The following is a 459547-nucleotide window of genomic DNA, read 5'->3' as shown; positions in this document are numbered from 1 at the left end:
CCCTTTAGACCGATTCTGGGGGGTTTGGCTAGACTAGTCGATGAGTCAACTGTTGATCTAATTTCATTACGTGAACGTAGAAGAAAAACGGGGTAAAAAATCACTAATGTGTGATCAATTTTCAAGGACAATTCTGTAATTTCTCCTACGATTTTAAATAGATTAAAACGCGTAATATCCAAAATCTAAGCTCAGATTCAGATTCCTCGTGAAAAACTGATGCGATTTCATGCATCACATTTTAGAATAGCGTGAAGGAAAGAGGTTTAATGACGTAAAAAAACACTGACGTGTGATCAATTTTCAAGGACAATTCTGTAATTTCTCACGATTTTAAATAGATTAAAACGCGTAATATCGAAAATCTAAGCTCAGATTCGGATTCCTCGTGAGAAATTGAAGAGATTTTATGCATCATATGTTAGAATAGCGTGAAGGAAAGAGGTTTAATGACGTAAAAAAACACTAAAGTGTGATCAATTTTCAAGGACAATTCTGTAAATTCACTTACGATTTTAAATAGATTTAAACACGTAATATCCAAAATCTAAGCTCAGATTCGGATTCCTCGTGAAAAATTGATGAGATTTCATGTATCATATGTTAAAATAGCGTGAAGGAAAAAGGTTTAACGACGCGTATAGATTCCGTCATACTGCCCCTTTGAAGTTGAACTACGCCGCCGGGCCGCGCCGGTCGCCCGAGATGCAACCGAACGGGGAGGCGCCGGCGCTAAGTAAAACGTTTGGTTTCGTCCCGAGGAATTCCTCGAGATAAATTCTTCTTCTTCCTCCTCCGCTGACCCACTGAGAACTACCCATGTTGCCACGTTGGATTCATATGCTCGAATCAGTATGTCTACGTTACGCCTCTTTCCTTCACGCTATGCTCGGTTATGATACATGAAATTGTATCAATTTTTAACGAGGAATCCGAATCTGAGCTTCGATTTTGGGGATCACGCGTTTTAAATCAAAATCTGTTAAAATTCAAAAAATTCAAAATTCGAAAATCCGAAATGGCTTAAAATGCTATCTCGGCTCCTGTTCGATGGATTTTTCTGAAATTCGGTGTCTGGTGGTATTTTTCGACGGGAAACTCGAATTTTTAGTCCATTTTTTAAAATTCTCAAATTCAAGATGGCGGACGTGGGCTAAAATGCTATCTCGGTTTCTGTTTGTTCGAGTTTTGTGAAACGCGGTATCTCACGGTATTTTTCAACGGAAAACTCGAATTTATAGTCAATTTTTTAAAATTCTCAACTCCCAAATGTTGGATGTGACCTAAAATGAGCCCCGATTCTGGCCTCCGTTTCTGTTCGTTAGAGCTTTGTGAACCGCGGAATCAGGGGGACTTTTCGACGGGAAACTCGAATTTTTAGTCGGTTTTTGAAAATTCTCAAATCCAAGATGGCGGACGTGGCCTAAAATGCTATGTCGGCTCCTGTTCGATGGATTTTTCTGAAACTCGGTGTCTGAGGGGATTTTTCGACCGGAAACTCGAATTTTTACTGTGTTTAAAAATTCATTGTTCTTGGTGCGGTGTCCTCAATTGTAATCTGTCCGGAATGCGTGAGGATTCACGCCGCATTTGAAGGCGTTTTCAAAACAGTCAAGTTCCGATACCCGGATAATCGTTTTGCATACTTCATATTCTTTTGTTATATTTCGTACCACTTGTTTATTTTTAATCCTCGTATAAAAACCACCCATTTGCTAAATACAATTCTAGCTGGAGCGCACTTCAGCTATGCATTCACGACTGCAAAATTGTCAAAGAAAATCGACAAGGCCAGCGTGTATGAAGGCTATTTCAATTGAGGACTCCGCCCAAGAACAGCCTATAACTGGAAACCGCGTTTTGAGGAAAACGTATTTAAAGTTTTATTTTTGATGTATTGCGCAGACTTTTCCATGCAGGTACCCTGTTTTGGTGTTTTTGGGTGACCTAACCCTTCTATTGAAGGATGCCGGGTAGATTTTACGATACATCTTGGGCTTATACTCTAATATATTTAATTTAAAAAAAAAAACGGTTCATAGGCCATTATTACGCCCAACAGTAATTTTGGTGGCAATATGAAGTAAAAATAATTTTAATCACGCATGATTAACGCAAAATGAAAGAATATCGATAGTGAGTAAAAGAAAGGGGTAACTAGCACCTCAGGTCCCTAAGTTTATAGGCCCGTTTATAGGTCGTTCTTGCACCCATCGATCCAGAGGCCTGACTTAACTCGGAAAAAAAAAGGTTTTTCGACCTCGAGCCGTTACCTATCTAGGTATATTCTATCGCTACCACAGCATAGTCCAGGGTAAGTAGAATCCGAAAAGCAGATGGGCGTAATAACGACCTATACGCCTATAGGCTGTTGTTCTCCCAGTGATCAACTGGGGATAACTTTCCTATCACTCTGCGGGTTTGATCAATGTAAAAAATCTCGAAAAATCTTCAAATGTATCGAATTGTAGTGAGGTTTTGCCGTGTTCTTATGGAGATTTTCATGGCTATCGAGCGATTTTTTGTATGTGTGAGTGCGCTCCCATAAAATCACTCAAAACCCGCTTTTGTATTAGTGTGTATTTTACACGGATTTTTCGAGACTATCGATAGTCGCTGTTCAATATATCGATACGTCCATTCCTACCAACCCTTTCCTACAAAATACCCTGTTCTTTCTGAGTTTCCTTAACTTTGTCTTCTTTAACTCCGTTTCTAAGTAAACTGTATTAATTATCTGAAGTTCTTTATATCGTAAAGCTTCAATTTCCAATTTGAATTTCCTAACTTTTTCACCATTTTCCTTATAAAACAAAATCTATTTACGTACTTTTTCCTCCTTGTGTTTAGCGCTTGTTCTTGGTGCGGTGTCCTCAATTTATGAACGAAATTATTGGTGCCATGCCGCTCCGAGCCGTCAGTTTGAACTTGGCGCTACCGTGGCTTGAGTGAGGTGATTGGTGCGGTTTCATGTTGTCAAGTCAACGATGTTTACAATCCTCTAACCTCAAAGAATTGACGGACGGAAGATGACGGAAGTTAGTGATAAGAGGTAACAGAGGGATTTTGTGATTTCATCATGCAAGCCAGTGTAAAACCGTGAACTTGAATTAATTTTTTAATCGAATGGTTTCTCTCTATATGTTCTAATTTCCCTCGACGGATAATCTTGGCGAAACGAAGAGTTTCCGCCCGCCTTCTGGACGTAAACACTCGAATCCGTAGACCCTTTGTTCGCGATACTCTATAAATATTTTGTGTTTTATTTCGATTCTCCTCGATCTGTGATTGGTTCTGGTCTAATAACACTCATAGTATGAAGTGATAAGTATAAATTTTGCATCAGCTCCGGAGATTTTGGCTCATGTACCCAAACGATTACCGGAGATCTCCTCTCGTTATCTTTATCACTAGGACTCACTCTTATTGATTTTTTACTTCAATGAAGTAAAATTTTCGAACCATTTACCTGTTCCTAGATATCAATCGCATCCTAGCTTTTTGTTGCATTTACAACGTGGAGCCCTCAGAGAATGCAAAGGATTTGTCCTGAGGAAAACGATGGAGCCGAGCTTAGCGAGAAAACCAACATTCCCAACCTGCCATCAAAATTCAGTCAAGTAGAATGCAACCTAACTGTCCTAAACAATATGTTGATAAGTGACTATCGAGAGTTCGTCTGTGGATGGGGCGCATCTGTGATAAACATTTCTATAACGTTCCCGATCAACAAAATCATCTTCCGACAGGTATCTTATCAATGATGTTGGCTCTTGTCAGGAAAAATCGCCAAAAACTGTTTGGTTCTTGCTTTGAATCAATCATTGTCCTCCCAAAAAGTTATTAGTGTTCCACACTCCTTCATTTGTGTGAAGTTTAATCCGCTGTGATTTGAGTGACATACGAGAAAGGCTTGCATGTGAGCTCAGTCACAAGTAATGTGATGTTTTTGTGCCACTTGTTAAAATGCATAGATTTTGAAGTTTTTTACTGGTTTATATTCCTAAACGATTAATTATATCTTTTGCTCTACTGCATGGGAATGACAAATATCTTAATTTTTCATTAGAAAAATACTTAAATTACTTAGAATCAATCCTTTAAAGTATTCAATCACAAAAATGGCTCATTTCACATGCCACAATTTTTCTGCTCACCTACTTTAATTACGCAAGTGAAAGTAAAATTATAAGACTAGAAGAGTGTTTTACCTAGGGAGGTAATTTTTATTCATAATTGTGCAAAAAGAAGTGACATTTTTTTAAATTTCTTGCGCATCGTATGTTGAGACAAATGTCAATCTCCAATTAGTTCTGAATTCGCATCACTCAACAGGTTAATATATGTAGTCAGGTGGCACCACTGGTGACTGGTGACGTAAACAATACATTGACGTTTGTCTCAACATACGATGCGTGAGCTCTAATTCAGTTATGATCAGGATATCCAATGTACCAAAGACAGTGCATAAGTTTTTAATCGCAAGAGTCTCTGTGGAAATCATTTGACGGAGGCTTTACACGGCTAAAAAAATTTTGAGACAAAATGGGCCCCGTTGAACAGAAAGGAACCAAGCCACATCAGCTATTGCCAAATTTAACCAGGTAATTTAATTTTTTACAAGAGAACGTTTCTGTAGATTCCTTTGAAAATTTTAAGGAATTTGCTTTGTGCCATGTACTTAAGAAATTCACCGAATTAGCACATAAGTAAATCTGCACTGCCGTTTTTGAGTAGGTAAAACATTAAATTGCCTGAATAAATTTGGCAATAGCTGATGCGGCTTGGTTCCTTTCTGCTTAGCGGGGTCTAAAAATTGAAAGCCTAATGAAGGCTCCACAGAGAGTCACAGCTTATCTCTAGAAAAAAAGAAATTTAATCGATGTATAGTTTTCCCTCTTTCCTTTTCAAGTATAGTCTGTTTATCTTGTTGGAAGTTTAAATTCAACTTTTTTCCTTTCCAGATGCTGCACGGGTCTCGAGTAACAAGTGCAATTAGAGATTTATCTTCAGAAGGGTTCATCTACCTCTACAGAGGCATTCTTCCTCCTCTTTGTCAAAAGTCAATAAGCTCTGCGCTCATGTTTGGACTGTACGAAAATGTGCGCATTCCTATGTTGGACAATGGCTTCCATTATCTGATAGCAAATGCTGTCGCTGCAGGTTAGTTACTGTCTTAAAATTACTTTATTTCACCCCAAGGACTGTAACTCAAATTCTTCAATCTTCCTGCTGAAATTTTTAAAGCCAGACACTTGATCTCGGTTGTTCCCGGTCAATTTTGGAGTTAGTGTTTTTTTAATTTTTTTTTTGCTTTTCCAATGGTGATCTCTAAAATAACAGAGTAATGAATTTTTTTAATCCCAAAATTATCAATACCATTTACTTGCAAATGCATTCAATAAAATGCAACCAAAATCTACATGGTGAGTTAACTTACATCACATACAACTGATACTGCTCACGAAAGCATTTGGAAAAGCAGAACAAATTTAGAATGAAAGTGCTATCTTATTAATGAAAGAAATATTACATTTTCATCAAGGTTCTGCTCAGTTGACTTAGTTTAAATTTCAAAGAATTTTAACTTCAGAATTCTATGAATATCAAGTAAGTATTATGCTAATTTCTGATGGGTATTTCGGTGGAGTAAAATCTCAGTAGGCGAAAAATTTAGGTCGATAAGGGAGGAGAAGGAGGGAACAACAAAGTCGGAAAAAATAAATTTTATTCTTACTGCCTAAAGACTTCTCTTCAGTTTTCTTTTTGACGCAGAGAGGATTAGTAACAGGCCTACTAGTTTTATATTATTCAACACATAATTTAATTTTTTTATAAGTTGAGTTGTTGCAATAACTTGTGCCAACTTGATCATGCAAGGAGGAATTTGAAAGGAGGACGTCAGGAGGCCACACTGCATTGGTGATGGGTCCAATTGGACCTGAAACAGATTGTTCTTCTGATTGGTTGTGATCAGTGTTGCTCCAAACAGCACAATTCTAGAAGGAAGACTTTACTCTAAATGAGTTCTTCCGTGTACATATATAATGGGTTTTTATTTTTGCAGAGGTAAGCATCATGGCTATGGTGTTAAAATTGTTGTGTCCAAGCAAGAAAGATGATTTCTGAAGAATATTCATCAGATAGTTTTACATGCTTACTACAAACTACAAATTGAAAATTTGCAGGTGTCTGAAATTTGAAGAATTTCATGTTGAAATGGAAACTACGGAGTGAACTGAACACGAGGATACCATTGGTTCATTAATTGAGCAATTATTGAAGGAGATGTGACAAAAATATCTAACTTGCTAAAATACTTGCGATTCAATGGGAAATGCCGCCAGATAACGCCACAAGGCGGTGCATTTTCTCATTTTTAAATCAATTTGTAGACTATTTTCCATTTCAGAAAAAAAATTATAAAAAACACTGCGAAATCAGCTCTTTAAGCACTCTCAGATGAAGCACTAAAAATTTTGCATGCAAATTCTCCATTACAACAACTACAACCACAACTACTTACAAACTAACAACTAATTTGCAGTTCTTTCGGATTTATAATTGTTGGACTTAATAATTTCCCATTTTTTTCAGGTGTGGCAGGCAACGCTGAAGCTGTGCTGGCTCCGTTTGAGAGGATTCAAGCCCTACTCCAGAACACCACTTACAACAAAAATTTCAAGAACATGAGTCATGCCTTTCATGTTGTGTACTCAGAACATGGGATCAGAGAACTCTATCGGGGTTTAGTTCCAATCCTCTTCCGCAATGGTCCTACCAATTTTATTTTCTTCACAGCCCGTGACTATGCATCAGCGCATTTACCTGATTTCAAGGATTCAAAGTTTTTATCAATTTTAAAGAATTTTTTCATTGGTGCAATGATAGGGGCAATTAACAGCACATTAGTTTACCCTCTCAACACTATTAAAGTCCATATGCAGTCTAAGTTGGGTGGACCTTTTCAAACTATATCTGGGGCAGGAGTGGAGTTGTACGAACAGCGAGGTCGGCAACTGCGTTACTTTTTTAGGGGTGTGCACATGAACTACACAAGAGCTTTCATAAGTTGGGGCGTCATAAATGTTGCATATGAGAAGTTAAAGTTTGTGTTATTCAAGATTCAATGACCTGAATGAAGGTAAACTGTTATTTGTTGATTTTTTGTCTTTTTTTGCTGATGTGTAGAAAATTATTCTTTGAAACTGATGAACACTCCTTGTACAAGACCAACGGACTGAATAATTCTGTTTAGTTCTTGTGGCTCCAAAATGCAAATAATATCACTCTCCATCGATGAAAATGAATAGATTTAGTTCTAAGAGATCCTTCCTTCATACTTTTCATCTCTAAACCGGTGAAATTCAATCTAAGTTAATCATCATTCCAAGAATTATTTCAGTTTTTACATGAGTGTTTCTCTTTTTCAAGAATCATGTACCATGGTGGAAAATCTGCGGAACTTCCAATTCAAGCATCAAGTCCTCTGAATGAGGTATCAGGAATCATGCAGCTAAAAAGTCTGTTTATCTTAATACTTAATGTTTTAAAGGCTGATATTTAATGTTATCTCGTGTCATGAACGAAATTTTTATAAATGGGCTCAAATTAAGGCTTATGCGTGCTTTGAGGGGTATTTTCCCACTACTATATAAATGCCAGCATGAATCTAAGTAAATAATGACTCAGTTGATGACGTTTCAAGCTCTCTATTTTAAAATTGGGATTTTCAAAACCTCACACTGGACAAGGAAAATCCTGAGATACCTAATCTTATCTGTTTGATCTCTAGTAAAATCAATTTCTTGTATAAAATCTCATGGATCTCTTAATTATCATGATTTTTTGCACAATTTGTGGAATGTAGTGAGTATTTTATTCACCTTTTGTGACTGACAATTCGAAGGAAGTTGGGTGCATGGTAAGAAGTTATGGGAGCAGGTCAGGATTAACAAATCCATTATTAAAAATAGCAGAGCTTGAGGCCATCAAAGCACTGTTAAAAGGTTTAAATTTCTTAAGAAAACTTACTTGCACATTGTTTATTTCCTTTTATACTGGTTTCAGTCTCATCGCAAGACCAAAACACGTCCGACCGGTATAAAAGGAAATAAACAACATGCAAGTGAGTTTTCTTAAAAAATTTAAATTTTTAAGTTCTTGTGCAAACCCAAACATCAATGTTACTGTTAATAGGTCCAAAGATTTTTCAAGAGCTCTCGGATTAAAATCAAATAGACCAGTTTACTTGCATTAAAATATAGAAACCTATCACTTTTAAAACTGAAATAAATTACATTTAAAAATCCCACTTACGATAAAAAGACTCATCACAAAAACCACAAACTCAAGAAAAACTCAACACTACATCCTTCAGCAAGAAGTAAGTTAGTATGTATTTACTTACTCAGGATTAACTTGTAAGGAAAGCAGTCAAACCTAAGAAAGTCATTTTTCAAAGCTGCTACTTTTTAAACCATGTGCCAAGAGAGAGGTCTTTAGAGTCATTGTAACCTTGCTGATTAATCTCTTAATATTAACTGTTCTACTATTTGGTTAGAGTGGTGCAGGATTTGCTACCAGATTAATTAGTGCTTTAGTGAACGCATACATCTTTAGTCTCTTATTGCTGTTTAGAATTATAAAAGCCTGTAATGCCTTCATTTCATATTAGTTCAGCCTTTGGTTGAGGAATTCAGATATAACCCTGAAGATAACTTTTCCTGACTTTGGAAGGGAAAGAAGATGAGCGATTAAGTCAGGTATTTTTCGTCTAGATTTTGCCTCCGTTTCATGAGATAATTTTAAAATTTGATACAAAAATTTTGTATACTCATATCTATTTACACTCATTGACAGTTGGATTATCAAGTACTTTTATAATGATTCAGGACAAATTATCAGGTCTTCATGAAACGGAGGTCTCACTATCAAAGAAAGAAGTATGAAAATCTGCTTCAAGATATTGTTTAGGCGTAGAAAACATCAATGAACATCAAAGAATTTCGTAAGTGAGTCTAAGCTGTCATGCACAGATAGAAATTCTCCAAACTTTGTTAGCTATGGCCTCCCCAAACTCTTCAATATTTATCACCGAAAGGTTTAGGCATAAACACTTAAACACACAATGCTATCAAGCCTAGATAGCATCATAATCTCCAAATTTTGCTGTAGTAACAAAATTTCAAAAACTAAAGTGAAGGAATGGAATCCTTCAGGATTGAGTGTTAAAGTCTTCGGGGGGCTATGGCTCATAAGATTAGGTGAATACGATAAGAGTACGAATAAGAATAGGGAAGGTTACCAAAAACCAATCGGCATTCAAACTAAGAAGACACTTGAAAATTAAATGTAAAAAGTTTAAGAGATCCTGTGATGTTTGATGGCAGTTTGGCATTTCTAAACAGAAACTTATTTTACCTTTTTTGTTGATTTTTTCAATATTTTATAATTTGTTTCACCTCTGCAAATATAGAAGTTGTTCATGAAACTCATGGAATTTAGTTGTTTGTGAGGAAATATTTTGTACAGCTGATGTTCATTATAAGTGCTTGTAAAATAATGTCATACATTTCCCAGGTTTCTGTGAAACATTTCAATAATATCCATAACTAGGTACCAGTTCTTGATCCCTTCTACAGAAAAACTGTTATTACCTTCAGGCACATCTCAACTGTTAGCAGCAGGAACCATTTTTTGGCAGAGATTAAATACTGCTCCTAATACAATTGATAAATTACTAAAATCACAGTCACAAATATCCTGTAGGTACAAAGTATGATTCAATATAGTTGCCAGATTCTCTCCATCCAATAACAGAGTTCCATAATTGGCCATTGGACCAGGTACAAATTAAAGCACTACACAGTATATTGTCACCTCAAAATTTCACAAGAACTATAAGTAGCCAGGAAATAAAAAACAGGTATTCTCAAAATCTACTCCTTAATAAGACATGCATGACAAGGCACAATAAACTTCGGTTAAATGGCAAAAATACAAATTGTGGCTTTTGCCTAATCTAGTTCTATTTGATCTGTGTTCAACCTCGTTTTAAGATTTTGTTCAGGAGTTCATTCTCGAACTTCCCGCCGTGTGAATTGTTTTTTATGTATGATTTTGAAGAAAAATATGTGCTGTTTTGTTCTAGTTCATATCTTGTCCATTGGCCAAATGCGCCTGGAAAAAAAGATAATGCAGGTCATAAACTCTTGATTTTCCTGTTTTTCAGAATTATTATGAAGTGAGCTTTTTACAGTGTTTATATGGGATTCATATGCCTCCATTGGTTCACCCTTTTTGTTCTTTTATTGTCAAATAAGCAAAAGAAAAATTCAGCAGACTTCTGATAGTATCAATCAAAAAATTATTTCATTTCATTACCCTATCATAAAAAAGTTAGACAATTTTATTTTTCTCTTTTTAAATTTAAAACATTTTAGTTAATTTTGAATTCCTTTACTTTTGAATTTGAAATTGAATTAAAACTGAAATCTTAATCTAGTCGGAGGAATGACATTAAAGTTTACTACAAATAGATAAACTGTACTAAAATCCGCCAATATCCTCAGATACTTAATCTGTATCAAATTTGCTGTTTATGTTTCAATATTTATCTTTTATTTTATTGAAATTTCTGTAAAATTGTACATTGTTTCTCCTGTTGTTTTTATGTTAATGTGGTACGTAGCCATTTTTGAATTTCAAGATCGTTTTGAATTTTTACAATTATTACGTGGAAATGGAATCAATTGCTAATAAACAAGAAGATTATCAATTGACCAATGCTTTCAATTTTTTCCTAACAATCTTTTAAGTTCGGTATTTCAACTTGATTTGAGAAAGAAATTTTTTTGCTCAATTTCTCTTTCTCAAAAACTGTACTCGGGTAATAATTTTAAAAATTTACACAATTTGTCTTAAATAATTTGGCAAAGAATAATCTGCAAAATTTTTTATAAATATCACACATTTTCAACTCCTAAAATAGAAAAAAAGGGGGGAACTAAGTGGAATTCTTGGAATTTCTTACTGAAGTCAGGTTGCTGCACCTGAACCTTCATACTTTTTTTTAAAACAGTTGTTGTACAAGCCGCACTCACAGTCTCGGCTTCAAAACAAGGTCAAGATTTCGAAAATGCATTGAGGGAGTCATGAGAAAACTCAAATTAATAGATTATCTATTTGGCGCATAGCCATCTCCTTGTGCAGTATCAAATATGTCGCACCAAAGTTTTTTCGTTGTGATTCAAAAGTAAAGAGTGCTAAGAGCTACAAAAGTTGGATTTCTTTTGAAACTTTCATTTTCAGCTTTAATTTAATGTAGTTAAATTAATTTTCACATTTCTCTTCAAGGACGATCTTTTCAGCAATTGTCTAAAATATGTGGAAATCGTAAACTGGAACAAACTTGTCTACTTTCCTGCTCCTGAAATGAAATGACTTCTGCCACTGATTGAATTTTTTCCTAACTGGTGGCATTCAATTTTCGCCTACACTCCCTCAATCTTTCGCCACTCCCAAAAATCGTTTGTGGTTGCGCTTTTCCCCATTGGTAATAAAACTTTTGAGTCGATAAGATGAGATAATAGTGATTCATTCGTATTTGCACAGGAAAGGCTGGCGCAAATACGCCAAGCTTTACACTGCAACTAATTCATTTGGCAGCTGAGAAAAAAAGAAAATTTAATTGATAATATTTCTGAAATTTCAGGAAAGATTCAGGCATAAATGATCATATAAAAATCAAAATTCCTAATTGTCTTTGCTAGTTAATGACCACTGCAGGACAGTTGCCAAACCTGTAGGATTTTTACAGCTTTTGCGCTCGATTTGCCAGGCACATTCGGACCGCATTCAGCAGAAAGGAACCAAGCCACATCAGGCATTGCCAACATTCAACTGGTCAATTTAATTTTTTACAAGAGAACGTCAGTGCAGATTCTTTTGAAAATGTTGAAGAATAGGTATGCTTCGCACTGCGCAAAAAATTCACTGAAAGCACAAAAGTAATTTTCATTTAAAAAATCTTTCCCAATTAAATTTGGCAATAGCTGATGTGGCTTGGTTCCTTTCTGCTTAATAACGCGGTCCACTTAAGTCACCAAGCCAGAGACCCAGCATGTGTATTCTAACTTACTTCCGGCGGAGGTGTTTCGCCATTTCCGGCCGCTAACGAATAAAGCCCGGTTAGCAGCTTCTGTGTAACTTTCGCACCTTCGAAGCTCAAATAGCTCCATTCAGTTCCAGTCATAAATGAGATCTGTCTCCGAGGTTCCGGAACAGAACCGACCAATGATAAGGCCACACAAAACGGTAGCGTTGTTCGGGTTCCCATCATTGTGAACCTCTCCGCTAACTACTCTGACGCAACATCGATGGCCAAAGTGCGGAACCACGTATATCCGGCCGCAGCCCACATTTTAGGACGGCAACTTTGTAATATATTTAAACGGCTAAGGTATTATGCGGAAAATTGACAATGTCGCGATAAAAATCAGTAGGTAATAGTTTACTTCATCGGCACAATCAACAACGCTGGAATTAAGTTAAGGTGTGATGGAAGCAAGCGAATCCCGTAGTGTCGAATGCGACCATCATTTAAACCCCTGAATGCAACTTTTCGAACTCTACGGATGTCCGTGTTGCATACGCACGGAGTTGAAGGCGTTTTGACTGTCCAGGCACCCACCGCTTCCCCCGCGGCCGCGGCGCCAACGGCGAGCTGAACCGCGGGGATCCTAAATGACAGGGCGCTTTCAATTCTTCGTTTATGCTACGAGGATATCTCCTAGGCACGAATAGTTGGTACAGGCGCGGAATATGAGTATCCTTCGTGCTTCAGTTTTGATATCGCGATGTGCTGAGCATGATTTGTAGAGAAACTTTTCATACCTATAATAGAGATGTTGCATGTGTGAGGAATTTGCGATTTGACTGTTGATTCTTATGCAAAAGTTCGCGAGAAACACGATGGTGCCACTGGTTTTCTCTGAAATCAACTCAACTGAAAAAAAAAAACTCTCAAGTTGAGGCCAAAATGGAGGGGATATCCCACGCTATCCTGGGAGTCCACATCTACATCAAGACAAACTCTCCATGCAAAGATAGGGAGCAAATACATTGACAGGACTGCCACTTTATTTGGGGACTCCAAAACTGAAAACACGGCAACCCTGCTAATGTATTTGCTCCCTTTCTTTGCATGGAGAGTTTGTCTTGATGTAGAGGTGGATTCTCAGGGTAGGGTGGGATATCCTCTCTATTTTGGGCTCAACTTGAGAGCTTTTTTTGGGCTTGGGAGTTGATTTCAGAGAAGACCAGTGGCACCATCGTGTTTCTCTCACGAACTTTTACATAAGAATCAACAGTCAAGTTGCAAATTCCTCACACATGCAACATCTCCATTACTTCATGAAGCTCTAAATTCAATGAATGCAGATTTTATGATCCTCATTGACATATACTTCCAGCTTTTCAAATTATTTTACTCCATATTTTTTTCTTTTTAACCAAGTATCGTAAGTTCTCTTCTTTTTTCGTCCGAATTTCGAATACACTTTGCGGCATCTCAGGTTTTTGCGCAGCATTAATGATAATGACGAAGCAGAAGATATTAATTATCCTCAAAATTAAGAAGAACAGCACAACCAATACGGTCATGCAGACATAATATACCAAATACGCGTGCCTATAAATAACACAGGTTGCAGCAAATCGTGATTAAATGGCAACCAATGCCACGGCGATGGAGTGTAGTGTATGTTGCATACTTACTAATTGAAGGGGCTCCGCCAATTGAAATTCATTACGATGAAATTGAAACGAATCGCAATTTTCCTTGGCATCGCAATTCGCCCATATCTTTCCAATACACGGAACTCATTTTAATGATTGTTCAAAATTGACATTTATTGATTAAATAAGGGGCTTGGAGGATAGGGCGCATAATTTGTGCAGTTTTTGAAAAAAAAAAAAAACAAGTTGTTAATGATTACAATTGGAACTGGTCTTAAAAAGTGTTCTGTGAAAAATTCACTACTAAAATCCAATTTCTGAGAATCAAACAGCCATTCAGAACTTCCTTTCTGCCACAAAGCGCCATGTAATTTTGAGACTTCATATACACGTATTTTTTCAAATAGCAAATCTGCACTCATACGCATGCCTGGTAAAAATTGGCAGTAGAATCTGTGTTCCAAAATACCATAGACCTACGGCCGGCTGTAAGATTTCCAATAGCTTCTATAGCCGGCTACACAATTTCTTATAGCCTTTTATAGCCGACGGCGACTAAGCAACAGCCAGCAGGCGATAAAGTGTATGCTAAACGTGCCAGGGCTTAGTGAGTTTTTGTACTACTGCTCTCTTTTTGGGCCGTAGTATCTTGATTTATTTTGCGAAGAAAGCTCCGTACTTTTGATGGATGCCTGCCATTACTAATATATTAGAGCGCCTTCAGTTTCGTACTGAGCAATACCTCTGGTGTGAAATAGTTGCTTCAAGCGCCGTGGTACGCTGCGGCGCCGCGCGGCAGGCGGGCAGCCAGCGCGAAAAGCGCATTGGCGCCTGCAAACCTAACAGGGATACTTCACGCATTGCGCAACGCGTGAAGTATCCCTGTTAGGTTTGTAGGCGTCAGTGCGTCGCCGCTCCGCTTTGTGTTAGGCTCTAATATTTAATCTTGCGGAGTCAGCGTTATTCAACTCATGATTTTGACATGTTTGCACATCCTGTATGGATTATTCTCATTTTAATTGATGAAAACAAATATGTAGTAAAGGAAAATATAATGTGTGTTTTGTAAATATTGAGGTGGTTCCGTATCAAACTTAATAATTTCCAAAGCACACGAATGTCTACACAATTTCTTATAGCCTTTTATAATCGATGTCGAAAAAGCAACAGCCAGGCGATAAAGTGTAAAGCCCGGCTGCATAATTTTTTATCGATGCTTTACTTTTGCTCAGCGACCATTCCCTTGCATGGGTAACGCAAACTCTAGACTCCAGACATAATATCAAAATATTTTTAGCGAAATCTGTCACCACTGATCAGGTTCGGAAACGTCACTCTAGGCAGTGAGGCAGAAGGGATTACGAAAGGGTATATATCATTTTTAGCGAGAACTAGGAGGACTCCCGTGCCGTCGCGTTTAATAGTTACTATCATAGTCCACAGTTGGACTGCGCTGAGGTGTAATATATTGTCTAATTATCTGTTGCCTACTTAATTGATGAATGTGCGCGAATGTGTGCGATGAGTATTTCGGCTATCCGCCCCCGCCTTTCAATGAAACGTTGCCGCGTTTCCAAATAATAAACTTCTTTAAAATAATCAAAAAGAGGGAAAATTGATCGTGTGTATTTGAAATCAGCGAGATCAAAAGGCACCTTTTAGATCCGCACCTCTATGTTGGCCACTGAAATATTGAAAAGGTTCATCTCTTTCGCCAAAAAATGTCACTGACCAAGCTAATGGACTGAAATCAGTGGCGATTTTACAATTTGGCGACGCTGTTTTTCTCCATTTAAATCTATTAAAAAAATATCGATTTTAGGTGAGACAAGCTGCCTCACTAAGAATCGATTATTTTACATACATTCAAATGGAGGAAAAACGAGGTTGCCAATTTTCAAGAATTGCTACTGACTGAAAAGAGGTAAATCTGGAGCAATGTGAACACCTGAATTAGTTAATCAATGGGAGTTTTGGGTCTCCTTACGTCAAAAAGTGGATTTAAATTTAGGAAATGAAATTATTACATTATTCATTATGAGTGTGTTCGTTTGTGTGACAGGTATGTTATAGTTGAAAATCTAGAAAATGTTCTGACGCTCGTCAAAAGTAAAAATTCGTTTATCAGTACGAATAAAACTATATTAAATTATAATCGAACAATAGTAGAAGATTAGGAGAACGTGATTTTCCCGTGCATATGTTCTTATTATTTTCGAAAGCCTTAACATATTTTATAAGACCTCTAGATAAGTATACATAACTGGAGGGCCACGTCCTCTGGCTCTGGCCGCTAGACGGGTTCCTTGAGAGTTAATCTAAATAAAGGGGGTTCATCTAGGGATTATTACCTGTTGATAGTTGTAAAACTCATGGAAATCGGCTCAGTAGAACGGTAGAATGAACTGTGTCAAAAACGGAAAATTCAGAGAGGTCAGAGCGCATAGTAATAATAGCCAGCCATAGTCTTTTCAGTAAATTAAACTAAAAATCACCTAAATGTGACATTTTCTTTCCAATGGAATAAAAATAACGCACGACACGTTGAAACGACGCTATGAATTTACGTCATGGATCTCCTCAACGGTATTCATCAATGTTAAGAATATTTACGACCAAATACAAAAGGATCGATTCAGCAAGTTTTTTTCACCCCTTCAATGTCAAAAGTGCTCTCTCTGTGGAGCGGCGCGGCGCACAGTGGATCGAGTCAATGGGGGACGTTGGACAAAATTTGGAAACTTTAAAAGCTTATAACTCCGTTTAATCAAAACTTTGATATTTTAAAAGTGGTTCTAATAGTCTTCTCGTGAGTTTTTCTGCTAAGAGTACCTGTTCTTCTAGAATTAAAGTTCAAAATTTGCAGTTTTAGTAAAAAAAAATTCATGTCCGCCCTTTCCGATTTACTCGATCCATTGTGCGGCGCGGCGTTATTATGAGCATCGACCTCTTCGGATTATTGCTTGCGCCTTCGGACCGTTGTATAAGGTATTTCATCAATTTGGTCACGAGCGATGAGGATTAACTGATGCGAGAGGAACAATGGTCATTTCAAAATGTGCAAAGTCACGTTCAAGACATGAAAATATTGCACGTAGGAGGAATTTCGTAGAAATGTAACCCCATAAGGACGAAGGGTTTCGAAGATCACCTCCCAAAAATTTACAAATTTTTCTCAGTAGGTATGTACAAAATAGGCTTTTTGAACATTTTTTAATGAAAAACTTTCTCAAGGATGGACAAAAATGAAGCAACATCTACGGAGCAAAGGTCCCTTTACAAAGTTTGTTACTCTTATACCTTGAATGCCATGATCAAAAAAAAACAAAACTGAGCATGGAGTCAGATTCCTCGGATTAGATTAGCAGGAAAATAAAACTTAAGTGAGATTGAAGTTCAATCTCTCAGAGGCGATGCTATACATGCTACATGCGATAAAGTTTCATTCACCATTACCGACATGTATAGCATGAAGTGGATAGTAAGTATCTGGGCGGCAAATTTTGCAATTTTTTAAATGTAGGTATAGAAAAAAAATTGGAACCAGAAAAAAAATTACAAACAAGAAAAGGCGACGAAATATCTCATTTCCAGAGAGTATAGTAAGTTCTAATTTCGTCGTCTTTCGGTGATACAAGAGCCAGAACCTTTAATTAGTCGAGTCTGGAATCGCGCGGCGCAGAGAGCAATGATGGCGAGGACTTGAGACGAAAGGGAGAAGCCCTCGGCGCAGCGATCGGCATTTAACACACGTTAGCGCCTACAAAAGTCCATGAATACTTCCAGCATTGCGTCAAACACAATGCGGTGAGCAGCGGTCGACGTGAAACTCATGGCGCCTACAAGACTGCATGAATACTTCACGCATTGCGTCAATCACAGCGCGGTCAGCAGCGGTCGACGTGAAACGCATAGCGCCTACAAGACTGCATGAATACTTCACGCATTGCATCAAACACAGTGCGGTCAGCGCGGCGGCAGAAGTTAAAATGATTAAACCACATTAATGTTTGTTCTTTCATAATTTTTTTGTTCATTTCTTTCCACACAGAAATAGGTTCACGGAACTTAACTTTCGCGCAAAGTTCCGGGAAATTTTGCTAGTAGTGTCAACAGAACTTTCGCAAAAAAATGTTTCAAACCCGTCTTGTGCACCTCTCCCCCTCCGGCACTTCAATTGATGGCTTTTATTGATGTTTCAAAACGAATGAAAAGGGAGCGGCAAAATGCAGGCGGCCCATGGGCGGCATGTAGGTAAATCCGACCCTGCGCCTACACTCATGCAACTGTTAGTGCTTGAGGGATGCCCGTGACGCCTGACGCATGCACAAAAATTGAAGGCGCTCTGGGTTTCCCTGCCTCTCTCTTAATACGCGGCGTAGCAAGGCGCTCATCATTTTAAAAAGAGGAGTGAGAAAGAGACAATTATCAAAGGGTGGAGATGCCATGCAGATGTTGATTTTTAATGCCATTTTTGAGAAATTCTGAATTTTCTGCCAGTCGTTGAAGTGTAGGAGAGAAAAGTTTCAGGACGAAGTAATTTTTGATGAAAACAGAAAATCAGGTTTTCATCATCTTGATTTTAGAGCAAACAGCAACAAAAAATCTGTTTTACCTGGCAAACCAAATAAATTAGATCAAATTAGATCTTGAACTCAGAAAAAATTGGAGAACACAACGACACAACGATTTCATCATGAAAACGTATTCAAGAGAAAGCGCTGCAGCATTTGAAGTTCGACTTCATCTGGCTAATCAAAATGGGCAACATTGCACAGGGAAAAGCGGCTTTTCACTGCTGCCCGAAGAAAAGGACGAACTCAACGGCGTGGACCGTTTAATTGAGGCACTCTGAATAAAACTGTCTCCTCAGTTTACTTTTACTTACTGTTATAGAATAAAGGCGGAAAAAGTCGGCGTAGTGAACTCTTGGCGCGTTCGGCTATGACCCTGCGTTGCGAACCCGCTACCAGAGCGTTACACTCCAATTGCCGCGATTTAGTGTTACAAGGTTAACCTGTTCCTTTTGGAGCCACCTTCCTCTCCCCTCTCGCTCTTTTGACTGATTTCTCACCCCTCCTCCAGCAAAAGTGTATCGTTACGAGGAATCAAGATCATTATGATTATTGCCAGGTTTTGTTGGAGCACATGCTAACATGAAGCTTGGCTGAATGAGCAGGTGCTTTAGACAAACGAATCTAAATTTCAAACTCTTCATTCCCACTGTGTGGAATGTATAGGGGTACAGAAGGTGCTCAAGCGTGAGTTAATCCATGAGCTTGTGAGAAAATTTTGCAATGAAAGTTTTTTTTTTCCCGGTGGAAATACTTAGAGGAAAAGACACAGAGGTGCGGTCTGATTAGTTACTTTTTTTACTCAAAGTGTACTTTTGAACGTGTTTACGGAGTGAAAACATTTTGAGGCTGATATTGCGATTGATTTTTGCTCCAAAAAACTTTTTGCACCTTTGTGGAAGTATTTCTTCCCTAAGATTCTCAATTTTTTTTTTGAAAAACACATTTTATTCCTGTCTTTGAATATTCATACACCAATCTTTTGACGGGTTCCAGCTTGCGGAATTCGGATGAAATTTTTCTGTGAGAGAAACAAATTAGTAAAGAAAATTGGAAACAAGAAACCAAGAAATTAAAGTACTTCTGAAGGAGGATTCAGTGTTTGTGTTGACGCAGACATGACAGCGATCAAAGCGAGAGCTTTTACTCACCTGATCATATTAAGCAACTAAATTCACTTATATTTAGATACTCGTTTGAAATTTTCGTTCCAAAATTTACGCTTTTGTGGAAAAAATGTTCACGGAAGAAAATTCTCACAAATTATTCTGTTAAAGTAAGTAGCTAAACCCTTGTGCCACCTGACTCACCGGTTTGCTGCCCCAGGAACTGATTTCTGGACATGGAGGTAAAAATTATATGATAATTATTTGTAAGAATCTAATCTTTTTAAAAGAAAAAAGTCCCAGCATTGAAATTAAAATTTTTAGTAAAGCAATTGCCGTCAAATTGATATTTTTGGAGGCAAAAATTAGACTTTTTAAGGCAAATCACACGAAAAAGTACTAAAATACTAGTTTAAAAAAATCAGAATGAATCAGCGAAAATTAAATCCTATTTTGGAATTTTTTGGAATGTTTATACATCTTTCACAGAAGCTGCAGAAAACATCTGCAGATTGGTGACTAAACAGAAAGGAAAATGAGTCCACTTACTGTACTTTGAGTAGATTGGACAAGAAGTGCTATCGTGGAACAATCTCGTGGGCAAAACGAAGAAAAAAGGTCATCAGAATTCTCTGGAAAAATTATTCGTAATAATTCATTATTTGCTCATGTATTAACTCCTAATTTGAGCTTTTCTTCGAAGTTAAAGTCACCCAAGTGAATGCAGAAATTCTAGAGAGAGCAGGCAATGGTGGAATGGTGGTTGGGCGCACTCTCTAACTGATATCCTCCAGACCTACGGCAGCGCTGGGTGCTGGGCTCATAATAGCGATACAGGCCTGCTCGTCATGCGGTGATCGGCAAAATGTGGGATGACAGACTTCGCTCCAACTTCGCATATTAGGAGAGCAAGAATATGATGGTACATTAAGAAATGGGACTCAAAGTTGCCCTGTGATCATTGCAGAACATATGTACACCAGTATTATTTTACACCCGCACACGCTCATAAAGACATGCCCGCATATGAGGCCTTATATGTACCAATGGCGGATGTGAAAAATTACATTTTCGAAACAGGCTTAAAAACTGTTTTGCTCACACAAAAATTTAATATGTTTGGCTCTGGCATAATATACAGATCTCGAAGATCACATCCCAAGTATTTTCTCAAAATTTTCTCAATGCCAAAACAGTTTTTTGAATGTGTTTCGAAAAGGTCATTTTTCGCATCCGCCATTGTTACATATAAGTCCTTATATACGAAGTAATATTAATAAAATATTCACAGTAGAATTATTTATTCAAAATAATACCAATAAAATGTAACACACATCACTGGCAAATCGTAAAAATGATGAAAATTAGAGGAACCCACCAAGCAAAGTAAACAGCCATGAATTCGGGCAAGCAAAAAAAAAGCAATATCTGATGCAATAGTTTAGCTGGCGGAAATCAAAGAAATCTAACTAACTTTTTACTCTCGTCTGAAAATTTTGATTATTATCACTGGCCTCGCGAACAAAATATGGCATTCTCGACAAAACGCATACCTATAATTTTGGCACCATCTCAGAAATATAGGCGAATTAACAGATTTTCTGGCATAAATGAGTCGTATTTGATGCTTATGTACCAGTCAATATAGATTTCTAGACGATCAATTTTCCTGACCCTCTTAGTTACTACGTGCATAGGTAATGGTATGCGATCATTTACATGGGCTCCGATGGGTAGTCGAAAAATTTGCATTGAGTCTGAATTGAGTTTAAATGGTCTCAAACACACCAAATTTTATTATTAAAAATTCTCTGAGAAACTATTGTTTGCTCCAAAATAAGACAAAAGTATGGTTAAATATTTTGAATTGTCCCTAATTTAATACGACGCACACCGTTCTGTACCTTTTGGAACAAAACCCCCTCAAGATTATGAGTGGAGCGCGTAACTGGATTTAGCTCAATCCTAGATACAATGTACGCACCTTATTTTTTCCTTGATCTGACAACTAGCTATTGGGTGCATATGAATGGAGGTAAAGATGCTCTATTCATTCGCGTTCTATGTGTCTATTACCAGAAGATGCAGGACCCGTAGACCGCTCCCTCTCGATCACACTCCTTCCTGGGGGGACTTGGCGGTTGTGGAGAGGGCAATTTGGCGGTTGGCTGACCCACGCTCCGACCGGTGCCTCTTCGGAGCTTCATTTTGTGCTTGATTATCAGTGCAACATGAAGTGGTCAAAAGCTTTCCTGGTGAGTCAAAGTGTTTTTTTTCTCTCTCTTTTTTTTCAGCCTCTAAGTTCGCCTTCAGAAGGGGCCAATTTTGGTTGTTCCAAAAGTCATTACAATTCGCGTGTCTCCCATTTTAAATCTTGCAATGAAGTGGCATTTTAAATTTTTCTTTCAATATAATATTTCCATTTAATGTTTTTTCCCCCAAACGAAGTGAATGGAGGGTCTTATTATAAAAGTTCAATAGTGCAAGTCGCGAATATTCCAAATCATGCCGTTTCTGTACCTATTACCAATATAGATATCTCCAAGACCAAAATATTATTCATAATTGCGTGATTTTATACGGAATAACGTGCTCCATGTGTTTTCACCTGTGGGTTTGTAACCGTTTTTTTTGTAAAGTGGAAGTCATCATTTTGCAGACATTGACTGTACAGAAACATACGGATCCCATTTAGAATTCAAATTATTGTCGCGTGTGCCTACGCACGATTGCATGAGATAATTTTGAACCGTCAAAAATGACAATTTTTTTATTGTAAAAAATCTGGGAACTGAATAGTTTAACGGTAAAATAATGAGCAAAACATGTAGGTGGAAAAGATAAAATCTGGAGGAGACTTGTAGAGCAATTTCAAGTTTTAGTGAGATCAAACGTCACTTTGCAAACGTGTAATTATTACATAAAATTGTAAGATACCACATTCTGCATGTGAAAGCGGGGATGGATCGTCGAATTGATCCGTTGATGGCAATGAGAAGTCTGACGAAGCCAGTTAAACTTGGGGGATGTCATGCGAGTGAACCGAAAAGAAGGTGAGCTTGTAAAACGTGATGATGAAAGCTTTGTTATGAACGTGATCATACAGGGTGTTCGAAAAGTCCCCTCCCCCCCTCTAACTTTTGACCTAATTGAGGTAGAGATTTGAAACTTGGAGGGTGCTCCTAGATCAAAGGGAGCTACTTTTTGATCCCCTCAAAATTTTGGGGGGGCCTCCCTTTGGGGGGGTTACGGACCCTAACTTTTAATTTTCAAATGGGAAGACCCCCTTTGTGATACCTCGTTCGAAAGAGCATAAAAAAAGAAAATTTTTCGCGCAAACCCGAAGCCATTATCTCAAACCGTTTCAAAATGGCGGCCGGTCAAAGTTCCAAATGGCCGAAAATTGGCACCTGTGCTATTTGCACATGGATTTGCTTGAAACTCGGTATCTGGGGGTATTTTGGCACGAGAAAAACGAATTTGACGTTAGATTTTCAAAAAAACCCTAATTTTTCAAAATGGCCGCCGGTTTAGGCTCAAAGTGGCCGAAAATTTGACGGACTCGATTTGTTTGCCAATGGATTCACCTGAAATTCGGTATCTGGGGGTATTTTGACCCGAGAATAACGAATTCGACGTTAGATTTTTAAACAAACCCTAATTTTTCAAAATGGCCGCCGATTAAAGTTCAAAATGGTCAACAATTGGCAACCTCGACTTTTTGCCGATAGATTCGCCTGAAACTCGGTGAAATAACGTCGAATTCGTTTGTCTCCTATCCAGATACCCTCAAACACCGAGTTTCAGGCGAATCTATCGGCAAAAAGTCGAGGTTGCCAATTGTTGACCATTTTGAACTTTAATCGGCGGCCATTTTGAAAAATTAGGGTTTGTTTAAAAATCTAACGTCGAATTCGTTATTCTCGGGTCAAAATACCCCCAGATACCGAATTTCAGGTGAATCCATTGTCAATCAAATCGAGTTCGTCAAATTTTCGGCCACTTTGAGCCTAAACCGGCGGCCATTTTGAAAAATTAGGGTTTTTTTGAAAATCTAACGTCAAATTCGTTTTTCTCGTGCCAAAATACCCCCAGATACCGAGTTTCAAGCAAATCCATGTGCAAATAGCACAGGTGCCAATTTTCGGCCATTTGGAACTTTGACCGGCCGCCATTTTGAAACGGTTTGAGATAATGGCTTCGGGTTTGCGCGAAAAATTTTCTTTTTTTATGTTCTTTCGAACGAGGTATCACAAAGGGGGTCTTCCCATTTGAAAATTAAAAGTTAGGGTCCGTAACCCCCCCAAAGGGAGGCCCCCCAAAATTTTGAGGGGGTCAAAAAGTACCTCCCTTTTGATCTAGGAGCACCCTCCAAGTTTCAAATCTCTACCTCAATTAGGTCAAAAGTTAGAGGGGGGGGAGGGGACTTTTCGAACACCCTGTATGTGATGGAGCCAGGTAAAAGAACCATTGCGGTCGAAAATCAAATTGTTTGGCACATGCAGCAAGAAAACTGGCCGGCTATATTTATATATATTTTTAATTTTCGATGCTACGCGACCAATGGATTCTAATCTCTGAAGAATGGTGGGTCAAAATTTTAAGTCATAAGAATAATTAAGAACGCTGCAACAGTATAATGATGGTTCCTGAGCTAATATTTTATGTTGAAAAAATGCTATTATAAGTTAATACTTAATGAGTGGGGCGAAAGTTGCATCAAAAACGGCTGACGTAAGATCATCAATGAGTGAGCGTACTTCATTTCCGCGGTATGGTCTCTGATAAGTATAAACCGCCCTTCAGCAGGAGCGAGGATAATGATATACAATAACTGAAATTTATTGCATGAAAATGCATCGACCCACTGCCATTATGACGTACATTGAAAACTATGTGTTTACGGTCTATTCTGTTCGTTTCATCCAGAGACAGTTCCTCACCGAGGATTTCTCTGAAGTTTCACTCTCGAAAGACTCCCACACCCATTACAGTAATTACAGCTGTGCAATTTTTAAAGTTCCAGCACCGCCCACGTGAAAAAGTTAAGTTAATAAACTCTGGAGGGAGGTTCCCGCGGTTTAAACTTGTGGCGTCTACCTAAAATCCAACCAAATTAAGCGCCATAAAAAAGCCGGGAAAGCCACAACACAAAAAAAGGAGGAGGGTTCGCCAAATTCACAATCGAGGCTGCTCTGAAGCTATATTTATTCCACGCTCGGCTTGTAACGTCAGTGTAACCCTTTTGAGTTAAAATTGAAAACGAGGAAATAGCGTTGGCCGAAATCTCACGCTTCCCTCCCCGATCCCAACCCTCGGTATCTTACTCTGTAATTTGCATCGAGGTGTTAAACACTAGGGGTGAACACTGAAAATTACAGAAAAGGTTCAAACATCAGGCGGAGAAAGGTGGGCATACATGCTCCTATATACAGGGTGACCCAGGGTTAAACGTTCAGTTTGCAGGAGCGAATTACCCCCCAAACTCGATCTATAAATTGAGGTTTCGATTTTTTTTTTTTTGATCATTTATGAATTCAAGGCATAATATTATAGGGAGTACAAATTTTCATGAGATTTGGTTTGAACAGTTGCCAAAATTTAGGGAAAACCAATTATTTCCCAAAATTGAAGGGGGGGGGGGGCGTAGCTCCGACTGGGGACACTTTTGGAAAAACCTTTATACAACAAAAAAAGCACATTTCGACCCATACACTGGAAAAAAAACACATTGAATCTTGAGTCCAGACTCTTAAAAACATCGACAAGAACAAATACTCTTGATTCAACTGGATTTTTGCTTAAATCAAGAACCAAGCCTCTTAATTTGAGCGGAATTTCTTTTGATTTAAGCTTAAATCTGATTGAATCAAGAGTATTTTTTCTTGTCAATGTTTTCAGGAGTCTGGACTCTAGATCCAATGTGTTTTTTCTTCCAGTGTAGAACAAGTTCCTGCAGTCTGGTCGCTTAACCCTGGCTTACCCTGTATATTATGCTCCTGTGTATGATCTTAAGTGTATGTCCTATCGTCGCTCCTTTGATGAATGGGGGCATCTCAAACCCCGCGTGAGTCCTGTTCTCCGTATCACTCCACGCTTTTCGGGGTTCAAGTGGAAAGAGAGGTACGCCCTTACGTCAGAGGAGCGACTGTATGTCCTTACACCATGTTCCTTTCGATAAATTCCTCGGTTGATGAGGTTCCCATGGACTCTTACAAATTTCATGACTTTTCATTCAAGTTCAGACTTTGAATCTAACGGAGTTCTTTTTTAATATAACGCAGAAAAAAACTTGAGGAGAGCTGAAGCTCTACACGGAGAAAAAAACTTCGTGCGTGGGACCCGAAGTTTAGGTCATATGGATCTCTGAAGTTTTCGAATTGAGCATCTGAACACTTTAGGTACAGCTGCTGAGGTTTGGATCATACATTTGAAACTTCAGTTCTTACGTCTGAAGTACTTCGGTTTCCACATCCGAGAAACTTCGGTTCTCACATCCGAAAAACTTCGGTTCTCACACCTGAGGTACTTCAGATGTAAGAACTGAAGTTTCAGATGATCCGAACCTCGACAGCTAGACCTAAAGTGTTCAGATGCATGCTCAATCCGAAAACTTCAGAGATCCATATGACCTAAACTTCGGGTCCCACGCACAAGGATTTTTTCTCCGTGTGTGCTCGAGAAATATAAAGTTCATGACGATGTCAAAGCGGTCACTATATTTACGGAGGTACGCCTCCATCTTCAAAACATGGTGGATGAAGTCTTTCATTTTGTATACACCATAAGTTTCTAGACACACCGCAAATTGACTTCATTTTGCAAAGTTTAGGCGCCAAAATTTTAAGATCATCCAGAAAAGCACTTATCTGTATAGGGGAACTAATGACACATATGTTGTTTCTAAAATGAGCCAGAAATAGTTGTGCCTACTTTATGGCAAAATGCGGTCCAAATGCTCTCATTCCGTATCGATGATGCACGAAGAGCAACCTCCGCAAATTGGACCACATTTTGCAATAAGGAACCACTTTTTCTGGCTTATTTTAGAAACAACATATGTGACATCGGCTTCCCTAAACAGAAAGGTGCTTTTATGGAGGAGCCAGAGATAGTGGCTTCTTATTGCAAAATGTAATCCAATCATACTTCACATTGATTGGTGAGACTAGATTATGCTGCGCGCTAACCTGAATAAAGACTATCGCCACTGTGTTGTTTAGAGAGTAATATCTCTATTGAAAATGTGTATTTTGGGTGGATCGTATAAGTTTTGGACAACGTTTGGAATGCAACCATTAAAGAATGTCTCTATAACATACCCATTATAGTTGGCTCAACACAACCAGCATCTGGTATAGATCCAGCGAAAAATGATCCGCTAATTTTTCCAAAATACCACGTCCTCGCTCCAGCTTCTTGGTGAGGCACGTCATAAATCGGCGCATTAGTGAGTAATTAGAGGCGCCAGGCTCGTTGCGCTAACGTGTATACAGCAGCACCGTATGGATATACTCACCGTTTAACGGGCGTTTAAGGATCAGTTTCATTTCATTTTTATTCACTTAACCTATCCGACTCCCGGGTAATTATGTTTTGTTATGCCGAAACACCTCGTTTTATGGGAGTTCGGCTAATTAACAGGCAGGGAGGAATAAACATCGAAATTTTAGCCGACGAGAAGAATAAGAAAATCCAGCTTGATCCGATGTGAACATTGAAGACGGCTGTTGCGAAACGACGCCAAGTGAGAGTTGTTTGGTGAATAAACAGAATCAGATCGAGGAGCTTTATCATGCTGCCAAATCGCAGTTTTTTCACGCTCTTTCTCTTGAACTTTTGACGATGATTCTATACGATATTCGCAATTTATTAAACATGAAATCCAACATCAACTAGGGATAGTGGAGGAAACCTTAGTGACGCACTTACTGATTTGAAGTAATGCCCTCGTAAATTGAAATTTAAAAGTTTCTCTTGAAGGAACGATTATGTAAAAGAAATTTCTATCTTATTCAAAGAAAAATAAATTATTTTTTTGAGGGCAGTATATCAGAGGTGGCTCCTTCAAAAAAAGCAGAGTCTATTATTTTATTCCTTTTGCTTCAAGGCGATCTTTTGTATTATACGATTATTTTTCTTTTGTACAGCTTGCAGTGTTAAAGTGAGCAAACAAAGATACACATTGCAGTGACTTAGGGTCTCAATTTTTTAATACTTTTCGTAGCCGGATTTTAGACCCCATTCTCTTAGAATATGTCAACTAAAACAGGCGATAGGACGAATAATTTAAAAAAATGCTTTTACTGTCCCTCTTTTATCATAAGATTGGACTGAGGAGTTAAGTTATCCTGTTCGTATTTCTATGGAATGTCGCCTGTTTTAGTTGACATATTCTAAGAGGTTGGGATCTGACACCCGGCCACGAAACAAATTAAAAAATTGAGACCCCAAAATACTGCAATATACTTTTGTTTGAAAATTTTAACACTGCAAGCAATACATTAAAAATGAGTTCTAATACGGCGGAGCCCCTTGAAGAAGGAAGCATAAAATAATTAGACACATCTTTATTTGAAAGAGCGACCTCCAATGTACTATCCCGAAACGAGCAATTGCTTTTTCTTTGAATAAAGTTCAAATTTCTTTCATATAATTATTTCTTTAATAGATCTTTTAAATGCATCTTTTTAATTATTCGACCCTCGTGCATGGCTTTGAACGAAGCTCAGCTTTGAACTTGCAAAGATCGTCACGTAGCACGGCCGACCGGTGGCGGTGAGAAAATATAACACCTAAAATCGAACTAATTGCCTACCCATCCAGGCGTGAATGCACTCTTCGGCACGTTGCGTTGTGCGTACGTGCATTTTAGCCGCGCTGTTCGGGGGGCATTGTCGGATCGAACTAATAAATTACCGAATCCAACAATAAAATAGGGGGAACCTCTCCCGTTTTTGGAGCTACTAGACGACCATCGCGTGTGAGCGGTCCTGGTCAAGGTCATCTGGCCGAACACTCGGGTCCTTACAAATTTTTTATACCTCGCAGCGCGCGCTTAGGCCCGCTGCATCGATGCATCCAACGTTGCCAGGTTACGCAGGAGTTCCTCTGGTTTTATTTGATGGAATTCCGAGTTTCGGTTTGGATGGCAACATCGCATGTCGGGTCAATTGACGGAGGGAAGGCAACGGGCGATTCCCTCCAAAAACGGGTTCATCGATCTAAACGGAAATTTACCGCGACCGATGCATTTCGGCGATCAGGATTCCGTGGGGGCGTTACCCTTTTCGTAGAGTTTTATTAATAGATACTGTTGCTTTTATAATGTCTTCACATCCTAAAGTGCACCAAATGCAGTGGGTATACGGGAAAACAAGTCTGTTCGAATGGGTCCAGATGATTTTCACCTAGTTTCTTAATATACTTCCCTTTTTCAAAAATTCTGGATAAGTAGTTTTTCCTAAAATGTTAGACTTTTAACATGAATTTCATACGGAAGAAGGGTAGATATAATGGATATTTTTATTACTGATGTTTCTTCATTTGTTTTTGAAAATGGACGTTTAAATATTCAAAAATCCGCCGCTGTGTGTTAAATGAAATATCCTGCGGCACCCGTAAAAATTTGAGCAACACCTTGATCACGCAAAAAAAAAAGGAAAAAAATTAATCAAATATCTATGTGAGAATATGACTTGAAAATTTTAATTCCGAAATAAACGGACAAAATCATTTGCCCGGATTGACTTTTTACTTAAATATCTTGCTGTAGTATAAAATCATAGTAAATCATATTGTTGTAATCATAGTGTGGGTTGGACCGCGAAGTGGTCAGGGGGCGTACCTCCACGTATTAGAATGACTGCTCGGCTGTATATTTGAATATAGATCAAATTTGTAGGTTTGTGACAATAATGACAGATTGTGACAAATACTGGCAAGCAAAGTTGAGAAAATCTGATTTTTCATAATGATTATAACACGAGGTTAGCTGACGCAGGCGCAAACCTTACGGCATAGAGGAATCCACTCATAGCGGCTAGGCTCTTTGTTCGATTCCTGGATTCCCACACTCGAAGTGACCTTCTCGAAAATTTTGACGTCTTCAATGAGGCGATAATTTATTCAGTTTGCACAGAGAACCCAAAGTATGAGTTATGACGTATGAAACGCGCGCAAGTCTACTAAACGGTTTGTTCAACAAATCGATGACGCTTCTCGTACAAAAGCCCTCTCTTAATGATGTTGATCTTTGTCTCATCTGATGAAAAATGTATCATCGTTTACTGGAATTTGCACGCTGTTAAAACCCTGCACTTCATCGAATCGCGGAAATCGTCTGGGTGCTTACTCTTACTCTTACTATACCCATTTTATTTTTTGCACTTTTCATGTTTGCGTTTTGACCGTCTACATGAGCGGGGACATAATCCGAAAACAAATTGAACCTAATTTACCAGTTAGGAACTACACTATTTTTTGCTTATCCATGGAGGAATAAACTATCTGCATAGGGAAATTGATGTCACATACATTATTTCTAAGATAGAGCCTGAAATAGTAGTTTCTTATTCCAAAAGCGCAATCGAGCAGGTGAAAATGAATTTTTTTCAGAAATTGAATTTTTAAGGTCGATTTTCCAGGCCAAGTTCACTTTCAAAACAAGTTTTGTGCGAAATTCCCAGTACGTCATTTCTTTTAAAAATGTCGCTTAACTGCATCCTTTATCTACCAGTGACTGCTACGACTCGAACTTCCTAAAATTTTCAAAGAATATAGTTGGATGGTTGACCTGTGTAGGAAAATAATGTATGAATGTAAATTATGGAATGTGGCGGCTCTATTGCGTGTCTTTTTCTGTCGATAAAAACAAAAAGTATAAATCAAAGTATAAATCTGTGCTTATTATGGGCAATCCTGACCGCAGTCGGAACACTTTGCTGAATCCCTCAATGGCACTGATTTGCTAAGTTGCTAAATACTTGCATAAATTCAATACAATCTCGATCAATTTTTCTTCCCCCTCTCAGGATCAATGGCGAGGCGTGTATGATCGATTATCGATATTTCCCCATTTGAAACTATGTTTATAGGTTTAAACGGCAGATGAATCGATATATTTCAAAGAACGCCACGGCTCTGCTCAGAATTGCTCATTACACGCACTCGTAGATAAATTTTCGTCCAGGCATCGGGATATTTAAGTCATTGCACTTTGCTCAAAAATCGAAGTACCCCTCGCTAAGTGGACTCATTCATGCTATAAGCAATGGTGCGTAAGTTAACTAAATTAAAAGAAACTGTATGCATGTGATTTGCCTGCTACATGGTTCCTTTTGGCTCAATTCGTGCGCACATAACAAACTTAGCATTAAAACTCTCGAGTGCCCTGAGAAAAAAAATCCTAAATTTTAAAAGTTTAAGTCCCTAATTAAATGACCTTCAATTAAAGAATTTATTAATTTTTATGAATAAAAAACTTTACAGAGTGGAATAGTTGTATGTGTATCCTTCTTTTTTATTTATTTACCTTGGTTCAGAGGAAGTTAGAATTTTACAGTGCACTAACAAGTCACAGAAACCAGTGCGACAGTGTCACCGTTTTCAGTGCCTCACGCGTCTCAATGCTCGAGCAAAGGTGCAAGTACAGTGTGTTGCAATAAACAATTTTGAGAGGGTGGCAGAAGAAACGGTCAAGATGACACTTAATTTGGCGTGTATTTATGATCAATACCAGCAGCTTGCCGGCTCTCCAGCCAGATAATTGTCAAAACTGGTTTGATACACATTTTAATGAGAATTAAGTTCGGCTATAGCGGGCAACCTGGCATCTGGCCGGTGCGACAGTGCAGCAAGAATGAAAGACAACCAGTTCCGCGGCACTTAATGGATCAGATGCAGCCTTCGGCGTCTGAGGTGTGACGTCATTTGAGCCGTTGACCCGGTGCCATTTAGCGCACGCATGGAGTCACTGTCGCGTCTGCGGTGGCGGTTGAATTTTTGGGGTATCGTTCTTCGATGAGGCTATCGTATTGCCAGCCCACGCACGGGGAATAAAAATTCTGCTCGAAACTGCACAGCAGGAGAAACACGGTTCATACGCCGGTGTTATGTCACTTTTTCGAGGAGGAAGAGGGCTTCCACGAAACTTTTACGTGTTTGTGATCACGGTATGAGAGGAATAGATATGAGCTCTGATCGGTGTTGGTTTCGCTGGACTGTTGAAGTTGGCACCATTATTTGGGTGTTGGATGACTTCCGAATTCGTGCTTGCCAACTTTTAAAAAATATTTTCTGTTGAAAGTGATATTTTATGAAGTGATTCACATGCGTGATGAAAATAGCACGAAAAAATTTCTCTATGAGAGGACGGTCATGACCTCATCCCCCCCTCCCCTCCCCCCATCATGGAGGGAGGACTCCTTGGGATCTGAGATATAATTTGAAGAGCTATTGTGCCGTTTCAGGGTGTTAAACGTAAAGAAATAATCATTCATCCATCCTTTCTTTCTCATTTCCTTTAACGTAACATTAATACTACATTTCGTTTAACGTATAATGGGCCTGTTGCATGCAAGAGATACAGCCGCGCGAATAGACTTTTTAAAGGTTAAATGACACGAAAATTACGATGGTCACATTAAAAAAGTCTGAAATACACTCCTTACTGCGCAATTTGCGTTGTTAGGAACGCGCTTTTTCAAATTTCCCGCGTCTGGGGGCAGTTTTCTAATCACCGGAAACGAGCAAACGGCGGGCTCGGTGGTTTCCGGAAGATGCCGAGTCGGTGTTGTTGTTTTTTTCCTTCAGTTTGTTTACAAACCCAACGTGATCTCTTATAGTGGTCCATATACGCTTTATGCGCTAACCAAATCGATCAACTTTTAAATATCCAACGCAATCTTCCTACATTTCATTTCATAATATCACGAGCTCCGATTTTTAGGTTATGTTGTCAGTTTTAGTTGACCGGAAATAGCCTGCGAGTTGCCGTTAATTGTTTCCGTTAGAAAACTGCCCCCAGACGCGGGAAATTTGAAAAAGCGCGTTCCTAACAACGCAAATTGCGCAGTAAGGAGTGTATTTCAGACTTTTTTAATGTGACCATCGTAATTTTCGTGACATTTAACCTCTGAAAAGTCTATTCGCACGGCTGTATCTCTTGCATGCAACAGGCCCATTATGACGTTTGCCTGAACCCATTTTTATGTCGGTGCATGCCTCTGAAGTCCTCTTATTGGTAAAGAAGTTAAATAAAAATTAGAACCAGGATTTTTTTAAAACTTTATTCACAGGGGATTAAGCGCGCAACGTAACAGCTGAAACGTAACGTAACGAAGGTAACGAGACAAAGCGAGAAATTTGGAACGGAATGGATCGAACGGGTCCAGACTCGCTGGAGTTCCGCTATTTTGTGTGGAATTGTAACCACGTTTTTACTCAAAAGCAATTAGTTGGAGCGGCCTGTTGGGCCTCTATTTTCTATTTCAGAAACTAGGGTAGAAATTTATATTTTGCATGATAAATCCTCATTTTCCTCCATGGAAAAAAGGAAACAGTGCAATTTATTTCTTGGCAAAATTCATTTTAGGGGAAACTCTACGAATTTTTCTTTAAAAAAAAAAAAAAAAAAAAAAAAAAAAAAAAAAAAACTGATCGTGATTTGTAATCATTATTGTAGGCTTTCTGACTCCTTAAATTTCCTCTTCATACAAATTATTCCTGGAGATTGACCGGGTCATTTTTGAATATTTTTTCCGTTATAGGAGGGTAATAATCTATGAATGAGCAATGAAGCAACCGCTCCTGCTCTGAGATAGAAAATGTAATGGAAAACAAGGATTTGAATCTTAGGTGAAATTCCAGTAAATTGCAATTTAAGAAACTTTTAAAATTACAGGGATGGTCTCAGCTCATGTCCACATTTTAGCATTTTGACCTGAGGCTCATTGGCGTGAGGTAGCCCTCTCAGAATGAGTGCTCATCAGGGCTGAGCTGCATTTTGGCAAGAGGGTCTCCTCCTAGTCTTCATGCGATAAATAATCCAGAAAATATTGAGTTGAATATTTACGGTTTAATTCATTATTTGCACAGTTTGACGACAACGGAGTCTCGATAAATTGCGGTCAGCTTATGATAATGCGGCAAATTGCAATGTAACTTAGCACTGTCGATAGTTGCAGGCCGGTTTTTTGCGTTGAGAAACTTGAGAAGGAAAAAAAAATGCGTGCCTTGTTCAATATAAATATATATTTTTTGCGCGCAAAGCTATTAACAGTTAACTTTGAAAGGCTGTAGGATTTTTTGGATCGTTTACAAAAAACAATGAAGGAACCCTCCACCGCTTTGCCGATTTTACTCGCTGTAAAGCTTGCGTCATTTTTGGCTGATGACCGCCCTCTGAAACAGATTTAAAATATCATCATAACATTAAGCTCTCTGACTCCTCATATGTTATTTTTTGTCTAAGTACATCTACTGAGTCCATTTCCATGATTTTACAGCCTTAGGCAGTAGGTAATAATCTTAAGATCTGTTAATGAACTTTTTCGAATTATGACGTAGGTTGTTTAATTACCACGAAATAGGATTCCAAGGGTGCGGGAGCTAATTCAGGGTTGTGCCCTTTAATTAGCGGTAGGAATGCTCCCTTAGAATATTACACAATTTGAACTTAAGAAAGTCCCGAAAAAGTCATTTTTCTCCTACCTCCGACCATTTTAAAGTGCAAATTTCACGTGCCTAAAAATTTCGGTGCAGCTGACTGCTGACTCATGGCTGTCTACCTACTTATTTATCCGTGAAAATTAGTTAAACTTGCCCTCTAGAAACGTATTCCATTCACAATGACGTATTATTGATTCATTTCTGGTGAGACCTTCAAATCAGTGTGGCTGTGAAGTGAATTAAGGCTTAAACTCAGTTAAAATCTTGCTCCCATTAATAAGCACGCTTTATTTGCTTCCGTTTTTTTGTTTCTTATCAATGGAGAATTTGCAGGTGTCTGAGACTTGATGAATTTCGTGTGTAAGTGGAAACTACTAAATGAACTGAACACGAGGATACCATTGGTTCACAAATTAAACAATTATTGTGGGGGAGATATGACAAAAGGATCTAATCTGCTAAAATACCTACATGTGTTTCAATGGGAAATGCCACCAAATAACGCCACTATAGGCTGTGCATTTTCTCACTTTTAAATCAATTTCTAGACTATTTCCCATTACGAAAAAAAAAATTACAAAAAATACTGCAAAATCAGCTCCTTAAGCACTCTCAGATGAAGTAATAAAAAATGTGCGTGCAAATCCTCCATTGCATCTTCTACTGAAATTTGACTCAGTTTTGCTGAGGCATGATGATATATTTACAAGAAAGGACACACACAAAATAGACAAATAAATGATAAAAACAAACGAAATTTGCCCGCTGTAGGTAAGTGGTAGGTGTACCCATGTGATCGTTTATCTTTTGACATTGATTCACAGTGAAATTGTAGGTCACGTAATGATACATTTTCATATTATGCAGAAAAAATTATAGTGAATAAAAGCATTTCAGAGAACACCACAAATGGACAAATTTTGGTTCTTATACCTATAATTGTATGTACTCAATGTCAGACTTGTAAATAGTGCGACCGGCGCGGCGCGCGGTTGCGGCGTTTTCTGTATTACATAACCAGGCCGGCGCAGCGAAGTGTCTAGCACCTCGCAGATATGTAAGAATGCACTTTTTGTGAGAATTTTTTGTGCAAAGCGCTCCTGCCACCTGCTTGGTAATCATCTGTTATTCAATGTTGTCTAATTTAGTTCACACTCACAGAAAATGTCTAGGTGAAGTTTTTTGTTCGTTAATTTTTTTATTTTTTGTTAGAAGTGGGAGAGAAGGGGTTTACTAAAACATGTCCATTTCAATGGAATGCGTGGTCCTAGCTAAATTTTTAATCGAATCATATTCACGCGACTTGAACAATAGTAAACGATGGCATTAACATTTTTATTTTGGCAAGTTTTATTCAAGAAAAAAAAAATGCATTCTTGTCCTTTGCAATGCTTACTCAAGAAATCTTTAAAAGTAAAATACATTGAGTGAGATGTTTTAAATTTGCGTCTCCTGACTTCAGAAGCTGATCTGAGATTTGGGACTTTGGCCATTATGTGTCCGTTAATTTTTCATCTTATTTCAGGAGCAAACCTGCACGAAAATATTTGATTTTTCATGCAGTATCATAGAACTTTATATTGCATTTATTGAAGGGGGTAATTTTTTACTGAAAGAAACTTCTAGGTATATTGGGAGGGGGAGGCGTGCACCTAATCATATGAAAGTATAAAGACATGGAATTTATTCAGCCCTATACGTGAGTACGTGTGTTCAATTACGAGTACTTATTAGAGCATTATAATTAACTGAGGCAGACACAACCATGCAGGCTTTGATCACAGCCGGTTTATTTAGTAGCGAGTGGCTGATACTCACCCACGATCATAAAATAAACACGTTTCCAAACAGGGTGTTCAATATTTGTTGTCAAATTTCCTCAAAACTGTCCAATTTTTCATATTTAAAAACCGCATGATTAATGAAGTCGTTCAATATCAAAGTTAAATTCGGCAACAATGAAAGAAAGGAGCTATTTCGCTCAAGTCGCCGTTAAGGTCCGCAGGTTATTCGCGGCCTTCTTAGAAGATAGTAACCCAATTTTTATTCCACGCTGACGACCGAATTTTGGACGAACGGAAACAAACAAAAAATAAAATCGACTGATCCTTTGCTTTTCCCGTCCATTCACCGATCATGACATTGTCTCGTTTCCTTGAAAGAATCTCAGAAAAAAGACTATTTTAGTTGCTTTCATTGATTTCATGACGCAACAAAAACTGAGGACAAAATTTTAGGTGTTTGAAGGACAAACATTATGACTTTTGGTTGATTGACAGTAAGAATTTTAACTGCAACTATGCTTATATAAAATTTGAAAAGAAATCGATGAGATTCTGGACATCTCAAGCTACAAGTATCTTCATGAATTACTCTATAATAAAACATCATATGAGCGAAGGCTTAAGGCGCGAAGTACTTCGGGGGGTTGGACTGCAAAGTGATCAGGGGGCTTGCCCCCTAATTATTTAATATAACTTTAAAATCTTATTCTCAGAGACACAATTTAAGCAGAGAGGACGGATTCGTTTCAAAAGAAATTGCATAATCTGATCTTTTGGAATTTCAACTCCAATGAAAAATGCTGTTGTAAATATTTTTCAAAACTAGCGCAATGCATAGCACCCGTCGGGCTATGAAAATATCATGGTTCAAGGATCTGAAAACGAAAAGATGTGAGTGTTGAACCATAATTTTGTGAATGGTTCGATCAGTTCTGCACAACTCAAAATACTATCGCACATTTTGAAGTAAATAATATGTCACAGGCAGTTAGCAATCGCCGACAATTTGCAAGCGGTTTATCTTACATGTTATTTTGATAAATCTAAATGATGTGCATCGGTTTAATGAAGGACCGATGGTTAATGGTTTTGCAAAGTGCGGTCCCGGCATGGAGCGCCTTCATTTTTTGTGATACTCTACGCTGTGTCACGGAGTTAGTTTAGTTGCATGTCCGATCCATACTTAACTAGGGTCACGGATTGCACCGCACGCACACTTTCCTAAGTGTGTCTGTTACTATCGCGTCCGTGTGAAAAATGGTCTATTTATTTCACATACGAGGCAAAAGAATCATGCACACCAATGTGGTCCCCCTATTTCTGAATTTTGTGCACGTTCACTAGTGGCTTGCAAGCTTCCGGCGATTGCTAATTCTTCCGTGCTTAGAAAAACGACGAATAAGCACTCGAATGTTGCCAAATTTCTCATTTGAAAATATTTATTATGGAAAAAGTTATAAATATTTTTCCTTGAAACTTTCAAAATTTTTAGATCAAAGTACGAACGAAATCCTCCAAAAAATTTAAAGAGAAATATTCACAAATTTTACTGAAAATTTGTGTTTTGTCGAGGGGAATTTGGCAACATCTGATGACTCTTACAGGGTTCTTACTCAGCACGGCCTGCGACCTCTTCAATATTTTCGGTGTGGATTATGCAACTTTCTCGTTACTCTTTCCACGTTTGAGTGAACTGACTGGCGTCAACGTTACCCCTTCATTGCACTGCCTCGTTTGATTTATACTTGAAAAAAGGAGAAGAAGATTACATTCACATTTTTGGTGGCTTAATTAGATTTAATGCAACTCTTTATTTTAAGGTTCTTGTGTATTATTCAGAATTGCACTATGCGAGGAATGAAAGGATTGAATAATCGGGTAATTATTTTGTGCAATAAACCAGAGCGAATAGCACTTTTTTTCATCTGCGCATCCAAAAAAAAGTTCATACTCTCGGAGGAGAACATCACTCATAATTTTTATCCTATTTAAAATGAAATAATGAGCTCTAGTATTTTTGGAAGTATCAAACCGTTGAAAAATTAAGAAGCAGGAAATATTTGGCTGAGCATCTTGTATGCACTTAAATTATAAAACTTCGGTCCCCTCATTCATTTTTCGTTTGTCGTTTCTTTTTAAATCGTTTTCTCTTTTCCTTAAAGTCCCTGACTCAGGATGGTTTTTTCTCAAAGCTTTTTCAATTGAATACTTACATATATAGGCGGATCTAGATACTTCGAACAGGAGGGGGGCAGATTTTTAGGGGGTTCCCCCAGAAAATTTTGAAGATTTTAAAGTAGGCGTTCTTCTCTCCTCGTTCCACCGTTTCTTCCTTCTTTCTTTGTTCCTTTTTCCTTCCTACTTTTCCCGAGCGAACGGATCCATCTATAAATGCATATCAAAGTCGCTAGACTGTGCAATTGGATGTAGATATTTTACATAAGCACTATCTGACAACTATGATACATATGAGTTGGAGTTAGGTGTCACAGAGCATCCGAATATGCCAATGTAAATCCATTTTGATTTTTGTTTAATTATTCTTCAAATAATAGTAAGCCGCGCACATTTTCAGATCAGAGCCAAGTTCTGTGTTACGAAGGTGTATTGTACATCCGTCCTCATTTTCATGCTGGTTAAACGTAATCAGCTGCTCTGTTACGCTTCTAAATATTCTTACCTTCAGAAAACAGTAACCCTCTCAGTTAAAAAATCCACTGGTATCCAATGAAATGAGATTTTTTGGTTACCCGCTCCCATTTTCAAGAATTTTCTAATAATATGTCTTACTGTTCGCAGGTCCTGTGTCTGATCGCGGCTCTCACAGCCCTCAGCGATGGCTTCTTCATCAAGAAGAAGCTGAAGAAGTTGCTGCTGGCAAAAGCCCTGATCAAAGGCCCAATCCTCGCAATAGGAGCAGCGTCAGCCGGCAAAGCACTCAAGGCAAAGGCCGCCCTTCCCGCAGGCGTCGCCCTAGGCGCCGGCGCCACCGCCCTCCTTGGCCAGTCTTCCGGCTCTTCTTCGGCAACTCCCAAACCCGTGCCATCTTACTACCCGAGCATCGCGCCCGCCGTAGTGGCGCCTCCCGGCGGCTACGCCTACCCCAGCTACCCTAGTGCCAGCGCTGCTCCTGCTCACAGCGGTAGCTATACTTACTCGAGCACTGCCGCTCCCGCTCACGAGGATGGATACAGCTACCCTGTGCCTGGCGCCCAAGATCCTGCACCACCCGCGTCCAACTACGGCGCCCAGTCTTGGGGCGCCTCCGCGCCTGCCGCCCATTCTGTTCAATACTACGAGCAGCCACAAGCTGTTGGGTACTCGTCTGTCTCGGGAAGCCCGCACAATAGTAATAACTATGGACCCATCGGCGGGTCGCTAGGAAGTAACAATTACCAACAACCAGCGTGGTAGAGTCTCACAGTTAGCAGAACGGTACGGTCGGTAAGGCTTTCCTTCAGAGCGAGCTCTTTCAGTCACCGAATAGTAAAAATTCGTTTAAATTACACTGGAAAAATGGTAAAAGAACACGATTTAAAATTGCAAAACTTGTCTTTAATTTGAAGAAATTTTTTGGCTTTAAAACAATTTTTTTGGCTTTAAAACAATTTTTTGGCACTAAGAAAAAATTTTCAAAACCAAACGATTTTCTTCAAATCAAGGACGATTTTTTCAGTGTCGGTTTTTTGGTGAAACATGCTGAGTATCCATGCTTCCACGTGTCCCTGGAAAAATCTTTGCGGGGTTTGTGACGTTAGACCTAAAACGACGACTGAAAATGACCTCAAGTAAAAAGTCCTCGTAAGAAAAATTTTCAACTTAATTTTTTTCTCCTATTCTACCATACGATTAGAACTTCAGGAGTGGACAGACTATGAAAAAATTGTATACTTAAATCCATTTTCAGTTTAAGTTCAAACGTACCGTTCTGCATCTGTAGTATAATTTTGCACGCAAATAGGAAGACTCCGATATTAAGTGGCTCAGGGGCGATGAAAGTCCTCCTAATATCCTCCCCAAGACTGACCAGGGTTGACTAGAATGGAGTATAGCTCTCTTACCAATACACACTCTTGTTCATTAGCTGCTGAAAAGCTTGTGGGCAGAATTGCTGTCTATCCTCGGAGCATGTTGATTTTACACCAGAAATATACAGCTCATCACTTAAAACAGCAATACTGCTCATGAAGCTATCTTCACTCTTTGGGTCAAATATAATCAATGTCGTCGGAGCACTCTTAACATTTCTGGATACGCAGAAACGTTAGAATTGCCTTCCAAAATAAGAATTTACCAGAGGTAGGCAAGAGGATTGCCATTTTTATTAGATTCTGTTTGTACATACATTCGTAAAATAACTCCTTTTCGCATTTAAAAAATCAATACTCGAAGCAAGAGCTTTAAACCCGGAGGGACATAATTTCCAAAAAAAATTACAGTACCTAACTTCAGGGAACAGAAATCTACCAGACTGTGCCATACAAATGGAATATTAAATCACGATTAACTCACTACGTAATCAGGAAGTAAGTGTTTCAACAGTCTTCAGCAAAAAACACGGTTGTAGTTATTTTCTGATTTAAGTCGCAAAATTGATTTCTCAGATTGGTGAAATATTTTGCAAATTGTGGCACAGGACCAGGTGGTCGATTCCATTTATTGCATTTGTTGCCGGCAAACCCCGATTTTCAGGAAAATCTAGGTTTGCTGGTGGCGTATTTATAATCAGGCTCAGGTTAAACGTAGTATATACTAAGACTTTTTTTTGTATAATTTTTTGACAGGAAGTATAACGCAGCCTTCCTATATTAGGAGGGTAGTTACGAGTATATTGCTAAGTAATATCTATTGAAATTTCACTGCACTTTTGGTGTTCGTTGAAGGGAGAAAGGGTATGGAATGCTGACTTTAAATGTTCAAGTCGGAATAGGAGTGATGAATTTATGAGACCATACCAAAAGTAATTATATTTCAGGGAAAAAAGTTTGATGGCTCTTTTCCTAAAAATGATAGGCCGATTAGAAAGAATTCCATATCTTTTTGAATAGAATTTGCATCTAATAACGGTGTTAAATCGCGCTTCCGTACATTAAGTGAAGGAGACCATGCCTTTTCTTCGTCTACGATTCCACCATGCAGTCTTGAGAGAGCTTAGACTCAGTTTTAACCATTCAACTTCAGTGAACGACCAAGAATTAAATGTAAAAGATTATGAATTAAGTTTCTCATATTTTAAAAAGGCTTCCTTTTATGCGGCATTTAATAATTACCTAATTGAGGAGGTTTACCTATATATTCTATCTAGTTTTCTAATTTTAAGTATTTTGCCAAATAATTACCTTAGTAAAGCGTTCGGCTCTATCCATGCGTTAAAAATCCTATCGTATTCCTCTTACCGAAATAAACTCTACTCCCTCGAGTAGCGAAGAAGCCTTCACACACGAGGCAGACCCTATCCTATTTTGGGCAATATAATGAAAGTCCATTATGTTACCACATTGGAATTTATATTTTTGGAAACATACTCGTTATTCACCTAATTCTCTCACACTACTTTCCGATTCCTCATTTCTCAAAACACACATAATTTTGACAATTTTTACTCCTACTGTTTTAGTTTTATTTCCTTAATTTATTTTTATTCCTTTCCAAAATCAGTGACCAAATTTTTAGACTGTGTAAACTATTGAGAGTCAAATGTAAATAATTTAAAAATTGTAAGTCAATAGATCAAATAAATTGAAATTAAAATACGAATTTGGCGTGCCATATTGATTTCAATATCATTTATCCTTAACACAAGTCTTGCAATACTCTCAAATCCCAGTTATAGGCGCAGAAGCTTTCAGGTAACAGCTTGATGTGACCATAATTGCAGGATAATAATACATGGTTTGAATGGACGCGCGAGTTTTTAATCTCAGAAATATTAAAAATTTAACAGGGATGTTAGGTACCCAGTTGAGATATTTTTTTCTAAAAAAAAAAAAGAAAAAAAAAAGAAAAAAAAAGCAGATATGTATGACTTTGCCGAGGCCAATTCTTTAGAACAACATTGCAAAAGCATTTCAATAATCTTTATTTTTCGCCAGCTGAAATTATCGTCAACTTCCGGCCAAACTATCGCAAGCGCCACTTCGCCAACTTTTCAGAAGATACAAGAAACTGATTTGCGATTGTATAAGACGGAGTTTCGGCTTAAAACTTGGAAAACTACTCCAGCACAGCACACCTTCCTGCCTTGAATTTTAATGAAATTTCTTTAGAAAAACATTTGTTTCTTTGGAAATTGGCGCTTGTGATACCGTGTCCTCGGGGCATTCTGAGAACCCATTGCGCTTGTGATTCGGAAGCTCATCAACGGAGTTTTTTCCATGTTTATTCGTTTTTATAATCTTAAAAAAATTATTATTTTCGTACGTAAATGCATCTTATCAACTCAAAATCATCCATAACTCAATTTCGATAAAAATAGCGCTCACAATCTCCGGCCAGAAACTAGGAAAGTGACGAATTTCCAATTCAGGTCATTCCAAGTGTTGTTGACGCTGAAATTTAAAAAAAAAAAAAAAACTATCCCAAAGATAAGCGATTACCTAACTTAGCGATCGTGATATTTTGCTCTTATATATGGCGCTTGTGATACAAAAGTTCATCAACTTCAACAAAGTATTTTCCATAGGTATTTATTCTTTCATTCTAAAAAAAAAATCTTATGTTCGAAATAACAAGATGCATGTACATGCGGAAATAGTTTAGCTTTAAGTCATTCGGAGGATTGCTGTAACAAAACTTGCAAACAACCAGCAGGGCCGGATTTACCTACTTGCCGGGCCGACTGTATTTTGCCGATCAATAAAAACCACCAACTTACCAAGTGAACGTGCCGGAGGGCGGGGAGCGGTGCATAAGACGCGTTTACTCGTGTTGGACACATTTTTTGCGAAAGCCCTGTCAACACTACCAGCAAAAGTTCACGGAACTTTGCGCGAAAGTTTAGTTCCGTAAACCTATCTCTGTGTGAACAAGGCCTTTCATTCATTAGAAATGAACGAAAAAATTATGAAAGAAAAACATAAATGTGGTTTAATAATTTTAACTTCTGCCGCAGCGCTGCGCTGAACGCACTGTGTTTGGTGCAATGCGTGAAGTGTTCCTACAGTCTTGTAGGCGCTATGCGTTTCACGCCAATCGCTGCGCTGCTGAACGCACTGTGTTTGACGCAATGCGTGAAGTATTCATGCAGTCTCGTAGGCGCTAGTATGTGTTACATGCCGACCTCCGCGCCGAGGGCTTCTCCTTTTCATCTTAAGTTCTCGTCATTATTGCTCTCTGTGCCGCGCCGCTCCAGGCCAAATTGCAAGTTTGGTTTCTCTCTTAACTCGACTAATTTTAAGGTGCTCTCTTTTATCACCGAAAGACGACAAAATTAGAAATTACTTTACTCTCGGGAAATGAGCGATTTTTTCGCGTTTTTTCGTTCGTAATTTTTTTTCTGAATCCGATTTTTTTTTTATACCTACATTTAAAGAAATTGCAAACTTTGCCGCCTCCTAAATTTGGATGTGGCCACCCCTTAAATCCGGCCCTGACAATCAGAAAGGTGGGCGGTTGCCGAACTCGGCGCTTGTAGTACTTCTCTCCCAAACGGCGCTTGTGATACGAAAGTATACATTACCTTTAATCGATATTTATTCATATTTCTACAATTTTGTTCTATAAAAAAATTATTATTTTCGTATGTAAATGCATCTCGTGCTTATTTCGAAACTATTTATTACTTTATTTCGGTAAAAATGACGCTTGTGATACTTTGGCCGGAAAGTGACGTTATATTGATCAAGGAATTAGTGACAATAATTAGTTGTATCAATTCTTTCCTTAAGAAAAATATTGATTTAGTGTACATGATACTTACGCACTTGCATCATAATAAATGTACATTCTTAAGTTTTGATGGTAAAAAACCCCCATCTACTTGCTGTGGATTCATTTTTGTACTGGCCATGATATTAAAAAACGGATAAGTTGCTAGCTTATTTAGATGAGAGAGGTAAATTCAATTGTTTTTCTTCCTCCACTGCATGTAATAAATTTACAGTCAATATTTTGAATACAGTCAAAAAATTACTTCACCTTCTGGAACCATCGCATTTATCACGGAATCATGGTTCAGAGGTATTCGGCGGGAAACAGCGCCGGCGCACGGTGGATCGAGTCAATGGGAGAGGTCGAATAAAATTTGGAAACTTTAAACGCTTATAATTCGTTTATACAAAACTTTGAGGCTTTAAAAGTGGCTCCATCGATTTTCTCGTAAAATTTCCTTCTTTGAGCACCTCTTGAAATTTAAAATGTGATGAAATAAACATCATAATTTGCTGTTTTAGTAAAAAATTTCGTGTCTGACCTCTCTAATTGGCTCGACCCACTGTGCGGCGTGGCGTTAAGCAATGAATCATCATCGAGCGAGTGAATGCAGGATGACCCGGACACAATTTCACGCCCTCAGAATCCATGCGTGCATCCAGTATAACCTCGAAGTGCACATTTTGAGAGGGAATCTAATTAAATATTTGAGGGTCATGAGATAGCTGCAGCCTTTCTTTTTATGGAACGAAGTCAATCGCTAGTTTACGTATTATTGTTTGAATAACTAATAAAAAAATTGAGATTATCAGTATTGTTGTAGAACGTAGTAATTATTTCGTGGGTCTACGATAACTCTACGAATTCATCGTAGAATACCCACGGCCTCTGCTCATTTTCTACCTCGCGATACCTTGTTCTTCCACCTACTCTGAAATCATGTTCTACCTTAGCATCCAGTGTGTGGATACTTATGAGTGTTAGAGCCGTCATGACATACTCATGGGGGATTGTTGATGGCCCTTAAACCCCATTCAAAATTCTAATGTGATGGAGTCAGGCAAAGTGTCCTTAGCAGGAAAAACATGAGAATGAGATAACTGAGCCACAGCCTTCTGACGCTAAATGTATAAAAAAATGACCAAATATATAAACCATTTTAAAGCAATTAAAATTGAGTTTTGCCGCTTCTGCAGGTTTCAGGACATTCCGTCGACGATTTTTTGTCCGTACGCCCGTTTGGTCCGGTAGTTTACGTCCACGCGTTAAATAAGAAACGGTGACTTGGTCCAAGTGCTATATTCTAGCCCATTTTTCAAAATCCTGCCATCCCTGTCTTGAAAAACGCTGACTCCACCAGTTTAAATATTAGAGCCAAACGCTAGAGCGGAGCGGCGCGGCGCGGCGTGGTGCTAGGTCGCGCACCGGCGCCTACAAACCTAACAGGGATACTTCACGCATTGCGCAATGCGTGAAGTATCCTGTTAGGTTTGTAGGCGCCAATGCGCTGGTCGCCCTCGCCCGCCGCGCCGCGGCGCTTCAAGCAACTATTTCGCAACAGAGGTGGTGCACAGTATCATACGAAATTGAAGGCTCTCCAACATATGAAGAATGACAGGCATTCTTTAAGAGTACGGAGCTTTCCTCGAAAAATAAATCAAGATACTATGGCACAAAAAGAGAGCGGTAGTCCAAAAACTCACTAAGTTCTAGCATCCGTATTGAAATTTAGCATAACTTGTGAATTTCATCAGAGAAAAATAGGACTCGATTTAGGCAGAAACACTTTTGAGTATGCCGTCAAGAAGATTTTATTTTGAATCGAGAATAAAATAGCTGCATGAAAGCGGGGTTCTGCTTGATTAAGTGACTTTTCGTTTTATATCAGCATCTTTTCTTCTTGAAACAAACTTTATTCTCTTTATCGATTCAAAAGGAAATCATCTCGGCGGTAAAAAGTGTATTTCTGCTTGAATCTAGTCACTTTTTCCTCTAAGAAAGTTCAAAAATCACGCTAAATGTTATTGAATACAGATACTAGGACCAAGTAAGTTTTTCGACTACCGCTCTCTTTTTCTCGTCGCCACTCCATTTAATTTGCAATCGGTTTTCGTGCTTTTGAAATGTGCCATCAGTCATGATAATTCAACCAAAATTCTCAATTATATATTTTTCTCCGTCGGACCGAACAAACAAAAAGAAACAAGCAAACCCTCATTCTCCCAAATCATAATACATTTCCATCCATGAACATTGTGCCCCACCCAACCAATTGTCATTTGTATTTACATGTGGACCAATTAACTTTGGGTCTCAATTGGTAGGGGGACCAAAACTCCCCTGCCGCAAAAACGCGTGGACGTAAACTACTGGAAATACAGGCGCGCGGACAAAAAATCGTTGACGAAATGTCTTAAAACCCTTCTGCACAGTCCCAACAAGAAACACATGGTTTATGCTTCCCCATATCACGTGTCTCTCATCCTGTCGAGTTTGCCTTCAATAACTGCGATGGCAATACGCACGGCCTACGAGCACGAATAGTTGCATGTAGTGGTTTTGCCACTTCTGTATGCTTCTCGCAAGGAACATTCAAAAAATATCATGCTTCCTTTACACTCACTCGGCCCTTGTGTGTTACAGGGTGATATCAAACTGCGGTTTTTTATTATGTCAGTTTATGAATAGTTGGCTGTGGGTTCTTTGCCTTAAATAAAGGCCATATAATGAACAGGAGGAAGAAAACTTATGGCTCATTCATCATATATTAAAAATACAATTCTCGAGGTCAACTATCATATTGAGAGAGATTACTCCTCATTTTCCAGACGATGGAACGTAACTCTTTCCAAAGTTGAGACTTCACTTAAACAATTAATTTTTTTAAAATTACTTGGCCGCGCGATTTCTGTCAAAAATTTTGCTGAAGTTGAAATGTGATCAGTAGAAAAATCAATGGAATTTTCAGTTAGAAAAGCGCTAAAACATTCTCATAAAATTGAAATCTACGAGTAGAAATCGACCATATTGAAAGGTACTTACGTTCTTTCGTCCATAAAATAACGCTTTTCATGCTGGATTTACGAAATATGAGAGCAATTATATTTACTTTATTTTTATTTATTATTTTAAAGCTCAAAATTTTGACGCCAGTGGAAATTGTTGACCCTTTTGGCCTTGTTTTGGCCAAGATATTGTAAACCCAACACTATTTGGACCGAGTTTATCAGAAAGGAACCAGCCCACATCAAGTTGAAACTAAGAAAAAGAGGTTTGAAGTTTTATTCCTCCATAAGACTCAATGTAGAAAGTAAACTTAAACCCCTGTCTTCACAGACTAATATTTTTTTTCGACATTGAATTTTTGGCAGAAGAAAATATACAACTAGAGGAATTTAAAAACATTCTTAACTTATTTTTTTTGAAAAGGTGGGTTGGTTCCTTCCTGATGAACTCGGTCCATTTCATTACCTTTTTACGAAATATATTGGTTATGACTTTGATGATGCCTTCAAGCAGACCTCTCCTCCGAATATTATCCTTGTTCATAATGGACGGTTCAGAGGCCATCGCTCCCCGAATAATGCGGATGGTCCTTCACACAGGTCCTTCGGATCTCCGGTTTCGGTTACGTGAGCAAATGCGAACGAACTATAACCGAGCCCCTGACAGGCTGTTTGATAGCCCGGGATGGGCCGAAAGAGCAAATATGCAGTTTATTTAGCGAGCAGGTGCCAGGCGCGCGCTTCCAAAACGCAGTTGTCACGTAATGGCGCAGATGAAAGTTATTTTCTCCTCAAACTTAAAATTTGTAGACAAAGATATTCTTTCTTTTTTTGACATTTTGTGGCAACGGCACTAGGCGAGATGGGGAGCCTATCTGACTCGAAATGCTAGATGAGTCTTCCGTGCACTCAATTTTGCAAAAAATTCGTTTAGTTCGATGGTGAGGTGTAAAATACGTTTTTAAATTGAGATTCATTTTAGGCAAAGAGGCAGAAAATGTCTTCTAATATCGTCACCTTCTAGCCGAAGTATCACAGGCGCCATGCGACGTTTAAAAATTTCCGCCGCCTTTTTCTTTTACAGAGAAATTGTCGGTTGAATCTCTTTGAAAATTCCACTGAATTTTATCGGTAACACTAAGAAAATTCTGTGATATTTTGAATACTTTCCTCCGTTGAAAAATTTCTCTGTAAAAAAATAAAATGCCGGCGGAAATTTTTAAACGACATGGCGCTTGTGATATTTAGGCCGGAAATTGACGAACTATTGATTAATTGCAACCTCTGTTCTTCATTGACTTACAATTTCTGATTAGCTGTCATTTGAGTATATTATTTCCGAGTTTGAACGTGTTTGTTACTGAGGCCGAACCTTAACAGAAAGGACCCACACGGAAAAAAAATATTTGCCACTTTTTAAGTGGATTCCTATCCTACCTATTTTTCAAGTCATAATCACAATGCTACTTTTCGGTAACAAATAATTTGCTGTACTGTTACCAGGTCCAAAAGCACCTACCGGAAAACTAACATTGTAATCACAACTAGAAAAGTAGTTAAGACCTGGATTCCACTATGAGCATTGAGCATTGTAAGAACAACGATTCTTTTTTTCTCTTTGGTGGCCGGATCAAGTCCAGGCCCTCCATTGATCAATACTACGACTTTCGTTGATTGTATTGGTTTTTGTTCTCTTTAACCAAACATCGCAGATATCGACGGCGAAACTTTCAAACCACGTATCTCGGTTTGCGACGTTGCGGATTTCCTGTAATACTTTAGTTTTTGAATGCAAAACTTCTTAAAGTCACTTCTCAAAAACTTCCGTGATGTTTTGTATCCGTGCGCAGGAAATTCTGTGAAAACTTCAACAATTGAAGTTGATTTTCTCGTACCTTTGGAAAAATGAAATATATGTGGAGATTTTTAAACGCAAAAGAAATACGTGGTTTGGGAGTTTTACCGTAAGTATGTAAATTTAGATTTAAGGCAAAATTATTCTTCTGCAATCTAGAAATCATCTTAAAAGCAGTAAAACTTTTCGGAGATTCGCAAATACGGCTTCTAAAGCAATCATTGATCGAAGAGACTCAAAGCAGGAAAAGTATATATTTAAATGTATGTATAATTTATTATAAAGGTAAGTATAATAGTTTACACGTAACAATAAATACAGAAAATAAAATATCAACATAATTATAACAATAATCCGAATTGGTTTAAAAAATTCTTTACTTATTCATATACCTAGATTAAGTAATACACAAACAAATGTTTGGTATTACAGCGAGTTTCATCTGCAAACACATATAAAAGCATTGTCATAATTCAAAACCGTGTTACTCAAACTGACCGGGCAATATTTTTCTCCCCTCGTTTCTTCAAGTTGTAGGTATATAGGGACTCTGTTACCAGAGTACCTAGATCCACTTTTTTATAATTCTGCTGGACTTCAACACCCGTCAATTTAAAATATTTTTAATGTATATTGTACACTACCTTTCCTTAAAAATTAAGGGTGTCAAGTTCAGATTGCTCAGTCAGGAGAACACGATTTTGAATTTATTGATTTTAATGTAGCTTGTGCCAACTTAGCATCGTTTTTAATTTTAGAGGAAAATTGCTTCCTCATAATTTGATTTGTTGTACTGACTCGCCAAGTTGTATTCTTATAAAGACTTCACCCATTATGTGTGTATTTTTTTCCTTTTTCAGAAATGCCACAGACAGTAGTGATACTTGCAATTTGACAACACCGTTATTCCTCCGTTAAAACAATGTATTTAAAACAATTTATTCGCGATGAGGCAGAGTGCCGAACCTAGAATTGATATTTTTAATGGATTTAAAGGGAGACAAAGCCGTGTTGCCAACTTGTAAGCATCGCAGTTACTATTTAGCATTGCCACCGTGACCAAGCAAAACTCTTTACAGTTATTCTAGCTCTCAGAGGAGCCAGTTTAGGAATTAGATGACAGATTTATTATTTAATTGATTTGCTGAAAACAAGGGACAGGTTTTTGAACTACATGACTGATGGTTTCAGAATCATTGCAGTTCAGATATGAAAATAAAAGAGCTAATGCTCGACATGGAATTTACACAATCATTATTTTTACTCCAAATTCTAATCAACTCGGAGGAAAAGCAAGTAAGAGAATTCGGAAACTTAGCTTTTCGGCGCTGCTAATTTTCATTTAAACACATAGTTGAGGATAAAATTTTCCTAAATTACATTGAATAATTTAACAATTTGGTTATAGAATAAGACTAGAAGACAAAGAAGATAAAAGGTAGAAAGTATAAAAAAATCAGTGCACCGCTGAAAAAATTAGAATTAACTAGACTGAGAACCTCTTTTTTCTCAAATGAAGAAAGTGAGTATAAGGGTAAAATATATAGTTTCACATTTTACCCATGAAGATTTTTCAGATGTAGAAAAATTTGTTATTTCAAACGACTCGGGGAAAAATCATTATTACGTTTGTATGGAAATTGAGGTAGAGTTGGTTTTCCTTTTCCTTTTCAAAATTTTAATCCTAATTCAACGGAAAACACTGAAGGAAGAAACGAGAAAAGCGTCACTAAACTGAAGCATGATACCTACTTTTTTAAATTTTGACCTAGAGACTTTTCGAAGCAACTGAGAGACAAACACAAAACGACAACACGATTTACGCTTTGCAATAATTGGGTAGGGAGTTAGCGCAAAATGATCTCTAAATTCGGTTCACGAATGGATCTGCACTATGACTCAATGAATCTACTCATCTTTCTTTATTACGGTCTCACAGCTGAGGAAAATAAAAGACGGAGGTAAGATTTCTTAAAATTACAAAAACAACCCTATGGTATATATTAGCTATATATACACAATAGTCAATGCCACTTTGTGCCGATACCATCTCTGGTCTTAAAGCTCAAATAGCAGAACTTACAATTCCTCGGTATGAGAATTATTTAAAAAAATAAAAGTAAATCCTGCTTCTGAACATTAAGGTACAACATATCTTATACTCGCCTCAGTATGAGCCGTCTCGAAAGTCACCAATATCACAAGCAATGGTAAAGTTGGTATCAGCAATCAGCATAGAGAGAAGCAAGAAAAGAAAACACTTAAACAAATAAGCGTTCATTCTGTTCAACGCGCATGACTCTTGCAGTAAGGTCTGCCTCCTTTCGCGTAGAAACTCTCACCTTCCAGATTCTTTTTGCACATCTGAAAACAAACCAAAGTAGATTTCATCAACCAGTTTCATAACAATTCATGAATTTTAAACTATTACTTCGAACATCTTTGTCCCAAATATATTTACAAAAGGATAATGATACATATGATACTTGAAGCCACTAAGCTATGCGGCTTAATTTTAAAAAAATCATAATAAACATTCCATTTTGTATGAGCTTTTATCAAAATTCATTGGTGCCGCACCATTAAATAAAACATTATATGTCGTTACCGTATCTCTAACCAGAAAATGTTTCTTAAAATGTGTCCAAAATTGAACACTTACCAATTTCAAATTAACACATTTTTCACGCCACAGTTCAAACTTTAGAAAACTCTCTAAAAGTAGATTAATGATGTGATTTTCATAGGCACCAACAGAAAAAATTCCTTCATACCTTAAAATATCACATCATCATGATGTTTTTTTTTTTTTTTAAATAGATGAACGTGACCACATTACTGTAAGCAACTAATACTGCTCTGAAGCCGCTCACATTGCCTATTTTAGTATTGAAGGCGAACTGGTTAGTATGAGTTTGAATTGGTGCATTTGATACAATCTTCAATGCGAATGAACGTAGCTATGTCACTGCAAGCAACTATTACTGCTCCTGAGCCGCTCACATTGCCTACATTAGTATTGAAGGCTCACTGGTAAGAATGAGCATTGAGATTGCCAGCAGAGATTAGCCGAATTACTAAAAAAAATCAACTCACCGTACAGTTGAAGCACGGGCTGTGATAGTTGTTATTTAAAGCCTCTACCCAGCGGTCACCAGCTTCAATAGGGAATCCGCAAGCAAAGCACTTAGTCGTAAACAGCTCGTTCCAGTCTGAAAGAGAAAAGATATAACCTCACAAATGTTGAATTTTACACTGGTGGTCGAAAAAACGCATCAGGTCGGATTTGAAGGAGCCGCGCAGAATTTTACTTTATCCTCTTTAAAGCATTTTGCAATTTGCAAAATAATTGCGTGACATTTCTGTAAGCTTCGAAATTTTAATTTTCAACATTTTATTGAGGGACCGGTGGTGAGGCGTGAGTGATGGACTATCGATAACTCCCCATTTGAAGCTGTGGTATAAAGAATAGATTATCAAGGTGTTCGTTTCAAACACCTTGATAATCCTTATCGAGGTTATCGATCCTTTTCCATAGGTTTCAATGAAAGAACAATCGATGCATCGCAAAGCACGCCACGCCATTGTGAGGGACCCCGGGACCCCGCCCCACCCCTCTCCTGCTAGTACCCCGTCGGATCTGGGGTCCATCCCTTTTCGTAAGGTCTCATTTTCAACTCCCAAGCCCCACTTGATGAGGTCTCACTCCATGCCTCTCGTAAAAAATGTCAAACTCCGCCGATGCATTATAAGAGAGGAGCCCCCTCTATGAAATGCCAGTTCTTTTTTGTTTTCATTAAAAAAGTTTTGTTAAACATTTTCTTATTCCTTTTTTTCGTAATCTCATTTCCATCCATGAATATTGCTATATTTTGCTAAGTGTTTCAGTGACGTGGCGTGAATTGCGATATATCCATTGATTTGCCATTTAAACCTATGCATGGTAAAGAATCGATTATTAAGGTGTTCGCTGCGAACACCCTGTTTATCGATCCTTTTCCATAGGTTTAAATTGCATAACAATCGATACATCGCAAAGCACGCCACGCCACCGAAGTGTTTAGTGAACAGCAATGCGCGACGCTCGAGGAAAAGCACTTTCCTGACACCGTCAAAAAGCGATCTAATTGATCCTTTAATTTCTTGCTCTTCTGAACGAATAAAGTGTATGTATATCTTACACTCACCATTTTCGCAATAGGGAAGTCCCTCTTCCAAGAAGAAGGGATTGTTACCAAATAGCTTGCTACAAAATGCACATTTGAAGCATTCAGGGTGGAAGTGTTTCCCGATGGCGTTCAGGCAATCCTAGACGACAAAATAAAATTTGATTATGAAACGCATTACACAACGGAAACCTTAAACTACTCAAACCACATGTAGAAATAATGGAATGCGTATTTTAATCACATTTCGAGTTTTCGATCTGTTCAAAAAATTTGAATTGTAATTTAAATTACCGTCCTTTAGCGGGAGCCGATGTTCTAAAATGCTCCCGAGGGAAATGTGGGTCATGAGCAGGGGTTTGAGACCTCTGTGCAATTTTGCGCAAAAATGCACTGATTTAACATGAGAATAGTACTCACTACCTCGTGCATATTGTTCTCAATCATTAAAATTATCATTGAATAAGTTTGAACCTTTTAATTTGTACAGCTCAACCTGTTTTTCATCATTAAATCCATGTTAATTTTATTCTATGTGGCGGTATTAAATCAATAAAAGACTTCTGGCTACACAATGAAATATAACAGACATAAGAGTTTTGAAGGCAGTTCTCAGACCGATATGCAACTTTTAATCATTTCTAAACTACGCTGAGCGCACCTACTTTTTAATTTTAAATCGTAATAGCGCTGCATCGTAGGCAATGCGAGCACTAGAGCGCGAACGCAAACATTATTTTTATGCAACATGCTCATCTACTAAGCACGAATAATTGCACTAGAGCGGTATCACCAACGAAACACCGCGCAATGCGCCTGCGCACATCTACCAACATGTTAACTGAAAGCTTACTGGCCGCTCTCGGGTTGTATATGTAGGAGAAAAGCAAGATTCATCTTCATCACTTAGAGTAGAGGGTACTTTGTTGGCAATTTTATCGAAAACTCCGACAGTGAAGAAAAATCACATGAATTTTTAGATGTCACACAAACATATTTTAGCCCCCCCCCCTTCGAAAAATTTGAGCTGATTTAATTATTGTTTTGGGTAAAATGTATGGAATTGAAGAAAATCTCGTCATTCCTCAACTTACCCCTTTGATTTTGTTTGAACATTTATGGCACGTTGGAGCGAGATATTTCTCAAAACAGTATTCGCAGTAGAGACCAGAGGATTCTTCGACAAAACCAATATCTTGAAGAGGTCGTCGACAGTCCTTGTTCACGCAAATGAAATGATCAGGGCACCAGATTTTTCCAAGGGCTGTAATGAATGGGCCCCTGCAAATCCAAAAAAAAAGAAAATCCCAGAAACGCCATTAAATAGATATTTCTATAAAATTATTTGAAATAATTAATCATTGGTGTCCTATATTGTGCAATTGTATGTACAATACGTTGCTATTAGTAAGGCTAAGCAGAGAGAAAAGGGAATCTTTGCTCTTACAATGCTCACAGTGGATTATAGATCCAACTAAATTTTCTAGCCGTGTTCACGAAATATCTTTTGAGGTAAAAATAATTTCGGCCCTGATGACAATGCAGCGTTGTTACTTATTGGGATCGGAACTGACCTATTTGTTACCAAAAAATTATTATTGTAACTACTTAAAAAGTATGTTTGATTTGGAATCTATTACGAGGATGGTCAGAGGAAGGATTCTTTTTTTCTCGGAGAGGAATGCTCGTTACATTTAGAACCAAATTTTGCGCATAGCTTTATGGTGTTTGGACGTAAACTAGACTAATTTTCAGATCGATTACTTGTGCAGCACATTTAAAAACTTCTCGTAACCTGAACTAGGCCTAATTATTTCCCTATAATTTCAGGTGCTCGTCTTTCCTCCAGTAAGGCGCTGAAGTAATTAAGTTAAATTTATTTTTTACTCAACAGAGATTTCAGCAAAAACAAAATGAAAGTATGGAGTCGAGTATAAGGAAAGAATAGAGGAAGAGAAATTCGAGACATAAATGTACTATTTAATGCGTAACTCGTACATTCAAGTAATTCCAAATAAATCTAGTGAATTTTATGAGTGTACCCAATGATGTTTTTACTTTCTCGTTTCGATCTGTGTATGTTATAGTTTCTTTGTTTTCGCACCAAGGAAATGCTGTAGGTATACAGAAAATTTAACAAAAGAGCAGAAAGTTTTAGTTACTTCTAGTCACCCGGTAAAAATTGGCGATAGGAGCTGCGTTTCAAAATACCATAGGAGTTATTATATCCGACTGAAGAAGGCGATAGAAAATCATATAGCTGGCTGTAGAAAGTGGAAAAAATCATGCGACGGGGCTACACGAAGCGATAAAAAATTAAACAGCCGGGCTACAGTTCCTATCGCCGGGCTTTACACTTTATCGCCTGGCTGTTGCTTTTTCACCATCGCCTAAAAAGGCTAAAGGATATTGTGTAGAAATTCGTGTGCTTTGTAAATCCCTTAGTTTGTACGGAATCACCTTAATATTTACAAAGCGCACATTATATTTTCCTCTACTGCATATTTTTTTTTCATCAATTAAAATGAGAATAATCCATACAGGATGTGCAAACATTTCAAAATCATGAGTTGAAAAACGCTGACTCCACGAGATTAAATATTAGAGCATAAAACAAAGCGGAGCGGCGGCGCACTGGCGCCTACAAACCTAACAGGGATACTTCACGCATTGCGCAATGCGTGAAGTATCCCTGTTGGGTTTGTAGGCGCCAATGCGCGTTCCGCGCTAGCGTCCTGCCCGCCGCTCCGCGCCGCAGCGTACCACGGCGCTTGAAGCAACTATTTCACACCAGAGGTATTACACAGTATCATACGAAATTGAAGGCACTCCAACATATTAGGAATGGCAGGCATCTTTCAAAAGTACGGAGCTTTCCTCGCAAAATAAATCAAGATACTACGGCCCAAAAAGAGAGCGGTAGTCCAAAAACTCACTGAGTCCTAGCATCCGTAATTAGTAACGTTTAGCATATACTTTATCGCCAGGCTGTTGCTTAATCGCCATCGGCTATAAAAGGCTATAAGAAATTGTGTTGCCGGCTATAGAAGCTATTGGATATCTTACAGCCGGCTGTAGGTGTAGGTCTATGGTATTTTGGAACACAGATTCTACTGCCAATTTTTACCAGGGCAATAGTTCATAATTAAATAATGTGGTCAGTTAGAATAAAAGAAAACTTACTTGTTAATATTACAAACACAGCACTCTCGGCGTGGACAGCGGTTAGTCATGTTCTCTGTGTTTTTATTCTCGACGTTAGTTGGGCTGCGCAAACTGCGGTCAACCTCGTCTGCAATGACGAGTCTAACTAAAAACGTCACACAAGCATGCGATTATTTGAAAACAAACAAAACATCACTACTTAAAACTTGATGGGTAGTTAAAATCTGACTGCCTGTTGAATTATGGGGCTCCTAATTTTTTCTGGACTAAAGTACCTATACTGAAGGGGGTATCCATGAATTATGTAACTCTGTAGCGGGTCGATGCGTCTTCATAATTGGACGTATATCTGCCAAACGGAACTATGTGCATTATGACGTGAGCCCTGTTATACATATATTTTTATGGGTCTCAGGGTTCAAGTCTTCATGCACATAGTTCCGTTTCGCAGAAATACGTCCAATTTTGCGACGGAGCGTTACAAAGAATGAAAGGGTTTGAACAAATGTTGAGGGACAGAAATTGGAGCTCTATAAACATTCGGATTTAAAAACTCTTTCCCTCTCTATGGATTTAAGCTATCTGATAGGCTATTTCACCCAGGTTAGTGGCGTGGAACATTAATTTCCGATAAACAGTGGATTGTTTTCAGTGCCACTGCTTAATCACCCCACCCACCCCGTGTTAAACATTTTTTGGCCGAAAGTTAAGATTAAAAGCACACAAGTTACTAGATGCAGAGCACAAGCGGGATAATGTTTTGACCCTTTGTAAATGAGCAAAATTACAGGTTTCGATTCAAATCGAAAATTAGGATCTTAAATTGGACTGCATTTTGCAATCTGGAACTATAGATTCTGGCTCATCTGGAAAAACACTTATGTGCATAGGGGAACCAATGGCACATACGTTGTTTCTAAAGCGGGCCAGAATTTATAGTTCCAAATTGCAAAATGCTGTCCAATTAGTATTCTCTTCGCGATTACGATGAAAAAGCAGGTCATATAAACCAGAATGTGTTATTCAATGTCACACATGCAGATAATTTATCTAATAATTTTAATTTTTTGTTATTATAAATACTTACATCTAAACCAAAACTTACAACTAAAGTTACCAAAGCAGGGTGAAACGTGCTAGCATGCGTGTATACCACCAAAGCTTAACCGTACCTTATGTGTTCGTGACATTGGCCGCAAAGAGGCACCCGAGCACCAGGAGTAAGATTTTGGGGGTTGAGTACACCTCTTCCTCTGCGAGGAGCCGTTAGCCCAGCAGCAGTTCCGCCCTTAGTAGCACCTGCACCTGAATTAGGGGTTGACGCTCCGGTATTAGGAATACTTGCAGGTTGAGAGGAGGAAATGGTATTCGAGGAATGGTTACTAGCAGCAATTTTAGCAGATAGCGTTTTAGAGAGAGAGCTGGCAACGGACCCACTAGTTTTTCGGGGCAAGGAAAATGCGGAGTTGGGGGACTGAGAAACTGTCGTGGGAGTGGAGGGTGGGGTTGCTGTGACGAGGGGGCAAGGAGTTAAAGAAGCAGCCTCAGTGAGAGGAATTGACTTCACCTCCGTCTTCGATATGGACTGTTTCGTCAATGAGCAAGACGTTTTCGTTTCTTGTTTGGACGTTGTTTCCGATGTCGATTTTTGTTTAGTCTCCGCGAGTTTTGCGCTCACCGGCGGTTTGAAAATTTGTGATCCAGAGGGAGTTTTACAGAACGTGGATTGATTAGCGTCAGTTGGGATGTCGGCGACTGCCAGAGGTGACAGTCTGTGAGCTGTGGAAAGCGATAATTTTGTGGAAGTGACGGGTGATGGTTTTGACTGAGACGATTCTGTCGTGGTCACTTGTGAGGACTTACTCGAAGAGGTTTGACAGATAGAGGAAGAGGATCCTGTCGCTGAGTCCGAGACTGAGCTAGCCTTAGACTGCGAGCATGTTCTAGAGCACACAGCAGTGCCAGCATCTGCTTTTGTTGATCTTGAGCAAACGTCTGCAACCTTGCATTCGACAGACGAGCCAATAACAGATGAAGATATACTTGAAGAATGTTCCTCGATACGAACTTTCTTTGTGCATGTCGCGGATGAGCTTAAAGAGCATACCTGTTTGCACTGAGTCTGAGTAGTAGATTTTCCTTCGACAGTAGTTTGCTTGGTTTTTTCAGCAGATGCCGATGAAGATGAGACACTAATCGCCTTTTCTGTGGACTCTGCCCCGGAGATGAAGTAAGGGCAAGTTTTCGACAAGGTTTCTTTTGGCTCCTCAAACAACTGTGCGCGTGTAGAACGCTCGCAAGTTTTAGTTGTTTGGCAGGCGGAGCGTTCGCAAGTAGCAGGCTCGCAAACTACAGTGACAGTCGGTGGGATGCCAACAGGTGATGCACAAGAAGGTTGCTCAGATTTATTCACTTTTTTACAGCAAACCTTTTCAGCTCTATTGCATACATTAGAGCATGTGCTCTGCACTGTTTTATCAGAGCTAGCCTCTTTTTGGCAAGGTCTTGTACAAGATCCTCCGGTTGGTCCGGTTATGGGCGAATCTGCAATCGTCACCTTTTTGCAACAGACTTGGGCTGACTTTTTACATTCGCTAACGCTCGTACTCTGAGAGGATGTGACTTTTGTGCTTGCGGCACTTTCAGTGTGAGACGTTTTAACGCAAGATTTTAATGGTTTAGTTTCACCTTTGGGGGTCGGGGTATTGCGACAAACCTCTTTTACCGAGGTGGAATCTTTTCCTTGGGTGGATTTCCCCTCAGTTGCTTTGGGAGTTACAGCAGGAGGTTGTGGTGAACGTGACCTAGTTGGCGTGTAAGAGCCATCCCCAAGAGTTTGCTGATAAGGAGGAATAGTAGATGGTTTATGGAGTCCGCTGTTTGTGAAAGAGAGCCGCGATGGACTAGCATGTCGTGGGAGTTTAACGCACTGCTTGCCTTTCATCTCTGGGTTTTGTGAGACGTACTTTTCCACATCATAGCTGTCATCATCTGACGTCACTGTGACCTCCAGGAGGCTTCTCGGTGACCAGACGTCTTTCTTCAGGGTGGATATGTACGATTCTTTCTTCTCCTCTTTCTGTTCTTCTTTGGTTTTCGCGGAAACCGAATGGAATGTAGGATTGCTAGGTAGGACAGGAGAGTATGGTCTCTCTGATGCTACCGTCAGGGCAGCGAGCATCGAAACCGGACGAACTCCTGGAATGACCGGGAGCTCGGTTTCGAAATCTGGCAAGGCATCCGCGGGTGGAGGAGTCGGAGGCTTTGTAACTGACGGCAGAGGAGAATAGGACCTCGCCGGAGCAGTTGTCAAAGCAAAACACAAAGGCGATCCACTCGGTGGGGTTTGTGGGCGGAAAATTTTTGGCTCAGGTTTATCGCGCATAGAATCCGGGTAGTACGGGGCAGAATCGGGAGGAAGAGTTACCGAACTCGAACCGTCAGGATTTACCAATTGGTCTCCGAGTGGGAAATCTGCAGGAGGCTCTTCTTTGGATGCTGAAAGGAACGTAGTGTCAAATTTGGCCGCGTGAGCCTCTTTCTCCAACTGGGCTGATTTTTCTGTAGAAACATCCCTGTTATATGTGCTCACTTGAGCAATGTATTTCCTCTCACAAATGGGCTCCACAGCTAGAGGTTTTTCTGAAGGCTTTTGCCCAGAGCTAGATACCTCGGTCATTGATTTTTTACCGGCTACTCCCTCAACGGAAAACTGTTTACTTTCTCTATCGGCTGATTTTCCATCAATTTCATGAGATCGAGGCACCGGCGTTGAGCTTCGCGACCGAACGTATTCTTTCACGACTGGAGTTGGATCAAAATCGGGTGGAAAACTGATTACTGGTGGAGGAGGGGTAGGTTTTTGTAAAAACGTAGGGACTACGGCAGTCTGAATTTTTGGAGGAACATAGTTACTGGGCTCTTGCGTTTCGTAATTTGTAAAACAAAGATTTGTTGGGAATTGACGACTAAGGGCAGGATCAACTGGTGGGACTGGTGACCATCTCCCTGTCTCTTTGATAGTTTTTAACATGATTTGTGTCTCAAGTGTGCAAGACAAAGTCTTTGCTGCGTTTACCCCGGAATACGAAATTTCGTGAGAGCTGCCAGACCACATACATGGTGACTGAGATCTCGCTTGCGGTATTGGTTTCAACTGCTTAACACCGCTTGGTATACCGTAGGTTTCTTCGAAAGATTTTTGTTGTGTTGATTCAGAATGACTACTCTGCACTGTCGTTTGCTCTTTCCTCACGTTTTGTGATGATGCAACCGACATGGTTGATTTGCTTGCCACGTTGGGTATCGCTGGTTGAGTGGAAGCAACAGTTCGAGGGGTTGGTGAGACGTAACCAGGGACAGACGGTAGAGGGGCTGGAGACAGACAATTTGTCCCTGGTTTTACTTTACTCGCGGACGGAAGCGATGAGAAAAGAGGATTTGGATTTATCGCCTCACGTAAGTCTGGAGACACATAACCAGGGACTGATGGGAGTGGAGCTGGTGATAGGCAATTCGTCCCGGGTTGCACTTTACTTGCGGAAGGAAGGGACGCGAAGAGAGGGTTGAGGTTTTCAGGGTTTGAGGTCGATGGTTTGTTAGTCGGTAGAATGTAACCAGGGGTAGATGGTAATGGAGAGGGGCAGAGTCCGTTACCAGAAGAACAAGTTTGCCAGGAGCTACTGTCTATTTTGCTTTCTCCAACTGAGATGCATGCAGATTAGTTCAAGAATAAGAAGTTAGTAAGTTAGGGAGAAAAACAGCAAAGAAAAAGAAGAGATTATAAAGCGGAGCTACTAAAGCGTGTCAAACAAGTGAGTTGCTACGGGTACGGTGGTTGTCTACTATTAGCAAAGCCGATCGCAATTAGGGCAAAAGAAACTAAAGAATACCTCAAAGCGGAAAAGAATCTGCGCGTATACTTGCAGTTTAAAACTTAAACTTAATGTATAGTTGTTTTATAGTAACAATAGCATTCGATTGAAATCTTAACAGATTCAATTTTCAGTCATTTCAATCGGATTATAAATAAAAATTGAGCAAATACATTTAAAAAATACAAACGACTTAAATGGTTTAAAATGGTCGTTTAATGTATAATGTTCACCCTTTATCATACAGTATTTTATTTTTTCATGGAGAAAGATATAAAAATGCAAAATATAAGCCTAGTTTCAAGCAATGGATTCTTAAAAGTGTATACTGAACTCTTTCATAGAGTGACCATTAAATGATTGCAGTGCGGGTCGGAAATAAAACAATTTCTCGGGAAATTTTTCAGGTGTAGGGTATATTTATTAGGGTAAAATTTATGTTCATTCGTCCAAACTGCATGAAAAGATTTCCATTTTCCGAGGTGTTTCGAACTAAGCATCTTCATTGTCGTCGCCTCGAATTGCACCACTTTTTCGTTAATTTTACCTTGTAATTTTTCATGATCGGAATATTTGCGTAGCAATTAAAATACTTTAATGGAGGCTTTCCTCCAAAATCAAGCTCAATTGCAGCAATTATTGAGATTCCGAAATGGATCAGAATATTTAAGAATTCAAATTGCTGAAAATTGCAAGCTCTCGGAAAATGTTGATTTTCTTAATAGCTTTTGCTCATACTAAAAATGTTACCTAGTGTATCTAACGAAACAACACGGCAAAATGGATACAAACTTACGTACTTCTAGGTCAAGAAATTGCCTACTCGCGTGAAAATTGAAGGCGTTTATTTAAAAGTGGTGACAGTATACTCTTGTTTTGAAACATCGATTTACGAACAGAATGATTTGATTGAAAGAGACAATGTCACCGTGCTTGATGAATTCAAGGGTTGTTAAAGAGTAGTAGAAGGGCAGAAATTGGTAGGAAAAAAACAAATGTGCGTCTTTAAAGATGAAAACCTCCCAGGTTTGGTTCAACATCAGGAAATTTTTAAGTAGTAAGGTCCTCATGCGTCAAGCAACTAGCATATGTCGGTACGTTCACTTTACTGCCCTGCGTTAAAATCTCCAAAAGTGATTTCCGCATTTTGTTGTCGTAACAATCCGTCGTATGGTTCAGCATGATCAAATTTTTCAGGTGCGGAAACTTAGGAGAGTCTTCTGAGAGCCAGCAATTTAAATTCTTGAAAATCCCATCAATTTCAAACCTCAAAAAATGATCTAATTGAGCTAAATTTAGGGGAGAAGCTGCCTTTAATGTTGAGTCACGCAAGTATTCGATTCATGAAAAAGTACAGGTAAAATTAACGGAACAATGATGAGATTAGAGGAGACAGAAGCAAAAACGCTCAATTCGGACCCTCAGGAGTATACACATTTTTAATGCAAATTGTATGAATGCCCATCATTTTCATCCTAATAAAATAAAACCTCCAGCCGCAAAGAATTTCAAGGGAATTTCATTTTGGCCCACCCTAGTGGTAGCGGCCCGCCCGTATTTTCTGAAGAGGTCCGAATCTTTAATTCGTAAACTTCATCATAATCATCCGCTGCTGTCATGGTCCTTACAAAATAAATATTGACAGCCCAGCTCAAAACTGCGACAATCAAAGATTTGTGCTCAACTTTCGGTATTCTGTCAAGATCTTTCCGATGATTGTTCACATTTTACTTATCCTTTCCACTTTAAAGGACCCGTTGCCCTTCAATTTCTTCAAATGAAGTTCCTCTCTAAATTTTCAAAGATGAGAGTGCACCGGCGCTATTGCCTGCTTGAGAGGGTCACACCTGCCTGACTACCTAACATAAAAGTAAATAAAAAAGTGAAAAAAAAAATTCTTCTCTCTTTGTTTTCGAAAATTATGTCCATATATTTAAAGTTCTGAATAATTGAAATCATGAGGCAATGCTCATTATCGAACCAAAAAACAATGACTCATTCTTGTCGAAACTTTTACTTACATCCAAGAACATCAAGTCAAGGATGATTCATATGTGAATCCCTGCAAAAAAATTAATGCAACTTGAATTGCATCCCGAGTAAAAAATGTCCTCAAGGGCTTCTTGAGAATTTAAAATGTACCTATATACAAATATGTTTTAAATAATAGAATCAAGTACAAAAATTTACAAAGTGCTTTCATCAGTAAAGGAGACTCCCCGGCTTGAACTTTGTCGTGGCTGTGATTGGTGCAAACGTGGCGTGATGCAAATTACTCAAATGCTTTTGGACAGCCTCTTTTGTTATGTGGGTCTCTAGCTGTGATACTAAATTGTCATAATCTTTAATCAGCGGTGCACTACTAATGGATTTTGGTTGGTATCCTAGCACCGGGACTTTGTTTTCATTATTCGATGCGTTTAGGAAGGATATTTTTGAAGGGCTCACAGTCTTTTTCGCTACTTTATTAAAATCTGGGATATTTGCCGATTGACGCGACTGACTTTGATCAGAATTCGAAGTATTCCGATTGTATGGAGGCGGGTTAATTTCAGGAGCTCGAATTTTACTACGGGGAGTCTTTGGACGGTAGGGGGTGTCTCCAAGGTTTTCTTGGTATGGTGGGATGCACACTGGCTTATGAAGCTCAGTTGCCAAGTGCGGCAACTGCGGACCTCCGAGCTGTTGCTCTGGGAAGAGCAAAGATTCCTTCCCTTTGCTTTCCAGCCTCAATTCTGAAAGATCTTTGACACACGGTACAAGTCGCTTCCCTTTCAAAGGACTAACAAAGGCAGACTTATGTTCCTCTTCCTCTTCTTTCTCAAAAGACGGAGGTTTGACGATGTAGTCAATGTCCAAACTGGGCAACGGCCCTGATGGAGGAGACGGAGGCTCAACGACGGACGGTAAAGGTGAGTAGCATCTCTCCGGGGCCGTCATCAATGCGTGCATCAGAGGTGAATTACAGTCTCCTCTAGAAGAATCTGGATCCTCATCTTTATTTGAGTCGGAGGAGGGGAAATAAGGTTTGGTTGGGGGTGGGAGAGGTACGGGCTTTGGTATGGTTACGGGTTCTGTCATCGAGGGTTTCAAAGTGTGGTAAGGAATAGGCGGGGCGATCATCATTGCTCTGGCCATCAAACCAGTTTCAAATTTGGGCTTTGGCAATTCCTTGACCGATTTCGTATCGTAGAATTGTTCCGGCTCTGCATCTTTCGAGAATCCATAGTGCGAGGTGAGTTTTCGTGGGGCTTTCTCGGGGGGTTCCGGCACGATGGGGACCAGAGACGTCTGTAAGGGGGTGTACGGTCTTTCGGGAGCGGTTGTTAGGGCATCTGCGAGCGCGGTTGCTTGGGCATCTGTGAGCATGGTCGTCTTACAGTGTCTTTCAAGAGCTTCTACTAACTCTTGGACAGTATTCCCCGGTTCCTCCATCATTTCCGAAATGCTATCATCAGCGTCTAATATCGGAATGGGTGTTGGAGCCCTGTGCGCACATTTTTTCAACATCCCTTCACCGAGATTGTTATTCGCCTGATTCTGAATGGCCTGCAAGTCCTCAGAACTGGGGCTGAAAGGCACCGGAGAGGGGCATCGGGCTTCGTCCTCGATCACTTCTATTGCTTTCTCTGCGTCTAGCTTTACGGGCAACCCATCGGTTGAATTGGGGATGGCTAGCGCCCTTAAAACTTCCTGGGAGCAAACCGAAAGCTGCCTAGTCAAGGGGTATCCCTCCGTGGGGGTGATATTTTGGGACTCCTTCCGCTCGGCGGCTTCGTTTACCTCCTCTGAAAAAGTAACTATTTTACTCGCCGCGGGGTGGAAAAATTTGAATTGAGGGGGATGCTCGATCAAACTGATGTGACTGTTTAATTGTTCTTTGAATGTCGGTTTCACCGGCTTAAATGCTGACGGAGTATCTGTCTCCGAACTTGGATCGGTTGAAAGGTCGTCGCCTTTCGAGTCAGCTTTCGTGACCTTAACAGTAGGGGGTGGGTAGTAGCCCGGTGTCGCGGTTGGGTACTTTTCCTCGGTTTCCACCGGAGGCCAGATAATTTTGCCACTCTCTTTTTTGTCTAAGGTTTTACATGCAATTAGACGTAGATTCAAATTAGTTCCAGATGGGATTTACGGGTGAGGGCACAGATGGTCAAAACAGGTCCAAATAAGAAAAATTCCGTTAGTGATCGAATTATACAGTCCTACTAAAATATGTGTATAACTTTAAGGTCTTTCAAAGAATCGATATTTTTTTAAAACTGTCACCACTTTATGCAAATATGTTTCTTAGCGAACCTTTATGCTCAAACGATTTGATTTTTTTTTACAATCAGTGCCTCGTTGTTATGTTGTAACGATATTTTTCCTCTTTGAAACGATTTTTTATCAATAAACTAGGATGTACTTAAGAGATGAAATGCAATTAGAAATATCATTACCTTTAAGTTTCTCTTTGATTATTAAAGAGGCGAGTCAGCTGTAAAACTTAATTTTTTATATTTTTTTCTCATGTGAAATTTCATATTCTCTGTGCCGATGCTCTAGAAAGCATCCACATTTTCAGTTCATATTTCAGTGGTTTATGATTTATTTACATCCAAACACGTTATTCGATCGTTTTTTAAAGGAGGTAGGAGGTGCCTCCAGCTTTTTCCCCAAGAACATTTTTCTTGATTATTTGCTGCAACTTTTCGCTTAAAACATAATTTAAATTGATACAACGGCAATGTAATTTTTCCGTAGAAAAAATACATCCTTTACAAATGGCGAGTGAAATATAAAAATGCATCCATACATTTTTTTACGTCTAAAAATATAACAGACTATGATTACGAATGGGATAAAAACAGCAATTCATGCTCTCATACACACGGCTCGCAATACCAACTGAAATATTAACATTTCGGATTCACAAAACATTCATAATAATCTAAAAACATGTAACAAAAATTACGTAAATTCACAAGTATGCAAATTCAAAGGGTAACAACGTGTTCTGACTATATTTACTACAATTTATTATATTTTTACAACAGATATAATACAAAATTTTAGTCGGATCCAATAAATAAATAAATAAATAAATTAAGTTAACATGCTAAAATGTATTTAAAAATATATTTAACAAAGACAAACACCTCACATTCTTTGTTTGGTTTTATGAAATTCTGAATATATAAAAGTAATTACTTGATCACATGAACTCAGTTCATGATAATAACTTTTGCCTATCTATCATAGACATTGACATTACATTCTACACTTCCTTTCCTTATTTATTGGTGGAGGCATATCATTTCAACTTTATTCCTTTGGACTGTTATCTTTCCTCAAATTCATTCCGTCGCTCACCTCCCCAAAATTGTTAACAAGGAGTTATGTGCTGTACGCAACAAAATTTAAAGTTACTTATGAAAATGCTGCAGCATGAGGATGATAATGATGAATATCGTTCCACAATGACGGAGATAGGAGACTTTAAATGTTGTATTCTTAGAGGGTATCTCAACAGGATTAAAAAACTTAAAAATTCTGCTTTTAGGTGTTCCAGTTTTTTCCAGTAAAAATGACACAAATTCCTCACAAAACAAATGGAGGTCATACCTTTAAGGACAAATAAAAATCCTGCTCCGTCATTTCAGCTGTTACTGTGTGTAATATTTCCAAACTACCGTTAGTTTAACAATTTGGTACTGCACGCAAGGAACTTGCGACAAGGAACATCACCTACCACACGGCGTTGTAAAAAGATTAAAACGCACTTTATTTTTTTAAGACGGAATTTTGCTGACATAATTTTCAACCCTGGTAAAAATTGGCGATAAGAGCTGCGTTTCAAAATACCATGGGAATTCTTATAGCCGGCTAATAAAGAAGGCTACAGAAAATCATACGGCCGGGCAATACGAAGCGATAAAAAATTATGCAGCCGGGCTATAGTTCCTATAGCCGGGCTGTACACTTTATCGCCTGGCTGTTGCTTTTTCGCCATCGATTATAATAAGCTATAAGAAATTGTGTAGAAATTCGTGTGCTTTGGAAATCATTAAATTTGATACGGAACCACCTTAATATTTACAAAACATACATTATATTTTCCTTCAATACATATTTTTTTTCATCAATTAAAATGAGAATAATCCATACAGGATGTGCAAAAATTTCAAAATCATGAGTTGAATAACGCTGACTCCGCCAGATTAAATATTAGAGCCTAACACATAGCGTAGCGGCAACGCACTGGCGCCTACAAACCTAACAGGGATACTTCACGCATTGCGCAACGCGTGAAGTATCCCTGTTAGGTTCGTAGGCGCCAGCGTGTTTCGCGCTGGCTGCCCGCCTGCCACGGCGCTTGAAGCAACTATTTCAGACCAGAGGTATTGCACAGTATCATACGATACTGAAGGCGCTCTAATATATTAGGAATGGCAGGCATCCATCAAAGGTACGGAGCTTTCCTCTCAAAATAAATCAAGATACCTACTACGGCCCAAAAAGAGAGCAGTAGTCCAAAAACTCAATGAGTCCTAGCAACCGTAATTAGTAACGTTTAGCATACACTTTATCGCCTGGCTGTTGCTTAATCGCCATCGGCTATGAAAGGCTATAAGAAATTGTGTAGCCGGCTTTAGAAACTATTGGAAATCTTACAGCCGGCTGTAGGTCTAAGGTATTTTGGAATACAGATTCTACTGCCAATTTTTACCAGGGAATGTATTTCGGAGTTTTTTGAGACCTCAGTGTATCGCAAACTCAATGTTACTTAAAACTTAAGAAAAGAAAAAAAAAGTATACGCAAAATTAATAAAGATTTTCTAAACTATATCCTGTCATAATTATATCAAACCATGTGAAATGAGGAAGGATTCCCACAGAGTAGAAAACTGATGCAAAAAATTCATTCATGTAAGTGGAAGAGTGCATGCTTTTTAAATTCCACCTGGTATGACGATTGGTAAAACGCACTATACTATAGCTGGCTTAAGATAAGGAGTGACTATTCGAAATAATCGCAATTTATTCGTACTGGAATGAAATATTCCATTTATATAAGGAAGGTGGGGGGCATCGGTAATTGCATAAAAATTCCCTTGCTTTCTTCCTCGTCATTCATGCACATTAATCTATTGATTGAGGAGTAAGCAACTAGATTTCATTGAATATCCCTTAAAATAGAAGCAAGAAATCCATTGTGAAAAGCTGACTAGAATATTTCACTCAAAATGAAAGAGAAAAAAATAGATTAGATAATAAAGAAAAGCAGATTAAGTTAAGAATTTTGAGCACTGCTTGCGTTATAAAATAAAAAAAAAATTTCGTAAGTAGGCAATGAAGACTTTTAGTCGCGTATTTAATGGACAATGGAAAAAGGACGTGGTTTAGGATTAAATGTTCTCATATCTGAAAAATAAGATGAAAATCACAGGATGACGATTAAATTCTAGACCATGAAATCCACCGCTTACGAGTAAAAGTTACCTTCAAATTAAGGTTTTACCTACAACCTACACAAAGAATACACACTCAGGAATGTGAAAATGTCGTTCAGTTTTAACAACACCCATTATTCATCATACAATATTTGATAAATACTTGAGAGTTTACTCCTACCTCTTACATTTAACAATTCACTTAAAGGATTCCCCTTCAAACTCAGAGAGAAATTTTACGTTTTCCTCCAGAAGTCAGACTTTCTCTGGGAATGTATTGCGAAAGAGCTCTAAATTCACTAAGAAATGCCTAGTTTTGAACCACGCATCTTCAAGAGTTACGAGAGACTATTTTCTAATAAACTTGAAAAAATTGTAAATGCTGAACATAAACAATTTTTACTTTGAGTCATAGAAACTGAATTACTAGAGAAGCAAAAATATCTGTCAAAAACTAATCAAAAATGAAAACGTCCAGGGATAAAAAAAAAAAAAAAAAAAAAAAAAATAAAGATTTCTACAGACTACAGTCTAATGAATCCTCCTTTTCATCTAATTGCCCCTATAATCGATGCTTTAAATCTAATTACTACCCCCATTATTGGCAATTTTAAGCAAAAGTATGATTGATAATTTATGAAAAAAAGTACTTAGCACGTGAATGACAATAATAGTTTCATTAAGATCAATTTCCTCACTACTTGAAAAAATATTTTCGTGTGCTTGAGACTCTAAGCAGTGCTCAAAAAGGATAACTGAAAAAAGCATGAAAGACAGAGTTGTCGTAAGTCGAAGATTGGAAATTGTCATATGAAAATGTTGACATATAGCTCCAACAGAACAAAGCTTAGCATAAGCCCCAAGTTTTGCACGTTTAGCTACAAAAAATATGTAAAATGATTTCAAATGTACCTTTGGAGAAGTTGAACGGTTTCGAAACGCTGTTAGGACCTGTTCAAAAGTTTAAACCGTTGAAATTAGATATTGTTAAGTTTTAATGAACACTATAAAGACGAAGTTTTTCGAAATTTATGTTCAGCTATTTCTCAGAATTATTAAGATTGAGTCAGCTGGACAGTTAAAAGTATTTTTATAATTGAAATGATGCGCATCCTCCAAAATTTATAGAGTCATCAGGTATTCTTGAGAGTTAAATTGGGTTACACAGAGGTTGAGGGTATGTACACTTACATGCAATAAAATGTTTGAAAAGTTTAGATGGGTGTTTCTAAAATACCTACGAATATTATTAGGTATTCGTTGTTATTTGTAGAACTTTTTTAAGTTGGTATATGGGACCAATAACGTGATATTACTCACACTGATCATGATTATCATGCAAAAACAGACAGGAATGGATGATGAGGTCACAAATAAAATTGCGTAATTTATCATGAAAACAAAACTTCCTCAGGGGATGTACATGCGATACCACATGTAATAGAATAGGATCAATTTCCTCGAAAATGCCTTTGTCGTCAGGAATTTTTCGTGAGGACCTCCCTTTGGCATTTTCCTCATATCTCAAAAACGTCCTTTTTCTGTCTACTGGAATTTTTTGTCCGGCTGGCGTTTCGAATTAAAACTTTTGATCGGAAACTAGGACGTTATTTCGGATTTTAACTAAATTAAATGTCATCTTTGTTCTTTGTTCGTTTTTCTCCTCGGTATTTCACTTGCAGCTACACAGCTCCTTTAGAGGTGCACCAGAACTTCTTTGAGTCGAAAGATACCGGAGAAGCGATTCTAAAAAAATAGATTCTGTAGATTTCAATTTATCTGATGGTCAACACCCGACAAATTAAACGATGATCGAATTAATTAACATAGATTAGGAAACAAACCTCAATCAGGCTCTAAATCAAACTTATATAAAAAGTAATGCAAATAATGAGAGACTATTATTTTAGGATACGAACCAGTTTGTGGCTGAGAAAAGTTTCGAGAAATAGGCGGAGTCAATGGAGCTGCTGTGCCATTGTACGATTTTGGTGACAGGACATTTGCATTTGGAGTCTAGAAAGCAATTCCAAGGGAAAAAAAGTCAGAAAACAGTGTCCAAGAAAATAATAATCAGAATTGAAGGCCGAATTTCACTTGAAGAAATGAGTGACTTACGTGTCATAAAATTGAGATGTGAGACTAAAATACTGTAATATAAGAAAAATGATATACGCGGTTTAGGATGCAGAAATAAAACATCCTCTTTAGTACCTGCTTACAAGGAGACAAATGAAACAAAACATAGTCGGAGTAGGTATTACTCTTGCATTACAGTAAGTTATTTTGCCTACCAAACAATTTGAAGGAAATCGTCCGACACTCTCCGTCGTGATTCACTCGTTGCCATGAATTAACGCATGAAGAAAAATGTTGCAACACTTAGTCATTTACTTGCTTTTTGAAGTGCAGAATACCCCATTGTGCGGAAATAAACTTCCATATTTCTAAATTTAACAAATGCTTCTAATTCAATTTGGCTGTAGGTACGTATAATGACCGAAAAATTTCATAGAAACCTGGAAATCAAGCTCCTCTATGTCGCATTCAACATGATATGGGATGCATGGTAGCCTCCCGAAAATAAAATTTCCTCCCATGAAACATTTCCTCTAAACAAAATTCAACATGATGCAGCAGAATTTACATTATTAAAATGGGATGTATATTAAACTTACATCAATATTTGGTACATTAAAATCATCCAAACATGCTGATAAAGTAATGAAACAATGGCGGCTCGAATTTTTCATGATCGAAGTCCCAGTTTCTGAGCTTTTTTTAAAAAAAAATGAAAATCGTGAATCGTTAAAGTAGAGAGTCAACTCGGAAGGTTGAGTTTCTACAGTAAGGAGTGAGGTTTTCATGCTTTCATGTAGAGGACAAGGGATCTCTCTGCCTCTGCACTCCCTACCATGGGCACGTGAAATATTTCATGAAAAGTAGCATGAAAAGTATGTTACCTGAGGTGGTGTGGGCGTGGGTCTTGGTGAAACATGCATGGGAACGGTCCTTACCTGGAATAAGACAGGCATGCATCACATGAAACATGTACGGAACTCGGAGACCATGATATCAAATCATCATGACACTAATAACATGATAATAACATTTACACAAGGAAAGGGAGTGGTCAGAACTCAATTATGCTTTGTTATCTATTATTCAAAATTTAATGCTAATATTAACTTTACGGAATTTGGGTTGCATGAAAATTTATGAAAACACTTATAATCGTATTTTTTATAATGAAAGTTCGAACTATTCCTCGAGATTCCCTTGTAGAGCAAGCTAACTGCAGTAACTGCTGAATACCACACTTAAAGAACATCGGAGGGTAACATTCTAGGTATGATTTTCGGTGAGGCTTTCAACTAATAATCGATCAAAAGTTAACGCAAAAAATTCTTCTTTCATAAAGTCATGTCCCTGAAGTTGGCTGTATCAAAATGTTTAATCGGGGAAAGCTGCAATTTTCAGACCAAGGAAAAGAATCGAAATCCTCTCAGGAATCATTTTCAGTGTACAGATTATCTTCATTAAGTAAACATGCTTACATGCTTATTTTTAATTTGTTTTTATCGGCATGGCTATTTTTGACCCTATACTCAATAAAACACTGCCAAACTCGTGAGCGTATGGTTATCCAAATTTAATAAAAATTGTTTTATTTCGAATTGGGTGTGCAATTTTTTTCTTCTTCTTAATGGGCACGACATGAGAACACATCATTCACAAGGTACACAGAAACATGTAAAGATCACAATTAATTCATTCTCATTTCCGCATAAAAATTTGAAACAAAATGATTGCTTACTTGAAAAGGTGAGGAAACGGGATTTGACTTGGGTGACATAGCAGAGCTAACAGCATTTGATACAACGTTTGATGGAATGCGCCCTCCGCTAGAAATCGGAAGAACAGTAATTTAATTAATGACATTTAATTGTTGAAAAGTAAATATATTGATTCCTCGTAATAAAGTAACTATTTTAATAGGTTGAAAAAGGCACACAAATCGATGAAATACAATTCAACTACAACTAGTTTAGAGAGGAATCCTTTTTATTATCTCATTCACCACACTGGAAAAAAAATCACATTGGATCTAGAGTCCAGACTCTTAAAAACATCGACAAGAAAAAATATTCTTGATTCAATCGAATTTTTGCTTAAATCAAGAACCAAGCCTCTTAATTTGAGCGGATTTCGTTTTGATTTAAGCTTAAATCTGATTGAATCCAGAGTATTTTTTCTTGTCAATGTTTTCAAGAGTATGGACTCTAGATCCAATGTGTTTTTTTTTTCCAGTGCACGTTTTCACCAAGACTTTTGGATCACAAAATAGCTTGTATTGACTAATTAATACGGTCGTTTATGAAACTGGTATATCAGATGATTCAGTGTGGAAATAAGTTTGTACATCAGTTAGAGTAGTAGGATAGGAGGACAGCTTTATTGCAACAGGTAAATATTAGTGAAATATGAATCCAATTTTGAACCATGGGCAACCTCTTGCAAGAACCTCTTGCAGTGCCTGGGTTAGGTAATAATTGAAAAAAATGTTTAAATAATAATACATTTTGACTATAAAATTATACTTTTTTATCTGAAATCGCCGATTTCGTGTTTGTAGTATGAAGGACCGTGTTCATATATATTTGAAACAATCGATTGCAGAAATTAGGTTTGCAGGTTCTTTTTTAAATACACTCATGTAATTCACATAACATTCAGTTTGATTGACATTGAAACGTCATGACACATACCCACGCAAAAAATCAGAGAGAACTCGGGACAATTGGACAAACGAGGATATTTTACAAAAAAGCGAAGAGCCTGCTTGAATGCGGTGTTACATATTTTCGCTTTCTTTTTAAAGGAATGAAGGAACAGAAACGTTGGCGTACGTGAATACGTTTAAAATGCCAAGAAAAATGAATAAGATCAAGAAGAAACACACACAATATTGACGGAACTTAGATTCTGACATTGTTTCTGGGGGCGGGGTATCTTTTACGTATCGTCGATCACAAATCAAAATTTTTGTAAATTGTTTTCTATACGGATTCAACGTTATCCGAAAAATAAGCTGAGGGATCGAAAAAAATATTTGTATTTGAGGGCGTTTTTATCAAGCAAAGGAACAGAAGGAGAGAGAGTAGTTTCGGCGTGCCATGAAAATGCAGGAGGGGAAAATGGCATGGATCAAACTTACGGTGAAACTGTTATTGGCTCCAGGTTTGGAGCAGGAGGGTTTTGACGAGCAATCATTTTTGCATGGATATCACAATACAGCTTGTTGTTTATGGTGTAATAACCGACGTTTTTCAGAGAGGTTCCACACGTTGCACATTTAAAACACTCTACATGCAGGTTTTTGTCTTTTATGCGAACGAAAACTCCCCTAAAAAGAGAGAGAAGCAGAAAAATCATTAGAGAGAATTCAATTAATGTCGGAAAATGTAGTATACAATTCTTTTCTTTTCCGTTGAGGACATTTTTTGAGCTTTGTCTGATAACTTCGTTAAAGTTAAATTTTTTTCAGCCCATCGTAATATCATTACTGAAAGCTTTGTTTGAATATAATACTGTTTGTTTCCTTTTTTGAGGACTCCTACTTGAACTTTGCGCAATATGTTTCATTTCTGCCAAAACTTTCAAAAATAAAAATTAATGAATATTTGTCACATTCGTCCCATTTGTCCCATTTTGGTCGGTGGCGAAGCAAGTATGATCGATAATCGATATTTCTCCATTTGAAGCAATGGTAAAGAATCGATTATCGAGGTGTCCGTTTCAAACACCCTGTTTATCGATCCTTTTCCATTTTAAATGGCAGATCAATCGATACATCGCATAACACGCTACGCCATCGATATAGGTATACAGCGATTTCAAACAGAGAATGCCAGTTCATGCTTTTATTAAAGCAAGGAACGAAGTTATGTGTCCTGGAACCTTAAAATACGGTATATACTAATTTTTTATTTCTATATAATTCGAATGATTACTTTAAACTTTTATATGGTAGACTCTTTTTTTTAACTGCAATCGTTTTAAAAGAAGGTTTCATGCAGAATACCGAGAAAGCTGTATACTGTACAATGAATAATATTTGAATTACGGATAATGAATGAAAAATTAAGATTATTCTTTGGAATGGTCTATGCGTTATGAATTGTAGTATGTAACATACATTAGTGTGCACTGAGAAATTTAATGTACTATTTTTCAGTCGCATCAGTAATATGAGTCCTTCAAAAGGGTTTCAGCATACGACATGATCACTGTGAGGACCAACGACTTAAGTTATGGATGTGCAAATTTTAATCAAAGTTCTCATTTTTAGCGTGAAGTTCTGTGTGAAACGTAAAATGAAGATTTACATAGAATAACGTAAAATGAAGTCCAAATTAAGATTTCACCATTTGGAAACAGGTGCCTTTTAAATTAGATCGCATTTATCAAAAAGAAACTGGCGCGATTACAGTGTTGTAAATATGTTGCTTTTTCATAGGTAAGTGCCTAATAAATCTCCAAAAATAGCACATAGTTTTTTTTCCCACCAAAACATTGTTAATTTTAAAGGAAAATTGATGTACATTTTGATACTTTACATATATTAAGTATTTTTAAAAGAAAATTAGAAGTTTGCACGATTTCGAAAACACTGTAATTGCACTGGTTCCTTTTTGCAAAATGCGATCCAACGGGCCGATTATTGAAATTGATAGACAAAGCGACAGACAAAGAAGACATAGGGAGTATGGAGCGATCCTATTGGTTGAAATGAGTGGTTCCTATAGACTAAGGGAGAAAATGATGGACTAACTATCGGGTCCCTCGTGGATTGCCGTTATTTACTCTATTACCTTCCTCCTTTGTCCTTTGTAACCACCCGCTTCCACTAATAGGATCCCTCCATATTTCTTTTATCTTTTTTGCCTATGGCTTAGTCTAGAGTCCCTTTATACTGAGAGTCAAGACAACACCCCCTCATGGAGTCATAAACGGGAATAAAGATTACAGAAATTGAACGTATTTCGTAATCTTTGATCGGCCCATTCTCTGATCCCTTTCTCCGTGCCTTCTCTCATTCCGTTTGTTCCTTGCCGAACCTGTAATTCCCTGGTCCATTCCAGATTATAATCTTTGCAGTCAGTGATGTAATCATTATTACCGTTTGTGACACTGTGAAGGCCTAAAATACGGGAACCGATCAGAAATGGATACACATTGTCTTGTCTCTCAGTATAAAGGGACTCTAGCTTTGTCTACTAATTTGAATAATCAGCCCGCAGTTTGGGTTAGCCTGCGTTAAAGCATGCAAGCGGCAAACGGTAAGAAACTGTACAAATCGAGTGAAAATGTAAGCTTTGCTTTGAAAACGAGTGAAAAGCGGTAAAAGGACTCACACGACAATTTTGCCACACTCGGAGCAGTTAGGCGGGTCTGCGACGGTGGCGGTGGCTGCGGGCAGCTCTGTCGTCTCTTTGGCGACGACGAAGGGGTTCGTGGGGCTCCCGTAGGCGATCTGCTGGGCCATCGGCGTGAGGGGTCGCGGCGACGTGGCCCGCCCGCCCACCGCGTGGCTCGACGTCGCGAAATACGCCGCGCTCGAGGGCGGAACTACCCCGGCAGCAAAGCAAAAGCCACAACGTGTTAATAATCAATTTTATTAGAGCTGACGTCACACCATCAAATCGAGGCACACCGAAAGAAAAAGGATGCTGGATAGTATTCTGGATAAAATTCTATAAAATATTCTGGATGTAAAAAAGTGTGCGACAACTCACAAAATGCTTAATTAACCGCCCCAGTAGTTAATTTTACATCTTGATACTGCTAAAGTAACTTTCGTAGCGGTTAATCCAGCATTTTGAGAGTTGTCGCACTTTTTTTACATCCAGAATGTTAAATCAGCATCTCTTTTTTTTCGGTGCATCAAATCCTCAAGTTCAGGTGCTATGATTGGCTTATTCGATGCCTTGGACCAATCATAGCACTCAATGTTAGTATACTGATGGCACGATATACTGGTGTGACGTAAGTTTAAGAAAAATAAGTGAGATGAAAACATTGGCGGATCCAGCAAATTGGCAACATTGTCTCTTCTCCATTTAAACACATGGAAATGTATCGATTCTTGGAGGGGCCAGGTGCTCCGATGGTAATCGATTATTTAGCATAGGTTTACATGGAGAGAATCCGGTGTTGCTAAATTGCTGGATCCGCCTCTGGATGAAAAAGCAATCTTCTAATTTGCAATCTTGTATCGAGTATGAAAAATCTTATTTTGAAAGTGTGCATCAATAAGTTTTGGGGACTCCCTGTAAAGAATGGTTTGAGCAATTAGGGGTTGTATTCATAGTCGCCCCTCAAACAGGTCTTATGACTTCAACGGACTGCACTTTAGAAGATTGCAAAAATAAACAGAAATATGATGAGAAATGAAATGTCAATGCAAGATATATTCTACCATACTCTTAGAGTTAAAGATTCAAATTTTCAATATCTACGGCCTATTTAAATCAGGCAGAAGGCACGATGTATTTTTTTCGTCGAAGTCGTGAGTAACAACATTGCAACACATTGCCACTCGCGCATGATGATGTTAAGAAAAGTAAAGAACAAAACTTCGTTCTAATGGTGAGGTTTCAGGACATTTTGTCAACGATTTTTTGTCCGCGCACCTTTTTTGTCCAGTAGTTTACGCCCACACGTAAAATAAGCAACGGTGACTTGGTCCAAGCGTTATATTTTAGTCGGTTTGTACAATTATATTGACAATATGGAAATGAGAAATTGAGAGGGAAGGAGGTGTTGTTATGGTTGCTCATTTTCTAAATGAAACGTTATTACTTTCTCCTTTTGAATCATCTTTTTAAATTGTCATGGGTGAATATTTGGTTTTATTTCTATCCTTAAAATATTTGATGTAATACAATTTTTATATATGTATAGGTACTTTTTTTATTTTTTTTTAATTTTTTCTTCATAAAATTATTACTTCATTTTGAAAACATTTATATTTTTAAAACGTGACAAATATTTGTAAAACCTTCTCCAAGCGACATTAATCTCAATAAGCCGCAGTTGTGCCGACAGAAATTACAAAAATGAATAAAAGAGAGGAAAAAACCGAGAAGCACGCAATATTTAGTTTTAACCCATTTGTACATCGATCTTTTAGAGTCAAATACGTCAAATTTTGAGCGTTTGGTTGCGAGTACACCTCGCTGCAGCACAATAAAAGCGCACAAAATGTAAAAAAAAAATTAAAGTGCTTTGGCAATCATTAAATTTGACAAGGAACCACCAATATTTAAAAAACACACATTATATTATTATTCTACTTTGATAAATTGATATATATTTTTCCCCCAGCAATTTAAATGAGAATAATCAATGCAGAGTGTGCAAACATTTCAAAATTATGAGTTAAAAAACGCTGACCATGCGAGTAAAGCCTAACAGAGCGGATTTACCACGGGTCCAGTATAATTTATCAACATGAATTGCAATTATAACAAAAATACGTCAAATTTGCTCATTTTCCCGGGAAAAAGTCGCTTTTTCGGAAAAGTGAGAGGTGATAAGAAAAAACAAAGGTCATTTTCGGACTCAGTAGATCAAAATACATCGAAATAGTACTATTTAGTACCTGGAACAAATTTTACCCACATGTTGCACAGGTCAACGGTCGCAAAAACACCAAAAATGTCCATTTTTTCTGGGTAAAATCGGCTTTTCCGGAGAATTTAAGGGCGATGGACCAAGACGGAGGTCATATTCGGATTTACCGCCTAAAAATACATGAAAATTATCTGATCACGACCGAGAGACACTTTTGTTATTATTTTTATACATGTCAAAATAGGGTGGAAAAAATCTTCAGTCTTAAAAGCGCCAGAAATCACATTTGAAGTTAAGTTTCTCGGTCAGGATGTTACTATTTTGTTAAACTAAGATGTAAAATGAAATCAGCGACCCAAAAAACATAAGAATCAACACCTTTTATAACGGTACAGTGCATTTTCGAATAAAGTTCCGTTAAATCCAGTCTGTGGACCATAGTGCGGCGTGCTGCCAGCGCGAGCGGCTCACTGGCGCCTACAAACCTAAGAGGATACTTCACGCTTTGCACAATGCTTGAAGTATCCACTTAGGTTTGTAGGCGCCAATGCGCGTTTCGCGCTGGCCGCCCACCCGCCGTGCGGCGGCGCCTGAAGCAACTATTTCACAACAGAGGTGTTGCACACTATTATACGAAATTAAACGTATTAAGCATGACAGGCATCTTTTAAAAGTACAGATCTTTCCTCGCAAAATAACTCAAGATACTTAATGTACACTGGAAAGATCTAAGAGCCTTTAGCTAAGGCAAGTATAGAGGTTTATCCGGTTCAGGTATAACGAGGTGGGAAAAACTTGAAAGATAATTAAGTCCTGTTACACCAAAGAGGTATAGAGAGTTTTAGTGAATTTTGTCTCACAGAATTGACGCTCCCTCATTTTTACCAAAACTCTCAACTATATATTATTCTCCGTTGGACCAAACAGACAAAACAAGAAAACAAGCAAACCCTCATTCTTCCAAGACATTTTACATTTTCATCCAAAAACGTCGTGAGCAATTGTCGTTTGTATTTTCATGTGGGCCAATTAACTTTGGGTCTCAACTGGCACGTGGACCAAAACTCCCGTGCCGAAAAAACGCGTGGACGTAAATTACTGGAAAAAATTGGTGCGCGGACAAAAAATCGTTGACGAAATGTCCTATAACCAATGGTGAATGAGTCTGGTGTGAGATCAATAACGAAATTGCGAATTATGTTTACATGATAGCGGAAAAAATGGCCAATTTGCTAAAACTATAGTTATTTGTGTTAGGTGGAAGCAGTTATATGGTGAGTGTGTGCATGTGTGAATGTATGCAATGTAATTTTTTAATTATTTAAAATTTCCCGAGTGTTTCCTTAGTGTTATAACATTACTTAAGAGTCCGATATAAAACGGAGGGAATACATAACACATTTTGGAAAAAACTCGTACTTGCATGTGTTGGAGTGTCATACAGCAGAATTGCTTTTGATAAAAAAGAAAAAAAATCCTTTTATTGTAAATTTATATTCATTGATTGAAAAGTCCAGAGTTTATTTAGTTTCACAGACCGTTTCTTGATTGTGAATTAGAGTCACAACCCACAGCTTGGTAAGTTGCAGAGCATAAAACTCCTTCAAAGCGATCGGTAGGCAAGAACAGTTACGCGATAGGAGCGAGAAGCTCATTCACAAGTTCCACGATGTTGCCGAAGAAAAGAATGGTTGATTGAAGCGTCAAATATAGATGCACCTTAAAGTATGTGCGACGAGTACCGGGTTCCTTCAAAGTCAGAAATGTAAATAATTTAAGACTGTGTTTATCTTTAATAGGGGAGTAAATTTCACTATTGTTCATAAAATGAAGGAAGTTACTGTCCTCCTCCATCGGGTCATACAAAAATTATTTCAACTCCCTCACATATTATATTTAGTAAGTTAAATTTTTTACTAATAAAACCGATTGTGTTAAAAAAGCAATTTTGCAGTGAGAGTGTGAAAATTGTGTGAGTGTGAACAACTACGAAATCAAAACGTTAAAGCATTTGCTTGCTATATTTCGGACTAACTAAGCTGACTACCTAGGTCGCGATCACCACTGATGTAAAAGCGTGTTTTTCAAGAGTGCCTACACAATCATATGAGCAAGAAAATAAAACTGTTTTAGTGTAAAAACCACTTCCTATACACACTTTTTTAATTGATCTAGAAGAGTAATGCCCCAAAATAATAAAGAACCGCTCATTATGATAAACCGAAAGCCGCGATCATTTTCAGAAAAATGGAAATTTTTTCGTTTAATGATCTTTTTGATTTACTCGCGTAACTACTGCAACCTTTGGCTTAAAAGTACGGCAACTGTGACGATAACGATAACAATGAAATTTCCTGCTTGATTATTTCATTTTAAGGTGATTCGCCACGGCTTCTGGCGTAGTCGAACTGGCGTGCAATATATAGCATCGATAATGTAAATAATCTGAGATGCTTGACGTAAACGATACGATATATCGCATGCCAGTTCAACCTCGTCAGAATTCTTTACGAATCACTTGAATTTATGTTTATTTTTGTTGACCTCAAGGTTGCTTATGAAATTTTGAAGAAAGATCCTTTAAAGGTATAGTTATTATAATTGTCTCAGGTCTCACAACGATGTCTCATCCCTGAAAAATAGACCTGTTTCTTTTTTTTATGATGATGCCGTCACTTTGAGTAAACAAAACTAGAGATGTTAGTTTTGTTTACTTATCCATGGCTGTAGAGATCGGTGGGTAAGGAAATCTAAGAGCATTTTTTACCTCAAAAGCCCATTGAAAATCAGCACTCAGATACCTGGATACCTTCAACAATTCTACTCAACATCCCTACTTTGCGTTAATGTAAGCTTGAGCACACAATTCCCTAATTTTTGAGCCACTTGGCACTTACACAATCAATCTTTCACAATCGGCGCAAATATTTTGCCCTGGAAGCAACGGTTGGCTACCACCATGGGTCTGAGATGAAGGTTTGTTCTCAGGAGCAGACACATGTCTAAGGCCCTTCACTGGTGGTGGGATTACCACTCCGTTTTGTTCAATTGGTTGTTCTAAAAAACGGAGCATTACGGAACAATAAAAGGAAAGAAGAAATAAAATGATAAAAATTCCGAAAAATGTTTTGTGTTGAAAATGAATGCTCAACTATGGGAATGGGAACTGATGAGTAAAAATCATGTGAATGAGTGCTAAAATTTCCCTTTACGGAGTCCTAGGGTGGTTTGTTTAAGTGGGCATTGTAAATTTTAATGATCCTTTTTTGTGTTTTGTGTAAATACTGTCATGGAACGAAGAAATTATTAAATATTAACTAGATTTCTTCGCAGAAATTTTTCTTTTTTAAATTTCGCTTAATCTAATCCAGCCATCAACTAATTATCTGGTCAGAATCTGGCCAAGAAAGATATCAATTTTTGTTTTGACAATAGAATTAAAGTTTCAAATTAGAGTCATAATATATAAAGTTTATATTATAGAAATCAAAGTACAGCAAATATGGTAAAGATATTCCTTACCGGGTTCAGGTGATTTAGGTTCGGCATCTACCTCGTGGACCATTTTGAATACTTCACTTTTTTGTGCGTCGTAATTTTTTTCGTTTTTCTTGAAATTTACGCTACAACAAAATGCGAAACCATAGATTAAACAAGGTACAAAATGAATGGCATATTTCAGGGCGAGGGAACAAATGCCACTGATCTAATGATCCATATATGAAGTGGGACTGGGAAATGGGGATTCGCTACTTTCAACCCATCACCAGATGCACCATATCACTCCTGCAGTTATCAGACTTTGCAATTGGTCGTACAGATAGCGGTCCATACATGCATGATTTGTTGCTGCCACTGATTGATGAAGGGGCAACATTATTGGCTTCGAATGGGCAAGGCTCGAAAATGTAAAACTAATTAAACATATTACTCTACAATGCTCAGCTTGAGATAACTAATTTTATGTGAAGACAGGTATGCCACGGGTGAAGTTAAGTAAATTATTAGATGTCACAAGTGGCCTCAGCGAAAAAATTAGCCAAGTTGCCCACATACTTCAAATTTGAAAATGACTTTTGTTTCCCTCTGAATCTATGCTATGATGTATTGTCTTGGACAATACGGCAATTTGTGATGGTTAAAAATTATGGTTAATTTAGCATAATTTTTATTTGATTGGGTTTTTTAAGAGCCTTCTCTTGCTTCCCATAAGAGACCTCAACGTCCGCTAAATGGAAGATCGATTCATATTTTGCATGGAAAGAAAAGCAAAGAAATTATAATTCACTTACCCTATGACACCACCGGCTAGAACCTCTGCTTGAGCTGAGAGTGTTTCGGCAATCGTTTCTTCGCTGTACATACCGACCGGTGTGTTGTACTGTTTGTTCACAATTGCTTTTACTTGGCCATTGCTGGTGCCATTCAACTGAAATATAGAATAGGGTTAAATTAAAGTGATAGCTCTAAATAATTGAATTCAAAAGTATTCTATCTTCATCTTCATTTCGAAAATTTTCGGAAAGAAAGCCCCCAGAACCCTCTTCCGCCCCTTCCCGTTCGAAGTGTCAGGATCCGCTGATGACTAATGGTCAAAATATAATGTTAAATGTATCTTAAAATACGTTGCTAAGCTAAGTATTTGTCACAGCTCCTATGATAATATTCGTGTCTGACGTTAAGTCGTGCTGAAAATGCCAAACGCAACAATTGTTTAATTCTTGCACAGTCTTAATTGATAGTTAGCGTAATGATTCGCTAAAAACTTAATGGCATTAGTTTATTCTGCGTCATATAGTTCTATTGCTAAGTCGCACATGTGCGTTAATATTGACAGGTAAAACTATTTAAAATCAACAATTAAAAATTAAAAACTAAGCTCTGCGATCAGTCGATCACTTTAGAAAAAAATCATAGTTAATTTTCATGAAAATGGAATATAGTTTTTCTAAGTCTACTGCTATAATTAGTGTAACATTAGGAAGAAAATGGTGGAAATTAAAGTGAAAGCTGGCAAGACATGTGGATAACGTATTATTTAACGGATGTTTTATAGGAAGAGAGGGGAAATGACGAACATGGAGAGCATAGTGTTAAGTGGAAGTTAATTATTCATCCTTGTATTAGGCCTGGATATGAAATTTTGTTACATCATCAAAACCAATGGAAAAGAGGTCTCAACCTCTCAAAAATCTCCGTTATAGCTGAGTGACTGCTTGAGAAATTTGATGAAAAGGATGTGATTTAACGCAAAATTAAAGAGGAAACTTTAATGGCATTGGCGGGAACTTTAAAAAATCGGGATGGGAAAATCACCTGCTCTAATTTCCAAAATGGACCTTTTCGATTGGCAATTTTTCAGATAGGTTCAGACTTCATAGACCATTTTACCACGCTTCTATTGATTGTCCGTTTCCTTTAAAAACCTTTACCAAGCTCATCTAGCCTAGCTAAGACACCGATTGCAGATGAGTAAAAAGCAGAAAGCTTGAAGCGGAAAGCTTTATACTATTTAGAGTGATTTTTGAAACCTGTGAGTGAGGTAATCCATTAAAGGGTTTCGGGGCGACATTGTGTCCAGATCCTATGGGTTTGCTGGGATATTTGTTGGCTGCGAGAGAGGTTTTGGTCACAAAGGGCGGGGGTCCACTTACATGTGAGAGAGGTGAGGGTGTTGCACCGACATTCTGGACGAGGGGTTTCCACGTGCTGCCGCCACCTCTGAAATCCAAACGAGCGGGAAAATTAATCAATAATGGTTTGTAACGCATTTTGCTTGTCAATGTTAAATGAAATAAATAAATGAGAAAAGTCTTGCCTTTACACGCTTCTTAACTACGATTCTTAATACGCTTCTTAACTTCTTAACGCCGATTGTTAATTAACTTTTCCTTGCTAACTTTCAGTAAATACAACTCATGGCCACCATTTCCTCATATAAAGGTTTTGAGGATGAAAGCCCAACATTTAATGGCTTCAAAAAGTAGGTCTCGTACAGATCATACACCGGTATGATTTAGAGTACCTATATTGAGATAGTATGGCCACTGGAGTTACCATCTCTGATTGGCTCAGCCATCTTAGGCTGAATGGAGCCCTTAGGACCCAAAAATGGCGGACGCCATAAAGTTAATGTAATGCAAAATGATTCAAAATGTAGTTGTCTTTGCTTATCGTAACGAGAACTTTACCCAAATGCACCATTGCGACTTTTTTACATATTTTTAAGGCTAATCGTGTGCAATTTTTGAGAAAAATAATCTGAGATGTGGTAAGGTTGGCAGCAAGTGCGGTTGGTGATAACCGTCAAAAGTTGGCAATGACCCCCCTCCCATCCTCAAAAACCAAAACAAAGCACCGCCATTTTTGGGTCCTAAGCCTCTCCATTGGACCCAGTGGCCATACTCTCTTAATATAGGTACTCTAGTATGATTCAGTTCACCAAGGCGCCTTCAGTAATCCACACCATCAAAACATTACGACCAAGTTATCCTAAGTTTTCGCGACATTCATGACGTGAACTACTTATTGCAGTGTTTTTAGTGCATGAGAGGAGATGATCTCGCGGTTCCCCTCATTGGATTAGAACAATACCGCTTGTCTCTTGGCTTTGCTTGCTCCCTGCCAAACGTGAAGAAAGCTCGACCCAAGTTCAGCCAACGCTTTTATGATGCGTGACATATGTTGTCCACAATGTAGCGGCTCGCCGAGCTATTTACATCTTACATTTGAACTTGTATAACTAGGCAGCTTGTACTTCTGCGGCCAGGTTTTCTGATTATCATCCAGTGTCTCTCGAGAATAGGACGTTAGCATTATTATTGTTGAGATTACAGAATAATTTTAGTTTTCTATCCCCTCACTGATTATTATAATTTCCTCTCTTTTAACTAGGTAAGTGTGAACCTATACCAGAAATGTGTTTAAGAATGAACGAACAAGGAATGCACGGACAATGATTTTTATCCGGCATATTTGTAGTAAAACTTGTGAAAATTTGATTTTAAAGTAGGGTTGATGGCTCAATAGTTAAACAGTTCGAAAAGGGAGAGGAAGAAGTGTGAAGATCACGGATGGTCGCCAAATATGAAAATCGTTTAGGTAAAGGTATTAGGGACTGGTATAGGGTAAGCATTATCACAGAAAAGTATTTCTTTTTGGATCAAGAGGAACGTTCGATGAATATGTTTTACTCTAAAATTTTCTTTCGGGCAGCTGAAATAATATTTGTGGAAACTGCAATTTCTTTAGACGACAAAAATTACCACATTATCCCTGGAAAATGTATTCAACTGCGATATATGTATTCAATTTGGATAATGTTGTGAACATTCTACTGATCCAAACTGAGGTTTTTTTCAAAGTTCTTTTATACCGCTTCATACGTCAAGAATCCAGCAGATGAAAAAAATAAAAAAACAAAAATTCTGGATTTGCAATTAAAGTTAAAAAATATTTATTATGATACACATACTTAATGACACTCTAAATATTGCACCGGTGACTTGAATGCAGTCGCTCATAATTATTCATACTTGCATACAGATATTTTACGACACGGAACTCATAATAGTAAGTTCACCTGGAAATGTCACAATTTTTTCAAACAATTTGTGATAATTTTAGGTGTCTTTTCGTAAGATTCATCTCTTGACTGAGATGTCTTATCTAGCTGATGAATACGACAGGGACAATTAATTTTCAGCACGAGCGCCATATCTTATGATTCATAATAACTGCTACGTACGATGATGTAATTAAAGCTTACCTTTGAACTTGTAATTCCAAACAGTTGCCTCCCTGGACGATGGCGTCTTGTGCTTCTTTGTGTTTCAAGTTGAAAACGTCGTAGCCATTTACTGTAACTAAACCATCACCGACCGCTAGACCTGCGCGTTCTGCTATACTACCTCCGTTTACCTGCACAAAATCAAATTTCATTTTGTTAGTCGATGGAAAAATGTAAAAGCTTGTCTCTATAAAATTTATAAAACACTTTTGTACATCTATCTGTGAATCATTTATCTTATGCGTAAACCATTGCCGAGTAATTATCATGAACGGGTATTCATAAAGTTTCTCGGATAAAATTTCAGCTCAAAAAAGTTTTCAGAGTAAGACTTGAAAAATGCAATCGAATGTCTGCTTTGTGGGATTAATGCTTCAATTTTACTATGCGCCGGCGCCCATATACCCTGAATTGCCCGAGAATGCATCCGTCTTTCAGAACGAATTCAACAGGCGTTATGGAGCTTGAGAGCAAAATCCACTTGAGACTTGAAAGAGAGGCTGAGAAGAGCTCTCCTAGGTCGATTAATTGATTGTTTTTCATCGAGGTTTCAGTCTGGACAAGTTGCAGACATCCATCGACCAGATGCCGCCGCGGCTTTGTGTAACAAGGATCCGAAAACAGGCTGAAGTGGTGCTATGATGAATAGGGTCACTGAAGCGCCTTCAGTTAATGCGAACACAACATGCAATACACTCTCGTTAAGTTGCTGTTCTGAGCATCATGAAGCTGAATACAAAAATTTACGTCGCAGCAATTTTTTGCGGCACATGTCCTCAGAGCTCAACCGTCATTTCAATTTAGGTCATTATAACTTTGATAACCTGTATTTACAGGAGCTGCAGATAGAACAACGACGGTGACTAAAAATTAAACTCCTGGATGTTAAGGTTTTGATCTGTGACGTTATTAAACTTTCTGTGCTCTTCGACCAAAAGTATCAGATTCTTTCCTCAAGTTTGGTAGAGGCTTTTCAAGAGAGGAGACACCGAGACTGGGATGGACACTTTCAGTTATAGGTCAAAACGGATAGCAAACATTCAACAGGAATACATTTTTCCTCGAGAAATTCGTGTAATCGACTTATTGAATTAGATCCAAAAATAACCCCTTCTTAAAGTTTCAATTAGAATTAATTGATATCGAATATTCGATGTCCATGTAAACTAAGACTAATGGCATCTATAGCCACCCACGAGCGAGAAAACGCTAAACACTGGCCGCCAAGGAATAAATCATTGGGAAAGCTGTAAAACACGCTGTCAAAACTAATTTTTAAAACACTCGAGTCAACTGATTTATTGACACAAGTTTGAGCTTCTGTTCGGTCTTTTATTTCTATGGGTTGAGAATGGATTGAATGCAGGAGAAACCTCCTTACACTTGCAACACTGATCAACATTTGGATTGCATTTTGCAAAAAGGAACCAAGAGCACTGCAACGTTGCTCAGATTGTGTAACTTCATCCTTTGCAATAAAAGTACTGAAATCGTGCAAAAAATATGAAATTGACATGGCAATTTTTGCCTTAAATTTACACTTTACAGGGTGTAAAAGAAACTGTTTGCAGATGATCAGATTTTCCTTCAAAAACAAAAACATTTGCATAATCTTAGCAACATTGTAATGCAATCCATTTCATACTTCATATTAATGTTGTCAGAGACGATATCACATTTATTTAGTGGTTTAATTATGATTATCGTGAGCGCACTTTTCGCAGAATCTCAGTTGATTTCTTAAATTCTGACTAGTGACAGGTGGAATCAGCCATCATCCTTCTTTTAGTCTCTGTCCATTTAGTAATCAAAATAATTAGTTGAATTAGTGCATTGTGGTTTTCTGGCCGATGCAATTGTATGCATCCATGACGCGGTGAGTAACGAGCGCTATATAAGGTGCCAAGAATGCTGACGTAAGATGCCTATGCACGAGGTGATGACGCGTGAATCAGACTTTCCCGTGAAGCCGATTTTTGGCTGTTCTCAAACGGAGATATTTTCTGTGCATGTGCCGAATCATTCAAAAATTCTGCAAACTGCACATAACCCCTGCCACTGGCGCCAATTGTACGTATTTCTGCCAAACGAGACTATGTGCATTGCGACATAAGTCCTGAGACCCATAAATGCATACCTGGGCTCACGTCATAATGCACATAGCTCCGTTCGGCAGAAATACGTCCAATTCAAAGGAAATTTTACTTACGTTTTAAGAGTACTGTGAATCCATTTGTGCACAAAATACAGCTAGCACGGTGAATAATAAAATTGCAATAGCATTAAAAGGAACATTTTAAAGGATTATAACGATGGGTTGAATAACAGCGGTAGTAGTTTTCAGTTTTTTAAATTTTTTTTTCATTTTTATTTCTTTTTTGAGGCCACGGTATTGAGCTACCTTTAGTTTTTTAAACGTTCAATCGATTTTTCGCGATTGAAAGGCTGCATAATACCGATAAAGAATTAGATCCGCAGGCTATTTTGACAAAAAGAAATGCACGGTAAGTACGGTCGGCTGATGGTACTTACTCAACGTAAGGATAACTCCTCAACAGTTAAATAAATCAACAGACCATTTAAAATTATATTAGAAAACTAGATTCTTAGTAGATTGTATCATATCATCAAATAATGTACGTAATAAGTGGAATTTAAATTTTTCCTTTGAATTTCTATTTGAGTTGCAGGAGAACTTATACACTAGTCACTGGACTGCAATGGAAGATTATCTATTGGAGTATGCTCATAGAAATGCATTTATATCTTTGGTAAAAATGGCTGCAGGGGATTATTTGTAGGGATTATTGGAGAGGAGGGCGGCAGAGTTGATGTCTTAAATTAGCTCCTCGAGCTAAGATCAATGATGAATGGTGGAGCTCTCAGACTTAGTCTGCGTAATGCATGTGATTGGCAAACCTATGTAAGACGCTCTTTCTTTCATCCTCTCCGCAAATCTCACTCGATTAGTGAGTTAAGGCCAGAGCCGGAAAGCTTCCTTTTCTTTTAAGTGCGCACTGATGACAGCCTAGTTTCGGAAAGATGTAAAGAATTTATCTCTGTTTACACACAGCGAATTATACGCCGTAAAAATAATTTGCACAGATGAGTGAAAATTGCACTAAAAATAGTGGGTCTTAGGAAGCCGAGAACAAGACAAAAACCAGAATTCCTGATCAGTGAAAACTACGCCGTGCTTAGAAATCTATTGAGGTTTGATCGTCTAGCATAAGAGCATAGGAAAAAATTTTCAGTAGGTATATTATATAAACAATATCGATGGTAATACAATATTGAAATAGCAACGATTGATTTTTCCAGGTAAATCATAGGCGGACCGGAAACATTTAACAGGGGGGTGCAAGGGGGTCCGTAGGGTTTTTTCCAGGGAACTTTCGGAATGGTAAAGCATCTAATATGCAGTTTGAGTCAATTTTTTCATGAATATAAGTACAACATATCAGCTTATTTCCTACTTCTCTCCTCCATTTCCCCTTTTTTTTCTTTCTTTCCTTTTTCTTACTCCTTTTTGTCGGGTGAAGGGGGAGGGGAGAGAGTGCGCCCCCTGCACCCCTATGAGGTACACTGAAAAAAAATTCTCGGCGTTTTTACGCCGAGAGCCATTGGTACTTTTACCATCTCACTTTTTTACCAATTATTGGTAATTTTACCAAAACGGACTAATACGCTCACCTAAAAACCGGTATTTTTACTGTTTTTTTTCAGGTAAGAATGTCACTTTTATTGGCAATCAATTCCCGGTAACTTTGCCATTTTATCTCGGTAGTTCTACCACAGTCGATAAAAAATATTGGCGTTTTTACCAAGGTCCAGTAAAATTACCGAGAAAGTTCAGTAATTTTACCGAGATTTTTCGGTAAAATTACCAATTCCATAAATGGTAATTTTACCAAGAAAAAACTGGGATCAAATAGAACCCTGAATTCTTGGTAATTTTACCCTTTTTTTAGTAAATACACCGAGATTTTTTTTTCAGTGTAAAATAAAAAAAAGCTGATTCCACTATCGATTGATCAATAAAATCGTGTTTACTTTCACTGCAGCTTCACTTTCAGTCTATGTAACCCCTTACTAGAGTAGTTTGCTCGTAAAACCAAGCAAAGGCTTCAGCGTGCAAGGGCTTAGGGGCAGCATAATTGAAAAGCGCGCAAAGCGAAGTTGCGAAGTAAATGGGTCAGCTCCGTCGAGCAGGCTCTACGGAGGGATAGTACGTGGCCAAGTAAACAATATAACCTTGATCTGCATCGGATATTTATAACCGACCGTTTGGCACTCCCCGGAGAGGAGGCGGGGTGCGCGGAGGGAAAATTCAAAATTTGATGGCGCTGGCTCCCGGCCCAGGGGCCTGATTCTTCAATTTTTTCCTCCATTAAATTCGACACGTCCGCCGGCGTCCGGTAAGGACCACCGATGATTCCGGTTTGCCCACGGTGCGACGGCGCACAGTGGATCGACTCAATAGGAGAGGTCGGACGAAATTTGGAAACTTTAAACGCTTATAACTCCGTTTACACGAAATTTTGAGGCTCTAAAAGTGGTTTCACTGGTTTCCTCGTTCCAGGCACACCCCTTGTAATTTGAAATGTGACGAAATTAACATACAAATTTGCATTTTTTGTCAAAAATGTAATGTCCGACCTCTGTAATTGACTCGATCCACTGTGTGGCGTCGGAAATTCCTCTTCAGATCATTCGATTGCAGACGATGGCAAATCTCACGGTATAAAATAAAATCACGAGAGTCACGCATAACACATTACGCCTGTGCATAGAGTATATTGAGTCGAATGTAAATGGGAGAGCTGGTGTCATTTTCTGGTCGACGAATTCCGAGCCAGGTGTGCGCCGAGCATTTCGGTCACTTTTTCGGTACACATTCGATCCAAAATGGCGGTGTAGAATACATAGTGATTCATATCCTCCTCGTTTACATCGGATGGCCGGGTCCCCATGTATCGCAAACAATCGATTATGTATCGAAAAAGTGACCCGGCGTGACACAGGGGAGTCTCGGAATTCGAGATCTGGAAAAGGCTCAAAAGTAGCGCCAGCTCTCCAAATCGCATTACGACTCTATGTACTCTGTGCACTTGGGGCACGATCACGAAGCGCTTCAGGGGGAGGAGGGGTTTGGGACCGTGGAGTGGTCAGTAGGTGTATCCCTTAGTCTATTTTGACATGCGACAAGAATAATTCGTTCAATTATTATGACGGATGAGCGACTCGTTTTTTGAGGAAGGATCAAATTTAACAAACTCCCTCTGACAACTTTAAGACCCAAAATTTATCCGTTGCCAAAAGATGATTGTATTTTTGCTGCCTGTAACTGTGACTGTATGAAAGTACTTCACGAGCTTCCAGAATGCAAAAGATCTGCCATCTTGATTCCTGAAGTAATGAAGATGACGGATCGCTGTCGCATTTTACAAGTACGTGAACTTATTTGGTGTGGACTTGAGCATCACTGACCTGTACCGAAAATGGCACCTGATGCGTATCACATTGTTTGGTCGGGAATCAATTTCATCGATACTGTTTTACAGTATTCAGGTTAATCGCTTGAAAGAAATTGAGTGCATTCATAAAATTCCTCATTTTGCGATAGGTTACAAAACTAGATAGAATGATCGAATAGAGCTCTCTAAGCCTATTTTTTGTCAGTATGATCATGAAAATTGCGTAGCACAACTTGGTATATCTCATCATACATAACTGTTCCCCGTACATATTTTCATTGGTTGTCATTGTTCATTATGGAGATATGTTAAGCCAAATTCCATACAAAAAACACATTATATTTTCCAGTAGTACATATTTCTTTTTCATCAGTTTAAAAGGGAATAATAATCAATGTAGAGAGGGCAAACATTTCAAAATCATGAGTTGAAAAACGCTGACTCCGCGAGTTTAAATATTAGAGCCTAACACAGAGCGGAGCGGCGTGTTAGCAGCGTAGAACGTGCACTGGCGCCTACAAACCTTACGGGATACTTCACGCATTGCGCAACGCGTGAAGTATCCCATTAGGTTTGTAGGCGCCTATGCGCGTGTCACGCGTGGTTGCCTGCCGCGCCGCAACGCTTCAAGCAACTATTTCGCGTCAGAGGCGTTGCACAGTATCCTACAAGATTGAAGGCGCACGAAATAACTAGTTAAAGAGGACTTTCAATTTTGACCGCATCTGTTACTGAAAAATGTTTAATTTGGCATTGGAGCGTTTCCTAGGCTCCCGCTTTGGTTTTCATCTTATCATATCCGTATAGTGTACACATGAACATATGTTTTTATCTGCTCTTAGAGTCTGTTCTCTTTCATGACTTGATTCATGAATGAAATGTTTTTAAGAATGAAGTTAGTAGTATTATGAAGTTAGTAGTATAGTGGACATAAATAGCGGTGGCAACATTTATTTAATGGACGAAAGGTAGGTGGACATAAAGTCCTGGAAGCGGCTGAGCCCGTTTTATTTAAATGTTTGGAATGTGATCCAGGAAGCATCATCTGGGGGTTAGGCCGAGAGCGGACAAGAGGATGTTCTCTCTGGTAAAAACTAACCACTTCATGTTGCAGAAGTCACGGGTCATGCTTTCGTCATCAGCGTGGCGCATGACGGCGCGCTACGCTGTGGTGGTGAGTAATCCGTGCGTAAACGTCACTCATTCATAAAACAGTAGGAACCCACCGTGCGTGAACTGATCAAGAATAACGACCCACCTGCCTCTGGGTCAACTCAACGACCAGAACTCCGACTTTATGAAGGGCTCAGTTGATGGTCAATGGACCGTCTATGAGTCAGCGCTACGGATCCGTGAATTTTACGCAACGACAAATATTCCCGGAGACTGAGGTGACGCGCTCCAGTCCGGTCATAACTATTCACCAAGAGCTGGCATCTTAAATTTAACAGAATCGAGATGACTAGACGGTGACGCGACGACATGACAGTCTAAACGGGTAGAGCATCTCGATGGCAAGAGTGCAAAACCACGTATCTTCATTACGGTGTATCGAAATTTTCGCCCCTCTTACATTTTTTTCAAAGAAAAACAAGGACACTTTATAGCTTAAAAATATTTTTAAAAAAAGTAAGTAAAGTATGAAGGAAAGTAGTAAGTAAGTAGGTAGTAGTAAGTAGTAAGTGTAAAGTATATTTAGTTTAAAAATATTTTCTGAACAGAGGAGAAACATCAAGGAAGTTTTCAAGAAACTACCTTGACTATTTTTAAATAAAAAAATCCGAAATATGACAGGATGTCTGCAACGTTGCAAATGGAGATACGGGGTTTCACACTTTGGCCATCGTGTTAAATTTTGTAACGGAGAAAAAAATTTCAGTTTTTATTGAACACTAAAGTTTTCACTGTAGGTACTTAAGTTAGTTAAGGGAACCGAATGTAATTTCCGGTAACAAAAGTTTCTGTCAGCCATACTGAGAATCGTATTTTTTACGAAAAATTTGGATTATTTCAACTAAAGTTTGGCTCGTAGGACTGACAATCGCGGTTACCTGGACAGAAAACTATAGTCTTTCATATGAACTGAAGTTCAGTCCGTGTATGACAGGTTTTTGTCTCCGTAAAGCAAAAGTCGTCACATTTCTTGCATAAAGGCGAATAGCGTGTAGAAAGTGTGTATCGCTATTTGTTTGTTAACAATCGCACATCGATAACTCAACTCGCTAACTTGCTGACGGAAAGGTTTTCTGATGAGCATATAAGTGAGGGGTAAATCGGAGGTAAACTGAGTTCTCACGATAAGGCGCAAGTTATTTTTTTCACCGCACCTTCATTTTTCGGGGTATACCATGCGAAATATCCCGCATACTATAGTAATCTATTGACGCTTTAAGTTAGCATCTCGATGAAATGCCATGAATGTCGCATCCATATTAAATCAAACGAGGTTTCAAAATATTTACACCAATTTATACTAATTAAACACAGAAATTATGGAGGAATGTAATAGTGGAGTTGCTAATGTACAAAAAAGATGATTTGTCTGCAGTATTGTGAAAAAATTGTGTTCGATACATCAATCTCTTCGTTTTGATACGTAGAATCAGATTTTCGATGGTGTCAAGTCCAAAAATCAATCCGGCGCCCCCCATTCAAGATGGCGCCCAAAAGGGGCGCCGGGGGGTTGAAAAATTATAAATTTTCCTACAGAGTCGACTGAGGTGTCGATTTATATGTAATTTTAGACGTAGAATTCGAATTTCACATTCAAAAAATCCTCCGACCAAAGGGGGGGCCCCAATTCCAAGATGGCGGCCAAAATGGACCCCTTGGCGGGAAAATGGCCGTAGATGGCTGTGTGTACTGTATGACATATCCTCAAATAGGTTTTCTGGGTCGGGAATAACGAATATGAGGTCAGAAATTGTGCTAGACCCTTCGGGGAGGCTCAGGGTGCCCCCCAAAATGGCCGCCGGGGGTCAACAAATTTTGAAATTCCTCAATACCCCGAGTGGGATGTCTATTTATAGGTAATTTTGGTCGTAGAACTCAAATTTCACATTGAAACGGTCATCTAGTCTAAGGGAGGGCCCCAAAATCCAATATGGCGGCCAAAATTGACTTCATGGTGGGAAAATGACCATCGGTACCTTCATACGCCGTATGAAATAGATGCCAATAGGTTTTATACGTAGGGAATTTCAAATATAAGATAAGAAATTGTTCTTTGTTCATCGGGGAGATGCAGGGGGTGAGGAGGGGGCCCCAAGGCCTTCTCCTCTCCCCCTCGAAGCTTACAATCCTCCATCCAGAGGCTTTAAAATTCTGAGTAAGTAATTAAAATGAATGTTAAAACAGACATGGACAAGGTACACTTAGCCGCTGAGATAAGTTTTAGAAGAAAATAGGGTAAATCGCTAAGGAGCAATCGCGAGTTGGCAGCCCCCTTCCCCCTCTAGACTTGAAAATTTCAATGGTTTTGCCTTTTCATCATTTTTATCGGTCATGAATTCATTTTCACGTGCCCAACTGCCCATTCACACTCTTTTCTTTGCAAGTGGATTCCTAAGCTTACATCTCAAGTGGGAATGTGTCTTGGTTAAGGGAAGAAAAGTTCCTCGATCTCATCCCAATTTAAAACGTACCCCGTCTTTTGAAAGTTTCCACTTTTCTTGAATTACACGCTCCTTCAGGTGCCGATATCACCGGATCTTTCATAAATAAAGGTTAACCGACAAGGTGGAAAACCTTAATGAATAATGTAAGCAATGACGTGTTGGAAGCTCTCGCGAAGTTGGGCTCCGGATTTTCTCTGGCTGAAGAGATTAGACAACACCTAGAAGAGTTGGTACGTCAACGATGTGCTCCAAAAACAGCTCTTAGAGATTTAGAAGAAGCAATGTAGTGGATTTTCTCGAAGAAACAATACCAGGATGAAAACCACCCATTGACTAGACGGACCCTGTGTTTCTCAGAGCTCACCTCCAGGCGTCCATATTTTGCATCAAGTTAGGCAGCCCCTGGCATTGTAATCCAGATTTGGATTGTGTCAGGAAAAATACTGGAGAAAAAGTCAGTTAAGTCGTATGCACTGGGCTACACTCAAAACATTTTTTCTTGAGATATTATTTTGACTTGAAGCGTCGTTTCTTGTCAACAACACTTGGTTTTTTGCGTTAAATTCTTGCGGATTGTACTTAAAATCTGTTTTGTGGAGTTAAACAAACGTTGTTTCACTATGTTTTTTTTTTTTTAACTAGAACTTAACGCTAGCAAAACAACGTTTGTTCAACTGAAAAAAACCAGATTTTGTCCATAAGGAACTCATTGTCGGTCAATATGATATCCTAAGAAAAATTGTTTAGTGCATGTGTTCCAGAGCTATGGAGCAATGGAGCTATGTCTGTGCAAATGTGCACAAAAAAGTTGCGCGCCACCTTACACTTGTCGGACGCACGGTTTCAAGTATACCGAGATGTGCAAAGGCGACTTCGCCTTCAGGTACCTTTACTACGAACAACTCTGGATTACCTTTAGGTACTCCAGAGTTCTGCGAAAAATTCGACCTTGAAGAAGAATACAAAGATGAAGGAGAAAGTACAACAATGTGCACTGACACATAGTGACTCTTCACACGACAGAGAGGCGTTTTTTTCTGTCTTATAAGTCAATTAAATTTTCATTCTGGTCAGTGAAATGTAACTTAATTTATTTTAATGTGTTTAAAGGGAGTTATATTTATTCAAATTTATATTTATATATTTTGGTTGTTCTTACAAAAAAATTTTCCATTCAATTTTAAATGTTTAGGATTTATTTTTGGGCGTACATCTTCGTCTTAATTTTATTTTACTTATGGAAAGTTGCCGATGCGGCAAAACATTTTCAGTAACATCCACTTTCCGAAAAACTCGGCCACTGGAGCCTAGATTTTTTATTCCTGCGGCCAAAATTCGGTAACACTGTCAAAAGCTACGCATAGCTATGCCGGGCTTTGGGAAATTTTAACGAATTTTAGCAGCTGGGACCACTAATTTTGGCCGCAGTTGCCAAGCTTTTTGGGATTTAGATACTGCCGAACACTTCTTGTATTGTGTATTCGAAATTTTTTGCCTGATTAAGTGCGATGGTTTTTCATTTACTCACTTTTGGCTGTAGAGGAAATATCTTGGGTTAATTGAACCCCCTTAATTAAAGTACTTTAGAAACTTTACTGTTTGTTGATTCAATGCTTTGAAGTATGAATAATGCTTGGCCAGCGTTTTTCAATCTATGAATTTAGGTTTGAATGATCTGTCGTGCTATGCCTGTTTTATTCATACTTTTGTGAAGTTACCTACTCCTAGAATAATCCGTGAATTTATAAAATATTTTGCATCAATATCTCAATTCATTTTTAGTTTGAAAAAGAAGTTGTTTGTGCCCCTAAAAAGGAAGTTTTTTGTGCCCCTTTGCTCATTCACATGGTATTCTGAATCATAATCTGAAAACTATAAAACATTTTTCGGAAGCACCCGCATCCCGGAAAACTCGCGACCTGGAACTGTTATTTTTGGTTCACGCTTCCTCAATACGACAAAAGTGCTGAAAGTTAGGCAATAAGTTTGTAATGAACTTTCGGTAGTTTTGCCGACTTGCAGCACCCAGAAACAAAACTCTTGACTCCTAATTCCGACTTTTTCAGGATGAAGATATTGCAGGAAACTGGCTTACCGTGAACTTTGCGTTTAATTTCCTATATAATTTCCTACAAAATTTCCTCATAGTTCAGCATTATACAATATACAATCCAAAAAACATTATCTCAGATTTACGCGAAGAAAATTCCTTTTCAATACAAGAGCATGCTAGAAGGGTAAGGGCTCCTTTAAGTATGAAAAATTAATTGGTCTCTTTCATTCCTTGTAATTTTTGTTCCTTCTGTATTGATAATAAATTGGTTATTCATTTCCTAAACATTTCAAAAGAAATCGGCCTGTTCTTATAATCAAAAAGACCCTATTTTCTAGAAATGAGGAACATTTAAAAAGTTTTTTCATGTTTTCATTAGGCCATTGAAGGTTTATAGTAAAGAACGGAGTGTGGATGGGCAGTTGGGCACGTGAAAATGAATTCATGACCGATAAAAATGATTAAAAGGCAAAACCATTGAAATTTTCAAGTCTAGAGGGGGAAGGGGGCTGCCAACTCGCGATTGCTCCTTAGCGATTTACCCTATTTTCTTCTAAAACTTATCTCAGCGGCTAAGTGTACCTTGTCCATGTCTGTTTTGACATTCATTTTAATTACTTACTCAGAATTTTAAAGCCTCTGGATGGAGGATTGTAAGCTTCGAGGGGGAGAGGAGAAGGCCTTGGGGCCTTCTCCTCACCCCCTGCATCTCCCCGATGAACAAAGAACAATTTCTTATCTTATATTTGAAATTCCCTACGTATAAAACCTATTGGCATCTATTTCATACGGCGTATGAAGGTACCGATGGTCATTTTCCCACCATGAAGTCAATTTTGGCCGCCATATTGGATTTTGGGGCCCTCCCTTAGACTAGATGACCGTTTCAATGTGAAATTTGAGTTCTACGACCAAAATTACCTATAAATAGACATCCCACTCGGGGTATTGAGGAATTTCAAAATTTGTTGACCCCCGGCGGCCATTTTGGGGGGCACCCTGAGCCTCCCCGAAGGGTCTAGCACAATTTCTGACCTCATATTCGTTATTCCCGACCCAGAAAACCTATCTGAGGATATGTCATACAGTATACACAGCCATCTACGGCCATTTTCCCGCCAAGGGGTCCATTTTGGCCGCCATCTTGGAATTGGGGCCCCCCCTTTGGTCGGAGGATTTTTTGAATGTGAAATTCGGATTCTACGACTAAAATTACATATAAATCGACACCTCAGTCGACTCTGTAGGAAAATTTATAATTTTTCAACCCCCCGGCGCCCCTTTTGGGCGCCATCTTGAATGGGGGGCGCCGGATTGATTTTTGAACTTGACACCATCGAAAATCTGATTCTACGTATCAAGACGAAGAGATTGATGTATCGAACACAATTTTTTCACAATACTGCAGACAAATGTACACTAGCAACTGTACTATAAGGATTTTGGCCACCCACGAGCCGCAATGCGAACATATTTTCGAACATATGCGGCACGCCCACAACGCGAGAAAATATTACTCAGATTTGCGTGTGTGAAGTAACATTTTTCCGCTTAATTTCAAGTCATTACTCATCTTATGCCCGATTAAAATTGAAAGACCGAGGACCTTGATCCCATAATTGCACGCGCGGGTACAGCATCGTTTGGAAGCTAAGTCACCGAGCTTAGGATATTAAGAAATGGACGTATATCTACCAAACGGAACTATGTGCATCATGACGTGAGCCCTGTCATGCATATATTCTTATGGATCTCAGGGCTCATTTCCTAATGCACATAATTCCGTTTGGCAGAAATACGTCCAAATAAAGTAGGGGTGAGAAATTCATCGTTTCATGACAGTGATGATCTAAATGTATACAGTGTATTTTTGTTATTAAAGTAATCAATTTTTTCAAGATCACACTGGTTGTTCAGTCTAAGTCATTTTGTTAGAGATTCCAACAGTTATGTGATTTTGACATGAAGCACTGACTGAGAAGTAACTAACAGTGAAGGTTTGAACAAATAGAATTCACTAAAATCAAATTCTACAAAATGCATTGCAAAACTCTAATAAAATTTATTTTTAAAGAAAATTTACGGGCATGCATATTTCCGTATGCAGATGAAAAAAGACAGTTTCCAGTAAATATGCAGCATTTCTCTCTAAATGAATAAGTAAATCGAACGTATTTATGCTAAAAAGAACTATGTGCTTAGGTTTTACGCGTGTAACATGGTTCCTTAAAAGGAACCATGTTACACGCGTAAATGCTAAAGCGTCATGCTAAAGCATGAATAAGTTCAATTAAAAGAAAAGTTGCCGCGATTAGCCAATTGCAAGGCGTTTAATAATTTCTAGTTTCGAATATTTTCATTTGAGGCAAAAATTAGGCATTTTTTCGGAATTTGACAAAACTGTAATGTTCAAGGAGAAAGTGTTTTGCATTTTCTGATAAGAGCTTGCTCACCTATAGCCATGACGTCAAGTAACGCGGAAAACAATGTGCGCAGAAAGAGGCGACTATATCACCGAAGCTGACAATAAGTGAAGTTAAATATTTGATTGTTCACGGCCGTTTTCTTTCTGGGACTCTCGTTACCCGCCATATTGAGTGGGCTCGTCTGAGAATCGGCATGAGGAGGCTCGTCCTAACTATATGTACCTACGAATAAATAAGTATCCGGTCAATTTTAGGATGAATTTCTGGCATACTAATATTTATGTAAGTGAGACCAATGCCGCTAAAATGAACGTATATCGTACCTTATTTCATTAATGAAGTACTCACAAATATACAGGCTAAGAGCAATAATTTGACTGTTTTCACTACTCATACGAAATTTTCCATCAAATGGTACGGTCAACGTACGTTCACATAAAGTTTTCCCTCAGCACGGTAGTGCAAGAAATCAGCTGTCTTCGAGTAACGCGCGAAAAATCCGTAACGACACGATCTCCACCCACGCTCGTTGCTGCGGCGCGGTAGCGGAGTGAGTCGCGTGCTGGGTCGGAGCCGGGAGTCCCGGGTTCAAACTCCGCTCCCGGAAATAATCCCGCTCAAGGTTTGCCCGTGATTCTCAGGTTTTTGGCGGCTGGTGACGGCTCGGGGGCGGAGCGAGGAGCCCCGAACTTTGACCCCAACAGACTTAGATTTTACGCTCGTCCGAATTTACCTCTATATTTGCGTGCAGCTTCGAGCTCAGGTGCACCTCGAGCTTCGCGTTCACGCGGCTATTTGCACGCACAATTAGTCAGCCTCGCTATGTTGTCGTTGTTTCGGGAACCTTTAGCGAAAGCGGATGGACTTGGGACTGGGGAGTAAAGGCTAGAAGTCTCATTCCTCTAAATGGCTAGTCGAAGATTTTCATGCTAGACATTCATTGCGGACTTCAAATTTTAGGAGGATGGAATATGCGATGGGCCCGTTTAAGTTCGACTTGCTGAAATATTTCAGAGGAGCACTGGAAAAATAAGCACATTGGATCTAGAGTCCAGACTCTAAAAAACATCAACAAGAAAAAATACTCCTGATTCAAGAACCAAGCCTCTTAATTTGAGCGGATTTCCTTTTGATTTAAGCTTAAATCTGATTGAATCTAGAGTCCTTTTTCTTGTCAATGTTTTCAAAAGTCTGGACTCTACATCCAATGTGTTTTTTTTATTCCAGTGAGGTGTAAAACAATACCAATATGCCGACCGTTCCTCACGGCCTTGCGTTCTTGACTCAAGGAAAGCTTTCTGATTCGGCTTATCGAAATGTCCACTTACTTTTCAAAATAATGAGGACAAAAAAAGGGGAAAAAAGAAGTAAGAATTTTGAAAATTTCCTCACGGTCCAAGATTTTTTTCGCAATTGCCGTGATACGCGGATTGCGAGATCAGACCATCATTGCGCCCTTGTCATGCAGGCATGTCAGGCAAAAGTCCAGATGAGTCAGTCATGTGTGGGGTTGGTGTGGGGAAATTGTCTTTTGATGACCCTTTGGATAGATTAGTAGAAAATACTAAGATCTGAAACGCCTTATTTTGACCCAGTATTAACTGAAACGTTCTCCTTTGAAAAACGAAGTACACGATGCCTTCTAATAAGGCACACGTAGGGAGATTTTCTCTCAGGATTTTTAAAAAGGTGCGTCACATAAATCTATCGATTCAATCTAGTTTGAAACGCTAAATGATTCGAAAAGATGAAAAATAAAATGAAATTGCCCAAATGCTGTGATTTCGGTCGATCCTAATTTGACCTAATTACTGATGGAAGATTTTCTGGCCAGGTGTCGACCGAGGTTCTTGATCTAGCTCCAGCTGGTGAGGCCAAGTAATGGCCCGATCAGCGATGTTCCAAAAAATGTGATTTTCTGCCCCGGTGAGCTATCATCAACGAGGTGAGAAAGTGGCAACGCATCGTTTAGCTCAAGCCATGGACCATAGCCTTAAGCACACCGATGTCAAGTAGAAGAGTTTAATAAGTTCGTATATGCTCATCAAAGCGAATAAAAATAACGGGACAAAGGGAGGCTAATAGTTTTTCATTCAGAGAAACGTAAACAAACGAAACATAATTTAGCCACAAAAGTCACACAGTTGAAGAGATACAAAACATCCTTTTCTTTACACTCATCTTCGCTCCGCTTGAAATCAATGATGCATTTTTTAAAATTTCAAGGCTGCTCAAAAGTAAACGAAAATTAGAGTCATACGTATACGCCCATGAAAAACAACACTTTCTTATCAAATTGCTGAATTCACAGTTTGAATAATAAAAGTTTAGGCAAACTGTGCCATGATTTTAAAAAGCAATGCATGCATCCTTCTCGTAATTTGATTCACTCTATTTTATGTCAAAAAAATAGAAATCACGGTAAGACGTGCGGGTCACTGCAGTGATATCCATAATTACTTTGTCATTAAATTTAAAATTGAAGATTTCCTTCAACGACATTAAAAATCTTTGTGGAGTAGCTTCGCGAAGGTTTATGACTTTACATTGATTATTTTGGCGCCAAAAGTAACGAAATTAATTTTCTTGGAAAAGATGACATTTCCGCTCAAGCTCAAAGGAATTTATTATTGACTTCAAACTAGTAGGTTCTCTTTAATGGCATTAAAACTCTTTATGGCGTATAGCTTTGCGGAGCATTAGGATGACTACCTTGATTATTTTGGCGCCAAAAATCATGAAATTCACCCCTACTCTACAAACGATGAAATTTTCAGGAAATAAAAATTTCTGCCCATATTTTTTTCCCGGTAAAAGCCCGATGTTTGGCAACGGGTGAACTGTCTATAAGCTGTCTCGTCCCTCTTTGATGTTTGTTTTGGCCGATTATTTTAGCTCAATTATGACGGAAATATATTTTTTTAACACGTCTTTTTGGCCCTAAAAATAGCCAACTCCTGCCCGGTGATCTCGGAGGTGTCTTGGGACGCTTCATTACTCTTGCTCCCGCTCCCCCAGATCCCAAAACGCGAAGGTGGCCCCAAAATAGATGCCACTCGTGGCCGACCTGGGAAGTTAAGATCAACCCGTCCAGGTAATGCGGAAGAAGAACGTGGTTGCTTATTGACTCTCAATTGATCTTAAGCGGTTTTTGCGGAGCTGATTTTTTTATGACGGTCAGGATTTGGAGCTTTCATTAGAACGCTATATTTGATGGTTTTCAATATATTATTTAGAACACGTTTTTGCTTGAAAAAAAAAAAACAACACACACACACACAGCTAGTGCAAGTGCAAAAAATTGTTAAATAACATTAAAAATTAAACAGCTAAGTGAAGGTTCAGGAATAACTCAATTCGTCGTTCCTCCCACGAAAGAACGTAATTAAATTTCAGCGTTGCCAAATTTCCCTTCGAAAATCGTACTTTTAAAAGGAGAATTTTGGGCATTTCTAACTAAAAATTTTACTGATTTTTCGTTTGATTTCATGCGAAAATCAGGCAAATATTGGACGAAAATTGCACGAGTACAATCTTATAAAAAATTGAATTTCTTGGGTCAGTTTTGCAACCTCGGAATGAAGTTACGTTCCTTCGTCCGTTAAGAGCATCAATTTTTACATTTGAAATTTCAAAGGACGATTTATTCATTTTTATACTAAAAAACGTTTTCATCCATAGTTGAAACTTATCTAAAAACTGTTGTCCTGTACGTATACCTACTTGTTTTCAGATTAAGGTAAGAAACGCTCACCTTTGTAGGTAATTTCCAGTCGACTTAATTAACAAAACACATATAGCAAGAAAAATGCTTCAACTTTTAATGAGACAGTATTATGCATCACCCGAGAATAGCATGATCAGATGAGTACCATACTCTATTGTGTTTTTGCGAGTCACGAGCAGTTCGTGTAATTCTGCACTTAATGAAAAACTCGCGATGTAATGGAGCAATGTAGGTTTTTGGCAAAGATTTCAGGTAAAATTGCGGCGGTTTACACATCGACGGGACGAAAGAGTGAACAGCTGACGAAATCCTAATTACGCCCTCAGCTCCGAGAAACGGCAGCGGATGGTTAAATATTTAACGGATTAAACACCTTCGATCAAAAATTTGGCACGGCCCCGGTTCGAGGTTGTCATTTTGCGAGACAAACTCGGATTTTTTCGTGTGTCACATGTGCACTGCCGTGCTAAGGAAAAACGCCGTATGAACATTCGAGAGTTGCCAAATTTCCTTCGATAAAATGTTTATTTTCGAGGAAAGTTAGGAATACTTTTCCTTTATATTTTCAGGGACTTTCGGTGAAATTGCGAACAAAATTATCTGAAAAATTGGGAGGGAAATATTCATAAGTTTACCAGGAAAATCGCGTTTTATCAAAGGAAATTTGGCAACGCCTGAAGGTTCATACAGCGTTTTTCCTTAGCACGGCAGTGTAGGTCGAGGGAATCATCGCTCAAATTTGTATCATTTGCGGGGAGTAGGTTGCCTCTTGTCCGCGCGGTGGGCCGGGCATTGGGCAGGAATTTGAGTACTTTGAATTTTACACGCCTGGCCACGGTGAGGTTAGGCTATTTTTGGTGGTGCTTAGGTGAGTCATAGCCTTCAATTTAGCGCCACCGTGCCTTCTCTCGTGAATTCGATCTCTATGACTACGCGTTATTACGTTACCGCGGCTCTTCCGGTCGTGTACCTATATCTATCCTACCGTGCTGAGGAAGAGCGTAATATGAGCCGTCAGACATTGCCTTCTTTTCTTCAATGAAAAACGAATTCATCAGGAAAATCGTATTTTTCCTCGTAGTTTTCAGAAAATTTTCATCGCAAATGAATCTGAAATATCTGATCATTCCGAGGAAAAATCTGCATAAAATTCCTCAGGAATACATTTTTTATCCGGGGAAATTTGGCAACTCTCGAGTGTATTTTCTTACGACGTTCATCTTTAGCCCGGCAGTATTGAGGTAGACGGATCAGGGTGGACGTCTTGAAACCGGGATTTCTTTCATGCACTGAAAAAAAAACTCCGGCCGTGGGAGCCGCAATTACGGGCTATATAGACATACCGTCCGTTCCGGGCTCGAAGGCCGAAAATTCCAGCTGCTGGCGGTGTAGCTTCGATTGCTCCGGGTTCAGAGGCCGAAGCTACGGCTCCAGCAGCCGGAATTTTCGGCCTTTGAGCCCGGAACGGACGGTATGTCTATATAGCCCGTAATTGCAGCTCCCACGGCCGGAGTTTTTTCAGTGTGTAACATATAATTTTCTTGTGCAAAAAATAGCGAATGAACTTATAAACTTAAAAAATGCTTTCTTTAATCGAAATCGGCAAAACAAATTTTTAGCGATGTCCGCACCCTGATGTACATCGAATGCAGTTGGAGCCGAGATTCTCGGGTTCACGCTCAATGTCGAAATTCACTGAAAATGCCGATATAACTGGGCGTAGCGTTTTGAAATTGAGGCCTTTCTATAGAATTTCGGCAATTGTTGGGACCAAGGGGGAAAAAAATTGGGACCAAGATAGTCGGCTCTATCCACCAAGCATTTTAGGGCCTGAGCATTGCCGCGGTAATACATATGGTGAGTATAATTTTTTGGGGGCCGACCCTAAATTACAAGACGCTTTAGGAGGGAAGAGGGGGTCCAGAAAAGCGTTACTCCGTTTCTTTTTTACGTGTTAAAGCAAAGAAACCTATGCCATAAAAAAGTTATATGGGGGGGGGGGGAGGAAGGGATAAAAAATGCCGAAAAAGTGCGTTACCTAATTTAGGGACGGTCCCTTACCAAATCAAAAATGAGCTCAATAAAAAGTTCGAGAGCCCGTTATTTCAATAATCGTAGACTTCAACCGTAACTTCCTCACGTTAAATATTCATTTCAGGCTGTTTACAAATGGGAGCTCCGGAATAGATAAACTTTTGTCCGAACTGGCTTTGCACCATTGTTCACGAACACAGCAAAACACGTGATACTCAAATCGTCATCCACATGGAGCTTTCCTCCGACTTTATACATCTGAGCTTCCCTCCGGAAAGTTCCTCCTAGCCAGTTTTTGTCGTCACAAGAGCACGCGTGATGCTCTTATCGTCATCAATAGAGAGCTTTTCTTTGAATTCAAGTCTCAGACTCAGCTTCCCCAACGTAGAGCTGAAAACGGTGGAACTTGAATCCTGCCTCTGTAGCTACCCCATCGCTCACGTTCAGGACAGGTGCAGGACAGGTGCAACGCGAAGCGACGCAGTCGTCTCGACTCTGCGTGGCCAGGCGTGATGATGACGCTCCAAGCTCTGCAACTCTGCAGCCGAACAGATAGAATGCGAAGCGCTGTTCCGAATTTGTTTTACTTCATTTTTTACGATAAACTGAAGAAATTCAATGTCTCAATAAAAAGAGAAAACCTCAGGAACGCTATATTCTTCAGGGTGTCCAGCTTGGTCTTTGGAAGTACACCAAAACAAAGTAAAGTTGATTTAGGTAACATTCTGGATGTAAAAAAAGTGTGCGAGAACGTGTGAAAGGCTGTTACTTTTACATCTCGGCATTGCTGAGGTAACTGCTGTAGCGGGTAATTCAGCATTTTACACGTTATCGCACACTTTTTTTTACATCCAGAGTGTTACCTAAATCAACTTCACTTTGTTTTTCGGTGTACACATGAAAATTATAATCCTTTAACATGCAGTGGCAAGAACATCGACCTTTGTCAAATGACAACATTGGCGCATAACGTGGTATAATATGCGTTTGCCCATTCGACCCAGCGGACCGATTTTTGAAATTAATAGACATAGCTATAGACAAAGGAGACAAAAGGGATATGGAGGGATCCGAATGGTGGAAGCAGGTAGTTGTAACGGGCACAGGAGGTAGGTAATAAACTAACTAGCGGCAACCCACGAGAGACCGCCATAGTTATAGTCCATCATTTTCTCCCTTAGTCTATAGGGACCACCCGTTTCAACCGATATCATTGCTCCATATTCCCTAATCTTTGTCTATAACTTTGTCTATCGATTTCAATAATCAGCCCGCAATTATGAGTTTCTTCATGTGGGTTACTTTAATTTTTAACATAAAGAGTCTCGACTTTTGGCTTCTGCGTTTCAAGCCTTCGAGAATGACTGAATTTCAAAATATATCGTTAAAAAGCATCTCGAAGAATATAGTTTCAAGGCCATTCTGTCAAACATTCCTCTCGAGAAATTGATAAAATAGAGTGAATCAGGCACAAACTCATTATTTTTAGAGACAATTCTGATGAGGCAAAAATTCGCAGAAATTGGAAAAAAAATTTACGTGTCGAAGCGAACTGCGTGCAATACGTCAGTTTACTGCGAATATCCTCGATCGACTTATCACTTTTATTACTCACTCGATGATTTTTTTTTCAAAATACTGTTGCCAGTTTTCTCTAAGACCAAGAGGGTGGTCAAAAACCAACTACAACGGCAAATGTTTTAAGTACTCCTAAAAGCTTTTTGACTTCGCCTGGGATCGTAGTCCAAAAGAAAGGGGCATAATGATTTAGAACACCCTTTTCGTGGCGCGATAATTTCTCATTGAACAAAAATTGCAACTTTTGTTAAGTTTTGAACCTTTTTGACCAATGGATCACAATCCCTCTTCGTTATTTCTTCAAACAACCTTTAATCATGGACTTAGCTCCTTCGAAAAAATTGCTGTCTGCGCCCTATTAAATTTTCATTCTCCACATTCGACTTTACTGACATTTTTACAAATGACGAATGATGAGTCAGTTTCTATCTAAACGAGAGGAAAAGCACTAAAATTTGGCCCAAAATGCACTTTGTTTTTGGAACTGTTTGGCTTTTTTTCCCCCGCGAAATAGTGTGGACCTAGGAGTTTTATCATCCTGTTTATATCTAACTCTATACATCTGAAAAAATCATCTCATGTCAATTTGGGAACGAACTTTGAAACTTCTGGTCTAATGCTACACAGAGTATTCAATACATTGTACTAAGAATGTAGTACACACATGAACAGAGAAAACAAGACGAGCAAATGGCCAAGTAAAATGTGTGCGAATAAACATTTGAGTATACACGGCTCTCCACACCATTGTAGGCATTTAAATGATGTGGAGGAGGGGGGGGGGTAGAGATGGGAGAAAGGGGGGATGGTCTGGACACTCCGGAAGGAAGCACTCCACAAACCTTGACACACTCTCGCTCTTTAGGTTGTGAAAGAGAAACTTCGACCCTTACAGCGTTGCCAGGATATCCATACAATGGAGAGAAACAAAATATGATTTTTTTTCTCATCGCTACGGATTCCTCGAATTAGACATTGAAATTTAATCAATCATGAAAAAAAATTTGCAATACTTGCAAAAATATAGGTCGAATTTCTGTTGCCTTTGATTAATCCAGTAAAATCTGAGAATGTCAAAATTAGTTTCTAATTCATTTACTAATAAATGAATTTTCATGAACTAAAAAAGTACATTTTTTTCTAAAGAATACTTGCACCAATATTACTCAATTAAAAATTGTAACTTAATAATATTTGCGAATAAGTGTGGTTTTACATGAGATTATTGAAAGTTTAAAGCAGCCGGATAAGACATCGAAATGCGATATATTGCATGATTAGGATGGAGCTATGTCTTGTTTTTTCGTTCAGACATAGTTTCAAAAATCAGGGCCGCCTCTTTTTAATTTTTTTAGTTTTCTCACATTTTTCCTATGAGTATGAATACGTCCATGTCATAAGACTCAATATTTTTTTATTTTTTTTTTTAATTGTTTTGTTAAATTTTATTTCAAGCGGTGTTTTCGCTTTTTTTAAAGTCAAAAGTGTTGTTAAATTTCCTAACATCAGATACCCGTTTCATTTCCAGTTTTACATCGCGGGTGAATATTGACGCGGTATTCGAATGGAACGAGCTTCGGCATCGCTGGCCGAGGACTGGGACAGTTCCGTTGTCGGGCTCATCTTTATCACGGAGTAATTAAACGCAATTACCTGCTCTTTTCCCACTGCATACGGCATAACTCAGCACCGTTTACGCTACTTCGGCGTTTTTACTAGCGACGCGACGCGATCTGCCGTACACCGGCGCGCGCGCGGCGCAAGCTCGTAACTATCCGCACGAACGGCACAGTGGCGTGGCGTGCTTTGCGATGTATCGATTTCCTTGCCATTTAAACCGATGGATTAGGATCGATAAACAGGGTGTTCGCAGCGATCACCTTAATAATCGATTCTTTACTGTAGCTTTGAATGGCAGGTCATTCGATATATCGCAAAGCACGCCACGCCACTGCAACGGCACCGAAATAATTACGGTTCAAAAAGCCTTCTAAAAGTTGACCCTTTTCTTCGACAGAACACGAGGGATCGATTGAAATATGATTAAAATGAAACTCCGTAAAGAGGAAGGCCTCTATTGTAATTTGCAGCTTCATTTCAAAGCTGGTTTTGACTTAACCAGCAGTTCGAGGTTTACATATTCATCGAATGTACAGGGATATTTCAATGCTAAATTATTTAAAAGTTGCAAAACTGTATAAGCAAAATCAAATTCGAGCTCCGGCCAAGACTTTCACCGAGGTTTGTTAAATCATCGTGGGATTTCGTTTCAGCCACATGATGAAAAAAAATCTCCAAATTCCATCAAAAAAGGTGAAAAAATACTCTCTTCGAGTTGCATTTTTCTATCTAAATTTTATGCTATAAAGTATGTGTGATATGTAATGAAATCTCAGAAAAAGCCATTTTAATTGTATTATAATAAGTAGTTAAATGAAACTACGCAGTTTGATAAACCAAGCGAAAAAATTCGGCCGGCAGGACCAGGCTCCATGGAAATTAATTCAACACCTCGCAACGAGCAAATAAACAACTGCAAATAAAATCAATTAAAACAGATTCCTGGTATTTGACGTATATGTTTTTCATCGACGAAATAAATTAATGTAATTTGAAGAAAAAATTGACCTTTTCTCAGGGGCAAGTTAGAAAACTTTCAAATAGAGAGTTGTCTCTCCGATAAATTACCGCGCACTCAAAATTAAATTTTCTTTTTTTATGCCAGCATTTTTGCAAAACCGGTTCCAACGCTGAGCTTTTGCTTATTCCCTGCACCTTTGAAAAATGCCGCAGCCCAAAAAATATTAAGAATGTGAATTTGTGTTGGCGTACATGGAATCAAATCCGCAGAGGCGTGTGCCTCCTTTTAACTGGCTACTGATTTGTGGCTTTTTCTAAGAGTATATCTCTTTCTAGCTGGCAATTCACGCAATGTGAGCGAGCGAGACAAAAGTTACCTTCAGGGCGACAGCATTTTCTAATGACTAATAACACACATTTTCACCTAATGACCTATAAGTGCCGCGTTGGCCAGTTTGTTGAGCAAGTTTGTCGAACTTGTACTTGTTAGTTAAAACAACATTCTCAATGCAACATAGTGTCTCCCCTCAGCACTGAGCGCTGATTCTCAAAAGTAATTTTTACTCAAGTGGAGAGCTGTTCTGCCTTTCTAACAAAAAACGTTGTATGAACATTCAAATGGTGCCAAATTTCCCCTGATATAATGTTTATTTTTGAGGAAAGTTTTGAATATATTCTCTTAAAACTTTTAGATAGTTTAGATCTGGTCGTAAATAAAATTCTCTGAAAATTCATGTTGGAAATTTGGTGACGTCTGAAGGCTCATACGGCATTCTTCCTTAGCACGGCAGTATTCGTGCAGGGTATGAATGTGATAATGCGTTTCTGTTGTGAATAATTTCGGCGAATTCCTTCATAATTGCCAATGGTAGGTTTTTGCGGCAACACCGTCACTAATTAGAGTTTTAACACGCGCAAAACACCTGTGTTTGAGGCTTTTTCTCTTGTTAATGACGCTCAGCCATAAGTCTCTACCTGCTCTAGTTTTGGCTTATGCAGCATCTCTATTCGAGGTTGCCGGAGTTTTGAAGCTCGGAGAGACATTTTCAGCGGACCGCCGGAGAGCACCTCAAAATTTTTCGAAAATAAAGGAAGAAAAAGGATCGATCGTCCAATTATGTCTAATGCTAAATAAAAATTACAGGTGATATTTTATACTGAGTTTTAAAAAATTGTTTTTTTTTTTTTAACTACGCTGGTAATGGGAGATAAAACCGTGAAATGTATATAGCTGGCTAAGGAACAATGCCGCCTATCAGCAAACTGACGATTTTGCAGAACGAAGAAAAAATGCTGCATTTTTGTGATTTTGAGGATAGATTTGCAAATTTTTTGCACATTAAAGCGTCATTTTAGCGTTCCCAAGTGGTATCGGAAAAAAAACTAAACATATGTCAGCTTGCATATTTCATACTATAGAATGTGGCAAAGTCACCAACTCATTTTCGCAAAAATTGTTAGTCAAAAAGTATTGTTCCTTAGCCCTAAACGCTATTTTGAAGTTAGATATTTTATACCAGTGTCTCTTACAAATTACTTGGCACTGAGGGGGCCAAAGCAGAATTGGTCGTATTTGTGCTAAAAGGAACCATGTTACACGCAAACCCTAGGCACATAGTTCTTTTTAGCATAAATACGTCCAATTTGAATTTTAATTCAAGAAATTTTGAATAACAGTGAAACGAAATCAAAAGCCATAACCTTTTGTTTAATAAAACAATTACATCTAACAAAACTCTATTGTATTCACAAGCATTTTTCAACTTGAATATTAGTTTTGTTAAATTTTTTCTTCAGTTCCTTCCTTGCTTCTCAGTGTCAAAAGTTGAGGGAGAGTATTGCTGATAATCTCACTAAATATACCCAACTTGTTAATATTTTTAACGGATGACTAATTGCAAATATTCACGACTTATCTGCGATAGGCAACATTGAATACTGTGGTGCACTACTCTCGCAGCATTTCTTGGCTTCTAAGTCAGTCAAGTTCATTAGTACATGTAAGTAACAAACGCTCGTTCTTGACACTTTAGAGAAACCCACACTCTGCTCTCTCGTAAATGCTCTTACAATACCCGTCTTGCATGCAAATTTTCCAGAATCAGTGTGATACCATAAATAACACATGATTTTTATTGGATAGCACTGACAGCATTATCGAACCATAACACACATTTTTTGGATCACCTAACATTACATTTTATAATCGTCAGTCAGTAATGTACTTTTGCTAGCTCTTATTTATGCTGCAAAAAACCTGCCAATGGTAAAATGAGCATGGGCCCCGAGAGCTTGGATGAAATAAGCAGGCAAGCAAATCATGGGTAAGCATAGAGTTCAATATCTTGGACGCACCCTGATGGCACACATTGTAAAATCGAAAATGTGAAACTGGTATTTGTTACGGTTTAAAACTACTATATATGTAAAAAGGTTGTAAAGAAGTCGTAAATAATCAGAGTTCAAGAATTGTACGTATTTTGTGATCGCAAAGAGGTAAAGAGAGGTAGTTCGCAATTTTCACGTATTTCTCGTGTAAGAAATATTACATAAGCATTTCATTTTTGGTTTATTTTACTCCTTTTTTTTACGATTTTTGTTTGGTAAATGTCACGTTATGTGTTACCAAGACAGTGCTTTTAAACTGTTAAAAATCGAGGAGTGAAATTCGGTGACGGAGTCTATACAACGCCCAAGAGCCCCGAATACCTAATATGAATGAGAAGTGAAATTAGCACCATGACAGCGTGTGGGCCACTCCGCAAAAAGAGTAAATTCCGCCCCGTCACAGTGTAAGGCAATTCGTTAATGGAACAGATTCCACTCCGCATTCATATTGTCACCTTCCGGTCGAAGTATCACAAGCGCCATGCGACGTTTCAAAATTTCCACCGCTATTTTATTTTTTCACAGAGAAATTGTTCAACGAAGCTGTCCGGAAACTTCACTGGATTTTTCTCTTGACGTCGCGTCGATAAAATGCAGTGAAATTTTCAAACAGATTCAACGAACGATTTCTCCGTAAAAAAAATCGACGGAAATTTTGAAACTTCGCATGGCGCTTGTGATACTTTGGACGGAAGGTGACGATATCATTCGAGGTTTTTGGGCGTTATAGACTCCGGCACAGAATTTCACTCCAAAATTTTAACAGTGTACCTATATTCGGACGAATTTATGCTAAAAGGAATTAAGTCTACAGAGTTTGCGTGCAACATAGTTTCTTTTGGCATAAATAGTCCATTTGTTTCAAAACAATGTACTTATTCCGAACCAATCCCTGCTTCGATCAAAATGAAAGTTATTGCGATTGAAGCCAGATGGAAACTTCGTGTCAGGAGCTCCTCCGAGCGGTAATTTCACGGGGAGATCTTCCGTTTGACAGGCTGATAGTCCAGCGTCGCGTCGGTCGTGCCCCGAAAAGCTGCGTGTAAATCAAACGGGGACGCGTTTCAGACTTCAGGCCGGGCGTCTTTGAAAAACGGCACGGAAATAAAATCAGCTCCGGGAATAAAAGTGATGTCATGACATGATGTTTATAGCTCCGCAGCGCACACCCCGCGAGGAGCGGTCAGCTTATCGAGACGTATCTCCCAGGCCTCGCGTCCCACAATGGGACGAGTCGATGGGGGAGGTCGGATAAAATGTGGAAACTTGAAAAGCTCATATTTTTGTTCATTACGAAACTTTGAGGTTTTGAAAGTGGTTCCATTGGTTTCCTCGTGAAATTTACTTCCAGATGCACCCCTAAAAATTTAAAATGTGATGAGTTGAACATCGAAATTTGCAATTTTAGTTAAAAATATCATGTGCGACTTCTTGACTGACTCGATCCACTGTGCGACCCGAGCCTCATTCGCGCGATTGACCCAAAAAATGACTCAAGAATGAATGAGATCTGGCAGATGGGTCAGTTGTGTGTTTCACAAAGTTCTATCCCGATGATTAAAATTGTTAGCTGAAGTTCAGCTGGGAAAACAGCGTGACCTGTCCTACAGGCCAAATTCACAGTTTTCACTTAAACAACTCCTTTCTTACGCTGCTGTGCTAAGGAAGAACGCCATTTGAGCCCTCAGACGTTGCCAAATTTCCTCTATTGAAGTACGAATTTTCGGGGAATTTTGTAAATATTTTTCCTGTCATTAGTCAGAGAATTTTACTTGTAATCAGATCTAAATTAAGTACCCGATTTCAAAAGAAATTCATTCATGACTCTCCTTAAAAACGAAAATTTTACTGAAGGAAATCTGGCAACTCTCAAATGTTTCTGCGACGTTTTTCCTCAGCAAGTCAGTACGGGGGCGTAATGAAGTTTTACATCTTGATTGAGGGAGATTTAAACACGCATTTAACGCCGCATCGTAGAAAGTACAATTTTTGCGATATTCGATTACAGCTCAAAAATTTGACCATTGACATGGATATTTACGAGGAACTCCTGTGATTTGCCACAGCAAAAACTCTTGCAAAGTTCTCATTGATGTTATAAACTTTTCAAGTCAGGTAAAGAAATCGAGATTTTGACAGAAAAGGCACCTCATATCCCTAGAACTGGATTAAGTAGTGGTAAAGCATATAGACAGCAGAGGGAAGTTGCACTCCTCCTTAAAACGTCGTCATTTCCAAATTCTGACAGCAAGAAATAGAAAGAAACATGTTCAACAAGCACGTTGAAACATTCTTCTCACCAAGGCTAGACATTTTTCTCGGTATTCCATGTTTCTTGGTCTCAAAGATATCATGCGAGAAATCATTAAGTTCTCCGTTTCATATTCATCAATTTTTCTGTGAGCACACTTGATTTCAAGAAATGCCGCAAACGGTATGCGCATATTGCCTCTGAGGAAAACAAGACATCTGCGGAAAGTTCAAATCGTTGCTCCTCTGACATAATAGCATAACTCTATTTTCACGTGAGCCCTGGTGTTAATATAACTTCATGCATCCCAGGGCTCATGAGGAAACAGCGATACGCCCTTACATCCGAGTAGTGACGGAATAACGTCCACGGCACGAAGCACGAATGAAGCTGCATTCTCAGATGCACCCGCAGAATCACGGACCCCAACCTTCCTAGTAATCGAGTTCGTCTCTCTCAATTGGACGTATTTATGCTAAAAGAAACTAAGTCACACGATAACCTATGCACATAGTTCCTTTTAGCATGAATACGTCCAATTTTGCCGCTTAAAGTCGATGCAGTTCGCGCGCTTTCCTCCTTTTTCGCGAGCTAAAATTCTTGACGACTGACGCGTCGGCCGAGAGACAATAGACAATGCGAAATCTAAAAATATGCCATTTACGCCACGTTCCAGACGCATTGTCGATCACCGCCGTTGTCGCCATGTCCGCGCAAAATACACGCAATTTGCACCGTGAACGCTCGATCGGATCGTGATTTTAAGTCCTGTTTGGCAGGTTTCTTATCCACAGTTCAATTAGATCTCATCGCGTCGCACAGTGGCATCGCCTTTCGGCAACCGGGATAATCCATCCCTGCAGGTGTTTTGCTTTCATGTCTTCGACTGCTTCAACGGCGGGAACAAATCTAAAGGCTCTAGAACGCCTGTCACAATTATGAGTTTGAGAAAACTGCCGTTTTTAAAAGGAAATTTTGCGACGTCCGCACGGCGTTTACCCTTAGCACGGCAGAACAAGGAGCTAATTTTCTGGCTCATCCATAAAATCACCCATCTGCGTATGAAAATCTGTGCTGTTTCTAAAATGGGTAAGGAAGCGTGGCATTCCCTCATTTAAAAATTCAGTTCAATGATCTCTTGGATTTAGAAAAAGCTTGAATTTTAATTTTTCAAAAAAAAAAAAAAAAAAAATTGGCAGCTTTTAACAATTGCCTCAATTTGTGCGCCGCAAGGGGGGGGGGTCTGGTCAATAGGAGGGGTCAGTAATGGAGGTGCCGCTTCCGATTTTTCGCTTCTGTCTAGTATTCGTCCATGAACTCTATCTGAACACACGATTCTAACGAATTTTTCCCAGTAGAATCCGCATTTTCAACAATGTTTTTGTCGGAAATCGTACGACAAAAAAAAAGAAAGGATGCTGACTTAACATTCTAGACGTAAAAAAGAGTGCGAAAACTCACAAAACGCTGAGTTAACCGCATCATTAGTTAGCTTTACATCTTGTCATTGCTGTAGTAACTGCTGTGGCGGTTAACTCAGCGTTCTGTGAGTTGTCGCACGATTTTTTACAGCCAGAATGTTAAATCAGCATCCTTTTTTTTCGGTGTACATACTAAAAAGCCCGATTTCATGCATTTTATCGAAAAACTAGGGCCACCAAATTGCCGCTATGGCAATCTTGGCAAACGATCAGTGTCAGCTCCAAATGCCACCTATGTCCACTTTCCTGAGAGACCAGATTGCATCATCCACTGTGCGTGTGCGTCTCGTATATGCGGGTAAGCAGAATCGTCGCATCAGCGATCGTGAATCCATCATCGGATCGGCGATGCAATCAGGAGTGCATCGCGGTGGCGACGCGACTGGTGGTGCGCGGGCCTTTTCGCAGAATCCCCGGATGAAAGTGAGTTTGCAGAACTCCCTCCCCCTCCCCCCGCCTCCTTCCGCAACGCCATCCGACGCCTCTTCCATGACAACCGCACATCCGAGATGATTCTATGTCTTGCTTCCATAATAATTACAAAATCGTCGTTTTTGCCAACAGTTGCGATTTTGGATTCAGATCTATGAGTTGTAGGACGCCTATTTTGACGATGAATTGAAAGTATTTATGCTAAAAGGAATTATGTCTTAAACAAACCCTATGCGCATAGTTCTTTTTAGCATGCACTGGAAAAAAAAGACACATTAGATCTAGAGTCCAGACTCTTAAAAACATCATCAAGAAAAAGTACTCTTGATTCAATCAGAATCTAGCGTAAACCAAGAACCAAGCCTCTTCATTTAAGCGGATTTCGATTTGATTCAAGCAAAAATCCGATCGAATCAAGAGTATTTTTTCTTGTCAATGTTTTCAAGAGTCTGGACTCTAGATCCAATGCGTTTTTTTTCCAGTGTGGATACGTTCAGAGTAAAATGCGATGCAAATCTTCACCTCTCGCAAAGCACCTGCCGGTTGATTTTTGAAATTGAAAGGGAAAGCCATAGACAAAGAGGACAAAAGTAAAATGGAGCTATCCTGATGGTTGAAACGGGTGGTTGTTTTGGAGTAAGGGAAAAATGATTGAGTAACTGTGTGGCCCCTCATGGATTGCCGTTTGCCTGTTACTTAGCTCTTTTGTCCATTGCAACCACCCGATCCCACCAGTAGGATCCCTCCATCATCTCGCCACCTTCCGGCCAAAGTATCATAAGCGCCATGCGACGTTTTCCGCCGCCATTTTATTTTTTAGAGAGAAATTGTTGGTTGAATCTGTTTGAAAATTTCACCAAATTTCATCGGCAGCACTAAGAAAATTCAGTGAAAATCCAAAAGTTTAGGCATTTGCTTCCTGGATTTCTTTTTGATTTCAAATCGGAAGCAAGATTCAGCAATTTCATCAGAATTTTCCTGCGTGAAATGTATCAAATATTTACACACCTAACCTAGGCTTAGGTCCGACTCGCCGCAAGGGGTGCTGAAACAGAGACATCCTCCTGAGCTTTTCATAACGGGCAGGCTGTAAAAATTTGACAGCTTTGGGAAAAACAAGAAGCGCGGAAGATGAAAGACTTCGCTATTTCAGCACCCGGTAAATTATGTAAACAAGCGCTGCTCGTCAAAACAAAGCCCGCTATGTTTGGGTGCCCGACGTGACGGTGAATTTGGAACCGGCGATTTTGGATCTGATATCAACGTCTGCTCGCGCCCATCCGTTGCCGAAATGCCTCTTCTTGCTCAACAATTTGTCTTTGTTGAGTCTTCTAATCTAATTCAATTTTCCTCCGTAATTTCATTTTTTACCGCGCAGATAGCCTCGTGTGCAGCAACCGATTTACTCTCACTAATGGGGATGGACACGAGAGTGATTTTGCAAAGCGGTGCTACAAAGCCGACTTGCAAGAAATTGATTTTTAAAAAAATTATCAGACATTCGTAATAAGAAGACATAAATGAGTAGATTACAAATTCTAAAATGCCTCAGCAGAGAACTCGCTTACGTATACAAAAATAGTCATCTACCCTCTTAAGGTATTGAAGAAGTAGGAACTGCATTTTTCAAGAAATAAACAATAAACTTGCTTTAGTGTCAGAAGGAAGCGAGCAATTGAATTGATGTTATGTGAAAAATAATTAAAGTTTCTAGAGTTCGGGAGCAGGGGAGTTACCTATATGGGGATACCTGGTCTGCTTTGAGGCAATTGTAGTTAGGCATTGTTGGTCTGGCTCGAAAAGTCATTGAGTGTTTTCGGGGCCCTTCCCGAGGATAGCCCCGGCCCCCCTAACTAGACTAAAGTTCTCCTCCATGTTTTGAAGGCCCCTACAGGAGTCCTGCCGCGACCCCCGAAGCCATCAGGCAGAATTTCTAGGGGTGCTGAAGCACCCTAGCACCTTTGGCCAGACCACCCCAGCAGCATCATTAGGGAATCGTGTTTTGCAATAAAGCAATCACAAGCTGGCCCCTGCTGGATCACATCGTATCTTCTAATTGTTTTTTTTTTTTCGTTCACTAACGCACCGTTTCCCAATACGCTGTTCCTTGGAAGCGCGCAGACCTCTTCTTTCTTGCTAATATCATCCTTTTTGCACGATGCCATTCAAATGAGTTTGATTAGTGTGCAACAGTGTACTTAGTAGTAATTCGAAGTATCCAGGGCAATTTGGCATTCGAGAGTTGGAGCCGAAATCCCTCGTTTCAATTTTCCCGCGAATTCCATCGCGTCGCGTGACCGCCAAACTTGGCCGGAATGTTCGGGCGCGAGGCGGCCAACCCGAATAGAAAAAGAAGAAAATAAATTCTATACTTCGCACGATCCAGGTTTCTAAGCGGAATCCCTACGTCACTCGTCCGCACGGTCTGGGATAGGGATCCCCGCATATTAGTCACGAGTTGCGATTAGAGTTCACTTGATTCGTCAATGAGTCAGTTGTGCTAGTCGCAGAATCGTGCTCTTATAATGCTCAGCTTACAGAGAAGCAAAAACTAATAAGATCCTTTCAACCGCCAAGTTTTCACATCCATTATTAACGGAGATACACTGGAAAAAAAACACATTGGATCTAGAGTCCAGACTCTTAAAAACATCGACAAGAAAAAATACTCTTGATTCAATCAGCTTTAAGCTTAAATCAAGAACCAAGCCTCTTAATTTGAGCGGATTTCCTTTTGATTTAAGCTTAAATCTGATTGAATCAAGAATCCTTTTTCTTGTCAATGTTTTCAAGAGTCTGGACTCTAGATCCAATGTGGTTTTTTTACCAGTGTATCATTATTTGAAAAAACACGATGTTTGACGTCATAAATCGTGCATTTGCGCACCATGGTTTCTTCTATATTATCTTATCAATCATAGATACACACACGCGTACTCTGCCGTGCTAAGGAAGAACGCCGTATGAACCTTCAGACGTTCCCAAATTTACTTCGATAAACTAGGGATTTTCTAGGGAACTTACGTATATTTTCCTTCCAATGTTTCAGTCATTTTTATTCGCTATTGTATCTAAACTTTCTGAAAATTTCAAGAAAAAATATTAATAGCTATCCTAAAAAATGAGCAATTAATTGCGAGAGACTTGGTAACATTCGAATGTTCATACGGCGTTTCTCCTTAGCACGGCAGTACTGATTGCTCGATGCAAAACACGGATGAAGCCAAGGTGCATGAAACCACGGTACGCAGTGACGCGGTGGATGCATGATGTCATGAGCTGTTTTTCGATGCACGATGTCTCCGTTAATATCTGACGTAGAAATTTGGTGTTTGAAACGGTCTCGTTTACTATGGCTACCACCAAGAGTGGATGCTGGTTTTAGCGCAACTAACTCATTTAAATAAATTAGGATCGCTACAGCACAATTTGCAACACCCAGTCACCGTAAAATCATCCTGAAATATACGTTTTTTTCACCTAGCGGCAGAAAAACACAGAGAATTATGCGATTTTGTGAGGATACACCGACAGGGTTGCAAACTTTCCGATAAAATTCACCCCGACGGTGTATTCTGAAGGAATGGTGAATTTCCCTGCCTAAATGTAAAATTTAATCTTCGGTTGGGAAATGTTGATCAATTTTGTCAAATTTATGACATGTAGTCCGGAATTCTAAAAAGCAAGTATATTCTTCTGAGAGGTTGAACTGATTGAGTTAACTTTGCAACCTTGGAGTGGAGTTACGCTATCCTTCGTTCGGGGAAGGGCGAATTAAATTTGCATCATATTGTTACAGAAAATTCGTCGATTCAACTTTCGTTCTTCATGATTTTATCAAATTATATTTACTCTAAATCGTATTGATCAAAACATATAAGCATGCAACTTAATGAAAGGAAGCAAAAGGAAAAAGACCTCGGTATGACTTGAAAAAAAATTAATTAAATGGTGGAATATTTTTGTTTTGGACGCCTTCACTTGACAGTTCTCGAGCGTTTTCTCGGTCGGCCAGTGCGGCTTTTCCCGTTTGAAATAGAACTTATTTTTAGGGCGCGACGCTGCGCGCGTGCGCCGATGGCCACCCGTGTATGCGCGTGCCACGATGCCAAATCGTACGATATTCGGAAAGGATGCAGCCTCATCGCCTCTCACTAAGTAATCAATTTATCTTCTGGTTCTTACTGCTGTGCTGAGGAAAAGAGCAACATCAGAAAAATGATCGAATGTGCGATTGCTGTAGTTGTAGTCTGAGGTATTTCTAAGGACAAAATATATCGACGCTGAAACTACCAGACCACGTTGTGTATAAAAATCTCCGCTCCCATTTTATTTCTTTTCAAGAGCTATAGATAACAAATCAAAATCATTTCTTGAAGTTTTCACAGAGTTTTCTCCGTGCAGAGAGGAAAAATCACGGAAATTATCAAGAATAATTGACGTTGAGTGGTTCCCCATTTCCACTGGAAGAAAAGTTACGGGCTATATAGACATACCGCCCGTTCCGGGCTCAGATGGGCTGTCTATACTCTCGCTATACAGGTACTTCAGTTAAAATGACTCGAGCGTCAAACCGCAATCCGTTTTATTAAAATTAATGATCCCTCGAAAAAAAAAATTATAATAATCTGCACTTTTCACTGATTTGAACATAGTAAAAAAATTATTGATTTGAAATTTGACAAATTTAATTATTTATGGGGTAACCATGTGCATAGAGTTTGTGAGCAACATAGGTCCTTATAGCATAAATATGTCCAAATGTATAGATCCTTTGACGAAAAGCAGAGCGGGCTTCACTATTACGGCTCTGAGAAACGAGGTACATTTCTTCGATGTCATTATAATTAGCCCTCGATCCATAAAAACCAGAATACAGGGATCCGCTCATAAAAGCGATGCAGATTAATAGATATCAGTCGTATACGAGATGCATATGTCATTCGAACCGTGACGCTGCGTCAAAACCACGAAACGGTTAGGAGGGCCCGATTCGCTCTACATCACGTTTACGACATCCAGGTTGTTTTAAAGTGACAGGACAAAGCCCCCCTAATCATCATCGCATCGGTTGATTGTCTTGGGCCCTGTCTTGGCGACAAACCAAATAATAACGCCCGAAGATCTTCGATTTTAGTCATTTCTTCAGCTCTGCCGCCGCATTGTACGCAGAAACCACGTATCTCTTTTCCGATTTTTTAAATTTTTGCTCCTATTTTATTATTTCAAAGGAAAACAAGCCCACTTCATAGCTCGAAATTCGCACAGGATATTCTGCTAACAGAGAAGAAACACTGTGGAAGTTCAAAGTGACTAGTTTTCCAGAGAAAAAATAAAATATGACAGGAAGTTTGCAACGTCGTAAGCGGAGATAAGTGGTTCTGCACTTGGGCCATCGATTGGCTTTGGTGTAGTTGGAGGCCTCTGCAGCTCCATCCTTCCGAGGCCATCACTGAACGTTGCGCTAAGGAATCGTACCGCGTGATACAACTATTTCAACTTATGAGTAGGCCAAATCGCATAACCATCAAATGGAAGGAGCACTCTCCGCTATTTTCATTTTAACTACTTGGAATTCTGTGACGATTTTTCATTGATGCATACACTTTTCTAAAAACGACCGCAGAGCTCTCTAATCAAGATGAGAACTACAGTTAACGCGCCCAAGTCCCATTAATTGTTAAATCAGCAGTTTTCCACACACACAAAAAAAAAAAAGAAAAAAAAATGCGGTTCCTCTTTGCACTTACACATAGTTTTACCAGTGAATACTTTTTTTAGGATGGGATGGGGGAGGGGGGGGCACAATTTCTCTGCCAAAATCCAGAGGAGTATTCTGCCGTGCTATGGACAAACGTTGTATATGAACATTCGAGAGTTGTCAAATTTCCTTCAATAAAATGTTTATTTTTGAGGAAAATCATGAATATTTTTCCTTGAAATTTTTTTTTTTGAATTGGTGGACAAACATTCAAAAATTTTCCTGAAAATTAGTGATCTGCCAGGGGAAATTTTGCGACGTCTGAAGGCTCATACGGCGTTTTTCCTTAGCACGGTAGTATTGCCTTCCAGTTTTCCACTGCTTTGGACCTCCCATGGGGATCTATGCCCCCGCCTGAGATATACCTCAAAGAAGTTGCTTATTCGAGCATCAAACGACTCGAGGTTTATTCACCCGAAAACAATCCTTCATCGTTGTCAATAACTCCCCGATTTCCCATTAATTGCCTCCGTTTCCTTCTCCTCGTTTCGCGGGCCAGACTCCCACATCTGCTCGTGTTTACACGCCACTGCAGACAGATCGGCCGAAAATTTCAGCTCGCGGTTATTTTTAAGCCAGCGGCGGCCGGAGGTCCGATCCGAAAAAATTTTACGACGGAACAATGAGGAAATGGGCAGCTGTGGTAACAGTAACCAGGGGAGGGGAGGCGGAATATTGACAGTTTGAGTAAAGTTACCTTGGCGGTAAAGGTTTGAAGGTAAGAACTGTCTGTGCCCTGTTCTTTGCACGGAGGCTTAATTTTTGGACGGTTGCCAGCCTGGGAAAAATTGCCCATCCAATCAAGCAGTCACCGAGGCGCTCGATATCTGTTTTTGAAATCTTTGCCCTGTTTTTGAGGAGTCGCAAAATAAACATTTTCTTAAAAACCGTCTAGATGTTCTTATAAAATGTCGGTAGGTTATACTGTCTTTTCAAATCGCTAAAAATATAGTTTGATAGAACTAAGAACCCAACTACACTGGTCTAATTTTAAAGATCCAGATTTGAATGATATAACTGAAAAATCCACTAATACCGATTTGATTAGGCTTCCGAGTGTGAAATGCTTAAAGATAATGCTCGAGTTTGATTTTAAGAATGAACTTTTTGGTTAGAGTGGTCAAAAATTAAGAGAAATCCATCATATGATTTGAATCTCTTGAAAATGACCCAGTTCCGATTTCTTTCTCAGGATATGAGGTTCATGACTTTTAAAAACTTTGAAAAAGCTATGAACCTCATTACTTAAACGTATTTGGATCAGTTACCTAGAACCACTTTATTCCTTGTTTCCCTTGTTTTTCTATTCAAACAATTTCCTTGGTTTTTCAATTCTAGGCTGCGTAAAATTTCCGAAACTACGTATGCTGCTGCAACCGTGTTATAACTTATAAGTTCAAAATTCTAAACGGGAATGATGTCAGAACGTGCAGAGGAATACCCCGCACTGCTCGAGCTCAAAATAGAAGTTACGACTTCGACGCCGTAGCGGAATTAATGACAACCGCATCGCCGTGACATACAACTCGATCACTTTCCTAAAATTACCGGAAAAATATTGTCGCATAAAGTCAAGAGGGTACGAAGATTTCGGCGGAGTGCCACTGTTGGGTTTTATGATTATTTTCCCCTTGTTTAACGACCGGAACTCTATTTGCAAAATTAAGACTACCGGCTATGCCTAATGCTGCGAAAGCGAGTCATTGAAAATTTAACGTCAAATTTTCCCGTAAAAATTAAATTTGTGGATTATCGATTCAATAAAATAGCAATTAAGAACTAAGACAGGTGATCTATCATCGATCACTTAATGAAAGCAACAAGGTAGACAAAGCAGACACGTGACAAGGTTTGAATCAAAGCATAATTCCATATTTTCATACTATCACCACAAAATATGTACCTCTACATATATTTCCCATATTTCATATTTCCTCCAAAGAATTCTACGTAGAAGATGGTTCGCACAGCAAGAAGTTCGGAGATCAATAACGAAAGAAGAGAAGGATTTGAAATTGACGTAAGTTAAACGGCTAAAATGCAAATGACGCAATACGTATGATTTGCGTTCCATGCGATCAGTTTAAAGTATACACTTTGATAACTCCATGAAGATTTCATTCCTAATTTTTCGATGCTTGAATAGCTTCTTTAGTAACATTTTAAGGAGAACTCATGTGATGCGATGCGTTAAATCATACCTACTTCCTCTTGTGACCCACTGTTTCACCATGACTGTATGTCATGATCTTAGTTTATTTCAAGTTGTATGAAAAACTGGTGTAATAATTTAATTTATTGAACTAGGGGGCTATGCCCCTTACCGCCTCGCGGTTCAACCCTCGAAGCATCTCGCGTCTCAGACGTTATGCGTTACGCGTTATGACTCTTATGATTTTATAGTATATAGTAAGATTCGTTCAGTCAGCAACAGCAACGGTAGCATTTTAAAGAGTGACATTTGTTCTTTCCCACTTTTTGAAATGTATTACCCATGTGCATCAGTTCATTTTTAGAATACAATTTATTTTATGAATCTAGCTGACTATTTTTACAGTCCGATCAGCAGACATTTGAACCGGCGTGTAGATGAATCACGGTGTGTGCGTGAGATTTGAACGTTGGCCAACCGTGAAAATCCTTTGGAATTGAATCATCACTGAAGGGTAATCACATCCAATGAAACTGGGAACCACGCCTCCCTCTCCCTTCGGATGTTGGCCCCTCAGCCATTGATAACAAATTCATCTTTCACCAGCGAGGAGTACCTATTTTTTGCGATGATTCACTTTTAACATTCTGACCGCTGACCCCTCTCGGTCCCCCGTCTTGAACCCCCCCCCCCTCGATCCCTTCCCAAACATTCAACCTTCAATACCTCCTCATTATTTTGGGAATCTTCCTTGGACGAAACCCGGATAAACCCTCTTCCTCACTTCGAACGGACCCTGAAGTATCGCCAAAAAAAGTCATTATTGAAGGCCTTCTTGCTTATCGCAGTTATCACTTAGAATACTCAGTGCTAAGGAAGAATGCCGCATGAACATTCAGGCGTTGCAAAGTTTCACTCCTCGAATATGAATTTTTTAAAAAATGTATACTTTTCTTCTCTTTATTTTTCACATAATTTTGGTCACAAATTAATTAAAAGTACCTGTCTGAGAATTCATTTTATATTATTTTGAATATTATTATTTTTTTCATTTTTTTTTCATCAAAATTAAATATTGTATCGAGAAAAATATTGCAGCAACTGAGTGCTCATCATATGACGTTCTCCTTCGCAGGGCAGCACACTCTTAGTAAAGACTCAACAGCACTGAGAAAGAGCTCTAAGATGATCTAATATCATTAAAGTTCCAATATATTGGGGTTTTTGGCCTAGAGAAGAAAAATTTAACGATATCCGAATCAGTCATTCCAAGCATTTATTGTGCATTAAACTTATCATTGTCTTGTAAGTTACTTCAATTCGTATACAGTGTTATTAAAATCTACTTTTTCAACGAACGTCTAAATTTGTAGAACGTTAAGGGAGGGGGGGGGGGGGGTTAACAGGTTCCATGAATTTGGTGTAGGGGATGATTAGCCCAAGAATGACGTAAACAAACATAGACTTTTCATTGGTTGCATTTATAATTTTCTTTAGATCCCTTTGTTATCTTCTTCACTTTGCTCCTTTTTCTACGTATGGGAGTGTTGATCAGATCTGGGAAGAGTCTCCGATAGGGGTGGCTCTACCGTAAAAGAGTATAGTGTGTCGGTTTTTTAGGGTCAGAAAGTTCCCACTTATTCCTCCTAGATTTTGTGTTTCCTGTGAGCAGTAACGTACTTATTCCTGAAAGTTCAATAGGAGGAAAAATTGCATTCCTTTCTTAAATTGAAACCACGATAAAAACTGTATTGCTTCAAGGAGGCATTTCTTCTATGATGTTTTTCCTAGACGATTTAAACACTCGCCCCCCCCCCCCCCTCCCTGTGTTAAAAAATGTTTTGTAACGTATAGGTTGTAAAACTATTGGTCATCTTCTATGACAGAGGGAAATCAACTGAGAAGCACTTTTTGTGAAAAAATAAAAAAAAAATAAAAATACGGGGCAGATTTCGGGTGCTTACCTTTTGAATGAGGAGGGGGGTGCCGAAATCCTTACCCCCCTGGAGGCGGAATCCCCAAGGGGTGTTATCGTGGCGAACCAACTTCACGGTCACCAACTGCGCCATGGCGTGGGATGGCGTCAAGGTCACTGCACTGGGGGATGAACCGCGGGATTCGAACTGGGACTCGGCCGGGCGACGGGGGCTGGCACACGGGGAAACGCGAAATTCCGTGCGAACTTTGACGGGGCGTGCGGCGTGCGGCGTGCGATTGGGGTCGTTTTCGAGCGGATATGCAGACGGCGACAGCGACGGCGGCGAGCGAATGGAATGGGCCGGCCAGCCCCGCAGCGCCTCGGCCGGCCTGGGCTATTTTTGAATGGACGCGAGCTGCCTGCGCGTCAGACGCATTTCCGCTCCCCGCGCATATCCGCTTACCGACGCCGTGATCCGCTGCAACGCGCCGCGTACTATTCGCAATCCGCAATACCAGGTGTCCGGATATCTCACCATTTCTAAATGTTCCCAAATCATCATTTTCTCTTCTCTTACTCCTACCTTTTTCTCTTCTTCTTCTTCTTCTTCCCCTTCCTTTCTTCTCTTCTTCTTCTTCCCCTTCCTTTTCTTCTTCCTCTTCTTCTTCCTCTTCCTCCTCCTCTTCCTTTCCTTCTTCTTCCTCTTCTTCTTCCTCTTCTTCTTCCTCTTCTTCCTCTTCTTCCTTTCCTCTTCTTCCTTCTTCTTCCTCTTCTTCTTCCTCTTCTTCTTCCTCTTCCTCCTCCTCTTCCTTTCCTTCTTCTTCTTCTTCTTCTTCTTCTTCTTCCTCTTCCTTCTCCTCTTCCTTCCTTCTTCTTCTTCTTCTTCTTCTTCTTCTTCTTCCTCTTCCTCCTCCTCTTCCTTTTCTTCTTCTTCTTCTTCATCTTCATCTTCTTCTGCTTCGACTTCTACCTCTTCTTCTTCTTCTCCTATCACTAGTATTTTTGCTACCTTTTCTTGGTCGTCTATTTATTCCTCCCTTTTTGTTTCTTATTCTCCTTCACTTCATTCTTCCCCTTATTCTTTGTCTTTTCCTTGTCATCTACCTCCTTCTTTCTTCCTCCTATCTACACGTTCCTTCTAATTTTTTCTTTTTTGGTTACATGTACTATGACCTAACTACCGAGGTGTTAGTGGCCATAGTTGCTAATTCACCGCTTTCAAATAAATGAATATTACTCCTTCCTTTTCTTCGTCTTTCCCTCCGTGTCCTTCAGTCCCCTTTCTCTTCCCCTTATTCTTCTTTTTATTCGTCTGCTTACTCTGCAATTTTACATTTCATCCTCCTCCTTCTTCTTTCTCATCTTCTTACTTTCCTTTTTATGATTCTTCTTTATCTTTTTCTCTTTCTCACTTTTGACACTCAGATGACGTTAAATTAACGTCTTCCCAAAACCTTTTTCTGGGCGTGTCCAAAGTAAAAGTCCTATTTAACGACAATATCTCTTCGGCAGAAATGAAGAAAAAAGAAGAATGTAAGAGAAACGGGAAGAACAAAAAGGAACGAAAAAATAATAAATAAGTAGAGTAGTGGTATCACCGTGAAATCGCACTCTTGCTGGGAACGGACTCAAAAATAGCTTTTTACCGAACGGAAAAATATTACAATAACGCCATGCCAGTTCGCCTTCAATTTCAGTCAAGGCAACGCAAGTTCCCACGTAGTTGTATAGTGGTAACGTCGTAAAATGGGACGTCCACTCTGTACCCATTTAAAAAAGGTTTGGGAAGAGGTTACTTTCATATCATTTTAGATCGCCTGCAATTTTTGGTGTAGGCAACACAAGCTCCCGCGTGGTCGAATAGTGGTATCACGTCCCTTGTAATAATCAGAAGGTTTCTATCGGAGCATTTGTTGGAGACACGACAAATTTTGCCAGAATCGTGTTATCTTTGATATGCTTATCGGTCACCAGAAAAAGAAGAAAAAGAAAATGGTAGACAAGGAAAAGGAAGAAGAAAGGACAATTTGCAAGAAGAAGTAAAGAGAGAGAAGATGATCAATAAAGGAAGATGACGAAAATAATACGAAGCAGGAAAAAAGAGGAAGAATGAGAACGAATAAAAAGGAGACATAGAGAAGAAGAATGAGATTAAAAGAGGAATAAAGGAGAAAAGAAAAAGAAAAACGATAGAGGAAGACGGAAAGAAAAAAAAGAGGAAGAGAGGGGGAAAAATGAGGATGAAGAATAAGAAGTAGAACAGTGGAGGTAATAGACGAACAAACGAGAGAGAAGAAGAAAATAATAATAAGAAGAAAATAATAAGAAGAAAATAATAATAAGAAGAAAATAATAAGAAGAAGAAAATAATAAGAAGAAAATAATAATAAGAAGAAAAAAGAGCAAGAAGGAGGAGAAAAGACGAAGAAGAGGAAGGAAAGAGCATAATGAAAGAGAAATATGAATAAGAGAAAAAGGAAGAATAAATGGGTAAGTAGTAATAGTAGACTTTTTTTATATTATAGAGGTACCGTAGAAATTTCTGAAGACGCAGTAAAAGCTCGCGAAGTCGAACTACGGCTAAGACGAAATGCTGATCAAGTCGAATTTTATTTCGGTTCCTAGACACGTCCATAAGTTAAGTGTAGAATCGATTAAGACAAATTGCCGCTCAAGTCGAATTTTTTATCGGTCCCTACACAATTCGACTTGGCAGGCTTTTATTGTAATTTCAATATTTAACCTATGAAGAATCTAATCCATCCTTGAAGAATTTCAGTAAATTACGCCTTTAATGAGTTTATCAGGTATCAGAAATATAATTTATGGCGAAATATGGATACTTGTGTTTTCAGTCACGGGCTTTTCACTGGTTTTGCAAATAAGAGTCTTCAATGTAACCAAGGCAGTGTCGCTTCATTGGTTTTTCCCTCCCGATTTTTACTTAAAATAAGGTGGCTTCCGGCCCAGAATCTTAGAGTATTATGTAAGTTCCAACCCCGATTTTTAGCCTGATTTGTGAAAATGCCGTTTCAACATGTTTACATGTGATCGAGCGCACAATATTCTTGGACTTAAAACCTCGGTCCGGTGCATTATACAGTATTGTATAGCCAACTCCTTCATCTACAAACTACTCCATATGGCCGCAAGCAGGAACAATTGCATTCTTAAAAATTGAAGGCGCGTATGGAGTTAAAGCGAATATTTGCACCATTTGGTCATTAATTTCGTCATTCAAATTCGTTTCCAGTGGAAGCACGCACACGCTAAGAAAAGACTACTTAGGTAAGAGATCAAAACTTAAGGTTACAATAATATGTTAATTTGCCGCTATGAAAGGAATCGCAAAAATAAGAGGAGATGAATGCAAATCATTTAATTCATGCAGCTGTTAAAAATTAAGTGCTTTGGAACTGTAAACGACGATTTCGTCCCGATGAGGAGTTTTCAAACACCAAGAAAAAAATCAATTTTTAAGGGAGATTTAGGAAGGAGAAGTAAACTTACACGGATGCATTGACTTTTAAGTACGTTTTAATAGAGTTTTTTATCACATGTGCAAAACAATAAAAGTTAAAATCATTAAAAAAGATAACAATAAATTGGCAATATTTTAGAATTACGAACAGTTAGCTTGATTATTGCTAATTTTCAACATTTCTTTTCTTCTTTCTTTCAAAGAAAACGGATTCACACCCCTTTTAGAGGTTCCTCATTGCTAAGTGTCGTCTGTAGAATCTGCGTCGATTTTCGTTAATTTCACCTGCCCACCAGTGGCGTGGCGTGCTTTGCGATTTATCGATTGATCGGTCATTTAAACCCATGAAAAAGTATCGATTAACAGGGTGTTCGCAGCGAACACCTCAATAATCGATTATTTACCACAGCTTCAAATGGGGAAATATCAATATATCGCAAAGCACGCCACGGTCGCCACGTCACTGCTGTCCACAGCAAATACGAGTATTTTAACTGCTTTTAGCCAGAGTGACTTCCATGTGTGTTAACACAAGGAAAGTAAAAATTTAAAATTTCATCTACCTATAAAAGCTATGTTTAAAACAATCCGGAGCAAAAACAAACGTATAAATAATATAAAAATGACTTAAAAAAGAAAAACACTCAAGGATCTTTCCTTCTCCATATAAGTGTGCCATACACATCAGTAACAGATACCTGGAAATCAACTGAGCTCGAAGAAAGAAGTATAATTTTTTTTCTAAACAAAAGAACCAACTAAAAGGTGAAATAATGCCATCTAAAAAGAGATGGAGAGTAACAAGCTTCCAGGAAATCATTACCTTGATAAATTTCTCGTACACACATACAAAAAAAGATAGTATGAAATTAAATAATGCATAAGGATAAAAAAAATTCTCAGAATTGATAGTGATGACGGATGGTAACTTTAATGAGAGGGTAAGTCTATCTAAACTTTAGCATATATGATTACTTTATTTTGTGAACACAAAATTATCGACGTTCTTTCTAACTAGTTAAATTTTCCTTCAGCATGGGGACACAATTCAGGCAATGCGCGATTTGAAGTTATTATTTATAGAAAAAAGTATTGACCATATAATTTGAATTGAGATCCTTTGAGTCAGGACTGGTGTGATCTTAAGTACTTGTGGCGTTCAAAGGGAGTAAGGAGTAGTATATTGCTCGTAAAAAATGAACTTATGGTCTACCAAAAATAGAGTTTTTAAACTTTAAGCATTATTTGCTAAAATTGCAGATAAAAATAATAATAATTTTTCTTATAACCAAGGAAAAGTATTTAGAAAATAAACAAATAATAAATAAGTATAAGAACAGAAATAGGGAATGTTAAAGAAGGGCCCTAGTATCAAAACTTATCTTCTACAAAAACATGATTAAGACTATTTCGAGGTTAGATGGTCCACGCCAAATAAATTTGCGCACTTTCAGACTACGTCAGAAGATCCCTTATCTTGGTTCTTCCAATTACTTTCAACACTAAAGTAACGGCAGACGATCTTCTGTAGCTCAGTCGCAGTCTGAGAAAACGTAAACTTATTTGGCTTGGACTCTTCTAATTAATCTGCTCTGATTTTAGTCAAATAATAATATGACACCATTTCAGATTCCAATGAAATTGTTCACTACGCATATGAATTAGACGTAAGCCTCTTTTCTCTAGTTTAAATGCTCTAGGGACATTGTGTAAAAATCAATCAATAATAAATATATCAAAGTTTAAGCACAGAGTTCTGGACTATAAATATAAAAAATCACAGATAAAAAGCTGTGGCAAAGCGCCTTTAGAAGATGCAAACTGCTAGGAGTAGAACCTAAGTACTTCTTGCTCTAACATATCGACGGTCATTTCGTTGATTTCTACAAATTTCTTGTTCTGGCGGCTGAAGTAATAGATATCTCCTGTGTAGATGTCGAACCAAAGAGCGTGAATGTGCAAATCATGACTTTCGAGTCGCTTCTTTAGAAACCCATAACTTGCAATATTTTGGAGCTGCTGCAAGCAGTTGATCTGTTGAAAGAAGATAGAAAAATTGTGCCTTGTTGAATCAAAAGTCATAAGACGAGCTCACATATCGAAAATCAATTTTAATATTTTAATTAAAATTACTCAGCTTCATTTGTATCAATAGTTTGATGCAATTATAGGACAAAATGTTTGTTGTCGCTAAAATGGAAATGGACAGAAGCTTTTGGTGGTACACGGACTTTATGTCCACTTTTTTTACGTCCACAGACTTTTCGTCCACAATTTTTACGTCCACAGTTCTAAAGCCCACACTATTGTTAAGTCCATTGCTTAAACGTCCACTAAGTTAAGTCCACAAATGTAAAGTCCACTAAAATCAAATTCAAGCGTCATATTTTAGTCCGTGTGTAAAATTATATTGACAGTATCAAAATGAGAAAATTAAGAGAGAATGAGGTGTTGTTATCGTAACTCATATTTTAAATGAAATGTTAATTTCTTCTTTTGATTCATCTTTTCAAATTGTCTTTGGTAAATACTTGGTTTCATTTCTATCCTTGAAATTTCTGATATAAAATATGCCTTAAATGTACATTCTTTTTTTAATGAAATTGATTACTTCATTTTAAAAACATTTCCATTTTTAAAATGTGGTAAATATTTGTAAAATCTTTTCCAAGCAATGTCATCGATATGAATCTCAATGAGCCGTAGTTGTGATGAAAGAAACTATACAAAAATTAATAAAAGATGAAAAAAACTAAGAGCACGCAATTTTTTGTTTTTAACTGATTTGTACATCGACCTCCTTGAGCCAAATACGTCCAATTTTGAGCGTTTGGTTGCGCTTACACCACGCTGCATTACAGTAAAAGACCAAAACATAAAAGAATAAATTTGAATGCTTTGGAAATCATCAAATTTGACACGGAACCACTAATATATTTACAAAAAACACATTATATTTTCTAGTAGTACATATTTCTTTTTCATCAGTTTAAAAGGGAATAATCAATGCAGAGAGTGCAAACATTTCAAAATCATGAGTTGAAAAACGCTGACTCCGCGAGTTTAAATATTAGAGCCTAACACAGAGCGGAGCGGCGTGTTAGCACTCAGCACAGAACGCCCACTGGCGCCTACGAACCTAACGGGATACTTCACGCGTTGCGTAACGCGTGAAGTATCCCGTTAGGTTTGTAGGCGCCTATGCGCGTGTCACGCTGGTTGCCTGCCGCGCCGCAACGCTTTAAGCAACTATTTCGCGTCAGAGGCGTTGCACAGTATCCTACAAGATTGAAGGCGCACGAAATAACTAGTTAAAGAGGACTTTCAATTTTGACTGCATCTGTTACTGAAATATGTTTAATTTGGCATTGGAGCGTTTCCTAGGCTCCCGCTTTGGTTTTCATCTAATCATATCCGTACAGTGTACACATGAACATATTATGTTTTTATCTGCTCTTAAAGTCTGTTCAACCCTCTTACATGCGATGAACCCAATATTACCACCAAAATTCTGAAACTCTTCACCTCTCTTAATTTAAAAATCTAAATTTTCGTTTTTACTCCCATTTTCAAAATTATCTGTAAAGACGTTAACAGCCTGAGACGCTGAATGTCTTAAAATTATACTAACTAACTAACTCTTTCATGACTTGATTCCTGAATGAAATGTTTTTAAGAATGAAGGTAATAGTAGTATGCATTTATTTTTGAGGTGGTTCCTATCATTTAAATGAGAAGAAAAAAATGTGGACATAACATGTCCACAATTTGGACAATTTTGGACATATTCATGGTTGGACATTAAATCATGTGGACTTAATAAAGACTGGACATAACGCTTAGTGGACATAATTAGCGGTGGACATTTATTTAATGGACGAAAGGTAGGTGGACATAAAGTCCTGGAAGCCTTTTGGTCTGCTTGGCAAGTTATGTCTCCATCAAGGAAGGCAAAATATTGAAAATTTATAATATTGCTTTGGCTGCTTGCTCAAGTTTTGAGATGACTCATGAGGAGAATCGGAACTTATGCTTGCAAAATAGTAATTAGCGAAAATTGAATGAGAGTTGATTCGGAGAGCTTACAGTTTCTAGACTTTATAATCTCACTTGAGAAAGAAGAAAAAAACTTTCGGTATTTTTTCGTAGTAAAAATTCATATTTGGTGTTACTTACCTGCGATAACTTATCTTCGACACTAAATTTATTTTCAGGATCTATGTAGGCGACAAACTTTCTGAGAGGAGTTTCTGATTGAAATATCAGGGGGGTATGGAAACCTAGAATCGAGACAAAAATTTTCATCAGAGATCATAGTTTAGATCATTGATCATAAATTTAATGAAACTTCTCATTACCACTACTTACTGAAAGTAAACAAAAACATATGAATAAAATAAGAATCCCAAACTTGAAGAAACTCGAACTTTCCTTTTGTGTTTCTGTAGGTACCGTATTTCGTTAATTGTCATATTTTTTTTGTCGCTGCGCACACTATCGCCGCCGAATGGGGAGGGCAATAAACCCTCTGAAACGACGTACAGATAAAGAAATAAGTTAGGAAAGTTAGAGTTTTTTTTTAAAAAAATTCAGTGATTCCTGGGGGTATAGATACACCCCCTAAAAATAAGAATATTAAGACCTTTCCGAGATGTCCAAACAGCAACTCTCTACATTCTATATTAACCGAGATATCGCGCTTCGAAAAATTCGGTTTGTGACGTCAGCCATCGCAGAAGTGACACCCTCGGTTTCTTTCACTCTGCATTCATCAGTCAGGGAAACACACATTTGCACTGGTCACTTAACGTGAAACTTGGATGTAAGCAAGGTGGAAGAAACCAAGGGTGTCACTACTGTGGTGGATGACGTCTGAACCTATTTTTTTCAATTCGGTTAATATTGAAGTTAGGGAGTTGCTGTTTGGATATCTCAGATAGGTATTGCCAAATCTACAAAAATCAAGCATCAAAACACGATCCTGTGATCAGAGCAACTGACCCATTATTACTAAAATGAGGGTAGCAAAATATTTTCTGTCTTATTTGGCGTCACCTTTATATCGAGAAATACTTCAAATGACTCTCATGCAACGTGAATTTTGGTTCAATGTAAGAATATAAAAGTCATTTGCTTACCGGCAACTTGTAACTGTTGGTACTTTTCTAAGGATGACATGGCATGAGTACAAAGCCAGGCTCGCAAAGGTGAGATTCGTCGATTTTCTTTGCTTGCAAAATCTACGTCTTGTAATGCATGTAACAGGTTCATGGCCTGGAATTGAGGGAAAACTAATTGGTATACTTGAATAAATTATTCAGGGGATGTGAAATCCGGCAGAGATAAAAATCTTCAATTCTTAAAAGGGGTAAACTCTTCGAAGGTGACCTATAAAAGGATGCAAATATTTGACCTCCGGAGCCACGCTAGGCTGTATCTTTTCTCGTTGAAGGCGTTTTTTATGCATCGGCACTCGTTATCTAGCAAATGATGCAACCGCATGACTCGCTGATTTAAACTCCTACTCTGCAGGGTAAAAAAGTTTTAGGGGCTATCCCCTAAAATTGCGGTACTACCCCAATTTGTTGGACGATACGGATATTCCCAAATAATTTTGGCAGTACTCCAACTCAAATTAGAGTAGTACCGTAAGCCGCATCATTTGGGTTAGTGGCCTAATTTATAGGGTTCTACCACAATAAATTGAACATGTTCATATCATACAACAAATGGGACCTAACCCCTGCCTCTTTTTTCCGTGTGTTGATTGAGAGCTTAAAGGATGCAACTACTCGGCGTACAAGATCACGCTAGGAAGTATCTTTTCTTGTTGAAGGCGTTCTATATGCATCGACGCTTGTTATCTAGCGAACGAAGCAACCGCATTACTCACTAATCTAATCGCTAATCAAGACAATGAGCAAATCGGTTCTACGTGAAATTCTAAAGAGGAAACATACATCAGAGTACTAAAGGTCGTGCTTTGTCTCGTGGTCCATTGAAAATATGCAAAAGTATAATAAAAATCCCGTAACCTTTCAACAAGAATATTCTTGTTGAAAAATTCCACTGGGAATTCTAAGTTTCCTACAGTTGTAAAACCAATTATGAGAATCTTGATAGCTTGTTTCCCTCCATGAATCTTTATCTTGGATCATTTCAAAAGAAGTAAAGGTAAGAGCTGACCTTGCAATCCGAATGGCCGCAGACGATAATATGTCGGATATCATTGACGACACAGCCAAGCTCCAAAGCGGCTGGTTCATTTGTAGTGAGTTCATCGAGAAAATGTTGAGAGTGAGGAATGAGATTACCAGCATTACGGACTGAAAAAAAAACAGTTGGTTAATTCGTATTCTCTGAATTCGACATGAAAAACAGGGTTAGAGAATAATATAATTTTTGGGCATCTTACTCTGAAGGGCTAGAGAGGTTTCGCGCAAGTGCACGACGTATTATGCAAAGAGAGGATCAAATTTACAGTCACTTCGGTAAAATATGCATAATTATGGGAAATTTCAATCTCTAAATACGAGTGGTTATCTTCTTTGTGTAACTTAAACATTGTCATCATTTTATATACGCCTATTTCCACTTTAATGATCTTGAAAGGCGAACTTTTTGAACTCGACTGACTTATTTTTGAAACCGATTATTTTCAGCGCGGTCATTGGACGGGGTCCTCCCTCATAAAACTTGTCAGTCATCATTTTAGGGGCTCATTCTTATCACAGTGATTTTTTACTCGGATTCTATCACGATAAAAATATATTATCTGATATTTATTTTGATAAAATGTGCCCCCTAGAAAAAAAAATCAATAAATAAAAAAATTAAGACTTGCCATTGCTGATACGTGGTGTCTGAATTTTGCCGTGCTAAGGAAGAACGCCGCATAAAAATTCGAGAGTTGCCAAATTTCCTTTGATAAAATGTTTATTTCTGAGGAAAATTATGAATATTTTTTTTGAAATTTTCAGGGACTTTAGATCAAAATACAAGCAATATTCTCTGAAAAATTGGAAGAAAAATATTGACAAGTTTATCAGGGAATTGGTATTTTATCGAAGAAAATTTGGCAACGCCCGAAGTTTCATACGGCATTTTCCCTCAGCACGGCAGAATTGTGTCATATTTATAATAACATGGGAACCTCACTTTTCAAAGCCAGGACCTCCCTTTTAATCCCAAAGTAGGATCGAGGGGAGAGGCCGCAGAACGAGGAAATTTGGATTCCGTTGGGTCAATTCCTTGTTCAAGCTTCAAATCTTTGATTCCGCCCGACCTAAAATAACTGACTTAAAAACTCGGCGCGATTGCTTTGAAATCATACAGTGTCCATAAGTAAGTTCCTTTTCGACATTGACTCGAAAATTCACAGAGAAGGTATAGACAATATCCCTTACTCACCGACAAACATGTCTCCTACATTGGTCTCAGTAAATCTTGTAGGTATCATCCGACTGTCCATACATGTGAAAAATACCGCTTTGGGCTGGGGAAAAAACGGAGATAAAAAGGCATGAATAAGCATTATACAATTATGATATTTTGTCTCTTTTTGCTTCGCAGATGAGTGTGCCAAAAAAATGTATCCTGCCGTCAACGTGTGTTGCATGCAGCAACTCTGCTAGAAAATGCATTGCGGGGAAAAATAAGTAGTCGTTTTTTAAGTTTTGCAGTTCTAATGTATGACTCGGGCATTTTAAGCGGTTGAAGCAATAAAATTATGCCCAAGTAATAACGAACATTGAAACATTTCGTGTAAAAAGCGGATAAGTTGAACATGCGACTGATCGCATCAAAATTTGGGTTGAAAGTTAATTTAAATCTGTCTTGTATCTCTCTCAGCTGCAAATTCCATTCAAAAGCAATAAAGGAAAGGTGCCTCCTTCATCTACTAATATTTGTTTGACCTTACTGATTGGTTACCCTCCCGAACTAGTACCATGGAAATTCGTCAGCTTTTGCCCTTGATTTGCCAATATAACTCATTAACCCAGCTCACACGCCAAACAGTGTCACCTTGAATTATCACTACCAGTTTCATGTAAGAGATCGTATTCGATGGTAGTTCGATTCGATGTATCGTTTGGTTCAAAACAATAGAACACAATCTCAACAAAAATTTTAGGATTTAAATTTGAAAAGCTGAAAATGAGAAAATTCCTGACAATTTCACTTTTTATTGCCGTTTAGTACTCATAGTAATCAAATATCTAATAAAAAAAATCCCGTTCCCTCAGATTGCTCAATTGACTTTTGAGGCTATGTTTACATGTCGAACTAATCGACATCGAAACAATCTCACCTGTTTGATGCATCGAATATGATCCAGTAAAATAGACCTAAAATGAACCTGAAATAAGGAAGTATTCTGATGTTTCATCAGTCACATATGAAAACTTTCAAACAACATTTGAACTCAATGGAAAGCACAGAATAAAGGAGCTATGAGCGATGATCGAACACTGAGTTGTAAAACCCGCATGAGGAAAAAGCCCGCAAATTTGAATTTCCCGCCATCGCGACGGTGGCGCTCCAGCGCAGAGTCGCGCCACTACCAGCCTAGGCGTGCGGCATTGAGATCAGCTGTTGATTACACTTATGACGCAAGTCACACAAACACGGGTCACGGGTCGTCGTCAACACGCACAACGTCTAAAACCCACTAGAACGTCACGTCAGCTCGTCCGACCAATCACAAGACGGCTTGACGTTATGCCTGACACCGAGCACTCCTCTTATAAACACTTTTGACACTTTGAAAGGAAACCGCGCCCAAACGAGGGTCGGAAGGGACGTACCTCAGGGTGATCCTTGACTCGCTTGAACTGCTCGACCATGGTGAGCCTGTCAGTCCGCCGGTACTTCATGATGCCCCGAAAAATGCGATCCATGACGCCGCGACGCGCGAAACGATCCGAGCGGCATGCCACTTGCTCGGCGACTTTCGGTCAACTTGACGGAGTCGACGTTGCGGCGGCCGAGGCGGCGGGTTCAACAGTCGCGTGTTGCGTCACGGAGCAGTCCCCACGGAGCCCGTCCGACGCGGGAACGAGCGGTTCTCGCTGGAGCTGGTATTTTCAGAAGTTGTCCGGGTCTAGCGCGCGCCCTGGTGGCGAGCTCCGATTCGTCGCTTCGGCTCGCACGCAATCGAGCACTTGTGCGAGGCGCCTGACCCCCCCCCCCCCCCTCCTCCCTCTTCAGTGGGGTGCATCGTGTTTTCAAATTGCATCGGCGTTGTAATGAAGGGGCGCGGAGTTCCTTGAACTATAGGCACTGGAAAAAAAAAAAAAAACACATTGGATCTAGAGTACATACATACATTCGAGTCGCTTTACAGCGCACCCGGGCGCTCTGCGACACCTAATCGCCATCCTTGCCTATCGATCCAGAGGTCATCTGGTAAATGACTCTAGATAATGGATCTGGATCTGGATCTGGTAGTGGATCTAGAGTCCAGACTCTTAAAAACATCGACAAGAAAAAGTACTCTTGATTCAATCAGAATCTAGCTTAAATCAAGAACAAAACCTCTTAATTTAAGCGGATTTCGTTTTGATTCAAGCAAAAATCCGATTGAATCACGAGTATTTTTTCTTGTTAATTTTTTCAAGAGTCTGGACTCTAGATCCAATGTGTTTTTGTTCCAGTGTGTATTTGAACGGATTTGCGGCATCGAACGTTACCGCGTGTTTTTTTTAGTTATTATTTTTTCTTGGATGAAGAAAAGTCTGACCTGCAATTTTGTGAAACTATTTTTTATAACTTACGGAAAATTGACTGGGGGGAGGGGGTACACTGCCGTGCTAAGGAAAAACGCCGTGTGAGCCATCAGGCGTTGCCAAATTACCTTTGATAAAACACGTATTTCCTGGTAAACCTTTGAATTTTTTCCTTCCAATTTTTCAGACAATTTTGTTCGCAATTTTGCCTAAAGTTCCTGAAACTTTCAAGGAAAAATATTCATAGTTTTCCTAAAAAATAAACGTTTTATCGAAGGAAATTTGGCAACTCTCGAATGTTCATACGGCGTTTTTCCTTAGCACGGCAGTACAGGTGACATGTTGTTTGGTTTGCTGTCAGGAAAATGAAACACGAGACAAAATTTGACCACATTTTGCAATTATGAACTACAATGTCTAGCTAATTATAGATACAACATGATGTGATATTGGTTCTCTATGTAGGTTGGTGGTAAGTGACATCATGTATAGGCCGGAAATTGTGGTTTAATCGCAGAATGCAGTCTGATTAAGCGACTTGGAATGAAGTTCGACAGATCTTGGCTAAATTCGTTTAAACAATGAATAAATGCGAGGTAGATCCTTATTTCCCTAGTAAAAATTGGCAGTAGAATCTGTGTTCCAAAATACCATCGACCTAAAGCCGGCTGTAAGATTTCAAATAGCTTCTATAGCCGGCTACACAATTTCTTATAGCTTTTTATAACCGATGGCGACTAAGCAACTCACAGGCAGGCGATAAAGTGTATGCTAAAAGTCACTAATTACGGATGCTAGGACGTAGTGAGTTTTTGGACCACTGCTTTCTGTTTGGGCCGTAGTATCTTGATTTATTTTGCGAGGAAAGCTCCGTGCTGTTGATGGATGCCTGCCATTCCTAATATATTAGAGCGCCTTCAGTTTCGTATGATACTGTGCAATACATCTGGTGTGAAATAGTTGCTTCAAGCGCCGCGCCGTGGCACGCTGCGGCGCGGCAGGCGGGCATGCCAGCGCGAAACACAACGCGCATTGGCGCCTACAAACCTAACAGGGATACTTCACGCGTTGCGCAATGCGTGCAGTATCCCTGTTAGGTTTGTAGGCGCCAATTCGTCGCCGCTCCGCTTTGTGTCAAGCTCTAATATTTAATCTGGTGGAGTCAGCGTTATTCAACTCATGATTTTGAAATGTTTGCACACCCTGTATGGATTATTCTCGTTTTAATTGATAAAAAAAAAAAAAAAAAAAAAAAAAAAAAAAAACATGTATTAAAGGAAAATATAACGTGTGTTTTGTAAATATTAAGGTGGTTCCCTATCATACTTGATCATTTCCAAAGCACACGAATTTCTACACAATTTCTTATAGCCTTTTATAATCGATGGCGAAAAAGCAACAGCCAGGCGATAAAGTGTAAAGCCCGGCTATTAGGAACTATAGCCCGGCTGCATAATTTTTTATCGCTCCGTATAGCCCGGCCGTATGATTTTCTCCGCATTCTACAGCCAGCTATATGATTTTCTTTAGCCTTCTTTAGCTGGATATAAGAATTCCCATGGTATTTTGAAACGCAGCTCTTATCGCCAATTTTTACCAGGGTTTGAATGAATCGAGAGAAACTCCTGCGCACCCAAAAATAAAACGCGCATTTTAGTTGATGAAAATATAAAAGAACGAAAACTCCGAAATCGTAAACAATTTCATTACAGGATTCTTGCGTTCTTAGTGAATCGAATGAGCGTAAAAAGTGTTCATTTAGAAGTATGCTTTTCCATCACTTATAGGCCTGACCCCGTTTTACTTTCCGAAATAGTAGGACTCCTAACGAAGTGCCATTATGCACGCCAACGATCAATAAGTATAACTATTGACGTGAATCTGTCGTTAACAACAACCCTGTACAACTACACTACATCTCTAGCCTACCTATTCCAGGATTGATTATGACTTCACGATACGCTAGGCGCCCAATACCACTATTTCGACACGTGGGAGCCAGGGTTGCACACTTCCCTAAATGAAGGCAAACGTGAGCGGTAACCATTAAAAATGGATTGCATTTTGTCTCAACGAACATTCGCAATCTCAGCGGAGATATTCTTTCCCCGTCTTGCCAAACCATTTTTCCATAGCCCCCCCGTTAGCTTCACTCTGGATATGGTTCCATCACATCGTAAAATTGAACCCCAAAAAGAGTAGGGTCCCTTCATACCGAGAGTTAAGACAACACCCCCTCATGGAGTCACAAACGGGAATAAAGATTACACAAATTGAAAGTTTTTCGTAATCTTTGATCGCCCCATTCTCAAATTCCTTTCTCCGTTCCTTCTCTCATTCCGTTTGTTCCATGCCGAACCCCCGTAATTACCCGGTCCATTCCGGATTATAATCTTTGCAATTGGTTTGAAAATGTAATCTTTATTCCCGTTTGTGACACTGTGGAGGCCTAAAATATGGGAACCAATCAGAGATGGATTCACATTGTCTTAACTCTTGTCAGTATAAAGGGACTCTAAAAAAGAACACCGAAACTCAAATGAACTATTCCACGAAAAGACGATTCTCATTGAACGGACCTGTGTCGAAATATCTCATTACTGCCGCTTCAGCGCAGGAAAAAAACACGAGATAATCAAACTAGTGATAAGGAGTCCGCAGCAATCTGGATAATAAGCATGCAGCGCTGTATGTCGGTATTGGTATTTAAATTAGAACCAAAAGCGACAGAGTATGATAATGAGTCATTTCGTGTGCAAGATCATGGAGAACGTGTTGGGTGACGTATTGCCTTGCTTTGCTTGTGGAAAATGTGCCTACACAATTGATCGGAGCTGGGTAAAAGTTTTAAACTCAGTCACTAAAATTGGAGATGCACATTGCACCTATAGCCAAAATTGATTTATTATTCTACGACGAATCTTTAAAAAAAATTTTTTTAAAAAAAAATCAATAAAATATTCAAACTACCCCATTCTCTTGCACTGACGATGTATGAACGCAATGAGAGTCGCATTTTGATATCACAAACGCAAGGTTCCCATATTTTGTGGCATGTCCAATTTTTGATCTCTGGGGCGTTGAAAAAGGTATTTTTAACATCGAGATCGAATTTAGCAACTGTTGGTGAACATGCCGTTTTATTGATTCCGCGTTCTCGCACCGTTCATTCACTATTTTAGAATAATTGGAAAGATGAAGGGGAGAGTAAAGTGGAGGAGAATAAATTTCTGGAGGAAGTTCCAGAAAACTTGCCTCTAGGCAGGATTTTAAAATGCAAGCAAGCGTCTACGTCTTAAGCCTGGATGTTTTAAGAAGCACTCTTGAGCTTTCGTGGCTGAGTCAGGCACTTACATACTTACAACCTTTTCGTAGTTTGGCAATGGAGATATGAGGTTTTGTACTTTGGCCATCGTTAGGGGTCCGGGAAGCTTCGGTGTTTCGCGAGGTCGGAAAAAGCGAAGCGCAGCGAAAATTTCGCGGTAACAATCGCGGAAATTCAAATTTTTGCGCTCTTTCAGAATCGATGTCGTATGCCGATGATTGATGGATAATTCGTCCCCGTGAACCGGTTCTTTGCGCATGCGCTTGCGGCCTGCGTTATTTAGCGCCTTTTCTCCTAACTCTGAACTATCATCCTGAAATCAAACTGTATGAACATATTTGTGACAAATGTTAATCTTATTTGTTCTTATCAGACTTTTTTACTTTGTGTTCTTAAATAAAAATAATGCAATTTTTTGAAAAGTTTAAATCGATGGTTTTCAAATTATATTCACCACAATTTAGTAGGTATGTTAGGTTGAAATTAAAACAGAAGAAGAAAAACAAGTAAAAGAAAAAACATTAAAAGGAAAATAAAAAGTTAAAACAGTTTTTTTTTTTTTTTTTATCATTCCGTGATAATTAAAGCAAAACCGGGGACAAATAAAAACAAATCTTAGATCTGCTGGCATCTCACTTAAAATTTATTCTTAAAATTTAGGGGAAAAGGGGGGAAAATTTAATGAATGCATTCTTCACGTATTTAAGGTGTTCAATGAAATTTACCACCGCCGAACGCTGAGTCGCGACTCGCTCGAGTGACCGCTTCGAAATTCCGCGGGTTGCATCCAGCGTATTTGAAGGGGTTTTTTGTCCGCTTCGCCTCGCAGTTGTCTCGCTTTGAAAAACGCCGCTTCGCAGACCCCTAGCCATCGTTATGTCGTTTCTAAAATGAGCCAAAAATTGTGGATCCTCTGTAAAAAATGGACGTGTATATGATGTTTAAAAAACCAGAGAAGAATAAGAAAGGAGGAGTGTGCTCATTATTTGGGGGCCGTAAGAATGAATGGGAATTATATAGCCCCAATGACGTCAGCGTCGACGATGGGGATGAGGGTGTCTTTAACTCATGAGCCCTGTCCACAACGCTTTTGTTACACGTCTATGGCTCATGAGTTAACATATTTTGGCGCTTAGTTCCTTTCGATTTAAGGTCAAATTCCACTTTTTCATTTTCCCAAAAGGAATCACGTCCACTTATACATTGTTTCTTATGCAGCTTGCACGAGCACACCCCATCTTTCCAACACGTCTCCAGCTCTTTTTAGTATAATTACGTCCAAGTAAAGTCTAAAATATCTCATTCCTCAAAAATCGAAATCTCGACGGATGCCTCAGAGTTGCATTTTATTCGCCATCCAGGAACCGATGCGGCGCTGACGCTCATCTCTTGTGGCATAAAACCCTAACGCAAGGCATAGAGAAAAAAAGGAGGTGTTTGCATCTTGAGGTTTGTTTACCTCGTGACGTAGGTCGATACAGCATGGCCAGCAAAATCCGGAATTCGAAGTATGAAAGGTGGATCATAAGGTCCGATTTTTTTACTTAAATCTACTTACGATACAATTTCAAATACTTAATATAGAACGACTTTTTTCGATAAACTACACAGTTTCCACGAAAATCGATGATAAAAGTCGTCCGTGCCGACCTACGTCACCAAAAAAATCCAAGATGCCACAAATGCAAACACCTCCTTTCTTTTTCTCTATGAACGCAAGGTTGTTTACTAAACCTTCATCACACTTTTACTTCATATAGCCTCGATTGAGAAAGTCTCATTTTAAATAGCATACTTAAATCGTTAGGCCTTGTCTCCACGGGACGTTTTCATGGGGTTTTTCCCAAGTTCGAATAGCAGGAATGAAACCTCTGAGATTTTTCCCAGTTACCGTCTCCACGGGACGAGGCTCATACGGTCCTGCGACTAGTTTGCGCGGGAAGATAACTTGGTTAAAGTCGAGTATTTAACCTGGATTAAAATAATAATTGCCCTCAATTGACAATTAGACACATTATTTTGACTAAACAAACATGAACAATCAACAAAACATCGCACAATTCGTTTACACTTCTTCTTCTTCTCTCAGTGGGTCCTAAGGGTAAAAGGACCACACTTGGTACTGGGAAAAATATTGATTAACTCAATATTTTTCCTAACTTCGTAAGTGGGATTTTCCCTGGGAATAATCCCGTGAAACGGCCCGTGGACAAGGCCTTAAAGGTAGCTTGATGAACTATATCACTCGACCCCCAGTGGGTAATCAACTCACTGCCTCAATTGGCAGCCATGTCTAAGAAACCAAAGTCTTTGGATGGAGGATGGGACGGGTGGAGGTTGAGCGAGTAGGAAAGAATGTTAAATGGAAAAGGGGGTTGTTGATAAAAGCAAGAGTGGGAAGGTGTTTGCTTTTATCTTAACTAAGTAGGAAAGACGGGTACGCCGGGAGAGGGGTGGTTCGAGTGGGCTCGGGGATGGGAAAGAATCGGGAGGGGGCTAACTAGAAGCAGCACATTAAGCGCTATTGCAGACCCGCTCACAAATCACTTCTTCAAACGTTTCCTATTCTGTTCCGCAGAGCGCTCAAGTTGCAAAGGCTCTGTGACTTTCAACAGCCAAATGGACTTTATTCAGTGAACTGCGACAAAATCTCACTTGCAAAACGAACTGTGCGCTGGTTTGGTTCCGGGGTAGGTGCATGCATGGCTTTTTTTTGCAGAGCAGAACTGAGAGTCGCACTAACTTAAAATTGAGTAAACTTGCAAACTGTGAAACTCTGTTTCTTGGAGAATGAGGAATGTGGTTGATTTGAAACGCTGTATTAAAGGCACTGCAATTCGGGAAATATCGATGGCCACAGTGCCAAACCGCGTATCTCCATCGGGATGTTTCAACAATTTCGGCTCTAATTTCATTCTTTCGAAGAAAAACAAGCCAGTTTCATAGACTGAAATTCATCCAGAATATTCTGCTAACAGAGAAGAAATATCAATGCTTTTTCAAGACATTACGTTGACAATAGTTTTCCTGATGAGAAAAGATAAAGTTTCACCAGGAAGTCGTCAAAATCGCAAACGGAGACACGTGGTTTCGCACTTTGGCCATCCATATACTGCCGTGCTAAGGAAGAACGCCGTATAAACATTCGAGAATTGCCAAAATTTTCCGGATAAAACATGTCTTAGTGACGAAATTAATGCATGTTTTGCCTTGAAGTGTTCAGGTATTTTAGATTAGTTTGCGAACAAAATAGTCTGAAAAATCGGAAGAAAAATATTTATAATTTCCCCAAGAAATTTGGATTTTATCAGAGGAAATTTGGCAACGCCTGAGGGTTCATACGGCCTTTTTCCTTAGTACGGCAGTATAATATCGATCCTTTAGAAAATTTAGAGTTTTAATAAGAGAAGTGTTGCCGACGCTTTGACCAATGATGCAGGTGAATACAACTACGTATATGTGCAGAAATTTGATTTACCTTTCACATGGACGGGTGAACATTTATGAGTTCGACTACTAATTCGACGACATACTACCCCATTTTTTATTATTTTATTATTTTTCGTTCTAAAAAGCAGCTCGTCGTAACGAAAGGTGGTTTGGACTCCTTCCATTTCTTTACTTGATCGGCATTTTCCCGCGAGACCTGAGTTGGTGCAACACAAGTATTGGTGTTCAGGCTAAGTCGTTAAGGAAGCCGGAACGCCTTCACTTTTCTCTGTATGCAACACGGATATCCCTTAAGCACGAAAAGTTGCACCCAGGCGTTTTTATCAATGTCGCACACGCACAGCATCGGACAATGCGTGAAGTATCCCCTTAGGTTTGTAGGCGCCAGTGCGCGTTCCGCGCTGGCAGCATGTCGCTACCTATGACTCACGCACGTACCTAAAACTGAAAACTTTTGTAGGCATATTTTATCCTTTTACGTTACATTTGCTCACTGATTTTCATCCAGTCATTCATTTTTTAGAATTAATGACGAGGCAAGCAATCAGTGAAGTGAAAATCAACTTTTTCTGCGCAAATAGCAGTGATCGCGACAGTTTCCGATTTGGTCGACGTTAATTTATTGCAATATTATCGGATAAAAAATTACGATAGACTGAGATAAATTTTCGATTTGATTGAACGCGATTTTATAGAGATGAAATAGCGACAAGATTGAGGATAATCGTCCAGATGTTGATGGCCCTAGCAATTTTATTGCAAAAAAAAACTGTAAACAAATCGCAACTTAATTTAAAAATATCAAGATTATTCCGTTTGAAAATGCTACTTGTGCCAAATCCAGTGGGGGATGGAACAACCTCTTTTCGATTTAATTGAACGCGATTTTATAGAGACGAAGTAGCGACAAGATTGAGTATAATCGCTCAGATGTCAATGGCTCTAGCGCTTTTATCGCCAAAAAAATCGTTAAAAAATCGCAACTTAATTTCAAAGTATCGCGAGTAGGTAATCCGTTTGAAAAATACTACTTGGGTGTGGTCCCATGAGTCTGCCCTAAGCAATGTATGATATTCATTGAGGATGAGCATTCCTGAAATATGCATATTTCCATAACAAGAATAGTTGAAATTATACTTTAAGTAGACATCCCTGAATATTTCCGGTTTATTTTTAACTCTTACCAAAATTAAACCGCTCGGTCGTCGCTCGAATTTATTCTCGGGATGTGAAACAGCACTGTCGCGGTGTCACCTCCACCCTTGTAAAAAGTTGCACGTAATTTTGAGGAGCACTAAGGAAATTAATTATCTTCCAATGTTTGTGAAGAGTTTAGTACTTGTTGCGTGCTCTCGCCCTCGTCTCCACCCACCCTAGGCGTCGCCTGCACAACCGCACGTCTGTGACGACACGACTGTGGAAGAGGTGTCTTAGCACCCGCACCCCCGCCCCTACCATGAAAAAAAAAAGAAAATTATCATGCATATAGTGTGCCTATCTTGTGCCGTTGACAAAAACGTCTCAAAATCATAGGAACGTAGCTCGATACGCGCGAGGGTCATCCAGAAAGTAAGAATCCCTACAATTTTTCTCAAAACTATCAAGGCTAGAAAGAATCCAATTATGCTATTGAATTAGGCACACTCTAAGCTTTGATTTGAGCCCATGATTCCTTAAATTGAACCAATGAGGCGGCTAGGAGATCAATTCTCCCGCCGAGCGACCTGCTTGATCTCACCGACGGATCTGAGCACGCGAAGTTTAATTGTTTTCATTGAAGTATCCTGATGGCCGCGGTTCATGTTTGCAACCGATCGAGAAGCGAATTTTCGCGATCGAATATCATTCATCGAACGAATTGATCAGTGCTGAGTGATGCCGATGATCGGTGAAAGCAGGAGCCAATCAGAGTTCAGATTTTTTTTTTTTTTTTTTTTTTTTTTTTTTTTATGAAATTATGAAGAAAATACGAAGATACGAAACACTAAAACACAGCAAATTGCAAAAATAGCAGACTTGAATTGACAAAACACAAAAATAGAAAGAAATGACGAAACAAAAATTTTTATGGAACATGAAGTTTCTGGCATAGCTTGCATCAATTCAAAAATCGAATTCAAGGCCTGAGGTGAATTTGAAATTTCAAATTGATGGATTTCAATGGTCTCCGCGGGTGAGACCAACGAATAAGTTGAACATCATCATTTAAAAAAATGCATAATCGTCGAATTATATCATTCAACGGTGAATGGTATTCGATCGCGAAAATACGCTTAAGAGCTCATCACTCCTTATCAATGATTTTGCACCTATTGGCCGTTCCGTTCATGATGGGTGCACTCAGTTGTCACTCATTGTCAGTATAGTGAGATTATTTCTCTGCTCGAGTTTACGGTGTGATTCGAAGACCATGCTTCTCTCAAAGCAAGCAGATTGCGAAATTCGTTCGGTTATCCGATTTTTAAACGCCAAAAATGTTCGTCTTTGTGATATTCATCGTTGTATTTTGCAAGTGTACGGTGAGGGTGTCATGAACATTCAAAATGCGCGTAAGTGGTGCAGACTTTTCACCGAGGGAAGAACGGAAGTTCACGACGCACCGCGATTTGGCAGGTCGTCTGTGGTTGATGACTTGACCGATCGAATCGACACGTTTATTCGGCAAGATCGCAGGGTGACTATTTATGAAATCCATGAACACTTTCCTCAAATCTCAAAAAGTTTGATACATGTAGCGTAAGCGCACAATTGAATTTCCCGAAAATTTGGGCAAGATGGGGTGGGTTTGGGGTCTCGTATTATGTTCCAAAGGCGGTAAGATTAAAAGTCACGCGTTGATCTCCTGAACGCCTCATTAGTGCAATTTAAGAAAACTTGGGCTTAAATTGAAGCTCAGAGTATGCCTGATTCAAGGGTGTCATTGAATTCTTTTAAGCCTAAATAGTTTTTGAGAAAACTTAGGGATTCTTACTTTCTGGACGACCCTCGTGCCTACTTTTTTTCTTAATTGCTTAAATTCATCAACGTATTTTCCTTTAACATTTCCATGAATTAGCCTCTTTGTTTAGGATGATTTATCCTAAGTTCCGGTCGCGGTCGAAATAGCGAGCAATGTGTAGTATTGCATTAAATGGGTTGTAAAACTTGGCAAATTTTAACTTGAAAGCCAGAAAACTCCAATGGCCTTGGCGCGCGGATTTCCAATATTATGTGCGAAGTAGATAATTACTAAATTTGAAAATCCGAAACCTGAGATTTCACGAAATTTCATTTCATAAAGTTTTATGAAATTTTGCAGCTCTGGGTGTCCCGCCTTCAAACTTTCTAATTCACAAAATTTTTGGGCAGAAGGCTGCTCGGTTTGTTGTTAAAAAATGGAATACGATAGAAAATTAGGCAACGGATAATATTGTTGAGCACGATTCCGTTTAAAACCGTTCAATGCATTCCCATATATTTTTCACGTTTCCTCATTGCAAGTTATAGTTGTAATATTTTAATTCTACGGGGGCGGTTTTGTTTGCGCGTAGCGTTGGCGTCCAATTCAGCCTACCACACTTTAATATTTTCAGTGTGGCTCCGACTGACCGTATGATGTTTCAGGGTATATAAACCGCGTGGGAGGAGGTTAGATATGGAGGGGGAGAGGGGGGAGAGAAGTCTTCCGAACAACGCAATGAGTCGGCATAGCATATGGCCACATGGTTGTCCGTTTTCTTTAAAAATTAAAAAAAGAAAAAAAAGGAGTGACAGCTAGAGTACCTGTATAGGGAGAGTAGCGACAGATCGGTTCATGGAGGGCTTAGGGCCCAAAAGTGCAGCCACCCTTCTGAGCAACTTCTAACACACAAAATTTCACTGCCAGCCTACAGATTTCAATTCTAACCAAGATGGCTAAAAATGTACATAAAAGAGCGTTCTTTCGCAAAAATAAGTAAATTTATGCAAAAAGTAAACCAAATACATGCTTTCTAAACGACGGTTCGTAACAATTGTATTTGTAAATCGCTCTGGACATTCGAAATTCATAGGTTGGCTGCCCTTTTGGGCCCTAACTTTATTCGCGGAGGCATCGGTGAAGGCCTGATGGACTTTCGGAGTTTCAGATCTGTCGCTACTCTCCCTATACAGGTACTCTAGTGACAGCAATCTTGGCTAAGTTAATTTGCACATGCTCAAGAAGAGAGGGGTCATGTATGATCCCTAAAAACTATAAATCGAGTTATAGGTACCATTGGAGAAACATCTTGATTACGGTACATCCTACTTACATGCTAAAATGGTTGCCACGGCATTGAAGTTTGTGTATATTGCCGTTCTACAAATTGAAGAAGCTCCTTTCATTAGAATTTATTGTAATATTTTAAATGGGCCTGTTGCAAACTTTTGCTAGAGCAAAACTAAGAGTTGTTTCTTATAGATAATGCCTCAAAAATCACGATGAGCGCATCGGCAAACTCTGAAATGCACTCATAACTTCACAATCTGCGTAAGAAATTTGCGGTTTTTTGAGCTTCCCGCTTCAAAAACGATACTACGGCACAGGTGAACATTTTGTAAGAGGAGTCGTTCCATCGTCGGCAATAATCATCATGGCCGACGCCAATCCGCCAAAACACGTTTGATGGGACGAGATAACACCTGAACTGGATTAGACCAGATAACAATCGGTGTGTTAACGTTCATATTTTCCACGCCCGAATTGATTGACCTTGAACTCTCCTTGAATTACGCGCGGAACTGCATGCAAGCGTCGGCCATGATGAATATCGCCGACGATGGAGCGACTCCTCTAACAAAATGTTCACCTATGCCGTAGTATCGTTTTTGAAGCGGGAAGCTTAAAAAAACGCAAATTTCTTACGCAGATTGTGAAGTTATGAGTGCATTTCAGACTTTGCCGATGCGCTCATCGTGACTTTTGAGGCATTATCTACAAGAAACAACTCTTATTTTTGCTCTAGCAAAAGTTTGCAACAGGCCCATTGAGTTACAATTTATTCTGTGTTCTGCAAGTTGCATATCATTTGTCGGTTCGTTTAAACGTTTGAATAGTACTGATGGACTGATTGATGTAATTTTATTTGTGATTTCATGGTGGAAAATTGCAATGCATACTCTCCCTATAAAGGTACTCGAGTTTAAATGGAGCAGCGACCGAACGGAGGGATGTAGGATGTGGCAGCGGGGTCCAAATATTGTGGACGTGACACCTGCTGATAATGTCGTTGAGGGCGACTCGGTTCCTGTTGGCTCTTGTGCTCGGTCCGTTTCAATGAATTTGCCTGAAGCTCGCCCACGGTCCACAACTAAACTGCCAGCTGATAACCCTTTCGGCCCATTCACTCGGTAGCCCTCCTACTTCCGAGTGCAACGCGGCCGCTTTGGGCTTTTCAAAGCACTCAACCCTAGTCCTTGTTATTAGATACAAATTTTTATAGAGCAGCCCGAGACAATAATAACAGTAGAAAAACAAGGAGGAAAAACGGGAAACAAGGCTAAAATACACAATTAAAAGAAACCGAGACGTTTCGACTCAAAACTGAGTCATTTTCGGTCGGAAATTACAATAAAATTTTGTTTAAAAAAAAAAAAAAAAACGATGAAAAACCTCCATCCTACATGGTGGTGGCCGGGATCTGAGAAAATTGAAAAAATGGTGGAGGCCTTGTTACTCCTCATCTAAACCATCCCCTCCCTACTCCCATCTCAAATACTCGAATGAAATATCCAACTTCTATCGGCCATCCTGGCAAACTTTCAATAAAGAGACAAGAAATCAAAAGGACCTTGAACTTTTACATATCGACGGTGTAAAACGGCAATCACATAACTCCGTTTGCGACTTCCTGTCATACTTTATTTGAACGTATTCATACTAAAAGGCACTATGTTGCACGTAAACCCTACACATAGTTCCTTTTAGCATAAATACGTCCATTTTTCAAACGGAAAACTAGTCAACGGCAATTCTTGAAAATTGCCCTCTCTGTGCGAAGAAGATTCTGCGAAAACTTCAAGAAATGGTGTCAATTTGTTCTCCTTTGAAAACATAACATAGAGGCGGAGATTTTCAGACACCGCAAACTAGATATTTGATTGCGGACTTACGCCGAACGGTGGATCAGGTCAATTAGAGCGGTCGGACATGAAATCGTTGACTAAAACTGCAAATTTTGATGTTTATTTCGTTACATTTTAAATTTCAAAGGGTGCTTCTGAAAGAAAATTTCACGGAAAACCCAATAGAACCACTTGTAGAACCTCAAATCTGTGTATAAACGAAGTAATAAGCGTTTAAAATTTCCAAATTTTGTCCAACCTCTCCTCACTTGACCCGATCCACCGTGCGCCGTAGATACATTCTCTATACAGTCTTGCTCGATGGTTTTGGGAAAAGTACAGAGATAAGTGGACGGCAAAAAAATAACAATGTATAGGATTCATGCACTTGCACTTTTTATTTTATTAAAATTGAACGAGTTCTGAGGGCGATGTTTCCCCAGCGATAACCCGCGACCTGGAGTCGCGGGTTATCGCCGAGGATGGGGGCAGAGCCCTTGAATCACTTCAAATTTAATTTTAAAAAAAGTGGAGGTGTGTCCGATAGGTACATTATTAGTTTTTACATAATCAACTTGTGCTGATTTTTCTAGGTAGACTGCGCCTATTAGAAACGCACCAAGTTGCATCACAGTTTTAACCAAGAAAGAGAGATTTGAAATTTTTTATCCCCATAAGACTCAGTGTCAAGGACGCAATGTTTAAAGGCTGTTTTGACGTTCAAAATATTTTCTCTAGACTCGGAATTTTTGACGGGGAAAAAATTACGACTAGTTGAATTTAAAACTACACCGAACTCATTTTTTCCCAAAATACGACTTGGTGCGTCTTGGCTAAACGCGATCCAAAGCTAATACAGCGGCGTATATAGTTTTTGGAGGATCCGATTGTAAGATATAATTAAGGACATATAAGAAACGAACGAACGTCAACTCAGCAGAATATTAATCTTTCCCTTGAGGGATTGTCGCGCAGGCGCTACGTGCAACTATTTTAACTCAACGGCAGAGTTTCTGCCTACTTGAAAAATTGAAGGCGCTTCGCCGAGATGTGAGTTTAATGAATGCATTGTTGGTGGTAAATCACTCCGTGTACTTAGTGGTCTCTGAAATGCCTAATTTTTAAGTTATTAAATTCGCTTGCTAAGACGGTTTGTAAAATGTCTGAAGTTTCAATTAATGAATCGACATTGTACTTGTACATGTATTTGTTACAGTGAAAAAGGTGTATCTCCCATTGCAACGTTGTACGTTTCCGCTCAAAATTAAGATCGGAAACTACAATAACAAAAGTCGCACGTTGACTGAATGTGTGAGAAAGAGATAGCCTTATAATATCTCTCTTACTTTAGTCAAAAAACGACGTCCGCGTTAATGCATTATCTGATTTGAATTTTCAGTGAATTTTCATGAATTTGATGTCACCCTACCTAGTTTTGAAGTCGCTATACATGGTATGAATCAGTTTCGTGCATTAACTTTTACGTAACGGTAATGTAAAATTTGCAGGTGTCTGAAATGTGATGAGTTTTGTTGATAAATTAATGGTAACTACTGTGTAAACTGAGCACGAAAAAATCTTCGGTTTCCAATTGAACAATTTTTGAAGAACTAAGTAATGACAAATGCCACCATATGATTTCACAATAGGGTAGACTTTCTCACTTTTAAATTAATTTTCCTCCAATATCCAAAATCGGAAAACAAGTGTAAAAAATACTGCGGATTCAGCACATCGAACACTCTAATAAGAATTTAAACAGTAAAATTTTCTCATGTTAGGACACGCCCTTGAGGAGCGCAACATAGTGGCGGATCTAGTACCTGCGGGCTGATTGTTGAAACTGATGGACAAAGCAATAGACGAAGAGGACCAAAAGGATATGAAGGGATTCTATTTGTGGAAGCGGGTGGTTGCAATGAATAAAGGAGGTAGGTAATAAATTGACTAACGGCAACCCACGAGAGACCCTTAAATTAGTCCATCATTTTCTCCCTTTGTCTATAAGAGCCGCACTCGTTTCATCACCAATAGTATCGCTCCATATTCTTTATGTATTCTTTGTCTATAACTTTGTTTATCAATTTCAACAATTAGCTTGCCAGGATCGCTTAGAATCAGCTTTAGATTCTGGTGAGAGCAACAGTATAATCACTACCAGGGTGAAACAATCCTTAATTTTCGCATTGATCTTGACAGCGTGGCGATTAAAATACGCGAATCGGGAAATCACGGAGTGGAGCTTTGAGACGCCCGACAAATCGTCCTTTCCCACACCCTCCTCGTCGAACAGAGATACCCTTTTAGGTTCCCATTTCTTCGCCTGCCTCCTCTCTTTTTTAAAGTCACGAATGATCAATTGTTCCACGAGCGGTTGCGTCAGCCGGGAGGAGGTGATGCGGAGGCTGGAGAAGGGTGGGGGCGGAGGGGGTCCGAAAAAAGGGGAGGACACCGATGCAACAGTTTGCTGAAATAAACCCCGGGAGCAGTTGCCTATCTCACCCGGAAACTTGCGATTTTCCGCGTCTTGTTTCCACTCCTCGACTGTCGAGCTAAAGAAAAACGCCGTATGAACATTCGAGAGTTGCCAAATTCCCTTCGATAAAGCGTTTATTTTTTAGGAAAGCTATTGATATTGGAGAGGGATCTTGCTCTTTTACAGACAGCCACACCAAAAATTGTGAGGGATTCTAAGGGTCGCTCCCTTTGACCTAGGAGACTCACAAAATCAATTCTACCTCAATTTTTTCAAAAGTTACATCGGTGGTGCCTGATGGTCTTAGTGGTGTGGGACTTACCAATCACCCTCTATGCCGACGATGGAACTACCAGACCACGTATCTCGTTTGGGGTGTTTAAAAATCTCCACAGTTATTTTATATTTTTACACAAGAACATGTCCACATCATTTCTTTAATTTTTTTCAGATTTTGCTTCGGACGAAGAGGAAAAATCATCAAAGTTTTTAAAAATTGATGTTGGTTGCCCATTTAAAATATAAAGTATGACGGGAAGTCTGCAGCGTCTCAAATAGAGATATGTGGTTTGGGAGTTTCACCGTTGATATGTGACTATCCGCAGAAAAAGGAACGTATCTGAATTTCCACGTGAGCCCTGTTCTCCGTACAACTCTATGCTTTCCGTGACTCATGTGGCATTAGAGATACGCCCTGGATACATGGGAGCGACGATATGTGCGGGTATAGAACTCCATTTTACACACCAGAATTGTCTGAAATAGGGGATGTTACTTAACAAGAGATAAAATCTGGTAGTAGTATCACAATACAGCTACCTACAGTGTGAATATCATTCTTAGGGGTTTCGATTTAATAGAGAGATCCAAAGGGGGGGTTGCCCCCCCCCCCCCGAAAAAAGGAGGAAGAAAAAGGGGGAAAAGAAGAACGGAGGAGAGAGGAAGGAAGGTCGCTTGTATTTGGTAATTATTCATGACAAAATTGACTTAAACTGTATTGTAGATGCTTCGGAAAATGTCAAAAAATGTCTGTATAAACCCCGCGAACTCCCGGCCGCCTGCCCCCTTTTTTGAAATGTCTGGATCCACCTATGCTTGATTTTCGTGAGATGTTTCTTTGTTTGTTTTTTTCTTCTCCGTTGCGCGAAGCGAGGAGGTTGATCTCTCCTGGATACGATCCAATTAGTACCGCTGACATGCGTGCGTAAACCTCTGAATGAAAAGCGGAGACTTTGCAGAGTGGCGGCAACAGCATCCACCACTTGTTGCGAGGAGGGTTCCTCGGGGGCTGGAAAAAGGGGTCAAAACGGGGGGCGCGGGGTAGACGCAAAACGCGGGGGAGGCGGCAGGGGGGATTCATAAGTTAGCCTGTATCAATCGTCCCGGCACCAATCAGAGCTCACCGCTTCGTGACGTGATTCAAGTCGGGCCAATCACAGCCCTGGCTGAAATTTGAGCGCTAGCTAGTCTCATCCACCCTTCAGTCGCCCCAAATCACCCGCGCCGCGAGAATTTTATAGACGAGCGTGCGAAGTTTTCGGCACATGATTCGGCTCCTAACTTGGCGTCATCAGATAATCAGGCGATAAATAATTGACTGACTAATTAATTATAGTTCCAAGTGCGTGATATGAGTGGCTCGGGGAAAAGTCTACTGGGGGTTTGGCTCTATCGCCAAGGAGAGGAGTGGACTTTGAAGGAAAATATAGTAAGTTTACGAATCAATTTGATCCGACTGAAGAGTGTCTCCTCAATGAATCTCTCCCTCCCTCTTACCCGAGAAAGGGTTAGAAGATGTAGAGAAATTCTAATTCTATCATTTATTCATTCTTCTTAAGACGTGATAACTTTCTCCCACGAGCTGATCATATAAGTTTTTGATAGCTCAATCTATCCCTTCATATTTTCGTTAGGGGATATTAATATAACTTAGGGATTTAAGAATCTGCTGCGAAGCAATGGAAAAGCTTAAAAACACAAGGACCTAACGTCCACAGGTTTCACAAGCATCGTCATTTTACGACATTGAAACCAAACATTCGGAATGAAATATAAACAAAATTATAATGATCGTAGGAAATAGGCTATAATTTAGTATGAATGAAGTAGCCCAGATTTTAAGTAATTTTAAGTTGAGTTCAGATCTACTTTTTGATTTTGTGTACCTACCTATCAATGAAGACCCCTGGTAAAAATTGGCGATAGGAGTTGCGTTTCAAAATACCATAGGAGTTCTTACAGCCGACTGAAGAAGGCGATAGAAAATCACATAGCTGGCTGTAGAAAGTGGACAAAATCATACGGCCGGGCTACACGAAGCGATAAAAAATTAAACAGCCGGACTATAGTTTCTGTCGCCGGGCTTTACACTTTATCGCCTGGCTGTTGCTTTTTCGCCATCGGCTATAAAAGGCTACAGGAAATTGTGTATAAATTCGTGTGCTTTGTAGATCCTTAAGTTTGCACGGAATCACGATAATATTTACAAAACGCACATTATATTTTCCTTTAGTATATATTTGTTTTCATCAATTAAAATGAGAATAATCCATATAGAGTATGTAAACATTTCAAAGTCATGAGTTGAACAACGCTGACTCCACGAGATTAAATGTTAGAGCCTAACACAAAGCGGAGCGGCGGCGCACTGGCGCCGACAAACCTAACAGGGATACTTCACGCATTGCGCAATGCGTGAAGTATCCCTGTTAGGTTTGAAGGCGCCAATGCGCGTTTCGCACCGACTGCCCGCCCGCCGCGCCGCGCTGCAGCGTACCACGGCGCTTGAAGCAACTATTTCACGCCAGAAGTATTGCACGGTATCGTACGAAATTGAAGGCGCTCCATCATATTAAAAATGACAGGCATCCTTCAAAAGTACGGAGCTTTCCTCGCAAAGTAAATCAAGATACTACGGCCAAAAAAGAGAGCGGTAGTCCAAAAACTAACTGAGTCCTAGCATCCGTAATTAGTAACGTTTAGCATATACTTTATTGCCAGACTGTTGCTTAGTCGCCATCGGCTATAAAAGGCTATAGGAAATTGTGTTGCCGGCTATAGAAGCTACTGGAAATCTTACAGTCGGCTGTAGGTCTATGGTATTTTGGAACACAGATTCTACTGCCAATTTTTACTAGGGACTGCATTTGGCGGGAAAGAAACAAACAGTTTTTTATTTGTGTGTGCCTAATTGAAGTCAGTAAATTAGCTGTCTCGATCTTAAAGAGCAGCTTGCACAATTTTACAATTAACACAACTTCGACTGACATTTTTCCTGTTATCTACGTATCTAATTTTTCTCACTACCATATTTTAGTTCGTTCATTTCTGAAGAATACTTAATTGAAATTAATTTTTGACGAAAACCATCAACTACCGAGTGCTTTGATACATGTACTTAGGTGTAAGGCTTCTTTTTTCTTGATTATTGCAGAATTCACTTTTGGAAGGGTGCTAAATTGATATTAGGTTTTGTTTCACAATTTGGAGAGTCAAAAAGATTTAAAAAACATTTAGCCCCCATCAATGCTCATTGACTCTGGAGCACCTCTTCTGCCAGCTGAATACGAGTCATAAACAGACGATCCTCATTTTTCCAAAAAGTTAGTTTCTTTTGTCGAATGCAATGCAATAAAAATAAATTTCAAACCATCGCTATGCTTTAATTTCATGATTTTCCATAAAATCTAAATAATTCTTTTGTGATCCTCATGAAATCGACAAAATGACCCTCAGAATTAGACGGATATATGACTGATATGAGTGAATGAATGCTACGCACTTCGGGAAAATGTATCTAAGTCGCCTAAAATTGAAGTTCCATCAATTTACGAATAGAAGTGGAAATCCTGATCTGACCACCGCGTCGCTGGGGTAGTATTCTGTACCCCATGGAGTAACGAATAAAAGAATACCAAAATTTGCAGCCCAGAAAAGTTTGGAGGGTGACTTCAATTTCAAGTCAAAACACGGTCATATTTTCTAAAAGCCAGATTGCATCCAAGAATACATAGATTTTTGGTCGTGCACTTAATTTCTGCCTATTTGTTTCGGTCAAAATTAAAAAAGAAGAGTGAAGAAAAAGGAAGAGTATATCGTATTCTCACGCCACCTAATGATCAAACGTATATGGCTATTTGTACACGTGGCCGTCCACAAAAAAGAGGACCTTACTTTTAAAAAAAGAAAAGAAAACACATCATTGGGTTGTTAATAACGTAGCAAGAGCAATAGACTAAATGGTAAAAAATAATCCAAAAGTGTCTGCAGCAAACCGGACTTACAGTGCTTTGAAATGTGCAGTTTCTGAGAAAACTATTCAAAGTTGTAATTTGTCATGTTTAGGTTTCGATAAAGTCGGATTTTAATGCCACTTAATGATCTCCGATCTATCATAACAATGAACTGTGCCGGGTTTTTTTTTTTTTTTTTTTTTTTTTTTTTTTTTTTTTTTTTTTTTAGATTACCAAAGACAGAGTTTTTCATTGATAAATCTTAAAATTCGATTTTCCCACTTAACTTACCGAAAATTGCTCAAATGATAAATTTTGTCCCCGAGGATTTGACTCTAATTTAATCACTTAAGTTTTGCTATCTTGCTAATTTTTGTTGCGCAAGTACCAGAGTACCTGCGCTGCCACCTGCTCATTCGCAGCCTCGTTCTTAGGTACTCTCTACTTTAAACTGCCTTGACAAACATACAAAATCAGCACGATAAAAAGTATAGGAGGAAATTACACGCAAGAAACTACATCACAAGTTTCGTTAAAAAAAAGAAAAGAAAAGCTTTCGTAAAATGGCCTGGAAATAAAAATAATTTTTTCTTGCTCTCTTTTGAAACTGCAGAAACTTCCAATACCCCCGGAGAAACGACAAAAACTGGCACACCTAGCTCTCCCGCCAGACGTCAAAAGTAATTCAGTGATTTTCTCGCTCAAAAATCAAGTTGGTGGATTAGCAAGAGCCTTGCAAGTTTTTCAGGTAAGCAAACTTGTCAGAACAACTACATATTCAAATAAAATTACAACACTCAATTTTTCAAATCCTGCAGATCTTTCGTTGACAACAGGACGAACGCATCTTTGATACCTACGTTCCTTCGCAAGCGATTACCGTATAGTGAAATAGAAATGTTTCTCGTAGTCAATTTGCAATATTTTTTTTAATTTTACATACAGTTCTCCTCTGATAACTAGATAACACTCTGACGAATGGAAATACAAGGAGGAAAAAAAATAAGATTTTTCCATTCTCCCAATCATTCTGAAGGGACAAGCTTGGACCAGTTTAATTGACATTTTTTTAGGGGCAGGCGCAAATAATATCAGCACTGCCGTGCTAAGGAAGGAGATCGTATGAGCATTTAAATGCTGCCAAATTTCCTTTGATAAAATATCAGTCAGGTACTAGAGAAAGCTGTGCATATTTTTCCTTCGAATTTTTCAGAGAATTTAATTTGGTATCAAATCTTACTCATCTAAAAATTTTAAGAGGGATATTGCATAACTCTCTTTAACATTAAATATTTTATCGGAGGAAATTCGGCAACCTCTGAAAATTCTTACGGTGTTATTGCCTTAGCAAGGCAGAGTGTAAAGATAGCTAAAGATCTCTGTTCCTCCTTTTAAAAGGTGTCTAGTTTTTTTCATTTTGGGAAATCCTGACGAAATCCTGATTTTTCCTGATTTTTGACTGCTAAATCCTGATTCATAATTTTTCCAAATCCTGATTTTGAATGTAACTTCACAATAATAGCTCAATAAAAAAATCCGATCGGAAGGCCGACTTATCTCAAATCCTGATTTTACGGCCAATTTTTCCTCAAATCCTGATGAAATCGGAATTAAATCCTGATTAACCTCAAATCCTGATAGAATCGGGAAAATCCTGATGCTAGACACCCTGTCATCATTTAGTATTTCATCACATGGTCATCACCGGTCCAGCTTTCCTCTTACAGTGCAACTAGACACTGGTGAGAAAAGCAGCCGGAGATAGCAAACGATCCAGTGAGTTGAGAAATTGAGAGGGGAAGCCAACGGAAAAGATGAATACTCACGAGGGATTATTCCGCAAACATCCCCCGCGATCCCCTCGAAACCCTTTGATTTTCGAACGGAAGCTATTATCTCTGGCTCTCAGTTCCGCGTTGATTTGATGGATTGTTCCACTATTTGCGAATCTTTTACGACTCCTGTTCGCTTTCTTGATCTATCACGAGATTTTTTATGCAGAATCTTGTAGGTATTTCTCCTATGTAAGGGATCATACATTCCGTAACGCTCTGAGGGGGAGAGAAGGCATGATCTTGCCTTATGCTGCGTTACAAAAAGGGTAGGGGGATGGGAGGGGGGTCACTTTTATGGGATGTGACCTCTTCCATCAGACGACTTGATTTGATCGTGCGATACTAGTTTGAACAGGATCTTCTACCCAAGTAACACAAAATGCAATAAATTGCAATTAATTACTTACAAGGTAACATTATTGCTACTGCATTAGAGTGTTGTGTGAGTTGCGTATTCGCTGATGGGAGGATCACTTTTTATTGACATTTATTGCGATAAAACTGAAATGATTATAATTACCTACAAAGTTTTTGATCATTTTTTTGATCGTTTAAAATCGGCATTTATCGAGCAAATTATTTATTAATGTTGCTATTTCGTGTCAGGGGCAGACTAGCTCCAAATTTTCTAGGAAGCGGACCTCGAGAAAAAGAAATTTGGAGACTCTTCCTGATAAAAGGGGAGGGAGGTTCTAATGAGGCCCTTAGAGGCTCTTGAGAACAGCCTAATGGGACCTCAAAAATCTGTCAAAAGGGTCTGTTTAGGAGGCGATTCATCTGGCTCCCCGGGCCGGTCCGCCCTGATTTCATGATTAAAAAAAATCGAAATTGTGTTGCAATAAATCGCAATTTTATTTCGACATTGCCATTGCACTCTGCTTCTTAGGTAAGCTTCTTCTGAGTGGGATCTATCCCTGAGGCCAGCTCTGAAAATGATTTTTGATTCGTATTGAAAAAAAAAAGGACCGGATTATCCAGGGTTAAACGGCCAAACGGCAGGAGCCGAAACACCCTCAAACCCTATCTTTAAATTGATATTTCGATTTTTCATAGATCATTTATGAATTACTCAGGACATAAAAGTACAAGGGAGTACAAATTTCCATGAGAGTTCGTTCACAACCGTTGCCTTACTCAAAATACGACTAACTCTCCGAAATTGGGGGGGGGGGGGCTTGTTCCGACTGGGGGCACTTTTGGAAAAAAACTAAATACGACACAAAAGTCTTATTTTGACCTATAGAATACGCTCCTGCAGTCTGGCCGTTTAACCCTGGATCACCCTGTATAAACATGCCGTCCATTCTGGGCTCGGTGGTCGAAAGTACCGGGCTGGAGCCGTCCCTCGGAAACTGAATCAGCCTGACGTCAGGCTGACTCACTATTACTAGGGGTAGCTTCGATTGCCCGGGTGCTACGCCCGGAACTTCCGGCCTCTGAGCCCAGAACGCGGACGGTACGTCTAGACAGCCCGTAAATACGGCTCCCCCGGCCGGAGTTTCTTTTATGAGTATGGTTACTTTTGTTCAGGACCTAGGCATCAACGTTCTGCACATCGAGTCCCGGCCGTCGAGCAGGAAGGAGTCCGAGTACGAGATCCTCGTGGACGTGGAGTGCGACAACCGGCGGATGGAGCAGCTCATGAGCCTCCTCCGCCGGGAGGTGGCCGCCATCAATCTGGCCAACTTCGAGGACGGCGCCGAGCTCCCTCCGCCCACCCCCCTCTCGGCCACCGCCAGCTTCGGTAAGAGCCACCCTTGACCGTTGATTAATAGCCCCCCGAGCCCCGACGCAAATCTACCCATGGCATACTAACCACGTCATAATAGCAGTTGCATCATGACCCACGCGGTCGAAAACAATCCGCCTCGTACTGCATAGTAAGAATGGAGAATTTCGACGGTGCAAGTCGGCAATCACATAACTCGTTTGCGGTGTCTAAAAATCTCCGCCTCTGTGTCATTTTTTTAAAGGAGAATAAATTGGCACCATTCCTTGAAGTTTTTGCAGAATTTTCTTCCCACCGAGAAGAAAAATCACGGCAGTTTTAAAGAGTTGCCGTTGAGTAGTTTCCCGTTGAAAAAATAAAGTATGACAAGAAGTCTGCGACGTCGCAAACCGAGTTATGTGATTGCCGACTTACACCGTCGATTTGCAGCTGTCTGAAATTTGATGAATGAAGAATTTGCATGCAAATTTTTTATTGCTTCATCTGAAAGTGCTTGAAAAGCTGATTTCACAGTATTTTTTATAACTTTTTGCTGATACGGGCCCGGAAATAGCGTACAAATATCTTTGAAAGTGAGAAAATGCACCGTATAGTGACGTCATCTGGCGGTATTTCCCATATTTAAACACATGTATTTTAGCAGATTCGGTTATTTTGTCATATCTTCTCCAATAATTGTTCAATTCATGAACCAAGGGTATCCTTGTGTTCAGTCCAATCAGTAGTTTCCACTTGAACAGGAAATTCATCAAATTTCAGACACCTGCAAATTCTCTATTCCCTATTTAAATGGACGCTACTACGAGAGCTGAACACGAGGATACTCTTGGTTCATAAATTGAGCAATTATTAGCGGAGATATGACGAAATAACCTAATCTGCTGAACTACATGTGTATAAATGGGAAATGCCGCCAGATGACGTCACCAGGCGGTGCATTTTCTCACTTCCAAATCTATTTTTTTACTATTTCCCATTGCAGAAAAAATCATAAACAATACTGCAAAATAAGCTCTTTAGGCACTTTCAGACGAAGCAGTACAAGATTTGCGTTCAAATTGTCCATTAAAGCAATCGACATTTGGAATTCATTTTGCAATTAGGAACTGCAATTTCTGGCTCAGGTTAGAATCCACGTATGTACCATTAATTTCCCTATGCAGATACGCTGAAAAAAAACACTCCGCCCGTGGAAGCTGCGTACTCGCGGCTGCTCCGGGTGCTACGCCCGGAACTTTCGGCTTCGAAGCCCGGAATGTGGACATACCGTCTGTAAAACCCGTAACTTTTTTTCCAGATTTAACGGATGAGCCGAATTGTAGTTCTTAATAGCAAAATTTTAGTGTATGTTGTATGAATATCGATGGCTAAAGTGCGAAATCGTGTAACTCCATTGCGGTGTTTCAAAATCTCCGCTATTTTATTTTTGCAAAGAGAAACAAGTCAACTATATAGCTTGAAATCTCTACGGAATATTCTGCTTATAGAGAGGAAAAATCAAGGAAGTTATTAAGACATTTAGCTGACTACGATTGTTTTCGAAAGAAAAAATAAAGTATGACAGGAAGTTTGCAACGTCGCAAACTGAGATACGTGGTATCACACTTTGGACATCAATATGGGAAGTAGAACATAAAATAACTGGAACCCGCGATTTTATGTTTCACGTCGACGCGACTGCTGCTGACCGCAATGCACAATGCGTGAAGTATTCATGGAGTCTTGTAGGCGCTATGCGTTTCATGCCAACCGCTGCTAACCGCACTGTGTTTGGCGCAATGCGTGAAGTATTCATGGAGGTTTGTAGGCGCTAATATGTGTTCCATGCTAACCGACGTGCCTAGGGCTTCTCATTTTCATCTCAAGTCCTCGTCATCATTCCTCTCTGCGCCGCGCCGCTCCGGGCCAAATTGCGTGTTTGGATTCTTTCTTAACTTGACTAATAAAAGGTGATGTCTCTTGTATCACCGTAAGACAAACAAATTAGAAATTAATATACTTTAATTCTCAGGAAATAAGAGATTTTCTTCGCCTTTTCACGTTGGTAATTTTTTTTCTGAATCCGATTCTTTTTTTTGATACCTACATTTGAAAAAATTGCAAAATTTGCCGCCTCCTAAATTTGACGCCATGGGCCGCGGCCCATTTGCCCAACCCCTAAACCCGGCCGTGATTGAATAATATGAACTAAACTATGTTTTAATTCTAGATTTTGAGGAAATGCCATGGTTTCCAAGGAAAATCGCAGACTTAGATAAGGCTCAAAAAGTTTTAATGTATGGTGCAGAATTAGACGCGGATCATCCGGTAAGAGAATTTCAAAGCTCATTAAGAATTGTTTATAGGTAAGTCGTGAACCTGTTGAATTTAACATCATATCAACTGTCACTAAATATATCCCTAAGCTGTAACTCATTTCTCTCTGTTTTTCCCAGCAACAACAAATCTCCCCGCTGATTTTATGACAACTAAAAATATCCATAACAGACGCATAAAATTTGATTTTTGTCGTCTGGGTGATTCGTTCATAAAGCAGTTAGACTAGATTTGACGTGACTCAGTCTGACCCACTTTTACAAAGGACTTCTCCTTTTTACTCCAGATAATTTCTTATTGTGGTCGCAAAGTGGATAACAGTTCGTCATTCCATACTCATATATGATGTGTGTCCGTAAACCTGAGTATTTACTATATTAAATATGAGCTCATTCGCTGAAAGATAAATATGATTTAAAGAATATGTTTGAACATTTATCACTGTATTTTTCTGTTCGGCAGGGTTTCAAAGATCCAGTTTACCGAAAGAGGCGCGAGCAGTTTGCAAAAATCGCTTTCTCCTACAAATAGTAAGTAAAAACATATCAAATCTCAACCTGCCACGAAAGTATTAAGATCTATTGGAGAGAAATAGGCAAAGATACAGAGTGATGTGGGAGAGAAAGACTTCCTTAAAAGAGATAGAATACAATCTTTCTGAGCGAGGTGTACTAAGAACATCCAGACAAATCCGAGTGTGTTCTTTCGAAAGTGAAGCGCCTTCAGTCCCGTTCGTAGACTTCCCGATTTCCCAAGAGTCGAAATAATTGTATCGTGAAAAATGGCGCGGCGTTCGTAAGTTCATGCACGTATCGGGTATTTTCAATGCTCCATGCCTGATACAAAATTGTATCCAACGTCACTTAAACGCGCTTCTCAGTTATTAATAATATTCAGACATTTCATGAGAAATGTGGTAATCACAAAAGCAAACAAGAATTTTACAAAATTGAATTTCATTCTATTAGATAACATGCTGCCCATGCAGCGACATAGTTTCAGTTGCATTTCATGATACTATATTAAGAAACGGATTTTAAAGTAAGGATTTTAAGGTTCAAAGTAAATTCAAAAGTTTCACAAAAGTATTCACTAAAAATACACATGTCTACCAGGGTCGGATTTACCGACTTACCGCCCATGGGCCGCCTGTATTTTGCCACCCGCTTCTCATTAGTTTTAGAACATCAATAAAAACCATCGAGAGAACGTCTCGGAGGGGGAGGGGTGCATAAGACGCGTTTAATCGTGTTGGACACATTTTTTGCGAAAGCCCTGTTAACACTATTAGCAAAAGTTCACGGAACTTTGGGCGAAAATTAAGTTCCGTGAACCTATCTCTGCGTGGACAAGGCCTTCCATTTATAAGAAATGAACGAAACAATTATGAAGGAACAAACAAGAATGATGGTTTAATCATTGTCAATTCCGCCGCCGCGTCGCGCCGACCGCACTGTTTTTGACGCAGTGCGTGAAGTATTCTTTCAGTCTTCGGTCAGCAGCGCCGACCGCTGCTGAACGCACTGTGTTTGACGGAATGCGTGAAGTATTCATGGAGTCTTGTAGGCGCTATGCGTCTCACGCCGACCGCTGCTGACCGCGCTGTGTTTGACGCAATGCGTGAAGTATGCATACAGTCTTGTAGGCGCTATATGTTTATAGGCCTTTTCTCGTTTGTAATTTTTTGTGAATCCGATTTTTTTATACCTACATTTAAAAAAAATTGCAAAATTTGCCGCCATGGGCCCATGTGGCCATACCCTAAATCCGGCCCTGATGTCTACAAATCATTTGCGCAATTACTTGAAAAATACCGCGGGAAAAATTAAATTTGTTGCGCTGTCTAGGCTGAAATTCTCTTACTAAGGATCTGTGATATTCTGTTACTTAGTGCTTGCATCTAATCCGGTATATTTACTTTCATTTTTAGTGGTCAGCCTATTCCTAAGGTCCAGTACACGGCGGAGGAAATTAAAACATGGTAAGTGGAAGGACACCCTCAACCAAAACTAATTCTTAGTTTTAGAATTCAGGTAAAAAGACTTCAAGAAAAACTGGAAAACCCCTTTGAATTTATTAAATTTACTCGCATTAAAACATTTCCCACGTTGAAACTGAACCAAGCTGACTTATTCAATTTTGAGTAAATGATTAATTATGTAATTTCTCAAAATGCTGATTGCAATTACTTGGCTAAGTAACAAGGGTCTTGCCGATAGAGCAATGAAGAAATTTGATTTCTCTTTTTGCTACAACATGCAAAGCTTCGTGGCGATTATATATCAGACGCGATGAAATCATAATTCGATTATTGAGATTGCGTTGTCCGTTTCTTGCTTTTAGAGCATGAATAGTGCTCTCGAAGTTAATTTTCTGATCAAAACTAAACGAATTTTCAGAGATCATGATTAATGGCTTGAGTTTGTCTCTATTCATTTGAAACAGTTGCATGCAGGCTGGCAGGGGTAAAGGCCTGTGTTAGTGGGATCTGGTGGTGAGGGAGGGGGCATCCGACATTTACAGAAAAGAGGTTGTCATACCTACCATGAAATTCTTAATTATATTTTTGAGTGCACTTCGTTTAACATCGCATTGATATTGAAGGCTCTCTGACCTCTTACATTTTGCTTTTTGTGTTTTTTTGGCCGTTGGCGAAAAGCAGTGTGATCGAAAGCATTCTCGTAATGCTGCAACTCCTCCAGCTTCATTGAATACGGAACTGAAGGGCGAATAAGGCAGCCGGTGGACATGCCGCAAGCAATTAGCAATCGCCGGCAATTTGCAAGCGGTTTACATGTTGTTTCAATATATCGCAATAATGCGCATCGGCATAATGCAATTTTTAAGGGTTATGATCTTCAAAAGTATGAGCTCGGCTTGAAGCGCCTTCATTTTTCGTGATACTCTACGCTTTGTCACGATGTTAGTTCAGTTGCCTGTCCGATCTCAACCCGACTACTGTCACGGAGTTCACTGCACGCTCTCTTGAGTGCGCGTGTTTCTGCCATGTTTCTAAGGATGGAAAAGTGTCAATTCACATCATAGGCAACATAATCAGCTCTCTAATATTGTTCTTTTATTTTTAAATTATATGATTTTCTATATTTATTCATGGCTTGCAAATTGCCGGCGACTGCTAATTGCCTCCGACAGATATACATTGCTTGCTTCACGCATGTGCCGACGTAGTTTATGAAACCAAGCTGTAAAACACCGTGTTATACTTACACCACTGCAATAGAAGCCATTAATCGCCACTTTTATCTGTTGGCTATACCTTTTTTATGATTGAACTTACAGAAACTTGATGTTTGGATTGAAAGAATAATTTTTTGCAATTCTTTGATTGACTCCTTCTCAAGTGAACAAACTCCGCGAAAAAAGTAGCGTCACGGATTTCCTTTTAAAATGCTCAGATTTATTCCTGTTTTTTTTCTCTCTATCGACATTTTTTTCCAAGAACGCTTTGAAGCGCGAAATTTCTTGAAATTGGGAGAGTGCGAGGTTTAGGTTGATAGGAAAAATGTCAAGGTCTCGGAACAAAATTTCCCGATTTATTAGGGTTGGGAAAAATTCCTTGACTATTCAGGAACCGGACACCCTCAAAAGTTCACACGAGTGAAAATTTTGGTGGAAACCCCATATCGATTCCAGGCTAAGTCTCGTCCATTCTACGCTCAGTTCGTCATCTACGTATGCTTGGAAGCGCATGCAAACTCGCCAAAATCTACCCACTTGGCAACGCCGGAAAAGCTACAGCCAAACTTTGCTCAGCCTAATTGAACTAACTTGTTGCACAATGTCATCCCTGATTCGCGCCATCGCCCCATTCAAAACTGTGTTCCTGTTCACCGAACTTAGAATTTATATCGGCGTGGGTTTTCGCGCTTTCGACCAGAGAGCGCATTGTTGCAATGTTGTATACTTGAAAGTACCGATAAAAAGCCACAAAACCGAACGGCAGACGATATCATAAACATATTAAACAAAAGTTTTGCATAAGTAAAAAAAAAACGACCGAAGTATCTAACCGAATATGTTTGAATTAATGGGTGAAAAAAATTCACAGAAAATTTCAAGCACAAACGTTAAGATGATTCGTCAAGCTCGAGTGACGTGGTCGAACTGGCATGCGATATATCGCATTGATTAGGTCAAAAACCTCGACAGATTTTGAATTTTTAGCAAAAAAAAGGACGATAGCCCCTGCACATGAGTCTATAGGATCATTCTAAACCCGAAAATTGGCATAATTCAGACAAATGAAAGCAGAATGGTGTTTGGGAAAAAACCTCGCATTCGATTCAGCTATCGATTTCTGTATCGAATGCGAGGTTTTTTCAAACACTATTCTGCTTTCATGTCTCTGAATTTTTTTCCGAGACACCATTTTGGAAAGTAAGATCCAGATCCCTCCTAGAAAAGTGGAGGCTATGCCACCTTCCAAAAATTGCTCCAACTGCGCCTGAGCAAATAAGAAATACTGTTCGATTTCGATGTTGTGGCTGGATTAAGACCAACTCCTTCACCCTGCACCGTTCGATTTTAGAGGAATTTGGTCGTTACTTCTGTTTTTGGTTGCGCGGAAGATTCAGAGTCGATTTCATCAGTGGCGTGGCGTGCTTTGCGATATATCGATTGATGTGCCATTTAAACCTATAGAAAAGGATCGATAAACAGGGTGTTCGCAGCGAACACCTTAATAATCGATTCTTTACCATAGGTTTGAATGGCATAACAATCGATACATCGCAGTTAACGCCACGCCTCTGGATGTCATGTTCTGCAACACGCTATATGCAATTCCAGAAAATATCTTTCGAGCAGCAGATCAGACACGCTATCTCGTGCCTCTGAAAAAGGCATTGGCGCTAGCCTCCAGCTACCTAAACCCGATTTCGTCTGTAATCCTGTGAGAGGATTCCTCGTTTGCACAACGTCCTGTAACACGCATCGCGCAGAGAAAACAATCGTGCGGAAGGATCGAGCGTTTCATTGACTTGCTTATTCGGTGCAGATTCGGGGATCAAGCGAGAGGGTGGGCGGTGGGGGGTAGGGCGTGAGGCGCCGCGCTGTGCCGTGACATGGTGAGCTGAGGTGGGTTGCGGGTTGCGTCTGCAGTTAATGGCAGGCGGCATGATCCCAGGCGACTAGGGGCCGGAGAGAGCGTGAGGCGTGGACGATTGGGCCAATCTTTAAGATTGCTCTCTTTTAGCTCGCGCGTCTCCGCGATTTGGATTTTCCGACGAGTTTTCCGCGGCGCTGTTGTATTGTCGCACAATTATTGGGACATTTGACAGGGTGCCTACAAATATTTCTGCCTTGGTGAGGAAGAGCGCCTTATGAACTTTCGAGAGTTGCCAAATTTCCCTGGATAAAACAAGTGTTTTTAACGACATTCATGCACATTTTTTCTTTGAAATTTTCAGATATTTTAGTTTAAATGGGCTACAAAATTGTTCTAAAAATTTTGGGTAAAAATTTCACAATTTTCCCAGTAAATTCAGTTTATATCGAATGAAATTTGGCAACGCCTGAAGGTTCATACGGCGTTTTTCCTTGGCACGGCAAATTCATTTCGGATTTTCCTGATATTTTAGGTAAAAGGAGGAGGAGGTGTATTGATAAGGGCCGTTTTTATGCCCTCGTTGTATTTCCTCAACTCTACGGCTTTTTGCTCCAAAGTACAACATGATTTGAGGGGCTTGGAAGACAAGGCGCATAAGTCCAGTTTTTCAGCATCAAAAAGCCAGTTTGAACTTTCTTTCTGCTACAAAGATCCATGTAATTTCGAAACTTCAATGGCATATTTCCTCAAAATAACAAATACTGCACCGATGCGCCTTGTCCACCAAGCCCATCATTTGGTCATTTTTGGGTCTAATACCGGCATAAACATCGGCCTGACGAGCGATTATTGAAAAATCCGGTTTTGTCGGTTTGCGGTCGAACGCAGAAAAATTCGAATGTTTCGCCAAAATCGACCTTCAAGCCTAGGCCTAAATCAGTATTAGACCTACAGAGAGATAGAAAACGACCAACTCATGGCGCGCTCCGTTGAAAATAGATCTTCGATGCGAAAAAATCGCCATGTTCAGGAAATTTGGGATGGGCTCAAAAACGGCCTTTATCGATACTCCTCTTTTCCTGATGATTTATACGAATAAATTGACAGGAGTTTGAAATCTAGACTATAAACATATTTAATGAATTGAATCAAATGTTTCGCTTTTGCATGTTCTAACAGCCATATAGTTGAAAAATGCTTGACGCATTCGGAATTTTTTGATCTATGACAGCGCTTTTCCTAATTTTTCTTGATGGCATCAAATTTCCTAATATTTTCCGGTTTTTACTGACGCTACGTTTAGGTACTGACAAGGTGGAGAAATAGTTCTGGGTCCACAACATTTCGCGGGGAAGAAAAAGAAAAATTAGAAAGAGTTTGATATTTCCAGTATCTTGCGCCTTACAAGCAACTTCGCCACGACGCGACCGTCATGATACGTTCTGAGAGAAAATTCGCTGTTAAAAATTACCTACTTAATTTACTAAACTTTCAATTCTTAGTGTTTTGTTCTCTCTCATTTAGGTACTGCGACGTTGTTAAACTTTAACGAAGTCTGAAATTCTATGAATTTTTTACACAATAATCCCGAATAAGAATTTTGCACAGGAAACGATTAGCTCAATGAATTTTTATCTTTTTATTTGAGGTATTCTATTAGGTATCTTTCTTTTTGAATTGGTTTTTTAGGAAGATGATTCCATCTTTTGTCTGTAAATTGAAAATAAAATCCACTTGAATTAAAAAAAATCAGACAGATCCTGGCGATTTTTGTATGATCGATAAGTTTCCCCATTATTTTCAGGGAAAAAAAGAACCGCGTGTGATGTTGCATAGTGATTTTTTCCTGTTTTCAGGGCACTGTATTTCGCGAGTTGCACAAACTGTACGTGAAGCATGCGTGTAGAGAATACCTAGAAAATTGGCCTGATCTGGTAAAATATTGCGGCTACCGGGAGGACAACATTCCACAGCTCCAAGACGTCAATATGTTTCTTAAAAGTAAGACAGTTTACTAAAATTATATTAGAAAGACTTTGGTATTATCAGTAGCTTACGCCTTACAAGTAATCACGCTACGATGCGACAGTCTGATGCGCTCCGAGAGGAAATTCACTGTTTAAAATGACTTAATTTACAAAATCGTTGGTTTCTTTTTTTATAAACAGGCAAAGTTATCAAATTAAGTAAATAAGCCTACGCATGGTCACGGCCTTTAATGTAATGAAGATGTTGCATGTGTGACGAATTTTGCGATTTGACTGTTGATTCTTATGTAAAAGTTCGCGAGAAACACGATGGTGCCACTGGTTTTCTCTGTAATTAACTCCGCCGTAACGCACTAACTTACTGTTTTCGATCTTGGGATGGTAGATACAACTATTCGTGCTCCAAAGATGGCTGTGTTGCAGATTCAATCATTTGAAGGCGCTTTAGTTTTCCTCACACATCGCGGCGCGGTAGAGGCGCTCTGTGCACGCTTGGAAGACTACATACTAGGTACAGTTTTTGCTGCCATGATCCTATTGAACAAGCACACTTAATGCGGTTTTGATATTTCTCTTTACTTTTCTATTCATAATGGCGATGTTGCATGTGTGAGGAATTTGCGATTTCCGATTTGACTATTGATTCTTATGTTAAAGTTTGCGAGAAACACGATGGTGCCACTGATTTTCTCTGAAATTAACTCCCAAGCTCAAAAAAAGCTCTCCAGTTGAGGCCAAAATGGAGGGGATATCCCACGCTATCCTAAGAGTCCACCTCTACATTAAGACGAACTCTCCATGCAAAGATAGGGAGCAAATACATAAGCAGGGTTGCTGTGTTTTCAGTTTTGGAGTCCCCGAATAAAGTGACAGCCCTGTCAATGTATTTGCTCCCTATCTTTGCATGGAGAGTTTATCTCGATGTAGAGGTGGACTCTCAAGATAGTGTGGGATATCGGGATATCCCCTCCATTTTGGCTTCAACTTGAGAGCTTTTTTTGAGCTGGGGAGTTAATTTCAGGGAAAACCGGCGGCACCATCGTGTTCCTCGCAAACTTTTACATAAGAATCAATAGTCAAATCGGAAATCGCAAATTCCTCACACATGCAACATCGCCATTATGAATAGAAAAATAAAGAGAAATATAAAAACCGCATTAAGTGTGCTCGTTCAATAGAGTCATGGCAGCAAAAACTGTACCTAGTATGTAGTCTTCCAACAGTTCCAAGCGTGCACAGAGCGCCTCTACCGCGCCGCGATGTGTGAGGAAAACTAAAGCGCCTTCAAATGATTGAATCTGCAACACAGCCATCTTTGGAGCACGAATAATTGTATCCACCGTAGCAAGATCGAAAACAGTAAGTTAGTGCGTTACGGCGCGGCGTGGCGTGAACGACTGTTCGCATGTATTCTTGTGCACTATGCGGATCCTTTTCCTTGCCTTTACTCTCTATCATGATATCTATACGTCACTTAAGAAAATTACGAAGGTATCTCCGCATTTCGAAGTCCCCTGTGTATGGTTCAATACGGCCTCTCTTAAATCAGAGAGGTATCTGCATGTTCCCACTTCGTACGCTGGAGTGCAGTTTCGACACAAAAATACCAAAATTGTAGATCCTCGGAGATCAATTTTCAACATTTTTAAGAGATAATTTTGTTTTCACACCTTCACGTTTCAGGTAAAACTGGATTTCAGTTGCGGCCCGTGGCGGGATATTTGTCGCCGAGGGATTTCCTGTCTGGCCTGGCATTTAGAGTCTTTCACTGTACTCAATACATTCGTCACTCTCTGGATCCTTTTTATTCACCTGAGCCGTAAGTTTTTACGATACCTAACACAATCCGGCATAGCCTAAGGAATAAGGCACTCCCACGAGGACGTGTGAAGAGATGATGTCTCTAGTATACTGAGAATTTTCCCCCAGTAGTTTAAAGACTCCCAATTTACGAAAGAATCATGATGGCGTGTCTAGGGGCCGTCGATGCACTACTCAAGCTACTTCTTTCAATTTTTGGAACTATACATATATCTCCTCATGGACACTCCAAGGCGACTCTTACCCACTTCCCCCTCCTCTAAAACTTACTCAAATCCAGTACCAATACTTCTCCCTTCGATGTGGGAGGGAGGGTGTAAAAACATGAGCCACTTTTTTAACCCCTGTAATGTAGACTTTTCGGAAGGCTGGTGTGCAACAGGGCTCTATCCCTCTCCTTCTTTGTAATGCACCCCTAGGGCAGCTAAAGACCCCCCCTCCTACCCCGTGAATGCCTTTCGTTCAAGTACAGCTTTCTGTGATTATAATTCAGGTTTTTCTCAGAGGTGGCTGCTGACTACCAGGGCCGGATTCACCTACTTGCCGCCCATGGGCCGCCTGTATTTTGCCGCCCCCTTTTCGTTCGTTTTGAAAAATCAATATTAAAAACAATCAATGAACGTGCCGGAGGGGGGGGGGGGGGTTGAGTGCAAATGACGCGTTTACTCGTGTTGGGCACATTTTTTGTGAAAGCCGTGTCAATACTAGTAAAATTTCACGGAGCTTTGTACAAAAGCTAAGTTCCGTAAACTTATCTCTCTATGGACAAGGCCTTCCATTTATAAGAAATGAATCGAAACAATTATGAAAGAACAAACATAAATGTGGTTTAATAACTTTAACTTCCGCCGCCGCCCCGCGCTGACCGAACTGTGTTTGGCACAGTGCGTGAAGTAGGTTTTGCTGCAGTCTTGTGAGCGCTAAGTATGCGTTTCACTTTCACGTCGACCGCTGCGGGCCGCATTGTGTTTGACGCAATGCGTGAAGTATTCATGCACTCTTGTAGGCGCTATGCGTTTCACGCTGATCGCGCTGTGTTTAACGCAATGCATGAAGTATCTATGCAGTTATGTAGGCGCTAATACGTGTTACGTGCCGACCGCCGCGCCGAGGGCTTCTCCTTTTCATCTCAAGTCATCGCCATCATTGCTCTCTGCACCGCGCTGCTCCAGGCCACATTGTGTTTGGTTTCTCTCTTAACTCGACTAATTAAAGATGCTGTCTCTTGCATCACCGAAAGACGACAAAATTAGAAATTACCATACTCTCAGGAGATGAGAGATTTTGTCGCCTTTTTTCGTTTTCCAAATCCGATTTTTTTTATACCGATTGTTTTTAAAAAACTGCAAAATTTGCCGCCACATGGGCCACGGCCCATAATTCGGCCCTGCTGGCTATCCAACTACGAGTCAATGCTCTAGGCTAGAACACACATTTAAATGAAAACAATATATCCACCAATATTTGTGTTGAAGAAAGGATTGAGTCTTTAAACTTGTACTCTGCTCCCCAAGTTCCGCTCACGTACATCCCCTGGTAAAAATTGGCAGTAGAATATGTGTTCCAAAATACCATAGACCTACAGCCGGCTGTAAGATTTCCAATAGCTTCTATAGCCGGCTACATAATTTCTTATAGCCTTTTATAGCCGATGGCGATTAAGCAACAGCCAGGCGATAAAGTGTATGCTAAACGTTACTAATTACGGATGCTAGGACTTGGTGAGTTTTTGGAATACTGCTCTCTTTTTGGGCCGTAGTATCTTGATTTATTTTGCGAGGAAAGCTCCGTACTTTTGATGGATGCCTGCCATTACTAATATATTAGAGCGCCTTCATTTTCGTATGATACTGTGCAATACCTCTGATGTGAAATAGTTGCTTCAAGCGCCGTGGCACGCTGCGGTGCAGCAGGCGGGCAGGCAGCGCGAAACGCGCATTGGCGCCTACAAACCTAACAGGGATACTTCACGCGTTGCGCAATGCATGAAGTATCCCTGTTAGGTTTGTAGGCGCCAGTGCGTCGCCGCTCCGCTTTGTGTTAGGCTCTAATATTTCATCTGACGGAGTCAGCGTTATTCAACTCATGATTTTGAAATGTTTGCACATCCTGTATGGATTATTCTCATTTTAATTGATGAAAAAAAATATGTATTAAAGGAAAATATAATGTGTGTTTTGTAAATATTAAGGTGGTTCCGTATCAAACTTAATGATTTCCAAAGCACACGAATTTTTACACAATTTCTTATAACCTTTTATAATCGATGGCGAAAAAGCAACAGCCAGGCGATAAAGTGTAAAGCCCGGCGATAGGAACTATAGCCCGGCTGCATAATTTTTTATCGCTTCGTATAGCCCGGCCGTATGATTTTCTCCGCATTCTACAGCCAGCTATATGATTTTCTGTAGCCTTCTTTAGCCGGCTATAAGAATTCCAATGGTATTTTGAAACGCAGCTCCTATCGCCAATTTTTACCAGGGTCACGACGATGCGTACCTAAGTAAGAATATATACCTGACGAAAAGTTATTTTATTTGTTCATATTTTGTGACAAACAGGATTCACTTAGAGCGTGAAAAATTGTCCAAAGCTGCATTTCTGATGCTCTTTCGGGCTACTTACATTTTGCAACAAGGAACTTTTATTATCTTTTCATACATAAAAACACCTATCTGCAGGGAGAAGCTGATAGCACAAATGTTGTCTCCCAAATTAAGTAGACATTAAGGAAAGCTGCTTGACGCAAATTGTATCCACTTGCCTGGCTTCCACCTGAATCAGTCTCCCCAGTAGCATGGGTTTTAATAAGTTTGAACGTCGATCGTTTGAATGTAGCAACTTGTAGTTTGAAGTGCAAATTGCTCATTCTTCTATTTGAAGGCGCGGAAATTATTGCGGCATGTGACATGAAGCCGCAACTTTATTCTATGTTGCTGCTGCCTATATTACTATTTAAAGGAGCGCTCTGAGGTCGCTACAAGTTGTAACCGTGAGGTGTAGATTTTCAGGCAACATGATTCAAACTTAGGAAGTTCTTAAAAGTGCAAATTTTTGAAATCGTGCCCCAAAGTTCAAGCTTTCCATTTATCAATTATTTCTATTTTCCTTATTTATTTATTTTTTTTTAATTCATGCAAAATCAATGATTTGAGAATGTTTGATAGGTACCTAATTTAAAAACAATCAATTTTCTTTTCTTGATAAACAGTTTTTTTTTCATAACTTACAATAATCTTTTGATTTACAGGGATTGCTGTCATGAGTTGCTAGGACACATGCCTCTGCTAGCGAACCCCTCATTTGCTCAGTTTTCACAGGAGCTTGGTCTGACATCACTTGGAGCCTGCGAAGAAGATATTCAAAAACTTGCGACGGTAAAACTCTATTTTCGACTCCTTAATCCATAGAAATTGTTCCGAATTTTATATTGGCAGGTTTTTATCATAATTTATTTTCATGAAAGAAGCAGGGAAGGAGCTGAAGGCCACCAAAATTAATTAGAGATCGGAACTGTTAAAATTAATTTTTCCCAAAATATTGAAGTATGAGAAAAAATGTTCCAACTTTAGAATGTCACAATGACACCTACCTACATGCATTGATGTAAACCATGATTGTGAAGTTTTCTGACAATAATAGCACCATAAAACAGGTAGCTCTATTTGCAACATTACAAACTTTCTGTTGGTACTTTAAAAAATTATATACCTATGATTGGTAGGTCCACAGGATATGAAAAAAAAATAGATTTTGATTTTATTGTTGCTGAGATGTAGGTTAAAGTTTGGTTCCATTTCAATTTAATAAGTTAACAGTAAATAAATATTTGAGGGAAAAAAATTGTACAAGAACAAAATTATTTTGCTCTTTTTAAATTATACAAAAAATGACTTTTACCAGATCTCCACTCGAATTATAAATGAAAACTTCTTGCTTGAGGTTTCATGAAAATAGCCAGAAAATTTTATGATAATAGTGTATGAATTTCGTGAAAACCTAAAATATAAATTGCCACTAAATCTTTTGGAAACCAAATCAGATATGACCCCTCCACTGCAAAGTTTTGGTTCTGAGTTCCATTTCATTAGTTCACATCCCTGAAGAGCAATGCAAAATTATGTGTACTTTTCTTTGTCTCTACAAAAATATTCTCTGGATACAACAAAAAAAAAACGTTCATAATTTACCAGTCCCTCAAAAATAATTTTCACAGAAATTTGCCACACCTTCATTTGTTTCAGTATAAATATAGACTGTTCTCAGGAAGAACTTGATGTGAAAAATTGAGTTAGATTTTGGTAATGATTGAATTTTGCAGCTGTATTTCTTCACGGTAGAGTTTGGAATGTGCAAGCAAGAGGGAGAACTGCGCGTTTATGGTGCCGGACTTTTGTCGAGTGTGGCTGAGCTGAAACATGCCATAGAGGCCACTGATAAGATCAGACGGTTTGACCCTGACATCACAGTCCATGAAGAGTGCATTATAACATCATACCAAAATGCCTACTACTACACGGATACGTTTGAGGAGGCCAAGGAAAAGATGAGGTGAGGAATAAATAGAAGCATAAGTTTCAATGTATAAATACAGACACCCTTCTCGAATTCTTCTTGTAATATAAAAGTAAAATTTGCATAAAAAAGGAAACAAGCCTCCCCCATTGAGTGTGGAAAAAGGTCTCTGTTCCTTTTTTGTCGTCACTCTGAATACTTAGGTGCGCACCAACATTTTAGGAGTTAGATGAATTCTGATTAGGTCTATTGCTCTGAAGTCAGCTCTGAGGTCATTTTCATAATTCAACTCATTTACTGAAGAAAAATAATGGCTGACCAGTCTTGGGATCAATATTTTGAAGTCTTAGTATGAGTGCTGCATACTGAGATACCGAAGACTCGTCCATTCGGACTAATTTTTCCTGCAGAGGAAAAAATTATTTTTGAAAAATCAACAAATATTTAAAAACTTAAAATGGAGTTGTGTCTTACAGTCCTAAATACGAGTGTTATTCTCATTTCAACCACCACATGGAATAATTACATCTTTGGAGAGCGTACAATAATATTTCATTGCAAAAACAGGATGTCTTTGTCCATTTCAGACTCAAAATAACTGTACTTTGCAAAGTTTTGATTATTTTTAAAAATCGAGGAAAACTGAAACAATTTAATCCATCTGAAGAAAGGAATGAAGAAATTCACCTTTAACGGCTGCGATCCAGGATTTCAAAACTTAGATAGGGTTTTCAAAGAAATTTAATGCATTTCTACTTACATAAGAAATAAAAATTTAATTGAGCATAAATCTCTACAGGAAATGATTTATAGTTTAAAATAGGATCACAGAAAAGTTAATACGTACTAAGTGTTCTTTATCCTTACACAAATGATAGCCATTATAATTTTCCAAATAATTCAATTGTGGCAACATACTCTTGTTCAAAGATCATACGGTACAGAGATAATTGAAATATAAAAATCTCACAACATTGGCTGCAGTAAATTTGCTGCTTCAGCAATGAAGTCCTTAATTTTTTTTTTTATGAACCTCTCCACCGATCAATATGTACAATCATAATTACATAATTACATCTGGCTCACAATTCAACTATTGACTATGTTCCACTTTCTTGAATACTACAAACATAATTGTACTTTTTGTAACTGTCTAAGTCGATTAGCCATTTTTAGGAACAATAGAATATTGACTTGGATCCTGTCAAAACACAAATGGAAGTCCTTTTTCCCATGCTTTCAGGGCATTTGCTGGGAGCATCCAGCGACCGTTTGGTGTACGTTACAACCCTTACACGCAAAGCATTGAAGTGCTGAGCAACACGCAGAAGATTGCAGCACTTGTATCAGAGTTACGTGGTGATTTGTGCATTGTAAGTAACGCACTGCGCAAGATCCATGCTGAAGAGGAGACTGTTGAGAACTTGACCAGCATGCTTCAACATGGTATTCAATTGTCCCCGAACATCTCGCCTCAACTTTCTCCAGAACGAGAGGCTGAGAAGAAACTGGGTATCCAAGAGACAGAGAAGAAAAACTAACTTTAAAATGCAGCTTAAGAGCCAGTTGGAGATAGGACGAAAATAAAATCCACAGTAAGAAATGCAATTCATTGAACCAAAACCTATAAGTTGAGAGGACTCTACAACGATTTTAAAAAAGAACAACAAACATGACCTTTAGAGAGATTTGTCAAATTTTACTGATAAAGAACCAATAAATAATGGGAATTAAATGAGCAATTCTGAAGTGCGTGATACCATTCACATCCCTTTTCAGATCTCAGAAATGTCCAATGATGGATTTTTGTTTGGCCTTGCACGTTTCAGTTTGTAAAACACAACTACGACTGATTCTATCAAAATCAAAATTGTAAAACCAATAACACCATACGTGTCCCTTTCAATCCTGCTGACAAGGTCAAATTGCTACTTTTTTGTTGCTTTGCATCCTCAAAGATATATCAGAGAATAATCCATGTGGACAGCCAAACTTCGAACCAATTCAGCTAAAAGAAGTAACTAAAGTAAGTGGGGGAGGGGGGAGGAGAAAATTTTAATGCAGATAAAAGTCTGCGTCGACTAGATATTAGGATTAGCAGAGAACTATATGATAGTTGAAGCTTGGAACGTTAACGTTGTTTTATGCAAAAAGTATATTGTTAAATAAAGTATTTATTTGAAGAACAGTTTTGTTATGAGTGTTGTTTATCTCCGGTACCTTTCTCGGAATGGACCACTAGATAAGGTACGAATTTCAGCATTCTGATACATGTTTCTTAACCAAAATTTTACGTAAAACACGATGCACACAACGAAAATTACCGAAATTAACTCCTTACGAAGATATTTAATGATTCTTAATGCGTGAATTCAAACCACCCGCTCATGAAAACTCAATGGTCTACGTGATTCACATCGCGCGCTAAACGTTATCATGACGGTCTCTGCGATATAAAAATCTGGCAACCTCAATCTTGACGCTTTGGCTCAGTTATAGCAAATTGCTAATAGTTTGAACAACACATGATGGGAAATGAACATTGCTCGATTGAGAAGCTTGCTGAAACCGTTGTAGTGGGCGATTTGACTCACGTAGAGTTTTGAGTTTCTTGTCAGCGGGCAGTTCAAATTCCTCGTAACCAATGTGAAATAAAAACGTTAATATCTTCGTTAGGAGTTGGTTTCCGTAATTTTTGTTGTGTGAATCGTTTTCTACGTGAAATTCTGGTTAAGAAACATGTATCAGATCGCTTAAATTCGTACCTTGTCTAGTGGTCCATTATAGGTAAAGATACTTGCTGGGCAGAAAGCCAAGCAAGATACTATGTAGTTCGGTAGGAACTTAAGAAAATTGGTAGGTGGTGCTCTCTTAGTCAAACGGTTATTAGCCTAGGGTCAGGCAGAAAGTAAATGAATAGAAAGCCTTGAGAGTGTTAAAGGTCCACTGTACGAAATTCAACTTTCCATAAAAGAAAATTACGACATTTCAACACAAAGCAAAATTTAACAAGACTTGAAAGAACTCACCACAGCCTAAGATATCAACAATCATGCGAAATTTAAGTTTGCTTCATCAAACCGCTCAAAAATTACTGCATGTCCTTCTTTCTCATATTCCTCTTTTGTAACAGCATAGTTGTAAAATTTTGGATCTTTGCTGAATAAAACACCTCCATGCCATGCATACGTCACTGGGCTGAAACAGAAAACAGGATGAGCATGAATATGCAAACTATGATACATTTTGTACCGGAATCCCTTCAAGTAAATTGTTCATAAAAACTTTTAAAATTATGGAAAATGGAGATCAATTGCTTTGTTTCCTGCAAAAATTATAGATGTTCCTAAATCCTTAAATTGAAAAAACTGCAAAAAATGGATAGGTAGGCCTTTTAATCGATAGAGTAAGTGGACCTGAATGGCTAATCATTATGATAATGAATTGGAGGAATGGGTCTCTATTACATAAACCGGGCATGAGTTGTTTTCACCCAATTTGGACATGGTCAGTTCTGAAGAATTCCATACACAGATTTTGAAGGACGATGTTTATTTAAAATTGACAAAAATGTATCTATTAAATGACAGTATCATGAGAGAGCTTTGACAATAAAAGGAACTCAAAAGAAACCTTAATGTTGAAATGGAAATCAGCTTTTTTCACATGATTATTAGAGCTGGGGCACGGTCTCTTCTCCACCAAAAGGGGCACAAACCCCAAAACATATATTTTCTCCCGTATTCATGGATGCATCTAATTTCGGAGTCTTTAGCTCTAAAAATCTTGAGATTGGTAAATATGGACTTTCGCAATTTCAAGAACCGATTTGGCTACTAGTCAACAATTAGCTACCAGTCCTTTATCTTCCAGATCAATTTTTTTTTCTTCTTTTCCATATAAAAGTTTTAAACTAAGTGAGTCTTCTTCTACTAAAAAGAAAAAGCTCGGAGTAGTAGGTGTTTGTGATGACATCATGATGGCTACTTATTACCTTGTATTAGTTGTGATCCGATTAATGAAAACTCCTTTTATTAATTAGAGCTGCTTCAATTTTTGGCAGAGGAGAGTATCAATGGACAGGTAAAAGCAAATTACATTTTTCATGGGTTAAAAAAATCAGACAAATTCTACTTCAAATAGCAAAGCATTACTAACTAAAGGAAAATAACTCCAACTTACTTGTCTGGTACTGTCACTCGTACTTTGCAGTTATATGGTGCCATGCTCCTAACATCATTATAGACTCTTGTTTTGAAACCTGGGAATGCAGCGCAGCCTCCTGTTATTAGAATGTTGTTGAATAGATGGGGCTGAGTTTCTTCTGGACAAGATTTGATAACTCTGACAATTGCTTCTGGAATACCCATTTGATTGATTCCCAAATCCGACGGGTGGAACAAGACTTCAGGCACAGAAAATCGCTCAATGTTCAATCGAATGGTTTGCTGGGGGGTAAAAAATTCAATAGATAACTCAATTTGTCACTGAGTTGGTGCATAATAAAGAGAAAACAAGAACTTTCATGAATTCAGCAGCCAAAAATATAGGAAGAAACATTTATTGTAGGTCCAACAGACGCAGCTCCTGCTGTTTCTGATAACAAAATTTTTCCAGTCAAATGGCACATTCCACCTATATACCATCATTTATGTGTTTGGCGTCTAAAATGACCTTAAGCTTTCTCCAGTCACCTACCAGTTTTTTGAAGAATCCAAAAAAATTACCATTATGTTTTAATTTCCAAAAAAAAAAAAAACATAACTTCTTGGAACATTGGATTTTTTTGGAAAATTAATATATGGGTGATAGAAAAAACTATAACCATTTTCTGCTTTGGCAACAAGAAGAGAGTGGATATAGTTTGATTAGACACCTGGGAAGAAAAGAAAACTTTACTTATTTTACTACATACTAGCATGCATAAATTCTCCTCACCTGAGTCCATTTTTCGATTTTCCTGAAAAAAGGGTGAAGGAAAAAAACTCAAGGTCATTTCCAGAATCAATTTACATACAGATCACCTGTCAAATGCATAGAGAAAATAATAAATTGCGGACCTGTGCAATGCGAGATGACAGGAAAACTGTTTGAGTTTCTCAAATGGTGGGGATTTTTTCAATTGTCCATGAAAGATAGGAAAATTTAGCATTAATGAGGAGATAGTTAGAAAATACTGAATAAATTCCTGAGACTAATATGTGATACTACAACAACTCACTTGATTACACTCTTCTTTGGAATCTAATGGTCGAATGTAGCCTCGTCTGATAGTCGTATAATCTGGTAAGGCATAATCTCTAACAATTGTATTTTCTGGGTACTTTTTTCTGGCGATTTCCACATCACGACTGAAGTCTTCAGATACAAAGCAGCAATCTTCCTTCACCTGGTTCATCACATATGTTTCATCCATAACATGGAGCTGTCTGTCAGATACAAGCAAGAGAAAACCAAATTTTGCGATCATTTAAATACGAGATACTGATAGAATTTTTAAGGTAATCCTGCTCCAAATAAGTAAAAATTCTTTCCAGAAAAAATCAAACTGACTCATGCGACAACATCCAATGTCCAGTACATTGTTTTAGAATTCCTACAGAATTGTAACTTACTAACTCAAGTTGATCTAAGATGTCAGAGATTTAGAATAATTTATTTAAAGTCTTGCAAATTTAATTGGAATTAAAATTTTAATAAGGACACCAACTTTGTTGATTAGCATTGTAAGGAAAAATAAATTATTACAATTCTGAAAAAATGTAATAGACATCGGATGTATTTGTAAAACTGACTCAATTTGAAAACGGGCACACCTGCACACTTTTTGCGATTAAAAAACTGCATGCAAATAAATTGACCTTTTCCGATTTTTAGAATGATTGATGTATACGATTGTCAAGATTTGATACACATATTTCCAAGTTATTACAGAAGTTTTTATCAAAACCAAAAATTATTTGTATCACTGTAATAAGTGGTCTGATCAGCATGTGCTTTTTTTCAAAATGGACATTCATAAGAACCGCTTTGGTGTGAACTTCAGAAAAATCTTACCTTCATTCATTCTCTTAGGCCCAATGGAAACACTACGTTATAATTATTCAAACTTTGACACAATGAGCGCAGCCCTTGAAAACTATTTTTAGAATAACTCAATTAGAATGACTGATTTTAATATTAGTAGGTTTAAAAGGATCGCAAAAGTACAACTGTGTCCAAGAGGAACAAAATTCTGACTAAAAATTTTTGATTTAATTTTGATCCACAAGGGGAGGAAAGAAAAATCGCCACCTAGATTTTAATGGCCAGAAGAGTCTTTTTACAAAACTAGCGGATCCAAATGATACCGTTTTTGTGGATGGACCCTGAAAGTTCTAAACAAAAATTGAAAAAATAAAAAATTCAAGGAAGGGTCGATTCCTAAGCAATAGTATCATGTGCTCTTGTCTTATGTACAGGAATATAGAGCACTACGCATCAGCCCAGAGGTCTAGCGATGAATTTCCAGAGTTACCCTTAATTCTGTTGTTTGCATATTGAAGTTCATAGCTTACCTGTAAGAGATGATTTCCTTTATATGGTTGGTCAAGATTTTTCCTCCAACATCAATACGGCGGATTTTGTTTCTTATTTTTTTCCCTTGAATATATGGGACGATGTGAGTAAAACTGTAGCCAGTTTCCACCAGCAACACACACAATGTACCAGGATTGTCATGATTGTAGTGATACACACTTAAATCACCAGCTGAAAAAAAAAAATGTGCAGTAAGTTGATTGATTTTCTTGGAAAAAGACAATTTAAATAGAGGCACACTTCTATAATTATTATGGATAGTATTTTCATGGTAGGTATGACAAAATTATGATTAGACTTGACTTGCATTAAAATTTTATTATCCAAATATACATGTATCATGGCCTCAATCCAACCTCAGTGACAAAAAAATGGCAACGCAGTGTTACTAAGAAGTAAGAACAGATTACAGTTTGACAAACGAGTTAGACACAAAGTTGGTAATTTTGCCAAGATGCAATGAAATTCAGTATAAAACTGAAAATCTCATTACACGAGAAGGAAAATTATTCTCGAATGAGCTTCCTCCTTCTGTAATGATATTTTAAATTTTATACTGAATTATAAAACACATTGAGCACCCTCAACGTTTTGGGATTTTCTTGCTGAGCACAGTCACTGAGCTTTCTAAAAGATGCTTAAGGGTATCTCTAAAAATGAGTACTAACCGTTGACACGGAGAAATGACTGACACTCATACTCTTCGAAGAATATTTCACTCATGGCTTCCTTGATAGGATTAAAGTTGAAATACGGTTCTGTGATGATGACTGGGCTTTCACTGAAATTGGATGGACAACAGTCATTGCTTAGAATGTAATCCCACACTGTCTTCTGCACGTCCCAGTTGACCAGATATCCCTGAAAGGAAAACAAGGCCCTCGAGTAAACTGTTTATTTGTCATGAGGTTTTGTTTCCATCCCATATGTTTACTGGTAATGTTTTTGAATGTGAGAATTATGACAAAAAATATTCCAAAAATTTTTTTTCCCAAGACATATTAAAAAGGATTTACATTTATTCCATTAATGAAGAATTCGCAGGTGTCTGAAATTTGATGAATTTCGTGTTTAAATGGAAACTACTGAGTGAACTGAACACGAGGATACCCTTGGTTCACGCATTGAACAATTATTAGAGAAGATATGACAAAATTATCTAATCTGCTAAAATACGTGTGTTTAAATGGGAAATGCCACCAGATGACATCACTAGGCGGTGCATTTTCTCACCTTTAAATCTATTTTTATACTAGGTATTTTCCATATCAGAAAAAAATTATAAAAAATACTGTGAAATCAGCTTTTTAGGTAATTCAGATGAAGCATTAAAAAATTTGCATGCAAATTCTCTATTGAATAAAATTAATCTCTCAATTAATCGGCACAATCAGATCCAAAAAGTTTCAAGTTATTCAATTACTTCATGTGATCCTGTTTACAGTGGTCTGCTGGAAAATAGTTACGGTGAATAATTCTTAATTAGTGTTAAAAAATTCTTTATGCACTTTGTTTTTATAATATGAGGTATGTAATTATGCTATGATGATGATGACTAGCAAGTCGAGAAGTCTTTCAGAATAAAACAGTATATTAACAACATTTCGGTTTATTCAATCTATTACTCACTAAGTAATTATTCAAAATCAAAATTGTTACAAGGGTCTATCCCTCGATACAAATATGCCTGGATTGGCTCAGTGCGGATGGATGATATTTTATTAATCTTTTCATCAAAAGAAATTCGTGTCCAGAGCCCATGACCTAGGGTCAGACCCTCTAACTACTAGGGCGACCAGGCCAGAAACCAGGGCTTATTTTGCAAACTTTAGATCCTTTGCACAAACCGAATTCTCTTGGTGATTTAAATCTGACTGATCATCATTTTTCCAATTTTTTCTTATGAAATCAGATATGAATAAGTACAACTAGAGTTTAGCCATGAAATTTAAAGATATTTTGAATTCATACTTACTTTCGTAAATGGTAATATGTAGAATAAACCTGAAGCATCCCTGCAATCTTCAATTTGATTACCGATAAATGGCCTCTGTCTTTCACTTTTTGCTTTCATTATGCAGTTGGGAATGATTCTGCAAGAAAAAAAAAAAATTAATTGATTGTAGTAGGAGATTCTGAACACTTCAAATGAGTTTTTTCCATTTATATTGACCTTCAGTCGTCCTATGTGTAACAGTGCTGAGTCTCATTAGAGTCACTGCCAGATACATTCAGATACATACCGGTTGGCCTCCTGTGGTGTAGTGGTTGTAGCGCTGGCCCTATGACCAAGAAGTCCCGGGTTCGATTCCCCGCCAGGTGATCTGAGTTTGATGGTCTCAGGCAATGGTCACCCGGGGCTAGGGTAATAAGCGTGGGATTAGCCGATAGGCTATTTGAAATTGGTAAAAAAAAAAAAAAAAAAAAAAAAAAAAAAAAAATTTGTGCACTTTAAAGTGCAACAGAAGATTTGCTAGCTTTTCTGATCGACATTGAGACTGTATGCACGAATCAAAATAATAGATCTTTTGGCTTGCTATAAAAGTGCATGAATTTATCACAGAGTACATAGAGTCGTAATGTAAGTGGGAGAGCTTGCGCCACTTCCCAAGTAGCAGAGATTGAGATAAATAGTGGTTTAATCGGTTGGTTATCGCGATCATATTGGTAGCAATATATCGAGATATTATCAGATTAAAAAACACGATATATGGTGATTAAAACGTTAGACATCGCAATTTTTGGTTGGATCATAATTGTGTTTGATTTTCGTTGATAAAATCGAGATTAAATCGCTATTAATCACCATTATTTTTGTTTCGAAAATATTCACGATAAATTGTCGAGCAATAAAAGCACAATTTTATTGCGATAAGATAGAGGATAATCGTTCAGATGTTGATGATCCTGGCGATTTATCGCCGATAAAATAGCAATATAGAGCAATTTTTCCGTTGAGAAATGCTACTTGGGTTTTAAGCATTTTCCGGGTTCCGAATTCCGAGGCTCCTGTGTGACGCTGGGTCACATTTTCATTACATGATTGATTGTTTTCGATACACAGGTACCTGGTCATCCGATGTAAACAAAAAAGATAGGAATTACCACATATTCCACATCGCCATTTTGGATCAAACGAGTATCGAAAAAGTGACCAAAGCTCGACGCACACTGGGCTCAGAACTCGTCGCCAGCTCTCCCATTCACATTACGGCTCTATGTACTCTATGGAATTTATTTTGCATAAACTCTACTTATAGTAAGCTGAAGAGGAAGCTTTTCTTAGATACACGTTGCGAATGTCTGAAGGCATTCCTCAAAGAATTTAAGACCTTTCATCTGGCAAAAAGAGACACCAGACACCAGTATTTATGAGTAAGACAAGAATAGAAGCTCAGGAGAAGAATAGGTGATTTCTACTTCCAAGTGGGAATATTTGAATTAAAAAGAAATTATCTCCAACGCTATGTTGAGACACGACAGAAAAAGAAGATACATTTACTAAGGGATAGTTGTCACTATTTAGCAACAATTACTTCGAGATCCAACCTCGATACACACATGAGAGCGAATATAAGTAATTGCGGCTGGAAAACCAGGGAAAAATCCATTTTAAAGATGCATTTCAAAACTAACTTTGGTTCTTCGTGGCAGGAAAGACCAACTTTAGCTGAGTACGCTCCATTGTCCAAAATGTATGCATTGTCAATCATCTTCAAAGAGTGAGGATTTCTCCGTGGTTCTAGAAAGGATTCACTGACACTATAAAAACGACAAATTAGTACTTATAAAATTGGAAAAGTTCTGATGTTAAAGAATCAACGATACCGGCTTCGGCTTGCAGTAACAACTCAAATATGTAAACATAACCTCAAATAAGTTGGGAACGCTCGCCGCCAATAGTAATACGGTGCGCATGCGCCATGTAATTCTTGAATGGATTAAACGGACCAATGAGAGACAATAATTCGTCATTGTACTCATCGTAGTATACTATGCGTAGTATTTTGCAGTGCATGTTGCCAGATCGAATGAGTAAAAACTGGTAAAAATCGCTACACTCTTCCAGACCGTGAAACATGGTGGCTTCTACACTCTCTGAAAGGTGTACCGAAGATTTCGATAGGAATTTTGAAATTTCTCGTTTTTGCCCTTGATGACTGATGTTCTCTTCCGCGCAGTTTCATCTGGATCAAAAAACCTGACAAGCAAATAGTCAATACCATTGGAAAATTGGATCCGTTATTTGCGATAAAAATCATCACTTTTTCCAGTTAGGTACTTCATAATATTAAGACCTGACCCTGACACACTCAAAATTAAATTCGCTTATAGAAAAATTAGACAATCAAGTGATACCTAACTCACTCTACACTTTCCTGAAAATGTTAAATGGCCTTTTCTGATGTAAAACTTAGTTCACAAGTGGTTTTTCCTGCTCCTTTGAATTTTGGACATATTACCTAAGTAACCATATCAACCAATTCGTTGGTTCCTTTTGTCCTCTCCTATCCTTATCTTGAACGACATAAAACTAGACTCTCACTGTCTCAAAAATAAAGTATCGTTAGTTTTCCTTCAAGTAATATAAGGCCAAGAAAATGAAGGAAATTGAGGCCATTTTTGGGTGTTTTAGGCTAAGACTTATCATTGTGGAGCAATGTTAATCTAGGAACATGTTGAATACAAACCTGCTACAGTAGTCATGTTCGATTTTTGAATACGAAATAGCTATTTAATTGCAGCCTATTGCTATGAGATTGCTATTTTTGACAACTAGTATTTTGGACTATATATTCATCAACCAATTTTTGAATTTTGAATAGCTACCTACTTAATTCCCATTTATCACTATCCAATGTCTCTTTTTAAAAACTCCACTACATGGGTCTCCTTGTAAATTTTAATAAATACCTATCTTTAAATAAATAATGAAATCTCACGAAAAATTTCAAGAAAAACTGTCCTTTAGTTATCCTTTAAAAAGTATAACATGAGCAGAGGCTTACATTCAGAGATGCAAATTTTTCAACTTCAGACCTCTTTGCTTAGTTCCTACATCTAGGCACTATCCATTTCGGGCACACTTTGAATGCCTTTCATAGCTTGTATTATTTTTGATTACATTTTTCCCTGGTCTCCTTTTTTTTCAATCTTGTTAATAAAACTGGGTATTATAGATGAAATAAAAAGTGAATTTTTTAACTTTTTTCCAGACAGAAACAATGCACTTTTGCTGCCTATGTCAGATGTGCAGAGCCTTCAGGTAGTTCTGAAGAAGTTGATGCAAGGCAGCAAAGGCATCAGTCTTTTCTTCTCAGCTGGCATGCAGCAAGGAGAAAGGGCCTCTCCTAAAACATCGATATTTTTACTGCAAGCTGCATTTTGAAGTGGTAAAAATTCACATTCCAGCCCTGCTTTTTTCGAACTGGGTGCATTAAAAATTTCATAATGACAGCTCATCCAGCTGAGAAGGTTATATGGAATACAACATTATACAATTAAAAAAAAAAAAACAAAATTCAGCCAACGTCAAATTCCTCTATTTTCTGTGCATGATCCCTTCATCACAGAATTGAATGAGGTAATTAAATTTAAAGATTATAATCAAATATTACTCAGCACCAAAGGAGTCTTGCACAACTCACTTGCCGCTTTACTCTCGGTCTAACTTTGAAAATTGTAATTATCAAAATTTGGGGGAGGGGGGGGGGTGAGGTATATTAAAACCCCAGCACTTCTGAAAATGAAAATTTACTAGACCCATTTTTTTTCAAAATACATACAATGACAACAACAATAAATAAAAATAGAAGTGATTCATTCTTGAACGCACATTTAACTTAAAGGTACTGTAATGTATTTACATCATTATTTACAAAAAAGTAATGTATTTTTTTTGTGATATTTGCGAAACATATGATACAAATTCATGTGAGATGATACATTAGCTTAATTTTACATGCATCTACAATGTTCTTTGAAGCAAGATGAGATCTTTCTACATGATAACCAGAGAATGCAATAACTAGTTAAATAATCTTCCTGTCCGCGTAGAAAACAATTTTAAATCAGATCCTTCAAGTGGCCAGGAGGAGAGGAACACATTTCTTTATTTTTGTTATAACCTGATGGCCATTCTTAACTGGTTCTAAACTTTAAGAATCAATTATGAACCTTAAGACTTGTGGAAAAACCCTCCAGTTGCATCAAGCATCACACGTTGCCCACAACGAGTGAATTCATTTGGATATTTCTTAAGAGAGCAAGGTCACGTGCTGTTGTCTTCCTTCCCATAGGCGTGTTTAGATCATATAGCTGAAGGATCAAATTAGTCGTGAACAGTTCTGGAAGTGCACACATCAGCTTTGGTATCTAAAAAAAAAAAAATAAAAAAAGGTTACAAAAAGGTAATGAATAAACATTAATAATGTGTGAATAGTACTCAATGAATCAATGAATCATGAACATTTCTACAGTAAATTTTGCTACAAAGGGTGGATTAAAATATTTTCCTAAAAATGATAGGAGAAATTTTTCGTCGATATTCGGTCTGAATTCCCTGTGTAGATTCTGAACAAAACTACTGATGTGACGTTTCAAGTTTTTCTTAGTAAGCTGCTGCAAAAATAGGGTAAAAAGGGCAGACACATTGGTTAAAAATGACAGTGAATGTAAGTACTCAGTGATTTGGATTTTGATAGATCCCAAACAACAACTACAAGGCTCATCCTAGTGGTAAGTTCAGTGATTTTACATGTTCCAAACTATTGCAGACAGAAACATTTGGTAAAAGGCATCTGAGAGCCTTGAACTCAGCTTTCTACAAAAATGCAGAACACGGAATTTGGTTCATATGAACTTCAAAAAAGTGAATTTTACTGAACCTATTACCTATCTCCTGTTCACGAGGGTACAAAAAGATCATAGTAATTGGTCAGCATATAAGCTGCTGTATATACTGCTTATTGCAAGTGAGTGACTTAAAAATTGTCGAACTTAATGTAAAATATGATGCAGCACATTGTACATCTAAACAAATTCGAATTGATAACGTTCATTTTAATCATCAGTTGCATCTCAACTGCAATTAAATCAAAAGCTGTCATTGAACCCTTGATTGCTGGCTGAATTGTTCCTTATCTCTCACATTAGCTCGCCAGTTTACAAAAAAGTCTGTCCACAATGCGCTTTGAATGTAGTTGAAACATTGAATGCTCTAGTTAACTTTTATGCTTGAATGATAAATGACAGCACAATGGGCCTGTTGCAAACTTTTGCTAGAGCAGAATGAAGAGTTGTTTCCCATAGATAATGCCTCAAAAATCACGATGAGCGCATCCGCAAAGTCTGAAATGCACTCATAAATTCACAATCTGCGTAAGAAATTTGCGTTATTTTGAGCTTCCCGCTTCAAAAACGATACTACTGCACAGGTGAACATTTTGTTAGAGGAGTCGCTCCATCGTCGGCAATATTCATCATGGCCGACGCTTGCGCAGTTCCTCGCGTGATTCGAGGAGAACTCAAGGTCAATTAAGGCGGGCGAGGAAAATATGAACATAAACACGCCGATTGTTATCTGGTCTAATCCTGTTCAGGTGTTATCTCGTCCCATCACACGTGTGTGTTTTGGCGGATTGGTGTTGGTCATGATGAGTATTGCTAACGATGGAACGACTTCTCTAACAAAATGTTCACCTGTACCGTAGTATCGTTTTCGAAGCGGGAAGCTCAAAAAATCGCAAATTTCTTACGCAGATTGTGAAGTTATGAGTGCATTTCAGACTTTGCCGATGCGCTCATCGTGATTTTTGAGGCATTATCTGTAGGAAACAACTCTTAGTTTTGCTCTAGCAAAAGTTTGCAACAGGCCCATTCACACGCTGAAATACAATTTTGCCGCAAAACTATATGATTTGCAGTCCAGATCTACTGATTGGCAAAGAAAATGGAAATATGGCAATATTTTAGCAAATAAATCAAAATTGACTCACCAAATTATTTGGCATGTGCTCCAAAACAATCTTGGACCTCTGTTTCCCACAAAGGACGAGTGATTTAATAAAAGCAAAGACAAAATGTGTTCGCTGAGAGACACAACTCTGGGCTGAGATGAATGACAGGCTTTTGAATAAGATCTGCAGTGCCTCTAAAAGCGGTTCTTTTATTGGCGTATGCGTGTCACTGGACGATGAAGATTTTGACCCGTTTAGAAAACCAAGAGAGCTATCACTGCCTTGTGAGGATTCCATTCCATTGCCCAGCCGAAGAATCTTATTCGTAGGACACAGCTCTTCCTCTATGTCCTATAAAAAATTGGAAAGAATGTGAGTTATGTACTTGCATATTTTATTCTACGAAGAGACGAAATGGGATATTCATCTTTGAATTTATAGCTAAATTTGGCCGGATACTTCAGTTCTGCAGAACCATCTTTGAGAATCAGTATCATTTTGCTTCACTTCGAAATAAATTCGACATAAAATCAATGATTAACAACTTGGTAAAATTAGAAATGTTGTGCCCCTAAAACAGTGGGTTAGTTCTTTGTTTTGTGGAGAAAGAGAGTGATCATGTGAGATAAAAGTAAATTGGCTAAACGTTAGGAGGGAAGCTTTGAAAAATAATGCTGAAAAATGTGAGGGTCATGAAAAGATTGCAGTACTTAAATTCCTCTTTAGTTTCCTCGTAGTCTTAATGTATCTGTAACTAAGTCCAAAATCTCTGAATGGACATCAAGAAATGTATTCTTTGAAAATATTTCACTTTACAGGAAATTGGGGTCTTTGTATGATGTAAATTTTGCCTCCTCCTCATCTCCTGTAACTTGTAATACATCAGCAACAAAACTCTCTATTCCTTTGAAATGTTGCACAATTTTAAAGGCAAATTTCGGCTTAAATCTTGTAGATTTTAGTCCAATAGATTGACTTTATATCAAACTAGCAGTGAAACTACCAGACTAAGTATCTTGTTTGTGGTATTTAAAAATCTTAGTTCCTACTTGTTTTGTTTGAAGAACAAATCAGTATGATTCCTTAGAGCTTTCACAGAATTTTCTTTACACAGAGATGGAAGTTTTTAAGAATTGCCATTGGGCAATTGAATTTGAAAAATCAAATATGGCAGGAAGTTTGCAATGTCGCAAACCGAAATACGTTGTTTGGAAGTTTCACCGTCGATATTCAAACAGTATACTTACATCTGCTGCCTCCATTTCTTTCCGTGTTCTTTTCCTAGACGAGCTTGCTTTGTTGCTTTGGGCCTGGATGGCAGCATAGATACAGTAAGTACAGAGCTTGGCAACAGCTGAGGATTGAGGCTCAATAAACTCTTTACATCTAGAAAGCATTTGAAATATTTCAACTTAGTGATGAGGCAGATGTTGTTTTCATTCATTTTACTTTTTTGTGATTATTATGATAACTAAGTCAAAAGAATTGTACAAAAATTATTATTACACAAAACGATTTCCCCTAGAAAATTGTCAGCCCTACAAGTCATATTTTAATTTTTTAAGAGCCCCACAGATGGACCTTGCTAAGCAGAAAGGAACCAAGCCACATCAGCTATTGCCAAATTTAATCGGGCACTATAATTTAAACATGAAAACGGTTGTGCGGATTTTTGTGGAAACTTCAGTTAATTTTCTTCATAGTACAAAGCAAATTCCTCATAATTTTCTAAGGAATCCGCACAAACGTTCTCTTGTAAAAAAATTAAAGCGCCCATATAAATATGGCAGTAGCTGATGTGGATTGGTTCTTTTCTGCTAAACCCGGTCCAAATAATGTAAGACATTGGGGTTTCCTGAGGTCAAAAGCTTTCTTTCTATTGATTAAAATAATATCACTTGATTAAAATTGAGGGAAAATACATAAGAGTTACAGAGACTAAATTCGAGTTTCATTTCTAACAGTATGCCTTTGAACCGTAATTTTAACAAGCCTGAGATAAGATCCAGATACTTACTGCTTAACGCTGTGCAATAGATTTGTGACATATCGCAAAAGATTGATGGTACATTGCTCAATATCTAAGTGAAAGATTGCAAAAATCATGTCAACCCCAACATTCAGGTTGTCTGAATATTTAAGTGTCATCAGTTCCTGTAACATTCAATAAGAATAAATTATAGACAAAATAAAATACAAAATGAAAAGATATGAAAACAAACTCACTTAAAACACTGCAATCTAGGCAACTTCTCATTTGCTTAGTAATAAGCTGATAACTCATTCTCTTAAAAGAAGCATTACGATGGGTAAGGAACAATATCACTTATCTTGCAACTGACGATTTAACAGGACGAAGAAAATACCTCACCATTTTTATAATTTTGAGGTTACATTGACAATGATTTATATACATTACAACATCATGCTAAATTAGAAAAAATTGAAAACATCAGCTTGTGTATTTTATACTGTAGAATACAGGAAAGTTGCTAGCTCAGTTTTGTCAAAATTTTTAATTAGACGGTATTGATTCTTGGCTGTTTGAATGAATCTGTCTGGATTTTGATACATCCAAAACCATTAGGTGCTTGAAACTATTTCTTTGCGTTCTAAATAATTGCTTTAATTATCATTTTTTGAAAGGATAAATGGAGTATTCATTTTAAGAGATCCTATATGTAAATAAATTAAATCGAAAGGAGCCATGCATAACGTGAACCTGTGCACACACTTCCTTTTAACATTGATCCGTCCAAAAGAAAATCTAAAACATTGATGATTGCAATTCTTAGAAATTTCAGACATCTAGTGGATGTAAAGAAATAATTTTTAATGTATATGCTTACCACAATTAAATATCGAACAAGCCATTCTGAGCCACAGATGTAATATAAGCTGTTTAGGACACGTGTATCTTCAATACTGAGCCATCCATTCTCCATCATGTTGTCCCACACAATGTCCAACAGATCTTTCATTGGTCTTTTCCAAACCAATCTGAAAAATTTCAGAAGAGATCAAGAGCTACTCATAAATAAATTCCAGCCACTAATTATAAAATTTGGAAAGTCTAAAATTCAAAAGATTTAGATTGGTTAATTGTGTCTAGAGTCACCATTTATTTTTTTGGGACACATATTGTGCTTCTAAAAAGTAGCCGCATATTGATGGTAGAAGTGCGAAACCATGTATACTCGTTTGCGACGTAGCAGACTCCCTGTCATAGTTTATTTTCTCTTCTGAAAACTAGACAACATAATTTCTTGATATTTTTTCTCTGTGAGCAGAATATTCTGTATAATTTTTAAACAATAAAGTTGGCTTGTTTCTCTTCGGAAAAATGAGTGAGCTGAGAAACCGACTACCAGAACTACTTTTCATGATGGTAGAGGAGATAGAATCTCTGATTTAGCAAACTTGTTCTACGAATAAATCACTGCAAATCTCTGCTTTTAAATCAATTTTGTTCCAAGTCACCATTGTCTAACGGAACTGCTTTGGGAATTCTTCACTCAAAGAATCATGGGAGGAAAAAATAATAAAGATTGGTTGACAGTTCGAAGCATTGCTTTGCAGTAAGATATTACTAGGAAATAGACTGCAAAAATTGTGATAACATTTTATCTGAGAAAATCAATCATATCAAGTAATACAATTTATTTAGGACTTACAAAACTTTTTGTAGACCATTATGTACTTTAAAGGCTATGGGACTTTTCATTGGTTCTCATTCATAGGCCTGTCAAGAAAATTATTAGATTTTGACTATGGTGACCTTTTGATGGCAATAACTTACCCGTATTGAAGAATGATAGGTTTCGATTTAGTACAGGGTGGAGGATGTAACTCATACAACATTTTCTTGATAATTTGAGCCATAAGTTGTGATCTGAAAAATTATCGGAAAAAAATCCAGCATTGGTCATTAAGTTCCTCAGTTTTAATTTGTATGAATGTGAACATCAAACGATTTATAAATGTTTACTAAACAAGGTTTCCAACATTCTCTTCTACCTTGAATGAGCTGAGGGAAAACTCAGAAGTAATACAAGTTCACTAGATACAAATTTAGATTACATTTCAGTTTAATTCAAATTTAATAATTACCTCAGTGTTTAAGAAACTATTTTCTTCAGGCTACTCATCTCATCTCTTTATTTTTATTCAGATGAGACCTGATTGAAGAAGTAACTACGGTCTCATTTGACTGAGGAGAAAATGTGCGACAAGAAGACCTTAAGACATTAATTTCTAAACACATTTTGGTTTGTGTCTGATAGTTAAATGATGATGCATACTTGGATTATTTAGACCTCAATGCAATTGAAAAAACACTAGGATTTCCTAGGAATTAAAAAAAAAAAGTTAATTTGTATCAATCCAAAATTAGATTAATTCTGAACACAATTAAAAAAATTAGTTTTGAAAAAAACGAAAATATGAAATAACACACCTTTCATTAAAACTATCTTGCTGGTATGCTTCTTCGTTTACAAACGGACTTAAAAATTGTTTTACCATGTTCATTGGCTTTAATAATTCATCTTGATGTAAAATCTGGAAGAATAGAAATAAAACATTTTCACATAATTTGTCAGACGAGAACAAGTAGAGAGAACAGTAGAAACGAGTGCAGTAGAAAGATGCTGAAAATCTCAGGTAAAAATAATTATAGGGACTTACATGCATGTAGGAGCAAAGCCAAACAGTCGCACAAACAGGAAGACAGAGCATCTGAGATCTCATTGCATCCAGGAAACGTTTGACGTCTGAGCTTGACAAAGCGTTGTACTGCCAGGCAATGAGTACTTCTTTGATGGCACCAGAAACATTGATACAATGTTCATGCCATCGCACTTGACTTTAAAAACAAATTTAGAAGAAAAATTCATTAGGCAAGTCGTTTTTTCTATTATAAAAAAAAAGGGGCTTTAGCTGTAGGTGTGTACATAATGGAATGGTTCAGTACAACCGCATTTTTTGATTCATCGTCTGAAAGTACATGGTAGAAACTTTTATCCTGGGAATTTTTTTCAGGATTTTTTAAACCCTAGTTGACAGAGAACTTCTATTTAAAAAATGATGAAAATGGGGCCCGATTGAATGATAATTTTGGTGGGCACTAATGACGTAGCCAGGTGGTGGAAACGGCATTTGTTGATTGGATGAGCTCATATTCAAGCATTGCCTTGCTACGTCAACTTGACTGTCGAATTTTGATTGATCCGATTCGATTAGCTTGTTTTTCCCTAATAAATTATTTTTTAACTTTTTAATGAACTTTTTGATTTTTTCACAAAACTTTACGTAAGATTAACTGATCTAGAACCTTGTAAAAGTTTCTTTCAACCATCCTGTTATCTGGTGTTTAAAATCAAAAGACACTAATGCAAGAAAATAATTACAAATGAGTAAGAAATAATGTACATTACACACTTTTTATTTTAAAACTTTGGATCAAAAGAAAATGAAAAAAAAATGCTCTGGAGATTAGATTCATCAGGCAAACAAGAATTGTAAAGGCTTGGAAATTTGCATAAGATCAGTCTTCTGCCTAATTTAAAGGTTGACTTCATCACCGATTTATCGCTCTCGGTTTTTAAAATTTCAGCAGGGCACTCAAGGTCTAAAGAGAAAACCGAATGCTGAGAAATGGCTAATTATAATCATGAGTCAAACTTTTCACTGCCTTGGATAAAGGACTTTCAAGAAATTGAAGTAAAATATTGCTGAATTTGATAAGTGCTAGAATTTACCCCATTTTCCAGTCAGGTTTTGGAGAGTTCAATAAAGCTAGGAGGGCAGTCACTTTCTCTGCATCACAAAGATTCAAAATATTGTCCGGTGGTTTGGGAAATTGTTCAATTAGACAATCTCGAACCCACTGTTCAAAGAAGGAATCTGAGCTCTTGTCCGGTAGAACACCCTATAAAAATACGGGTGAAAAAGACAACTTTAAACAATTTGGAAATACATATGATTACAGTAAGACCTCAAATTATCGGATTGCAATTTAACGGATTCCATGATTTAACGGATCGATCCTCCGGTCCCTTCAGCGGGACCCACTAGCACGATTTAACGGATTTGGCCTCCGGTCCTGTGAAATCCGATAAATCGAAGTCTTACAGTATTAGATGATAGTTTTGGCGCATTAGTTCTTTTTTATTGTTCAACCAACGGAGTCAGTTCACAGGTAAAATGATTCGAGTTAAAGTATTTTCTTACACTTACCATCTTCCGAAATTTGAATTTGAAATTAATCATCACAAAAAATTTTGGAAAAATGATGAATGAATCTGAATCCTGAAAATCTGGAATCTGATACATCACAAGAAGTTTGCAACATTGCATGCAAACTATGATATAGGTTTTCAGTATACTGATTCCAGTAGATATATACTGACAGCATACAAAATTGACATACATTCAAGTCTCAATTGTGTGCATCACATTGAAAAAAATTCAGAGCATATGGACATAAAAATGAAAACATTGAACTTTTTGAAGTATTTAAAGCAGCTAAATTAGTTTTTAGAAGGTGGAGAAATGGTGCTGGGTCCACACCATTTCGCAGGGAAACGAAGCCAAGAATTACCAAAATTTTTTAGTAATTCTTGGCTTTGTTTCCCCGCGAAATGGTGTAGACCCAGCACCATTTCTCCATTTTGTTACGTACAGTTCGGGCCACTTCTTAGTGTTTTTTTTTCATTAGTTCTAAGATTTATATTGTTGGAAAGGAGGAAAATTATGTAGTACAATGGTCAGCATTTAAAAATTTTGAGGGTTAGAATTCCGGTATCTGTTTACTCTCATTGTGTAGACCATAAATTGGACTGCATTTTGCAATTTGGAACTATAAATTCTGGCCCGGTTTAAAAACAACATACGTGCCATTGGTTTCCCTATGCACATAAGTGTTTTTTCAGATGAGCCAGAATCTATAGTTCCAGATTGCAAAATGCAGTCCAATTATGCTGAATCTGCTGTGTATCTAATGCAATACAATAACTTCAGTTGACTGAAACGTTTAGCATCATATACATACATGCGTACCAAAGTAAATGCTATTGGACCTATGCTGAAGTAGCTCTAATGAAAATTGCAGAGTTAAAGGTGCATTACCTGGGTGCCAAATCGCTGGACAATTGAGACAAGCATTAAAAATGTAATATCGAACAACATGGCTTTCTTCTCAGCTGTTTGCGTATCAGCCGAAACAACATGTTTGGTGCACTCGTTGAATTTTATTAACTTGGACACAAACGTTTGAAGTTTTCCTTTAACAATCGCCACAGCAACCATCAACTCAAAACTTTTCAAGACATGGCAAAGTACACCAGGTATACTTTCCTGTGATTAAAAGAGAAAAAGTAACACAAACATATTAGAATTAGAATCTATCACTGTACATTTTCACCGACAAAAAATAAGTATAGAACATTTCTTCCTTTAATAATCTAACTACATGAAAAGAAACCCTTAAAGAACGTTGATTTAGATCATAAAATTGTACAGGATCATAAGGCCTTACAGGTACATGAATTTTGATTTGGATTCTAAAAACATGCTGGTCAGGATTTCACAGAATTTAAAAAATGATATTCCCTGAAATTTGAGAATATGCAGTCAGGTTAAAAAGACATTTTTAGTGTATTTTCCGAAGAAAATACACTATTTTTTTTTTTTTAAATTGAAGCATCATTCATACAAGTACATATATAATTTGTCCATACTTAAAAAGACATTAAAAACGCCAATTCCAAATTCGAACATGCAAAGTTTGTTGTTCAAAACGTTAGACACATACAGAAATGCAAATAAAGGTGATCTGACAATTTTTGCTTGAGACTTGTATAATTTTTCCTAACATTTTTCGGTTATTCCTGAAGACGACAATCCTGATAAATGCAACCAACAGACTTAAAGTAGGCCTGATCAAATTAAAACTCTAGCCTGGCAATGAAAATCGGTATTTTTTTAGACAGACCCCTAATTGAGCTAAAACTTATGTAAAAGCAAGACATCCTTGAAAGAAGTCGTTGCCAAATGCTATAAGACTTTCAGTGGGGTAGTAAATTTGGCAAAGAAAATGGAATGTGGTGGCAAAAATCAAGTTTTGCGAGGCAACAATTATGCCACATTATGCTTGAAAATTTTGCATGCCAGATTTTTTTTTCTTTGCAAGTTTCATACAGTTGTATGACTGTTGAATATAATGCAATACATCATCAGTGGCGTGACGTGTTGCGATATATCGATTGATCTGCCATTTAATCCTTCGGAAAAAGATCGATAAACAGGGTGTTTGCAGCGAACACCTTAATAATCAATTATTTACCACAGCTTCAAATGGGGAAATACCGATACTCAATCATTCACGCCACGCCACTGTTCATCATGCCACATCCGCTAGTTCTCAAAATGTCACAGGAATGAAGAGTTGAACTTCTGAAACTATTTTTCAGGAAATACAGACCAGTATTTTGGAGTATTCAGCATCCAGAGCCATTAACATGCCATCTAACGTTTGTTCAGCTTTGATAATTACTTTGGAGATGGGCATTGTTGTTGGAGTATTTTCAGCTTGACTTGCTTCCGTCCTATGTAAATTTGAAACTGCTACCTCTCTGCGAACAACAAACAAAAAGCTGATTCTACAATTTATGAAACAAATGTGTCCTTCACAGAAATTTTAAGAACGCTTTTTCATGAGAACATTAATTACTAAGCATTCTTTGGACAGGATTTCCTAGGATCATTACATTTTCATTGTTAGAATTAAAACGACAGTTTTGATTCAGATAATGTCAATTAAGTTTCTATGAGTCGATTGATTGTGATTGTGAATCTTGAAGAATAACATATAATGATAACTAAGGAAGAATACTGCCCATCTGCAAACTGACAGTTTTGCAGGATGAAGGAAATATATTGATATTTTTGTCATTTTGAGGCTCGGTTTGCAACTTTTTTTATACATTAGTTTCATTACAGCGCTCTCATGCAGAATTTAAGAAAACTGAAAACAGCAGCTTGCATATTTTACATCATAGAATACGGCGCAGTTGCTAGCTCATGTTTGTCAAAATTGTCAGATAGGCGATATTGAACCTTAACCATCAATAATTGGCTGTAATTTGTATTAGGGTGTAACACAGGTAAGACAATTAAAATATAAAAAGAATAGTGGCTTCTTGAATAATTCTTGGATTTTGAATTCAATTATAAGGATAGTCCTGAATCCAGGATTTTGGACGATAGAATGTACTCATGATCAGCCAAATAACGAAACAAAGTACCTTGATGCTGCTATGGCTTTGATTTGGGGCTCGGTTATTAAATTGATTTTTCCTAGTTCTTGCAGGAAACACTCAATGCAGGCACAATCACATCTTGTGTCCATTATGTCAAGTAAAGGATAATATTGCAGCAGTAGCTCGAAACTTTCTACAATTGATGTATCACTACTACCTGAAAATTGAACAAAATTGACACAAAATTTTTAGAATATAGTCCTATTAATTTAGAAAAAAAGCCCTCCTCAGCAAAGCTTGAGAGAGTCTGGGTATCTCTAGGTCGGAAAGGCTGCCATAATCTCCACCTGAACTTCTAATAACACTCAAAGCTCAATAAAGACTAGGATGTTTTATTGAGCTTGCTGGCAATGCTGTAGTTATTCCATAATGGTTCTCCAACACCAGGATCTGGTAACATTAAGTGCTAATTGTGTCATGGAAAAATTCAGGGGTGCAAAAAATTCTTGACTACGCAACCTGTAGATTGTAATCAGACACAAATGAAAATAGGAAAGATCCAAAAACAGTTTTGAAAGATGGGACGGCCGTGAACTTGAGCGTATAAATTGTGTACTTTCTGCAAAACCATTACTTACAAAAACGTAGCAGTTTTTACAAAAAAAGCAAAAAAAAAAAAAAAGGTCATCACATCGTGATTTTTCAGTGAAACAGTTTTTAAAAAGGAGGGCATACTTGAAAAAAGGAAAAGGATGAGTTTCTTCTAGATAGCATGAATAGTTTTAAGAAAAACCAAAACGAGAGAGATTTGAAAAATTTTAAGTACTTGTGTTTTAATTTGAACTTACCGTTTTTACTCTTGGAACTGTGTAAACTTTGCAGGATGCAAGGAACTTTCAAAAAATTGAAAGCTCCCCAAAATGATTCTTCATTAGTACCCAAAGCATCATTGAGGCACATCATAGAAGCCCTGATTAATTCACAATATAATCTTTTATCTGAGTAAGACTGAAAAATAAAAGAAAAAATATCCTGTTATACAAATGAAGAACTTGGGAGGTAAGAGAAAGATTTGTCTGATCTAAAAAAACGCATAAAAAATTAAAAAATGAAATTTTTTTCCTCAAAATACAATTCTTAACTTTTTTTGGGATATAAACATGATAGAAATATTACGGAAATAAAAGAGATTGGATTAAATGACCTTAGTGCATTGATTTTTGTGTTGAAATAGTTTTGACATTAGCAAAAAGTCTATTTAATCCACAACAACAACGGAATTCTACGAAGGAATTCAGCAATATACCTCTCTGTCTACTCTGCTGTAAAATGATTAGTGAGCATACTGAAGGCAAGGCTTTCCTGAAATCTTCCCCTCAATGATTGAACCCTATTCAAAAGTAGTGTTTGAAACCAAATGTTTGCGTCTCTTTTTTTCTGCAGACAAAACAATGCTCTTTAAATTTATCTTCTTCGAGATTATGTTCGACATCAAGATACAGTACCCTTAGCACAATGATCTTGCGTATTTTCTGTACGTCCAAATCCAAAAAGTTTTTGGAAGCTGTATAATGCTTCCTTATTAAAGAACATGTGATCATTACGTCTTGAATTCAAGCTGTGCTATGAAGTGGACTTCAACTGACATGAAACAAAGAAAGTTGATTTTTTTTATATTTAATTAGGGACGAAGATTTGAAACTCTAACAATAAAAATGTACAGCTAGCTTCAAAATACCTTTAAACATTGGACTAGGAGCAACTGGTTGACAAAAAATTGTGTATCCGTGTTCACACTCCGGAGAGCATCAATTGCCAGAAGGGGTTGAATACAGTGAGTTAGTGGTTCACTAATGTCGACCGCTTTTCCCTGATTCGATGAGAACCCACCTGGTCCAACTTCCAAATTGCAAATTGTCTTGATCGAGGTCAATACTGACTTTCCATGTTCAGTGGTGGGAGTTTGGAGAACCTGAAATAAAGGATAGAAAAAAATGTATCTAAAGAGCTTTCAAAAAATGCAAAAAAATTCAGTGTTATCTACTAAAACAGTAACTTTAGGCAAATATTATTGATTTCACTTAGTTCTGAATCTCCAATTATTTAAAGGTAATCTTGCGAATAATCGCAAGCCTGTGAGCGATATCCTTTGGGCACACACCATATTTGGACCTTGAAAGTACACAGCATGCATGTTATACCCTGCATAATTAATTACTGAACCAGAAGGAAACTGTAACCAAACTGAAAATTTTTACTATATCAAGCCCTACCATGTAAAATGGTCTGGGTTTTCAGTAGAAGACACAAACTGCCTACTTATTTTCGCTCTCTGATAAGCGACCCTGATTATTTTATTTACATTCCAGTTACATTGGGTTCTGTTCGGAATTATTAGTGGTAGGTAGATTAATTTTTGGTTTTTGCTTCAAATTTCAAAAATAGAAGTGAAAAGTCGAGGTCAAAAATCAGCGATGGGCGTTTTCTGTATTCCTTTGCCCTTTCCTTTAATCATAACTAGAGAAATAACAATACTGAACGTCCAGTGCTCATGATCTGGATACTATTTTTTTGTAACCAGACGAGGCTTAGTCAAAAATTAGAATTACAAAAACAGATCTCTGAGAAAAATACAATCTTCAAAGAACGAATCATTTGCACCATTAGAGTAAATTTTCATGTTCAAGATTTTTTGAATAAAAAGAATGGAATTGATGACTAAATGGCGTGTCTGAATTCTGATGATTTTTTTTTTTTTGCGGGTGGGCTGATGAAAATATGACCCCTTCATGTTTGCTCAGCAGTGAGCTCTGTGTCTTCAATACGACCTTATTCTTTTTTGAAGAAAAGAAAACATCGGTTTAAAATGAAATATTCAGTACCTCTTCCAGTTCTTTACACTTTCCGATGATCTCTTTGAAAACATCCTTGTCCTCATGTTTGCCAAGGTACAGCATCGCGACGGTAAAATCACATTTGAGCATCTCCTCCAGGATGCTGACAGTTTTGCTGAGTATCTCTGCTTGCAACTCGGAAGAATTGTTCAGGTACTGTTGGTAGCATTGAAGCAACCAGTGCGTTAATGAGAGGACCGCTGATGCTAACACTCCTTCCTCTGGTTTGCCACGACAGGTAATACCAGGCTAAACAAAAATGGAATATTCAGCTAACACAGTCAAATTAAGAGAGAGAGTTTAAATCGATCCACTGATTTAAACTGTCACTAGATAAGCACTTGGGCGTAATTGTAGAAATGCAATTTTTAATAGCTTTTATAAAAAACATATGATTTTTCAAAAGAAGCCTTGAAATATTTTGAAAGAGCAACCCTTGAGTTAGGTTAGCAAACCTGTTTTCTGTGATCAATCATGCAAAAAACTGACCTTTGTAAATGATTAGTAGCTGTATTCATTGGTTCGGTAATCCAAATGATTTGCACGATATGAAATACATAATTAATGGGTCCAGTGCATGGACATGTTAAGTGACATTTTTGTGATTTCAAAGAAAACGAATTTAAATTGGATTGAAGGTGAAAGATTGTGTGATTTTCATCATGTTTTACATTTTTTGTCAGATGCTCAAGGTAGAGGGGGAAAAAGTTAATTCAAGAAAAATTCAAGGGTGCAGAAAATGTTGATCATGGCTGTTGCAAGGCAATTTTATAAGAATAACCCTTTCTTTTCTCTTCGGCATATAGTACAATAGCAGGTGAAAAAGCACATTTCATTGTAAACTCAGGAATTTCCCATAAAATTGACCACTTGGCAGTGAGGAAAATTAAAAATATCATTGTGAGGTAATGTCATTCGTCGGCACCCCTGGAAAAATTTCCTGAAAGAGAGATACTCCACTTTGCAAATCAAAAGTTATGATCAATTAGGAGGGCAACTGTGAAGGTGTTTTGGATCTAATACACATATCTCTCATTTTAAATGACTCATTTGCCAAACTGCTTGGGTTCAATAAAATTCATCTCTTTCTTCTTTTTGCATGCAACTTTACTACTTCAAGGTGTGAAAAAAAGGCAACAATTGATTATATATGCAACCTACTTTGACTAAAATTTGGTCTCAAAATTTTATGGTCAAAATAAATTTCAACCCAACTCAAAATATGTCTATTAATCCTTAGAGGATCCTTACCTGAATTGTTTCGAGAAGTTCTAAAAGACTAATGACGCAATGGTGCTTGTTAAAACTTGTGAACTTGCTGATCCTTTGCAGCACAGCTGCATGTGACACCAACTGAAAAGAAGAAAATAACTTGTTGACCCTAAAGTTTGACAGCTGAAGTCGAAAAATAAGTACCTCTGTTACAGCTTAACAGGTCTCGGTCATTTTTATTTTCCTTGTAGAAGATAAGCCAACAGTTCATTTTGAAATTTTCCATAAATTTTCCTCATTTACTAACATATATTTACAAACAATTTTGATGAAATATTTCATTTTAAAAAAATAAAACATAACCTGAGATTTTTAAACATTTCAGTGGAGGTGCATATTTTTCGAAAGTCGACTTAGGCCACAACTTTGACGAAAAACATTTTTAGAACGGCAATGGTTCATCATTTGTATTCTGAAATGTTTACATGGTGTACCAAAACTTTTTTATAGCAGTATTTTACAGTAGCCAGTGATGAAAAAACATTAAAAATAAAAAAGAAGGGGTAAAAAACATGGTGCAACTTTCATATCCATCATTATCTCAACCATCGATAGGCCACGGCCACAGTGGGTATACATGATTGATGCTCTAGCTTGACAAGAAACAATTGTTAAGAAAAGAAGGAGGGTGGTTTATGATAAGATGCTTTAACAACAATAAAAAACGAGGAATGTACGTAGGTTACAAAATACAACCATTAGGACTTAATACCATCTCAATGGCTAGACTAATGACAAAGACTTAAAACAAATTGCTGAGGCACTCAAAACTTGGTTCAGAATATTCAGCCTTAAAAATATTTTAAGCCTCGAGTTAGGTAGTGAAAACTTTATAAATGCTTGCTCAAAAATAATTATACCTGACAGCATAGACAATGCTTGAGGTAAGACAAAACCAGTTGGTTTGGTCCAAATCCAACTAGGGCTTGCTGAAGAATGCAGTCTGCAAGGTTATAGACATCTCCACTTACTCCTCGTGGTAAAATCTGTTAACAAGAAATATATTCATAAAAAATTGAGAAATAGTACCTAAAGGACAATATGCGCTGTGAAGAAATCAGTGAAGTAAAAGATTTGCATATTGCAATCTACAGAATAATGAGGGCAAAAAAAGAGAGAAGAAAAAAGGCTGGCAGAGAGGGTGCTGCCTTGTATATCTATTTTTGATGGTTGAAACTTAATTCTCTTTTTTTAAAAGTTTTGGGATTTAACCTTAAGGTTGAATAATCACCTACAAGTTTGCAATTGAAGGGTTTTACGGATGAAAGAGTAAGAAACTTATTTTCACAAGATGGGGTTCTTGCTCAATTTATTCATTCATTTTTGGAAACTAGGTAAGAATAAGAATACCGGATTTGTCCTGATTTTTATTTAATTAAATTATAGCTGAGAAAAAGACTTTTAAAGTTATTAAAAATCCAACTGAGTTCAGGGACGCAAAAGGTGCCATTCGGTTGAGCGTTCCAAGTGATCCAGGATTTTTTCCTCACTTCTGTCCCATATTTTTAAAAGCGTTTACTTTTTTTCATTTTTGTTTTTTTTTCTCTATATTTTTTAGAATCTGCTCGAGACATCCCCTAAATAATTAAAATGATTAAAAAATTGTCAGCATTACCTAGTTTCGAAAATTTCTTTTGTTGTTGTTTTGGACAAAAATTTCCTAGCGGATCACATGATTTGCAGATTTTGCACCCTTGACTGATTGTGAGTTTTGAACTTGCTGGTACTTGTATTATTGTTTGAGTGAAGACCGTGATTACAGTATTAAGTCTTTGCATTACCGGACTGTAGTGCTCAAATCACTCCATTCTGCAGGTGACAAGAAAGAGCAATCTAATACTTGAGGATTTGACTAAACCCTCTCTAAACTTAAACTTAACATTTTAAACTTAAAAAATCAAGAAATATCACTTAAGCATAACAAATGGCAGCAACAATACCAATTGGTTGAAAAAATAGAATTATACACACCGTTTTTATGTGAATGCCCCATTGTAAGTCTGTCCACCTTTCTCGCCATGCTTTCAGCACTAGGGCTTTGAGACTGCTGGTTTTGCTTGTCACTTTACTGATTTCCATCGTGGCTTTGGTGCTAGATCATCTGTATAAGAAATGAAAATGGATAAGTGATTGGAGGGGCAGGTGTCACACAACGAAATAAGTTAAAATAGAATATAGAAGGAAAAAAAACTTAAGTATACGAACTTAAATCCGTAATGACAACCTACACCTACTTGAAAGGCTCAAATTCAAGTGAAACAACTTAAGAAATAAGTAGAACTGATGGTCTACAAAGCCACAGCCCTGGATAAAGAATGTTTTAGTGAAATTGGAGACTATGTTACAGTCACTGGTCCCCTAGTCTGAAATGCTGTCGGGGAGATGCCGCTGATACTGTGGGAATAACGGTTGCAGGAATAAACGGACAAATATAGCATTTGTGCACCAGTGGTGAGATAATTACTTTGAAGCCTAGTTCAAGGTTTTACAGATACATGACCAAGAGGGTTTTAGTGATTGAATGAGTCTGCTGAAACTTTTGATTGTCGTGTGAAAAATATCTGCCTTGCAACGATGCCTACAAATGTGTTTTCGTACTTTGAGACTACCAGCTGTATTTCACAGGCAAGATTTGAATTATTTCTGCCACTTGCAGTTGAAGAAAAGCTCTACTTAAAAATAGATCCTCACAAATATCTTACCATCGGACAAATATCAGAGTCAAGAGATGCACCATCATAAATTGCGAACCGACCCCGTGTCCTGTCCTGTCCCACGTCCACTTTAGTACCGCAGATGTTGAACGATCTGCTGATGGAAAACGGAAGAGTCGAAGAGTCTGTAGTGGGGAAATACTTCAAAAAATGAAAAACAACCCGAGAAAAATATCCGGAAAAATTGTGACAGATAAGAACCCCAGAGAAGCCGAAGCCGAAAATGAAATGCGACAAGCGAGACGTCAACAATGGTGAATGGTGAGACAGCGGAGATGCGGAGACGTTCATCGATGGTCCAATTGTTTACTTCTTGTTATCAATTTCGTTTTGTCCCTTATCTCCACGTGCTTTTTAAATTTCTTTTGCTCCTTCTTCTTTTAGAAAATTTATTCAAGAAAGTATATTTAAAATTTAAGTGTTTAACCCTGATAATACAGTAAAGTATCCCACTGAAGCTGAAGCTTGTGAGGAGGAGTTACAAGCCTTCAGGGAAAACGACATAAGGTAACTGCCCTTATTACTCTCGAAGTAATTAATTCTCTTTTTAAAAATGCAGAGTCATACTTAAATCCATTCCTACACATCCAGTCTTCATTTTTACGACCAATTTGTAGGGATTGGCGATAATCGAATTCGAATTGCTATTACTTTGAGAAATCAAATCTTGCGATTTCGAATACTGCAGAAGTGTATATTCGAATATTTTCGATTATTGCTTCGATTTTTCATATTTTTGAACGGTGGAACCGTACTGTTATTAATAGGAATAAATGACACTTTTGACTAAGACGGTCAGTCATTCCTGTGTGGAGTTTTGGACGAGTTTTGATTAATAACAAGATTGACGATACGGATGGACGGTCATCAAATTCGAATGCAATTAAGTATCTGAACATTCGAAACTTCTTGATTGCGATTTTTTGAGAAATCGAATCTTTTGATTTTGATTACTTCGGAAGCGAATATTCGAATGTGATGCGATTAGCTGAGTGCCGATAATTTGAATACCGGATATTCGATCATCTAAATCTTCGTCCATCCCTACCAATTTGTTCCTACCCATTTGAGCCTGATCAGTGCGTATCTCAGAGTTTTCCTGAACTAATGTCGACCATTCTTAAAGAGGTAGTCTCTCGTAAATTTTGAAGGTGATTCAACGGATACCATTTTTTGTGTCAGAGTTACGTGCGATATATCGCATCAATTTGTTCCATTATTTCAGCTACTTGTCATTTTTTTCAAATTTTGAGATCGCACCTCTGCTCTCACAAGACTTTAGCATTAATGTACTAAATTTGACAAAGAAATTCAACAAAACAAACGCAGGGTTTTTCAGAGGAAAAATATTGCATTTGAGTGCAGTTTCGGTAACAGTATAGAATGCGGTATTTTTCCTTTAATAAAACCCTGCCTTTATTACATTAAATTTCTTTGTCAAATTTGGTACATGAATTCTCTAGTCTCATGACAACAGAAGTGCCATCTCAAAATTTGAAAAAAAACAGCAAGTAGCTGAAATTATGGAATGAATCGATGCGATATATCATACGTCGCTCTGATACCAAAAATGGCGTCTGTAGAATCACCTTAAGAATCATTATCAAAGCTTTATTTATCATTTTGTTCTAGGCACTAATTTCTTCAGTTTCTCTTCATTTCAGGATCAGATTGGAGAGTGCTGAAAGAGGGCTGAGTCCTGAAATATTCAGCGTTATGTATGATTTGGATAGAACAGAATCCTCCATTCCAGCAAAATGTCCAGATTGATACTGAGTCTACTTATCCCCTGCACCATGAAAAAAGTGGAAGATTCAAGAGTTCATGTGCCTACTGAGGTGAGGATGAGTAAAGAACTAGTAAATTGATAGTGAAAGTACCAAACCATGTATCTTGGACTGCAATACTGCAAAGCACCTGCCACATTACTTTTCAGAAGAAGATCTAGTCGCGTAGATACATAGATAGTTATTTGCACAGAATTGTATCTCACACATACTTAATTGTCACTACAAAACGGTGTCAGTAGGTAAAACCTTCGTGCTAACCTAGAAGTAAGAGGAAGGGAATTACATAATTAGGGTAGGTGGGGGTAAGAGTACGCACGGGGCAAAAGTACGCACCGCACTTTTTTCGCGCGTTTTGTTTGAATTTGTGATGACACCGGGTGTTGGTTGTTGGCAACGTTGAGTTTCACTTGTTGACGAAGTTTTGTGCAGATCGGACGTGTTTCCACGGAATTATGAGGAAAGTTCACTTTTCATGAAAAAAAGATCGATTTTTTTTTAAATTGAATTGTCTGTTGTGAGTAGAATAGTTGATGGAAAAAATCGGACAAGCACCATATCAAAGTGTTATAGTGTTAGCTTTAATAATCCGTGGTTGTTTTCACACCTCGGGCCTTGGGCTCGAAGTTTTAGGTAATGTTGTCCAATGTTTACAAATGGGGCAAGAGTACGCAGCCAGAATGGGGCAAAAGTACGCGCCCAAAAGTGGGGCGTAGTGGGGGAGGGGGGTATAGGAACTTCAAAATAGAAGATGTAGGCAACTTAGTAAGTATCTTAATAAATTTTTATGTTCCTTTGTTTAGTTTGGGCAATTAAACTTTTTTATTTTCCTGTTTAAAAAAAATTTACTTCGAAAATTTTTTGGGAACTTTTGGAGACTGAATTATTTTTTTTTTTCACAGTAAAAGTGGTTAGGCACTATTAGAACCCTTTGCGACCAGTTTCAGTCGTTTTCCGTTATTTATCAGCGATCCGGGAGATGTTTTTTTAAAAAAAATTTCACCTGCGTACTTTTACCCCATGAAATGGGGCAAAAGTACGCATTTTTAAATTTTTTTAAAAAAATTCGTCACGGCCATGGATTTTATTTCTAAATTCGGACAACGCAGGGAATTTGTGCGCGAGGGCTTGTAGTAGATGCCTGGCCACTTTTCCCGCCTTAAAAGTCGATTCGGTCACGGAAATACGGAAAAAAAACGAAAAAATGCGTACTTTTACCCCCACCTACCCTATAACAATAGAATTCTTTTGAGAAGGCTTGTTTGCTCGTTTTGCACAGAATTTTGTTTGACTTCTTTCCCTTCTATCAAAAATTTTCTGTGAAAGTCTTGCACAAAAGAGTAGGGTAGTATTATTTTAATGAATAAATTATGAGCTAAAAGGACCCTGCAAACCTGTCATGGGAATGTATGCCCACACCAATTTCTAATATTTTTATCGCATTAAACTAATCCACTGATTGTGATAAAAACTCTTCATTAGGTATAATTTTCTACACGCAATCAGTTTTGCACAGTTTACGATTGCTGTTTTGCTAATTTCTGCATTTAATGAAGTCAGCCCAGTGTCAATGAATCAAAGAGACCCCTCTATCTCTTAGCACTCGAGAACAAGCCGTCTATAATTCACAGAAAGTCCCAGCATGTGTCTGTTTAAGGAAAAAAGTGCAAGAGAGAAAGTTTATATGGTCAGTGAAATGAAATAACATGAGGATAAGATTGCCGCTTGGTAGTAAAGGCTTCTGATTACAATATACTCTCATGGGCTGGGTTTTTCTTTAGTTCACAGCCGGCCCATACTTGAATGCTGAGACTGAGAGGATGAGGGATATCTTTGACTCATTTTTGCTGCTCTGGCTTCATTTAACTCAGTAATTACTGGAACTTCAAATGTGCATTGTTGACACACACCAAAAAAAAAAGAGAAAAAAAAAGTGCGTTGTGTATGGACAGTGGCTTGTAGAAACTTTGCCTTTGATCAGGACCAATAGATGAGTGCAATGCATTACAAAAACTGGCAATAGGTTTGGCCACACATTCGTATGATGTACTTTCAGAGACTTTTTCATGTGACGCAATCAAAATCTGTAATTTGGAAGTTATCTACACCATCAAGCTCTCATATTGACTTATCATGCCCCTTATGACCTCAAAAATCCTCCACGCAATAATTTGAAGTGGCCAATTTCATAGTGTGGACAAATTTTTTTGGAAAACTTTTTCCCCCTCAAATTTTGTTTCTTTTTCCAATTAAAGATACTGTAGTACTTACCAACTCGCTTATGATACTTTTTTTATGTCAAACACTAACAAAATTGACATTTGAGGTATGGGCACACAATCTGTAGGGCAAAATCTTTTGGATAAGGCTCTTACTTGCGTGAAAAAATCATGTTTGTCATGTCCAGTCCCAAGTAAAAATAACTAAGTAATACAACTGTGGCTTTTTCTCAGCAAAGGTGAAAAATGATTTGGCATGCAAGAAAAACAGGTTTATTAAAAAAAATTCAATTTTTTTAAAGTAGACTTTACAGGATTAGTATTATTTTAACATTCATCAAAATGTTTCTTTCAGGTGTCAATGTTACTACATTGAGGTTCTCAACTGTTGAGGTGATTCAACGATTGGCAAGAACTTCACTCGATACGGCCTGTCAGCAGATTTCTGGTTTGTATAAACTCAACTACTTTCAAATCTTGGATCACCTTCTGCTTGGCGTGCTATTCCTCCAAGTCTTGATCCGTCAACGGATCTGTTAACTTGTGCATAATGCCGAGTGGTCTGCTATATTCTTTATGCCGTGCTGTAAACCGAGGTGATCTTGGAACAGTGAAAAACTTGTTCAGCGTATTTGGGTTCAACTGGCAAGAGCTGGCAGGAGGATACTTATTGGTCTGTACCGCTGCTGAGCAAGGATTCACTGATATTGTAAAGTTCCTAATAGAGAATGGTGCAGAAGTAAAGGATTTTATCAAAGCTTTTGAAAATACACCCTTACATTTTGCTGTTCTAAATAACAAATTGGAACTGATCAAAATTTTACTAGATAAAGGAGTTTCCATTGATGAAAAAAATCAACACTGTCAAACCCCTTTGCTCATAGCAATAGAGAAAGGATTTGTGGAAATTGCAAAATTCCTAGTAAAGAATGGTGCACAGGTAAATGCTGCAAATAATGGTAATTCAGATACACCTCTACATTTTGCTGTTCAACACAATAGTTCAGAACTGGTTGAAATGCTTGTCAAATGTGCCGTCGTTGATGCAATGAATGAGAAGCATCAAACTCCTTTGCTTTTAGCAGCGGAGAAAGGATATGTGGAAATTGCAAAACTCCTTTTAATGAATGGTGCACAGGTCAATGGTACTAACGTCAGTGATCGAGATACGCCCTTACATTTGGCAGTCCAAAATAACTGTATTGAACTGGTTGAAATTTTGCTGGAGCAAGGTGCACTTATTGACGCAAGGAACGGAGAGCGTCAAACTTCCTTGCATATAGCAACGGAGAAAGGAAATGAAAATTGCATGCTCTTATTGCTGAGAAAAGGTGCATATGTTGATCCCATAGCTCGATTTGGCGAGACGCCTCTGCGGATTGCTGTCAAAAAACAGTCCTTAAGTTCAGTAGAATGTATCCTAAAATTTTGCCCGAATCTGAACAAAAATATCTACAAAACAATCCTGAAGACAGCTATGTGCGGTGAAAGTAGAGAAATTGTCAGTCGACTAATCCAATACGGTTTTTCTCTGTCTCAAGCTGACGTACATGATTGTGGTCTCCTCCATGCTACTGTTGAGAAAGGCCAGCTCCAACTTGTCAAGTTCCTGTTGAATCACTGTGCTGATCCCAACTGCCTTTATAAGGGTAATACTCCTTTGCATTCTGCTGTCCGAAATGGGAACATAGAGATCGTGCAATTGCTTCTAAAAGCAAATTGCCGAGTGAATGCTGTTGACACATTTGGAAAAACACCACTCTACTATTCCATTGATTATTCCAAAAAAGACAAAGGCTTAGAGATGCTAAAATTGCTCCTTACTAGTGGTGCCAAAATTAATTCCAAGAAGTTACTGCACGATGCCGTCAAATATGAGTGCTTTGAGATTTGTGAAGTACTCACTAATAATGGTGCTAATCCCAACTACCCTAGAGATGGACACTTGCCATTACATTCTGCAATCAAAAGTGGACGTACCGATATTGTCAAGTTACTTCTTGATGCCAAGAGCAATGTGGATGCTGTTGATGAATCAGGAAAAACACCCATTGACTACTCTGTGGAACACGCCAAAAATGAAAATGGCACTGAGATTTTCAAACTTCTCTTAGCCAATGGTGCTACAGTCGATAAAAGTTTGTTACACAATGTCGTAAAAAATGAGTGCTTTGAGATCTGTGAAGTTCTCATTAATAACGGATGCGATGTTAATGCATTAGATGAGCATTACAGAACTCCGCTTCTTTACACAGCTTACCCACACTCCTCTTACTTTACTAACAAGGAACTTAATCCTGATGAAACTTATCGTATACAAATTGCAGAACTTCTGTTAAATAGTGGAGCTGATGTAAATGCCAAGTGCAAACGGGATGAAACTGCACTTCATTTTGCCACTCAGTTTGGGTTTGAAAGGCTTGTATGGTTCCTTCTCCAGAATGGAGCAGACGTGAACTCATTTGATAAATTAGGTAATACAGCCTTAACTTTCGCTGTGGACAGAGGTTATACGAACATTTTGAAAGCTCTGATTATTCATGGGGCAGATGTGAATGCAGTTAATCCTTACATGGATCTTACACCATTGCATGAAGCTGCTATCAGCTGGCGTGGTATTGCTGAGACAGTTGAAATTCTTCTAGAACACGGAGCAGATATTCACAAAGTTACAGATAATGATGAGACAGCTCTGCACCTAGCATCTGAGAGGGCACATGCTGCTGTTTTAGATGTTCTTTTAAAAAATGGTGCAGATGTGAATGCCTTGAATGGAGATGGTCTAACCGCATTGCACGTTGTTGGAAGAGAGGAACATGATGTTCCCTATGATGCTGTCAGGGTACTCCTGAAGCATGGAGCAGATGTCAATTGTCGCTCACCGTCAGGGGAAACACCACTGCATATGTCAGTGCAGCGCTGGGCAAAAAGGCACAAAAAAGTTTTGAGACTTCTGTTGGAGAGCGGTGCTGATGTAAACGCAGCTTGTGATAAAGGCATGACACCATTGCACATTGCCGCAGGAGGTAAAGGCTTGGAGGACCGAGTAAAATTAGTAAAACTTCTTTTAAAATATAAAGCAGATGTCAACAAAAAGAATGTTGCCGGTGAAACTGCACTGCATCGGGCCTCTTGGAAAGGACATCATCATGTTGAAGAAGTCCTTCTCTCAAAGGGAGCAGATATAAACCTACTAAACAATTTAGGACAGACTGCACTTGATCTTACTCATGATGAAAACATATTTTTATCTTCAAGTTTTGATTCTATCGATGGTTGTCCAGAGCTAAGTAGAGAAAGTCTGCAGTATCATGCAATTATGTTAAAAACTGCCGGATTTTTTGTGTGCCAAAATAATCTGAAATGGATTGAAGACAGTGATAATGATTTTTTAGTCAATATTAAATATTTTTGTGAGAAAGAAGTTGCCATGATGAAAAGCCATAAACTATGCTGCCATCTATCTTTATTTGATTTTTTAGTTGGTAATACAAATCCACGATGTTTTAATGATCAGAATTTACATGAGGCATTAGACTCAGTTGACTTTCACATGTATAATATTTATCGAGATCTTCTCGTGCGTAATATAAGAGACAATAAGCTGCGCTGGAAATTACTCACTGCAGGGTTTGATTGGTTTATCATCCTGATCAAAACTGGGAACATTCTTAACAAAAACAAAATCGCATTACTACCGCCAGAATTAGTGGAAAAAGTGCTTGAGTATTTGAATAATGAAAGCTTGAATAGTTTGATTCTTTGTGGTAAACAGGTAGAAAAACAATTCAGAAAATCAACAATGTCAATCACCTATTGAATGTACACTCATCAATTTTTTGCCCACATTTGAACAACACAATTTTATTTAGTAATCTACTCAGTTACCTGACTTTTTGTACCTACCTACGTTTGTTTTTTGTTTCTGTACCTATATTGCAATAATTTCTAGGAATACGAAGTCTTGTTGAAGAATATGAAGTGATATTTTTGATGGTCTAGGGAAGGTTGATCTCACTGAATACTTATTTTTAGTACTTTTATGCCACAGGGCTTTCATTAATAATTTAATATTGTATTTGGTTGCTGCCAACCGTCGGCTTACTGCTTTTATTGTAGGTACTAATTAAACCTAAAATTAATACTGATATATACTTTAAGTCTATGCTAAAATTTGATATTGCTAAAGAAACGCTTCTATAAGAGGTTACAATCTAACAGTTTCTGTTTAATAAATATTTTTCTTACGCTATTTTTTATTTTCATTTTCATCTGACTGAATGCAAATTTAAATATTATAATATTCAGAGTTTTAGACAAATACTGACACTGAAAGTGGAGCAACATATATCTAAGTTGCAACGTCCTACAGTCTATATATTGTTGTTCCATTTTTTAAGCAAAATTAGTGGCAGATACTATGGGCGAAATTTTTGCACAATGCTCTGTTCAGAAATGAAGAAAAGTTAGTAAACATTCTATGAAACTAAAGCGAAGGTTGTAAAGTAAGCAAGTTAAAATATTCAATATCTCCTAAACCAAGGAGGATAGCGAAAATCTGAAAGATTTTCAGGCGAGACTTTTCAATATTATAATGTAACACACCCCCCCCCCCTTCCTCTCGAGTCTCTTTGGATCTAACCGATTTATGCGGAAATTCCCAGTACCACTCTAAAAGTTCTTAATGTTTACAATAAAATAATGTGAATAAAAAAAAAGAGTTCTCAAACTTAAAGGCGAGGACTCCAACTAATCTATTTTGATAGGTTTAAGAATTTAGGGGCTTGGAGGACAAGAGACATAAGTGCAGTTTTTGCTTTTTTGAAAAATATGTGTTTCAACTTTCCAAATTACATAAACCCTCACTTACGGTGGGGAGGAAGTGCAAACTCATCTGTTGATGCTTAAAAGTTGGATTTTTGTAGGTAGTGAATTTTTCTCACAATATATTTTAAGCCTACTTTTAGTTGAAATTACCAATATCTCAACTCTCTCAAAAACTGCTCTTATGCGCCTTGTCCTTCAAGCTTCACAATTAAAAGTATCCACATAGGTTACATATTTTTGAATGATGCTTTTATTTTCATCTTCACCATAGGGCAACTTTGAATTTATCAAAGGACTTGGTTGAATGATGTATTACCATTTGATATATACTTCCAATCGATCAGAATGAAAATCGGGGCAAATGTCGAGTTCTATGCTGTAAAATGGTATGAAATTTATGGAAGTTAAGAAAACAGCATTAAAAAAACTAATAAAACAAGGAATGAAGAAAAAACAGAATAATGAAACATGTCACCACAGGTGCATCGCCTGTCCTGCTTTTGGGCTATCCCAAAAAAGTACACTCCTCTAATTGCATGCCACGTTCACTATTCCGATAGTGAAGGTCTCATGCAATTAGCCGACTTGCTTTAATAAGCACCTTCTGTGCCTATTAGAACGTACTATTTAATTATCTCATTTAATATTCCAAAATTTCTCACTATCCCCATCTCAACCTAACCCCTAAATTGTGGAATTAAATCACTCTCGTTTTCAATCTCCATCAATTTAGTGGCATGCTTTAATGCAAATCTTCTATTTGCATTAGAACGTCCTTTTCTTTCCCCCTTTCGGTCAATCATTCATTTTAGTCACTTTTTCACCTCTCAGCTCTTTTCTCTCTTTTCTGGTTTGCTTCTTTTTCCTCAAAACAAGCTGGTCCCTCGGTTTTAATTTATGCCCCCCTCTTTTCTGTTTCGCTCCTTTCTCATATCCAATTTTTTCTCCTCCTCTTCTTTTTTTTCTAAGTTTTTACGTGGAGAAAAAGGTGGGATACCTATTCTAAAACATATATATTAATTTAACATAAAGAAAACATATACTGGTTTTTTTTTTTTTCTTCCTTAATATCGAAGTTTTCCCAGATTTTCACCCAATTTAATCGATGTAATGTATAATCATCTAAGTCAAGTTCGACTACAAAATCGATGAAATTAACCACGAACGACGTTGACCACGCGCGTTCAACTGAATTTATGGATGCAGATTTCTTTTTAGTAAAAATCAGAGCAATCAAAAATTTAGTCTTGCCTCAAGATTTATAATTCTGAAACAACTCAACATAGGAACTTATTAATAAACAGCTCAACTCATTTGAACGCCACTGAATAGCGCAGCTCAAGGATCGCTCAGGTGACAGAATCGCGAATTTCGCGATTGCATGGTTTATTCGGCCCTAAAATCAATTTTTTGATCCAAAATTTCGCTCTCTACCATCTACCCCTATTGGTTCCTGTTTTTACCTTGATAGAAAGCTACATTCAGGAATTCTTTAATTGGACTACATTTTGCAACTAGGAGCTATAAATTCTAGCCCGGTTTAAAAACAGCGTATGTGCCAGTGGTTTCCCTATTCACACAAGTGTTTTTTCAGGAGAGTCAGAATTTTTAGTTCCAAATTGCAAAATGCAGTCCAATTATGCATTAGTCAATCTAAGTATATTGGATGCACTATGGCTGAAACCAAAAAATGCCTCTTTAGGTATACCTAGCAACGTTTAAAAATCTTTTGTTATTCATTTTTGCAAAAAAAGTAAGAAAAAAGTGTATTTAACCGCCTCCTGACATTACCCGAGTATTTTTTAATTTCTTTAAAGGAGTGAAGAAAATTCACCGATAATTGAAAAAAAAAAAAATGGTCCGTTTTCTCTCAAAAAAATACCTAAATCTTGAGTGGAGATTTGCTCCGTCGCATCGGAGATATTTTTCCAATTTAGCCGTCGATTTTCTCGCAATGCCACCTCAGTTGGAAAGTGCTACCTACCTTCTTAATTTAGTAAAAAGAATAAAAAAACGGGTTTCTAATGCTTGCCTCTCATGTTTCACAATATGGCTCCTTTACTCGCAAGTACTTTTATCAACAAGAGATGGCTAAGAACAATTTTTTGCTTGCTTGGGAGGGGGGGGGGGGGTTACGAGGAAAATCCCGTCCAAATCCCTTAGTAAGTGATAAAGATACCTAAGGGCTGCGGGACACAATTTTTCTATTTTTCCTCGATGCTTATATAAGATTTTCCACCCATGGAAAGTGACCGATGACCTCGTTTATTACAGTGGCGTGGCATGCTTTGCGATATATCAATTGATCGGCCATTTAAACCTATGGAAAAGTATCGATAAACAGGGTGTTCGCAGCGAGCACCTTAATAATCGATTATTTACCACAGCTTCAAATGGGGAAATATCGATAGATCGTAAAGCGCATGCCACGCCACTGGTTTATTATTATATTGCCGGTCTGTTTACCTATAATTTAATATGTTACTCAGCCTTATGACATAAGATCAAAATATTTCATTTGTTAGTTCGTATCTATTTCTGAAGAGGCACTTATAAACGTTGGCGGAGGCGGGACAGTGTTGCCAAATGATTCGATATGTATTTATAGTCAATATTGTGCACATTTATGTACCTATTAGGAAGTCTGTGACCACGCAAACCGAGTTATGTGATTGCCGTCTTACACCGTCGATTTGTTTGTTTCTGCTATAATTTCACTGGGCGACAATTCCCGATTCGAAATAAATACACTATTTCTTGGAAAATGTTTAGCGCACATCATAATTTCTCGACGAGCTGTGCAATTTTAAAGGTTCAAGTTTGTCAACGCTGTCGAACGAAAGGGACATTTTTCCCAGGGTGGCAATTTGAAGAAAAAAAGTGTCATACTTACCTACGCTTGGATAGGTAGGTACAACGTAATACAATTCGAATAGAATATAAGGATATCTATGCAAAAATCCTCGTTTTGAATACCTACCTAATCCTTCTCTCTGCGTTCAATACTTACTCTACTATCATGATCCGACGTATTGATTGGGAAAGAAACCACTTAAAATGATTTGTCGTGAACGTGCACCTACGTTGTTTCTCATCGCGAGAGCAAAGGACGCGGACGCGCCTTCAAATTTTTGCTTATGCAACACAGGCGATCGTCGAGTTTGAATAGTTGCATCTAAACGCCGCGCCGCGACGAACTTAAAGTGAGGGTGCCCGCAACGAAGTTGCGGCAGGCAACATTTGGCATTATACGGCCTCCGGTCTCCGGTCCCCAATTGTGGGATTATAGCTAATATTCCTTCTTCTAAAGGGAAAATTGATCACAATTTCTTTTTAAAATTCTCCCCGAAGAGTTTTAAAGACTCAAGAGTGAAACTGATTCTAGGTGACGAATTCAAGCGAAATCGTCAGGGCCGGATTTACCTACATTGCCGCCCATGGGCCGCGCTAGTATTTCGCCGCCCCTTCTCATTATCGTTTTGAAACATCAATGAAAACCAACAAATGAACGTGCCAGCGGGGGAGGGGTGCATAAGACGCGTTTACTGGTGTTGAACACATTTTTTGGGAAAGCCCTGTCAACACTACTAGCAAAAGTTCACGGAACTTTGCGCGAAAGTTAAGTTTCGTAAACCTATCTCTGTGTGGACAAGGCCTTCCACTCATAAGAAATGAACGAAAAAATTATAAAAGAACAAACATAAATAGGGATTAATGATTTTAACTTCCACCGCCGCGTCTCGCAGACCGCACTGTGTTTGACGCAATGCGTGAAGTATTCACGCGGTCTTGTAGGCGCTACGCGTCTCCCGCTAGATCGCACTGTGTTTGCCGCAATGCGTGAGGTATTCATGCATTCTTGTAGGCGCTATCCGTTTCACGCCGTCCGCAATGACCGCACCGTGTTTGATGCAATGCGTGAAGTATTCGTGCAGTCTTGTAGGCGCTAATATGTGTTACATGCCGATCGCCGCGCCGAGGGCTTCCCCTTTTTATCTCAAGTCCTCGTCATCATTTCTCTCTAGGTAAGTCGCGCCGTTCCCGGCCAAATCGCGTGTTCGGTTTCTCTCTTAACTCGACTAATTAAAGGTGCTGCCTCTTGTATCACTGAAAGACGACAAAAGTAGAAATTACTATTCTCTCAGAAAATTAGAGATTTTGTCGCCTTTTCTCGTTTGTAATTTTTTTTCTAAATCCGAATTTTTTTTTATACCTACATTTAAAAAAATTGCAAAATTTGCCGCCCCCTATAAATTTGCCGCTATGGGCCGCGGCCCATGTGGCCACCCCCTTAATCTGGCCCTGGAAACCGTAATAAGATACGTACTTAGTTTTCTTTCGTAAAATAAAATCTGAGAGTAGATTTGCAACTTTGAAAGTAATCATATTTTATGACATAAGCGAAAGATAAGTAATACTAAATTCCTGGTTGAATCGATGAGTAGGTAAAAGTTTATCAAGTTTGAAAATTTCCGTCACGGTCCGTTTAATTTCATTTAAGAAATCAGGAAGTAGGTATTCCCAAAAATTCTGTGATCCTTTTTTTTGGAGGGGGAGGAGGGGGAGGGGAGAAAAAATACCATGGTAGAGTACTCGAGTAAAATCTACAAAAAAAAAAAAAAAAAAAAAAAACAAGAATTAGAAAACTCGTAAAAATAAAAGTAAAATAGGTAGACTCGAATGAGAACTATCGTTATTTAAAAGAAAAAGTCTTAAAAAAGCCAGGTCACCCCAGCAATTTTTTTTGTATACCTAGTTTTTTACGAAATAGATGCGTGAGATTCTTGACCTTCGAATAGTTACACCTTTTTACGTGAGAATTTGAAATTTCCTTAGAGCTGTCTACTTGTTTCAATTTTTTTAAGATTCAAGAAATTTGGCAACGCAGCAACATCTAGCGAGGTCGGTAAAAGTGTAGGGAAATTCCTACACGGGACCTAACACGAGGGGAGCAGGTGCTTTTGGGAGGAAAATTCCTACGGGCTGTGAGTAGGCGGCAGGTAGTCAGATCGTGGCGATATCTGCCCGGTCAAAGTTTGCTACATTTACCTATGCGAAATTTTTTTTCAGCAACTGCGTCGTTTATTTTTTATTTATGGTTAGCCTGCCACTCTACTTAAATTTTATGATGACCCCACGTGTAGTCTTTCGCGGTTCGTCTTGCGAACAGGAGCATCTTGTTCTGTCGAGGTGCGTGCCGGAAAGTGCCGTCGGAGGGTAGCGGGTGAAAGGTGAGTTGTAGCGTAGCCTCTGTATTTTGAGCTAAGTTTCGCCTTCAAAAATGATTCTGGCAAATTTTCGTACTTGAGCATTTGTCGCTTTTTGACAACGGGGAAGTTTTGAAGGGGCCATCGTTAGTTTCCTTTCCTAGCTGTCGTACATTTCTCCCCCATCTCGGATAGTTATGTTGCAGTGATGACATAAAAGGGAGAGGAGTGTGATGTTTTGCCCGTTACATTATGCAGAGACCAGAGAGGAACCCCGGTTGCAATGACTTATGAAAAGCACTTTGCGATAACTGGGAAACTCTTAAAAAACTGTTGAAAATATTTTTCTGTGAACATATTCTGGTTATTTTATTAGTAAAATTTACGGTAAAGTTTTTACAAAAAATTACATACCACTTTTTTCAGCATGTATTCCTCAAAAATTCTAGGTACCTTACAGTGCGTGCTTTTAAGAATTATTTTTTTAGTACTTTTTATGAGTTTCATATAATATTGATTTTCTTGAATCTTACTTCCGTAAATTTTGCCTAAAAATACTTACCCATATATAGAGTTTTCTATAAAACAGATTTTGTTGGTTTCTTTAAGAGGTGACCTTTTAAATTTTAGGATTTTTTTTCCTCTCTCTCAACAGTTACTGCTACCAGGAAACTGTTGATCAAAAAGTAATAATTGGGGACCATCAATAAACAGACTAATAAGTCAGAATCAGATTACCATTATCAGACTTAGTCTAATTTCCTCTCATGATTCATTCTTTAAATAGAAAACTAAGCAAAACTCTGACTTGCCCTTGTGAATTTGTCCCCGACGACGCCAGTTATATGGTCTAGAGAGTTTCGAGGCGGCATTTCTATTAGTTAAGTGCCTACATTAAAATATAAATCACAACAGGAAATTAGGCAACGCTCAATGCCATTAAGCTGATTTTTGTCAAATCTGTTCCTTGTGGCGTCATGCTGAAATTCGGAATTTTAGACCCAATTATCTGGTAATTCTGGGTCCCCAGTTGAATTACATCACATGCTATGTTAGAGTAAGATTGGTATGATAAAATTTGTAGGTCCTGAGTTTTTGAAGATGTTTAACGGCATACCATCAGCTTGCCGAGTCTCGGCAAAACACATTTACGTGTCAATGCGTGAATTCCGACTGCCGGCTAAAGACGAAGAATACAGGAAATATTACAGTTTGCTGGGAGTCAAAGATGGGAGTGATCAGGAGGTCGTTCGCCATGCTTTTGTTACCCTTGCCAAGCAGTATCACCCGGATAGTGATTCACCAAAGAGGAGCACAGAGAAGTTTCGAGAGATAGAGCATGCCTACCGTATGCTACGAAACAAGATCAAAGAAATGCGCGATGAAGGCGACCAAAATCTTGGTACCTACCGTCAAGAAAAGAGGAGAAGGGTAAATAATGATGAGGTCCAAGAATTTGATATTAAGGTGAGTTGTATTTCTTAAATTCTGAAATGTAAAATGAGCATCACCTACCTATGATTGCCTTGGTTTCTGATGAAAGATATTTCGTCAGTCAATCATTCTTCTTTTTTGACTTTTGATAAAAAAAATTGAACAGCTTAGAAAATTTTCATACAGTGCAGAGAAAATCTTAGGGATTGAATAATTCTTGTGAAGAAGGAAAAGAAGAAAAGACCTGAAGAATTCACCGGGCAGACTTGAACAAAAGATCGGATGGTAGTACATTTTAAAATAAAGCCTTTTCTAAGGTGAAAATTGGGAGATTGCTATCACGACAGTTTTTTATCATTTTCAGCACACAGCTCCACAGCATCGGCAATACCTTACATTGAATGGAGACGGGCGCGGCAACCCTTTGGAAAGACAGAGACAACATCAAAAGATTAAAGCTGCAAATGCTATGGAAAAAGTCTTTGATCACAAAATTGCGAGAATTCAGAAGCTGTTGGATGAAGCTACAAAATCGTTTGATGATGAAAATTCACTTGTCGTGCAAGACCAAAAGAAAGCTAAGGACGGATTAACAAGGTACTCCTTACGACTATTTGCATCTCTTTGGGTCAAAATTATTCATTTAAAAATTGAAATTATACAAAAATAATTAATTAACTTTGAAATTTTGTCTTTTCATCAATAAAAAATTCTGCATGCTGCGTAATATTGAAGTAAGGAAATTCTAAGTATTTGTTAGGCACAAAAGACACCTATTGATTATTCCTCTTTGGCAAGAAGTCAATATTTAATATCCCTAGTTTGTATGCGATCGCCTTAAAATTATGACTTGGTAAAAATTGAGTGCATATATTCAGCAATACACCTGAGGCAAAGTTGACTACCTATAGTTTAGAATATTTTAGGCTAATATCTACCACCTCCTCGATTAGATGGTAAGTTCTCTCAGGTATTGTGAAAGAAGTTTTACACGATGAAAATAGTGTTGAATGAGGTTAAATGACTTCAAATGGCAAATAGCCCTTACAACCTGATTAATTGTTTTCAGATACGGTATGGAAAGGTTGGTTGAAGACCTAATCCAAGAATCCATGGCACGGGGTGACTTTGATAATTTAGAAGGATCAGGGAAACCGTTGAAACAATTAAATGAATACAATCCATACATAGATTTTTCAACTCACAAAATGAACCAGGTAAGATTTTAAGTTTTCTAAGGAAAACATTTGAATTTGTAATTATTCAGATCTAGCTTGTCCGAAAATTCACATTAAACAGAAGAAAAGAAATGGTTACAGAATGAGCAGAGCATTAGATGAACGCCGCCAAGAGCATACAATGTTCCCAAGAGTGTGACAGATGAGTCATAGAAAATTTAGACAGTCCTGATTTGTTTGTATTAAAAGGTACTTGGCAAATTTAATTTTGGACACTTAAGTAAGTTTAGCATGGAATGATCGAAAAAGGTCGAGTTTTACTTTTCATTTTAAAAAATGATTTTTCGGTCAAAACTCAAACAACTTTAAAATTACTTTTTACAGATAATGATTGATAACGGTTTCATGCCAACATGGATCACACTGCAGAAAGAGATAAGAGACGATTCTGATCATATTCGGTCAATGCTAACAAGAATGCGAGCTAATTATGGGGCATATCCTCTGCCGAAAGGAGAGGAGCGTTCATGGCGAGACAGCGTTATGAAACTTGAGGATCAAGTGGAAAAGCTCAACAAGAAGATAGGTGGGTAGAGTTTTGCAGAGACTACTTTTCCCTTTTTCAAGTGTTCGGACAAGTACCGAAGATATTTTAAGATTGCGTTACGCATCTTGAAGGATGGAGATTTATGGAGGTTTGATGTGATCTTTCATTCCTGTTATCAGTAGAGAAATTGCTCTTCAAAACTTTCCTAGTCACAAGTAAAAGTATTTGGACTTGAAGGCATTAACTTTATACCAACTAGAAACCTTTTTAGGTTGCGAGAAATTCTTTTATGGTTAATGCAGCATCCAGTGACAAGTGGTTCCACAGAGGGATCTTACTGTGTTGAGAAACATCATATCCAATGGTCCAAATGTGACACTGTATCTCCAGAATGTCAATTCCCCAGTATGCAAAAAAACCGTTCTCCCTTTTAACCAAGTGAGAGCAGGGCCCAAAACCGGCTACCATATGTGCTAAAAGCATATGTACTTTAAGAATGTCATTCACCCCCTTGAGCATTTAAAGATACACTGAATCATTGTGGAAAAACTAACTCAGTTCGAGGAGCATGTTGTACCTCGTTTTGGCACTATTTCCATCTTGAGATTTGTTACCTGCACTGCTTCTAAGAAAATCTGTGAAAAAAGTTGTGCCTACTTGTCTCATCGACCTCTTTCCAAGTTGTTCGCAATATAAACATCTCCTTCTTTTCTTAGTCACTGAACGTTAGAAATCTGTGCTGATAAATCTCATGATCAAGCAGATGAGATCTCACAATTTTGTCATAGGAACAACATTCATTGCAGCAGCTGATAAAAACTAATGTTATTATCTCTTGAATAGAGATGGTTGGTAATTTTTATTTTTAGTAAGAATTTATGTACGTTCTCAATTTTAAAAACTGAAGATTTCACCGTACATATCAAACTACTCTCTAAAATTTGGCCCACTAATAACTTGGTGATCATCATCTTTGTGAAAGATAACTGAATTAAGTTAAACAATGGAATTTTCTTTAAATTTTATTATTTTCCGTTCCAGGAAAATTCAATTTGACGGTGCCAATTTTGGATAAGCAAATGCTGCTATTCGATTTGATGAAAGAGAGCGAAAAAATACTGATTAATGGAAAAGCAGCAACGGATTCTAGCCGCTCATGTTCAGCAGAAAAATTGGACTCTCGAGACAAAGATGCTACGGGAATGTTTACAGGCCTGATAAACACTGTTTTGCAGAGAGTTTGCAGGCAAGGATGAGTGCTATCCTCCCTCGCACACCTCCAACACTCAACACCCTCAGATGATGAGTTCTGTTCTTGGAGAAACACATTAATTCTTTATATTAAAGACGATTCAAAATTTTTTCCATTCCTTTATAACTGAAAACACAGCTTGGGCTTATAGTCCAAATTTTGGATTTCAAATTGATTTCAATGGTGCTAATGATTTTTGTTAATTTTTGAAGACAAATAAATTGTATTCTCATGAGCTTCTGTTGTACAGTGAGATCTCTGGATCATGATACCTATGAAATTGAGAAGTAATGTTCAAGTGCATTTAAATTTTAAAGGATAATAGACCGTGCAAGAAGATATTAGTTAAAATGTTGATTGTTTCTAACCGGTTTAAGCCAGTGGCATTTCAAATGTGTCCACACATCCTTTTACGACGTTTTATTTTCTACTGTGGTAATTCTAAGTATATTCTAATATTTCATTATTTCATCGAAGATAAAACAATTTCAAGGCAAGTGAAGAACTAAGAGTTAGGGAGAAAAGTAAACCAATATAACTATTCACATCTTGGCTTGAAGAATGTAGACGAAGGACAACAAACGCTGTATTAATAGCATACTATGAAAATGGACTAATTTTAGTGCTCCACCGATCTTGACACCTACATACACCAAAATTGACCGGAGCATTTGCTTTTGAATTATCCTCGTTTTCATGGTGAGCCAGCACTTATTGAGTGCATTCTGTATAGATTAAAACAGGTTGCAGCCCTCATAGAATTTAATTTATTGGATGCCAAGATGATCTGTGGTTCATTCAGAATATTCAAGTAACAGATCAAGAATCGTTCATTTGAAAGATGAAAAAGAGCGACCAGAAAAACTTAATGGAGAGAAATTATGAAATAAATTTGTACTATAATTTATCAAATCAATCAGCGCATGTTTAATCAACAAAAATAGTCTATGATACAGGGCAGAAAATATCCATTTATCTTAAAATGGTTCTTTTAAACTTCCACAATGTCACAAATACATCATAGTCAATACAGACCTTCCAGTGTAAAAGATATATATTAAGACAAGAAACCGCCGAGCTTAAATGGTGGCAAATAAACAAAATTGACCTCAGAGGAACTTAAACAAAATAAACGATCAGCATTTAGAGGATTCAATCAAAATAATTGTGAGGTTAGATAGCACAAAAAATGCTTAAAAGAATAGTCAGAAAATTATAGAACTCCATAGATATTTGGGATCTGATGATATCGGAGAATGACAAAAGATTAACCTGAGATGAATTATAGGTAAAACGATCTCGTTAGATAAAATCAAATGGAACGAGATCAGGGAGGGGGGCTGACCATGCCAATTCCAGTGTAACACAGCAAGAAGACTTCAGATAGGGGCAGAAAATGAATGCACCGGGTTAGCCTTAAATTATGTGTTAAAATAATATTCCAATGTAAAAATATGAAGGTGAGACTGGAAACTTTGTAAAATGAAAGTTAAAATAATAAAAATGGCCATGATAGGAATAAAAAAAATAGAACTGGCAACCCTCCTCCCAATTTGAGACATGATCAGGGGAAGAGAAAATGCATTTCAAAAGAGATAGAGCTCCCTTAAAGTTTAATCACTTTCAAAGTTAAATCACAATATAACCACTTTCTATGGTTAAAGACCCGTCAGTATTCGGGGCCTAAAAAAATCAAGTTTTTCGAAAAGATATAGTCGAACTTGGAGGAAGCTAACCAACGCTGGTGCATGACAGCGGCACGAATACAGCATCTCTCGGTCAGCACCACAAAACGTAACAAAATTCACAGCGGACAAGCTCTGAATTCCACCTGGTGGCTGAAGCTTGAGACAAAGTGTTAACAGAGAGGGGACCGGGGAGAGTATATACAAAGATATTTACAAAATTTACAGTCAGTGCGAACGGGCTCTAGTCATCAAAGCGTATTGAGTGCACACCAGTGGAGATTTGACCTCCTCGGTAGCTTCCTCTTTTCTTTTTTGTCTTTTCGTGCTTGAACGACTTTCCTCGGGTCATCTTCAGGTCAAAAGCAGCTTTTTCACCCCAGCTGCCGCGAGATCCTCGCTGCAAATAAAAAACAATAAAATTAGTTCCACAGGCCTTTCGTAATCACAGACAGAACCGTCAAATTATTTTGACATATCACTGAAGTTAAAAAACAAATCAGGGTTACCACAGAATTTAGAAGATGAAATTCCCAGACAAATGAAGATGTGCCAGATGGTTAAGAAAATTTGAAATAGTATACGGGCAAACTTTGTTGCTTAAAACGTCAAATCCACCTGGAAAGCAAATAAAAATGACTGAACCATTTTTCCCAAACACTATCCTTGACTTTATAAAATTCCCTGTCTGTGGCAACCTTGTTTTAAGCGTTCATATAAATCAGATGAGTACTTGGCATCAACGTTCTCAGACCGTGGTTGCGAAATAAATAAAATCATCATGTTAATGAACCATTTCTAGGTCATTGAAAGTGAAAAATGAGAAGACTTATTTGAATACTTAACATGGTCATAGAAATTCCATCAGATTAATAAATGACATCAAGGTTTCAGACCGTGGTTGCGAATAATAAGTAATCATCATTTGAAATATCTATGGCTATCGACTTATTTATGAAACATTTACACATTCCATCATTCAGCTTGAAGTGATCAGGTTATTGAGGAGTTGCTTAAATATTTTTTGGGGCCAATCCTTATCAGCAATGTGCTCTATTATGAGAGCAAATAGAATGCATGAGAAGAATAGAAATGTTAGCATGAAGACAGAAAAGGAGGTATATACAATGCTTAAGCCAAGGTTTTTTTGCACTTGAACATAACAGGTCGAAAACATTTTGCAATTGGGAACTACAATTGAAACATGTCTGGCTCTCTTGGTAAAACACTTATTTGCATGGGGAAACTAATGGTACATACACTGTACCTAAACTGCACTAAAAATTGAGGTTCCTAATTGCAAAATGCAGTCCAGTTACTCCTCACTAAGTTGAAAACCTTGCTTACTTATAAAAATGGCCTGGTCTCGCTTTTTCGTCGATTTATTCAATGCTATGGAAATGAATGAAAATTGAAGGAATACAATTCCCCAGTAATCATGGTAAATCAAGTAAATGGATCGCTAGAAGATTATAGAGGCATTTTTGAAAATGTATAAAGAATATTTGATAAAATTTTTTTTACAGGGAAGCGGTTAAGGTGTATTAGGATGACAACGAAGAAAGAATGTTGAGTGAGAAGTTTTCAGAGGTAAAAGGAACATCAAAAGTTTCAGTTCTTGGTGGTAGTGAAAATATCATCATTAGATTTTCTCATCTACTTCATTCTTTCGACAAAGTGGAATCTGTAATGAACGAACCCTGGTATCAGAGCCATGACTCATGAATGACCATTCTTAAAAAATTGAGGGTTATTCATATTAACTTGTTACATATGTAGTAAAAATGGGAAACTTGTTGGGATACTACGCAGAGGCTAGATTTGATACGGTAGTCGTGTCCTTCAGAGGAATAGTTTAATCACACAAAGTAATCAGAGATCTTGGTGGTTAAAAAAAATAGATATCATCATATGGACAACAAGTTTTCTAGATGCTATGCAGAGTAAATGGTGAGAGGTTTTACTTTCAATTGTATTTAACTCTGAATCAGTTTCTTAGGACCAATATTTATTGAATGTTTAATATGGGATTTTTTTATTTTTTAATTTCATCAGAACGAAGAGTCTCGTCAAGATTGTCAGAGATCTTGGTGGTTGAAAAATATCATCATTTGAACACAAAAATGAGATTTGAGCACTATTCAGATTATTCCCAAGTATATAGATTATAATGAAATGGAGTAGTTAAAGCTTCATAAACAGGATTCTTTGGGAACAGTGAAAACATCTGGAAAATACAACAGCCTGGTGGAGAGGTCAGCTTTTTCGCATCAAAACCCTTGAATTTCTAGACAGATTTTTGAAATTTTTTGTCTCCTGCATGCACTTGGCTACATGATGCAAGGGAAATTCCAAGAATAAGCTTATGAATGGTAATGATTAAATTAGTTGGAACTCGTAGGTACTTGTCAAACTTTTTATCCCTTTCTCGCAGGGGCAATCATGCATCCAGTCAGTAAATCGAGCCTCTTCAGTAATTAGAAAAGAAAAAAGAGGGGGGAAAAGGAGAGCAGGTAATTAATATTACAATCAAGTTGGATTCATCATGTTACAAGAAGGTATTGAAATGCTTCTTAAGAATATTACGCTGACAATTTAGATTGGATGTTACATGGATGATAAATTTCCTTCAAAAGGGAGTCAACATAGAAAAACTCACCACTTAATCGTCAAATGTAATTTTCTTGTTCTGTGGAGTGCTGTCTGATCCACCGAATGAGTTCCTATTGAATCCTCCTCTACCCCCTCTGTCACCACCTCCTCCTCGCCTATCACCAAAGCCTCCTCTTCCTCCCCTGCCTCTGTCACCACCCCCTCGGCCACCTCGACCGCGGAACCCGCCTCGGTCGCCTCCACTTCCACCCCAGCTTTTCCTGAAGCCACCGTCCTCATTGTCTCCTCCACGGAAGCCGCCTCGACCACCTCTGAATCCACCTCTGTCACCTCCACCCCCTCTGTTGCCCCAACTCTTTTTGAAGCCACCGTCCTCTCCATCTTCTCCTTTATTGCCCCAGCTTTTTCGGAACCCTCCTTCTTCTCCACCTTCGCCCTTGTTGCCCCAGCTTTTCCGGAATCCGCCTTCTTCTCCACCCCAACTCTTTCTGCCCCCGTCTTCACCATCAAACTTCTTGAAACCTCCTCCTCTGCCGCCCCGCTGGCCACCACGGCCTCCGCGGAAACCGCCTCTGCCGTTTTCTTTCCAGTCATCCTATTTTTGGAAAAGAAGTAAGATTAGTATGGTCCTGACCGAACACTTCACAAGACAACTGCTTAAACTTAAAGGGGACAGACTGACTGACTGATACATTCCGAGAGTGCTCAGTGGGCGCCAACATAGTCAAAACAGGCAGTTGCTTTGCTCCATGACTCGGTCAGGCCAGCAAGTTGTGACTCTGTGGGCGCCTTACCTTGGCCTCAAATGAGTTGTCGGCAAATTTGGGATCAACAGCGATCTCTTCTTCTCGCACCCTTCGGAATGGTTCAGAGTACCGTCTTTGATTACTTTCTGGTTGCCCATTACTATTGTTATTGTTCTAGATGAGAAAAATTAAAAGAGATAAGTTAAAGAGAAACTGATCTGATCGAATTCAAAAATTGCAAAATTGGGGTCTAAACAGTATTTGTTAACTTATTTTCTGTTGAGATCTTTTTCAGTGCCAAGTTCTTGTTCCTTCATGAAGAATGACCCCTAAAAAATCCTGGATGGCTCTCAAAAAGGGCTAGGATAGAACACGGCTTTTGAGTGATCAAGTTAGCATTCCAATGATAACTTGTTCATTATTTACATCATACCTAAATTTTACTCTTTTCCCTCCAAACTGAGGGGTCAAGAGTTTCTTGATTCTATCGATTTCAATGGATCGGAGAAGATTATCACTACAAGGCTGACATTTGAGTAAAATTCCATGATAAATCATACGGCCGCCACAGCATCCATCAATCAATTTTCTGATGTCACAGCTTAATGAAATAATAAAAGAGTTACTAGAGCTGTTTGCTTACGACAGCTGATTTATAATTACTTCTTTATTGACGTGGATTACTTGTTAAATAATCTTGAAATGATTGATTTTCTATTAACAAAAATTCTTTCTCATTTCATTTCATGTTTAACTTACACACTGCTAATGAACATTGCAAAATTGTTACTATCAGGCCAGAAAAAAACGACAGAATTGGAGGGCTTCAAACCCTCAGTCACCACAATGGGCCTAGTGCAAACTTTTACGAGAGCAAAAATAGGAGTTGTTTCCTATGGATAATGCCTCAAAAATCACGATGAGCGCATCCGCAAAGTCTGAAATGCACTCATAACGTCACAATCTGCGTGAGAAATTTGCGTTTTTTTGAGCTTCCTGCTTCAAAAATGATACTACGGCCCAGGTGAACATTTTTTTAGAGGAGTCGCTCCTTTGTCGGCAATAATCACCATGGCCGACACTTACACGCCGATTGTTATCTGGTCTAATCCTGTTCAGGTGTTATCTCGTCCCATCACACGTGTTTTGGTGGATTGGCATCGGTCACGATGAGTATTGCTGACGATGGAACGACTCCTCTAACAAAATGTTCACCTGTGCTGTAGTATCGTTTTTGAAGCGGGGAGCTCAAAAACCCGCAAATTTCTTACGTAGTTTGTGAAGTTATGAGTGCATTTCAGACTTTGCCGATTCGCTCATCGTGATTTTTGAGGCATTATCTGTAAGAAACAATTCTTAGTTTTGCCCTAGTAAAAGTTTGCAACAGGCCCATTTTAGTGGTTCTTAGTGGCCACATGCATGATTGGTTCTCTGCAATTAATTTCTTGGAGGGTCTGTGAGCCATACATTGATCGACAGCAAAGCAACAGTTCAAAATGAGAAGTCTCCTGACACAAGAGCTCTGACAGCTCACAGGTTTAATTTTCAAAGTTTCGCTACCTTAAATAGGCAATAAAAAACAGAGAAGGAAGGGGGAAAAATTTTTAAAATAGAAAATAATCTGGATCTTACATTGGATTTGACGAAATTGTTGTACTTGTTATCATTTCCGCCACCTCCGAATTTCTGTTTCTGAAACAATCAATGTTTTCAATTAGGTAACAGGCAAGAATGAATAAAATCTCATTAGGAAATTAAATTAGAGGATCCTACATCAAGGCTGAAGCTCCTAACCAGATGGGTAAGGCAAGACTGTAAGCGCACAGGATGAGTTGCAAAAAGTTTCTGTGCATGACCACTTACAGCACTGTGGCATTCTTCCCTCATGGCAAAATTTAGAATTGACCTTTCTTGACACTTTAAGAGTTCTCTAATACTCGGGGCCCCTTGGCTGATTTTGTTTCACATCCCATGGTGTTCCTTCTGTTAGCTGTTATCTGCATATGGCAAAATGTGACATTTAATGATTCTGTTAACTAGGTGACTGGTTTCTGCTCGATGGGTGCATACCTGCCAACAAGTTTGTAAGAATACTTTGTCGGAGAGCTATCGCTTTGACAGGTGCAGATGTCGTCTTCTCCAACAAATTTCTGTTCAATTATAGAAGTTGAACGGGTTCGTGTAAGATATAATGGGTGGCAAATTTGGTTACTTACACCATTGAGCGCAGGTTCCTTCTTGCTTTTTTTCGTTGGAGGGGCAGCTTCTTCTTCATCTTCATCAGAATCCTCATCGGAGTCTGAATCTTTCTTGACAGCTGCTTTCTTTGCTGGTGTTGGAGCTGAAACAAGAAAATTGTTGTCAATATAGGTCATGGAAATCTTAAAAGTTCTCTACACATGCTAAAATTTCTGGCTGAAATTCATTGCTTGCCATCAGCAGGCTTCTCTTCAACTACTATCGGTATTCCCAGAATAAGTAATTCATACGGCTGTTGCGATATTTCAAGCTGGTCTGCCAAGATTTGATAAACTCAAAAGCAAAGTATAACCTCAGAAACAGCCTCTGGTGAGGAGTTTGAAATCATAGCAATTCATATGGTCACGTGGTAAAAATGATTCATCATAGGTCATGTGTAAATGAAGTAGATCAAATGATTCAGAGTTTTTTCCATAAAAATATTCTACTATCACTTGAGTCATTTCTTCATTAGGAGTAGGGATCAGTTGCAACAATAATGAAGGAGCGGAGAAGGAATAAAAAACAGTCAAATACACTTAACTTCCTCTAAGTCAAACTTTTTTAAGATCCCATCGGATTTTCCATTGGAACAAAATGCCCTCTAAGTGGGATTTCTCTCCAAGCGGAACTAACAATCTGGTTCTTAAACAATTTGACTGAGAGGCAGTTAGCTGTAGTAGTTATGGAACCATGGAAAATCAGTAAAAATTATTTCAACATTTTCCGACACAAGAGACAGTATGCACTGTGAATAATCTCAGAAACAGCCTCTGGTAAGAGAGCTAGTCATAAGCAGATGCTTCATTTGGTCACGTGGAAAAGAAAATCATCATAGATTATAATTCAGTGAGAGTTGGTGATCATTCGCTTAAAATGTGTTCTGTGATAATATAAAGGAAGTAAGTAATATGAGAAGTCAATTTATTTATATTATTAGCAAAAATTGTGTCAGTAGGGACAAATTCATGTCATGAAGGACCAAAAAGGAACTTCTCATACGTTAAATTTATCATCATCACAATTTTTAACTTTGAGATTCTTTTATTTTGTTTTTCAAAGCGGAGGGTAAATATTTAAAGAGTGACGACAAGGGGTGCTTCATCAGCAGTCATGGATTCATTTCATGATAATACTTCATTACACGAGTACGAAATTGAACTCATCATCCACCTCCTTTCGTCACTGATACTTGTCGATATGAACACATCGGATTAGGCAATGAGAATTTTTGCATTAATAATGATTCAAACAATGCCATCATACCTTGTTCTAAGTGCAAGGAGTTAAAGATAGTACTTAAAAATTTAGCTTGGTTCAGTGCAATGATTAAAGCTAACTTAGAGCCTAGAAATATTGTTGGAATGATAACTTAAAGAAATCTATATAATATGCCTCAGCCTCAGCAATGACGGATTAATTTCAGTAAAGAAATATTTTCAATGGATTGGCTAAAAACTCATCAAAGGAAGTGGCACTTTGGGGGAAAAAAAATTGGAGTCTGTTGGTGAAAAATGATTTCATCGTTAAGATGCAAGGGCACTACCTCAGAAATGACAAACTGATTTCACAGAATAAATCTCAATGGATTGGCTAAAAGTTCATCATAGGTAGATTGAAAAATGAAAATATTCAGTAAAATGTAACATTCCCGTACTTGAGGATCGGATGAAACAGAAACAACAGAATTCAACAACTCAGAAACATTGGGGAGGGGGGGGGGGGAACCTCATTTAAGTATGATACGACATTAGGCAGTTACCTCAGAAATGACAAGTTGATTTCAGAGAAAATTTCTCAATGGATTGGCTAGAAGTTCATCAGAGGTATATTAGGGTACTCACAGTTTCAAATTGTAATAAATTTGCGGATAACAAAAGTAACTTACATTGCTGTGTTCCGAAGAAAACGAACACAATTCAGCAGAGTTCTCATAGTTGTGTGATCTCAGAAAAAAATTTGTTCGTATCATGAAATAATAAAAATTTCAATGGTATGGCACAAATCATTCATCATTGATAAGCATTATTACTTCTTAGTAATTTAATCTGGTACACAGGAGGAGCGGGGCATTCATGAAACTGAGCCTATTGTTAGTAAAAATTAAGTAGCTTGACTCGGAAAAGAGACAAATAGCGCTATCAGATGATTGAATTAAAATCACTAATTAAATTTCAGTGGATTGACAGAAAAAGGATCATCATATAGCTTATTGCCGGACGAGGAGCTACTTTCCTTAGAAATGTGAGGAAAACTAGCCATGTTTCAAGTTCTCATTTATGGGAGTTTTTAATAAATAATATTTCCTCTTTCCCCTTTTCTGCTTTATCACAAAGAACTAACGCAAGGGGCAAAACAGAAAAATCGAATGTGATAATGAAAGTTTACCAATTTTAACAGGAGTTTCGTCATCATTGTCAGATTCCTCACTGGAGTCATCATCAGCATCAGCTTTTCTCTTTACACCTTTTTGTGCTTGTGGTTGAGCTGCAGGTTTTTTGGATGGCTTAGCTGGTTCTTCTTCTTCGTCGCTATCATCTGGATGCGGATAGGTAATATATTACGATTAGGAAAGCATTATTATTTCATATAATTAGAAGTTGTCAAATATAGATTACTACTCCACTTTCTAAAATTGAATTTTTGAACAACAGTTTGTAGCAAAATTGACACACGATCCTTAAGATAATTTTACCTTAAATAAGAGTCTCATAAGTTAGCAGAAACTTGAAAGATCTGTAAAAATGATACAGCATTTCTCAGTCATGAAAAAAAAGGTTTCACACGCTTGACCCTGTCAGGGAAAGCATCAAATCTCAAAGACTAAGCCATCATTGAAACACTGTGTTGCTTTTGTGTATAGCGCTTACATTTTAAATGCAAACAGCAAACAGAAATGCTCGTATCCTGAGGAAAATTTAAATTAAAACATCAAAGACACAGTTAGAACAATTGAGCGTGTATGGCTACAAAATTTCAAAATCTTCAGAAAAATAATTTTGCTGAAGTCTTAAAAATTATAATGCCTCTCGTGATTTGCCTGCATTGAAAGAAGCATGAGGATAAATAAGGATGTTTCTCAGTGAAAAATTAGCAAGTTTCACACATTCCACATATGAAAGTGAAACATCAAATCTCAAAGACTAAGCCATCATTGAAACAAAAATTATTCCCAAAAAAACAATGCAAAAATAGGTTGGTTAAGAACGTGAAGAGCATAAAAAGGAAATGAGAAGTTGTGTTGTGTTTTATGGAAGAACTACTGAATGACAACCACGCAAATGCAATTTGTGGGATGTCAATTTGCTGCCAAACACTTCCTATATAATTTTATTTTCCTCTTCGATTTATCCAGAACTTCCCTAGTATATGAAAAAAACCCTCACCCATTTTACCTCACAGATTGAGAGAATGAATTGAAAAGTTCTGAGAGATTAAATAAGAATTGCAAGTTGCCTATTGAACATGATTTTGAAAGCTGTAATCTTCCTGCTGACAAACGAGTAACTTACCACTTGAGTCATCACTACTCTCTTTTTTAGCTACTGGTGCTTTAGCCACACCTGCTTGCTTCTTTCCTCCAACGGCCGGTGGTGCTTTCACAGCAGGCTCTTCCTCAGAACTTGAATCCTCTTCTGAGGAGCTTTCAGCTTTCTGCGCAGGATATGGTGTTCCAATTGACTTTTTGGGAGCAGCTTGTTTGGGCGTCTGGACAGCTGGTTTCTTTGCGGGGGCTTCTTCTTCAGAGCTGGAGTCTTCATCAGATGAGCTCTCAGCTTTTTTTGCTGGGAACGGAGTTCCTATTGATTTTTTGGGAGCAGCTTGTTTCGGAGTCTGGACAGCTGGTTTCTTGGCAGGGGCCTCTTCTTCATCAGAGCTTGAGTCCTCTGAACTGGAATCTTGTTTGGCAGAGGCTTTAACCTGATTGAAAGAGGAAACAATTACAGGTAAATGAACTGAATGTTGAAGGATGAATAGAAAAAAGACAAATCCATAAGTATATTGTATGTCAGGAAGTTTCAACGTCCCTGATAAACCATGGTTTTTGCAGCTCATCACTGGTCATACTTCATTTACCTATTTTAGTCAGTAAATTAAATTACAGAGCAAAAGCTCTAAGAGAAATCTTGTATTTTGTCCCTCTTGTATCTATCACACATCTTGCATATTGGGCAGTGTTCAAAATGATGCAGAATCAACTTTTAATGTTTCTGTGCAAAGGAATTTGTCAGAACTCTTTCAGGTGATAGAGAGCTTTGAATGTCATAGGAAGTTAAAATGTTTATTTAAAAATGCTTATTGTCAAGACTATAACCAGGGCCTCGCAAGAACATTAAGAATGCAGGAAGCCAAAACTATTAGTTAAAGTTAGTAGCGATTCCAGTGCTACATTTTCTCTGCATGCCTAAAATGCCTACTCCAGAGGCACATCGACAGCATCATATCAAGTGCTGGAATCTTGCACATAAGAGCAGAAAGGGAATTGACATACTTGTACAATATTTTCAGAAATAGACAGGGAAATTCTCAGACACTGTATTTTGATTGCCAGGCCTCGAAATCACCTCTTCTACAACATATTTTAAAATAACCACCTTTCATTGAGATTTTTCATGGAGTATACTTCACTAAAGGAAGTTTGCACGGAACAACAAATCAGATAGTTATTCACTGAGATTAACTCATTGACTTAAACTGACAGCTCCCAGCCGTCCGCGCTGCGCTGGGCCAGATCTGAAGAAACGGCTCAGAGCCGTCTGTCAACTGTTTACGTTATTTCGGCGATTCTCCGGTAGATTACGTTCTCATCAATGTTTATATGAGTAGTGTGGCCACCCTACAACTTACTGTGTACGGTAGTTTCTTGTTTTGTTGCGGTATTTTTAAAGTACTGTGCCTTTGCACTTGAAAAAACCTTGAAATTTTCTGATTTTCGCTGATTTTGCGATTTTTTCGACTTTGACAGCTGTAAACCACATTAAAAAAAAAAGTCACTTTGTTCAAAGTTTTCACCATTTTTCTCAAACGTTGTCTTGTGAATGCTTATTGTGTCAATTTTCACCCTTAGAGAAAGAATTTCCGGATTATTTTGAAGTGTTCAATGTTACTGATTTCCGCCAAATTAAATCGTAATTCCTGGTCCGGCAGGGTCAAATTAAATCATAAGTCAATGGGTTAAAAAGTTTGCTTCAAAGCCTACTATGCCAAAAATTGAACGGTGGGTCTTGGAAATTTTACCAGATAAATGTTTGCGATCTTGGAGGGCCTGACGATAAGATATGACAAACATCGAACAGCATGGGAAGTGGCTTACCTGCACTACAGGTTTCTTTCCTGCGGGTGCTGCTTTCTGAGGAGCAGCTTTGGTTGGAGCCTCATCTTCAGAACTGTCATCAGAGCTGGACTCCTGCTTGGCAGCTTGTTTCTTAGCCGCAGCTGCTGCTTTTGGAGCCGCAACAGCAGCTTTTTTAGGTGCAGGCGTCTCTTCCTCCTCACTTGAATCGTCGGAAGAACTTTCTTGTTTTCCTGGCTTGGCGACAGGCGTGGCTTTCTTAGCAGCTACAGGTGCTGGTTTGGCTGCTGGTTCGTCATCTGAGCTGGAGTCATCAGATGAGCTATCTGCTGCTTTGGGGGCGACTTTTGGAGCAACTGCAGGTTTCTTGGCTGCAGGCTGAGCTTTGACCGGTTGTTTCGGGGCTGGTTCTTCGTCAGAACTGTCTTCTGAACTGCTCTCTTCAGCAGCTGCAGCTGGTTTCTTGGCTGGAACGGCTGCCTTGGCTGGCTGTTTAGCGGCAGGTGCCTCATCAGAGGAATCATCAGATGAGTCATCAGATTCCTGTTTCTTGGGACCCTTGCCATTGGTCATGGGTGGTTTTTTAGCAGCTTGGGCTTTTGCAGCAGCTGCTTTTGCAGCTGGTGGGGCATCATCTTCACTGCTATCTTCACTTGAACTGTAAGAAAGGAAGAGCAAAGTTGATTACTAAATTGCAAGTCAAACAAGTTGATTTTTAGGTTTGTATCTTCCTCATTGTTGGAGACATTTCTGAGAGGAGTTTCCAGAGAGAAGCAAAACAATTAGGATAAACACACTTGTAAGCATACGTAATATAAGTACAGTAGTCGTGCTTTTTTTCAAATTTTACTGGCCAATGAGAGGAACATTGAAACGTACTAAAATCAATCACTTCAGATGTTAACAATCAGAGACCAAATAAATAAAAATCATGTCGCTTTAAAAGAAAAACATTTATGACCCTTCCTCTTAAATTTGCTCCTAAATATTAAGTTAAAAAAGGATCGGTCAAAGATCATTATTCATAATACTTCAATCAATGAAAAATTAGCTGATATAGGAGACAGCAGTTCATCAGTCATAAAAGAAAATGGCTTCATGAGATAATCAGTCGGCAATTCCTATCAAATTCGGGGATCATCATTTGAACTGGATTTTACAGGATACTAGGTGAAAGTTCTCCAATGTCAAGAGACCTTGCATACTAAATGCAATGGTGAACATAGTATTGCTCCTCTGACGTAAGAATGAAAATTCATTTTCCCCATTCTTGAGAGCAAGCTATGAAAATACTGTGGCTCATGCCAAAGTGAAAATAAGCTCTCGCCTCAGGGGAGCAACGAAAATGGCATAAGATGTTCATCAAAATCAGACTTTCAACTGAGTTAAGTACCTGGACTGTTGCTTCTTGCCGACGACAGGTTTCTTTGCATTACCATTCATGAGAGGTTTGGTTGGTTTGGCAACAGTTTCTTCTTCCGATTCATCACTGGAATCAGATGATGTCTTCTTGACTTCTTCTGATAATTTGAACTTCCTTGGAGATGTCCTATGGGAAAATGAAATAGGTAGATATCATAGTTTAGAAATTTGATGGAACTTCGTCACACAACACACTCAGTTGAAACATTGCTTCTGAGCAGGAATGAAAACCTTGCACTGTAGGTCTTTGACGGCACTAGATGATTTGACCTGCCTAACTGAACTGTTATCGACTAAAATTGCAAGATTTGGGCATTTCAAGGTTGTTGTTCTTGTTGGTTTTTTTTTTTTTTATTTTTCATATCATCACAGAGGAAAAACCAACATTTTTAAAAATATTTTGCAAAATAATTTTTGAATGCATTAATTCAAATAGGTACAAGACAATTTTGAGAAAAAACAGCATTGAGTAGTTTGTACTTGTAAAATAAAACATGAGCAGAAGCTGATCAATGTATTTTGCAGACATTTCAGAACACTCTTTGGCTAAAACGCTGGCATATTTCTTAGACTGTCCATGAAATTAATGAGGGGAGCACTAGAAGTTGGACAGTTGGAAACTTCAAGTGTCTATCTGAACTTAAGATTTGATAGCATGCGATCTCATTGAAAACATCATTTTTAGGGTTCACTGGGGAGTGGAAAAAATTCTGACGTTTTCTTGACCTGGTTGGCAGGTTACAAGTAACAGACAGATGTTCAGAGTTCATCAGACGCAGAAAATGGCTTCATGAATTGTTCAGTCGGCAATTCCTATCAAATTCTGGGCTCATCAGGTGAACATGAATTGAAATGTCAGAAAGAAAAATCGATGGGTAGTTTAAAATATCTTCTAGATTTCTTCTAATACACAGGAAAAAAAAGAAAGAAAAAAAAGACTTGTAATTTCTTAAAACTTACCATCTATCAAACTTAATTTCTATTTAAGGTAAAAACTATTCATGTATAAGGGAACCAACACATAAGCAGCGTTTTTACGATTTATGACAGGAAAATCAGTTCATCAGCTCAAAATAAAAGAATGGCTTCATGAATTTATCAGTCGGCAATTCCTATCAAATTCGGGGATCATCATTAGAACTGAATACTTTTAGTCGAATGCCTGTTGAAGTCGGGATAATCTTTCCACAATAAATTAGCAAGATTACTAGATGCGTTGAGTAACATTATGATCCTTCATATATTGATATAAAACTTGATCTGAGTTGCAGATTTTAATTGATTCAAGGAGGTGCTCCTGGATGGTTGAAGAGAAGGGGATGCTTTGAGTGTCAATGTGCAGATCAACTTGCACCTCAGCCCGCCCTAGTCATATCCTCATAAAGATATTTCAGAGGCAAATGTACACAAAAACTAAATCATCATCAGTGCAAGACTGCAAATGTGAAAGCAGTAGTAGAAAACTTTCATGCTCCATTGACAGAGACCTCTCAGCAAAAGTTGGACGAATTAATATCCTGTTGATAGTTTGATTAACATTAGTTCTCATTGGATTGAGAACATAGAGGTTGAAGTAGATGATATGAAAAGGTTTACTAATGAAACCAAATTTCAGGGAACAGTTGTGCAGCTCTCATCAAATAAGGGAGGGAGCGTTAATCCTAGCACCTAACAGTCTACATAAAGTATCAAGAGATAAAACTTACAAATCGAAATGCTTCACAACTTCTTGAATGGATGGGGATCCTTTCGGTAATGGTGGCTGTAACAAAAAGAAAAAAATTTTTCCCTCAGTGATTTACAACGTTACTGAAAACTTCTTACATGTAGTTAGGATGTAGCTGCAATGTAACAATTTTGGACATGCGAACAAGTTTGGTCCAGAACAAGTTTACTTCACAATATTTAACCTTAATGCTCACTTCTCCCCTGACAAGCATTTCAAATTCTAATAAGGGTAAATTTCAACAAAGGCTACAGTGATTCATTATCAGAAATTTTGGAGGAATGAACTATGTCAGACAGAATCAAGCTAAGATTTCCCGGAACTTCGTAAGCTAGACCACTTATATAAAGTGCATTCCTCCGCAGCTATTTTATTTCGTTTAGAGCGAAAATCACTACTTCACGTAGCTTAACATGAAAAATATATACAAATCCTGTACATGTGTAACAACCTCTTAATATACGTGCTTGACACGTGTAACTGTACTTTCTCCAAACGGTAGCACCCAGTGTTTGAGACACGCCGGCCAAACAGCAATATGCCAGAAAGAAATTGCCTTCTGCCGCTAAGAAATGAAACTAGCGGTCAAGCTAAAAAAACGTAGTTTAACTCCGTTTGTGGGATTTTTCAGCATATTCCTGCCTCCTTAGCATTTCAAAAGGGCAATTTTTCATGTTGATCCCTCAGAATTCTGAGATGGCCCCTAAGTATAAAAGTTGCAGGCCAGATGGCTGCTAAGACTTCAAGTCGAGTTTCCAACACTGGTAGCACCCAATTGCTATTCTAGAACCAGGCCTAACATAATATTTATTCCTTCATGCCCACCCGCCTGCTCTGCTGACTCATCCAGCTCGCTCACTGGCAGCCTACTAAGTAACAGAATATAATGAATTGGCTAATTTCTTTCACATTTGTAAAACCTTTCTTCACTTCCTCAAAGTTAATCTCAGCTTGCAATATTGATGAAAATAAAGTAAAATATAATGAGAGGATTTCAGTGAGTCGTCATACGGCAACACTAGGAAATCTTGCGCCAAGAGCACTGAGGTTGCAAGTATCATGATACGAAAGAACTTAGAAAAGTCCTCTTTGTGATCATATTTATTTTTCAGTCAGACCTCACAATGGTAAAGGCGGGTGAAGAAAAGTGGTTGCATTTCGAGTTGAGACGCCATTTAAAAAGCTGTAGTGCAGAGGGGGTGCATGCTCTGCAACAAAATCGGTGTGGGCCAGATGCTGAGTGATGTCAAAAGGGTGAAAGATGCGACCACCGTACTTTAATCATCTGGCACAATAGTAAATACAGTGCGCAAGGACCACAGTCAAATCTATCGCAATTGGATGCCATTACAGGCCACTAAGCGTTGGTGGGCATGGCTTCACCATGTGGGCGCAGTGCGCAGGCCACATTCACTTAGGTGCATTAAAGGTCGAAAGAAGCAAGAGGTTGAACAAGGCTATAAATACAACCGTGTCCCTAGTTCTAGAAAGCAGAAGGATGAAGCGGTGAAAGCTATTTCAAAGGAATCGCAAATGTATTCAGAAGGCATGGTCACCATGCTGGTTCAGGTAAGCCAATAATGTGAAATTTACGAAGTTAATTAACTGACAAAAGAGCATCGACGGAATAGTTGGCGGGTGGTTAAAGAGTTGTGCACAGAGAGAAGCGAAAATAAGAAAACGCAATACTTGAAAAATTCACGGTCACAGGAACCACGTGTGAGGTGGGCACACGGTTTAGGCAATGAACGTGATATTACAGGCAATGTGGTTAAATAATAAAAATGATCACTTACAGCTTTGGTTTTCTTCTGAAACACTTGTGCTAATGAAAAGTCTGTTTTCATTAAATAATCGTAAACTAACGAGGCTATAGTTTTGTTCGCCGCCATGATTTAATTTAAATTAAACTGATTCACAAGGTAACACGAGGCGAACTTCAGAGACACATGGATGAGAAAGGAAAGATGGCGGTCGTGGTTCTCAGTGCGCCATGGTGGAAGATTGAAAGGTGGTAAACATGGTGGCCTTGTGTCCAAAGTGACGTCACAATCATAAGAACCCCTCTCTTTCTCTCTTGCAGTGTTTTATAGCATCTTAATTCATTGTCGTAGATAAAATGGCTACCAAATGAAATTATCAGCCGTATGGTGTTTATTGGCTAAAAAGTTGGAAAAACCACAAACACAATGGGAATTTTAGGGAATTTTCAGTCGCGCAGCGCTGCCAAATATTTACAAATATCCAATTCTGTTTTCTTTATATCAGGGCCAATAATGTGAAAACTAATAATTAGTCAGATGAAATGTTTCCTGTTAATTTTCACGTATCTCATACCAATGTGTATAACATTTTGATTTCACGCTGCACCAGCGAAAATCGGGTGTCTTGGCAACACCGAATGGCAGATCCCTAACCCAAGTGTATTGTTTATGTTGTGGTTGTGGACCTCATAAAATATTTCATATTGTCATTTTTTGATTTTTTTGTATGTAATTCTTATTGTTACAGCGATACTGTACACAATAGATTAAACCAAAGCTACCATAAGTTCAGCATTTATTCGAGATCTGTGTTTTGCTCAAAATCCTCAGGCGCCCTGTGATACTTTGTTTCGACATTATTGCCGAACATGACATTTAGTAAGTATCACCCTTCCTACACAAATTAATCGGTGTGAATCTGATCTATCCTTAACTTTAGGTAGTTCAGTCATGATTTTACAGCTAATTTGAAGCACATGGTACTCTCAATTCTGATCCTTTGGTACTTGGAGATTCTCTGAGAAAAGCAGTGCTACTTACTTACTTCTCTGTCACTATAAGAGAGTCGCAATTCTCCATTACAAACTTGTAATTTCTCCTCTTAAAGTGGGGTTTTTCTTTGTTTTCACACAACTCTACAATCCGTAATTTCTTGAATATCTACTCAGATTGAGTTCGAACATTATTGAAGGCAAAGCTTACATTTGATTGTAATTAACCTTTTCAGAACACCTTGGATTCACGTGTTTCATTTTCTTTCAAGACTGCCAGAATACTAAAATGAACCTGATATCAAGCTGAGACAAACCAGATCACAATATTTCCAAGCTGTAAGTCTTTTTCCTCTCTTATTATCTTACATTAAATTCCAGTCGGATTTTCTTGTTGATTTAGTGGCGAAAACAGGTTTTATTACACATTTGAAAATTGAAAATCGTTGAGATCAATATCTTTTGCGCCTACCTGTGCCACCCCCAGGCAGCATAGTTAGGCTTGTATGATACAAGATTAACAGCCGGAGGTTGGAGAATAGAAACCTGAATTAGTTCTGGTGGATTCAGAGGAAGGAACCAAAAACAGCTTACATTTAACCATTTTTGGTCTGCTGGCAGTATTGTCATTTCACCTAAACCTTGGGTTGGAGGGAGGGGGAAAGTTACCTGACATGACCCTTAACATGATACATAAGTAAAGAAATGAATTAATGAATAGCTTGATGAGAGCATCTTAACGTCAACTCAATTAAAGTTAATTTACTTAATAATCGTTAATTTTAACATGAGTTAAATTAAATAAGTTACAATAAAAATAGGTAGGAATTAAAACACCTAATAAGATTGTTAAAAAATCAGGTTTCCAGCAATTAAATAAATTTTCTCGTTTTTTATCCAGGCCTTCTGAGCGCAGGAGGGTGCAATTGCTCCCTCCCCCCATCATCCCCAAACGCCGCTCTTTTCTGCCAGCCCGATATTTTCCAAGCTAAGACGTAGCCATATTTCATTTTATTTTTAAATTCAAAGGTATCATCCATGTGATGAACACTATCCTCACCCACCATACTCCATCCGGAGTAAACTAGAAAATGTGTCTTTTGATTTTTCATGTGCCTTAAAGTTCTCCCCAGAGTTTTTCAATGTTTTAAAATTAATTTTTTTTTTCCTCAGGCGAACAATACTGAGTGAGTTCAAGTATGGCTCTGGTGTGTGATGAACAGAAGTTCGAGTCTTGGACAGTGAAGACTCAGAAGAGTCATATTTTAGGATCTATCTGTGTTAACGCCAAATCTGGTGGTTGTGAAGGAAAACCACCTGCCAGCAAATGTGACTATTGCAGTTTCACATCAAGCGTTGAGCTCCCTCACTTGCCAGAAATGGTCTTTCCAAACAACATTTTGACAGTATGCCATGAAAGCGGATGTGGGTTTACTTTCCAAGCACTGGAGGCTCTGAAAACGGTTATTGTTGGTAGTATGCCGCTCAAAGTAGCTTGCTCAGATGTGTGGAAATCATCTCGCCAGGATAGTGGCTATATGGATAGGTTAATTCATTCGTTTGACTGGACATTCACAACATTGTACCGAGGGTCTCTCCTCGGCAATTTCGTTGTAGATGATAAAACAGAATGTAGAATCAATTTAGAAAAATTAAAAGAAAAGGAACAGATTTTACACTATGAAGACATGATGCTTTTTGAGGATGAACTGCATGATAATGGAATTTCTGTTCTTTCTGTAAAGATTCGTGTAATGCCAAGTGGGTTTTTTATTCTTCTTCGATTTTTTTTGCGAGTTGATGGTGTTCTAGTGCGAATCAATGATACCAGAATTCATCATGAGTTTTGTAACAATTACGCCATTCGCGAAACAACTTTGAAGGAAAGTCAGATCTCTGAGCTCAATGTTCCTTTAGGTCACCTCGGGGACCCAAATTTAATTCTACCCCACCTGAATTTGAAAACAACAGTATGTGAAAAATTATCTTTTCCATCATCGTAGCATTTGCCTGCCACCTGCTCTTGTATCATTGTTATTTTAGTTTTTATCTTCTCATTTTTCATTAAATTTTTCACCTTTTGGTACTTACGCTCTCTCTTTTTTTTTACCTTCTCTAATCACCTGTTAGGTTCAAATTGTTTGACCTCATCAAACTTGTCATGCATAGTATAGTTCTTAAAGAAAGTATTTTCATTTTACTGAGTGCTGGAAAATTAGTGTACAGACCTACCATCCGGTTCGATTCAAATGAGCTCAAACGTTTTTGCAAGCAGAAAAAAATATTCAAATGCTAAAAACGCTAATTCCTCACTTATGGTATTGGTGCAAGTCAGCAACCACGTGTCTCGGTTTGCGATGTAGCTGACTTCCTGTTATACTTTATGTTTTCAATGAAAAACTACTCAACAGTATTGCTTAAAAAATGTTGTGATTTATCTTCCCTGTCCGTAAAAATTTTGCGAAAACTTCAAGTAATGATGTCGATTTTTTCTCCTTTAAAAAAATAAAGGAGTGGAAATTTTCAAACCTCGCAAATAAGATACGTGGTTGCGGACTTAAGCCTTTGATGTGTTGATCTGAAAATGCTCAGTGTAGCCATCCTGCTACATGTATATTCAACCTCATGAAAAAATTTTGATCATAGAAGTCAAACAGTGCAAATGACATATGAGTGAGTATAGGCATTTGAGTCAATCAGTCAATTGTTAAATTATTTTCCCATTACTGTTAAGATAAGAACTGTGGTGTCCTTAGAATGTCGTGTTCCTAGCATATTTGCTGTTTTCAAGACAGATTTTCCTCAATCTTTGCTCTTCTAGAATCCCATTGTCACTCTGATATTAATCTTGCCATTTTTTATTCAGGGTATAAGCCTACTTTCAAAACTTCATTTAATTTGCACATGAAACTCATTTTTACAAATCTATAGTCTTAAATGTGAAAATTTAGTTTTTGGTTCCGGAAGAGAAGGTACAAAAATATATCAGGTTTTTCCCCCTACTTACTCTCCATACTGTTTTGAAAAATAACATTTTAAACAAAAGAGAACAAAAGTTAAGTTAAAGTTTTATTTAGATTATTATGCTGGAGATAAGTCTGGGATGCATGTCTGAAATAGAAAACGCCTTCACCGTCTTTTACACAGATTAGTTTCGGGGTTCCTGGGCAGAGGCAACTAAACTAACTGCCTTACAATGCGCTTAGTATCACGCAAATATGAAGGCGCTCCACGACAAATGATCTTTTTGTAATCATCTACTCCAATAGAGCTATTCCGAACTTCAGAGTTAGGGCTGCCCAAACAATATACAGAGGCTCCTGAACAAAGTAAAGTAATGGTCCGTCGGGAGAGATCTCAAGCAAGAAGGGGGGGGGGGGGGGGGGTAACTCCCCTGGTAAGTATTCAAAATTAAAAATAATGAACGTGCAGTTTTTAGCTTGGATTTCAAGTCTATTAAATAGCTTTCAGCATAATTCGAAAATGCACACATTTTTTTTTATGTGCCGTAGTCACCAAAGTTACGTGAAAGAGATGGACTAGGGGCTCGTTAGACTCCAAGGAGAGCCCCAAACTCGGATACAACGAAAAAAATTGTTCTTATTCATGAGGTCACGAGGCGGTTTAACAAATTTTTCGGTACCTCGAAAACTCTAGTGTCAATCCGGCCCCGCACGGTAAGCCTGTGTGACAGAGTGACGGACGGATACTAGATGAATTGCAATATAATGTCTAGATGCAACTATTCGGGCTTCATGGATGTCCGTGTTGCATACGCGCATGAAAGTGAAGGCGTTTTTACATCAGACACTTACCGTCACACTCAGCGGCGCTCAGCGGAGCGAGTTAATGATTGGAGTCGAACAACACGTCGAAACATTTAAAGCTCATACCTATCGAAAGGTACGGAAGGTAGAGGTTTCAGGAAAGATTTTCATTGATATTTGCAGTTTTACAGTAAAAAAGATTATGACCAACCTCTTCGAAAGGCTCGCGCTTACAGAAATTGTTGAGATTTCGATCCGAGAAAGTCAAAAGCGCGATATAAATAATGGAGTTGATGTAACTCGTCGGAAAAGATAGAAAAATGTATGCTGCCTTGCCAGCTTCCGCGACTGAGAATTTTGCGCTTAGAATTATGAGTTTTGTTCACTTAAAGGGTGTTTTCGCGCTTATGAAAGTTCTTGAAATTTCGATTCGAGAAAGTTAAGAACGCGCTATAAATAATGAAATCGCAATACAGGTCGGACAAGATGGTGATATTCATGCCCCATTACGCCTATTTTCTCCGGATGACCATCTTGAGAGTAGAATTTTGAGTTTTTTATAAACTGTATGATATTTTTACACCCATGAACATTTTTAAAAATTTCTATCTGAGAAAGTTAAAAACGCGCTTTAAATAATGGAGCTTAACATGCCTGGTATAGGACGGAAAATGTGCGCTCTCATGGCAGCTTCCCCAGCTAAGAATACGGAGCTCGGAATTTTGAGTTTTGTTCCCCAGGGATACTTTCGTACCCGTGGAAATTTATAAAATTTCGATGCGAAGAAGTGAAAAACTCTCTATAAATAATGAAGTCAATGCAACATGTGCGAAAAGAACGAAAATTAGACATTTCTTTGAAATGAACGCGTGGTCGAAAAAAGTTGGGGGTCTTTTTTTGGGAACAATATTTCGTTTTATTTATTAACCATGCGTTTAAGTCTCCAGAGATCTGACTTATATCACGCACATAAGTACTGAAGCCTGTCCGCACCAACATTTTCTTAAATTATGTTTCTCCATAACTGCAGAGGGTGATTCTGAAAGGCAGTAAATCGATGAGACAAGTCCAAGCACAGATTGCAATAAATTGCGATTACCTGCATCGTAAAATTATTGCTATCGTATCAGTGTGTTGTGTATGTTGCCTATCCATTAATTGAAGGAACCGTCTCATTGAAAAGTGCAATAAAATTGTGATGAGTCACAGTTTTACCCAGAATTTTAAATTGCCTGTTCTGATACATAGAGCTCCTCTTATTGATCGTTTAGAATCGGCATTTATTGACCAAATGATGCCGAAGTATTTCAGTTTCAATGCATTTTTGCATGGAAATTTTATTTTAATACACGGAAAAAACAAATGAACGCTGAGTCCTAACACCTCAGGCAAAATAGCGCCAACTGCAGGCAGTAGAGCTGAACCCCACAACTTTAGGGTCCAGCCCTACAGGCTGTAGTTGGCGCTATTTTACTTTAAGTGTTAGGACTTTGTGCTAAGTTTTTTCCCGTGTACTTTAATTGCACTAACTATGTTGGATATTTGGACGTATTTCTGCCAAACGGAACTATGTGCATTATGACGTGAGCCCTGTTATGCATATATATTCTTATGGGTCTCAGGGCTCATGTCTTGATGCACATAGTTCCGTTTTGCAGTAATATACGTCCATTTTTTCTGTCTAAAGGCGGATCTATCAAAGCTTCTCAAGTACAGCTGTTGAAAAATGAATGTTAAGAATTGTCTCGAGGAAGATAAGTTTTCTCATCATTTTTGAGGAGATGATGGTGAAATACGGTTTAATTCCTTGGTTATCATATTCTCCGTGCGAATGTATGAGGGGTTTGGAGGACAAGGCGCATAAGTGCAGTTTTTAAAAAAATTGAGAAAATGACTCCAACTAAAACTAGTTTGAAAGTATATGCTGTGAAAAATTCACGGCTAAAATCCAACTTTAAAGCATTATAAAGTGAGCTTAAACTTCCTTTTTGCCATTAGACTGTGAACTAATTGACTATTGTGGACTTTTAAGTGCCAAAGACCAATAATCAGGGTTCCCAGCACACTAAACTTCTAACTTAAGTCAATTATAGCATAACTTAAGCATTACTTAATTACATTTTTGCCGCTAACTGTTATGACATCACTTTTAACGACTTAAACATGGTTATATAAATTCAAATGAAATTCTCTGAAACCCTCATGAGAAGGACATTCTTTTCTGGCCAATGAGAATTACAAATAATGCCCCCCTTAAAAATTAAGGGAACTTTTTGGCGCCTGACTCTATCCCAGATCAGCCTTGCGGCTTAATTTTTTTTCATTTTTTAAAAATGTATCATGCTTAATCTCACTAAAAGTGGCCAAACAGTGTCCTGGTATACAATACTACTTTATAAGTAGTAATACAGAAAGTTCTAAGCATTTATCTACAAGGAAACAATTTTTTTTTACCGTTATTCAATTCTCAGATTTGAGGGTTTTTTTGCCGCTAACTGTTACGACATCATTAATTCCAAAACTTTAAACACGCATCTTTTGAAACAGCAAAAACTGCACTTATGCGCTTTGTCCACCAAGCCCCTCCTATCGTGATCAATTTTTCCCAACTTTTAAATCACCAATCTTGTGTGAATTTTTATCGGGAAAATGTTGTTTTTCCGACCCAACTTGTCAACGATGTATCATTCGACGACTACTGCGTCGTCCATCAAAGGCAACAGATTGTGCATCACCACGCGAAGTTAGAAAATCCGGTACAGGAAAAAAAAGAATAACAATCTTTACGACCCGGTTAATGACCGTTAAACGAATTCTCCTCACATTCTCTTCTCTATATACTCACAATCACAATCGAATGATGCATCTGAAGACAATCTGTGAACGATGACGTCACGAAACCGAATAAGTGAGAAAGAGCAGGAAAACGAGGAATATTAAATATAGGTTTTATAGACGTGCACTTCAAATCCTATATTATTTCTTCAGTATGGATGATGAGAAGAGTGAGATTTACGAAAGCTTGGTCAAAGTTTGCTGAAGAGCTGTAATTTTGGGCTTGAAAAATGTATTTACTAATGCTGCACCTTTTTTACGGTGATTTTTTCCCACTTATAAAGCCTTCCCCCTCCTACTCATTTTTTGGAATTCATGTACTTAAACATAGGAGATGGTGACAAAGCTCTGGACTTAAGACGGATACTTATTCTAAACGATGTATGAATTTCTTAAATTTCAACGTGTAAATAAGAGATAAACAAACTTTGAAGAGATTTTGATTTTTCTGTAAGTATACCTATCACCCCTCTCCGTAGTTCGTGTGTTTTATAGACATTCAATATCCCCTTCCCGAGGCACAAAATGATCGGTACTACATTTGGGTGTTCTGTATGTTGCCTACTCGCTGATTGAAGGCGCTCCTCTGATTCTAAATCCTGGCGATAAAATCGAGATGAGTTGCAATACTTCTTTGCACGAAATGATAGGTACTGCATTTGGGTGTTTTGTATGTTGCGTACTCGCTGATTGAAGGAGTCCCTCTTAGTCTAATTCCTGGTCATGAAATCGAGATGAGTTGCAAAACTTCTTTGCTCTCCGAATTTCTCATCTCTTGTCTAATTGTTTAAAAGCGCCATTCATTGAAAAATGTTGTAAACAAGTTACAATTTTATCGTAGAAAAGTTTGCAAAGTAGGAATTTTATTTCCAAAATTCCCATTATATTCCTTTATTTCATGGCAAAATGCCGCATAGGCGAAAAGCCTAAAATTTGTGAATCAATAAGGAAAGAACTACACAGACATGGTAATGTTCTTCCTTCGTATTTCTGAGCTTAGGAAAAACGCAGTATGAATAATCGGATGGTGCCAAAGTTCCTCTTATACAACATTTATTTTCAAGGAAATATATGAATATTTTTCTTCGAAATTCATACAGATAGCGTAGATTAAATTACGAACAAAATTGTCTAAAAAATTGAAAGAAAATTAGTAGCAACTTCATCAACAAATTCGTACTTCATCAAAGGAAATTTGGCAACGCCCAAATAAGTATACGTCGTTTTTCCTTAACTTAGTCGTAACGTTCCCTATGGAAGTCGTAGAGTGCTTTAAGGCGCTGTTCACGTGAGAATCGAGCTCGCTCGTGTGTAACAGTACTCAAAAATAAACCGCGTGCCTCAATCTTGAATCCAAAATCGATGCAACACGTAAATTTCTATGAAAATGTCTCAGGCAATAACCTTCGAGAGCCCTTTTCAGGAAGCCTGGCAACCTGTTTCCCGCATATTATAAAATTCCCCAGTGGCTCTTCCGACGATTGTTGCTCCATTTTTCTATGATTCCCGACCGGCAATTTCCGCAGAATTCCCGCCTCCCGGACGAGAACGGCTACTCCCGGCCAATCCAAAATTGCTTGAGCTCCGCCGGGCCGGGATCGCCGCGTCGTTTCGCGTTCTGGTAATAGCGGCCTCGGCATTTTTACCGAACCTAACCTCAATCTGGTGATTGGTCGTCGGTCGATGCGAATTGCTCCTGTGCTTCGTGTCGACTCCTAGTCACACATTTCAAATGACTTTTTGATTCCGACCGGGTTTTCCAGAAAAACATACTCGGGCACGTCCGGGAGGTATTTCAAGAGGGGAAAAAATATCGGCTCAGTGTTGCCAGGTCGAACAGCCTGTTGAAAATGACGAGTGAGTCAGCAGGCAAAAAATTCAGCTGATGGCAGTTGGATCTCAACTCATATGTACTATACTGATGTCGGTTGCATTATTATTACTAATAATCAGTTGAGTCTCGACTGATGTTAGTAAAATGCCTAAAAATATCAGGAGATTCAGCTATCCGATACATATCGGTAGGCTTTTTACATACCAAACGTGCCAAAGCTGGATTCTGAGGCCAGACAAACTTGATACCTAAGCCTTTCTCCACTAGTGAAATTTTTACACACCAACGATTTTTTTTTTTTTTTTTTTTTTTTTTTTTTTTTAACCAATTTCAAATAGCCTATCGACTCCCGCGCTTAATACCCCAGCCCCAGGTGACCATTGCCTGAGACCATCAAACTCAGATCATCTGGCCGGGAATTGAACCCGGGACCTTTTGGTCTTTGGGCCAGCGCTAAAATCACTACACCACAGGAGGCCGCCTAATGCAATTAATATGATATACTATAATTACTATTATTTGCAAATACTATTGCAATTTTCCGCGTGTCACTTTCGCCATAGCCTCCATTTATCCTTTTGTGTTTTCTCTAAAATCTAAAATTCCGGATCAGAAAACTGGCAAAGAGGCATCGATAAATCGCCGAGCCATTTTTTTCCGAGGATCGGGATGGCTCGTCGTATCTTAACGTGATGGCGCGTCGCGTCGGTCGTGTCGCATCAAGCCATCATGTCCTCGAAAAATGAGTTGAGTTGTCAAACCCTGATCACAGCAAATCTGTTAGAAAGGTGTTTTTTTGGGTTAGCGAGGGAATTTCGGCAAGTGGCACAGCGGGTCAAAAGTTGACTCTTAATAGCTTTTTCTCTCTCCCTTGTTTCAGGTGCTAATGTGGTTTTTCTCTCAGAGCACAGAGCCGATCAATATTATGAACAAACGTAGTGCGAGTTTGACCGGGCAAATTGTATCACTTGCCGGGAAGCACACGCTTCACGCCATCTGTTGTTTCTCCGTTCGGTTTCAAAATCGGTGTACTCGCAGCTAATAATTAGACCTAGATATCGGGGCGCTCCTCAACTTGTTTGCATTTAACCTGCTTGTTTACCTAATTAAATTTGGATTGCATTTTGCAAAAAGGAACCAAGAGCATTCCAATATCGCTAAGATAGTGCAACTTTGTTTGCCTTACCCACAGATTATTTAAATACATTTTATCTTTACTCCCAATAAACCACATATAAAGACGAAAATTACCTTTGTAAATTTAATGTTTTGCACGATTTCAGTAGGTAACTTTATTAAATGAATATAAGATACACAATCTTAGCAACACTGGAATACTCTTGGTTCCTTTTTGCAACATGCAGTCCATTTATTCATGCATTTATTTTTTCTTCCATTATTTTTTATTTTCTCATTTGATCATTTAAAGGGGTAAAACCAAAGTTCATAATCTGTATACGTCATAGACGCAAAAATACGAAAGCGAACTGATAATAGCATTGATTATCAGTTTATTTTGGCGCTTTTTCAACTCTTTGGACCGGTTTACTGCTAGGGCTATAAATTTTGGATCCGGTTTTGTTCGTTCAAAGGGTTCCTACTCGTACTTCTTTTCCCCTTTTTCAACGAAAGCATACATGTACACTTGAATGAAACATTAAAATGATATTCGTCATCATATCTCGGAAAAAAACCGGCAGACCTTTGAGTTTTTACATTGGTTTACCCACTTAAAATAGGCAGTGAGAAACTCGCAACGTCGCCAAACAAGGTATTCCCCACCATTGGTGATGAGAAACGTGTCTGCTCACGCGTCAGAAGTCGAAGCGATACTGTTGCAGGCGTTCTGAGCAACTATTCCACCACAGAAGTGTTGCACAGTATCAGACGAAAATGAAGGCGCGCTAACGCACGCAAATTGACTGGTATTGCTCACTACCGTGTAGAGTCCTACTGATCCCATGAACTGCGGCTTGCCGATCGATATTTGTGAAACTTGGTTCCAGGTGGTTTTTTTTGACGGGATCATCGAGTTCAACTCAAATCGAAATTAAAAAATCTAGAATGGCGGAAGTCGCCCAAAATGCTATTTCGGCGCTTTCAAAATTATCCAATTTTGCAATCGAGATATGAAGAAAAACTCACAATCAGTGGCGGATCTAGAGTGAGTTGGAGGGATGGGGGACCATTTGTTGATGTCGCGAGGGGGGTCTGGGAGCAAGGGGGGTGGGTCTTTCTAAATTTTCTAAAAAACAGCCCCTCCCGGTTTGAATTTTAAGCAGTTTTAGCATACAATTTGCACATTATTTGAGAGTTGAAAATTAACGAATGATACCTCTTTTAGAAAAATTTTATGTTGTTACATGACCTATTTATTTCTGCGATATTGAATAACCTTTGGTTAAGTAAAAGTTAAGTAGTTTTGAAGTTCTGTCTTGACACCTAATTAGTAAATTTTTAGGAGCGTTTTTTTTTCTCTCCCTCTTTTTCCCTCTTTCCTCTTGTTTTCCTTCTTTTTCTCTTCTGTTTCCCTTTTCTTTGGCCCGACCCTCCCCCCCAAGGATCTATGCCACTGTACACAATACCCTAAGTGAAGGGTGAACAAGATTCTTTCTCAACAAGCATCTACTCAATGTAGCCACAAAGTGTCATCCGCGCAACGTGAATCAACGAAAAATTCCTATCGGTTATAATGAAACATAGTCTGTCGAGATGAAATCTCGATTTTTTATCGTAGCATTCGGGGTGATATTTTGCCTAACTCTTAAAATGAGGGTGTTAAAACATATGTAATCTCAGTTTTTCCAAACTTTTATCGTTAAGTCTAGCCTCCCCTAAGACGGCATGACCTTTGAGCATACCCTTGTGTAAAGTTAATGGCTTCTCAGTCACCATTCATCAATGAAACATTAATTCCGAATCGTTGAATTCTGTCTATTTCTTTAATCAGTCTACTATTTGTTACCACTTCGCACTATGAAGGCGAAAGAGGAAACCAGATGTCAGCTCTTTACTCCGAATTTCTCTTGCAAATATAGCTTTTGCTGCTCTACCTCTTGCAGAAGTTGAGTTCCTCTGCCATTGGTCATTAGTGAAAAGTAGAGCCTCCACTTACTTTTCCGAGTAGATAGGCTGCGCCTCGTGGAATGTTCTCTTGCCTACCTCTCAAAATGAAGGAGCAGCAGCTGTTGCCTCTACTCTACACTCCCAAAATTAACTTACTAATGCAGTTTTCTCCCTTTAAAATAGTATTCAAGTTCTACCACTGGCGGATTGGGAATGCAAGACCAGATACCCAACGCGTAACGGCAACGTGTAAGCCGTGTTTGGGTGTGATACTCACGTAGTGCTTGAAGCACCATTACGAATAAGACAAACGCAAACAAACACAACAATATAGAAATAAAGCGAGAGAGAGGATGCGCGTTTACGACGGCGCAGAGAAACAACTATTCGTACTTGATGGACGTCCGTGCTGCATTTGAAAAATTGAAGGCGCGATGACGCGAAGCGTGAGCTCTCAATGCTCTGCTATATGCTGCCAATGAGGTGTCGCTCAGATTCGGGAGAAAAGTTAAAAAAGTGGCCCGAATACGTCTTTCCTGTCTCCGGCTGTGTTGATACCTACACGTTCTTTCTGATTTCTTCAGGTTTTTGTCTGCTTCTTTTTTAGGATGGATTTGCAGACCCACGTCTTAAGCTCGTGTAAACTGTAGCACTGGTTTGGTTCTTTTGGAAATAATGGTGCTGCGTTTAGTGGCGTTATTTATGTTTTCTTTAATTTCAGAAGTCTGTCGGTTACTTCAATACGTTTAATTTTGCAATTTTTACTCTGTACGATTAATAAACTTTGAACCTGGAAATAGCGTAAACTTATGCTGCTTTGCCAAAATTTTCTGAACCTCTCTCAACGTAGGGGATGCCCTACCAGGAAATATCACATTCCGCCGCTTTAACCAGCCAAGGGTCTACGCCCTTAGATGCGAAACAGCCCGACCCTGGTTAGGCGTCCCCCAAATCTGTGTACAGCGCCATAACTCAAAATCTATTCGTTCAATTTTTTTTCAGTGCAGTAGTGGAAGGGTAGTGTCTCTCTGCCGTGCTAAGGAAGAACGCCGTATAAACATTTGAGAGCTGCATAATTCCCTCCAATAAATGTTTCTTTTTGAGGAAAGTTATGAACATTTTTCCTTTAAATTTTCAGAATCTTGGGGTGAAATTGCGAACAAAGTTATCCGAGAAAATGGAAGGAAAATATTCATAAGTTTACCAGGAAATTCGTGTTTTATCAAAAGAAATTTGGACGTATTTATGCTAAAAGGAACTATGTGGAAGTGGAAAGATGGGGTGTGCTCGTGGAAGCTGGATAAGAAACAGTGTAGAAGTGGATATAGTTCCTTTTGAGAAAATGGAAAAGCGCAGGATTTTCACTTAAATCAAAAGAAACTGAGCGCCAACTCGTGAGCCATGGGCATGTGACAAAAGCGTTGTGGACAGGGCTCATGCGTTAAAGACGAGCGAGCAAGAAAACGGAGACGGCTTCGTTGCCGCTGACGTCACTGGAACTTTTAAATTTCCATTCATTCTTATGGCCCTTAACTAACGAGCACACCCCATCTTTCCGCTTCCGCATAGTTCTGTTTAGCATGAATACGTCCATTTGGCGACTGAAAGGCTTCATATGCTGATTTTCCTCAGTGGGAGCTTTGATGGATGCTATGTTACAACCCCTGTTGGAGGGTAAGAGTTGGTTGGATGGACGAGTGATGAATGGAGAGTAAAGAGTGAATCAAAACAAGACGAGAGTGGTACCGGTACCGTTGCGGGGACGCGGGCGCGGGTACCACGAGGACGAGGCCGAGCCGGACTGGTCCGGGGCTGAGGGGCTGAGCCCGGGTCGATGACTCGCCGGAGACTCGAGCCGCTCACTGCCACTCGAACCTCGGGACCGGACCGGCCGCGCCGCGACATAACCTCCACGCGCCGCGAGTGCTCGCGCCAACGCCGAAATGCACCCCCGCCAAGTTTGACAAGTGACACGCACCGTCCCCCTTCCCCCAAGTGATTGTGTAGCCAGTGGAGTTAAAGTGCTAACCATGGTTTTTGTACCGCTCCCCAGCCTGTCTGTTATCAAGGTAAGAAACGCTATTTTCAGAAAACGCGTATCTCCACAGGGGGAAAAATTAGGTAGCTTTTACCATATTCTGGTTCATCAATGGCACGACCAGAGAGTATGGTAACCTACATCAAAATTACCATGATTGTAACAAGATTCTTCCTTATTGTGACAATAATTTTGGTGAAAGTTACCAAACTGTCTGGTTGTGTCGTTTTTTAACCCGAGTATGGTAAATGTTACCCTGCTTTTTTTCCGTGCACACTGAAAAAAAGTATGGTAACATTTAGTATGAGTCTACTTGATTTTTTTTACACAGTGGTGCTATTTGGTGAAAATAACCAGAATTATGGTAGTATTAACCAGAGCTCTGGAGAAGTTTCACCAACGATAGAGATCGACGGTGAAACTAGAGAAGAAGGAAGAATAATGTCGTAGGATTCGCGGTTGATCGGATTTCTAGTTATCAAAACTTCAAAAAAGGTCTCTTTTACGGAGGATATCACCACGCAAAAATTAAATCATCCTCGCCGAAAAGTATAACGTGGCGAGCACATGAACTAATGAAGATTACAAATGAAACTGAATAAATATATTAGGAGCGCGATGCGTCTCAGCTTTCAACAAACGGTCTTAAAGTTGTCCATCTGAGTGTGGAATACCAGCTCCACTCTAATTTATTATCATTTACCGAGGTCTCTCGCAGAGAATGATCGCACACCTGAGCTGATATTTGTCTTTGTCTACCCGGATGATGCCCATCCTTTAGGGCCAGAAACGCTCCTGTTGCGAGAATTCTGGGATTACCCTAAGTTGAAATTAGTGTCGTGCAATACTTTTCGACGAGACTTTTGCAACGGGGATTTTGACACGGATTTGAGGAAGTTATATATGACACAAGAATGTGAAGAGAATGATAGTAGCTCTGAAAAGTAGATTTAGTACCTACTGCAGCAGTCCCGTTGCTTTTGACAGCTTATCATCTTTAACTGTAATACTGCCGTGCTAAGGGAAAATGCCGTAAGAGCCTTCAGGCGTTGCCAAATTTCCTCTGGCAAATCACTAATTTCAGAAAATTTTTTGAATATTTTTCTGCCAATTTCTCAGATACTTTTGTTTATAATTTGATCTAAAGTGTCTGAAAATTTCAATAAAAAACATTCATAAGTTTCTTCTAAAATGAACATTTTATACGAGGAAATTTGGCAACACTCGAATGTTCATACGGCGTTCTTCCTTAGCACGGCAGAACAGGTCATTATCGGCTCAGCATACGGATTGAAAACTTTCACAGAGGCCTTATGAAGAACTTCCTCTTTTTTATAGTCCAACATGCGATTATCTCTCGCTTAAGTAAATGCGATGAATTTGTTAAAGATTGAATATACTTACCGCATTTGCATTAATTTCAGGTAATTAGTAGTACTTACGACACAAAAAGTACAAAGAACGCGTGCTCGTACGTGAGTTTTCAAACCCTTAGACTGAATTTGGAATACGAGAGGTAGAATCCCACATTCTACATTTCGCTAAAATTCAGGAAGAACACATGATTAGGAGTAGTAGCTGCGACCATAGGTACTTTTGAAAAGAAAAAAAAACTCCAGAGAAAAAGTCTCATTTTGACCTATAGAACACGCTCCCTGGGACACCCTGTATTTCAATTCGTTCTTCAAGATATCGAAGCTCTCGGTTCGTTATCTCAGCAAAGATCTTTGACCCGAGAGGGTAATTGGATTTTGCGGTTAAAAATGCGTAAATCATCGGACGAGTATGGCTCGGCGTAATCTAGTGTAGCTTGGCCTTAACCAGGTACATCGCTTGCCTGCCTGGTCTCGTGAAATATCGGGTTGTGCCCAGAAATGAAGACGGTGAGCACCAACAAAACCAGCATCTGGGTTTTACTGATCTAAAAGTAATCCTAAACAACTTGGGGCACCGTGGTCTTATGGTGAACCGGCTGTTAGTTGTTACCACTTAGCACGAGCCCCCTCCTACCCTGTGACCTGTAACGGTTAACGCGACTATCTCAGTTTCCGTAAGAACGTAACTCAAACGGGTTGATTTCTAAGGATGTGACCCGTCCATCGCGCAAGAGCTGATTTTGCCTATTAAGCGAGATGAAGGCGAACTGTGCTTTTTGACGCTGAGGCGGGCAAAATGCCTTTATTTGATCGATGAGGAAAAAACAGACTCCCGGAAGCCATTAGGCTTCCGGGAGTCTGTTTTTCAACCCATGTTTGAATTTGAAATTGAACCCTAATGGGTTAAATTGCACTGCAACTTTGCAAAGCCTCGCCTGAACGTTTATTTATTTATTCTAGAACGATGGCAATTCTTCCTCACTATTTTCCAATGGAAATTTTTCATGTTTTGACGGGAACTTTACTTTTTTATCATAAAACAGGCTCTCTTTGACGAGTGAAGGAATAAGTTGTCAAGTGTAATTCTTTGCCATGTCGCGGAACGGTGTTGTCTTTCTGGCTTTGACCACTTCCATCTGATTTTGCTCTTAATCTGAGGGTGTTTTCTCTTCATTAAGAGTCATCGTGCTCTCTTGCTGAAAAAATAACATGCTCTTCCAGCATGGAGGATGGCAAACATGTGTGTGATAGCCCGTAGATACTGCCTCGACTACCACCGCAGTTAAGTTTGCATCCCCTGAATGTAAATCTAACTGCGAGCTTGCAACCAGGGACCCCCATTATTAAGATCCAGGATGGCATCCCAGCTTTTTTAAAATTTTATTTTATATTTTTGTGAAGTACCCTTACAGATCGTATTCGTTGCGGTTCGATGTATCGTTTGGTTAAAACAATAGAATATAACCTCAAACAAAAACTTTAGGATTTATGTAAGAAAAGCTAATACTGAGGAAATTTCATTTTATATGCCATTCTATACTCATAAGAATCAAAAATATATCACAAGAAACCCGTCCCCTCAGATTACTCAATTGACTTTTGAGGCTGTATTTACATGCTGGACCAATCGATATCGATAAAATCTCACCTGTTTGATGTATCGAATACGATCCATTGCCAAAACATAGCTCAAAGTGCTATAAATTAATGTTTACCGCGCTACCAACGGAGAGACATCACGTGAAGCCGTGAGAAAATCCGAGAGCTGCGGGCGCTGCAAGAGGCTCGACCGGGAAGCCTGGACGTGTCCGAATAACTGTAATTATTCTCACAGTCACACGTGAGGCGTGTGAGCCTGGCGGCAACCGACATTGACATTCAAGAATTCGTGTTTTTTGACGTAACGCCCGACCAGAGACTGGAGCGGCTCGCAGGTGAACACGGAGAACATCCAAACCGGTGCCCCGTAACCTGAAGACGCGGACACAGCCACTGAAACATAAAACGATGAGCACATCCGACATTGGTGAACGGTGGATCCTGTCGCAAAACACGCCCAGACCATTGAAATTGTTCGGTGATAAATTCAGATAGAGGTTTGTCCTGTCCAGGTGTAGGGGTCTAGGTTTAACGGGATTCTCTTCGATTACGTAATTGCTCAATTCCACACGAAAAAGGCTAGAGAGACAAAATATCTCGGAGAGCCCAAAAAACACAGTTGACTAAAATCTTGATCAGCAAGCTGAACATGAGGCTCTGACCTATCCCAGCAGTCGTTAGTTTGACTTTTTCTTATTTTATAAGACTTGTATAGTTACATTCGTATGAACTGAATTCTGTTGACGCCATGATCTAATTGATTTGATTCCTGAAAATTGCGTGAAGCGCTGCCAATTTCAAGAAGCCCTTCAACGCACCACTGAAACCCTCTTGCAACTCCCATTCGAATGGCGTTAACATATGAATGGCACTCATGCATTGTACTCATTAAAATGTTGTTGCATTTGCGCCAAACCTAGCAAATAAGTTGTTTTAGGTTTTCACAGTAATCTGTGGATACTTTTGAGCTTTTCCATCAAAATGTTCAAAATGACCGGTGAAGTCTCTAATTTTTCTAAATTAACTCACTCTTTGACTAAATCCTTGTCACAAAATCTGCTCGAAATATGATCGCGGAAGCGACCCAAGCATACGACGCTGCTCTTATTTGTCCCAGGAAAATCTCCTCTTATCCTGCCATGCTAAGGAAAAACGCCGTATGAACATTCGAGAGTTGCCAAATTTCGCTCGAGTAAATTTTTATTTTTGAAGAAAGCTATGAACATTTTACCTCGAAATTTTCAGAAACTTAATGTGAAATTGCGAACAAAGTTATCTGAAATATTGAAAGAAAAATGTTTACATATTTTCCCGAACATTCGCGATTTACTAAAAGAAATTCGGCAACGCCCAAAGGTTCATACGGCGTTTTTCCTAAGCGCGGTAGTGTATCCATCGCTCTTTCCTACGATTTCCCAGGCAATGAAGGCAACATGGCAAGGAGACGATATATTGGGCGCGGACGATTTTAGGTCATTAATACGGAGGCACGCACGCACACGCGCACACGGCAACCGGCGTGTTGTCTTGCGTAGTCGCTAGTAGGGTCTTCAGCTTTGGCTTTCCGAATTGGGCCTCTTCCTGTTCCTCTCCACTCGACAGGCCACGCGGCATGTTGCCAGATCTCAGACATTCAGGCACCGATTCTGTGATTCATGATTGTGGCTGGTTTCCTCTTATGAAAAGCTCAAAACGCCCTAAAACGCCTCAAGTGTTGTCAAGATTGACCAGGGTGTTCTTCAACGCGATTGGACGTAAAGGCCGTTGGACCGTGCCGAGGAAACACATCTTATGGACACTCAAAGGTTGCCGCATTTTTTCTGCGAAAAAATGTTTAATTTTTAAGAAAATTATGCAGAGTTTTCCGTCTAATGAAAATTGGAAGTTGCCCTGAAGGTCGAATTTTATCAAAGGACTTCTGGCAACGTCCGCGAAAACTCGGACGACGCACAGTGGATAGAGTCAATTAGAGAGGTCGGACATACAATTTTTGACTAAAACTGCAAATTTTGATGTTTATTTCTCCACATTTTAAATTATAAGGGGTGCGCTAGGAAGACAATTTCACGAGGAAACCAATGGAGCCACTTTTAGAGCCTCAAAATTTTGTAAAAACGGAGTTTTAAGCTCTCAAAGTTTCCAAAATTTGTCCGACCTCTCCTATTAACTCGATCCACTGTGCGACGTTCCTCCTAAGCGAGGCAGAATACCGACGCTTCACGTTCTTTTTACGAGGGAGCTTCCGCGAAATTTTGATTTTATTTTTATGTCAGGAATTTTAATTCTTGAGCCACCAGATTCCCGTTAAACAGTTGCACCGTCTCATCAACATGTGATGATACTTGGAACGTTTTTAATTATCCCTCTGTCCGTTATCTGCCGTCCTAAAAAAACGCGTAATTTCATTTCGGAATTCACCTTTTACTATGACAAAGTACTCGATAGTTCAAAGAGTCTTGATCCCCTCAGTGTCTCGTTATTCAGGGTATGTGCCTAAGAGTGTAAATCAACCATTCTAAAAATCGACACCTTCTGGTTCTGTTGTAAAAAAAAAAGGCAAAAGGTAGGAAAAAATCTAGGTAGAGGAACGATTAGACAATCCGAAATGTATAGTTACTGCGTTTCATTTTTAAACATTATTCATAGAAGCCACTAAAGGATCGAGCTGGCAAAAGCCACGGCACTGGAAATGTGCCCGAGGCAGGTTGCCACGATTGGGTCGGGTGTGCCCTAACGTTCAACCGGCACTTGGATTCCATCGATTCTTATCACATAGATTTAAAATTCCTTTGGTCCAACTCATATCATATTTTGGCATGGGAAAAATAGGGTGTAGTATCATGATGTTAAAGTTGAGGGGGCGATAAACCTCGACTGAGTCTAGGCCGGTACACAAATCCACACCTGCGAAAAACGTTGAAGAATTATCGATAATCCTATTTCATTCCTCTTCACCACTTTATTTTTCTACTCTGCGTAAGTTAAAGTCTCTAAGAAAGTTTAACTTACTACGTCTGTCTGTTGCTGCGATTACCCAAGTGTTTTTCATTCTTTCGAATTATTGAGCTCAAAAGTCCCTGAAGAGCGAACTCGAAGGGAAAAACCCGTCCTATTTTTCTACTCATGTGTTGAAGTCTCCAAAAAAGTTTATCTTTCCACGTCTGTCTGTTGCTGCGATTACCCGAGGCAGGTTGCTACGATTGGGTTGGGTGTGCCCTAACGTTCAACCGGCACTTGGATTCCATCGATTCTTATCACACATATTTAAAATTCCTTTGGTCAAAGTCATATCATATTTTGGCATTGGAAAAATAGGGTGTAATATCACGATGTTAAAGTTTAGAGGGCGATAAACCTCTGAGTCTAGGCCGGTATTCAAAGCCACACCTGCGAAAAACGTTGAAGCATTATCGATAAACCTATGTCATTCCTCTTCACCACTTTCTTTTTCTACTCTGCGTGCGTTTAAGTCTCTAAAAAAGTTTAACTTACCACGTCTGTCTGTTGCTGCGATTACCCAAGTGTTTTTCATTCTTTCGAATTATTGAGCTCAAAAGTCCCTGAAGAGCGAACTCGAAGGGAAAAACCCGTCCTATTTTTCTACTCATGTGTTGAAGTCTCCAAAAAAGTTTATCTTGCCACGTCTGTCTGTTGCTGCGATTACCCAAGTGTTTTTCATTCTTTCGAATTATTGAGCTCAAAAGTCCCTGAAGAGCGAACTCGAAGGGAAAAACCCGTCCTATTTTTCTACTCATGTGTTGAAGTCTCCAAAAAAGTTTATCTTGCCACGTCTGTCTGTTGCTGCGATTGCCCAAGTGTTTTCCACTCTTTCGAATTATTGAGCTCAAAAGTCCCTGAAGAGCGAAGTTGAAGTGGGAAAACCCGTCCTATTTTTCTACCCATGTGTTAAAGTCTCCAAAGTATTTGTCTTGCCATACCTGTCTAGTGTCTATTGCTGTAATCTTCCCAGTATTTTTCGCGCATTCAAATGATTGAACTTCAAAGCCAGGGTAAAATTGACCAAAAATAGCTATCTCTATCTATCTCCAGCTATCTATTGGCTCGTTATCGATGGTCTGCAGAACCGATGGACCGGCACGCTACCGCATTAATTCCGACGCGCGAGTCTCTCGCTGTAAGCCGAAGCCGGAGATTATCATTACGGAAAAACGCCGTATGATCCTCAGGCGTTGCCGAATTGCCTTTGATAAATTACGAATTTTCAAAATAGTACGTGATTTTTCCCCTCCGACGTCTCAGAAAGTTTTATCCGCAATTCAATCTAAATGGGTCACTAAATTCGTTTTTTGTTTAGTGTCCCATTATCTTAAGATTTCAAGGAACAATATTTTGGAAAACAAAGTCGCTTGGATCTAGAGTCCAGACTCTTAATAACATCGACAAGAAAAAATACTCTTCATTCAATCGGATTTTTCCTCGAATCGAAGAGCCAAGCCTCTTGATTTCCTTTTGATTCAAGCAAAACTCTGATTGAATTAAGATTATTTTTTCTTGTCAATGTTTTTAAGAGTCTGGACTCTAGATCCCAGCTTCTTTTTTTTTCCCAATGCTCCAGGACGATTTTGCAACTTTCGAATGCCCTTACGGCGTTTTTCCTTACGCCGGCATAATGCGACCCGGAGAGAAGGTGACAGCGGGTAACAAGAGCTAGAGCACTCGATAATTCGCTGGAGATCACGGGCGTGCGCCGGCCGCGGCGTGCATAATCCGGTCACGAGCTCATGGCGTATATCTTTCACGGGTATTTTATCGCTCCCGTTTTACGTTCGCCCGATTGGGGGCTTTTCAGGAAGAACGCCGTAAGAACCTTCAGACGTTGCCGAATTTCCTCCGATAAAGCGTGAATTTTCAAGGAAACCAGAGAATATCTCTCTTCCGATCCTTGCAAGAATTTTATGCGCAGTTTAAGCCGAAGTTTTTGAAATTTTAATGAAAAATATTCATAGCATTCCTCAAAAATAAATGTTTTATTGAGAGAAATTTGGCAACATTTGAAGGATTATACGGCGTTTTTCCTTAATAGCGAGGTAGTCCAGCTCATCGCTTGACCACTTCAAGGAGCTTAGCCTAACGGACGGTCGCGGATTTGCCGCTAATCCAGGAACCTACTCTTCCGTAAAGAAAATCCTATGTTCTCCCATTTTTCATCAGGTAAATGCCGTTTTTCCTTAGCCTGACGAACGCACTTATGATGAGAGGTAGTATGTACAAACGAATTAAATCGAAAGGAACTATGTACGTAGGCAGTTTTTTTTTTTTATTTCATTTATTAGAATATAGTTCTTTTTAGCAAGTATGCGCCCGATTTACATTCTACCCACCTGGACGAATAAAAGTTCATTCAACGCATATTATTGTCTTAATAGTGCTATTTACACATAACTCAGGAGATAATCTTTTCTCATGCTGCAAATGTATTGGAAGGACTTTATTTCACAAATAATGAGCAAATTACACACATTACACTCTTTGAGGGGATTATTGTCATAAACATGCAGTGCTAATTCGAATAAAGGGTTATGTTACTCGTAATACTATCAAATCTCTCCACCCTCCTCATCCCCCTTCCGGGCTAACTTTTAATGCGTGGCTCTTAGTTTGACCTTTGTTAGTGACTGCATACATAGTTGACCGAACGGCTGGTTTGAAACAGTAAAGTTCCTTGTAGTTTTCCGACTATGTCCATCTTCGTTTTTTGTATTCAAACCTGTAAATAATTTATACTCAGTAGTTCCCTGATAAAAAATGAAACATAAGAGCAATTTAGTCAATGTGAATTGCAGTCCAGCCGATCCTGGTTGAATTCTTTTATTTGTAGATCAAAATAAGTCTTAAAAATTGCGACCAAAACATATCTGCGTCTGGTAAGAACGTGAGCGTACAAAATGTGACCACTGAAGTCGAGATCACAATTGAAGACGGCTGACGAGTGGAGGTGTATAGATCGAATGTTTGTTTGACCCATTCTGAATGTTGCCAAATATTTAATTAAATTTTGAATCCGTGATGGTGTGTGGAAGCAAAGCGTCAAATCTATATGGACTATTCACGATTTCAGTCTTTGTCATGCGTTTTGATAACATTTGTCCAAACCAAGGAGCATGAAGATTTGACGTATCTTTTCGATCTCGTTCACTGTCTGGAAAGGCATTCTAGATTCTCAAAGATATTCATTTTTTTCTGAGCGCAGGTCGCAGTTGTAGATTAGAGTCCTTTTGTACTGAGAGTGAAGACAATTTGAATCCAATCCTGATTGGTTCCCGTATTTTAGACATCCACAGTGTCACAAACGGGAATAAAGATTACATTTTCACCAATTGCAAAGATTATAATCTGGAACGGACCAGGGAATGACGAGTTCGGCAAGGAACCAACGGAATGACAGAAGGAACGGAGAAAGGAATTTGAGAATGGGCCGATCAAAGATTACGAATCGCTTTCAACTTGTATAAATCTTTATTGCCGGCCAGGTTGGCCTAGTGGTCAGCGCGTCTGACTCTATGTCAATAGGTCCCGGGTTCGAATCCCGGTGATGGCGTCTATTTTCACGGAATTGACGAGTAGATCTGCTGAAACAGATTCTCCTCGGCCCTAATCCCTGAAAATTGGAAAAGCCTGGAGCATGGAGATCCCACGATGTCTACGGACACTAAACATTGTCTAAAGTTGGCTGAAGGTGCTAGACACGAAGCCATTAAACCAGCAGAAAAAAAAACCCTTATTCCCGTTTGTAACTCCATGAGGGGGGGGGGGGGGGCGTCTTGACTCTCAGTATTAGGGGCCTCCAGTTGCAGATTATGAATGTAGGCAAAAGATTTGGGCAGTTAGCAACGCGGCAACACGAACCGGAGACGGAACAAGTGCCTCTTGATGGGTCCTAGTCCGCCCACACACACTTGCGCAACTGAGACTTGAATTGGGTCACCGAAATACCCTGACCTTGACTCTTGAGCCCAACCGAGTTTTGATTGATCGACAGTGACTTTGCTGCTTCAATTTCTCACTTTTATTTTTTTGTCTCTGCGTGGGGCACGCCCGGACCGCAGCGCTTGAAAGCGCGTGGGTTTTAATTTCGACTCACAGCTGGATCTGGATTTTCTCTCTTAATCGAGTCTCGGACGAGATGCGAATTAATGGACCTTGCAAACGTTTTCTAATAAAATTTTTTAGCAGAGTACCCGTTGAAGGTGTCGTAAAAGCTCCAAATCAGCCCATTAACGAGTAAAAGGCAAGAGAAGTGGTGAACGAATAGCAGTAAATGAGTAGCGTTTATGGTATGCACTATACGCTGCATTCGAAGATTTTCATCGGAATTGGCCTAAAACTACATCTTAGGTTGCCTAATTTTCGCTCACGTTACATATTTTATGCTTGTAACAAAGAATTAAACTACAACTTAACGCCTTAAAGTTTCTGGGAATTTATACTCACAAATTTGACACTTTCAAAAATTCGCTGCGATTACCCAAGTGTTTTTCATCCTTTCGAATCATTGAGCTCAAAAGCCCCTGAAGAGTGAACTCGAAGGGGAAAACCTCATACTATTTTTCTACTCGTGTGTTAAAGTCTCTAAAAAAGTTAAACTAACCACGTCTGGCTGTTGCTGCGATTGCCCAAGTGTTTTCCATCCTTTCGAATTATTGAGCTCAAAAGCCCCTGAAGAGTGAACTCGGAGGGGAAAAACCCGTCCTAATTTTCTACTCGTGTGTTGAAGTCTCTAAAAAAGTTTAACTTACCATGTCTGTCTGCTGCTGCGATTTCCCAAGTGTTTTCCATCCTTTCGAATTATTGAGCTCAAAAGTCCCTGAAGAGCGAACTCGAAGGGAAAAACCCCATCCTATTTTTCTACTCGTGTGTTGAAGTCTCCAAACAAGTTTATCTTACCACGTTAGAATTACCACTCAGGTTGCCTAATTTTCTCTCATGTTACGTATTTTATGCTTATAACAAAGAATTAAACTACACCTTAACGCCTTAAAGTTTCTGGGAATTTATGCTCACAAATTTGACGCTTTCGAAAATTTGACACTTAAGTACTTCTCTCTTCGCTATGACGGCGGTGCTTTTGCTACTTTTCGTAGGGTGGCCGTCAACATTATGACAAACGGGAGTTGAAGGTCATCGTTTGTTAGACCTATGACGTAAAGTTGCCCTGATGTGCCCCTGGAGGCTAGGTCGCCGGGTCGTTGGATCTGTGACGTGCAGGAACGTGGCCGGCGTAGTGCAAAGACGACCAGCGTCCGACGACGACGAATGCCGATGGCCGATGGTCGGTGGATCCGTGGATCAGGATCGTCACCGATAACCGGTTCTGCATTCCTACCGATCCTATCTCATTCTTTGCCTGCTCCTGCTTCTGCTTCTACTCCATGCCTTCCTCCCTCCACGTAACCGACGCGGTGGTAGTCAGGATTTTGTCATATTGCATCCACCCGTCAAGTTAAAAGGCCTCGATACATGATCGAATTCCCGAACCAATAGCCCTGGATAGACGATCAAATTCCCGAACCAATTCCGATCAAAGTAGCATGAAAGTGTCGGGAGTCATCAGTCTTAAACTCATTATTTGCTTAATTTTAAAATGAAAACTTGGCAGAAATGTTTCCTGAGGCAGGAAATGATGAATGGTGGCACTCCATTCTGATCTTACTTTGAACAAAATAGTGCGGCCCGTCAAAATTTGATGATAGATGGTGACCATCAGTCATCAGCATGTCTACTTTGGTCGGAATTGGTTCGGACTTTGATCGTCTATCCAGGGCTAAAAGGCCTCGATACACGATCAAATTTCCGAACCAATTACCATCAAAGTGTCGGGAGTCATCAGTCTGAAAATCGTTACTTCGCCTAATTTTCAAATGAAAACCTTGCAGAAATGTTTCGTGTGTCAAGAAATGATGAATAGTGACTCTGCATTCTGATCAAAATTTGACGACTCGTCCAATTTTGATCAAAGAAAACTGTTGCATGGTGACCATCAGTCATCAACTGGTCTACTTTGATCGGAATCGGTTCGGAATTTGATCGTTCATCGAGACCTAAACGTTAAAGAGCCTATCGACAGTGAAATTCCCGAACCGCGTATCGTCACCTTCTGGCCAAAGTATCACCAGCGCCATGCGACGTTTCAAAGTTTCCGCCGTTTTAAATCCGGTCTCATCCGTGTTTTAAATCTAGCAACCAATGCAACTGTATGAGTAGCGTTACTTAATGAACCCAAGGTGGAAGAAAGTATAATGTATACTATCACGGTGAATGATATCGTACACCGTGTCTTTTGTTGGGCGATATCTCCGTCAGTATTGGACGAGGAAACTATAGGCATTTGGACGGATGTTATTATTTTTACATTTCGATAGGTGTTGCGCCATCGAAATTCGTTGCACTCATCAAATATTCTGAATAAAATTTGGTGGAAAACCAAGGGAATCAAACGCGTAAAATTTCAAGAAAAGTCGGTATTTTTTAGCAGAAATCTGGCTACACGTTGGTGCTCAGATGGCGTTTTTTCTCAGCGCAGCAAAGTAGGCGCTTCCTAACCAATATGTTATGCTTAAAAAATCACTGAGGAGCTGAATTCAGGCCGTACACAGTCAATCAAAACCCTAAGCGTATAAACGCGGGAAAATCAGAGCCACTCGCGGGAAATCCGAAAATCATCGTGAATAGACGTTTTACGGATCGTGGATACGGGCTCGTCACAAAAATAACTCACATTCACTTCCTCATGATGTGAGTCACATTCCCAGCCCCATTGAAGGCGCGCATGCACCGATGGTAATGATTCGGCACATTTCAGAAGTCTTCGCGATTGGTCAGGGCAGTGCGTCCGGCGCTCGTCCGCATAAAAAAAAAAAAAAAAAAAAAAAAAAAAAAAAAAAAAAAAAAAAAAAAAAAATGAATAGATAAACAAAATTCAAGATGGATGCGAGGCTCGAAAAAACGCACTCCTTCGACGAATAAGATCGAGGTCCGATCACAATTGAAAGTGCCGAGTTTTGAAGACGAGGATTGATGTCAGTTGAGGAGGTGTTCTTAGTCTGTTATTTATTTATTTTTTCGCACGATTTTGCACGAGGATTTTGTACAATAGCTGAACAAAAGACGACCGTGCGTGTCCTAGTTACGGACTTCTTCCTACCAGGAGGCCAACACATCACAACTGCACATAATGAAGGCAGTTTTGTTGGCTGAATGCAAAACAGATCGAGCTTATTAAAGTGAAAATTCTGGGTCTGAGTAACCATTGAATTTTTTTCAATTTCATATCCGAGTGTCTGTCGAATTTGAGTTCACAGCCAAGAAATCGTTTTCAGAGGAGTCAGAAAGTTTGCTGTTTTTTCCTGAGTTTGTTTTTTCCCTTCAAGCGCAAATTTTACATTGGTGGTATCTATTGCTTTTCTCCGATTGGTGTACTTCAGTCATTAATAAGCTTTTTTTCAGTAATAGGATTTTGATGGGGTGCATTAATAATTTGGGTTACCTACCCGGAAAAAAAGCCTGTTTCATGGCGTTTCAGTGCAATATTCAAATGCCGAGTTCGTCTTCCGGAAAGCATCTCGATCAGTTTGTTAATATCGTTGTGCAAAAGGAGCATCCATAAATAGTTGACCAGAGTAGACGTCACGAAAACACTAAACGGAGGAAACACCCTTGCGTGCCCTGTCGCGAAAGTCGTGGGCAGATATCAGATTTCGCCTGCACAATCGAGCGTATGCAACCCGGCCCACCGCGGAGCTAAAATAGTTGCATGTTGCGCCCAAACCTAACTGTGAATATTCCTCCATCGTTTTACGCTCATTGCATTACCTATTCAAATGCCCAGTTTTATCTTTTTTGTTTGTTTACTTCGCCCTTATTTTGTTTCTAATGTTTTTTTTTTTTTTTTTTTTTTTTTTTTTTTTTTTTTCTGTATTAATTGAGGAACCTGTAGGAAGTTATGCGGGATATTTCTCGGATGATTCAAATTTCAAAGGGGGTAATGGAAAGTGACGAAATGAATTTTGAACGGAAACTAGTTATTATAAAAGATATTCCTCGATGAATATTTCATGTCTATACATTTAAAGTAGGTAATTTTTACTGAGCACAGTTAAAAAGGCTCGATTGAGAATTTTCCAAGTGTTCGCATAGATTATGAGTGGGAAATCTGCTCATATTAATATCTGGTCCGTTGTTTCCAGACCTTGTTAACACTCGTTGAAGTGACGGGAAAAAGTAACTGTTCTCGGCTCAAAGCCGGTCATGTGAACGCACGCTAGACGCTAGACTTGCTGTTCTGAGAATAGGCAGTCGACTCCATAGTTGTCACAAAGTCGCCAGGAACATCCCTCCTACTCATTAAAATCGTGTAGAGTAGGCAAGTGTTTTCGTGAAACCTAGCATCTCCGCTCGGCTTATTAAGCTCGTTGTTGGCTTTGATTCCTCTATGCGTCCTTTCGCCGGAAGTTCGGAGCTTTGATGTTTTTTCGACTTCTTTGACTCGAATAAAGAGCTTGGAAAAGAACTATCGTATCCAACATTCTGAACGCTTCTGGCACATATTACTCAGTTTCAAAGAAAAGCCTCTCAGCCAAAAACGCAACATTTTTCGGTCCTGTAGGGGTGCAGTATGTGCATTCTTTAAACTTGGAAATAGGTACTCTTTAAGACAATAATTGATGTTCATTCCTATCGTCTCACAATCAGTGTAAAATGAAGAGAAGAAAGTAGGTAAAGACATATTTTTTAAAACGATTTTTCTGCAATGAACACAATTTTTATTATTTCCGAGTGGTTTTCGAGGACGCTTTCCTGAGTGAAACATAGCAATTATAGAAACAGGGACGAGGTTTTACCCCTAAAATTAAGCTGCCAAAAATAACTGTAATTTGCGGTTTTTTAACTTTTTGAACATTAATACCCGGCACTTTGTTGCATCGAAAAAACTTATTTGGGTGTACCCTCTGAAAAACATGTCTTCATTTATTCGACGTCCTGTTAGATGCATGTTGTGCATGTTATCGTGATAAATCTGCCACCAATGTTTCCCGGTCACCGTCATGTCTGACCCATCTATGTAAATGTGACCCGGGAAGTCACACGAGAGGAAAAAGTGAGGTTAGGGTCGTGTTTCAGATCAGGGCTCCAATGTTCGATTCTCGTTGTGAGACGAGGGGATTTTCAAGCGGACAGCTTTATCTCTTGTCATATTAACCTACTTTTCGGTTGCGTGTTCCGAGCGACAGGATCATTGCTGCAGGAATCGTGAGACCAGCTATCGCGATTCAACCACTTCCGACCGAAGGATACGTCCACTCTAAGATCAAGACCCATTAGAACTCGTCTACTTAAAAAAGGGGTTACAAGATGACTGAATGTAAGTTAAGTCATTTGATTTTCGAGAGTAATACTTTCATCTGAAAAAAGAAATGTCTAGAAACTGCCGCAGAGCCAGTTGCGCGAGGCAATGTTATAGGACAGTGGAGAATTTGCACGCAAATTATTTATTGCTTCATCTAAAAGTGCCTAAAGAGATGATTTTGCAGTATGTTTTAAATTTTTTTTCGGCTATGGAAAATAGTATAAAATTAGATTTAAAATTGAGAAAATATGCGCCGCTTAATGACATTATCTGGCAGCATTTCCCATTTAAATACATGTACGAGTATTTTAGCAAATTAGATCATTTTGTCATATTTCCTCCAATAATTGTTCAATTGATGAACCAAGGGTATCCTCATATTCAGCTCACTTGGTAGCGTCCATTCAAACACAGAATTCATCAAATTTCAGACGCCTGTAAATTCTTCATTGAAGCATAGCATGGAATCAAAAGGGCATGAGGGCACTTTTTGACGATCACCTGAGATGCAGATAGCAGACACACCATTGAATTTATGTTTTTAAGGTGCATCTATAGAAATATAAAGTAGCAAAAATTACATTTTGAGGCTTTAGAGGGATGGGGCGAAAACTCTCTAATATTTTGAAAAATTTCAAATCCTTCTCTGTAATTTAATAGTATAAGCGTAACGCATAACGCCTGAGGTGTGGGGCGCACCAGATGGTTCAACCGCGAAGTGGTCAGAATGGAGCCCCTTCGTAATACGCTAAAATTGAAAAAAGAGAATTCATCCAAAGGTTTGATGGATACTTCCATTCTTCTTTCTTATGAACTGCGTATATTCAAAAAACGTCAGAAAGAGGTTTGAACAATTCGACTGTAGAAAATGATTTTGTGACATTTGGGACTGTCTCGTTGAAAAATGTGCAGTAGGTAAGAACGTCGCGAAAGACTCCATTTCAAAAAAATTAATGAGATTGAATGCACCAAGTTTTGCAGTTTTACTTCGTCTATAAAAAAGACAGAAAGTGAAGGTGCCTGATCACGCGTGGGCGATGCGGTGTAACTTTTGTCTTGCCAATTTTAGCAGGACCTGGTGGGTCGTTGACAGAAGTGGAAAGTGTCTATCGATTTGCATTTTATTGGCGACGCGAGGATCTGACGTTCATGAGACGGCCAACCAGAGACATTGTTGCCGTATGAGATCAAATTATCTCTCATTATACTTACAAACAGCGTTTTCATAATCTTCTAAATACAAGAAGAGGAGTAGTGTGAAAAGCGTAGTTACTTTTGTCTTCCTCACATTTCTAAATCAATTTTTTTAGACGATTTAGCAAATGAGGGAACAGCATATTGTGACGAAATTTCACAATTTCAAATTGAGATTGATGCACATAGAAAGCAAATTTCGGTAAGAGATATTGAATCTCTATGGATTTTGAACACCGAACTTTTCAGGATTTGGTAACGGAAGTTTTCGATTGAAACAACCGTTCTTTGGTGATTTGAATCAAAGTTCGGCTTCTGTGCCCGAATTGATGAACCAAAGAACTTAGGTGCACAATATGAACCGAACTTTTTCTTTCCCTGTTCACACAACTCAGACTCCGAGTTCCTTGACTCAGCGCTCAGCAACTCGCGTCTAGTTGAATGCTCCACCGGTCCAGGGTCCGTAGGTGGAAAATCTCCGGTCAAGCCTAATCAGCCGCTGATTTTGCTATAACATGACGTGCAACCAGCTACCGTGTTGCCGATTACTGAGTGAACGTTGCTGATTGTCTGGAGTCGAATAAAACACATACGCCTAAGAGCCATACTTACACATCTTTTTGGATTTAAGGATTTCTAAATGTGCTCAATCTGTGCAGATCATTCCCCGATAACATTCAGCTCCAATGTCATGTCGACTCGGTAATGGCCTCCATTTGTGTTGTTTAAAATTATTAAAAAGCAAATTGGCGTTCGGTATGAATTTAAATGGATGTAGTATAGTAGCTTACCGCATCTCCTATATTCTGAATTGAAACCGATTTGGACATCGAATTTGACACCGGTTTGAAACGCCCAAACAACAAAAAAATGACCTATTGGCCAAAGTATACTTCAATGCACCACGTTATATTCTCTCTCTATAAAATTTCAAGTCGTGAAGCTTCTAAGTGACGGGCAGTTCAGAAATCGTCTTTTAAATGATTTAGCAACAAGTACACTTAATATTGATTGTATGGAACACACATCGCACAGTTAATACATTTGCAGTTCTTTTCATTTATTGCGGTGTTAATAATGAATATTATTATATTTTTTACGTGTTGAGTTCCAAACTTTCCGCTGTAGGAATTATTTTCAACGTAAAATTCTGAGTTGAAAGGATGTAAGTAGGATTGGTTCAATGTATACTTTCCCTAGTGCCACGTCCATTCAAAATTTAGTGTAATTCAATATATTTGAAATGCTGATGGTGCATGTAATCAAATCGTCTATTGAAGGCGCTATATACAGTTTACTTTTTGTGGTTAAATAAACAATTCACTGCCAATGTAGAATTTTACGTGCAATCTAAGATTTGGCAAACGCAACTCTCCTTCGAGCTGAGGATGAAGTTAATAAGGCAGAGTAAACGCAAGATGTTAGATTCCACTTTAGTACCGCAGAGAATCATGTTTTTCTATTTTCTCTCTGGTATTTTCTGGGCAGGATCTGCTTTTAATATCCCCTCCCCAGTTATCTTTCATCCATGAAAAATATCCTACCGCAAAGTTATAAGCCGCTGTTAACTATGATTCGAGATTCTAATCGTTTGTCTTAAACCAAAGGAGGTTCAAACTCTGAATGCCTCGTGAATAGCAAACTGTACAGATTCTGCTGATTTTTATCGCTTAAGTAGTTTCATTGTTTCTAAATTATTTCTTAATCGATTGAAAACGCCTCAATTTTCTTAATCCTCTTGACAGTAATGGGGGATTAATGGGAAAATAAATTGCAAAGCATATCCGTTCGTTTTATCATTACTATCAGTGGTATAGGCTCTCTAATCCCCAGATCAGCCCGTTTTATTTACGAGTAAATTACGAAAGGCCGGCAGGAGTCTATAAGGGCGAGAGGCGCCATCTAGGGGTTGGGCCTCGTTCCGGCCAGGGTGCGTGCCTCCTATTATGAGACTAAAATTTTATTTCTTTTAAAAGGAAGAAAAAAAAATTGCAAATAAATTTTGATGCAAAACCTTTCGAAAATGAAGTAATTCAAAGTCAGCGTTGTCATGCATTTGTTCATTTGCCTCTGTAAAATTCACCCTTCTTTTTTATCCTTTCATAGTCTATACACCGCTTATTTCCAGACAAATTTGAAACATGAAAATTTCACTCGGTTATTTATATCAACCGTCAGCAAATAGGAAGTAACGTGGGGGAAAATATTCATATTAAATTTTTCCTCATGTTCCACATGTTCTGATGAAAATAGCTCATATTCACACCAAATGGAGAGAAAATAAGTCAACCATTTTCTATAGAAGTTGTCGATGAGTCTTATACCAGTGCAGTGTTGACATTTAAGTCGGTAATTTGACGTATATTTTTTGCGAAGCGACAAACAGGAAGACTACACTTTTGAGTGAGACAGAGCTTATAGGATCCCGAATATTAACTTTGTTTACTTTTGTGCTCCAGCGTTGAAGTCGCCAGGAGTTCATCCGGTATGCAAGCACTAAAAATCAGGTTCATTACTCTTACACTCGGAATGTTTCGTCTTTTAACGAATATTATGAACCTAGGGTATCCTGTGAGATGATTTTTTACTCCCATTTGATTTACTAACCGGGGGGCTATATGCCCCCTGACCGCTTTGCGGTTCGCGCATCAGGTGTTCTTCTTATGATTTTATATTATAGAGTAAGAAATGACAGAAGTATCACTCGTGTATTTTGAGGGGTATTACGAGGAGAAAAAGAGGAGAGGAGAGAAGGAGAAGAGCTGAGAAAATTCAGGGCGGGCCGAAATATGACCCTTACCAATACCCCTCGTTTGCTGCAAAAAGGGCATGGGTCACACATATCATGTTAAAAGCCGAATTTCCCATCGATTTTCTTGGAAAAAAATCTATCATTACACCGCCTTTGCGCGACAGGACGTCGTAATACGTTATGCTCAGAGCGTCTGGTTCGGGACTCACTTTCATCGGGGCCAAGTAACGCCGAACGCCGGGTGCCAATGTCGGCTGCCAGGCTTGAGCCACGCTCGTCGCTCTTCCTGCCGCATGCCGCATCGGCGTCGGGCGTCGTCGCACAGTGGATCGAGTCAACAGGAGAAACCGGACAAAATTTGGAAACTTCTAACGCTCATAACACCGTTTATACAAAACTTTGAGGTTCTAAAAGTGGTTTCATTGGTTTCCTCGCGCAATTCTCCACTGTACAAGCACCCCTTGAAATTTGAAATGTGACAGAAGAAACATCAAAATTTGGAGTTTTAGTCAAAAATTTCATGTGCGACCTTTCTGATTGAATCAATCCACTGTGCGCCGTCGCCGCACCACGGATCGGGGCTCAACCTCGTCAGCCGCGACTCACCTGCCAGAGCTGCCCGCGGTCGTCAAATCTTCGGATAAGACCCCGGGAGCCGCAACTTTGCCGGGGAATCCAGGAATTCGTCACCGCCTCGGCAACCGCGCCCTTGGCTATTAAGTAATGCCAATTCCCATTTTCTCGGTCACCGACACCTCAATGTTGCCATCGCGGTCCTCCAGGCGCTTTTCCGCCGATAATGGGGGAGTAATGAGACGTGGCAAAATTAAAGAAAATCTGGAGATCAATGGGACTTAACTTTGCAATTAGGAACTGTATTTTTGGCTCATGCGTATAAACACTTATGTGCATACGAGACTCATCAAAATTCAAAATTACCTCCCTCATACCATCCATTCTTTAAGCTCAGACGATCCAATAGTAGTCACCGACATTTTAAAACTCTTTAAATAATTAAATTCAAACATTTAAGGTTTCCTGGTCCCTGACGTGGGAAACCAAGGTCAAAAACAGTCCTTGAGTAGCCAGCGCCTTGAATTTCCACCGATGCGATCCAGGTTCGTTTTTGGTCGCTGGCGCCTGATTTTTGACGAGGTCGTAGATTTTCAACACTAAGTTTTGGTCAATTTGACTCAAGGAAAACTAACACAAAATATTAACCAACAGCTTGTGTTACTCGTACTTCATATTTTACTTCCCATATTAACAAAAATTTTAGTTACTCTTTCTTGTTGTGTGTACATGCTCTCATATGAAAATGACGAACATATCAGCCTACCTATACTGCCGTGCTAAGGAAGAACGCCGTATGAACATTCGAGAGTTGCCAAATTTCCCTTGATAAAACATGTATTTTTGACAACATTCGTGCATATTTTTCCCTGAAATTTTCAGACATTTTAGATTAAATTGCGTACAAAATTGTCTAAGACTTTTGGAAAATAATCTTCGCAATTTTCCCAGTAAATTCAGTTTTCATCGGAGGAAACTTGACAGTCTGAGGGCTCATACGGCGTTCTTCCTTAGCAAGGTAGTATAGGTAGGCTGGTAGGTTCGTCGTAAAGGATGGGGGACCTTGATTGATTCTGTTTTGAAACGTGACAACGAGGTACCTTCAGTTTAGTGTTTGCAAATTCGAAGGCCATCAATTTGATCTCGGGCGCAGACATATTAATCATTCGGCTAGATTCGATGCCGGTGCCGAGGTGCCTTCGGAGACCCCAGTCCGGCCGTAATTACGGGCCTCACAAACTTGTGACACGTCTGAGCCTTTGAGGCGTGAGATCATGCCCCAAGCCCCGAGTCCCGCGTTCGAGGCATCCGATTAAAAGCGTTCTCGTGTTCTTAGTCACACTTTTGCCACCTCACAGCTCACCCGTCTCAGAATTTGCTCCCATGTTGAACTTGTTTCGGCTATACTTTCAGAATAATTACAATTGGTGGGGTCCTGCGAAGTGTGCTTGCTTGATGAGGGAATTTCAAATTTTCAAGCACAAAAAAAGAATGGTTCAGTGTCGAAAATATTAATTTTCAGTTTTCAAATGAGATAACGTTTTAAGATATTAATTTTTTTTTTTTTTAAAGTTTTCGTGTGAAAAAATTAAGCATATATGGAAGGAAATAGGCAACATTAAATGCAGATAGACTGATCCTGGTTGATCATTGCAAAAATACCTTATTCGTTTAAAAAGTAAACATAAAAAATAAAATAAAAAATACCCAAGCCTGGTTAGTGCAGTTTTCATTCCAGCTTGAAAACGTATGCAGATTTGTATAAGTATAGTAAAAACGTATTCTGTCAATTTGACACACATGAAATCAAATATTTTCAAACTAAATGTACCAGAACTTGATTTCGCTCAATTAAACTTGCTATTTTCTCGAAGAACCGTGAAATCGTCGGAATCCTATCTTTAGCTGCTGTGTGAGTTTTGACATTTTCAATAGACTGTAAATCTATGATGACGTGATAAGCTCATTGTGAAAATATGTCCTTTTATGACAGCCATGAACAATGAGAGTAACATGATCAACTTATTCTTTCATTCATTTATATTTTCCGAAAAACCATAATCAAATTATTACGATTACCATACGATAATCGATTACAAAATCGATAAGATATTCAATGTTTAGAAATCCAGTTGCTGGGTAGGATCGCAAGTGAAATTGTGAAGGTGGACTCCTACTCTCTTCCGATTCCCTACTTTATTTTTAATTCTGGAACCTCTCTTTATCAGGAAAATTAGGCGATGTTTCTCACTGCACATTTCGTTCTAATCCTATGTTCCCTTCGTTTAGTCATCTCACAAAATAAATCAATACATTGTTTTCACCTGGATCGTGTAGAGAGATGCAACGCGTTTAACATTAGACCCATATCAGGTGCTCTCAGCCACAAAACACTTCATTCATTACTCCACGCATCAATTTTTTCTTTCCTCTTCCTTTTTTTTATGATCGAAAAATAACAGACCGGGTTGAGCGCACGCTAGGAAGAAATGGGGCGGAGGGGAGGGGGGGGGGGGCTAATGGAGCGCACGCGGCTAGCTTTGCTTTGTTGCCAATTTTGGAAAAATACATAAACTTCCCGACATTTTTACCAGGAAGCTTGCAAGTTGAGTTTCGTATGCTTAAAATGTCATTTTATAAAAGGCCGATTAGCGAGCAAATTTTTGGGAGGCTCTTCATAGATCTGAAATTTCAAACTCGGTGGTAAAAATAGCATCAGCCTTTTTTCATCCCCAAAAAAATTTTCTCGACTTTTGCAGCTGAAACTCAGAGAGTGAAAACTTCTGTTAAGAGATGCTAGAACTTCATCGTCCAATCAGTTTGCTACGGCACAGGAAGTGTTATTTTTCCAAAGTTTTCTGAGTTATTTCGTCGCCTTCCGGGCATAAGGGCGTAACTACACTCGATGATGAGCCCTGTTCTCCATATGACTCGATACTTTCCCAGGGCCATCTCAAATTGTGGTTACGCCCTTCTACCAGCCAAGCGACGATTTCAGCCATAAGGCCACCTTCAAAAAGACCTATTCAGGGGCATGTTAAAAGCTAGTTCTGGACTCCACAGGATGAGGTGTTCCACTTGCTTGAAGAATGCTCAAAAAAGTTTCCCTGTGATGAAGTCCATTTTAATTTTCATTCCTCTTAAACACTGGATCGGTCTTGATGTTATGTCGAATGATGGATGTTCGTGTGCAAAGTTGAGTCTCCTCCTTTTTTTGCTTTTGAAATAATAATAATAATAATAATAATAATAATAATAATAATAATAATAATAATAATAATAATAATAATAATAAAGGAAGGAAGGCATCGTACATGCGGAGCATGATGAGTGTGCAACTGATACTGCTGACGAGAACGTTATCAAAGCTGATACGCTAGAGGTTGCATTTATTGCTGAAATGATCAAATGGCAAGGAGTCAGTCCAAATCTTAGACAGTCACTGCCAAAACTTCCTTACACTCCTAAGTTGTTCGCGTGTATTGAGAGGATGAACCGAATTATACCAGCACACATTCGTGAAGAATCAACGTTAGAGGAAGTTCATTGCATCATCTATTGTGCAGCTCAGGCGATAACACAAGCCGTCAAAGGCCCCACAAATCATGGGCGTAGGGGAATCAAACTGAATGCACCAAGATGGCAACTTAGGATTGAAAGGAAAGTGGCCAACCTAAGGCAGGAGATTGGGAGAGTCACCCAGTGTGTCAAGGGGAATACCTCAAAGAGGTTAAGGGCGAAGATGGCCCATGTGAATGAGGAAAACCTTTTAACCCATCTTGATACACTGAAGCAGAAGTTAAAAGTTCAAGCTGCCCGACTCAGAAGATATAAAAAATCATACCAGCGCCATTTAGATAATGCTCTGTTTCAGCGTAATGAGAGAGCCTTCTATCGAAGGATGGGAAACGCCGCGGATGTGAGAAACGCTCCCGAAGAAATCCCATCGAAAGATGACGTAACGCGATTTTGGCGATCCATCTGGTCAGAGGCCAAGGAGCATAATAGCACAGCTCCTTGGATTGAGCAGGAAACAGTGCGTCATGCCCACATTACACATGAAGGTGAGGTTGAAATCACTAAGGAAGATGTGCGGAGAGCAACTTTGCATATTCATAACTGGAAGGCTCCCGGACCAGACAAAGTTCACAATTTCTGGCTGAAAAAGTTAACATGTGTGCATACGCAGCTTTCAAGAAGCATTCAAGATATTATTACTCATCCTGACAAAATGCCGATATTTCTGACTGAAGGAGTGACGTTTGCGAAACATAAAGGAGGCGATTCGAAGGACCCATCTGAGTATAGACCGATTACATGTCTCTCCACGCTCTATAAAGTCATCACATCCATTGTAACCCGATTAATTGGGAGACATGTAGCTAAGTGGAAAATTTTGTGTGAAGAGCAGAAAGGGTGTCGCAAGGGAAGCTTCGGGTGCAAAGAGCTGTTAATAATTGATTCGGTTGTGCTCAAGCAGGCTGTAAAGGAACGTCGTAACTTACATGTGGGTTACATCGACTACAAAAAAGCTTTTGATTCAATGCCGCACAGCTGGCTAATTCACGTTTTAAATATCTACCGAGTCCATCCTGTCATTGTTCATTTCCTGAAGAGCATTTTGGCATCTTGGCGCACCAGAATCATAATACAAGGATCGGCGAGTGAATTGGAAACTGAGGTCATCCACATCCTGCGAGGTATTTTTCAAGGTGACAGTCTTAGTGCATTGTGGTTCTGTTTAGGCCTCAATCCCCTCTCAAATTGCATTCGAGAGATGAAGGTAGGGTTCCCTCTGCGTCGGAACAGACAAGTACTCCACGTCATCAACCACCTAGCCTACTTGGATGATATTAAGATCTATGCATCCCAAAGAGACCAGTTGCATCAACTTTTCAAGGTGATTGAAGAGGTCAGTGATGATATTGGCATGATGCTTGGAGTACCTAAATGCGCGACGCTCCATATAGAAAACGGCGTTATAGTGCGGGAGGATGGTTTTGTGACCAATTCTGGTGACGTCATCAATAGCTTGACAATGGAGGATGCTTATAAATACCTTGGAATGTGGCAGAGCTCTTCCATCCAGAAGGTGAGAGTCAAAGAGCACCTGGTTAACACCTTCGTTGATCGGCTGAGTGCGATACTTAAGACCTCTCTAAACTCAAAACATACGACCAAGGCAATCAACACCTTCGCCATTCCTGCGTTAGCGTACTCATTTGGCGTTGTCCCATGGTCTGACACGGAGCTTGAGGGGCTTAATAGGAAAGTCAGAACCTTGATGACCAAGTGGAATAAGCATCACCCAAGAGCCGCGAAGGAGAGAATACACATCCCCCGCAAACAGGGGGGAAGAGGTATCCTTGATGTGAAGGAGGTCTGCCACAGCCAAGTCCGTAACCTGCGAAATTACTTCCTCAGTAGAAACGACAGCACTTTGCACGCTGCAGTAAATGCCATAGATAAATCCTACACGCCTTTGCGCCTCGCTTGTCACGATCTGAATGAAGAACAACCCTCAGACCCAGTTGCTGGCCAGTTGGAGGCATGGGCCTCCAAGCCGCTGCATGGACGCTTTTATCATTCAGTTGCGCAGGATCATGTTAGTGAAGGAAAGTCTTTCTTGTGGTTATCGAAAGGGCAGCTGTATCCAGAAACGGAAGGATTTGTTCTCGCAATACAAGACCAAGTGATCAGTACCAGGAATTACAAGAGATATATACTGAAGGAGAAGATCGAGAGCGATAAGTGTAGGAAGTGTAATGCTGCATCCGAGACAATAGATCACATTACATCTGGTTGCGCATTGCTTGCAGGGAAGGAATATACCGAGCGGCATAACAACATGGCTAAAATTATACATCTAGCGCTGGCCAACGATCGAGAACTATGTGATACTGCTGAACCCTACTACAAATATTGCCCAGCCACGGTCCTGGAGAATCAGCGCTTCCGGCTCTATTGGGATAACCCGATCCTAACCGATAAAACCATCATGGCAAACAGACCGGACATAGTGCTTGTTGATAAGCGAGATCGCACCGCTTACATCATTGATATTAGCATCCCTAATAATCATAACTTGGAGCTGAAGTATCAGGAAAAGATGGTAAAATATCTGCCCTTAGCTGCAGAAATGAAGCGATTATGGAACCTGAATATTGTTTGTATCAAGCCCCTGATAATGTCAGTAACGGGGATAGTTCCAAAAAGTTTAGTTCAACATCTTCGAGACCTCGGAATAAACAGTTACCTGCTTCATTCAATGCAGAAGTCCGTCGTTATAAGCACGTCAAGTATTGTCAGGTCGTTTCTTAATATCGAATAATTTTTTTTGATTTCGCTTAAAATTTAATTTTTTTAAATTTTTTTTTTTTTTTTTAAATTTTACTTTAAAATAACGTTTACCCTTTTTTTCAAGCAAGATAGTATGTGTTACTGACTTTGGCCTGTGGCCCGTCAGTAATACTTGTGCCGGAAGTGTTCCCTCTTCTGAGTTACAAAAAAAAAAAAATAATAATAATAATGTATAGTGCACGAGTTGCAATGTGAATATGAGCGCAAAGTTGCCTTTACACTCTTGGAATATGTTATTTAGTTTACAATATTTTCAATTCACAGAAAATACCATGCAGGAAGATTATAGCCAGGCATCTTCATTGCCGCATTGCAGCAAATAAATTCATTATAAATTAGCTATTTTCCATCAGATGCAAGAGAAGACCCCACTTCGGGGCACAGTGAGAAAAAGCAGACGACATTTAGTGTTAATATGGGAAGTAGAGCACAAAGTAGCCTGAAAGTGCGGCTAATATTTTTCGGTAAGTTTTTCTTTGGGCTACATTGACCAATTCATCGGGTTCATTTGACCAAAGCTTTGGGTTAAACATTTGCAATCTCGTTAAAAATCAGGAACTAACCGCGAGGATCGAACCTGAATCGCATTAGTGAACGTCCAAAGCGCCAACAACTTGCAAGCCGCAACCCCCAAGTGATTATGATAGAAACAATGTTACATTAGTTCCCCCAAAAGTCTTGGAGTAACTTACGGTTTTGGTCGCAATTTGACCGAAAATTTGGTCGATCAACTGAGTCCTTCTGGTTGATCCTACCAAAACAAGTCACTCAAAGTAGTCCAAAGTAAATATAAACACGGACATTTTTAACTCTGTGAAAAGTAATATTTAAAAAAAAAAATACATCCTATTTTTCTAGCCTGGCGTTAAAGTTTCCAGTGCAAGTTGTTTACCATGTGTATTGTAATGTCCCTACTGTTTTTTATTCTTTTCAGTTATTGTGCTTAAAAGTAACTCGAAGTAACCATAAACACGGTAATTTTTAACCGTATGAAGAGTAAGCTTTAAAAAATAATCCTATATATTAAAATGCAAAGTTCCGAATCTTGGGGCATTAACTTTGAGAGAACCACCGGACCGATTTGCGTGATCTTTTTTTTAAATGAAAGCCCCTGAGCTGTAGATTTGCAGGCTGTGATCGTTTTTTCGATTTTCTCAAATTTTCTCCCATAATTTTCTAAAATTGTCTTCGATGCATTAAAACGGAGGTCCGAATCTTTGGACGTTAACTTTGAGAGAACCACCGGACCGATTTGCATGGGGTTTTTTTTAAATGAAAGCCTGTGATCTGTAGATTTACAGGCTGTGGTCGTTTTTTCGATTTTCTCAAATTGTCTTACTTTTATCGACGAGTGAAGTTTAGCTGGGCTCAAATTTTCTCCCATTTATTCAGACTAAAGTCCGCATTTTGGGGCATTAACTTTGAGAGAACCACCGGACCGATTTGCATGGGGTTTTTTTTAAATGAAAGCTTCTGATCTGTAGATTTGCAGGCTGTAATTGTTTTTTCGATTTTCTCAAATTTTCTTACTTTTATCGACGAGTAAAGTTCAGCTGTTTCGAGCGGTCATCTGGCCGCTACCTGCTTGCCCGTCCCTAGATACCCCCACTAGGGTCTCAGCCACCCCTCCCACCACGTTCTTTCGGCTATCTCCGTTTTCTTTCGTATAGCTTTCCTCCCGCCAACCTCAAAGAAGGTTTGGGTCGCATTGTCGTTCGTCACTCACCACCCACATTCCGTCGCAATCTCTCAGCTACTCCGCTTCACCACTTCTTGATAGGCATCCTGGCGGTTTGACTGACCCTGACTTATTAACTGCAGCGGTGCGCACACGTATTGCTAACAACATGTATTGTTATGGACATTTCATTCTTATTTGTTCTTTTCTCTTTCCAACTTTGTTTCAAATTTGCTTCGTTTCTTCCTCTCTCTTTATTTTGTTGGTCGGTCGACTACGTTGATCGGCTTTTTGCTATTGAAAGCACATTAAGACTTCATGGATTTTCAATATCATCATTTGATCTTCCGGAATTGCTTCCAATTAACCTGAATCTTCAAGGGTCAGAGCCTGACTCTCCTCCCCCTAAAACTATGATTCCATGATTTCTGCCGCTAACCCAGAGCAACATCAAATTATTTCTGAAATAATTAGTCTCATCCAAAATCCATCTTACACGTGTAATGCGATTTTCATTGATGGTCCAGGAGGATCGGGAAAAACTTTCGTTTAAGAATGTCTTACTGCGTATTGTACAAAAGGAAAACTTAGACGTCATCTCCGTTGCTTGGACAGGTATCGCCGCATCGTTGCTACCTAACGGTCGGCCGGTTCATAGCAAATTCAAAATTCCTTCGGTTCTGAATGAGAATTCTGTGTCGAGTCTCACGGTTAGCTCAAGAGAGGCTGAGACTATTCGGAAAACAACGATCATTTTTTGGGGCGAAGCTCCCATGGTTATCACGCATGCTGTGGCATGCATCCACCGACTTCTTATTTAGAGAATGGGTAATGATATCCCTTTTCGAGGAAAAATTGTCGTCTAGGGTGGTGATTTTAGACAGGTTTTACCCGTTGTTCCGCATGCTTCTCGCCAAACATTGGTGCAAAATGCAATCAAATTCTCACCACTTTGACCTCTTTTCAAAATCAGAAAACTTACTCAAAATATGAGAACTTTGCAAGACGAAGCGGAGTTTGCAAAATTTTAACTCGAAATAGGTGATGGTGTTTACCTTTCTGCTAAAAAAGGCCATGCCGGAATTCATGGATTTACCGACAAGCAGTATTACTGAAACTGATATTATTACTGAAATTTATGGAAAAGATAGCTTCCTCATGTTCGAACGTAGATTTCACAAACTGCGCAATTCTGGCCCCTAAAAATAAGCATTGCAATGAAATTAACGACAAGGTTGTTGAAGTTCTTTCAGGTGTCTCTAAAACGTACTTCAGTGTTAACAGGCTCATTGTAGAGGAAGAGGGAGAGGCTCTCAATTTTCCCCTCGAATTCTTGGACAGTCTTAATCTTAGTGGCTTACCACCGCATAAACTCACACTTTTGGAGGGGGTTTTTGTCATGCTTTTAAGAAACCTCAACGTTTCTAAAGGTTTATCGAATGGTACCCGATTGATCGTCTGGAAACGTTATGAAAATTGTCTTGATTTGCAGGTCATTTCCGGCGAGAAGGCCGGTGAAAGAATTTCACTGCCAAGAATTGATTTGTCACCTGCAGACTCCTCTCTCCCTTTCTCTTTTAAGAGGCGACAATTTCCAATTCGCATTGCGTTCTGCATGACCATCATCAAAGCTAAGGGTCAAACACTGAAGCGAGTCGGCATTTATTTACCCCAAACAGTTTTTGGCCATGGTAAACTATATGTTGCACTCTCACGTCCAAATTCTTCCCAAAGGCAACCGTACAAAAAACATCGTGCACAAAGAGGTGCTTCGATCTTTTATAAATCCCAAAAGCCTCATAGTCATTAGAAAATTATCAAAAAATAAAAATAAAAAAAAATTTAAACAGTAACACAAAAAAAAGAAAAATTAATAATGCGAGCTTTTTATAACATTTTTCGGTAGAATGGCAGTCTCCACCCTGTAACGCAGAGAGGCAGTTAAATTCCTTGATCTTCTGCCGCAGAATCATCATCATTATTAAATAGATTCAACTAATCGCTCCGATTCCAAATAAGCTACTGCACCACCATTGCTAGCTGTGGAGGGCGCCCGTAGGGCGCCCGGAGCAGCTAGTTATATCTTATTTTTCTACTTTGGCGTTAAAGTCTCCAAAGAGATTTGTCTTGCCGTGTATGTCAATTGTTGTAATCTATTCCCATACAGTTTTTCATCCTTTCGAAACGTGAGCCCAAAAGAAACACAGATTGACCCAAAGTAAATCATGATGCACTGAAAAAAAAAAGATTGGTAGAATTTGCCATTCCTTCACGCTGTATTTCACACTGCGTGAAGGGATGGTAAATTCTACCATCAAGTCGATTTTGCCAGAGGAATGGTAGCCTGTGCCAATGCATATAGTAACGTTTACCTTTCTTCTGGCAGAATTGACTCTGATTTAACGCTGTGGAAAATACGGCGTGAAGGAATAGTAAATTCTACCAATACTTTTTGCAGTGTGAACTTGAAAATTTGAGACTGTGATGGCGGAGGCAATAGCGCAGCGACCGGGTTAATCCTCTGAATTTCTTTAATCTTCCGGGGAACTTCTCACCTTCACATACGTGGAAAAAATTACTTTACACCTTCCAACCCCGTCACCATGGTCGTATTCCTAGGTGAGTCCGAGTCGGCAGAGCGGTTACGTTTCCTCTTTCCGCCAAATTTGGCAACGGGGGCGTTCGGGTATGCACGGGCCGAGTGAGCCCGCGCCGCGCCAGGCCCGGGCCCAACAACCGGGTGATGCTGTTGGCTGTTGCGAGTGTGAGAGAGCGTTGACCCACTAACCTATGGCGTCTCACACAAAGTTTATGCGTCATCCATTAATCCACGGCCACACAATCCTGACCTCATCCCTACCACGACCACCTGCACCATTGACCCATTTCCGTCCGTCTCCTGCCGCGCCACCCGCCGCCCGCAGCACCCCGCGCCTCCCCGCCCGCCATTCGTCCAGACAGGGTTGCATAATTATCAGGGGCTCCTCGGCTGCTTCACCTCCATCTTTGCGGGGGGGGGGGGGGGGGGGGTAGCGTTTAAAGCTCACTGATTTAACAATTTAACTAGCTGCTCCGGGCGCCCTACGGGCGCCCTCCACAGCTAGCAATGGTGGTGCAGTAGCTTATTTGGAATCGGAGCGATTAGTTGAATCTATTTAATAATGATGATGATTCTGCGGCAGAAGATCAAGGAATTTAACTGCCTCTCTGCGTTACAGGGTGGAGACTGCCATTCTACCGAAAAATGTTATAAAAAGCTCGCATTATTAATTTTTCTTTTTTTTGTGTTACTGTTTAAATTTTTTTTTATTTTTATTTTTTGATAATTTTCTAATGACTATGAGGCTTTTGGGATTTATAAAAGATCGAAGCACCTCTTTGTGCACGATGTTTTTTGTACGGTTGCCTTTGGGAAGAATTTGGACGTGAGAGTGCAACATATAGTTTACCATGGCCAAAAACTGTTTGGGGTAAATAAATGCCGACTCGCTTCAGTGTTTGACCCTTAGCTTTGATGATGGTCATGCAGAACGCAATGCGAATTGGAAATTGTCGCCTCTTAAAAGAGAAAGGGAGAGAGGAGTCTGCAGGTGACAAATCAATTCTTGGCAGTGAAATTCTTTCACCGGCCTTCTCGCCGGAAATGACCTGCAAATCAAGACAATTTTCATAACGTTTCCAGACGATCAATCGGGTACCATTCGATAAACCTTTAGAAACGTTGAGGTTTCTTAAAAGCATGACAAAAACCCCCTCCAAAAGTGTGAGTTTATGCGGTGGTAAGCCACTAAGATTAAGACTGTCCAAGAATTCGAGGGGAAAATTGAGAGCCTCTCCCTCTTCCTCTACAATGAGCCTGTTAACACTGAAGTACGTTTTAGAGACACCTGAAAGAACTTCAACAACCTTGTCGTTAATTTCATTGCAATGCTTATTTTTAGGGGCCAGAATTGCGCAGTTTGTGAAATCTACGTTCGAACATGAGGAAGCTATCTTTTCCATAAATTTCAGTAATAATATCAGTTTCAGTAATACTGCTTGTCGGTAAATCCATGAATTCCGGCATGGCCTTTTTTAGCAGAAAGGTAAACACCATCACCTATTTCGAGTTAAAATTTTGCAAACTCCGCTTCGTCTTGCAAAGTTCTCATATTTTGAGTAAGTTTTCTGATTTTGAAAAGAGGTCAAAGTGGTGAGAATTTGATTGCATTTTGCACCAATGTTTGGCGAGAAGCATGCGGAACAACGGGTAAAACCTGTCTAAAATCACCACCCTAGACGACAATTTTTCCTCGAAAAGGGATATCATTACCCATTCTCTAAATAAGAAGTCGGTGGATGCATGCCACAGCATGCGTGATAACCATGGGAGCTTCGCCCCAAAAAATGATCGTTGTTTTCCGAATAGTCTCAGCCTCTCTTGAGCTAACCGTGAGACTCGACACAGAATTCTCATTCAGAACCGAAGGAATTTTGAATTTGCTATGAACCGGCCGACCGTTAGGTAGCAACGATGCGGCGATACCTGTCCAAGCAACGGAGATGACGTCTAAGTTTTCCTTTTGTACAATACGCAGTAAGACATTCTTAAACGAAAGTTTTTCCCGATCCTCCTGGACCATCAATGAAAATCGCATTACACGTGTAAGATGGATTTTGGATGAGACTAATTATTTCAGAAATAATTTGATGTTGCTCTGGGTTAGCGGCAGAAATCATGGAATCATAGTTTTAGGGGGAGGAGAGTCAGGCTCTGACCCTTGAAGATTCAGGTTAATTGGAAGCAATTCCGGAAGATCAAATGATGATATTGAAAATCCATGAAGTCTTAATGTGCTTTCAATAGCAAAAAGCCGATCAACGTAGTCGACCGACCAACAAAATAAAGAGAGAGGAAGAAACGAAGCAAATTTGAAACAAAGTTGGAAAGAGAAAAGAACAAATAAGAATGAAATGTCCATAACAATACATGTTGTTAGCAATACGTGTGCGCACCGCTGCAGTTAATAAGTCAGGGTCAGTCAAACCGCCAGGATGCCTATCAAGAAGTGGTGAAGCGGAGTAGCTGAGAGATTGCGACGGAATGTGGGTGGTGAGTGACGAACGACAATGCGACCCAAACCTTCTTTGAGGTTGGCGGGAGGAAAGCTATACGAAAGAAAACGGAGATAGCCGAAAGAACGTGGTGGGAGGGGTGGCTGAGACCCTAGTGGGGGTATCTAGGGACGGGCAAGCAGGTAGCGGCCAGATGACCGCTCGAAACAGCTGAACTTTACTCGTCGATAAAAGTAAGAAAATTTGAGAAAATCGAAAAAACAATTACAGCCTGCAAATCTACAGATCAGAAGCTTTCATTTAAAAAAAACCCCATGCAAATCGGTCCGGTGGTTCTCTCAAAGTTAATGCCCCAAAATGCGGACTTTAGTCTGAATAAATGGGAGAAAATTTGAGCCCAGCTAAACTTCACTCGTCGATAAAAGTAAGACAATTTGAGAAAATCGAAAAAACGACCACAGCCTGTAAATCTACAGATCACAGGCTTTCATTTAAAAAAAACCCCATGCAAATCGGTCCGGTGGTTCTCTCAAAGTTAACGTCCAAAGATTCGGACCTCCGTTTTAATGCATCGAAGACAATTTTAGAAAATTATGGGAGAAAATTTGAGAAAATCGAAAAAACGATCACAGCCTGCAAATCTACAGCTCAGGGGCTTTCATTTAAAAAAAAGATCACGCAAATCGGTCCGGTGGTTCTCTCAAAGTTAATGCCCCAAGATTCGGAACTTTGCATTTTAATATATAGGATTGTTAAAAAGCATGTTTAGGCTTTGGACAAAAATCATCATTTGGTTAACAAATCTGCCGTGTTAAGAAAGAACGCCGTATAAGCCTTCGTCCGTTGTCAAATCCCTTTTAATAAAAAACGAATTTGTGGAGGAAATTTTGGATGATTTTTGTCAAATTTTTAGAAAATTTTGCTCGCAATTTGATCTTACATATTTGGAAATTTCAAGGTAAAATATGCATAACTCTCTCCAAAAAGTCATGTTCCATCTGGCGAAATTTGGCAACTCTCGAATGTTCATACGGCGTTCAACACAGCAAAGTGAAAAAATAATCATTCCTCGAGTTTTTCTTCCATAACTGTAGGGCCGGACTTGCCGTCACATAAGTTAACTACATAGGCTATACCTCGCGGAAAAAAGTGGATTGTTGATTTCACAGTTAAATTGTTAAAATATATGTTCAACATGTTTCAAAATGTACATTTTACAAAAGTAGAAAGTTAATTTAACTATAAGGGTGGTTAAATCAGCATTTTTTTTTTTGAAATATCTACATTGAAACATGTCCGACACTTTTTTTGACCACAAAATTGTTAAATCAGTGATTTCATTTTTTGCCAAAATTTTTAGGAGTTTTGAACGTATACATGGAAAACCCCTCCGTCGGGGAATCTACTTTTCTAGAATCAACCAGAATCTACTTTTGGGGGCGCCAAACAAAGCTCAGCCCAGGGGTCCCAAAAACATAAATCTGGCCCTGTCCATAACTTTGAGCTTTGTGTAAACGCGGAAGATGCCTCGATTCACGCGAGGACAAAGCCGTGCATGCCACGCATGAAGGTCCTTATTTTGAGGTTAGGTCATGCTGGTCTCATGGACGGCCGGTGTTTCGGTGTCTCGGCGGGAAAGCGGAAGTGGGCGGACGCAGGAAGGCGGAACAGGGGTTAGCGACTGCTACGGGACTTGAAGCGGAATCCCCCGTCCCCCGGCCTGTGTCTCGCTGTAATTAGTCGTCTTCGTCTCGCTAATCTAAGAATTCAGATTTTCCCACGATTCTCGCGCAGCCGACGCGACGACGCGACCAAGACGTCTCTGAATGAGTGAGGTTCCTCGCCGATCGAGGATCCCCTCGGCTTTTACTTATCTCGGGAAATCCAACTGATCTCCATTCAGTTCCGAAGTATGGGCACACATCAAGAAACAGTTGGATTGCATTTTGCAAAAAGGAACCACTAGCATTGCAATGTTGCGAAGATTGTGCAACTTCTTTTGTCTTGGAGGAAAAACCCGATTATCCATATTGTAAATTTAAGACAAAAATTACCATCTAAATTTCATAGTTTTTCGCGATTTCCGAAATTTTATTGCAAAATATGAAGTTGCACAATCTTAGCATCATTGCAATGCTAGTGGTTCCTTTTTGCAAAATGCAATCCAATGGGCCTGTTGCAAACTTTTGCTAGAGCAAAAATAAGAGTTGTTTCTTGTAGATAATGCCTCAAAAATCACGATGAGCGCATCGGCAAAGTCTGAAATGCACTCATAACTTCACAATCTGCGTAAGAAATTTGCGTTTTTTTAAGCTTCCCGCTTCAAAAACGATACTACGGCACAGGTGAATATTTTGTTAGAGGAGTCGCTCCATCGTCGGCGATATTCATCATGGCCGACGCTTGCACGCAGTTCCGCGCGTAATTCAAGGAGAGTTCAAGGTCAATCAATTCGGGCGTGGAAAATATGAACGTTAACACACCGATTGTTATCTGCTCTAATCCAGTTCAGGTGTTATCTCGTCCCATCAAACGTGTTTTGGCGGATTGGCGTCGGCTATGATGATTATTGCCGACGATGGAACGACTCCTCTTACAAAATGTTCACCTGTGCCGTAGTATCGTTTTTGAAGCGGGAAGCTCAAAAAACCGCAAATTTCTTACGCAGATTGTGAAGTTATGAGTGCATTTCAGAGTTTGCCGATGCGCTCATCGTGATTTTTGAGGCATTATCTATAAGAAACAACTCTTAGTTTTGCTCTAGCAAAAGTTTGCAACAGGCCCATTGAATCAGTGAAAACGGAAACGCACCAACTCAGAAAAGTGACAATAATCAAGACACACACAAAACTGCATAGATGAGGGAATTATAAGAAGCAAACTTTTGGTGCCAAAATACAAGCACTCAAGGACATTTTAAAGGTTCAAGTTGGAACAGGTGCGCTATAACTTCAATGGCCTTTATTAAAATTGATTTTTGAGTTACGGAGGTGGTGTGTTTTCGATCTCACAGATTCAATTGGAATACAATTGAAAACGTGGTAGATCCATCATTTGCCGAAAATTTAAAGTGAAATAACTATATTACAGCAAAATTAGTTCGTGCACTGGTAACAGGACACTTTCCTTTTCTTCAACCAGAATATGTTTTGGAGCTGCGATGAAAAATTTTCCTGTCGGCAGAACTGAGGGCTTGGAGGACAAGACGCAAAAGTGCAGAGTTTTTAATATTTTAGAAATACGTGCGTTTAAAGTTTCAAAATTACATGCAGCCCTATGGCGGGAAGAAATTTTAATCTCTCTTTTTGGATACTAGAAAATTGGATTTTAGCGGCGAATTTTTCACATTATTATGTTTTGAGACTTCGTTTTTATTGAAACCCTTAATATCCCAATTCTTTTTTAAAACAAAACTGAACATATTCGTCCAAGCCCTGATACTGAGCTTTCATCTAAATAGCACAGGAATAGTCTGTTCCGCCAACACGAGCCTATAACACACCGTTGATTATTCTGCCGTGCTAAGGAAGAACATCGTATAAACATTCGAGAGCTGCCAAATTCCCTCCGATAAAATGTTTATTTTTAAGGAAAGGTATGAATATTTTTTCTTGAACTTTTCAGAGACTTGAGGTGAAATTGCGAAAAAAATTATCCGAAAAAATGGAAGGAAAATATTCATAAGTTTACCAGGAAATTCGTGTTTTATCAAAGGAAATTAGGCGACGCCTGAAGTTTCCTACAGCGTTTTTTCTTAGCACGGCAGATTTATTCTCTAACAAAAAAAATCATTACAACTGGATGGTTTTTTTTATTATATCTGATGAAAGAAGAGAGAGCCCTGTTGCTCCTCCTCCGAAGCTTCGCGGAAAACGTTCTCAACTATTTCCAATACCCTCCTTCTGAAACTACCTCCAAGCCTCGCAGGTATTCTGTTTTACGATTGACGCCGTAGATACGGCTATTATCTCGGCTCGATAATGGCGCATGCGACCCACTACTCGAGTCACGGCGAAGACGCGGATTGCGATCGAGTTATTAATTTCTGATCGGTTCATCGATTTTCCGTCCTCACGTCATCAGGCAGGCACGAATCTGGACCATCCTCCGGAGAAAGGAGACCAAATCACGAACTTGGGGGATCTTGTTAGTGCCCATGACGGACTCAAAGACAATCGGTCACATAAATAGTTTATTGACATATTTACTTTTGAATGAGAAAAAAACACTAAGAAGTGACCCAAATATACTATACGTAACAAGGTGGAGAAATGGTGCTGGGTCCACACCATTTCACGGTGAAATCAAAGCCAAGTTGTTCCAAAAATTATAATTAGAGTCAAAACTAATATTTTTTACATTAGATAGAAGAAAAATTTAGTTTTGACCATAATTATAATTTTTGGAACTTCTTGGCTTTGATTTCCCCACGAAATGGTTTGGACCCAACACCATTTCTCCACCTTTACTTTTAGATAAAAATAATTATCTTTCAATAGGAATGGGAGAAAATTGGAGGTATTGCGAACATATGTACACATTCTTTGTGAAATATTTCAAATTCCTCAAATAATAAAATAAAACGAAAACAGTAACGTACATGTCGCCAATTTTTGGGATCTCAATGAATTCAAACATGAGAATAAATTGACTGAAAATGCAGTTTGATTATTTCACAATGAAAAAATAGGGAATGAAATTGAGTTTATTAATTCAGTATTTGAGAATTTTATGCAGAAAAATAGTCATGCAGAAAGAAATGAAATAGGCAACGTTTCTGAGGTTGTCTAACAGTCTATAGATGAGGCTCTGGAACAGTGAATAATGGCAACTGTCCACCGATTAGCCAAAAAGTAAGTCGTGCCCATTTCTCTTCTGGTAGCGACCCAAAATTAAAACCCTCCTTGTAAAATAATAATTATATTTGATTTGATACGTGATAAATGATCGATACATTTTCCTCCGTTGAACTGGAACACTGGGCGTCACAACAGTAATTCCACCGAACCGATTGGAGCCTTAGAATTGCTAGCAGAATTATTACCGCTCGTTTTACCGCGCGGAGCTAATACCTTCATACCGTCTTGTTGAGGAAGAACGTCATATGAACATTCAGACGTTGCCAAATTCATTTCGATAAGGTATGTGCATTTTTCAGAGCTCGTGTAGATATTTTGCTCTCAAATATCACAGAAAATTTGTTTCGGAATTGATGTAACGTATCTGAAAGTTTCTGATGAGAATAATAATGAATTCCTTAAAAAGTAAATATCTCATCTGAAGTAGCGTCCCTTTATAGAGAGTTGAGACGGCTTATGGGTCTTACAAACGGGTGTAAAGATTTTACAAATCGGACGTTTTTTGACATCTTTGATCAACCCATTCCCGAATCCCTTTCTCCGTTCCCTTAAAGTCCCTTTATGCTGAGAGTTAAGACAATGTGAATCCATTTCTGATTGGTTCCCGTATTTTAGGCCTCCACAGTGTCACAAACGGGAATAAAGGAACAAACGGAAAGAGAGGAGGAACGCAGAAAGGAATTTGAGAATGAGCCAATCAAAGATTACGAAAAACTTTCAATTTGTGTAATCTTTATCCCCGTTTGTGACTCCATGAGGGGGGAGGGGTCGTCTTAACTCTCAGTACGTTCCCTCTCTCGTCTCTCATCGATTTGATCCTTGTCGTACCCCCATTCCCCGGTCGATTCCAGTTTATAATCTTTGCAATTGGTGCAAATGTAATCTTCATTTTCGCTTGTGACACTGTGGAGGCCTAAAATACGGGAACCAATCAGAAATGGACCCACTTTGTCATAATTGTCAGTATAAAGGGACTCTAATCTGGGGAAACTTGGCAACGTCCGACTTTTCATATGACGTTTTTCTTGAGCGCCGCAGCATAACTCTTTCATGAGTTATTTTGATAGCGCCTCGATTCTGTCCGCGAACTACGCCTGCGCAGAGCAGTTATCTCCTCTGTCCATTTGTCTTGAGCTACCTGCACTCGATGCGTTTGATGACCGGTGATTGTAGTTGATGATTGGTGATGGTATTGTCGGTATTTGTCGAAGTTTTATCGCGAGTGAGCCGGAGGCAACAAAGTACCGAGCGCCTTCCGTTAGCTCCCATTGCTCTTGCCAGATCGGTTCCGAAGCTCAGAATATAGGCTTTTGAACTTTGCAGTGGATTCGGTAGGTCTTCGCCACGTCACAAATTGCAACAGAATCGGAGACAATAAGGACTAGGGGTTCAAACGGGAACTCCCAAGAGTTCTAGGGAATTCCCGGCTAAAATCTACCTTTCTGTGGGAAACTGTGATATGGAGAAACACACACATGTATGCATGCCGACCGTGAAACTACCAGACCACATAGGTATCTCGTTTGCGGTTTTCAAAAAGCTTCCGCACCTATTTTATTTTTTTAAAAGAGAACAATTAATCAACTTCATTCCTTGAAGTTTTCAGAGTCTTATTCCCTTTCAAAAGAAAAAACACAGAAGTTCTCAAGAATTGACGTCGAAAAGTTTTCAATTCGAAAAATAAAGTGTGACAGAAAATCTTCAACGTCGCAAACCAAGATACGTAGTCTCAAAGTCCTGGGCTTTTCGAAAGCTTTCCGAAGACGTCGATGTGTATTCCGATGAAACTGCCGACAGCGATGACCCATCCACCCTTTCAGGCCAATCTCAGAGCTTCCCGGATTCAACAAACCCCGACCTGCGGGATGGGCTCAGGACGTTGCATCCACCTGCGATGCATCCACCCAGCCGCTAGGTTAGGTTAGGTTAGATTAGGTTAGATTAGGAGGTTACATAGGGGTGGATGCATCACAGGTGGATCTAATGTCATGCTCTTCTGCGGGCTTCAGTTTGGGTCTCAACGTTTACCTTGACGGGCATCGAGCGTCAGTGCGGTGAGCCCTGAAAACGAGGATCGGGTTCACGAGAAAATTCGGATTGGATTAACTCGCTCTACCCGATCCGACGCAAAAATTCGCTTTTAATATTACAACTCAAATTTTGTTCGTACTAATATGACGCAATTGGGGATTGGATTTCTGATAATGTGGGTGCTAGCGGGTGTGTAACACCAAGATGAACAATTTTTGACTTTTGGCCGCGACATGACAACATCTTGGCATTCTTGTCGGGATACTCAGTTAATGCAGTTTTATGTGTTGTTTACTGTTATCTGAAATGAGGAAGAGAACGAGGCCGACCCCAAAATGATCCGACCCCATCATTATCGCCCCGCCCTCTCCTTACCGCGTCCCCCACACGACCCCTCATTTTCGATGATTGGGTTCTTCAATCAGCCCATCATTCATCCAAGGCATAATGCTCTATCAGTCTCGGGTGGAAAGTGTGAGCTGGCATTTTTGCCAAATTTGAAGAACGGACCAGTTAATATGGACCACTTATGCTTTAATACTGAATTAATACAAAATAACGGGCCAATGGTCTGAAATAGATTACGAGGAGGTTTAGGATCATATCTTGAATACCAAACTGTATTTTATTCCATCGGAATCTGATTACCTGTATGCTAAAAAAAGGTCCAAAATGTCAAATTACTGGAATTTCGGTGGTTTGAGACTCGCCGTCAAAGTTATAAAAAATTAATTTCGAAAAAAGCCATTCTAAATTCTCGTTTAAATTCTCATCAGATTACAACAAAACTTAAACCTATCCTCTGGAAAAATCTGAATCTCTTTGAACTTGTTTGTTAGGACACGATAGGGAGTTACAGGACGCTCTTCTCCAGCTCTTACATCCTCCTGTATCTGTATCTGTACCTGTATCTGTGTCTGTATCCTGCCGTGCCATGGACCAAGAGAATAAATAAGGACTCCCAACTCCCTATGCTAACCTGTGTTAAAAACCGTTAACGCGCGCTCGCAGCGAACCTGGCAGAGGGTGCGGTGAACTAACGCCACAGCGGTCCACGATCGTACCTCTATTGTATGTTATTCCATGCAATGTTCTTTGTTTATCTATGATTTATTTATTTGTGTAGATACTTTAATACATTTTACTTTCGCAAACTAATGAAATTGCATAGATACATACCTTCTGCAGAGGTCAATGCGAAAGACTTTGATTTGAAGTATCTTATCAAAACACGAGCAAAGATGATTCAGTCAACTTCTGACGCAGAATCAAAGAGACTTGCTAATAATCAAATTAAAGGTAATGCTTGAAGTCAAGTATCTTTGATTTTGTGACACTCAGTTGATTTTTATCAGTACAACACTATTTCTCACTAAAAAGATTTCACTTAACAGAGAGGCGCCTTCGGCTAAAAGTACAATCCTGATTCCTGCTGCACACTACATACACACTTCCTTTGGCTTTCTCAACAGCAGTTGCTGCTGAGTAAAACGGTTAGAAATAACACTTCACACTAATACCAGTTTATGTACCCGAAGACTGACGAAGATCGAAATGAAAATGGGAAACTTTTCACACTAAACTCTTCAAAACTGCAGGGCGACCACGAGGTTACGAGGATCTAGAAACTTCTATGAGCACTACTGAGTGATAAGCCTGAATAGGTGGTGCATGGAAATATAAACAGGAAGACCCAATCATCGGTTTAGTTCACTACACCCTCTGCCAGGGAGCGCTGATGTCAGCGCTAACCAGAGTTGGGGGTCCTTATTTATTCTCTTGGTCCATGGCCGTGCTAAGGAAGAACGCCGCATGAGCCTTCAGACGTTGCCACATTACCTTCGATAAAAACCTTTCCCGGGAAAATGTTGAATATTTTATCTCAAAATTTTCAGACGATTTTGTTCCGCGATTCAATCGAAAATATCTGAAAATTTTATAGGAAAATATGCATGAATTTCGTCAGAAATACATGTTTTATCAAAGGAAATTTGACAACTCTCGAGTGTTCATGCGGTGTTCTTCCTTAGCACGGCAGTATCGGCAATCACACTCGATAAAGCCGGGGAAGCGTGTCCGGGCAAATTGAAAAAGCAGAAGAAAAGAGAGGCGGGATGGGATTGATTCGGCGACGGCCTAGACATTGACATTGTGCACGGCCCGACGTCCGACGTCGAAGCCGAGGCGTATTGTGAGCGCCAATTCGAATCGCAATCGACGCGTCGCGACGCCGCAGACCGCGGACCCGCGTTTGCGTCGCGCTCCGATGACGCGTCGCGCCGCGATGCTGTGACAACCCGCGAAACGCTGCCTCCACCGCCGCGCCTTCGAAGACAGATGCACGGAGCGCACGGTAGATCCTTTCTTTGATTTTCTGGATTAAACATGGACTGTATTAGATACTGCTTCAGTGTATCTGTTACGGCCAAAGCCGGTAGCCGGCCAAAGTCGTCATTCCGGCCAATGACGACTTTGGCCAAAACGGCCGAATCGACCGGCCAATCATACAGGGGTATTCAAAAGTCGCGCACCACTGGCTATGAGGGGGTGGCGATTTGTAATTTTTGACTCGCCCCCCGCCCTCCGCCCTCCAAGGGGATCAGAAACTGGAAAGTACCTTAAAAAGTTTCCCCCTCAATATGAGGAAAAACGTCATAAACCGCAAGTCGATATCATAATTAGAACTTAAAGTTATGGACAGTGGTGCGTGACTTTTGAATAACCCTGTATCATTGACCAAAACGCGTGGTCATTCGTAACAATGGCTGACCGGCCATAGTCTACGTTGGTCGCATAACCGGCATTGGCCGTAACATGTCGATTTGCTCAATTGAACATGACCTCTACCAAAATATTAGGATTTAAATTAGTGAAGCTGAAAAATTGGAAATTCCCAATAATTTTACTTTTCATTGCCATACTATACTCATAAGGATCAAAAATCAAAAAGGAAAAAAAAACAAGAAAGAAAAAAAAGGAAAGAAAAAATGGTCTCCACGGATTACTCGATTGGCTTTAGAGGCTAAGATTACATAATAAACCGATCGATATCGATTCAATTTCAGCGATACAACGCTTGTTTGATGTATCGAATACGATCTATTACAGTGACTTGAATGCTGGAATCACACGCTGAATGTGGCTGTGGAAGCCATCGGCCCGATCCGATGCTTGAATTTCGCGAGTGTCGCGCAAAATTCAAGCAAAAAATTAAAACTGTGTTTCTTCCAGAGTTCTAGAGCTCACTGAGCGACGATAGCAACGGTCAAGCCAAACCCATCAGCGCACGCGTTGAATACGACACGTATCGGAGCCAGGGCAACGTTGGTCTCCAGGGTGTCAAAATTTCCACCAAAACCTCGATAAATATGAACTACACCACATGAAATTGAAAATTTCTGTTCGAGCTGACAACCGGTCAACTTGCGGCGAAAATCATCGACTGTCACATGAGGTGTCAAATTAACTTCACAATTGTTAGTCACAGCTATCAGATGTGCCGCCGATCGCCATCGCAGCTTTCTGAGTCGGCGCCTGGCTTTAATAAAGCATACCTCCATGATTTTTGGATGTGCTTGACATAATGCGTGCAGTTTTCTCCTCTGACACTAATCTGGATCCGGTTGGAAATCGCGGTTTTGTTTCCTCACAGCTTTTGTGATAAAGCGCGACAGAAGGACCTCAGTCTTTTAGAACCTCAAATTTAATTAAGGTTTTAATTCTTAAGAAAATCTCTAAAAATCCAAGCATTTGAGGGCATTTAAATCCATGCATGGTTTTTTCCATCGCACATTTTTTCCTTTTAAAATAAAAAGGCTCATGAGGACTACGAAAACATGTAGCGAATCCGTGAGACACTGTCCTTTCCGAATCGAACAACCTTCAAAACTGGTTTACCCATTTTCAAATTTTTCAAGAAATACGTTGTAGCCCTCTTGCCCTTGATTGGAAAAAAATATACCTTTCTGTTGCATTATGTTTCAAACTGGAAATGAAGCATTAAGCAAAAATGTCCCAATTAATGTATGTAAAACATTAATCCGCGAGTAATGTTGTCACTGCAGTGTCCATTACATATTCAACATTTCTCACTGTATCCATAATTGCATTCGTCGCATGCACTCGACAATTTGCAAGCAACATGCGTGGTTACTCGTTAAGTTGCATAACTTCGCGTGAAATAGTAACGGTTTCATTAAAGTGAAAAACTTCTACAGCACTACCTCGGATGGAGCGCCTTCAAATCCGGTGATACCCTCCGCTTTGTCAGGCAGTTAGTTTAGTTGCCTATCCGAATCAAACCTAACTAGGGTCACGTATTCCTCCGTACCCACTCGTGAGTGTGCTAGCTAAAGTCATGCATCCGCAAGAATGAAAATATCTTCTGTTTGAATTCTAACCATAATAATCAGTACTTTTTACCTCATTAACTTTCGAATTTTTACATTTTACTATTTAACACAAATGGATTGAAAATCATCCAGCGATTTCTAATTTCCTGTGACGCACACAACTGTAAACTCAAAAGTACCGAGCAATAAATACAAACCTGCAACTTCCCTTAAGTTTACATGCATTGAAATCGCACATAGTGTCCTAACCCAACGTTTTCTAATTTAGGAGTAATTCCTGAGATTTCCCTGAAATGGAACGTTTCATATCGATCGTGAAACTCCCAAACCACGTATCTCCGTTCGCGAAGTTTCAGACTTCCTGTCATACTTTCTTCTTTATATGGAGAACTACTCAACGTCAATTCTTTAAACCCCCTTGACGTTTCTTCTCCGTACGAAGGAAATTCTGTGAAAACTTCATGGAATCAAGCTGATTTTTTCGTCTTCAAATAAATGAAGAGGGAGCGGAGATTTTGAAACATGGCAAACGAAATCCGTGGCTTGGTTGTTTCGCCGTCTTTATGTAAAAATGTTTAATATTTATAGAACAATTTAGCATGAAAAATTCACCGGGCTTAGACTTTTATTTGGTCAATTACTTGGCGTTTTTCCGCAGCACGAGCCACAAATCACGGAGTTGTAACATAGTTTAGTTTATGAGTCAGCACTGTGGCACGCCAAAGTTTCTTGTGTGCTTAGCTTTGATGCGGAGAGAGATAGCCCGCTGAGTTGCGTATGAGCTGCGCCCGAAAGAAAACAATTTCGAACAATTTGCAGACTTGACCTGAATATGAAATCAGGCTCCATGCCAGTGTATCAGTTCACCTGCTAGGCGGTGGCGGAGAACCACGGAGTTGTAATCGCGATTGCCACGCCGTGCAAAAGTCATCATTCCGTTGTACGTAAATATCGGGAGAAATTCAGACTTTTCTCGAAATTTGGCAAATGCGGTTGTAACTGTACGCCTTCCGGAGCCGCAAGCCGCTTTGCATACGATTCACACATGAAGAGCAAAAGCGACAGTGCGTTTTTTCTTTCTTTCCCTCGTGGAGATGGAACATGAAAGTTTTACCATTTATATTGGTAATTTTTTTCTCTCCTCATCTGCCGTGAAATTGATTCCAACCTCTAACACTGAAGCTGTTTCGAAAAAAAAAACTATTTCTCGAAAGTAAATGGGTTGTCAATTGAAAATGACTTTAATGCAATTTAACATAGGAAGAAGTGTGGTGATTTTCATTCGTGAAGAATAAGAATAACATTACAAGAGCCTCTATATTTCTTGTCTAATGTTGATTTTTCTCGTCTAGTGTTGAAGTATCTTCCTACCGAGGAGCATGATGAATGATATTTATTGCTGTAAAGTCTTCATCACGAACAAGTCAAATTACTATACCTGATGCAAAACCGTTTGTGTTTTTAATATACTTCTTCCTTTTTCTAGACTGCGTTAAAGTCCCCGAAGGATTTCACCTATTGATGTTTTAAAGCTCCTCGATACCTGTGACCGATAGAGATCCTATCTTGAAGAGTCTATTAGAGAATTCAAGAAGTTTTAACACATATAATTGGTGCAATACCTCGGAGACTTTAACGCCAGGGTAGGAAAAAAGAGGAATCACATTAAGGGGCCTTCCATAAATTACGTCACCCATTATTTTTTTTAAATTTTTCGACTCCTTCCCTCCCTCACCGTATCCAACCGTCATTCACTGCTAGATCCCCCCCCCCTCAAAATTAAGTCATCCATGGCCTACCCCCTTTTTGAGGGAAAACGCAGAAAATCGATAAAAATCAGTACATATAGTCTGCAGCGTTAAGAGCATGATCAATTTCTTTTACTGAGTATAAGTACATGTTGTGTCCTTTTAAAAAGTAAAAGAATTAAGGTCACTATATTACTAGCTGAAAAATTAAACAACGCAAACTTTATTGCTTTGAGAAAAATTGGAATTGTTTAAATTGAAAAAAAAAAATGTTTCCCCGATATTTCAGGCAAGCATTTCGGCCTCTTTGCCTTCGAAGCTTCTATCCTTGCTTGCCCTCCCCCTCACTCACCGTCCACTCTAGCCCTCCCTCCCTACTCGGGGACGTAATTTGTAGACGGTCTCAAAAAAACAGATGAGGTTATGTGAGTTTCATCATTTTATTTGTGCCATTTGTACCTTCTAGTTGCAGCATTTGGCCCATCAATTACCTTGATATGATGTGTTTATGAATAAGCCACTTTTGCGGCGCGCTATGACGCTCTGCGACGCCTTGATATGTGATTTTTAAAATCCTGGCTCAGATAACTTTTTTACGCTTCTTAGAGAGAACTTTTGCCTAATTTTCTCCGGAAACAAAGCAAAGACCTCGTGGAGGAAGAAGGCCCTCTTTTCTGAGCAACGCCGTGGAATCAAGTGTGACGGACTGACTGCGGGTGACGACATAACGGGGACCTTTCTTATTTCGAATGCCCAAAAATTCGTGAGAAGTGAATAACTGGACGCCGCCGAACGTAACCTCTATCTGACGGCGACCCTAGAATTTTCAGCGTAGAAAACAAAAGAAATAGAATAAGGAACTCCACGGCGTACAGACTCATCTTAGACAATTAGATATCGGGTTTTTTTCTCTCTTTTTTATTATTTCTTCGCCCAAGGGTATCAACAATTAGAGAGAATTAGACAGCTCTTTGAGCTGATCAAATCTCTGATGGATTAAAGTGATGGTTTCGAGTAACAAGGAGCATGGTTTTTTTTTATCCACGCCAACTTGGTCAGGATATATCCGTCAATTATCTTTTTGGGCTTACTGAGTCTATTCGTCGAAACGAGCCAGGCTTTCTATCACGTGGATAGAATGCCATTTTTCTTCTGTTTTACTATCTTTTCTGCCTGATATTCTTTTTTCTCCTCTTATACGACTTTTAATTGCTTACGTTTTCGCGACAAGACACATACTCCTAAATGCAAAAATGCGTATCTCAGTTGCAATGGTTGAAAAGCTCCGATTATGTTTCATTTTATAAAAAGAAAACACATCAAAATTTCTCTTCGCAATTTTGAGTGAGTTTCTGAAAATATGTGAATAGATCGACAGAAAATTTCGGTGGAAACTGCTGATTGCCTATCCTTTAAAAATTACAACTCAAGCAGAGACTTACAACGTCACAAACTAGATTCCAATTTTTCGACATCAGTCATCAGTCTGTTCTAATAAACTTTACCATGACCTCCATAATCAAGCAACATTCCGCCTTGAAATTGTAAGAGTGTATTCCTCTATTCCTTAGGAGGGAGTAGATTCGGTCGACATGAATCGACTGACCGACCGATCCTTAAGACCGATGTAGATGAGCCGATCGAACAAATTCGATCATTTCACGGTTTTTTCGATCGATTCATGGATGTAATGAGCAATTCACGGTTCTTGTCGATGGATTCAAGGGTGTGTCGATAGATTCACGAGTCTGTGATCGATTCACGGAGTTGTCGATGGATTCACGGTTGTCGATCGAATGACGTCGATCGATCCACGTTTTTGTTTTTCGATCGATTTACGTCAATCGAATCCATACCCTCCTAATCCTTTTGGTCTTCACGAAAAGATCAAGGACGTTCCAATGGATTTGGACATTGTCGCACAGTAGTCATTGTTTTCTAGCAAGAAAGTCGATGACGTGAAATGCGCCTGGGCTGACAATAGTTTAATCGGTACACTGACGTACTGAGAAAAAGCGCCGTTTAAACATTCCATATTTCCTAATATTAATCATGTATTTTCGAGGAAAGTTATGAATATTTTTTCTTTAAATTTCAGGTATTTTAGATCAAATTGCGAACAATTTCGTCTAAAATATTTGAAGCAAAACACTCAACATTAGGAGGGGGGCGGGGAGGGTGATCTAGCAATGAATGACGGTTGATACGGTGAGGGAGGGAGGGTTCGAAAAATTAAAAAAAAATAATGGGTAACGTAATGTATGGAGGGCCCCTTAATGTGATTCCTCCTTTTTCCTACCCTGGCGTTAAAGTCTCCGAGGTATTACACCAATTATATGTGTTAAAACTTCTTGAATTCCATATAGACTCTTCAGGATAGGATTCTATCGGTCACAGGTATTCGAGGAGCTTTAAAACATCCATAGGTGAAATTCTTCGGGGACTTTAACGCAGTCTGGAAGAAAGGAAGAAGTATATTAAAAACACAAACGGTTTTGCATCAGGTATAATAATTTTCCAGTGAATTTGGCTTTTATCGAGGGAAATCTGGCTACACCTGAAGGCTCATACGGCGATTTGCCTTAGCACGGCAGTACAGCCATGTCTACCGAGGATTGCGCAAAACCAACAAAGCACAAAAAAACGGCTCACAGCTCTGTTGCAAGCGGCGCGGCGACGAATGTCATCGGTGGATGGATGGATGGATGTCGTCGAACCGCGGTGTCATTTCCTCATTTCTCACTTTTCAATTCACTGTCACTGTTAAGTTGTCGGGCTGCCGGGGGCCTTGCTCTTACGGGAGGTCGTTCCTAGTACTGACCCCCTCTGCCTTCCCTCGCCCCCCTACCTCTCCACATGGCCACCGCCAATGCCGGGATCTTGAACTCCGTGAAGAGTCGCTTCGTTGCGTTTCAATTGGACAGCGCTGAGCGAAAGAAGCGCACTGGCGATCCAGCATGAGCCCCGGTTACGGAGTCCTTGTATTCGATCGAGGGCTCATCCGGAACGCGAGGAGGCTTTTCTCCTTAATGATATCCAATTTCACAGGTGGCGACGAATTTTTCTCACCGTTGTTGATCTGGGCTTCGGTGAATGCTACCTTCAGATTGACAGATTGTAGGATCAAAACTGATCCGTGTTGAGGATCAGTAGAGCTGAGGACTGTGCACTGTCTAAATTCTGAACTCAACAGTGCATTGGAGGTTTTGAGGGTATGCGGGCTTAAAAAAGGAACAAAAGGGGAAAGTATGAATTTAAAAAAAAAATATTATTCCTGGCTCTTGTAAGTTTTCAAAAGTTTCAAGTGAGCTTTTTGCAGTTAATTCAGATTCGACATGTATGGTGACAGATAGAGAGCCCTTGCATTTCACAACTACAAACCCAGCACCTTCCATCAACCCCTTCGCTTTACTTGCAAATTATTTTTTTCTTTATATAAAAAAGTGCTGTTGGAATTTGACCCAGTCAGTGTATCACACCCAAAAAATTTCGTAAAACATTATCTTCTCCGGTAAAATTTAAGCATTTGGGTGAGAGTAAGATTTTTTAAGTTATTCTGAATAGAATTTGTATTCGCTTAGGATCACTTGCACCCACGGAAATACACTCTATCTTGCCAGGACAACGAAGGATTAAATTGTAATTGGCCCAGTGATCTCAGGATTCATAAGGCTGCTTGCTTAGACAAAATACACTCATAAGATGCATTCAATTTCATCTTTGGTCGCTGCAATGCTTCTTAGTCTTATTTAAGGGTCTTCATGGAGGCCCAGTGGTCATACTCTCATGATCGTCCCTGATCGAGGCGGTGCTGCTACAGCCTGAAGTACTTACCTTTATAGAGAAAGTATGGCCACTGAAGCTCATGGATGCCCTTAGCCTTATAGGACTAAAAGAGTGAAAGGGTTGGTGCGAACCTTGAAGTTTATCATCTGCTCCACATTTTTTTCGGTCCTAAAAGCTCCATGAAGCCTGAGATGGCTGAGCCAATCACGAGTGGATCGTTTAGTGGCCGTACTCTGTCTATTCTACAACAGCCCTGTGGGCGTGGCAATAAGAGTAACTTTATAGGAAGAGTTATAGACACTGGGTTACATGGAACTCTGAGGATCCAAAAAAATGTCGGCGACTCTAGGTGGGTGCGGGTGAGAAGGGGTTGTTTCCAGCCTTAGACGTTTATCACATCTCCACCTGTTACAAACCTTGCCATAGTACAGGTTAAGTTACCAACCTCGCAAGTTCAAGTTACCAACCTCGCAAGTTCAAGTTACCAACCTCGCAAGTTCATGTTATCGCCCTCGGAAGTTCAAGTTAACAACCTCCGTAACAGGTGTTGGATGGACTAGGGATGGACGTCAAAGGTTGGCAAGAACCCCTTCTCACCCGTTCCCACCTTCTCCCACCTGGAGTCGCCGCCATTTTTTTTGGATCCCAAGAGCTCTTGTATTCCGGTGTCCATACTCTCTATTTAAAGGTACTCTACTATTGGCGTGGCAACCGGGAGGAATCGAAGTGTTTCAGAATCCAAGTCCGGGCCGGATCGAGTCTAGTGGTGAGTGTGAGTGGTGGTCGTGGCGGCGGCGCGGCGCGCGGAGAAGGAAAGAACGAGGAAGGAGGCGCGGGTCGAAACCGTTAGATCATAATTCCGACTCAGACTCGTGGACGAGAACAGAAACGAGAGAACAGTGCGCATAGACCCAGGAACAGAGACCGGGGAACGACTCGAGTATCAACGTATTGCTTCTTGACATTGGCATTGTGAGTACCAGCTGATACCGCGCCGGCCGGCACCGGCACTCGTTTCGATTCCCATTACCGTGTCTGCACGGCTCGCCGCTCGCCGCGCCACCGTCGCTTCCCTTTCGCCGCGCACCTTCGGCGATGTTGTCTGCTCAACATACCCTTAAAGAAAGAGAAGGTGGTGGCACTTTCCAACGTTTTACATCCTGACGTTGGTGGGTACAATCGTCTGCTGAACATACCCCTAAAGAGAGAAAGAAGGTGGTGGCATTTTCCAACGTTTTACATCCTGACGTTGGTGGGTGCAATTGTCTGCCAAACGTACCCTCAAAGAAAGAAAGAAGGTGGTGACACTTTCTACAACATGTTTTACAGTGACGTAGGTGCGGGTACTATAGTCTGCCTAACGTACCCCTGAAGAAAGGAAGAAGGAAGTGGCACTTTCTCACGTTTTGCACCCTGACGTAGATGGATACAATGGACTAATAGACAAGGCACGAATTTCAGCATTTTGATACACGTTTCATAACCAAAATTTCACGTAGAATACGATGCGCACAACGAAAATTACCGAAATCAACTCCTTACGAAGATATTTAATGATTCTTGATGCGTAAATTCAAACCACCCGCTCATGAAAACTCAATGCTCTACGTGACTCACATCGCGCGCTAAACGTTATCATGACAGCCTCTGCGAAAAAAAATCTGGCAACCTCAATCTTGACGCTTTGGCTCAGCTATAGCAAGTTGTTTATAGTTTGAACAACACATGGTGGGAAATGAACATTGCTCGATTGAGAAGCTTGCTGAAACCGTTGTAGTGCGCGATTTGACTCACGTAGAGCTTTGAGTTTCTTGTGAGCGGGCAGTTCAAATTCCTCGTAACCAATGTGATATAAAAATGTTAATATCTTTGTTAGGAGTTGATTTCGGTAAGTTTCGTTGCGCGAAACGTGTTTTACGTGAAATTCTGGTCAAGAAACATGTATCAGAATGCTTAAATTCGTACCTTGTCTAGTGGTCCATTCCCTTCTGAACTTACCCCTAAAGAAAGAAAAAAAGACGGTGGTGGCACTTTATATAACTTGCTACACCGTGACAAAGGTGGGTACAATAATTGTCTGCTCAACATACCCCTAAAGAAGAAAACAAGGTGTTGGGGCTTTCCAACTTGTTACACCCTCACGTAGGTGGGTATAGTATGGCGTTGAAGAGACAATTGGTCAAACAGTTGGTATGATATGGTATGGTATGGGCATGCGCAGAGATTGGCCGATGCCAGGTTGCTGAAAGAGGATTTGGAGTGGTATGGGTTCAGGTAGGCGTTCAGTTCAGCTGGTGGACAGATGGCATCCATGAAGAGACGGATAGAAGCCAGCTTCCGGAAAATCTCTACCTTGATAGATGTCGGTGGCGGTTAGGCGTCCCAGAGCGCCCTAAGGCACTGTCAAAGTGACTAATGACAACATTTTTTCTGCTAAATCCTATATTAATAATATGGAAAACGGACCGTAACATCCGTTGTTTTGGCGCAATTCGATACCAAATTTTATTATATTAACACTTTTTGAAGCCTGCTTTTTCTCTTTAAACCACGCCATTTTCGATGTTTTATATGAACGAAAGTTTTGTCCCCCGGATCCATCCCAACGCCATGTATGATATTCGTTGACCAACGACAGCAACGTATGTCCCCGTTTGAAAAATAAGACGGTTTCTAGTATCTTGGATCAGTCATGAATGTATTTTGCACATGCACATCTGTCTCACGAACTCGTTAATGAGATCAAGTCAGAACGAGCCATTCTGTGCACGAACATGGCAGGAAACATATTTCGCCCTGATTTCTAAAAGGAGGTAGCTCCTTGAAATTCAGACATTGACACTTGGGTTCGGACGAATCTCATTATTTTTGATTCATCTCTAAATTTCAAGTGTCAATACACGATTCTTGGACATGCAGAAGGGTTCCTTTGCCACGACATTTTCTGATGACAATTTTTTCCACATCAGCTAAGCGAATGCGGAAATAGGACGGATACAGAAAACGCATGAAGATTGATATTAGAGATCCAACATGTTTTGTGGTTGAAGCAACGACCTAGAAACTATGAATAGGGGGATCCTATGCTATGCCAATGGTGAATTTTGTAACACCCTAGAAGTGAACCGTAGCTCCGAAAATCCATCAGGCCTTTACCGATGCCTCCGCGAATAAAGTTCGGGCCCAGAAATGCAGTCAACCTATGAATTTCAATTATCCAGAGCGATTTACTAGTACAATTGTTACAAACCATCGTTTATAAAGCACGTATTTGAGTTAGTTTTTGCATAAAACTTATGTTTGCGCAAGAACGCTCATTTATCTACATTCTCAGCCATCTTGGCTAGAATTGGAATCTGCAGGCTGGCAGTAAAATTTTGGGCGTTAGAAGTTGGTTCGAAGGGTGGCTGCACTTTTGGGCCCTATGCCCTCCATGAAGCGATCTGTCCGTACTCTGGCTATATAGGTACTCTACTTTACCTTGCGCAATGTAACGCCTGCGTAAGTTTTAACTTTGCCTTGCTCTTTTTTACACAGCCACGAAATGCCCTGGTAAAAATTGGCAGTAGAATGTGTGTTCCGAAATACTATAGACCTAAAGCCGGCTGTAAGATTTCCAATAGTTTCTGTAGCCGGCTGTACAATTTCTTATAGCTTTTTATAGCCGATGGTGATTAAGCAACAGCCAGACGATAAAGTTTATGCTAAACGATCGTTACTAAATACGGATACTAGGACTTAGTTAGTTTTTGGACTACCGCTCTCTTTTTGTGCCGCAGTATCTTGATTTATTTTGCGAGGAAAGCTCCGTACTTTTGAAGGATGCCTGTCATTCTTAATATGTTGGAGAGCCTTCAATTTCTTATGATACTGTGCAATACCTCTGGTGTGAAACAGTTGCTTCAGGCGCCGTGGCACGCTGCGGCGCGGCGGGCAGGCAGAGAGCGCGAAACGCGCATTGGCGCCTACAAACCTAACAGGGATACTTCACGCATTGCGCGATGCGTGAAGTATCCCTGTTAGGTTTGTAGGCGCCAGTGCGCCGCCGCTCCGCTTTGTGTTAGACTCTAAATTTATTTAATCTCGCGGAGTCAGCGTTTTTCAACTCATGATTTTGAAATGTTTGCACACTCTGTATAGACTATTCTCATTTTAATTGATGGAAAAAAAAAAAAAAAAAAAAAAAATTAAAGGAAAATATAATGTGTGTTTTGTAAATATAAAGGTAGTTTCGTATCAAACTTAATGATTTCCAAAGCACACGAATTTCTACACAATTTCTTATGGCCTTTTATAGCCAATGGCGATAAAGTGTAAAGCCCGGCGACAGGAACTACAGCCCGACTGTATACTTTCAATAGCTTCGTATTGTCCGGCTATATGATTTGCTCCGCTTTCTACGGCCAGCTATATGATTTTCAATAGCCTTCTTTAGTCGGCTATAAGAACTCCTATGGTATTTTGAAACGCAGCTCCTATCGCCAATTTTTACCAGGGTGGTTTGATCTGCAGTTGTCAAAACTCTTGAAGGAGCTGCTTGGAATAATTTTTAAAGAATTTTGGCAACGAGCGGAAGCTATCACCTCCCACTTAGCTCACTCCTCGCCGTGCGCACTCCCAATCGTGTTATCTTTATCCCGAGACCCGTAATCCCGTGACCCATTTCGCCGGGTATCGTTGGCCGAGGAATTTTAACGACCAATGTCTGTGTCATGCAGAGGACCACTGCTGTCCGCCTGCGCCTTCCCTTTCACTGCGTCGAGCACCTATCCTCGTTCCTCTGACGTAAGGGCATATCTCAATTCCTACGTGAGCCCCGAGCTCCGTATGACCCTTTGCTTCCCGGGGCTCAAGTGGAAATAGAGATCTGCCCTTACGTCAGAAGAGAGACGTTATTATCGGTGCCCATCTTTGAAGCGACACGACTTCCTTTATTTTCACCGAGGTTTTTGTCAGAAAAATTGCGGGTCTTGAGAAACTCGTGTATGAAATCGCAAATTGTTTATCTTTGGTATTTCCCTTTGTTCAGAGTTGTTAACTCGAGACATGTCTGTAAGATGGAATTGTTTACTATCCTACACATGCACAGAAAAATGTGCTTGGATACTGGTTTGTTAAGTCCGCGGTGCAACCGTGCATTTTCATTATGATGCAATTACCTGACTAGGAAACTATTAGATACTTATTTTTATCAACTAAACCTCCTATTCCTTTAGAACTTGCTGTCGTAAGTTATTCCAATCGTCTTTGCCAGGCCCTCATTCAACTCTGTCCTCTGTCAGTCAGTTTTTCTCCTCAGTTGTTTGTTTTGCCACGTGGCATTGTGACCTAATATCCACAATTTCATTTTAGGTGGCGGTAGCCACTCCGACCCAATCCTTAAAAACTCTCTCTAAAAATCAACATAAACACTTCACCATTGTACCACTTTATTTTTATTTATTTTTTTTTTTTTAGGAATTGAATGTATGTACGTAAAGCCGCTTTTATAGCGCTCTCTGGCGCTCTGCGTCTCCCAGCCACCAATGTCTCCTATCCTCCCAAAGCCATTCAGGGAGTTGGAAAACCCTCATTTCTACTAAAACCCCCTGTCGCCACCCTTTCACTGGGCGTACCCTTCGTCTCCTCCCAGGAGGAACGCAATCAAGCAACTTCTTTGAATGTGGAATTGATTGTGTATATGCCAATGATAGGACGAAATAACCGACTTATGCACATGACAAAAGGATAGCCCCTGCTGTCATAGATAGTCTACTGGTCAAATCGGGAAGAACAAGGGACATTTACCTCCTTTCCGAAAACCTGTTTCCGTGCTTCCAAATTACATCACTGGACCCACTGTCATGTTCCTCCAGCCGAGCTTACCTAACCCGGGGGGAATGTTTTTGAGAGCGGTTCGTTGATTGTGTCCATTCGAGCGTCATTTGCCGTTGCGGTCGCGGCAGCAGATGCGGCATGCGATATGCTGAATGCGGAATGCGCGCAAACCGCAGGAATGCATTTCCCGCACGCGAGGAATCGCGGCAACAGCTGTGTCATGCTCGAGGAACAGGAATCTCAATTCTCCCGTGCTAAGGAAAAAACGACTTATGAACCTTCAGGCGTTGCCAAATTCCCTTCGATAAAACACAAATTCCTGGTAAACTTGGGAATATTTTCCATCCAATTTTTCAGACGATTATGTTCTCCAATTCACCTGAGGTTCCTGAAAATTTCAGGGGAAAATTTTCTTAAATTTCCTTAGAAATAAGCATTTTAGTGAAGGAAATTTGGCAACTCCCAAATGTTCATACGGCGTTTTTCCTTAGCACGGCAGGATTCCCGTGCCATCGAGGGTGACTCACTGGATTTTACTTGCTACTGCTCGGTGCCGAGCACTGCTTTGTCGACGACAGGAAGGAAGAATCTCACTTTGACATTCTCGTTGGAGTCGACATAGATGCTCGAGTCCGCCCAAGGAGCTTTCCATAAAGCTGGAATCAGTTCTCCCATTTCCCAGAAATAGTTCCAAATTCCGGAACTTTTGAGATTTTCCTGTATTTTTTCGGAATTTTTGAAATTCCCAAAATATTTCGAATCTTTTTGATTGTCCGGAACTTTTTTGGAACTTTTGAAAACATCCCAAAGGAATCTGGAAACATTTGACGGCCTTGAAGTGGGAGAAATTGGAACAGAAAAGTACCGAATCTTGGAACTTTTGACGGACATGGAATGGGAGCTCTGTTAGGAAGGAATTCCATAGTTATAAATGGACCATTTACTCCGGGTTGTGTTCGTTTTATAAAAAAAAGAGTATTGAATAAGAATGCGGGCTGGAGCGAATGACTCCAGATGGTAGTGAAATACACTTCACTCGGGGGAACTTAAAATGCAAGAGAAGCGTTGTTGGAAGGGAATGGGCGTTCTTGACTGTGAGTCAGTTTTAAATGTGTAAATGGACCACATTAACCAAAAAGGAGCCACGCCACATCAGCTACTGCCAAATTAAAGTGGGCAATTGAATCTTTTTCAAGAGAACGTTTTTGCGGATTTCTATGAAAATTTTAAGGGATTTGTTTCGCACTGGACAGAAAATTCACTGAAATTTGCAAAGAAGTCCGCACAACCGTTTTCATGTAAAAAAAATAAATTGTCCAATCAAATTTGGCAATAGCTGATGTGGCTCAGTTCTTTCCTGCTTGACGTGGTCCATATGTTTTACAAATTTGAAAGATTTTGAATTTTCATTATAGGTAAATTAGAGTGCAATTTGAGCGTGAATTCTCTAGTTGACACCCGCCGATAGCATCAACATTAAAAATACGTCAACTACTTAAAAGTTTATTAATAATTGTAAGTTTATTTTTCTTTTCTTGATTGTTTCAGATACTGAAAATTCTAAGTGCGGTATCAATAGCAGTTAGAGCAACGCTATTGGAAGGTAGTTCGAGTAGAGGCCAAAAATGCGTTGGAAATGGAGAGAAATTAAAATATCTCTGGGGCGACGCTCTCACCGACACTTCAAATTGTATAGGACCAAATAATGCTCCATATCCATAGTAAGCACGATCATTTCTTTATAATGTATGAAAGAAATTCACACAACGATAACAAAAAAAACACAAAAAAACTAAGTTTACGTTGAAAAGTTTTTCTAAAATCCCCCATAAAAAGACCTGAAAATACATCTCTCTGTTGGTAACAATATTAAATAAAGAGCTCAAATGTTTTTCAACGTGTATTCAACGTTTTCAATTCGCCTTCAGCTGCGTCTGCAGCAATTGTTGTTGTGAATATGTTGTGCGTGCCGATCTCAGCTCATTACCTTTGAAGGCGTTTGATGTGCGAAAGTAGAGCACCTTGTCGGAGAACAACAGAAGTGAGGATGATGAGTCGCTCAATCCCGACTTACAAAGTTCGTTCTCCAACAGACTGTGCGACTTGAGCTAATAAAACGCCTTCAGAGAGTCAATGATGCAATGAACCGAAATCAGCACGCACAACATAACAACAATTCGTAACAATTGCTGCAGACGCGGCAGAAGGCGAATAGTCTGAATGTGTCGAGAGAATGTATTTGTTCGACATGAATCGAACGAAAAACAAAAACGTGAACCGTTCAACATCGATTCAATGTACAAATAAATAAAAAAGCGGATCAAAATCAGAAAACTTGCATTTACAATGAAAATTTCAAATTGGGATCAACCAAAATTTTGCTTTTTTACGAGTTCGAGTCCACACGATAAACTCATCCCCTTCAAATTGTTTTTGGGTACATTTTTCTCGCATTTTATTTTATTTTATTTTATTTTATTTTGCTTCAAGACCATTGTGAAGGGTTAGTAAGAAAAAAATTGGAAAAAAAACGTTGAATTTTCTAAGAAAAAAAAAAAAAATAAATATATACGTATAAAAATTGAAAATGCGTTCATCACACATACAATATGTACGTGTGACGTAGAATATGTATTGTAAAATCCAAAAAGTTAATGCACCTAACTCCTCCTTTATTTGGAAATTTTTGGTAATCGTGGTTTGCATGTATTATTATGGTCTGATATTGAAAATAAGTTATGTGAAGGAATAGATGATGTTTAACTATGAGTGGATATTGGGGTGGTGAAAAATAAGAACGGAAACAAACCCGCAGCGCTCATTATCTCTATCTGCTTCGAAAATTAGAACGCGACGAAAATCATACTTTTTGCAGTGTTAAAATAATTCCTCCTTCAGCAATTTAATTTTGTCTTATTTTTCATTGCAGTTCAATAATTTCAAAAACTTTTAGAAGAAATCAAATGTCAAGAATGGGGCGATCATTCAATGCTGTAGATCCATTGCTGACGAGTAGGAGTTTATTAAAAAATTATGAATTGAATAACCAATTACAAGAGGACGTCACGATAAGTCGTTCAAGTAAGTATTAGTGGGATCTCTCTCCGTTTCGAAAATGTTTCTATTCCACCCTCAAATAACCTAACACAAGAGCTTCATAGCAACTGTGTGCCGGAGCTTTCAGCAGGCATTACGACGGAGTATAATTTGCCTTCAATCTAGCGAGACGCAAAACGCATTATAGCCGTGTTGAAACAGAATACGCCTGAAATACGCGCCTGAATACTCTGATGACGAATTTTCAGAAGAGAAATATGTCGATGGCTGAAGTGCTAGACCACTATTTCCGTTTGCGACGTTGCAGACGGCGAATTCAGCGTTGCTGGATTTACTCCCATAAATATATGTAATATAAAGTTGAGAAATTAAATTATAATTTTTCAAAGTAAAATCAAAGGAAATCAATAATTAAATTCACACATAAAAGCAAAAATAATTCCAACTTATTGGAACTAATTCAGTGTCGTACTTCATTTTTTCTTTGGAAAACTAGTCAACGTAATTTCTTTGAAACTTCCTTGGCTGTTCCTTTCTGTTGACAGAATATTCTATATAAATTTCAAGCTAAGAAGTCTGTTTATTTGTCTGCGAAAAAACAAAATAGGCGTGGGAATTTTAAAACATTACAATGGAGGTACGCGGTGTCGCATTATGGCCATCAATATGACAAATGTTATATTCTACTCTATTTTACTCTGCGAAATGAATGTGAACAGTAAATTGCGTGCACCCTATTCAATTTTAAACGGCTATCATGTATTTTAAAAATTCTTCTTTTCTCCATGGTTTAATTTGTGAAAATAAGTTTTTGAAATCCTACTTACCTTTGATCAACACTAGAGGTCTTCGAGTTTCTCTTTCAATTTGGCTCTCTCATCCTTACAACTTCAGTACCAGTGTTCGAAACTCACTCTTGAGTTTTAGGAGCCATGTGGCGCATCAAGCCCGATTTTTAGACGCCATTTAAGATTTTTTAGGGGCCAAATTGACTGTTTGCCTATTACGGCGCATCTAGTGAAAAGTTAGACGCAAGATGTTTTCGTAACAGAAGTAGTAAGTATAGCTGTAACTTATGGAAGGCAAAAGCACTAAGAATGAAACCGTGAAGAATAGAAAAAGCAAGCTCTCCTTTGTAGTGCTGAAAATTCTGAGTTTTTTCGATTCAAATATATTTGTTTTTCTTTCTTAATGTGACTTCCTGTGAAAATCCAGATTCTTAGAGGGCAATGTTTAGGGGCCACGTTGGCGCAGAGTCTTCATTTTTTAGGCGCCATGGTCGATTTTTTAGGCGCATTTGGCGCGTTGGCGCCTTTGAGTTTCAAACACTGTTCAGTACATATATGAGAGAAATTTTTCAATGAAACTCCCTGAAGGTCAAGAGACTTGCAATTGAATCAAGTATTTTAACGCAAACATTTAAATCCTTTGAAATTCTTCTCCATTGAATGATTAGTCTACGTGGCTCATGCATGAAAAATGATCCGAAGTGGAATGATAAGTTTCAAAATTTTCACCTCCGACATGTCTCTGTAGTTTTAAGCCTTTCCCTTAACCCATAGCTCTCTGTGCGCCATTAACAAATCCGTCGAGACTCAGTACTATAAAAGTTATACATTTTTTCCATGATTACAGGAAGAGATTATAGTCACAGAGACACATGCACGGGTACGCCGTCCCGGCTATGCAAAACGCGGTACAACACGACGGCACCCATGTACGGAGTGTCGTTGACGTCAGGGCAGCCAGTGACCATCGTCCAGAAGTTTCCCGATCTCCTCCAACAAGTAGTCTATGAAGTTTGCGAGTAAGTATAATAGGTCACAAAGAGTACATTTCAAGATGCATTTCTATGGGTCAAGTTCCAGTAACGGCATTCATCATCTGAGGGCTCCAAGGACCACTTGGACCATATTTTACAATTTGGAACTATAAATTCTAGCCCTGTTTAAAAACAGCGTATGTGCCATTAGTTTCCCTATGCACATACGTGTTTTTCCAAAAGAGCCAGAATTTGTAGTTCCCAGTTGCAAAATGCAGTCCACTTAAAAGTCTCAGAGAGCAGCGTAAATGACTCATTTTAAGAAAGCAATATCAGCCATTTTAGTTAAAAAACGAAAAATATACAAAAGAACCGATAAGGCTGTAATTTGTTTAGGATCAATTTTTATTTTTCCCTCAATTAAATATGAATTAAAAGTGTAGAAGAAACGGGCACTGTGATATCAAGTGTGGATACTAAGTTTTCTTCGCTGAGTTACAGCGTATTATCGGTGACATAATAACGTTACCGTGGGTATACGGCACGCAAATGTGACATAAATTAAGAGTGCTTTAACTCCTACGTTTCAGCCTAAAAATGTCTTTTTTTCGAGCGAAGCCTAATAAGTAAAAAATGAAAAATTGTAATCTTGATATCATGCGTACGGAAATAGTTAGTTAGTTAGTATATTTTAAGACATTCAGCGTCACAGGCTATTAACGTATTTACAGATAACTTTGAAAATGGGAGTATATACGAAAATTTAGATTTTTAAATTAAGAGAGGTGAAGAGTTTCAGAATTTTGGTAGTACTTTTGGGTTCATCGCATGTAAGTGAGCGAGTTTTAGAGATTTAATCAGCCTATTAAGAAAAGTATGAAAATGATCATGGCTGACGAGTCAGTTTCCTCATTCTTCGTTTTCTGTTTATTTCTGGACCGGACATAAAACTCCTTCAAGTCACTGCCTATGCAATTTAACTCACAGCCGTGTGTGTTTAGTTGGGCTCAATCCTGATTCCGTACCATCTTTGCCCAAAACTTGAGTCTTACAGATTTAAAAGAGCTTGCTGGCGATACTGCATTTCCCCCATTTCCTGTAATGAAATGTTTATAAAATATTCTAAAAATTTAACTCTGAATAAGATTCATAAAGGTCATTTTCAGTTGCATTACCATTGGAGAATTTGAAAGGCTACGATTCAAATAATTAATATACATTCAAGTTTAGTTATATTTTGCTTTCTAGCGTATTTTTTCTTTCTTTCTTTCTTTCTTTTTTCTTTTTATTAACTAAATAAAATTATTTTACTACTACTACTACTGAACGAAGATAAAATTAAAAGTTGATAGTAATGTGTGCCGTAGACTTTGTAAATTCTAAAAAATTCTTTTTCAAACGGAGGTACGCAGAACTAGAACCGATAAGGGGCTGTGAAAGGAATTTTCATAGACACACTAAATGATTTTGATGCGCAAATAAAGATGCTTTTTAAAGTCATAGATAATTTTAAGACTGATTCAATGATTCCTAATGCTTCAACGGACCTTCTTCACAAACTTGTACTGTATCTTATAAAATCTGAAGTGTTTAAACTTTTTAGCAGTTAAAATTGGTGAGAAAGCAATTAATAATTAAAATTTAGACAAATTTCAGTTAGATCTATTTTTTTGTTAAAATTTGGACTAATTCAGATTTTTTTGTCCGTTAAATCCGAAGCTTCGAAAATTTCTAGGATTTAACCGCCGGCCGCCGGCCTAGGCATGGACAAAATGCCTCCTTATAATGAAGACATTCGAGGTTTACATTTTTCAATACTTTAAAATTATGTAAAATTTCAATTTTTCGTTTTCTTACGCAATTCCATAAATTGACCTCAGCTTATAAATATTTATAGAATAAAACCTTATTTGTTAATTTGTATTAAATATCTCCTTTTAATTGTTTTTGCAGATCTCCGGAGTGTGACGTGGTCAGAGGAGAGTGCACACAAACTTACGTGCCGTACTTATTCCTCGTGATCCCATTGGGTCCAGTCACGCTGACCGGTCAGGATTACGTTTTAGTGGAGTCCGGCTGCGTCTGCAAGCCAAAATACGCGTCGAAAAGCTTCCACGAGCAAAGTACAATCTCGGCCATACCTAATCTATAGGTCAGTATTACTGATACACATCAAATGGTCGTATTTATGTTGAGAGGAACAATCGAAAACACAGGAAAATGCGGAAACATGGCTAAAATACAAATCGACGGTGAAACTACCAAACCACGTATCTCGTTTGCGGTGTTTAAAAATCTACGCTCACATTTTATTTCTTTGAAGTAGACCAAATCAATATCATTCCTTAAAATTTTCACAGAATTTTCTCCGCACGAAGAGGAAAAATCACAGAAATTTTCAAGACTGGATGTTAAGTAGTTTTTCATTTAAAAAATAAAGTATGACAGGAAGTCTGCGACGTCGCAAACCGAGATACGTGGTTTGGTAGTTTCACCGTCGAAATGTATTTTAGCCTTGTTTCCGTATTTTCCTGAGTTTTCGATTGTCGTTTCCGTTTCGGACTGCTTTTACATTCTTTTTGTTTCCACTGTTGGGAGGAACTAAGTATGCAACACAGTTTCTCTTAGTATAATTACGTCGCAAAACCGTACTGCCGTACTAAGAAAGAACGCCGTATGAGCCTTCAGAAGTTGCCAAGTTTCCTCCGATAAAAACCGAAATTACTGAGAAAATTTTGAATATTATTTTCCGAAAATTTCAGATAATTTTGTACGCAATTTAAGCTAAAACATCTGACAATTTCAAGGAAAAATATGCATGAATGATGTCAAAAATAAATGTTTTATCCAGGAAAATTTGGCAACTCTCGGATGTTCATACGGCGCTCTTCCTTAGCACGGCAGCGTAAAGTTGTAATATAATTTTGTGATCTCTGAAGCAACACAGCGCGTTAAAATGGACGTATTCATCCTAAATGGAACCATGCATAAATGAGCGAAATCAAAAGAAACCATAAAGCGCCTAAGTTCCACTAATGCAAATAATTATTTCTCATTTAATTACCTTGTACATAGTTCCTTTTAGCACAAATAGCCCAAGATCTGTATAGAGACGCATTCGGTGAGACGTTCATACATAGCGACGGCGAAACTACCAAACCACGTATCTCGGTTTGCGACGTTGCAGACTATCTACCACAGTGCATTTTTTAAATGGAAAATTACTCAACTTCAGTTCTTGAAAAATTCCGTGATTTTTCTTCCTTGTTCGAATAAAAATCTATGAAAACTTCAAGGAATGATATTGATTTGTTCTCCTTCAGAAAAATAAAATAAAAGTGGAGACTTGTAAAACGCCCTAAACGAAATGCGTGAATTGGTAGTTTTATTGTCGATATTGTCGATTTTATTTGGAGAGCTCTGATTAGATTAATTCAAAGGAGTCCTTCCACTGGAGACTTCAACGCTGCGTAGAAAAATAGGTAGCGTATTTGAATAATTTACAAAACTGAACAGCTGAACTAGCGTTTTGAAATTTAAAGTAATATCACACATTGTATCATATTTAAGTGTTTAGTGCCACTTGGAATAGACAATTAGGCATGTACGCTCAAATTGTTCAACCTGAAGAAGTTCTCATTACGTTAAAAACAAGGAAGAACTTGATGCTCAATTTTGGCTTTGTGGTCAATTTAAACCAGAGACAAGAGGCCTTCCACTCGTATATCAACTATGGTGGAGACTTTTACTCTCGGGACTTCAACATTAAATTCTTGACTTACCTGCATGGTTGATTTTCAACAGCGTGTTGGCAGTTTCGTTTTGCAAACAAGCCGAAGTTTGGGAAACTTGTTTTACTCATGACGTCACCCGAAGCTCATCATCCACCATGTACGTAGGTCAACAGCTAAAATAAGAGTGATGACTGTTGCTTCCTTATAATTGTCCCTTAAAGAAGTGTTGATACCCCGAAAGTAAAAGCTTCCACCTGTTGCCAAGAGGCCAGTGGAGGGTATCTTGTCTCTGATTTAAACGAATAAAAAGGACAATAGAAAAAATAGTCCGAAATCTTAAAGAATAATAGCGTTGCCTACTTTGTTTTACAAATCTTCTCAGCTTCAATATAAATTAATTAGTTTTTGAATTTTTAAGCAAAGCAGTAATTCGTGTCGTTAATTTTCCAGGGAAACCTTGTGCACCTACTCCTCACGCAAAAAACCAAAGAAGTTGAATCCTGAGATGAACTCTCTACTAGCCGTCATCGCTATCTGAAGTCTTCGAATAGAAGATTGTTTTTAAATACATATTATTTACTTGATTTACGCATAAAGATGAAGCTCTCAGTTGGCTGTGATTGTGTAATTTTTCAAGTATAGTTATCGTAATTTTTGCTAAACACTCATCACCATAAACTGTACGTGGCTTAGAGAAATATATCCAAATCTAAGTGAGACTTACTTTGGGTCTCATTAGAGAAGTTGACAATTATTAAGGGTTGAGTACAAGAGTTATGATTATGCGTCTTTATTTGTTAAAGTTCATTTTTTTCTTTTGTGTGGGTGCTTTTTTAACCTGAAATACACAAAAAGTCTTGTCATTGAGCTTCTATGTGGGCTTACATATAAATATAAATTGAAATTATTTATCAGAGGAAATGCGTAAACGAAAAGAGCCTGCATATTTCAGAGACCGGTTCAAAGAAGGCTGTATTTTTGTTTTCAGACCTTATACGTGTCTGCCAAAAACCGGATAGTATAATCTAGACCCACATAATTGATAAGAGGAGGGTCACGAAATTTTGAACAAGACCATGACTTAAATAAATTTTCCTGCTAAAGTAAAGACATTCTGTTATGAGGAATAGATGGTTGAGGTTGAGATTTTAGGAGGTACGGTAGTTCCTAAAAAAGACTGTGAGTATTTGAGGGCACCCTTCTCTGTATGTGTTCTAAGCGAGGTACAAAAATTAACAGAGGTATTGAACTGGTTCTCTGAATGAGCAGAACTCTTAAAAATGGAAAACAATGGGAATTAACTTTTCTTCATTCCTCTGAGGAATGAAAGTTTCTGATTCTGCGTGTGCTTAGCGCTAAAAAGCTCCCCATAATAATTCGACTTTTTTCGAATTTTTACAAGCCATTAGAGTTGTAAATTTTTTTGTTAATATATTCGATTCTTTGTACAAAGTAATTATTTATTTAATTTATTGATTTATGTATTTATTTATTAATTTAATTGGTGAAGAAATAATGAGAAAAATGAGTGTAGGTGTATGGAACAATATGGAATCTTGACTTGGAAATCATATATTCCTAATAAAAATTTAACCTAGTGGGAGTCTATGAGTACTTCAGATAATTCCGCTATTAAACGGAGTAACGAGTTAACAAACTTGTTTAAATTTCTAAAGATCGAAACTCTACGAACAAGTAAAAATTAATCAACAAATTATGAGAGGTTCACAGGCTAAACACTTTGGTAATTTTCCAAAATATACTCACAGACATTCATATTTGAAGAAATATTTTGAATTTAAAGCATCTAGAGTTTCAAATTGTGCTAGCTTAATGAATCAAAATTTTCCCATTCATTTTCTAGCTTCAGGTCGTAAGGACCATTTTCTGTATTACAAAAAACGCTATTTTACATCATTATTCATCACCAAATATACAATTTTTTCTTACATGTAACTTGTAAATAGAATAAAGAAATAAATACTCGTTATTTCTGTCATTTTTGAACCTTAAATACCTCACCATACCCATGGTATAATTACTTGAAAAATGATCTGCATATAACTTCAATTTACTCTTCGCGAGAAGTAATAATAATGAAAAAAAAATACGCAGGTTCGAATGCTCACAAACTCGTCTAGTTTGATTCCTTGGAACAACCGGATATTCACGGAAGAAATATATTAACGTCACCAAGCTTTTCGCTTGACATTGTTTTATTTTAAGGTTCATAATATTTCTTAAGACTGCTGAAAACATACCTACGGAAAAAGACCTAAAAATCGGTTCTTTCTGTGGTTCACAAACGCAAAGTAAATGCACAGTCTTTTCCTTGCAGCTCCTGATCACTTGGCCCACATTTTGTAATAAGGACCCACTATTTCTGGCTTATTTTTGAAACAGCATATATGCCATTGATTTTCCCATGCAGAAACGTGATTTTATGAAAGAGCTAGAGATAGTGGCTATTTATTGCAAAATGCAATCTACTTACGGCTCGCAGTCGAACCTAAAATGCTGGGGGAAAGCTTTTTGAAATTTGGACCGCTATGCGCCAGGCGGTGCAGCGTCGCTTCGGTGGAAATTTATCGATGGTGACTTTAAAAGAGACTGTTGAGGCTCAGCAACATCGTAAATGAGTCCAACTGATGCTGTGAAACTTTGTTATAGGATAATTCAGAGTATCAAGAGAAATAGAGAGCCTCGGCCGAAATAAAGTGAATTTTATACTAATATTGTTATATTTTCTTGTTATTGTTGACATAAGGTTCAACAGAGACAGACCACGAGTGTGAGAATTGAAGTAATATCGCATCTCATTTTAAAAAATTAAAAACTTCATTATAAAATTGCTCATTTTACGTTACGGGTATTTACTTATAGCAAGAAGCGCGGACCAATTACGAAGTAGAAATGATGTTATATTTTACTTTAAGTCTTGAACCGATCAAGTTAATTATAACTGCAATATTTTGACCTTCTCTAAAAGCGGGTAAAGGCTTACTTTACTCAAAGATAATTTCATTAGGGCGCATAGAGGTCTAGTTACCACCAAAATTCAGTTTCTAAATGAACAAGCCTCTTACGTGGACGAGAATGTAGTGAGGTTGCATACTCGTTGTGTTGAAGGCTATTTTAAAGCGTTGATGGAAGCCACTTTTCAGTGGCTGTAATGTTGTATGATAAAGATGCAAAGAAAATGAACTAAAATACAATGCTAAGGTTAAGGGCGGAGAAAAAACACAACAGGGACGTTTTGGGCCAGTTACACGTCTATGATCAAGTGAAACAAAATCCTTCATAAAAAAAATGTTACACAAAATTGAGCGTGTATAACTGACAGAGGAGATAATCGAAGTTACTCCTAATTTCCAGAAAAACTTCCTGATTTTTACTTCGGTCAAATGCACGGCAGTTCATGCAGTTCATGTTTCAATTTTTTATTTTTGCTCTAGTTTCAGTTACAATTGGGCATGCAACTGGATGGAAAAATCCTGGTTTTGTTTTTGTTCCCTTTTTCGGTCTTGTTCAACCCATTTCTTAGTGTATATTTTCTTCAAGATGACATTGCTGGTTCGGGTGATTATGAAGAATTTTTTTTTATTTGATTCGGGTGACTCTCCTTATTTGTGAGCTTGTTGAACATCAATACTAGCAGATAATTGAATTACAAAAATGAATACTTGCAAGCCCATAACGTGCATATTTAAACTGATTATCACAGAAATTCTTGTAACTTTTTAAGTTTCCAAGCTCTTCTAAATTTCTTCCAAATTTTTCTTGTGCAGTTTACGCTGATGGGCAAAATGTTTCTACGGGGCTGAGTGTTTCCTTGGAAATTTGATAACCAATTAGTGCGACACACCCTCCCTCACCCTCCCTCACGAAGAAAAAAAATGAAATAAAAATAGATGCAGAGATGGGGAGAGGATGGATGGATTAGGTACTCATTTGTTTACCTCTCAAAAGAAGAAAGACAAAATAACATGACAAGTATTATTTTATTTCACGGGTGCGGAATCAAATACATTTCTACACTTAATGCATCCGTGATCGCAACAAAAGCGCGTTTTCGAGAAAAATGCAACTTTTGGATTGATTGGTGCCGCCGTCTTCCGCAAGAGGGCAGTCCGGCCGTGGGCCATGATTCTAATTAAACCTCAGTGGCAGTTCTGAGCGGTCCGCGAGCACAATGAAAGGGCAATAAATAAGCTTTGAGGAGAGTGAGCTGTGATTATGAGCTACATTGTGCAACTGCACTTCTTTGACCATTGTTTTTCCCAGCGTCAAAACAATACGTCAAGGCCGCGGGCCGGACATTGTGGTGGGACTGCTTTGTCACGCAATTTGATTATCTTTGATGAATTCTGGGTTGAAGATCCAAGTTTTGGGAGTTCATCGGGATGTGTCCCGACAGTTATGGAGTCACGCTTGGAGTGAGGAAAATTCGAGTTTTCGGAGGTTGATACAAACCACTGTGCGGATGTTCGTATTTTATTCAGACTTACATTCATGTTCACCCCTTTACTTTTCGCAACTGCCAAGAGTCTATTGAAATTTAAGTAAAGACTAGAGTCCCTTTATACCCAGAGTTAAGACATCCTCGATTATCAGCTGGCCCGGGCTGGCCTGGGCTGGCCATAGTGTCACAAAAGTGTGCACCCATACGAACGATATTGAGGGATAAGAATAAGGAATCCTGCGATGTCTGTCATCCAAAAACAACATCAACAAAACTGATCAAATAAAAATAAAATGAGATTGGTTTATAAATAATTTGTCTATCTATTTTCATTTTGGACGGATGGAAATAACAAAATTTACTCTTGATAAACTAGAAATTAGGTAATATTTTCATTATTTTTGTTCACATTCGAGCCACCGCCATCTTGATGCACTCTTTTGTGACTCCTTGAGCGAGAACCAATCAGAATTAGATTTTTTTTAGGCCACTTTCAGCCCGACCAAAATTGAGATGTCGTAACTCTGGATATAAAGGGACTCTAGTAAAGACGAATTTGACGACCAAAACTACGTGGGAGTAGATCCCTAATACGACATCAAGAACAAATCTCAAAATTGTCAACGTTCGAACCCCCATTTTAGCCTCCATCTTGAATATGGGGGGTTGGACGCAAAGTTGAGCTTCTCAACATTGAAATTCTTTTTTTGCACATCAAATCGAAGAGATTAAAACATTTTCCACACTTGCTTCACTTACCGTTCCACGGGAAGCTTCTTTTGAACATAAGAACCCGGACTATGAATGTGAGTAAACTATTACGCATTGGTCAATTTTGAACTTCTTGAACAAGTTGAAAGTGACTGCGTGAAATTTTGATATGGATGCATATCTTGAAGTGCTTTAGTTTTCACCGCGTCTGATGGTCCATTGTTACCAATATTGTAGGTAACGGAGACTGGAATTTTTGGTTTGGGCCTGAAATCTTCAACCTATTGGTCAGGACCGGATTTACCTACTTGCCACCCATGGGCCGCCTGTATTTTGCCGTCTCCTTCTCGTTCATATTGAAACATTAATAAAAACCATCAAGTGGACGTGCCAGCGGGGGATGGGTGCATAAGACGCGTTTACTCGTATTGAACACATGTTTTGGGAATGCCTTATCAACACTACTAGCATACAGTTAAGTTTCGTAAACCTATCTCTGTGTGGACAAGGCCTTTCATTCATAAGAAATGAACAAAAAAATTATGAAAGAACAAACATGAATGTGGTTTAATGATTTTAACTTCTGCCGCCGCGCCGCGCAGACCGCACCGTGTTTGGCGCAATGCGTGAAGTATTCACGCAGTCTTGTAGGCGCCATGCGTTTCACGCTGACCGCAATGACCGCACTGTGTTTGATGCAATGCGTGAAGTATTCGTGCAGTCTTGTAGGCGCTAATATGTGTTACATGCCGATCGCCGCGCCGAGGGCTTCTCCTTTTCATCTCAAGTCCTCGTCATCATTGCTCTCTGCGCCGCGCCGTTCCAGGCCAAATTGCGTGTTTGGTTTCTCTCTTATCTCGACTACTTAAAGGTGCTGTCTCTTGTATCACTGAAAGACGACAAAATTAAAAATTACTCTACTCTCAGGAAATGAGAGATTTTGTCGCCTTTTCTCGTTTGTAATTTTTTTTTCTAAATCCGATATTTTTTTTATACCTACATTTAAAAAAATTGCAAAATTTGCCGCCCTCTAGATTTGCCGCCATGAGCGCGGCCCATGCGGCCACCCCCTTAATCCGCCCTGATATTGGTAATCTCGATGTGAAATCCGTAGTGAATTTCACTCCGGGAGCACGATTGCTCCCAAGCGATCAAAGTGACTTAAGAGAGGAACGACGTTCATTTTTCTCACGAAGTGAACTCCTCCTTCAAATAGCAGAATTAACCGTTTTTGGAGAGTTGACACAGCTCTGATGGAGCGAGTTTTACTTCTTATTCCTTATACTCGAGTTTTTTTTTTTTTTTTTTTGCTATTTTTTGGAGATAAAGCAGTTTTCGGAGTGAGATGAACTCCGGACTATATACCAAAATTTTTACCACTGAATGATCATTCTCTGGGCTGCGCTTCCTTTTTCTCCTCGCACCGGTGGGATGCAATCGACGGGTCTTCATTTGTTTCCAATTGTGAGTATAACAATACGTCGATCATGAAATACACCCACCGACTTACTTCAAAGTTCAACGTATTCGGCAACAATGTTGGGTTGGATGCTAGGCCCATGATCAATGGGCCCGTTCCGAGCGCGTTTCTGCTTAATTCACGATTAATCACATCAGAGGCGGCTGTGGCCACGGCTGCGGCCACGGCATCAGTCAACGCTCAACGGTTTGGCGGGCGGCGCGCTCTTGCGTCACCGTTCACCGCTGACACAGGGCGCGTGGGTGCTCAGCTTCGATTCGGCGTTGCCGACCCCGGGTTGAGCCATCGTATCTCTGTTTTTCTGTTCTTTGTTACTGAGGATAGAGTACCTTTATAGGGAGAGTATGGACAGCTCGAAAATTTGGAGGTTAGGTTTGATCAGGTCATGCTGCTCTTGGGGCCCAAAAGGAGAGCCGACCTATGAACTCGAATTGGACTTCATTTTGCAATTCGGAATTGTAACCTCCGACCCATCCGTAAAAGCACGTATCACTCGGCGTGTTTTTGCGAGTTAAGTTAGGTTCGCTAAACTAAATGCTCAACTTATTGGTCATGAGTCAGCGTGCTTTTAATTTCCAAACGTAACTTTTAAACCAGTGAGAATATCAGTGCAGGGTCTTTAAAATATATCATCTGTAATTCAAATAACTATTTTTTTTTTCAATTTTACCCTACACAAAAGGCGTCGAGGATTAATAATTCGAAAGAACGGAAGAAATTCAGGAAATAGTAGCAATAGACAGACACGGCGCAGCAAAGTTCTATAGAGACTTCAACGCATGGGTAGAAAAATAGAAATCAGTGATTTAGATCATGATCCACAAGAAAAAATCAGCGGAGGATTGGGTGTAGAGTGCGGCTTATTTCGTTGAGTTTCCTAAACCAAATGCTCAACTTGTTGGCTATCAGTCAGCGTTAGGAGGATCTCAGCGTTGATTTCCTAACTTAACCTCTAAACTACATTGAAGAAAGCAGTGCAGGGTCTCTACTAAAATACATGATTGTCTCTCGGTGGAATATACACCATTCACCTCCAAACACCTCCTCCTCACCTGAATATTAACCTCCAGTGTAACAATAAAACGATGATTCTCTGCAGAATGTGTCAACATGGACGATCAGCGCCCAGCGCCCAGTGACCCACATCTGTCCAGTGAATAAGTCGGCGCGCCGGGACGTCCAGTGGAGCCCCGGCCCATGCGTCCACCGCCGCGAGGGCGTATCTCAATTTCCACGTGAACCCTGTTTCACCTTTACATCCGCGCTTTCTGCGGCTCATGTGGAAATCGAGATACGCCCTTGCGTCATCAGAGGAGCGACGAAGTTTCGTCCACCGCCGCACAGTGGATCGAGTCAATAGGAGAGGTCGGACAAAATTTGGAAATTTCAAAAGCTTATAACTCCGTTTATACTCAACTTTGACACTTTAATAGTGGTTATATTGGTTTCCTTGTAAAATTTTCTTCTTAGAAGCACCCCTTAAAATTTAAAATGTGACGAAATAAACATACAAATTTGTAGTTTTAGTCAAAAATGTCATGTTCGACCTCTCTGATTGAATCGATCCACTGTGCGCCGCGTCGCGTCGCGCCTCCACCACCAGGCGCCGTTTCCCGAATGAACCCGGCCTTGGCTGCCGACATGACTTTCCTCTAGGATCCCTTCCTCGAGGTGTGCTGCCGTGCTAAGGAAGAACGCCGTATGAACATTCGAGCATTGCCAAATTTTCTCCGATAAAATGTTTATTTTTGCGGAAAATTGTCGGTATTTTCCCTTGAAATGTTTCAGACTTTTTAGATCGAATTACGAGCAAAATTACCTGAGAAATTGGAAGGAAAATTTTCACAAATTTTCTTGTACACTTGTGAGTTGTCAAAGGAAATTTGGCAACGCATGTAGGCTCATAGCACGTTTTTTCCTAGCACGGCAGTGTGGCAGAAGGCAGAAGGAAGTGCGATTGCGACCACCTCATTGTTCCGCTTGTCGCGTCGGCCGACTAGCGGCCCACACAGCGGCGATGAGAGGATGCCTTTAATCCTGGTCCACGCGGAAACCGAGACACTCCGGCAGTTCGATTGTTTAATCGTTATCGAATAACCTTGATCGATAAAAGGCATTGCCGAGATAGGGATTTATCGATCGAGTTTATTCGATAACGATTCGACAATCAACCTGCAGGTCCACGCACAGGGATCGGCTCTTGAGAACAAGGGCCGTTCTATCGATCAATAATAATTGGCTAACGGGAATCTAGGACCCCACCGCCTTGCTGAAGAAAACCTTAGTGCCCACGAAGGAAACGCTTTCGGAGGAAATTGATTTAATGTTGGCGCGATTAAATAGAAATTATGAGCTGGGCTTACGATCCTAAATTTTTACACTTGAATAATGTTAGTTTGGTTTTCACATGAGAAGGATACATTATTTTTTCGCTCATAAAAACTCATAGAATAAGCTTTTGCAATAAAACGACGCAAGTACAATGAATATTGATTTTCCCTCGTTACACGCGGTCTCTCTCAGCTGAGTCGTGGAAATCTATCCCATTAGGTATTATTGTGGTGCCATACGGAATATGACAACATAGTATTGTGAATTTTCGGAAAATTCTGTGAGTAGAAGTTCCATTCTCGTTATATGAGTTTAGGACGAGTTTTAGAATACTATTTGTCCATCGACAGATTTTCCTCGTGCTGTATTAAGCGGTGGATTTGATTGCTTTATTCTGAAGAAAAACCTATTTTCATAATAAAGCGCATCTAAAATTCTGTTCATACTGTCATACAGTCGAGAGATCAGCATGCAAGCTAAAAATACATAACTTCGGTAGCCGACTGACTTTATTGCTGCAAATACTGAAAATGGCGTAAGAAAATACTTTGCCAATACCCACATGCATTACGTTAAACTTTTCCATGAGCTCTGATGGAGCTTTTTATTCAATATATTATTGTAGATATAGGAGCTGGTATCAATTCGATTGCAACTATCGAATTTAAAATTTGAGATACTGTATATTGCTATCCTAAAATAATATTTTTGATAAAAAGCTCCATCAGAGCTCATGGAAAAGTTTAACGTAATTCATGTGGGTATTGGCAAAGTATTTTCCTCCATTTTCTGTATTTGCAGCAATAAAGCCAGTCGGCTACCGAAGTTATGTATTTTTAGCTTGTATGCTGATCTCTCTGTATTATTTTAGGATAGCAATAGAGCTGGTATCGATTCGATTGCAACTATCGAATTTAAAATTTGAGATACTGTAAATTGCTACTGCTCATTTCCTCCAGCCGCTTGATAGAACTGGTTTTTATTGTGAAGTGTTCATCAGTGTATTGCGGAGTCGCAAACTGTTTCGTTAGTGGGGTGAAATGATTGAGACAACTCCTAGCTGGCAGAACAATCGCGGGGCGTGTTGTTCGAGGGCAATATCGAGTCAACTGATCGATTCCCTCCACCTCAGCATTGCGGGCTGCAGTTGGCAACCACTTCATTTGCTGTGCGGCTGCGAAGGACAAAATGGTTTCATTTTCATTCTCAAATGCCAGATATGAATGCGATGTTGCCTCTTTTAATGTGTAGGCCGTATCCGATAAGCCGTGGAGAGGAATGTCCGAGTCTGAGATGAAGTGAGCAGTAGGCAGATGATGGACATTCTGTCTTTGTCGATGAGATTAAGCTGACTTAAAGTACAAGATTTAAATTTCTGAAGGCGTCAATGGCTGATTAAATCATATGATTCCTTTATCATGCCTTCATCGGATCAAATTGAAGATAATGGAAAGTGAAAATTTAGTACTTGGCCATTGCCATCAGATGTTGCTAAGATTGTTAATTGTGTTCTTCACTGTACCAAAAAAAAAGAAAAAAAAGAAAAAAAAAAATAATCTAATTTTCAGTAATTTGATGTTGAGTGTTCTAAACGTTTTGGTCTTTTTCAGTCATGAATAGTTATTCTCAAACTGCTGCATTCCCATCAAAAAGAGAGACGATCATAGATAGCATCACTTGATGGCTTAAGTCTGACCAGGTTTTTATATCCATATCATACTTTCTGGGCAGTCTCATGGCAATTGACTATCATTCATGAGTCCTCTTCGATAGTGAATAATTGAGAATCATCATACTAGACATTTTATTTTCAGTGCGTATTAAAAAAATTAACGGTTTTAAAAGATGACCGAACTACTTGTAAGTATGTAATTCCTCAAGACTAGCGTGCCGTTGTCCTAAATTAATTGTTATTCTTCGACTGGCAACTATGACGAACGCAACGTGATACTTCCTGTTAATTTGATTTTTAAATTCTCAAATTATTTGGATACTTTTGAAATTTTTGTTGGCAACTATACCTACACGCAGGATATTTTGTAGTATACTTAGTGAATTGAGGGTGCAGTTTGACCTCAGCGTTACCTCATGCCTTCGTTTCTCTCCAATTCAGCCCTCTTTGATTTCCCTCCTTTAAATATGTTAGTTATGTTAGTATATTTTGAGACATTTAGCGTCACAGGCTATTAACGTCTTTACAGAGAATTTTGAAAATGGGAGTACATAAGAAAATTTAGATTTTTAAATTGAGAGAGATGAAGAGTTTCAGAATTTTGGTAGTAATATTGGGTTCGTCGCATGTACACCACTGAAATAAGAGATACGTGTCCATATTAAGCAAAAACATCTATGATCGTAAATTTCTCTCACAATTTATTGGTAATTTAGGCATATAATCGAAAATTTTCGTATTATGATAATCGGGCAGCTATTAGGAACCATCTGATGGCCGAACAAGCATGCTGTGAAAAACTGGATTGAATGGATAAATCATACGATGTATAATATGGAAATAACGAGCCCACACGAAATGACCCAACAGGTAGAGTGCGAATGCGTCGGGATTATAGAAAAATAGTGGCATTACCTTATATTGTTACATCATTAAACGAACAGTTTTTTCACCTCAGTGTGGGCCTTGTTTAGGCGGCAATCAACAACTTTCAGGAAAATCGACGGAAAAGAAATGGAAATCGTGAGGATGTTGGCCTGTTGAGCCGCAGCTTGAAGTTGTATCTGATCGTAACTCAGCTTTGACCGGGCAGGAGGTGTTGTTGACTCCAAATGCGGTCGTAGGTGTGATAAGAATTTGTTTTCGCACACTTACTAACTGATGGCTGCTGTCAATTCAAAATCAAAGCATATTTAGTTGGAATTTGAAGCTCAAGCAATAGATTGGATCCTATATTCGCGTTGAAATTTTTCTTTAGAAAGAAATTAACAACTTTAAAAGTTCTATGAAGAAAGGCTTCTTAATCATAGGTTGAATAATTTATCCTCCTCAGAGCTGAATTTGGGATTTTGCGGTCCTCGCTCGGTGAAGTCTGTGGTGCGGCCCTCTTACCCTATCGTGGTAAGTAAATTTTTAAAATTTCTCGAAACAATTATCCCTTGAGAGATCCTTCAGTTTTACGGAAACACATGGAGAAAATTGTGAAAATACCAGCACACCAGCACCTTTAAGGCAGTGCCCTAATAAAATGATAAGGCGAGTGGGGTCGCTATCAACTCATATCAGTTGAGGTCAGCACAGTGCACTTGGTTCTCATTTTTACCAACTTTAACTGTTAGCAGCTGATATTAACTTTGCTTCGGCATAGGTCAATTGTTGATTTTCTTTAGGGATGAGGTTCAAGATTACAAAGAAGAAAAACAATGATTTGAGAAAACTTATCCTCAAAACTTTCAATCTTAAATTATTGTATATTTATGTATCGTGAGCCACGGCATGCATTCTGTTTTATAGTTACTACAAACGGAGAGTGGGGCTGGATTTTAGTAAAAAAATGTGCAGCATTTCATCCCACACTGAGAAAACATTATGATTATAATAACCATATTAGTGGTGTTCAATATGAGCTCTTCATTAGTAGTTGCCATAACCGACAATAGAGATATTTTTACCATTAAATGGTAATTTTACTACTGTACACTTGTAAAATTACGTTTGCTCCAGTAAAAATATAACTATTATTGGTTATGGCCACTACTAATTTAGAGTACATATTGAGCACCACTAGTATGGTAATTATAACAATAGTTTTTTCTCAGTGCCTCGATATAACTCGAACAATTTAGCAGAGGTCATACTGCGGAGGTTTGTTTGTGAACAAGCGCAAAACGCTTCTTTTGGTTGAGCGGAAACGCGGCAACCAACTACTTGGATGATGGACAGGACAATCTGATAACCTAGACCTGGTAAATGGTAATGACTGATGGCCACGATGAGGGAAGTTCAATAATTATGCCTCATAAAACTTCAGTAACAGGATTCGCGGCCCTTCAGAGGTATCGTCTGTTACTACCCACTCCTCCTCACCTTGCAAATCACCAGGCGAAATTTTAGGACAAAAGTTCATTGGCAGACACACGCCTCCGCGCTCGAGCCAACTCATTCTGAATTCAAATATTGATGCTGCTTCCAATGGCTTTGGCGCTCAGGTTGGCTGTGCGATGACACATTCGCTTATTCGTAAAATAATTTAGACCGCAGATATTGAGCTGAAACAACTCTGACTGCTTAATTTGCATAGGCGGATTCAAGGAGGCGTAGGGGATGCATGCCCCCTCCTTTCCGAAAAAAAGGATAAAGAAAAATGAGAGAAACGTTGGCAAAAAAATATCTTACAGACGACTCATTAAAAAAGTTGACAAGAAAAAATGCTCTTGATTCAATCGGATTTTTGCTTGCGACGAGATCCAAGCCTCTTAATTCAAGCAGATTTCCTTTTGATACAAGCAAAAATCCAATGAATCAAAAGTATTTTTTGTTTCAAAATTTTTAAGAATCTCCAGGTGTGTTATTAAGGGAAAAGGGATAACATTGAAAATAAGATCACATTTACGACAATGCGAATCACTATCAGTGAGTTATTTTTCAGAAGATTTCCCCACTTGTTTATCCTCCTCTTCTCACTCCTTGAATATAGTTGCAATGACATCTCTGCTGTGCTCAAGAAAAACGCCATTTGAACCTTCAGGCGTTGCCAAATTGCCGTTGGTAAATTAAAAATTTTCGAGAAAATTTGTAAATATTTTTTTTCCAATTTTTCAGGTAGGTAATTTTTTTCAAAATTTTCCCTAAAGTTCTTGTGAATTTCTCGGAAAAATATTGATTTTTTCCCTAAAAAATATACATTTTATCGGAGGAAATTTGGCAACTCTCGAATGTTCTTACGGCGTTATTCCTTAACACGGCAGTTCTGAACTAAGAAGCTCAGAGTCTGAAAGACGCAATTAAGGGCTCCGCACATGCTATCCGATCGGAGTTCAGAGATGGTTAGCTCCGTATTATAGAGTCGTAACTTCGACTGTTCCGGTTTCAGTTGCCGAAGCAACGGCTTCTACATCCGAAATACACGGCCTCTGAACCCTGGACGGGTGGTATGTCCATAATGGCCATAGTAATGTCTTTCAGAAACGGAGCTTCTTTTCCAGTGTCCTTGACACTCTCTTCGATTCTGGACCACGATTGCAATCCTTGCATGAGCCTTTTAAGATTGGTCAGTTACCATCCTTTCCTATCCTCTCGAGTTATGAGGGAGGGGAGGGGGGGGGGGTACTTCAGCACCTTATAAAACAGCTTTGCCCAAGATGTAATAGTTGGTTCCGAGAGTGTGTGACTCATTGAGTTCCGTCCGATTCATATTCAGATTTTTATTCATACGAATGATAATCGTGTCCAGGAGAGGCCAGCTGTGAATAGAGCTCTCTTCAGTTCACGTAACCTCACTATGCGTGTGAATTTCTGAAGGCTCCCGTTTTCAATGGGGCCCGACGTATTGTTTATTTTCGTTCTTTCTCCTCGCGGTGGCCCTGACTCTTTCTCACAAGCCTCATAACTGGACATAGAGCATCTTACGTAAATTTTGAGCAGAGCTTCAGTCGAACCTCCTGCCTGTAATATACTAATGATATGGACTTTTAAAACGTAAACTTAATTATGACAACAATGGGCATTTGAATTTCTTCACTTCATGACGGCTATCTGCGGAAAGTACCTATCTCGATTGTGGCGTTTCAAAATTTCCGCTCGTATTAATTATTCTTCGAAGAAAAACGACATATCTTCATTGTTCGTGATTGTAGCAACAAATTTTTCTAGGAGGGAAACTTCAGGAAAATGTTCAACAGATTGCGTTGCCCGGTAAAATTATTAAAAAGTAGAGTAAGTCGGAACTTTGCAACGTCTTAAAGCGAGACGCAAGATTTTGGAGCTGAACTTGATTAGTTTGCTCAAACCTTTCTTTATTCGGAGGATTGTAATTTTCTGTATCAAGCTCCTTCTTTTTACAAGGATAAAAGTGAGGTATTTTAATCATCAGACAAAAGCAAAGCGGAGGATAAAATTTACGTTTTTATTTTTCCAAACATTATTTGACACTAAGATGGAAATTAAAGGAAGCTTTCAATATCATCCGAACGGCTGAAACCGTTTGAACAGGTAAAAATCAGTTTGAGATAACCGTGAATGGTTATCTTAAAATGATTTTCACCTGTTTCTGAAAAGTTCGGCCATGGGCTCAGTTTTCTTTTAGTTATTAATATATATGAATCCTATATTAATATTTACAAACGTTCACTATACACAAGACAATTGTAAACAAATCAGATTCTATGAATTGTAATAATTACGGTATGGCTTGTAGTTATGTTTAAATATCTAAATAGCAGAATGATTCTTATCACATTAATTTTGACTTGTAAAGTAAAGGTCATGAAGCATTGACCTTATATTACTTAAAATAAGGCTTCTAACTTTTACTGCACAAAATAAGTTATTTTGATTTTTCTCTGAGGCTGCATGTGCAGTAGAAGTTTGAAATAGAGAGAAAAAATAATCTTTAAAAAAAATATGAGAAAATTATTCAATAACTTAACTAAATTTGCCGTAAAATGTACAAGTTTAATATTTACAATGAAAAAATCAAGTCTATGATCGCATCTGGCTACTATTCCAAAGAACATACAAAATTCTTCAGTCATTAGTTTTTTCAATGAATAATTCGTTTGATGTCTTTTGACTGAGCTATGTATGAATGCTTTCACAATTCCAACTTCAGTCGTAAAAAAATGAGAATTTTAATGGTACGTTTAAAATGGCACTCCTATCCTTGGAATTCAGCCCTCCTCCCCTTCTTCGTGAGTGCATCCATGATCCTCACAATGGATGTTGCATCTACTTGCAACGTCACTACTTCTGATTTTTTTTATCCGCGTACACGAATTCTTTCATTTCTATGAATATCTTTTTTCTCAGTGAAAGACGTAGAGTTTCTATGAAGATACTATGCAGCACACCCACGCTGGATGGCACTGATTGTTTTTTAAAAGGGTGTATTGCATGGGAAAATCATCCTTTGGACAAACATAATTGATTTTTGCTGCTGTAAAATCCGCGATTCTAAAAACACGATTCCCTGACACGCGAATTGACCCATGTTGTAAAGAACCTCCCAGAAAAGGTCCTATTTTGCACCTTTTCTGGAAACCCGGGAAATTCATTGACTCCCTAAAATAACGCCTTTATGTTAAAAGCATCTTGTTCGAGGTCAGGTTCCGTTAGCTTCAGTTCGATGCTGATTTTGATGACGCGACTTAGATGTCTACTCTGTGCTAATTATGTCATTTTTCTATCACTGATTTGTTTAATCTAGCTTTTAAAAGGCTAAAGTCTAGGGCCTTTCCTCATAACAAGGTTTCAAATCAACCATACTCCTAAAGTCGACATTCAAAACCGAGCAGATTCCACCAGGCGTTGCTATGGTTGCTAATTAAGGTTATGCTTCGTGTATCAAATTGTAAAAAAACTTGAATTCCCTCGAATTTTAGACTTCATTCAGGGGAAATTCCTCTAAATTTTACGATAAGAATTTTTACTCTCAATTAATCTCAATTCGCGTTAAATACAGGAAACATTTCATCTTAGCAACGCCTGATGTCGCTTACTAGGTTTTTTGTGCCACTCACCAGTTCCTCGAGTTCCACGGCAAAGGGGCAACTTTTTAGGAGCCTCTCTTTGTCAACGTTCTGAAATAAGGGCGTATCTCAATTTCCACGTAAGCCCCGTTTTACACGTGAATCAGTGGCGAGGCGTGCATGATCGATCATCGATATTTCCCCATTTGAAGCTACGGTAAAGAATCGATTATTGAGGTGTTCGTTGCGAACACCCTGTTTATCGATCCTTTTCCATGGGTTTAAATGGCAGATCCATCGATATATCGCAAAGCACGCCACGCCTCTGATGTGAATCCATGCTTTCTGGGGCTCATGCGAAAAGCGAGATACGTCTTCATACACGGAGAAAAAAACTTCGTGCATGGGACCCGAAGTTGAGGTCATAAACGGATCTCTGAAGTTTTCTGATCACGCATCCAAAAACTCGAGGTCGAGCTGCTGAAGTTCGGGTCAGACATCGAGGAACTTCGGTATGTACCGGAGTACTTCAGATATGTGACCAGACCTTCGGTATATATCGAAGTACTTCAGATGCCGGACCCGAACTTCGGCGGCTGGACCTCAAGTTTTTAGATACGTGATCCGAGAACTTCAGAGATCCATATGACCTCAACTTTGGGTCCCACGCACGAAGTTTTTTTCTCCGTATACGTCTACACGTCTTCATACGTCGGAGGAGCGACGTTTTCTCCAAGCCATTGACCTCGCCTAGAACCTAGGATCGTAAGGCGTGGAGTTGAAGCCAACATACCTATTATTCTTTCGCACCTTAAAACCGCTCCCTGGACTCGTGTTATAGTAGATGACCCTCCGGATGCCGAAGGGATCGATGTAGCCGAAGCTGCCGGCTCGCTGGTAACTGTTGGGGGATTCCTCCTCGTGGTAGTGGCGCGGAAGGTAGTAGCGGAAGCCGTTGTGAGTCATGGCCACGCCGTCGTAGCTCGAGTCCAGGATGGCGTTGTCCAGGGTGTTGTCGTTGTAGGTCTTGGTGTTGAAGTACGGCCGGAATGTGATCGGTTGCACGTAGTCTTGAGACAGCGGCGAGTAGTTCTCTGGCTTCGGGTACGCGTTTGGCGTCACCACCACTTCTGGTTCCTGCTTGCGCTCCCCGAACCTGGAGGGTCAAAGTTCATTGGGTTAGAATGGAGATGTTGGATGTCTGAGAAATTTGCCATTGACTATAGATCCTTATTTGAAAGTTCGCGAGAAACACGATGGTGCCCCTGGTTTTCTCTGAAATCAACTCCCAAGCTTAAAGAAGCTCTCAAGCTGAGGCTAAAATGGAGGAGATATTCCACGTTATTCTGAGAGCCCACCTCTAGATCAAGACAAACTCTCTATGCAAAGATAGGGAGCAAATACATCAGTAGGGTTGCCGTGTTTTCAGTTTTAGAGTCCCCAAATGAAGTGGCAGCCCTGTCAATGTTTTTGCTCCCTATCTCTGCATGGAGAGTTTGTCTTGATGTAGAGGTGAACTCTCAGGGTAGCGTGGGATATCTCCTTCATTTTGGCCTCAACTTGAGAGCTTTGTTGAGCTTGGGAGTTGATTTCGGAGAAAACCAGTGGCACCATCGTGTTTCTCGCGAACTTTTATTATTTTCGACTGTCGTCATGAGACTAAAGAATTCATGTACCAAAGTTGACAAAGGTATTCAACGTAATAGAGGCAGGGTTTTTTCTAGAGAAAAAATATTGCATTCGATACTAATATCGAAACTGCACTCGAATGCGATATTTTTCCTCTGAAAAACCCCTACCTTTAATACGTTAAATTTCTTTATCAAATTTGGTAAAAACTAAAAACCTTTATGTAAACTAAAAACCTTTATGTTATAATACATTTAAGAAAGAAGGCAGAGAATTTACAATTCCTGTTCTTTTAGATAATCATAGTATTATCTAACGTTAACATATAAAATTAATGCAGTTTGTTAAGTTTTAGTTTTAAGCCACGTAGATAGATACAAGAAACACTTGTAGTAGTTACGATATATTTAAATAAAATTTCTTTTTTAAAAAAAAAAAAAAAAAAAAAAAAAAAAAAAAAAAAAAAAAAAAAAAAAAAAAAAAAAAAATTTGGTACATGAATTCTTCAGTCTAATGACAAGAGAAGTGCGATTTTAAAATTTGAAAAAGTAGCTGAAATTATGGAACGAATTGATGCGATATATCGCACGTCGCTCTGACACAAAAAATAGCAACCGTCGAATCACCTTAAATAATTCTTATGAATAAGACTCTTTGCAAGTATACCTGAGGTAGTCCTGGACTTGCTGTTTTCGTTCGTGGAGGTAATCTGAGACAGGGATGGCATTGGGTGACTCTTTGGATTTGAGGTAGTCGGCTAGTGAGATGGGGGTGGAGCTGGGTTCCAGGGTCGTTGGGAAGCGGAGCAAGGCAGAGCTGTCGTAAGATGATTTGTAGACGGGAGGCTGGGGTTTCAGCTGCGCGTTTTCTACCCCCACACCACCTTGGCTTGGCACATATTTCGCTGAAGCCACCGCGTTACCTATCGGTGCTTCCTTACCAACAAAAACCTTTGGACAAAATGAAAATGAAAAGTATGAATGATATGGTCTGTGAATATGCAGGCGTGTTAGAAAAATGGGTGAAGCCGATGAGTATTCCAAGGGTCAATCATTTGATAGCTCTAAATATTGCCAGAATATGATAGTCACATTTCCTTTTGACAACCGAAAAATTCGCATCGGGTGAAAAATGAAATGTGAATATCACGATACAACCCGATAAAGAAAAATGAAACATAAGTACCGGATACATTTGAAATCGGTAAGACTTTACCATAGATTGCATGAAATGAATGTATGTACATGTGCGTGTATGTTGATTGTACAGAATGAGGAAAAGTATTCGATTATCGTGTCCGTACAGGAAGTAGAACATTAATTTATCTAAACCAGTGGTTAATATTATTTGGTTAGATTTGGGTTACATTGACCAAATCTTCGGGTAGGTATTTTGCAATCTCGTTAAAAATCAGGCGCAAACCGCCAAGATCGAACCTAAATCGTATTGATGATAAGTAGTCCAATGCGCCAGCTACTGGCAAGTTACAATGTCTTGAGTCACATTCAGAGGTACAAAAGTTCTTCAGCAGGACAACTTTTTTCATCCCGCGATATCTCAGAGTAACCTACGATTTACTCGATCGATTTTACCAAAATTTTAGTTTTCTGGTCAATCTGACCAAAAAAGTAACTCAAAATAACCCCTAGGAACCATAAACACGAGATCTTAAACTGTGAGGGTAGTGAGCTTGGAAAAAACAAATCCATTCTATTTTTCTTCTCTAGCGTTAAAGTCTCCGAAGAAATTTTTCTCCCGTGTCTGGTTATAGAAGAATATATTTAATAATACTTAATTGCCGTACAAATTAGACAAACCTTTTTGGTTTTGACGATGCGGTAGCCTTTGTCGTCTGCGATGTAGTCCCGAAGGCGTAGGTAGCCGTCCGGGTCGACCCAGCCGTAGGAGCCGACGACGGTACCGTCCGGGAGCCGCTTCTCCTTGCGGTACTGCCCGCTCATCGTCTGGTACCGGAAGTACCGCTCTGGGCCCTCGTCCGTCTGGATATGGTACTGCGTCTTCGGGTCCGTGTCCCATCCTCCTTCGATTTTGGCACTGCTGATTTCGATTATCGCCAACTGAAACACACCCAGCAGGTCGAAATAAGCTTAGAGTTTCAACTTCAAACTCATTAGAGTATTAAAACTCTGCATCGTTTTATGATAAAACTCTCCCTCCCCTCACGTAACACGACGTAATTTAGCCTCAAATCCATATAATGAATAACTAATGTTGGCTAGCCCTCTTCCTTCAGTGCCATTTTGGCACTGCTGATTTCGATTATCGCCAACTGAAACACACCCAGCAGGTCGAAATAAGCTTAGAGTTTAAACTTCAAACTCATTAGAGTATTAAAACTCTGCATCGTTTTATGATAAAACTCTCCCTCCCCTCACGTAACACGACGTAATTTAGCCTCAAATCCATATAATGAATAACTAATGTTGGCTAGCCCTCTTCCTTCAGTGCCATTTTGGCACTGCTGATTTCGATTATCGCCAACTGAAACACACCCAGCAGGTCGAAATAAGCTTAGAGTTTAAACTTCAAACTCATTAGAGTATTAAAACTCTGCATCGTTTTATGATAAAACTCTCCCTCCCCTCACGTAACACGACGTAATTTAGCCTCAAATCCATATAATGAATAACTAATGTTGGCTAGCCCTCTTCCTTCAGTGCCATTTTGGCACTGCTGATTTCGATTATCGCCAACTGAAACACACCCAGCAGGTCGAAATAAGCTTAGAGTTTCAACTTCAAACTCAGTAAAGTATTAGAAAAGCGCATCGTTTCATGATAAAACACTCCCTCCCTGTATGTAACACGACGTAATGCAGCCTCAAATCCCTATGATGAAATACTAATGTTGGCAAACACTCTTTCTTAATCATTTTTTCGGAACACAAGGAAAAAGTTCAAATAGGGTTAGATGAAATCCGGGGCATTTTGCTCTGCGGAATAATCTGGAAAAACTGAGGTTTTGAGAAAGATATAAACGATGATTTAATTCAATAATATTTTAATTTGTATCCACATTTTTAAGAGAGTTGACAAGGCTACGTAACGCTGCGATTCACCCCTTCCCATTGTAACGACTGAGAACCCCCCCCCCCTCCCTTCCTGGATGTGTTATAGGACACAAGGGTATACCCAAATGCCCTGGCTCAAAGCCTAATAAGCGTCAAATACAATGAATAGATTTCAAGTATACGTATTAGGAATTGGGAAGTAAGAGATTTTCCAAAAGGTGATAAATCGCCTTCACTTTGACTTGATACTTCCCACCGACATCCAAGCTGAAATAGTTGTATCTGCTTACATGGGGTTGAGAGGGATGTAAATGATTTCCCTCTGAATGAAACTTACTAAAAATCTCACTGCGTGTCAAAATCGTATTGACCGCAACAATACACCTAATAATTTTGTAAGTTAAAGAAGCACCTACACCGACAAAATTGCAACAGTCGGAGATCAAAGCTCCCTTTAACAAATTAATCACGGCAATCATGTTTTTCGATCACTTTCTTGCTTCGGTCCAAAACTCAATACTCAAAGCTCCGAGTTCGAACACGCAATATTATCTCACAGCACGGTTGATTGATGTGTGACGTCACATAAAACTGACACGAAAGATGCAAGCACGATACGGAACATATTAATAATCGTCCGTGTAATTTTCGAGATTAAGCGGTGTCAGAGCTGCATAGCGACGGTGAAACTGCAAAAACGCTTATCTCGCTTACGATACCTTAAAGTCAAAATGTACGCTTTCATTTTATTTTATGAAAGGGATCAAACTTGCGCAGTTGCTCGAGATTTTCATACAATACTCTTCACGCACGGATGAGAAATCTCTCAAATTTTCAAGGAATAATATTAAATATTTTTCAATTCAGAACATAAAGTATGACAGGAAGTTTGTGACACCGCAAACTGATATATCGACGGTGAAACTACCAAACCACGTATCTCGGTTTGCGACGTCGCAGACTTCCTGTCATACTTTATTTTTTAAATGAAAAACTACTTAACATCCAGTCTTGAAAATTTCTGTGATTTTTCCTCTTTGTGCGGAGAAAATTCCGTGAAAATTTCAAGGAATGATATTGATTTGGTCTTCTTCAAAAAAATAAAATGTGAGCGTAGATTTTTAAACACCGCAAACGAGATACGTGGTTTGGTAGTTTCACCGTCGATATGCGTTTCTGCACTGCCATGCTAAGGAAGACCGCCGTATTAGCCTTTGGACATTGCCGAATTTCCTTTGACAAATCACACATTTTCGGGACTTTATAAATATTTTTTTTTCCAATTTTGCAGAGAACTATGCTCGTATTTTGATCTAAGACGAAGATAAGAGATCCTTCATTGGTATCCTGGCAATGATGGAAGCTTTTATTTTCGGGACTGAGACATTCATTCAACCGTTAACTTACTTACTAAGTGGACGTTGAGCAATGTGCTGGGTATTCCGTTTGGCAAACATACCGAAGTTTGGTAAACTTATTCTGCTCATTTCTTCACAAGAATCTCAACATCTACCGAGCAGGTAAGATTACTGTTGCTCTCATGCAACTGTCCATGAGGAAGTGTTGGATCCCCGAGGGTAAAAGTTTCCACCTGTCGCCGAGAGGCCAGTGGAGAATCTCTTGCCTCAGATCTAAAGTGTCAGAAAACTTCAAGGAAAAGTGGACCGCGCTAAGCAGAAAGGAACCAAATCACATCAGCTACTGGCAATTTAATTTTTTACCAAGAAATTCAGGCGGCTGCACTGCACTGAGGATTGGCCCAACATGGCCGAAACGCGTGTGCAGATGCCCTCCCGAATTGACGTAACTAGCGTTGCACCAAACAGCATATCTCTTGGAGGGAAAATTGTGCTCATATGAGCTTTTTCCCTCTGTGTTGAGATTTTCAGCTTTTTTAACGCACGTTGGCAAGAAACTCCAACATACTGTCTTATTTTTTACATGAAAACGGTTGCGTGGATTTTTGTGCAAATCTGAGCATAGTGCAAAGAAAATTCCTTAAAATTTTCAACGGAATCCGCACAAACGTTATCTCCTGAAAAACATTAAATTGTCCAATTAAATTTGACAATAGCTGACGTGTCTTGGTTTCTTTCTGCTCAACGCGGTCCAAGTATTCAAAACTTCCTTTAAAAATAAATATTTTTTCAGAGGAAATTTGGCAACATTGGAATGCTCTTACGGCGTTTTTCCATATCGCGACCGTAAAGTTTCGTTGTCGATATCTGGCAAGGTGGTCCAGTATCGGGAAGCGGGATCTCACGTCATCCGACGGCGATCTAGACCCGTCTAGCTCGTCGGTCGGGTTGTGCAACGAGCTATGAGTAACAGGTCATTAGCCGTCCTGACGTCGCCGTCGCCTCTTCCCTCTTTTTATCCGCTTTTTTAATGACAAGAACGCGGATTCAAGAGCGGGCCCCCCTCGCACACTGGAAAAAAAACACATTGGATCTAGAGTCCAGACTCTTAAAAACATCGACTAGAAAAAATACTATTGATTCAATCAGCTCTAATAGCTTAAATCAAGAACCAAGCCTCTTAATTTGAGCGGATTTTCGTTTGATTTAAGCTTGAATCTGATTGAATCAAGAGTATTTTTTTTTGGTCAATGTTTTCAAGAGTGTGGACTCTAGATCCAATGTGCTTTTTTTCCAGTGCACGGTGGATCGAGTCAATTGGAGAAGTTGGACAAAATTTGGAAACTTTAAACGCTTGTAACTCCATTTAGACAAATTTTTGGAGTTCTAAAAGTGGTTTCATTGGTTTTTTCGTGAAATTTGCTTCAAGAAGCACCCCTTAAACTTTAAAATATGACGAAATAAACATAAAAATTCGCAGTTTGAGTAAAAAATTTCATGTCCGACCTCTCTAATTGATTCGACCCACTGTGCGTCGCTTGATGGGCTTCCCGGGTGACGCGGCGCCGACGATGCGCACAAAATGAGTCCGCCGTTGTCATTTTTAGGGAGTTCCGCGTTTGTCGCTGCTCTACATTCACCGAAGCGCATTCGCTAATTAACTCACTAATTATTTTCGATCGTAAAAACCTGGGGTAAAGTTATCGGTAGACCGGTAAACGACAGCTCGGAATAGAATCTCGACGTTTTTATTGCATCTTCGATGATTTGACCGTAAATTATGTGACACGTTTTGAGAACGGAGAAAGTCAACAGCTCCGTAACAGATGCACTATGAGAGGGAGAGAGAAAGAAGGGTCAGAGGGCTGATTGTTGAAATTGATAGACAAAGAAGACATAGGGAGCAATCCTATTGGTTGTAATGGGTGGTTCTTATAGACTAAGAGGGTAAATTTATGGTTAAAAATTTTGGATTTTCATGAGCACGGTCTAATGGTGGAATTTCATCCTTCAATACTGCAAAAGTTGTCTGCGTCGTTAGCCATCATATACAGTTACCATGAATAATTTATTAGACTTCAGAAAGGTTTAAATATAACATTATTTTTAAGGTCTTGAAGCAGTGCAGAAAAATCTTGGAATAGGGAGTGAACATACTTTTGATTAGGCGAGATTTATTCTATTCTGAGACTGTGTTTTGCATTTTCTTTTAGTTTTGAAAATTTAAAGGCGGAAAGATAAAATAAGTAAAATTGATGAAACGGCTACATTTAAAAGTCCACGTACCAGAGGTCTCTTTTTTAATTCCTAGTGTATAAAAACTCTCTTTTTGTTGAAATTTGGCAACATATTTCTGGCAGAAAATTACTGCCTTACTTAGTTTTTCAATCCGCAAGTAAGATTGTTGTCTCTGGGAATAGTATCAAATAACCACGTTGCTTTTACCCCATGCACTAATGATGGTTTCGCAGTGCGGCATATTCCAATTTTTGATACGGTTTCCCCACAATTATGCTCAGCTGACAAAAAGCTCATTACTGCAAAAAAAAGTACAGCTAATTCCATTGACATAGGTCTGTTTTCCTTCTATTAAAATTGCTTTCATTTTTAACTGCTTTAGGAGCGGAAAGAGACCATTGTCAGTGTCTGTAGTCCTCAGGTTTCTACAGCAATTATGCCTTACGGAGGGAATTGTGTGGACCTGAGCTCAAAGTTCCTTTGTCATTAAGCATGGAAAGTACTCCATACGCAATTATGACGGCATTGACAAAATTATATTCCCTACAAGTTATTGCCGAATTATTCCAACCTATATCCAGCTTTCAGTGGGAAAATCAAAAGTTTTCTTTGAAGAAAGAGGAGTAGAAAAAGAGAAGAGAAAGAAGAGAAGAAGAGGAAGGAGAAAAAGAGAGGGATAGGAATGAAGAGACAGGAGAGAAGTATAGAAGACAGAAGATGAAAGGGTAGAAGGAAAGGGAAGGGAAGAAGACTTAGAATTGGTGAGAAGAGAAGAGGATGTAGAAGGCGAATAAGAGGAAGATAAATAAGAGGAAGATAAATAAGAAAAAAACATAACGACGGTGAAACTATCAGACCACGAATCTCGATTGCAGAATTTAAAAATCTTCGCTACAATGTCATTATTTTTGGGGAGATCAAATTAATATTATTCCTAGAAGTTTTCACAGACTTTTCTTTGCTGAGAGAAGAAAAATCAAGGAAGTTATCAAGAATTGACGTTGAATACTTTTCTATTCAAAAAATAAAGTATGACAGGAAATCTGCACCGTCACAAACCGAGATACGTGGTTTCACCGTCGATAAATTCTAATTGTTCCCTTGTCCAAGTTCTTCTTTCCTTTTTTTCTCCTATTCCTCTTCATGTCCTCTTTTTTCCTCTTTTCTGTTTCCCTCCACACCCCCTTTCTTTTTGGCGCGTATACGTAGTATACCGCCTTTGCGATCGTTTCGAACCTTGCTCGATACAATAACCGAGTCCCTTAGTTCCTTACCGAAAAGTGACTACCGCGAACTTCTGAGATTTTCCAAAGCGTGTAAAAAGTTTATTTATCCGTCAATAATTATGATTTAAAGTTGTTTCTCATTCTGGGGCTCTCTAGTTTATGTGCAGTGAATACCAAGAGTCTACGTTACTTGGTTTTCTTAAAAAAAGCCTAAGAGTACGACGCGCTGATTTAAAATATGCATATATAAGCAGAATCAAGCGAATTGATTCGAGGATGGCTGAGCAGGTCGGCACTCTCGGAATGATAATTTAACTCCTCCGCTTTGTTCAGAACGTTGCTTTGACAGATCTCCAAACCTCTGTTATACTTTTCAAAAGTTGGTACCCGTGCTCTGATAGTGCTGTTCATCTGACAACAATGTCAGTGTCAGCTGATAATAATATTTTTATCATATGAGGTTAATAAAAAGTTTTCAGTCAGTCTTTGACATCCTGAATAATTGTCTTGGTATTTATTTACTAATTTTACAGAATTATATTTTATTTCTTATTAAAACTAAGAAATACAGTGCAATCTGTGTAAGTGCAATCTGTGATGAGCCTCGAGACTCATTAGACCATTAGCTAAACGTGGCTCATACAGGAATCCACTTACCCCTCTCTTCCCCACGCTCCTGATCACTGCGTCGGCGCGGCGTCTCGACGAACAATAGCTAATGACGGTCGCCAAGCTAGGCCGGGATCCTCAGCTCCTCGCCCAATTACTTACGCTTCATTAACCATTTCACCGTCACGCTAGGATTCGCCCAATTTTCGAAAAAATTATTTCGCGAGTTTTTAGCAATTTTTTCCTTACTCTCTGTTGAAACACGAATTAAAAGAGGTCTCATTCATAAAAATCGGCCAAATAGAAGAGAAGTTACAGTATTCGAAATCCGAAGAAATCAACAAAACTTCTCCAAACAAAAAATAAAATGAAGGGGAAAAAAAAGAAATGTATAAATTACAATTTAATATGATTGACCTCAGAATGTGACAAGCAATTCATTTATAAAAAGGAGAAAAAATTGAGTGAAATTACAAAAAATTAGCCTCTTGCAAGGGGCTTCCTTGTATGAGTTTTGACCTGAAGACAAGTAAATCCCGTTACATTATTAAAACGAAATTGACTCCATAGTTTAATGCCTTAGTTTCTTGAATACGATTATTTTAAGCTCTCGAAAATTTATACCAGCAATTTTACCCATGGGGTGATTTCCTGAGAGCTGATAATATCACGAATTTCTCATAGAGCCCTTCAAAAATGGCTTGCTTTTTGGGCAGCCGATTCGGCCATCAAACCGGGGTTTAAATGGAAGCTGATAATAACACAAAGCTCTGAGAAAAATTTTGAGATGAGTATAGGAACGGTTTGTAAATTACGAGGAGAGGCGGGCATTCTGTTCAGCATATCGATACATAAGTATTTTCACACGTAGAATTTAATTTTCACGTCAGGGAGTCGACATATTTTGATTTTTTCGATTTTATACGGAAAATGTATGGTTTTTTCGGGATTGAAATTACTTACAATTGTTTCATGAAAAATGAATGCACCCAAAATGACTATAGCATTTTGACTTTCACATACGTGCACTCACTAAATCGATTGGTAAATTCAAAGAGTGGGTACATCGACCTGATATATCAAGTTTCTGCAATTTTTCACGGCAAATCGGTAGATTTTCGGGATGTGGATTGCTTACTTTCAATTCATGAATGAATAAAGCATGGACATGGTTAAGCTTCTTTGCATGAAAAGACGTTTAAAATAAAAAAATCAAGACATATTTAATACAATTGCATTTATATCGAGTATAAATCTCTTTTCAATAATATAACGGGATTTATAATACCGGTGATTTGGGTATTTTAGCCCAAAAATACCTTTAAATCGACTTTATCTTCTAGGAGTTCGACAGAATTTTTCCTTTCTTCGCTTAAATTTTTCCGTAGCACTTTTCTTCAAGAATCTGATAAGATTTTGCTTGAGGCAGATCAAAAAACTTAAATTTGTTCGAATAGCTTTCTAGATTTACAATACACGGTCTCGTCAAGGTGCCTCGTTGACCTTGCACTGTTGGATCGTTAATTCTCTTGTTGTGCTGCTTGCCTTTTTTGAAATCTCTGTAAACGAAAACTAAAGGGGTTGATATGTGCGAGTTAATGACGCGCCTTATCAACACATTGTGTTGGAGTTCACTGCTTGTTTTCTACTAATTTTTTTCCCCATCTTCCTCCGATTTTTATCGGGTCCTCATCTGACACATGTTCAAAATCCTATATCCTCGGCTATCAGAATAGTCAAACTTCTCTAAACGCGAGAGTGGCATGATACTGTGCTAAGGAAAAACGCCGTATGAACACCCGAGAGTTGCCAAATTTCCCCTCTTAAAATATGAATTTTTGAAACCAATAATGAATATTTCTACTTGAAATTCTCTGAAACTTTAGATTCATTGCGAGGAAAATTCTCTGGAAAACCGGATGGAAAGTTTTCACGAGTTTTCTTGAAATTTTGTATTTTACCAACAGCAATTTGGCAACGCGCGAGGATTCATACGGTGTTCTTCCGTAGCACGGCAGCATGGGTGAGAGATACAATCAATATCTTTAATCTCAGACCTGCGGTCTGCCTGTCCTGGTCACCCTCGAAAATGAAGCCAGAGATGCTGTTTGGTGTTTATCCATCGATTGATCAAGGAAAAGTGTTGGCCGCAACGTGCATCTCTTTATTGTTCACGGGTTGTTAGCGGAGCATTGTCTAGCAGGGTCCGAACATGCATTGTCGTGGTTACGAAACGAGTCGGTTTTTTGGCGCCGGAGCTGGCGAGTGGCGCTCCAGCCCACGTCCCGATCGGGACCGGGCATTTCCGGGAGGCTCCGGGTCACAAGGATGCCCTATCGACGGCGATCGGACGGCCGGAATATCGATCACGAGGAGCGGGCGCCTTTGCCAAATCTATCGGATAAATCTCTGCATCTGTATCCATGGAGCAGGGCTGCCGATTCGTGGGCAATTACCCACTTCGTGAGTATTTTGAACTCTGTTGGGTAATTGGTGGGAAATGGGTAATTCGTGGGTAATCCAGGCAACGGTGGGTAATCTGTGGGTATTTTCTTATTCACTAAAATCCAACGAAATAACCGTAAGAAAATTCAAATTTGGCAGTAAACGGTGGGTGAACAGTGGGTAAACGGTGGATGAACATTGGATAAACGGTGGGTAAAGCTGAAGCTGGTGGGTAAACGTGGGTAAAGTTGGGCGTTGTTGGTGGGTAAACGTGGGTAAAGTTGAGGCTGGTGGGTAAAAGTGGGTAAAGCTGGAGTCGGTGGGTAAAGTGTGAGTAAAATTGGAACCGGTGGGTAATCGATGAGGAAAAAACAACCCGGTGGTTAATCGTGGTCTCAAAAATGAGTAATCGGATCGGCAGCCCTGCCATGGAGAGTGAGATTGGCAACACCGGGGACCGGGGCTCGAACTCGGAAGAGCTCCGGTCGCGGCTTCCGAACTTTCGGTCTGCGATGAGGATGGAGAGGAGGGGGTCGCGAGATCGGGACCCAAGACTGATCCAATCTATCGCCGAGCTGTGCCCGCGCCCGTTTCGCTGGATCCTGTGCAGGAACCCTCCCTCGGCCCTGTATTGAGAGCTTTTTGAATATTTTCTGTCAGAACCTCTTCAAGTCAATCTCACTGAAAAAAATGCCGGCCGTGGAAGTCGTCCTTACGGGCCAGTGTTCGAAACTCGCCTTAAAGATTTAGGAGCCATGTGGCCCATCAAGCTCAATTTTTAGGGGCCAGATTGACTTTTTGCCTATATATCACGGCGCATTTTGTAAGAATTTAGACCGAAGATGTTTTAGTTACAGAACTAGTAGCTGTAACTTGTATAACTTTCGAAAAATCACCAAACCACTCAAATCTCACAACCTCGTATCATGATGATTGTACATAAATCCACATTCATCTAGTTGCAGATATAAACTTTAAATATCTATTTAAAAATGTTCCTTCAAAATGATTCATTTCAGCAAAAGGAGCCTCTATCCTCAATTTAATGCTCACCTCATTAGCGACCAAATCGGCCGTGTTTGGAGAAAGTTCCCAATCGTCTCGATCGTGATTGTTCGCAGTGGCGTGGCGTGCTTTGCGATATATCGAATGATTTGCCATTCAAACCTATGGAAAAGGATCGATAAACAGGAAGTTCGCAACAAACACCCTAATGGTCGATTCTTCACCATAGCTTCAAATGGAGAATTATCGATAATCAATCATTCATGCCTCGCCACTGAATGTTCGGTCCTCTTGGCTCAACTTTTCTCTCAAATCAGGTGCTTAAATCAGTCTGACAGACACTACTGGCCTTTACAGCAAATTACTGTCGGTCCTGTCTAGCGAGTCTTCGACATAACAGTCTCAATCAGTGGGGCAGGGCCAATTTTGGCGTGGTTTTCGTTGTCCGTTCTAATTCGCACTCTCGCTCCATAATCATATACATCGGATTTACACTCGGATTTTCAACTTTCTAAGAATTTCATGTTGGAAGCAGGACATTGCAAGATGTGCCAGTCAAGATCTTCATCCGATGACAATTGAATTAAGTTCGAAAATCTCCACCTGAGGAATATTGTCAATTGTTTTTCATGCGTTTTAACAATTATACAGTTATTGTGACAACATGGACCTTAAGATCCTATTTTAGTGAAGATCATCAGGCATTGAGGCACCACAGCACAGGCTGAGCAGTCAGTCTTATGTCCCCCTTGAAAGTATGATGACTGTGTGATGAAAACCTGGCCATGTCCTGAGAAATCTCTCAGAAGTATTTTGATGGCGCGAAATAAAAACTGCGCATCTGTAACGCAGAATTTTCCAATTCCCATTCGTTTTACTTTCTTTTCAAAAGAGACCAATCAAAACATCCCCTTGAAATACTTCTGAGATATCGACGGTGTATGTCGGTAAACATATAATAAATTAGAGGTTTGACAGTAAATTAGAGACCTTCATTACTAAGCAGAGCATTTTACATGTATAGCTAGAAGATTGACAACCACAACCAAACTTTTCATAGATGAACGAAGTTTATCAAAATTTCATCTTAAATTTCTTTCATTTCCATTTAATTCTGGTGTTTTGAAAAAAAATCCCTGGAAAAACGCCTGACGCTCCGTCCTGAACTGAAAGTTTAGTCGTAGAAGGATAAGGCCCCGTTTTGCATAACTACTTCGCCTAGACTCAATGATCTGGTGTTAATTGCAGGCGGGAATTTTATTGGCATGGGTATCCTGTGATTGACGTGCCGGTTCTGTGAATCATGCGCGCGTGCGCAGATCGTTTAATTGACCCCTCAACATAAATTTTCGGAGTTACCGGTCAATTACCTCCAGCGTTGCCACATGGGAGATTAAATGAATGCTTATGGGCGGATTCGTTGCAACCATAGTTGAAAAGTTTCTATGACCATATTTTTAAATGTTGTTTTTTAAAGATTTCAGATTTTATTCATCAAGAAATATCGTAGATTTTCAAAAGTGAACATTTTATGGTTTAACTCGACACTAACAATAAGTAGATAGTGTCATGATTATTACCGAAAAAAATGTCTGAAATTTTAATCCAGACATAATCGGTATAACACAAATGTTTGGACGAACACTTATCGCATTTTTGAGCACAATTTGTTATTTCATGATATAGTTTAAACAAGCAGGAAGCTCCAACGCATTGGCGTCGGAGAGCGGCTCTGGGGGCAGTAGTTGTAGTCAAGAATGAGGGCCTAGACACATTTTGTCATTGATGTACAATCCGACAACTGTCGATTCATGTTTTGTAACTTAGCAGATTTACGTAGCCGGTGTATAAATGTGTATTGGGCTTTGATATGGCGAATACATGGCATTATCACTTGTTGTATACTTTTAATTTTGAAAGCTCTTTGGAGGTCCGCTTCCTAAAAAATCTCTGGTTGATAAGTCGTTTAGCGAGGCTGCAAAAAATTTGCATTTTTATATCTGAAAGTGTAGGTATTGGTTTTTTGTATAATTGTTTTTTTGGATTGCTGGAAAAGTAACGCATACTTCTATAATTTAGGACTGAGTCAGGGAAATATAAGGTTCGTTAAATAGTAAATATTCCTAGTACCGTGTGACACTATTGTTAACGAAAAGTTTTTGCAACTTGTCAAAGAGGTTGTTGAATGATCTTCGAATAACTTTTGATGAGCTAGAGGTAATGGTTCTATCTGCAGCTCGTGGACTTCTGTACGATATTGTCCAGAATCATCTAAATTTTCAAAAAGTGTCCGCTTGTTCGATACCCAATTTGCTCATTCATGCATACAAGGAGAAGCGCATGAAAGCTTTAGCAGACATTTTGGAGATGAATCAAGAATTAGATGAAGAATTTATGACTTAAATCACGGCACCTTAATCACGGGATGACCTTAATTACGGCAACTATTTATTGTCCATGAGATGCAGATGGTTCCATTTCCCTAGCTCATCAAAAGGTATTCGAAGATCAATTTCATCAGCCACCCGTACGAACCACGTTTCTAGTGACCCGTACTTGCTTCGCACGTATGAAACATACAATCAGAGAAAACAGAATTCATCTTACAATAATCAATAATCAGTAGGACATGAATCGTTGCGATGTATAATACGACATTATAATGCGGCATTACTATTGTAATTCATTTTAATGTTTAGGGGCATTATAAATCATTATTGCCACGTCGGAATGAAATGTTGTAGACTGAATTGAAAAGCATGTTGGCAAAATTTATTATAAAAATAGTATAACATGTAGGTACATAACATAAAGGTAATACAAATTAAATGATTAGAGCGTGTATATTTCATTACATTATAGGTATATTACAATCATTTTTGTCATTGTTGGAAATTTTGATAGTTTGAATTTTGATAGTTGATAGTTGATAGTTTGAGAGTTGAAAATTTGGTTATTTTATTTAGTTAAGGTGATTCGATAGACGCCATATTTTGTGTCAGAATGGCATGCGACATATCCCATCAATTGGTTCCATTTTTTCATTTACTCATCATTTTTCTCCAATTTTAAGTTTCGCAATTCTGTTTTCAGGAGACTAAAGCACTCACTTATCAATTTGTATATTTATATTGAGTTAAGGGTAGAGACGTATTCCTCACCGGAATTGAGGAATGGAGGTGTTACAATAAGTCCGGCATTAGGTTCCATTTCGACATCAGCGACGATCAACGCTACGATACTGGAAGCCAGTCTTCCGATATTAAATCCCTAGCGGGGAAGAAAAAAAATGCCTAGATTTCGCTAAAAATCCCTAAATCCCCAGATTTGCTCAAATATACTTAAAAAATCCCTAGATTTTGCAAAAAGCGCCATTTTTTTTATGAAGAATCATGATGTCATTCGATGTAGCGATTTGCAATATTTAAATCTGATTGGCTCGTTTGAATTTTGGCGCTCTCTGAAAGCAGTGCTAATCCAGACCAATAAAATGAAAGAATATTAGTTGATTTCTTATTATTAACAGGTTGAATGCAGTTGAATGTCAAGTACATCGAAGGACGCAATCGTTTTAATTTCCGGCTTATTTGCGGGGAAAATAGTGTTGCCAAAAAGGCCTACAAAATATAGATGAAAAAATGTTTTCGATTGTCGAAGCTAGAATTGAGGTTAAAAAGTTGATTTTTGGTAACTTTACCTCATCAAAAAAAAATCCCTAGATTTCCTGAAAAATCCCTAAATCCCTGGAAATTCCGGAAAATCCCTAAATCTAGGAATAAACCCTTAGACATCGGATGGCTGTTGCAACATTTGAAACGCTGCTGCAGAATTTGCCGGGAGTATAATCGAGTGTTGAAAGTCAGTAGAATTGAACAATGTAATAATTGCTTTCCGAAATAAGCGTTATAATAAAAAAACAACGAATCTGAACTGTTAATACTGGAACACACCTTCTGTAAATGTACCTTGCGAGAGATAAGTAAAAAAATAGATGTACTGGAGGAGAAGTGCTTCTCCACAGAGTTTGAAGAAGGAAAAAAAATGCCCAAATTTACTTACTTCAGCATTTTCGGCAAAATCACTGCAATTTCCAAACCTTTCAATTTCAAATTTTCGTTTTCAATTTTTGAAGTGCATCGCCGAAGCAATCTTCTCCAATCTGTTCCAACAGTTGTTAGACGTTTACGGTTTCCCTGGTAACCTTTGTTTGCTATCAGCTGATATCGAGTAAATGACTAGGAAACTCCAACCCAGTGGTTAAAGCTTCCTTAACCGCGAAAACTTTAAAATTCAAATTTTCAAATTTTGAACGTAAAGTACATTTTTTCCATCACGAGATAAAAGCACAAACAAGTTTTGAATTGTTGACTGTATCACCATGATTCCAAAAATACAATACACAACATAGCATTGACTAACAATAAAACAGTATGCAATAAAATAAAGTCATGACAAGGAACATAGCCGAAAATGGCGCCGATTCCCATCAACCAACGCGCGGTCTCTACAATGTAACATGCTGCATTGATACTCCCCAGCTGGGACCGTCCGGAATAGCAGCTCTAGTGCAAGCACCAGAGCCGCTAAAAAGAAAAATGACATAGAACCCCGCAACTTCAGCGCACGATGCATAAAACGGTTTCTTCATCTCTTTAGCGGCATTTCAGTTATTTCAAATTTAGATGCTTGGATTTAGGATACAAGCACTAGTAATTGGCAACACAGATTTTCGTTTTATTAAGCCAAATTAGATTTGCAACGACTTTAAACCAGTGGCATAACTCTTGCTTGGTATTTATTATATTTTGCACACGTAGACTCGCGCTTTACTAAAATTGCATGGTATTAGAACGTAGCACTGATTTGAAAGCCTCCTCATCTATAAAGCAGCTTTCAAATGAAAAATACCGATCATACCATCTTAATGAGGACTGTATCATTCGACTTATTAATGCAGGAATCTACACCAATCGCCTAGCTCCTTCCTCTCCTCCAATTTAGATACAATTGTGCAACTGTAAGAGAGGAATATTCAATTTTGGTAGCGCATGGTGAAAATATTCTCTGCTTTATCATAATCGGATGACCATCACAAAAAACTTGGAGGCTGGTGCTGAGATTTGCGGTCCCGAGTGACAACATTCGGCAAAACTGACGAAAGTTCAATATATACTGTTCCGAGCTTTTGACAGTTTTTCCGAACTTTTGCACCGTTACTGAGAATCTCAACTTCAGCTGCCTAGTTTCCGAGGTATGGATATAATGGAATATGTTTTTACCTAGGAGAAAAATCTGTACGAAAATGTAGTAAATATACGCATGATGCATTACTTACCGCAAGAAAGGTTGAAATTGCGGACAGAATGAGAATGAGAAGATTATTTTGAATCATGGAGATGAACTCGTTTCCTTAAAGGAGCGCATAATCAGATGAATTACACAGACGCAATCCCCGTTGCGCGGACCACTTCGATTGGATACTTCCAAGTTTGGTATAAGCGTCAAAGTTCAAAGTTCAACATTGCGCCTCCGTTCGCTTCTCAAAAGATCACGCGGAAGTTCACAGAAGGCGAATTCAGTATTGTATCGAAACTAAATCCTTGGAGTAACACACTTCAGTTTCGCACTCTTGCACTTCATTATTCTTAGAATTTTTTGGACGTTGCTGCATTAAAAGTATGTGCAGCTTTGTTGAAGTTCACTTTTCTAAAACCAGGTTACAAAATGCTTCATGGATTATGACGTCAAAATAAAATATTTGTTCGACGTATATTGCTGGTTCACTTTGGAACATCTAATAGCGCATGTGATTTTAAATACTTGGGTTTATGGCAAGGATTTTTAGATGTTGTATTGAAAGTATAATAATTCAGTACCTTTACTGAATCAACATAGTGTTCAGTGAGAAAGGAAGACTAAAAGTACCTAAAACAGCCTATCAATGCATGTATATCAATCAGTATTCTATTGAGGTCCGTCAATAATTAAAAGAGGCAGAAAAAATGTTAATTCTTAAACTATGCCAACGATTATAATCTCGCACCTATAATATTTATCCGTCTATAGTATTAGCTTGCATAAGGTAGAGGAGGAGCTCTATGCATTTGAGTTATTGCGTGGGCAATTTCATAGAGGAGGAGAGGTAAAAAGAAAAAAAGAACGACTGTTTTCCAGAATGCATTAATCCTTGTAATGGACATGCGTTGTGGATAATCTTTAATGTGCGAATTGCAAGTTTTCCTTATATTACGTTTCGAAAATTCTCAACGCAAGTATTCCAAGGTATTCGCTCGCCCAGTAACTGTTAGATAATTGTTGATTCTCATGGAAAGAGTTATTCTTGATCAAACTTCGATACAACTGATTCTCTGAGAGTACTATGATAACTCGTTAAACACCTTCATCGATATCATTGCAAGTCACATACAGGGTGAGCGAAAAGTCCCCGACCCCCCCTCTAACTTTTGAACGAATTGAGCTAAGGAAATGAAACTTTGGGAATGTTCCTATCTCAAAGGGGACCATCTTTTGAGGGGGTCAAAATTTTGGTCCCCCCCTCAGGGGGGGACAGGGGCCCCCCAACTTTTTTTTTTCAAATAGCAACCCCTATCTTGTGATACCTCATTCGAAAGAGCATAAAAAACTAAGAATTTTGGCGCAAACCGCAGATCAATATCTCAATTTTTGACCGAGTTATGATAGGTCAAAGGTCAAATTTGACCTATTTTCAAAAAATCATAACTCCGGTTCAAATTATCGTAAAGAAAAAATAAAACGGGAAAATTTACCAAATTGTGTTCGCTTTTACGTAAAAATTGCAGAAATCACTTCGATTTAATTTTAAGGGGGGGCTCGGACCCCCAAATACGTCAATTCAAAGGTCATTCAATTTTCCTGCGAAATAAGCCAATTTCCTCTGGATTTGCCTCCACATTATCTCAGTAAGGTCAAAATCAGTTCAACATTACGTTGGCAAGTCCCCAAATTTCGGGAAAAGTTAAAAAAACGAAATTTAAACGGTCAAATTTAATCACCTTAAATTTCGTTTTTTTAACTTTTCCCGAAATTTGGGGACTTGCCAACGTAATGTTGAACTGATTTTGACCTTACTGAGATAATGTGGAGGCAAATCCAGAGGAAATTGGCTTATTTCGCAGGAAAATTGAATGACCTTTGAATTGACGTATTTGGGGGTCCGAGCCCCCCCTTAAAATTAAATCGAAGTGATTTCTGCAATTTTTACGTAAAAGCGAACACAATTTGGTAAATTTTCCCGTTTTATTTTTTTCTTTACGATAATTTGAACCGGAGTTATGATTTTTTGAAAATAGGTCAAATTTGACCTTTGACCTATCATAACTCGGTCAAAAATTGAGATATTGATCTGCGGTTTGCGCCAAAATTCTTAGTTTTTTATGCTCTTTCGAATGAGGTATCACAAGATAGGGGTTGCTATTTGAAAAAAAAAAGTTGGGGGGCCCCTGTCCCCCCCTGAGGGGGGGACCAAAATTTTGACCCCCTCAAAAGATGGTCCCCTTTGAGATAGGAACATTCCCAAAGTTTCATTTCCTTAGCTCAATTCGTTCAAAAGTTAGAGGGGGGGTCGGGGACTTTTCGCTCACCCTGTATAAAGACTCGCCAGGCATTCCTAGTATGCGCCACCAGGCATTCCTAGTATGCACAAACAGGCGAAATGAGACGTATACAGTTTTCAAAAAAGAAGGGCATTTTTGTTCTGCACCAACAACGTTTAAATTTTTAGGTTTTCCATACAAGAAAACAAGAGTAGCAGAATCAAAGGAGTATTTTGATTCGCTCTTGCAAAATGTGGTCCAGATCACCTCCAAATCACGAGACTGGCAGTTAGAGTACCAACATAAGGAGAGACATACACGTCGAAATATGGAGCTCTTACGACCCAAATGGTCAGCCAACTTTTTAACATGAAAAATGTTACTGCCAATTTTCAGATTTCAAGATCAAACCAAGACGACCTAAAATGTTCTTCAGCGAGCCTCTATCCGTAAAAACGAGTAAATATATGCAAAAACTAGGTCGAATACGTGCTTTACAAACGACATGTCGTAAAAATTGTAATAATAATTAATTTTAGATAAAATGATTTTGCAGATTGGCTGCCCTTCTGGGTCCTAAAATCTCCATGACCTAACCTCAGAATTACACAAACGACCGTGCTCTCCCCCATTGACGGATCCACCAACTTCGCAACATCGGATTTCGTCCATTTAAACCTATGGAAATATATCGATTCTTGGATGGGCCAGGTGCTCCGACAAGAATCGATTAATTACCATAGGTTTAAATGGAGGAAATCCGGTGTTGCCAAATTGCTGGATTCGCCTCTGCTCTCCCAACGTTGTCACTCTACCAGCAACAACCGCCGAAAGCTTCCATCTAAACCGAGAGACAATGTTACTGCACCAGTTAGTTGACCCAACATTTGTACGCCGTTTTACTGCACAGCCTAAGCGGATAATGGACGATGAAATATTCAGTCGACGTCCTCTGCGCTCCCGTGCGTGCGAACGCGTAGGTCTCTCGCGAAGGTGTGCGGGTGCGTGACGTTATGAGTTCGTTAGAACGTTCAACGTTCACATAAAACGTTCGCTCTCGATCGGTGCGCTTTCAGTGAGCCCACGTCGACGACGTTAATCCCTTGCATGCTGCCATGCTAAGGAAAAACGCCGTATGAACCCTCAGGCGTTGCCAAATTTCTTTTGATAAAACGCGAATTTCCTGATAAACTTATGAAAATTTTCCTCTCAATTTTTCAGGTAATTTTGTTCGCAATTTCACCTTAAGATTCTGAAAATTTAAAGGAAAAATGTTCATAACTTTCCTCAAAAATAAACATTTTATAGAAAGAAATTTGGCAACTCTCAAATGTTCATACGGCGTTATTCCTTAGCACGGCAGCATGATGCAGGAGAATGACATGACGCTCGGGTCTCCGTTAACAAAGCGAAATGAAAGAGACTCGTAAACAAGGTATGCCTCTGCATACTGGACTAGGAAGGATTTGTTATTCAGGTTATCGTCGCTTAGCTGGCATAAAGAGCGTAACTATACATTAAGATGAGCCCAGAAAAACATTGAATTGTATGGAGGACAGGGCTCATTGCAGAGTGCAGTTACGCCCTTTTGTCAGGTAGGCGGCGATATAATGGTACCGCAAGAACGGAAGTGGACCTTCAACTTTGCTCACTTCGTTAGAAACAAGGAGTAAAGATAGAGATGGGTCCAAATTGTTTTTAGTCATCGTGCCACGAATTATATTATCAAATCAAGAGTTGGTAAGTCTTAAGGTTGTTATCATGGTTGTTCTTTGCCTCTCGGAGACTCTTTCGATTAAATGATTAAGGGACGGTTAAAGAAGACTGTAAGTTCCGGGTGCTGGAGCCGTAGCTTTGACTGCTCCGTATGCTACGCCTGGAGCTTTCAGCCTCTGAGGCCGGATCGCGGACGGTATGTCTATATAACCCGTAAAGCACGGCTTCCACAGCCGAGTTTTTTTTTTTTCAGTGTGAAGATATATATTCACAACTCTCTCCAGAAACTCGTTTTTCATGGAGGGAAAAATGACAACGTCTGAAGGCTCATACGGTGTTCTCCCGTAACACATATAACGGACATCAAATGGACGTATTGCTGCCAAACGGAACCATGTGCATTAAGACATGAGCCCTGAGGCCCTTAAGAATATATGCATGACACGGCTCACGTCATAATGCACATAGTTGCGTTCGGCAGAGATACATCCAAATAGGCAACGCTACTCCCATTGTTTACTACGAGTCCCTTTACTATACACGGGGGCAGCCGCGTCGCTTGACACAGCGTCCGTCGTCGGCTGGTCCGGCCGCGGCCGCGCCGCGCCGTGCGGGTTACATAACTCCATTAAATCTGAGTCAATCCCCCCCCCAACCCTCACCCCCTCGCCACCCGCACTGGTCAGAAGCGTGCTCGCGTTTATTCTCACGAACCCCGCACGCCGCACCCGGAGACCCACGGTCCAGCGTCCGGCACTAGGACTGCGCCGCCCAGCAGCTGCTTGGGCGTCGAGACGCTCGAGTACGTGGACATTAGTCGCCGGTTAAACTGAATCTCATAGTATTGGCTCCTTTTTCCATTCAGTATCCTCAACGAGTCGAGATGGACTGATTAATATCAAGCAGTGGCGTGGCGTGAATTGCGATATATCGATTGTTATGCCATTTAAACCTATGGTAAAGAATCGATTATAAAGGTGTTCGCTGCGAACACCCTGTTTATCGATCCTTTTCCATAGGTTTAAATGGCATAACAATTGATATATCGCAAAGCACGCCACGCCACTGATATCAAGGCATTCAGTAATCCAACAACCCTTCTATTCGCGGAAAGCGTAACCACGTAAAGGGCCTCAGATGCTCTTAAAAACTTCAGTAAGAAGCTTCACTGCTTACACTGCCGTGCTAAAGAAGAACGCCGCATGAGCCTTCAGGCGTTGCCAAAATCCTTAAGGTAAAAAATTGATTTTCAAGGAAATCTGGGAACATTTTTCCTCGAAAGTTTCAGAGAATCTGGTCGGAGATCAGATCTAAATTATCTGAAAATTTCAATAGAAAATATTCGTTACCCTCCTCAAAAATAAGCAATAAGTCGTAGAAATTTGGCAACTCTCGAATGTTCATACGGCATTTTTCTTTGGCACCGCATTTTTGTTATTTTAGAATCTGATTTGGTATGGTCATATTAACAGGATGACGAAAGAGGAGCTGTCAAAAAAGATGCTTGATTGGGTGCCTCTTGGGTGGAGTGAAAGGGTGGCGACAAGGGGTTTCAAATTAAATAATGGAGTGCTAACTTCCTAAAGAGCTGCGGGAGGGCAGGGTTTTGTGGCGGTTACACGAATCGGAGAGCGCCAGAGGGCGCTATGAACGCGGCTTTTTATGTGTTTTTTCATTTGGATGGACATTATAAGATTGCGATAAAGAATTTTAGAAAAATGTAAGGGTGTATTATGACAATGAAACTTAAACTCCAAGGTTGAGCTGCAATGCGTCTCAATCTGTGCCTCTCCTTATCCTCTTTAAGATTTTTCAGAAAAATATCATCGAATTACGGTGACAATGTGGTTCACACCGGCTAAAAGGCGAAGCCTTCCTCATTTCACAAGGATCCCATTAAATGTGGTGTAAGGCTCCCATTTTATGTTGACAAGTTGAAAGTCGCAACTCCAGTTAAGATCACAAACATACCGGCTCACCAGATGGAGAGTGAAATGACAGAAAAGCACTAAATACAATTGTTTACTCATCTGCCGCGTATCGATACGGATCTAACTGCATTGTTAGGTACATTCAAAGTTGTAAATACAACGTTCATGTAAGAAGTTGACCGACTATTTGTGGCGTGAGAGTCCGGAGGAGGTAAATTATTAATTTCACTCTCGCAAAGTATTATGCATGCTGGCAATGTTTTCTTGGATCTTCACGGGGCAAAAAATGAAGTTATCCTTGTCTAACAATGTATGCAAGACGTGATAAAACATTTAACATACTGCTGAATGAATGTGTCTTGGAGCTGGAGGTCGGTCGTTAATTCACTTGGTGCACTTATTAGTTTCTATTACCTACGTTTGAAATTCTACACCTTGATTCTTAGTTCTATGGGTCTAGGCCTCTGAAGGAGATTTCAGAGGTCTCAGTCGGTTTTAATTTCTTCCTAGAGTTAATCCATGCATATATGGGTGCAGTCAAATCCTATTTGGTTGAACGAATGCTGTTCTGAATATCAGCTTTGTTCGAACTTTCTGGAAGAGAAATGATGATTATGACCATAGAAAGATTTAATGAATATAATTTTAACGATTTTAAAAACATATTGCTATTAATGCATTCTATTGTTTCCTAAAAGATCAATGGATATCGTCTACGAAGTAGGTATTCTCAGATTAAAACTTGAGTTAACCGTCATGAGGCAGAAGTATATACTCATTTTGACATGAAATTTTCGAAAATGCCATTCTCCCACATTCCTAAAATGAGGAGGTATTAATGCTTTTAAAAGCTCTGAATGTGAATGGATAACCTCTGTTCATAAATTCCAATGGTATGTTCAACTCAGTTTCCGTAATAGCATCTCATTAGAAATTTTAAACGACGTGACACATTATTGTCAAGAGGGGAAAACTCAAAACGCCTTCAATTACATCAGTATGCAACATGGACATCCAAGGAGTTCGAATAGTTGTATGCAAACGCCTTAGACCTTCATCAGTATTTTAGTGAAAAATCAAATGACTGAAGAAAAAGTTTGTATCATTAGTAGGAGATTCTGTCTATGATCATTAGACGTGTGTATACGTTGTTATTTAGTCTTACAATAACAACGGTGAGGCTCATAGTGTCCATCTTTTAATTTTCTTGTTTTGCCGGTTGAAAATGCGAGTGTGATCTCTGCAAAACGTCCCGGACTTTTTATTTTATTTTATGTGTTCCTTTTTATTATATGCGGCCTTATTCCCGTTTTAAGTTGTTTCTTTGTTAGGGTTTCGGGCCGATTAAGTTGTTTCTTTTCCCATGGCTATAGTAAACAAAAGCGCATCTCCGATTGAAACGTTGGAAGTCTCTGCTCATATTTTTTTTTTCTTTCTACCAACCAACTGACGGTTTTCCTGAAACTTTTCCACGGATTTCTATCACTTACTCAAAGTTAATTCTAGAAATTTCAGTACGATATTTTATTACGTAGAATTTTTAAAAAAATAAAGCATATTTGGGAATTTTCAAACGCTGCAACATGGATTCGCATTTTCAAACTTCAGCCATCGATATCTGCTCTTTAAAGCTTCATAACACCTATCTTAATTCGATATCCTGCGGTTTATATCCATTTTCGCCCAATACCGACACATTCACTGACAATACTTCAATGAATATGCACTGGAAAAAAAGTCGCTCGGATATAGAGTCCAGACTCTTAAACACATTGACAAGAAAAAAAAGATCTTGATTCAATCGGATTTTTGCGTAAATCGAGAACCAGGCCTCTTCATTTAAGCAGAATTTTTTTTGATTCAAGCAAAAATCCGATTGAATCAAGAGTATTTTTTCTTGTCATTGTTTTCACGAGTCTAGAATCTAGATCCAAGCAACTTTTTCCAGTGTGAAAAAATACTCTTGATTCAATCGGAGTTTTGCAAAATCGAGAACCAGGCCTCTTCATTTAAGCGGATTCCTTTTTGATTCAAGATAAAATTCGGTTGAAACAAGGGTATTTTTTCATGTCATTGTTTTCAAGAGTCTTGAATCTAGATCCAAGCAACTTTTTTCCAGCGTGATCGACGCAAACGACTCCGGCGGCGGCGGGCACCTCCCTAGGGCGTCCCTGGGAGCGCCACACGGGCCGCACGCGACCGGTTACGCGACATCCGCTCGCGTCAGACTGAGGAGGAGTGTCTGCCGTTGCACACTACCGACCGGGGCCGACCGGTCCCGTTGAATCGATCGATACCCGCTCGCTCGCCTGGTCACTTTCAGCCCGCACTTTCTCAGCTTCGGTTTTTCGCCGCCCGACCCTCGAACTGAGCCGTGAACTTGACTTTCGTTTTTGCAGCGACGCTTCCTCAATCGTCAATCGATCCGTCGCTCGAAACCTTGCGGTCACATACCATCGGTAGCCTCAAGAGTCACCTTACAGCTGGGTCGGTGTTGTCATATTCTTTGAAAATCCATCCTTTGAGAGCCGCCGTTTGCCTACTTTTGCCGTCCCTTCTTGAGTGAATGGAGAATTTGCACATAACAGTGTGATTGCTTCATCTGTGAGTGTTTAATGAGCTGAGTTTACAGTATATTTAATAATTTTCCTCTGAAATGGGAAAAAGTAGAAAGGCAGATTTAAATGTGAGAAAATGTGCTGACTTGTGACGTAGTCTGGCGGTATTTTCTATGTAAAAACATTTTTTTTCTTTTATTTCTAGAAAATAGGTTATTTTGTCACATTTTCCTCAATAATTGTTTTAATTTTAGAAACCAGGGATATTCTCGTGCTCAATTCTATTAGTAGTATTATCCTAAACAAGATATTTACAAAATTTCGGATACCTGCAAATTCTCCATTATACTTTAAGAGGATTTGGTTCAGTTTCAGCTCGTTTAGATAGGACTGTTGCATAATAAAGAAAAGAGGTGCTACGAATTCTGAGCTGAATTCTGCGGATTGACGACTCGCGTTCAATGTTTGTATCCATCAATTTCTTAACCTACTATAGGAAATGGGTCGAAAATATTGGATGTGGTTATTATTACTGCCAGCATCATAACCAAATGTATTGTACCATCCCCAGGGAATTTCACTTCGTTTTAAGGACGTTCGTTTAGTCAGCAAAAGATTTGTACCTAACCTCTCGTAGTGATTTGACTCATAAGTCAATCCGAAGCCAAAAATCAACAATCATCGGAAAATAGTTCGTTGAGCATGTCAAAAACATTGTATTCTGTTGGTCGATAAAGAATTAGTAATGATCCTACATGAATTATACCATCTATCTGAAAAGTAGAGGTCTTTTGAGATTTTCAGGCTACTTTACTAGGGCGGCTCAATCGTTATGTTTCAGCATATGTCTTACTATTTGACAGCTATGCTTGTAGATGTCGCCTGTCGTAGAACGAGCAACTCGTCGCGATGCATCAAGGAAGAGGTCCAGGCGCCTCGCGAGGAAATAATTTCTTCGGCCTTATCTGACGCTAATTACAGCGTGTGTGGTCGGTGCGCGTCACAAATAAGTGAATTCTGCCGACGGCGGTTACTCAAACGCTCGTGTTTTACAAGGAGAGAACACGGGGCTGCCCGGTAAAAGTTTGTCATGTTGTCGCGTAGAAACGTGGTGGAAGTATACCGGTAACAACTTTCTGCATTACGCTTAGAAGCGTGCAAAAATTGTGCAATACACATTTTCCCCGTTGATTGCCCTTCTCCTGACACATGACTAGCGCACCTTTCATTGTACTCCTCTTAAGAGCTCACTGGAAAAAAAAGTCGCTTGGATCTAGAGTCCAGACTCTTGAAAACAATGACAAGGAAAAATACTCTTGATTCAATCTGCTTTTTGCTTGAATCAAAAAGAAATCCACTGAAACTGAGAGACTTGGTTCTCGATTTAAGCAAACATCTGATTGAATCAAGAGCATTTTTTCTTGTCGTGTGCAAAAATTGTGCAATACACATTTTCCTCGTTGATTGCCCTTCTCCTGACACATGACTAGCGCACCTTTCATTGTACTCCTCTTAAGAGCTCACTGGAAAAAAAAGTCGCTTGGATCTAGAGTCCAGACTCTTGAAAACAATGACAAGGAAAAATACTCTTGATTCAATCTGCTTTTTGCTTGAATCAAAAAGAAATCCACTGAAACTGAGAGACTTGGTTCTCGATTTAAGCAAACATCTGATTGAGCCAAGAGTATTTTTTCTTGTCGATGTTTTAAGAGTCTGGACTCTAGATCCAAGCGACTTTTTTTCCAGTGCTCTCAACTGTTTTTACCACAAAATCACTCTTTTGATTTTTAAGCCAGTGTTTTCGCGGGGATCGCCAGTAAATTGGAAAAAATTGATTTTTCTTTATCTGTTTTTCATTAATTAGGGGCGCAAGGGAAAGGGTCTGTATGCCATCCGCTGATCCCTATTATATTTTCCGGTTTAAAGTGGTGGCTCAAAAACCGATTTAAGAGACTAGGATCTTATCATTAAATGATGAATTTACATTTTTGATACTTCACATTTTTGTAGATGAGTGTATTTTTCAACCAACGCCTGCTATTTAAGAGCCGACTAACTGAGCCCACAATTTTTCTTACTCGATCGAGTATAATTTATTTTCCGAGCGTTAGTTCGTTTAGTGCGATTGATATTTTTCATCAAAAACTTTGGGTCATTTAGTGCATTTGATGTTTTTTTTAATAAAAACTAAGTCCGAGCAAAGAAAATAAGTTTTAATTACAACAAGAACATCTTCGCTGGTTTGAATGAATATGACTATTCAGGAAATATAGATTTCGGTTTAATCAGTTGCTCTGGTTGCTCGCGCATGATTTTTTAGTGCATCATCATAATGACGTTGCGTAATAGTCGCTAGCTTTAATGGGCGGGATTACACTCTTACTTGAAGCTTAATGGGCGAGGGAAGCTTTAATGTTCACGATCCACCTCGCTCTTGACCGGTGGAAGCTTTTAAGTTAACCGTGACTTGTTTAACCGCAACGGTAACGGCACCAGAAACGCATATTCATTGCACGCGTTATTCGAACTACTATAAAATACTCTGGTAAAAAGAGACTAGAAAAAAACAGTACAAATGTGGTCTGCAAGGTAAGGCTCCGCCGAGGTATGCGACACATTGTGTCGAGGAGATGGTTCAAATGTTCACAAAGGTGGTATACTACGATTACTATACGTTTACGCGTAAACACTAAAAATGTGGCTCGGTCTGTATGTACCAAGGTTGTAAAATGGTGCTGGGTCCACACTATTTTAGAGGAAGATAGGGCCAAATGAGTCCAAAAATTTCAATTAGAGTTAAAAAATTGAGTTCTAATATAATGAGTATCAGTACAAGAATGAAAAGGAAGTGTTTTCAGCTCAAGCATAGAGCCATCGAAAGATGCATTAGAGCTCAACATCTTGATTTTCATTGAAATTTTTGGAATATTTACTAATTAAAAAATCGCATGATAGTAAAGTGTAATTAACTTAAAGAAATAAAAAGTATACCAGAACATGCATTTAAGTGACAGAAGTTTATTAGCGTCTTGGATGCATTTCGGGTGAAAATTCCATCTTAAGCAAGAAACTTTTATAAAATACACTTACTATTATACACTACAAAGGTATCGAAATGCGGTTTAAAGAAAATGAGCCAAAAATACAAGAGAGAGAGATCAATGAGAAAGATCAAACGATTGAAATTAAATTATAAAAATGGGTGTTCCGGTATACTCTTTATTTCTTTATTTTAATATTTTTATCTTGCTTCCCCCTCAATATAGCATATACCCAGCACTATTCTACCACTTTGAGAAGTAGATGCATCCTATTCACGAGTAAAAGATACGAAGATACTTAGGTAAGGCTCACCAACCCCTCCCTTCGACGCCCTCCCTCACCCTCCCGTGAACATGTACAAATCCTTCGGGCCAATGGCGAGGCGCATACTTCACTGGAAAAAAAACACATTGGAATTAGAGTCCAGATTCTTGAAAACATTGACAAGAAAAAATACTCTTGATTTAATCGGATTTTTGCTTGAATCAAAACGAAATCCGCTTAAATTAAGAGGCTTGGTTCTTGATTTAAGCTATAGATTCTGATTGAATCTAGAGTACTTTTTCTTGTCGATGTTTTTAAGAGTCTGGACTCTAGATCCAATGTGTTTTTTTTCCCAGTGTTTGCGATTTATCGATTAATCTGCCATTTGGTTTAAAGCATTTAAGAGGATCGATAGACAGGGTGCTCGCGACGAACACCTTAATAATCGATTCCTTTTCATTTTCAAATGGGAAAATATCGATCATGCACGCCTCACCACTGATTCGGGTGGGAACGCAAGGCGGCATGGCGCGCGGTCGTCAAACGCGCGCAGATTAATATTTTCTCACCGGAGTTATTATGCAATGGTGCATCGGGCGGCTCGGCGGCTTGCGCGCGCGCGCGTTCGTTGATCCTGACTCATGCGCGCGGCGTGCTGCATCGCGAGACGCTACTCGCGCGTCCCGCGGCGCCGGCGCGGGTCGCTTCTTTATGGTGGGCGGGCCGGCGCGTCCGCGGAGCGGCCAACATCACAGTTTAGGTTAATTTTTGAAGTTGCGTCAATTAACGCGGGTGTCGGACCCATTTCGCTGCTGACACACTTCTCTCCCGGTTGCCGGACGGTCCGCTTCGGCAGCCTCGGGTGTCAATGTGAGCCTCTTTAAAAGTCGTAAGAGTCTTCGGAGTCTCACAATAATAGCGGCGAGGCCCAGATAAGTTGGGGTTTCTTTGCAAAATTCAATGAAAATAAAATCTTGAAATCCCACGTGAAATATTCCATGAAATTTCAGATATTTATGAAAGCAATTGAAAAATATCGGTTCCTTTTCATGTTTCGCAAAATGTAAAAATTGTGACTTTCTTTTATCTATGTGTTTGAGTGCGGGTTGCATACTCTGGCCCTAAAAATATAAATATTTCACGGCCTCTTGAAATTTCATGAAATATTTCACTGAAATGTCCAATCTTTCATATCTTTCTTACGTGTCATGCCACCCTGCGGCTTTAGTCTCGTTTTAAGTTGTTGATTTTTGTATTATCGTTTCGGGCCGATGAAGTTGTTTTTCAGTAAGAAGTCGGCACAGTGGTCGTAGCGCGGGCTCTATGATTAGGAGGTCCCGCAGGTTCGACTCCGACAAGTAAACTGAGTCTGATGGTCTTAAACAACGGTTGCTTTTGGCTGATTGTATAGTGGTACCATACAGCACAAAAGTCTTTACATTTCTATCCGCGCGTTAAAGTCTCCAGAGATATGTACTTTCGTCAACCCGTTGAGGTTAACTAAGGATACTTCTACTTAAACATTTACAAATAATATTTTCAGTTCAACATTATGGTAGGGACCGAGAGGAGATAGAGCTCTAATTGAGAGCGCAAAATGATTTTCACAAACCGTATCCGTGAATAAATTTGGAGTCTCACAATAGAAATTATGTTTCATGCTAGATTTACGCTTGCAGAGAAGTATACCTATCTTTGCAAGGAGTTAACTTATACTTATCTTTGCAAGGAGTTAACTTGAGAATTATACATAATGAAGAAAACATATTTATAAGCAAATTAGTTTTATCCTAATAGAAAATTTCGATTAAGTTTATTCAATTTTGTAGGAGCGCGACCTTGTGGTTCATTCGAGAAGTAACATTTTAACGAACTGATAATCAAGTTTTCTGGGAGAAGACATAGAGGGCGCCCAATCAGAGATTGAAGGGATGGGATTGAAGCAGAAATTTTTAAGTGCTCGATGCCCGAGGAGTTGCGGTTCGACAGGGGGCAGTGTGCAGGCTAGGAGGCTTAGTGTGTCAGGGAGTGCTATAAAGCGACTTGTATGAATCACTGAATCAAGTCTTGCATGAACCGTAAGCAAAAAAAAAAAAATGTCTTCGCATTTCTATCCATGCGTTTAAGTCTCCAAATATGCCCACTCATTTACTCGCTAAAGAGCATAACCTTGTAAGTTATATTTTATTCTAAAGGAAACATTTTAGCGAACTGATATCAAAACCGCCAGCGAAAAATGTTTCTGCATTACTATCCACGCGTTTAAGTCTCCAAATACGCGAACTCATTAACCCGCTCAGGTGAACTGATTATCGAAAACCGCCAGCGAAAAATGTCTCTGCATTACTATCCACGCGTTTAAGTCTCCGAATAAGCGCACTCATCAACCCGCTTAGGTGAACTGTACGGATACCTCCAAACATTTACAGACAATATATTCATCCGTATGATAAAACTTGCATTTTTACCTCACGAAACGACGGTTCATTTGCTGAAATTGCTGGCAACAGTTTTTAAGTGTTGGGTCAGCTTCATTCATCCATACCGCGCCGCGTAGCGCCGGACCGAAAGTTTACTCGTTGGAGTGGGCGGCCGGCTTCGAAAGAGAACGGATATTTTTTGTCCACCGCAGAGGTACGAACAAACATTATTTTTTACCCATTCATATTCCTCCCTAAGCGCGTCTGCCGGCGAGATAAGATCTACTACCATCGGGCAGAAGGATACGCTTGTCTGAGATGTCATAACCAACGTTGTCAGATCATCGAAATTTCAAGGATAATGATAATGATACCAGAGGAAGGATTAAACTTAACGGAAATATCGCGTTTCTTTCTGACGGAATATATGATTTGTTCTTAACTCAAGACTATTTGTATTTATTTGATCTATTTACATTGAAGAGAGAAAAAAATGTATGCTAAAATGTTTTTATTTTGTCGTCTGCGGAGGCAGGATCATTTGTTTAAAATAAAAACGGTTTCATAAGCATGAGTATAGGTGCAGATACAAGTGGTTTTCTGGTCTGTTCTTGAGTCAATTTTTTTCAAATATAGTATAAAAATTCAAAGTGTATGATTTTTTATAAGATGGTTGATATTCACACCTGACTTGGTCGATATTGGTGAGGGAGGGTGTGTGCATCAAGAAAAAAAAAAAAAAAAAAAAACGCGGTTGTTCTACGGTTAACACGGTAGTAATGTCACACGGGATTCCGTGGTAGTAGAATCGTGGTTTCGGTAAGATTATTGATAAACATAGTAGCATAACCATGCTCATAGTATCGCATTATTGTGCTCACAGTAATATTACGGTGGAAACGGCAACATAACAGTGCTCATCATTAAAATCATCAAAACCACCGGTTCTACTACCGAGGAATCCCGTGTGACATTACTACCGTGGTAACCGTAGAAAAACCGTGTATTTTATCTCCGTGTGTGTGTGACGAATAAATACACCATTTTTCATAGTCATACTTTGATCAAACTCACAATCAGTCATAGGTCTCTGAGAAGTAAGTCTTTTAGGGCAATTTATCTCAGCTGTATAATTTCTTTAAACTCACCAGGAATGCTTTTAAGTGTGTGCTGAATTTTTAGTGCGTACTTAATTTTGCGATTATACTGGCTTTCATTTTATTGCTGCGCTAGAGTGGACCAAGCGTGAATGAATACGCATAGGATTAGGTCAGAGTTCGTGACCAAGTTGTAAAGCCGATCTACTTGACAGGACCAACTGGGAACGCCTTAAAGTAGGCCGGTTTAATACGTCACAAAAACGAAGATTATGTTCAATGAATAGATCGATTTTTAATAAAACTGTATAACATCAAGTTTATGAGAGTGATGATAAAACTATGCTTTTTTCTCAGAATTGTTTTGACGCATATTATGCCTTTATTTTATTGCTGGCTTACCAATTAAAAGCTTTTAGACTTGAAGTAAAATAAACGCTTGGGCCAGTATAACTATACCAATATCCACTTAAATTTTGAGGTGTGTATCATTGACAATGAGTCAGATTTGAGTTATTGATGAAATGAATCCAAATTAGCCACGTTCGGGCACATAATAGGATAGATTCAAGCGACCCAACGCAATGTTGGTACGCGCTACAAGGCGTTTGATTATTTTTGTTCAAAAGTCCTGCTGGGATCAAAATTTGGTGGGTTTGATCAACAAATACGTATAATTTTTTCTATGAACGTCTTTTTCTAAATTTATCTCAAAATTGTTTGTTAATTTTATTGGTTATTTTATTTATATACCAATACCACAAAAATTTGAGGTAAAACATCGTTCAGTTTTCTCGTAAAAAATTAAAAAATACAATGAAATTCGGCAACAAGTGATGCAGTTAAGTTAATCCTGGTCATTGTCGTTCAATCGTAGACGAGGCCTAAAAATTTCGGCCTCCTGGCCAAATAGCTTTTAAAAATTTGTAACTGGAGCTAGAACATTGGAACCACCTCAGAAGCTCAAGATAATTTCGTCGGGTCATTGCGATACCCGAACGGGACTCTACATCACCGTCTCCATTCAAGTGCTAAGTTCTCCGTAATGCCGTGCTGAGGAAGAACGCCGTATGAACATTCGTTAGCTGCCAAATTTTCCCCGATGAAATTTCTATTTTGAGGAAAATTGTCGATATTTTTCCTCGAAAATGTCAGACTTTTTAGATCAAATTACAAGCAAAATTACCTGAGAAATTGGAAGAAAAATATTCACAAATTTTCTTGGAAATTAGTGATTTGTCAAAGGATATTTGGCAACGCCTGAAGACTCATACGGCGTTTTTCCTTAGCACGGCAGCGTAGCAGCGGATGCCAATGGCTAATTCACTCATTGAGCTTCTCTTAATTAAATCGTCAACTTGTAACGTGAATGGACTGCTCGCTGATTGTGAGCCCGGCGTCGGAATTCTTCCTCGACAAAAGGGAAGAATGCTCTGGGAGTGACTTGCAATGAATCGAAGAACGCAGAGACTCCGATGAGAAGGTGCGGTGAAAAACCAGAGAGCATACCCACGTGGATCGAGGATTCGCGCTGTTTTATGTAATTTTCGCCCAAAAAGAACAATGCCTCCGGTTGGCAATTAATGTCTGCATCTCGAGGTCCGAGGAGTTGCGATTTTCGTTTTTTGCGAGGTTCCGTTTGGTTATGAAATCGACAAGTGCGGGCGCCTCGACTTCGTGAGCATTTTCGGAAGGAGTTTTACGGTTGAATAACGCGCAGTTTGGTTTTTGTTTTTTGAGGAGAGCCGTTTTTGAAGGCGGTTTTATTCGTTCATGATACATCGATCAATTCGTGCTTAAATGTCACTGTAAATGATTGCTAACCTTTAGAATTTTTTGTCTTAATTTGGACCAAAAAGGATTAATGGCCTAAGTATTTCTTTTGCGATGTGCAAATAATTCCCATCATTATTTATTTCAATGGCGGAAATGCGACACCAAGTATCTCCATTGCGGTGTTTCAAAATCTCCGCCTATAGCTTATTTTTTCGAAGAGGAGTAAGTTAGCTTTATCGCTTGAAATGTATACAGAATATTCTATTAACGGAGGAGAAAAATCAGGTAAGTTTTCAAGAAATTACGTTGACTAGTTTTCAAAGGAGGCCATCGAATTTTTTTTTTAACTCTCCAAATTAACCCTTAGAAATTGTCTGTAAATATTTTTGAATAAGCGAAGAAAATTTACACAAGTTCAAGAAAAATGCGCGTCAGCTTTCTTTTAAGAAAACAAAATATGAGCGAAGACTTGCATCGCTTGAACGTGAGATACGAATTTCTTGATGTTAGCAATTGAAACGAATCAAAATGTGTTTACATGGGGAGGAGGGTGCTTATCGATGGCTAAAGTGCGAAAATCACGCATCTCTGTTTGTGACGTTGCAGACTTCCGCTCTTGCTTTATTTTTTCTTTGGAAAACAAGTCAACCTCATTTCTTGAAAATTTCTTTGATTTTTCTTCTCTAATAGCAGAATATTTCGTAGAGATTTCAAACTATATAGTTGACTTGTTTCTCTTCAAAATAATAAAATAGGATGCAGGGATTTTTAAACACCGCAATATAGATACGTGGTTTCGCACTTTAGGCATCGTTATACTTCTATGGACACGCACACACATAATTTGAAGTGTCTCATAAAGTCGCTTTGAGCATTTTTGAAGTCATAGCTTTGAATTTGGGCCTCAATTTTTGGACTGTTGAGAAATCAAGCTAATCAAGAACCACGTAATGAGTTTCAGTGGCCCTTTGGCAAGCGGTGTGTAAAAATCCAACTAAATGAAACTCGCCCGTCACACAGTAGCGGACCTTCGGATCTCCTTGAGGCTTTCTGTTTGATATCCAATCGAAAAAGAAGTCATTGTCGGCGATCAAATTCATCTCAAGTTCGAGCCCCGGGGCTGATTCATATTTGAGCCGCATCGTCACCAAATTTCTAGGAAGGTCGAATTTACCGCCGAAGCAAGGGAAAAAATGTATATTTTTCTATTCGTTATGGCAATCTTGTAGCAGAGTGCGTGACCCCTTTGAAGCGATGAATGCCCTACCGTGCTGACCTCATACGCTTGCCAGTAATCGTGCTGTACTTGTCAAATAACGTAAAAGCAATTCAGTTCAAGTGTAAACCGTGGGTCGAGGAATGTGTGATTGTATCTGAGCGTATGTATGAACATACTCGACGGTTCAAGTAGTCGAGAGACTGCAGAAAAAAATGGGTCGAGAATAGGGTGGTAAATTTTCGAGTCTGAGTGCGGCATTGCTGGACAACATTCTCGATGGTTTTCGCAAGGGGAAATGTCCGATGCCAAATAGTCCATACTGTTTAAACTCGACTAAGATCATTCATTGTTTGAGGAATGATCACGCTCAAAGCAATTTTTCTGGTCAGGCATTGACAGAGATCAGAAAATCAGCAGAAAGTGACTGCTGTAAATAAATGCTACCACCATATACCATATGTTACTTTTTCCGTGAAAACGATACACATTTTAGTTTAAAATTGGAATAAATATTGTTGGAAGAATACTGATTGACATATTGCAGGTACCTCATAGTCCAAACTTTCTCACTGGTTTGATTCCCATGAAAAAACAAAGATTAAGTGGTTATTTTCTGTATTTAAATGCTACCCTAAATGCATGAACACCTGAAAATAACGAACATGATTGGTAAGATTATTTTACCGTTTGAAAAATTTAATGGCTCGAAGAACATAAGTAACTTCCGTGAATGCAGTGTTTTCTTCTAATTGCATCATACGATCCTCATGAATAACCTAATGTCCATAATTCAACCAGAATGTACTCGTGACAATTTCATATAAAGATATTGATTTAAATTTTTTTGAAAAGTAAAAATTTGAAAAATAAAACATGAAAGGACAAAGTTGGGCTACTTCTGGGTCCAACTATAGATGTTATTATAATTTTCGACTAAAAACAGAAGAGAATGAGCAACCAAGGCTGAAGACAAACAAACAGAATGCCTGGGACGTTTGCATTTCAGCCATTTTTTAAGCTTTGGTTGCCCATTTTCTCACTGAAAAAAAAAATCTTAAATTTTCCGCCAATAAGTATGTTTCCTTAAATCAAAAATATAAACTACTTTTTTGCTTAACACAAGCATTATGTTTCTTATGTCAAATTCTTGGCGGGAAATCCAAGATCAATAAGCTTGAGCCAAGCACCTTTTTTCCCCTCAAGGTAGTGTTTTCAGTCAAATTATTCGGGCTATTTTCTTTCAGGCCTGGATCCCTGGATACATGCTCAAATTTCCGTCAATTTCCGATCAAAATGATGACAAAAATGGCGGTCAAATTTTTGCAGGCCGCAAAAATTTGATAGTAGATGGTGCGCACCAGTCACCATTTGATCGGAAATTGATGGAAATTTGAGCGTGTATCCAGGCCTTTATCCTTATAATTTTTGATACAGGGTGGGCGTAACTACCAGACATAAACAACTCCTAGCAACACCAGAACCATCCCTCCGCGTGGGGTTTTCAGATTCAAGCCGTCTACACAAACACCAAAACATCCAAATTCCAACGTCACAATCCACGAAGCGAAGGGGGATCACTGCGACACACGGGTGGCGGGGCTCACTGTCACAACACTCGCGAGGGGCGCGTGCTTCGGCGTCGGCGTCGGCGGAACTGGGGTCTTCGGCGGCGCCGGGCGGGTCCAAGTCCAACTGAACCGCGGCCGGGCGTCGCGTCGGGCCCCGGCTCGACGCGGACGCGCGACGCAGCCCAGCGCCACGACCACGTGCTCCACTGCTTTCACTTTCCGGACCCGCGACGCCACCGCCACCGTGGTGGCGCGCAGACCCGCGCCGCCCTCGGCGCCGCGGAACTCGCTTCACCACCCTCCAGCCGCTGGGAAACCGGAAGGGTGCTACTGGAAAGACTCTACACACCAAATGCTGGTCATGTGACGTCACTTGTGTTAGATGGTACTAGGTAGAGTCCCTTCATACTGAGAGTCAAGACAACACCCCCTCATGGAATCACAAACGGGAATAAAGTTTACAGAAATTGAACGTCGTTTGTAATTTTTGATCGGCCCATTCTCAAATTCCTTTCTCCGTTCCTTCTCTCATTCCGTTTGTTCCTTGCCGAACCCGTAATTCCCTGGTCCATTCCAGATTATAATCTTTGCAATCGGTGAAAATGTAATCTTTATTCCTGTTTGTGACACTGTGATGGCCTAAAATACGGGAACCGATCAGAAATGGATTCACATTGTCTTGACTCTCAGTATAAAGGGACTTAGTACTAGGACTCGTGGCCGCTACGCGGCCCAACACCCAGAGGGCGCTCCGCGCCCTCTAAGGCCAGGGTGGCATGAAATGTAAGTAAGGAATGAAAGATTGGAAATCTCTGTGAACTGTTTCATGAAATTTTACGAGACTGTGAAATATTTCATGAATTTTACGAGAAAGTGAAATATTTCATATTTTTCAAGAGCTGGAGTATGAAACCCGCGCTCAAACACACAAAAACAGCAGAAAGTCGCAATTTTTACATTTTCTGAAACATGAAAAGGAACCGGTATTTTTCAATGTGTTTTATAAATTTCTAAAATTTCATGAGATATTTCACGTGAAATACCTATCAAGATTTTATTTTTCATGAAATTTTTCGACCCTGTCTGAGGCTCGTTTGAGGCATCCCTTTCTCTAATATCCGATGAATAAACTTTCAATGAAACTCACTAATTCGATGTCATACTACTCAGTAATAATGCTGCTACTCGTTAAGAACAAATTTCCTACATTAATTAGTAGGTTACGATAAAAATTGATTTTCTAAGACTTAGCCAGTATATCACCGTGCGCATCTAAGTGGCAGATCTGGGCCCCTGAATCACTTAAATTCACTTGCAGTGAAGGTTTTTTTGCGCAGAGTTGCAGACCCCGAAGTTGCGTTACTTTCGTGTCGCTCACTCACTTCGAGCAGCAGCGTTGATTGTTGATAAACGTACGTGTCGAGACGCGTGTCCACAACAAATCCCGACTCTCCAGCTCATTGGTAACCAGCCGCTGCTGCATGAAAAGATAAAGCCTTGTCTCTATATACAGGCCGTTTCGCGGAATTAGTCCCAGGAAAAAATCCTGCTTACAAAGTCGGGAAAAACATTGATTAACTCAATATTAGCCCTCAAGTATGGTCCTTGTACCTCTAAGACCAACTGAGAGGGGAAGAAGAAGTGAAAAGCGAATTGTGCGATATATTGCTGTTCATTCTCGATTGTTCGTGTTTGCTTCGTTAAAATAATTTGACTAATTGTTCATCGTGTTCAATCGTTATCTTAATTTCGGTTAGATACGCGATTTTTACTAATTCTTCTTCCGGCGTGAACTTGTCGCAAGAACGCGAGACCCTCGTGCTGCGATTCGCCCAAGATGTCACTTAAGTAAGTCCAGGCAGAGTGCTAATGATTGGACCAGATTCGCACTTAAATTTTCAAGAGAAAAATTTGTTCTGATGCAAGATTTTTTTTTTTTTTTTGGCGCGGTCACGTCTTTCCATTCAAACTTTTATGAAGCCACGATTGTCTAGTTAAAGGCATCGGTAGATTAGTTTTAAGTAACTAGAAGGATCCTTTCTAAAGTTTTCGAACCCACTTTTAACGGCCAATAAATTGCTTTAAAAAAAGGATATTTCAGAAAACCGACGATGCTCTACAGCATCATCAAAATCCGCCTTCAATTCAGCAATATAGGCCAAAATACTCCGGAATGCACGAATAGTTGCCTACCTCATGAATTTTTCTTAATCGGTGAGAGGAAATGTTCCGGATTTATTCTCTCAAGTGTGCAGTGTACACGTGACGAACGTGACGTGTGGCTTTTTCTAAAAAGACAGTTCAAGAAAATGGTAGCAAGTCTCCAATCAACTCACTTTCACTTCTCGTGATCGCATATTTGAGTATGCTAATGCCAAAAGTATGTGAGAAAAGAATCAAGAGTAAATACACGGCTAATCTGTTTCCAGAAAAGGAATGGTTCTCGGAACAGCATTGAAGGATCTCGAGATGGTTGGTAATTTTCGTTTAAGTTTAGGATTAACTCATTTAATTCCGGTTAAGAATAGTTACCTGTATGCAAGGAGGACAAATACTCATCTTATCCACAATAGAAAGATATAGGACAGTAAATTTTAGATTTTGTAGATGGCGCGCCTTTGAAACTATGAGGATTACTCATCATTACGTCATTCAAATGGACGTATTTCTGCTAAAAGGAACTATCTGCATAGGGTTTGCGTGAGACTTAGTTCCTTTTGGCATAAATTCGTTCAAATTACGTTTCAAGTCGATTGAGTCCCTACTTATTTCCTTCAATCGCGGATTAAAGGCGTCAAATATCATTGAAACGCTCCTATCAAGGTAGTATTTGTTAACTATCAAAACATTTTCCGCAGTAAAAATGGTCTTCATTAAAGAAAGAGAAGCATAAAAATGCATGCATCACCTCTTTATGACCTTTCTATTATTTCCGCCATGCTCACGTAGGATTCAGATTACCTCTTCTCTGCCGTGCCAAGGAAAAACGCCGTATGAACCTTCAGGCGTTGCCAAATTCCCTTCGATATAACACGAATTTCCTGGTAAACTCATGAATATTTGTCTTCCAGTTTTTCAGACAATATTGTTCGCAATTTCACTTAAAGTTCCTGAAAATTTCAAGGAAAAATATTCATAACATTCCCCGAAAATAAACATTTTATTGAAGGAAATTTGGCAACTCTCGAATGTTCATACGGCGTACGTTCTTCCTTAGCATGGCAGCTCTGCCGTGCTAAGGAAGAACGTCGTATGAACATCCGAGAGTTGCCAAATTTTCTGGATAAAACATGTATTTTTGACAACATTCATGCATATTTTTCCTTGAAATTTTCAGATGTTTCAGCTTAAATTGCGTACAAAATTATCTGAAATTTTCGGAAAATAATATTCACAATTTTCTCAGTAATTTCGGTTTTTTTTCGGAGGGAACTTGGCAACGTCTGAAGGCTCATACGGCGTTCTTCCTTAGCACGGCAGAGCTCTGAACCCAACTTTAATTTAACAAGTCCAAGTTGAGCTCCGGCGAAGTTCTAAAAGAGGACGGTGCAGATGGGAGCTTTTGTAACATCGCTGATGATGAAAGTAAAATTTCTGACCCTCCGTCTGACGATCATCAGTTATTATATTCTCGCCATCGCCGTCTATAATTACCGTCAACAAACGCGACCATAAAAAATGAAACGCGGTTCGAGCAAGGGCCCAAGGGCTCTACCGGTCTGGAATACAGATTAGGTGACGCGTGCTCATATTTCCGCGCTCCTTCAAGACGTCAACGTACGAGAATAGAAATTGAACTTGCTCGCTCTGCGCGCCTAAAAAGTTGTAGGCTTCATCGTGTGCCGACTGTCATCCGACGAACAATGCTGCCGTGCTAAGGATAAACGTACCACGATTTTTGCATGAGCCCTAGAAAGCATGGATCTATATGTAAGACAGGGATCACATGGGAATCGGGATAAGCTCTTGCGTCAAGGGGCGACGAACTGAACGACAGTCTACAGTCTGCAATCGGGAACTAAAATTTCTGGTTCATTCGTAAAAATATTTAGGTGCGTATATACTGCTGTGCTAAGGAAAAACGCCGCATGAACCTTCAGGCGTTGCCAAATTTTCTATGGTAAATCACGAATTTGCGGGAAAATTTGTGAATATTTTTCCTCCAATTTTTCAGATAATTTTCCTCGCAATTTCCCCTAAAGTTCCTGAAAAGTTCAAGGAATAATATTCACAGCTTCCCTCAAAAATAAACATTTTATTGAGGGAAATTTGGCAACTCTCGAATGTTCACACTGCGTTTTTCCTTAGCGCGGCAGAATGGACATGAATTTTCGACGATACTGCAACCCAGAGTTTTGTTCTCCTTGTCCTCCTGGTTTTATCAAATTCGAAAGATTGGAATGGAGTGGCATTGTTGTATTTATTGGTTTGAAGAGTCCGTTATTTGTAATGATTTTTAGATTCTTAGATTTTTTAATATTTTTACGAATTATTGTGCTCAATAATGGATGGCCTGACAAACAGGGCTATGCTCTAGTCGTAACTAGTAAGTTAAAAACTCGAAGACGCTTTACGCGCGCGGGGAGGAGGCGTGATGCTGCATCAACCAACAGGATAAATTTTTTCTTCCGATCATCCTGGGCTCATTGTCAGCGAATTTAGGATATTATGAATTATGCGGTTCGCTCATCCATATCAATTCCACTCGAATGTTGACCCCGGGCTAATAAAGGCGTGCGACGGGATATCGCGTCATTTCGGGCACCCCGTAGCGTGTATCATTTGAATACTCTGCCGTACTAAGGAAAAACGCCGTATGAGCATTCGGATGTTGCCAAATTTCCTTTCAGAAAATATATATTTTTGAAGAAGGTCGTGAATTCTTTCCTCTGAAATTTTCAGACGTTTTAGATCCAATTTCGTACAAAATGCTCCGCAAAGTTGGAGGAGAAATATTCACAAGTTTTCTCGAAAATTCGTTGCTATTCGAGGGAAATTTGGCAACGACTGATGACTAATACGGCGTTCTAGCTTTCGTAGTACGGCAGTACTAAAGTCGCTCGAGGTAGGCTCTGTAGGTGCAATGCAACCTCAAAGTGCCTCGTGTGAAAATTTCTGGAAATTTAACCATGCTTTAACTGCCACCAGAATTTCCCAACGCTTTCGATGAGCTCAACGCTCAGCGTATAATTTTCTTTGGGCAGTTGTTGACCTCTTCAATGTGATACCTCAAGATGGTTTAAGCGCATCTTGGGTTGGATTCAACGTCCCAAGTTCAACGAGATTTTTGTTGTGTTCAGGTGGAATTGAACGTAGAGGAGGGGCATTCCGTATTGGAACTTCACTTGTTACCTACTTAATTTTAAGCCTACTTTCATAGCAGCCCTGCGCATAAATTCAGCTATAGCCTCCTAAGTCCCCAGGGCAAAAAGTCTTGCTATTTATTTTAGTGGTGCTAGAGATCCGGTGGCGAATTTACTTTTCTTTTCAAGTTCAAATTTGAGCCGTCGAGCACTGCATAATGTGCTGACACCATTGAATGTATTATAGGCGAGCTCTAATGTTCTATTTTACGCTGCAAAAAAGAGAGTAACCTTTTTGCAGTTTTTGACGGTGTGAAAAGGAAAAATGTAAAAAGTTAAAATGGACTCAGGACTGAAGCACTATACAAATTGTGAAATCTTCGGGTATTAAGAAGCTAAGATTCAGTTATAATACAGAAATTAAATTAAATTCGCCATGCTCCATACACATATCTCTATTTGAAATGCAAAGAATTAAGTTGAGTTGAATCTGCTCTCCATTCCTAATTTTAATAAGAAAGAATCTACTTGCCTCATAAGTTCCATTACTAAAACGGTCAAAAGCCATTTAAAGTTGGGTCACTCAACGCTGAGGGGCAAAGTTATCTCAACGTTTCAAACCCTCTAACGACCAGGCTCAGTTACGCGTAATCTGATCTTAGTTTGCTCATTAACTCTTTCGGCAACTCATTTTAAACAAATAAAACAGCCGAGCTCCCGCGTAAAAATTGCGTAATCTTGAATCCACCATTTCACACGCAAAATTAGGCATGCAGCGTCATATTTAATATGCACTGATTATGATCGTCATAGATAATTCTAATTAAACCTAATGAAGCTGTAAGTGCGGGGAGCACATCATTCAAGCTCAGAAATCGTTGGCCTCGTAAAATGAAAGGATGCAGGATATAATTGCTGTTGTTGTTGTTGTTTTTGTTGCTGCTGCTGCTGCTGCTGCTACGGTTTCAGGACATTTTGTCAACGATTTTTTGTCCGCGCACCTTTTTATCCAGTATAGTTTACGCCCACACGTAAAATAAGCAACAGTGACTTGGTCCAAGCGTTGTATTTCAGTCGGTATGTAGAATTATATTGAAAATATGGAAATGAGAAATTGAGAGAGAAAGAGGTGTTGTTATGGTTGCTCATTTTCTAAATGAGATGTTATTACTTTCTCCTTTTGAATCATCTTTTTAAAATGTCATTGGTGAATATTTGGTTTTATTTCTATCCTTAAAATATTCGATGTACAATATACCTTATATATGTATAGGTTCCTTTTTTTTAATTTTTTCTTTGCGAAATTATTACTTCATTTTGAAAACATCTATATTTTTGAAACGTGACAAATATTTGTAAAACCTTTTCCAAGCGACATTAATCTCAATGAGCCGCAGTTGTGCCGACAGAAACTGCAAAAATGAATAAAAGAGGGGAAAAAAAACAAGAAGCACGGAATCTTTAGTTTTAACCCATTTATGCATTCATCTTTTAGAATCAAATACGTCAAATTTTGAGCGCGCAAATTTTTTTTTTTTTTTTTTTTGGTTGCGCGTACACCTCGCTGCAGCACAATGAAAGCGCAAAATGTAAAAGAAAAAATTAAAATGCTTTGGAAATCATTAAATTTGGCACGGAACCACCAATATTTAAAAAACACACATTATATTATTATTCTCCTTTGATAAATTGATACATATTTTTCTCCCATCAATTTAAATGAGAATAATCAATGCAGAGTGTGTAAACATTTCAAAAGCATGAGTTAAAACACGCTGACTATGCGAGTATAAATATTAAAGCCTAACAGAGCGGAGCGGCGTGCTGCCAGCGCGAGAGGCTCACTGGCGCCTACAAACCTAAGTGGATACTTCTCGCATTGCACAATGCTTGAAGTATCCACTTAGGTTTGTAGGCGCCAATGCGCGTTTTGCGCTGGCCGCCCGCCCGCCGTGCGGCGGCGCCTGAAGCAACTATTTCACAACAGAGGTGTTGCACAGTATTATACGAAATTGAACGTATTAAGAATGACAGGCATCCTTTAAAAGTACAGATATTTCCTCGCAAAATAAATCAAGATACTTATCGTACACTGGATAAATCTAAAAGCCTATAGCTGAGGCAAATATAGAGGTTTATCCGGTTCAGGTATAACAAGGTGGGAATTTCTTGAATGATAATTAAGTCCTGTTACACCAAAGAGGTGTAGAGAGTTTTAGTGAATTTTGTCTCATGAGAAATTGAGAGAGAAGGAGGTGTTGTTATGGTCGCTCATTTTCTAAGTGAAATGTTATTACTTTCTCTTTTTGAATCATCTTTTTAAATTGTCATTGGTGAATATTTGGTTTTATTTCTATCCTTAAAATATTCGATGTACAATATACCTTATATATGTATAGGTACTTTTTGTCATGGGAACGGAGTTCCCCATGATATTAGAATCGTTCCGTTGCTTTCGCTATGGGATTCCCTATACCTCTGCGACCTTGAGCGTTTCGCCCAGTCTCCGATTTTTGGTTGATTTTCCGATGTATCAAAAACCGTTGTATTTTTTAGCCAATCATGTCTCTACGTCAAGTTGTGTTGATTGCTAAAATTCGCTTTCAGCGAGTTTTTTTCCACTTTGAGGTGTCGTGTCTGACTGGTAAATCTGCGCAGAACCACGAAGTTCCGTTTTTAGGCAAATTCTTTTTTTTGGGAGGTTCTGATTGGTTATTTTTCGCCATCAGTTTTCTGTTCGTTGGTGCAAAAGATCGCCTACCTCGTTGCTCTTGAGAAGCCGCCATTATCCCACCTCAAATTTTACAAATAGAAATAAAGAAATTATAACTATTGTGCAAGGTGGAAAACTGCTCTGGAGGACCCGTTACGGATATATGAGCCAAAATCGGAACTCGATTGATTGATTTATTCCATGAATACAGAAATATTGCCTCAGCTTACTGCCGCGATGGCAAATGCCTGCTGATATGAACCTTGAGACACATGATAGCATAGGCAAACAATGTCTCACAGAGAAAGGCGCTTAGCTCATTTCTCCAGAAGCTACGAAGACGCGAATCGCCGAATCGCTCAAGGACAACTCTTGTGATAAGTCCCGCCCATCGTCCGAGTCTTTTAAATGCTATTTTTTCCCTCCCATTCGCCGATCTGTGATAGCCTAGTCGACTGAGGCGCCCCATATTTTTGATAAGGTGCGGGCAATAGGTGATCGGGAGTTCGATACCCGGCGATGGGAGATAATTTTTAATGGTTGTATTGAATGTTTTAGACCAATCATCAAAAAATAATTAATACTAGATGATAAATGTACGAACATTTTCTCGTGAGTTAATATGTTAAACAAAAATACTGGAATATACCTCCTTCATATAATCAGCCACATGTTCCCCCAAATTAATGACGTTATTTTCTTTTTTCAATAAAGTTAATTTGCATTCAACGTTCGTAAGTTAAGCAAAAAGTACCTATTGATACAAATAGAAAGACATGAAAATAGTATGCTAACATTTCAGTTGTTTTTTTTTTTTTTTATTTATTTTTTGTTTTTTTGTTTTTTCAATAAAACAAATTGACTGGGACTAGAATCATCGTATCTCTGAAGACAAAAGCTAAGTTTTTTGATACAGAAATACTAATATATTCATCCTTTATATAATCAGGGAGATGTTGACCCAAATATTGATGTATATTTTCTCTGTTCGCCCAAATTAATGATGGTATTTTCTTTTTTCAATAAAATTAATTTACATTCCACGTTCTTAAAGCAATATTTTCTCCAAAATTCAGCAAAAAATAACAATATATACCTACGCAAAAAGTAAATAAATAAATAAAGCAATGACATGAAAGTAGTATAGGTAGTACACATCTAACATTTCGGTTACATCTATTTGAATGAAAAAAATGGCAACTTAGGAAGCACATAGGTCACTTATCGACGGTGAAACTACCAAACCACGTATCTCGGTTTGCGACGTCGCAGACTTCCTGTCATACTTTATTTTTTAAATGAAAAGCTACTTAACGTCCAGTCTTGAAAATTTCCGTGATTTTTCCTCTTCGTGCGGAGAAAATTCTGTGAAAATTTCAAGGAATGATATGGATTTGGTCTACTTCAAAAAAATAAAATGTGAGCGGAGATTTTTAAACACCGCAAACGAGATACGTGGTTTGGTAGTTTCACCGTCGTTATGATGCGTATTCGGGCATATGCGTAGAGTAAAAATATCATACTTTACGCCGAAAAAACGAAACTGAAAGTTAAATGCGTTAACTTCCAAAAACCATACATAATCCAACGAAAATAAATAATTGGTAAATAACAGCTTTCTTGTATGCAAAGAAAAAAAATTAAAAATGTTAAAAAAGAGATGTCGACACAAAATTACATAGCCCCTTCAATTCTGAAGATACTACAAACGAACTGTACCTACCTTAAAATGTTCATATCCCAGAAGCAAAAGTTCCCATGACGAATATTGCTATCGCTAGCGATTGCAAAAACCAACTTGTTTATATTTTTTTTTTTATTTTTTCTTTACGAAATTATTACTTCATTTTGATAACATTTATGTTTTTGAAACGTGACAAATGTTTGTAAAACCTTTTCCAAGCGACATTAATCTCAATGAGCCACAGTTGTGCCGACAGAAACTGCAAAAATGAATAAAAGAGGGAAAAAAACCAAGAAGCACGCAATCTTTAGTTCTAACCCATTTGTACATCGATCTTTTAGAGTCAAATACGTCAAATTTTGAGCGTTTTGTTGCGCGTACACCTCGCTGTAGCACAATAAAAACACAAAATGTAAAAGAAAAAATTAAAGTGCTTTGGAAATCATTAAATTTGACATGGAACCACCAATATTTAAAAAATACACATTATATTATTATTCTCCTTTGATAAATTGATACATATTTTGCCCCATCAATTTAAATGAGAATAATCAACGCAGAGTGTGCTAACATTTCAAAATCATGAGTTAAAAAACGCGAATTATGCGAGTATAAATATTAAAGCCGAACAGAGCGGAGTGGCGTGCTGTCAGCGCGGGAGACTCACTGGCGCCTACAAACCTAAGTGGATACTTCACGCATCGCACAATGCTTGAAGTATCCACTTAGGTTTGTAGGCGCCAATGCGCGTTTTGTGCTGGCCGCCGCCGCCCGCCCGCCGTGCGGCGGCGCCTGATGCAACTATTTCACAAAAGAGGTGTTGCACAGTATTATACGAAATTGAACGTATTAAGAATTACAGGCATCCTTTATGAGTACAGATCTTTCCTACCAAAATAAATCAAGATACTTATCGTACACCGGAAAATTTAAAAAAATTATATTTTAACAAAATAACGAAATAAAGGAGTGTTTCTAGTTTCAACAGGCTTTTCCAAATTTTTCTTGTGCAGTTTCGTAGTTAGGCCAAACATTTCTAGGGATCTGGGTGTGCCCTTTGGAAATTTTAAAACTACCTAGTGTGACACACACCCTCACCCTTACACACACAAAAAAAGTCGAATGTCTATAAGCTCAAAAAGCTCCAGATGATTCGAAAACTATGAAAGTAAGGGACTCAATACTTCTCAGGGACTTAAGAAGGGTTCCAAGGCAACAGGGTTCAATTAAGTTTCTTACACTGGAAAAAAACACATTGGATCTAGAGTCCAGACTCTTAAAAACATCGACAAGAAAAAATACTCTTGTTTCAATCGGATTTTTGCTTAAATCAAGAACTAAGCCTCTTAATTTGAGCGGAATCTCTTTTGATTAAAGCAAACATCTGATTGAATCAAGAGTATTTTTTCTTGTCAATTTTTTCAAGAGTCTGGACTCTAGATCCAATTTTTTTTTTCCAGTTTATCGATTTAAATTTATTCATTGTTGGTCATTTACCGAAGTAGACCCGCATACAAATTTGAGGATAGTGTTACCCAAAATGGATAATTTTATTTTGAAACTTGAATAATCTACGTACGCCTTATACGTAGTATCTGGACGTATATTTTTGCCGGTCCCTGAGGTGGCACTTTAACGGCGTTTGTGCTCGGTGTGGTAACATAACGGCCATTAAATACGAGTTAATGATAATGCGCTGCGGGAACAATAGGACTCGCTCCCTGCTAAACTTGCCAATAAAATTCGCCTTCCGAGCACCATTTTCTACTCTTAAAAAGGTGATCGCAGTCCACCGAGCGTGCAGGGGGAGCTTAAATATCTCCGATTACAGAGTCTTAACTTTCTTTGGTGTGAATTGCACGTAATCCTTCCTTTCATACCGCTGGGGCGGCTCTACTGAAGCATACAGCAGAATTTAAAGTCCGAGAGAAAATTTAAGCCAATTTCGATTAATATAAATTTTAACATGAAGCCGTAATGTTGCCAGTACTAGAGAATGGGCCTGTTGCATGCAAGAGATACAGCCGCGCGAATAGACTCTTCAGAGGTTAAATGACACGAAAATTACGATGGTCACATTAAAAAAGTCTGAAATACACTCCTTACTGCGCAATTTGCGTTGTTAGGAACGCGCGTTTTCAAATTTCCCGCGTCTGGGGGCAGTTTTCTAATCACCGGAAACGAGCAAACGGCGGGCTAGGTGATTTCCGGAAGATGCCGAGTCGTTGTTGTTGTTGTTATTTTTTGCTTCAGTTTGTTTACAAACCCAACGTGATCTCCTACAGTCGTCCATATACGCTTTATGCGGTAACCAAATCGATCAACTTTTAAATATCCAACGCAATCCTTCTACATTTCATTTCACGATGTCACGAGCTCCGATTTTTAGGTTATGTTGTCAGTTTTAGTTGACCGGAAATAGCCGCGAGTTGCCGTTAATTGTTTCCGTTAGAAAACTGCCCCCAGACGCGGGAAATTTGAAAAAGCGCGTTCCTAACAACACAAATTGCGCAGTAAGGAGTGTATTTCAGACTTGTTTAATGTGACCATCGTAATTTTCGTGTCATTTAACCTCTAAAAAGTCTATTCGCACGGCTGTATCTCTTGCATGCAACAGGCCCATTGGTTTGTAGGACTGAGAAAAAACTGAAAGAGTAGAAAATTTCGATGACCAAAATGCGAAACCACGCATCTCCGTTTGCGACGTTGCAGACTTCCAGTCATACTTCATTGTTTCCTCAAAAAACTACGGTAAACGCAATGTCTTAAAAACTTCCTTGATTTTTCTTCCCTGTCAGCAGACTATTCTGTTAAGATTTGAAGCTATGAAGTTGGTTTGTTCTTTTTTCGAATAAATCTAAATTAATGAAGATTTTGCAACACCGCGATGTAGATACGCGTGGTTTCGCACTATGGCTTTCGATATTATTCCTCTTTGATAAGCTGCTTTGCGCTGAAACAACGATCCAATTTTCCCTCTTCCTCCTTCCTCTGCCTCCCCTTTTTATCCATCCCTTCCATTCACTTTACCTTTTCATTCTCCTTTTTCCTTTATCCTGTATTCTGCACTCCTTCCTCTTCCTCCTCTCTCTTTTCCTTCATTTATTCTTCATGCTCCTCTTCTTCCGCCAGATTTTTTACCTCTTCCCCGTTCTCCGATTTCTAATACTACCCCATCGGACATACATCAGGAGCTCAAAACATGCAACATGCAACTCAACAAAAATGCAGATACGTGTTTTATCAGAGCACTCCATGAATGTCTCTACAGTAGAGTAGGGGGAGTGAATGGAAGGGATGGATAAACATTGGAGGCTGAGGAAGGAGGAATAGGAAAAATTGGATCGTTGTTTCAGCGCAAAGAGTGTCCATAAAGTATTCCAAACATCCTAGGGGAGCGTGTAATGCACCTGAAACAAAGGTTTACAACAACCCTATACGTCTACGCAAAACGGGGTGTACGCTTGAAATTAGAGTCCCTTTATACTGAGAGTCAAGACAATGTGAATCCATTTCTGATTGGTTCCCGTATTTTAGGCCTTCACAGTGTCACAAACGGGAATAAAGATTACATTTTCACCGATTGCAAAGATTATAATCTGGAATGGACCGGGGAATTACGGGTTCGGCAAGGAACAAACGGAATGAGAGAAGGAACGGAGAAAGGAATTTAAGAATGGGCCGATCAAAGATTTCAAAGAACGTTCAATTTCTGTAATCTTTATTCCCGTTTGTGACTCCATGAGGGGTGTTGTCTTGACTCTCAGTATAAAGGGACTCTACTTGAAATGACGTAATTTTTGGCGGGTAAACATAGTATACCGCCTTTGCGATCGTTTCGACCCCCGTCATCAATCACATTGTGTCGGAGTTTACTACTTGTTTTTTTAGGGGGGGAGAGGGGAGGTCTGGAGGTGAGTGACATGTAGGTAACATATGGTGGAGGGAGGGGTCAAAAACTCGGGAAAAATGCGTGTTGCAATTCTTGGACCCTGAATCCCATCAAATTTCAACAAATATCGGGTCCAATAGACCAGAACCGTTTGGACTAGGGCCAGCGTAGATCGCAAAAGATTCCCTGAGACGATCGACAAGGAAGTCGACTGCGTGCACCGTGCGCGTGAGCGCGGGAGGGGGGGGGGATTTAGGGTACGAGGAGCGTGTCCAGGGCTCTGCGCATGCGCTGGTCACCCCACCGCGTATCTGAGTCGGATCGTGATCTCCTTGTTTCGCGCGAAATTTATTGGATTGTCTTGGGCCGGGAAGCCGGGTATCATTGCCCGGGCATCCCGGTCCTCCGTCCCGGTCCTGGTCCAGGTCGATCCCGGAGCCCTTTCTTTCGTTTTATCACGTCTCTCGATTCCGCTTCCTCCTTCGCTGCTCGCTTTCTTGACAGCCCGTCAAAGAGGCGCCGGCCGTCAGTCTCCGCGGGCCAGAGGTCTCCTTCCCACCTTTCTCTATTCCAGACCGAGCGGCTTGGGAAACGGAGTATTTCAGAGCTTCGACCAGTCGTTTTAAGCGATTCAATGCGTAAGCATGATCGCTTCTCCTGATCAATTCACTACTCTAAAGATCTATGGATCAATCGAGAACACAGGAAAAAGCGGAAACAAGGCTAAAATACAAAATATAAAGGCAGGACGTTTCTCCGTACCTTACGGCACCATTATCAACTGCTAAAAAAGCATTAAAAATAAAAAAGAAATTAAAATAAAAACCAGCAAACGGCGTTACATAGTGAAATTGGTACATGAGACTGCAGTGATAACAGAAGCAGATCTATGGATCACCCGTTTGATCGAAGCAAAAATGTCGCGATCCATAGCATACTTCAAATGATCCGTTTCTATTGAAATACTTCTGGACGAAAGAACGGTTCAAATGTGCGATTTTCTCAAATCCGAGCTCATTTCAAGCGCATCTCATTTCACTTTTGGGTAATTATTAATGAATAAACGGTTTTCATGCGCGTTCAAAGTTCCATACGTCGATTGATCGATTACTCGATTGTGAGTTTATGAAAAATCTAAAAAGAACTCAACTGATTTAAGACGTATTAGATAGACAGCAGTTTTGGGGGAAACGAAGGTTCTCAATAATTTTTCTAGTTTCGCCGTGCGGCAGGCGGGCAGCCAGCTCGAAACGCGCATTGGCGCCTACAAACCTAACAGGGATACTTCACGCGTTGCGCAATGCGTGAAGTATCCCTGTTAGGTTTGTAGGCGCCAGTGCGTCACCGCTCCGCTTTGTGTTAGGCTCTAATATTTAATCTGACGGAGTCAGCGTTATTCAACTCATGATTTTGAAATGTTTGCACATCCTGTGTGGATTATTCTTGTTTCAATTGATAAAAAAAAAATATGTATTAAAGGAAAATATAACGTGTGTTTTGTAAATATTAAGGTGGTTCCGTATCAAACTTAATGATTTCCAAAGCACACGAATTTCTACACAATTTCTTATAACCTTTTATAATCGATGGCGATAAAGTGTAAAGCCCGGCGATAGGAACTATAGCCCGGCTGCATAATTTTTTATCCCTTCGTATAGCCCGGCCGTATGATTTTCTCCGCATTCTACAGCCAGCTATATGATTTTCTGTAGCCTTCTTTAACCGGCTATAAGAATTCCTGTGGTATTTTGAAACGCAGGTCTTATCGCCAAGTTTTACCAGGGGAGAGTTTTGGAATTGAAAGGTTGATTCTGCTTACTCTTTAAGTTTTGAGTTGTATCAAAAACACCGAGCGAGTGTTATTTGAAGCAAAAACTAGTATTCGCCCCCTTCTCTTTTTCATGACACACCCATTAAGTAATTAAAAATTTCCTTTTTAAAGAACATCACCTCCACCAAATCTTCACTCCACAACCCTTCATAAACCTCACGAAGTTCGTGATGAAAACGGGCTACTCACAATTTTATTTGGACTTATTTCTACCAAACAGACCTATGTGGAGGTGAGAAATATGGGGTGTGCTCTTGGAAGCTGCATAAGAAGCAATGTAAAAGTGGGCGTGATTCCTTTTGAAGAATTGGAAAAGCGGGATTTTACATTCTATCAAACAGACCTATGTGCCAACTGAATGCGGAACTCATGAGCCGCGGGCATGGCAAGAGAGCCTTGTGGACAGGGCTCATGAGTTTATGCGGAGGCGGGCGGACGGCGGCGACCGCGGAGACCGGTCTCGTTGCCGCTGACGTCACCGGCGCTTTATTATTCTCATTCACTCTTACGCAAAGAGAACTAACGAGCACACCCCATATTTCTCACTTGCACATAGGTCTCTTTGGTAGAAATACGTCCATTTGTAACTGAATATCGATGAGAAAATTATATATCATAAGTTGAATGATTTGCTATGCTATTCCTTTGACTTTGTGGTTTCTTTTTTTCATTTTTTGGATCCAAAATTGGAATTCATCTACCTCTGACTCAAGGACTTCTTTAACTTAACGTATCTGTATTTTAAAAGGCGAGCCATTGACCCATTTAGTGATTCAGTTACGTTTCTGACACACCTTATAAAAATTGTTGCTGCCACGTCGAGCGGGAAATAAACAGCCTTTGTTGAAAGTAATTTCACGATTCATAATAGCTTGTTTCTTTTTTAAATTGTCATTTCCATAAGAAGCAAGTTCAATGATGTGCTGTGATTTGTCATCGTTAGAAGGCTAATTGCAATTGAAAATAAAAAGAAAAGAATAGGTAAATAAATACAAAATACAAAAATAAGAATAAAAATGAATCAACAGCTGAATTTTGTTGACATTAATTTGTCAAAAATCTATCTCTTTAAACCTCATTCGAAAATCAACAATATTAAGTCGATATTAAAATTGTCCGGTTTATTCATCAGTAGGTACTTCCAAATTCCCGTGCGCTTGCCATGTGTCCTTATGCAACGAAAATATTGAGAACAGCAGGAAGAAGAATTTATTTACTCCAAACAAAAGTTTTTTAGATCAACTTGCGTTAAAGCTACATGAATCAGTTCACTGGACTTAAGATGAGGTTTTTTCTTCTTCTTCTTTTCTCCACCAATTTACAAGGCATTGCACTCACTACATTCGCATGTTTATCTTTAAAGACAAGGGTATCAAAATTATCAACTCATAGCTCTCATATGGAAAAATTTGCCAAATTCCTCTTGCTTACTCCGTAAGTGTATCTGTTTATAAATCCTCCTCAGAATTTTAACAGAATATCTACAGATATAATTTCATTGATGAAAAATCAAATCAATCAATATACTTTGTATTTCGCGATCTTTTTGCGATGGCAACCGTGGAAAAAGATGCAGGGAAAGGCGTTTTCATGTACCCATACAGTACGTGTTGGTGCACAGAATGGTCGCTAAGGTCAAATCAGCCCCGCTCCCTAGTTTTAACGTTCCTAATCGGTGTAGATTGTGAACGAGTACAGCGGATAATAGCCCGTCCCAACTCTGCAATCAATCAGAACTGTCTTCAGCCGTGATCTTGACAGTCTGTGTGGAGACGTGACTACACCAGCTGCTGTGGGTGTTCGCATACGCCTATGTTCTCCACATGTGACTTTGTAACAGCGCTTTTCATATTCATCTTTCATACAAAGTGGTAGTCATGACGTCATCGAATATAGGGACCATTGCAATTGTTCCTTCACGTTATTTATGCGGTATTCTTTCTGTGATGGCGTTTTATATCAATTTTACAATGCTCTGAGGAAAGGAAAGTACCACGGTATTTTGTATTGTTAGGTCAACATGTTACTAATCAAACTCCATCAAGCAAAAAATTATATAATAAAAATTATAGATACATAAAAAAACTCCTGAAACGGGGAGTTTTAAAGCGGGATCTCTAATATAGTTTGGCTTTGGACAGATTCAAGTGTCTTAAATTTTCGGATTCAATCTGACGTCAATTTACTCTATAGCCTGCTTGGATTCCAGCGTGCTGAAATTCAGGGGGGATTCCGGGTGAATCAACGGGAAGTTTGAAGCTTAACAACGCACCGAGAGTGCACTGAGCGAGTGACCTCATCAGGAACGAAATCGAAAGTTCAGCAGAAAAAAAGCACGGAGAAAAAATCGGGCCGCTGAGCAGAGATCACGGAACTTCCATTGCATTTGAGACGCATGGCTGTCTCAGAGTTGCCAACAATGGTGTGGCAGTGTTTTGCGATTTATCAATTGATCTGCCATTAAAACCTATGGAAAAGGATCGATAAACAGGGTGTCCGCAACGAACAACTTAGTAATCGATTCTTCACCCTAGCTTCAAATGGAGAAATATCGCTAATCGATCAATCACGCCTCGCTATTGGTTGTCAAGCTTCATCAGAGCCACATTATGGATTTTTATCATGCATGAGTCAAAACTATCGAAAAACATAATTGAACTTTTTAGACATTTTAAGTCAGAATAGAAGGAAAAAACGCGTCCTTTCACATCTTCATAATAGCCATAATTTTTGCGGGATACTATGGATGTGATTAGATTGGTTATGGTGACGATTCAACTGTTCCTCCCATTTCGTAAAACATTGCCTCTTAAACTAAAGGAAACCTGTCCAAAAGGTTGAAAAAGTTGTTGAGTAAAAACGAATTGAGCAACGTGTGAAAACACTCATTCTGAGCAACGTTTTGAGAATCGATTTTATTTGGGCTTAATTTTTCGATTTATCCCATCGAATAAGTTTTGGTGACAAATTCTGGAACCAATTATGTAATACCGATGTATGTGATACTGATTTGCTGTTTTGTGAAAAATGACATTGCTACAGCTGCTGGACCGTGAAGTTTTCTTTATCATGATAATAAATTTAAGGAAACGGTTATTTTTTTTTTTTAACAATTTGGCTCCTGAGGTTAGAGCTCCTGGATTCCTCCGAATTGTGGATCGTTACTTAATAATTCGCAACTTTTTTCCTGAGATCTTAACACGACCTCCTCCGTGACTACGCGATCCGGAAGAACTCGGTCACGGCATTTTTCGGTTCAAACATCACGGATTTTTAAGAATTGTTCATTAGCTACTCACAGTTCTCATCGTATCTTTTTTGTCTCCTGCGGAAGTATCAAGGGCTGCATTTCTTTTACTTCGAGCATATGCACATCGTGTATGGGAATTAGTGGCGTGGCGTGCTTTGCGATATATCGATTCCTCGGTCCACTCAAACCTATGAAAAAAGATCGATTATCAGGATGTTCGCAGCGAACACCTTAGTAATCGATTCTTTACCATAGCTTCAAATGGCGAGTTATCGATAATAGTTCATTCACCACTGATGGGAATCCGAGACACGGAACGCCACAAAACTCAATATTTTAAATTGAATTGTTTCCGATGCAAGTGACACGTTGCACTATTGCAGGTACATCAAAGATCAAAGAAAATCAATAATTTTTTGTCTAGTTTCTATCACTAAGAACCTTTTGGTCGGTGTTAAACACTACTACTTCTCTTGTGACAGCAGCACATTGATCAAAATATTTGCGCTAGTTTCCTGTATAACGAATGAGCAATGCTTTTTATGATATGTACGCTCGGCATCATACGTTTAAATCTTACCAAACATATTTTAGAAAATTGACAGCCTTCCGACATTACAAAATCGCATCATTTCACGCGTTGCGCGGGCAGAGCGGGTGCTGAAAGCTAAAACGCCTTCAAAATCATGTGATGCAACACAGACAACTCATGAGCAGGATTAGTCGCATCCTACCTATATCGCAGCATTCAAGACACGAACTGTAGATACCCTCCTCCATTTCCGTTCGTGAATATGACGAGATGATCTTTTAATAACTCGGGGTGACTTTAATTACTTTTCAGGCGAGGAGAATATATGAAGGGGATTATCGGGAAAGAAGTAAGGTATAGAAAAAAAACCAACAAGCATCAGTGAATATGCAATGGTCATACATCATGATTATTTTCTAACCTCTTTAAATTGGCAAAAAGTGAAATTTTCCGAAATGTGCATCACTACTTGATCTACGTATCTGTTTTCAAACGTACCAGGGATGAATAAAAATACGTAAGTCAAAGATGCCGTATAGTATGTGATCGGACCAACCATGCAATTTGCGCATCCTCCGCATGTCTCCTTCTTGCATCAATGACATACGTCGCGTTCGGGAAATCATACGATCAATTCGCATGAGCCCTGCCGATTATCGCCAAAGTCATTGTCTACAAACATTCGTGATCCGATGTGCAAATTGGCGCATAATTAATAAACCTGCCTCGCGTGACTTCTCACAGGCGATGCTGAATGCGTCACAGCACTGCCATACTACGGAAAAGGCAGAATGCACATCCAGGCGCTGTCAAATTTCATCCAATGAGATACATTTGTTTCGGTAAAAAGTAGGAATTTTCTCTTTAAATTTAATTTTTTTTTTAATTTTTCTAATGTTTTTGAGAACTATAAGGGAGGACATCCGTAACTTCCCTACGGTATATTTTAGAGACCCCATGCACACCAAAAATCTAAGGAATATAAACTGGTCGGACAGAAATTAATTTCAGAGGATAACACAATTTTTCGCCAAAAGATGATTGATGAACAACTTGTTGAGTATAAACGTTCTAAAATGATGACTGATGAAATTCGGGGTGAGCACTTTGCTGGGTAAGTTTTTGCAACTTATGTTAGGTTTGCTACATTATTTACTCAAAGCTCTATTGGCACCATTCACCAGTAGGTGTATCTGAGCGTTGCCTCCCAGAAGTCACTTTAAAGACTAGTCACTCGGCTGAGAGTATTTGATATAAATGATCTGTAATTCAGACGGCTATTTTTCTCAAGTTTTTCTCGACACATAAGGCTTCAAAGGTTAATAATTCCGAGGAATGAAAAACAACGTGTACTGCAAGTTTCCTCGGAGACTTTAACGCCCAGGTAGAAAAGTAGGAGTCAATGATTTATCATGCTCCGCAAGAATAAACCAACGTAGGGGTGGGTGAGGAGTGCGGCTTATTTTGGTCATGATGAAAACTCGGATACCACTACTCGAATATATAACATATGTACATTATCTGTGGTCGAGTTGATAGTTGGACTACATGTTGCAATTGGTGGCTTATTTTGGAAAAATAACTAATGCGCTATCAGTTTCCCTTCGTAGATAGGTGTTTTTATGTATAAGCCAGAAACTGTATTGCAAAATGAAGTCCATTCAGTAATAATCTTGGCGCGTGCAATAAATCGAACTTATGAGTTTCAATAATCGATATACATCGTTTTGTCCTCCGTCAAGTGCGCGACGTTTGCCACAAGGGGCGGCGTACGACTACCATTGCCTATCATGATTATCATGGTTATCATTACCTTGATCGCCATTTCTATGGTCAAAAACAATCGTTGGTCTTCGCTGCGGACGCCCAGGCTGTCGTGCTAAGGAAGAACACCATATAAGCCTTCAGGCGTTGCCAAATTTTCCTCGATAAAATACGAAGTTATAAGGAAATGTATGAATATTTCTCTTCCAATTTTTAAGAGGATTATATTCGCAATTTAATCTAAAGTATCTGAGAATTTCGAAGTTAGAAACTCATCAATTTCTTCAAATATACAAATTGTATCACAATAAATCTGGCAACCTACGACTGGACTTACGGCGTTTCTCCTCAGCACGGCAGCAGTGAGGTGGCGAGACCGCAACTGATGAGCTAACGATGCGTCTGAACTCGTCGCCCTCCTGACATAAAGGCGTAACTACACTCTGCAATGAACCCTGTCTTCCATGCAACTTAATGCTTTTCCGGACTCATCTTAATGTGTAGTTACGCCCTTATGTCAGCCAAGCGACGAATTGTGCCGCTGGTCGCTAATAGGCTCTCAACGCCCACCGCTGCTTGTCGCCAAACTAGGTGTAATTTACTGGGAGCAGTTGCTTGATACAATGGCTCGTTTCAACCGGCACATCTAATTTGCAAATCGAAGACACCCATAGAGGAAGTCATGACGGGAGAGATTTGTGAGAGATTACCCAGGAAGAGATAATTTATGGCCTCTCTTTTTTTTCGGGGAAATTTGAGTTGAACACTTTTCTCTAGAGAGAAAGGAAAGTAATCCAGAGGGTTGATTGTTGAAATTAGTGGACAAAGCGATAGACGAAGAAGACAAAAAGGATAGACAAGCAATAGACAAGGAAGACAAGATATGGACGGATCCTATTGGTGTAAGCGGGTTGTTACAATATGGACATAGGAAGTAGGTGATAGACTAACTAACGGCAACCCAAGAGAGACCCTATACTAAGTCCGTTTTCCTCCCTTGGTCTATAAGAACCACTTATTTCAAGCATTTAGATCTCTCCATACTCCTTGCGTCTTTTTTGTCTATCGCTTTGTCTTTCAATTTCAACGATCAGCCCACAGTTGAGGTTTTTTCGCATCTTTTACTAACAAAACATGAGGTGACAGAAAGCTGTACATAAATAATAAAATAATTAAAAGCAAAGCTGTTCGAACGGATTTTAAAATCCGATTGCTGAAAACTTGCTGATTATAGTGAAAGCAAGTAATTTAATCTTAAAAATCCTGATGATTTTACTATATATTATTTTTAAACGTCATTTATGTTGACTTTTTGAATTAAATTTGTATTATTGTAATTATTTGTAAATCAGTATCAATGTTGTGCCATGATTGACAATAAAATGAGATGTCGACTGTCAAGTGATTGGACCTAGAGGACTTTACGAAACTTAAAGGTTTGGATGTTTCATTATTACATGGTTAAATAAGTATTGATATTTTCTGTCACACCGTGCTTTGTACCGAGCGAGGAACGGAAAATCAGATGATTGAAATGCTTGAAATTCCAATTTTTAAACGCCCCATTTGATATTTACACACCCTTCTAATACTTATTAAATGGAATGATGATTGACATTTAGATTCTAAGAAATTCCTCGAAACTTCAACTATAGATTTAATTCACGTTTCACTTCTCTCTTCATTTTGAGCACGGTTGGTCATCGACTGCTCTGATTTGACTTCTGTTACGCATTGTTGATTTTAGCTTACATGAATAGCCTCCTCTTTATTCATTCTCAATCGGCGAATCAGGGATGAGATTATTGTAGCTATACCTAATTTTGCGTTACAGGTGCACCTATTCTTTATGTACTTTCGTGAACAAGTCCATCTGCGTGTTGGGAGTCCGTAACAGAAAAACCTCTTTTGCGTTGGTATGCCTGTTTAATGTTTCAAATGATGCAAGTACTCGTGAAATCTTTTTGAGGCGTACCAATTTCGCAAATATTGTTTTCTGTCAATTTGTCAGTCCCAAGAAATAATTTTCTCTGGAATTTATTTTATTTATATTTATTTATTTTTGCCCACTGTTGCGCTAAATATTTTTGAACGACAAAAAAAGCTCACTGCGGATTTGCGTCGGTCTCCGGTTGATCTTTCAACAACTTGCAAACAGCGAGATGACGCAATAGGCGGAGTCCCAAGTCGAGAGAAAAAACTCCAGTGGGAGGATGTGGAAGGCGCACGTTTTCTGGGTTATTCCTTCTTGTGAGTTGTGTCCAGCTCGGATTATTTTTAAATTGATAAACTTTCAGTAGGAGGTTAATATGCAGGCTTCAAGCCTCTTACTTAGAGCAATGATTTACTCACTGAGTTGCACAAGTGTTTCTCAACGAGAAGTACGTGCTTTCAGAGCAAGCACTTCTTACAAATCGTTTAAAAATTGTTCCTTTCGAGCTTTTAGTCTTAAATTCAAAAGACAGGGAAAAGAAGATCTTCTGCAGGGACTGCTCCTGCGTGCATACTGCCTAGAAACTAGAAGAATGACTCACGTTATCGGTTGTGTGGGATTTGAAAATGAGACTAGAATCAAATGCATACTTAAGGAAGATGATTTTCGAATGTGTAAATCTGAATTCCAAAATAGCAGAGCACAGTTAAGTTGTTAGAGCTACACATCCATGCTCCTGGGTTTCACATTTCCAAGGATCGGACCGTGTGAAACCTGTTTTTGAAGATTCACTCGTCACTTCGGTAAAAATCCGTAAATCATGTCTAACGCTATAAAAAAATTTGAAATTCTTACAATCCAAATAGATTATGAAAGGCATTCCTACTGGTTGAAAAAAAATCTTCTCTACTTGTGAAGTCTTTAGTATTCGTTGATTTCAATGTTTTTAAAAGAACACGCCATTTTGATTGTTTATTGAAACATATCAAAATACTTTGAGTAAATTATTTCGCTTAAACTGTTCAATTTTTCTTAGGACAAAGCAAAGTTCTCTATACGTATATTAAGTTTTACGGAATACTCTAAATGTGAGAAAAAATGTTCAGCGATTTGATTTTGGCAAGAGCTATGTCCAGCATACTGTTTCTGCACTCTCATCACCAACTGTCAAAAATTGTGCGCGTACATTAAACCACGAGATGTCAGCAAAACAATATCATCCTTGGTTCAAATCTAAAGTTGATCTGAGCTTACAAACCGCCATCTCAGATAATTTACTCTGAATCGGTGCATTACTCGCCAAGAAATCTACAAAGAATAATTATGCCCGTGAGAAAAAATGTCACAGAGATCCGGATACAAAGAAAGCCTGGCAAAAAAAGCCACAGAGCCACTGTAATTTGCGTGATTAAAATTCCATTACCGTTCATCATGGGATATTTTATATGCGCTGAAATAAGAATCAAGAGTCACGGCTTTCGCTAGTATCAAGTTGCCAGCTAGTTTTGAAGTTACATTTGTACATGCAATATATCGGAGGGAGCACCTAAAAAAATACAGAGTAATGGAAATTTCTATTGTTGGCCCGATTTGACAACCGAGCGGGTTGTCCACCGCCCGCAACAGCCATAAATGGAAAAGTCTCTTTCCCAGCCTTACGTGTGCTTCCCTTCTTCTGTACTATTTGAACATTGAACTATGTTTTTCCTTTTCTCTCTGTAACTTGTTTACGTTCCATCACGAATCAGATCAAATATGACGTCAAACTAACCGCCAAGAAAAATCTTCAAACTATACGAATGAGCAAAAATGATAGTGGGCACCCACTTGAGTCTTTGCTGGCTGTATATGCTCTGCAGGAAATGCTGTTGGAAGTACTAGATTTCTGGTGATGTTATAACAGTACGTCTAGTAAACCCACGCCATCCTTTTTAACACCACTAGGGATTCAGCACTTCTCCTAGATTTTATGAAGAGTATATACAGGTAGACAGCCCTTCAATTTATCCGTGTGTATCTACCTGCTTAAACTAAACCTTAAAATCGTTAAGAGACTTAAGGCTGGCTCTAAATCACGTCTGGTCAAATTATTGGATTAATTTTTGACCAGGAGTCTAGTGTTTATACCCTTGAGAAAAAAGTATCCATTCCGCTCTTTTGTTCGTCATGTTTACCCTCTGATTCAATTCTGAATATTGTTTTGGAAAAGACGGGGACAATGGCCGCTAACTACGGGCGCTTTACCTAATTTAAAACTTCTATTTACCTTATGCAGAGGTTCATTGTAAGTTCTCCGCCATACCGGTCTTCTGCCATTCTCTGAGCATGACCATACTAAATAAGTTGCAGAGAAAATCCAATGTAATAGTAGAGAAATCAACGTTGAAAATATCCGAACGAGTCCTGCTACTTCGGAATTGAGATTTCACGAACAAGTGTTTCAGAGAATGTGTAATTGCAATTTTGAAGGCCAACACTTTCAACGGATATTGACCTTCACAATGGATCCATCATTTCTCCGCGCGAGATTATACATATACACGTCTTTTTTTTCCTGTCCCGCATTCTTGACAGTATGTGCCCCTGTTGACGCCCTCGGAGCTATTGCCGCTCCTAGTTGACAAATGAAACATTTTCCTTCGGCCACGACAATTACTCGAGCGATAAAAGCGCTTTTTCCCGCTCCTACCGTGGGCACGACCTGACTTTGACTCGCTAAAAACGAACGGGTTCAATTTAAATTGGTCACGCAAGAGCAGTCACAAAATAAATAAGGAGACCAAGTAGAAAGGTGTGGTTTGCTCTCGGAATACTAATGAGTAAGAGCGCACGCGCTGAAGAAATGAAGAATGAAGCCCACTCAAGCTCTGTTTTCCTTGCGAAAGGTGCACTCTGAGTGTCACAGTTGCATCATTCTAACCTAAAATTTGAGTGCTCTAAAATAGCTGTCTCAAGGTGGCAGGAGTGGCCATTGGCATGACTGCAATTCTGCCGTGCTAATGAAAAACGCCGTATGCACATTCGAGAGTCGCCAAATCTTCTTTGATAAAGTGTCTATTTTTGAGGAGAGCTTTGAATATTTTTCCTTGGAATTTTTAGGGCGTTTAGGGGAAACTGCGAACAATATCATCTGAAAAATTGGAAGACATTCTTTTGAAAATTTTCCCGGAAATTCGTGGTTTACGAAGGGAAATTGGGCAACGCCTGAAAGCTCATACGGCGATTTTCCGTACCACGGCAGAATTCAGTCCTGTGCAAAAAGGACGGTGGAATACAAGTACCCTACGCGACTCCCGTATAAAACTAAACTAGGGTCTATACTATAAAAAAATTACTGGTTACGTTCGACAAGGCGATAAATACAAAAGTAGCGCTCTATCACATTTAATCACCCTAATCTCCTAGTCTTCAGCACAACAGAAGGTAAAATCGGAAATTGTCTGACAGGTACTTTGAGCATTTGGCAATGGAGAATTTGTAGGTGTCTGAAATTTGATGAATTTTATGTTTAAGTGGAAACTTCTGAGTGAACTGAGCACGAGGGTACCCTTGGTTCATAAATTGAGAAATTTTTTAGGGATATGACAAAATGATCTAACCTGCCAAAATACATGTGTTTAAATGGGAAATGCCACCAAATGACGTCACTAGGCGGTGCATTTTCTCAATTTTAAATACATTTTTAGACTATTTTCCATTACAGGAAAATATTACAAAAAATACTGCAAAATCAGCTCGTTTAGCACTCTTATATGAAGCAATAAAAAATTTGCGGGCAAATGCTCCATTGCTGTAGGTTTTTAAATCCTAGTCTCTGCTGGGCTAAAATCGGAATCAATTACAAATGCTCCTCAATCAATTCCTAATTTTTTTAATATTCCTCTTAAAAGTTTATTTTGACACATCACAGAATCTGGCGCGGTTGCCGAAGAAGGTCCTTGATTGGGTTCCCCCTGGGAGAAAGCGCAGAGGGCGCCCAATGAGAGGTTGGAGGGAGGGGATTGAAGCGGAAATGTTAAGATGCTTAATGCCCCAAGGTTTGTGGTTCGATAGAGAACAGTGGAGGTTAAGAGTCGTAGAGCGCGAGGGAGTGCTATAAAGCGACCTATATGTATGATTTCTCTAGTAACTTTTATAGGGGGCTTGAATTTTGGTGAAAAAAGAAAAAAATTACCGCGGAGGTTTATCAGTTTGGAAAATCTCAGGTGAGTCATACAACTTTAGTCATACAACATATTAAAAAAATAGTCACTGTTTAAAACGATAGTATTTATTCATCGTCCAATTTATTCTCAATTGATCGATATGAGCTTTCCCGAATGGCAAATCGCATCGGGAAAACATTTCACACACGAAAAATGTCAAGATGTTCAAAATTCAAGTACTCTGACAATGAGGATATACCTCCATGGTATGTTTTGTTGTAACTATTCATGCTCATCATTGATTCCAAGTAAGTTTACTGATCTTCTCTCAATTCCAATGATTTTCCCCAAATTCTTGACAACGATTGTAAAAAAGTTGTTTACTGGGTTTTTGAATGAATCGGACAGACAGCAAAATAAAGACCATAATAATACGAGATGTAAGAATAAGGTTCTTCTACAAAGCAATAAAATTAACATTAAAGACTTTTTACTCAGAGTCTCTCGTTTTTTACTAAATGTCAATGGCTTTGCATAAGAAAAAAAGGAACAAAAAAAGTAATATCACTCTTTAACACTGGCATGAAAGAAGTATGAGGTGGAGTTAGCTCATCAGTTTCTGAGGCAATAAAGAATTTTTTTTTTGTAAATCTCTGGTTTGAAGACAACGAGAAAGCGAAAAAACTCCACTGTTCCTTCAAACACTTTTGATGTCAATTTAGCGAGTCCGAAACGGTCAATATCTGTTGAACAGTTGATCAGATTAGCGGAGAGAAAGATATCTACCGGAATATTGATTATTAAACGACGCAGATGTTAGCATTACCTATTATCATTGATTATTATTATCTTTTGTCCCTATATTTAACTCCAATATATTAAAGTATTGAAAATGAACATTTCAAGCCTAAATCACGATTTTCCGAAAGTTTCCCTTTTTGTGGGACTAAATTCATTTCGCTTGTTTTTAACTACTTAGACGTGGATTCAAAAACTCCCACTCCCCTTTTGTGCATAAAGAAAAACGAAATAGTATCAATTTATTGCAGAAACTTTGCACATCCGGAAACATGTTTTTGAACTTGGAAAATTCATATCAGACCCACTTTATAAGAGTCAAATCACGATTAATACCTTACACTCTTGAAGAATTCACAATTTAGAATCTCATAGGAAATTCAAATTTTGTTTAACCAGAGACAAGCGACATATGACAGCCATAAAAAGTGGTTTCGTAAGTAGTCTGATCGATCCGCGTCAGGAGTTGGGAGTCCCAACTTAGGTCTCATTTTGCACGGGTATAAATAGCTCCATATTTCAAGTTAACCTTGAACGGTTTCTCACTTTTCTTTCATTCTAACTTTTACCTCTTCTCTTTCCAGCCTTCCTCTCATTTTGGGAAATTGTCCGGCATTTGCGATGCCCGGTTGCCGCTTCTTTCAGTTCTCGTGAGCAGATTTGATAGCAGGAGTTGCTAGCGCCACATTGGCATTTAAAAAGTCTTAGCAATTAGATACGAAAATTCGCCAGCTGTACTTCATTCTAGTAAAAATGGAACGCTTTACTGTAGTCACGGGTATTTGGAAACTTTGATTATAACTGCTCTATAAATATAAACATTGCCACAGTTTTTATTCCACACCTTCTTTTTCTTTAGTTTCTACTTCATTGATCCATTCGGAATGTATAATTTATCAATCTCAGACGTAAAGTGGCAAAATTATTTAGCAAATTCAAATCCTGTAAAATAATAATTTTCTAATGACAATAGTGTCAATCCTCTAAAGTGCTCACCTTCCGTCTAAAGTCTTCAGTGTTTAGGCTATATATTCCGAAATGACTGCAATGATTTATCTCACTTGGTATTCAAAAAATTTTCTTGATTTTAGGTTTGTCGCGTCATTCTCTCCGAACGGTCCTAATTTTGTATGAGAAGGACGAATAAATTAAAGTAAATAGAGAGGTTATGTTGGTAGGAGTGTAATTTTCGTACAACAATTTTTCTCGGTTTTCCTCTTTCATTTCTCGGGAAAACAAGAATATTCAAGGATTCTGAAGTTGCGTTAATCAAGGTTGAAAAACTGCGAAAGGTCAAATGCGAAAGTCCTTTCTATAAATGTAGAGTTATGCTGAAAAAAAAAATTAACCACATTAAAATATCTCAATGAAACCCAATCAAAAGGTCAATTTCAGGTTCTTTCAATGCTAAGAATTATCAGCACTTGAATACCTTCAACACTCAATTATCAACTCGTTCATTCCCAAATTGAACATTGACAACCGAGGAAAGAAGATATAGAAAAACGAAAAAAACAAGCTCATACGAGAGCTGTTATTTAGAACATCTCATGTAAGAAATGCATCTGAAAGAATTTGGCGCAATGTCTTAACAGCTGCCTAAGTATAAAGTCTTGTCCGCATAAACAAGCATTAGGTTATAAACATGGATCTTCTAAGTAATCTTTTTGAGTTTTGACAATATAATGCATGTCAAATTCTGTACTTTTAACAAAACCAATGAGAGTATTACTATCACTTTGAGATGAACATTTGTGTCCTATCATAGTTTTAAAAAATCTTCAAATGAAAATAGTTTCCGAACGCGCTTTATGCATATAAATACACACTGGAAAAAAAAACACAAAAAAACACATTGGATCTGGAGTTCAGACTCTTAAAAACATCGACGAGAAAAAATACTCAGATTTAAGCTTAAATCAAGAACCAAGCCTCTTAATTTGAGCGGATTTCCTTTTGAATTAAGCTTAAATCTGCTTGAATCAAGAGTCCTTTTTCTTGTCAATGTTTTCAAGAGTCTGGACTCTAGATCCAATGTGTGTGTTTTTTTTTTTTTTTCCAGTGCAGTGTAGAAGTAAATATGCTCGGTTTTACATCCCTCTAACATACCTTAACGTCAGTTACAAAGGTGCTAAGACTACGTCGTCCAAAGCAAGAACGCCGTGACACAATTTTGTTTTTTCTTTTCTATGTGAGAAATGCTTAACAGAAAAATCAACGAGCATTTATCTTTTCCAATTCCAGGATTATAGTGGCATACCATTGAAAACTCAAAATGACAAAAGAGGCCGTACTGGTGATCATTTTCTTTTTTTCCTTTTTTTCTTTTTTTTTAAATAAAATAGTGCGTGGCAGAAAAATGCAAAATCTTGGATTAACTCACAGCGTTTTTGCTGTGAACAGCAGAACTCTTTACCCCAGGGGAAGAGTGAAGAGTGGTATGAGCGCTACTCACCAGAGAGATTGCTATGCCGAAGATGAGCATTGCCACGTTTGGAATGATACGAGGACACGGAGAAGCACTTGACACTTAATCCAATATCGATCACACGTTCGATTACCCGTTTTTCACACTTTTTATGGAAATTTGCAGACTTAAAAATGCGAGATTTATCTCACCGCATGAAGTAACTTGAAGGAATTGCTTTTCTTATATTAGTCTCTGAATAGCAAGGAAAATTTTTAGACCAAAAATTTTGAAAGTTTTGAAAATTTTGACCGAAAATTTTTTTTCGAGAAATTTTGCACTATGAATGTGGTACACTTTTTAACGATAAGCGAGGTATGTGAAAATAAATATTTTGCAAAGGGAACTTTTTGCAGCTCTTTTGGAAGGGACGATTTGCAACTCAAAAACACAGAACGCACTTGACTTCCAAAACAGTTGGACACAAGTCGAAACGGAAAAATTCGGAAACACTGAATAATTTCCAGGGGGAAAAATTATCCGGTCTGGTTTTTCCGGCGACGGACGATCGGGCGGGCGGACGAGCGGACGGCTACGCTTAGCGAAAACGATCCATTTAGATCATTAAACAGCGACTGATCAAAGCGGGACTAGATCCGTGATCGAGGAAGTCGCGAGCGGTCAGGGTTGCACGTACAGGGTGTGGGATTTTTTTTCGGAGGCGGATGGCATGCCGTCGCGACGCGGGGCGGAGGCCTGGATAGGAGGGAAAGGGGGAGGGGGCGGCCCCAGGGAAGGGGGGGGGGAGAAAAGCTGCGAAAATGTCGCGGTAGTGGAAGTTGGCCGGATCGAGAGTTCCTAGCAGTCGTAAAACCCGTTGGAACGCGAGTGAGTGAGTGAGATGTCCTAACTTTTCCAGGCCGATTTTAGGGCGTGGGTTCGGGGCCTGGCTGCCACTTCGATCATAAACTCTGAAATCAAATGTCCGTTTATTTATTTCACTGAGGTAACATATTCGAGGATTCGTATTGGGCTGTACGCACACAGTTATTTTGGCCCTGGGGTTCAAATTCTGCGATCTTCAACTGGACTACATTTTGCAATAAGGAACTATTATTTCTGACTCATTTTAGAAACATCTTTTATGCTATTGGTTTCCCTGAGCAGATGGGTTGTTTTTATCAAGGAGCCAGAGTTAGCGGTTCCTTATTGCAACATGTAATCAAACTAATGTGATTGATGGAAAAACCGCGAAAAACTATCCTGCCTTTGCGTAGGACTATACCAAGGGCTCTGAATTTTCATGATTTGAATAAAATTATTTTAATGGCTTCAATAACCCATCAAATGGTACTTAAAGGCCTTAACCTACTGAGAAAAAATCTATCAGAGCCTCATATTTTTTTTAAATAAAAAAGGAGGTTGAAGATTTTGATCATCGGTTTGGTTCCTAAAATCGGAGTGGGTTCGGCCGTGTAAGTCAGTTAACCTTTACAGTTAAATAATGAGTTTACTTTGGTCACTGCTGAGAAATCTGTGAAGTAAATGATACTCATTTACATACGTTCATATCATTGTTGGAATTTTCGTAGCAAGCACGTAATTGAAAATGATCATGCTGATACACCACTCTATAACTCCGGTGTGTTTTTTTTAAAGAGGAATAATATGAAATGAAATAAGAAGAGTTGCCAATAATCATTAAGTCATTAAATCTAAATCTGTGGAATTAAATCTAATAGCAAAGAGAGAGATCCAACCAATATTGTGTATTGCCGGGGAAAGGGGGCTCATAGAGACTACTAAAATCCTTCCTAAGTTAATTGGTAGTCGAGTCAATCGAACTTCTCAACTCTTTTTCTAGATCAAAGTTTAAACTTCCCTTCCCGGTAACGGCTGTGATTTAATAATAATAATAAACTTTAAAATATTTTCAGTTAGAATATTTTAACTGCTGAAGCTGAACTGTAAAACTATCAGATTGACAGATACATACATAAGAGTCGCTTTTACAGCGATCTCTAGCGCTCTGCAATGCCTAAACGCTACAACGCCTTATCCTACCACAGCCCCTCAGGAAGTTGGCACTCTCTCATTTCATTTAATACCCCTTGCCGCCATCTTCTTACTGGTCGGTCGTCCCCTTCAACTTCTTCCAGGAGGAACCCAAACCTAGTCATCTTCATTGGCAGCCTATCTTCCGCCATTTTGAGAACATGACTGTACCAGACAAACTGTTCGGTCATGACGTCTAATACGATCTCATTTTCTACTTCCATTCTCTGACGCACTCTACCATTACGAACCCAAAGATAGATGCACATCATTAGAATGACAGATGCGATTAAAATATGGTAAATTACGTTCTTGGATGCTAGGCCATTGCTGTATCGATGGTCATTGAGGTGGTGGATGAGTGATCTCTCATCCAAGCCGAGCTTTCGAACAATGGGAATCCCTGATCAAATGCAATATTTCCTTGAAATTCCATAATTTGCAAATGTTGACGTGTCGATAAGTTGGCTAGCTTCGATATGATTCGCCTTGGACTTCTGTCGAGCGGTCTGCGGGGGTTAGTAGGCGTCTAGGTTGGGCCCATCTCGTCGTCGCGGCGTCGCCAGCCCCGTAACTCATTTCGCATTTCGCAACCGCCCGGTGCTTGTACGCACGCACTCATTCAATTATTTTTCAATGGCTCTGATTCCGGTTTCAGCCACTGGCAACGACCCTGAATTCCTCCATCGCAGCGCGACGCTAAGTGGAACTGGAGTTCCTCCGCACAGAGAGAAGAACTTCGTGCATGGGACCCGAAGTTGAGGTCATATGGATCTCTGAGGTTTTCTGATCACGCATCCGAAAACTTGAGGTCGAGCTGCCGAAGTTTGGGTCAGACATCGAGGCACTTCGGTATGTACCGGAGTACTTCAGATGTCTGACCCGAACTTCGGCAGCTGGACCTCAAGTTTTTAGATACGCGTGATCCGAAAATTTCAGAGATCCATTTGATCTCAACTTCTGGCCCAACGCACGAAGTTTTTTCTCTAACATTATGGTCGAATAGGTGCTATGTCCATACGGAGATAGAAACTTCGTCAGGGGGCCCGAAGTTCAATACTATTGCTCTGCGAAGTTCTCGGGTCATGCATCCGAAAACTTGAGGTTCAACTGCCAAACTTTGGGTCCCACATCGGCTGAAACAGTTGAGGAGTCAACCAAAGTACCGCGATACTTCAAATTATGTCTGATCTTAACTTCGTCAGCTGGATCCCAAGTTTTCGAATGCACCATCCCGAAACTTCAGAGATCCACATGGCCTTGACTTCGGATCCCAAGCACGAAGTTTTTCTCCAGTTTTTTCTTGCACACTATTCTGAAGAAACTCCTGGATAACTTTCATGGGCGGAGAAAAACACTTCAGTTATTCATATGGATCACTGAAGTTTTCAGTTCAGGTAACAAAGGTTGTTGATCATAGGGACCCAACTTCAGATTGTAATTGTAGTTTTCGTATTACGGCATATTACGGCTTGTGTTTCTTACCGCAGTTTTGGGTATTCTGGGTCAAAGTTTGGTTTGTGCGACTACTGGACTGCGACTGTTTTTCTACTGGATATTATTAAATAACCCACAATGTCACCGAGGCATCCAAATTTATGTTTTCAACTACTGTGCGCCGGCTCTTTGTATAAGGTTGGGTTGTTGCACGCCGCACCGCCTAACAGCCAAATTCAACGGCCCACTCAGTGCTCGGCGGCAAAATTTTCAGGGTCTATGAAATGTGTGCCAGTGAGGATTTGGAGCATTGTTTTTAGCATTCCGCGTCTTGACCCTGAATATTCTTGGTGTTCTCAAAAAAGCTCGCCTATGAGAGAATGAACCAAGAGATCACCGCCTCCGAAATTAATGAATGATATAACAATGGCGCGTCGGCAAAAATGACTAACGGCAAATATGGAGATGTTTTGAGTGATCCATTCAACAGTTGCAACCGCATAAAAGGAGTGAAAATATAAAACATCCTATGCACCACCAGATGCTGCTAAGATAGTGAATCGCTTTTCGAGAGCAGGGTTCATAAATTTTCAAGAAGTGTAAGCATGAGCAGTTATTTTATAAACTTTAAATTGAGGAGATTTTCTGATGATAAGAATTGTTGATCTTAATCCGATAGATTTCCGCAATGAGGGAAACAGTCACTCAATCCAAGCCTTAACTGAGAGTTATTAGGATATTTCGAACATGCACCCGAAACATTAAAAACTGCGGTATTCACTAAAGTACCTTGGAATACAAATAAAATATGTATTTAAAAGTGTTTTAAATTGAATGTACAAAATATGCAATTTTTTAAATACATGCCAATGTATCGATTGTTATGCCATTTAAACCTGTGGTAAAGAATCGATTATTAAGGTGTTCGCTGCGAACACCCTATTTATCGATCCTTTTCCATAGGTTTAAATGGCATAACAATCGATACATCGCAAAACACGCCACGCCACTGATGAGGGAGGGTTTTTGGGAATCTTTTCTTTGCATAGCCCATTGTGGAAACTCATGGTTCGCAATCTCTTAAATATTATTTCTTCTAATCTAAAACTCAATCATCTGAAAAAGTGCAAAAAATAGACTAGAATAATTATAGAAATACAAAATGGTGCCTTCTTTTAATCGATATTCGACAGGTTGATTCCCAGTTAAGAGAAGGCTATTTGCAAACAGTTTGCGTAAAAAAAAAATGAGTGAACATGATTTAAATTTCTTATTGAATTTTTAATCGAATTGAAATGTTCTTTTTTCTCTGAGAATACCATTTTAAACTCTAAACATTGAGGAGGACATCATCGAACTGTGAGTAGGTGAGCGACCGGAATAGTATCAAAAGTCACGATCTGGAATCGATTTCGCGAAGTCAATGGCCGGACGATAAAACGGGTGCCAATAGTGTAACCAAATCCGTTCGGCATGAGCATAATATCCATTGATCGTGCTCAAAGTAGCGCCACATGTCACACGAGTTGCACGTGTTCGTGTCAATGTCACTGTCAACACGCGGCATACTTCAAGTTCAATTTTACGCTGAAATGGTGCTGCTACTATAAAGTAGTATGGTTGGTTCATGTATACAAATCTGGATAAAATAATGATAGCCTCAAATAGAAACATTGTTCATTAGATTTTTTATTTTATATACTGGAGAAATAATATCTTCTGTCATGAGGATAAAATTGACTGCATTTTGCAAAAAGGAACCGAGAGCAATCCAATGTTGCTAAGATTGTGCAACGTACATTCTTTGCAATAAAATCACTGAAATCATGAAAAAAATTAAATTTACACAAAGGTAGTTTTCGTCTTGAAACTATAGTTTATTGGGAGAAAAGGCTAACCTTATTAAGGTAAAAAAGTTGCACAATCTTAACGACATTGAAATGCTCTTGGTTCTTTTTGCAAAATGCAATCCAAATCGTCTTAGCAATCTTTAATGTATGTTTGATTGATAGATAGCAACATTTTCTACAGAAACCTTCTGGAAGCATGGTTCTGCGGCTGTTTCATCGTAATCCTTTGAATCGGCTCTCCCTCTTTTACATTAACTGTGTAATACATAACCCGTTCACAATATGCTCCAGATGTTTTTTGTTATAGTGTTTTTTCATTGCAGTCCCTTAAAATCTTTGCCGTCATTAATCTCTGAGAAACTTAGAAGATTCCTTATTAGTAGTCTTTATGTATCATATTACAATTTTAAAAAATGTATACGAACTTAACACACTTTATACACTAGAAACACTGCCGTGCTAAGAAAGAACGCCGTAAATCCATCAAGATTTTCCCTCGTTTTAGGAACTAAACACTTTATGAAATAAAAACTGTTTTAACTATGAGCCTCAAATTGTCAGGTTAAGTTCTTGATTGTATTTGCGAAAGAATACTGAAAAAAACCATATCCCAAGGTACACAAGTTTTTCTGCTACGATTCATTGTTTCAAAAACATGTAAAATGGCGTTTACGTTTGCGTTGCACGGCAGAACACATTCATTTGCCAAAAACAACACAAGCACATTAAAAATGTACGTTTTTCATCACACGCTTTGTGTTTCTTCATTTCATCAACACAATTGGTTGACTAAATGTCGTTGCGCACTTGAAAACTCTCACGAAGCGGAACATATCAGCACATTTTCAATCTGTTAATAATCACTGCTTCGAGTTACAGCAAGGACTATCCTTGTCGCTGCGTGTCTTTGGCCTCCATCTCCGATGTTAATTTTTAGTGAGTATTAACAATTAGTCACGCTTAAAAGTGAATAAAATAAAGATTATCCACCCGCACAGGCATCCTGTTCTTTCATTGTTGATTAGCTTTGTTTACCTGTCCGGTATAAACTAAAGGGTGCAACTGCAAAAAAATAATTTCCGACGTCTGTATCGTTATGACCTCAGATGTGAAATTACTGTTTCCAAGGAACAGATAATGTGTTCTGCCCCTTTGAAAAGAGTCATATCAAACCAAAAGGAGTTCCTAGGGAACTCTTAGAAACCCCCCCCCCCCTCCCTTGGCAGGCCCGCCACATCCCATCTCGGGCCCTCGAGTGGTGAATGCATAGCTGAAGTGCGCTCCAGCTAGAATTGTATTTAGCAAATGGGTGGTTTTTCTACGAGGATTATAATTAAACAAGTGGTTAGAAATGGAAACAAAATAATGTGAACTATGCAAAACAATTATTCCGATAACGGAACTTGGCTGTTTTGAAAACGCCTTCAAATGCGGCGTGATACCTCACGCATTCCGGAGAGTTCAAATAGTTGTATCATTGCGCCGTAAGAAGGTGACGGAAGAATTAAATGGAAATAGCCTTCATGCAGCGCTCCTCGGCCTTGTCCGATTTGCGCAGGCAGGTCAAATCCAGATTTTGAAGTTTCATGAATCGCATAGCTGAAGTGCGCTTCAACTAGAATTGTATTTAGCAAATGGTGGTTTTTCTACGAGGATTAAAATAAACGAAGTGGCACGGAATATAACAAAAGAATATGAAGCTATGAAAACGATAATTCCGGGTATCGGAACTTGGCTGTTTTGAAAACGCCTTCAAATTGCGCGTGATACCCTTGCATTCCGGAGAGTTCTAATAGTTGTATCATTTGCGCCGATAACGAAGGGTTGCATGTGAATTCGTAGTGGTTTTTCACGGGTAACACGGGCCCCTCCGGGACCCGGGCCCCGGTACCAGGGACCCAGTCCCCCCCTTGTGGCGGGCCTGTGACCCTTGGAGGGTGGGGGTTGGAGTTCCTACCAAAATTTGAAACAAAGAATCCAGACGGTTCCGGAGACTTGAACGCGGAGTAAAGAAGAGGAAACTCTAGCTAGCGACTTTTATAGACTACTAGCCGTTCTGAGCACGCTTCGCGCACCTGTCGCCTAGTCAAGGGGCTGCGCCCCCAGGACCCCCAGTCACTCGCTACGCAAAGGACATTAGGCTCGCTCTGCGAACCATTTTTCTGAGTAATTGGAAATTTGATTACTATGCTGTATACATTTTGGAGACTCCCAAGACAATAACGATTTTGTCACAGAGACTAGTTATTAATCTGAAAATTTTCATGTGCCAACCATAAATACCAAGTCTTCAGATGCAATATTTCGTAACTGTATCATATGAAACATGAAAACAATAGGAATTTCAGTTTGAAGCTGAATCAATACTTTCGTAACAACCGAAAAAATGAGAAGATCGAATGGAAATTCAATATGAAAATGGAGGTAGCAATACTTTTGGATGGATCAGGTCCAGGCTCCAGGTTTGCAATCTGGACAAAGAGACTTTGAGCGCCTTAAAAGGAGCAGTCCACCACCCACACAACACCATACGCTTTGGTGCGGTGACGGGTGACTGGCCGCCGGTGCCGTGACCAGTGATGATGATAACTGTTGCCGCGACAATCCCAATCATAAAAACAGTGTTGTCGCTTTGAACCATCTTGTTTTTCCAAGCCAGCATCCATTGAGCTGAAATAATTGGAGTCATCTCTTAACCTTCCTTTTAAGTATTGAATACTGTAGGGGTCTGATGAGTGAATGGTAATATTGGATGCAATTAATGACCGGCATTTCGCAATTTAGGAGTTACTATTTCTGTCTCATCCATCAAAGCATCTATCTGCAAACAGAAACTAATGCCTCATATGCTGCTTTATAGATGAGCCAAAAATAGTGCATTTTTATTGCAGAATGTAGTCCAAATTATGGATTAAATTTAGAAAAAGGGAAGTGAGTTAAAGTGAGTAAAAGAAAATGACGAGAATAAAACATTATAAAATACTGATGATGTCCTCTCCGCCTATGAAGTGTTGGGATACATTAATTTTTAATTATTATTAATGTATTAATTCAAATGCTCATTAATTTGAGAGTGTCCACGTTTTTAAAAATAATATCTTTCAGATACATTTAGCATGCGACGGCTCTTATTTTAATCTACACGTTTCGGATTGCAAAAAATTGTTGAAATATATAAGAGTATTTGATGGAGAGAATTTTTGAAGAAATTACTAGATTTGTCGTATTTGTTGAAAATGTTGATTTTAGTGTCAAAAATAAAGTCTCAATGAAGACTCAGCTAGTAAATCGTTACCTCTTTGACCTTACCATGTTAATAAAGTTGTGCATTTCATGGATTCTAAGGCCTTTGAAAGAAGGGACACTAAACAGGCCTCGCTTTTTGAAGACCTCTCCACTTTAAAGGGAAACATGGAATAGAAGATAGAAAATAAGAAAATAAAAACATGGAGTATCAAGTATTTCCCATCCCTTATCTTTAGAGACAAAACATTATTGAACCATTAACACGAGCTATGATCGCATAACAAACCATAAAATTTCTAATCTTAAAAGATCCATATTTCTCCTAAAAATATGTCAACAATGTCATCCCATTTTCGTGAGGCTAAGTGCGGTAAACCTCCAACCTCGCCCATCGTCTTAAAGTTTTCTAATATCCGTTCCATTCATAATTTCGGGCAAACTTCAAGGTTTATGGCTTGCCGAGGCTGTTACAATTTGACTGTTATGAAACATATTACGTTTCTGTCAGATCGTTAAAATCAAATCAGATCTCTTCATGCGCTACCACGCTCACGCTTATCTGAGGCGAGCCACTCCTCCACCAGAATTTTAGATATCTTAATTTTGTTTAATTGCTGATTTCTGGTGATAAATCAATGGACAACCATGTGTAGATTTACCAGCAAAAAGTTGCTGATCAAGCACTAGAATCATCTTGCAAAGTTACCGATTCCTTACGTTGCTACTTTGTGAGTATGCGAAATGAAGTTTTCCAGTTTAATATCAGCTATTCTCACCCCCCCCCAAAAAAAAAAAAAAAAAAAAAAAAAAAAAAAAAAAAAAAAAAAAAAAACAACATACCTCAGTAAATATTTCACGTGGGAGCTAAAACCCTCGGACAAATTTTTCATTTCATTTAGGAAAAAAAAAATCAAATTTTAAAATTTAAAAAAAAGCCTACCATAGAGGGGGAAAAGGAGGTGTTTGCATTTCGGGATCTTGGACTTATCTGATGACGTTGGTCGGCACGGACGATTTTTATCATCGATTTTATTGGAAATGATTAGTTTATGAAAAAGATTAAATTTTTATAAAGTGTTGGAAATTATATCATGAGTTGGTTATCAAGCAAAAAAATCGGACGTAACAGTTCATTTTTCATACTTTGAATTCTGGATTTTACCAGAGTATCTGTACTGACCTTCGTCACAGAGAAAATAATCCTAAAAATACAAACACCTCCTTTTGTTTCTCAATGCATTTACACAGTTGCACCATAAAAACAAGACACCATGATGCGTGCAACTTCCATACTCCTAACCTTTCATTTTTGGTTGGAGTCGAACTTAACAAGACATATGCTGTTGTTACCTCCTCGCCAAAGTGGAAGAGGCAGAGTCACCTCTCCGTACCAGGAAGAATAGAAAGAGAACTTTCTTCGCTACCGGCACTGGGGACATCTTCAGCTGATCGCATCATTCCGATCATGAACGCACGAACGAAAGCTCTTGCGCTTCAAGCTTTTATGAGTTATTACGAGCAAATGGTCGACCGTCCGTCGGAATCAATCCATCATGTCTCGGACTCTGTGCTTTGATGATTCGACAAAAGTCTTCCGGGGAGAGTTAGATTTCTCGGGGCGAGATATGCCAACACATTGTTGCTGAATACTTACTTTTCGAAGGTGGATGTCAGGGCTTCCTTTGAAGTATAACTACAGGCATATTTTGAAAAAAATGAGGAGTAAATAAGCGCTTCTTCCTCATTTTGTTTCAAAAACAAAATAAAAATTAACGAAATATTTGGACCGCGTTAAACAGAAAGGAGCCAAGCCACATCAGCTATTGCCAAATTTAATTGGGCAATTTAATTTTTTACGTGAAAACGGTTGTGCGGATTTTCGTGCTTTCAGTGAAAATTTTCCATGATCCGAAGCAAATTCCTTGAAATTTTCAAAAAAATCCGAACGAACGTTCTCTCGTTAAAAAAATTCAATTGCCCAGTTAAACTAAGCAATAGCTGATGTGGCTTGGTTCCTTTTCTGTTAAACTCGGTCCATTTCTATTGCCAGATATATATTCCGCTTCAAACTTTCGACCCGCTGTTTTTGGAAGTATCAGGAGGCGTTTAGCACTTATAACTGAGTATTGATATTTATGATTTTTAATAATTTTTTTTGCAATATTGAAAAATCTGAGTTGCCCCCAGAAGGTAAAATAATGTCTTCACTATAAGCTTGCCTGACTTCATTACCTCATATGTATGACTCTCTGAACTTAATTGACAACATCTCCTCTGAATAACTTCTTTTTTCGGTGAAAATTTCCTTCAAGAGGTCTATACTTAGTGCTCAGTTTATATGTTTTTTGCCTACGACATGGCGTCCCTGATTGCCACGATTTTGATTTTTGACTTTGATACGGTAGATTAAAAACTTCTGAGTTCGTGCGCGGGTGCTTAATCCTTTGACATAACCTAGACAAAACCATCAAATTTGAAACATAGGTGTCATTAATCAAATCATTTATTTTAAAGTCTTTATCTCTGCTGATAATTACTCAACACAAGGTGAAAAAAAATTTCTGCTACACATGTCCTGTGCCTCTTCAGACTATTTTTTTTCGTTTATTCTACTGGTTTATTGGCTCATATTCCGTTAGAACCTACAGCCATCGATGGATTATTTTAAGCACATCTATGCTCCATTAGGGTGCGTCAAAAAAAATGAAAGTCTGAAATGTTCCGCTCCCCAGGCGGCAATCGATGACGTTTGGTAAAAAAACATGTTTGCCAAAATTTGGGCCAATTTCAATCATTTTAAATGGTGCCAAAGGTCAATTTTGTGATGAAATTATGATATTTTGGTTTAGACCTCGATTTCGTACAAAAAACTCGATTTTACGCTGAAATCGTGCGTTTACGAGAAAAATGTCAAAGAACTCGACTTGTAGAGGATGAAATTTTACACTAGGAGGACGTCTTTGTAACCGATAAAAATCAAATTGAACTAGAAAAACTCAACTCGGTATTTATTTTTTTGGTCCTCAGAATTTCCGAGGTCTTACTAAGTAGAGGTTTAAAAGACTCATTTTTCACGAAAATAAGTCGAAAGAGGGTATAAATGAACTGTAGGCAAGTGTTGAGGATGCAAATGTCATCAGAACTTCCTCAGTTTCAAAAAAAGTTCCAACTATTTTGCACAATCCTCCAAAAAGTGTACGACTCGAGAAGCAGGATCGTGCTATAATAGTAGGGGGAAAGTGCGGTTTGACCGGGAAAAATTGCGTAACAAACTTTCCCTATGTAATCGTCATCAGTAGGTCCCCCTGAACAACTTCCTAAAAGTTAAAAATGGCCCGACCCCGGAATATCCCTCAAAAAAGTTAAAATTGAAAATGGCGGCCGTAATAAGAGGGTCCGGGAAATCGGTATTTTAAAATGCTCATTCTGTCTCATCATGTGAGGTATCATTTCCTATGTAATTTTGGTCGTAGATTTCATAAATAAATTCCGCAAGGCCCTCCGGCCAAAGGGGGCGCTCCAAATCAAAGATGGCGGCCAAATGTGAAAGGCAGGAGGTTGCATTTTTTTAAATATTCACCGAAGGAACAAGGAAAGTGAAGTGTCTTTATTTTCATGTATTTATGGCCAAGAAACTTAAATTTGATGTTATAAATGTATTTAATAAAGGAAATTAAAGGAAACATACGACTACCGAGAGAAACGTAAGCTCAGAAGGGGCCTTGCGGAATTCATTTATGAAATCTACGACCAAAATTACATAGGAAATGCTACCTCACATGATGAGACAGAATGAGCATTTTAAAATACCGATTTCCCGGACCCTCTTATTACGGCCGCCATTTTCAATTTTAACTTTTTTGAGGGATATTCCGGGGTCGGGCCATTTTTAACTTTTAGGAAGTTGTTCAGGGGGACCTACTGATGACGATTACATAGGGAAAGTTTGTTACGCAATTTTTCCCGGTCAAACCGCACTTTCCCCCTACTATTATAGCACGATCCTGCTTCTCGAGTCGTACACTTTTTGGAGGATTGTGCAAAATAGTTGGAACTTTTTTTGAAACTGAGGAAGTTCTGATGACATTTGCATCCTCAACACTTGCCTACAGTTCATTTATACCCTCTTTCGACTTATTTTCGTGAAAAATGAGTCTTTTAAACCTCTACTTAGTAAGACCTCGGAAATTCTGAGGACCAAAAAAATAAATACCGAGTTGAGTTTTTCTAGTTCAATTTGATTTTTATCGGTTACAAAGACGTCCTCCTAGTGTAAAATTTCATCCTCTACAAGTCGAGTTCTTTGACATTTTTCTCGTAAACGCACGATTTCAGCGTAAAATCGAGTTTTTTGTACGAAATCGAGGTCTAAACCAAAATATCATAATTTCATCACAAAATTGACCTTTGGCACCATTTAAAATGATTGAAATTGGCCCAAATTTTGGCAAACATGTTTTTTTACCAAACGTCATCGATTGCCGCCTGGGGAGCGGAACATTTCAGACTTTCATTTTTTTTGACGCACCCTAATGCTCCATGTTTTCCAAAATTTCAGGAATAAAGCCGGGTAGAATATGTTCCTGCAGATTCCTCCGTCAGTTCCGTGCGATATATATTATGCCGTCCTGACATATGGCGTCCATCGAATCACTTTGAATCATGTTGCACTGAAAGTCCATCTTTCCACTCAGAAATAATTTTTTAATCTCAATCACTTTCCGAAGGAGAGACGGCCGTAAAATTTTCCTCTGATAGATTAGCAGTGTGCATCGTTGTGATGGAAATGAACCGAGCGATGGAAATAAAAAATGAGGGCGGTGATCAAAGCAATAAATTTTACGGGACAATACGACCGATGAATGATTTTCGATCGATCAATAAAATTCAGGATGCGTGACATTGACGATGAATCTCCATTAATGCCCCCGCTCTCCTGCGAGGAATGTTGCTGGCGCATAAAAGCGTTCCCGGTCGAGATTGAAGAGTGCAAAAAGCATTGTTGCAAAGTGGAGGCAAGCTTTAATATTTTGGATTTTAGGTGCATAGTTGGATGGCAATAGCAAAAAATCGGCCTCCTGTGGTGTAGCGGTTTTAGCGCTGGCTCTAGAATCAGGAGGTCCCGGGTTCGATTCCCGGCTAGGCGATCCAAGTTCAATGGTCTCAAACAACGTTGCCTCGGGCTGGTACATATAGTCGTTCCTCTGGCGCAAGGGCGTATCTCTATTTCCAAATGAGCCCCAAAGCACACTGGAAAAAAACACATTGGATCTAGAATCCAGACTCTTAAAAACATCGACAAGACAAAAACTCTTGTTTCAATCGGATTTTCGCTTAAATCAAGAACCAAGCCTCTTAATTTGAGCGGATTTCCTTTTGATTTTAGCAAAAATCTGATTGAATCAAGAGTATTTCTTCTTGTCTATGTTTTCCAGAGTCTGGACTCTAGATCCAATGTTTTTTTTTTTTTTTTTTTTTTTTTTTTTTTTTTTTTTTTAGTGCATGGATTTATTTGTAAGACAGGGCTCACTAGGAAATTGAGGTATGCCCTTACGTCAGAGGGACGACGATATTAGGGACGGAGGGGGCAGCGTTGTAACTGGAAGCGCATGATAACCACTTGTGTGGTATTTGAAGTAGTAAAAACAAACCCAGCGCAATTACAGTGTTTTCAAAATCATGCAAGTTCTTTTCTTTTAAAAATAATTAATATATGTTCTGTATTAAAACTTACGTAATTATTTTCCTATAAAATTAACAAGTTTTTGGTGGGAGGCGGATACTGTTTGCTATTTTGTGAGTTTTTTTAGATATATATTATGAGGATGCCACTTTTTTACAACACTGCCATCGAGGTGGTCCCTTTTTGCTAGATGCGCTGTAGAGTTAGGATACTATAAAATACTCAAGATATTGGTTTTTGGGGATTATTGACTGAAATATTTCGGATTCTTGCTGTAAAATTCAGGAATCAATTTAGAGACTTTAACGCAGCGATAAGAAAAGTATCCGTGCCGACAAAGGCGAGTTGACCGATGCATAGCGACACCATTATTTCGCAAGTATATCACATGGACCAAGTTTAATAGAAAGGAGCCAAATATTATCGAGATCGAATTGAGTAAAAGAGATTTGAAGGTCAATTCATCCGTAAGAATCATGCTCAATTTTAGGGATGCAATTCAATGCTCATTTTGTGCAGCCATATAGTTTAGCTCATGCAACGACTTTAATTTTTCTAATTTTAGACAATTTGCTTCCTTTTCTCTTTAATGCAGTTTAAATGCGCAGATGCGCTTTTGTACATAAAAGTTTAAGATAAAGTACTCCCCATTGATTCTCTTTGGATACACGGAGAAAGAAACTTCGTGCGTGGGACCCGAAGTTGAGGTCATATGGATCTCTGAAGTTTTCGGAATACGCATCCGAAAACTTAAGCTCCAGCTGCCGAAGTTCGGGTCAGACATCTGACGTACTTCGGTACATACCGAGGAGTTCGGGTCACGCATATGAAGCCCTCCGGTACATATAGAAGTACTTTGGATGTCTGACCAGAACTTCGGCAGCTGGACCTCACGTTTTCGGATGCGTGATCTGAAAACTTCAGAGATCCATATGACCTCAACTTCGGATCCCATGCACGAAGTTTTTTCTCTCCGTGTAGCATGTATTCTAACTATGTGTGGTTGCGAAAGGCACGCATCCGAGCGAACCTCTGCATGAAGTGAAACTACCCATCAATGAAAATTAGAATCGTCAAGCTCCTATTTTTTAATCAGTTCATGAAACATGACAACCGTGTCTCCTGGGAAAACGTACGTAGTTGTGAAATGAATGTCATCGGGAATTCGCGAAGGCTCAGTTCGTTGTTCGTTCCTACTTGTTGCGGTTATCAAGTAATCATTCAAAACCCACTCCCGTTCTCATTAATAGAGACGGTTTTCTTGCTCCACGTTCGGGAGACCACATGAAAATGTCGCTCCTCTTGCCAAGCTCAGACAGGAGACTGCTATAGGGCGATGAAGGCTGGGAATCATCATAAAAAGAAATTGAACTCAAGTTCAGTGATCTCTCACTATTCGAGTTTTACCGGCTAATGGTCTGTAAAAAGGGCAGAGTATCATTTCCGCACAAAGTACATTTTTGGTAATTTTTTCCGATTATTGTTGCCGCACAAAATCATTTTTGCACAAATCAACCCTGAATACTGGAAACCTACGCAGTTCTAAATAAAAATACTCAACAACACAAGGGAAAGGAGGAGATCATTATTGTTTTCAAAGAATAAAACTAATAAATATTGTTTTTCAATCAAAATGAGACAATTTTATGGCCTTTATTCAATTCCGTATGTATGTGGTATTGTATTTGAGTGGGTTTTTACGATGAAGTTTGATTATAAGTATATTCATGATTTTAAATAAAACATTTTAGATGCAAAATAGAAGGAAATGAGTGAGAATGATATTCGAATTTCAGTCAATGCTGAGACAGAAGAAGGAAAGTCACCACGGCGGACCGAGTAACTAAAACTTTTTGGATAGCTTTTGTGGAAAAGCTCCCGTGAAAGTGTGAAGTAATATAGTGATCTCAGTAGAGATAGGAAGGGAGTTGGTATAGATAGCATAATTGCACCACATAAACATTTACAAAACGGTATTTTTTGGCAAAGATATTCAACAAAACTCTAGAGAAAAACTACTCACTAAATAATCAAATTCAAGAATAACATTCAGCAATCACATGCTATTAATTTCGTTTTTAAACATTCTGATTCCTCAAATATTTGACGCATATCGATTTAGAAGATCTCTAAAAGTCACAGGTTTAACAAAAGTAGACGTTACTTGCAATCAGGTAATGAAAGGAAACCGAACCTGGAATTCTCCAGCCACGGTGCTACTGATGAAATTCGTTGCGGATATTTTGCCGTGCGGGTTATGCAATTTTACTAACGCCTCGGTTAGCGTGTCGGTGCTCCTGATAGAAGGAGTCTCTCGAGACTTTTTCAAGCGCGTGCATACCTTGTCATAGTTAATATTTCTTGATCCCAAATGCGCCGTGGTTCATATGCAACCGGCTAACGTAGAAGTACGTAGTTTTGTAGGGCCAATAATTGAAGGAAATTTTTCGGTCGGAGTGTTTCCAGTTCCAGTGCCATAACTGCGAGGTGGTTGCTTTTCATTTTGAACAAGCTACAGAAATTTTTAAATGATTTAAAAAAACAATGGAAACTAATTTTGATCGTTGATTTGAATTTGTTTTAAATCCCATTAAAATACTCAATCAATCAAAACAATAATTGCAAATACCAGAGCTTAATACGCTGATTGAAACTTGTAACTTTTTGGCACTGCTTTCCCCGCAAAATAGCGTGGACCCAGTGCTTTCTTACCACCTTTTTCAATACAAATTTACATCGTTACAGTTTAGTCTTAGTATTCAAGAGAAACTTCTCTTAACTAAAGTGTGGCATAATCTACCTGGTGGTGGATTCCATTAATTTTTTAAGTGAAGGAAACAGTTCCGTTGATTGGACCGCACTTTGCGATTAAGAACTATAATTTCTGGCTCATCCGTAAAAACCCTTATTTCTTCGGGAAACTAATGGTACATAAATCGTTTCTATACTAAGCCAGAAATTATAGTTCCTAATTGCAAAATGCGGTCTTATTTGCATATTACTGCTGTAACTGTGAAGGCTTTTCTCGTGGTGACAAACTTTATCTGGTGTAACGTTAAAATAAATTCGCTCTGGGAGGTAACTTGAGAATCTTTTTTGCAATAACTTTCGTCTTTACAACTGCAATTTTTCTCAGCGCAATATTGCGTATCCTATATATTCAAGGGAGCTTTATGTCAGCAACACAAAAAACTATTAAGGAAACAGTTCTCTCTCGTGCAATAGATACACTATTCCACAGCGTTGATCCTTTAAGGAGGCAGCAAAACTAAGCCTGATGTCATTCATTTTAGTAACGTATCGAAAAAGTCGCAACATTTTTAGAAAATGCATGCATCATTTCTACCAAAAGTAACACACAAAGTAAAACATGTAGAACCTAAAGTACGCAAATCTATTGCAGTATTTTATACGATATTATAAATTTCCGTTCATTTCATGAATGGCCAAATGCATTCATAGTTAAAAGTTTGTCGGACAAGTCGTTTTATTGATTAAATAACTTTGGAAAAAATCCATAAATTTCTTCTGATATTGGCCTCATGTGCGTAAAATCGTCAATTTATTGCAATATTTACAAAAAAATAGACCATACATGATTTGTAATATAAAGTGCGTTCCACATCATTGCCACAGTTCGTTTCTATCTATACAATACAGTTATGGAAAACGGCCGGGGTAAAAGCTGTTGATCGATTAATTTCGCTTGTCAATGCACGTGTGCTTCTAATCAGAGTTTTTTCCTCCAAGACTAGGATGAACCATGTTTATGCTCTTTTGTCTGTAATGGCGACTTCCTTTGAAATTTCATAATCCTCTTACACTCACTTACAAAGTATCATACTTCCATTTTGGTGCAGAAATTATGATATCTCTTTAATAAGACCAGCATTTTCCCATTTTCGAAATTTCCGCATGTGTGTTGCCAGAGTAAAATAAGAACTGTACCGCGGGCACGTCATGCAATTTCCGCCAGCCACATTAAAGAAGTGTCGTTGTTTACCGTACTCATCTTGCATATTTCATCACTCCTGGACTCTTTGATATTATAATTAGGATATTTATTTGCCGGCAACGCACGGACTGATCCCATTATATGTGACGTTTATGCCTTTTTAGGTCCGATGCAACTGGACGCTGCGCCCGGAGCTGGAGACGTTTGCCAAGCCAAAGGTCTCCAATCTGTGATGAGTATAACAACTGTGACATTTTTTATTTTATTCATTTTATTCTGTTTTAGCCGAAGATGTTTCACAAGCCTCTGGGAGCCGGGAGGCGTCATATTTTACTCAACGGCAGTCGTTCGAGCGAAGCGACCCGTCAAGGCAAGGCTGCCCTTGTCGCTGGGATTTCAGGTGTGATTGCACTTCAGGCCACTCAACTTGGCATCGGACCCGGCCCATGAGAGATGATTTTAATCGATCATTTCTTCGATTAATCGACTCAGTTGATAGGTTGTCATCGGAATTCGAAGGTGAGAGGAGCGCACATGAATAGACTTTTTGTCGTGCGGACATTCGAGGTGGCTAACTGAACTATGTTTCGAAGAAGGAAGCATGAGAGCTTTGCAAAATTCTTAAGCTTGTGAAATTTGTTTATCCTGGAAAAATACGCAAGATTTCAAGGGGAATTTATATCAAGAATAGGCAAACATATCGACGATGTAAGTCGGCAATCACATAACTCGTTTACGGTGTCTGAAAAAATCCGCCTTTGTGTTATGTTTTTAAAGGAGAACAAATTGACGTGACTCCTTTAAGTTTTTGCAGAATTTTTTTCGCACAGAGAAGAAAAATTACGGCAGTTTTAAAGAATTGCCGCTGAGTAATTTTCCGTTTCAAAAATAAAGTATGAGAGGAAGTCTGCGACGTCGCAAACCGAGTTATGTGATTACCGACTTACACCGTCCATATCAGTGATACATTACACTTATCCTATAAAATAGGGTTGCACTTAATAATTCAATAAAAAGATTTTATTTTGTTCCTTTTCTTTAAAGAAAGCGAAGAAAAGAAAAAATGAAACGGTTACACTTTTAAATATCCACTTATAAAACATATTTCAATCGGCTAATTCAAAATCATCCCTGCCTCCGGCCTGTGATCCTTAATTGAAGTATATAAAAGTTTTTAAACGAGGAGTATAGCAAAATATTCCATCCAATCAGTGAATCGGGCTAAATTTTTGCCTCGGAATAGGTACTTTCAGCCTCATTCGAATGTTTTAAAAATGTTTTTTGGTAATCGTCAGCTAATGAGCTATCACGCGCAATCGTCCGGGTTTTTGTTGAAAATTTAAAGTGGAAGTACCTAGTTGTTCGATACCTTGATGTTCATTGGTTTCGATGCAGATTGATACTTAAAATTTTCTCTCTCGCCCAAGGAGTACAGATGTATGGATGGGTGCTTATGCAAGAGTGGATTTTTTTATTGAGAGAAGTGTAAGGACAGCAACTTAGGTACTGATATTTGAAGAGTTATCGTTATATAATACGCAAATGCAGCTCTTGTATTTTTGTTTAATTTGATGCTCATCCTTTCTTAAGCCAGCTCACAGACTGGAGCTCAATACCATGCTCACAAATCGAAAACCGGAACTTCAATCAGTCTTTCATAAAACAAGTCTCCGTCCAAGTGCGGTATCTCGTGTTTAAAAATTGTCAAAGTTCAGGTCAACAGAATCATCAGACTTCGTTCACCCATTTACCGACAAAATATGCAAACCTAAACGGTCTCATCAGATAATGTTGAATAATCTCGAGACCTCATTTCAATGTGACACTTTTTATCTCGTGTATAATTGAGACGTTTTTGCGTTAAAATAGTGCACTGTCTTATGCGCATCTTATTCTAAGTAATATGCATTTGAAAATTCAAAACACCGTACCTCAAAGGTTTTTACCAATTTTTCAAAAGTTTAAAAAGCAAGCTCTACATATTGCATTGGAGCATTACTATCCAAAATTTCAATTCTTTAGCGCATACACTGAATAAGATATGGCAAATGTAAGATGGGGCTTCACACCCCCTTCTTACCGAAGAAGCTTTTCCCACGAAATATTTTTAAGGCTCGCTGCTTCTCTCGATCTTACTTTACCCCAAACAATGTCCAGACTGTCTATTTTTGGATAGATAAAATCGCAAGGACTCAAAACACGAGCTCTTCACGAAAAGGCCGTAAGCTAGAGCACCTACATAGGGAGAGTGCGGACATGTCGAAATATGAAGCTCCCAGGGCCCAAGAGGACAGACAAAGTTTGAAAACGAAAAATGTCAACTGCCAATCCCAAATACAAATGACCAAAAATGTTCATACATGAGCATTCTCCCGCAAAAATGAGTAAATTTACTCAAAAACTAAGTCAAATACGTGCTGCGTAACATTTGTAATGATAAATCACTCTGAATAATTTTAATTGATAGATTGGCTGGTTTTTTGGGCCCTGAAAGCTCCATCACCTAACCTCAAATGTCCGGTCTGTACTCTCCCTGCATCGACACTCTACCTTAGGCTACCCTCTCTCCGAAAAGGCTTAACTGCATAATATATATTTTTAAAGGTAACATTGTAAGGAGTCAGAACAGTTGCTGTCTACAAACCGCTGTGCCTTTGACTCCCTTTGAGGACCTGCCCTTTGACCGAAAAATGTATAATTTTTGTGGAATAAGCCAACATCGCAAAGAACCGAAACGGTTGAAAAATAATCGAGTCATAAATCAATATGCCGGCAAACAATGACTGCGTAAAGCGTGATCAGGGCAGATTCCTGGGGAGTCATTCGGTTTCTACCGCGGAAGGTCATAGAGCTCGTAATTCCTCCAGGTTCTTAACCGATTCATTGGCTCCCTAGAAAATCGATTAAATATCAATAACGGTTACCATTAAAATGAACACCCAGTCCAACCTGCAGTAAATTTTAGCGCATAATCAGAGATGCATATCAAAACTTCATCCATTTCTCTTTGTTCTCATCACTCCTCATTGGAGTGGTTATCGTGAGCCCAACATATCGATTATTTTTGAGGAATGATTGCAGCCTGTATGCATTGTTTTTAGTTTACACGGTAAGGTTTTAATGGGTTTTGTTACAATCACCTCCAAAGTTTAAATAATCGATTACTAGGGTAATTAATTCTGACTTTTTGGGAAATTTTCCTGAAAATGCAGCTTATAGCGGATAGTGCTTGAGCACTTTATCGGATATTTTTTCTTGTGGAAGGGACAAGAGACAGGGAAGCAAAATACTAAAAAAGCGTCAAGTGTTACGAGCAATTTCAGGGATCTTTATTGTTTCTTCGTTTTTCGTAAATAAGAAAATGTATAATAAGGAAGTTGCCTTTAGGCAAGTCTTTGCTTAACGTCTTGTGAAGTTCCCGCTGTTAGAAGAAATTGCTTGATGTGTGGAAAAAAATTTGATAATAATTATTAGCATATTTGAATATTTCTAATCAGGGAGCAGGAGGAGGACACGGAGCGGAGGGAGGAAGAGAGGAACAGAAGATAGAAAATTGTGAAAAAATTGATTGTAGAGGACCTAATAGAAAAGTCTCAGTTTTAATTTTTTGTTATGTGCTCTTCTCATCGACAAAAGTGGTATAATGGTGCTGGGTTGATACTCTTATGTGGGGAAAACAAGGTCAGAAATTTAAAAAAATTCAATTAGATTCGAAACTTTAGTGGTCGTAGCTCCTTGAATTTCCAAATTGTCCTCTACCCGCAAGCTCGCCTTTTTACGTTTTTTTTGCCCTCCATTCACAGCCAGAGATGTAGATAATCAATTATACAGGTTAAATAATCAAAAATGATCATTGAAGTAGGTGTCAGTGCAAGGCTGAGGTGTTGTCGATGTGTAAAATCGCACGAGTCCTGAGTACTATGCTGCCGTGATAAGGAAAAACGCCGTATGAACCTTCAGGCGTTGCCAAATTTCCTTTGATAAAACACGACTTTCCCGGAAAAATTATGAATATTTCTTTTCCAATTTTTCAGATAATTTTGCTCTCAATTTCAACCACAGTTCCTGAAAATTTCAGGGAAACATATTCATAAATTTCCCCAAAAATAAACATTTTAGTGAAGGAAATTTGGCAACTCTTGAATGTTCATACGGCGCTCTTCCTTAGCACGGCAGTGTGCGCGACAGCAAGTAAGATGAACAGCTCCATCTTCTCTATTATATTAATAAATCACTTTTGCCCATTGGCAGGATCGCACAGTCAGACGGTCAACTTCTCACCTGTTGAGGAAGACAGAGTGATTGCGGCTGTGCAATACATCGCAAGTTATGACAGACGTTCTGACATGGTGACCCGGGTCAACTTAAAAGGCTCTAACTTGGTGGCAAAGAAGAATAAGATACGCGTGCTCTGCTGCACTGCCGTACTCATGCAGGAAAAACTAATCCGAGTAAACAAACCATTTCACTGACTTTTTCTAGTTTATGAGTTCAATCGTTTGGAGAGGAAGAAAGATGAAGTAGGATCTTTCATCAAGTAAGATTATTAATTATCTCATTTCAAAGGAAGGAAGAGGAAAGAAATTTGAAGCCCTCCGATCAAAACCGTATACTTTAGACGGCAATAAATAATGGTGACAAATGAATGATTCCTCTTTCAAGCTTCGTCTTCGGTATCAATTTTCAGACATCTAGTGGTTTGATTAATTAGTAAACAATCTGTCATTTACTTTCCGGGCTGCTAATCGAAACCTGAAGGTGAGGTTTCCGCCTAGTTGATTCCTCAACTATCATAAAGAATCCTACGTCACTTATTTTTTAAACAAAAAATAAATATCATTGTATGTTGTACGGAAAAACAAAAGAAATCGGAAGTTTTGTATATAGCAAACATCCATGTTTTATGAATCTCCATGAAACAATTTTTACCTAATGCGATGACTAAGGGGGGGGGGGGGTTGAGCACACAAGTAGAGCAAACATGGGGAAAGTTGGACGAAATTATTAAAAAAAATTGATTGACACAATGTTTGTCAGTGATAATTTTGTGGAGAATACTAAAAGATAGTACTTTTTCTGGTAAGAATTTTGAATTTTCAAGTGGAATTCGTAAAGAAAATGTTCGTTCTTCCAATTATGGGGAAAAAAGTATCACGAAAGTCTGTAGGTTATCGGACGAAAAGTGGCTTAACATTTACTTTTGTTAGGTTTGACAACGATTTTTTATACCCCGAATGTCCAATAACGGTCAAGAATTACCGATGCTGCCACATCACAAATTCGGCCAAAAAAGAGGAGTGCAGGCGGCCCTTCTTCCATCCTTTTATCCTGGCATCAAAAGATAGGTAAAGTAAAAACAAACATTATAATGCAGTCTTCACTCATGTTTAATTTCTTGAAAAGAACACTAACCAACAGTTGCCCCCGAAGTTATCTGTGAATTTACTCATTGAAGAACATTCACAAAAAAGTTGATGTTTAGGTTGCTTTAATGTTTCAAAAACTTGAAATACAACCGGACGTTTTTAAATCGATTTAACTTTGCTTGCTTGAGTGACAAATAGCCAGCGAAACACAATGGCGAGCCATTGGAGAGAAAAAGGAATGAGAGAGGGTGACATGTATAAAAACTCACGGTATGCCAAAGCGCCTTCACTTTTTAAGACGCAATGCGGACAACCACTGAGCACGAATAGTTGCATCCAGCGTTTTGCTTTCCTGCCCGCTCGTTAGAGTCTCCGGACCCATCACGGCCACTCTTACGGAGACATTTATGACAATATATTTGCAAATTCGGACTGACCATCATCAATTCTCAACATTCAATAAGTGTATTTCTTGAAACATTTAGTTTGAAAAACTGTTCAAAAAAGCATGAGCTTGAGGCTGCACTTAGGGCGTAGACATTTTGTGCTTTAGAACAAATAAGTGTTGAATACACACTAGCAAGAAAATTACTCATTGCAGTGCTCGAAAATGTACCATTCTCTCATACCGAAAAGACTTGTTACGTTAAGAGTGAAAAATAAAAATTAAAAGTACAATTTTAGTTATAACGACAAAATTTCATTTTTGTTGAAATTTGGTATTTTGATGAGAATTATTTGATTATATCTCACGTTTTTGTGCAACCAGAACACTTTTCCTATTTAAGCAATTACTTCTCGGAAACTAGGTCAATAGGAGAGTTGCTTCTTTTTCAAAGTAAAATTGCAGCCTATTTCTGATCCCCGAAAAATGCACATTTAAACCATAAGTCCGGATAGAGAAACACATTAACCCGAAAGTCTTAGCCATCTACTGCTTATCCAAAAAATGTGCTTGTTATTCATCCATACATGAGTAAATTTTGTTTCGCAATTTTGAAACGTTGCAATTACTTTAATGCAAAAAAAACGCTCGTTTAATGTTCTCCTCGCTGTTCAGGCAATGTTCGTGAAATGGAAACCACCATCATCTAAATCACATTGCGGAATGCAAATAATTCAAACGAAAACGAGCATATGATTCCAAACTTTAAGAGTCACGTATTGTTCCCGCTTTGCAGTCCGATAAACGACGCGTCGCTCATTACCTAAAAACGCAAGTACATATTCTCGTGAGCCACGAAAAGCGTGGACTCATACGAGGAGCAGGGCTCATCTCGAAGAGTAATTACGCTCTTCCGTCAGCTCTTACTATCCGTTGGTCATCGCGGGCGCCCCTCACGAAAACGGCTCGGTCAAGCTCGACGGTCGGCCACGTTGCCATGCTGAGCATGAATACCGTATGAGCTTTCAGACGTTGCAAAATTTATTTTTATAAGAGACGTGTCTCTTGGAAAACTTGCAAATATTTTCATCCAATTTTTCAAAGAATTTGACTCATTATTGGATCGCGTCTAGCAGAAAGAAACCAAGCCACGTCAGCACCTGCCAAATCTAATTGGGCAATTTAATTTTTCACATAAAAACGGTTGTGCGGATTTTCGTGCAATTTCGGTGAATTTTCTGCTTAGTGCGAGGCAAATTCCTTGATATTTTCAAGCAAATCCGCACAAACGTTGTCTTGTAAAAACTGAAATTCTTCAGTTAAATTTGGCAACAGCCGAACAGCTTGATTCCTTCCTGTTAAACGCGGTCCAATTTATTTTATATTATCTTAATAAATTTCAGAGACGGATGTTTATAAATACATCCCAGTCGCTTTTACAGCGCGCCTGGGCGCTCTGCGACACCTAATCGCCACTCTTGTCTATCGACCCAGTCTATCTGGTAAACTGCATCTTGTAATTTCATCTTGAATTCCACCTATCCACGATTTTGCTGGACGTCCCCTGTGTCTCCTCCCAGGAGGAACCCATTCTATTACGAAATGTGACGTTCTGTGACGGATGTTTATACACTGAAAAAAAAGTATGGTAAATTTTACCATACTTTGGCACAGTGATCTGAGTATGGTAATAAACACCAGACTATACAATAGCATTTACCATGCTGTATCTGCAGTCATGCTGTATCAGTGGTCAGTATCAGCAGAGCTCTAGTAAATACTATCATAATTCTGGTTATTTTCACTAAATAGTATTACTGTGTAAAAAATCAAGTAGACTTTTAGTAGATATTAATTACCATACTTTTTTTTTCAGTGTAACTTTCGTGAAAAATGAGTATTTTATCGGGGTAAATTTGGCATCATTCGAAAGTTGACACGGCGTTTTCCCGTGCCCGGCAAAACGGGCAACGGGCAAGGGGCTACGGACAACGGTGGGTCACCTATTTCTGCAACGCGCGGGCGGACTTGCGAAAAGGGCTAATTGCGAGCATTACGCGAAACTGAAGCATCCTCGGCGAAGTCGGAGTTATTGCACGACAGCGGCCGCGTCAAGGCGGGAAAGGGAAAGACGCGAATGAAGAGATGAATCATGTCCGAGTATAATTGGCATGCAATGCATCCCGCCGCAAATCATGCATGGCCCTCCTCGCACCGACCGAGGGGCGGGCGCCGCGCCGCCCGGCGTTGCGACTGTATTCGCGAAATTTATGTCGTTTATCTACTTAAAAAGTCATTAGTTAGCCTATTGACAAAGTATGCATGAAAGCAATATCCTCACCTTCCGGTCAAACTACACGGAGAAAAAAACTTCGTGCGTGGGACCCGAAGTTTAGGTCATATGGATCTCTGAAGTTTTCGGATTGAGCATCTGAACACTTTGGGTCCAGCTGCTGAGGTTTGGATCACACATCTGAAACTTCGGTTCTCACATCTGAAGTACTTCAGATGTAAGAACTGGGGTTTTAGATGTGTGATCCGAACCTCGACAGCTAGACCTAAAGTGTTCAGATGCTCAATCCGAAAACTTCAGAGATCCATATGACCTAAACTTCGGATCCCACGCACGAGGTTTTTTTCTCCGTGTATTACAAGCGCCATACGACATTTAAAAAATTCCGCCGCCTTTTTATTTTTTGACAGAGAAATTGTTCAACGAACCTATCCGAAAATTTCGCTGAATTTTCTTTGTGCTGCCGATAAAATTCGGTGAAATTTTTAAATCGATTCAACCAACAATTTCTCTGTAAAAAATACAATGGTGGCGGAAATTTTTTCAACGTCCCTTGGCGCTTGTGACACATTGGCCAGATGGGTGACGATTTATAGATGCTTCTCTATCTTCTCCTGCTCTGAATCTTGAAAATTTCGCCAAAACAAGTAGAGAGCTCTAATACGTGGGTAAGAGACTATTTCAGCACTTAGTGAACTTTAGGCGTGAAAAAAAAGATATAAATAAGTTATAAAAATCCAGGGAGTGAGCGAAAATATCTGAAGCTGATGATGGTGGCCCAGGTATCCACCAGACGCGCCCAACAAGTAGTCATTTAGTGAAAGCGTGAGTTTTTTTTTAAAAATGTTTAAAAGTTTTAATATTCTCCTGAATGTTGAATTTGTATTGCACTGATACTTCCGGTGAAGGTAACTATTGTCCTGGTGAAATTCACCGTACCATTGGCAGTAGTCAATAAATGCTGTACGTTATTATGCTGCCTTGATAAAGAAGAATGGCGTATGAACATTAGATAGTTGCCAAATTCTCTTGGATAAAATGTATTTTTTTAAAGGAGTGTTATGAATACTTTTTCCTGACATTTTTCAGGAACTTTATGTGATATTGGAATCAAAATTATCTGACAGATTGAAAGAAAAAGATTCATAAGATTACCAGGAAGGCAGGAAGAATAAAAGGAAAGGTAACACCTGAAGGTTCATCCGGCGTTATTCCTTAGCACGGCAGTATGTATGTCACCTACTGTTAGTATGGTAAATTCCATAAGAGTCACCTTTACCTTCACCGCTACGTCAAAAATCAAGTACACTTTTACAGGTTTTGAACAGGAAACGATCAAAGTAATCGATTAATGAAATTTTTAAGGAGGAGCATTCATTTTATTCCGTGAACCTAATCCAAGTAATATGGCATCAAAGGAGGTATATTTCTGCAAACTTCAAATAATGTAGAAAACGTTGAGGAGTATTCGGATAAAATAGTGCGTCGCTCTTTATCCGACGACTAAATATAAAAATTGACACTATTTTTAGACGATGAATTTTGAGAATGCCCTTTATTTTCTCCGACGATTGATCATCGACAAATGCATCGACATTGGTATTATGAGCTATTCTACTCTAAAAATTCAATGCATTTTTCCGCCATTCTCACTATTTCACCGTTTAATTACTACAATACTTCAATAATCTGGGATTCTTGTGGCGAGTTGAATGCAAAAGCATTCGTGATCAGCTCAGCTCTTAAGACTATAATTAGATTGGGATTTTATATGACACAAAATTTGACCGTTATAAAGATACACTGGAAGAAATACATATAAAATTAACTATTTGCCATGCCACATGATTATTGACTAGTGCGGGGAGCGTTGCACAGAAAAATGTCATCCAGCGCGCTAAGAATACATTGAGGGCAATCACCGGCTAGGCTGTGCCCAAGAATACACTGGAAGGAAATTATTATCCATCGAATGTTATGAAGCCATAGATATTTTTTCTGCCTCACTGTGTATGACAATCAAATAAACTCTCAAAGCGCACTGAAGATTTGAACCGTAAAAGGAAGTAATCGATGCGTTTTTTATTGGTTCCCACAATTTGCGTGAACTCAAAAATATGTTTAGCAAATTTATGCAATGGGCTTTTAATTTTAATACTTTTTGATGTTTAAGCCTTCTTGAGAATTTTATAATTTTGATCATATTTGAAATAAAGTAGCTTCCTGTGAAAAAAAGAAGTTCCTACAAATTTTATGGTGACGCAATATTGCTCATGCAAATGTATAGCCAGAATTTAGAGATGCCTCTCTCAAAGTGGCTCTACTGCTTTACTTTAAATGGACCGCGTTCACTAGAAAGGAACCAAGCCACATCAGCTATTGCCAAAACGCAACACTGGACAATTTACTTTTTTTTTTTTCTAATTTTTGCGGATCTCTTTAAAAATCTTCAGGCATTCACCTCGTACTGTACCGACAATTCACTGAAATTCGCACAAGAATCCGTACACTCGTTTTCATGCAAAAAATTGAATTGCCCAATTAAATTTGGCAATAGCTGACGTGGCTTGGTCCCTTTCTGCTTAACATAGTCCAAATAAATCTTCCATTCTCCCGTTTTGTAAAAATTGAGAATTTTCTTTGACCACTCGGCACCTGCGCGCGCCGTGATTTTCATTCAATCACACTTACTCCATTCATTCATCCCATGCGGAGCCTTAACATTCGAAACCATGGCCGAGGAGAACGTGTACAATTGTCGGTTTCTGATCATAGACTTCCATTTTTCCCTTTATTTCATGAAAAATAATCGATTTATCTAAATTAGCAGGGCAGCTGCGTTCAGACATTGCATCAATGAACATTTATTACTGATACTGAGAGATTTATAACATCTTGGGTCTTTTTAGACCTCGTCATTAGATCACACTCGTCAGTGAGCCCAACTTAGCATTAGAGCAAAAAAAAATTTTGACTCTAATTGAAAATGTATCGGAATTTCTTGGCTTTGTTTTCCCCGTGATAAGATAAAGATTGTCATGACGTCACGGGTCATAGTGAGCACGCGTGTAACAGAAGTATCCTCCTTTTTATTAATCTTTAGCCTCCGGGAAAAAAAGACGATCACACCATAGTCCGGCCCACACCGGAGGGAAGATCATAGTCGTGTCCTAGTTGTGTGGTAATTATTCATAATCCTCAGACGTTGGTCAACAGACGTATATATTTAGTATAAACTTGTATTCGAATTTTAAACGCTCAGGGTGAAAAGTCAAGTAAAAACCAGCCGGCGTATTAATTCAAGTGTATTAAACGCTTCAAAGGATCATCTTTTTCAGAGCCCTAAAGACACAACTTTAATTAGTCCTCGTTGAAGCATTTGAGCAACTTAGAGCCATCAACCGGCGAGCATAGTAAAACGTCCATTAAAAGATTTCAGCACTTGAGCTTTTGATGTGAGCTTCGGTGAGCTGAGGGAATAGAGGGCTTTGCAACCTGATGTCTCGAAGCAGCTGTTTGACTGAGAGCAGTAAATCTTTCCATGTTTTTCCAGTCGGCAGGTTTCAATTAATTTATCGGGTCGAAAACTACATTTTTGACCTGAGCTTTGCAGCGTTGCCTGACTGGTCCATGACCGAAGACCTTGAAGTTTTCATTGAAATATTTGATCTGAGAATAGATTACTGAATTTTCGTTGCCTAGCTCTCTCTGAAAATTGTATATATTTATTTAGCATACGTTGTCATTTTTTGAAATTATTTTATAATAATCGATGCTTACATGCCCGTTTGAGTTGTTCATTTCCGTCCCTTTGAATCATTTTATTTTTAGAATGCTCGAATTCGGTATGTGTGACGTTTGAGTAGAGCAGGACCGGATTTACCCATTTGCCGCCATGGGCCGCCTGTATTTTGCCGTCCCCTTCTTATTCGTTTTGAAACATCAATGAAAACCATCAAGTGAACGTGCCAGAGGAGGAGGGCCAGATGCATGAGACGCGTTTACTCAAGTTAAGCAAATTTTTGTACAAGCCCTGTCAACACTAGCAGAAGTTCATGGAACTTTGCGCGAAAGTTAAGTTCCGTAAACCTCTCTCAGTGTGGACAAGGCCTTCCATTTTCTGATAAGAACGAAAAATGTATGGAAGAACGAACATAAATGTGGTTTAATAATATTTTAACTTCAGCCACCGCGCCGATCGCACTGTGTTTGGCGCAATGCTCGTAGTATTCCTTCAGTCTTGTAGGCGCTATGCGCTTCACGCCGCCGCGCCGCGCGCCGGCCGCTGCTGACCGCACAATGTTTGACGCAATGCGTGTAGTAATTGTAGTATTCATGTAGTCTTGAAGGCGCTATGCGTTTCACGACGCCGCGCCGCGCCGACCGATGAGGTGCTGACCGCACTGTGTTTGACGCAATGCGTGAAGTATTCATGCAGTCTTCTAGGCGCTAACATGTGTCATGCCGACCGCCGCGCCTTGCCGAGGGTTTCTCCTTTTCATCTCAAGTCCTTGTCATCATTGCTCTCTGCGCTGCGCCGTACCAGACCAAATTGCGTGTTTGGTTTCTTTCTTAGCTCGACTAATTAAAGGTGCTGTCTTTTGTATCACCGAAAGACAACATAATTAGAAATGACCATACTTTTACTCTTAGGAAATGAGAGATGTTGTCGCCTTTTCTCGTTAGTAATTATTTTTCTGAACCCGATTTTTTTATAACCTACATTTAAAATATTTGCCGCTCCCTTAATTTGGCCGCCATAGGCCGCGGCCCATGTGGCCACCTCTTAAATCCGGCCCTGGAATAGAGCCCAATTCTGCGGTCTCAGGCGTGCCGAGTATCATTTGGAAATGAAGGCGATTTTTGGGCGCACGCTACGTTTGAAGTGCTGCCTGCACCACTTGCAGCCGTGTTGTTTCGTCACTGTACCTATGAATGAAACTCTATCGGAACTGTTTGTTCTGCTTCCTAAAAGTTCTTCTGTTCAGATTTTTTCCCCCAAAAGGAATATCAAGTTTTAACGTACTTTTTTGGTAGTTCTTCTCTTTATTTGCTTGGTGCTTAATAAAAATAATGAATAAGTGGCAACTCTTACTAGAAGTTGGAGCCACGACTTAAAAGATAGATGTCTGAAAACCCTCCAAAAATCTCCGAGGGAAGAAGAGATCCAGGGGCATTTGTCTGCATGTCATGAGGTGTCACCGTTGCATTTCGAATGTGAGTTAAGGTGTCCGATTTTCGGTCCGGCAGACGAACGTTATTCGTAAAATGACCTCATGCTGTTTCATTATTTACATCACTCGCACCTCATGCTGAGCTATTTATAGCTGGGAATTAATTGATTATGTCGCAGAAACTTGTCAAAATAAACCAAAAAGCATATATATTAGACATGCTAATATAACAAAAGACGTATACTGCCGTGCTAAGGAAAAACGCCGTATGAACCTTCAGGCGTTGACAAATTCCCTTTGATAAAACACGAATTTCCTGGTAAACTTATGAAAATTTTTCTTCCAATTTTTAAGATTATTTTCTTTGCAATTTCACCTAAAGTCTCTGCAGATTTCAAGGACAAATATGCATAACTTTTCTCAAAAATGAACACTTAATTGAAGGAAATTTGGCAACTCTCGAATGTTCATACGGCGTTCTTCCTTCACACGGCAGTATAGGACCTGGCTATTCCCGAAATAGAAATGAGTAGTTCTAATCCGCTTATACGTTATGTACGTGCCGTTTGCGATTGTTTCAGTGGCTTTATCATTACGTTGTTGAGTTCCGTAAGTGGCTGCGGAAATCGGTAGGTGGCGGGATGACTGCCAATAATTATAGGTGTAATATTGCACCTCCCCAGAAGTAGGAGGAATAAATTATGGGCTTGCTTTTATTTCAATCATATTTTATCCTGTGGTTTCAGTCTTATTCCGGATGAAAAAACGCTTTGCAGGAATATATTTTACTTGCCCTACATTTTAAGAGCGACTCATTTACAATTCGTTTAATTTGCAATTGGCAGCTAATCAAAGAGAAGATCTTTGAAGATGTTTGATGCTTCATTTTGGCCTCGTTTCTCTAGGAAAAAAGGTTTCACAAAACATTTAAAAGGAATTAAGTAATAGATTCAAACAATTAAAAATTTTAAAAATTCTGGAGAATTTAAAAAAATGTAAATACATTTTTAAAAAAATTGATTAAGGTTCCGGAGTGTCTAGGTGATTCTTTTGAAACACATTTTTTTTCAAGGCACGTGCCAACGCATTTTTGGGAGAACATGCAAGTTTATTTGGACTGAGTTAAGCAAAAGGGAACCAACCCACATTTTGGAAAAAATTGAGTTATGAGTGGTTTTGAACTCAACCACTGCTCTACTATCTATCGCCAAAACTTCTAAGTTTTTGTTGAGCAAATTTTGCAGAAATTGAACTTGAAGTTTATCTTTTACATTGAGTCTTATGCAGGAGCCAAACTTTAAACCACTTTTTCTAGGTTCGATCCTGATGTGGCTTAGTTCCTTTCTGTTTAACTCCGTCCATTTGTATTAGTGCGCAGGGATTATGCATTCAAGCAATACTGCCCAGGAAATTTATCAACAGACCACCACATCGTCGCGTTGCACCGAAAAAGGAATTGGTTCCTCGAGCCACTCGAGCGGAACCGGCCCCGAATTCCGCAGCCCCACACATTATCTCTGCCGTGCTAAGGAAGAACGCCGTATAAACATTCGAGAGTTGTCAAATTTCCTCCGATAAAATGTTTATTTTATCGGAATATTATGAATATTTTTCCTTAACGTTTTCAGGAACTTTACATGAAATTGCGAACAAAATTATCTGAAAAGTTGGAGGGAAAATATTTATGAGTTTACCAGGAAATCCGTGTTTTATCGGTGGAAATTTGGCAACGCCTGAAGGTTCATCCGGCGTTTTTCCTTAACACGGCAGATCTGGACGCCACCAAACCTGCGAGTGAAATTCGGTGCGTCAAATTCATCAAAGGTCCCGCGGTGTGGGTTTTCGCCCTTGAACCGGCAGAGCGCGCTCGCGACGATTATTCAAACCGGATCGGTGTCACGATATATAAATAGCCAAATCCCGAATTACTGAGGTCACAGATCGTATTTTAAATTGTTCGGATAATTGCGGCCCCATAAGTTAGAATCTCGATACTCCGCTTCTCATACAGAATCGCATATTAAGCGCCTGTTTGGTGACTACCTCGGAGGGAAGGTTGCAACCTAGAATTGGAGGGAAGTGAACAAAGTTACGGTCGATAATCTGCCGTGAAGCTCAAGCATGATGAGCATATGGATTATTATTGTTAAACGCTCCAAGTAAAAGTCGGTTGCATACTTTTTCTGGAGCGGAAAGAAGATCTTATGACGGATCTTTATGGAAAACTACTTAGAAGGAGGAGTATCGATAAGGTCCTTTTTGGGCCCACCCTGAAGTTCTTAAATTCTACGATTTTTGCGCATTGAGGGTCTACATTTTACGAATGCGTTACGATTTGGTAATTTTCAGTCTCTTTGCGGATCTAATACTGGTAGGTCCTAAGGCCGCTTTTGACAAAAAATGCGGGTTTGTAGTCGAATGCCAAAAGCTCCGCATTTACCGCCAAAATCGGCCCTCAGACGGATATCTTGGCCACTATTAGACCCAAAAAGAGACCTAGAAAGACCGAGTAATGATGCATTTTGTAAAATATAGACCTGCTTCAATGAGAAAAATATAGACCGTCGATGAGAAAAATATAGTTGAAGAAGTTCAGCTTGGGTCGGTCCAACATTCGGCCCTTACCGATACCCCATTTTTACGATGATCGCGTTGGGTCGGTTTGAATTCAGTACAGACTTCAAAATTTGTTTCTTTTTTTAAGAAAAAAAATCTTGTTTTTTCACTTCCCTCTTTAAAAAGATATCTATTGTCCGGTAATTACATTATTTGATGTAGATGATTCACCCAGGTTTCACAACCTTGTCTGCATGAATCTCGAAATGCGGGGTGCAACGCAAGGGAGTGAAGATATTGGATGAATATAGTCATTTGTCATTTGTCATTTTGTTTGTTTTTAATTAAAAGTCATCCTTTCATGCTGCCTTTTTACTTCGGGAAATATTTTCCTTGTGGGATCTTTTCGCGGAGCGGCAAATATTGAGTCTAGGTATTTAATGTGTAGCAAGGTGACAGGTAAAACTCATTGAAAGAGGCTGGCATGAATTCATCACTAAAATTCGACCTTATTGAAAATGCTCAGCTTTATAATAAAGCTCGACTTCATAATTTTTGTTACCATGATTCACTGTGATGTAAATGATGACTTAGAATCTATGGTATGTTGCAACTCTTTTCGGGGAATTTCACTTCTTATTTTTCTCTCATTATATATTAAGATGAGCAACGCCAAGATGCACTGGAGCGTGATAATTTTTTGGGTGGACAGCCTGCCTTTTCGGAGTCGATATTTTATCAAATAAATCAAAGCATCCAACCACGGTTACGTAAATGAAGAATGCACCGGGATCATGGTTGCCTCCTAGCTAAGTTAGCGAAATATGAAGCTTAACACCTCGGGAAACTTGGAATATTCCTTTTCGTTTGGCAGCCTTTGAGGCTCTTAATAATTCATCGGGGAATATTCATGAGGAGGATCGCCCTGGTGAGTGGTGCCGACAGAGACATCTGGGAGCAACTTTTAGAGTTATGGGAACTGCTACCTGAGATTTACGTGGCGAGACGAATGTAACGTGTCATCAAAAATAATCCAATCGGCAAAAAGGACGGTTTTTTGTCAGGTTTTGCTCACTATGAGATAATAAATTTGGATTTTTAGTTTTTCGCAAGTGTTCACGTAGGTAATGATCTTTTGCCGAATTTGAATTTTAATTCTCGTTTATATTTATAAAATGTTGAAGGTAGCTCCAAGAAAATTACAAAAAAGAAACAATTTTAGATGAGACAGTACACAGTTGTAAGGGTGCAAACATTTTTAAAAGAGGTCTTATTGTGAAATCGAATCGAAAAATTGAAATTCGAATTTTTGACGGAAAACTTCTCATGTTATCTTAAGAAATAAGTCGCCATAGGTGTATTTTATTTTTACATCATTTGAATCGTTCTGAATATTAGTTGTTTTGCCGGTTCTATATTTAAACAGTATAAAAAACTATCCCAATCGGAAAAACCTTGGTACAAGTTTAGCAGGACATTTTTTCACATTTGAGTAAACTTGCTAATATCGTTTCCCTGGTAATAATTGGCAATAGAATCTGTGTTCCAAAATACCATAGACCTACAGCCGGCTGTAAAATTTCCAATTGCTCCTATAGCCGGCTACACAATTTTTTTTGGCCTTTCATAGCCGATGGCGATTAAGCAACAGCCAGGCGATAAAGTGTATGCTAAACGTTAATAATTACGGATGCTAGGACTTAGTGAGTTTTTGGATTACTGCTCTCTTTTTGGGCCGTAGTATCTTGATTTATTTTGCGAGGAAAGCTCCGTACTTTTGATGGATGCCTGCCATTCCTAATATATTAGAGCGCCTTCAGTTTCGTATAATACTGTGCAATACCTGTGAAATAGTTGCTTCAAGCGCCGTGGCACGCTGCGGCGCGGCAGGCGAGCAGCCAGCGCGAAACGCGCATTGGCGCCTACAAACCTAACAGGGATACTTCACGCGTTACGCAATGCGAGAAGTATCCCTGTTAGGTTCGTGGGCACCAGTGCGTCGCCGCTCCGCTTTGTGTTAAGCTCTAATATTTAATCTGACGGAGTCAGCGTTATTCAACTCATGATTTTGAAATGTTTGCACATCCTGTATGGATTATTCTCGTTTTAACTGATGAAAAAAAAGATGTATTAAAGGAAAATATAATGTGTTTTTTGTAAATATTAAGGTGGTTCCGTGTCAAACTTAATGATTTCCAAAGCACACGAATTTCTACACAATTTCTTATAGCCTTTTATAATCGATGGCGAAAAAGCAACAGTCAGGCGATAAAGCGTAAAGCCCGGCGATAGGAACTATAGCCCGGCTGCATAATTTTTTATCGCTTCGTATAGCCCGGTCGTATGATTTTCTCCGCATTCTACAGCCAGCTATATGATTTTCTGTAGCCTTCTTTAGCCGGCTATAAGAATTCCTATGGTATTTTGAAACGCAGCTCTTATCGCCAATTTTTACCAGGGTTTGTCAATGTTCCCACAATATTAGTAGGTCCTAGCGTGAATTTCCCGTTAAAAATATATCAACAGGGTCTCCTAGAACATAAATGTCATCAGCTTTCATAAAAGTTGTCTTTTCAAAATTTACGGGTTTTCAATAATAATTTTTGGCGGTTGTTGCCTCCAGGGTTTTACGTATAATATTTTACTGATGTTAAAAAACACCATGGGGAAATCAGTGGCGCTTCTTGCAAGTGAGCAACATGTTTTTCCTAGCATTTGAATATATGTAAAACACTCGATTCCATGCGAGACAGCCTGCCTCACTTTGTATCGATATTTTAATGACTTTAAGAGGAAAAAACTAGAGACCCTTTATACTAAGAGTTAAGACAATGTGAATTCATTTCTGTTTGGTTCCCGTATTTTAGGCCTCCACAGTGTCACAAACGGGAATAACGATTAAATTTTCACTGATTGCAAAGATTATAATCTGGAATGGACCAGGGAATTACGGGTTCGGCAAGGAACAAACGGAATGAGAGAAGGAACGGAGAAAGGAATTTGAGAATGAGCCGAAAGGGACTCTGGAGGAAACCAGTGCTGGTAAGTTGCGAAAGTCGCCAGTACGGGAAATAAAGCCCCAAATCAAGGATACGTTTCCTAAACCGACAACTTTGCCTGCCCCCTTCCTCCTGCTAGGAGGGGGATCCTATCAGCTTCGATTTGGTGCATCGCGGCGCGGTGCGGCCACCGAGAGCGGTTATTGTTTGAGTCAGATGCATTCGATCATCGATGCATTATCGTGATTTAAACAGGTTTCTGTGTTACTGTTTTGCCGCCGCAGGGCGCGGTGACGAAATCCCTCTGATCGCACCCATCAAACGGGGAGGTGGGGGCGTTTCCACCAGAAGGTGTTTGAACTGCGAGGAATCTACTCTCCTCGTAATTTATTCACTGCTTACATTCCCGTTGCACTTTGCTTATAGGAGATGATGTGCTTAGAGTTTTACACTGCTACAAAGAGGAAAACTGCCGTGCTAAGGAAGAACGCCGTTTGAACCTTCAGCCGTTGCCAAATTTCCTTTGATAAAACAAGAATTCCCTGGTAAACTTATGAATATTTTCTCTCCAATTTTCAGACACTTTTGCTCGCAATTTTATCGAAAATTCATGAAAATTTCCATAGAAAAATATTCATAACTTTCCTAAAAAATGAACATTTTATCTAAGGAAATGTGGCATCTCTTGAATGTTCACGCGATGTTCTTCCTTAGCACGGCAGAAAACTACTGTGGTAAGTTAATTGGCCTTTTCCAATGAGGAACTACGCTTCAGGCTCATCCATAAAAGCACATACTTGCAAAGGGAACCTCCCAAACCACGTATCTCGTTTGCGGTCTTTAAAAATCTCCGCTCTTGTTTTATTTTTTTAAAGGAGAAAAAAACAATATCACTCTTTGAAGTTTCATCAGAATTTGCCACGCACAGAGAGAACAATCAAGGAAGTTTTCACGTATTGACTTTGAGTAGTTCTCCAACTAATAAATCAAGTGTGACGGGAATTCTGCAACGTCGCAAATTGAGATACGTGGTTTGATAATTGCGCCATCGATAAATCGACGGTGAAACTCTCAAACCGCGTATCTCATTTGCAGTGTTAAAAATCTCTGCTCCTGTTTTACTTTATTTTGAAGGACGACAAATGAACATCATTCCTTGGAATTTTTTCAGAATTTGCTTCGCACAGGGGAGGAATTCACGGAACAAGTTTTTAAGAATTGACGTTGAGTTGTGCTTCAGACAAAAAATGAAGTTTAGCAGGAACTGTGCAACATTGCAAACCGAGATATAAGGTTTGGGTTTTTCACGATCGATTGGCTGTTTTTATCATGAGCCAGAAGTTATAGTTCTTACTCGCAATATTCAGTCCAATTTTCTTGTTACGGAAGAAACCACTAAAAGTGAGGATGAAGAGTTACGAACATGCACTTAGTAATATCCAAACGGAAAAATTCACCGGACCAATCCTTCGTTCTCGGTGAAATCGTCTATGATCATCTAACAGGCTCCAGGAATTGTTCAGATGGTTAAATTTCGATGACTTTTAGCTTCGGCTAGGTTAAGAGGCTTTAAGTATTTGATGTTAGGCACCTTCTGCATACTCGCGTGGTAACATTTGAACAATCCAGGAAACAAATAAGATAAGAAATTGGCAGGAATGAGTACCTAAAATTTTACTCAGGACAGCAGTGAGGACCACTCTCTGATGGAATGATGTGGACTAACTGTTGTTTTGTCGGCAATGACGTAAATTTTTACGCACTTACCTATAATGCTTTCTAATGCTACGTTGTTAGCTGAATTAGTCAGTTCAATTAACTTTGATCAGTCAAACTTTGAAGAAAATCCGATCTCGAAAATTACTAAAAAATTGGAATGCCATGAAATCGAATAGCTGCGTTCTGTTTTAACAGACCCAAAAAATTGAATGTGAAGGTCTGCGATAGCACCGCTTGAGTGAGGAAAAAAAGAAAACAAATTAAAGTTAAAAGGCCAGCTGTGCTATTTTGCATTGATGAATATATGCAGAAAAAAATTAATTAGCATGATTAAAAATCTTGACAGAAATTATGAAAAAAGCGGGGAAATAGGCAAAAGTTCAACTAAGGCATACGGAGCATAATTTAAATAATTATTCCAAGCCGCGTCCGATTACTGCCTAAATTTATTCTCCTTCAAATATTCTAGAGTTCAAAATATAGAGGACGCATCTATTATGCGCTCGACATGCTCTAGGTTTTCTCCTGAGCTTCTTTCTCCTCCTAACTCACTTGCCTTGTATCAAAGGCCACATAATTATAACTCTCTTAATTTATGAACTGCAGTGATTGACCCATTTCCTTAAGATTTGGTGTCAAAAAATTGAATCTTTTTATAGGGTATTAAGTCCAAATTTGTGTGCATTTTTGGTCCTCCGGGGGGCACTCACACATTTTCTGAGAATTTTCATTTTATTTTGGAAAGTAGGAGAGCAATGTTTTTTGAATGTTGTCCTAATCTAATTATGAAGGTCATACCCTCATCCTCTACCTGAGTAAGAGAATGAGCAATACAACTTTTAAAGCTCACTTTAAAGCACTTGGTCCCCTTACTGATACCTCGGTTTTTCTTCATTGTCTTGGAAAACGTAATTGGGCGTACGTTCAAACTTTGAAATAAACCTAAAAAGGTACTAAATATTTATCCACCGATATAATTATTTCAGAACTTTCAAGCAGATGTTGGTCTATCCTTTGAATACTCCAGAAAATGTCTAGTCATTTTGCATGACGAGATTAAATTAGCATTTTGGCTTTACTATAAAATTTGCTCTTTATTGTTGACTTGCACTATCCTACTAAAATCCGATTTAATTCTAAACTGTATATATTTGTAGAAAATTTATTTGTTCTGTTATTATGATCATTGTAATAATTATCATCATTAAATTAATTTCATAGGTATGAATTTAGTTGTGAGATCGTTTAAATTATTTGAATACCAATAAACGCGTAATTTATATTAGTAGATCATATTATTATCAACTTCTCTGAGTTAGCTTTTCTGTGTTTACCAAATGTTAACTAAATAAATCTTGCACTATTTTATCGCTACTCCCATTTATTTGATGCTGTTGATTAAAAAAATGACCTCAGTTTTCACCCAACATTTCCCTGGAAAATCAAATTTTCCAAAAGCATGCTTTGTGAGCAGCTGAAAAAACCTGTCTTTAATGAAATTTTCAATGTTTGATATTAACGAATTAAAATAAACAATGTTGGTCAAATGGTGCCTTTCAGAGAAGGCTGAGAAAACATGTTGCACCGTGTAAGAGTAGTTAATTACTCTCTAATACATTTTCGATTATTCCTGTCTGCTTTGATGTTCCTGCAACAAATAACGCTAATATCAAAAGCATTATATGTTAATGTTTGAGTATTCCAGAACGTACATCATATTAATATCTAGGAAATATTGAAAGAGGATCGAAGAATAACAAAATCATATTTCTTGAGATGTTTCGTTTATTTACAATCTTACAACCACAAGGGTAAAGTTTATTACAGAAAAACGGTATACACTCCGCGCTGGTAACTTGATTGCTTTGTACTCTCGCTAGGTTGACGAATGGTAGGTTTGATTTTCACCGTTGATTTTTCCAGCAAGTGATTTAACCTCACTCGAGTTGGTAATGAGATCTTTTTATTTAATTCTATGGCACTTCCTCGGGGCTATTTACACGGCCAATTTTCTTTTGTAGGTCACATGCACTTAGAAAAAGGGAAAGAAAATGTGTACATTATGATGTTCGTCTTTTTTTGCGCGCCACCTGATAACAAATAACTGCAATCGTTACAAAAAACGCGAAACCCTACATGTCAAAATTATAGATGTTCAATGTATTACATAAGAAGCATTCGTCATTGTCGGTTCTTAATGATTTTGGATTTAAAACTGGACATTTTTATTAAGTTAAGAGGTGGCGCGATAAAATGACTCTCTCAAAGAAAAAAATTCATGGATGGTGTTTAGCCTCTTGGGGCAGTTCGGCCGATGATTCTGCCTTGGTCATCGTATTGGTCCTGGGGCTGAGTGGCGAGGAATTCGAGCGCCCTCTGGATTTCAACTGGGATTGGGGGTGGGGTGGGGAGGTGGGCGCCCTCGGCTCTGAAACCACCCTCGTCAGCGACGTACGTAACTTGGACGGGGATTCCGTCGGGGCCGGTGTAGGAGTATGAGCCTTGAGCGACCTGGATTTCGTTGTTCGGAACTCCGAAGTTCTTCACGTAACCGTTTTCTTGTACTGCAATACCGTTACCGGTCTGGTAGCTGAAACCAAAAAGAATGTAGGGATTAATATTTTGAAAAGGAATTAGGCATAAGTGAAGCAAGGGAGGAATAAAACGAACAAAATAAGTAGGAAAAAGACAATAACTTACGTCGTTCCACAAAATGGATTGCATTTTGCAAAAAGGAGTCAAGAGCATTTCAATATTGGTGAAATTGTGCAACATACATGCTTTACAATAAAATTACTAAAATAATGAAACAAATCAGATTTTCAAACGTGATTTTCGTCTTGAATTTATAGTTTATCGAGAGTTAAGATCAAACTTGTATCGATGATCGGTTTATATATTTGCAGGGTGAAGAAAGTTGCACAATCTTAGCGACACTGAAATGCTTCTGGTTCCTTCCTTGTTTCCCTTTTCCATCAAATTTTGAAATCTCTTTTAGTCTTGTCAGTTTCAGGAAGAAAATGGTATTTATCCCCCGAGTATCATGTACTCCTACTAGACTCTCGATGCAGCAACCTAAGATACGTGAATTTCCATGGTTTACAGTCGGTCTTGTCTGTTATTAGCGCTCGTAATTCAAGTGCGCGAGGACCTTGACTGTCCATGAAAACGAAAGTTCCCAGTTGATAGTGACACTGTGCTACATGCCCAACAACGTAAAAACAATAAACTATTTGTCTCTTTTAATTAATTTGAGAGTGAAGTGCTGTTTAATTAGGTGTTTATTTTCCGGTGATAAGTCAGGACTCGAGTCTTGCGCAGATCGTTGGCCTGACACTCTGTGAGACAAAACATCGCTCGTCCGACATAAGCACGTATGTCGATCCCCTTTTGAGTCCCAGAAAGCATAGATTTACACGTAAATCAGGGCTCACGTGGAAATTGAAATACACCTATACGTCAGGGGAGCGACGAAAACCAGCACTAGTCTCTGTAATTTTGATGACCATGTTCCGAGTCAGTTTAACAGCTGTACAAAGCGTTGGTGCATGAGTATTTTTCATAGTTTTACGGTTTAATTTTAATTATGGCTAACTTAATCACTTAATCACATGACGAGCAAAATTTCAGACGAATTTCACCTTAATCGATAAGAAATCTTTCGTGGGATTATTTACTTTCTGCGTAAAAACCGAGTTATTTTAAAAGCAAGGTTATCACAGGGTTTGACTTTGATCGGATTAAAGCAAATGACATTTTAAAACAAATGATCTTTTCTCTTCAGTCGGCATTTTCTTTCAAATGAGACAATAATTGATTGAATGCCATCGACTTCTTTTCACCCGGATTTTGTTTTTTTGTGATAGTTAGTTAGTTAGTTAGCATAATTTTAAGACATTCAGCGTCTCAGGCTATTAACGTCTTTACAGATAATTTTGAAAATGGGAGTATAAACGAAAATTTAGATTTTTAAATTGGTTCACTGTCAAAAAGTTAAGATACATGAATGGAAACGAAATGAGCTAAAAAAACTCTCAAGCCCAAATTTGTCATTTTTGGAATTTTCATTCAAAAATTATTTTATCTTTGAAAATGTGTGAATTGCGTTTTTAGGGAGTTGTCCTAGCCACGTGCATTTGTGATGTTACGGGTGGATCTTTTCGCTTAAAGAAAATCGCCAAAAACATCACAAAAAATAACGTTGATACGCAGCAGCTGCATATTCACAGCAAAACTACCAGAACACGTATCTCGGTTTGCAACGTTGCAGACCTCTTGTCACATTTTATATTTTAACTTAAAAATTACTCGACATCAATTCTTGGAAAACTCTGTAAAAACTTCAATGAACTATATTGATTTGTTCTCCTTCAAAAAAAATTAAATGGAAGCGGAGATTTTGAAACACCGCAAACGAGATACATGGTCAGGTGGTTTCACCGCCGATATTAGCTTACACTGATAAAAATATAATATTGCTGCCTCAGGGAGGGTTTCTTAGTGGCAAAGGAATATATCGTTGTCGAGGGAAAATCATCCCTTCAGTTACAACACATTATTCTCAGTATAGACTCTGCATCGCGTACGTCGAAACGTTTAAAACCTCGTAAAAAAGATTTTTTCACATCAACGATGAGAAGACCTTCAATTTATTTTAGTTTTAAACATTTCTGTTCTAATTTTTTCTTTCTTAAGATTGAATTCCTCCATTTAAACGAATGAACAAGAAGCTTGCGGTGATGTGGAATATATGGTTCTTCAGTTTCACAATCGGTGTAGGCTTACTGAGATTTTTAGTTAATAAAAGAGACTCACCTGTACTGGTATGAGCCATCAGTGTTGACTTGCTGAGTTTGTGCCAAGATGGGAATAGGGGTCGTGTAGGGTCCAGCGGCGAAGGCTGGTTGGGCTGGGGCTGGCGCTGGGTTGTACCTAGGTACCTGGGCGTTGTAGCGGGGCGCACCAAATTGCGGAGCACCCACGCACACTCCGATCAAACCTAATAAAGTCTGAAACAAACCAACAAATCCAAAATTGTAGATACCACAAATGGCAACCAAGGAGCAGCGAAGAATGAGGTAAAAAAACCACTGCACAAAATCAGTCTCTAAAAATTTTACTTTATCACATTCACCGAGTTTGGCAAAAAGTGGCTCACCAAGAAGTGCAGATAGGAAATATAAAGGAAGCCTACGAGACCAGGCATAGAATTTGAATTATCATCTTCAATTTCACGGTGGATAATTTAGGTCAATAACAACGGAGGCGGGTTCAAAGTTCAAGGTTGGCTGGCTTAGGATTTTTGACTGAGTTCATTGAGTTGATATCTTCTTCACTTGTGTAAATCATTTCCTGAGAACTTGTCGAAAACAGGACGTTGGCGTCTTTCGGAACTATAATTATTATCGTTTAGTGCATCATAAAGCGTGAAATTCCCTCGTTTGGTTCTCGAATGTGCGAGATGAGTATCTTGTCAATCTTAATAAATGTACCAAAAGATGTTATTCTCTGTCTAAGTTTCAGGGACAATTGAGTCGTAAGTCATTCACAGCCCAAAAACAGAATGTCACCAGGTATTTTATTTTGTGGCACGAATTTAAAGTCGCATAATTTACCCACTGGATGCGTTAAGCTTCTGCAGAATACGCCAACTCCTAAAGATATTTTTTGGCTCTTCTTATTACTATGGTGAGGACAATTCACCTATTATGGTAATCCGTTAGAATGTAAGCCAATTCTAAAGACTGGGGAATTGGGCAAACAGAAGACTGAGAGGCATTATTTCCATCCAACTGTCATCTTTACATCTCTGAAATAATTTAGACTTATTTTCAAAGTGAGAGGGGGAAAAACGGTAAATAATGGTAACATAATAATGTTGAACCCACAGGTAAAAAAATATGATTTCCCTCATTTGTTTGTTTGTAAATTCCTATCATTAGTTTAAAACATATGAGTAAACCCGTTTTAAAGCAAGTGTGGAATGAATGGACAATGCTCGGGGTAGGAAACCAATTTACATTTTCAAACTTAAATTTATCTAGTTATGAACTTATCCTTGGATAGTCATTACCTCCAAAAACGTCCCAAGATTCCTCAAATAAACCGGTGAACATAAAATATTACGCAAACAACTCAGAAGTCCGCGTGAAAGGGGCTTATAACTCGTGAATACAACTATAAGTGATCAGTGACAATCCGTGTTGCATACAAAAAAATTGAAGGCGCTTTAGATTTCACTGCCATCACAACGTCACACTGCGCTCATATAGACTAAGTTTAACAGAGGTGCACCAAGTCTTTTCTTGCATAAAATATGAGTTGGGAGTATTTGTGTACTGTTTTTTGTAAATTTTTTCCTGACAAACAGCCAGGATGAGAGAAAATATTTCAAACAGGAGAACAGTTGCCATGGTTAGTCCTTAATGTTAAGCCCTAGGAAGGAATACAACTTTATGAAACAATTAAAAACATGACGGAGAGTTTTTACATTTAAATTGAGAAAAAAATTCGGTCTCATACATCATAAGCACGGTGTTCTACATCAGCCGTACTATTTAGTCCACATAACCGTAAGTTTGGTTTTAGTGGTTATATTCCCGGTTCATATAACCAAGTTTTTTCTACTGTTCGGTTTGATTTGATAACTCAGTCGCGTAGATCGAGAATACAGCGTTTAGACCCAAGAAGACTCATAAAATGAGCCGGATAACACAGCCGACATTGAATAACGTTAATTTGGTGATAACAGCGGGCTGATTATTGAAACTGATAGACAAAGCGATAGACAAAGAAGACATACGGAGTATAGAGCGATCCTATTGGTTGACATGGTTGGTTCTTATAGACTAAGGAAGAAAATTATGGACTAACTGTCGGGTCTTTAGTGGGTTGTCATTAGTTAGTCCATTACCTACCTCCTATGTCTATTGCCACCACTCGCTACCACCAATAGAACCCCTCCATATCTCTTTTGTCTTCTTTGTCTTTAGCTTTGTCTATCAATTTCAATAATCGGCCCGCTGATCTAGCTTAGTTTCTTTCTGCTAAACGCGGTCCAAACGAGGGATGACACCACTTTGTGAAAAACCTGACCGATCATAAAGTTCAATGAGAACTCTCGATTTTCAAACGGACGAAGACGAAGGTCCATAAATCGCCACGAATACGCAACGGGTCAGATAAATCAAATTGCAGTCGTGCCTCGGAGCTTGGAACAAAATGGTTTTTCGTGCATATTACATGCTTATTGAGTGAATAAGAGGGTATCCGTCTCCGACCATCCCGGAGCGCGCCTGACTCCGTAAATGATGAAGTAACTAACAATGGTGGACAGTGTTTCGACAACATTAAATCACGCTCATTGATAAATAAGAGGAGTGGCGATTTGTATACGTCGCAGGGCTGTTAAGCAGATGCCGGCAAAACGGTTTCGTGCCCAGCAAAAAGCCTACCATGAAGGATTTGAAAGTTACTGAGATCAATCAGAGGCGGATTTAGCACTTTGGCAACACCGGATTGCCTCCATTTAAACCTATAGTAAAAAATCGATTCTCATCGGAGCACCTGGCCCATCCAAGAATCGATATATTTCCACAGGTTGAAATGGAGAAAAGACAATGTTGCCAAATTTCTGAATTCGCCAATTGGGATCAATTAATGGGTCACTAGACAAGGTATGAATGCTGCCGTGTTAAGGAAAAACGCCGTATGAACCTCCAGGCGTTGCCAAATTTCCTTTGATAAAACGCGAATTTCCTGGTAAACTTATGAATTTTTTCTTTCCAATTTTTCGCATACTTTTGCTTGCAATTTCATCTAAAGTTCCTGAAAATTTCAAGGAAAAATATTGATAACTTTCCTCAAAAATTAACATTTTATCGAAGGAAATTGGGCAACTCTCGAATGTTCATACGGCGTTCTTCCTTTGCAAGGCAGAATGGGTCAGTTGCGTTCGTCGGAGAATCAAGTTTTGATGCTCGATTCTTATAAATCAGCTAAAAATAATGAGATCGGTCGGTGAGAGCAATTTTTTCCACTCAATATTAACCGAGATCGCCCCTTGAAAATTTAGCGCGTCATCCATCGCAGTATAGTGACACCCTTAGAATCTTCCAACCTGCACTGAAAAAAAAGGTTGGTAGAATTTACCATTCCTTCACGCTGTACTTCACACGGCGTCAATTTAGAGCCAATTCTGTCAGAAGGAGGGTAGCCGTCACTATATACTGGTACAGGTAACCATTCCTCAGGCAGAATTGACTTGAAGATTGGTAGAAGTTACCATTCCTTCTCGCTGTGTGAAATACAGCGAGAAGGAATGATAAATGGTAAATTCTACCAATCTTTTTTTTCAGTGTGCTGTCATCAGTCGTTGAGACGGACATTTGCACTGGTTATTCATCGAGAAATTTGAATGAAAACAAGGAGAAAGAAACCAAGGGTGTCTTTGCCGCGGTGGATGATGTCAAAACCGCGACTTTTCAGAGGTCCATTTATATTTAACGTAGAAAGTTGCTGTTTTCTAGCTGTTATACAAGAATCAAGCATTAAAACACGAGACTCTGACTAGCGCAACTGACCTATTAAAGCACTACATAACATGATTTCTTTTCAAAATTTCTCGAGGGAAACGAATCATGCGAATATGGGATGTCTGAGAATCAACTCCTAAACAATATATGAGTATTAACGATTAACATCAGTTAAATGGCAAAAATACGAATGACGTAATTTGTATGATTCAACTTCCATTTGATCTGTATTAAAAATACTTGTTAATATCTCGTTCGGCTGTTCATTTTTGAACTTCTGAAGGGAGAACGGATGATGTTTTTACAAATATCTCTCATTGCTTAAGCAGTGCTTTGCCATTCTTAGTAAGAACCATTTTTTAGCCAGCTCGTTGTTAGGATGCACCAAGCACAGTATGAAAATGTATTTTTATGTCATTGCACCGCATGACCTCACGGTCAGTGTTTATTTTGAATGTATAAGCTTTGACCAAAACAATGCCAATTTTAAATTAGACAAAACATACCGCATAGTGCTAATAAGTGCTTTTGGGTCAAAAAAATTGGAAATGTTGAAATCAAAAGCGTTGTGAAAAAATCTATTGGTTTTCTGTTGTATTAGATAAGAGTTGAAACTGATAGACGCAGATCAATGATATTTTCGCTCCAATCACGTCACTTTTATCCAGCAAATACAAAATTTAATTCCAATTTAAAGCACTAAGCAATAATCAGACATGTGCAATGTTTTATGATTCATGTTAGAATAAGTTACTAAACCAACAAAGACTAGTCGCTAAGGTTGCATATGTCACTGAATGTTCAATTTTGACCATTTTCTCCAGGAAATAATTAAGAATTTTGGTGGTCGCAAGTATCAGAATTAGCAAGGATTTGTGGTTTCCGGAACCTCAAACTTCACTTTGCTTTGAACAGATAGAAACGCTCAATCAGGAGAGATGATCGTAGACGTCTACATCGTTCAAACCACGTGCCATAAAAATTCCTGTGGTTGGGCAGCTCGGCGCGACTACATGCTTTATCCGCCGTGTTATGTATATCTTGGTGTTTTAAATCAACCCACCCGAATTCAAAAGCCTCCCATCAAATTCTTATTTGAGTGTCGGCCAAGACAATCATTCCACGTACGGTTCAAATGCTAAAAAGTTAATGTGCAATGAGAATAATTATTATTTTGCGGAAATGAGCGTCTTCACAACTCGAGTCCGAAATGTGAATCGGAGCCGCATATGCTCTGGCTTGGTCATCTATTAACTTTGAACTCGTGTTCAAAAAAAAAGTTTCGCACACGAAAGGCTGTGGACCTCACTTTTTTAAAATCGAACTTCGAGATACGCTGAATTAGAAGAAAATAATTTCTTTGTAAGGTTCGCGACGGTTAAAAAGGCAGTAATCTTTTAGGTATTACGGTTTCTTTTGACATTCTACGGCTTGAAAAATTATAAGAATTTACATTGAATTTTTTATTTAAAAGAGGAGCTACTGTAAATGGTCAATGAACAAATTTATCCATTAACCCTTTCTTTCTCTTACAGTTTGGTCAAATTCTGCTGATTTTGAACACTAGATCTCTATCCATTGGATTTTAAAGACCGAGGAAACTAGATTGTTTCCACCCTAAAGAAGTTTTTGTTTCTCATACTAAACTTGCATACGTCTTCTCGTTGATCAGTTTAAAGCTCAACTACGACACTGGTAGGAGTGATATCACTAATTTTAACTTCTCTCTTTCCTCTTTAAAATTATAAATGTATTAATGTTGTATAGAAAAATACAAATTTTATGTTAAAAAAGATAGAAGAGTTTAATTTCAAAATTGGGAAAAAAATAAAAAAAAATAAAAACATCTGCATTAACCCAAAAATGTGAGTTATGAAACTAAAAATTTAAAATTGATTGGTCAAAAATAGAAAATATAGTTTTTCCTATCCCCTCAAAAAGTTGAGGCACGATCCATAAGAAGAGTAAACACAATACTGAGCATGAAAAAAATTAGAGAACGACCTCTAAGGATATTTTTGAACAATTTTTTTTGTCACTACGACGATTCACTGTTTTTAGGAATTGAAACCTCAGCTTTTTTTTTAAAAAAAAGTCTCATACTGCTCTGTCTTTTACGAAATCTGTCACACAGTAATTTATCCAAAATCGAAACCCTATTTTCTGCTGTTTTTCACATTCTTGAAAAAATGGTTAAATTTCTTTCATCGTAAACACACATCTTTCCATAAGAGCACGAACGCACAGAAACTTCGAATAAAAAAAACTGAAAACTTGCAGAGAAGAAGAACGAGACTTACAATAGTGATTAGGGAGCACATTTTGGAAAATCGTTAAAACTGCACGGAACGGAGCGGACGGGGTTGCGAGTGAAACTGCGGTGCGGGTGAAAAAAGATGAACTAGTTATGATGTTAACGAATTTGATTAATATAGGGTCGGCGCGGTGTGGCGCTGAGTCCATCTCTAGGACGGGGTAAGCTTGGTGGCGGGGCCCCCCACTCCGCTGGGCACCCAGCTCATCCAATTTCAATATTGGCCCGCAACCACATCGTACATATCGTCGCTTGGCTGACAAAAGGACATAGCTACACATCGAGATGAGTCCCGAATAGTATTGAATCTTATGGACAACAGGGCTCATTGCAGAGTGCAGTTACGCCCTTATGCTGGGAGGGCGACGATATAACAAAAGCCTTAGGCCCTGATGCACCGCACGGTCAACACGCCCCCGTCCCCTCTCTCGAACGTGTTTGCCGACCCATAATGCCTTGTGCAACTTGAGAGGAGAAGACAATTTATCAAGTAAAAAAAATTATTAGAATAAACTATGAAAAAATTTACGTAAAATCTCAAGGCAACATTATGCTCTCAAACAACTGGATTACATTTTGCAATAAAGAACCACTATCTCTGGCTCTCCCATAAAAGCACTTATCTGCATGAGAAAGCCAATAACATGTATGTTTTTTCAAAAAATGGGCCAGAAATAGTGGCTCCTTATTGCAAAATGTAATCGAACTCATCTTCAGCTGCCTTGGTTGTCGGAGAGTCCAATTTCAATTTTCTTTTAAAACAGATAAAATTTTAGGAGGCTGAGAACCTTTTCTTGGTGTTTCTTCGAGTAACATTAAGGTCTGGAAAAATGTACGCAAAGATTCTTTAAGAAAGCACCTCAGATTTTTTTAACACTTATTTTTGAAAACATTAGTAGGGTTTAGAAATTGCACTTTGTCTTTTCATGAGCTTTGAGATCTTTCTTTCGTAAATTTTTCTCAGAAAATAAGAAAGTAGAGTTAGAATTTCAATTTCGAAAGTTTTATTAATATTTCATTTTTCATTTTTTTAAAATTGTTTTTCTCAAGTTCACAAGCTTTTAAACAACATTTTTAAAATAGTTGGTACCAACCACGGTGGAATGATAAAAAAGAGTGAGAAATAAGGAAACAATAAAATAAAATTTAATCCGGATATTCGTAGAATACTTTTAAGGTAGACAATAAATTGGTAAAACGATTTGCTCTTTGTCTCATACTCGCAAGATGTGTGAAGAATTCAACATTTTATCGATTTCAATTTTGCTACTTGGCATCCTTCAAAAATGTAAAAGGCAGCGTTTTTCAATTTGTATCCAAAAGTTGTGTCATACTTTCTTGAGCAGGCGTTAAAGTCTATATTTGCCAATTTTCATTTTTCCTATGCTTTACACCACAAATGAGTCGAGATTCGTCACAAATACACATTCAAAAAAGTATTTACGAAGTAGCTTAAAGGCTTGCATTGATGCTGTGATGGAAATTGTGCCTAAAATTTATCGGTGAAACTCAGTACAGATACATTCCGACCGTCTCATCCTCGATTTTGAATTTAGTCATTCAAGCTGTAATTGTAAAAATAAAACC

The 459547-nt window shown here is 38.9% G+C and overlaps 14 protein-coding genes across 22 annotated transcripts; 7 read left to right on the top strand and 7 right to left on the bottom strand.

Moving 5' to 3' along the window:
- Positions 1-2905: 2905 nt before the first annotated feature.
- Positions 2906-10784, top strand: LOC109030533 (mitochondrial nicotinamide adenine dinucleotide transporter SLC25A52). The gene is made up of 4 exons (XM_072298465.1): positions 2906-3052; positions 3480-3749; positions 4965-5163; positions 6598-10784. Exons 2-4 carry the CDS (start codon positions 3534-3536, stop codon positions 7131-7133), a joined length of 951 nt encoding a protein of 316 aa, XP_072154566.1. The 5' UTR covers positions 2906-3052; positions 3480-3533; the 3' UTR covers positions 7134-10784.
- A 10738-nt stretch (positions 10785-21522) lies between these two features.
- LOC109030709 (uncharacterized) lies at positions 21523-41631 on the top strand. The gene is made up of 2 exons (XM_019041805.2): positions 21523-21675; positions 38674-41631. Exons 1-2 carry the CDS (start codon positions 21652-21654, stop codon positions 39286-39288), a joined length of 639 nt encoding a protein of 212 aa, XP_018897350.2. The 5' UTR covers positions 21523-21651; the 3' UTR covers positions 39289-41631.
- A 7207-nt stretch (positions 41632-48838) lies between these two features.
- On the bottom strand, positions 48839-125988 carry Zasp52 (Z band alternatively spliced PDZ-motif protein 52). Of its 6 annotated transcripts, none has more exons than XM_019041563.2 (15): positions 125591-125986; positions 85649-85800; positions 83412-83601; positions 82173-82309; positions 81403-81503; positions 80778-80937; positions 73460-73648; positions 72059-72146; positions 71205-71258; positions 70161-70257; positions 57107-60638; positions 53864-54050; positions 52791-52911; positions 51700-51815; positions 48839-50967 (listed from the first exon to the last, which is right to left on the bottom strand). In XM_019041563.2, exons 1-15 carry the CDS (start codon positions 125693-125695, stop codon positions 50890-50892), a joined length of 5307 nt encoding a protein of 1768 aa, XP_018897108.2. In that variant the 5' UTR covers positions 125696-125986; the 3' UTR covers positions 48839-50889. The 6 variants fall into 6 exon arrangements, with proteins under 6 accessions (XP_018897108.2, XP_018897110.2, XP_018897107.2 ...); XM_019041565.2 differs by lacking the exon at positions 80778-80937 and adding an exon at positions 75660-75873 and having other exon boundaries at positions 83535-83601; XM_019041562.2 differs by lacking the exon at positions 80778-80937 and adding an exon at positions 75660-75873 and having other exon boundaries at positions 125591-125985.
- A 3075-nt stretch (positions 125989-129063) lies between these two features.
- CAHbeta (carbonic anhydrase beta) lies at positions 129064-138074 on the bottom strand. 2 transcript variants are annotated; one of them, XM_019041761.2, is made up of 6 exons: positions 137833-138074; positions 136436-136520; positions 135212-135351; positions 134164-134299; positions 133202-133305; positions 129064-131059 (listed from the first exon to the last, which is right to left on the bottom strand). In XM_019041761.2, exons 1-6 carry the CDS (start codon positions 137923-137925, stop codon positions 130850-130852), a joined length of 768 nt encoding a protein of 255 aa, XP_018897306.1. In that variant the 5' UTR covers positions 137926-138074; the 3' UTR covers positions 129064-130849. The 2 variants fall into 2 exon arrangements, with proteins under 2 accessions (XP_018897306.1, XP_018897307.1); XM_019041762.2 differs by lacking the exon at positions 137833-138074 and adding an exon at positions 137337-137812.
- A 17461-nt stretch (positions 138075-155535) lies between these two features.
- Positions 155536-179759, top strand: Trhn (tryptophan hydroxylase). The gene is made up of 11 exons (XM_072298464.1): positions 155536-155775; positions 158913-159047; positions 161665-161878; positions 164073-164170; positions 164642-164709; positions 166110-166161; positions 171104-171248; positions 172919-173054; positions 176307-176433; positions 177378-177607; positions 178815-179759. Exons 1-11 carry the CDS (start codon positions 155698-155700, stop codon positions 179110-179112), a joined length of 1581 nt encoding a protein of 526 aa, XP_072154565.1. The 5' UTR covers positions 155536-155697; the 3' UTR covers positions 179113-179759.
- Arp6 (Actin-related protein 6) lies at positions 178321-187996 on the bottom strand. The gene is made up of 8 exons (XM_019041767.2): positions 187787-187996; positions 186126-186243; positions 184819-185011; positions 184129-184321; positions 182793-183000; positions 181754-182019; positions 180601-180769; positions 178321-179079 (listed from the first exon to the last, which is right to left on the bottom strand). The coding sequence occupies exons 1-7, from the start codon at positions 187861-187863 to the stop codon at positions 180622-180624; spliced, it is 1203 nt and encodes a 400-aa protein (XP_018897312.1). The 5' UTR covers positions 187864-187996; the 3' UTR covers positions 178321-179079; positions 180601-180621.
- Positions 187997-189891: 1895 nt separating this feature from the next.
- On the bottom strand, positions 189892-208502 carry MED24 (mediator complex subunit 24). Its single transcript, XM_019041650.2, has 19 exons — positions 208237-208502; positions 207506-207635; positions 206395-206520; positions 205514-205615; positions 204251-204511; positions 203107-203340; positions 202217-202376; positions 201414-201585; positions 200591-200741; positions 199237-199464; positions 197868-198037; positions 196795-196972; positions 196565-196668; positions 195908-196000; positions 194958-195108; positions 194126-194262; positions 193356-193494; positions 192148-192459; positions 189892-190525 (listed from the first exon to the last, which is right to left on the bottom strand). The coding sequence occupies exons 2-19, from the start codon at positions 207611-207613 to the stop codon at positions 190367-190369; spliced, it is 2985 nt and encodes a 994-aa protein (XP_018897195.2). The 5' UTR covers positions 207614-207635; positions 208237-208502; the 3' UTR covers positions 189892-190366.
- A 51-nt stretch (positions 208503-208553) lies between these two features.
- LOC109030599 (uncharacterized) lies at positions 208554-216506 on the top strand. The gene is made up of 3 exons (XM_019041648.2): positions 208554-208755; positions 209913-210086; positions 212610-216506. Exon 3 carries the CDS (start codon positions 212805-212807, stop codon positions 216072-216074), a length of 3270 nt encoding a protein of 1089 aa, XP_018897193.2. The 5' UTR covers positions 208554-208755; positions 209913-210086; positions 212610-212804; the 3' UTR covers positions 216075-216506.
- A 5651-nt stretch (positions 216507-222157) lies between these two features.
- LOC109030604 (dnaJ homolog subfamily C member 28) lies at positions 222158-226728 on the top strand. Its single transcript, XM_019041656.2, has 6 exons — positions 222158-222312; positions 223373-223755; positions 224087-224319; positions 224792-224939; positions 225285-225486; positions 226489-226728. Exons 2-6 carry the CDS (start codon positions 223390-223392, stop codon positions 226701-226703), a joined length of 1164 nt encoding a protein of 387 aa, XP_018897201.2. The 5' UTR covers positions 222158-222312; positions 223373-223389; the 3' UTR covers positions 226704-226728.
- Positions 226729-227602: 874 nt separating this feature from the next.
- LOC109030603 (uncharacterized) lies at positions 227603-244394 on the bottom strand. 2 transcript variants are annotated; one of them, XM_019041655.2, is made up of 10 exons: positions 244219-244394; positions 242403-242458; positions 240668-240823; positions 239296-239932; positions 237494-237902; positions 236370-236519; positions 233960-234084; positions 233376-233435; positions 231792-231917; positions 227603-228784 (listed from the first exon to the last, which is right to left on the bottom strand). In XM_019041655.2, the coding sequence occupies exons 1-10, from the start codon at positions 244312-244314 to the stop codon at positions 228629-228631; spliced, it is 1971 nt and encodes a 656-aa protein (XP_018897200.2). In that variant the 5' UTR covers positions 244315-244394; the 3' UTR covers positions 227603-228628. The 2 variants fall into 2 exon arrangements, with proteins under 2 accessions (XP_018897200.2, XP_018897199.2); XM_019041654.2 differs by lacking the exon at positions 231792-231917 and adding an exon at positions 231044-231592.
- A 430-nt stretch (positions 244395-244824) lies between these two features.
- Positions 244825-247267, top strand: LOC109030713 (TIP41-like protein). The gene is made up of 3 exons (XM_019041809.2): positions 244825-245064; positions 245414-245516; positions 246351-247267. The coding sequence occupies exon 3, from the start codon at positions 246377-246379 to the stop codon at positions 247178-247180; it is 804 nt and encodes a 267-aa protein (XP_018897354.1). The 5' UTR covers positions 244825-245064; positions 245414-245516; positions 246351-246376; the 3' UTR covers positions 247181-247267.
- An 11262-nt stretch (positions 247268-258529) lies between these two features.
- LOC109030718 (uncharacterized) lies at positions 258530-323522 on the top strand. Its single transcript, XM_019041813.2, has 6 exons — positions 258530-258748; positions 315810-315982; positions 317191-317342; positions 318954-319125; positions 321034-321232; positions 323265-323522. The coding sequence occupies exons 1-5, from the start codon at positions 258710-258712 to the stop codon at positions 321230-321232; spliced, it is 735 nt and encodes a 244-aa protein (XP_018897358.2). The 5' UTR covers positions 258530-258709; the 3' UTR covers positions 323265-323522.
- Positions 323523-337861: 14339 nt separating this feature from the next.
- Positions 337862-409094, bottom strand: LOC109030698 (uncharacterized). 2 transcript variants are annotated; one of them, XM_072298463.1, is made up of 5 exons: positions 378029-378280; positions 358313-358683; positions 342883-343143; positions 341732-342015; positions 337862-340592 (listed from the first exon to the last, which is right to left on the bottom strand). In XM_072298463.1, the coding sequence occupies exons 2-5, from the start codon at positions 358367-358369 to the stop codon at positions 340187-340189; spliced, it is 1008 nt and encodes a 335-aa protein (XP_072154564.1). In that variant the 5' UTR covers positions 358370-358683; positions 378029-378280; the 3' UTR covers positions 337862-340186. The 2 variants fall into 2 exon arrangements, with proteins under 2 accessions (XP_072154564.1, XP_018897335.2); XM_019041790.2 differs by lacking the exons at positions 358313-358683; positions 378029-378280 and adding an exon at positions 408443-409094.
- A 39785-nt stretch (positions 409095-448879) lies between these two features.
- LOC109030694 (endocuticle structural glycoprotein SgAbd-2) lies at positions 448880-458129 on the bottom strand. Its single transcript, XM_019041782.2, has 3 exons — positions 457947-458129; positions 451928-452121; positions 448880-449702 (listed from the first exon to the last, which is right to left on the bottom strand). Exons 1-3 carry the CDS (start codon positions 457965-457967, stop codon positions 449402-449404), a joined length of 516 nt encoding a protein of 171 aa, XP_018897327.1. The 5' UTR covers positions 457968-458129; the 3' UTR covers positions 448880-449401.
- Between the last annotated feature and the right edge of the window lie 1418 nt (positions 458130-459547).

This window comes from Bemisia tabaci, chromosome 3 (assembly GCF_918797505.1).
Source record: "Bemisia tabaci chromosome 3, PGI_BMITA_v3".
Lineage (NCBI taxonomy): Eukaryota > Metazoa > Arthropoda > Insecta > Hemiptera > Aleyrodidae > Bemisia > Bemisia tabaci.
This window is presented reverse-complemented; position numbering and strand designations above follow the sequence as displayed.

Coding starts and splice junctions, on each gene's coding strand:
- Zasp52 (XM_019041562.2), bottom strand. CDS start 125,695: ATGGCGCAGTTGGTGACCGTGAAGTTGGTTCGCCACGATAACACCCCT. Junction 54,051..57,106: donor CAATGTCACGAACACATAAG/GTACGGTTAAGC, acceptor TTGGATTTGCAG/GGGCCCATTCATTACAGCCC. Junction 51,816..52,790: donor ACTTCCCTATTGCGAAAATG/GTGAGTGTAAGA, acceptor TTTCTCTTTCAG/ACTGGAACGAGCTGTTTACG.
- LOC109030604 (XM_019041656.2), top strand. CDS start 223,390: ATGTTTAACGGCATACCATCAGCTTGCCGAGTCTCGGCAAAACACATT. Junction 224,320..224,791: donor GCTAAGGACGGATTAACAAG/GTACTCCTTACG, acceptor AATTGTTTTCAG/ATACGGTATGGAAAGGTTGG. Junction 224,940..225,284: donor CAACTCACAAAATGAACCAG/GTAAGATTTTAA, acceptor TACTTTTTACAG/ATAATGATTGATAACGGTTT.
- LOC109030533 (XM_072298465.1), top strand. CDS start 3,534: ATGCAAAGGATTTGTCCTGAGGAAAACGATGGAGCCGAGCTTAGCGAG. Junction 3,750..4,964: donor ACAAAATCATCTTCCGACAG/GTATCTTATCAA, acceptor TTTCCTTTCCAG/ATGCTGCACGGGTCTCGAGT. Junction 5,164..6,597: donor AGCAAATGCTGTCGCTGCAG/GTTAGTTACTGT, acceptor CATTTTTTTCAG/GTGTGGCAGGCAACGCTGAA.
- LOC109030603 (XM_019041654.2), bottom strand. CDS start 244,314: ATGGCGGCGAACAAAACTATAGCCTCGTTAGTTTACGATTATTTAATG. Junction 239,933..240,667: donor GGCAAGAAGCAACAGTCCAG/GTACTTAACTCA, acceptor CCTTTCTTACAG/TTCAAGTGAAGATAGCAGTG. Junction 231,593..233,375: donor ACAATTTCGTCAAATCCAAT/GTAAGATCCAGA, acceptor TTCCAAAAATAG/GATGACTGGAAAGAAAACGG.
- Trhn (XM_072298464.1), top strand. CDS start 155,698: ATGAGTGGCTCGGGGAAAAGTCTACTGGGGGTTTGGCTCTATCGCCAA. Junction 155,776..158,912: donor GGACTTTGAAGGAAAATATA/GTAAGTTTACGA, acceptor TTGAAACTGCAG/AAACTTCCAATACCCCCGGA. Junction 176,434..177,377: donor ATATTCAAAAACTTGCGACG/GTAAAACTCTAT, acceptor TGAATTTTGCAG/CTGTATTTCTTCACGGTAGA.
- Arp6 (XM_019041767.2), bottom strand. CDS start 187,863: ATGATTGACAATGCATACATTTTGGACAATGGAGCGTACTCAGCTAAA. Junction 184,322..184,818: donor GTCATTTCTCCGTGTCAACG/GTTAGTACTCAT, acceptor TTTTTTTTTCAG/CTGGTGATTTAAGTGTGTAT. Junction 182,020..182,792: donor CCAAAGAAGAGTGTAATCAA/GTGAGTTGTTGT, acceptor TTTACCCCCCAG/CAAACCATTCGATTGAACAT.
- MED24 (XM_019041650.2), bottom strand. CDS start 207,613: ATGGAAATCAGTAAAGTGACAAGCAAAACCAGCAGTCTCAAAGCCCTA. Junction 205,616..206,394: donor AGCATTGTCTATGCTGTCAG/GTATAATTATTT, acceptor TCTTCTTTTCAG/TTGGTGTCACATGCAGCTGT. Junction 193,495..194,125: donor CTATTGCACAGCGTTAAGCA/GTAAGTATCTGG, acceptor AATGCTTTCTAG/ATGTAAAGAGTTTATTGAGC.
- LOC109030709 (XM_019041805.2), top strand. CDS start 21,652: ATGAAGTGGTCAAAAGCTTTCCTG. Junction 21,676..38,673: donor AGTGGTCAAAAGCTTTCCTG/GTGAGTCAAAGT, acceptor TACTGTTCGCAG/GTCCTGTGTCTGATCGCGGC.
- LOC109030599 (XM_019041648.2), top strand. CDS start 212,805: ATGCCGAGTGGTCTGCTATATTCTTTATGCCGTGCTGTAAACCGAGGT.
- LOC109030694 (XM_019041782.2), bottom strand. CDS start 457,967: ATGTGCTCCCTAATCACTATT. Junction 452,122..457,946: donor TGTGCTCCCTAATCACTATT/GTAAGTCTCGTT, acceptor GGTTTGTTTCAG/ACTTTATTAGGTTTGATCGG. Junction 449,703..451,927: donor GATGGCTCATACCAGTACAG/GTGAGTCTCTTT, acceptor TTTTGGTTTCAG/CTACCAGACCGGTAACGGTA.
- CAHbeta (XM_019041761.2), bottom strand. CDS start 137,925: ATGGATCGCATTTTTCGGGGCATCATGAAGTACCGGCGGACTGACAGG. Junction 133,306..134,163: donor CCAACAGTTACAAGTTGCCG/GTAAGCAAATGA, acceptor TCTCGATTCTAG/GTTTCCATACCCCCCTGATA. Junction 131,060..133,201: donor TCGAAGATAAGTTATCGCAG/GTAAGTAACACC, acceptor TTCTTTCAACAG/ATCAACTGCTTGCAGCAGCT.
- LOC109030718 (XM_019041813.2), top strand. CDS start 258,710: ATGGTTTTTGTACCGCTCCCCAGCCTGTCTGTTATCAAG. Junction 258,749..315,809: donor CCAGCCTGTCTGTTATCAAG/GTAAGAAACGCT, acceptor TGATTGTTTCAG/ATACTGAAAATTCTAAGTGC. Junction 317,343..318,953: donor CGTCACGATAAGTCGTTCAA/GTAAGTATTAGT, acceptor CCATGATTACAG/GAAGAGATTATAGTCACAGA.
- LOC109030713 (XM_019041809.2), top strand. CDS start 246,377: ATGGCTCTGGTGTGTGATGAACAGAAGTTCGAGTCTTGGACAGTGAAG.
- LOC109030698 (XM_072298463.1), bottom strand. CDS start 358,369: ATGATTCAAAATAATCTTCTCATTCTCATTCTGTCCGCAATTTCAACC. Junction 342,016..342,882: donor GCATCGTCAAAACCAAAAAG/GTTTGTCTAATT, acceptor TTTTGTCCAAAG/GTTTTTGTTGGTAAGGAAGC. Junction 340,593..341,731: donor CAAGTCCAGGACTACCTCAG/GTATACTTGCAA, acceptor TTGACCCTCCAG/GTTCGGGGAGCGCAAGCAGG.